A 522,437-nucleotide genomic window follows, 5' to 3' on the forward strand; every position below is an offset into this window, starting at 1 on the left:
CAAGGCCACGGCGGTAAATATAAAAAACCAGTCACATGTGAAAGTCATTCACGAAATTACCACCAGGTGGTGCAAAACGAGTGAAACTGTGACTTTTAGTCTGTAAATGGAGATCAAATAACAGATTAAAACAATAGTAATAAAAATATAACATTGTTGTCAAAACAGTGACTGATTTCATGTTATTGTTATTTTCAAAGCTTATTAGAACAACGTACTCGAACCGGAATGAAAGTATAGCTTATGTAAGTACTACACAAGTTGACATTTTTAGTTCAGTGTTGAAATAAACTCATTTTAAGAAAATGGCTGTTAAAGATATTGATTGCAAATTTTCATATTTACTGTTTAGAAATCAGATGATTACAAAAAACACTTTTTTGTAACAGTAACTCATTTGTCATTTCCCCCAAAGCTCTACTACACAGTTGACTATATATAAACTGTATGTGACTTCTTTGTGTGAATTATATTGTAGAGAGAGATGTAATGAGAGGAGGGCAGATAGAGGAGATATTCCTATCCTTATTCACCGCATATATTTTACACCTCGATGCACTAACGTTTGTTTTCTTATTCTTTCTTTCTTTACTTATTCGAGCTGTGGATAACTGCTTGTGTCTGTTTTTTTATGCTTTTGCATGGTAATGATGTCTGTTGTAAGCTAGTGGAACACATCACAATGAAATTAACCAATGAAATTCTGTCTCCTGGTTTAGATCAGCCTGTAGTTTCTCAGTATTGGTGAGCTCCAAAAAGGAAATGACCATATTTAGACCTGCTATCATGACGCTAGAGGAAATGAGCTTTCCAACAATACCAAACTTTTTTTTACCAAACCGAATTTTTCAGCCAGCTATATCTCCGTGATTGCTCTTGAAAACGTCTGGGTAACCCTGTTCCATTTCAAAGGTAACTCCACGTTTCGTTAGCTCAATGCTGTGGGGAAGCACCCTCGTGCGTGACTGGCATCTGAAGCTTGTGTAACATCATGCCTATTTATAGGTCTGCCATGGTCAGGTGACGTGGCAATTAAGCGCGTCATGTAATATATAAATGGCACCTGTGAACCGCGCCGTCAGTCTTTATTATCTTTAATTGACTTATATTAATTAATTAATTGTAATCAAAAGGACTTAGTATGTCTTTGTAGTTTGTAAATGCATGTAAATAAAGGGCATTTGAAATTCAAAAATTCTCTCTCTCTCTCTCTCACTCTGATTAAAATTGAACATGGTCGGTCTGGTGTTCTTTGTTCAGCTTCAGCTGCTGATAGTTTAATATCACACACAACAGATGAGAGAAACTAAATATAACACTCAGTATGATCATTTTTAATTACATTGTTAATTAGAATAAATGGGTGATACATCAACTTTAAAGTAAATCTTAAACCAAGATAAAAATCTGTTGATGAAGAGTGTGTCATTGTGTCTCTCTACAGGTTGGATTGTTGTGGTGTCTCAGATGAAGGCTGTGCTGCTCTGACTTCAGCTCTGGGATCAAACCCCTCACACATGAGAGAACTGTATCTGTCCTATAATAATGTAGGAGACTCAGGAGTGAAGAGTCTCTCTGCTGTAATGGAGAATCCTCGCTGTAATCTGGAGAAACTGAGGTAAGATCATCTCTCTGAGAGTCACATGACCTGCTACTCAGTAAAACACATTCTCTAATAGTGAGACTGAAGCAGAAGTTTTAGGTTCATCATCAGTGTCCTGAGGAGGAAACTTCCTTTCACTGCACACTGATGATTTGTCACAAAGTCTTCGGATCAGATGTACGTATGTGAGAAGCTGCAAGATGTGACTTGATGCGACTGCAATGTGTCCGAAATTACTGTGAAATGTACTAAAACATTACAACTAATCACACAAACTGCACCTGGGACACAAACTAAATGCACTGTGTGTGAGCTGCAGAGTTTAAAAGCAGCAGTGATGTGGAAATGATCTAAAAAAAATAATATATAAAACATATTAAAAGGTAAAGACATCTAAATTTAATAAGGAGCAAAAGAGAGTTTCATAAGTCACAGCAACAATACTTTTGTCAATTTTTTTTTTATTGTTCTTAAAACTGAAATAGTTAATTCAGTACATCTTCTTCTAGCCACTATGAAAAGGGTTGCCAGATATCAGCTCAATAAACAAGTAGTATTCAAACCATGCAGTTTTCCTCAATAGTAAAGAATAAGTAAACTCAAATACATTCATATAGTAAAACAGAGCTGATGTTGAGAACAGGATCAATAGGTGTTTGTATGAGAGAAGATCACAGTGCATGCTCACTACTGTATGTTTTAATGTACAGACACTGACAGGTGTGTGTCACACTATATTAATACATGACGTGGAGGCCGAGAACCACCCAATGCTATACATTTCACATACAGGGGTGTACACAATATAGTTCACACATTTGTGATATATATTATATATTAGAGCTGCAACAACTAATCGATGAAATCGATAATAATCGATTATGAAAATCGTTGTCAACGAATCTCGTTATCGAATTAGTTGGTCTGTGCGCGGTACATTTACTCGTTACGTTACTTCTGTTCTGAAAACACGCCTCGGAGAGGAAATACTAAAGTTGTATCCCAAATGAAGTACTATACATTTACACTATACACTGTGTACTCTACCATCTACTGCAGTATTTCTCAACCAGGGGGTCCGCAGACCCACTAGTGGTCAGTGGTGTAATTGCAGGGGGTCCGTGGGAAAGTTTTAAAAATGTTTAAATAATATATGTTGTTTTTTTTTTTGGTTAAATGCATCAAAATATATTAAAATGAGATGTTTTAAAATTAATCAATACATTTGGTTATTCGCATGCATTCACAAATATCACATCAGCTGAGCTGACAATCAATTGATGGATTTATTTTACATTTATTTACAAATGAAATGATAATTTGCAAAAATCTATGATTGGTAGACAAGGTCAAGTGTTGCATTGATGGATAAAATAAACAAAAGATAATTCAGAGAGTCAAATTAAATGTCACACCAACAATAAAATGTAAAAATATAATCTTGAAATGTTTTGATTAAATTTTAAATGTCCACTATTAATATTCTTAATGTTAAATATTAATAAAATAAGCCAACATATATAGAAATTACTCTTTTAATATATAGCCTATAATTGTTGTGGAGTGAGGGGGTCCTTGTGGATTCTTCAAAATATTCTATGGGTCCAGAGCTCACAAAAGGTTGAGAACCACTGGTCTAGTGTATGAATTTTAGAAAGGTAATATCATCTCAAATGGAACACATTAGTTTTTTTTACCACCCGGAAGTATAAGCCGCTTCCTAGTCAGTGGCGCATGACGTCATACGCACGTAATGCGATGCCACTAGCTTTAGCAGATACCCAGAGTAACACACAATGACTTTCTTCAGTTTACTTTTTATGCCAACATTACTTTTTATTTCCAACATGACCACAGTCACCATCAGTCCAAGGTGTAATCATCGAGTGACAGCAGAAAGAAAGTGTGCGACCTCCAAGTCCTCCAAGGCAGGGGACCATTTTATATTAAACACCCTGAAGAAGATCAAACTTTACAAAGCAGAATTTGTGTAGCACAGACATACGGCAATGATCCACGAGCACAAATTTATGTTTATATCCAAAATGCTCCACTGTGTTCAAGGGGCAGGGGAAACTGGTGTGAGTTGCTTAAAAGGTTTAGTTTAATTTAAGTTTATTGTCATTATATGTTCTATTTGCGTGCTTGTAGTGTAACTTCTGTCGTTTATTATAAAGGAAGTGATCTGTTAGTAATGAGGCCATGTTGCTCCTCACTCGCGGTAAGATCTGTAATGTCTAATTAAAACAGTAGAATCAAAAGTAAAACAATATGATTAAAGACAGTGAGTAAGAGAAACCATAAGGTGCAGTGAAAGGGAGTTTTTATTATTAATTCAGGACTGTAGTTTCATTCCCTACTTTATTTGCATCCATAAAAAGTAATGCATAAATACAATTTTTGTTTTATATATATATATATATATATATATATATATATATATATATATATATATATATATATACACACATACATACATACATACATACATATATACATATATACACATATATAGATGCACTGATTTATCAGCCGGTAATCGGTATCGGCCAATAAAGGCTATTATTCCCGCTATCGGCTTATAGTTTAAAAACATCCGATGATCAGGGCCGATTATATGCTGTCAATCAAAAGAGGGCGGGCAAACACATCGATTTCGTGCTGTGTGTAAAGATGATGTCTCTTGTGTGGAATGATGACAAAACTGCAGTTTGTAATCTCTGTACTGCTAAAATTTTACGGGAATCGGGAGTCCCCATCACCCCCCCCCCCACTCTGCTCGCGCTGAATTAAGGACCAGTACGCTGTTGAATTTTAAGGGCCAGTACACTGTAGATTTAAATGAGTGACAAAAAAAGGTTTATATTGCACAGAAAAAATATATTTGTAGAGTAGTATATTTCATATGCAGTTAATGTTAATATGAGTTAATATCTTCAAAAAAAGGTTTATATTAGGCCTATATATTACCAGTTTGATGTCAGTGATGAAGTTGAAATGCTTTTGTTTGTGGTGAGTGAATGTGAGACTAACAGGAGGTTTTTTTAAAAAAAAAATTCAGTCAATTAATTCTTTTAATATGAATTAATAACATTCAATAAGTTAAGAAATCTTACTTTAATCTTCAGAATTTAGCTCATGTGTTAATGTTAATTTGAGTAATGTGTTTTCTGTTTAGGAGACTAGTTACTGTGAAACAACTTGTTGAAATAGAGAGAATAAAGTTTTTATTTGCATTTCTTTCAGAATTGTGGAGTTAATTATTATTAATTTAAAGGAATGCATAAAAAGCAGAACTATCGGTATCGGCCGATATCACTCTGAATAATTGGTTATTGTATCGGCTGAGAAATGTAGTATTTTATACTTATGTAAATGTGCTTTTTTTGTTTTCTTTTATTTTTAATAAATTTGCAAATATTTCAAACAAACTTCTTTCATTCTGTCATTATGGGGTATTGTTTGTAGAATTTTGAGGATAATAATTAATTTAATCCATTTTGGAATAAGGCTGTAACATAACAAAATGTGGGAAAATTAAAGAGCTGTAAATACTTTCTGGATGCACTGTAGATAGATATATATACAGTGGCAAGAAAAAGTATGTGAACCTTTTGGAATTTCATGGTTTTCTGAATAAATTTGTCATAAAATGTGATCTGATCTTCATCTAAGTCAAGGGTATTGACAACTGTAATGTGCCTAAAATAATGATAAAAATAAATTCTGACCCCTCATGTCTTCATTGAACACACTTATTCAACATTCAAAATGGCAGTGGAAAAAGTAAGTGAACCCTTAGAATTAATAACTGGTTGACCCCACCTTGGCAGCAATAGTCTCAACCAGGTGCTTCCTGTAGCTCTGGATCAGACCTGCACATCATTCAGGAGGAATTTTAGCCCATTCTTCCTGCAGAACTGATTTAGTTCTGTCATATTCTTTGGACGTCTCATGTGTTCGGCTCTCTTCAAGTCATTCCATAGCATCTTTATTGGGATGAGGTCTGGGATCTGACTTGGACACTCCAAAAGGTGGATTTTGTTTTTCTGAAGCCATTCTGTTGTGGACTTGCTCTGGTGTTTTGGGTCATTGTCCAGTTGCATCACCCAACTTCTACACAGTTTCAGCTGACGTACAGACATTCTCACATTATCCTGAATAATTGTCTGATATATTCGGGAATTCATCTTCAGCTCAGTGATTGCAATCTGGGCAGGGCCTGATGCAGCAAAGCAGGCCCAAATCCTGATGTTTCCTCCACCGTACTTTACGGTTGGGATGATGTTTTCATGATGATATGCCGTGCCCTTTCTACGCCACATGTAGTGCTGTGGGGTTTTTCCAAATAGTTCAATCGTAGTTTCATCAGTCCACAAAACATTTTGCCAATCCCGCTGTGGAGTGTCAATGTGCTCTTTTGCAAACTTCAGGCGTGCAGCAATGTTCTTTTTAGTAAGCAGTGGCTTCCTTCGTGGTGTCCTGCCGTAGATACCCTGCTTGTTCAGTGTTTTACGTATTGTAGACTCATGAACAGAGATGTTAGCCAGTTACAATGATGCCTTCAAATCTTTGGCTGTAATTCGGGGTTGTTTCTTTACCTCATTGATGAGTCTTCGTTGTGCTCTTTGTGTCATTTTGACTGGGCGCCCACTTCTTGGTAGAGTAGCAACAGTCCCAAAGTGTCTCCATTTGTATAATGTTTGCCTAACTGTAGACTGGTGAATTTCTAACGTCTTTGAAATCACTTTGTAATCCTTGCCAGCTTTATGGAAATCAACAATTCTTGATCGTGGATCCTCTGAAAGCTCTTTTTGGTGAGGCATGGCTCACATAAGTGTGTGCTTCTTGTGCAGAGCAAACTCCAAAAGTTTGAGGGGTTTTTATCAGTCAAAGTAGCTGTAGTCCACACCTCCAAACTCATTTTCTTAACGAGAATTAGCTTTTTTGAGGTCATTAACTCAAGGGTTCACATACTTTTTCCACAAGCACTATGAGTTTTTTTTGGTTGTTCTCAATAAAGACACGAGGGATCAGAATTTTTTTTGTGTTATTATTTTAGACACATTATATTTGTCAATACCCTTGACTTAGATGGAGATCAGATCACATTTTATGGTCAGTTTATTCAGAAAACCATGAAATTCCAAAAGTTTCACATACTTTTTCTTGCCACTGTATGTATCTATCTATCTATCTATCTATCTACCTATCTATCTATCTATCTATATATATATATATATATATATATAATATATATAATGTGTGTGTGTGTGTGTGTGTGTGTGTATGCAAAAGGTTGTTGAACTTCACAAAATGGGAAGTGGCTATATATAATATATATATATATATATATATATATATATATATATATATATATATATATATATATATATATATATATATATATATATATACATACATATATATATACACATTAGGCCACACAGACAGACCACACAGACCACAGCGTGAGCACCTGCTGGCTTCAAATGTGTGAAGATGGGAAACATTTGTAAAGACCTAGTGTGTGTTACTTAGCCCACAATAAGACAAACTGTCTACAACCAGAGGAAAGCCAGTGTTGCACCTCTGGCTGAGATCCAGGCATCCTGCAAAGATCACTCCATGAACACGGCGTGTAATACTGAAGGACTGAAGAAACCAAAGGGGACAAGCAAAAGACCTGCAGAAATCTCTAGAACTCACTGAAGTCTCTGTTAATGTGTCAACTTTAAGAAAACACACTGAACAATAATGTTGTTTAAAGAAGAACTTAACAGAGGAAACTGCTGCTCTCCAACAAACACTGTGTCATTGTGTCTCTCTACAGGTTGTGTAAGTGTGGTGTATCAGATGAAGGCTGTGCTGCTCTGACTTCAGCTCTGAGATCAAACCCCTCACACCTGAGAGAACTGAATCTGTCTGAGAATAAAATTGGAGACTCAGGAAAGAAGCTGCTCTCTGCTCTAAAGGATGATGAACATTACAAACTACAGACACTGCAGTGAGTAATGACCTTTTTAGATAAATGTTGGAAAAAAAATAAGACTAATCATTAATTTGTACATTTATCTTTAGTTCCAATAAATATCAGCTTACCAGGTTAGGAAATAAAGCCAGTTTTAGAAATGTCACTATATTCTATTTAATCAGATTTTTTCTAACAATTGTCTTTAATGCTGTTTTGTGATCAGTAAAGTGTGTTGATTTAAGCTTCATGTGAAGGTAGAAGACAGGGAGTCAGACAGAGTCTACAAAATATGGTAAATGAGTGCATGAGAGTGATTGTAAATGAACATCTTGTCTCCTTGTGACAGCCTGCTATCTCTGACTTCATACTGCTGATTTTGTCTGAACAAGATGATCTCTGTTTTTCCCTGTTTCTGATCAGCAGCACACTTTCTTCTCAACTCTCATTAAAGCTAATTAAAATGATATTTTTTATGCCACAAATATTTGATTTAAGCAGCCACTTTACTCACTCTGACACTTCTTCCAGCACCCTACCTCCACACCGTGTCTTCTGTCTTTCCTGTAAAATTCACCTCGGCTTCTTCTTAAAGTCTGCACTTAAATATAAATGTAGAATAAGAGCTAACTGATACAGTAGTGTTCATTACTTAAAAAAAACTCCAAAGCGTGTGATTGGATAAGAGCAGAGATGTGATGGGTAAATATCTGCTCATTATCCTGTTAGAACTTGTGGAAGTTTTCATTTGTTCTCGCTAAATGTTATAACACAGATGGTAGTAAGAATTTAGAAATGTAGAATGATTAATTACAAACAGGAGATGATGTTTCTCTTGGAGCAGAGATGATTACACGTTGATCATGAAGTGCCACAGTCCAGTTTGTGGTTATTAATTCACATGTTTTTCTTTTATATTCAGGTTGTGATGAACATTTGTGTGTGTGATGAAAACCCCGGTGTTCCTGCATTTCCATGTTAGGGAATAGAGAACACATTTATAAACACATCATTCATTTAGTTATAACACATTAAACAGACTCAGAGACATGAGAAGTGTGTGTTCATCGTGCACAGTGAATCAGACTGCACATGATTCTACACTGAGAGTATAATGACCTCTGACCCCTGGATAAAATTCCCTGGACTTGTCACATAAAAAACCTGAGGGATTATTTAATTATTTTTAACAGCAGGTAAAAAAGTGCAGAAACTCGAGCTGAACCCAGACAGTGGAAGAGAGAGCTAAAATGGACAGGAAACAATTTCAAGACATTGGTGGAATTCTGACCGGACAGGATTGGCATCTGGGGAGTTTATCTGAGGAAGACCCTAGGAAGCTCACTACAAGTAACATTTATCACTTTGTCCTTTGATTAATTAATGTTCCATTGCAGCCACTTATTTAATCAAATTAGTGGACCAGAACTAACAAACTAGTTTTAATTGGTGATTTTTCTATGTTTGTGATTAGTCTTTGTTTAGTATTGTAATATTTTTTTTTTATTTTTTTTTTAAACACATATACACGTATGGTATAACTGTTTTGCTGGATACATAACTAAAATTATATTGTATCTAAGTGCTTGCATAATGGTATCAAATACATTTTGAAGAAATAAAATACATAAATACAATCTTGTCATTATTTTTGTTGCTGAAATTGAACTTGAGTATTTAACATGAATTTTGTAACAGAATAATTTTCAACAGTTCTTCAAAAATAAATTTGTGTAAAAACAAAATATATTGTCACACTATGTGTTTTTGTAGCACAAAGTGCTTTTTGTAGTTAAAATCACCCCAGCATGCTGAGTCAACATCATAACCCAAACTTGCTGAGTTAAAACAACCCAGCACCACACAACACTGTACCCAACGCTGGATTTCAGAATCGACCCAAACTGGGTTTATGTTTAACTCAACAATTTTTCAGTGACCATTTTAATTTATTAATTTTTTTCACCCTAAAATGATTCTTATTGTTTTTCACTTTAATTTATTGGTTAGATTTTCACAATAATGGTAGAAAAGTTTTTGACATGATTTATCTATTTATTTAAAAACCTGCCATTTTAACAGGGGTGTGTAGACTTTTTATATCCACTGTAAGTGTGTTCTCATTAGAGTACTACATTTGGTCTGAGCAATTTAAGGTCTATTAGTCCTTTAGGCATAGTAGTGATAAATGAATTGCAAAATCAGATTTTTCAAGAACAAGATATGACGTTTAGATATATATAGTAGAGATGTGCACTTTTTAATGTTTAGATTGACAATTTATTTAAGCTCTCTTGCATGAAACAAATAAAATGTTATAAATAAATCAACATTTTATTTCAAGGGAGCAAAAGTTTGTTTGACTTGTTTTATTTGTGCAATATATAACCTTTAAAGTCAAGTAAATTTTTGATAAAATGGCAGGAAGTTAATTTTAAAGCTTCAGTACGAACATTTTTTTGGTTTAAAAATTAACATAAATCAATTATTGAAAATAAAAAATACATAAAAGTGTTCAAAACTATCACCTTACCTTACACTGATTAGAACATTGAATGTTAAGCTTATAAACAATGATTTATAATTTGAGCTGTCAGGTTGGATTTCGAGGCAAATGTCAGTTTGATGTTATTCGTCTTTCCGTGGTTGCATGTGTGGGTGCTGAGGATGTTGGAGTGTTTGTAGCTTGTTCTTACAACAGTTGCTTAGAATTTAAACTTGTCATCTAGATGGCTGATTTAATCTGGATCGTTCTAAACACAGTTATCGTTGACATCTGGGGAATCAGCTGTTGTCAAAACCAAGAAAACTGTGGAGAGCCGGCAGTCAAACAGGGAAAGTGATAGAGCCCGTGCTAAATCGAGAATAAATATCAGCATGGCTTTTGAAAGGTGGTGAAAACTCAGAGATCTGAAGAGGTTGAAGACTGATGCAGAGATGGCTTTTTATCTGCTGAACAGTTAAGACATTTCAGTGGCTCAGTCGGTAGCTAGCTAACATTAGCGCATTTGTTCGCTTGATTCAGCTACGTATCGAGTTTCCTATGCTTTTTTGTTTGTTGTTTTGCTATAGTCAGTGTGGTAAATTGCACTTATATGCTAGCTCTGAGAAAGAGCAACTCACCTCTACTCCAAGAAAACACTGCGGTCAAGCCAGCCTCCACTTCCAAAAAATACAGTCAGGCCAGCCCCAACAGTAATTTGCGATGCGCATATATACTAATCACTGCGATAATAGCGTGCAAACAGATTTAAAAACAAAACCAATCATTCATTGATGTGATTTTACACTGATTCAGTCACTCAGTCTCAATCAATATAAGAACACATCAAACCAAATGAATGCATATTAAAAAAGGTCAAATAAATAAGTAAATAAAACTTGCTAACTAAAATTAACATGCACTCCGTGTTATTTTGTGACTTCAGATATTTATTTAAAAAAAAAACCCTCTGTTTTCATACACTAATTTCACTTCAGAATAAGAGTATGCCATTTCCTAGTGTCCCTCACTCAAAATCAAATCTGTTAATTTCAAAATTTAAGACCTCTGAAATGTCATGTGCACTGTGTTATTTTCTAACTTCAGATATTTACTGAAAATAAACCCTCTGTTTTCACAGACAAGTTTCACTGCAACATGATATAGAGGATGAGCAGTTAGTGGTATTGTGTCAAAGTCAAAACAACTTCGTACTGAACCCAGACACGTCAAGTCTGTAAACATGTCAGAGGACACACCAGGAAGAACTTTATTTCTGAACCGAGTCCATTGTGAAGAATGTGCAAGAGACAAGAAAATAAATTTTGGGGACAAAAATCACTGTTCTGTGATGGACACTATTCATATCTTAGTTGTGCAATACAAATGTAGCATTTTATAAATATATTTACAAATTCTATATCACTGATTAATAAAACAGAACATTCAACAGTAACAATGCTTAGGCCATTGTTTCCTCTAGGTCTTTGTGCCTGTCGCAAATTAGTATAAAGGCTGTTCAAACATTTATCTGTGAATGATCATATATGTTTGTATTTTCAGTTTTTATAGAAATGCTTTCCTCCCCTTTTCTCCCAATTTGACATTTCCCATTCCTCAAACTTTTTAGGCTCCCTGTGGTGGCACAACTACTCACCTCAATTCAGGGTGACTGTCCTCGGTTGCCTCCACTACTGAGCCAGCCAGCTCTGCTCATCTTCTCACTGGAACTGTGCTATGAATCCCACCGAGAGTGAGGGCCACTAATCATGACCATGGGGAGGGTAAGCCTATGTGACTCCTCCCTCCATAGCAACCAGGCCAATTTGGTTAGATGCCTGCAAAGTTCGATGCCTGAAATACACTGAAATATACACCGGACTGCTTCTGTTTGCCTGACTACAATTAAACATCGACCCATTTTTGAGCAGTCGTGGTCAAGCGTTACGCATGTTCTGTATTGTAAACACAAACAAATATATATATATATATATATATATATGACGTAGGGATTACCATCCCCCCCCCCCCCCCCCACACACACACACATCAAATAAATAAATAACACCACATGATCTGGGTAGCAACATGCCCTGCTGACACCTACATTAGTAAATCAAATTGTCTCTATAACTTCTAGGATATGGGCGATAATTTGCAAAAATATGTCAAGAGGATTCATTTACTTTAAAAAAAAAAATCAAGAACAATTGTATTTTTATTAAAAATATGAGTGGTGTCCTATGATGCAGAATATTTTTCTCATACATTATGTCAGTATTTTCAGTATTTTCATCATATTTTTCTCACTGCATTATGTCTACATTAGCTATGCAAAGCTATTTAAATTCTTAATGACTGCTTCTGTAAATAACTCTCACTTATTTATGCAGATATTTGGAGTGGACAAAAAAAATGGAAGGAACACAATCAAAAGAAGAGGGGGAGATGTGTAACTCCAATACACAAGGCATTCCCTTTCCAGCGATCTACCAAGAAGGTATACTGTAGATGTAATGTTGTCACACCTTCCAAAGAGTTAACGGTAATGGATAAACCAATTATACATTACAAAAATAGAATTGACATGTTGTGTTGTACCCACAGTGTTGATAGGTTGATTCCTCATTGGCTGAGAGTCCCCTTGGAACACAAAATGATATTGCTTCCCAACAGCCAAGGTAATCCCTGCTGGGGGACCTTGATATCATCAGTATATGGGTACATTTCTGAAACAGCCAAAGAGAAATAGAAGGCATCCAAAAGCCCACAGAATCAAGAAAGGAGGTATAACATACACAGGAGCCAAGAGATCCAAGTGCAAGTCATTTTGATTAAACTTGTCATATAAAACAAAACTGAGGTCAGATACTTTAGATCATCCTTTAAATCTATATGGGAAAACAAAACCAAGATGCAGGCAAACTTGTAAACAGGAAGTAGTCTGTAAACACAGGACAGTAGGAACCACTGAGATCATTGGTTTGGAACAGTTTTCAAAAGGCCAAAGTCAAGTGATATAAGCTGAACTAATGTTTCGTTATGTCATGCTGTTTGAAACCGTGTTCTGCAGTTTGGTACTAGGGGCGTTTCACCTGATCCCTGATCTCATGTCAGTTTGGCAGTTTATGCTTCTGACTGAACTTAACTTTGAGTTCCACACTGAGTGTTTTTTATGTTATTTTTTTAGTGCACAAACCATAAAAGACAAGATATAGAAATATAAAAAGAAGTTCATAACATTGCTAAAACATCCATCCATCCATCCATCTTCTATACCGCTTATCCTTTTCAGGGTCACGGGGAACCTGGAGCCTATCCCAGGGAGCATGGGGCACAAGGCGGGGTACACCCTGGACAGGGTGCCAATCCATCGCAGGGCACAATCACATACACACTCACACACCCATTCATACACTACGGACACTTTAGATATGCCAATCAACCTACCATGCATGTCTTTGGACTGGGGGAGGAAACTGGAGTACCCGGAGGAAACCCCCGCAGCACGGGGAGAACATGCAAACTTCGCACACACAGGGCCACGGTGGGAATCGTACCCCTGACCCTGGAGGTGTGAGGCAAACGTGCTAACCACTAAGATGAATGCTAAAACATTTTAAACAAAATAATAAAATAAAAATTAAAACATTCAAATGTTAATTCAACATATATTGCCTTCATGTTTTGCACTTCTATGCTTGTCCTTGTATGAAACATACCAGATAATACATTTCTAAATCATGGTGTTATCATTAAACATCTCTGGTTTCCATTGCCGATTAGGAAGTAAGACAAGCACTACGGAGCATTTTAAAAGCAGTTTAACATCACCATTTTAAAAACTTCCTTCTAACACTTCAGAAATCATTGTAAGCTCTATAAAAGTATACTATGGTCAGCAACAAGTACACTCCTCACAATTAACCTGGTCAACAATGAAGCCTCAACTGTCAAGGCAATGAAAACAGTTTGTGAGAAGATTATCTCCAAAGATGAAACCTCTACATCAACTGTTCCACCTAAGACAGCTTTTAATTAACAATTTGAACAATACAATTGAAAGAAGAATGAACATATTAATACAAAAAACATATAGAGAAAAACTAATTGCAACACACTGATTTTTATATGTTTAACTTTGTGTCGTGTTTGGTTTACATTTATGTTTCTGACCTGCAGCTCACATCCTTGCGGAAACAGAAAGACACAGAGATTGTGGTCTCTGTGCTCCCCTCACAAACCAAAAGGCAATCTGTTATAATCCATCACACTGAGCTGCATACACTTCGACCACATCAGTAGCTGACAGGCCAGGTATAGCTAAATATCTGTTAGTATAGGTATAGTTTGCATTATATTCTCGTAACATAGTTGCAATTATTTAATATTTGTTTTAATATTTGTTTCAATTTTAAAAATACAAAAATACATTTGGAAATACAAGCACAAACAGCTTACATGTCTTGTCAATTCCCTTATCTACATCATTGAAGGCCTGTTTCAACTTTCTGCAAATCTGCTAGACATGTTGAATAACATATATACTCTTAACCACTACACAGCTGGTGTGATTCTTTTTGGTGAAAGACAGCAGCTTTTCTGGCAAAGTTTGTGCAAGATAATTGGAGGGGCTAGACTATAGTGTGGAAATGCAATTTTGTTTGTGTGTTTGTGGAGGGGGTGATGCTATATGTCTGACACATACAGTCAAGTTAAGGATAGATTGGAATATTATTTTTAAAAAATTAATGTAGTGATGGTTCACAATACAAATGTAATATAAAATTTCTTTCATAGGTGAACTTTGGCAGTTACCAGGCAATACTTCCGCTTGTAAATATTGACAATGCCCACTGGAGGAAGTTTCTGGTTAGTAGATTACTTTTATTGTAATTACATTAGGAATCTCAGGTATTTTGTAAACATAAATTCATTAATGAATATTTGTTTCATTACATTGTTAATTTGAAATTTTCAGTACATTAATGTAATCAACCACACAGTATTTGTGGTAGATCCTGCAAAAAGTTATACGGTGGTTGTATCCAACCTTGCAGCAAAAAAAAATCAGATATTTATTCATGTAATCCACCAGTATTACATTCTTTATGGCTGTGACTATTTGGTGCACCAAGTGTGCATTTGCGCAGCACTGACTGATTTTCTTTCCAGTCCTCCCAATGAGGAGAGCCCCACCTATGTCCATTTCAGCACATGACAGAGGCAGGGAGTCTGGCTAGGATCTGTTGGGTGGTGTTAGGGACCATTCAGTCAGGGGTGTGTCATCTTTCAAGGGAATACAGTATCAATCCAATAGCTATTACTGCACTTAAATAAATTATAAGGATTTGTTTAATGGTTGTTTAATACAGCGTTTCCCAAACTGTTTTCAGTCACGGCACCCTTTGAATTTTTTTTTTAATTTGTGGCACCCTACACAAACACTAATGCTAGACAGTGTTAAGCCTGGTTTATACTTGACGCATCCGAAATATCGTGAGGGAGTACGCGGCAAAAATTATGTCACTGCAGAGTGGGTGGTTGAGCATGTTGAGTGCGCGAGGCCTCATTCTACGTGGTGGTTTGTACGGCATTTCTTGAAACTTGCCGTGCGGCATGAATGACTTTGAGGCAACTCTTGCAGAAAACTATGATTTTACAGGCTTCTCTATGATCCATCCATGCGGGACCACAGAGATCGCCAGATGGCACAAAATTCATGGAAAGGTTTTTAAAAATAGTGATTTTGATTTGCTTTGTACATACTGTTGAAAGAATAAAGGCAAAGCTGAAAATTTTTTTGGGGTGCACCATGTTTTCATTCATCAGTGTCTTCACAAATAAACACAGTCACTATACTTTCAGATGGTGATTAAACCTCTTTTTTTGTCTTTATAAATAGAGACAGTCACATTGATGGCCGGCCATATAGAGTGATCATTCTGAAATATCTTTCTTTTGTCTCTATACATAAAGAGACATTTGCAATGATGGGTGAACATAGTCACCTGATTTTGTAAATGTGAGAAATGACATTTGCAGGAATCTCCCATTTTTTTGCTTATGTCTACAGTAATTGCTAACATTTACAAAAATTATTTATTGAGCCTACAATAAATAATAAGTGTATTTAATGAAAGCAAAGCATGTTTAATAAAAATCGAGGTTGTTCAATTTAGTTTTATGTTCTCCTATTTATATATATATAAAAAAAACATTTATTTTGTTGAAATGTGACAAGTGATAATCTCAAGGTTTACTGGGTTTTATATGATTCTTATATGATTCTTAGCTCTTTTTTCATATTGTGGGTTTTAGTGAAGTGTACTGAAAACAAACATCGTCAACACAAAAATTCCTCCTCAGCATTCAGCAACTCAATGCGAGACACCATGTTTGTAAGCGTTGCTTTGGTTGTCCCGACAAACTACTACTTCTCTCAGCTACTTCCTGTTGGTTTATAGGATGATTACTTCGAGTCTCCCCCTTTCGTTTCAAAGAATATTACAACAGCGAGCACATCAAGTATAAACGCCTTGTCCGTTTGTGGAGGTGCGCACAGTCAGTGGAGGCTCGTGGTGCGGAGCCAGGCAGAAGTATAAACAAGGCTTTAGCTACATGAGGATGAAGTTGATGGTCTAGAAGCATCTGGGGATTTTCTTTTAAGAAATCTGTCCATATTCTTTTGCACTACACGCACATCATCACATGCTAATTATTAGGATAAAACACATGCATATTGTTGACGTGCTGCTGACAGGCTAGTGAGGGGGGTCGAGGGGGAGGGAATTATTATTTCAGACTTCAGATATTTATCATATATATATATATATGTTTAAATATGTATAAATGTCTTATACATATTTTAGCATTTTATAAATATTTGAAGGATTTTTACATGGCACCCCTGCTCTCATCAGATGGCACCCCATTGGGAAACACTGGTTTAATATTTAATACAATGTGGTGGGAAAAAACAAGGCAAACCACTTACTTTGTCATGGAATCATGAATGGAAATAAAATTGTGATAAGATTATTAGGATGTAGTTAAAACATCAAACAATTATTTGAATCATGAATTTGAATCATATGTTGCAAAAATGATCTGCTCTGTTCTGAAACTTCCATCATAAATCACACACTGTAAATACTTAAAAATGAGAACTACGTGCCATGGTAAAATGGATTGAGTGGACATAAAATGGAAAGGAGGAGTTCTGAACCATCCAATTCAGCAAGACTGTAATATCACAGCAAACCAGTGACTACATTTCCCATCCTGCACTGTGGCCTACAAACATGGCCGCCATGGACTGCAATTCCCAGAACACTCACATTCATTCTAAGCACACCTGCATCAAATTTACAGCCTTAATTACACGTCCTAAATATGTGACTTATTTAAGTCTATATATAAACACCACTTTAGCAGCTCTAGCAATACAGTTCTGAACACCTACTTGTGCATAAATAAAGGAGATACCATGTTGACATATTTGTTTATAATGTGGTATATTTGACATTTTTGAAGGGTAAAAATAACCCTGAAAATATTAACCCATTTATGAAATAAAATTAACCCAGTGTTTTTGTAACAATGAAACTATCCTTTGGGTTGAAAAACAACCCATTTGCTGGGTTATAATTAACAACCAAACTCGCTTGGTTAATTTAACCCAAAATGTGTTCTGTCCTATATTTACCCAGCTGTTGGGTTAAAAATAACCCAATTTGGGTTGTTTTTAACCCAGTGTTTTTTAGAGTGTAGAACCCGATCCCATTTTAAGTACCAGTAGTGTTTGTGACACTTGAGTTTGTTTTTGGATGAGAGTAGAGGCTTTTTTTCTTGAAACTCTTCCAAACAACTTTGGCTTCGGATTGTAGTTTTGGAGACTTTCTGACTCAAAGACAGAACTAACTTCTGCAATTCTCCAGCTGTGATCCTTGGAGATTTTTTTTGTCCACTTGAACCGTCCTCTTCACCTCTTCACAGTGCATTGAGCCAGTCTAGACACAGGTCCAATTCCAGGTTGACTCATAACATTTCCAGTTGACTGGAACTTCTTAATGATTGCCCTGATGGTGGAAATGTACATTTTCAAATGCTTGTGCTATTTTATTATAGCCACTTCCCATTTTGTGAAGCTCAACAACCTTTTGCATATATATATATATATATATATATATAGAGAGAGAGAGAGAGAGAGAGAGAGAGAGAGAGAGAGACAGAGAGAGAGAGAGAGGTATACATACTTGATTAATAATAATAATAAAGTTTCTTAAATGGTGATTTTATTCTATTTGGCTTAATGCTTTATAGCGTCTCTTTGAACTTGTTCGTTTTTTAAGATTTTTTAAATGTAAAAGCACAAATATAAAAACTAGCCCTGTTGTGTGTTGGTTTTGTTACTTATTTATTTCAAATGATAATTCTGTAGGAAGTTAAGTTGTTTTGGTTGTGTAGGAGCTCGCAGACGCTCGTTTTCCGCTTTCAGCACGATTACTGCTAAGTGTCTAAGAGCCGCGTCATTAAATTTACGTGTGGATAATAACTGTGGTTTCAGGAAGAGCGTCTGCTTAACCGCAGTGTGAAAACCACGCCATGAACTAATCACTGACTTTATTTGCTTATACTTGAGTCCAAACTCAAAATAAAACTCTTTGAACTGATCCAGTGTGACGTGTTATGTCTGAACCATTGAACCGCTACCAGCAAGAAATTATACCAGTAGTATTGTTTGGGGAGGTAAATTTTCCTTCCATCTAATTTTTTATTCACCACCATGTCCTCTTAGAGATTGCGTAGAATCCTTCTTCCCAACGTGAAAGTGTTTCTGTTTCAGCTTCCACTCCGTTTTAAGTAAGAAAAAAAAAAAGCTTTAACAGCAGGCCGAAACGGTGATATTAATGTCACAAACAAGGAATGTTGACTAAAGGTGAGTCTTTATTATAAACTGCTTTACATAAGAAGAATACGGATATATTGTATATAGTTTGCGGCTCGAATTCTCTTTGCTGCCAAATACCTGCTCATCAACTTGCGACCGCAGGTTGGTAGATCTACATCCAGTGTTTTCACAGTCAGCTGCAGTTCTCTCAGATTGGAGGTTTCTGAGATGATCACTGAGACCAGAGCTGACCAACTTCTCTCTCCAAGTAAATCACACCTGATACTGAAGGAAATAAAATAATCCATAATGAACTAACACCAGTGCAAATTATCAAAGAAGTCCTCAAAGCTTTCACTGAACCTTCTCATAAATGCACAAAAAAGTACAAAAATCAGTTAGACAATATGCTTCAGGGGACACTCCAGCCAACATCTAAAATTTAACCATTGATACATCTGTTGTAAACATCCCCAGGGCCATTTCTTCCTATAAGTGGTATAATCCGTAGCTTTGGGCACTCAGACCACCAAAGGCCCCATGAGATTTAAAATACATATAAAAGAAAAAGCACACTTTACTATTATTTAGCAAAAGATTTATGTTATTAGACAGTCACAGGGGCTTTAGTGCAGTAACAGAAACTGCAATTTATGTCATTAATTAGGAAACCAGTGTAACTAACATGTCAGAAGATCATGAAGAAGTGACGACCATGAAGCTCTCTGGAGTGTAAAAATGCTAAAAGAAAAAAGAAGAAGAGGTGAAACAGACCCAAACCACCAGTAAAAAATTATTATTAATTAGTTTTAGTGAATTTGTCCACTTTCTTACTTCCACATGTTGATGTAATTAAAATGAATAAAGTTAATAGCTAACTATTAGATTGATTGGGCATGCTGGCGTGTTTTGGCTGCCGCTCCTCACACCATCTGTTTTTATGTTAATGTGGGTTCTGTAATCCTACTGTTTTCATTTTTAAGTCATCCTCTCCACTTATAATGTGGCAGGACTATTACACATACCTTGGATTCTTGCTTTTATCTGTTTGTGTTATCTGAAGGACTCTGGAACATAATCAGTGTTACCAAGAACATACGCTGCCTTGGGACTGCTCGGTCCTGGACTCACGGAACATGGCTTGAAGGTATACTGCACACCAGCTGTTGAACTTAAAACAAAAGTATCATTTGCAAAATGACGCTTATGCACACTGCCGAAAGGCTGGCCTGTTGAGACAAAGGCGTTATATATATCGGAGTCTTGGACGCAGTTACAGCCTTTCTTCTTCTTCTTCTTCTTCTTCTTCTTCTAACATCAGTGTTCTTATGAGTTGGCGACAGACTAAAATAGTGTCTCAAACTGGTGCGGTTCTCAGTAATTTATCTTCACTTGTCCAATTGGAGTTGCCTTCTGTGGTGTCCCAGAGCCCAGTAATTGCTGCGTTATTTAATGTTCGTTCATTAAACAACAAGGCTCTGCTTTTCTCGGATATACTTACAGGTAGAAAACTGGATTTACTGTTCTTAACCGAAACATGGCACAAACAAAATGATGGACTTCTCTTTAGCCAGATTACTCCAGAGGGCTATGGGCTGTTTGATTTCCCGCGAGGTGGGTGAATCATTGTAGTTCACAAACTGCAACTTGACATCATCACTGTGTGTGTACCACAGTTTACACCATTTGAATGCCCTGTGTTGAGTCTCTCTGCCTCCAAAGCAACTGTCATCGCTACCATCTATTGACCACCAAAGCCAAATAAAGATCTTTTGTCTGAGTTTGCTGACTTGTTCTCAATGTTGTGTTTTAAATTCAAGAGAATCCTTATTTTGGGGGATTTTAATATACACATTGACCAAAATGACTGTGTGATGACAAAGGACTTTTTAGTTTTTACTGGATTGTTTTAATCTTACACAGTTTATTAGTGGCCCAACACACAACAAAGCTCATACTCTAGACCTTGTGATTGCAAAAGATTCAAAGATTCATTTGTGTTTCAGCTGTCTTCTGTTGATATTGGTCTTTCTGACCATTCGGCTTTCGTAATCTGGAACTGCTTCTTTTTGTACATCATCTTCACGCACTGTTTTTGTAAATGGAAATCAATTAATCCCACAGATTTTGCAGACTATGTTGTTTCCTCTTTTCATGGATTCTCATCAGCTCCTCTTGAAGATAAGATTTTACAGTTGAATAATGTTCTTGCCTCTAATCTGGACTGCTATCCTCCTTTGAAGTCATACAGTGTGACTGTTGCTCGATCTGTTCCTTGGTATAATGACAACCTGTGCTCTAAGAAGGTGGCTTGTCGTAAAATGGAGCCCGAGTGGTTTCAAGTCTGAGATTGGCTCTGTTCTTACTGGTGGTCAAAATGTGGATGTTTCTTTTATCTCACATTGTATTTCTGAGATAAAAACATGGACGACCCAAAACTTTTTGTCTTAATAGTGATAAGACTGAGGTTTTGCTTATTGGCTCTTCTCATCTGCTTCGTAAAGCTGGTTCATAAATGTTGAAGGTAGATGGCTCTGCTTTGGAGTTCTAAACTAAATAAAAAAAACCTAGGAGTCATATTTGATTTGAGTTTGTCTTTTGACCCACACGTACAATCTACTGTGAAGAATTCCTTTTTTCATCTCAGAAATATCGCTAGACTTCGCCCTATGCTATCTTCTCCTGTGACTGAAAGACTTATTAACATTTTTGTATTTTACATTTACATTTATTCACTTAGCAGACGCTTTTATCCAAAGCGACTTACAAATGAGAAAATACAAGCAAAGTGATATATCAAGCAGAGAACAATACAAGTAGTGCTACTGTACAAGATCCATTAATTGAGTTCCAGAAGAAGCAAAGTGCACAGAGTAGAGGTGTAAGTGTTTTTTTTCTTTTTTTTTTCTCTTTTATGGGTTGGTTAGGTATTCACGGAAGAGGTGGGTCTTTAGCTGTTTTTTGAAGATCGTGAGAGATTCTGCAGTCTGGATTGAGGTTGGAAGTTCATTCCACCACTGAGGAACAGTTAGTTTGAATGTTCTTGAAAGGGACCTTGAGCCACGCTGAATAGGTACTACTAATTTTCTCGAACTGATTACTGCAATGAACTTCTTGCTGGGGTTCCTAATTATTATTATTATTATTATTATTATTATTATTATTATTATAACTACAGCTAACAAGCTAGTATCTAGAGTAGGGCTGCCTCCAGTCCTGTATAATATGGGATTGTCTCGTATTGAAAAATAAAATGCTGTGTCCCTTATTGAGTTAATACAGGATGTGATTTGTCCCGTATTCTTGTACACATTGTTTCATACATACACTAAGTCTTCACAGTGATGAGAAAAAACATAATGGTGAATAAAATTAAACCAGTTTCACAAGAAATAGCAGGCAGAGAATTTACATGTGCTGTGTGAGCTTGCATGTCAACGTCATCGTTGCCCTGGTTACAGAAACTCAGTCACACGTTTCTTAAAAAATGTTTTCCAACACAAATTCCCAGTGAAACACAAGAGGCTGTGGAGGTACAGGTGTGAGACGGAATACAGTCCTGTCCCTGACAATGGTTAGAGTTAGCCTAACCCTAACACTTACTTTTCCAAGCTTTTGTTGCCGCCGTCCCAACTTTTTTGAGACATGTTGCAGCCTTGAAATTCAAAATTACTTAATTTTTTTCTTAAAATGGTACATTTACTCAGTTTAAGCATTTTATATGTTTTCTATGTTCTATTGTGAATAACATATGGTTTATGATATTTGAAAATCATTGCATTCCGTTTTTATTCACATTTTACACAGCATCACAATTTTTTTTTTTTTAATTTTAGCTCACTAGTATCACAGTTAGTTAAGTGTTGCTGAGTGAAGTGTGTGTGTGTGTGTGTGTGTGTGTGTGTGTGTGTGTGTGTGTGTGTGTGTGTGTGTGTGTGTGTCCTGTAGTGTTCTGGTATTTAAGGGTGATTCTAGAGCTTAACCCTTACATGAGGTCAGACCCCAATGAGGATGTATGATGCAGGAATGTATGTTAACTTTTTTTTTTTGCACTTATCACTGGTGCTACAGAGGTTGAAAGTTTTTTTTAGCACAGGCCACACAATTGTAGCACACGTATAAAATGTCTGGAAAGCAAGCTGTTGTTTAGCTTCCAAAGTTAGCTAAGAAAAGTATTTTTTTCCACTTGGTGTTTTATCTATAAATTTTCCATCTATGTTTCTCACTTAATTTCATTTGCCAATGTTGCTTCTTCCTCACGGGCTCACTTGGGGTTTTGGTTGAGCACCTGAAAATACCGCTTGACATCCTGTCATCATCTAACTCGCTCGCCTAGCTGAGGAAATGGCATAGAGGCAACTGCATAGTAATTATGGGATTGTTCCCTGGGAATTGTGGGAATTGGTGTTGGACTCATGCAGCGGAGACGTGATTTTTGATCACACAATAGACTCCAACTACCAAGTAAAATAGTGATGCGCCAACTCTCACTTCACACAAACAAGTGGCTCTGTCTCACACACATGCAAAACTGTGTCGCACGAGTGCTACTGTAGTAAATTCATTCATCGCACAGACCGATTTTTTTCGTAGCAGGTGCGACATGTATATATCGCACAGTACAACCCTGTGATGTATAATGAGGAAACAGAAATACCTCAACAGCTGTCTGCAAAAACTAGTGCTAAAACACTGAAATGAAATGAATGAATAATTTGGTGACGAGAATGTGAGGGTCAGTCCCTATGTGTAGGCCGATCACTCAATACTGTAAACACAGGATTTTTCTATTCTTTTTTTTTTTTTTTTTTTTTTTACCAAAGGAGCAACATTTTATTTATGGCTTAGATTTGAATGTTACTGTGAAAGTTTAATTGCACATTTGTTTGTGTGTTTTCTAGGAGTGTAATCCATTCCAGCAGAAGAGATCAGACTCTTCAGGACTCAGCTGTGTGTTGATATTCACAGATGGAGACTCCTGATCTGGACACAGATAATGTGTCCCCGCACTCAAAAAAAATGGTAACTTACAATGTCTTTGTATTTTAATTATTAACTGTTCGTATCTAAAATACACTGTATGGCCAAAAGTATGTGGACACCTGACCATCACACCTATATATGTGTAGATTTTGGAGCGTGGCTGTGGGGATTTGTGTTCATTCAGCCACAAGAGCCTTTGTGAGGTCAGGGCTCTGTGCAGGACACTCAACTTCTTCCACTCCATACTTAGTAAACAATGTCTTCATGGAGCTTGCTTTGTGCACAGGGGCACTGTCATGCCGGAACAGGTATGGGCCTCTTAGTTCCAGTGAAGGCAAATTGTAATATATACAGAGACATTTTATATAACTGTGAGCTTCCAACTTTATGGCAACAATCTGGGGGAAGAACCACATATGCAGTGATGGTCAGGTGTCCACATACTTTTGGCCACATAGTGTATTTAGTGAGTATGAAAGGAATAATAAAAAAAGGACTTACTATTAATCAAAATATTTGGTTATTTTCACTGTAAGTAAGTAAATAAATCTCAACTAATGAGCATATGTTGGTTGTTGTTGCTTTATTTGACAAAGTTTAAGTTGTAAGACCATCCATTCGACATTTTAAAACGGCCGAGGATAATAAACACAAGAAAGCCATAGGCTTATTTCAGTTGTGCTCCTCAAGGTTTAAAAATGGAAAACTGGTCACATATAAAGTGGTAAAACTCTTACACTGTCCAGTTTAAAACTATTTAGGTCAATTATATAAAAAAAACAAACAAACATATTTTTACTGCCTTTCTAAAAACACCTTCTACTTGTATCTGCTTTATAAAACATGGTAAATTGTTCCATGCTATAGAGCTAGTATATACTAAGGAATTTTTGCTCATTAAACTCTTAAATCTACAAAGATAAATATCAGTATTACTCCCCTAGTAGAATGACTATGCACATCATTTACAAAAACATAATACTTTGACAGGTACTTTGGGACACTATTCATAATAATTTTAAACGCCAACACCAGTTTAAGAAATGTTACTCTTTTGTCTATTAAAAAAACAAAAAAAACAAACAAACAAACAAAAAAAAACACGTTCTCTAAAATGTTCATCATTAAGATGCAAGTGTAGAGAGTTTCAATATAACTCTGCTCAATTTATTTTGAGCAGTCTGTAGTTTTCTTTTGGTACATTTAGATATTCTGATATACCAAAATGATGCAGCATAATCGTAATGTAGTTGCACTAATGTTCCCGTTTACATTTTGAGGTTAAGTTTGAAAATCTACAAAAGCCATTTGTATTGCTAGAAATTTTATCCTGCTACAAATCTTTGAGTGGATTAAAGCAGCCATATTTTCTCCTGTCAGTTTACTATCTAATACACATCCTAGGTACTTCACTTCTTGTTTAGAGATGATAACCATATCCCCAACCTTCATTTCTAATCTAGAACTTATTTTTACTTTAACACTCAAACCAAATAATATAGAGTTAGTTTTCCCCAGATGCATAGAGAGCCTATTATTAAAAAAAAACATTTAGAAACCCCTTCAGTCTCTCTGCATAGCTCGGCTTCAATCATTTCTTTCTCGTCATGAAAAACAATTATTGCTGCATAATCTGCATATAATAAAAGTTCATTGGAACAGGCCATTTTTAAGTCATTAAAAAACACGCAATGAGTTAACACGCAAAGTGGTACTCAGTTGTTAAGCAGGGAGAAGTAGAGATGTAAAACACCTGCTTATAGGTTCAGTCACTCTCTATAAACAGAGTTCAAAACAGTAAATCAACAACAAAAATTTACATTTACATTACATTTACATTACAATTACATAAATGTAATTTACATTAACTCTAAAATAAACTCTAAAATAAAATTAAGTCCTCATTAAATTAAGAAGTTAGTTAAAAACTGTAAAGAGTGTATATAAATCACTAATGGACTGTCTATCATGTTGTGCAGTAAACTCCAGGAAAAGAGATCAGAATCACCAGCACCCAGCTGTATCTCCATGAAGACTGATAGGTCTATGAATCTTCCTCTTCTGTTTAAAGATGGAGACTCTTCACTTCTACACAAGTAATGTATCCTCACTGCACTGCTAAAGTCACAGTTAAAGGGGAATTTGTGCATAAAACTAGAATTTAATTATTTATTATGGTATGTAGTCCTCTGTTGTACAGGACTGTAGTACTTACTGTCTGTGTCTTAGCAGAATTCATGATTTTACGTCATTTTACGAACACTACAATACCCAGTATGCAATATGTTAATAGGTAGGCTTAGGATCTATGCCTTTTCTGGGTACAAGTAATCAGGTAATTTTGCTCATGATTATTGTTTTTTATAGGTAATTTTCAAATATAAATACCCTCCAGCACATCCTTAAATCTACAGTTCATTCCTACATGTACACTATTAAAACCACACAGACAGTATCATATCAGGAAGACCCATTAGATGGAGGCATATTACAAGAGGAGTGATTGAGATCATTTATATTTACAGGTTATATTTCCCCCTGTGCTCTCTTAATGCTATTATGCCAGGCAATATTAAACGGTATTCTAATTATAGACTACAGAGTGGCACAGCTAGGAAACGCAAATGACCCATTTAAATGTAATTTTAAACCATCAATATCTCAAAGATACATTGTGAATATAACATGCCGATCAATAATCCATATATCAATGTTTTATGACATTACTACTAATACATTATTCAGCCATTAGGAATTCCTCCTGTGATTGAGCAATCCGGCCCTCATTTCAAGCTGACATTTCCCTCTGACCTACAGTGCGTAGTGAGAGTTTTTCAAATGTGTCTGCCTTCAAGATACATAATCAGGTGGGGGTTTCCCCAGTATTCAAAGAAGGAAATCTCTCTACAGAGACTCTGCAGCATCTATGTAAAACACAAGTAGAGATGTTTACAACAGCAGTAGTGATGGTTAAATTTTAGATTCTGGTGGGAGAATCCTTTTAAAGGCCATGCTACATTGTCATTAGTAGCAGTTTTGATAGTTATGATATTTTTATTATACTATATTTGGTGTTGATAATACAATACTTTGCCTAATGTAATAGAAATAGTGTAAATATTCAACACTGATTTTAAAATTAATAGAAAGGACAAATTAAGGGTATGTTTTTGTGTATTAAACTCCATAAATGTAATACTTTTATCAACAATAGTAATGAACATCAGCATTTTCTTCTACCTGAGACAGGGAAAACTGAAGCATGGCTGAAATTTTTGGAAGCCATACAGAAAGATATTGAAAGTATCTGCAGACTGAAAGAAATATGAATTGAATTATTGAATAAATATTATGTTGATAAAATACAAGTTGCTGCAGTGTCTAAGCTCCAGGGTCCTCAGAGACTGTCTGTGGGGAGTTTCACATGTTCTCCCCTTGTCTGAGTAGGTTTCCTCTGGGTTCTCCTGTTTCCTCCCACCTTCCAAACACATGCCAGTAGGTGGATTGGCTAACATAAAATGCCCCTGTGTGTGATGGATTGGTGTCACATCCAGGCTGTAGTATTATCCTGTCTATAGTTAGGGATTTTATACCTTTGAACCTTTCTGGCAAGATTTCTTAAAAACTGTATCTGTATTTGTATCTGTTTAGAACACATTACTTGTTCATTCAGTGACGTATATAGTCACATCCCTAATGACCACACAGGAAATAACCTAGAATTTATTAAAAAGGGACACATTTTTTCTCCAGTTCCAAAATGTTCCTTACAACTCAACAAAAAAACAGTTACCAATCATGTTATAAATCATGAAAGAACTGTCTGTTGTGCAGTAAACTCCAGGGAAAGAGATCAGAATCACCAGCATCCAGCTGTATCTCCATGAAGAGTGATCAGTCTATGGAGCCTCCTCTGAAGTTTAAAGATGGAGACTCCTCACTCCTACACAGGTAACATCTCACCGTTAATGTCACATGTAAAGGGGAATTCCTGCATAAAACTAGAATTTAATATATTATTTATTATGGTATGTAGCACTGTAATCTCTTTTATTGGACTGGATCTCTTACTGTCTGCGTTTTAGCAGAATTCATGATTTTACATCATTTTCCTCTTTTCACTTGAACACTACAATACCCAGGATCCAATACGCTCGGTCTTTGCAGCACACATTTCATCTCAGCTAAGTAAATAACTAGCAGTAAAACTGGTGCTAACTAAGAATTTAACAGGTTTATCTTGGTAGTTAACTAACACCTAATTTACAGTATCTCACAAAAGTGAGTGCACCCCTCACATATTTGTAAATATTTGATTATATCTTTTCATGTGACAACACTGAAGAAATGACACTTTGCTACAATGTAAAGTAGTGAGTGTACAGCTTGTGTAACAATGTAAATTTGCTGTCTCCTCAAAATAACTCAACACACAGCCATTAATGTCTAAACCGCTGGCAACAAAAGTGAGTACACCCCTAAGTGAAAATGTCCAAATTGGGCCCAATTAGCCATTTTCCCTCCCCGGTGTCATGTGACTTGTTAGTGTTACAAGGTCTCAGGTGTGAATGGGGAGCAGGTGTGTTAAAATTGGTGTCATCACTCTCACACTCCCTCATACTGGTCACTGGAAGTTCAACATGGCACCTCATGGCAAAGAACTCTTTGAGGATCTGAAAAAAAGTATTGTTGCTCTACATAAAGATGGCCTAGGCTATAAGAAGATTGCCAAGAGCCTGAGACTGAGCTGCAGCACGGTGGCCAAGACCATACAGCGGTTTAACAGGATAGGTTCCACTCAGAACAGGCCTCGCCATGGTCCACCAAAGAAGTTGAGTGCACGTGCTCAGCGTCATATCCAGAAGTTGTCTTTGGGAAATAGACGTATGAGCGCTGCCAGCATTGCTGCAGAGGTTGAAGGGGTGGGGGGTCAGCCTGTCAGTGCTCAGACCATACGCCACACACTGCATCAAATTGGTCTGCATGGCTGTCATCCCAGAAGGAAGCCTCTTCTAAAGATGATGCACAAGAAAGCCCGCAAATAGTTTGCTGAAGACAAGCAGACTAAGGACATGGATTACTGGAACCATGTCCTGTGGTCTGATGAGACCAAGATAAACTTATTTGGTTCAGATGGTGTCAAGCGTGTGTGGCGGCAACCAGGTGAGGAGTACAAAGACAAGTGTGTTTTGCCTACAGTCAAGCATGGTGGTGGGAGTGTCATGGTCTGGGGCTGCATGATTGCTGCCGGCACTGGGGAGCTACAGTTTATTGAGGGAACCATGAATACCAACATGTACTTTGACATAATGAAGCAGAGCATGATCCCCTCCCTTCGGAGACTGGGCCGCAGGGCAGTATTCCAGCATGATAATGACTTTTGCCTTGCTAAAGAAGCTGAGGTTGAAGGTGATGGACTGGCCAAGCATGTCTCCAGACCTAAACCCTATTGAGCACCTGTGGGACATCCTCAAACGGAAGGTGGAGGAGCACAAGTTCTCTAACATCCACCAGCTCTGTGATGTCGTCATGGAGTAGTGAAAGAGGACTCCAGTGGCAACCGGTGAAGCTCTGGTGAACTCCATGCCCAATAGGGTTAAGGCAGTGCTGGAAAATAATGGTGGCCACACAAAATATTGACACTTTGGACCCAATTTGGACATTTTCACTTAGGGGTGTACTCACTTTTGTTGCCAGTGGTTTAGACATTAATGGCTGTGTGTTGAGTTATTTTGAGGGGAGAGCAAATTTACTCTGTTACACAAGCTGTACACTCACTACTTTACCTTGTAGCAAAGTATCATTTCTTCAGTGTTGTCACATTAAAAGATATAATCAAATATTTACAAAAATGTGAGGAGTTACTCACTTTTGTGAGATACTGTATATTGCTTTAACAAACCTATGTAGCTCTACATCAGTCATGTTCTTACTGAGGAATTGCCTTTAATGGACACATTTTGCTATCTAACTTAGTTCACCTTACAGACGAATTCAGACCATATGGCTGCACAGTTCCTCAGCTTTCTGTGTAACAACATTCCTGATGTCATAATCATAAAACAAAATGTCACATACCCACAAACAAAGAAGTTGCAAGCATCAAGATACTCGCATGCCAACATTTATTTCTCTCTAGTATTAATATTAATATTATTTATATAATTAATTAATATATATATATTAGGGATGCACCGAATGTTCTGCAACCGAAATTAATAAGTGAAAAGGCCGAATAAATTTGACCGAACAATGATGTGTTTGATGACGCGACCAAATAGCCTAGCAACCAGAGTGAGACGCGCGAATGTCACGACCTCCACTTCCGGCAGCGCGCTCGGAGAGATGAGGGGGCGCGCGCATGCACGAGCTACGTGCACGAGCTACGTGCTCTTCGGATGTTGACAACTGTGACATTGTTTACCATAGACACGTGCATTTGTTTTGTTTCGGTTCCGGAGTATTCGGTCACGTCGCGAGACATAAGGGAATAGAGTATGGAAGCAAGTATTTATTTAAGGGCAGGCAAACAAATCCAAATCGTAATCCAAAAAAAGTAGTTAAGACAGGCAAAGGGTGGGGCGATCAGCAAACAGGCATAAAGGGGTAAAGCAGGAATCAAAGTCGCGGTCACAGAAAACAGGGTCGAAACACAAAACAAGAAACATGAACTAGTACTATGGACTGGGAGCGGAAAAACCAGCGTGGACTAAATGAACTAATCTATAGTTTAAACTAACTAAATCTATCAAGGAACATAACATTAACAACGTATCTAACTATACTATATCTACTATGATACTCCGCATGGTGTACAGGGACGCGAGTGGTATATATCCCCAATATAATCAGCCGTATTTAACCGAATATAACCATTTTCTGCACTCTTGTCAATGTACTTTTTAATGCACGTTTTTGTTGTAGGCTACAGAGTGTTACATTCTTTCAGCAGTCAGTTATAGGCCTAACATCGGCTATTCAAGGGGGGCTCAAAGATGACCACATAAAAATAATTTTATTTTACTAATTTATTTATTTAAAGTTATATTGTGCCTTGTTGGTAGCCTATGCCTGCTGGAATGAAAAAAAAAATACTCAATGTTAAATAAATATTTTGAAATTGGAGTTTTTGTAATTGATTTTTTTCTTTGAAAAGCAAGACAAAATAGTAAAAAACACATTTTGACTATTTAATTTATGCAATGGTGAAAAAAAAATGGCAAAATAAATGGAAAAATCGCGTTTGGTATTCGGCCTTCGGCCAAGTTTTTCATTATATTCGGCTTTGGCTTCGGCCAAGAATTTTCATTTCGGTGCATCCCTAATATGTATACATACATACATACATATATATACACATGGGTACATTGTTTATATCTGGGATTTGAACTCACAACCTTCCGATTAGTAGGCTCACATCTTAATCACTGAGTTACCATTGCCACTGAAAATTTAGTTTTATTGTGACTTATTCACATGCTTTGGGCAAGATTCGGCTGGGCTGTGGCTCAGTTTTGGCGTTACTGTTTACAGGCTCGTGTTGATATGGTTAAGACTGGAATTCTGGTATTGAAACTTGTTCTGGCCCAGTGCAGAGCCATGTATGGGCTTTTAATTGGCTGACATTTGGGCCAGTTATGGCCTATGTGTGGCCCTGGTTTGTAAACAGAATCTGGGCTGTCCATGGGCTGTCCTTCTTTGCTGTATTTGGGCCGAGGTAGAATTAGTCAATCTACGTAGCATTTAATGATCCTCACTCGCACAAAAAAACTCCCTAAACGCAACACTCTCTCCTGCAACACGCCAAGCCAAACAAAAGGAACAAGGTGGGTCTTACAGAGAGTTGCACACCATACAGCGTACGCATCTGGATTAAATACCATCTGCTACACAATTAATAGGCCGGCCTCAACTCATAGCAGACATACATCAATTATGTCATTCACCTTGGTTGTGATTGTCTGATTTACTATTCTTCTGAAAAGAGCTGTAGGTGAGGGATGTTTTGACCACCTAAGCTGTGATTATCTTAAAGTGAACAGACTGCTGAGCTAGCAACTTAACCTTCTTTAATCTAACAATTAATCTCTTAAATTAGAGCTGTCACCTTCACTCAGGAAAAATAAGGGACACCCCTTAATCCCCCTCTCACTAGAAATTTTAATACCTCTGTTACTAGGTGGTGGAGGAATTATGTTTCAGGTCAGTATGTGTCTGTGTGTTTATCTGAGATTCTCATTAGTGCGTTGTCTCTAGAACGATTGAATGTTTGTAGAATTTATATGGAATTATCATTGTAACCAGCAGATAAGATGATTATGGAATTGATCCAAACAGGGTCAAAGTCACAGCAAGGCCAAATGTCTGAAATAATTTTTCTTCAGTAGCTTCCTTCCTGTTTGAAGTAATATTTTTCAGGTATTTAAGGCATACACATTAGAAAGAAGAAGGTCTAGACTTGTTGCAGGTGGAGGCATCCTCATTCATACAGTTCACACTGAGTTCTACTTGTTAAAATGTTGCAGCTTTTAAACCGTTTTTAACAATTCTATTTATAATTGTGTTATTTTGACAACATTTATAATTATAGAAGAATGATAGTTTGATATTGTATGTATTTAAATAGAAAATAGTTTTTTTTTTAAAGTAAAACAACATAATATTTATGAATTATAAAATTTTATAGTTTCTATTGCAGTTTCTGTTACTGCACTAAAGCCCCTGTGACTGTCTAATAACATAAATCTTTTTCTAAAAGATAGTGAAGTGTGTGTTATTTTTGCATCTCTATTTTAAAACTCGCAGGGCCTGGTGATAGTCTGGGGGCCCTAATCTACTGATTATAGCACTTATAAGAAGAAATGGCCCTGGGGATGTTTACAACAGATGTATTGATGGTTAAATTTTAGATGTTGGCTGGAGTGTCCCCTTAAGCTTATTGTCTAACTGGTGTTTGTACTTTTAGCATTTGTGACAATGAGAAGGTTCAGTGAAAGATTTGAGGATTTGTTTGATAATTTGCACTAGTGTTTGTTCATTACATATTATTTTATTTCCTTCAGTATCAGGTGTGATTCACTTGGAGTGAGAAGTTGGCCAGCTCTGGTCTCAGCACTCAACTCAGAAACCTCCAATCTGAGAGAACTGCATCTGACTGTGAAAACACTGAATCTGAAAGGGAATAAACTAGGAGACTCCGGAGTGAAGAGTCTCTGTGCTGTACTGGAGAATCCTCACTGTAAAGTGGAGAAACTGAGGTAAGATCATCTCTCTGAGAGTCACAATAACTCACTAAAAGCAGCAGTTTTATACAGAGTTGTTTTTCACCTGAAATGTTCTGTAACTGTACAACATGCAGAACAAATAGTAATAATTTAAGTAATAATGATTTCTCTCAGAATCACTTATGCATTAAAGAAATAAATCATTGTATTTGTAATTAGATACATGTGCATTAAAAATAGATAAAAATGATACAAAATCTGACTCTGATTATTTTTAAAGCTAGCAATACTTTTGCAGCTCTAGTACACTTAATATCAATAATTCTAAATAACATCAGCAGTGGTGAAGCTACAGGGGGCCTGGGCCCACCCATTAGGAGGCCTGGCCCACCCAGCAAAGTTCTGCAATAATGTTATCATTATTCCCAAACCCCAGTTCTCACTCTCTAGGAGCTGCTGCTTTAAGAAGCTGTATTGTGTGACGTTGCTCAGTAAAATTTCTGTGTGGTGTGTAGCTGTGTGGTTCACCTCACACCTCCAGGGTCCGGGGTTTGATTCCCGCCGGGGCCATCTGTGTGCGGAGTTTGCATGTTCTCCCCGTGCTGCGGGGGTTTCCTCCGTGTACTCCGGTTTCCTCCCCAAGGCTGATTGGCGTGTCTAAAGTGTCCGTAGTGTATGAATGAGTGTATGGATGAGTGTGTGAGTGTGTACACCCTGTCCAGGGTGTACCCCGCCTTGTGCCCGATGCTCCCTGGGATAGGCTCCAGGTTCCCCCGTGACCCTGAAAAGGAGTAAGCGGTAGAAGATGGATGGATGGTATTTCAGTTTGTGTTAACACTGGAGCACGCTGTCAAAGTGGAGACTGAGATGTTCTTCATCTGAGAGCTGAAGAACAGAACTGCAGTTGGTTTAGGAGTGCAACGCCAAAATCTTCATTTTAACTGTAATAAAAAGTTAACAAAATGATGGCTGTGTTTGTACAAGTCATCTTGAATCACAGGAATTAGAGTAGGCCTGGTTTCCTTTTATCAGTCAAAATCTGAAGGTTTTCGCTGTAGTTTTGTGTGTGAATGAATTTGTTTAATAAAAATCTGATGGGGCAGTGGTCTATTCTGACTACTTTTGTTAAAATCATCACATGAATAAAATTATTTTAAATATCACCACAACCAAATTATATTCAGAGAGTTATAATGATTCTCCTGATAGATGTAAAAGAAATCTTAGTTAAAACAATTCATGTGATTTGTTGATTTCATCTGAAACAATATTTTGTCCTAATTTCGTTGGTTAAATGTTCCCACATGATTGAATGTCAGTCTATAAGAAACGTTATATTTAAATAAATAAATGCTAAAAAAAATTTTGTGATGATAGACCTGCAAATATTAATAGTTAAGCACAACAGACCTCTTGGTATCTGTCTGCTTATATAACTACGACACTTAAGAGGGTGAGTATGCACATTTCCTCACTTCCTGTTGTAGTCTATGTAGACTAATGTTAAAATGTTGAAAAGTGGCGCAACAATATTTTATTTGTTGTGTTATTGATTTGGAAAGCTGCCCAAAATGTATCATTTAATTTCACATTGGATCATTGTAGCTGGTGTTCCATTGAAATTAAACTCTAGTTGTCTTTAATGAGAAAATCTCCTGTAAAACACAGCAGTACAAACATCTCTCATTTTTATCAACCTATTTTCTACAACCAGTTTCATTTAGTGTTTTTCTGTTAGGTGTGTGTGCAGATTGGTGAAGAGAGGGCAGCCAGTCCAACATGACAGACAAATCAAGTTCATAACAAGTAAACCAAGATAAAATCTTGATGAAGAGTGTGCCATTGTGTCTCTCTACAGGTTGTTGGATTGTGGTGTCTCAGATGAAGACTGTGCTGCTCTGACTTCAGCTCTGAGATCAAACCCCTCACACCTGAGAGAACTGGATCTGTTCAAAAATAATGTAGGAGACTCAGGAGTGAAGAGTCTCTCTGCTGTACTGGAGAATCCTGACTGTAAACTGGAGACACTGAGGTAAGATCATCTCTCTGAGAGTCACATGACCTGATCCTCAGTAAGACACATTCTCTAGTAGTGAGACTGAAGCAGAAGTTTTAGGTTCATCATCAATGTCCTGAGGAGGAAGATTGTTTCTTTTCACTGCACACTGATGATTTGTCACAGAGTCTTCGGGTCAGATGTACGTATGTGAGAAGCTGCAGCACAAAATGTGACTTGATGCGACTGCAATTTGTCTGAAATTACTGTGAAATTTACTGAAGCATTGTAACTAATCACACAAACTGCACCTGGGACACAAACTAAATGCACTGTGTGTGAGCTGCAGGGTTTAAAAGCAGCAGTGACATGGAAATGATCGTAATAAATAAATAATAGAATTTCAAAAGTGAAAGGGTAAAGAAATCTACATTTAATAAGGAACAAAAGAGTTTACAAAAAAATGTAAGCCACAACAGCAATACTTTTGTTGATTTTTTAAAAATTGTTGTTAAAACTGAAATAGTTAATTCAGTACATCTTCTTCTAGCCACTATGAACAAGGTTGCCAGATAGCGGCTCAATGAACAAGCAGTATTTAAACCATGCCGTTTTCCTCAATAGATCTTTCACTAAGGTCCTAAAATGGTCTCGTATTATTCCACATTTTATAATAAATAAAGAATTTCTATGAGTAAACCCACTGACTCAAATACATTCATATAGTAACATAGAGCTGAAGTTGAGAACAGGATAAATAGATGTGTGTATGAGAGGAGATCACAGTGCATGCTCACTACTGTTTTAATATACAGATATGATTAAAATAATGTATGTAAAAATGTCCAAACTCCAATCTACAGCCAAATAAATCGCTGGTGAGTCAAAAGTAGCTCAATTCCTCATTAAAACCGGGGACCTGGCAACTGCTCCAACAACACACATGGTGCTAATTTACACCTGGTTTTGAGAGGAGGACAAAATAACATGTAAAACTGACGACTGCTGATCTCTCAAACTTTATTAAATTGAGGAGAATATGTAACCAGACACGTTTCCAATTTTTCTAGACTTTTTGGGAGATCCTTCCTCAAATGCACAAAAAGCTCAGCACATCTGTCCCTCTGTCTTCATGTCATTCTTCTGTAAATGTTTTATTTACTGTGAATTTTACATCCTAAAGCTGTAGACATTTGTAGACATTTTTACTCTCCATTAGAGAGTATTAATTATTTCTCTCTTTATTTATTTCTCCAATACCTTGTTCTTTTTTGCACATATGTGTTTTCTTTTTCTTAAAGTAGAACCTTTTCTTACATTTCTATTATTTTTTGGTGAGTGTTTTTTGCTAACTTTGTGGTGGGTGGCAGAGATGGAGTCTCACCCGAGTGCCTCTCTCACTCCGCCATGGAATCAGGTGTGTGCCTGATGCCTGCTCATGGCAGTATGGGGTACGAAAATATCATGTCAGCTGTGATGATGAACAAGGCCGTAAACAAAGTTTAGTCAGTCGGTTGATTGAGAGTTGAGTTTGGGTGGATGGTGCTTTTACTACCATTTCACTGTTGGTATCTCACTCAATTAGTCACCATTTCTAATGTCCCCCTCATTCATTCCCAATCACAACATAGAAAAAGAATTGTTCCAATTCAGAAAAACTGCTACCGGAATTAAAATGGTTCCATTAGGGTGCAAAAACAAGTCACTTAAGCATGTGATGTCTTTCAGACACCAGGTGTTTATGTTTTTAGATTTACCGACTCTTGATATTTAATTCTGAGTTTTATACGAGGGCAAATCTTACATGATTTACACGAGTACTGGAAACTTAAAATGCTTTGAATGAAGTGACACTGGGCATAAAAAAAAATGCATGCCCACACAAAACGAACACTGAAAATAATGAAATCGTAAAGGATCACAAAACTGTTGGTCCGAGTGTGTCAGCAGAGCTAAGCAGGAAAAACGATGCAGGAAAAACATTCGAGTGAAACTGAGAATAAAGGAATTGTTTCAGCACAGAATGAAAAGCAGAACATTATTGAAATAAGTAACTGTAAAACTGAGGTGAAAACGTGTGGCAGTGATAAAGTAGAGGTGTGTGTAGGTGAGGAAAGTGATGCATGTGTTGTTCAGTGTGAGGAGAGAACTGTAAACAGTGAGGATGAGGATACTACACAGTCTTCTCCACCACAGGTTGAACTGACTGATAAAAACTAAGGAATGGATGAAATAGCCGATGATGAGTCTTGGAAACTTTTGTGAAGACTGTTGAAGTTCAGAATGTTCCAGATGTCAATAGAAGCCAGAGCCATCGACCCTCACCTGGTTTCCCACTGAAACTAAGCAGGGTTGAGCCTGGCCAGTGCCTGTATGGGAGACCCCCGGGGGAAAACTAAGGTTGCTTCTGGAAGTGGTATTAGTGAGGCCAGCAGGGGGTGTTCACCCTGTGGTCTGTGTGGGTCCTAATGCCCCAGTATAGTGACGGGGACACTATACTGTAAAAACAGCACTGTCTTTCGGATGAGACATTAAATCAATGTCCTTACTCTCTGTGGTGATTAAAAATTACCCCATTGGCCCTTTATCATGGCTCCCTAATTCCTATTACTGAATTGGCTACATCACTCTCCTCTCCTTTCTTACAATAGATGGTGTGTGGTGGGCATTTTGGTGCACTATGGCTGCTGTCGCATCATTCATGTGAACTCTACACATTGGTGGTGGTTGAAGAGATTTCAGTGTCTAGAAAAGTGTTATATAAATCTAAGGAATTATTATTTTTATATTATTGAGATCAGCAATTAAAATACAAAAGTCTGTGGGGTTCGACGAATTCAGCAAAAGAAAAAGTAACATTTTAACAAAAAAATAAATAAAAAAAAAACAAAGAGGGAAAAAAAGGGAAAAAGTTTATCTAAATAATGGTAATATCACAGAGGGTGGGCCTTTTATCCTTCTTTATTTTGTTATTCTTTCTTTTTCTCTGTTTTCCTCTATTCTCTCTGTTCATGGAGAGCCTCAAAATAGGAACAATCAACATCAATGGAGGAAGGGATTATAGAAAGAGAGCAGTTTGGCATGAATTTATTCAAAATAAAGATATTTTCATATTTCTATAAGAATTTCATTTAGATAATGAGGTAGAATGGAGAAAGTGGTGGGAGGGTAAAATCTTTTTATGTCATGGTTCTTACCTTAGTGGAGGTGTTGCAATTCTGTTCTTAGAAGGTTAGGACATCCAGTATTGAAGCAGTACACATGGGTTAAGGCCTCCCATGACCATATCAGTGCATAAAGGCTAATATGTTTACAAATGGTTTTACTGACCATCATTTATGTATGTTTGAAGTGACCCTGAAAAATTCACAGCGCTCTAGTTACTATTGGTGACGCCTGACACATCAAATAATAGCCAGAACATTCTATTATTTTTAAATTGAAGTGCTTATTGGACCCTTTGACAAAATACAAAAAAAATTCAAATATCATTTACATGTTTTTTTTTTGTATCATATTTGATACATCAGGCATTTATTGATCACAACAATGTTTATTTTAGAAACACAAACGGATATTGTTCATTGTATTTGAAACATGTTTCACTTGGTTTGGTCATTTAAAAAACAACAACAACAAAAAAAACAAAACGGAACCTTTTTACAACCTATTTACAACCCCAATTCCAAAAAAGTTGGGATACTGTGTAAAATGTAAATAAAAACAGAATGCAATGATACAAATCTCATTAACCCATATGTTATTCAAATAGAACATAGAAAACATATCAAATGTTTAAACTGAGGAAATGTACCATTTTAAGAAAAAAACAAGGTAATTTTGAATTTGATGTCCACAACACATCTCAAAAAAGTTGGGACGGGGGCAACAAAAGGCTAGAAAAGTAAGTGTTACTGAAAATAAAGAGCTGGAGGTTAATTGGCAACAGGTCAGTAACATGATTGGTTATAAAAAAAGAGTATCTTAGAGAGGCAGAGTCTTTCAGAAGTAAAGATGGGCAGAGGTTCAGCAGCCTGCGAAAAATTCTGTCTACAATTTGTGGAACAATTTCAGAATAATGTTCTATGAATATCTCATCTACAGGACATAATATCATCAAAAGATTCTGAGAATCTGGAGAAATCTCTCTCTACTGGTCGATCAGTTTGGTCCAGACTCGTTACCCTTAGGGCCGCTGGAGGTTCCTGTACAAACCTCCTATAGAGAAATGCACCACAGATCTCCAATGGAGGATTGTTCACTGGGTGTTAGCTACAAAGAGACACGTGGCACATATTGACCCTACTGTAGGGAAAGAATGCCCTTTTTTGCAGCATGGAAGAGTCAATAGTCCATTTGTTTTTAAACTGTTTTAGGTTAAGAGGGTTGTTTCAGATTTTAGAGGGGTGGTTAGAGAATTCACGGGAGCTTTCAATGAAGAATATTTCATTTTTGGTCCTACAAACATTGACTCAGATAAGAAACAAATTTCTTTAAATAATTTCTTGGTGGGGGATGCAAAGCTTAACATGAAAAAGGAAACTGAAAGGAGAGGGTGTAGCAGACGCCGAGGCAGTATTAAAGGCTCTTATAGCTGATAGAATTAATGCTGAGTTTGTATATTTTAACTTGACAAACAATCTGATCAGGTTTACTGAAACGTGGGCTTTAAATGGTGTTTTGTGTACAGTGAATCATGACATTGAACTAGTTTTAAATTTGTGGTGCAGTTTTTTAAAGGAATATATATATATAATATTATTTCTGTAAAGCTGCTTTGAGACAATGTCTATTGTAAAAAGCGCTATACAAATAAAATAAAATTGAAATTGAAATTATATATATATATATATATATATATATATATATATATATATATATATATATATATATATATATATATATATTCTGTATTGGAGTCAAAAATGCACCACAAAATTTGGATACATTCAAATCAAGATGACTTCCTATTAGGGATACCAAAAATCTGGTAGTCGGTACCGATACCACCAAAAGTACACGATACTCGATACCAAAGTCAATACCATGGTGTGGTTTTTAAAATAAATAAATAAATAAATAAAATTTAAAACTCCTGGAGGACATTCTCCTCTGGCTAACACTGGCAAAAAGAGATAGAGGGGGATATTTTAGTTATCAAACACTGTCTGACAATGACTAATAAAACAGTGCTAAGTTCAATTTCAAGTCATTTTATTGTCATTTCAACCATATATAGTTGGTACAGTACATAGTGAAACGAAACAACGTTCCTCTAGGACCATGGTGCTACATGAAACTAGGGCTGCAGGATTATGGCCAAAATGATAATCACGATTATTTTGATCAGTATTGAGATCTCAAATATTTATCACGATTATTAATTGATTTTAGTGACAACATATTTTTATTGCACTTTCACATTTATTGTTTTCTCATGCCACAATATAACACAAGTAGGCATGAGAAAACTTGAGCTGGTCAATTATGACAGAATTTAGGAACATAGTATGAGCCATGACACATTAATTTACCTTCTGATAAACTAAATTTAATATTTTCAGTTAATTTTACAGACTGTATGCAAAAAACAACCGTTAACCTGTTCCACCTTGTAAACAAATACAATAAACTTCAATGTTCAGTCTTTGAAGTCTGCTCCTCTTAAATATATTTAAAGCTACACTATTAGACATTTTCCACTGTCATGTTTCTGGGCTGGAGACAGTTCTTGAACTGAGTTTTTGAACAATAGACAGTCCTAATTAAAAGTAGTCTAACACAAAAATTATCCATATTAGGAAAAAGGCTAGGAGCTTTCTAAGGAAATAGCTTACTAAGCTTACAAATTGATATTAAATGCAACCCATAGTAATTAAACATTATTTCATTTCTCATTTTATTTATATTTTATTAAGTTATTATAATATCTATTTTTTTATATTAAATGATTTATTTATTACTAAGCACATTTTCTGTCTTGACATTTTAGTAGTTTTATTTTTGTTTGTTTATCAGTTTTAGATGGGTTCCCCAGTACATGGTCTGCTGATAATATTGTGTTTTGGGGGGATTAAATCAAAACATGAAAACTGGAGTTGACTTTTCTAGTGATATCTGGCAACCGTGAGTTTAAATGAAGTAAATTAGAGTTAGTGAATGGAGAGTGTTACGACACGGGAGGTCAGGCAGAAGCAGGTGCAGATCAACGTCTTTATTTGTAAACAGCAGTCAAAACACAGGAAACAACTACACTGGACTAGATCAACGAGGTTAAACATAGAAATAAAGTCGAGGCATGGAACGAGAGCAGGACATGAAACTAAGACCGCTTAGCATGCGTAACGTATTCACCATTACATTCAGTGATTCAAATAATACCGTGCGAAGTACAACGTAACACGAGGGCTTTAAATAGCTAACACAATCAAACTAAAACACAGACAGCTGGGGTAAATCAAGTCACACCCTCGAACATCAACCAGTGCTTAAATAGGAGGAGAACCAAAACCAAAACAAAGGCGTTTGTCCATCTGCAACAGTTCAGTCTCATGCACGCGTGCTCTCTACAGCCGCACCGCAGTGCCATCTGCCGGCGAGGGCGTAACAGAACAACGAGCACCCCCCTCCAACGGCAGTCCGGGGCCCATGTATGAGCTGTCTCTCGATGCATCGGAAAACACGGTGGCCTTCACCGGGCGACAGACAGGCGGAGCACTACCCCCAGTGGATTGAAACTCGGGGCGCCGTCCTCGGTGGGACTGGAAAGCTGGGCAAAGTCCTCAGCGGGGCTGGAACGCTGGGCAACATCCCCAGCGGGGCTGGAACGCTGGGCGACGTCCCCAGCAGGGCAGGATAGCAGGACAGCTTCCTCGGCTGGGCAGGACAGCGGGACGGCTTCCTCGGGAGGACAGGACAGTGGGGCAAATTCCTCAGCAGAACAGGGCAGCGGGACAGCTTCCTCAGCAGGACAGGACAGCTTCCTTAGCAGGACAGGACAGCAAGACGGCTTCCTTGGCTGGGCAGGACAGTGGGTCAGCTTCCTCAGCAGGACATGGCAGCGGGACAGCTTCCTCAGCAGGACAGGACAGTGGAACAGCTTCCTCAGCAGGACAGGGCAGCGGGACAGCTTTCTCGGTGGCAGAGACCTCCCCGTGGGTCTCTGGCTGGAGCTCTGAGGTCGCCCTGTTGACCTCAGATGGAGGCTCTGGGGCTGCGACCTCCGGCTGCTTACGTGGCGCAGTGTAGTCCCCCAACAGCGGGAAGCCTCAGTAATTCGGGTAGCTCTGCTGCCTATGTCGTGAATGATTCAACCTTTTTATCCTAAGTCAAAAACTTCAGAGACAGAGAGTTTAGTAGATGTCAAAAAGTAAATAAACTTTATTGAAAATCAATAAAGTGTTACAGTCTGCTGAAAGTCCAAATTATGCATACACAAACATGTCTTTATATACCTTTCTCCGCAGCATAGTCTTTGTAGGTGGGGTTTTGCCTTTCCTCATTGAAATAGACCAATCTTTTTTGCCACAATTAAATATTCATGTCTATGCGTTATCTTAAAATTGTGGAACATGAGCAGTTAGTTGTTTTTCTTGAAAAGGTTTCATGAGGACTAGGTTTCTTTTACAAAAAAAAGGTTTCACACAGGCTTGTGTGTCTTGACCTTGGCTCCCTTCTTAGGCCTCAATGAGCATCTGTAAGTCTCTATCGGTTGTCCACACTGATATCTACCTCCTTTCCAGAGGCCCTCTCCTAACTCCCTAATTGGTATCTGCCTCAAAGTTATTTACTTACGCATGCGAATATCTACTGCCAATTTATTACTATGCAGAAAGGTGCCAGCTAATACAGAAGAACAATTATTGTACACTAAAACACAGAGTTCATTAAACTCAAATCCACTCAGAATATAACTTGATCGAACATTGTTCTATGGATTTAGATTATGCTTCTAACTGTTGATTATACATATAGATTATGTTTTTTAACCAATATTGATTATATGATTATGCTCAAGTAATAATTCTAAATGTTGGTTACATATTGAGTACACTTCATTAACATATCCAAAAGTTAGTTATATTGAATACACTTCATTAACATATTCAGATGTTAGTTACACATATTGATCGCACTTCATAGATATTTTCTATACATTTTCCCCCTCTGGGGCTTACTAGCTTGAGAGAGTAATCTCACAATCCAGTCCCTTCATTTACACTAACTAGTGATCAATGTATGACCACGTCAGCCATCTATCAATGACCAAATCCTGAAACCACTGTCTCTGGAGATCAGAAACAAACATCTCCTCTCCCATTGGCTAGAAAGGAGTAAAAGATTCTGTCTCCCTTTCCCTAACCACAAAAATCAAGACAGTGTTTGTAAGCGTGAGCATGAGTTTGGTTCAGCACTTGCCCGTGGTTGTCATCGTTATCTAGAATACACAGTTGATTAAACACATATACAAGTATAGACTAATGAACATGAATACAAAACAATTTTCTCAGTTTGTTTACTGTTTTATGATAAATCAGACAGTGATCACCCTGTCTCTTAATCTCACTTGATTATATTGTAATAGAAAATTAAGAAATTCAAACGATAGAAAAATAGAAAAATGGAGAAAGCAAAAATAAAAAATCCATCACATCCTTTCTCAGGGGATGTGTTAGCAATGTTTGTCTTCGACCCAGATACTTTGCGTATCGCAGGGGGCCACCCTTGGGGAGAGGTAAAGCTAGTACTTACACCCAGGGCATGGTTCATCAAACTTCTTCTTTGTCCTCACTTGAGGAACTGTAATCTGTTCCATCCTGTTGCAGCTGATCAGAGATCCAATCTGGCTCACTAATTGTCTCATTCAGTTCTAGTTCAGTACTGTTTTGGAGACTAGTCAAGGGCTGAAGAGTCAATTGTGGAAAGGTTGTCCTGGAAGGGACGTCTGCTTGGTCCTCTTTCTCCTTCAGCAGGTGTATCAGGCTCGTCAGAACCGCTCTCAGCAGCAGGAGCCCTTCTTTCCCCCTGCCCTGTTGGTACGACCCCTGACAGACCTTCTTCTTTGCCATCGCCTGAGACTGCCATTCTCCCTTACCTTCATTTAGGCCCACTCTCACGTCTTGTCTTGTCCTTTCTTCTGAGATGTCAGCCCCTGGATTGTCCCCTTGGATTACCTGGTCCTCCTTTCTCCTAGGTCTCAATCTAGGTGCTCACTTTGTATGTACTTCCCTTCTGGGCTGGAACACCCCTCGGTACACCTGTTCTCAAGGAGTCACTGAACAAGGAACTTCTGTCTCCTCTCTCGGTCCCCAGCTCTGTTCCTGTGAATACATAGCTTCATACATAGCAGTTAGTTATCTCATATACGCTCTTAGTTCCATCTGCAATTACTTCAGCAGCAGTTCTTCATAAGGACCTCTCAGATATGGCACAGTCATGGGTCGACCTGTAAGCATTTCATGTGGTGTTACATGCATATTTCTGTTAGTGTGCATGCGATAGGTCTTTAGTGCAAGAGGTAGAGCATCTACCAAAACGAGTTTAGTGTCAGCACAAATTGCGTTAAGCTTAGCCTTAAAGGTACCACTTACCTTTCCACTATTCCCTGTGACTAAGGGTGAAAAACACATAAAAATTTTAATTTATTCACAGACAAACAAACGCTGAGCCATTGTCAGAGCTAATCTGAGATGGTATGCCAAATCTAGGAATTGCCTCTCTGGTCAAAAATTGAATCACTGTTCCAGCAGTTTAGTCTGCTGATGGCATTGCCTCCCTCCATCTGCTAAACCTGTCTCTCACCAAGTGTTTAAACGGCCCTTCTGGCATTGATATGTGCCCTATCGTTACTGATTTTCCCTTTCTGACATTGTTTTGAGCACAAATTTCACACTCAGATAAAAAAAAAAATTATCCATCATTGCCTGTAAGTACAGACACCAGTCGTTTTGCTGTTTTATCTTTTCCCATAACTTCCCCTCACGCACTGGTTAAAACCATGGGCATCTGAAATCCATACAGTGAGAAGTGCAGTAGGTACAATGAGAATTCAATTAAACTTTTTGTTCGGTATGTTAAAGTGGCATTCCAACGCTTTTTCTAAAACCTCATTGCATTCAAAAAGCTCCAAACAGATGACACAATCCATGGGCATAAGCAGAGTCAGTATTCATATATATTAGCAATTCTACCCTTAACCAGTTTGCACTCTGCAGTGATAGCTTTTAATTCAGCCAATTGGGCAGAGCAGAGTGCTCATAATGTTTGTGAAATTCCAGACACAAAATCTTCCAGATGGAACGTCTAAAAAGTTAAAATTTAGGAATACGAATTTCGGCTAGGCAATCGTGAGTGTTCTCAGTGACTGGCTCCACAGAATTAATTAGGCAATACAACACTACAGTTGGTGTATTAGACACACTAATAGGTTTAATATTTAAATTTTGGGTGACACAGAATAACCTCATATCCTGTTCTTTGTTGAGCTGTCATGTGTTGCATGTGGATCTAATTCAAAATACAAGTGACCTGGTGTGACGAGTGTAAGATCAATGAGTGAGAGATCAATTTTCCCAGTGATCTGCACTAAGAGAGCAGCTCCAGCCATGGCACGCAAACGTGCTGGCAATCCTTGTGCCACCAAATCCAATGTTTTCGATAAATAAACTAAAGACCTGCGAGCGCCCCCATACTCCTGAGCCGGGACCCCCACAGCGGCGCCCCCTCTCTCAGTCACATATAAGAGAAAGTCTTTGTTGTAGTTTACCAGCCATAATACAGGTGCAGAGCATAAGTCCTTTCAATGTCAGGTTTTTCCTTAGAACACCCAGCTTTGAGGATTTTGTCATGAATAGAGCAATCAGTGATCCACTAAAGACCATACTTGATAAGGTCCAGGAAGCTTAACATTTGTTGTGCTTTATGGGGCGGAGGATGACCCCAATCATGTCCTGTCAGCCTTGGGAGTGTGCAAGGGAGTCTCTGACCACAGAGGAGTAGACCGCATGGGAGTCCGCAGCCCCTGAGGGAGACGCACCCAGGTGTATTACTGATTTTGGAATGTTAAGGGGAGTAACGGCCTTGAGCTCTCACATGCAGGCACACTGGAAAAAGAGCTAAACACAGGTCAACAACAGAAAAATAATAATTATCATGTGGAATGGAAGAGGTTACAGTAGGGACATCAGGCAGTAATGGAGTTACTGGGATGACTAGTTCATTGATTTTGCAAATTTTGTGTAAAATGCCATCCTCTTCCAGCCTTAAACATTGGTTACTGGGTGTGTTGTATAGCAGAACTTATCACAGTTGTTATCACAGTTTGCTGTAATAATGCTAGAATAATTGGGCATATCCCTTGCTCCTTTTCTGAGATTGGAGGATATTGTTTACAGGACACAGGATGACTATGCTTCACTTTAGCTTGATACAGTGTACATGTTACTTGTCGTGCTTCGACCTTATGTGGCCCATAATGTACCAGACAACTGGGAACACACAACTGCAAAACCCATCTTTAAATGTTCAATTTATGCATCAGATTGAGGCCTAGTAAATTAAAAGGTAAATAATTATGATTTGATTTACTGTAACATGCAGTGGGGGTACACGTGGACACTGAACTGGAATCCCATCAATTCCCACAGATTGAATATATGATGCTGTGACTGCTCTTTCATACCAACTACTGCGTGCGTAGCAACTTATCTTATAGCCCTGTGTTGTTTTCCTTTCTTTCCCTACTTACATTGTCCCTAGGTCTACGTACGGTTACTCCTCACTCAGTTCACTTACTTTTTCTAGATTCCTAAACTGTGTTATACTTAATCTTTCATTTCTCGATTAAACAATATCTTCACCGTAATAAATCCTCATATTGATTCTCTCTCCAAAAATGTGTTCTTATTCCCTTTCATTTGTTGTACAAGTCATTGTTGTACAATTGTTATCTATTTAAATTTTGGATTTCTTACTTGCTCCACACCCACATGAATCGCTACACACTCAAGACGCTTGTACCATACTCAAGAAATTACTCATACCCTGTGTAAATATGACACTTAAATTTTATTCACGTTATTTAAATATAGCTAATTAGGAGTAATGCATATGTGTATTTAACTTAGTTTAACATAAAATTTATCATCTATGAGCTTTGTTTCAATTTAACACAAATTAGTTTCCTTTGGTGAAAGGCATAAAAAAATTCCCTTTAGAAATGTATCCATTTAATTTAAACGGTATTTGATCATATTAAGTTGGTGTTAAGTCTACTCATGTCATGAACTACATTTCCCATCCTGCACTGCGGCCTACAAACATGGCTGCCATGGACTGCAATTCCCAGATCACACACACCTGCATCCAATTCACAGTACAATCACAGCTACAGTATAAAGACTATCAGTTTCTTCAGAGGTTGTACAGTATACGCTCCATTCCTCGTGTTTGTGACCAATGCGCTGTATTATTTAAATATTGCGACTTGTGTTTCGTATACATTGTATTACATATCCATAGCACACCGTATATAATGTATATTTGTATATTCACACACTACTTTATTCTGTTCTATTCAACAGTCCACTGTTCAGGAAAGCAACAAATAACTCAAACTGCACTGTTGCAAAGAGACTGTAATTGAACTAAACTAACAAACATGTCACTGCAGTGACACCCACATCAGCACAAAACATGTCACATCAACAGCAAAAGAAGCCATTATATAACATGCAACGCTGCCCGATACAGACACATGTAATCCATGCAAATCCTAATTCAACATTAACTATTCACCATCTTATTCTAATGTGAAGGACCCAGATAACACATCTGTAATAGACATAAAATATGTTACAGAAAGTTTGAAAATTGGTGCAGACCACTAGTACCATCAAATCTTACTAATTATTCATCACTGGACATAAGCAGCATTTAAAGAGAAATATACAGCAAATTATTCATCATTGTGCAACATGACTACCACACGCCAAAAGAACTCACACTGTTCGACATAAAACAGGAGTTACATTACTATTATTATTATTTATGTATGTGTTTATTTATTTATTTTCTGCTTTGAGTTCATCGCGATCGTTGTGTGAGTGACCAATTGTCCTGACAATGTCAGGGCATGTAAAGATTTATAGACACGTACACGTATAGGAATCAAAAATACACAAATTAGTTATGATTATTCAAGCTCTTTTTAGTGAGCCAGTTAATTTGGCTCAGCAATAAGCTCCCAAACAGCTCTTCATTCAGTACGACTAAAGGCTTTTATAATTCAGCCAAATTTAGCAATATTCGGATCTATGATAAGTATGTGTGCACATATATCACTTAAATTGTTCAGTTTAGGCTAATTGCACTAAATCTTTACTTGTACATAATTTTGGATTATGTTTAGCATAAAACCTTAAATAATATAAAAACATCAAACATAATTACCCATGTGTATTGAGCGTTTTATTTAGCTTGATCTATGAAAACTCAAACCATTCCAAACAAATCACACTCACTGCACTGCTGGACTACAGGTCTAATACGGCTGTGAAGGTTGTCAGTACTCTCTAAAAACAAATGTTTAGGCTCAACAAAACATTAACTCAACAGTTTGCAAAACATCAATCATTTTGAATTACGACCACTTTAAATTAATTTCAACCAACGAACTACACTGAGTTAGAGAAATTACCTTTTCCTCTACAATCAAATGTATTTTCAATTAAAACTTAATTAATAATTTGTATAATAAACACAAGTTTTTAAATTGATTACTCCTAAAAATCAAGTTGTTCCAACTAGTTTTTTCACATTATTTAAAAGGAATTTAAGTGTTATGTACTTAATTACCATAATTATGAACACAAGTTTTTAAGTTGACAATCATTTTTAAAATTACGTTGCTCCAATTAGATTTTCTCCAGTAGAATACAGCCTTTTAAACCAGGAGAAATGACTAACTTCAAGTTGTATAACAATAGTAACTAAAATCCAGTGTAATTTACACTACAAATATTATACCTAGACATAAAAGCACTGAATGAAATGAGCAATATAGACAAAAATAAACACTCTGCATCTACTACTTTTATCCGTCTCATAGAACCGTCCATAGTCCAAAGGCTGCTAATTCTGCTCAAAGAGCAAACTGACTACAATTGAGCTATAAGGCTATATGTGTGAATGACAAAATATATATATATTTAATGTGTCAGTACGTGAAATTAGATTAAACAATGTGGTTGACGTTTACACGAATAAGCAGAAATGTAATCATGCTTTTCTTTCCTATAACACAAATGAAAAGCTCTCTGTGTCACAGCTCAGTCAGATCAGAACTCAAATTCCCAAGATGCAACACTCACTTCTCATGCACACATGCGCTCACCATCCCCGGAGTTCTGATCAGACACACCTGGCACCAATCACACACACACACTCTCACTGCTAGTACTTAGGGAAGTCATTCACCCAGAATCTACGCGAAGTATACGCTCAGTCACTCGTTTCTCTGCGTTACCAAGCCGTTCTAGTTTGTTTGTTTTCTCGTGATCCTCGACCCTTGTTTCCAGTTTCAATACGCTCTCTGCCTGACCCCGTTTGTGTAGTTCGCCCGATCGCTTGACCTTTGACTGTCCTACGACTACGTTTCTTGAACTTCCCGATACGACATTCTACACCTGCCCCCCGCTCCTGCTTCCGTGCCGATTCGAGGTTTGTGACAGAATACTTCGCCTTCCAATGGAAGCAGCGGGAGATCCCCATTGGCCGCAAGCCATCGAGGGACATGGCCGGATGATTAGTGACCATGATCACTGTCTCGCCAACCTGACTGAGCAGGTAGCTCGGCTAAACCAAGCCGCGCAGCTTTCTACAGCACCGACCATGCGCTTACCTCCCACTCCAGCGCCGGAGAAATACGACGGAGATCCGGCACGCTACCGAGGTTTTTTACTCCAGTGCTCCCTGTTTTTTTCCACGTACCCAGACATGACGGAGAATCGGAAAATAATCCACTTCATGGAACTTTTCACCGGGAGAGCTCTCCTCCGGGCCACCGCGGAATGGGAACAGGAAGGGAACGTTATCAGCACATATGATCAGCTGACATCACGCTTCCGCACTGTATTCGATCATTCTCCAGACAACTGGGAGACTGGGGAGGAATTATTGTCCTTGATGCAGGGATCACGTTGTGTGGCGGATTACGCTCTTGAATTTCGTACTGTGGCCGCTAGGAGCGGATAGAATCAACCCGCTCTAAAGACAATGTTTCGCCGGGGATTAAATTCCGACATCGTAATGGAGCAGGGAACTTCATTGACCAAGAGACCATACTCCAATATAACATCCCCGTTCATCCTCTCAGCACCCCCCGCCGTGTCCAAGCCATTGATGGAGCCCCCATTGGAGATGGTTTAATCACCCACTGCACCGAACCTATTAACCTCCGCACCAGCGCTCTTCATCAGGAGAAAATTACGTTCCATGTCATTGTGACGGCCCGGCATCCAGTGGTTCTCGGTGTTCCTTGGCTCAAACATCACAACCCACAAATTTCATGGAATCAAAGGGAGATCACTCGCTGGTCAGCTCACTGCATCAATCACTGTCTCCAAGTCCCTGTGATCTCCTTAGCATCCACATCTGTTGAGAGCCCAGACAAGGCAGACAACGTTCTGATCCCCAGTGTTTACCACGACCTCATTGAAGTATTCAGTAAGAAGAAGGCTAGTGGACTACCTCCTCATCGAGATTACGACTGCGCAATCGATTTGCTCCCAGGCACTACACCACCACGAGGGAGAGTCTATCCGTTAACGGTAACTGAGCAAAAAGCCATGGAAGAGTACATTCACCAAGGTTATATACAACCATCTATGTCTCCAGCATCCGCGGGGTTTTTCTTCGTGGAGAAGAAGGGAGGAGGTTTATGACCATGCATCGACTACCGAGGACTAAACCAGTGTTGCGTCAAGTACCGTTACCCACCACCTCTAGTACCAGCCGCTCTGGAACAATTACGCACTGCCACCATCTTCATGAAACTGGACTTACGCAGTGCATACAACTTGGTCCGGATTCGAGAGGGAGATGAATGGAAGACTGGGTTCAGCACAACTTCAGGCCACTATGAGTATCAGGTCATGCCGTATGGGCTTTCTAACGCTCCCTCGGTCTTCCAATGTCTAATTAACGACGTGTTACGTGACATGCTGGGACGCCATGTGATCGCCTACATAGACGACATTCTGATATATTCTGACTCCCGGGAGGAACATGTTCACCACGTCCGCCAAGTTCTACAACGACTGCTCCGTCATCAGTTATATGTTAAAGCTGAGAAATGCGAATTTCATAGAACCACCATTGCGTTTCTGGAATACGTCATCAGCCCCGTAGGGATCTCCATGGACCAAGAAAAGGTCCAGGCAGTAGTAAACTGGCCCACACCCACGACGATCAAGGAACTACAGAGGTTTCTGGGGTTTGCGAACTTCTACAGAAGGCTTATCAGAAATTTCAGTGCCATCGTCAACCCCCTCACGTCCCTGCTAAAGGGGAAACCCAAACGTCTGTCCTGGAATTCAACCGCCCAAACCGCCTTCGACAAGCTCAAGAAAGCCTTCACTACTGCGCCCATCATCAAACATCCGGACCCATCCAGACCGTTTATAGTGGAGGTGGATGCGTCAGAGACCGCATTCTATCCCAACGATTTGGAGAGAAGCCAAAGCTCCATCCGATGGCATTCTTCTCGCGAAAGCTTTACCCCGCTGAGAGAAACTACGATGTGGGAAATCGTGAACTCTTGGCAATTAAGTTAGCGCTGGAGGAGTGGAGACACTGGTTAGAGGGGGCTACACATCCCTTTGTCATCTTCACAGACCATAAGAACCTGGAGTACCTTCGCACTGCAAAGCGACTCACACCCCGCCAGGCCCGATGGGCCCTGTTCTTCACCAGGTTTCACTTCACGTTATCCTACAGACCCGGGTCCAAGAACATAAAAGCTGATGCCCTGTCTCATCTCGACCACACAGAACGTGTCAACGAGCATGAAGAGTACATCATCCATCCTTCATGTATTATCAATGCGCTAGAGTGGGATCTGGACCAGGAGCTAGAGCAGATTCCCCAGTCACAAGTACCCGTAAAGTGTCCTCCGCACACACTATTTGTACCTGAAGAGTACCGCCAAGAACTCATCATCTGGGCACACACGGTACTCGGTACAGGGCATCCAGGGGCACAGCGCACACACCATCTCCTAAAAGAGAAGTACTGGTGGTCCAATATGGAGGGAGATATACACAAGGTGGTGACGTCCTGTTCATCTTGCGCACAGAATAAGGTACCTCGGACCCTCCCAGCTGGGAGGCTCAAGCCCTTACCCATACCCGAACGCCCATGGTCACACATATCCGTAGACTTCCTAACGGATTTGCCAAGATCCCAAGGAAATACCACAGTTCTAGTCACAGTGGACCGGTTTTCCAAGTCCGTACGTTTTATTCCATTACCTGCTCTCCCCACCGCCTTCGTGACAGCCGAACTTCTATTCCAGCATGTGTTCAGATATTTCGGCATTCCGGAGGAGATTGTCAGTGACAGGGGCCCGCAGTTTACTTCGAGAGTGTGGTCCAGCTTCATGACCAAGATGGGAGTAACAATGAATCTCACCTCCGGATTTCACCCACAAGCCAATGGACAAGTTGAACGAATCAATCAGGAACTAGGGCGATTCCTCCGTACTTTCTGTGCCAAGGAGGATTGGAGCAAGTTTATGGGCCGAGTACGCCCAGAACTCACTACGTCATTCGGCTACCAATCTCACTCCTTTCCAGTGCATACTAGGTTACCAACCTCCACTGTTCCCGTGGAACGCGACTCCCACTGCAGCTCCTGCCGTTGACCACTGGTTTGAACGTGGCAAGCATGTCTGGGCTGACACCCACAGACGCCTGAAAGAGACCACAGACACATACAAGTGCAAAGCAGATTGCTGCCGCAAAGAACACCCTAATTACCAACCAGGCGATAGGATGTGGTTGTCCACCAAGGACTTAAGACAAGCTCATAGTTGTAAAAAACTAACGCCAAGATACACTGGACCATTCAAGATCCTCAAGCGAGTCAATGAAGTCACTTACCGTCTGGAACTGCCACGACACAGCCGCATCTCCCCCTCATTCCACATATCACGTCTCAAACCTGTTATCAACGGTCCATTAGCCACCGAAGTACCATCTGAAACTCCTCCGACCCCTCTGGAAATTGATGGACAACCGGCTTACCATGTCAAGAACATCCTCAAATCTAGACACAGGAGAGGCAAGCTGGAGTATTTGGTCGAGTGGGAGGGTTATGGACCTGAGGAACAATGCTGGGTTCCCAAGCAGGATATACTGGGTTCCCAAGCAGGATATACTGGATCCACAGCTTACTAAAGACTTTCACGCAACTTATCCTGATCTCCCTGGTCCACGACCCCGGGGGAGGCCAAGAAAGAACTCGGCTCCCGGAGTGAGCCCTTTGGGGGGGGTTCTGTCACAGCTCAGTCAGATCAGAACTCAAATTCCCAAGATGCAACACTCACTTCTCATGCATGCATGCACTCACCATCCCCGGAGTTCTGATCAGACACACCTGGCACCAATCACACACACACTCTCACCGCTAGTACTTAGGGAAGTCATTCACCCAGAATCTACGCGAAGTATACGCTCAGTCCCTCGTTTCTCTGCATTACCAAGCCGTTCTAGTTTGTTTGTTTTCTCGTGATCCTCGACCCTTGTTTCCGGTTTCGACTACGCTCTCCGCCTGACCCCGTTTGTGTAGTTCGCCCGATCGCTTGACCTTTGCCTGTCCTACGACTACGTTTCTTGAACTTCCTGATACGACGCTCTACACCTGCCGCCCGCTCCTGCTTCCGTGCCGATTCAAGGTTCGTGACACTCTGTAGGTGAGCAGATTTGTCAAATGAAACTTTACCATTCTTATCCACTGCTACGGTAAACTAAAGAGTACATTTTCAAATTACACTGCTAAATATGACTAGCATTAGCTAAAAGTAGTCCATAAAATGTATTGGCCGGTGTAGCCTAACCTATACACGAGTCCACTATTGGTCATATCACAATTGAGAATGTTCAGTCTACAGGTCCTCTAACACAGTCTTAACTGTGAATTTGTGTGACTGATCCTGTGACTTGAAATTAGTGACTTGAAGTTATCAAGCCAAATTCATTAAGTTACTCTAACTTAAATTTTGTTTTAAATCAATTAATGCAGAAATTTCAGTTTACATTGCACAGAATATTTAGTTGATGTAATTAACACTATTATGTCAACACAACTCATCAAAATAATGTTTACAACTTTAAATATTTAATGAAATCAATAAATTAGAATTTTTTATCTTGCAACCACACATTTAATTAAGTCATGGTAATAGGTCCCTGAATTACTTTTTAGAGTGTAGACCCTGTTCTATATGATATGTTTTACCTTACAGATTCTACATTTCATCTTTATTTTGTCTATGTTATAAAAATGTATTAAATGTATTAAAACGGAGAATGTTATCACACGTGATTTGTCAAGTGTGGCTAAAAGATCATCCTATTATTCTGTCTTGTATTAATTCACAAGAATAACTAAAAGGGAGACGACTCATAGAGCCGACTCATTCACAAACGACACATCACTAACACAACTTGGCCATGTATTCTATAATCTGGGCTAAGACCTCCTTGTAGGCCTACAGAAAAGTATTCCTTTTTATCCCTCTGCTCACAAGTCATAAAAAGAGAAAATCTTTATTATCACTTAATTTATGGGATATAAATGAAAGGTCCAAATGGACTCTCTCCTCCACATTCTGACTTATTTTTTTCTCAACAAAGGCTTAGAGGCAGTTTACACAACAGCGGCATTTTGGGGCAGGAAATGCACACTTTTCAAAACAGTTTTCAAAATGCAAATTTCTATTATTATTGTTATTTATTTATTTTTAGTATTTTAAATGAACGGGCACACGAAAGACTAAATATGGGATTGAAAACAGAAAAATCCATCTCCACAATTAAAAATAAAAATAAGCCAAATCCATGCTTGACAAGCGTGAGTTTCCACAATTCCTCATGACAATGAGTCATTTTCCAAGTCCAACTATCGAGATTCTAAGTAACTGGAGAAACTTTTCCGCCTTCAGTAAATCGTCATGTAACGTACACCGTCTCCTTTTCTGGATTACACAATCTGGGAATATATATTTTATATATATATTACAGGTCTAGAAGTTCTAAGTGATTTACACAACGGGCAATCTGGCAGATGTCTAAAATATTTACAATGTTCTTGACTGCTCCACAATTGTTAAAAACACTCTGTACCAGATTCAAACATTCAATGAAAAAGCAGAAATATCTCACAAAGTTCTGTTTTACCCATCTCAATCTAAAGATCACACACACACAGTGTTTTTCTTTCTTTTTTTTTCTTCTTTCACACAGATGCAGGCCTGCCTGCACAGATAAGAACACACACACACACACACACACACACACACTGAGGCCTTTACTCACACTTGTCTCCAAAACTAATTTTCAGAGCTCATCAAACACACATGTCTCCTCATGTATGGAGTTCATATACACACTTTATTCTAATGATATTAGAGTGATATCTTCCTAATGTAAGGCTCCCGGAATGTTGCCCCTCACCTAAGTGGAATCTCGCTTGGCATGGACACTCCACTCATTTCCAGCACTCACTCACCGGGGAGAGCTCAACAATCGAACACCGCCACAGCGGTGTTCGATTGTTGTTCGGAACACGACACCGCAATCCTTACCACAGGAGAACGTCACTCAAAAATGAAGAAATCAGACACGCTGACTCAACAGAATTGGAGCGCTCTCCTGCTCGGATCAATGTGGAGTTTTACGATACCACGGTTCAGTGTCAATTGATAAGCACGCGCCCACAGAGAGCCGTGGATGGATCAGAGCCACGTGGCCAGCCAGCCAGAAACTCACTCAAGAAAAGAAGACAACGACCGTTTAGCCTCCAAACTAGGATCGATCACTCAACAAAATAATAATGTAAAAAATTAAAAAATAATGTAAAAAATAATAGAAATAAAACAAGAGTCGACTCCACAAAAGAAAAAGGAAAAGAAAAAAAAATGCTTAAACCAACATTCAGAACCTATAAAACTCTCAAACATCCATCAGTAATTATAACCAGCATTCAGCAGATATAACGAGCATATAACGGAAACAACAGCATATAGCAGATACAACCAGCATTCAGCACAATAAACCAGCATAGCAAATATAATCAGCATTCAGCACAAATAACATATAGACAATACAAGACTTACACCTCAGAACATGTAACATAGACAGTACAAGACTTACACCCTCATCCTGCTTCAACACGCCTCTTGCGTGACCCCACCTGGGGTTTATTGGGCCCAATGCGTTCACTCTCTTGAACATCTTAACACTGAGTTCTCCCTAGAACTTTTAAACACTTCTTAAACACTCTCGGCACAGTGTTCAGTGTCAACCGCTCCACTCCAACTAAGACACGTCTGCCAGTATAGCAGTTTAGCAAGTTCACCGTATAACACTGTTAGACCGTAAGGGTCAAATCCATACTCCTCAGTATTCAATCTGACTCCTTATTTCACTTGGACACTACAGGCTTGCAAACACACTGCTCAAGACAAAACACACTACAATATACACATATATTCTGCATGCAGTTTGAATTTTTGAGAACCAAAAAACCCTCTTTTCTCAATTTAGTTCACAATTTGAAGGAATTTTTATGAGAGGAAAAGGCAACGTTTCAGGCTGACCGGCAGGAAAACCACACAAGTGTTTTATCCAAAAAACAGAAAACTGCTTACCTTAAATTAAGTAGTCATGCATGTGCGGCTTCCCTGCCGGGTCAGCCCTCACGGCCCCCCTCTGCGCTCCTAGTGGATCACATCAGGGTCACCAATTATGTCGTGAATGATTCAACCTTTTTAGCCTAATTCAAAAACTTCAGAGACAGAGAGTTTAGTAGATGTCAAAAAGTAAATAAACTTTATTGAAAACCAATAAAGTGTGACAGTCTGCAGAAAGTCCAAATTATGCATACACAAACATGTCTTTTTATACCTTTCTTCACAGCATAGTCTTTGTAGGTGGGGTTTTGCCTTTCCTCATTGAAATAGACCAATCGTTTTTGCCACAATTAAATATTCATGTCTATGCGTTATCTTAAATTTGTGTAGTTAGATGTTTTTCTTGAAAAGGTTTCACGAGGACAAGGTTTCTTTTGCAAAAAAAGGTTTCTAACAGGCTTGTGTGTCTTGACCTTGGCTCCCTTCTTAGGCCTCAATGAGCATCTGTCTGTCTCTATCGGTTGTCCCTGCTGATATCTACCTCCTTTCCAGAGGCCCTCTCCTAACTCCCTGATTAGTATCTGCCTCAAAGTTATTTACTTACGCATGCGAATATCTACTGCCAATTTATTGCTGTGCAGAAAGGTGCCAGCTAATACAGAAGAACAACTATTGTACACTAAAACACAGTTCATTCAACTCAAATCCACTCAGAATATAACTTGATCAAACATTGTTCTATGGATTTAGATTATGCTTCTAACTGTTGATTATACATATAGATTAAGTTTTTTAACCAATATTGATTATACGATTATGCTCAAGTAATAATTCTAAATGTTGGTTACATATTGAGTACACTTCATTAACATATCCAAAAGTTAATTATATTGAATACACTTCATTAACATATTCAGATGTTAGTTACACATATTGATCGCACTTCATAGATATTTTCCATACCTGCATAGCGTGGTGTAGCCCCCTGGCAGTGGGAAGCCCCAGCAATTCGTGTAGCTCGGCTGCTCGCGTAGAGTAGGGTTGTTCCCCAGCGGCGGGAAGCCCCAGTAATCCATGTAGCTCGACTGCCCGCGTAGCGCGGCGTAGTTCTCCGGCAGCGGAGAACAATATATTTCAATATATATATATGCAAATATTTCAATGGGAATTGGGATGATGTTCAGTTCAGTGTGTGTGTGTGTGTGTGTATCAGTCCAGTCTCTGAGTTTTGAGGAGTCTGATGGCTTGAGGTAAGAAGCTGTTACACTGTCTGGTTGTGAGGGCCCAAATGCTTCGGTACCTTTTTCCAGACGGCAGGAGGGTGAAGAGTGTGTGTGAGGGGTGTGTGGGGTCGTCCACCATGCTGGTGGGTTTGCCGATGCCGGGCGTGTGGTGTAAATGTCTGTGATGGGGGGAGAGAGACCCCGATGATACATAAGTGCTAATAACAAGTGCTAAGGTGCACTCCTAAACGCGCGCGCGCACACACACACACACACACACACACACACACACACACACCTCATAGATATGGTGATATGGCCAGAAAGATTTATTAAAACCATTAACAGTTCAATAATTATTTGTGACATTAGGCTACATTTTGCTGAAAGGACACGGGCTGAATGGCGATGCATGGTGGCCCATTAGGAGGTAGTTTATGACACTGCAATGCCTTAGTTTCATTAACAAATAACTGGCTATCGCAAACATTACATGGAGCATAACGTTAGCTGGTTTCACGGCCACAATGCCAGCTTCCTTATCTCTGTGAATTCTTCTCTTACTTTTCCAATTTCTTGCATTAAGCATTTTCAGCTCTTTTAGCTTTGTTTATAATTTAAATAACTTCTCCTGTCTTAATTTCTTAGCTAATGTGGTTTCTGCAGTTACTGTTAGTAGTGAGAGTGAACCAAAGCTGGCAGTGTGTTGTTTCCTCGGAGGCGAACACATCCACTTCTGCATGGCTAAACCTTCGCCATATGGGCTCCACCGCCGCTGCATCGACAGGAGGCCTGCCCCCCATTCCGGTTGCCCAGAATGTACATTGTACTCACTGACAAAAACGTTCCCTCCGCTCAGAGAAGTATTAGCTATGCCTGCCTAGACAAGGGGTGCGAACGTAAGCCTCCCTGCTGGTTGATATGAAACCACCGCTGTATTGTCTGTCACAACTATCACATGGTGAATTTCATGGTGAAAGAATTTCAGTGCTAGGAATATGGCCCGCATTTCTAGCCGATTTATATGACACTCTAGATGAGGGCTGATCCAGAGACTGTGAGCTGGACGGCCGTTTAAGACCTGAGAGTGTGACCCAAGGCTAGAAACTGGGGACACCTCCAAATTCTCAGAGCACGTAGGCATCGCTGCATGACACTGATTACTCTCAGGAGACGAAACCCCACTTAGGAGACTTTTCAGCCACCACTGAAATGTTAGCTGCTGCTGCCATATGCCCCAACAGTCACTCGTAGAAACTGGAGGGGATGCCCCGACCCAGATTTATCTTGCTCAATTTTGATAGGATTGACCCTACACGTGTTTGAAATAGAAACGCCCTCATTGTAGGAGAATCCCATATAACCCCTAGAAAAGTTGTCTTCTGCACTGGAGAAAGCATATTTTTCTTTTGAGGTTCAGCCTGAGCCCCAAGCTCCTCATGTGGGCGACTCCCTGGATCCCCAACTACCTTGACTGTGCTAGAATTAACCAGTCATCCAGGTAGTTTAGTACACAGATGCCCTGGAGTCACAAGGGAGCCAGCGCGGCATCCATTCACTTCGTGAAGGTGCTAGGGGATAAAGCTAGACTGAAGGGAAGAACCCGATATTGGTATGCATTGCCTCCAAACGTGAACCTCATGAACGTCCTGTGACTGGGCAATATTTCGTATGCATCTTTTAAATCTATCATCACAAACCAGTCCTCGAACTGAATCTATAGAACGATGAGTTTGAGTGTCAACATCTTGAAGCTTTATGTCCAAAGAGTATGGTTCAGATGACACAGATCTAAAATTGGCCACACACTCCCATCTTTTTTGCAGAGCAGGGAATAATGGCTATAAAAACCTACCTCCCTCAGAGAAAGGGTACATGTTCTATGGCCCCCTTGTTCAAGAGGGATCTTACTTCCTGCACTAACGTCAGGCTCTGATTTGTGCTCACTACTGTGGTGATTACACCTCTGAACCAGGGGGGTCGAGCTCTGAACTGGACCCAGCAACCATTTTCTATGGTGGACAGAACCCATGGAGGCACATTTGGCTGTAATTTCCACGTTGCCAGATGGTATTTTAGTGATGTTAACTTTTCTACATTCTGTTGGAGGGAAAGCATCAGATTTTGGTTGCCCTGTGATAGCTCGCTGACCAGAGAAGACTGAAAACTTGAGAGGACATTGGCTGGGGGGGGGGGGGACTCTACAGTAACACTGGGGGCTAACTGCCCTAACAACCTCATGTCCCCTGATACTTCCCTCCATGGCCCATCAGGACCGCTCCTTCTTTGCCTGCTTGGTATTAATGATCATTCTCAGATCAGGCCTATTAGCAGGCTGCGACTGTGGCCGCCTGGTCCCTTGGCTTTCCATGGGGGGAGGCAGGCCACCACACACACCTTCTGTGCCTCCCTCACACTAGTGCTGAAAGGAAAGACACGACGGGGAAGGAACTGGCTGAATGCCGCTGTTTGCTGTTTCGCCTCGTGAAACCTATCACTGATGGCATTTACTGTGCCACCAAACAGGCGAGAAGGTTCAACAGGTTGAGCCATAGGTGCTTCTACCCTGCGATATGATGGGCCGTTTGCTTGGTCACCCAAAGAGATGAATCAGTAGTGTGGTGAAGCTCCGCCACTGCCTACGGCCCAATTCCCCCCCTGCTGTCAAGCTCATTCAGCAGGTCTGCTTGGTGGGCTTGTAACACTGCCATTGTATGCAGTGACCCACAAATGAGAATCGCTGCCACATAGGCTTTGCCAACCAATGCCAAAGTGGCCTTACATGGCTTGAATGGCAAAGCTGGCCCCTCTAAATTTCCTGCTGTCAATGAAGACAAGTAGATTGCATGCCCCTCCTCCACCTTTGGAATAGCCAAATACCTGTATTGTTCATTCCCCATGATGGCTGAATAATCCAACATCGCAGGGTTATAAACACGGCTAGTGTATGGTTTTCCCCAAAAGCATGATATTTCATCAGGGAGATTTATTTTCACTGGGGAGAAATCGCTCATCCAGCCTGCTATGAGCCATTTCCTCTTCCCTGGGCCAGTTTAAATTCAGTTTTTCTACAGCCCTATTAATCACTTCAAGCATCTCTTTATATGCTTCAGATCTGCTCTCTGTTTTTGGTGCACTGTCTGCCCCTTCTGGCTCCTCAGAGTCAGAAAGGTAGGTTGACTCTCCATACCGGAAGGAGGAGTTGAGACGCAAGCTCCAAAACCCGGAAGTTTCAGATCCGGAGGACAGAACAAGAGATAATTGCTCGTCTCCGGCTCCTCCTCCAGATCCATATGGGATCCCCAGGACCTGAGCCAGAGCTCAGTGGCTCCGAAACCCAACTCCCTTCGGCCTAGAAGAGAGCAAGCCGAGCACGGAGCATCCTGATTGTGAATCATTCACAATGTGTGCAGTCAGCCCCCTCAAGGGCTTCTGCTGCATGTTCCACTCCCAAACATTTCACACAGAAAGTGTGTCTGTCCACCTCCGTAATAAAATGGGAGCAAGGAGTAACACACTTCCTGAAATCTCTGACTCATATTTACTTTTTTTCCACAAAGGGACAGAAAAGTAAAGAGAGATAAATATTTTTTAAAAATAGAGAGGAAGAGTCCTTTGCTGAAGATAATAAAGCTGATGACGTGGTTTACAGGCACTGTTTTATAATCAGGCAACGCACGAAATGCCATGTCACCTGACCATGGCAGCCCTATAATTAGGCATGATTTCACACAGACTTCAGATACTGGTCACATGCGAGGGGGTGCCTCCCACAACATGAACCTCACGCAACGTTGAGTTCCCTTTGAAAGGGAACCCAGATTTTTGCTTTTATTTGGTGAAAAAAAGCCCCGGAAAACCACAATATATACAATTTAACTGTTAAAATGATTTGAGAAAGGTCAATAAAATGTGTTTATTTATCTAATTATTTATTTATTTATTTTTAATTTTAACAAGATTGACATGTTTTAAGGCTTGCTTTTCTTTTTAAAGATATGTAGAGTATTATGTCAGATAAATATTAAGTTTGTTAATACAGTATAAATATAAATAAAGGTGTGTGAAAGAGATTCCTCACTGTAAACTGGAGATACTGAGGTAAGATCACCTCTCTGAGAGTCACATGACCTGCTCCTCAGTAAGACATATTCTCTAATTGTGAGACTGAAACAGAAGTTTTAGGTTCATCATCAATCTCCTGAGGAGTAATAATTTCTTTTCTTTGTTGAGGATTGTTTCTTTTCATTGCACACTGATGATTTGTCAGTGGATAGGTTCAACAAAACATCTGGCTTATGCATGTAACCCTGTTCCCTGAGAAGGGAATGAGACGTTGCGTTAGCACAACACTATGGGAAGCACCCTTGTGCGTGACCGGCATCTGACGCTTGTGTAGCATCATGCCTATTTATAGGCCTGCCGTGATCAGGTGATGTGGCCAATTAAGCTCGTTGCATGATATATATATGGCACCTGTGAACTGCACCGTCAACCTCTATTATCTGAAGTGAAGACGCAATTCACAGGCCTGCCCCGTTATGACAAATCTACGCAACATCTCGTTCCCTTCTCAGGGAACAGGGTTACATGTGTAATCCAGACGTTCCCTTTCAAAGGGAACTCCACTTTGCGTTAGGACAACGCTATGGGAACGAGAATATCCATTCCGTCATACCGAGTGTACGGTCTTTTCAAAAAGACCCAAGCCCGTGGGTCACTGCAAGACACTCAAGCCCGGGGTGGAATGAATATCTAGGCTGTAATATCGAATGAATGTGTGTGGCGTAGACCACCCCGCAGCAGCTAGGGATGTCATGATACCAAAAATCTAGTAGTCGGTACCGATACCACCAAAAGTACACGATGCTCAATACCAAAGTCGATACCATGGTGTGGTATAAAAAAAAAATATATATATATTTTTTTAAATAAAATAAACTCCTGGCAGACATCCTCCTCTGGCTAATACTGGCAAAAACACAGAGAGAGAGAGAGAGAGGGATATTTTAGTTATCAAACACTGTCTGTCAATGACTAATAAAACAGTGCTAAGTGCTAATAACAAGTGCTAAGGTGCACTCCTAAACACGCGCACACACACACACACACACACACACCCACCCCCCTTATACCCTGAATGCAAGCATTTGTTTAAATTCACTGATATGGTGGCAGGCCAAAAAGATTTATTAAAAGCATGTACATTTGAATAATTATTAGTGACATTAGGCTACATTTTGCTGACAGGACACGGGCTGAATGGCGATGCATGGTGGCCCATTAGGAGGTAGTTTATAACACTGCAATGCCTCAGTGTCATTAACAAATAACTGGCTATTGCAAACATTACATGGAGCATAACATTAGCTGGTTTCACGGCCACAATGCCCACTGCCTCAAACAAACATAATATAGGACCGTCTTTTAGGTGCTTCACCAAATTCCAGGTGTTTCCTTGCTTTGTTTGAAATGAACGATAGCATCGGTTGCACACCGGCAACCAACACTACCTTTCCTCTCAATAAGCTTTCCTCTCTCTGCCTCTCAACGAGTCGGGACGGAGCTAAACTTGTCGCCATTGCTGTAGTTTTTCCCGTGTGCTTGTAGGTGTTCTTCTTCTGCTTCTTCTTCTTCTTCTTCTTCTTCTTTACCACTTGTGGACCAACTAAAATGCTTATGCATATTTGCTGACCAGCAGCTGCTCCGACTTTCGCCACTGGCCAGAGCAGTGGACATAAGTAAAGAGAGCTCTTACTGGACACAATAGGTATATTCTCTCTTGTTCTGGTGTGAGGAACGGAGGAGGGCAGAAAGCCTGCAACACTACAGGCTGGGCAGCAGATGTAGGCACTTTAGGAATATAATCTGGCCTAGGAAACAGGAAGGCCTTGGCTAATCCAGGGGTAAAGTCAAGGCAGGAAGGGGCAACAGAGAGAGCTTGTAGATCTCCTTCTCGCTTGAGAGATGTCAGGGCCAGCAGAAGAGCTACCTTTAGAATCAGAAGCTTCTCAGAAGCTGACTCTAAGGGCTCAAATGGGGCCCCTGACAGACCTTCCAGGACCACAAAAGGTCCCAGGAAGGTATGCGTGGTCTGCAGATGTGCCTCAGCCACCTGAAACCACGCATAAACCTCGAAGTTAGAGGATGTTGCCCCACAGAGGTTCCATCAATAGGGGTATGGCTGGCCAAAATGGCTGCCACTTAGACCCTGATTGTAGGAGGAGCCAACCCTGCTGAGAAACGTCCTTGTAAGAACTCCAGGACTGTAGCTATTGTGGAGTTTGCTGGGTCTAGTTGACATTCCTCACACCACAAGACAAAAAATTGTCACTTGAGCACATACAATTTTGTCGTGGATGGCGTTCTAGCATTCTACCTGGTCTCTACAACTTCAGTTGTGAGACCAGAATCTATGAGCTGGTGCCCCTCAGGGGCCAGACCCACAGTTTCCATAGTTCCGGCCGAGGGTGATAAATCAGCCCTCCGGCTTGAGACAGTAGATCCCTGCGGATAGGAATCTCCCAAGGAGTGCCTTCTAGCAGGGATATTATCACTGAGAACCATATTTGACATGGCCAATAAGGTGCTACTAGCAGCAGACGTAGATGTTCTTGGCGAACTCTCGGTAGAACTTGTGGGAGCAGAGCGGTCGGGGGAAAAGCATATAGATGCAACCTCGCCACATGTGCACCATGGCGTCTAGCCCTAATGGTGCAGGAGGAGTGAGGGCGAACCACACCGGGCAGTGTGTTGTCTCCTCGGAGGCGAACACATCCACTTCCGCTTGGCCGAACCTCCACCATATGGACTCCACCACTTGTGGATGGAGCCTCCAGCCCCCGGGACTCAGCCCCTGCCTCGACAGAATGTCTGCCCCTACATTCCGGCTGCCCGGAATGTACATTGCACTCACTGACAAGAACCTTCCCTCTGCTCAGAGAAGAATTAGTTGCACCTGCCTGAACAGGGGGCGTGAACATAACCCTCCTTGGTGGTTGATATATGAGACTACCGCTGTGTTGCCTGTCACAACTAACACATGGTGACCTCTTAATTGAGGAAGAAAGAATTTCAATGCTAAAAATACGGCTCGTATCTCTAGGCAAGTTATATGCCACTCCAGATGAAGGCCACCCCAAAGTCCGCGAGCTGGACAGCCATCTAAGACCACACCCCAGCCCGTGAGGGAGCTGTCTTACCGTCTTGGGATAAGGACACGCCCCTAGAGTGTGACCCGAGGCTAGAAACTGGACACCTCCAAATACTCAGAACATGTAGGCATCGCCGCATGACACTTATTACTCTCAGAGACTTTTCAGCAACCACTGAAACGGTCTCATGTGCAATAGGCCCAACAGTCTCTCGTAGAGACTGGAGGGGATGCCCAGACCCAGCTTTATCTTGCTCAATGTTGATAGGACTGACCCTATGCCTGTTGGGGATAGAAACGTAGAATCCCATATAACCCCTAGAAAAGTTCTCCTCTCCACTGGAGAAAACATACTTTTCTTGAGGTTCAACCTGAGCCCCAAGCTCCTCATGTGGGCGAGAACAACATCTCGATTTTGAAGCACCAGTTCCCTGGATCATGCTAGAATTAAACAGTCATCCAGGTAGTTTAATACACAGATGCCCTGCAGTCATAAGGGCACCAGAGCAGCATCCATGCACTTTATGAAGGTGCTAGGGGATAAAGCTAGCCCGAAGGGAAGAACCCGATATTGGTACGCGTTGCCTCCAAACGTGAACCTCACAAACTTCCTGTGACTGGGCAATATTTCTTATGCATCTTTTAAATCTATCATCACAAACCAGTCCTCGAACTGAATCTATAGAACAATATGTTTGAGTGTCAACATCTTGAAGCTTTATGTCCAAAGAGTATGGTTCAGATGACACAGATCTAAAATTGGCCACATACTCCCATCTTTTTCGCAGAGCAGGGAATAATGGCTATAAAAACCTACCTCCCTCAGAGAAAGGGGTACATGTTCTATGGCCCCTTTGTCCAAGAGGGATCTTACTTCCTGCACTAACGTCGGGCTCTGCTCTGTGCTGATTACTGTGGTGAGCACACCTCTGAACCGGGGGGGGTCGAGCTCTGAACTGGACCCAGTAAACCTCTTCTATGGTAGACAGAATCCATGGAGACACATTTGGCAGTAGTTTCCATGCTGCCAGATGGTCTTTTAGCGACTTTAACTTTTGCACATTCTGTTGGAGGGAAAGCATCAGCTTTTCGTTGCCCTGTAACAGCTCGCTGACCAGCGAAGACTGAAAACGGCCTTGTCTAGGGGAGGCCCTACTGTAGCACTGGGGGCTATCTGCCCTAACAGCCTCATGTCCCCTGATACGTCCCTCCGTGGCCCATCAGGACCACTCCTTCTTTGGTTGCTTGGCTTTTATGATCATTTTCAGATCAGGCCTATTAGCAGGTTGCGACTGTGGCCGCCTGGTCCCCCCGACTCTCCGTGGGGGGAGGTGGGCCGCCACACTTGCCTTTTGTGCCTCCCTCACACTAGCGTTGGCCCGGGCTCCACTAACTCCACGAACTGGCTGAACGCCGCCGTTTGCTGTTTTGCTTCGTCAAAACCTGTGGGAGTGCCGCCGAACAGGCATGCAGGTTTAACAGGGTCGTCTGGCAAGGATACCTTATATTTGTCCTCCATCCCTGGAAGGTTGAGCCTATATTTATCTTTTCAACTGCTCTAGTAATCACCTCAAGCAGCTCTTTATATGCTTGAGAGCTGCTCTCTGTTTTTGGTGCAATGGCACACCCTACTGGCTCCTCGGAGTCAGAGACGGTGTTTTGGCTTTCCATAGTAGAAGGAGGAGTTGCGACCCATGTTCCAAAGTCAGGCGGTGAGCCGGACCCGGAAGACAGAGCAAGAGCTAGAGCCGCGCTCGTCTTTGGCTCCTCGTCCAGATCCATACGAGATCATGAGTCCACTTTAAGAAAAAACACTGAACAATAATGTTGTTAAAGGAAGAACTTTAGAGAGGAAACCGCTGCTCTCCAACAAACACTGTGCCATTATGTCTCTCTGCAGTTTGTGGAAGTGTGGTGTCTCAGATGAAGGCTGTGCTGCTCTGAGTTCAGCTCTGAGCTCAAACCCCTCACACTTGAGAGAACTGAATCTGTTAGGGAATAAAATAGGAGACTCGGGAAAGGAGCTGCTCTCTACTCTTAAGGATGATAAACATTACAAACTACAGTATCTAAGGTGAGTAATGACATGTTTAGATAAATGTTGGAAAAAATAAAAGACTAATCATTTAACCTCATTATCATTAGTTTGTATATTTCTCTTTAGTTCCATTAAATATCAGATTCTGCCATTCCTGTAAAATTCACCTCAGCTTCTTCTTAAAATCTGCACTTAAATGTCACTAAATGACACAGTAGTGTTCATTATTTAAAAAAAAGCTCCAAAGCTTGTGATTGGATAAGAGCAGTGATGTGATGAGTAAATATCTGCCCATTTTCCTGTTAGAACTTGTGGAAATTCGCATTTGTTCTAGGTAAATGTTATAGCACATATGTTAATAAGAATTAAGCAATGTAGAATGATTAATTATAAACAGGAGATGATGTTTCTCTTGGAGAAGAGACAATTACATGCTCTTGATCAAGTACCACAGTCCAGTTTGTGGTTATTAATTCACATGTTTTTCTTTCATAATCAGTGTTTGGTGAACATCTGTTTGTGTGATGAAGACTCCGGTGTTCCTGCATTTCCATGTTTGGGAATAGACAACACTGTCATGTATCAATGAGGGAACGCTGGATTTCATTTCCCAGCAGCCACTGCACCATACTCATCAGTGTCACATGATCACCTGCACCTGAATTATGTTTCGGTTAATGAGCACACTAGTATATATGCCACTGTTTGCACTGCTTTCTTTGTCTCATGTTATCGCCTATCCACGCTTTTGTCTATGCTACCGTATTTAGTTTTTGTGACAGTATTTTTTGTATATTTGTTGTAGAGTCCTTTGTTTGTGTTTACTGTTTATTAAATGTTGGAAGATCTGTGCTTGCTTCCGAATTCAACTTTGTAATGTGACAAACATGCTTATAAACACATCAATCATTTAGTCGTAACACATTAAACAGACTCAAAGACGTGAGAAGTGTGTGTTCATCGTTGTAATAAATCACAGACTGCCTCTCAGCAGATTCCATCCCGAACTGTGTTAGGATAATCTTGTTCCCCAAAAAGGCAGAATTATCAAAGGGACAGTTTATCTCAGTCTCATCAATTTGTGTATAATACCACCTAAAGTGACATTCACACAGTTATAGCATGGGAGTGGCAGTGGAACATCAAGAACCATCTCTGAACAAAGGGCTATGTGACCATAATTAGCATTCAGAAAGACATCTGTCTTGATAACCCTATCACCTCACCATTTGGGGTCACACCTGTAACAACATCCGTACAGATGAGAACGGAAAGTGATAACATCAAATGGTATGCTTTACATTTAGAATGAAACTTCATTTACATTACATACAGAAAACCTGGTTTTGAAACAGTATAAAATGTCTGTGCTGATATTGAGTTCACTTTGACTCCGATGAAACCGAAGTGCTTCATGTACTTTGTCACTGTAATAAAGTTATTCTTCATTGAAATCTTTGACCTCCTCTTCAATTTTTCTTACATTGGCGAGCCACCCAGCGAGGGATTCCCGAAGAAAAAAAAAGCGGGGAAAGGTAAGAAAGATGGGTTTTTCTGTGCTGTTTTTTGTCAGGGAACACCCTCGTTTAAAAACGTATAGAAAAGAACGTGTAGAAAAGAAAATTTTAAGAGCAGAACAGAATTTAGTTTATTCAACATTAGCAGGAGGATTTCTTAAGCCTATTCTGTACAATTCTGTTTAACATTATAATGGACCTGAATCAGCCCAACGCAGTGTGGTGACAGAGCTGTAGTGGAATTGTTTCTAAAGTAACTGAAGCAAAGTGCTTAAGTTTATAAGTTTCTAAAGTAACTGAAACTTGGTGTTGGATTATTATAATTCTGTTAAGATTCTAACGTAACTGAATCAGCCCGACACAGTGTGGTGGCAGAATTGTAACAAAATAGTTTCTAAAGTAACTGAAACTCGGTGTAGTGTAGAGAGCCCAACGCACTGTGGCTCTGAGAAGTTTAAACACACTAACCAGAAGCAGTGTGGTTTTGCCCGACATACTGAGGTAGTGTTTTAAACTCGATAAATATTGTTTCAAGGCCGAAGTACTGTGTCTACGTAGACTGTTTTAAAATATAATACAAAAACCCCAGTGTAGTGTGGTTTTGTACGACATACTTTGGCAGTGGTAGATTTTAAAACTGTTTGTGTTAGTGTATTTGATATTAAAAAGCCCGATGCAGTGTGGCTGTCCGACGGAGTGAGACATTCAAGTTCAGAAGTCCGACGTAGTGTGACTGTTTTGTTTGTTTCCATCAGATGTACTAGAGCTGTGAATATATAGACTAACGGATATCTTAAAGTAACTACATAATGTGCAGTCATTAGCTAAGTTTACATGGACAGCAGTAATCTAATTATTGACCTTATTCTGAATAAGACAATATTGTGATTAAAGTGTTTACATGTGTCCCTTTTAGAATATTCCTTTCATGTTCCCGTTTTACATGTTATAGAACATAGATCGATTAACGGCACACGTCATTACGTCCTGTTGTGTCAAAAATGACGAGCGGTGCTAATTACCTTGTTCCATAAGTGATCATACTCAAAAGCACAATTGAAACTAAAAATCACAAACAATATGAGATCCAATCAGTGAGACGTCCCAAAGTGATCTGAATCTATGCATAGTCTCAATGCCCTATTTATACAGTCTAATCTTTATGTTACGCCCAATTATCTCATTCTTTTGAAATCCCAATACACTTTAATAATGTGTTTTTTTGGTTTCCCCTTAAACACTACTTTTCTCATTTTTAAATACCATTAGAATCAACTTTTCTTACTTTGGAATCCCCTTAAAACCCATTTTCAGCCATTTGAAATCTTCGTGTTTTTCTTTCTGGTATTTAAAAATTTTTCCAAGTCCCTCACTGGCATACCTACTTCCAGTAACCGAGCTGTGCGCATCTCACCATTATCCTGGACAATTTGGATATTTTACCACTTCTTCATTATGGGTGACATATATATATATATTTTTATTATTGCTTAATGTTACACATATTTTCTCTCTAATCCTAAGCTTGTTATATGTTTTTGGTGCTTATTAAACATCTTCTGAGTGTATGTGTGTGTGTGTGTTTTTCTTAAACATTTTGTGAGTGTGTGTGTTTTCAACTTTATGCTCTTTCCATGCAGTGTATTGACTTTTCCTGTCTTAAATTTATTCCCACAGTCCCCATGCCACACAATCCGACGTTCCTTCCAGAATTTCACATATCAACAGTGAAAGTTCAGTACAGTTCGTCTTCATTATGGTACCATATACAGTTTCATTTGTCATTTTACGAAAGCTTCAAGTGCATTTAATTGTTTGTCATGATATATGTGCAAATAGACGACTGCTTGAAGCCATGGGCTGCGTCCGAGTAGTATGTGGTTTTGGACGCTGAAGTACTCTCTTGTTTGCCATCAAACGGTTGAGCACTGCCGTGTGTGTACGTGTCTTGTCACAAAATGCGGTGAAAACTCCCACACGATGTTAATAGTGTGATTAAGGTGTTTACATGTCTGTAATGCACGTTGATAATGCGACTAAAATAGGAATACTCCACATGTCATAATTCGATTTGTGTTTATTTCAAGTATGACTTTAGCTGGATTAAGGTAATCAATAATCGCTGTTTACATGGTAGTTTCTTAATCAGAGTATCGTCTTAATCGGGTTAATATCGGATTATTGTTGTCTATGTAAACGTACTGAGTGAAACAATTAGTGAATTGCCATTGAATTACAGTACATAATTCAATAAGGTTTGGAGAATGGAAGCTCTGATTGTTAAATACATCACCACGCATGACTCATAGGGAATGTATGATGGGATGGAGAATGTTGCTGATAAGCCATATGAGTGGGCTATTTCCCGGTTTGAAAAATATCCCAAAATGCCTAGAATTAAAAAAGGAAATGTTGCAAATGCACTTCAAGCGGTTTTTGCCACGTGTAAAGTAACTAAGCGAAGGCTAGATGAAGTGGAGGCTGAAAATGTGCTGCTTCATTCTAGACTAGTGATGGGGTAATTTCTACTAAAATGCACCAGGCAAGTGAAACGATCTAGAGAGAGGAAAAGATCAGAATGCAGAATGAGATCGCACTTCTTTAAACCAAGAATAGCATGCTTAGATCATCCATTGAAACACTGTCCTGTGATTTGGATGAAGCACAGGTCGCTTGTCAGTTTATGATAAAAAATTGTACAGTTCAGAAAAACACCAGGTTTTCAGGAAGTTGGTGATGAGGGTTGGGAGAGAGATTCTCAATCATTTAGCAGTGGTCAACACTCACAGTAGAATTTACCATGGCAATAGTTCACTCCACTAGTGCCATGCGTAATAGCGAAGAAGGGGAAGGGCCGGTGACTTCTATGATGGCCAGAGGGTTTAATCCAAACGAACTAGCAGCTGTGATTGAGAATATTGGAAAATTTGACCCCACCAAACAGAATCCTTTAGATGTTTTGAAAAACTTAGAGCAATATTCAGACATGTACAAGTTTACAGATGGTGATGTATGTGTGGTGCTATGTGTCTGCCCAATACTCTGTCCAGATCCTTAAATGAAAAAGTGAAGGTCAGAGCTGCAAATAAATTTGAAAGGAAACAGGCATTGCTTGAAGTTTTAGGGATGATGTCAATTGAATGGGATAAAATAGCTGAGATGACCATGAGGAAAGGTAAGCACTCAGTGGCATTTTCAGAACGGTTATTGGAGGCATAAAACTTTCAGTGGCAATCCTGATATTACTCAGGATGATGTCAGCTTTAAATCTGCCCTACTTAGCAATTGTGACCTACTCACCCGTTCTGCTGTGGCAATGCATGTGATGCATCTCTCTGGGTATAATGACATTATTGCCAAAATGACACAGTTTTAAAACAGTAATGCTAATTCAAAGAAATCTCATCCTGTGTCAGCAATAGGTGTTAAAAAGCCCTACCTGATTGGAGGCAGCAAGGTTTCCTGGATGAACAAGGGCCATGCTACTGGAGATAGAAAGGAGAGACCACCTCCTTATAACCCTGATAACCCCCCCATGTGTTATTCATGTGGCAAAGAGGGACATATTTTTAGGGAATGCGATTTTTTTCTAGGAGAACAGCTCCTAAAATTGATCTTAACCAGTTACAGGCTACGGTTAACAGACTGAGCAAGGAGAATGAGGAACTGCGTGCTCACATGGAGAAGTAGAGCCTTAAAGCAAAGGGATCACATGCCTCCATTTCACATGTAGCACAATAATCATGGTAGACGAATCGTAAATGTCCCTGTTGGAGGCCGATGTGATGATTGGTTAGTTGATTCTGGTGCTTCATTAACAATTCTTCATTCCGACAATCCCCCACAGAATGGTAAAGACACAATAACACTAGAAGGTTTTGATGGAACAATTTCTCTTGCATCCCAGACAGAAAATATGTCATTCCAAATTGGCAAAGATAATTTCAAAGACAAAGTCTGGCTTAGTAGAACTGGTGATGGTCGCAGTATATTAGGTTCAGACATTATGACTAAGCATGGCTATATCATTGACTATGGCAACAGTTGCATTTGGCATAATCCTCAGAGAAAAGATAAAGTTATGGAGATTTCTGATGTACATGCTGTACATGTGATCAAAACGGCATAGGATTTTGATTTAGATACCTTGTTATTGGTGGAAGATTCTGAGTTATCAGAACTATTGGATCAGAACAGAAGTGTTTTTGTTAATTCAAAACTAGTGTGATGGAAGTGAAGGTTCACGGAGGTGACCCACCGTCCCTCAGACAGTACAATTATCCAGATGCGGCAAAGCCCTACATACAGTGTACTGTGGATTCTCTGTTAGAACAGAGTATTAATAGGCCTTGTCTTTCTCCATCATTAGCCCCAATTGGGCCTGTCCACAAATTAGACAAACATGCTTATGGTAATTTAAAAATTGATGAGCTAGCAAAGAAAGCTGCTGTGGAAGGAAAAACATTTTCAGGTGTCACAGAGCTAGAATCAATTGTAGCTATCAACATTAAAGAAACGGTAGGCCTGAAAAGCACTCAACAGAGTGACCCTTCAGTAAAAGAAGCAATCAGACTGAAGAGCAACGGCTCTGCCATGCTGGAATGAAGTTATTCTTCTTTGAGATTTTTGACATCCTCTTCATATTTTCTTACATCGTGCACAGTGAATCAGACTACACACAATTCTACACTGAGTGTATGATGACCTCTGACCCCTGGATAAATCTCCCTAGACCTCAATCCCATAAAAAACCTGAGGGATTATTTGGAACAGCAGGTGAAAACCACACAAACTCGAACTGAACCCAATCAGTGGAAGAGAGAGCTATAATGGACAGGAACAGTTTCAAGACATTGGTGGCATTCTCACCTGACAGGATTGACATCTGTGGAGTTTACCTGAGTAAGTCTCTAGAAGACTTGTTGATTAATACACACACACACAAAGAATAAAGAATTTGTACACACATGCATGCAGTACTGAAATTGCACACATACACAATACAGAATTTGTACGCACGCAAAAAGAATTTGCACACACAGACGCGATACAAAATTTGCAAGCATGCACACACAACAGAACTTGCACGCAAGCATGCACGCACTACAGAATTTGCACCCACGACAGAATTTGCACGCACACAATACAGAATTTGCACGTACGCAATACAGAATATGCACACACACGAATTCAATATAGAATATGCACACACACGAACGCAATACAGAATTTGCACACACATGAACGCAATACAGAATATGCACACACAAAGACACAATACACAATTTGGCCACACACACGCAATACGAAATTTGCACGCATGCACGCACAACAGAATCTGCACGCATTCACTACAGAATTTGCATGCACGCATGACAGAATTTGCATGCACACAATACAGAATTTGCACACACGCACACAATAGAGAAGCTGCACCCATGCAAGCAATACAAAATTTGCACACACCCACACACTATACAAAATTTGCACACACACACACACACACACACACGCAATAACGAATTTGCACACACACACAAATGCAATAGAGAATTTGCACACACACGCAATACAGAAATTGTACACACACAACACAGAATTTACACAAACATACACACGCAATACAGAATTTGCATAAACACTCAATACAGAATTTGCACAAACATGAACGCAATACAGAATTTTCACACACAAGAACGCAATACAGGATTTGCATAAACACTCAATACAGAATTTGCACACACACACGAACGCAATACAGAATTTGCACACACGAAGGCAACACAGAATTTGCACACACACATGAACGCCATCAAGAATTTGCACAAACATGAACACAATACAGAATATGCACACAGACAAATGCAATACAGAATTTGTACACATAAAGACGCAATGCACAATTTGAACAGGCACACACGCAATACAAAATTTGCACACTCACACAATAAAAAATTTCCATGCACACAATACAGAATTTGCACGCACACAATAAAGAAGTCGCACGCACGCACGCAATACAGAAGTTGCACGCATGCACAAAATACAAAATTTGCACACACATGCAATACAAAATTTGCACACAAATACACAATACATAATTTGACCACACACACTGAATACAAAATTTGCACACAAACGCAATAAAATATTTGCACGCATGGATGCGCAACAGAATGTGCACGCACGAGAGAATTTACACGCATGCACAACAGAATTTGCACGCACGCACGCAATGCAGAATTTGCACACATACATGAATGAAATACAGAATTTGCATGCACACACACACACAATACAGAATTTGGACATGTGCAATACACAATCTGCATGCGCGCAATACAAAATTTGCACACACATGAGCGCAATACAAAATTTGCACAAACACACGTGCAATACAGAATTTGCACACATGTGCGAAACAGAATTTACAGACACACACAAGCAATACAGAATTTGCACACACGTGCAATACAGAATAAGCACACACACACAAACACAAGCAGTACAGAATTTGTGCCAATGCGCAATGCAGAATTTGCACACATGCGCAATATAGAATTTGCACACAAACACAAACGCAATACAGAATTTGCACACACACACGCGCAATACAGAATAAGCACACACACACAAACACATGCAATACAGAATTTGCACACAAACACAAACGCAATACAGAATTTACACACACATGAACGCAATACAGAATCTGCACAAGAACGCAATACAGAATTTGCACATAAATGCAATACAGAATTTGCACACACGCAATACAAAATTTGCACAAACACACACGTGCAATACAGAATTTGCTCACATGTGCGAAACAGAATTTACAGACACACACAAGCAATACAGAATTTGCACACACACGTGCAATACAGAATAAGCACACACACACAAACACACGCAATACAGAATTTGCACACATGCGCAATACAGAATTTGCACACACACATGCGCAATATAGAATTTGCACACACACACACGCAATACAAAATAAGCACACACACACAAACACACGCAATACAGAATTTGCACACAAACACAAACGCAATACAGAATTTGCACACAAACACAAATGCAATACAGAATTTGCACACACATGAACGCAATACAGAATCTGCACAAGAACGCAATACAGAATTTGCACATAAATGCAATACAGAATTTGGATATGCGCAATACAGAATATGCACACACACACGCAATACAGAATCTGCACACACGCGCAATATAGAATTTGGACATGCGCAAGAGAAAATTTGCACACACACAACACAGAATTTCAGACACACACATGCAATACAGAACTTGCACACACGCAATATAGAATTTGCCCACACACGTGCAATACAGAATTTGCACACACACGTGTGCAATACAGAATTTGCACACACACGTGTGCAATACAGAATTTGCACACATGCAAAATACAGAATTTGCACACACGCGCAATACAGAATTTGCACATGCGCACAATATAGAATTTGCACACAAACGTGCAATACAAAATTTGCGCACATGGAAAATACAGAATTTGCACACACGAGCAATACAGAACTTGCACACAAACACACAATACAGAATTTGCACATACACGCAATACAGAATTTGTACACACAGGCAATACAAATTTGCACACACACAGTACGAATTTGCACCCAAACACAATACAAAATTTGCACACACACACACACATGCAATACAGAATTTGCACACAAATGCACAATACAGAATTTGCACACACGCGCAATACAGAATTTGCACGCACGCACAATACAGAATTTGCACACAGCAATACAGAATTTGCACACACACACACGCAATATGGAATTTGGACACACACACACGCAATACAGAATTTGCACACACGCAATACATAATTTACACACAAGCCATACAGAATTTTCACACACATGCAATATAGAATTTGCAAAGACACACAATACAGAATTTGCTCACACACAATACAGAATATGCACATACACAATACAGAATTTGCACACACACGAGCGCAATACAGAATTTGCACACACACGCAATACAGTATTTGCACACAAACGCACAATACAGAATTTGCACATACACGCAATACAGAATTTGCACACACAGGCAATAAAGAATTTGCATACAGACGCAATACGAATTTGCACAAACACACACAATACAAAATTTGCACATGCACATGCATTACAGAATTTGCACACAAAGCAATACAGAATTTGCACACACATGCAACAGAATTTGCACACACAGGCAATACAGAATTTGCACACACATGCAACAGAATTTGCACACACAGGCAATACAGAATTTGCACACAGGCAATACAGAATTTGCACACACACAATACAGAAATTGCACACACACACACACCCAATACAGAATTTGCACACATGCAATACAGATTTTCCACACGTGCAATACAGAATTTGCACACACGCAATACAGAATTTGCACACACGCAATACAGAATTTGCACACACGCAATACAGAATTTGCACACAGGCAATACAGAATTTGCACACACACAATACAGAAATTGCACACACACACACACCCAATACAGAATTTGCACACATGCAATACAGATTTTCCACACGTGCAATACAGAATTTGCACACACACAATACAGAAATTGCACACACACACACACCCAATACAGAATTTGCACACATGCAATACAGATTTTCCACACGTGCAATACAGAATTTGCACACACGCAATACAGAATTTGCACACATGCAATACAGAATTTGCACACAAACACGCAATACAGAATTTGTACACACACAATACAGAATTTGCACACACACGAACGCAAAACAGAATTTGCACACACACACGCAATACAAAATTTGCAAACATGCACTACAGATTTTGCACACACACAATACAGAATTCACACGCACGCACAAGAGCGCACGCACAAGAGCACACAAATGCATGCACAAGAGGGAACGCATACACGCACAAGAGCGAACACACGCACAAGATCGCAGGCACACATGCACAAGATCGCGTACACAGAATTCGCATGCACACACGCACAGAATTCACACGCACGCACGCACAATAACACAACCACAGAATTCGCATGCACAAGAACGCACGCACAGAATTCACATACTAACGCAGTACAGAATTTGCACAATCATGAATGCAATACAGAATTTGTACACACACACAAGCAATACAGCTCCTCAGTAAGACACATTCTCTAATAGTGAGACTGAAGCAGAAGTTTTAGATTCATCATCAATGTCCTGAGGAGGAAGATTGTTTCTTTTGACGGCACACTCATGCTTTTTCACAGAGTATTTTGATACATTGTACGTATGTGAGAAGCTGTAGCACAAAGCTCACCACGGAGCTGCAGGGTTTAAAACAGCAGTGAAATGGAAATAATCTAAAAAAATTTTAAAAAATGAATTTAAAAAATGAAAGGGTAAAGAAATCTAAATTTAAATAAGGTGCAGAAGAGAGTTTCCAAAAAAAAAAAATGTAAACCACAGCAAGAATATATCTGTTGATTTTCTTTTATTGTTCTTAAAACTGAAATAGTTAATTCAGTACGTTTCTTCTAGCCACTATGAACAGGGTTACCAGATAGTGGCTCAATGAACAAGCAGTATTAAAACTATACAGTTTTCCTCAATAGTCTTGAGCCAAGATGGTGGCGTGGCAGTAGTACGCAGAGGACTCTCCGGATCCGAAATGGTGCTATTTTTGTTTCTTAGCCTGAATTTTTTACAGTACATGGACATCTTAAACTGGAGAAACTGTGGTAAGATCATCTCTCTGAGAGTCACATGATCTGCTCCTCAGTAAGACACATTCTTTAATAGTGAGACTGAAGCAGAAGAACCCAATTTGTAGACAGTTTTACTCTACATCAGTTTTATATGGAATTAATTTTGTCAAAACTTTCACATGAAATAATAAAATCCACAATCCAAATATTAATGATCAAAACATAAAAATATTTTGCAAATAAAACTAACGAGAATCAAATAAAAATTTAATTTACAAAGGAAATTACCATATTTAGACCAGCTATCAGACGCTAGAGGGAATGAGCTTTCCAATATTTCCAGGGAAATTGACAGACATGTCTAAAAATAAATATTTTAATGTGATCTTTTGTCATTTTTATTGTATCAGTGTTAAATAAGACTAAAATTCAGCAAAATATACTAAAATCTATTCACAAAAATGGCTTTTTTGCCTGCCGTGTCTTGCCTTAATTTTAACACCATGTAATTCATATGTACAACTCCAATTCTGAAAAAGTTAAAGATAAAGACAAGGTATTTTATGTTTTTTGAAGATAAACATTTATTTTGAAATTGATGCATGCAACATGTTCCAAACAACTTGGGACAGGGGCAATTTAGGACTAATAGCAATGTGACAAGTAATAAGAACGTGATGTGAAACAGGTGAGGCAATCGTTTAATCATAGTATATAAGGAGTCTCCAAAAAGGCCTAGTCCTTCAAAAGCAAAGACGGGTCAAGGCTCACCAATCTGCCAACAGATGCATCAGCGAATAATCCAACACTTTGAGAACAACATTCCACAAAGACAAATCTGTAGGATTTTGTGCATCTCATTTCATTGGGTATAAAAGATTCAAGCAATCTTGTCAAATCTTGGTGCATAAAGGGCAACACCAAAAACCACTTCTGAATGTGTGTGATCTCCAATCCCTCAGATGTCTTAAAACCTGTCATGAGTCTTTAATGGATATCCTGACATGGGCTCAGGAATACTTTGGTAAACCTTTGTCAATCAACACCATTCACCACTGCATCCACAGATGCAAGTTAAGGCTTCACTATGCAAAGAAGAAGCCATACATCAACACTGTCCAGAAGGGCCACTGACTTCTCTGGGCTCGGTTTCATCCGAGATGGACAGTAGCACAGTGGAATCATATTTTTTGTTCCGACGAGTCAACATTCAAATAGTTTTTGGACAAAACAGCTGTCGTATTCTCCGGGCCAAAGAGGAAAAGGACCATCCAAGCTGTTATCAGCATCAGGTCCAAAAACCAGTATCTGTCATGGTATGGGGGTGTGTCAGTGCCCATGGCATGGGTAACTTTCATATCTGTGAGGGTTACATTAATGCAGAAAGATATGTACACATTTTGGAGCAACATATGCTGCCATCGAGAGCAGGACAACGCCAAAACACATTCTGCCCGGATTACAAGCACATGGTTGTGTAAGCAGAGACTGCAGTTGCTAGCATGGCCTGCCTGCAGTCCTGACCTGTCTCTGATTGAGAATGTGTGGTACATTATGAAGCGCAAAACAAGGCAACTAAGGCCTGGTAGAGCTGCACAACTGAAGAAATACATAATGGATGAATGGGGGGAAATTCCGCTTGCTAAACTTAACCAACTGGTGTTTTCAGTGCCCAAATGCTTAAGTGTTATTAAAAGAAAAAGTCCCAACTTTTTTGGAGTGTGTTGCAGTAATCACATTTGAAATGAGTGTTGAAATGAACTTATTTTCAAATATAAATTAAATTCACAAAGTACAACATCAAATAATGTGTTAATAATGTGTTTTAAATATAGTACAGGGTGAATTAAATTTTTCAAATGGCTCTTTTTTTTTGTTTGTTTGTTTTTTTTTTGCATTTTCCATAATGTCCCAACTTTTTCAGAACTGGGGTTGTCCATTTTGTTAAAGATCCATTCAGTAATCAAATCAGGGATGTGCATCATGTTTGTGTTGTTTGGACACATTGTTTACAAAGAGATTTGGATATGAGATCAGTTAGAAAATGAGAATTTGGGGAAGCAACAACAAATCAGAAAATTTTATTTAGCAAATGCTCTTAAACTGGATTACAAATGCTACAACGAGTGAGGCTGCAGTGGACTGTGTTTGTGTTTCCGCTGGGTTTGTGACTTTGTGAGAAACATTAGAAACAATGTGCCTACCCTTACCTCAAGTCTGTCCGACATAACACAATAGATGCTGCACCGCTATCAGCTTTGTTTTGCGAATGTATTAGAATCACTCAATCGAAGTCAACCTCCAGCCAGAAGTGAAATCTTCAACTCAACTCTGTATTGAAGAGTTTGTGTAACTCAGACAGTACAAAATAAAGATGTGTGCGTGCATGTACGTCACATTCAGTATTAGATATAAATGCATACATTTGATCTGTGTTTGTAACAATCTGTGTAAATTTATTATGAAGTAAGACATGGTAGTTGTAAATGTAAGTGCTAAAAGACAAATTATTTGTTTGCCATCATACTGTAATTACCCTGACATGATGTCACGACTTCCCCCCGCACTAGAGCTGTAGTACGCAGAAAGTAGTAGTACGCTAAAGTCTGGTGAAAAGTTCATGTGAATAACCTCAATGGAAAAATATGTACTGAAAGATTTTTTTGGCACGTTCAATACTTATTTCCCGCACTGTAAGCTCTCCCATGCAGAGAAAGCCACCTTTTCTCTCGTTTTTTTATTTTATTACAAGGACAAAATCATACAAGATTCACTGACATAAATAATAATGCAAACCTTTCTAAAGTTTAATAAAATAAAATACGGGGTAGTAGTACTACATACAGTACATGTAAAAGTAAGCACAGAACACAGTCTTGACATTTACTATTCAGCTTGAATTCATTTTAAAACATGCTTACATGGAATTTTGAGTACTACATTTGGTTCTGTTAATATGATTTGTTCTTAACTTACAGATTTTTCTTGTATTCTCCACTGACTGACACCATGGAATCTTGCCCATTGGCAAAATTCCACTGTTCCATGGTTATAGCACCACTTAGTGGTGGCAGAAAGCTTATAGTACCATCTGTACAATGCCCTACACCATTCTCTTCTCATTCTCAAAACATCCCAGAAATCTGACAACTCCATCTGAAAATAAGTGTAATATATTGTAGAAATACTCAGTATGAAGCAATTTAAGTGTATGATTTTTAATAATGGGCTGTGAACATGGCATTTGAGACAGATCAGATACAGGCAAATTGCACTTTCTGTCTAATTCCTTCACCATTTTACCATCACTATTATAATATTATAGTACATCTTAAAATGCCAAGTTCAAAGGGGCAATTTTTAAAGAATTCTACAGTAAATGTATTCATGTTGAGCATTTTGAAAGTATATTATTACGTGTCATGTGGAATTGTCAGATTTTTTAGGCATTTTTATAATGAGAAGATAATGGTATCCAAATTAGGCAGAAAGTGGAAATAGAAAATCAGAATAAGAAGCTGATGAATAAGAAAAAAAGTTACTGTTACACAAGCTGTACACTCACTACTTTACATTGTAGCAAAGTGTCATTTCTTCAGTGTTGTCACATGAAAAGATATCATCAAATATTTACAAAAATGTGACCGGTGTACTCACTTTTGTGAGATACTGTAAATGCACTACATAGGCTGTGGAGAAACGAGTTTATTCTATTCACTATAAATCTAGTAGAGAACCATCCGAGATTCAGTTTCTCTCTCTCTCTCTCTCTCTCCCCCTGATTAAAGTTTATGGTCAGTCTACTGTTCTCTGTTCAACTTCAGCTGCTGATAGTTTATTTAATATCTAACACAACAGAGGAGAGAAACTAAATATAACACTCAGTGTGATCATTTTAATTACATAGTTTATTAGAATAAACAGGTGATATTCAATCCTAATGTCATTCTGAATAATAAACTCATTTTACAAACACATCAAATTTGAAGTAATTCTTAAACCATGATAAAAAATATTTGGATGAAGAGTGTGTCATTGTTTCTCTCTACAAAAGGTTGTTGGATTGTGGTGTCTCAGATGAAAGCTGTGCTGCTCTGACTTCAGCTCTGAGATCAAACCTCTCACACCTGAGAGATCTGGATCTGTCCTATAATAAACTAGTAGACTCAGGCGTGAAGAATCTCTCTGCTGTACTGGAGAATACTGACTGTAAACTGGAGACACTGAGGTAAGATCATCACCCTGAGAGTCACATGACCTGCTCCTCAGTAAGACACAGTCTATAATAGTGAGACTGAAGCATAAGTTTTAGGTTCATCATCAATGTCCTGAGGAAGAAGATTGTTTCTTTTCACTACACACTGATGATTTGTTATAGAGTCTTTGGGTCAGATGTACGTATGTGAGAAGCTGCAGCACAAAACGTGACTTGATTCCACTGCAATGTGTTTGAAATTACTGTGAAATTTACTAAATAATTCTAATTAATCACACAAACTGCACCTGGGACATAAACTAAATGCACTGTCTGTGAGCTGCAGGGTTTAAAAGCAGCAGTGAAATAGAAATTATCAATAAATAAATTAATTAATAAATAAATAATAGAATTTTAAAAAAATGAAAAGGTATAGAAATCCAAATTTAATAAGGAGCAAAAGAGAGTTCACAAAAAAAAATTGTAAGCCACAGCAACAATAATTTTGTTGATTTTTTTTTCTTAAAACTGAAATAGTTCATTCACTAAGGTCCTAATTATTACACATTTTGTGATTAAATAAAGAATGTCTATGAGTAAACCCACTGACTCAAATACATTCATATACTAACACAGAGCTGAAGTTGAAAACAGGTCAATAGGTGTGTGTATGAGAGGAAATCACAGTGCATGCTCACTCCTGAATGTTTTAATGTACAGATATGTAAGGGATAATCCCAACTAGGTGTGCATCACACTATTTTAATTCACGACATGGAGACAAAGAACCACCCGATGCCATACATTTCACATACACTGATTTCTATATTATTTCACTACTTGTGAGTTTTCACTACATTGAGTTTGTGAACACTTTGACATTACCTGAATTTCTGCATTTATTAATAAAAAAAAAAAAAAAACAACATGTTTTAATCTTCATTCAGGTCATAATAAGAGACAATCACATTCTGCAGAAATAAAACACAGTCACAGTTGTTCTTGTCAATACTGAATAAACCAAACCATTTACAAACTCACAGTCTGGCTTTAAAGAAAATACATGAACCAAGCAACTAACAACTTCTCCAAAAAACTAGAGTCCAACCCTGTTCTCTAAAATGCACACAAAGTCTGATTACTGACAGTCTGATCTTCTCAAGAAAGATCTGTTCATGTGAACTCAGATAAAAAAAAAAAAAGACATTTTGTTTAGATGTGTGAAGGGAAAAGTTACTAAAACATTTCTAAAGACCTAGTGTGTGTTACTCAGTCCACAATAAGACAAACTGTCTACAACCAGAGGAAAGTCACTGCTGTTGCTCCTCTGCCTGAGATCCAGGTGTCATGCAAAGATCAGACAAAGAGATCACGGTATGTAATACTGAAGGAGGTGAAAGAAAAAAAAAAAGGAAACAGGGTAAGACCTGCAGAAATCTCTATAACTCACTGAAGTCTCTGTTTATTTTAAGGAAGAAAAAAAAAACCACTGAACCGTAATGTTGTTAAATGGGGAAAATCACAGAGGAAAATGCTGCTCTGCAACAAACACTGTCATTGTGTCTCTCTGCAGGTTGCGGTGGTGTGGTGGCTCAGATGAAGGCTGTGCTGCTCTGACTTCAGCTCTGAGATCAAACCCCTCACACTTGAGAGAACTGTATCTGTCCTATAATAAAATAGGAGACTCAGGAGTGAGGAGTCTCTCTGCTGTACTGGAGAATCCTCAATGTAAACTGGAGGCACTGGGGTAAGATCATCTCTCTGAGAGTCACATGACCTGCTCCTCAGTAAGAGACATTCTCTAATAGTGAGACTGAAGCAAATGTTTTAGGTTCATCATCAATGTCCTGAGGAGGAAGATTGTTTCTTTTCACTGCAGACTGATGATTTCTCATAGAGTCTTTGAGTCAGATGTACGTATGTGAGAAGCTGCAGCACAAAACGTGACTTGATGCCACTGCAATGTGTCTGAAATTGCTGTGAAATTTACTAAAACATTTTAACTAATCACACAAACTGCAGCTGGGACACAAACTAAATGCACTGTGTGAGCTGCGGTGTTAAATGGAAATGATAAAAAAATAATAATAATAATAATAAAAACAGAATTTGGAATCAAAATAGGTCAACATTTAAATAAATAAAATTAGATTTTTAAATTAAAATAAAAAAAGGAACAAAAGGAGCTTACAAAAATTGCAAGCCATGGCAACAATCATTTAATACTTTGCCATGGGTCTCGTCTTTGACCTTGCATGGTGTAATAATTCTTTATTAATTATGGCTCTGGATTTATATACATAACAACTGAAAAACAATTTGACAACACTGATTCACTTTCTAGGCATCAATTCTTGAAAAAAGAAGATTCATCAGGTACATCTTCAGGTGAGCGATTAACAAATGTTGCATCTGATTTATAAGAAGGTATGGCATGTTTATCTATGGTTTATAATGACAAAAGAATGATGAGTGCTTATTCCTTTATGGATGCATGATTGTTTCCTATTATGATCATTCTCTTTAATTACTCTGTGGTGTGTTGTTTAGAACAAGCTTCTTTGCTTTGCACCATGCTTTGTTGCTGCTAAATTGTGGAGTCTGTACTGTAACCAATGACCCTAGCTATATACACAAAACCTATTAAGGTTGGGGGATATGTGTTACAATTCTAAGGGGAAAGATTTTCCTGTGTTATGCAAATTAAGCCAACAACAACCTAATACAAATAAGGGACATTGGTGCATGCAGACATTAAATGCTTGTTTTAATCTGATTAAGTAAATATCTGATTTACAGTTTGTTTATTTATTATCAGACTCCAATGTATAAGTTTACTATAATGAATTCCAAACAAAATGTTGAAAAGGTATACTCTCCCTCTTAGTATTCCATTGCTAACACATGCCGAGCTTTATATAAATTCTGTGCATGTAACTTTTCAATAAAATGTTACTTACTTGTCTCAGAGGTTTTTAATAAACTTTCTGGTTTGCTTGTAACAATGTACCAAATGAGAAAAAGTTACTTTTTTACTAGTCAATTAAAAAAGTAGTCCTCATGACTAGTTGGGGTACAGCAGGGTATTTGAGTGGGACAAAAGGGTGCTGGTGTGGGGCGTACAACAGAGTTGTGGTGGGACAGAAGGGTTTGGTGTGTTCAGGGAGCAACCTCTCTTTCCCAACAGTCAGCAAAGTTTTTTTTTTTTTTTGCTTAATTCAGTAATTTTTACCAAATGAATAAATAAATTTGGGATGAATTCTGTTGAAAGGTTTGTGCAGTATATACTGTTAAAAATGTTACTTTAATGTTTGCTTATTATTTAGGTCCTGAATTTGTGGATAAACACAGAGAAATGCTCATACAGAGAATTTCTTCAGTTATGGAGATAGCAGATTGTCTCCTATACAAGAATATGATTACTGGTGAAATATACAGTACAGTCAGCGCAGGAGAAAATGAGGGCCTTGTACACAACTCTTGACTCAGGAGGAAGTGCTATGAAAGAAGAATTTTATAAAATCCTGAAGGAGAAGCATCGTTACTCAGTGGACAATCTGGAGTCTGGATCAAGTCAGGCTTAGAGGAACCTACAGTGTACACGGCTGACTTTTTTCATCTGGCTTACTCAGGACCTGCCCATAATATTTTTTTAATCAAATTTAGTTGGTTGTATATTTAAAAGAATTTAAACCAGTGGGACCCTGACAAGGCACTTTTTAAAGATGAATGAATGAACACTGTAAATGCATTGTGCAGCACTGCACTCTCATGTTAATGTTCATTCATTCAATAAGGCTCGAAATTGGGATCATTTTGGTCGCATATGCTCCCGAAATTTAATCTGTGTGACCTTAAAATATATTTGGGAGCATTTGTGCGAGTGCAAACAATTGTGGTGCGACCTGTTTTCATTTCTCTACAAAACATTGGCTAATTACTGCACAGTAAGTATGTCCACCGTTCACCACAGTGGCAGGCAGCCAATCAGAACTGAGTTCCAGAAAAATTAGTTCACCAATGATATTTGAGGCTACAATCAAGCCAGTTGGGTCCACCCACTGCTCACAAAAAGAAAAAGTATTCATGCGAGCAGAGCATAAAGATTTTTCCTTAAAACGAGTGCATGATTTCTCCAATTTCGACGTGTGAACATATATTTTCCTCTTGCGGTTGCAATTTACCATGTGCCTGAACGTCAATAATGCGCTCAGATTTTTGGCATGGATTTGCCGCCATACAGAGGTTGTAGGTGACACTGCATTTGCAACCGAATCCGCACATTTTAAGTGCGAGTCATGATGGTATTTTTAAATATAAATATATATAATTATATATAATATAAATTGAAGCTGTGGTGGTCCTAAATTTTTGCTGGTGCTCCTAAGTTTTTACCAAGTAAAAAAGTTAATTTCAAGCCCTGCTGCATTCATCTTAAGTAACTGCTTTATTATTATTGGGCGGAGGGTCTGCAGGCTGAAACACCTTGTTAACAATAGAGGATCAGAGGAGAATGACCAGACTGGTCTGAGCTGACAGGAAGTCTATAGTAACTCAAATAATCACTCTTTACAACCGTAGTGAGCATAAAAACATCTTATCATGCACAACACATCAAACCCTGGTGTAGATGGATTCCTGTCAGCCAAGAATCTGATGCTGTCAGGGGCACAGACTCACCCAAACTGGACAGCCCATCCACTGCAAAGATGATTTGTGAATTCTGAGATGCTTTTCTGCTCACTACAGTTATAAAGAGTGATTATGAGTTACTACATCCTTCCTGGTAGCTCGAACCAATCTGGCCATTTTCTTCTGACCTCTCTTATCAACAAGGCGTTTCCACACACTGAACTGTCGTCACGCAATTATTTTTGTTATTCACACCATTCTGTGTAAATGCTTGAGACTGTTATGTGATAATCCCAGGAGATCAGCAGTTTCTCAGTCCCTCCAGGATTTAGCAATTTTAAAAAAAATAAAAATTTCCCATGTGGAATCAATAAAATATATCTATATATTTTGCGACTGCAGAAATTAATGCAAAATCAAGGAAACACCGCAATATTCGGAGGAGCCAGCAAGTTTTCAAAATTACAGCAGATTTTCTGCAGATTTGGCTGAGAAACGTCATGTGACGTCAACACAACGCACATTCAGCCAAAGCCCTCTTCGAATACATGTGTGTCGAACATGAGTACAGTTAAAGGTCTCACTTACCAATAAACATCACTGTGAAAGACCGTGCAAAACTATTTTATGTGATTGCGGTTTCACCAATTCAAGTACTTTTCCACAAAAAAAAGCAAAACTCCTCAAATTACATGACAAATTTTGAACAAAACCAAAAAACCCTTGCAGCAATAAAGCATTTTTGGCCACAACAATCACAAAAAAAGCTCTGTGAAATCCTGTAAGGTCTGATTTCTGAAATACTCAAACCAGCCCACCTGGTACCGACATTACGGTTAGAGTCACAGAGATCACACTTTTTCTTCATTCTGATGTTTGATGTGAACATAACCTGAAGCTCTTGACCTGTATCTGCATGATTGTATGCTGCCACGTGATTGGCTAATTAGAAAACTTTGTGAATGTGCAGGTGTTCCTAATAAAGTGTACTGTGACTGTATTTTATCATAACTGTATGTACACAAATAAAAATAACCAATATTTTATATATAATTTAACCACCCAAACATATTTACAAAATATTTACTTGCTTTGTACCTTTGTGTTTTGTAGGTTTTTAAAATACATTTGAAATATTTGGGTGCACTAAATCGCTATGTATGATTAGCTGTGTATTTTTAATGCTGTGATTTATTGATGTGATCTTTCATTTTCAACATCACTGTTACAATATATATTTTTATATTGTATAAAAAGTTAATTAAAGAAAGGTAATAAGTTTTGGGACCAAAAACATTATTTGCTCTAAAAATAAAAAATAAAAATGTAGTGAGCCATTTTACTCCTTTATTGAATACAGCACTCTCTCCTCTATGCTCTATACTGGTAGCAACACAGCTAACTGCCACAAGCTAGGATTTCTGAGAGGATTTTTGAAAGCCATAAAATTTGTCCACATTCAATTTGATTACAGTAAAAAAAACAAAAAAAAACCAACAACAACAAAAAAACGGACTAGTTATATAAATGCAGCAGTAATTAAGCCAATGTACAACACCGCAAAGGCTTTGCTAAGTTTCTGCTAGCAGCTAACGTTAGCTAGTTACCTCAGGCGCTGAAGTAATTTGTAAAATGATGTTTAGCCAAACAAGATTAGTTGTTGAAATATAGCTCAATTATTTTCATTATCTAGATATTAATTATTGACATTTGTTATTTTAGAAAAGGATAAAGAGAAAACATAATAAAAACGAGCATTTTAATGGTCTTACCTATGAGGCATCTAATGGATTTCTCTGACGAGGTCAGTAGTGATTAGTGATGTGTCGTTCATGAACGATCCGTTCATTTTGAACGAATCTTTAATATGACTCGGGAACAACGAGTTGTTAGTTCATTTGTGACCACGCATGTGCTGCAACATCCCCATAGCTTCTGTACAGGAAACAGTAATGATTAATTCACCTCTCGAGTCTTCTGGTTCGAGTCATTCGTTTATCCTGTCACAGTCCCACTGCATTTAGCCTATGGGGAGGTCACTCGACAAACGAAGGACTCAAACCCGAAGACTCGAGAGGTGCACTAATTATTTCTGTTTCCCGGGGAACAGACATGACAAATGTGACTAAAGAATGACTCGGATCGGGAGGTGAGGTGAACTAACAGACTGCATAGCCTGAAGACCCAGCTAAGCTATTAATTAATCATTTCTGTTTCTCATAGTTCGGCCTTGACTGCATTAGCCTATAGTTTACGTTTTATTCCAAATTTGATCATTTGTGTAAGTACTAGATGTGTTGGGGAATTTAACATGCAACATTTTGATTGTATTCTGCTGAAATGAACGAAATGACTCAAAAAAAAGATTTGTTCATTTTGCGGAACGAGATTCAAAGATCCGTCAGTAAAATGATCTGAACTTCCCATCACTAGTAATGATGAGGTGTCCTTCACAAGTGAGTCGGTTCTTTGAATTGGATCTTTGAATCAGTTCTTCAATGAATGATGCGAATCGATTCAAATCTGAAGAGTCGTTTTGGTGAGCGAACAACGGCCAAGAAACAACTTTGAAATCCTCAGGATTTATTTTTAAAATAAGAATAAATAAAACAATATTCCCAAATAACTATTCTTACACTGCCACTGAAATCAAAATCAGCTGGTGTTTAAAAGTTTTTGTACCTGTTCCTTACAACACAAACCACGGTTCTCAAATCACCATGAAAAAAGAACAATAAGTATTAATAGCTAAATGAATCTCTAAAGCACACACTCATTGCATTTCCCCCCCTCAATTTGTCGTTGAACTTTTAGAGCAGAGGTGTCAAGGACCAGTGTTGTGCCAAATTCCCACTTATTTGTGGGGATTATTATCCAACAGATTTATATTGGGATGATTAACGGGTGCTGATATGTGTTACATTAGCTGCAAATAAAGTGTTTAATAAATATAAATATCATTTTATCCTGTAAAATATTTTGTTTCATGATGCTTCCACCTCCAAAATTCACTGTTGGTATAGTGTTTTAAGGGTAATGAGCAGTGCCATTTCTTCTCCAAACATGGAGTGTAGTGTGACCGCCAAAAAGCTCAATTTTGCTCTCGTCTGAGCAAACTACATTCTCCCAGTATTTTACAGGCTTGTCCAAATGAGTTGTAGCAAATTTTAAACAAGCTTCGACATGTCTTTTTTTTTAGTGTTGGAGTCTTGAGGGGTGAGTGTGAGCAGTGGACTGCATTGCCTATTGTTTTCTCTGCGACAATGGCACCTGCTGCCTCCAAGTGTTTCTTGGGCTACTCTTCTGACTATTCTTCTGACTCCCTGGTTAGAAATCTTGCAAGGAGCTCCTGTGCGTGGCCGGTTGATGACGGAGTGATGTTGCTTCCATTTATGGATAATGGCCCCAGTGGTGCTTACTGGAGGATTCAGAAGTTTAAAAAAACATCTGAAGCGAATTCCATCAATATGTTTCAAAACAATAAGGTTGCGAAGGTCTTGGGAGAGCTCTTTGCTTTTACCCATCATGAGATGTTTCTTGTGTGACACCCTGGTAATGAAAAGCCTTTTTATAGACCATCAATTTACTAACCCAGTTGATATTAATTTGCACAGATAGGGGGTATAATTACATACGGATTTCATTTGGTTCCTTGCCTTGCCTGGAGAACTGATATTTCTTAGCATATCCAAAACATTTTTCCTGTGTCATTCCGCTTTATTACATATAACTTTATTTATGGACTTTAATGTTGTGAATTCATTATATTTGTGGATTTCTTGAGTTAATACTGATGTCTGGTGAAAATTTCATGTGAATAGCCTCATTGGAAATATATTTAGTGAAAAAATGTTGACACGTCCAATACTTATTTCCCCCACTGTATTCAGTCATTCCCAATTAAGTCTCCTTAAAAAAGGTGCACTCTAAAATTGCTGAGTTAAATAGAACCCAGTTTGCCGACCAAGTCTGGGCTTTTTTATCTCATCAAGGTTGGGTTATGATGTTGACTCAGCATGCTGGGGTGATTTATTTTTAACTACAAAAAGCACTTTTTCCTCTTCAAAATACACCTATAACAATATATTGTTTTGTTCCACATAAATGTACTTTCGAAGAACAGTTGAAAGATTATGTTGCTGCAAAATTCCTCTAAAATAATTAAGTCAATTTTAAACAACACAAATAATTACCATTTATTTATACATTTTATTTCTTCAAAATGTATTTTATTGGTACAATTAGGAAAGACACTGTAAGTACTTAAATACAACAATTTTGCTTATAATTTTATGTATCCAATGAAACAGTTATACTATGCATGTGTAAAGATATTAAAACATGTTACAATATTAAACAAATATTAATCCAATAAACATAGAAATATCACAAACATTAATGCCATACAACAGGTAGTTCTGGTCCATTAATTTGATTGGACAAGTGGTGTTCCAGAAGTGCTGATATTTAGTATAACAGCACTGGTACATTAATCAACAAAGGGCAAAGTGATAAATGTGACTTGTAGTGAGTATCCTAGAGGCTTCCTGAGATAATCTACTCACATATACTCCTCAGATGCCAATAGTGTCAGGTGAGAATTCCACCAATGTCTTGAAAATGTTCCTGGCCATTTTAGCTCTTTCTTCGACTGATTAGGTTCAGCTAGAGTTCATGTGCATTTTCAGCTGCTGTTCCTAATAATCCCTCAGTTTTTTTTATAAGATTGAGGTCCGGGGAATTTTATCCAGGGGCCAGAGGTTGTTATACACTCAGTGTGGAATTGTGTGCCGTCTGATTCACAGTACATGATTAACACACACACCTCATGTCTCTGGGTCTGTTTAATGTGTTATAACTAAATGAGTGATGTGTTTATAGATGTGTTTATAAATGTGTTCTCTATTCCCCAACATGGAAATGCAGGAACACTGGAGTCTTCATCATGTACAGATGTAGACTCCAGTGTTCCTGCATTTCCATGTGAATTAATAACCACAAACTGGATTGTGGTACGTCATGTTCAACAACATGTAATCATCTCTACTCCAAAAGAACAATCATCTCCTGTTTACAATTAATTGTTCAACATTTCTTCATTCTTACTAACATCTGTGTTATGACATTTAGCTTGAACAAATGAGAACTTCCACAAGTTCTAACAGGAAAATGAGCAGATATTTACCCATCACATCACTGCTCTTATCCAATCACAGGCTTTTTAAAATAATGAACACTACAGTGTCATTTATCTCTTGTTCTATATTTATATTTAAGTGCAGACTTTAAGAAGAAGCTGAGGTGAATGTTACAGGAAAGACAGAAGACATGGCGAGGAGGTAGGGTGCTGGAAAAAGTGTTAGCGTGAGTAAAGTTGCTTAAATCAAATATCTGTGGAATAAAAGATTATTATTTTAATTTGCTTTTATGAGAGTTGAGAAGAAAGTGTGCTGCTTATCAGAAACGGGGAAAAGCAGAGATCATCTTCAGAAAAATGCAGTAGTATGAAGTCAGAGATAGCAGGGTGTCACAAGGTGACCAGGTGTTCATTTACATTCACTCTCGTGCACTCATTTGTGACATTTTGTAGAGTCTTCTGCCATCATATCAATTTTAAATTGGCACACAAAACAGTATTAAAGTCAACTGTTGGAAAAATTCTAATTAAATAGAATATAGTGAAATTTTCTAAAACTAGTTTTATTTCCTAACCTGGTAATCTGATATTTCTTGGATCTAATGATGAGGTTAAATTATTAGTCTATATTTTTCCAACATATATATAAAATGTCATTACTCACACCAATATCTGTAGTTTGCAATGTTTATCCATAAGAGCAGAGAGCAGCTTCTTTACTGAGTCTCCTATTTTATTCTTAGACAGATCCAGGCCTCTCAGGTGTGAGGGGTTTGATCTCAGAGTTGAAGTCAGAGCAGTACAGCCTTCATCTGAGACACCACACTTACGCAACCTGTAGAGAGACACAATGACACACTCTTCGTCTTCGTTTGTCATATTGTGGACTGAGTAACACACACTAGGTCTTCTGAAATGTTTTTAGTAACTTTTCCCCAACTCTTCACACATCAACAAAATCTCTGTTTTAAATCAGCATTCACATGAACGTCTGGGTTATGCATGTAACCCTGTTCCCTGAGAAGGGAAGGAGACATTGCATGAGCTTCACGCTTTGGAACACGCCCTCATGTATGACCGTTATCTCAAGCTTGTGTAACATCATGCCTAATTATAGGCCTGTCATGATCAGGTGACATGGCAATTAAACACATCGCATGATATAAAACAGTACCAGTGAACCAAGGTGTCAGCCTCTATTATCTGAAGTAAAGATGCAATTGACAGGCATGTGCCAGTATGACAAAGCTATGCAACATGTCATTCCTTTCTCAGGCAACAGGGTTACATGCGTAACCCAGACCTTCCCTTTCAAGGGGAACTCAACATTGCATGAGCTTCACGCTGTGGGAACGGGAATACCCACTCTGTCATACAGAGCATATGGTCTGTTCAATAAGATCCGATGCTGAGGGTCACTGCAAGACACTAGAGCCCGGGGTGGAATGTATATCCAGGCTGTAATATCGAATGAATGTGTGTGGCGTAGACCACCCCACTGCAGCACACACCTCCTGTAAGGGTACCGCTTTGGACAAAGCCTTCAAGGAGACGACTGCCTAGTTGAATGAGCCCTTATGCCCAGAGGCATAGCGAGATTGTGCACCTCAAAAGTGATAGAGATTGCTTCCACTATCCAATTAGAGATGTGTTGCTCCGACACAGCATCACCTCTACTGTCGCTGCCAAAGTAAACGAGTAACTGCTCTGACTTATGCCACTGGCCGGAGTGGTGGACACAAGTACAGAGAGTCCTTACTGGACACAATAAGTGCAATTTTGTCTTGTTCCGGTGTGAGGAATGGGGGAGGGCAGAAAGCCAACAACATTACCATCTGGGCAGCAGATGTAGGCACTTTAGGAATACAGTGAGGGAAAAAAGTATTTGATCCCCTGCTGATTTTGTACGTTTGCCCACTGACAAAGAAATGGTCAGTCTATAATTTTAATGGTAGGTTTATTTGAACAGTGAGAGACAGAATAACAGCAAAAATATCCAGAAAAACGCATGTCAAAAATGTTATAAATTGATTTGCATTTTACTGAGGGAAATAAGTATTTGACCCCTCTCAATCAGAAAGATTTCTGGCTCCCAGGTGTCTTTTATACAGGTAACGAGCTGAGATTAGGAGCACACTCTTAAAGGGAGTGCTCCTAATCTCAGCTTGTTACCTGTATAAAAGACACCTGTCCACAGAAGCAATCAATCAATCAGATTCCAAACTCTCCACCATGGCCAAGACCAACAAGCTCTCCAAGGATGTCAGGGACAAGATTGTAGACCTACACAAGTCTGGAATGGGCTACAAGACCATTGCCAAGCAGCTTGGTGAGAAGGTGACAACAGTTGGTGCGATTATTCGCAAATGGAAGAAACACAAAAGAACTGTCAATCTCCTTCGGCCTGGGGCTCCATGCAAGATCTCACCTCGTGGAGTTGCAATGATCATGAGAACAGTGAGGAATCATCCCAGAACTACACGGGAGGATCTTGTCAATGATCTCAAGGCAGCTGGGACCATAGTCACCAAGAAAACAATTGGTAACACACTACGCCGTGAAGGACTGAAATCCTGCAGCGCCCGCAAGGTCCCCCTGCTCAAGAAAGCACATATACATGCCCGTCTGAAGTTTGCCAATGAACATCTGAATGATTCAGAGGACAACTGGGTGAAAGTGTTGTGGTCAGATGAGACCAAAATGGAGCTCTTTGGCATCAACCCAACCCGCCGTGTTTGGAGGAGGAGGAATGCTGTCTATGACCCCAAGAACACCATCCCCACTGTCAAACATGGAGGTGGAAACATTATGCTTTGGGGGTGTTTTTCTGCTAAGGGGACAGGACAACTTCACCGCATCAAAAGGACGACGGACGGGGCCATGTACCGTCGAATCTTGGGTGAGAACCTTCTTCCCTCAGCCAGGGCATTGAAAATGGGTCGTGGATGGGTATTCCAGCATGACAATGACCCAAAACACACAGCCAAGGCAACAAAGGAGTGGCTCAAGAAGAAGCACATTAAGGTCCTGGAGTGGCCTAGCCAGTCTCCAGACCTTAATCCCATAGAAAATTTGTGGAGGGAGCTGAAGGTTCGAGTTGCAAAACGTCAGCCTCGAAACCTTAATGACTTGGAGAAGATCTGCAAAGAGGAGTGGGACAAAATCCCTCCTGAGATGTGTGCAAACCTGGTGGCCAACTACAAGAAACATCTGACCTCTGTGATTGCCAACAAGGGTTTTGCCACCAAGTATTAAGTCATGTTTTGCAGAGGGGTCAAATACATATTTCCCTCATTAAAATGCAAATCAATTTATAACATTTTTGACATGCGTTTTTCTGGATTTTTTTTGTTGTTATTCTGTCTCTCACTGTTCAAATAAACCTACCATTAAAATTATAGACTGATCATTTCTTTGTCAGTGGGAAAACGTACAAAATCAGCAGGGGATCAAATACTTTTTTCCCCTCACTGTATAATTCAGCCTAGGCTATAGGAAGGCATTGGCTAATCCAGGGGCAAAGTCAAGGCAGGAAGGGCCAACAGAGAGAGCTTGTAGATCTACTCACTTGAGAGATGTCAGGCCCAGCAGAAGATCTAGCTTTAGAGTCAGAAGCTTCTCTGAGGCTGACTCTAAGGGCTCAAATGTGGCACCTGACAGACCTTCCAGGACCACAGAAAGGTCCCAGGTCCCATAAACCTTGATGATAGAGGATGTTGCACCACAGAGGCTCCATCAATAGGGGAGTGGTTGGCTGGAACTCCAGGACTGTAGCTATTGCACAGTTTACTGGGTCTAGCTGACGTTGCTCACACCATGAGACAAAAAGTCACCACTTGAGTACATGCAATTTCCTCGTGGATGGTGCTGTAGTGTTCAACATGGTCTCTAGAACCTTAGTTGAGAGACCAGAATCTATGAGCTGGTGCCCCTCAGGGGCCAGACCCACAGTTTCCATAGTTCTGGCTGAGGGTGATAAATCAGCCCTCCAGCTTGAGACAGTAGAGCCCTGCAGCTGGAATCTCCCAAGAAGTGCCGTCTAGAAGGGATATAATTTCTGAGAACCATATTCGAGCTGGCCAATAAGGTGCTACTAGCAGCAGACCTAGACGGTCTTGATGAACTCTCGCTAGAACTTGTGGGAGCAGAGAGCGATCGGGAGAAAGTGTACAGATGTGACCACGGCCATATGTGCACCATGGCATCCAGTCCCAATGGTGCAAGAGGAGTGAGGGCAAACCACAATGGGGTGTGTTGTCTCCTCGGAGGTGAACACATCCACTTCCACTTGGCCAAACCTCCACCATATGGACTCCATCACTTGTGGATGGAGCCTCCAATCCCTGGGTCTCAGCACCTGCCTTGACAGTATGTCTGCCCCCACATTCTGGTTGCCCAAAATGTACATTGCACTCACTGACAAAAACTTTCCCTCTGGCCAGAGAAGAATTAGTTGCACCTGACTGAACAGGGGGCACAAATGTAACCCTCCCTGGTGTCTGATATATGAGACCACTGCTGTGTTGTCTGTCACAACTAACACATGGTGACCTATCAATTGAGGAAGAAAGAATTTCATTGGTAGGGCCGCTCGAGAGACCATGAGGTGGACAGCCGTCAAAAACTGCACCCCAGCCCATTTGGGAGTCATCTGCCATTACCATCTTGTGATAAGGAGACACCCATAGAGTGTGACCTGAGGCTAGAAACTGGGAACACCTCCAAATTCTCAGAGCATGTAGGCATCGCCATGTAATTCCTCTCAGGTCTCATGTGCAATAGGCCCAATGGTATGACGTTGGCTACTGCTGCCATAAGCCCCAAAAGTCTCTCGTAGAGACTGCTGGAGATGCCTAGACCCAGCTTTATCTTGCTCAATGTTCATTGGATTGACCCTACATGTGTTGGGGATAGAAATGAACTCGTTTTAGTAGAGAATCCCATAAAACCCCTAGAAAAGTTGTGCACTGCACTGAAGAAAGCATACTTTTCTTGAAGTTGGATCTGAGTCCTAAGCTCCTCATGTGGGTGAAAACAACATCTCGATGTTGAACCACCAGTTCCCTGGATCATGCTAGAATTAATTAATCGTCCAGGTCATTTAGTACAAGGATGCCCTGGAGTTGCAAGGGAGCCAGAATGGCATCCATGTACTTTGTGAAGGTGCGAGGGGATAAAGCTAGCCTGAAGGGAAGAACCCAAAATTGGTATGCGTTGCCTCCATACATGAACATCAGGAACTTCCTGTGACTGGGCAATATTTCTACAGTATCTCACAAAAGTGAGTACACCCCTCACATTTTTGTAAGTATTTGATTACATCTTTTCATGTGACAACACTGAAGAAATGACACTTTGCTACAATGTAAAGTAGTGAGTGTACAGCTTGTATAACAGTGTAAATTTGCTGCCCCCTCAAAATAACTCAACACACAGCCATTAATGTCTAAACCACTGGCAACAAAAGTGAGTACACTCCTAAGTGAAAATGTCCAAATTGGGCCCAATTAGTTATTTCCCTCCCCGGTGTCATGTGACTTGTTAGTGTTACAAGGTCTCAAGTGTGAATGGGGAGCAGGTGTGTTAAATTTGGTGTCATCGCTCTCACACTTCTTTATACTGGTCACTGTAAGTTCAACATGGCACCTCATGGCAAAGAACACTCTGAGGATCTGAAAAAAAAAAAGAACTGTTGCCCTACATAAAGATGGCCTAGGCTATAAGAAGATTGCCAAGACCCTGACAGTGAACTGCAGCACGGTGGCCAAGACCATACAGCGGTTTAACAGGACAGGTTCCACTCAGAACAGTCCTCGCCATGGTCCACCAAAGAAGTTGAGTGCATGTGCTCAGCGTCATATCCAGAGGTTGTCTTTGGGAAATAGACGTATGAGTGCTGCCAGCATTGCTGCAGAGGTTGAAGGGGTGGGGGTTCAGCCTGTCAGTGCTCACACCATATGCCGCACACTGCATCAAATTCGTCTGCATGGCTGTCATCCCAGAAGGAAGCCTCTTCTATAGATGATGCACAAGAAAGCCTGCAAACAGTTTGCTGAAGACAAGCAGACTAAGGACATGGATTACTGGAACCATGTCCTGTGGTCTGATGAGACCAAGATAAACTTATTTGGTTCAGATGGTGTCAAGCGTGTGTGGCGGCAACCAGGTGAGGAGTACAAAGACAAGTGTGTCTTGCCTACAATCAAGCATGGTGGTGGGAGTGTCATGATCTGGGGCTGCATGAGTGCTGCTGGCACTGGGGAGCTACAGTTCAATGAGGGAACCATGAATGCCAACATGTGCTGTGACATACTGAAGCAGAGCATGATCCCCTCCCTTTGGAAACTGGGCCACAGGGCAGTATTCCAGCATGATAACGACCCCAAACACACCTCCAAGACGACCACTGCCTTGCTAAAGGACTGGCCAAGCATGTCTCCAGACCTAAACCCTATTGAGCATCTGTGGGGCATCCTCAAACGGAAGGTGGAGGAGCACAAGGTCTCTAACATCCACCAACTCCATGATGTCATCATGGAGGAGAGGAAGAGGACTCCAGTGGCAACCCGTGAAGCTCTGGTGAACTCCATGCCCAAGAGCTTTAAGGCAGTGCTGGAAAATAATGGTGGCCACACAAAATATTGACACTTTGGGCCCAATTTTGACATTTTCACTTAGGGGTGTACTCACTTTTGTCGCCAGCAGTTTAGACATTAATGGCTGTGTGTTGAGTTATTTTGAGGGGACAGCAAATTTACACTGTTATACAAGTTGTACACTCACTACTTTACATTGTAGCAAAGTGTTTTTTCTTCAGTGTTATTACATGAAAAGATATAATCAAATATTTACAAAAATGTGAGGGTGTACTCACTTTTGTGAGATACTGTATGTGGCATCTTTTAGATGAACTGAATCTGTGGAAGAATAAGTTTGAGCATCAGCATCTTGAACCTGTATGTCCGAAGAGTACAGTTCAGATGGCGCAGATCTAAAATTGGTTGCATACTCCCATCTTTTTGGTGGACCAGGAAATAGCTGTAAAAATCTCCCTCCCTCTGGGAACGGTGTACATATTCTATGGCCCCTTTGTCCAAGAGGGCTCTTACGTCCTGTACTAATGTCGGGCTCTTCTCTGTGCTGACTACTGTGGTGAGGACACCTCTGAAGCGGGGGTCAAGCTCTGATCTGGACCTAGTAACCCTTTTCTATGGTGGACAGAACCCATGGAGACACATTTGGCAGTAGTTTCCACACTGCCAGATGGTCTTTTAGTGATATTAACTCTTCCACATTCTGCTAGAGGGAAATTATCAGATTTTCTTTGCCCTGTGACAGCTTACTGACCAGAGAAGACCTTGGCAAAACCCTGGCTAGAGGAGGCCCTACAGTAGTACTGGGGGGTAACTGCCCTAACAACCTCATATCCCCTGATATGTCCCTCCGTGGCCAATCAGGACCACTCCATCTTTGTCTGCTTGGCCTTTATGATCATTCTCATATCAGTCCTATTAACAGGCTGCGACTGTGGCCGCCCGGTCCCCCTGGCTCTCTGCGGGGGGAGGCGGGCTGGCACACTCACCTTCTGTGCTTCCCTTTCACTAGCGCTGGCCTGGACTACACTTATGGATGCTCCACTCATGGGTGAACTCAACACAATGGGGAGGGAAATGGCTGAACACCACCGTTTGCTGCTTTTGCCTTGCAAAACCAGAAAGTTCAATGGGAGCGTCCAACAGGGATAACTTATCTTTGTCCCCCATCCCTGAGAAGTTGAGCCATAGGTGCTTCTCTGCTGCAACTAAACTACCCATTGAACGGCCATTTGCTTAGTCGTGTGGAGAGACACATCCATGGTGCAGCGAATCTCTGCCACTGCCTTGGGCCCAATTCCCTCCCCATTGTCGATCTCATTCAGCAGATCTGCTTGGTAGGTGCAACACTGCCATTGTATGCAGTGACCCACAAGAGAGACCCACTGCCACATAGGCTTTGCCCACCAACGCAGAGGTGGCCTTACATGGCTTGGATGGCAAAGCCGCCCCCCCTAAATTACCTGTTGCCAATGGAGAGAGGTAGCTTGCAAGCGCTTCCTTTGGCATAGCTAAATAGACATGTCGCTCATTCCCCACGATGGTCAAATAACCTATGTCATGGAGTTATAAATATGGCTGGTGCATGGTTTTCCCCAGAAGCATGATATTTCATCATGCACATCTGGTAAAAAAGGGAGTTTTCTGGGTTCTGAAGGAGATTTATATTCAGTGAGGAGAAAGCGCTCATTCAGCCTGCTACGAGCCACTTCCTCTGACTGCCTCGGCAGTGGCTGGCCCACCCTGAAACCTGAGCGGAGCTGCCTGATTATAAACACATTCACAATGCATAGAGTCAGCCCTCACAAGGGTTGCCCTGTCATGCTCCAACCCTAGACACTTCACACAGAAACTGTGTCTGTCCCCCCATGATGAAATGAGAGCAAGGCATAACACACTTCCTGAATTCTCTCTCACTCATACTTTTTTCTCTTTTTTTTGAAAGGGACAGAAAAATGGACATTTTTCCTTTTTTTTCTAAAAGATAGAGAGAAAATGAAGAGTCTTTTGTGAACATTACACAAACGACCGACATGCAGTCTCTCTGAAGATAATATGGCTGACGGTGTGGTTCACAGTTGCTGTTTTACATCACCCGACAAGCTTAATTGCTACGTCACCTGATCACAGCTGGCCTATAAATAGGCATGATGTTACACAAGCTTCAGATGCCAGTCATGTGCAGTAATCAGTCCTAAAATAGGTTCAAACTCTAAATAGCTTTTGCAGAAATTGTTAGCTCATTGGTTCATCATTTTTCTAAACCCGGTCTATGTGTAAATGGTTCATTAATGTTTTAAATATGATCCTACCTCAGTGTCTCCAGGTTACAGTGAGGATTCTCCAATACAGCAGAAAAAGACTTCACTCCTGAGTCTCCTACATTATTAAAGGACAGATCTAGTTCTCTCAGGTGTGAGGGGTTTGATCTCAGAGCTGAAGTCAGAGCAGCACAGCCTTCATCTGAGACACCACAATCACGCAACCTCCAGAGACACAATGACACACTCTTCATTGATTGTAGACAGTTTGTCTTATTGTGTACTAAGTAGTATACAGTAGGTCTTTAGAAAGGTTTTAGTAACTTTTCCCTGCCTCACACATCTCAACAAAATCTCTCTCTCTCTCTCTCTCTCTCTCTCTCTCTCTCTCTCTCTCTCTCTCTGTTTTCATCAGTGTTTACATGAGCAGATCATTCTTGAGAAGATCAGACCTAAAACAGGGTTAGACTCTAATTCGTTTTTGGAGAAGTTATCTCACTGATACATATACTTATTTAAACCCAGACTGTGACTGTTTTATTCATACAGAATGTCTTTGTCTATTATTATGACTTAGATGAATATTAGAACATGTTTTTTTTTTTTTTAAATTAACGTTTTAAAATATTATCTTACCATAGTGTTTCCAGTTTACAGTGAGGATTCTCCAAAACAGCAGAAAAACACTTCACTCCTGAGTCTCCTACATAATTAAAGGACAGATCTAGCTCTCTCAGGTGTGAGGGTTTTGATCTCAGAGCTGAAGTCAGAGCAGCACAGCCTTCACCTGAGACACCACAACACCACAACCTGTACAGAGGCACAATGACACACTCTTCATCAACAGATTTTTATCTTGGTTTAATATTTATTATAAAGATGATGTGTTTGTAAAATGAGTTTATTATTCAGAATGACAGATTTAATGTTATTATTTAATACCATGCAGTTTCCTCTATGTAATTTCCTCAGCTAGTCAAGCGAGTTATATGATGACAGGAAAATGAAGTGGTATTTTTGAGTGCTGAACCCAAACCCCAAATGAGTCCACAAAGAAGAAACAAAAGAAGCAACATTGTGAAATGAAATAAAGGGAAAAATTATTTTTGTTGGCTAACTGTCGATGCTAAACAACAGCTCTTGTTCTGCTGGTGCATGGGGTAAAAGATTAGACAATCCTTATGTAATGGGAAACAGCATTATAAAATAAAAATAAAAAACACAGCACTTCCCAGCATCACTTTCCTGCTAGAGATGCCTCCATCGCCAACACCACCACACATGCACGCAAGCGCGCACACACACTATGCACTAAAGCAATGATGCAAATGTTGACAGTGTGAGTCCAGTAGAGGAATTTCATGGTTTGGGTGTGTTTGCTGGTTTGCAAATAAAAGAGTTATTTTATTTAATTATGTCTGCCCACAGATTTGTTCTGATAATTTGATGTGTAATATATGGATGTTCTTTGGATTCTGATTAGTGATACTGGGCTGTATTAGCAAAATTGACTTGATGTTAGCAATAGATGTTATGTTCCTGCAGTCTGCCATTTTGGGCAAATAAAGAAAATGTTTGTCTGAAAACATTTCTTGTTAAGGTTTAGATTTTGTGTGCCCTGTATGCAACATTAATGATCTTTGCCAGTCACATGCTTGTTTAAATGTGGACCTGCACTACTTGCGGTTGTTTTCAGAGATAGTACCCAATGTTATATACTTGTGCTACAATTGTGTGTCCTGAGGATTGAGATATGAATATGACATTCACTGTAGCTAACATCATTAATATTGAAACTGTGGCAGTTAGCGAGCTACATTGCTTACATAGGCTTGTTGAGGGTAGACCGACTTTCTGTAATGTTATCTTAATGCAGCTCCGTACACTTGCTGTAATGTTTCCATAAACACTGCTGTAGCTACATCAGTACACAGTGTAAGTTTACTTTTCTATTAACTTGTCTTTTGTAATTTAAGACAACATAGCAACAGAAAAGTTGACATGTTGAATGATATTCACACACACATACCATGTGGCAATGATTTGGCCACAAATACACTTATATATATTTACATAAATACTACACTTTTAATACTTTAACTACAATAAAGGAATTTTATTTCAAAAATGAAGTTTATGCATTTGCTTCTTTCCATAACTGCACTGTGTGGTGCTGTTTAAAGTTGAATGACTCAAGTAAGATGTTATAAGCTGATAAAACACTGATGGGAATATATTGCTTCTAGGGTGCACCGAAATGAAAATTCTTGGCCGAAGCCGAAACCGAATATAATGAAAAACTTGGCCGAAAGCCGAAAACTGAACGTTTTTTCGTGTTTTTTCCATTTATTTTGCCATTTTTTTCACCATTGCATAAAATAAATAGTCAAAATGTGCTTTTTACTATTTTGTCTTGCTTTCAAAGAAAAAAATCAATTACAAAAACTACAATTTCAAAATATTTATTTAACACTGATCTTTTTTTTTTTTTTTAATTCCAGCAGGCATAGGCTACCAACAAGGCACAATATAATTTTAAATAAATAAATTAGTAAAATAAAAATATTTTGATATGGTGATCTTTGAGCCCCCTTTGAATAGCCGATGTTAGGCCTATAACTGACTGCTGAAAGAATGTAACACTCTGTAGCCTACAACTAAAAAGTGCATTAAAAAGTGCATTGACAGGAGTGCAGAAAATGGTTATATTCGGTTCTATACAGCTGATTATATTGGGGATATATACCTCTCGCGTCCCTGTACACCTCGCCGAGTATTACAGTAGATATAGTATAGTTAGATACGTTGTTAATGTTATGTTCCTTGATAGATTTAGTTAGTTTAAACTATAGATCAGTTCATTTAGTCCCCGCTGGTTTTTCCGCTCCCAGTCCATAGTACTAGTTCATGTTTCTTGTTCTGTGTTTTGACCCTGTTTTCTGTGACCGCGACTCTGATTCCCTTTGCCTGTCTTTTTTTTGGATTACGATTTGGATTTGTCTGCCTGTCCTTAAATAAATACGTCTTTACCTGCTTCCGTACTCTACTCCCTTACGTCTCGCGATGTGACAGAAAACTCCAGAAAAGAAACAAAAACGCACGTGTCCACAGTAAACATCCGAAGAGCACGTAGCTCGTACATGCTCGTGCATGCGCGTGCCCCCTCATCGAGGTCGTGACATTCGCGCGTCTCACTCTGGATGCTAGGCTATTTGGTCGCGTCATCAAACACGTCATTGTTCGGTCAAATTTATTCGCCATTTATTCGAAAATACTTTTTTTTGCTATTTTCGGCCGAATAATTTCAGTTGCCGAACATTCGGTGCATCCGTAATTGCTTCTAAATAATTATATTTACACCACAATCGAAAAAAATGTCCTTTTTTCTCTCCAGGCAAATAATTTATTTACATGGAAAAGTGAATGACAAATTTACTTGTCCAAAGGACAACAAACATGACGATGCTTAATGTCAAGCCCTGGCAATGAAAAGAAACAATCATCGTCCTCAGGACACTGATGATGAATCTTCTGCTTCAGCCTTCTGCTTCAGTCTAACTATTAGGGGATGTGTCTTACTGAGGAGCAGGCCATGTGACTCTCAGACAGATGATCTTACCTCAGTATCTTCAGTTTACAGTGAGGATTCTCCAGTACAGCAGAGATACTCTTCACTCCTGAGTCTCCAATATTATTAAAAGACAGATCCAGGTTTCTCAAGTGTGAGGGGTTTGATCTCAGAGCTGAAGTCAGAGCAGCACAGTCTTCGTCTGAGACACCACACTTACGCAGCCTGTAGAGACACAATGGCACACTCTCCATCAACAGATTTTTATGATGGTTTAAGAATTACTTTAAAGATTATGTTTATAAATCGATTTTATTATTCAGAATGACATGAGGATTTAATATCACCTGTTCATTATAATTAACAATGTGATTTAAAATAATAATTCTGAGTGTTATATTTAGTTTCTCTCATCTGAACATAGAATAGCAGACCATGAATTTTAAAGAGAAAGGTGCCAGGTTGTGATGTTGCCATGCTCTGTCTGTTTTCCTGTTCCTTAGCCTTGGTTAAGAGTGCTTATGCTATGCCTAGTGGAGTGTTCATGCCTTGCCATAGTTAAGAGTGTTTCTGTCTTTGTTTAATGAGGTGTTCATGCTCTAGTTAGAGGAGTGTTTCATGCCTGAGTTAACTGAGTGTTTCATGTCAAGGTCTGGTTCTAAGTTTGGTGCTTCCTGCCTCATTTCTAGTTAAAGGAGAAATGTTTAAGTTAGTTCAATGTGGTGGAGTTCCTACACCCTGTTTAAGTTTCCTGTTCTTTGCTTGAGTTCAAGTTTTATGTTTAGACCTTGTTTCCCACCTCCTTGTGTGTTGACTTAACTGACAAATAAAGATTGTATACCTGCGCTTACTTCCTGTCTTGAGTACTGTGTCGTAACAGTTTGAGTATTTCCAGTATTTGTGATTCTATTAGTCTAATTCTGGTACAAAACAAATTTCTTCCTCCACTTGAACATATTCAAATAATTCATTCTCTTGTAAAAATCTGATTGTAAAATCAATCTGATTTTTTAAATTTAATTAGCCTGTAGAGAATTCTATGGCTGGCAAAGCTTTCTAACTCCAGTTGTGAAAGAACCAGAAGAACCACCGCCAAGCCTATGAGACTCCACTCCACTCCGCAACCAGACTGCTGACAAATCCACCATCTAGAGCAACTTCAATGCAAGTAAGCGCCTCCAGGTCTCAGTTGAAGCTGGCGTATTTAACAGAGCCCTTTTAAAATAAAGTGAAAATTAAATTAATTGTTTTCGGTTCGTTCAGGTCAACGACATACAGTGTTAAAACTAAGGAACCATTCATTCTCAGACAAAGCTATTTTCACCCCCTTTGTTTGTGTGCGTGCGCATGGGCACTTATGTGTTAGTTTCTGTGTATTAGAGTAGTTTCATAAAGTCTTGTCTGATTTTAATAGCAAGTTTCTCTTGTCTATATTTATTATTTATTGTCTTAAGTTGTCCAATCTTGTTACTGAGCTCATAATTCATGTATAACATGAGGATATTATTATCTGTGGCCATGGGATTAATATCCTAGCCAAGCTTAGTAAGATACATTACAGTCAACCAATCGTTAGACGAATAGCTGATCAGCTGTTGAAATATTAAGTTTACACAATTCCCCATTTGCGCTCAATTTAACAAAAGGAAAAGCTCATTTTTTCCCTACAGTGGTGGCTCAGTGATGCTCTGGGGCTGCTTTGCATCCTCTGGCACTGGAAATCTGCAGCATGTGGAAGACAAGATGGATTCATTGAAGTATCAGGAAATCCTAGGAGAAATCGTCATGCCATCTGTGAGGAAGCAGAAGCTTGGGTGTCATTGGACTTTCCAACAGGACAATGATCCCAAGCATACCACCAAGGCTTGGTTGCAGAAGTCCTGGAAGATTCAACTGGGCCAACACAGTCACCTGACTTGAACCTGATAGAAAATCTCCGGTGGGATTTGAAAAAGGCGGTTGCAGAACACAAACCCGAGAATATTACTGAACTGAAGGCCATTGCTCATGAGGAATGGGCTAAGATTGTTCAAGAACGCTACCAGAAGCTGGTGTCTGGCGATGCATCTCGTTTGCAATAGTTTGTGACAGTAAAAGGGTGCTCTACTAGGTACTAAAGATGCTTGCTATGAAGGGGTTGAATAATTTGGAGACTGGAGAAATCATAAATTGCATTTTTAGTTCAATTTGTGGAAACCACTTAAAGTATTTGTTGTGTTGAACTATTTTAATTGCTTTTGTTTGATTTGCTCAGTGCAAACAGCTGATTTTGACAAACCTGTTTTACAATGGGGCTTGAATAATTTTGATTGCAACTGTATCACTTAAGTCATGGGCCTCCATCATCTGTCACAGGTGCTACGAGGTTCTGCATGGTTCCTATCTAAGTTATCAGTTGTGCAGTTAAAATCCCCAACTTAAATTTTTATATCAGGAGTGCCGATTATAATGAGAAATTACATTATTTAAAAAAAAAAAACAAAACAAAACAAAAAAAACACTCTCTTGACTGAACTGGTGGGTGTATACACACAGATAAAAACAAAAATCTCATTCTCAAACAGCTTTCACTTTTAAAAGTCTCCCATTTAAAAACTCAAAAAATAATTTAATTCAACAATTAAATTAATTGACCTAAATTAAATTATTTTGGCACAAGACAGGAGAAAGCCTGTCAAACTTAAAAATAAACAAAAACAGATAAACTCTAAAAGCCACCAGTTACATACATTCAAAATAACTTTACTACTTTACATAATAATTGCAAGAGGAAATAAAAGACCCATTGCCTGTTTTTTTTCTGTCACGTAATTCACGTAATGGAGGTTAGGATGGATGCAAGTGCAGATAAGAGCTTTTATTAAACAGAGGCAGGCAGACAAACCCAAATCATGAGACAATGGCGTGGTCAAAAAACAGGCAATGGGTCAGGCAATTGGCAAATAGTCACAAACTAGGCAAAACAGGAATCAAGAACATGGGCGAGAACAAGATCAAAACAATAACACATGAACCGAGAAGCAAACTCTTGGTATATGGACACTCACGTAATACTTCATGATGTAGAAGATACACGAGGGATTTAAATAACATATGTAATCAGGGGTGAAACACAACAGCTGAGATTAATGATGACACATACAGGAAACAACCAGTGACGATACAGGGGCGGAGACTTGACATAAACCATAACAAATGCATGTCAGTAAATAAAATCAGTGTCAATAAAAACCCAAAAGCGTGCGCTCACTTTGAGCTCAGGCATCAAGCTCGTGCTTTGGGTTTCCGAGCACGCTGCATGCTACAGGTCTAGCTCGAGGGGAAATCGTGACAGTCTGGGGAACATTTCATTATCATGAAAAGTAATCCACAATCACTAGGAGATATTCATGTCATTGAGGACTGCAAGGCAAAAGACTCATGATGTCTACTCCTAGCATATTGTTTGGACGGAAGGTGGTGATTTGTTGGATCTTTCCAGCAGGTTTTTGGTTCTTATTTTTAAGTGTCTGCCATTTTATACACCTCTTGACATGTTTCACATCTGTCCACATTCCAGGCCAGAAAGTGACTTGTTATAACCTCTTGTGTGTGTTGTAAATACCTACATGACCACGTAAGGGGTGTGAATGGTAGTGGTGCAAGATCTTTCAATCTAGGCTACAGGGAAGTTACACTCTACCACTCAAATCTGTGGTACCATCCAGCCAATCCAAGAAAGACCTGCACTTCTTTAAGATTTCTGGGAACTGGGTAAGAGTGTATAGCTTCTACTTTGCTGGGGTCTGCGGAGATGCCTTTAAGATTTACCACATGTCCAGTAAATGTCAGTTCCTGAAGTCAGAATTTACTTTTTTCAGATTGATGATTAAGCCAGTGGTTTGTAAACATTAAAGGACAGTTTCTAGATTGTGGAAATGTTGGGTCATGGAGGGAGTGTATACCATATCAATATATGTAAAGCAGATCTTTCCTCATAATTCTCCTAGAACGGTCTCCATCAATGTCTGAACTGTTGCAGGAGCACAAAGGAATGTACCCTACACAAGGGGGACCGTATGCTGAAAAAGTGTGAGGACCACTGAAGTAGAGGATACGCATCTCTCTTTGTGATGACAATAAACTTATTGTAATCTACTCAGAATCTTAAGCTTTCATCATTCTTTGGGACTAGAACCAATGCAGGCCCATGCAGAATGAGATGGTTCTACTGTACCATTTTGCAAAACTTCCTTGAACTGATCTTTCACAACATCGTATTTCTCAGGTGTTAACCAATATGGACATTGTTTAATGGGTACTGGATGAGTGGTGTAAAGGCAGTGCTGAAGAACAGTTTTCGTTCCAAGCCGAAGGGTACATACTTGAGGATTGGAGTTTAGAAGGTGAAGTAATTTATGTTTCCCTTCAAGTGTTAAGTGTGCTTTGTTTACTGCAGCCTCTCGTAAAGTATGATTATCCATGACACCTAATTGTGGTGATACCAGGGGGAGTTGTGTTGGAGGAGTGGCATTAAAAGTGTCGGGCTTGGACTTTTGAGGTGTGGCCGTCTTTTCAGATGCTGATTTTTTCCAACTGGAATGTTGTCTTGGCCCCGTTGAAAAGGATACTCTTCTTTGAGGTCAGACTTAAATTAATATTTCCTGTTGACAACATTGATCTGCAGACCACTGGAAAAGATTAAATCCAAGCCTAGGAGTAGAAAATAAGCTAGGGCTTTGGAGGTGAGAAGAGCAGTACATATGGTGAAGCTTTTGTTGTGAAGTGTTAGGTGAATATTTGTCCATCCTAAAGGTACTTCGACCTTGCCACTGGCCAAATAGAATGGCTCAAGGGACCAGGGATGGACATTGTCATTTGGAGAAAGCTCCTTCCACAAACTCTGGTGGGGAAGAGTATAACTTGCTCTAGATTATAACGGTATAACAGTATCTACAGTGGGGGAAATAAGTATTGTACGCGTCAACATTTTTTTCAGTAAATATATTTCCTATGAGGCTATTCACATGAAGTTTTCACCAGACGACATTAGTATTAAATCAAGAAATATGGAAATATTAAGAATTCACAAGATTAAAGTCCATAAATAAAGTTATGTGTAATAAAGTGGAATGACACAGGAAAAAAGTATTGGACATGCTAACTGAAATGTAGTTAATACTTAGTGGAGAAGCCTTTGTTTGTAATGACAGCTTCAAGACGCTTCCTGTATGAAGAAATTAATTGGCTGCAGTATTCAAGTGTGATTTTGGCCCATTCTTCTAAACATTGTCTTTAAATCTTCTTCAATTGGATTCAAGTGAGGTGATTGACTGGGCTATTCTAATTAAATTTTCAATTTTTCTAGTTCAATTTTGCTCTTGTCTGACCAGACTACACTCTCCCAGTATTTCATAGGCTTGTCCAAATGAGTTGTAGCAAACTTTAAACAAGCTTTGTCATGCCTTTTCATTAGTAACGGAGTCTTATGGGGTGAGCATGAGTGCATTTCTCACTGTTTTCTCTGTGACAATGGCACCTGATGCCGCCAAGTGTTTCTGGAGCTCTTTCCAAGTGATACTTGGCTCTTGGGCTACTCTTTTGACTATTCTTATGACTCCCTGGTCAGAAATCTTGTAAGAAGCTCCTGTGTGTGGCCGGTTGATGACGGAGTGATGTTGCTTCCACTTGTGGATAATGGCCCCAATGGTGCTTACTGGAGGATTCAGAAGTTTAGAAATACGTCAGTATCCAATTCCATCAATATGTTTTGCAACAATAAGGTTGTGAAGGTCTTGGGAGAGCTCTTTAATTTTACCTATCATGAGATGTTTCTTTTTTTATTGACCATCAATTTACTAATCCAGCTGATATTAATTTGCACAGATCGGAGGTATAATTACTTATGAATTTCAGGTGGTTCCTTGCCTTAGAGAACTGCTTTTTCGTAGCATAATTTTTTCCTGTGTCATTCCACTTTATAACACAACTCTATTTATGGACTAATTTTGTGAATTTTTTTTTTCTTGAGTTAATACTGATGTCTGGTAAAAATTTCATTTGAATAGCCTCAATGGAAATATATTTACTGGAAAAAAAAATGACTCATTCAATACTTATTTCCCCCACTGTAGCTGATAAAATCTGTTTGCTTGCTTTAAGTCCAGCATTACAAGCATTATGAAATCGCTTTACTACCACTGTTCCTCTCTTTTCCAGCATTTTCTCAATTACGTCTTTAGCAAAGCAATACATCACAATAAACAGCAGCACAGCTTGAATGTCCTCCATGCTTGTTCTTGCAGTGTCATTATCAGATTTCAGAATATAGACCGTCCATTTTTAAAGCACTTACCATTATCCAAAGAATAAAAAAAATCATTCTGTGACCAGGAAGAGAACCAGGGCCACGACCATGAAAGTACCAAATCCTGACCACCAGACCACCAGTTAAGTTTCAGTGTATTCTTATTACGGTATAAAGGTTTGTGTTCCAATCAGAGTCTGCTACGTGTTTTTGTGAGCTGAACAAATATTTTACATTATTACATCATTAAAATCAGCTTACTTTGTGTCAATAATCAGTTTGATTTTAGCATACTTCGCGGCTTCATATCCTTTCCAAGGGCGCATCATGTGCAGTCATACGTCACCAGACTAATTTGCCTAATTTTTGCGGTACTTTAAAACACAATGGAAATGCAGACAACAAAGGTCTGGAGGAACCAAATAGTCCCTTGAATAAAGTTCCTGGGATTAATTGTTCCAGGTAATTTCAGTGCCAAAGTGGCTTTAATTGCAAAATCCTTCCAGTGCACTGGAACATTTGCTCCCTAAAAATCCCACAAAAACTGTTGAGCATCAATGCTCTCTACAGTGGTACTCCAAAGTTTGTGAACCTTTTAGAATTTTCTATATTTCTGCATAAATATTAACTAAAACATCATCAAATTTCAAAAGTCTTAAAAGTAGATAAAGAGAACCCAATTAAACAAGATATATACAATTATTATACTTGGTCATTTATTTATTGAAGAAAATGATCTAATATTACATATCTGTGAGGAGAGGCAAAAGTATGTGAACCTTTGCTTTCAGTATATGGTGTGACCCCCTTGTGCAGCAATAACTGCAACTAAATGTTTCTGGTAACTGTCGATCAGTCCAGCACATCGGCTAGGGGGAATTTTAGCCCATTCCTCAGTACAAAACAGCTTCAACTCTGGGATGTTGGTGGGTTTCCGCACATGAACTGCATGCTTCAGATCCTTCCATAACATTTCTATTGGATTAAAGTCAGGACTTTGACTTGGCCATTCCAATACATTAACTTTATTCTTCTTCAAACATTCTTTGGTAGAACTACTTGTGTGCTTAGAGTCATTGTCTTGCTGCATGACCCACTTTCTCTTGATATTCAGTTCATGGAAAGATGTCCTGACATTTTCCTTTAGAATTTGCTGGTATAATTAAGAATACTTTCCCCAAATCAAAGATGGCAAGTCGTCCTGTCCCAGATGCAGCAAAACAGACCCAAACCATGATACTACCACCACCATGTTTCACAGATGAGATAAATTTCTTATGCTGGAATACAGTGCTTTCTTTTCTCCAAATATCACCCTACTCTTTTAAACCAAAAATTACATTTTGGTCTCATCAATCCATAAATTATTGTTCCAGTAGCATTCTGACTTATCCACATGATCTTTAACAAACTGCAGATGAGAAGCAATGTTTTTTTTTTGCAGAGTAGAGGTTTTCTTCTTGCAACCCTGCCATGCACACCATTGTTATTCAGTGTTCTCCTGATGATGGACAACAACATGTTGAGTTAATGTGAGAGAGATGTTTAGTTGCTTATTAGTTACCCTGGGCTCCTTTGTGACCTTGGACTATTACTCATCTTGTTCTTGGAGTGATCTTTGTTGGTAGACCAATCCTGGGGAGGGTAACAATGGTCTTGAATTTCCTCCATTTGTACACAATCTGTCTGACTGTGGATTGGTGGAGTCCAAACTCTTTAGAGATGGCTATTACCTTTTCCAGCCTGATGAGCATCAACAACTCTTTTTCTGAGATCCTCAGAAATCTCTTTGCCATGATACATTTCCACAAACAGGTTGTGAAGATTATACTTTTATATATTATGTTTTCTGAAGCCTCTCAACTCGAAAAAAAATGGGGGATGAACTCTCAGCCAACTTCCAAATGTAAGTAGCTTGTTATTGTAGCTCTCAAATGATTACTTCTGATAGAGATTTTTAACTTTGACATTATACATATACAGTATCTCACAAAAGTGAGTACACCCCTCACATTTTTGTAAATATTTGATTATATCTTTTCATGTGACAACACTGAAGAAATGACACTTTGCTACAATGTAAAGTAGTGAGTGTACAGCTTGTGTAACAGTGTAAATTTGCTGTCCCCTCAAAATAACTCAACACACAGCCATTAATGTCTAAACCGCTGGCAACAAAAGTGAGTACAGCCCTAAGTGAAAATGTCCAAATTGGGCCCAATTAGCCATTTTCCCTCCCCGGTGTCATGTGATTTGTTAGTGTTACAAGGTCTCACGTGTGAATGGGGAGCAGGTGTGTTGATTTTGGTGTCATCACTCTCACACTCCCTTATACTGGTCACTGGAAGTTCAACATGGCACCTCATGGCAAAGAACTCTCTGAGGATCTGAAAAAAGAATTGTTGCTCTACATAAAGATGGCCTAGGCTATAAGAAGATTGCCAAGACCCTGACACTGAGCTGCAAGACCATACAGTGGTTTAACAGGACAGGTTCCACTCAGAACAGGCCTCGCCATGGTCCACCAAAGAAGTTGAGTGCACGTGCTCAGCGTCATATCCAGAGGTTGTCTTTGGGAAATAGATGTACGAGTGCTGCCAGCATTGCTGCAGAGGTTGAAGGTGTGGGGGGTCAGCCTGTCAGTGCTCAGACCATACGCCGCACACTGGATCAAATTGGTCTGCATGGCTGTCGTCCCAGAAGGAAGCCTCTTCTAAAGATGATGCACAAGTAAGCCCGCAAACAGTTTGCTGAAGACAAGCAGACTAAGGACATGGATTACTGGAACCATGTCCTGTGGTCTGATGAGACCAAGATAAACTTATTTGGTTCAGGTGGTGTCAAGCGTGTGTGGCGGCAACCAAGTGAGGAGTATAAAGACAAGTGTGTCTTGCCTACAGTCAAGCATGGTGGTGGGAGTGTCATGGGCTGGGGCTGCACGAGTGCTGCCGGCACTGGGGAGCTACAGTTCATTGAGGGAACTATGAATGCCAATATGTACTGTGACATACTGAAGCAGAGCATAATCCCCTCCATTTGGAGACTGGGCCACAGGGCAGTATTCCAGCATGATAACCCCAAACGCACCTCCAAAATGACCACTGCCTTGCTAAAGAAACTGAGAGTGAAGGTGATGGACTGGCCAAGCATGTCTCCAGACCTAAACCCTATTGAGCATCTGTGGGGAATCCTCAAATGGAAGGTGGAGGAGCACAAGGTCTCTAACATCCACCAGCTCCATGATGTCATCATGGAGGAGTGGAAGAGGACTCCAGAGGCAACCTGTGAAGCTCTGGTGAGCTCCATGCCCAAGAGGGTTAAGGCAGTGCTGGAAAATAATGGTGACCACACAAAATATTGACACTTTGGGCCCAATTTGGACATTTTCACTGAGGGGTGTACTCACTTTTGTTGCCAGCGGTTTAGACATTAATGGCTGTGTGTTGAGTTATTTTGAGGGGACAGCAAATTTACACTGTTATACAAGCTGTACACTCTCAATTTTACATTGTAGCAAAGTGTTATTTCTTCAGTGTTGTCACATGAAAAGATATGATCAAATATTTCCAAAAATGTGAGGGGTGTACTCACTTTTTGAGATACTGTAGGTTTTTTTGAGTTAAGTGTTTAATGATTTTTTTTTAGTCCACTAGCTTGTCTATAATCCTGTTTGACATATTATGACACAAATACATGTGATTAAGATAAATTTATATGACCTAAAACTTAACTATTTTACGTTTTTAACTTTTAATGACATTTTAAAATGCAAGGAAGTAGTAATATCGCTGGTAATTCAGTTATCAGTGTCCCAGTGTGTAGTGAGCCAGGCTCCTTATCAGAGCCCCAAATAGTGTATATCATGTACATCATCCACTACTACTACTGAACTAGGGTGCTGGTTGAGACACACCCCAGGTGTAAATTAGCACCATGTGTGTTGTGAGCAGTTGCTAGGTCCCCAGTTTAATGAGGAATTGAGCTACGTTTTGGATTGGAGTTTGGACATTTTTTATGTACCTTATTTTAATCATATATGTATACTAAAACATAAAGTAGTGAGCATGCACTGTGATCTTCTCTTATACACACACCTATTGATCCTGTTCTCAACTTCAGCTCTGTGATACTATATGAATTTATTTGAGTCAGTGGGTTTACTCAGACATTATTCATCACAAAATGTAGAATAATATGAGACCATTTTAGGACCTTAGTGAAAGAACTATTGAGGAAAACGGCATGGTTTCAATACTGCTTGTTCACTGAACTGCTTCTGTAGTCGAATCAAGTCATGTTTTGTGCTGCAGCTTCTCCCATATGTACATCTGACCCAAAGACTCTGAGACAAATCATCAGTGTGCAGTGAAAAGAAACAATCTTCCTCCTCAGGACAATGATAATAACCTAAAACTTCTGTTTTAGTCTCACTATTAGAGAATATGTCTTACTGTGGAGCAGGTCATGTGACTCTCAGAGAGATGATCTTACCTCAGTTTCTCCATTTTACATTGAGGATTCTCCAGTACAGCAGAGAGACTCTTCACTCCTGAATCTCCGACATTATTATAGGACAGTTCCAGTTTTCTCAGGTATGCGGGGTTTGATCTCAGAGCTGAAGTCAGAGCAGCACAGCCTTCCTCTGAGACACCACAATCACACAACCTGTAGAGAGACACAATGACACTCTCTTCATCAACACATTTTTATCTTGGTTTACTTCTTGTGAAGATAATGTGTCTGTCATGATGGACTTTCTGCCCTTTCTTCACCAGTGACAAGGTATAATTGCACTGACCAAAACATTGCCAGTGTTTAGAGGTGAAGCCAGAAATTGAACAGTGGGTGGGCACAGGTTTGAAAAGAAAACTCAAAAGAAAGCAGTCGCTAGTTGTTTATGTAGCGCATGTGCACTCACATGCATGAACACATCACACCTAACAGAAAATCACAAAATGAAAGACAACTGGTTGCAGAAAATAGGCTGATAAAATTAGACATGTTTGTACTGCTGTGTTTTACAGCAGCTTTTCTCATTAAAGACAACTCAGTGAAACAATCTCAGTGAAATTAAATCATACATTTTGGGCTTTAACAATAACACAATATAAACAAAACAATATTATAACAGCTTTAACCCAACTATTTTTGTGTGGGCCCAGGCTGCCTCAGTTTAGAATTATTGATACCAAGTGTACTAGAACTGCAAAAGTATTGCTGGCTTTAAATGTTATGAGTCAGCTTTGTATAACTTTTCTCTGTTTGTCTCTAATATCTATAGACATAATTATATATCTATATTGAGGGTTTATATGATCTTACCTCAGTACCTCCACTTTACAGTGAGGATTCTCCAGTCCAGCACAGAGACTCTTCACTCCGGAGTCTCCTAGTTTATTCCCAGACAGATCCAGTGTTTTCACAGACAGATGCAGTTCTCTCAGACTGGAGGTTTCTGAGCTGAGCGCTGAGTCCAGAGCTGACCAACTTTTCAATCCAAGTGAATCACACCTGATACTAAAGGAAATAATAATAATACATAATGAACTAACACTAGTGCAAATTATCAAACAAGTCCTCAAAGCTTTCACTGTACCTTCTCATTTTCAGAAATGCCAAAAGTAAAAACTCCACTTAGACAAAATGCTTGAAGGGAATCTCTGGGCCAAAATCTAAAATTTAACCAATGATATATCTGTGTAAACATCCTGCCACATTTTGTAGTCTGAGACAGAAGCAATTGCAGGTATGGCAGTTTAATAAAATAACAAGTCCAAAGAATCAGGCAGAAATCAATATACATAGGCAAGCAAGGGTCAAACGATCAGGCAAACAGGCTAAAAAAGGCAAGACAGAGAATCGAGGTCAGCAGAATAAACAAAGTCAGGAACCAGAAAAGCAAACACGATATAAGGCTTGGAATAATGACAGAGACTAAGCAACTGAGCGTAATACTTCGTCATTGTGTTGAATCAGTCTATATATGCTGTGGAGTGAGTGTGTGTGAGATTGGTAACAGGTGTGTGTGATTAGAACTCCGGAGATGGTGAACGTGTGTGTGGGAAGTGTAGTCCTCTTCGGCCATGTTTGTAGTTCATGGTGCATCCTGGGAAATGGTGTTGCTGGTTTGCTGTGATATGACACATCCCCAGGGCCATTTCCTCCTACAAGTGTTATAAGTGGTAGCTTAGGGCTCCCAGACCACCAGGTGGCCCCACGAGTATTAAAATAGATGTACAAACAAAGCACTCTTTATTATCATTTGGCAAATGATTAATGTTATGACAGTCACTGAGACTCACATGCAGTAATAGAGATTGCCATTTATGTAACTAAATTAGATAACTAGTATGACTAATGTAAGAAGATCAAAAGGAAGCAGTGATCATGAAGCTATCTGGACTCCTCTACCTGCATATGCATCTGTGTGCCTGTTCCTCACATGACAATAAAGACTATTCTACAGTATTTATTCTGCATGTTGTACTGTTACAGAAAATTTTAGTTGGAAAAACAACACTGTATTGTATACAACTGCTGCTGTTAGTGAGTTATTGTGATACTTAGAGAGATTATCTTACCTCAATATCTCCACTTTACAGTGAGGATTCTCCAGTCCAGCACAGAGGCTCTTCACTCCTGAGCTTCCTAGTTTATTCCCAGTCAGATCCAGTGTTTTCACAGTCAGATGCAGTTCTCTCAAATTGGAGGTTTCTGAGCTGAGCGCTGAGTCCAGAGCTGACCAACTTTTCAATCCAAGTGAATCACACCTGATACTGAAAGAAATAAAATAATACATAATGAACTAACACCAGTGCAAATTCTCAAACAAGTCCTCAAAGCTGTACCTCATCATTTTCATAAATAAAATTTAACCATTGATATATCTTTTGTAAACATCCCTAGGGCCATTTCCTCCTATAAGTGTTATAAGTGGTAGCTTAGGCCTCCAGACCACCAGGTGGCCCCATAAGTTTTATAATAGATTTACAAAAAAAGCATTCTTTACTATCATTTGGCAAAAGATTTATGTTATTAGACAGTCGCTGGGACTCCCATGCAGTAATAGAGACTGTTTATGTAACTAAACTAGGTAACTAGCGTAACTAATATCAGAACATCAAAATGAAGCAGCGATCATGGAGCTCTTTGGAGTGTAGAAACACAAAAAGAAAAAAGTAGAATAGATAAAGGGTTAGGCCAGTTGTGGCCAAGAAATTGAATAACTGAATGCCTGAAAGCTTAAAATGGAGAGTGGTTGGATCTTCTAAATAAAAGTATTTTACAACACGAGTAAATATGTCAAGTGACTGAAAAAGAAAGTGTGTAACCTCCAAGTCCTCTAAGGCAGGGGAGAATATTAAACACTGTGGAAATCAAACTGATGCATGAAGACAAAGTTATGTTTATATCCAAAATGCTCCACTGTGTGTAAGGGGAAGGGGAAACTGGTGTGAGTTGCTCAAAAGGTTTAGTTTAATTTAAGTTTATTGTCATTATATGCTGCATTTGCGCACTTGCAGTGTAAATTCTGTTGTTTATTATAACAGGAGTGATCTGGTAGTAACGAGGCTGGGTTGCTGATCACACGCAGTGTAGATGCGCTGATACAGAGTGTAGCGCAAGTGAGATCTGTAATGTCTAATTAAAACATTATGATCACAAGTAAACACAACTGTGCATGCAACACCAGTCCCATTCACAAGGCACATTCCTGTTCAATTCTAAAACCTGTATCAGATGTAAATGTTTGCCACTTTTCAGATGTATGCGAAATTTCATTAGTTTTCGAGCATTTGTAGGCCTCAGAAATGTAATTCGTTTCATATCAAAATTTGTCGGGCAGTAACGGACACGCCCTTCCACGAAAACTCAAAAGATTAGTAATTTAGCATCGCCAAGGTGGATAGATTTCTCTCACCGCATATGATGCTGATCGGATGAAAACTCTAAGAGGAGTTAGTTAAAATATGAGGCAAGGAAATGGTTGTTGCCAGTAGGAAGCACTAGGACAACAAGTGATTATTGGCATGTAGATGTCTTCAGGCCCAGACTTTTATCAAACATGTGAAGTTTGGAGCAGATTGGACATTGTGTGTTTGAGTTATAAGTTCCTTTTTCATGATGAAACATCGAAATTTGTGAGCCTGCAACGACCACGCCATGCAAAAAAAAACACAAAAGCTTCACAATTTAGCATCGTCAATGCCTTTAGATAAGACTGACCAAATATGATGTTGATCTGATGAAATCTCTAGGAGGAATTCATTAAATTACGAGGCCTGGAAAAGTAAAAAAAAAGTAGCAGAAATTTAAGAGAAAAATCAAAATGGCTGACTTCCTATTGAGTTTAGGGCATGGGATCAAGAGACATTTTTGTACGTATTGGCATGTTTACTGAATTCCGTACATGTAGGTGAAACGTAGCGTGAGGTGCACATCATTGAAATTTTGTAGGTAGTGCTATCGAGCCATTTTGCCACACTCAATTCTGGAACCCCTATCAGATGTAAATTTTCACCAGTTCTGATGCATCTGCAAGGTTTTGTAAGTTTTCGGATATGTTTAGGCCCTCTAAAATGCAATTCATTTGAGAATGGAAGAAGAAGAATAAGAAGAAAGAAGAATAAGAAGAGGAGGAAGAAGAAGAGAAGAAACGGAGCAGATCTAATAGGGCTTCACACCAGCAGTGCACGGACCCTAATAATAATAATAATAATAATAATAATAATAAATGGAGCAGATCCAATAGGGCTTTGCACCAGCAGTGCTTGGGCCCTAATTATATTGTGAATGGAATGTTTTTTTTTCTCTGCTAAAGAGTTACTGTTTTGCCACTAACAATCTTGACGTCACTATCTCTCCACTATCTCAACTGGTTCTTCTTGGTCTCTCTGTCCTCTCTCTCTCTCCATTCTCCTCTCCCACTCTTTGCACTGATAATTGATAAAGTATACTGTATTCAACAAAAAATGACATCTAATCTGATAATAAATAAATCAAACAGAGTATTTGTGATGTAAATAAATGTAAGAAGAGGTTGGGGAGAATCCACATTTTATATATTAATACATTTCTTAGTTATGTGAAATCATTGTGGGTTCAATGGCAATAAATGTGGCATATGAATGTTCAACGGCAATGAATATCGTATATCCATCTATGAAAAAACAGACATTTCCAAGGAGTGAGGGTTTGTTCCAATGCTTTAATTCACTGTCCATAAATGTGCCGTAAATATACCATGACCAGTGTGTAAGCACATTAGCTGTCAGCCGATAAGTGAACTACATCAGCTAACTTTCTTTTAAATTATTCAAACTATAGCACTAAAACTAGACACTTTCTAAGTTACAATAATAACAACCAATTTGACTTAACATTCTCTTTCAGACCATTCAGCAATTTTATTTGCAAACATTTCAACTTACTTGTGTTTTAATATGTACAGCACCATGAAAACCTTACCTTCTTCTTCTCCTTTGGTTTTACTGGCATGGTGGACTACCAACCTTCGCACCACTCCCTGAGGCATTGAACACACCTGTTTCTCATCAACTCGCCAATCAGCAGTGTATTTAAACTCAGAGCCAGCTCACACTCTGCCTGCTCCCCCTCATCCATGCAGCATCAATTGAGCATCCAATCTCCACTCTGTTGCCCCGAGTTCAAATCTTGGCCTCGACCATTCTTCTTTCCCACACAATCCTACCCACCACAACCTTTAATAAAACCCATTTCACCTCAAACCATGAGTCTGTGTTCTGCTTCTAGGTCCCCTCATTCCTGTGGTTATTACAGAATGATCTGAACAACATGGAGTGAGCAGAACCAGATCCCCTTCATTCAGCCCTGTCCAATCATGGTGTTCTCCTTGGTCAGCAGCTTTGTGAGCTCACAGAGAGAAACTGCACCATTCTGAGGCAGATCAAGCTCCTCATCTAACAACTCAACCACACCCAACTGGTCCAGAGGTCCTCTGCCTGGCCCCCAGCTCAGTCAGTCTGCCCCTGTGGCACCCTCCCCTTACTCTCCCAGTCCTCCCTGTTGTGAAGATCCAGATCCTGAGTCCTATGTGGGTGACCTAGGGAAGTGCAGGTCCTTTCTCCCTCATTGCACCCTTGTGTTTGCTCTATGCCACTGACAAGGACAAGATAGCCTACATCATAGAGCTACTAAGAGAAGATGCCTGGCTTGAGACAGGCAGCCAGCCCTGTGGTCCTCCCTCTCCTCCTTCATTGCTGAACTGCAAAGGGATTTCACTTTCCTGTCCATGAGAAGGAGGTCGCCAAATGTCTGCTCTCCCTCCACCAGGGATCCAGTATTTGGTAGTGTTCTGGGTCCTGGCTACCAAATCCGAGTGGAATGAGGAAGTGATCAAAGGAGTGTACTTGAGTGGACACAATGAACAGTTGAAGGATGAACTATCCCTTAAGGATGAGTTGGACTCCAATGACATGCTGATATCTTTCACGATTAGGCATGATGCCTATGCACTAGCAGTGCAGGGAGAGAGCCAGCTGGCCCCACTCCTCTCTAGTCATTTGTCTGACCCTCTGCTCATCCACCAATCCTCCCCCAAAGCCTCCGTACACTCCCTAAGTCCCTTCTAGTTCCCCTCCACCTGGAGAAGAACACATGCAGCTGGGCTGGGCCTGGTTTACTCCTGCCAAGCTTCACCAATGCCCCATCAGTCTTCCAAGTCCTGGTCATTGACGTACTCTGCGACTTCTTAAACCAATTTGTCTTCGTGTATCTGGACGATATCCTGATTTTCTCCCACACTCCAACTGAGCACACCCGCCACATCCATCAGGTCCTACAGTGGCTAGTGCAGAACCACCTGTTTGTTAATGTGGAGAAATGTGAATTCCATGTCCACTCAGTTACCTTCTTGGGGTACATCATTGAGAGTGCATGGGTCAAAGCCAACCCCAAGAAGATCCAAGCCATGGCTGAGTGGACCCGACCAACTATCCTGAAGCAGCTATAACAATTCCTAGGGTTTGGTCATTTCTACCATCACTTTATCAGGGACTACAGTTGGGTTGTGTTACCAGTCACTAGGCTTACCTCCACCTCTACTCAATAAACTCAAGGAGATGTTCACCTCATTAATCTAACCTGATACCTTGCAATAGTTCATCATAGAGGTAGATGCCTCAGACTTGGGTGTGGGTGCAGTGCACTCCCAGTCCCATCCCAGAAACGTCATCCATGTGCATTTTTATTCTTGCCACCTGTTCCCAGTGGAACACAACCATCATTGTTAATTGCTAGCCATGAACTTATAATTGTTAGCCCTGGAGGAGTGAAGGCACTTGTTTTTATTTTTTCCATTTTCATTTGGGCACTGGTTTTCATTTTTTCCATTTTTCATTTGGAATAACAACAAAAACCTGGCCTATATCCAGACTGCCAAGCACATAAACTCTCAGAAAGCCTGCTGGGCCCTGTTCTACTTTGCCATCACCTACCATCCCAGCTCCAAGAATGCTAAGCCTGACACCCTTTCCCACAATTTGTCCCTGAAGTAGATGCCTTGAGTCTTGAAACCATCCTTTTTCCTTTCTGCATGGTGGGGGACATCATGTGGGAGATTGAGGCAGTGGTCATGAGAACTCAACACACCCAACCCGATACAGGTAATGGGCTCCCTTTTCATTTGTTTGTCTCTGACTCTGGGTTCCCAGGTCCTCCAGTGGGGTCTCTGTTCCAGGTTCACCTGTCACCCCGGCTCCAGTCACACACTGGACCTGCTGACGTGACACTTTTGGTGGCCAACCATGGGAGCCAACACTCTGTCTTTTGTCTCGGACCGCATGGTGTGCACCAGTGGCAAGGCCTTGCACAATCCCTTGCCTGTTCCCATGCCACCCCTGGTCTCAAATAGCCTTTGATTTCATCACTGAACTTCCCTCCTCATAAGGTAATGCAACCATTCTCCCCATGGTCAATCATTTTTCCAAGGCAGTGCATTTTGTAGCCCTTCCCAAGCTCCCTACATCCCATGAGACTGTTAAGCTCAACCACATTTTCCAACTGCATGGTACCCTCCAGGACATCGTCTGACCATGGACCCCAGTTCACATCACAGGTATGGAAGTCATTCTGTAATGCTCTCTGTGTTACTGTAAGTCTGTCCTCAGGATTTCACCCTCAGACCAATGGTCAGGTGGAACGGGCAAATTCCATGGAGCTTGAAGTTGCACTTCAAAGGGTCACAGCCAGTAACCCTTCAAACTGGAGCTCTCAGTTACCCTGGATCAAGTATGCTCACAACTCCCTATGCCCACAAGTCTCTACTAGCATCGCCACTGGTATGTGTGCCTTTGAATGTTCTCTGGGTTATCAGCCTCCTTTGTTCCCTATCCAGGAGAACAACTTTGCAGTCCCCTCTGTGCAAGCCCACATTCCCTATTGCTGCACTGTATAGAAAGAGGCCTATTCCACCCTGCTCTGCTGATTGCGATCGTCACCTGGCTGTCTGATGTCAGATTCCAGCACCCACCTACCAGCCAGGGCAGAAGGTATGGCTTTCATCAAAGGACATTCCATTAAAGACTGATTCCAAGAAGCTCTCTCGCTGTTATCTAGGCGTCTTCACAATCAAGAGCATTATCAATCCTTCCATTGTCAAATTCAAGCTCCCCAGATCCTTACACATCCACCCATTCTTTCATGTCTCCCAACTGAAAACCCACTTATCAACCTTCTCATCAAGTCTCCATTCAGCAGTGTATTTAAACCCCGGTTCTTCAGCCACTCATCACCAGGTGAGTCCGGCTTCTCGTACGGTAAAACGTCAGGCCTACTTGCATTTATTTTCTATGTTTGTTGTCCTGTGTTTTCCTGTCGCTTAATGCTGTCAGTCTCTTCTGTGTTTTCCTTGTGCTCCAAGTCCACAGCTCACTCAGCCAACCTGCTCATTTCCTGCTATGCCCAGCCCTGGGTTACCTCCCTGTGGCTCACCAATTAAGCACTTGGCTCTCATGCCACAAACTTGAGTTTAAGCCCCGGCCTCGCCAAATACTAAAGCCTGCTCACACTCTGCCTCGCTCCCCCCTCTGTGGCACATCGACTCCACTCTGCTGACTGAAACTTAAATTTTGGCCTTGACCATGCTTCTTTATCACACAATCCTACCTATCCCAACTATTTAACCTCAATCCTGGAGTCTGTGTTCTGCTTCTAGGTCCCCTCATTCCTGTGGCTATAACACCTCTGGTTTGAGTCGTCCAATCTTTTGTCACTTGACAGCCACATAGGCTCTGTACATTAAACAAAAATTATTAGTTTGCCTCCCAATTCTCTTTCGTTCATTTGTCATGTAATGTGACAACCACATATATTTTGTATTACAGTGGGGGAAATAAGTATTGAACACGTCAAGATTTTTTTCAGTAAACATATTTCCAATGAGACTATTCACATGAAATTTCTCCAGACTTTGGTATTAACTCAAGAAATCCACACATATAAAGAAATCCAAACATTAACAACCATAAATGATGTTATGTATAATAAAGCAGAATGACACAGGAAAAAAAGTATTGAACACGCTAACTGAAATTTATTTATTTTCCACCCAGGTCTCATCGTCATCGTCCTGGTGGATGGCATCAGATTCTTCTCAAGAATCTTCTGGTAAAGGGCTCCATTCATCACTCCTTCAAATATATGTTTTATAATTATATGTTTCTTAAATTATATAAGTCTGTCAGTACCATGTGATGAAAAACAGCCCAACTCCATGATGCTTCCACATCCAAACTTCACTGTTGGTACAGTATTAAGGGCGATGTGCAGTGCCATTTTTTCTCCAAACAATGTGTGTAATATGACAGCCAAAAAGTTCAATTTTGATCTCGTCTGACCAGACTACACTCTCCCTGTATTTGATATGCTTGTCTAAATGAGTTGTAGGAAACTCTAAACAAGCTTCGACGTGCCTTTTCTTTAATAATGGAGTCTCGCAGGTGAGCGTGCATGGAGGCCATGTCGGTGGAGTGCATTGCTTATTGTTTTCTCTGTGCCAATGGTACCTGCTGCCTCCATGTGCTTCTGGAGCTCTTTCCGAGTGGTCCTTGGTTCTTGGGCTACTCTTCTGAGTATTCTTCTGAATCCCTGGTCAGAAATCTTGTTAGGAGCTCCTGTGCATGGCCGGTTGATGACGGAGTGATGTTGTGGATAATGGCCCCAATGGTACTTACTGGAGGATTCAGAAATTTTGAACTACATCTGTATCCAATTCCAACAATATGTTTTACAACAATAAGTTTGTGAAGGTCTTGGGAGAGCTCTTTACTTTTACCCATAATTAGATGTTTCTTATGTGAAACCATGGTAACGGAAAGCCTTTTTATAGACCATCAATTTACTAACCCAGCTGATATTAATTTGCACAGACAGGAGTTATAATTACTTATGGATTTCAGCTGGTTCCTTGCATTACCTTGCCTAGGAGAACTGCTTTTCCTTAGCGTGTTCAATACTTTTTTCCTGTGTCATTCCACTTTATTACACATAACTTTATTTATGGATTTTAATGTTGTGAATTCTTTATATTTCTGGATTTCTTGTGTTAATACTGATGTCTGGTGAAAATTTCATGTGAATAGCCTCATTGGAAATATATTTACTGAAAAAAAAATGTTGATGCGTTCAATACTTATTTCCCCCATTGTAGATACAGAAATTAGTTTATAGGTAATTAGGTTTTAATTTTACTCTTACAGTTAAACAACACAGTTCTGGTCTCAAATTTTAGCTATTTTATTTCTTATAATTTATAAATTTATGAATTTCTGTCATGATGTTTCTTTGCCATAACATCTGGTAATAAAGAGATTTCATCTGTATGATGGGGGAAGTCATGTTGATAAAGCATGATACAGTGGATTTACGTTTATCTTCTCTTCAGAAAATATCATATAATACAAAAGGTATATGAAAAGTGGCCACAAGAGTCCCACCCTATGCTTCTGTCACATGACAAACATGAAAGTCATTCAATGAATATCTCCAACAAGAAGACCCAGTTGAATGATGAATTAATCATTTCTGTTCTCATAATTTGTCCTTGGCTGCATATAATTTGTTCTTTATTCTGAATATGATAAATGTTTGTGCAAATAGACGTGTTGGAATTTGTCTATTTAAAATTTTATATTTTAATTTAGAATTAAATTGACTTAATTGAATAAAGATTTGTTCATTTTGCTGAACAAAGTCAAAGATCCAAGTCAGTAAATTGATCTGATCTTCCAATCATCAAGTCCTTAGCTCACAACCTAATTCCAGAGGCCATAAGGTTATTCATCTTGACATTTTGTTAATTGCACTGGTTACCACCATCTTGTCAGGCTAATCAGAAAGGTAGAGTGGCAGGATGTAACATTGACGCCAGAGCTTAGTGAGACAAGAAAACAGATGAGCCATATGAAAGTTGTAAAAGCTGTTGGAAAGTAATTATGCCCATTAAGATTTTTACCAATGGGTAACAGGCATATTAAAACCTGCAGAAGGAAATACCTCTGTGTGTATTTTTGTACTGCTTCATCAAGATGTAGTGTGTTAAAGGGAGATGTTAATAGTGATAAAGTTCTGCTAAGTAGAGGCACTGTCATATATTTGTTATTATACATCTTTAGATATATTTGTAACCCTTTATATGGTCAGAGATGACCTATTAACACCAACATCCAAAATGTGAACTTCCACAAACATTGTGTATACTGTTAGACAATTTAGGATAATCTTGTACTTCATTAATGCATCATGAATACCAAGCAATGAATCAACAGCAAAAAACTACTACATGTATTTTCCTCAGATTATGAATGTAAATAAGTTTTTTTTTTTTTTAGAAAATGAAAGATGTGGATGTTTTCTAGTTGTTTAATGTAATATAAATCTATCTATTTTCCCCTGTAAAAAAAATCCTGATCAGTCCAACAGATTGAATGATACTGCTCTTATTATAGCAACAAAACTATTTTGTGCATGTGTGTGTGTGTGTTTTCCACTCCTGGTCCAGACATCTTGGAAATGAAAAGTCTCCTGCCACAAGATCTTCAGAGGCAGTGAGTATTCATTTCATCCTGACATCAAAACAGTGAATGGATACTGTGCACACTAGTGGCCATATATATATATATATATATATATATATATATATATATATATATATATATATATATATATATATATATATATATACACACACACACACACATTATATATATATATATATATATATATATATATATATATATATATATATATATATATATATATGTGTATATATATATATATATATATATATATATATATATATATATATATATATACACACACATACATACACACACACACGCATATATTTAGGCCTCATCATAGCACACAGGCAGTGCTGGTTAAAGTGGTAAATGACCTATTACTGGCCTCTGATCAGGGTTATGTCTCCTTGTTTGTGTTGCTTGATCTTAATGTAGCTTTTGATACAACTGATCAAACTATTCTCCTCGATTGACTAGAAAACATTTCTGGCATTAAGGGAACGGCCCTCCCCTGGCTCAGGTCTTATTTGACTGATAGTTATCATTTTGTAGAAGTAAATGGAGACTTCCCTATGCATACTAAAATAAAGTTTGGTGGTCCACACGGGTCTTTGTTAGGCCCACTTCTCTTTTATTTATATTTGCTGCCTCTGGGTCAAATTATTTGTAAACATGGTATTAGCTTCCACTGTTATGCTGATGACAAACAGTTTGTTTCAGCAAAGCCAGACAACAGACAGCAGCTTAATAAAGTTAAGGAATGTGTAAAGGACATTAGCCACTGGCAGCCGATTAGCTTCCTTTTTTCTTAATTCTGGCAAGACAGACGTACTTGTACTAGGAGCACATGCAGCCAGAAATAAGCTTTCTTATTACATAGTATATCTGGATGGCCATTCTGTTTCATCATGTGCAGAGGTAAAAGACCTTGGTGTGGTTACTGACTCCAGTATTTTATTTGATGCTCAGATAATATTACTAGTATAGCCTTCTTTCATCTCAGAAATATTGCTAAGATAGGAAACATAATGTCACTACACGATGCAGAAAGATTTGTTAATTCTTTTGTTACCTCTAGGTTGGATTATTGTAATGCCTTACTGTCTGGATGTTCCAGTCGGTGAATAAACAAGCTCCAGTTAGTCCAGAATGCAGCTGTAAGAGTCCTTACTAGAACCAGAAGATATGACCACAACACCCTATCTTAACCACACTGAATTGGCTTCCAGTAAAATTTCACATTGATTATAAAATAATACTGTACTATTGACTGATAAAGCACTGAATGGTCTCTGACCACAGTACCTGAGCAAACTTTGGTCTTTTATGATCCGCCACCCCTACCTCAATCAAAAGGTGCAGGCTTTTCGTTAGTACTTCGACTAATAAAGGCTATAGCAGGAGCTTTCTCTTACAAAGCCCCAGAGTTATGGAACAGCCTTACAATTAGTATTAAGTCTGGGCAGAAAACATATTTCTGTAGTCAAGCTTTTTATGAATAGTTTTTTCTTAGTCAGAAGAGCAGATCTAGAGGGCTTACGGGCATAGAGTGTTGTGGTGAACTGGGATATTTGGATCATGAATCCCGCCACTCCTCCCACACACACACTTTCCTGCATTCACTCGGGCTTATCAATGGTGGAATGACTGGCTGCCTTATGTCCCAGGGCACCCTAATGTCTGTGTTACCTTCTGGCTCTCCCTTTTATTTATGCGGTCAATGTTAGTATTGCCGGAGTCACTGCTTGCACTCATGCATGCAGTTTACCTTAATCTTTTTCAGGACAATAAGCATAATAATGTCTCCTGAGATAACACTGATTCTTCTGATCGGACCTGCCCGATCCATCTTGATGTCCTACTTCCTATGGGGCATGAACTAGAGATCTTCTGTATTGCATTCTGACATGCTAACCACTGGGCTGTCTGCCAGGATATAATGTTATGGGCAGAGTGAGCTAAAGAAGCAGTGAGCCAATGCAGAGCTCTGTTATGTCTGCATGGCAACTAACAAAGCCCTGAGGTTTAAATAGCAGCATGCACAGGTCTCTGCTGATTGCCTGTATGAGATTGAGATGCTATAAAAGATGGCAGTGGGTTTACCTGTGAAGGTTACAGTATCTCAAAAGGCGATATGCCCAAGGAAAAATGCTAGAGGGTGTTATGGGTGTACTCTGCCCACATTAGGTGTTTAGCCCACATCGAGGGATTGGAGGAGACCAGACATCTTAGACACCGTTTCAGGTCCTGATTGACCCTTTCTGTCTGGCCATTTGACTCTGGGTGAATCCCCAACGGTAGGCTCACCATGGCACCTATGAGACCGCAGAAAGCTTTCGTAAACCAACTGGTGAACTGGGAGCCTCAATTGGACACCATGTTGGCTGGAAAGCTGTGTGTGCCTACCACATGGTTCAGGAAGAGTTCAGCTGTTTCTTTGGCTGAGGGAAGTTTTGGTAGCGGAATAAAGAGCTCCCGGGCCACTACATCATAGTTCCTCTCCGGTGCGGTCAGCTATTGAGAAAAGTATGTGCAGGGGTGTAACTCTATTTTGGGCCCTGACTGCTGCAAGAGGATAGTGCCCACCCTGATATTGGAGGCGAGTGTCGGGTTGGGCATCCAAAGCACAGGGGCTGAAGTTAGTCTCCCCTTCAAGGCTTTGAAGGCCTTCTGCACCTTGGCTGTCCATCTAAACCTGGCTTAGGGTTTCTTGGTGAAGGTGCACAATGGGGTAGCCACAGTGCTAAAATTAAATTAAAAAGCCCATGAACCGCTGGACTGCCTGGACAAAGATGAGTTGAGGCCATTCCTTGACTGTTTTGATCTTGGCCGGATCGATACTCAGCCCCCCATGAGATATGACAAAGCTCAAGAACGAGATGGTGGTGACATGAAACTGCAGCTTCTCATGGTAGATGAACAGGTGGTTCTGAAGGAGGAGCTGAAGGAGCCGATGGGACATAAACCACATGCTTTTCTAGCGAATTGCTAAAGATCAGAATGTCATCTAGGTAGATGAACACTGTTCAGAGTCTCACAGAGGGGCTCATTTATAAAATGCTGGAAGAAAACAGGGGTGTTCATCTGGCCAATAGACAAGATACTTGTAATGTCCCAAGGGCGTGATGAACGTGGACTTCCATTCATCTCCCCCAAGTTATACGCACTGCATAAATCTAATTTTGAAAAATTCTTTACCCACTGCAGGCGAACAAAAGCTGAATTCATCAAGGGCAGGGGTGTCAATCCTTTTATGTGACTACATTTAGGTCACGATAGTCTATTCATTGGCGCTGGCCTAAATCTTTCACAACATCGAGCCCCTTCACAACATCGAGCCAAGTCAAGAATACTCTGAAGGAGGTAGGTGTATCATTGTCAACATCTACCATCAAGAGATGTCCTCATTAATGTAAATACAGATGGTTTACCTCAAGATCCAAACCATTGGGGACACTCAATAACAGAAAGGCCACATTAGCTAAAAAAAATATTTAAAAAAAAAAAAAAGCCTGCCCAAGATTGTGGAATCTGGAACTAGATTCTTTGGACAAATGAAACCAAGATTAGTACCAGAATGTTTGAAAGAGAAGGAAAGGAAGGGCTCGTGATCAAAAACCACATCATCTGTCAAACATGGTGGAGGAAGTGTTATGGCATGGACATGTATGGCTGTCAATGGAACTGGGTCACTGGTGTTTATTGATGATGTGACTGCTGATAGAAGTAGCAGGATGAATTCATACCATGAAAGCAACCCAAGACCTTCTTAAGGCAAAGAAATGGAATGTTCGGAAATGGCTGAGTCAGTCACGTGACCTCAACCCAATTGAGCATGCTTTTCAATTATCTAAAGACAAAACTGAAGGCAGAAAAACCCATAAACAAGCGATTGAAGGTGACTAAGGCCTGGCAAAGCATCTCAAGTGAAAAAACTCAGAATCTGGTGATGTCCATGGGTTCCAGACTTCAGGTAGTCATTGACTGCAAAGGCTTTACATCCAAGTTTTAAAAATAATCCATATCTTTGTAATTATGTTAGTTTGTGCAATTAAGACAAGATAAGATAAGATAAGATAGTGGAAACACTTGAAGAACAAAATGTTCAAATTTCAAAGATAAAATAAAATATTGTAGATATATGTATGACAATGATACGGTTCATGTAAATAAAAACACTTTCACAGGATTTTCTTTCAATTCTGGTGGAATCAGAGGTGTGAAAATGTGCCAAATATTTAACATACAACCAGCATTACAGTGATGGGAATAAAGCATAATTTCAAGAAAGTTTTTAATTATTTCAAGATACTGAGTCATAACTTCAAGAATTCAATGTTATTTTTTTCCTTAAATGAAATCAGCTGGCTTCCACACATTTAATACCTGCTTTTTGGTCATATTCATTTGTTCATGCAATTTTTATTCTGTAATTTATCAGTGACTACGTTTATATGGACAGCAGTAATCTAATTATTGACCTTATTCTGAATAAGACAATATTCTGATTAAGGTGTTTACATGAGTCACTTTTAGAAAATTCCTTTCATGTTCCCATGTTACATGTTGTAGTACATTACATCCCCACGCCACGCCGTCCAATGTTCCCTCCAAAATTTCACGTATCAACATAGAGTCCATCTTTGTTACGGTACCATATACAGTTTTGGGTGTGTTTAATTTTAATTTTATGAAAGCTTCAAGTGCAGTTAGTTATTTTTCAAGCTATACGTGCAAACAGGCAACTGCTGGAAGCCACGGGTTGTGTACGAAACCGCATAATTATATGTATAGTATATATAGTAGCTGAAATACATGTATTTCTCCTACTATATACATGTATTCTCCTACTATATAGTAGGTAAGTACGTGGTTTCGGACGCAGCCTTGCTCTCTTGTTTGCCGTCAAACGGTTGAGCACAGCCATGTGTGATCGTGTCCTGTTGAAAAATGCAGTGAAAACTCCCACATGACGTTAATAGTGTGATTAAGGTGTGTACATGTCTGTAATGCACGTCGATAATGTGACTAAAATAGGAATACTCCACACATCTTAATTCGATTTGTGTTTACTTTGAGTATGGCTTTAGTCGGATTAAGGTAATCAAAAATTGCTGTTTACATGGTAGTTTCTTAATCAGAGTATTGTCTTAATCGGGTTAATATCGGATTATTGTTGTCCATGTAAACGTACTGTATGTATCAATTTGCATTAACTCCAATCTGTATCATCTTAAATTCAAAACATCCCAAAGTACATTTTTGTCAAAGTGTTTTCGGTTTCTCTCGTTCTTCACTGTAACAGTAGAACAGTTATATTCAGCTTTACTTACATTGCTTTTCTGGATGCTGCAATCACAGGCATCATCTTTAGAAAAACAGCTTCTGGTATCTTATCTGTACTGAAATATTTACTCAGGTCAAACTCTTCCAGCTCCTGTGCTGATGTCAGTAACACAAACACCAGAGCAGACCACTGTGAAGAAGAGAGTTTACTTTGTTTTCCAGATTTCAGGTAGTGTTGGATTTCCTCCACTAGAGAATTATCACCCAGTTCATTCAGACAGTGGAACAGATTGATGGATTTCTCTGTGGGAAGCTCTTCACTGATCTTCTTCTTAATGTGCTGAACTGTATCCTCTATGCTCTTGGAGTTACGTCTTGTCTGTTTTACTAAGATATGTAAGAGTTTCTGATTGGACTTTAGTGAGAGACCCAGAAGAAAGCGAAGAAAAACATCCAGATGTCCAGTCTGACTTTCTAAAGCCTGATCTATTGCACTCTTGTGTACATCTGAGACCCGTGATACAGAGAACTGATACTGATCAAGAACATTTCTCTTTTCCATCATAAAGGTCAGGTGCACATACAGAGCTGCGAGGTGCTCCTGAATGCTCAGATGAACAAAGCAGTACACTTTACTCTGGTGAAGCCCAAACTCCTCTCTGAAGATCTGCGTACACACACCTGAGTACACTGCTGCTTCTCTCACATCAATGCCACACTCTCTCAGGTCTTCCTCATAGAAGATCATGTTCCCTTTCTTCAGGTGCTGAAAAGCCAGTTGTCCCAGTTTAAGAAGCTTTCCTTCATCACTCTCCTGCTTCTTTGAATACTTTTCTCTTATGATTTTTGTCTGAATGATGAGGAAGTGTGTGTACATTTGCGTCAGAGTCTTGGGGATCTCTCCACTCTCTGCTTCACCTAACATTCTCTCTAAAACACTGGCTGAAATCCAGCAGAAGACTGGGATGTGGCACATGATGTAGAGGCTTCTTAATGACTTCAGATGTCTGATGATTTTATTGGCCAGGCTCTGATCACTGATCCTCTTCCTGAAGTACTCCTCCTTCTGTGGGTCATTGAACCCTCGTACCTCTGTGACTCGATGGACACTCTCAGAGGGGATTTGATCAGCTGCTGCTGGTCGAGAGGTGATCCAGATGAGAGCAGAGGGAAGCAGATTCCCTTTGATCAGGTTTATCAGCAGCACATGCACTGATACTGATTCAGTAACATCACACACTCTCACTGTGTTCTGGAAATCCAGAGGAAAACGATACTCGTCCAATCCGTCAAAAATAAACAGAACCTTTTTCAATCTGGACATTTCTGTTTCTTTTGTTTGATTAAAACAGACATGAAGAAGCTCCATCAGACTCAGTTTCTGGTCCTTCATCAAATTTAGCTCTCTGAAAGGAAGTGGAAATATGAGGTGGATGTCCTGATTTGCTTTCCCTTCAGCCCAGTCCAGAATGAACTTCTGCACAGAGACCGTTTTTCCGATACCAGCAACTCCCTTTGTCAGCACAGTTCTGATGGGTTCGTCTTGTTCAGATAAGGGCTTAAAGATGTCATTGCATTTGATTGGTGTGTCTTCTGTTGTTGTTCTCCTGGATGCTGCCTCGATCTGTCTCACCTCATGTTCATTATTGACTTCTCCACTGTCTCCCTCTATGATGTAGAGCTCTGTGTAGATCTCATTCAGGAGTGTTTGGTTTCCCAGGTTTATTATCACTCCATTCAAACACTCAAACCTCTTCATCAGATTTAATTTGAACTTTTTCTGGAATTCATTTATAGCAGCAGATTCTGGGTCGCACCTGTGAGATGGTGAATAGGAAGATGTGGTGATACATGGGGTCCAATATTTAGACTTTAAGATAATATATTTTTTTAACTGGATGTGACTGAATACATCACTCTAAATGAACAGGCAATGTGTTATAAACAGATACAAATACAGATATAATTTTTAGGAAATGTGTGAATGTGTATGTGCCCTGCAATGGATTGGCACCCTGTCCAGGACATGCCCCGCCTTGTGCCCTATCCTCCCTGGTATAGGCTCCAGGTTCCCCCGTGACCCTGAAGAAGGAGTAAGCGGTAGAAGATGGATGGATGGATGGAATATCAAAAATGTATACATAGATGTAGCCGGGATAGTACTACAGCCTGAAGGGCAATTTATGTTAGCCAATCCACCAACTGTCATGTGTTTGGGAGGTGGGAGGAAACTGGAGAACCTGGAGGAACATGTGAAACTCCACACAGACAGTCACTGGGGAATCTGGAACTGTGAGGTAGCAACTTGTATTTTATCAAAATAACATTAATTCAATAATTAACATGTAGGGCATTTCAGAGATGTCCTTATCCAGAGCAACTTACATTTTTACATCTGAATAGTTGAGGGTTAACAGCACTAGGGTTTCAACTCATGACTGTACAATCAGTAGTTCGGTGTCTTAACCACTGTGCTACCACTGCCCTAATTAAATAGACATTTCTGTCAGTCTGCAGGTGCCTTTCAAATTTTTCAGCCACGCTTCCTTTTATCTTTCTCAGTAAAATGTCTATTTTCATTATTTTTAATGATTAAAGTATTAAGTCTATGCTATAGTGCCAGGTACATGATTTGTGATAAACGCTCATTGTCTGTGTCCACATATTAGATCTGTTTATTATTTATTTTAGTGAAATAATCATTAACACAAACTTTAACTTAAAGCAATATAAATTAGGCATTTTAGTTAACTAGCAAGCTAATCCTGTTCAATTCTTAGTTAGCACACCAATTGTGCTGACAGTTATATTAAATGGTCGCTGCAAAGACGGCGCATATCAGACTGGAATTATTCCTCCAAACAGTCTGTAAACACAACCATCCTCTGTTTGGAAACGTGTCCAGTTCTATAGTATGTAGAGCATTTTAGAAAACAAAGTCTGTCTTGTATCTAAAAATCAGTAAAGTCTCACTTCATGTTTTTTTCCATGATATAACAACTTATAACAACAAATTACAATACTGCTGATTTCTGTTTCTGAATATGTACAGTAGCGGGAGACATCAGAGTCATGTGTCTCACTCAGAGGTTTGGATTGGTCAATCACAGTAGGGATTCCCAATGGCTGAATAACGTATTAATATCTTGCATTCTGAAAATTGTAGTGCTCAAATGAAAACAAATGACATAAAATGAGCAATTCTGCTAAAACGTAGACAGTAAGCAATACAGTCCCATACAACAGAATACCACATACTATAATAAATAATATATTAACTTTTAGTTTATGCTAAGATTTCCCTTTAACTATGACTTTAGTAGTGACATTAACAGTGAGGAGATGTTACCTGTGTAGAAGTAAGGGGTCTCCATCTTTAAAATCCAGAGGATCATACATAGACCTATCACTTTTCATGGAGATACAGCTGGGTGCTGGTGATTCTGATCTCTTTCCCTGGAGTTTACTGCACAACATTATAGACAGTCATTTAGTCATTTATATACACTCTTTACAGTTTTTAATGAACTTCTTAATTTAATGAGGACTTCATTTTACTTTTTAATGAACACAGTCTAACGTCATTTATGCTAAGTGGTGACTGTTAGCTTTTCATTAATAGTAACACCTTTGGTTAAATTTTTCCTTTCATATTAACTCAATAAATATTTTAGATATGAATATTTAATGACTAAAATAAAATCACATGTTAAGTTACCATTTTTTTGAGTGCTAAATACAACGTGACCAATAAGGAACATTGTATTTTTGTTTAATTGTTTATGTATAATTTTCCTTGTTCTAATTCTAGGTATTGCAGGTTATTTCCTGTATGGTCTTTAGGGATGTGACTGAATACATCACTGTAAATGATGTAGGTAACGTCACGATCTCCCCTTTAGACAGTGCTGCAGCTTGCAGCCGGCTCAGAGAGCTGGAGTGCGTGCGCGTGCACGAGCCAGGTGCACGAGTGCTCAGAGAGCGCACGCTCTGATGACTGTGACAGTGTTTACTGTGGACACGTGCGTTTGTTTTGTTTCTGTTCTGTCTCCTCCCTGTTATGTCATTTGTTGTTCGAGTGTGTGTCTAGATTGGTTTCAGCCGTCAGCACTTAACGCTGATTATGTTTGCAATATATACCCCTCGCCTCCCAGTACATGGTGCGGAGTATTATAATGTATAGTAGTTGTCATAGTTTAGTTTAATGTAGATTAGTTTCCACGATACTACATGGTTGTTTCCCGACTATCGTTTCTCTGTTCATGTTTCATGTTTTGTGTTATGACCTCGTTTCTAGTGACCTCAATTTTGATTCGCCTGACCCATTGCCTGTTTCTGACTATGCCTCTGTTTCACGTTTTGGATTTGTCTGCCTGCCTCCTTTTATAAAACATCTTTACCTGCACTTGCTTCCACCTCAATTACCATACAGTGACAGAATACTTCACCTAACATGGATGCAGCAGGAAGATGGTGGAGACATCACGCTACGCAAACCATCCCCACCTTGGTTTCGATCCAGTTTCCGCAAGATTCTTTCGTAGATCTCGCAGATCGTTTTGATTGGTTTTTTGGCTACCTGGACTATTTTCTTGTTGACAGCCAGACGTATTTCTTGAGCCTAAAGGACACCAAGCCCAGCGAGAGGCAATGGATAAGGTTCATGGTGTCCCGGTTTGTTGGGCCAGTGGGCGCAGTGTCTAGCAGCCATGGGGTCCAGGGGACTGGAGAAAAAACTCAGTTCATGGAACTATTTTTGAAGGAGTTTCGGGATCCGAGAGCTACGACCTGGATCAACTGTTGAGATGAGTCAATGTGACGAACAAGGCTGACATGCCATTCAAAAACCAATAATGAGGGGATTTACAGGGCAGCCTTCACATCTCCGCTTCAGGTTCCAGCCAACGTGGGGGAGGTTCCACCAAGATGCATGACTGAGGGTTGCTGGAAAGAGACTCAGCTACAATGTCCTACATGCAAGAAACTAGGTCCCCAGGAAGCATTTTTCGGCTCAAAGGAATGCTTCAAGAGCAACTGTCATAAGCACAAACTACTACACAGAAAGCCCCTGCGGAACTACAGCCAGAGGTCAATGTGGCGACCTCAGCGCTCCAGCTTGAGACCCACAAGGAGATCTCACATGCTGAGCTACAGCCAGAGGTCAACGTGACGACCTCAGAGCTCCAGCCTGAGACCCACAAGGAGATCTCACATGCTGAGCTACAGCCAGAGGTCAATGTGGCGACCTCAGAGCTCCAGCTTGAGACCCACGAGGAGGTCTCACCAGCTGAGCTCCAGCCAGAGGTCAACATGGCGACCTCAGAGCTCCAGCTTGAGCCTCATGAGGAGGTCTCAGATCCAGAGCTCCAGCATAAAGTCAAGTTCCTGCTAGAGGTCAAAGAGGTGACCTTCCAAGCTAAGTTCCTGTCCAAGGTCGAAGAGGCAACCTTTCAAGCCAAGTTCCTGTCCCAGGTCAAAGAGATGGTCAACCCAAGCTCTGCTCATGCTAAGTTCCTGTCCCAGGTCGAAGCCGACGTCATGACCAACCAGGTTCTGCTCATGCCTGAAACTGATGTCACGAACAACCAAGTTCTGATCACACCAGAGTCTGCTGATACAGACAACCAGTTTCTGCTCATGCTTGAAACCAACATCACAACCAACTGAGTTATGCTCACGCCAGAGTCTGTTGACACAACCAACCAAGTTTCCATCATACCTGAAATCAACCTGAGTCTGCTGACATGGTTGACCAAGTTTTGCTCACAACCGAATCTGCTGGCAAGGACAACCAAGTACATCATTTGGCACACAACTTTAGTATTTACTCTCCAAAGCATGTTTTCGGAACAGAAGTAACGTAATGGGTAAATGTACCAGGCGCAGACCAACTAATCGATAATGAGATTCGTTAACAACGATTTTCATAATCGATTATCATCTATTTTATTGATTAGTTGTTGCAGCTCTAGTATACAGCATATATTCTTTTACCAACCAAACGGTGCTCTTTCTTGTACTAAAGCGCACGATCTGATTGTGCTTGGTCCACGTATCTGTGAACCTCTCTCAGAACCATTTTGCAACAAGCAGCAGAGCACATTAAACATTGTCGAGCCTGAAAAAATGGAATGTGTGGTCGGTTAGATTTAAGAAAAAAATATTGCATACCGTATGGTTTACATAAAATATTACGTTTCTCATCAAAATTTATGATAACCTAATTTAAACAAAATTATAAGAGTGAGTGTAATCGAGTCATGTAGTACATGTACAATAACTGTAGTATTTAAATTAACATGGCTATAGTTGTGTGCTAGATTAGCGCTGTGCTGACATGCAGGCTTTAGTACGCCAGCAACTGGGGATTGAGCCTCAGTTCAGTTGAGTGTGTTTATTTAATGAGTGTTTTTTTTTTTCCACTGTAGAAAGTGCCTCAATGTAACGTTGAATGAATTCCATCTTCTCCTTTCTTGCCAATGGAAACTTTTGTTCTTTTCTTAGATTAAACATTTTACTATTTAAAAAAAGCTGGTTTAAAGTGAAAACAGAAGTCCACACACTGAACAAAAGCTCATTGAATTTACTTAATTCAAATTTGTACATCGGTTCCACGTGATTTGAGTGACATTAACGTAATTTTTTTTGTACATCAAACATGATTTGATCATATATTTTCAGTGCCCTGAATAAAATTTAACTTCACCTGAGTTGAGGATTGACATTCTGCAACAGCCACATTGCGTTATTATACAAATAATGCAATAATATACATATACAAAACACTGCATTATTCTACCACACACAGTTTACCCATGTTCATTTAAATACTATAGTTATAGTACCTGTACTGTGTGAATCGATCAAAATTAAACCAAATATTCAAACATTTTATGTATTAATTTAAACATGTAGCAACATTTATCAAATGTGTTGTTACAGAAAGAGCATATTCACAGGGGAATTTACACATTCTGATTATCACAGATACTAAGAGGTGGGTAGTAATGCACTACATTTACTTCAGTCACTTTTTGAAAAAAAAAATACTTTTAATAGTTATCTGGCCATACTTATTCTCTTACTCAAAGTCATTTTTAATCACAGAAGGGCAGTTTTACTTTGCTACATTTTGTGCTGTTCCTCTTAAATATTAAGAATATATGTTGTTTTAATAATTAGTTTAAATTACGTATGAGGTTGCGAGCCTTGCAATATGCTGCAACCACTCAGAACAACCTTGCACGATTTTAGCGTCTCAATCCTGGAGAGGTCACACACACATACCATTTTATATGTAGTCAGAAATTCAGGATTTTCCCTTCATTTTAATCATATATGAAGTAACTAGTAACTTGCTACTTGAGTTGTCTTCTCATTGTATACTTTATTACTCTTACTATTACTAATTATTAACATTATTACTTTTACTGTTACTTGAGTAATTATTTTTATAAGTTGTTTTTCTTGTACTTGAGTAAATGTTTTGGATACTCTGCCCACCTCTGTGTATAGTTGTGTATTCATATAATTTTGTACAGATGCAGGTTGTTATAATGTGTCTATGTTATGTATTAATCTGATTAACCTCTTATTGGATGTGTTTGTTCAAGTTCAAGTGGTTTTATTGTCATTTCAACCATACACAGCTGGTACTGTACACAGTGAAATGAAACAACGTTCCTCTAGGACCATGGTGCTACATAAAACAACACACTAACCACATGAAACGACACAGAAGTAAATAAGATCTACACATTCGCACATGCAGACGCACATGCAGACGTGTGCTAAAAACACAGGACAGTAAAATATCTACTAAAACAGGACAACAGCTACAGTAAGTGACAGTGTAGCGCAGAACAGTACACAGTTTTAGTGTGGAAGTGTCTGATATAATAGGTAGGGCAGAAGATGCAGGCTTCTTGGGTGAATTAATTAACCTGCTAGTAAAGTGCTTTAGTTTACTGGTTTTTATTCACTCAGCTCAAGCAGCTGATATCTATATTATTACTTTCCACCACGACTTTATACCCACTGAACATTTGCTCTACAAGGGTTCAGCTCTACCTGACCAGCCGACCTACATGTTGAAGGTGTGAAAAGGAAGGTGTGACTGCGTATTGGCCAAAACAACAGAAGGAATTATTAACACCCAACCCCATGCACAGGTACAAATGGCCCATAAACCTAGGCCCACACAAACCTAAAGTGTGGAGGACTTTCCACTGAACTAACCAAATTATATTTAAAATGAAACTGCACAGAAAGTTTACAAAAATAAGAGACTAATAGAAAATCCAGAGACTCTATTTGCAGACCTCCATAAGGATAGCAGTACCAGCAACCTGATTTTTTTTTTTTTTTTTTTTTTTTTTTACATGAATAAACCCAATGCATGGCACAGGGCCATAATTTCAGATTTTCCCTCTGCTGAAAGAAAAGGCATCTGTGGGGGTTTCCAGCTGAAAATAAAAAAACGAGGAAGACACAACAACTATCAGCATCACCAAATACAAAGCAACAGGGATAGTTGTAGTAAAAGCATCCACTGGCTCTTTGAACAAAACTTCCTCAAGATCAAAGAAAGAGCACAGCAAGAGCCCATTACCAATGACAAACAGAGGAGTCAGACTACTTGCTTCCACCTCCCTCTCAGATGAGCATAGACATCCCCCCAGCACTGAACAAACCAAAGAACCCCATCCATACTGTTACTGCACTGACATGAGAGAAAGATTCACAGTGCTGGAAGGGGAACTGATACGGCTCAGAGAGATGACCATCACAGACCAGCCCAGAAATATTTGGTTAAATTTTGATCGATTCACACAGTACAGGTACTATAATTATTTTCATTCAGTGTTACTTTCAGGAACTTTCTAAAGTGAAAAAAAAAATCCACGGTAATTAAAAAAAGTACTAAACTGAGCCAAGGCTCGAACCATAGTCGCTGGCGTACAAATGTTACACTGTACTATGTGACTCAATCATGCTCACTTTATATAATTAAATCTTTTAATTAGAAACTTGTTTAAATTAGATTTTATAAGTTTTGATGAGAAATGTAATGCTTTATGTGAACCATTTGACCACACATTCCTTTTTTTTTTTTTTAATGTACTGTATTCAGCTACAGTCTGTTGTTCCATGCGCCACCTGGTGGTTATTGTGTGAAGCACAACAAATTCATTTAAATTCTAAGAAGCGGGCCTTCAGGGTATCACGTGATCACACGTGATGAATCGTGTGAAACCTCGTGAAAAAAACACGCATTCTTAAAGGCCACACCTGTAGGCCTTTCACAGTTTCACTGAGCCAAATAACTGAATTTGGTATCACAAAAGCAGCTAATATAATGTTAGATAGCAATGTTACATGATTATTTACGTTTGTGTTAATGACCTTGCTAGCGATATTACTAGTAGTTACATGGGTGAAGACAAGTTTTTGCTAGTGGACATTAACTAGTTCTCCTACTGCAGCTAGGCTCCTTTTGTTCTGGACATGGCGTTTCTTTTCATCAGTTTTGTACTAAAGACAGACAGAATCACTTTTTTCTTTTGCATCTTTTTCAGTGGAAAAATCCAGAAACTCCACTTTCAAATCTCTTTAATAGTTCTATGATTTGAAGTGCTATTGCACACTCAAATATCTATAATTTTACATCACCACTGAGGAGACCACTTTACTGTTTGTAAACAAGATTTCTAACCTGGTTAGAAAGAGACATGATTCGCATATTAAATGACCTTTAAATGACCTTCTTGGTTATACACAGTAGAAATTCCCAAATCTAGTAATTCTGCTAAAATGCAGGCAGTAAGCGATACAGTCCCGTACAACAGAATACTACATTCCACGATAAATAATATATTAAATTCTAGTGTTATGCTGGAATTTCCCTTTAACTGTGACTTTAGCAGTGAGATGTTACCTGTGTAGTGAGGAGTCTCCATGTTTAAAATCCAGAGGATCATACATAGACCTATCACTCTTCATGGAGATACAGCTGGGTGCTGGTGATTCTGATCTCTTTTCCTGGAATTTACTGCACAACATTACAGACAGTCCTTTAGTGATTTATATACACTATTTACAGTTTTTAACTTATTACTTTAACGACAACTTAATTTTACTTATAATGAACAGAATCTATTATTAAGTGGTGACTGTTAGCTTTTTATTATCATTAAAAACTTTGGTTAAGTTATTCCCTTCATATATACACAATAAATAATTTAGATATGAATATTTAATGACTAAATACAAAAAAAATGGTAGTTTACCTGTTTTTTGAGGGCGGGGAAACATTATCTGTGTCCAGATCAGGAGTCTCCATCTTTGATTATTAGTAAAGTTTGCACAAACACACAGCTGAGTCCTGAAGAGTCTGATTTCTTCTGCTGGAGTGGATTACACTCCTAGAAAACACACAAACAAATGTGCAAGTAAACTTCACAATAATTTTCACATCTTTGCCCTAAAGATATATGTTGCTCTTTTAGTGAAAAAGAATAATCCTGTGCTTACAGTATTGAGTGATCGGCGTATGCACAGGGACTGACCCTCACATTCTTATCACCAAATCATTAATTCATTTATTTTCAGTAAGCGCTTTATCCTGATCTGTGGCCGTGAATTTTGCATTAGGCTGCAGAAGTATTTCTGTTTCCTCACTGCACGTCATACATTCTCACTGGGGTCTGAGCTCCTCTAAGGGTTATATTTTAAAATCACCCTTAAATGCCAGTGCACAACCGCTCACAACAACCATGCACATTTTTAGGATCTCAATCCTGGAGAGGGGGAAGACGCAATTGTGTCAACGTAGTCAAGACACCCACACCCACAAACACCCTCCCCGCACACATACACTCACACACAGATTTCACTTACCGACGCACATCCAACGATGTTTTTTGACTGATGAATTAAATCACATTTCATACATCTGAATGGTTAAAGGGGAATGGGGCTAACAGGACAAAATGCAACTTTATAGTGTTATTTATTTACTGTGCTGTGATAAAGCATTGTATTAACAGAAGTGCCAATTCTGCTATAAGACCACTGCTTCAGAGTAACAGCTATCATGATAACGCCAAAGGGGTACTGAACTACACTTGCCATCAGTCCCAGCATGTCACATTTCTCAGGATGCCATTAAGGCTCACGGCCTCACCATGGGCATCACTCTGTCTCCCTGCTCTGCCTCGGATGTTACTACGCTATCAGGCTGCACTTCGGATGTCGCTCTTCATTCTTACTCTGCTGAGGATGTCAGTCTACCTCCTTGCTCCACTGAGGACATCGTTCCTACCCTTGCTTAAGTCTTGCTTATAGTCTGGATGTTTTTGCCTTGTTTCCCTGTATGTTTAGGCCTATGGTTCTTGTTTTCCCTGTTTAGGTTGTTTGGTTATACTTCACATAAATAAAATCTGCAATTGCATCCACCTCCACTACAAATTCCTGACAATGGTATCATGTCATCACCAGGACAGTAAAAATAGTGTAATGATGTAAAATCTCTTTTTGGATGCTTTTGGGATGATAATGGTTTGTGTGTTTATACTTAATGCCTGTAAATTATACATTAAAATATAAAGTATAAAGTAAAAGGTGAATGAAAGTTAGATTGCAATTGTTAGATTACATTTTTAAAATAAACTGCTCTGGTTAATCATGTTAGTATGTGTTGAGTGACATGATATCTAGATTAGGTGGCTAAATTAGCTAACCATCTGTTAAATGCTGTTTTTGTTCTTTTGCTGGTTTTGTCTACCATGAGTAGGCTTGTAATGCTTATTCATATCATTATGCATATTCATCTATATGACAAATGTTAAGGCATAGCTATTATATTAATGAATTGGTATTGATGGCGCCCTCATCAAAACCCAGTGTGGTTAAACTAGGTTAGACTAGCCATGTGGAAAATACGCGTGTGCAGCTATTACATCGCAATAACCGTGTGTTCAAAGCAGAGAGAAGGAGCAGCTGATTTTGTACATTAGAGCAACCTGGAACACGAACGTAATGTATTCAAAACACAATACAATGGTCACTTACAAAATTTAGTAAAAAAATACAAGTTGAGAGTGTGTGTATTTACATTTACAGCATTTGGCAGACGCCCTTATCAAGAGCTTTAACTCACTCCTACAGAAGTGAATAATACCATGCGCATCCTAAAATGGAAATGCTAAAATACATTTATGCTTTTAATATAAAATATTCAAGTAATCTTCATTTGGCCATCTTAAATATATTGAATTGAATTTACTAATTTTATTATAATTTATTTGTAAAATGTAAAAAAAAAAATATTTGGAAGGGGGCGGGGTTCGCTGATGAAAAATAAGTCTTCTAGAAGTCAAGCAGTTTCTTATATCTTATAATGACAGCAAACTAAACAAGTAACACTTTAGTTTAATTAGATTTTATATCAAGAAAAAGCAATAAAAGCAACTTAAAACTGTGAAAATGCCACTGAGCTGCTCCTCTGACACCTGAATTTTTGACAGCTTGAATTTGTACTTTCTTTCTTTCTACATTTTTTTTAAATGATTTATTTTACAAATATTACAAATTCCATTTCAGGCTCTGTTGACTCTGATAAAACACCTATTTACAGCCAGTAGACACACCGACTTCTGCTTTCAGACTGCAACTGAGAGAATTGTGACAGTAATATATATATATATATATATATATATATATATATTTATATATATATATATATATAATGTTTGCTCCACACTTATAAAGCTATATTCCCCAAACATTTTGAAGAGAAGAAGTTAAAAGGTCTATATAGTACATACGCCATAAAAACCTGTTTTACAGGTAAGGCAGAACCTGTACCTCACACGCGCAGATTTCCTACAGCTGATTTTACATGAGTTTTATTTACAATATATCCGCATTCTTCTTATGTAAACTCTTTTATAATAAAGAAATCACTCACCTTTAGTCAACAGTCCTTGTTGTGTGACATTAATATATGTTTCTGCCTTAAAAATATATATTTAAACTTTTCCAACAGCTCCACAACATGGAGTGCAGGCTGAAGGAGAAACACTTTCACTTTAGGAAGGAGGATTCATTACAGGAGATGAGTCGTTCGGGGAATGATTCGACTCTTTGAATCGGATCTTTTGGTGAACGTTGGGAGCTGACTCTTGCAATCAGTGGTTGAAGTAAATATTGTATTCTGAATTTCTACAGTGAATAAAGATATAAAAAAGGAGATATTGCTGATGTTCACAATATAAATGTATTTACTCAAAGGGACAAACATTTGCCAAACTATATATTTTACATTATTGCTTAATAAAATATAGTAATGTAATAATATAATAATGAAATAACTGTATGGTGCTACTATTAGTTTTATTATTATTATATTAGGATTGTGTGTTGTGTTTTTATACTTACTGTCTCTTTTTAAGTATGTCTACAGCATTTAGATGTAAACAAGATCAGTATTTCATTGTAAAGTTAGTGCACATATAATGAATAACTTGATTTCAATTATTAGAATAATAGAAGTCATCAGGCCAGCGATGGAAAACTCTGCAAGGGGCAATGAAAACAAGGTTACTCCACATCTATCAGAGGAGGCATGTGGTAGTCTCTTACTATCAAACTGGCATCCCATGTCTGTCTCTGTTGTGCATGTCCATAGGGAACATGCACAATGTTGTAAGTATGCAGAAAAAGATGCTTAAAAATGTGAGAAGAAGACGAAGAAGAAAACTATATAAAGATTTGGATCACAATAGTTTAGCACTCACACAATTATTTGAAGTCATTCTATCTTAAGCCAAAGAGTGTTTGGATACATTTCTGATAAAGGATAAATTCTGTTGACTTGAATTCATCATAAATCCAGTGTACCCCTTCCCTTTGCAGCAGTACAATTTAGCCCAACCCTAAAAGTCAAAACTCACTCTCAGACAGGCTGCGGCAGGTTTACTTCAGCTTTTCCGGTTCCGATTAACAGGGTACCCTCCCTGGCACGTTTTGCTGCCACTCCTGTCACCATTTTGTTTGTTATTGTTGGTTTATTTAAGTCATATTGTTTTAAATAACAGTGAGTTATTTAAGTTTTATTGTTTTCAGTGCCCCTACAGCTGTGATGTGGTGGTGCCATTTTATATACTTTGGACTGTAGTTTTTATTTCTGTAATCCACCTAGAATAACCTGCAGTGTGCATCGCAGAATCAACGTCTCAGTCTGGCTGCGTTTGTGGATTGTACAACTTTGTGCTCACAGTACGCTTCGGAGTATCAACGCCTTGGCCCGGCTGTGAGTGTGCACTTAATGACCATGGCCTTAAGGTACACTACACACCAGCTTCTGAATTTAAAACAGAGCTCTTGTTGTCTAGCCAAAGACTCTTACAAACTCTGTCGAGATGCTGGATTGTGCTGGCCCAAATTTAGCCTATTACCCAAAGACACTTAAAATTCAACATAGAAGCAAATACTCACATCTGCGAACCCAGTTGGAAATAGGAAAAAAAGACACCAGCCGTGAGTGAGAAGAAGCAAGGGTCCAGATTTTTTTTCCCACCTCACGAGATACACACCAATGAGAATTCTCAGAAGTGATCTGACACCTGGAGCTCAAGCTCCAGTATTTATACTGTATTTACACAGTAGATAACCAATATATTTTAGAAAGACTATGGTTTCAATATCAATAGGGTTAAAAAGAGCTCATCTACATTACCATGATGTTTAAAAAAAGGCTTATCAAATTTACCATGATGTTTTGAAAGAGGCTTATCAAATTTACCATGATGTTTTGAAAGAGGACTTTCTGACTACCATTAGGATTGAAAGTGGGAGAGAGAGAAAATGATTTAGAGAGACCTTAGTCTCATGTTGTTATCTCCTAATGTTATGTGTGTGCGTTGGGGCCTTTGGGTGTGTTATGTCTGCACGCCCGCCCTTGACTGTACGAGAGTGTGTGTTTCTCAGCCTGCACTCCTCAGCTCTTATAGTTCTCTGTGACTAATAAACCATAGTGTGTTACTCTTGAAGATCTTAAAGTGTGAATCCAACCAGTCCTGTGAATTTTCAATAAAATTACATATTACTCATACTAGGTCTCCCTCCTGTTTATTTCATGTCATTTTTATCCACAACATTCCCCCATCTGAGGCTATAAAGCCTCATAAACTACCTTAATTAAGCAGGTATCTGTGGAGAAACTGGTTCTGCCGCACCCCATGGCTGTCCCCCGCTAGCTGTCGGAGGATTACTCTAAGGAAGCCATAATTCCTGCGCTCATCCTCGTAATCAAATGGGTCCCTTACAGTAACCATTTCTACGCTACACTGAAGTATGCCCACAGTTTTGTATTTGTCGGGACCTGCAGAGTCTTGCTTCCCCAAAAAAAAATAATAAAACCCCAAACCTTCGCAGTCAAGGGTGGGCGAAAAAACCTCCTATGAGGAAAAATTCCCACCCTGCCAGCACTATGTGCTCGACAGCACCATTATACTTTTCTCGTGCCTGAGTGCGTCACACTTTGTTGCACATCACATGTCACAGGTCATATCACAAACATTTTATAACAATACAACTTGACAGTCTCTGTTGGCAGTATCTCTCTGTATGCTGGTTGTCTTCAGCTCAAGCACTTTACATACTGTAGAGAGCCACCCTTTGGGGAGAGGTTAGGCTAGCACTTACACCCAGGGTATGGATCATCACATCTTCTCATCCTGGTCTGCCATTGACTTGAGAGTTCTACAATAATGTCTCTTGAGGGCAGACCCCCCGTTGACAGCAGCTTCGTACCGGACCTTCACGTGTTCCCCACCACCTCGTCATTGGAGGATCGACCATCCTCCGGGGATCGGGGGTCGCATGTTCTTGTAGTCAGCTGCTGCCTTGTAGTCAGCTTCAGCCATTCTCTCGCTGCTCCTGGTCTCCCTCTCCGGGTGAACACCTCCCCCCATTGAGTCGGTAACGCCTCACCCATAACAATGCACCCAGCTCTTTTCCTGTGAATAGATAGCTTCATACATAATAGTTAGTTGTCTCATATATGTTTTTGATCCATCTGCAATTACTCCAGTGGCAGTCCTTCATAAGGAACAGACACAGACATGGGTCGACCCATAAGCACTTCACGCGGTGTTAGATACATATTGCTGTTAGTCTGCATGCAATAGGTCATTAGTGCAAGAGGTAGACCATCTACCGAAATAGTATCAACACAAATTACGTTAAACTTGAGATGGTATGCCAGATCTAGGACCTATCCCTGGTCAAGGAAAAAAAATTTTGAGCACAAATATCACACTCAGATTATCCTCCACCGTTGTCTGTAAGTACAGAGATCATTCCTCTACCTTCCCCCTCGCACACTGGTTAAAACTATGGGCATCTGTAATACATACAGTGCAAAGTGCAGAAGGTACAATTAGAATTCAATTAACTATTTGCTCGGTATGTTAAAGTGGAGTTCCAACTTATTCTAAAACCTCACTGCATTCGCACAATTCCAAACCAATGACACAATCCATGGGCATAAACGTCAGTATTTATCTATATATTTATATATTAGCAATTCTACCCTTAACCAGGTTGCACTCTGTAGTGATAGCTTTTAATTCAGCCAATTGGGCAGATCAGGGTGCTCATAATGTTTGTGAAATTTCAGACTCGAAACTTCAGACTTTTAAGCTCAAGGAAATATGAATTTCGGCTAGGCAATCGTGAGTGTTCTCAGTGACTGGCTCCACAGAATTAATTAGGCAATACAACACTACAGTTGGTGTGTTAGGCACACTAATAGGTTTAAGAATTTCATTTTGGGTGGCACATAGACATATCCCCATATCCTGTTCTTTCAAAATAGAAATGACCTGGTGTGATGAGTGTAAGATCGATGTGTGAGAGAGCAATTTTCCCAGTGATCTGCACTAAGAGAGCATCTCCAGCCGTGGCACGCACCGTGCTGGCAATCCTTGTGCCACCAAATCCAATGTTTTCAATACATAAACTACAGCCCTGCAAGCGCCCCATACTCCGGAGCCGGGACCCCCCCAGTGGCGTCCCCCCTTTCAGTCACATGTAAGACAAAGTCTTTGTTGAAGTTTGCCAGCCATAGTACAGGTACCGAGCATAAGTCCATTCAATGTCAGGCTTGTCCAAAGAACACCCGGATCTCAGGATTTTGTCATGTAGAGAGCAATCAGTGATCCACTGCAGACCATACTTGATAACGTCCAGGAACATTTGTTGTGCTTTCATGGGGCAGAGGATGACCCCAATCATGTCCTGTCGGCTTTGGGAGCGTGCAAGGGAGTCTATGACCACAGAGGAGTACACCGCAGGGGAGCCCACAGCCCCCGAAGGAGACGCTCCCAGGTGTACTACTGATCTAGGAATGTTAAGCGGAGTAACGGCCTTGAGCTCTCACATGCAGTCACTTGGAAAAAGCACTGATCAATAATAATATCATGTGGAATGGAATGGGTTACACTAGGGACATTTTATATATATAATTATATATATATATATATATATATATATATATATATATATATATATATATATACAACATACTATAAATAATGGAGATACTGTGATGACTAGTTAATTGACTGTGCAACTTTTGTGTAAAATGCCATCCTCTTCCAGCCTTAAACATTGGTTACTGGGTGGGTTGTATTGCAGAACTTATCGCATTTGTTATCACAGCTTGCTGTAATAATGCTAGACTAAGTGGGCATGTTCCTTCATCCTTTTCTGAGGATTGAAGATATTGTTTACAGGACACAGGATGACTATACTTCACTTTAGCTTATTACAGTGTACATGTTCCTTGCCGTGCTTCAACCTTATGTAGCCCATAATGTGCCCAGTATGTTAGCAAGTTCAGGATGAGGGGTGCCATCATCACTGTCCAATTTGGAAACTGGAGACAGACAACTGGGAACACACAACTGCAAAACTCCTCATTAAATGTTCAATTTATGCACCAGATCTAGGCCTATTAAAAATGGTGAATACTTTTCAAGTGATTCACTGTATACTGATTTTAATAATGCAGAAAGCCATTAAACATTCAAAATGAGGAGACTTCTGATGTTTACAGAGCACACACATTGTTCCTAGCCTCCTGTCCTATGTCCCTTTTAGAAAGCCTTTTCAGTGAACCGTTTACATGTTATCAGTTTGCAAAAAAGTCTAAGGTCATAAAAACATATCATCACAACAGCTGTTTTGAAAGTCCTAAAACAATGTCACGGTACCTTCTGCACTTCCCTCTTTGTCGATTTATCAAAGGCTTTCGACACAGTGGATCATGAAATATTGCTGCAGAGATTAAATAATGTTGGTCTATCAAATCATTTAAAAATTATTGAAGTAATCTCAACTTCTCTAATCAAAGGAATAACATCTCTCATAAAGGGGTCTTCCACTCTCATGTTTAGTTAATCTGTAAAAGAGTTCTAGTCTGTTGACTTCAAAAAATACAAACCCAATTGGCAAAGATTCATTCTTCTCCCTTCCTGATTTCCTTTCTTAATATCCTTCTGGTGCATGAAAAACAAATTCCTTTAGTCTAGGACTATTTGTGATGTACACTGACCTAACATGTTAATATCCCATCTGTGCTAACGAGTGATAATCCCAATAATACAGAACTAAAAAAAATAGAGTAAATGAGGTTGAGATCTAGACATGTATTTACAGTTCTCTAGGCACTTTTATCCCACTAATTTTTATTCAAAACAAGCTATTGAATTTGTTTTTACTGTGTACAACAATAGTGTTTAGTCTAAATGGTAGACATGCATGCACCCCTTTGACCCTTATTAACTGACAACTGTACCACACTCAAAATATCACTCAGACCCTTCATACATGACATTTAAATTGTGTTCACTTTATTTAAATATATCTAATTAGGAGTAATGTGAATATGTATTTAACTTAGTCTAAAATAAAATTTATCATCTATGAGCTTTGTTTCAATTTACCACCAATTTGTTTCCTTGGTTGAGCGCCCATTTGTGAAAAGGCATAAGATTCCTTCTATAAATGTATCCATTTCATTTAAACTGTATTTGACCATATTAAGGTAGTGTTAAATCTACTCATGTCACAAACCACATTTCCCATCCTGCACTGTGGTCCACAAACATGGCTGCCATGGACTGCAATTCCCAGATCACACACACCTGCATCCAGTTCACAGCTCAGTCACAGCTACCGTCTAACGATTTATCAATTCACTTCACAGATTGTGCAGTATATGCTCCATTCCTCGAGTTTGTGACCACTGCTCTGTATTATTTAAATATTGCAACTCGTATACGTTATATGACATATCCATAGCACACCGTATAATATATATATATATATATATATATATATATATATATATATATATATATATATATATTTGTATATTTACACAACTACTTTATTCTATTCACCAATCTACAGTTCAGAAAAGAAACAAATCACTTCAAACTACACTGTTGCAAAGAGACTGTAATTAAACTAACTCACAAACTCACATCAGCACAACATGTCAGCAAAAGGAACCATTATGCAAGGCTGCCTAATCCAGATACTCGTACTATCTGCAGAACCCGAATTCCACCTTAAGTAATCACCACCTTATTCTAATGTTACAGACTCAGATATCACATCTGTAACAGACATACAACACCTTACAGAGAGTTTAAAATATGCAGACTACTACTGCCATCTGATCTTACTAATTATTCATCACTGGACATAACCAGCATTTAAAGAGAAAATATGCAGAAATCATTCATCATTATGCAACATGAATACCACACGCCAGAAGAACTCACACTTACACTGCTTAACAATGTATAGACACGTACGCGTATAGGAATCACAGATACACAAATTAGTTATGGTTATTCCAGCTCTTGTTAGTGGGTCAGTTCATTTGACTTACCTACATTTTAATACTGCTGTGAAGGTACAGTGCTCTCTAAAACCAAATGTTTAGGCTCAACATTATCTCAACAGGGGGGAATGTGACTTAGCCTGATACGGACCACATTGCACATGTCTCACTTCGGTCCTGGTGATTTGGCCTCAGAGTTAGGCAGAGACCGTAACCTCGGGTCTGTTTTACTTTTCAGGTTTTTATTAATTTGTTAAGTACCTCACTCACAAGGAACAGGTTCAAATGTCAGCTGATCAATTTTATCATTAGTCAGGCAAAGATGTTGATATGCCTGTGCAGAAGAAACAACGTGGCACAACACATAAACTGCCAGTAAAGTTCTCTCCGGACTGATAACATCAAAAAATACTGATTGATTTTAATTTTTACAGAAATATGTTTAAAGATATATATATATATATATATATATATATATATATATATATATATATATATATATATATATATCTGGCTCTCCCCAGACTGAGTTGGGGCCATCATCTGCGTAGGCCCTGCGGCAGCTTTCGCAAAAAATTATATTATTGTCATTTTGGGGCCTTTAACTAAACAACACATTCATAATTTATGGAATATAAATGAAAGGTCCAAATGGACTGACTCACTCATTTCTCAACAATGGCTTGAAAATGCACACTTTTTTTTCCCCCCACCTTCAGTCTTCCTTCTTCCCTGGATCACACAATCTGGGAATATGTTGTTATATATTACAGGTCTAGAAGTTCTTATTTACACAATAGGCAGTCTGGCAGATGTCTAAAATATTTACAATGTTCTTGAATGCTCCCCAATTTTTAAAACACTCACACAGCAGTTATTGATACCAAAGTAATTATAATACACACAGTCACACCCGACTCACAGAAAGTCTGTACCAGGTTCAAAACATTAAAAAAAAAAGCAAAAATATCTCACAATGTTCTGTGTTACCCAGCTCAATCTGAAGAGCACACACACAGTATTGTTTTTCCTTTTTTTTTCTTCTTTCTTCCACACAGACGGCAGGCCTGCCTGCGCAGATAAGAACAGACAGGAACACACACATACACTCCTTTTTTATCAACAACGCCTGCAAGCTCACATACACATATTATATTCACACACTATTACACATATTTATTTTATTACATACACACAATTGAGGTTTCAGAGTATAAAGCACCGTCACACCAGCTCCGTATGTATGAAGCTTACAGTCATATAAATTAAATGCAACTTTCCCCGAAACTAATTTTCAAAGCTTATCCAACACACATATCTCCTTATGTATGGAGCTCATGTTCAGAGCACTAATGAATACATTTTTCCCTGTCTCCAAAACTAAGTTTCAGAGCTTATCGCGCATGCATGCACGCTCTCACACCACACTCATATTATAAGCACACACATTTGTTATTACACATTCATACACCGGGCACGCTGGGTCCGTTCCCTAAGTTGCGTGACCCGGACCTGGGCCCAGGATTTATACCCCTCTCTATCCAGACCTGGACTCAATCCAGCGGTGTTAGGGGTCTCCCACCAATGCAGCCGCCACCTCTAGTGGCCGGTATCTGGGGTTTGAGGCCTCATATCCACCTGCTTCCTATCCAGCCCTGGAATCTTTAACCAGCAGTATTGCAGGACTTTCACTCACACAACACATACAATTTCATTAAACAGTCTTATGAACCTTATTCATAGCCCTTATACAATTACAATCGGTTCACACTTCTCTTACCTCTTCTCACTCACTCAAGGTTCTTTTGGAGACCAACTTTAGTCTTTCTTCCCACCCCGGGGCTTCCCACTCATAGCAACAGATCACTAAACCAGAACTTTGAAATAACAGGCGTCTGCAATACCTTTTTTTCCCCTACATGGCCTATCTGTTGCTTAGAGAGTGAAGTCCCACGGGAGAGATTACAGACATAATATAGATCTTAACCCAGTCCCATCTGGGGTGCCAAATGCTGGCCCAAATTTAGCCTATTACCCAAAGACACTTAAAATTCAACAGAGAAGCAAATACTCACATCTGTGAACCCAGGTGGAGATAGAAAAAAGACACCAGCCGTGAGTGAGAAGAAGCAAAGTTCCGGATTTTATTTCCACCTCACGAGATCCACACCAATGAGAATTCTCAGAAGTGATCTGACACCTGGAGCTCAAGCTCCAGTATTTATACTGTATTTACACAGTAGATAACCAATATATTTTAGAAAGACTATGATTTCAATACCAATAGGGTTAAAAAGAGCTCATCTACATTACCATGATGTTTAAAAAAAGGCTTATCAAATTTACCATGATGTTTTGAAAGAGGACTTTCTGACTACCATTAGGATTGAAAGTGGGAGAGAGAGAAAACAATTTAGAGAGACCTTAGTCTCATGTTGTTATCTCCTAATGTTATGTGTGTGCGTTGGGGCCTTTGGGTGTGTTATGTCTGCACGCCCGCCCTTGACTGTACGAGAGTGTGTGTGTTTCTCAGCCTGCACTCCTCAGCTCTTATATTTCTCTGTGACTAAAAACCATAGTGTGTTACTCTTAAAGATCTTAAAGTGTGAATCCAACCAGTCCTGTGAATTTTCAATAAAATTACATATTACTTATACTAGGTCTCCCTCGTGTTTATTTCATGTCATTTTTATCCACAACATTTGCTACGTCCTAAACCATATGTCCATCGGGGGTTTGCTGTCTCATCCGCTCCTAACATCTTTGTCCCTCCCTGTCGATGTAAGACCAACAAACTGTTTCATACTGGTGTTGATCACAGTAATTTAATATCGGTTCCCTGCATGGAGATTAAACCACTGTCATCTCCGCTTCAGAGCCTGGCTTATGCCGCATTAGTCAATGTGCGGTCCGTGAATAACAAGGAGCTGCTTTTATTGGATATTCTTACAGATAAAAAGCTGGACTTGTTGTTTTTAACCGAAACCTGGCATAAAGAAAATGATGGCCTCCTGTTCAACCAGATCCCTCCAGCGGGCTTTGGAGTATTTGACCTACCGAGGTTATCTGGCAGAGGCGGAGACATTATTGTGGTTTACAACCTGAAGTTCAACATAAGCTCTGTGTCCGTTCCCCACTTTCCATCATTTGAATGCCAGGTCTTGAGTATTTCCGCTCCTATATCTACTATCATTGCTACAGTCTATAAACCACCTAAGGCTAAGACATGCAGCTTTTATGTCAGAGTTTGCTGACTTCCTGTCAATGTTGAGAATGAAATTTGACAGAATTTTAACCTTGGGAGACTTTAACATTCATGTGGACCAGAGTGACTCTGTGGCAGCTAAGGAATTTCTGTCGCTAATTGATTGTTTTAACTTCGCACAGTTTGTAACTGACCTGACTCATAACAAGGGCCATACCCTGGATCTTGTGATTGCAAACGGCTCGTTTGTATCGCAGATTTCATCTATTGACATTGGACTGTCAGATCATTCAGCTGTCTTCTTTAACCTGGAACTGTATCATCCAAGTGAGCCTACCATCCGAACAGTAACCTCCCGGAAGTGGAAGTCTATTGATTAGACCGTTTTCTCCAATTCTGTTGTTTCCATCTTAAGTGATCTGCATCCATCATCGCTGGAGGAGAAAGTTCTACAGTTAAATTCTGCTCTTGCTACTTATCTTGACTATTTTGCTCCCCTAAGGTCATGTAAGGTCACATTCGCCCGCTCTGCTCCCTGGTATAATGACAATCTGAGCTCTAGAAAGGCTGTTTGTTGGAAAATGGAGCGTAAATGGTGCCTTACTGGCTTGAATGTCTACTATCAAGCGTGGAAGGATCTTCTGGGTGATTACCGAGCATTAATGGAGACTGAAAGATCATCTTATTTCTCTCCGGCTATTGTAAACAATCAAAGAAATCCCTGTCACTTGTTCTAAAGCATGAACAGATTACTTCAAGTTAGTACTGTTACCACTTTGCCTGTTTCTCAGCAGCTATGTAATTCTTTTCTTCAGTTTTTTAATTCTAAGAATGATAATCTTCGCAAAGAAATTTCTGTTACACCTGACTCTACCACTTCACTCCTTCGTCCATCTGGGTTCACTGGTGTTTCTTTCACTCATTTCTCACTGCTTGATTCTGGGGTTCTCACAAGGGAGGTATCCAGCATGAAATCAACCACTTGCTTGTTTGATCCAATTCCCAAAAACCTATTTAAATCTTGCTTTGATGTTTGGTGCCCTGCTATCCTCGGTATTATAAATGAATCATTGGAGACTGGGGTCGTTCCAGCAGTACTAAAGACTGCTGCTGTTACACCTGTACCAAAGAAAGAAAATGCTTCCATGGATGATTTTAACAATTTTTGTCCCATCTCAAATCTGCTGTTTTTGGCAAAAATACCTGACCGTTCCCAGTTTATTTCTATGGCTAGTTACAGGTCTGACACTAGCTCTGTGCTCACTGGTGTTCCTCAGGGATCAGTTTTAGGCCCTTCACTTTTCAATATTTATTTATCTCCACTTGGGCATCTGTTGCGATTGCTCGGCCTTCATTATCACTTTTATGCTGACGATACCCAAATCTACATTCACTAAAAATCTGCTGAAAACCTTGATGTTTGTTTTCTTTCTGTCTGTATTTCTGAGATAAAAACATGGATGAATAATAGTTTTCCGTGCCTGAATAGCAGTAAAACTGAAGTTATGCTTATAGGTTCCCATCAGCAAATTCTCAAAGCTGGTCCACTGTCTTTATTTGTTCATGGCTCTGTTCTAGATACTTGAAGTAAGATGAGGAACCTTGGAGTAATTTTTGATACTAACTGTACATTTGATTCTTTTGTTCAGAGCACTGTTAAAGCATCCTTTTTCACCTCAGAAATATAGCAAGACTGCACGCTATGCTAAACTTCTCTGTAGCTGAAAAGCTGATTAGCTCATTCGTTGTCACTCGGCTAGATTACTGTAACGCTCTTTTAGCTGGAGTGTCTAAATACACATCAATAAACTGCAATATGTACAAAAATCTGCCACCAGGATCCTGACGGGGACCAGGAAATACAATCATATTACTCCTGTTTTGGAGTCCTTGCACTGGCTCCTGGTCAGGTTCCGTATCGATTTTAAAATTATGATGCTGACATACAAAGCATTACATGGCTTGGCTCCTAATTACATATCTGCTTTATTAATTCCTTACACCCCAAATGGCAGACTGCGCTCCTCACAGTGTAATTTGTTATCTGCTCCACAAATGCATGTAACCCTGTTCCCTGAGAAGGGAATGCTGTGCGAAGCACCCTCGAGTGTGACCGATGTTTCTTGTGTAACATCATGCCTATTTATAGGCCTGCCATGATCAGGTGATGTGGCAATTAAGTGCATTGCGTGATATATAAACAACACCTGTGAACAGCGCCATCAGCCTCTATTATCTGAAGCGGAAATGCAATTCACAGGCATGCCCCAGTATGACAAAGCTACAGAACGTCTCGGTCCCTTCTCAGGGAACAGAGTTACATGCGTAACCCAGATGTTCCCTTTCAAAGGGAAGTCCACGTTGAATTAGCTGAACGTTGTGGGAATGAGAATAGTACTGAGTGTATGGCCTGTTCAAAAAGATCCGAGCCCAAGGGTCACTGCAAGACATTCGAGCCTGGGCCGGAATGTATATCCACGCTGTAAAATCAAATGAATGTGTGTGGCGTAGACCACCCCGCCACAGCACACACATCCTGTAAGGATACCCCTTTGGACAAAGCCTTCGAGGAGGGGACACCCCTAGTGGAATGAGCCCTTATGCCTAATGGCGTAGTGAGACCGCGCGCCTCATAAGCGATAGAGATTACTTCCACTATCCAATTAGAGATGCGTTGCTTCGACACAGCATCACCTCTACTGTCGCCACCAAAGCTGACCAGCAGCTGCTCTGACTTAGGCCAGTAGCCAGAGTGATGTAAGTACATAAAGCCCTTACTGGACACAGTAAGTGCAATTTCTCTTGTTCTGTACATCACAATCAACAGCAGCACAGCTTGAATCTCCTCCATGCTTGTTGGACGTCTGGTCACCCTGGTGTGTGTTTCTGCTATCTTTTCTTCCAGTCACAGATAAATCTCTATTTGTCACTTAATGGTGACAGGGATGTTAAGCAACATATATTTATTCTTATTTAACAGATGGCAGGATCAGGTTTTATAACCCAATTACAATACAATCAATAATTAAACAGTAAGTTACAGATACCTGAAGAAGCCTCATCTTTCTGTTCAAGTGTTAAACCTGGCTGATGCCGTTTTATTAGTTTTTTAGTTTGTTGTTGCTTTTCTGAAAAGATTTGAAATGTCCATTTCAAATATTTCGATATATACACACCCACGGATCGGATTTTAAACAGCATCAATTACTAGAAAAAATAAGATGCAGCTGATTGTTTTGGTTGTGAATAACATGAATGTACATCTTCTAACATTTTTGAGCTACTGCTCTACAGCTACTGAAGACAGAACTCTGAATATAAGCCGGCTCAAAGAGTCGACTCATCATCTTTAATGAATCCTCCTACCTAAAGTGAGTATTTCTCCTCAGCCTCCACTGCATTTTGTGGAGAGGTTGGAAAAGTTCAAACAAAACCTTTAAGGCAGAAACGGTTATATTAATGTCACACAACAAGCACTAGTGACTAAAGGTGCGTGATTTCTTTATTATAAACGACTTTATATAAGAAGAATGCGGGTAGCCTATATTGTATATAAAACTCGTGTAAAATCAGCTGTAGGAAATCTTTGATGAAGAAGAACCTGGGCTCAGCCATGGACGATTAACAGTCCAGCTAAGTTCCTGTCTCCAATTTCTCATGAATTAAACATTCAGAATGTTTGGGGAATATATAATTGGTATCAACATGGAACACACTGTGTTTTTAAAATAGATTTCGTCACACTTCTCTCAGTTGCGGTCCGGAAGCAGAATGCAGGGGCTGCGTCCGAGTATCACTACTGCGCAATAGGCTGTAGTAAGTCCGAATTCACAGTTCATAAAACAGTTCATAGAACAGCAGATAAGAAATACCTACTGCTGACCTAGAACCAAGCACAGCCGAATATATATTTAAAATTTTCTCCCGTTAAAGCCCGCGGAAGCCAACCTTTCAGAAACGCAGCTCATAGTAATGGAGTCAGTAAGGGACCGTGTAAAAAGTGCATGACCTTGGCAACTGTGTAAGATTCTACCAAGATTATAGTCGTCTACTTCACAAGATATCTGATTTATTATGTGTTAGGATACAGTTTGTATTCAGTATTTATTTATAGCATATATTTTATTAATGATATACATTTTTATTAACAAATAGATTTATTGTGCAACGTAAAACCCAGGGTTAGTCTTAGCAACTACAGCAAACTGCTGTTTTTATTGCTAAAACAATCTGTAAACAAATAGAAATTAAATTCTATTTTTATGATTCACACTATATTATACTCCATTCTTCTTATCAAAGGCAACTGTATTTTGAAAATAATCAAGGGTATTTTGTTTAAAAAAGAAAAATAATTAAAATGAAAAACCATTGCTTATAGGAGTTACACATGTAAAACCAAACATACTATAATACAGCTTATTATTGCTATCAAGTACAGCAAATAGAATTTGAAATCTCATTTTTAAATAATTTTTATTGTATTATAATTTTAAAATATACAAATTTTTAATGTTGCTTTTTTATTTTGCAAAAGAGAAAAATAAGAAAAATCTATGAGTTACACATGTAAAACCAAATGCACCATGATAGTCTATTATTGCTACTAGGGCTGCAACTAACGATAATTTTCATAATCGATTAGTTGGCCTTTTATTTTGTTGATTATTCGGACGGGGCGGGGCAAACTTTCAGTGCCTTTTTTTTCTGTTTATTTCAAATAAAATCCACAAACTGAGTGTTACAAATAAAAATTCAGACTAAAACTTTACAGAACTGTTTGTCCAAAACAGAAAAGAACCCAATGCTCTCTCTCTCTCTCTCTCTCTCACACACACACACACACACACACACCCCCACAAACACACACACACACACTAGAATATATATTATTCATTTAGGACTATAGTTTAATTCGGTGCATTTTGTGAATCCATAAAAAAATAATGCATAAGCACTTATAAATATAAACTAACTAAATAAGATTTATATATATATATATATATATATATATATATATATATATATATATCATTATTCTTTATGTATGCACAAAAAGCACTGAATTAAACTACAGTCCTAAATTAATAATAAAAACTCACTTTCACTGCACCTTGTGGTTTCTGTTACTCAATGTCTTTAGACATTATTTTACTTTTGATCATAGTGTTTTAATTAGACATTACAGATCTTACTCTCTGCATCAGCTTGTCTGCATCGCGTGTGAGGAGTAATGCGTCATCATTACTAACACATCACTTCCGTTATGATAAACTACACAATTTACACTGCAAGCGTGCAAATACAACATATAATGACAATAAACTTAACCTTTTAAGCAACTTGCGACCGCATCACTGTCATGCTTCCATGCTCCACAAACTCCGCTTTATGAAGTTTATAAGTCTTCTCGGCGGTGTTTAATATAAAATGCTCCCTGCCTTAGAGGACTTAGAGGTCGCACACTTTCTTCCTCAGTCACGTGACGATTTCGCCTCTGTCTGATGGTGACTGGGGTCATGTTGGGAATAAAAGATAACGCTGACAGAAAGTAAACTGAAGAAAGTCAGTGTCAGTGACTCTAAGGCTAAAGCTAGCGGTGTCGCATTACGTGCGTGTGATGTCAAGCACCGTCGACTAGGAAGTGGATTATACTTCTGGTTAGTAAAAAACCCGCCAGTGTTATATTTGAGATGATCTTACCTTTCTAAAATCCACACACTAGATGGTTGAGTACTCCGTGCACAGTGTAAGTGCACAGTACTTCATTTGGGACACAACTTTAGTATTTACTCTCCGAAGCGTGTTTTCGGAACAGAAGTAACGTAATGAGTAAATCTCCCCCGTGCGGCGCGCAGACCGACTAATCCATAATGAGATTCATTGACAACGATTTTCATAATCGATTATTATCGATTGGTTGTTGCAGCTCTAACTGCTACCAACTACAGCAAATATATTTTTTAAAAACTCAGTTTTTATTTATTTTTTTTAAATAAATGTATTAAAAAAAGAAAAATAATAAAATTTCAGTAAGTTTTTGATTGTATGAGGTACACATTTAAAATCAAATGCGCTGTGATACAATTCATTATTGCTGCTAACTACAGCAAATAGATTTTAAAAACTCAGTTTTAATTTTTTTTATTTTAATGTATTTTAAAAAGGAATTACACATGTAAAACCAAATGCACTATGATTGCATCCATTTGTCACGTAATTTATGTAATGGAGGTTTGGACGGATACAAGTGCAGTAAAAGACTTTCATTTACGAGTGACAGGCAGACAAATCCAAATCATGATACAGAAGCGTGGCCAAAACAGGCATAGTGTGGTCAGGCGATCTACAAACAGGTATAAACTGGGTTAGGCTAGAATCCGGAATCGAGAAATGAGAAACAAGGTCATGAACATGAAACAAAACCGACAGACAAGAAACAACCATTTGGTAAGAAGATAAACTCAATACTACGGAAGGTACAAAGAGACAAGAGGGGTTTATATGACAAATGTAATCAGGGGTGAAACACAAGACAGCTGAAAACACACCTACGGGAACAACCAATTACAAGACAGGGGTGGAGACAGGACAAAAACCATAACAAAAGCACATGTAGAAAGTAAAGAAAGTCAATGCCACTGAAGACCCAAACGCATGCACTCGCTAAGAGCTCACGCATCGGCTCGCGCTTCGGGTCTCCGAGCACGCTGCATGCTACAGCGCTAGCACACATTACTGTAATGATGAATATGAAAAATAACCTAAAAATCCACCATCCAGCTAAGTTTTCGCAATTAGCGCTGCTGGCAGACGCCCTCCCATCTCTTCTTAAACCTTGAAATGTTGGAAATACTCACGTTTTTTGAAAAATGTTACGCTATACATTGTGCAAAGGATTTTTTTGAATATTAACATTTATATTTTGGAAACAAAAACACAACTGACTGTCCACAAGCTTTAAAGCACTGTATTAAAATGCTAAAAAAGAAAAACAAAAGCACAAACTAAGTGTTAACTGGTAAGAGGTTGAATGTTCTGCAGTAACACACACATTCACTCATCTGAATACAGTAACATGTTCCTTTATTCTGTAAATGTATGACACTTCTTACATTTATATGTAACTAAATGTTATAACCCCATTACCGTTACTGGTCTCATTAAAACATAATTACATTTGTTTCTAAATATAGCATCAAACAACATATTTGATCAAAATGAATATTTTAGTCAGAGTTATTGCGCTTCCTTTCTGTTGCACGCTGTTTGATGAGAATGCGTGGACTCGCGCTCATTCAGTGAAGTATAACAGAGACTCTCGCAGTCAGGACGATCCTTTATGTAAAATGGAAATACTGGTGTGAATTTCTAACATTTACAGATAAGTATATAAAGATAAAAATGTCATTTCTGCGCTGAAGAAAACATGTCTGGAACACATTAAACAGCACACGCATCTGTCGCAGCATCTGACACGACAAGCCACGTTAAGACACTTAAGAGTTTGTTTGAAGCGCTTAATGTATAACATTCTCATGTTTTGGATGACCTGGATTGTCCACTTTTCCTGCAGCAGCTCACTCTGTGACCTCCACTGTTTTTCTAATGTTTTATTCACAGAAATGCATTTTTCACCATTGTGCACCATTTTCACCAAGTGACATCACAGACCCAATTAATCCATAATGAAATTCATTGTTGATTATTTTAATTATCGATGATTATCGATTTTATCGATTAGTTGTTGCAGCCCTATTGAATGTAAGCATTTATTTTGATGCATGATTAATTGAGGCGCACGTTAGCAACATGTTCCAAAAAAGTTGAGACAGGAGCAGTTTAGGACTAATAGCAATGTGACAAGTTGAAATAAGAAGGTGATGTGAAACAGCAATCATCTAATCAATCAGTGGAGGCTCGCCAATCTGCTAACAGATGCATCAGCGAATAATCCAACACTTTGACAACAACATTCCCCCAAGACAAATCGGTAGGATTTGGGGCATTTCTACAGTGCACAATATAATTAAAAGATTCAAAGAAGCCGGTCAAATCTTGGTGCATAAAGGGCAAGGCTGAAAACCACGTCTGAATGCGCGTGATCTCCGATCCTTCAGACATGACTCAGTACATTTACATAGACAGCAATAATCTAATTATTGACCTTATTCTGAATAAGACAATATTGTGATTAAGGTGTTTACATGAGTCGCTTTTAGAATATTCCTTTCATGTTCCCATTTTCCATGTTATAGAACATAGATCGATTAACGGCACACGTCATTACGTCCCCACGCCACGCAGTCCGACGTTCCCTCCAGAATTTCACGTATCGACATACAGTTCGTCTTTGTTATGGAACTGTATACAGTTTTGGGTGTTTCATTTTTAATTTTATGAAAGCTTCAAATGCAGATAATTATTTGTCGTGCTATACGTGCGAATAGACGACTGCTTGATCCCATGGGCTGCGTCCCAAACCGCGTACTTACCGTCTATATAGTAACTGAAATTCATGTATTTTGCCTACTATGTAGCAGGTAAGTACGTGGTTTCGGGCGCAGCCGTGCTCTCTTGTTTGCCGTCAAACCATTGATCACTGCCGCGTGTGTATGTGTCCTGTCGAAAAATGCGGTGAAAACTCCCACACGATGTTAATAGTGTGATTAAGGTGTGTACATGTCTGTAATGCACTTCGACATTAAAATAGGAATACTCCACACGTCTTAATTCGTTTTGTGTTTACTTCGGGTATGACTTTATTCGGATTGAGGTCATCCATAATCGCTGTTTTCATGGTAGTTTATTAATCAGAGTATCGTCTTAATTGGGTTAATATAGGATTATTGTTGTCCGTTTAAACGTACTGATTGTCTTAAAAACTGTTATGAGTAATGGATATCCTGACATGGTCTCGGGAGTACTTTGGTAAACCTTTGTTAGTCAACACCATTTGCTGCTGCCTCCTCAGATGCAGGTTAACGCTTTACTATGCGAAGCAGAAGCCATATGTCAACACTGTCCAGAAGTGCCACCGACTTCTCTGGCTTGGTCTCATCTGAGATGGACAGTAGCACAGTGGAATTGTGTTTTGTGGTCCAAAGAGTGAAGGATAGATCACAACATTTCAGATTTGTGAGTCAGCTCCCAATGTTCACCAGAAGAGCCAACTCAAAGATTCAACTCATTCCTAAGTGACACAGTAATGAATCCTTCTGAGAGTGAGTTTTGTGGTGTTCTGAGAAAAGTTTTTAAATAATCTTTAATACCAGGCAGAAACGTGATATTAATGTCACACCACAAGGACTGCTGACTAAAGGGGAGTGGTTTCTTTATTATAAATGACTTTATATGAGAAGTTTGTGGATATATTGTAAATAAAACTTGTATAAAATCATCTGTTGGAAATCTGTGGCGCGTGAGGTACAGGTACAACGTTACCTGTAAAACATGCTTTTAGACCTTTCAACTTCCTCTCTTAAATTTCTCATGAATTAAACATTCAGAATATTTGGGAATAAACAGGATGTACCCAAATTCTCCATAAAACACAGGGCTCTACAGTGCGACCATTTCACTCACATTTGTGACTGAAAAGTACTTTGTGCGACTGTGAAAAAATATTTATGAGCACGGGTGACCTGTTTGGAGTTGTATAATACAATCGAAATAAAAACTAAAACTCCAAACTGCATATACACTGCACAATGGTTACTTTCACACTGCTTTTCATCTCCTCAGTCAACCGAACAAGTGTGTAAATACTGCAAAGAAGCCTTTATGATGATGAGAGTAACTCTGTACATCATCTGGTTCTCTCAACTTCCCGATCTCACAAACCGCCATCTTTTATTGATCCCGCAAAATGTCCTTTGACTGTAACCTGCTCGTGTAGAGACAGCGGCGTGGGAGGAGTAAATTAATAATAATACTAACGCAACAAGGTGGGGTTTTATTCAAATGTCTTTTATTAAATAATTTCTCACCAATCATAATCAAGAGTAGCAACCGTTCAGTCTGTACACATACAGTACACTGCCGCTCTCCTTCATTCCATTCACCAACTCGTCCTGGCTCACACGCACAGTACATTCACTAATTTAAGCTCACGGTTGCCAGATATAACTAGAAAAGTCAAACCCAGTTTTCATGTTTTGATTTAATCCCCAAAAAACGCAATATTATCAGCAGACATGGTAACATTGTACTGGGGAACCCATCTAAAACTGATAAACAAACAAAAAAACCTAATAAAATGTAAACACAGAAAATGTGCTTAGTTATAAATAAATCATTTAATGTAAAAAATAGATATTATAATAACTTCATAAAATATAAATAAAATGAGAAATGAAATAATGAATTTAATTACTGTGGGTTGCACTTAATATCAATTTGACATTAAGCTTAGTTTGCCATCTCCTTCGAAAGCTATTAGCCTTTTTCATAATATGGATCATGCTTGTGTTAATCTACTTTTAATTAGGACTCTTTATTGCTTAAGCTATTTAAAAATAATTATTTTATGCTTGTTTATCAATTAACCAACAGTATTTCTCATTGCTATTATTTTAATTCAATTAACAGTGACCATGAGCAGAGAGCTTAGATTTGACTGTTTATGACAGACTTCCCGATTAAAGCTTAAACAAAAATAGATTGGTATCTGGATCGTATCGGTCGTAAAAATCCTGATCGGTGCATCCCTAATGAACACCATTAAACTAAAGCACTTTTCATCTGACGGGTAAATGAACTTACCCAATCACATCCTATATGAGATTATTCAGATATATATACAATATACACAGAGTGGTTCGAGAATTGACTTTGGAGAATTTGAAAAATGGCCAATAGTGTAGCTTTAAATATATTTTAATATAAGAGGAGCAGACTTCAAAGACTGAACGTTGAGGTTTATTGTATTTGTTTACAAGGTGGAACAGGTTGTTGTTTTTTGCATACAGCCTGTAAAATTAACTGAAAATATTACATTTAGTTTATCAGAAGGTAAATTAATTTGTCATGCCTCACACTATGTTCCTAAATTCTGTCATAATTGATGAGCTCAAGTTTTCTCATGCCTACTTGTGTGTTATATTGTGGCACATTAACGCTACCATCTCTAAAAATAATAATAATAAATAAATTTCAACCGTGCTCCTAAATTTTTGTAATTAGTAGCACAAGTGCTCCTAAAAGAAATTGTTACCATAGAGCCCTGCACCAGCAGCACTTCAGTTGTGCCAACGAAAATCTGATGCGTTCCCTCCAGTAGAATGTGGAAAAGTTAACTTCACTAAAAGACCATCTGGTAGCATGGAAACTACTGCCAAATGTGTCTCCATGGGTTCAGTCTACCATAGAAAAGGGTTAACGGGTCCAGTTTAGAGCTCGAGGCCCCCGTTTCAGAGGTGTGCTCACCACTGTAGTCAGCACAGAGCAGAGCCCGACATTAGCACAGGAAGTAAGATCTCTCTTGGACAAAGGGGCCATAGAACATGTACCCTGTTCCCTGAGGGAGGGAGGATTTTACAACCATAATTTCCTGGTCCACAAAAAAAGATGGGAGTATGCAGCCAATTTTGGATCTGCATCATTTGAACTGTACTCTTCCGACATACAGGTTGAAGATGCTGACACTCAAACTTATCATTCCACAGATTCAGTTTGTGGACTAGTTCCACAGAGAAATATTGCCCAGTCATAGGAAGTTCCTGTGGTTTGCGTTTGGAGACAACGCATACCAATATCGGGTTCTTCCCTTTGGGCTAGCGTCATCCCCTTGCACCTTCACAAAGTGCATGGATGTCATTCTGGGTCCATTGCAACTCCAGGGCAGCCGTGTACTATACTACCTGTTTCCCAGTTTTAAGTAGTTTGTGATGCTTGTTCAAGATACAAAATCAAACTGAATTACTGTGTTACTTGTTTATCTATCATTATGAGAGATTAGAAACCATTTGATGTCTAGCAGACTTATTTTTCATCCAGCCGTGTTTTAAGTACGGTCAAGCCAACTGCAGTAGAAACCCATGAGATCAGCTCTTTTCTTTTTTTTCCTTTCCTTTCTTTCTTTTTTTAAAAAAATATTTCTGTTCAATTTTGGTCCACAGGATGGTTTGACTTTAAAACACATTTAAAATTCATTCAGTTGGCTAGATTAGGGCATTTATGAGGCTGGTTGAAGCCCATGTGGTGTTGAATGAGGTACTCAAGGTGCTTTGTAAAGATGGATTGTTGTATGGACTTATGCATGGCTCCAGGCTAACTTTTTTAAGAACCAACCCGAAACTTTGTCAGCCATCCTGAGCAGAAAATTGATTATCCTAAACACTACTTATCTTTTGGTTACAATACCTTAAGATGTATTTCTCAGTTTAATCTCTTGTTCTGCTATAGCATCAGAAATCAGTTTCTCTTGTCCTGACTATAGATTTCATATAATTATGATTAAATAAGCACAAACATTGGTAAGAACATCACAGTCGCATAGACTGCAATAAGTATACTGTATTATCTGAAAAATACTTTCCAGACACTTTTTCTTTACATTTCACAAATAAATTAAAAGTCCCTGAGTCTAGGCTGATCATGAAATTCTTAGGTTTTTTAACAATTTTTTTAGGTCAAAGATGTGAAAATTAGTGTGATGCTTAACAGCACATTTGTTTGTGTGTTTTCTAGGAGTGTAATCCATTCAAGTAGAAGAGATCAGACTCTTCAGGACTCAGTTGCATGTTTGTGCAAACTTTACTAATATTCAAAGATGGAGACTCCTGATCTGGACACAGATAATGTTTCCCTGCCCTCAAAAAATAGGTAAACAACCGCGTCATTCTATTCTAGTTATTAAATATTCATATCTAAATTATTTATTGAGTACATATAAAAAGAATAACTTAACCAAAGTTTTTAATGTTAATGAAAATCTAACAGCCACCACATAGCATAAAAATGTTAGATTATGTTCATTGCACGTAAAATGAAGCCCTCATTAAATTAATACGTTAAAAACTGTAAAGAGTGTATATAACTCAATAAAGGACTGTCTATAATGCTGTGCAGTAAACTCCAGGGAAAGGGATCAGAATCACCAGCACCCAGCTGTATCTCCATGAAGAGTGATCAGTCTATGGAGCCTCCTCTGAAGTTTAAAGATGGAGACTCCTTACTTCTACACAGGTAACATCTCACTGTTAATGTCACTGCTAAAGTCACAGTTAAAGGGAAATCTTAGCATAAACTAGAAGTTAATATATTATTTATCATAGTATGTAGTATTCTTTTGTACGGGACTGTATCACTTACTGTTTGTGTTTTAGCAGAATTGCTCATTTTATGTCATTTGTTTTCATCCAAACACTACAATATCTAGGATGCAAGAGGTTAATATGTTATTCAGCCATTGGGAATCCATACTGTGATTGAGCAATCCAAACCTCTGAATGAGACACATGACTCATTCAGAAAAACAGTGGTATTGTATAATGTCATATCATGGAAAAAACATAAGGTCAGACTTTAGTGTTTTTAAATACAAGATAGAATTTGATTTCTAAAATGTTGTATGTACTATTGAACCATACACGTTTCAAAGCCAACAGAAGATTGTTGTGTTTACAGACAGTTTGGAGGAATAATTCCGGTCTGCGTTACTCCGTCTGTACAACAACCATTATATCTCAGTAATATCTAAGTAGTTAACTCCCAGTAAAATTGGTGTGCTAACTAAAAATTATACAGGATTAGCTTGCTAGTTATGTCAGCAATGGAGCGTGAAGACGGATGCAAGTGCAGATAAAGGCACATAAAGACGAAGAACGCAAAACACTGAGTGTTGTACACTCTGTACTGTCACTTAAATACCCGTGCTCATGAACCCCAAACATGAATCAGGTGTAACCTGATTCATGTGATGTCATAGTCATGTGATGTAATAGTCATGTGATGTAATAGTGGCTGCTGGGAATCGTAGTCCCGGAGTTGTTCTAGCATTTTCATGACAGAACCCCATTAACACGCGGCTTCTGAAGCGTGTAATAAGTTTGGGAGGGGGTCCTGGATACCCAGACCAGAGGTTCTTAAGCATTACAAAGTTCACTTGAGTGTCATCCTTCACGGGGCTGGAAAGAGGACGCTTGACATGTTCTCATCTACAGATGCGGGGCAGGCTCTTCCACAACGTGGGAAGAGGGCACAATATTCCTGGCCTGGCTTGGGCACGGAGCTAGGGCTACTGCGTAGTCAGTGGGGGGAACAAAGCTCAATGTGGAGTTTGAGGGGAAGCATAAGGAGGGAGCGATGTCCTCCATGGAGCAAGAAGCTGGATCCACATGCGGCACAAAGCAGAGAAATGGAGTGTAGTCTTCAGTGGAACATGGAGGCAGAACGATGTCCTCAGCTGAGCAGGAAGGTGGAGTGGCATCCTTAGTGGAGTGACGTCCTCAGCGGAGTAGGAAAGTGACACAATGTCCGAAAGAGAAGCCTGGTATAGTGACATCTGAGGCGGAGCAGGGAGGCAAAGCCGAGCGCTCGGCTGAATCAGGAGACGGAGCAACGTCCTCAGCTGAACAGGGAGACTGAGCAGCATCCTTAGCTGAGCATGGAGACTGAGTGGCATCCTCAGCTGGACATGGAGACTGAGAGGCGTCCTCAGTTGAGCAGGGAGGTTGAGCAATGTTCTCCGTTGACTCGGTCGGCTCAGCGAGATTCGCAGTAGGGGAGGGAGGGTGGGGACAGATCTTGCGCAAGTCTTTCAGCCATGCTTCTGTGGCCCTGAAACTAGATTCCCTCTCCTCTGGTTCAAACCTCAGGTGTTTCCAAATGTCTTCTGGGTGGAAAAAAAGATCTGCTGCATCCATTGTTGCATTATGTCAGCAATGGAGTATGAAGACGGATGCAAGTGCAGATAAAGGTTTAATCACAAACTATACAAAACACAAAACATGAACTCTTAAACCATGATACACCATAAGACAAATAAACATGAAAACAAGACAATGAATGCTGTACAAACCGTGACTTAAATACCTGTGCACTTAAACCCCAAACGTGAATCAGGTGTAATCAGTCATGTGACATAATAGCAGTTGCTGGGAATAGTAGTCCCGGGTTAGTTCCCGCATATTCATGACAAGTTAACTAACATGCCTAATTTGTATCGTTTTAAATTAAAGTTTGTGTTTATGATTATTTTGCTAAAATAAATAATGTATCTGGCATTATATAATAGACTTAATACTGTAATCATTAATAACAATAAAAATCAGCATTTTCCTAGATCTGAGACAGAGAAAACTGAAGCATGGTTGAAAAATTCGGAAGCTGTACAGAAAGATATTTGACAGTATCTACAGACTGACAGAAATGTGTATTGAATTACTGAATAAATGTTATTTTGATAAAGTACAAGTTGCTGCCACACAGCTGCAGGGCCATCAGCGACTGTCTGTTAGGAGTTTCACATGTTCTCCCCCTTGTCTGTGTAGGTTTCTTCCGGGTTCTCCTGTTTCCTCCCACCTCCCAAACACGTGCCAGTAGGTGGATTGGCTAACATAAATTGCCCCTCAGGCTGTAATATTGTCCTGACTATAGGGATTTTATACCTTTTTTGGCAAAATTTCCTAAAATGATATTTGTATTTGTATCTGTTTAGAACACATTACCTGTTCATTGAGAGTAAAATATTCAGTCACATCCCTAATGGCCGTACAGGAATAAAACCGAGAATTAAAATGAGCAGATATTTTCCTCCAGATCTACAATGCTCCTTATTGGTCACGTTGTATTTAGCCCTGTGTTCCAAAGCAAAATTAATGCAAAATTTTAGGCTATATTCTGGAAGTGGTCAAATTTAGTGCCTTTATCAGCGACATCTTTTGTTCACAGTGATGTACAGGAGGCAGGAGACAGGAAAGAAAAGAAGATGACAGATACAGGGTAAGAACAAAACCAACAACATGACTGTGACACTTAGACAATGGTATTATAAACCTCTCTGGTGTTATTAACTACAGAGTGATTAGATTATAGATAATAGTTGGACCCCATGTCTCACCACATGTTCCTACTTCACCATCTCACAGGCGCGACCCAGAATCTGCTGCTATAAATGAATTCCAGAAAAAGTTCAAATCAAATCTGATGAAGAAGTTTCAGTGTTTGAACGGAGCGATAATAAACCTGGGAAACCAAACACTCCTGAATGAGATCTACACAGAGCTCTACATCATAGAGGGAGACAGTGGAGAAGTCAATAATGAACATGAGGTGAGACAGCTCAAGGCAGCATCCCAGAGAACAACAGAGGACAAACCAATCAAATGCAATGACATCTTTAAGCCCTTATCTGAACAAGATGAACCCATCAGAACTGTTCTGACAAAGGGAGTCGCTGGCATCGGAAAAACAGTCTCTGTGCAGAAGTTCATTCTGGACTGGGCTGAAGGGAAAGCAAATCAGGACATCCACCTCATATTTCCACTTCCTTTCAGAGAGCTAAATTTGATGAAAGACCAGAAACTGAGTCTGATGGAGCTCCTTCATTTCTGTTTTAATGAAACAAAAGAAACAGAAATGTCCAGGTTGGAAAAAGTTCTGTTTATTTTTGACGGATTGGACGAGTATCGTTTTCCTCTGGATTTCCAGAACACAGTGAGAGTGTGTGATGTTACTGAATCAGTATCAGTGCATGTGCTGCTGATAAACCTGATCAAAGGGAATCTGCTTCCCTCTGCTCTCATCTGGATCACCTCCAGACCAGCAGCAGCTGATCAAATCCCCTCTGAGTGTGTCCATCGAGTCACAGAGGTACGAGGGTTCAATGACCCACAGAAGGAGGAGTACTTCAGGAAGAGAATCAGTGATCAGAGCCTGGCCAATAACATCGTCACACACCTGAAGTCATTAAGAAGCCTCTACATCATGTGCCACATCCCAGTCTTCTGCTGGATTTCAGCCACTGTTCTAGAGAGAATGTTAGGTGAAGCAGAGAGTGGAGAGATCCCCAAGACTCTGACTCAAATGTACACACACTTCCTTATCATTCAGACAAACATCATAAGAGAAAAGTACTCAAAGAAACAGGAGAGTGATGAAGAAATGCTTCTTAAACTGGGACAGCTAGCTTTTCAGCAGCTGATGAAAGGGAACCTGATCTTCTATGAGGAAGACCTGAGAGAGTGTGGTATTGATGTGAGAGGAGCAGCAGTGTACTCAGGTGTGTGTACGCAGATCTTCAGAGAGGAGTTTGGGTTTCACCAGAGTAAAGTGTACTGCTTTGTTCATCTGAGCATTCAGGAGCACCTCGCCGCTCTGTATGTGCACCTGACATTCCTGATGGAAAAGAGAAATGTTCTTCAACAGAATCAGGTCTCTGAATGGTGTATCTCACATTTACACTATAGTGCTGTAGATCAGGCTTTACAAAGTCAGACTGGACATCTGGATCTTTTTCTTCGCTTTCTTCTGGGTCTCTCACTGAAGTCCAATCAGAATCTCCTACATGCCTTAGTAACACAGACAGGAAGTAGCTCACAGAGCATAAAGGAAACAGTTCTGTACATTAAGAAGATGATCAGTGAAGATCTTCCTACAGAAAAATCCATCAATCTGTTCCACTGTCTGAATGAACTGGGTGATAATTCTCTAGTGGAGGAAATCCAACACTACCTGAAATCTGGAAAACAAAGTGAACCCTCTTCTTCACAGTGGTCTGCTCTGGTGTTTCTGTTACTGACATCAGCACAGGAGCTGGAAGAGTTTGACCTGAATAAATATATCAGTACAGATAAGATAACAGAATATGTTCTTGTGAAGGTGATGCCTGTGATTGCAGCCTCCAGAAAAGCAATGTAAGTAAACCTGAATACAACTGTTCTACTGTTACAGTGTTAGAAAGAAAGAAACCGAAAACACTTTTCTTTAACCTTAAGGTGATGCACTGTGGAGTTAATGCAAATAGATAAATAGATAAATTAGATAATAAAGATTGCATGAACAAAATAATAAGACTGAAGGGCAGGTATTAAATGTATGGAAGCCAGCTGATTTCATTTGAGGACATAACACTGAAGTCTTGAAGTTATGACCCAGTATCCTCAAATAATTTTTAAAAGTTTATTTATTATTACCACAGTAATGCTGGTTTTATGTCGGATATTTGGCACATGTTCACACCTCCTGATTCCTCCAGGCATAAAGAAACACATTTATCATTATTGTTTATTAATGCAAAATCGTAATCTCAAAAAATAAATTAATAAGTAAAAATTTCATCATTACCCTTATAATAATTTTCCTGTTATTATGACTTGGTAAAAGGTTTTATTTGTGAGGAAAGTTATTTATTTAATAGAAAACTGACTTTGAAAAGCCTAATACTTGTTAAAAGTAGCATTTTTATTTATATTTTTATGATATAATAATATAATTTTATTATTTGCTAATTGTTATTATTATAATTTTTTTATAACCTTCTCAGAAATTATTTTCTTCTTTTTCATGCAGTAACTCGATAATGTACTTTTCTGAGAGAGGCACACAAATATGCGCACACACCGACGCGCGCGCGCGCGCGCACACACGCACACACACACACACACACACACACACACACAGACAGACAGAGAGCAAAAACCCCAAGCTACTGATGGCCCCTTTTCAATTGATTTTGTTTTTTTCCTATTTGAGTTTATGAAGGTGTGCAGGAAACACGGTGAAAAATTAACATGAGCTCTGCTGGACTTCCTCCTGCCTCTTGAGTCTTCCTCCACACACATACACACCAGCTTCTACATCTACATACCATGACAAATTTCCCTTTAAATGCTGTAATAGTAATTCACAGTCAGACATATTTGGATCTGATGTAAGAGAGTCTGATCTAAAATGTTTATAAAATGAGAGAGGACAAAAGTTTCAAGAGTCATGCAGAGTTAGATTCATCTAAACAACTAAGACTGATTTTTTTTTTATTTTTATTTTTTTATAATTAGCTGGCTACTGAAATGAAATCAGCCCAGCAGTGAAGTTGTTTTATTTAGGTAGCTATTGTTAGCTAGTTGTGTGTGCCTCTCTCTCTCTCTCTCTCTCTCTCTCTCTCTCTCTGGTTACAGCAGTTACTGAAAGCACAGAGAAACATACAAGTAGCGCTTGCCGTTTTATTCATATTCATCTATGTATATCAGCAACCATTCTATGTGTGTTACACCATGAAAATAATTTGTTTGACAACTTATTTGACCAAAATTCCATTATCCTCAGCAAGCTAGCTAACTGAGTAATGTGTGTTATGGTGTCTAACTAAAAGAAAAAGAAAAAAAAAAGAAATGCGTATGAATGAACCTGACATCATCCATGTTTCATTTTCCGACAACAAAGCATGTGAACATTACTCATAATTATTTCCCATATGTAACCCACTCATCGAAGGCGGGTCACTTATTGGGGTATTACAGCGTGTGATGACCGTAATGAGTAGTTGAGATACCTAGATTGCGCCAGATCAAAAGACTATAGATTCACTCGCTGGAGCCACGAGTTGGATGACGGCAGTGAAGTAATACACCAGACACACAAATTAAGTTAACTTGGTATATTGTATAAAATAACCAATAGGAACAAATATAACAGTAAGGAAATAAAATAAATGAAATATAAATAAAAAAATTAGAATCCCAAACTTATACACTAAACAATTATCAGAAGAACACAGTATATGTACACTACACAATTATTAAGGTAACACAAAATCTTTCAAAGTGGTACTCGAATCAGATCACACTGAACTACTAACTTAACTAAACTTGAGTCTTGGTGAGACAGAGTTCACAGTCCCTCGGTTTACCGAGTACCGAGTCAGTGCAGTCTGAATGTCCTCCTCCAAAGGAAACAAGTGTCAATGTGTACACAGTTGTACCTGATCCCTTGGGCCAAGGGAAAAATAAATCAAAGCTCTCAGATGCAGTGTGCTGAAATTGCAACCTCCTAGCTGCAATCAGGTTCTAGATCAAGTGGGGTTGGCTCGCCATCCATTACTGGAACAGTTTCTCCGAAGTTATCCAGAATCGTTGCCAACGGGTCAGACTGCACCATATCCGCGGTCAATCAACATCTGAACTCAACATTAAAACCTGATCTACATGAGATAGGTCACATAAAATTACTTAACAGCTAACTATTAACATGGTCAGCATAACTGGAGTTAATATCAGTAGCTCAGTAACCACATTCATAATCCACTTAATAACTTAACTGCGTGAATGTAGGGCATGAAAACTAGCTATCCACTAATATTCACTAACATCAGTGTTTCAACAGTTAGTAGGCCTCAAGGCGTAGCAGTTTGTACACTCAATTTAACATTCGACATAAAATATAATTAAAACATACATCTCAACGGAGCTATTCCACTTACCAGTGGTAGCAGTCCTAAATACAGAATACCATGAAATATCCTGTTTTTATCAGTTAATATACACACAACTTATTAACAAGATAAGGCACCTTAGCTGTTAGCTTACAGCTCACAGCTAGCATACAGCAACACGAGGCGCAGCGGCTAGCGCCGTTTATGCCGAGGTCAATAATCAAAAATGCGGATGTCGCATGTAAGTTGACGGATATAAACTCACCAGTGCAAGAGAACGGCACATTACTCTAGCATGCTTTCCAACTTAGACTCTTTCGTGGCACTCTACACTGTTGGTAATTTACACCCGCAACAGCAGCATCAACATACCGCTACAATGCCTGAGTTACTACTGACATCTCTTCCTATCTCCCTCGCTAGCTATCCCATTGGCTGGAATGTAGCAATTCTCACTCCTACAGGCTGATGTCCTAACAGCACCCGGACCTCGTATTGGATGATACTAATAGTCACTCAGGACTTATTTATTTATGTTATCTATTTATATCTAAGTTTTACCCCTGGGATACACCCTCCCCCCTTGACTCCATGCACTTCCCCATGTATGGGTGCGGCTGCTTGAAAACAACTTTGGAAGAATGAAGGGGTCCCAAGTAGGGTTCAGTTACGCTAGTTTCTTGTAGCGCATCAGTGAAAGCTAAACTCAAGCCCTGGAACAGAGACCGCACAATAGCTAACAAAGGCCCTCCTGACCGAGTGTACTGTAGTCTCTCAATGGGAACTCGGTGTCTTTCTGATCGCCGGAGAACATCTACTCCGTCAGGTTCAACCTGCTCTGCTTCTCTAGCATCAGTGCAATCAATGCTCTGACACATGCCTGGCCACCTTTTCCAGTACAAGATCACTCTCAGCCACAAGTAAGTCACCTCCAGACCCTGATTTAAGGTCCAAATCTGGCAATTCATCCGCTCTGCTCACCGGAACATCAGCATTGTGACTCTCGTGATTCACTGGAGTAAGCTCTAATGAGGTATCCCCAACTGGTGAACTTTCATGCAGGCTGGTTGTATCTGCTGGTAAATCAGTATCACTCACTGGTTGGTCAACAGGCACGTCAACTTCACCCGCTAACTCATCGACATGTGGGTGATCGTTAGTGTCATGCCTATGGCTTGGAACTTCATACAGCTTAGTTACTGTGAATGTCTCTTGTATAGATGGATCTGGGGACCAACTAACGGAGTTATCATTCTCTGTATCAGAATAGGCAAAAGTACCCTCCTCAGGATCAGGATCTACAGACTGCCTGGTCCTGGGTTTACGTGGTGTTGGTTCTACCCGAGGGTCCATCTCTGCAGAGACCAGAAGAAAACCACACGGTAGCAGAAGGTCACGATGGACTGTTCTCAAAAGTCCTTCCTTAGTTTCTGGCCGTATAGTGTACACAGGGAGACTCCCAGCTTGCTTCACTACTACATGGATATCCGTCTCCCATTTATCGGCAAGTTTGTGTTTACTCCTGAGGCGAACTGCTCTAACTAACACTCGGTCCCCAACCTCAAGAATAGAAGGAGTAACACGTCTGTCAATCCTAGCTTTGTTCCTATCTGCTATCTTCCTAGCATTTTGGGACGCTATTCGATAGCTATCTTCCAGGTGTGACTTCAGTCTCTGAACATGCTGAGAGTGCGTCTTGCTGTCACTCCTCTTCAATGGTAAGCCAAACGCTAAGTCGACCGGAAGTCTCGGTTGATGGCCAAACATTAGCTCATAGGGTGAAAACCTATGTCATTTCTCGTGCAATTATACACATGCACCAAAGGTTTGACAAATTTATGCCACTGTGTCTTGTCTTCTGCTGTTAACGTCCCGAGCATGCTCAGAAGGGTTCGGTTGAAACGTTCTACCGGGTTACCACTGGGATGGTAAGGTGTGGTACAAACTTTGCGGATACCTATCATCTTACACAACTCTTTGATGACATGTGATTGGAAGTCAGGGCCTTGGTCACTGTGCAATCGCTCTGGAATACCATAATGCACTAGGAAGTTGTCCCATAGACACTTTGCAACAGTTTAGGCTTTCTGGTTTGACGTTGGCACAGCAATAGCATACTTAGTGAAATGATCGGTCAAGACAAGCACATCTTTGTTGTTACCTTTATCCGATTCAATGGACAAGAAGTCCATGCACACAAGTTCAAGCGGTCTGGTAGTCTTGATATTCACCAACAGAGCCGCTCCCTCTGGAGCTGTTTTTCTCCTAACACACCTATCACAAGTCTTTGTGTCTCTCCATATCTGCAGCCATTCTCGGCCAATAGAACCGAGTTCTGATAAGATCAAGAGTATGCTCAGTACCAAGATGACCCATGTCATCATGCAGACTTCGCAAAACGACAGGCCTAGCCATCTCGGGAAGAACGAGTTGGTAAGTCCTTTGGGCACCTTCGTAACGGGTTCTGTAGAGAATCCGAGCATGTAGTTCTAGGTGACTCAACTCTCTGAGTAGTAAATGGATGTCAGGAATCTCTGTTCGGTCAGTAGAAGGTAACCTCTCACCAGTTTCAAGCTGAGCTATTACTCCTCTTATACCAGGGTCTACGCGCTGTTGATCTCTAATTTGCTCTGCGGACATGAAGGGAACTATCGGTAAACCACCACCCTGATCTTCATTCACAAACACAGATGGTAATGCTTCTGCAGACAATGCTAATGACTGCACCAGTGTCAAAACATCCTCGCTACCTGAGTCAGTATCTGCTGGTTTACGAACGAGATGATTCTCGCAGATGGCACTCACGACATCTGGGTCAAGGCAGGGTAATGACTCACTCAAGTGAGTTTGTGCAAATTGGTGGATACGATCTTGCTCCTTCTGGGATATGGTGTCTGTGCGCAGCCCTCCATGTGGTCGCCTAGAAAGACCATCCGCAATGGAGTTTAACTTCCCTGCTCGATACTGAAGTCGGAAATTGAAAGTGGATAGGGCCGCCAGCCACCGGTAACTCACAGCATCCATTTTTGCTGTGGTCAAGATGTATGTCAGGGGGTTACTGTCAGTGACGACAGTGAACTAAGTCCCGTACAAGAAGTCACTGAATTTCTCAGTCATGGCCCACTTCAAGGCAAGGAACTCTAGTTTGTGGGCTGGGTACCATGACTCACTCCTAGATAACCCTCTACTAGCATAAGCAAGTACTCTCATTTGACCTTGCTGTTCCTGATGTAGCGCTGCCCCTAACCCTGTTGTACTGGCGTCAGTATGCAGAGTGTACGACAACTTAGGGTCAGCAAAGATCAGTACGGGAGCAGTAGTGAGCTGCTCTATGATGGCCTTAAAAACGTGCGCACATGCAGTTGTCCAGTGCTCACCGAAGGGTTTCTTGGGATCATGGTAGTTCTGAGGTTTTGTCTTAGGGTTATTATTCAATTCAATTCAATTCAATTTTATTTGTATAGCGCTTTTTACAATAGACATTGTCTCAAAGCAGCTTTACAGAAATATCAACATGGTATACAGATATTAAAGGTGTGAATTTATCCCAACTGAGCAAGCCACTGAGTGGCGACGGTGGCAAGGAAAAACTCCCTAAGATGGTTTAAGAGGAAGAAACTTTGAGAGGAACCCGACTCAGAAGGGAACCCATCCTCATCTGGGTAACAACAGATAGTGTGAAAAAGTTCATTATGGATTTATATGAAGTCTGTATGGCCTTAGGAGCAGCCGTAGTCTCAGCAGTCTGGAATTAGAGAAGATTTGAGCTCCATCCAGAGGCAGAAAGGATCTGGATCTCTAGTATCTCCATAAATTCGTGTGGGGCTCGGCAAAAGGAGAGAGGGAGAAAAAAGATTATTATGACTGCAAAGTAGTAGAACAGAATCTAGTCAGGGTAGGCTTGAGTAAACAAATACGTTTTAAGCCTAGACTTAAACACTGAGACTGTGTCTGAGTCCCGAACACTAATTGGAAGACTGTTCCATAACTGTGGGGCTCTATAAGCGAAGGCTCTTCCCCCTGCTGTAGCCTTCACCATTCGAGGTACCGTCAAATAGCCTGCATCTTTTGATCTAAGTAGGCGTGGTGGATCATATAAAACCAAAAGGTCGCTTAGATATTGTGGCGCGAGACCGTTTAGTGCTTTATAGGTTAATAAAAGTATTTTATAGTTAATGCGCGATTTTACTGGGGGCCAATGCAGTACTGATAATATTGGTGTGATATGGTTGTATCTTCTAGTTCTAGTTATGACTCTAGCAGCTGCATTCTGGACTAACTGAAGCTTATTTATATTCCTACTGGAACATCCAGACAGTAAGGCATTACAGTAATCTAGTCTAGAGGTGACGAAAGCATGAACTAGTATTTCCACATCATGTAGTGACAATATGTTTCTTATCTTAGAAATATTTCTGAGATGAAAGAAAGCTATCCTAGTAATATTATCTACATGAGCATCAAATGATGGGCTGGAGTCAATAATCACTCCAAGGTCTTTAACTGCTGTACATGATGAAACAAAGACCATCCAGAGTAACCATGTGATCACAAAGATTACTTCTAGCTACACGTGGGCCTAATAAAAGTATTTCTGTTTTATCAGAATTAAGTAAAAGGAAGTTAGTTAACATCCAACGTCTAATGTCCTTTACACAATCCTCAACTTTACTAAGCTTCTGTCTGTCCTCTGGCTTCGCTGAAACATACAACTGTGTATCATCAGCATAACAGTGGAAGCTAATTCCATGTTTACGAATAATTTGTCCTAGGGGTAGCATATATAAAGTAAAGAGCAGTGGGCCTAAAACAGAAAACTGTGGAACTCCAAAAGTAACCTCAGTACGCATGGAGAAATCACCATTCACATCTACGAACTGATAACGATCGGTCAAATAAGACCTGAGCCAGGAGAGGACTGTTCCCTTAATGCCAACAACATTTTCTAATCTATCAAGGAGAATAGTATGATCTATGGTATCAAAAGCTGCACTAAGGTCGAGTAACACAAGCAGCGAGACACAACCCTGATCATAGGTCAGTAGAAGGTCATTTACTACTTTAACTAACGCTGTCTCTGTGCTATGATGAGGTCTAAATCCTGACTGATACATTTCATGAATGTTATTCCTATCTAAGTACGAGCATAACTGCTTTGCTACAACCTTTTCTAAAATCTTAGAGATGAAGGGGAGATTTGATATAGGTCTATAATTGTCTCTAGGACAATTGAGACGGGTCAAGGTCAGGTTTTTTAACCAAGGGTTTAATAACTGCTAATTTAAGTGATTTAGGTACATAGCCAGTGCTAAGGGAAGAATTGATTATATTTAAAAGTGGTTCAATTACTCCTGGACAAATCTGTTTAAACAAACATGTAGGTATGGGATCTAGTATGCAAGTTGATGAATTGGCTAAAGAGATTAATGTAGCTAGTTCGGTCTCTCTAAGCGGAGCAAAACACTCTAAACATTGATCTGATATTGCTACATTGTCATGTAATGGGTTTGTTACAGTACTGTCCGGTTTTAATTTAATAGCCTGTATTTCACGTCTAATATTTTCAACCTTATCAATGAAAAATTTCATGAAATCTTCTGTAGTGGTTTTATTCCTAGTTAATTTTGCTACCGTGTTGAAAAGGAATCTAGAATTGTTTTTGTTATCTCCTATTAAGGTGGAGAAATAGATTTTTCTAGCATCGCCAAGAGATTTCCTATATTTCAGTAGGCTCTCCTTCCATGCTGTTTGAAATATCACCAGTTTGGTTTGATGCCATTTACGTTCTAATTGTCGGGATATCTGTTTTAAGGTTCGCATTTGATCGTTATACCAGGGTGCTAATTTTTTCTCTCTAATTATTTTTCTTTTGAGTGGAGCCACTCTATCTAGCGTGTAGCGCAGTGTTGACTCCAAGCTTTCAGTCGCCTGATCGAGTTCTATGGGATCAGACGGTGAAATATTATGATCAATATGTATTATGAACGAGATAAGATAATGGTCTGAGACAACTTCAGACTGTGGAAAAATTATAATATTTTCTATTCTTAGTCCATACATTAGTATGAGGTCAAGAGTGTGACCACCATTATGAGTAGGCCCGATTACATTCTGATTAATCCCTACTGAATCTAAGATGGACACAACCGCTAATCTTAGAGGGTCTTCCAGGTTATCAAAATGAATATTAAAATCTCCGACGATTAATGCTTTATCTACAGACACAACCAGGTTTGAGACAAAGTCTGCAAATTCACTAAGAAATTCAGTATATGGCCCTGGGGGTCTGTAAATAATAATTAGAGGAATTGACTTATTTTTTGTGGCTACATCATTTATACTGGTATAAAAGATTTCAAAAGAATTAAATTTATGCTTAGGTTTTTGTGTGACGACTAGATTTTGACTATGGATGAGACCAACACCTCCTCCTCTACCAGTTGAACGAGGCCGATGTACATAACTGTATCCAGGAGGACTGGCGTCATGTAATGCTATGTACTCGTTTGGTTTAATCCAAGTTTCCGTTAAACACATTAAATTACATTCCTGATCAGTAATGATTTCGTTAACAATAAGAGCCTTAGACGCAAGAGATCTAATGTTTAATAGTCCTAGCTTCAGATTAAAGGTGCTGGATGTGCATTCACTATGATTTAATTTTATGTTAATTAGGTTACGAAGACAGACTTTCCGAGATTTTCTATATATTTGTATAGCTCGGGGAACAGACACAGTCTCTATAGTATGTATTACCGGTGCCGGATTTTTAATTGAACATTGATTATACTGAATGTTGTTATTATCGGAAGATGTACTTACGGTAGGCAGTCACTTGGAGTGTAGCGTCTTGGAGATGTTGTCAGACAGCAGTTCCGCTCCAAGGCTGGTGGGATGCAGGCCATCGAAACAACCTAGGATGCTCCCAGAACAGATTCCAGTTATTGACAAACACCAGATTCTGCTCATTACACCAAGAGACTAACTAATCATTTAAAGCTAGAAGTCTACTGAACTTTTCTGCTCCACGTCTGTATGTGAAGAGGTCCAGAGACGGTGATCTTCGCGGTGGGTGATCTGCCTCGTACCGTCTCGATCAGGCTGGAGAAGTCAATCTTCAGAACCTCCGTCTGCCACAGCCTGGTGTCGTTCGTCCCCGCGTGCAGCACAACCGCTCCAATGCACTCGTCCTTCTTCAGGATCCCGGATACCTGCGCAGCGACATCAAGGACACGAGCACCAGAAAAACAGTGTGTGTGCACCTTACCTTTAGATGAGGCTACATGGACGTTCCGCACAATGGAGTCCCCAACGATCACAGCGTTAGGTCTGGTCTGACGGAGAGGGGCGAAGCGGTTCCTGGTTGGAATCTCGAAGACCGGAGGTGGAGAGCTCCTCCCCTGGGGTCCAGCCCGTGCCTTCCGCCACTGGTTCACCCAAGGCCCGAGGTGTATTGGCGCCGGCGTGATGGAGACCACGGCTGGGAAAGTCCTAGGTGCACGGTCCCTGCACAGAGAAACACACGGCGTAGAGGGCCTGGGAGTGGAAATACCACGCTGTGTGCTTACCTTGGATATGTGGGCAGAGGCACAAGATGTTTCCAGCGCAGTTTGTCGCTCCAGTAGCTGGGCCTGCTTGTCGAGTAGGCCGCGGATCTGCTTCTCCACATCCTCCAGTTCCAGCCGCACCATGTGAAACTCGAGCGAGTCCTCATCTGCACTCAAAACCGGAGAGACAGCAGACATATTTGTTTTTTAAACAGAACAGCGGTAAATGAGAAATGTGAAACGTAAACAAGGCTAGCGGCAGTTGATGCTAGCGGGCTACGGGCTATAAGCTAGTCGCGGATGTTTGTAAAAACAGATCAAATTTAGCGACAGTGCAACGTTACGATTGTTTTATCTAAAGTAGTGTCAGTTATATTTGTATAACGTAAGGTAAGTAATTTTAAAGTATAGAGATTAGAAGAAATTAATGTAATAGCGTTAGCTCGAAGGGCGCTGCTTCCTGCTTGACGCTGCTTCAAGTTCAGTGAATGCACTTCCGTTCAGTAAGTACGGGTCCTTTGATTACTCTTGCGCAGAGGCGGATACCCTGCGGTAAGGTCAGTAAGAGGTTTCACAATGCTAGAATAGTCTTTGATAAAACGTCTCTAGTATTCAGACGTACCAATGAAAATCCTCAGTGATTTTAGGTCACGAGGTACTGGCCAAGTTTTTAGAGCTTTCACTTTGTCAGGGTCTGTCTCTACTCCATTCTTCGACACTATATGGCCTAAGTACTTCACTGAAGTTTGGAAAAATACACATTTCTCTGGTGAAAGTTTCAGCCCGTACTCTTTCAAACGATTCAAGACCTTCAGTAGCCTAGCTTCATGCTCTTCAAGTGTCTTGGAGAACACGATAATATTGTCAAGGAACACAATGACCTCCTTAAGATTCATGTCCCCCATGCACTTTTCCATAAGCCGCTGGAAGGTGCTCGGAGCATTTGTAAAACCTCGTGGCATACGGTTAAACTCCCAAAAGCCCATGGGGCAGACGAAAGTGGTCTTGGGTTTATCTGATTCGTCAACCTCAGTCTGGTAATATCCGGACTTTAGATCAAGGACTGAAAACCATTTGGATCCATTCAAAGTGGAAAATGTGTCTTCCAGATTTGAGAGTGCATAAGCATCCTTAATAGTCTGGAGGTTAAATTTCCTGTAATCAATGCAGAGATGAACATCACCATTCCTCTTCCTCACTACCACAATAGATGAAGAAAAGGGTGAAGAAGACTCACGAATGACTCCTGCTTGTTACAGCTCTAGCAGGTGCTTACGGACAGCTTCCAGGTCATTAGCATGGATAGGTCTAGCTCTGTGTTTGAAAGGTGTCTCATCTGAAAGTTTAATCTGGTGTTTCACTTGATCAGTTCTCCCGAAGTCAAGGTCATTCTGTGCAAAGACCTCTGGCATGCTATGGAACTGTTGCACAGTTCTTTCCTTCCACTCTGCATCAATTGGAGAACCGTCAAAGTTGAAGTTCAAGGTAGACTTAAAACTAGTGCTGGGTTTCTGTGTATTCACACTCTGTTTTTGTGAAAGAACTCTCTGGAAGGTACCAACTTCCCCAATGACACATTTCTGAGGAATCGTGACGTCGTGATCGGTTTCATTGGTAAGGACTACTGGAATCTTACGGAATGCTTTAGCTGGTACGTCAATGAGACAGGTCTTCACAAGTAATCCACTTGGCAAAGATGATGTGGGTGGATGTTCAAGCACAGCAGTTTTCTCTGACAGCAGTCCAGGTGCAGAAACAGAAACATCTACCACCACCGTCTGACCAGCCGGAACAAGGCGGGAATTCTTTTCATGCATGATAACCCATCCAGTTCTACCATATCTATCTTGATGATGTCTCAGTTCAAGAACTTTCAGTACTGCTTTGTAGCCATGTGATGTTGACAGCCACACCTCAGCAGTGATTCCAGCATAAGTTTCATACAATACATTCAGAGTGTTAGTTCCAATTAACATCAGGGGCAGCACTCATATCTGGAACTACTAGAGCAAGTGTCGGCACTTCAGCTTCTACCCCCAGGAACTCCCTAGGAAAAGTGGCACTGAGCTCAATGTACCCAAGGTAAGCCACGGATTGCCCATTTGCTCCTTCGACCTCTAGCAGCTCGAAGAGTGGTTTAATCTCATGCTTCACCAAATGACTCTGGTAAAATGATTGGGGCACTGTAGTGACTTGGGAGCCTGTATCTAATAAACAATGGACTTTCTCCCCTCCTATTTTGATCTGAGCGGTACTCTTTGCACCTACCAATCCCCTTGGTAATATAAAGGAATTTACTTGAGTATGAGTCTTTAGTAAGGCTTGTCTCTTGGCCGTTAACTAAAACTTAGGTTCAGCGGGACATTTACAACTCTCTACAGTTCCTGTCAGCCCATTGACGGGAACTGATTTCAGTTTAAATGCACTATACTACTGTTTTGCCTTTCCCACCTCTGGTGTCGCAATCTAAGCTCTTTTCTTTTTGCAGCTACCAGATCGGGATTAGGATCGGACCCGCACGTGGCCGCCAGATGACCGTTCTCCCCGCATCGGAAACAATACCAAGGCTTTGGCTTTGGGGTGAGATTGTCACCTGTGGTCGGTGTGTTAATCACTGTGTTTGCCTGGTCAGGTTTTTTAAATTCAGGCTTTCTCTGTAAGTCCCTTTTGATAACAGGTTGTCTAACTCCTGCTAGCATGGCTATCTGATCCTTTAAGTCAGCTACTTGCTTTCTCAATACACTCATGTCTCTGGAATCCTGACTGGTAGGGAGTTCGCAGACTTCACATACAGATTGTGCTTGGGCGACAATTTTTTGCCTAGTGACACTCATTTGACACCTCATCCTGTTGGATTTAGTTTCTTGTCGTTCCTCTGCGGCCCGGAGCAGCATCAGGAGCTCTGCAAATGATGGAGGGTTGAGTTTCTTGCGCTCTAGCTGGAGATCAGTGAGCAGACCCTCATCCCAACAACCCCGACAGAATTGTTTAAGGAGATGTTGGTCCACCTCACCCCTTGGCACTCCCCCTCTCTGTACAGTGAGGTTCAAGGCCACCTGAAGCCGCTGCAGATAAGCAGGAGGCTTCTCCACATGATCCTGTAAAGTATTCATGAAACGGACAAACAGTTCCTCTCCATCAGCCATAGTTCCGAAAGCAGAGTCCAGCAATAACAAGTAATCTGTAGGTGGAGAGGCAGGATCAAGATGCATGACAAGAGCAGATGCTGGAGCAAGAAGACTTTCTAGTATTTTCCTTGTCTTATCGAGATCAGAGATTGAATTGTCTTGCATAAGCAAGTCCACATGAGAACGCCAAGTGTCGAAGTCAGTTTCGCTGTACAGTCTGAGTGTCTTCCCAGAAAAAGACCTTAGTCTTATAGCGGAATGAGCATGCTTGACCTTGTCTTTGCTCTTAACAATGTGTTCTACTACAACCCTCTGCACCTCTGGTGGATTGAGATCACAGGCCCGTAATGTCTGTGGCTTCTCTGGCATTGAGCTGAGAAGCGTCAACTTAGGATCGGTTTCAAGTAAAATAGCTCGGGTAGGGAAAGAACCCTTGCCTGCGAATTGCAGGGAGTCAACATCGCGTAAGGGTTTCTCTGTCGAGTTGGAAACTTCAAGCCGGAGAGGGCTTGGAGAGTGTGCTTGGCTCCATGGCATCGAGGGAGACCGCTATCTTTGACATAAATTCTCTAAGCACTTCCCCAAAGTTCTTCCCACTCAGCTTAGCTACTCCCTTTATCTCATTTAAGTAATGATCAGTGGCATTGGCCCCTACTTTCTGTGCATAGATATCAGCTAATGTCTGTACTCAACACTTAGACTCGGTATCATCAGATAGAGTATGAACATACGGGCACAGAGGTCCTAGAGTTTGTAGGGCTATCCCCGAGGTGTACTCTACTATGAGGGTCTTATGAAATTCAGAGGTGTTATCGTCTACTGTTAAAGACCTAGCAATCGAACTGTACTGTTTTAAATAGTTAACGATAGACTCATCTTTATCTAACCCAGTTAACCCACTCACTATTACCGCATTGGTCAACTTAACCTCTCCATAATGCAGCAACAGTGGAAAGTTACGTAGAAAACTATCAAAAGACACAAGGTATGGTGTTCCACAGTTGTAATCCAACATCTTATTGGCTCCTGGCTGGCTCGCCACAATTTACTATGTAACCCGCTCGGCGAGGGCGGGTCACTTATTGGGGTATTACAGCGTGTGATGACCGTAATGAGTAGTCAAGATACCTAGATGGTCGGATTGGGCCAGATCAAAAAACTATAGATTCACTCGCTGGAGCCATGAGTTGGATGACGACAGTGATGTAATACGCCAGACACACAAATTAAGTTTCTCCGAGGTTATCCAGAATCTTGGGCGACGGGTCGGACTCCACCGTATCCACGGTCAATCAACATCTGAACGCAACATTAAAACCTGACCTACATGAGATAGGTCACATAAAATTACTTAACAGCTAACTATTAACATGGTCAGCATAATTGGAGTTAATATCAATAACTCAATAACCACATTCATAATGCACTTAATAATTTAACTGCGTGAATGTAGGCATGAAAACTAGCTAGAATGGCATATTACTCTAGCATGCCTTCTAACTTAGACTCTTTCGTGGCACTCTACACTGTTGGTAATTTACACCTGTAACAGCAGCATCAAAATACCGCTACGATGCCTGAGTTACTACTGACATCTCTTGCTATCTCCCTCGCTAGCTGAGAGGCGGGCTCAGCCATCCCATTGGCTGGAATGTAGCAACTCTCACTCCGACAGGCTGATGTCCTAACAGCACCCTGACCTCGAATTGGATGATACTAATAGTCACTCAGGACTTATTTATTTATTTAATCTATTTATATCTAAGTTTTACCCTGGGTTACACATAGCATAAGCACAGAGAAACACACATAAGTAGCCTATCAGTAATCAGACATTGGGAATCCCTACTGTAATCAAGCAATCAGGACCTCCGAGGACCTCTGACAGTGGTTTTGTAACAACGTTGTGATATCACAGAAAGAAAAGAGGGACTTTTAAAGTTGTTTATAAAACTCAAGCCAGGATTTGTTTTCTAAAACGTCGTGTTGTGCAAACTATAGAACCGGACACGTTTCCAAGGCAACAGAAGATGGTTGTGTTTACAGGCAGTTTGGAGGAATACTTCTGGCCTGAGTTACTGTCTTTGCAGCACTCATTTCATCTCAGCTAAGTAGCTAACTATAGTACAATCAGTGCTAACTAAGAATTTAACAGGTTTAGCTTACTAGTTAAGTAATATGTCTAATTTATATTGCTTTAACAAACCTATGTAGGTCTACATCAGTCATGTTCTTACTGAGGAGTTTCCTTTAACGGACATTTAGCTATCTAACTTTGTTCAGCTTACAAAAGAGTTTATAGCTTCTGGTTGGGCAGCACCATGGCTTTCAGTGTAACAACATCACTGATGTTTTAATGATAAAACAAAAGGTAATCTACATCATGTAAACAGCAGCACTTCAAACCAGAGGACTATACAAGAGATTTGAAAGTGTAGTTTCTGGGTCTTTCACTGACGAAGACGCTAAAGAAAAAGTATATTCTGCCTGTATTTAGTACAAAACAAAGAGCAGAATGTCTGAACCAAAAGGAAGTGAACTGAGGGAGAACTAGTTTATGTCCACTAGATTGTCCTCTTTCATGTAACTACTAGTAATATGGCTAGCAAAGTCATAAAGGTAAATAATCATGTAACATTCCTGGCTAATATTATGGTAGGTATTTGTGTTGTTGATAACTTCAATAATTTGGCCCAGTGTAATGGCTGAGTGAAAGACCTACAGCTGCTCTCTGCCTTCTGTTGGTCTTCTATCTGGTGCAGTTCTTCTTCTGTATATTCTGAGTCGATCATGTATGGTTGGGGGTCACTGTGTAACAGTAACTCAAGAAATCCTCATCCACAGAGTCATTTCTATCTCTTGAGAAAACCATTTGCTCCATCACAATAATTTACATACAAAGGGACTGATCAGTAGCTGTAGGCAGCTAACTAATTCTCCCCCATTCCCCTCCCACCCAAATATCCACCATAACTGTTGTTGTTTCAACTTTTGCATCCACCATCCCAGCAACACAATGGACTACAAATGCCACCACATGATCAGTCACATGACCCACTTCCCAGATCACGTTCACCTGATTACTAATTCAGCACTTGTTTCTAATCACACTACCTTTGAATACTGAACTTTTTCAGACATTCAGTGTAAAGCATATCTCCTAGTGTTACACTTAGACTTGCCACGATATCATAATTTTACACCAGTACGGTATCCCTAGTTAAAACCGGTAATACCGGTATTAGCAGTGTTTGGATACTAGATGGTGCTATGGGGTCATTTTCGGTGCGCAATAGCCTACACAATAGAGCAGGGGTGGGCAATCTTATCCGGAAAGGGCCGGTGTTGGTGTAGGTTTTCATTCCAACCAAGCAGCCGCCAGAACACACCCCCTCAACCAGACTGAATGGCAAAACATCCAGCAAAATGGCTGGTTTTAATAGGGGAAGCTGCGAAAATGTTAGTATAACTAATGATTATCAGCTTGAATTAAAGGCAGTTGGATTTGGTAGTTACCCTTACAACTTGCCCAAGAACCTGTGGTCCATAGATATTGGCATGTGGCCAGAAATCGGTTTTCGAAACATTTATATGTTTCTTTTACATTTATATGATTTTGATGCCGGAGAAATACACTACATTTACATTTATTCATTTAGCAGACGCTTTTATCCAAAGTGACTTACATATGAGGAAATACAAGCAAAGCGATATGTCAAGCGGAGAACAATACAAGTAGTGCTACAATACAAGATTTTTTAATTAAGTTCTAGAAAAGCAAAGTGCACAGAGTAGAGATGTAAGAGCCAGTGTCATTTTTTTATTATTATTATTATTTTTTTATAATGTGCGGGTTGGCAGGTTAGGTGACAGATAGTGACAGATTCTGCTGTCCAGATTGAAGTTGGAAGTTCATTCCACCACTGAGGGACAGTTAGTTTGATGGTTCTGGAAAGGGAAATTTGAGCCACACTGAGTAAGCACTACTAAGTGTCCGGTCTTTAACCGATCACAAATTGCATGAGGGGATGTAAACTTTAAGGAGAGTGTTGAGGTAGAGGGGTGCTGTTCCAGACAAGGTCTTTTACGTAAGCATCAAGGCCTTGAATTTGATGCGGGCGGCTACAGGAAGCCAGTGGAGGGAGATGAAGAGTGGTGTGACATGGGTCCTTTTGGGTTGGTTGAAAACAAGGCGTGCTGCTGCATTCTGAATCATCTGAAGGGTTTGCTGGAGCTGGCTGGGATACTCGGGAGTAATGCTTTGCAGTAATCCAGTTTTGAGATAACAAGAGCCTGGACTAGCAGCTGTGTAGCTTGTTCGGTGAGATATGGTCTGATTTTCTTGATGTTTTGGGATAAAGGTCACCCCGAGGTTCCAGGCTATCCTGGTTAGCTTGAGTGTGGTTGAGCTGAACTGTACAGTGAGGCTGTGGTTTATTGAGGGGCAGGCAGGGATGATGAGAAGCTCAGTTTTTCCCAAGTTGAGATTAAGGTGGTGTTCCCGCATCCAGTTTGAGATGCCAGATAGGCAAGCAGAGATTCGTTCAGAGACAGATGCATCATCAGGCTGGAAGGACAAATAGAGCTGGGTGTCATAGCAATGATATGAGAAGCCGTGAGACTCAGTCACAGGCCTCAGAGATGTAAATAATATAATAAATAATAAATAGAAAAGAGCAGTGGACCCATAACTGACCCCTGAGGAACCCCAGTTGTGAGTTGCTGAGTTTAGAAGCTCCTCCCCTCCACAATACCTTGAAGGTATTGCCTGTGGGATATGATTCCACCCAGCACAGAGCCATTCTGGTGATGCCTAGGCTGGAGAGAGTTGACAGGAGGATCTGATGATTCACAGATCAGTCTCCGTGGAGTGACTGCTTTTGAAGCCAGACTGCTGAGTGTCTAGGAGGTTGTTCTCTGTGATAAAAATTGAAAGTTGATTAAAAACAGCTCTTTCAAGGATTTTGGAAAGAAAGTGGAGTAGGGAAACAGGTCTGTAGTTGTCAACTGCAGCAGGGTTAAGTGTCGGTTTTTTAAGCAGCAGGGTAACCCGGGCCTGCTTAAATGAGGTGGGGTATGTGCCAGTAGAGAGGGATGTGTTAAAGATGTGTGTGAGTAAAGGTTGTAGCATGGGAGAGATGGACTAAAGAAGGTGAGAAGGGATAGGGTGAAGAGGACAGGTTGTACGACTGCTAGAAAGGAGGAGTTTTGAGACATCAGTCTCTGAGAGAGGAGAAAAGGAGGACAGTTGAGAGTTACATGGAGGAGAAGTTGGTCTGTGTGTGTCTGGGGTTGAGAACTGGTTCCTGTTTGATGTAACCTTGCTGGAAAAGAAAGTGACAAAGTCATCAGCAGTGAGAGAGGTAGGGGAATGTGGAGGAGGGGGACAGAGTAGAGAAGACACGGTTTTGAAGAGCACAGCCTAAGCAAAGCCTGAAGGCATGCAAAAGCCTTGATGTCCTACTTCAAGGCGGGATTTGTTGGAGAAATTAAAGTGACAAGAACACCAATAAACATTCTTGTTGTATGTACATATATTTTTATTTGATTATATAATTTTATCTGGTAAACTATAAGCTAGATAGTCCTAGTTTGTTTGTAGGTAACAATGCTTCCACTTATAATATGACTAATGTTATATATTTGTGAATGTAAAACACAGTCAAAGAATGAATGAGCCCCAATTATTAATCAATGGAAATAGGCAGAGTTTAAAAAGAAATATGTAGCAAATTATTCATTATTGTTTATTGCAATTATTCAGCAAATTATTACATGGCACTCTGTAAAAAGATGGCTCTGAATTCTTGTTGAATCTGTTAGCACAACAGCTTTTTCCCATTTTAGATGTGTTTTTTTTTGTGTTTTCATGGAATTCACGCTCTAATCAAAAGAGGCCATAGTCCAAAATGGCAATATAGCTACTACTGATCAGAGCATCTGGACAGAGCTTAGTGAGCAGCTAGAAAACAAGATCACTGCAAAGGCTGTATATACTTTTGTTAAATTGAACAGACACAACATCTGGACTGCTTTAGGGTTTATTTATGAAAGTGATCATGAAACAAGTGGCAGTAGTGATGACACTGATTTTGAGCCGGGGTCCCTTTCCCCCAGACCAAAAGATTGTTGGACTTTTTAATTTCCTTTGTGTGAATTTCCCTCCAATCTGATGCTCTAAGGAGAGAGATTTACTTTAAGGGCAGCCATTGCTTTCAGAGGAGGCTTAACCTAGGATGCGCTTGGACATTATGTGGCCTACTTCAGGAGGTCTCCATGTGTCTGAGAGATGTATGATGACCTGAGAAGTGGAGTGACAGGAATGTGAGAAAAAAACAAAATGTGCCCACATGCTGTGTTATACACAAAAGACTGATTGCATTGTTTAAATTTACTTTCACAAATTGAAGTATTTTTGTTGTAGGCCACACACCCTCATTTTCCTACTCCTGCTTGGAGAAGTCATCTCTGCTTTTCTGGAAGTTGAGCTTGATGGTGTTTGCACTTAAGTCTTGGTTTGAAGACTGATAGTGGTTTGTCAGTATTAAGTGTTTTTAAGTTGATGTTTTCAAAGGTCCATTATTTGCATCATAGGATGTTTGATAGTACATAGTAATTCAGTTTCATAAGTAAAATAATTTTGGCTTAATTCTTAATACTCACAAGTTTCCACATACACACACACACACACACACACATATATATATATATATATATATATATATATATATATATATATATATATATATATATATATATATATATGTGTGTGTGTGTGTGTGTGTATGTGGAAACTTGTGAGTATATATATATATATATATATATATATATATATATATATATATATATATATATATATATATATATATATATATATATATACACACACACAGTATCTCACAAAAGTGAGTACACCCCTCACATTCTTGTAAATATTTGATTATATCTTTTCATGTGACAACACTGAAGAAATGACACTTTGCTACAATGTAAAGTAGTGAGTGTACAGCTTGTGTAACAGTGTAAATTTGCTGTCCCCTCAAAATAACTCAGCACAGCCATTAATGTCTAAACCGCTGGCAACAAAAGTGAGTACACCCTTAAGTGAAAATGTCCAAATTGGGCCCAAAGTGTCAATATTTTGTATGGCCACCATTATTTTCCAGCATTGCCTTAACCCTCTTGGGCATGGAGTTCACCAGAGCTTCACAGGTTGCCTCTGGAGTCCTCTTCTACTCCTCCATGACGACATCACTGAGCTGGTGGATGTTAGAGAACTTGTGCTCCTCCACCTTCCGTTTGAGGATGCCCCACATATAATAATATTATTATTCACATAACATATACAGTAACAAGTAACAGCACTTACCTTGGAGTTCGTGTTACATTTCAGACATCCACTGTGATCCACTGTGTCCCTTAAAAGTTGAAAACGCACAGTGGATAGGTAACAATTAAGTGAATGCAACTATTTAAAGTGATTTGTTTTGGCTAATTTTACCTTGTTACTTCAACTGTATTGTTAAAAAAAGACAGTTGCAAAAACGAAGCTTTTATCGACACAAACCAGCACAAACAATTGAGACTATTTGGGGTGAATTTGGAGCATGTTGGGGGCTGGTGATGTCATCGCACCGTAATTCAGTGTCTAATATTTTAACAACGGAAGCAGCACAAACGAAACTTTTAGTGGCACAAACCAGTACAAACGATTGAGACCATTTGGGGTGAATTTGTAGCATGTGGGGGGCTGGAAATGTCATCGCCTAGAACCTAATGTCTAATATTTTAAGAACGGAAGCAGCACAAACGAAGCTTTTAGTGGCACAAACCAGCACAAACGGAGGACAAACGATTGAGACTATTTGGGGTGAATTGGGAACATGTGGGGGGGGCTGAGTGACCTCAGAATGACCTATAAATATTCTTTTAATATCTCCAAAACCGAAGCAGCACAAATGAAGCATTTATCGGCATAAACCAGCACAAACGAAGCACAAAAGATTGAGCCTATTTAGGGTGAATTTGGAGCATGTGGGGGGCTGGTGACATCACCGCACCTAATTCAATGTCTAATATTAAAAAAACGAAAGCAGCACAAACAAAACTTTTAGTGGCGCAAACGGTGCACAAACGATTGAGACTATTTGGAGTGAATTTGGAGCATGCGGGGGGCTGAGTGACCTCAGAATGACCTATAAATATTCTTTTAATATCTCCAAAACCGAAGCAGCACAAACGATTGAGACTATTTTGCCGATGTTTTGCGTTGGGTGGGGGACCAACCTCACGCAGGTCTGCGAGGGGGTTTCTAATACAGCAGTGATGAGTGATGGTAAATTTGACATCTTTTTCTCTTCTGATTGCCGTAATCCATCTCTCTATATTTTTTTCCCTCTCTTGGAAAGTCATGGAAAGGAGGGGAAAAAAATGTTCTTTCACTGTTGGGGGAAATGGTAATGCAAAAAGGATATTTGTTACGGATTACCATATACCTCTATAGAAGTTTACCCTGCTGTAGTTTACTTAAACCCAGAAATGGATGTATATGCATGAACACATTCCATTATAGCTGACGTATTGTGTAGCATGATTGAAGTGATGTGCAGTGTTAATTATTTTTTGGAAATGTCTTGAATATGGTATTAAAAAGTATTAAATTTGAAGTGCTGATACCTGCAGATACCCTGTCAGACATTACTTGTTCACTTTCAAAGGGAACTAAACGTTGCATTAGCTCAACGCTGTGCCTCACACGTAACCGGCATCTGAAGCTTGTGTAACATCATGCCTATTTATGGGCCTGCCGTGATCAGGTAATGTGGCAATTAAGTGCGTCGCGTGAAATATATACGGCACCTGTGAGGCGCGCCGCCAGCCTTATTATCTTCAGCAAGACTGCATGTCAGTCGTTTGTGTAATGTTCGCAAAAAAGATGCTTCATTTCCTCTCTATTTTTTTTTTAAAAAAATGTCCCTTTTAAAAAAAGAAAAGAAAAAAGAATGAGCGAGAGAGAATTCAGGAAGTGTGTTATGCCATGCTCCCATTTCGTCACTGGGGGGTAGGGCAGACACACTTTCTGTGTGAAGAGTTTAGGGGTGGAGCATGCTACAGCAGCTCTCGAGGGGTCTGACTGTGCGCACTGTGAACACCTTTCAATTAGGCAGCTCTGCTCGTGACTTGCTCTCTTCTCGGCCAAAGGGAGATGGGTTTCAGAGCCTCGTGGATCTGAGCCGGCTGGCTGCCTCCGGTCCTGGGGATCTCATATAGATCTGGAAGAGGAACCAGAGATGAGCGTTGCTCCATCTCTTGCTCAGTCTTCTGATTATGGCTCTCCGCCAGATTTTGGAGCTCACGTCGCGGCGACTCCTTCCGCTATGGAAAGCCAAAACACCCTCTCTGACTCCGAGGAGCCAGTATGGGGTGCCATTGGACCAAAAATAGAGAGCAGCTCCCAAGAATATAAAAACCTGCTTGAAATGATTACTAGGGCAGTTGAAAAACTAAACTGGCGCAGGGAAGAGGAAGCGGCTCGTAGCAGGCTGGATGAGCACTTCTTCCTCAGTGAAAATAAATCTCCCTCATGACACAGAAAACTCCCCTTTTTTCCAGAAGTGCATGATGAGATATCACGCTTCTGGGGAAAACCGTACACTTACCGTGTTTATAACCCAGCAATGTCTGATTATTCCGCCATCATGGGGAGTGAACAGCACGGCTATTTAGCTACACTGAAGGTGAAGGAGGCGCTTGCAAACCACTCTCCATCGACAGCGGTAATTTGGGGGGGGGGGGGCAGCTTTGCCTTCCAAGCCATGTAAGGCCACCTCTGCGTTGGTGGGCAAAGCCTATGCGGCAGCGGGTCTTGCTTGTGGGTCACTGCATACAATGGCAGTGTTGCAGGCCTACCAAGCAGACCTGCTGAGTGAGCTCGACACTGGGGAGGGAATTGGGCCCGAGGCAGTGGCAGAGCTGCGCCGCACCACAGATTTGTCTCTCCGGGCAACCAAGCAAACGGCCCGTCATATCGGCCGTTCAGTGGGTAGCTTGGTTGCGGCTGAGTGGCACCTATGGCTCAACCTCTCAGGGATGGGGGACAAAGATAAGGTCTCCATGCTGGATGCCCTTGTTAAACCTTCTGGCCAGTTCATGCCACCACCTACAGGTTTCGTGAGGCAAAGCAGAAAACAGCAGCATTCAGCCAGTTCCTTCCCCATAATGGCAAGTTTGCCCAGGCAACCATAAGTGGAGCCCAGGTCAGCGCTAGTGCGAGGGAAGCACAGAAGGCAAGTGTGGCGGCCCACCTCCCCCAGCGGAGAACCAGGAGGACTGGTCGCAGTTGCAGCCTGCTAATAGGCCTGATCTGAGAATGATCATAAAGGCCAAGCAGGCAATGAAGGAGTGGTCCTGATGGGCCATGGAGGGACGTATCGGGCAACATGAGGTTGTTAGGGCAGATAGCCCTCAGTGCTACTGTAGGGCCTCCCCTAGCCAAAGACCTTCAAACCTTCAAACTAACTGTTCCTCAGTGGTGGAATGAACTTCCAACCTCAATCCGGACCACAGAAGCTCTCACCATCTTCAAAAAACAGCTAAAGACCCACCTCTTCCATGAACGCCTAACCAACTCATAAAATTTTTTTTAAAAATAAAAAAAATTGCATTTACACCTCCTACTCTGCACACTTTGCTTCTTCTGGAACTCAATTAATGGATCTTGAATGGTAGCACTACTTGTATTGTTCTCTGCTTGATACATCACTTTGCTTGTATTTTCTCATTTGTAAGTCGCTTTGGATAAAAGCGTCTGCTAAATGAATAAATGTAAATGTAAGACATCCTCAGTCTTCTTTAGCCAAAGTTTTCAGTGTTCTCTGGTCAGCAAGCTGTCACATGGTAATGAAATTCTGATGTTTTCCCTCTAACAGAATGTGGAAGTTAACGTCGTTAAAATACCATCTGACAGCATGCAAAATACTGCCAAATGTGTGTCTCTGGGTTCTGTCTACCATAGAAAATGGGTTAACGGGTCCAGTTCAGAGCTCAAACCCCCCACCCCCTGCCAGTTCAGAGGTGTGCTCACCACAGTAGTCAGCACAGAGCAGAGTCCGACCTTAATGGAGGAAGTAAGATCCCTCTTGGGTAAAGGGGCCATAGAGCATGTACCCCATTCTCTGAGGGAGGTTTTTACAGCCGTTATTTGCTGGTCCACAAAAAATGATGGGAGTATGCAGCCAATATTAGATCTGTGTCTTCAGAACCGTACTCCGGACATACAGGTTCAAGATGCTGACACTCAATCTTATCGTTCCACAGATTCAATTCGAGGACTAGTTTGGGAGGATAAATCTAAAAGATGCATATTTCCACATAGAAATATCGCCCAGTCACAGGAAGTTCCTGTGATTCGCGTTTGGAGGCAATGAATACCAATATCGGGTTCTTCCCTTCTGGCTGTCTTTATCCCCTCACACCTTCACAAAGTGTACTAAACTACCTGGACGACTGGTTAATTCTAGCACGATCCAGGGAACTGGCACTTCAACATCGAGATGTTGTTCTCGCCCACATGAGGAGCTTGGGGCTCAGGTTGAACCTGAAGAAAGTATGCTTTCTCCAGTGTAGAGGACAACGTTTCTAGGGGTTATATGGGATTCTACTACGATGAGGGCGTTTCTATCCCCAACACGCGTAGGGTCAATCCTGTCAACATTGAGCAAGATAAAGCTTGGTCTGGGCATCCCCTCCAGTCTCTACAAGAGACTGTTGGGGCTTATAGCAGCAGCAGCCAACATCATACTGTTGGGCCTATTGCACATGCGACCATTTCAGTGGTGGCTGAAAAGTCAGGGAGAGAGTAATCTCTGAGATTAATCAGTGTCACGCTGCGATGCTTATGTGTTCATTGAATTTGGAGGTGTCCCCAGTTTCTAGCCTCGGGTCACACTCTATGGGCACCTCCTTATCACAAGATGCTAATGACAGACGCCTCCCTCATGGGCTGGGGTAAGGTCTTACATGCCTGTTCAGCTCGTGGTATTTGGAACGGCCCTCATCTGGAGTAGCATATAAATTGCCTAGAGATGTGGGCCGTATTTCTAGCACTGAAGTTCTTTCTTCCTCAATTAAGAGGTCACCATGTGTTATTTGTGACTGACAATACAGCAGTGGTCTCATATCAACCACCAGGGAGGGTTATGTTTACGCCCACTGTTCAAGCAGGTGCAACTAATTTTTCTCTGGGCAGAGGGAAGGTTCTTGTCAGTGAGTGCGATGTACATTCCAGGCAGCTGGAATGTGGGGGCAGGTATCCTGTCGAGGCAAGGGCTGAGTTCTTGGGGTTGGAGACTCCGTCCTGAAGTGGTGGAGTCTATATGGCAGAAGTGCATGTGTTCACCTCCGAGGAGACAACACACTGCCCGCTGTGGTTTTCCCTCACTCCTCCCACACCATTAGGGCTGGACACCATGGTGCACATGTGGCCAAGGTCACATCTATATGTTTTTCCCCCAATCGCTCTGCTCCCACAAGTTGTAGCGAGAGTTCGCCAAGACCGTCTACATCTGCTGCTAGTAGCACCTTATTGGCCAGCTCAAATATGGTTCTCAGAGATAATATCCCTGCTGGACAGCACTCCTTGGGAGATTCCCATCCGCAAAGATCTACTCTCTTATGCTGGAGGGTTGATTTATCATCCTTGGCTGGAACTATGGAAACTGTGGGTCTGACCCCTGAGGGGCACCAGCTCATAGATTCTGGTCTCACAACTGAGGTTGTATAAACCATGTTGAACACTAAAGCACCATCCACAAGGAAATTGTATGTGCTCAAATGGTGACTTTTTGTCTCATGGTGTGAGGAACGTCAGCTAGACCCAATGAACTGTGCAATAGCTACAGTCCTGGAGTTCTCACAAGGACGTTTCTCAGCAGGGTTGGCTTCTTCTACAATCAGAGTTTTCGTGACCGCCGTTTTGGCCAGCTACACCCCTATTGATGGAGCCTCTGTGGGGCAACATCCTCTAACTTCGAGGTTTATGCTTGGTGTCAGGCGTCTGAGGTCCATCTGCAGACCAGGCATACCTTCCTGGGACCTTTCTGTGGTCCTGGAAGGTCTCTTCGGTGCCCCTGTTGTGCCTTAAGAGTCAGCCGCTGAGAAGCTTATGACTCTAAAGGTAGCTCTGCTGCTGGCTCTGACATCTCTGAAGCAAGTGGGAGATCTACAAGCTCTCTCTATTGCCCTTTCCTGCCTTGACTTTACCCCTGGATTAGCCAAGGCCTTTCTTCCTGTATCCTAGGCCAGATTATATTCCTAAAGTGCCTACATATGCTGCCCAGACTACAGTGTTGCAGGCTTTCTCACACCAGAACAAGAGAAATTGCACCGACTGTGTCCAGTAAGGGCTCTCTGTACTTACATCCACCGCTCCGGCCAGTGGCGTAATTCAGAGCAGCTACTGGTCTGCTTAGGCGGCAACAGTAGAGGTGATGCTGTGTCGAAGCAGCGCATACCTAGTTGGACAGTGGAAGCAATCTCTATTGCTTATGAGGCATGCAGTCTCGCTACGCCCCTGGGCATAAGGGCTCATTCCACTAGTGGTGTCACCTCCTCGAAGGTTTTGTCTAAAGGGGTATCTTTACAGGGTGTGTGTGCTGCTGTGGGGTGGTCTACGATGTACACATTCATTTGATATTACAGCCTGGATATACATTCTACCCCGGGATTGATTGTCTTGCAGTGACTCTCGGGCTTGGATCTTTTTGAATAGGCCGTATCCTCAGTATAAGGGAGTGGGTTCCCCAGCATTGCAGTAATGCAGTGTGAAGTTCCCTTTGAAAGGGAACGTCTGGGTTACGCATGTAACCCTGTTCCTTGGGAAGGGAACGATACATTGCATGCCTGTGAATTGCGTCTTCACTTCAGATAATAGAGGCTAACGGCGAGGTTCACAGGTGCTGTTTTTATATCACGCAACAAGCTTAATTGCCACACCACCTGATTACGGCAGGCCTATAAATAGGCATGATGTTACACAAGCTTCAGACGCCGGTCACACGCGAGGGTGCTTCCCACAGCATTGAGCTAACACAACATGGAGTTCTCAGGGAACAGGGTAACCCAGACGTTTTTTCACGTGTTGTATAAAGGTGTTTTTTTGCTGAAGAGCATGAGGAGTTTCGTGCGATTTAAGGGAGCTAAACAGGACTGCATAAACATTAACTGAGGATAAACCAGTCACTCATCCTGAAACCACGATTATTAGCCGCACGTAAATTTTAGGGGCACGGCTTTTAGATACTTTTAGACACTTTTCAGAAAGCGGAAAATGAGCGTCCAGGAGCTCTTACACAACCAAAGCAATTTAACTTTCTACATAATGGTTATTTAAAATAAATAAATAACAAAAAAACAACAATTCACAGTATCTATTAAAATACAGGATAAAAGTTTTTATATTTATAATTTGAAATGTCTGTAGTAGGTTTAACTTCTCTTGGCTCATTGCGATTCATTGATCTTTTAAACTTAAAGTTGAAATATGCTAACTTTCTACAATAAAATTAATAATTTTTTATTCGGCGCACAGAGTACCTTACTGTGATCTGATATGAGTGGGTTTGATGTTGATCAGGGATTTGAAATGTCAAGTTTATAAAAGGTTAAAAAATAGCCTCCTGGCACAATTACATTGACAGATCTTATGACTTTGAACAGCAATTTAAAATTCTACAGTAAGATTAATTGATTTTTATTGTGAGCATGACTGAACTGATATTAATGGGTTCTAGATTTTACATGTTCATTTTATTTTAGCAGTAAAATGTAAAGTAAAACATTAATATTTTGGTGTCAGAGACTTCTTTTAATGAACCATCAATACTTTTTAAAAAATGGTTAGATTGAAATAATAATAATAGTAATAATAATAATAATAATAAGTTTAAATCTGTTTTTACTAGATGCTTTTAATGTATTTTTATTATAGCATCTCTTTAAACTAAATTTTTTGACTACTTTATTTCTAGGCATTTATTTCAAAATACACAATAAAACAATGCAACGAAAAGAAAACATTATGACATCCTACAGTACTTTCCCATTTCCCCCTCGTGTGGCTTAACAACAGGAACACATTTCACAGACACCAGATACTCTCTTTAAAACAACAAACCAATGTGTAGCAGCAATGTACATATGCAAGGGAGTGTGAGAGCGATGACACCAAATTTACACACCTGCTCCCCATTCACACCTGAGACCTTGTAACACTAACAAGTCACATGACACCGGTGAGGGAAAATGGCTAATTGGGCCCCAGTTGGACATTTTCACTTAGGGGTGTACTCACTTTTGTTGCCAGCAGTTTAGACATTAATGGCTGTGTGTTGAGTTACTTTGAGGGGACAGCAAATTTACACTGTTACACAAGCTGTGCACTCACTACTTTACATTGTAGCAAAGTGTCATTTCTTCAGTGTTGTCACATGAAAAGATATAATCAAATATTTACAAAAATGTGAAGGGTGTACTCACTTTTGTGAGATACTATACATATAATTATGTAAGTGTACCAATAGTACAAATAAATAAGAAAAGAAGTAGATAAATAAGTGAAAAAAAATCAATTAATAAATGAAGAAAAGAATCAACCACCTTATACCTGCCTCAAACAGTCCAGTTTTCCAGCATTGTAACTGGCATGAAAGCCTATGAAAAAAAAATGGGGGGGGGGGTCAGAAATTCACCAAGAGAATATAAAGAAAGAAAGTAGGTCCACATCCAAATACGTTAGGAAAGGTAACCACGTTTCAACAAAAATTGCTTTTTGAACCTCGGACAGTGAATTATATTGTTCCGAGCTGGATATAATACATCACTTCTTTAATCCATCTACTATGTGTGGGGGTTCAGCTTTTTCCAATAGAGAAGAATTAAACAGCTTGCCAACAGTGTGGTAAAGGCGATTACCTTATACATTTCTTCCCAAAGCACGATATTTTAGGACTAGTGCTGAGGACCGCTAACAGGGTCAGGGTCAATTGAGACACCATACATATCACTAAAAGATTTAAAGACATTTTCCCAAAACCCCTCCAATCTTGGGCATGACCAGAACATATGGGCTGTTGTGGCTGGCGAGCGTAGGCATCTGTTGCATGCAGGACTAATAGCAGGATATATCCTAGCTAATTTTGAATTGGTGAAATGTAGCCTATAAAGTATTTTAAGTTGAATGAGGGCATGTCTGGCACAAGGTGATGATGAACATACTTTGTCTAAAATACCACCCCATTCCATATCAGTAAAGTCTCTACCCAGGTCAAGTTGCCAAGAGTTTTTAACATAATTTAGGGTCTGTGGATCTATGGTGCTTATAAGAGAATATATGCAAGAAGTTACTGCTCTGCCCTCTAGGTTTAAGTCCAGCAGTATATCAATGACTGAAGGAGCAGGTAATTCAGTAAAAAAACTTGAATATTGACTTTATGAAACTCCTCATCTGCAGATTCTTAACGTATTTCCAACTACTGGATTAGGTGATTCCTGATATCGGAAGTGACGCACAAACCAAGGACTTAGGAGAAAATTTGGTGCATGCTTCCTACCCTTGTACCCACACAGGAATTGATTGCGAAACCCAAGCTGACATCCAATGCAGAACTTTTTGAATATTGCTGGCCCAATAGTAAAATAAAAAGTTGGGCAATGCCATCACTCCTTGGCACTAAAGCTTCTGCAAAAAGGATTTTCCAATATGGGGGATTTGCCTCCCCACATAAAGGAGCCCAATAACTTATCTAGCTTGGACAAAAAATATTTTCTTATGAATATGGGCATATTTGAATATAGGTATAAAACGTGTGGCAGAACCGTCATTTTAATCAAATTAATATGGCCAACCAAAGACAGAGGCAGAGCAGACCACTTCTTGAAATCCTGCTCTCAACACTAGCCAAATTCCTGACAATGATCATTAGGCTACTTAGTAAAAGGATATAAATAAGGAAAATAATTTCTTCACTGGTTGTGATCATCTGAGTTGCTATAGTTGTAGAACTAGAACGAGTTGTTAAATGTTTGTAGGATTTATATGGAATTATCATCATAACCAGCAGATGAACTGATTTTGGAATTGATCCAAACAGGGTCAAAGTCGCAGCAAGGTCAAATGTCTGAAATAATTTTTCTTCAATAGCTTCCTTCCTGTTTGAAGTAAATTTGTAGGGTATTTGAGGCATACACATTAGTAAGGAGAAGGACTAGACTTGTTGGAGCATCCTCATTCATACAGTTCACATTGAGTTCTACTTGTTAAAATGTTGCTGCTTTTAAACCATTTTTAACAGTTCTATTTACAATTGTTATTTCAACAACATCTATAATTATAGAAGAATGATAGTTTAACATTGTATGGACTTAAATTAAAAAAAGATTGGTTTTAAAAGTAAAGCTTCTTTTAATATATAATATTTATGAATTATAATATACAGGGGAAACTGTTATTAGCTGCGTTTACATGGACAACAATAATCCACTCTTAAGCCGATTAAGACCATACTCTAATTAAGAAACTACCATGTAAACAGCAATTTTTACTTACCTTAATCTAATTAAGGTCATAATCGAAGTAAGCAATAATCTAATTAACACAGGTGGAGTACTCCTGTTTTAGTCGCATTATGGACGTGTAGTAGTGACATGTAAACACCTTAATCACATTATGAACGTCATGTGGGAGTTTTCACTGCATTTTGCGACAGGACACGATCACACACGGCAGTTTTACGTTTTACGGCGAACAAGAGAGTTCGGCTGTGTCCCAAATCGCATACTTTCCTACTATAGGCCTGTAGTGGGGAAAAATACATGTATCTCGGCTACTATATAGACGGTAACTACGCTATTTGGGACACACCCACCGCTTCAAGCAGCTGTCTATTAGCACGTATAGCATGACAAATAATTAACTGCACTTAAAGCGTTCGTAAAAAAAAATAAAATAAAAACACCCAAAACTGTATACGGTACCATAACAAAGACGAACTGTATGTTGATACGTGAAATTCTGGAGGGACGGCGTGGCGTGGCGCGGTGACGTAATGACGCGGGCTGTTAATCTAATTATGTTCTAAAACATGTAAAACGGGAACATGAAAGGAATATTCTAAAAGCGACTCATGTAAACACCTTAATCACATTATTATCTTACTCAGATTAAGGTCAATAATTAGATTACTGCTGTCCATGTAAACGTAGTCATAGTTATTTATTTAGAATTTTTTAATTGTAAAATAACATTTATAGAATATAAACTACATTAATTTATGAAATATGACATAAATCTGTCTAATAATCGTAGACTTTAGTGCATAATCTCTGAGAATGGATGGAATATTATCAGCATGACTGTGGTTGATTAGGCCTAAGTTATATTCTCTAATGAAATAATTAGCCTGATGTTAGCTAGCTTGAGAATTTCCCAGTTACTAGTTAGTCTAAGAGCCTAATTATTTTATGGTTATTTTTTTTCAGTAAATGATATTCAGGAAAATCCTCATCATTCAATCAGATATCTAAAAAGAACAGTACATAACATAAAAAAAATAATTATTAAACAACACCAGCAACATGCCATATCCTCCTCAGGGGAACTCTGAGGTAATAGGTATTGAGTGAATTCACTCTGCTCTTTAGCTGCTGATGATTATCTGTGCCATGTTTTTCTCACCACTGTGATGACGATATATGAAACGATGTGTATGAGAATACGGGACAAATCTCATCTTGTCTTAGCTCAATAAGAGACGCAGCATTTTATTTTTCAATAAGGGATAATCCCATATTATACGGTGCGGGAGGCAACCCTACTCTAGATACTAGCTAGTTAACTGTAGTTAGCCATTAACTTTATCCATATTAATTACATCAACAATTGGAACTAGGAAAGTGGACAAATTGACTAAAATTAATGAATTAATATAATTTTTTAAATGGTGTTTTTGGTCTGTTTCACCCCTTCTACCTTTTCCTTTGTGTTTTTGCACTCCAGAGAGATTCATGATCGTCGCTTCTTCATGAATTTATGACATTAGTTTCACTAGTTACCTAATTTAGTTACATAAATTGCAGTTTCTGTTACTGCACTAAAGCCCTTGTGATTGTCTATTAACATAAATCATTTGCTAAATGATAGTAAATTGTGCTTTTTTTAATATCTATTTTAAAACTCACAGGGCCTGCTGGTGGTCTGGGGGCCCTAAGCTACTGATTATAGCACTTATGGGAAGATACGGCCCTGGGGATGTTTACAACAGATGTATGGATGTTTAGATTTTAGATGTTGGCTGGAGTGTCCCCTTAAGCATATTGTCTAACTGGTGTTTGTACTTTTAGCATTTATGAAAATGAGAAGATTCAGTGGAAACTTTGAGGACTTGTTTGAGAATTTGCACTAATGTTAGTTCATTATGTATTATTTTATTTCCTTCAGTATCAGGTGTGATTCACTTGTAATGAGAAGTTGGTCAGCTCTGGTCTCAGCGCTCAGCTCAGAAACCTCCAATCTGCGAGAACTGCACCTGTCTGTGAAAACACTGGATCTGTCCCATACTAAATTAGGAGACTCAGGAGTGAAGAGTCTCTGTTCTGGACTGGAGAATCCTAACTGTAAAGTGGAGATACTGAGGTAAGAGTTATTTTCACCTGAAATTTTCTGTAACAGTACAGCATGCAGAACAAATAGATTGGTCATAAAGTGATAATGATTTCTCTCCATAATAATTGATGCATTAAATAAATAAATAAATTTATAACTAGATACATGTATTAAACATAGAGATAAACAGAGAAAAGTTCTCATAACTCTAAGCTCTAACATAACAACATAGCTCTAGTACATGTAATATCAATAATTCTAAATAACAGCAGCAGTTGTGAAGCTACAGGGGGCCTGGGCCCATCCATTAGGAGGTCTGGCCCACCCAAAATGCGTTGTAATAATGTTAACATTATTCACAAACCCCAGTTTTCATTCACTAGGAGCTGCTGCTTTAAGAAGTTGCATTGAATGACGTGGCTCAGTAACATTTCTGTGTGGTGTGTAGCCGTGTAACAGACTAGTTCAATAAAGAGTTTACCTTCTCTGAATCAGACACCACACCGTGTCTTTTCCCCCTGACAATTGTACACGGTAATCAGAGGATATAATAAGATGAAAAGTATTTCAGTTTGTGTTAACACTTGAGCATGCTGTCAGAGTGGAGATTGGACTCATCTGAGAGCTGAAGAACAGAACTGCAGTTGGTTCAGGTAGGGCTGCACGATTAAGGCCAAAATGATAATCCCGATTATTTTTGATCAATTTTGAGATCACGATTATTTATCATGATTATTAATTGATTTTAGTGACAAAATATTTTTATTGCACTTTCACATTTAAATAAACAGACAACTGCTTTCACCTCCATGTTGTGCTACATTCCTGCTAATGTACAAATCTTTGCATCAAATTAGACTGGTCCTTAATGTGCATCATCTCGTAGAAGCAAAATATAAATAAAATTGTGCCCAAAATATAGGATAAGTGAAAATAAAAATGCCATCAACCAAATGAAAATATGCAATCAAATGAAAACAATTCAGGCCTTTGCAGAAAAGGCAATAACAGTGTTAACAGGAGGAGAGATGCAGCCAAATCACCCAATAGAGCGGTAATGGAGGGATGATGTCATTTTGTACCGGAACCCGGAAATTATCATCACACCGGTTTCCCTCGTCAAAATCCCAATAGGATTTTCCCATAGGCTTCTGAATTATTTTAAAAAATAATCTCTGTGATCAACAAAAGTTTACAACACTAACACGTTTTGTCCATCAAGATAATTTTCACAAATGAACACAACTTTTAAGAAGTTTGAAGCCTAAATACAATCTCCAGAAATAAAAAGCTAACCGTGTACTATAAACGAACTACACCCAGGGCTCTACGGTAACAGTTTCTTTTAGGAGTGCTCCTAATTACAAAAATTTAGGAGCACAGTAAAAATTTAGGAGCACAGTTGAAGCTTAGTTTTTTAGAGATGGTAACATTAATGTGCCACAATATAACATACGAGTAGGCATGAGAAAACGAGCTTGTCAATTATGACAGAATTTAGGAACATAGTGTGAGCCATGACAAATTAATTTACCTTCTGATAAACTAAATTTAATATTTTCAGTTAATTTTACAGACTGTATGCAAAAAACAACCATTAACCTGTTCCACCTTGTAAACAAATACAATAAACATCAATGTTCAGTGTTTGAAGTCTGCTCCTCTTAAATATATTTAAAGCTACACTATTAGACATTTTCCACTGTCATGGTTCTGGGCTGGAGTCAGTTCTCGAACCGCTCTGTGTATATTGTGTAGATATCTGAATAATCTCATATAGGATGTGATTGGGTGAGTTCATTTACCCGTCAGTTGAAAAGCACTTTAGTTTAATGGTGCTCATTAGAGATGCACCGATCAGGATTTTTACGACCGAAACCAATCCAGATACCAAACTTTTCTTGTTTGACCTTTAATCAAGAGGTCATAAACAGTTAAATGTAAGCTCTCTGCTCATGGTCACTGTTAAGTGAATTAAAATAATAGCAATGAGAAATACTGTTGGTTAATTGATAAAGAAACAAGCATAAAATATTTATTTTTAAATATTTTAAACAATAAAGAGTTCTAATTAAAAGTAGATTAACACAAGCATGATCCATAATAGGAAAAAGGCTAATAGCTTTCTAAGGAAAAGCAAACTAAGCTTGTCAAATTGATATTAAATGCAACCTATAGTAATTATTTCATTTCCCATTTTATTTATATTTTATGAAGCTATTATAATATCTATTTTTTATATTAAATGATTTATTTATAACTAAGCACATTTTCTGTCTTTACAGTTTTAGTAGTTTTATTTTTGTTGATCAGTTTTAGATGGGTTTCTCCAGTACAGAGTCCATGTCTGCTAATAATATTGTGTGTTTGTTGGATTAAATCAAAACATGGAAACTGGTTGACTTTTCGGGTGATATCTGGTAACTGTGAGTTTAAATAAAGTGAATGCACTGTGTATTAGAGTTGGTGAAGGAGAGCGGCAGTGTACTCCATGTGTACAGACGGAACAGTTGCTACTATTGATTATGATTGGTGAGGAATTAGTTAATAAGGAAGTTTGAATTAAACCCACCTTGTCGCATTAGCATTATTATTAATTTACTCCGCCTGACACCGCTGTGTCTACATGAGCAGATCACAGTTGCAGGTTCAGGTCATTCTGTGTCATCAATAAAAGATGGCGGTTTGTGAGATCGGGAAGTTGAGAGAAGCAGATGATGTACAGAGTTACTCTCGTCATCATAATGGCTTCTTTGCAGTATTTACACACTTGTTCGGTTGACACAGGAGATAAAAAGCAGTGTGAAAGTAACTGTTGTGCGGTGTAGATACATTTTGGAGTTTTAGTTTTTATTCTGATTGTATTATACAACTCCGAACAGGTCACTTGCACCACAAATAAATATTTATTCACAGTCGCACAAAGTACTTTTCAGTCGCAAATGCGAGTGAAATGGTGGCACTGTAGAGCCTTGAGTTTATCTGCAAAGTTTTTTCCTGTCCGGCGTGATGACGTTTAATGTCCCCAACAACCTCTGTAGTGCCATTTAGCAACATGTTAATGTCACGATTTCCCCTCGCACAAGCGCTGGAGCTCGCAGCGAAACTGGCAGCTCGAGCACTAGAATGCTTTCATTTCTGGGATTTGTCATTACTAAATGACGTCATCCCTGCAGCACTCTATGGTGAATGGCTGTAAGTTTAGGAAGCGCTTGATTTGCTCTGCAGCAGAGTTTTCTATGAGCGGAGGTCGAACTTTAAACATCAATATCGCAGTCGATCATGTTCATGTAATAGTGGGCAGTCAAAATCGTAATCGCGATCGATATTCGATTAATTGTGCAGCCCTAGGTTCAGGAGTGCATGGGGCAATGCCAAAACAAAGTCATTTTAACTGTAATAAAAAAAGATGTCTGTGTCTGTACACGTCATCTTTAATCACAGGAAATAGAGTAGGCCTGGTTTCCTTTTTTCAGTCGAAGGCTTTCACTGTAGTTTTGTGTGAATTTATTTAATAAAAATTTGATGGGGCAGTGGTCCATTCTGACTATTTCTTCTGTTAAAATCATCACTTGAATAAAATAATTTTACATATTTACATTTATTCATTGAGCAGACACTTTTATCCAAAGAGACATACAAATGAGGAAATACAAACAAACCGATATATCAAGCGGAGAACTATACAAGTAATGCTACCATACAAGATCTATACTTGAATTCTAGAACAGCAAAGTGCACAGAGTAGAGGTGTAAGTGTCAGAGTAGGGTTTTTTTTGTTTTGTTTTGTTTTTTTAAGGATAATGTGGGGTTGGCATTTTAGGGGTTAGTTAGGTGTTCACAGAAGAGGTGTGTCTTTAGCTGTTTTTTGAAGATAGTGACAGATTCTGCTGTCCGGATTGAGGTTGGAAGTTCATTCCACCACTGAGGGACAGTTAGTGTGAAGGTTCTGGAAAGGGACCTTGAGCCAAGCTAAGTAGGCACTACTAAGCATCGGTCATTAATTGATCGCAGATTGCGTGAGGGCTCGCAGGTCTTTACATGAGCTCAGTCTTCACATGACAAGGGCTGAGGATTCCCCTGATGCTTCCGCCTAAGCGTTTCCTAGTTCTTATATACTGTGGTGGGCTCCTTCACAGCTGGGCATGCCTCTTTAATTAGCAAAACAAAGTATAATCGCGTGAAAGAGTGACTCCCGACCGAAACTGATTATGAATATCGGAATTAGCTCTAATCCAGCAACGTGTACACAGCTCGTAGCAACAGTGAACCGCAGTTACAGCTTCTATCTGACAGCCGATGCTAAAACCAGTTTAAACTAAAAATCAAGAAAGAAACACTTACCAGCTACTGTTCGCCTGGGTGAATAAACCACCACAACCTGGGTGAACTATCACCACAACCAAAAACATATCTTGGAAAAAAAACAAAGACAGTTATAATGGTTCTCCTAATAGATTTAAAATAAACCTTAGCTGAAATAATTCGTGATTTGTCGGTTTCTTCTGAAACAATATTTTGTCCTAATTTCATGGGTTTGATGTTCCCTCATCATTTAACATCATAGCTTATAAGAAACATTACATTTAAATTAAATAAAATGCTACGTTTGAGCTGACAGGCCTGCATGTTAACAGTTAAACACAACAAACCTCTTGGTTTCTGTCTGCACATTTTCTAACTTCCTGTTGTAGTCTTAGTGGACCTGCTGAAAAGTTGAAAAGCAGTGCAACACTATTTTGTTTAAGATGTGTCATTATTGATTGGGAAAGCTGCCCAAAATGTGACTTTATTTCACATAGTCTGGCTGTAGCATTTTCGGTCCTTGTAGCTGGTGTTTCATTGAATTAAATTCTAGTTGTCTTTAATGAGAAACGCTCCTGTAAAATGCAACTTTTGAGCGACTGCTGGCTTTTGAGTTTTATTTCCAAAGCTGCGTCCACCCTGTTTTACCCAGGCCCAACCAATTTCTGGCCTTGCAGTGGTAATGTTTTGGTCAATTTTAATCATATCTTGTGATTGGTGAAGGGAGAGCAGAAAGTCCATCATGACAAACACTTCATCATCATCATCATAACAAGTAAACCAAGATAAAAATCTGTTGAGGAAGAGTGTGTTGTTGTGTCTCTCTACAGGTTGGAGTGTTGTGGTGTCTCAGATGAAGGCTGTGCTGCTCTGACTTCAGCTCTGAGATCAAACCCCTCACACCTTAGAGACCTGGATCTATCCTATAATAATGTAGGAGACTCAGGCGTGAAGAGTCTCTCTGCTGTACTGGAGAATCCTCAATGTAAACTGGAGACACTGAGGTAAGATCATCTCTCTGAGAGTCACATGACCTGCTCCTCAGTAAGACACATTCTCTAATAGTGAGACTGAAGCAGTTTTAGATTCATCATCAATGTCCTGAGGAGGAATATTGTTTATTTTCACTGCACACTGATGATTTGTCACAGAGTCTTTGGGTCAGATGTACGTATGTGAGAAGCTGCAGAACAAAACGTGACTTGATGCGACTGCAGTGTGTCTGAAATTACTGTGAAATTTACTAAAACATTGTAATTAATCACACAAACTGCACTTGGGAAACAAATTAAATGCGTTGTATGTGAACTGCAGGGTTTAAAGCAGCAGTGAAATGGAAATTATCTAAATAATAATAATAGACTTCCAAAAATGTCAAAACTCCAATCCACAGTCAAAGAAATCAATCCACGCTAGTGAGTCAAAAATAGTTCAGTTCCTCCTTAAACCCAGGGACCTGGCAACTGCTCCCAGCAACACACATGGTGCTGATTTACACCTGGTTTTTAGAGGTGGACAAAATAACGTGTAAAACTGATGACTGTGAATCTCACAAACTTCATTAAATTGAGCAGAATATATAACCAGACTCACTTCCAATTTTTATACTTATTTTTGGGCAATTCTTCCTCAAATGCACAAAAGGTTCAGCACATTTGTCCCTTTGTCTTCATGTCATTCTTCTGTAGAAGTTTTATTTAAGGTGAAATTCACGTCCTAAACCTGTAAGACCTGATGAACCCAATTTGTAGACATTTTTAATGTCCATCAGTTTTATATGGAGTTAATTTTGTCTAAACTTTTGTGAAACAATAAAATCTTTATGAAATAATTTAACTTGATGAAATGATAAAATCCACAAGCTAAGTAATGAGAATCAAAATAATTCTTTCAAAAAGATTACTTCTGATTGACTAACATTTATACTGTTCTTTTTGGTGACTTTTGGCAAATTTTTTTCACTTTAAATCTTTATTGGTCAACTGATTTTGGAGTGGAACGTGCTCTGAAAATTAGCCATGCCCATACCATTAAAAGTGGAGCTGCCTCTCACATGGCGGAAAGAACAGAGCTGAGTGCTCAGCAGCAGGGAAACTGTATTGTAGTTGCATTAAAAAACTGACAGAAATATGAGTAGCTACTGAATGGTTTGTAGATGCATATATGTAAAGACATATTTCTTTATCATTCAAATGTCTTCATTCCATCCAGTTAAGTAGCAGTTTAAACAGGTTAACGTTAGTTACGTGACAAGACTGAAGTTGGTTTCTTATCCACAGTCGTAAAAAATGTCATTTGGACATTTTCACTTAGGGGTGTACTCACTTTTGTTGCCAGCGGTTTAGACATTAATGGCTGTGTGTTGAGTTATTTTGAGGGGACAGCAAATTTACACAGTTAAACAAGCTGTACACTCACTACTTTACATTGTAGCAAAGTGTCATTTCTTCAGTGTTGTCACATGAAAAGTTATAATCAAATATTTACAAAAATGTGAGGGGTGTACTCACTTTTGTGAGATACTGTATATAAACTATATGTGACTTCTTTGTGTGAATTATATTATAGAGAGAGACTTAATGAGAGGAGGGCAGATAGAGGAGATATTCCTATCCTTATTCACCGCATGTATTTTATATCTCGATGCACTAACGCTTATTTTCTTATTCTTGCAGACAGAGTCTTTTTTTTTAAATACACTGAAAAACTGGAATGTTTGGTCACTTAGAGTTAAGAAAAAATATTACATATGGTTTACAAAAAAATTACGTTTCTCATCGCTTATGCTAATCTTAATTTAAACAAGTTTCTATTTACAAGATTAAATTATGTAAACTATGATCATGTGTGTGCTAGAATAGCACACTGGCAGTGTGGTTTTTGCAGAATGTCAGTGACGAGTTCAAGTTCAAAGTGTGGATTCAATTAGATTTGGGAGGGGTTCAGTACAGAAAGTCATGTAGAAAGCATGGTGTAGCATAGAAAGTCAAAGATTTGTGTGTGCATGTGTAAATATGTATGTCCTTCCTCAAAGTAGCGTTGAATGAATTCCATGTTCTCCTTTTTTACCAATGAAAACGTTTGTTCTTTTCTTAGATTTAAATTTTCAGTATTGAAAAAATGTGTTTAAAGTGAACAAAGAAGTCCACACACTGAAGAGCAGTTCATTGAATTTACTTAATTCACATGTGTACATCGGTTCCACTTGACTGAATTGAGTAACATTAACATAATTTTTTTCGTACATCCAACATGATTTGATCATATATTTTAAATGCCCTGAATAAAATCGAACTCCACACTCTCGCCGAGCTGAGAAATGAGCCCCTGAGATTCTGCAACAACCACATTACCACTGCGTTATTCTACCCGTCAGCGCCAACATCCCCACAAGATTTAATAAGTCATTGGTTTATGTTAATACTAGAGTTGAGGTACTCGGTCCTGTTTTGATGAGAAACCTAAGATTGTTATATAAACCATAGATTTTCTCTTTTTTTCTTAAATCTTAAATCTGAGCACTCGTGCACGTAGCTCGTGCATGCGCGCGCCCTCTCATGTCTCTGAGCGCGTTGCCAGAAGGGGAGATCGTGACCAAATATTTACATTACATTTACATTTATTCACTTAGCAGACGCTTTTATCCAAAGCGACTTACAAATGAGAAAGATACAAGCAAAGCGATATCAAGCAGAGAACAATACAAGAAGTGCTACCATACGAGATCTATTAATTGAATTCCAGAAGAAGCAAAGTGCAGAGTAGAGGTGTAAGTGCATTTTTTTTTTTTTTTTTTAAATTATTATTATGAGTTTGTTAGGTGTTCATTGAAGAGGTGGGTCTTTAGTTGTTTTTTGAAGATGGTGAGAGATTCTGCGGTCCGGATTGATATTGGAAGTGCATTCCACCACTGAGGAACAGTTAGTGTGAAGGTTTCGGAAAGGGACCTTGCGCCACGCTGAGTTGGAACTGCTAAACGTCGTCGCTAATCGATCGCAGATTGCGAGAGGGAACGTAGGCCTTCAGGAGAGAGTTGAGGTAGGAGGGTGCTGTTCCTGACAAGGTCTTGTAGGTGAGCATCAAGGCCTTGAACTTGATGCGGGCAGCTACAGGAAGCCAGTGGAGGGAGATGAAGAGGGGTGTGACATGGGTTCTCTTGGACTGGTTGAAGACGAGGCGCGCTGCAGCATTCTGAATCATCTCAAGGGGTTTGATGGAGCTGGCTGGGAGGCCTGAAAGCAGTGAGTTGCAGTAGTCCAGTTTAGAGATAACAAGAGCCTGGACTAGAATCTGTGTAGCCTGTTTGGTGATGTAGGGTCGGATTTTCTTGATGTTGTAAAGGATGAACCTACAGGACCTTGCAGTTGCTGAGATATGGTCTGCAAAGGTCAAGCCATTATCAAGAATCACCCCAAGGTTCCTGGCCGTCCTGGTTGGCATGAGTGTGAGTGAGCCGAGCTGTACAGTGAGGTTGTGGTTGATTGAGGGACAGGCTGGGATGACGAGAAGCTCAGATTTTGCCAGGTTAAGTTTAAGATGGTTTTCCTTCATCCAGACCTAGATGTCCAAAAGGCAAGCAGAGATGCGTGCAGAGACGGATGGATCGTCAGGCTGGAAGGACAAATGGAGCTGGGTGTCATCAGCATAGCAATGATATGAGAAGCCATGAGACTCAATCACCTGCCCTAGAGATGTAGTGTAGATAGAAAAGAGGAGTGGACCCAGAACTGACCCCTGTGGAACGCCAGTTGTGAGTTGCTGAGTTTCAGAAATACCTCCCCTCCATGATACCTTGAAGGATCTGTCAGAGAGATAGGATTCCACCCAGCGCAGAACCGTTCCAGTGATGCCCAGGCTGGAGAGAGTTGACAGGAGAATCTGATGGTTCACAGTGTCGAAAGCAGCAGAGAGGTCAAGTAGGATGAGGACAGATGATCTAGAGGTTGCTCTTGCTAGTCGTAAGGCTTCAGTGACGGAAAGCAGAGCAGTCTCCGTGGAGTGGTTGCTCTTGAAGCCAGACTGCTTGGTGTCCAGAAGGTTGTTCTGTGTGAGAAAATTTGAGAGTTGATTAAAAACGTCTCTTTCAAGAGTTTTTGAAAGAAAAGGGAGTAGGGAAACAGGTCTGTAGTTGTCAACTATAGCAGGGTTGAGTGATGGTTTTTTAAGCAGTGGGGTAACCCGGGCTTGCTTAAATGAGGTAGGGTATGTGCCAGTAGAGAGCGATGTGTTAAAGATGTGTGTGAGTGCAGGTAATAGTGTGTGAGAGATGGACTGAAGAAGGTGAGAAGGGATAGGGTCAAGAGGACAGGTTGTGGGATGGCTAGAGAGGAGGAGTTTAGAGACATCAGTCTCTGAGAGGAGAGAGAAGGAAGTCAGTTGGGAGTTACCCGGAGGAGGAGTCAGTCTATGCATGTCTGGGGCTGAGAACAGGTTTCTGATTGATGTAACCTTGTTGGTAAAGAAAGTCGCAAAGTCATCTGCAGTGAGAGAAGTAGGGGAAGGGGGAGGAGGGGGACAGAGTAGAGAGGAAAAGGTAATTTCTATAAAATAAAAAATTATAAAAAAAATATAAAAAAATTTCTATAAAATATAACACAGTTTGATCATTTTTAATTACATTGTTAATTAGAATAAACAGGTGATATTAAATCCTCATGTCATTCTGAATAATAAAATTATTTTACAAACAGATCATCTTTAAAGTAAGTCTTAAACCAAGATGAAAATCCGTTGATAAAGAGTGTGTCATTGTGTCTCTCTACAGTTTGTATAATTGTGGTGTCTCAGATGAAGGCTGTGCTGCTCTGACTTCAGCTCTGAGATCAAACCCCTCACACCTGAGACAACTGTTTCTGTCCTCTAATAAACTAGGAGACTCAGGAGTGAAGAGTCTCTCTGATTTACTGGAGAATCCTCAATGTAAACTGGAGACACTGAGGTAAGATCATCTCTCTGAGAGTCACATGACCTGCTCCTCAGTAAGACACATTCTCTAATAGTGAGACTGAATCAGAAGTTTTAGGTTCATCATCGATGTCCTGAGGAGGAAGCTACCTTTCACTGCACACTGATGATTTGTCACAGAGTCTTTGGATCAGATGTACGTATGTGAGAAGCTGCAGAACAAAACGTGACTTGATGCGACTGCAATGTGTCTGAAATTACTGTGAAATTTACTAAAACATTGTAATTAATCACACAAACTGCACTTGGGAAACAAATTAAATGCATTGTATGTGAACTGCAGGGTTTAAAGCAGCAGTGAAATGGAAATTATCTAAATAATAATAATAGACTTTCAAAAATGAAAAGGTAAAGACATCTACGTTTAATAAGGAGCAAAGGAGAGATTGCAAAAAAAAAAAATTGTAAGCCACAGCAACAATACTTTGGATGGTTTTTTATTGTTCTTAAAACTGAAATAGTTAATTGAATACATCTTCTTCTAGCCTCTATGAACAGGGTTGCCAGATATCTTTCTCAATAAACAAGCAGTATTAAAACCATAGAGATTCAGATAGTTCTTTCACTAAGGTCCTAAAATCATCCCGTATTATCACACATTTTGTGATTAAATAAATAATGTCTATGAGGAAACCCACTGACTCAAATACATTCATATAGTAACACAGAGCTGAAGTTGAGAACAGGATAAATAGGTGTGTGTATGAGAGGAGATCACAGTGCATGCTCACTACTGAAGGTTTTAATGTACAGATATACATTAAGAGCACAAAATGTAATACTGAAGGAGGTGGAAGCGAAACCAAAGGGGACAAGCAAAACACCTGCAGAAATCTCTATAATTCACTGAAGTTCATGTGTCTTCTATAAGAAAAAAAACACTGAACAATAATGTTGTTAAAGGAAGAACTTTTCAGAGGAAACCACTGGTCTGCAACAAACACTGTGTCATTGTGTCTCTCTGCAGGTTGTGTAAGTGTGGTGTCTCAGATGAAGGCTGTGCTTCTCTGACTTCAGCTCTGAGATCAAACCCCTCACACCTGAGAGAACTGGATCTGTACAATAATAAAATAGGAGACTCAGGAGTGAAGCTGCTCTCTGCTCTTAGGGATGATGAACATTACAAACTACAGATACTGGAGTGAGTAATGACCTTTTTAGATAAATGTTTAGATAAAAAAATTTGAGACTAATCATTTAACCTCATTATAATTACAACCCCAATTCCAAAAAAATTGGGATGCTGTGTAAAGTGTAAAAAAAAAAAAAAAAAAAAAAAAAACAGAAGGCAATGATTTTCAAATCTCATAAACTCATGTAATTCACAATAGAACATAGAAAATATACCAAATGTTTACGCTGAAGAAATGTACCATTTTAAGGAAAAAAATAAGGTAATTTTGAATTTGGTAGCCACAACACGTCCCAAAAGATTTGGGACAGGGACAACAAAAGACTGGAAAAGTAAGTGTTACTAAAAACAAACAGCTGGAGGTTAGTTGGCAACAGGTCAGTAACATGATTGGGTATAAAAAGAGTATCTTAGAGAGGCAGAGTCTCAGAAGTAAAGATGGGATGGAATCTGGATGGAAGCAGATGTTGCTCTAAAACCTGTATAATACCTTTCAGCATTGATGGTGCCATTCCAGATGTGCAAGCTGCCCATTCCATAGACACCACTGCATTCCCATACCATCAGAGATGCAAGCTTTTGAACTGAGCGCTGATCTCATCTTTACTTTACTTTTAAAAGAGAATGAGCTTGAAGCAAATGGCAAGGTGGAGGAGCCAGCTTTAGCGTAGGAGTTAACATGTTGGGGTCCACAGATAGAAATGAAGTGCTGGTATAAAGCCTGAGAAATAAAAAAAGGATCGGTAATAGTTACGTTATCAACCCTTAGTTGATTCACAGTAGTTTTGTTGCTTTTATTGAGAACATGATTCAGGTGCTTCCAAAACTGTTTGGGATTAAAAATGTCATGAGAAAGACAGTCTCTATTGTATTTGGATTTGGCATTCCTTGTTTGAGTCGTACATTGATTCCTAAGATGTCTATAGATTTCCCAGTCCAAGTCAGCTTTAGAAGAATGATATTTGGCCCAGGCTTTATCCCTTTGTTTAAAAAGATTAATCAGATGAGAGTTGATCCAGGGTAAGTGATTACTTTTGACTGTAAGCGTTCTAAAAGGAAAATGTTTATCAATTAACGTTGATAACTTCAGAATGAAGGAAGTCCCATGCATCTTCAGTAAATGGAATTAGCTGAAACCTGTCCCAGTTAATAGAAATTTAGTGTAAAAAAAGTCGTGTATGAAATGATCAGCGTTAATATTTTTAAATTGATGCAATCTAATATATTTAGGAGGAGCACAAGGGGTTCTGATTTTCCAAACACAGAATATAATAAAATGATCACTAAAACAATCAGACAAGACACCAGATTTAACTGTCCTTTCAGATTAGTGACCAGTATCAGGTCTAACAAGGATGAGGACCGACTATCCACTCTAGTCAGTTCATTGATTAGTTGAACAAAATTTGCACTACCAAATAGATTTTTATCGCCAGAGGAAGAACGATCAAGCCAGTTGCAATTAAAGTCACCAAGAATAATCATGTCTTTATACCTGCATACAGAATTTATAGTTGACAATGCACAATGTAGACTCTGTCAGCGCAGCTGGGGGCCTATTGATATTACCAATAATCAAATGTTTATTCTCATGAAAGTTAATTTTGATAAAAAAAAGACTTTCAAAATTGGTCAACAGTAGGAGCAAGTGAAGCCAAGTCTAAGGCAAATGGTTTGAAGAATTATTTCAAGACATTTGATGCAGTCATCCCATGTGGGTAAAAGTCCTACAGTGCATTGACAAACAAAACCTGATTCCACAGCCAGGAGATATTTCTCTGGATATTGAGGCTGCAAACATCAAGACAGTACAAGAAGAAATACAGGCTATTTGTAATGAATGGGACTGCCTGCTCACAGAGGCCCCCTTAGTAGCACAAGCAATGGAGATCCTTGCTCAATTTCAGAGTGAAGAGAGACGAAAGCAGAACAGGGATCACATGCATGATGAGATGACACAAGAAGATGCAACTCAGGAGAGTCAGAAAATTCAATTCAATTTTATTTGTATAGCGCTTTTTACAATAGACATTGTCTCAAAGCAGCTTTACAGAAATATCAACACGGTATACAGATATTAAAGGTACGAATTTATCCCAACTGAGCAAGCCACTGAGTGGCAACGGTGGCAAGGAAAAACTCCCTAAGATGTTTAAAGAGGAAGAAACCTTGAGAGGAACGACTCAGAAGGGAACCCGTCCTCATCTGGGAAACAACAGATAGTGTGAAAATGTTCATTATGGATTTATATGGAGTCTGTTTGGCCTTAGAAGCAGCCATAGTCCCAGCAATCTGGAATTGGCGTAGATGAGAGCTCCATCCAGAGGTAGGACATCCGAAACGGATCAGGCAGGTCTGGATAGCAGAGTGGATCAGGATCTCTAGTATCTCCATAAAATTGTGTGGCTCGGCAAAAGGAGAGAGGGAGAGAAAAGATTATTAGGACTGTGCTTAGTGTAACAGAAAGTCTAGTCAGGGTAGGCTTGAGTAAACAAATACGTTTTAAGCCTAGACTTAAACACTGAGACTGTGTCTGAGTCCCGAACACTAATTGGAAGACTGTTCAATAACTGTGGGGCTCTATAAGAGAAAGCTCTTCCCCCTGCTGTAGCCTTCGCTGTTCGAGGTACCGTCAAATAGCCTGCATCTTTTGATCTAAGTAGGCGTGGGGGGATCATAGAAAAACAAAAGGTCGCTTAGATACTGTTGTGTGAGACCGTTTAGTGCAAGGGTCGGGAACCTTTTTGGCTAAGAGAGAGCCATGAACGCCACATATTTTAAAATGTAATTCCGTGAGAGCCATACGATATGTTTAAAACTAAATACAAGTAAATGTGTGCATTTTATGTAAGACCAACACTTTTAAAGTACAATAAGTCTCTGAATTCTTTTTAATAACGTTGTTATGCTGTTGCTAACCAATGATGAATAAAGTACTTCTTACCATTAATGCGACTTCTGGTGCTGCATGGTTTTGCTGATGGCTTTGTAGTCTGGTTGATACGTGGTGAGGTTAAGCTTCATGCACGCGTTGAGACTTCCATCCGTTAAACGTGATCGTAGGTTGGTCTTAATGTTCTTCAGATGTGAGAAAGACTGCTCACATGCATACGTAGAGCCAAACATTGTCAGTACAGCAATACTCACACGCTGCAGTGTGTGGTATGTGACGGGAAGCGCGTTCTAAGTTTTGACAATCAGCTGGTCCGCGGGTTGAAGTTTTTTCATTTCTCCCCACTTGTGTTTGCTCGCCAACTCTGCTTGCTGTCGTGCGAGTCTTTCCAAATCTTCATTCAGTGACTTGAACTTATTCACCCACATGTCTGAGGCCTTCAGGTCAGCAGCTTGTAGCTCAGAATCTCACCGGGGCTGTAACTCAGGTCGGCGCTGTCCACTGCACACTCATGTGGATGGGTGATGAACTTAAAAAGACGAGTGCGCTCACGAAATTCTCCAAAGCGCGCTTTGAATGACTGCAGGAGATTAGATGTGAAGCCCGCTAGCTGCTGAAGATCAAGATGTTGAGCAGGGTCACTTGCTGTGCATGCATCTTTAAACTCTCCCAGTTTTTCAAAGTGTAGTAAACGACCTGTTTCAATGTCGGCGATGAAGAGTTCTAGCTTGTTTTCAAATGCAAACACTGCTTGTTGAAGGGATAAGACTGTATTTCCAACGCCTTGCATTTTCACATTGAGCTGGTTCAGATGTTCAGTCATGTCCACGAGATAGTAGAACTTCAGGAGCCACTCAATGTTAGCTAACTCAGGATGCTCGACGTTTTTCATTTCAAGAAAAGTCCGGATTTCGCTCAGACAAGCCGCGAAACGGCTGAGCACCTTCCCTCTTGACAACCAACGCACATTGCTGTGCAGAAGCAGACCAGGATAATTATTCCCAACTTCATCCAGCAGTGTTTTAAACTGGCGATCATTTAAAGCTCGGGCAACAATAAAGTTGACCACCCGAATGACCAGCGACATCACCTCACCAAGCTGCTCGCCACACATCTGAGCACAAAGCGCCTCCTGATGTAGGATGCAGTGAAAACTTAGGATGGGTCTTTTTTCATGTTCACGAAGAAGCACTACGAATCCTCTGTTTTTCCCCACCATGCACGGAGCACCATAGTACACACCGAAATAAGTTTATCCATCGGTAGATTTTTTTTCTTTAGCGAGCTCAGTGAAAGACTTGAATAAATCCTCCCCTCTTGTTGTCCCTTTCATAGGCAAAACAGCAAGACTTTCCTCACGTAGTGTGTCACCGACAGCATACCTTGCAATCACGCTGAACTGATAAATGGCTTACGTCTGTTGACTCATCCAAAGCGAGAGAAAAGAATGGTACTGCATTTATGTCCTTCACTTGTGTTGCCTCAATTTGATTTGCCATCATGATGGTACGATCGTGAACAGTTCTTGCCGACAGAGGCATGTCTTTTATTCGTTTGATTATCTTGTCTTTATCCGAAAAGTCGTCAAAAAGTTCTTTGGCAACATCAAGCATGAATGTTTTGGCATACTCCCCATCTGTGAATGGCTTTCCGTTTCTCACAATTGCTAAAGCACCAGCAAAGCTAGCCGAATTCCAGTCACCTTGTTGGGTCCAAACACGGAGTTGCTGCTGACTAGCTTGCACTCTGCACAGTAGCTCTTGACATGCTTTCTTCCTGCTGTCCCCCGCAGGATATTTCAATGCAAATGTAGTATGGCGTGTGTCGAAGTGCCGCTTTATATTTGACCGTTTCATCGATGCAATTTTATCATTGCATATTAGACACACTGCAGAACCTGCTCTCTCCACAAAGGTGAATTCCTCTGTCCATTCCTGCTGAAAAGTACGATACTCCTCATCTTTTTTTCTTTTAGCCATCTTCTTCGATAAAAGGGTTTCTGCACTTAGCTAGCTGACTACTTGATTAAAAGGAGGGAAGTTTACTTCCTGATCTCACAATGACCCGTGTACGTTACGCATTATCCAATAAAAATTTGGTGTTGTCCCGGAGGACAGCTGTGATTGGCTCCAGCCACCTGCAACAATGAACATGAGCGGTAGGAAATGAATGGATTGAAATACATGAGAATGTTATATATTTTTAACGTTATTATTTTTTTTATTAAAGATTTGTCTGCGAGCCAGATGCAGCCATCAAAAGTGCCACATCTGGCTCGCGAGCCATAGGTTCCCGACCCCTGGTTTAGTGCTTTATAGGTTAATAATAGTATTTTATAATCAATGTGAGATTTCACTGGGAGCCAATGCAGTGTGGATAAGATTGGGGTGATGTGGTCGTACCTTCTGGTTCTAGTTAGGACTCTAGCAGCTGCATTCTGGACTAACTGGAGTTTGTTTATGCTCCTACTGGACCATCCAGACAGTAACAGTAAGGCATTACAATAATCTAGTCTAGAGGTGACAAAAGCATGAACTAATATTTCTGCATCATGTAGTGACAATATATTTCTTATCTTTAAAATATTTCTGAGATGAAAGAAGACTATCCTAGTAATATTATCTACATGAGCATCAAATGATAGGCTGGAGTCAATAATCACTCCAAGGTCTTTTACTGCTGCACATGATGAAACAGGTAGACCATCCAGAGTAACCATGCGATCAGAAAGCTTACTTCTAGCTACACGTGGTCCTAATAAAAAGTATTTCTGTCTTATCAGAATTAAGTAAAAGGAAGTTAGCTAGCATCCCACGTCTAATGTCCTTTACACATTCTTCAACTTTACTAAGCTGCTGTCTGTCATCTGGCTTCGCTGAAATATACAGCTGTGTATCATCAGCATAACAGTGGAAGCTAATTCCAGGTTTATGAATAATTTGAGAGGTAGCATATATAAAGTAAAAAGCAGTGGGCCTAAAACAGAACCTTGTGGAACACCAAATTTAACCTCGTTATGCGTGGAGAAGTCTCCATTTACATCTACGAACTGATAACGATCGGTCAAATAAGACCTGAGCCAGGAGAGGACTGTTCCCTTAATGCCAACAACATTTTCTAATCTATCAAGGAGAATAGTATGATCTATAGTATCAAAAGCTGCACTAAGGTCAAGTAACCCAAGCAGCGAGACACAACCCTGATCAGAGGCCAGTAGAAGGTCATTTACTACTTTAACTAACGCTGTCTCTGTGCTATGATGAGGTCTAAATCCTGACTGATACATTTCATGAATGTTATTCCTATGTAAGTACGAGCATAGCTGCTGTGCTGCAACATTTTCTAAGATCTTGGAGATGAAGGGGAGATTTGATATTGGTCTATAGCTGGACAGTTGAGAGGGGTCAAGGTGATGTATTTTAATCAGGGGTTCAATAACTGCTAATTTAAGTGATTTAGGTACATAGCCAGTGCTAAGGGAAGAACTGATTATCTTTAAAAGTGGTTCAATTACTCCAGGACAAATCTGTTTAAAGAAACATGTAGGTACAGGATCTGGTATGCAAGTTGATGAATTCGCTGAAAAGATTAATGTAGGTAGTTCGGTCTCTCTAAGGGGAGTAAAACATTGTAAACCTTGATCTGATATTGCTATATTATCATCTATAGGGTTAGTTATAATACTGTCTGGTTTTAATTTAATAGCCTGAATTTCACATTTTCAATCTTACCAATGAAAAATTTCATGAAATCTTCACTGCTATGTAATGATTGAGTGCTTCTTTCTGTAGTGGTTTTATTCCTAGTTAATTTTGCTACTGTGTTGAATAGAAATCTAGAATTGTTTTTGTTATCTCCTATTAAGGTGGAGAGAGAGACTTTTCTAGCATCGCTAAGAGATTTTCTATATTTCAGGAGGCTCTCCTTCCATGCTGTGTGAAATATTACGCATTTGGTTTGACGCCATTTACGTTCTAATTGCAGAGTGGTCTGTTTTAAGGTACGCGTTTTATCGTTATACCAGGGTATGCACTCAGAAACAACATATTTTTTGTTGCAATGGATAGCATGGAGTGCAAGGTCCCAGATCACAGCAACCATATGTAAAACATTTACACCCATTCTGAAGCTGACAGATATGACTGAAGAGCACAGTTTTCCTCCACTAGCGTTATTGCTGATGTGAATGGTAGATATATTATAGTTGGTGCTCTAATGCAAAGACAGGTATTGTTGGTAAATGTATACGCTCCAAACTTTGATGATGTAGAATTTGCTAATAGATTGTTGAGCAATCTCCCTTTCTTAAATACTCACCTGTTGATTTTCGGGGGAGATTTAAACTGTGCTTTTGACCCAAACTCGGATCAATCTAATCCCCGTTCTCTGAATCAATCTACTATGTCTAAAACATTTTCCGATTTTATGTGTCAGAACGGTCTCGTTGATTCAATTCAATTTTAATTCAATTCAATTTTATTTGTATAGCGCTTTTTACAATAGACATTGTCTCAAAGCAGCTTTACAGAAATATCAACACGGTATACAGATATTAAAGGTGTGAATTTATCCCAACTGAGCAAGCCACTGAGTGGCGACGGTGGCAAGGAAAAACTCCCTAAGATGTTTTAAGAGGAAGAAACCTTGAGAGGAACCCGACTCAGAAGGGAACCCATCCTCATCTGGGTAACAACAGATAATGTGAAAAAGTTCAATATTGACTTATATGAAGTCTGTATGGCCTTAGGAGCAGCCGTAGTCCCAGCAGTCTGGAATTAGAGAAGATTTGAGCTCCATCCAGAGGCAGAAAGGATCTGGATCTCTAGTATCTCCATAAATTCGTGTGGGGCTCGGCGAAAGGAGAGAGGGAGATTGGTCCCTGGAGATCCCGTAATCCCTCTCTTAAAAAGTTTTCTTTCTTCTCCCAGGTGCATCATTCCTATTCGAGTATTGATTATTTTTTTTATAGACAGCACTTGATCCTTGTGAAGTCTCTTCTGACTATTTGGGTATTGTAATTTCTGATCATGCGCCTCTACAATTAGATATACATCTTTCTGTTTATAAACGTAGCCCACCGCCTTGGAGATTTAATTATCTTCTTTTGGCAGACAGTGTATTCTGTGAGTTCATTTCTACTTCTATTGATGACTTTCTTTTCTTCAATCAGAATGACTCCACCTCTTATTCATTATTATGGGAGACACTTAAATCCTATATCAGAGGACAGATTATTTCTTACTCTGCTCTCTGTATTAAAAAACGCACCGCTAGGGTTAATGAACTTACATCTGCTATCATTAACCTCGATCAGAGATGTGCATTGAACCCCTCTTCTTAAACAGCGTCTTGATTTGCAGGCAGAATTTAATCTTATTTCGACTAAAGAGGCGGAACGCTTGTTGTTATGTACTCGTGGTTCATACTATGAACATGGCGACAAGCCGAGTCGTTTACTGGCACATCAGCTACGGTGACAGGCCACTTCCCGTCTCATACCTAGTGTTAAAAACACTTATAATCTTGTCACTACAGATCCCATGGAAATTAATGCTACTTTTAAATCGTTTTCTCTTTATATGTCCGAATTTCCTACAGACAATACTAAAGTGAATGCATTTCTTCAAAACCTTTGTAACCCTTCGAATACTGCCATGCAACTGGACTCCCCACTCTCTCTTGAAGAAATTTTAAATTCAGTTAAAACTATGCAATCTAACAAAGCTCCTGGCCCGGACTGGTTTCCAATTGAATTTTTTAAAAGATTTATTAGAAAATTAGCTCCATTGCTTTTGGCTTTGTTCAACGAATCCTTGGAATGTGGGTCTTTTCCTCCAACTCTGACACAAGCCATGATAGCGCTCCTTCTTAAGGAGGGTAAGGATACATCCTCTTGTGGTTTTTATAGACCTGTCTCTGCTTAATGCAGATGTAAAGGTGTTGGCGAAAGTAATGGCATCTCGTTTAGAGAATGTACTCCCTTATATTATATCTGAAGAGCAGAACGGTTTTATAAAGGGACGTCAATTGTTTTTTAATACCCGCACACTCTTTAATATAATTTATTCAAAGCATTCTGCTGAGCTTCCTGAGATTGTGATTTCATTAGATGCTGAAAAAGCATTTGACAGGGTTGAGTGTGAGAATTTGTTTACAGTCTTGAGGAAGTTCGGATATGGGGAAAAGTTTATTTCTTGGATTCGCCTCCTTTACTCATCCCCTAATGCCAGGGTTCAGACAAATGATATTTATTCAGATTATTTTGCTCTCGGACGTGGGTGTCGCCAAGGCTGTCCCTTATCACCTCTGCTTTTTGCTGTCGCTATCGAGCCTCTGTCTATCGCATTAAGATCTTCTCCCTTGTTTAAAGGAATAGTTCGATATGGTGTAGAATACAAATTATCAATATATGCTGATGATTTGTTATTGTATGTAACCGATCCTATTGCCTCTATGCCTGCTGTCTTGGGTGTTCTGGAGTCCTTCGGTGTTGTCTCTGGTTATAAATTAAATTTAGATAAAAGCGACTGTTTTCCTGTCAATACTGCAGCATTTTCTCTCCAACAGTCAAATCGACCTTTTCGATTTAGTCAGTCAGGTTTTAAATACCTAGGTATCAACGTGACACGTTCTTTATCTAATCTTTCATCAGCTAACTTCACTCCCCTTATCTCAAAGGTTAAATCCAACATTCAGAGTTGGGGTAACCTCCCCCTTTCTCTAATTGACAGGATCAATGACGTCAAAATGTATATACTACCGAAGTTTCTTTTCTTGTTCCAGCAAGTGCCTCCTTCTCTGCCAAAATCATTCTTTGATTCATTGGATACGATAATTAGTACTTTTATTGGGGTGGGAAGCCACCAAGGGTTAGTAAATCTTTATTGCAGAAATGTAGACTTAGTGGAGGACTTTCATTACCCAATTTTCAATTCTATTACTGGGCTGCGCACATCCATAAACTTTGCTACTGGGTTAAATCTCCTGGATCTTCTTGGTCTAAATTGGAACTATCTTCTTGTAGGGAGTCCTCTTCACCTGCTTTACTCAGTTCCTCTCTACCTACAAAACTCTCCCTATATACTGATAATCTAGTTGTTCTCAACACACTTAAGACTTGGTATCAATTTAGACGGCACTTTAAATTTGTAGGTGCATCCTCTTTGGGTCCTTTAGTCAACAACCATCTATTTCCTCCATCGTATTTTGACTCCACATTCTCAGTGTGGTATGACAAGGGTATTAAACAAGTTAGAAATCTGTATGCCAATGGTGTGTTTGATAACTTTGCCAATCTGGCATCCACTTATGACCTCCCTGTGACGCATTTCTTTCGGTATTTTCAAATTCGGAATTTTGTTTCTAGATGTTTTTCTGATTTCCCCTCTGCGCCTCCTGAACAGGCTTGGGAAAGCTTGTTTTCAAACAATCCACATCAGAGAGGAATGATCTCTAGGATTTATGATTTTATTCTGGCGCTAGGTAGTGAGTCGAGTACCAAAATTAGGAATGCGTGGGAAACAGAGTTAGGAGTACAGATAAGTGAGGAGTGTTGGGAACATGCTATAGGGAGGTTACAGTCTACCACCACTTGTGCTCATCTTGGACTTATCCAGTTCAAAGTTTTACACAGAGTCCATCTGTCCAAGTCGAGACTTTGTGTAATATATCCGGACGTAGAGGACAAGTGTGATAAATGCCATGGCTCTCCCTGTCATCTTGGACATATGTTTTTCTTCTGCCCTGATCTCCACAGTTTTTGGACTTTTTTTTTTTTACCATCATGTCCACTATTCTCAGAGTAGATTTAAAACCTTGTCCATTGATTGCTGTATTTGGGATTCCTGACACCTCATTTCCACTGAACTCGATACAAAAGGATGTTATTGCTTTCACATCCCTTATAGCAAGATGTTCCCTACTGTTGCACTGGAAGTCTGCTAAATATCCATCTATCTCCCAGTGGCTAAATGACGTAATTTTTTTTTCTAAAACTCGAGAAAATAAGGTATACGATGAGGGGTTGTACGGACAAGTTTTTTTTATAAATGGCATCCCTTTATTGTATACTTGAGTTACAGACAGTTCCCACTTAAATTTTTGTGCGTGTTGTTAGGTTTTAATATATCTATATAACCAGCGACAGTTATTGGGTAGCCATGATGAGCCGGGGGGGCGCGGGGGCGGGTTTGTTTTTGGTGTTCGTACTTTTAATTTCGTTTTCCTTTGTTAGTATAAAGAGAAGAAAAACTGTGAACAATTTCTGCTGAGTGTTGCTTGGTTTGTTTTTTCTTCTCAATGAAATATTTGGGAAAGGGAAGGGAGAAAAAAGTCATTTTCAGCAGAAATGATCAGTAGAAATGATCAGCAGAAATGATCAGCAGAAGTGTTCAGCAGAAGTGTTCAGCAGGAATGTTCAGCATGAATGTTCAATAGAAATGAAACTGGAGATTGTTTGAGCTGAAATAAAAATATAAGAACTAGAAATTTGTTTTGGATTGAGGATTTTCTGCACACTGCCTGTGACTGCTTTTGGGGGTGAACAGGCTTTCAGCAAGTTGAAATTGGTGAAAAACTACCTGAAATCATCAATGTCTCAGGATAGACTGAACAGCCTTGCACTCTCCAATGAAAGCCTATTAGCAAAAGAATTGGATTTTAAAGATCTGTAAAGATCAATGATTTTGCTAACAAGAAGACTCATCAGTGGGCATTGACTGGGGAATGAACTCCAACATCATGTGTGTCCGCATCAGTACCCTAAGATGCATCAAACTTTGAAGTTAGATTAACTTCACATTTTTTCAGTCACTGCAAGATCAATCATATTATACTAAACATGCCTAACTTTTTTATTATTATTATTTATTTATTTATTTATTTATTTTTTACGTTCCTACAGTTTTAATTTTTTAGCTTTGTGTCCTACATGCTTTTGAACTACTACACTGTGGGCTTAGATACGAATGCAAATTGCAATTTCTTCATGGGGTCCAAAATTCTTGATTAATCCCTGGTTAATGTTTCCTTGCAATTTAACATTATAGCCTATTTGAAACGTTAGATTTAAATAAATAAATAAACAGATAAATATCAGCTTGAGCCGACAGGCCTGTAAATGTTAACAGTTAAACACAACACAACCTCTTGAGTGATAGCCTTTCAGCTCATTTGGCCACTTTTTGCAGTCATATAAGTTCTTTTCTTTAAAAATAAAAAAAATAGAATTTGGAAACTAAAATCAGAAGTTAATGTCATAGGACCGAAAAAGATCAACAGTTAAATAAATCTAATTAGATTTTTAAATAAAAACAAAAAAGTGAACAAAAATAGCTTGCAAAAAGTGCAATCCACTGCAACAATACTTATGTTGATTTTCTCATTGTACTTAAAGGATCAAGTCTACCTCTCAATGTTTTTGTAAAATGCAGCTTAAATGGGTGTGGATGGCTGTGTGAAGAAGGGAGGGGGAGTGGGCCTGGCAGGGAAAGGCAAGGGAGGAAGAGAGGGATAAGCCTTCAGAACACTCACAATAAAGATGGATAGTGACAAAAAGTTTGCAGATGAGTCAGAGGACTTCTCTCCTCCTGACTTATCTCCTCCCAGGGCTAAATGGAAACACAATAGATAATGGTGCAGGTCCACAAAACAAAACGGGAGGTAGCACGGATGGGAGGAGTGTCAGAATGGTAGTTGGCTAGTAGGCTCAAGCTTTTCACGAATAAAAAGGCGAAGGCTCCTTCTCTTCAATCGGGACTCTCGTTGCATAGTTTTGCATGTGACTGCCTGCGGCGCTTTAAGTAGTTTAATTATCTCAAAAGGCAAGTAAAACTGTCGTTTAAAAATTAGACACATACCTCATTTGAAGGGATGTAAAAGTCCTCGGGACTGAGTACCGCATCATTGTGTGGATACAAACTGCTTTCACGAGCAAGTCCGAAGTTCACCTTTCTCCAATTCTCATAGCTGTCCCAAGAAAACACACTCGAACTCTTACACCACTGAAACAAACACCTCTGACCCATTTGAACGCCTCCCTCATCTACTACATCTGTAAGAAAGCACCACATTTTGTCATGAATAATTAAGAGACAGCATCTTCTAATAGGATAAGAACACGCAGGCTCATGAATAATTATGAGACACCGACGCATCAACAAAGTACTATAGTACGTTGCCACGTCACTGCCTGTGACATGTGACAGGACAAGATTTTAAACCCGGAAGATGAAAATAGCAGAAAAAAGCTCTAAATTAACCAGTTATCTCCTACAATTAAAATTAACAGATGCTACGATTGTCTTTTATGATGTGCGATATGAACGCCTCTGTTAAAATCTCAGAAAATGTAGTTTAATGTTTCATGATGCTTTAAAGCTGAAATAATGTTTATTCTGCCAGTGAATGTTCAGTCAGTATGTCTCCATCTAGCTGCTATGAACAGAGTTGCCAGATCTGTGTTACAGAAGTTCCTCAATGAATAAGCATTATTAAACTGGTCATATAGTAATATGATTTTACTCCTTCTGTTTGGGAGTGTAATGTATCTGTTTGTGCATTTATAAGCGCTGCAAAGCCCCAAAACTCATATTTTCCTGCAAAGGGATTTATTGTGTCTAACAGAGAACACTGCTCCAGACCTGCTAGAAACATATTGTTCGAAGTCCAGATTTACTACCGTAATTTGGCTACTTCACAATGTGCACTATCAGTCAGCATAATCCCACCCAAAGGCAGCCACGAAGAAAGAAGGCGAGGCTTCAGTGAATTCAGGTGCCATGTCGTTGAGACGCTATGTGTTTTGGTGTGAAAGCAAAACCTCTGTTTGGCCTTCTGAAAACCAACGAAATCAGGAATTAAAGGTTAGTGTTTATTTATAACTCAGTATGTTCCTGAGCAGTACAAGATGAACGTTTGCTTGTGCAAAGCGCATTATACGGAGGACAGCTTCCTGGACCTGGGAGAGTACAAGGCAGGCAATGTACAGAGGCTACAGTGCATCCGGAGCACAGCGCTTATTCACAGCGCTTCACTTTCCCACATTTTGTTATGTTACAGCCTTATTCCAAAATGGATTAATTTCATTATTTTCTTCAAATTTCTACAAACAATACCCCATAATGACAACGTGAAAGAAGTTTGTTTGAAATCTTTGCAAATTTATTAAAAATAAAAAACAAAAAAACACATGTACATAAGTATTCACAGCCTTTACCATGACACTCAAAATTGAGCTCAGATGCATCCTGTTTCACTGATCCTCCCTGAGATGTTTCTACAATTTGATTGGAGTCTACCTGTGGTACATTCAGTTGATTGGACATGATTTGAAAAGGCACACACCTGTCTATATGAGGTCCCACAGTTAACACTGCATGTCAGAGCGCAAACCAAGCCATGAAGTCCAAGGAATTGTCTGTAGACCTCCAAGACAGGATTGTATCGAGGCACAGATCTGGGGAAGGGTACGGAAACATTTCTGCAGCATTGAAGGTCCCAATGAGCACAGTGGCCTCCATCATCCGTAAATGGAAGAAGTCTGGAACCACCAGGACTCTTCCTAGAGCTGGCCGCCCGGCCAAACTGAGCGATCGGGGGAGAAGGGCCTTAGTCAGGGAGGTGACCAAAAACCCGATGGTCACTCTGACAGAGCTTCAGCGTGTCTCTGTGGAGAGAGGAGAACCTTCCAGAAGAGCAACCATCTCTGCAGCACTGCACCATTCAGGCCTGAATGGTAGAGTGGCCAGATGGAAGCCACTCCTCAGTAAAAGGCACATGACAGCCCGCCTGGAGTATGCCAAAAGGCACCTGAAGGACTCTCAGACCAAAGATTGAACTCTTTGGCCTGAATGACAAGCGTCGTGTCTGGAGGAAACCAGGCACCAGTCATCACCTGGACAATACCATCCCTACAGTGAAGCATGGTGGTGGCAGCATCATGTTGTGGGGATGTTTTTCAATGGCAGGAACTGGGAGACTAGTCAGGATCGAGGGAAAGATGAATGCAGCAATGTACAGAGACATCCTTAATGAAAACCTGCTCCAGAGCGCTCTGGACCTCAGACTGGGGTGAAGGTTCATCGTCCAACAGGACAATGACCCTAAGCACACAGCCAAGATAACAAAGGAGTGTCTACAGGACAACTCTGTGAATGTCCTTGAGTGTCCCAGCCAGAGCCCAGACTTGAACCCGATTGAACATCTCTGGAGAGATCTGAAAATGGCTGTGCACCGACGCTCCCCATCCAACCTGATGGAGCTTGAGAGGTCCTGCAAAGAAGAATGGGAAAAACTGCCCAAAAATAGGTGTGCCAAGCTTGTAGCATCAATCTTAAAAAGACTTGAGGCTGTAATTGGTGCCAAAGGTGCTTCAAGAAAGTATTGAGCAAAGGCTGTGAATATTTATGTAAATGTGCTTTTTTTGTTTTTTATTTTTAATAAATTTGCAAAGATTTCAAACAAACTTCTTTCATGTTGTCATTATGGGGTATTGTTTGTAGAATTTTGAGGAAATTAATGAATTGAATTCATTTTGGAATAAGGCTGTAACATAACAAAATGTGGGAAAAAGTAAAGCGCTGTGAATACTTTCCGGATGCACTATACTCCTGAAAAGTGGGGCAGTTCCCACTTTGCTCTGACAATCTTGTGATTCTGAATCAGAACCTGTAAGTGTGTTTGATTATCTAAGTATATGCATCGGCTGTTGACTGTTAAAATGCGGAGTTTTGTGTTGTGGCTCAGTTGTAGACCTCTGCTAACATGCTAGCTAAAGTTTGCCAAGTTGCCTAAGTTTCTTTAAGTGTTTGTTAGTTTGTTGGTAGTCTGACAGAGACGGTGATTGTAGCTGCTGTTTTGATTGTATCTTGAAACAGTTTATATTGAATGAATCACAAGAATCCTATCTTGCCAAAGATATATTGCATGAGTACCCATATACATACAGAGGCTGTGTACAGCATAATTAGCCATGCCGGTGGGGTCAGAATTTACATCGTATCTGAAAGGTGAGAGAGTTACAAATTAAAAACTTGGTAAATGGTCTGCACTTATATAGCGCTTTTATACAAAGCACTTTACACTGTGTCTCATTAACTCATTCACTCACACACCAATGGTAGCAGAGCTGCCATGCAAGGCACTAACTTGCCATCAGGAGCAACTTGGGGTTCAGTGTCTTGCCCAAGGACACTTTGGCATGTGGAGTCATGTGGACCAGGAATTGATCCGCCAACCCTACGATTAGTGGACAACCCGCACTACCACCTGAGCCACAGCCGCCCTAAAAAAAAACTTACCACTGTGAAATGTTCTGCCTGAAAGTTGTGTTTGCAAACTTGCTTCTGCTTGATCATATGCATCTTCTGAATCAAGCTCGAACTGATACAGTAAAACCGACAACATGTTGCTTAGGAGCTTTTGTCGGTTCACACCATACATGGAGCAGGAGTAGAGCAGAGGCAGTGTTGGAGTGTGGTGCTCAAAAATTTGACCGTGTTAATTCACTTTAATTCAGCGCCAGCAGCGCAACAACAAAAAAGGCTCGACACCGAATGTCCCGCTTCACTGCTGCACTCATTCGTTAACATGCATGCCGAAAAAAATACGTACTGTTGCAGGGTGTGGTGTGAAACAGGCTTTAGAATCTTTGAATCATTTTTATGTCATGTAATTAAGTAAGCTATTGGATAAATGATAGATATAACACAATTGAGAAAAGCAGTGGTTTAACTTTATTTTTTTTAGAGAAAAAAACTTAACTTAATAACAGGAATGAACATTGCATAACAGGAAAGAACGCTGAGTAACAATGTGTATCTGGACTGTGTGTGTGTGCATAGCTTGTATGTGTGTGAGAGAGAGAGATTTCTGAAGGAATGTGCTATGTGCTTGTAGTTCATCACAGTGAAGAAGATGGAAAGGGAGAGAAGGAGAAAGAGAGAACAGAGATAGAGAGTGTGGCGGGTGTATCTCCTTTCCCGTCAGCATGTCATGGTGGGTGCTTCTGGCTCCTGGGTTCTCTCTATCTTCATCTACAAAACAAAAAATATTCAGTTCAGAAATTACATACAACAGTGTTTTAGCTGGAATTGCACTCAATACATGAAAACAAACTTGCCTGACCCTTCTCTGGTTTGGCCCAGACTTCTTTCCCAATTTCCATGTGACAACCTGTGACTGGCCTCAGGGGTGGGATGATGCACACAATGTCCTCAAACAAGTACCAAAGGATATCTTCACAGGCTGGCCAGAAAAACCTGTTGACCCCAATCTTTTGCATACAGTGGACCTCAACATGTATTTCTCTTGTATCTGTGATGACACTAGGGTACAAATCACCATTATACTTCAGCACACACCATTTGCCAACAACTTCAAGACTTTGCCACTGAACTTCTGTCACTGTGGGAGCCATGGAAGCTGTCTGCTGATTGCTGAACTTGAAATGCTTTGCATTAAAGCACCCACAGTTCAGATTTGGTGTTGTCGTGCACAAGCAGCTGATGTCCCTGTATATCAGTTCTCCATGGGCTAGGGAAACTACCTGATGGATTCTCATAATGGACGGAACCTTGGCACATCATTGGGCATCTCTGAAACTGCTTTATCAACTGCTTCCTCGCTGACAAAAAAACAACTTGATTTTTGTGTCTGTCTCTTGCAACTCCGCAAACAGTTCTTCAGCATCAGGAATGTCTCTTCCTTGGCTGACTAGACTGTCAGCCCTCCTCTTCAGGGCCCCTCCCACACAATCCGGGGCACTTTTCTCGTGTCTCGCCTCAAAAAAGTTCCACATCCTGGCAGTGAATCCTCACCTGAACAGCTCAGTACAATACAAGAAAAAATACCTTGTTGTTTGTACTGAGTGCAAGGGCCATCGCTGTAAAAATGGATAGTGGAGACCTCTGGATGTGCACTCTGCACATAATCAAGCACTGGTGACAAGTACTGCCAGATTGGGCACTTTTTTCTTGAGGGTAACACTGTGCAGAAGGACAGGGGTTGCATGCACATAAAGCAAACCCATGTTCAGTGTTGCCTGCTGATGTGATGCTCCGAAGTGGACTGCCTGTATTTCTGTGCTGTACTTGCGGAGGTAATTTTCTGAAAAGTCCACATGAATTAAGCATTCATGTGCTTTTAAGCTTTGTCTCCATGCCTGGTAGTGTGTAAACTGATTGTTGATGTTAAAAGTGTGTCTCTGAAACCTGTGCAGCAGCAGGTTTAGCTGTTCCAGCAGAACTGTTCCAGCAGTTCTTCTTGAGTGGTCTGGAATTTTTTATGTATTTATTTATTTTTATTGTGATTTTAGATGTTTTGCCATTGGGGTCATTCTTGTGCTGCTTATCCACAACTACCCCCTGGATATAAAACACTTCTCGGGATTATCATTTATTCTCTGGATTGTACTCTGTAGAGACTGGGCAAAAGCGGTCCTTGCATTCAGAACGTTCTCCATACATGCACTTCATATTTTCTTTGTCACATGATATCTCTTTCAAAAGGTCCTCCAGATAGATGGTACTGATTACTTTCAAGTAGTGTAGCTTTTGCACAAGAAAACCCAGAGTCTCATGCATCTTGCACATGCATGTGTCCCGATCACTCAGAGTCGGATGAACAACCCAAAAAGGTCTGAGCTTACAGAAGAGTGAGTAGGAGATAGCAGCCAAAAACTTCCAGTACAAATTTTTCATGGTATCCAAAAGCAACCGTTTTCACTTTTTGTTTTTCTTCTGAGTGAGGATCTGCCTCTTCCCAGTTGTGATGTGTCTCACATCATCCCTTGAGTAAAAAGCCCTCACTCTGTTTATCAGCCCATTCGCAACCCTGTTGTTCTGCTTCCGTTGGTAGATGTAGATAACCTTCATATTCTTCTCATTTTTGCATCTTTTAATTGAAAAGCCCAATGAATTTAGAGCAAAGCATTGCATTCTGTACTTTTTCAGAACTTTTTCCTGTTATCACTTTTGAAATGATTTGCTTTTCCCTCTCCCCCTGTGCATTTTTGTATTTGTTTCGGATGTCCTTCACCAGAGCTTCATAAAACAAAAGGGTCTTCTGAATGGCCACACTTGGAAGCTGTCTCAACTGTTTGTTTATTTAGATGCATTTTTCTTTTTAATGCGCTGGAGTTTTTTCTTGTACTTTTTGTGCATTTTCGGTTTCTTTTTTCAACAGAACCTTTAGTTCTTGAATTTGTTTGTGAAGCTTCTTTTCTGTTTTTCGGCTTCTTCTCTGCCCTTGATTATGTTGCCTAAAAAACACATGCATCACAATAAATTACACATTGCAATAGTCAGGAAAATGAACTGTTACATTGTAAATTAACCTCTATGACCTGATGGCTAAATTCATAGTGTAATGTAATCATGTCTATTTTCATTAACCCCTCTAGCAGATTGTCTTTGGCACATGATCTATTTAACCTGGTTGACCTGGAAATGCTTGGCTGTGGATGCACAGCTTGCTCTGGTGATAAAAGGGGGCTGTGTGGAGGGGTGACAAGGTGTTGGAGGGCTTCTTTCCTGTCCCTGATCCTATGATAATTCTCCCTCCATTTTCATGTGTGCACTTTTCTCTCTGACTGAGGTCATTGATTAGTTTCTTCCTGCCTGACTCGAGGTTCTTACTGTATTTTTCACATTCGTTCTGTAAATATTTCTGCCTCCTCTCAGGATCTGCATCGTGTCGGGTATTCATATTATAAAACTGATACGTCTAAAACTTAAGTAACGGTAACTGTAAAACATAAAAATCATGTAAATCGTATTACATAAACTTAACATTCACACTAAAATCAATACACCAGAGGATGCTACTCATTCCTGTTACTGTTACTCTGTCCTGTTATGGTTTACACGCCACACCGTCCGACATTCTCTCCAGAATTTCACGTATCAACATACAGTTGGTCTTCGTTATGGTACTGTATACAGTTTGGGGTGTTATTTTATTTTTATAAAATTTATTATTTTATTTTTAATTTGATGAAAGCTTCAAGTGCAGTTAATTATTTGTCATACGTGCAAATAGACGAATGCATGAAGCCATGGGTTGCGTCCCAGCTGCATACTTACCTACTATACACTAGCCGAGATGCGTGTATTTCACCTACTATATAGTAGGTAAGTACGCGGTTTCGGATGCAGCCGTGCTCTCTTGTTTGACGTCAAACGGTTGAGCACTGCCGTGTGTGTACATGTCCTATCACAAAATGCGGTGAAAACTTCCACACGACGTTAATAGTGTGATTAAGGTGTGTACGTGTCTGTAATGCATGTCGATAATGCGACTAAAACAGGAATACTGCACATGCCTTAATTCTATTTGTGTTTACTTTGAGTATGACTTTAATCGGATTAAGGTAATCAATAATCGCTGTTTACATGCTAGTTTTTTAATCAGAGTATTGTCTGAATCGGGTTAATATTGGATTATTGTTGTCCATGTAAACGTACTGATAGTCGCAATATCATCAAATATACAGAAAAGAAAATGAGAGGACTTACTTTTGGTCTTCCCATTGCCTTCAGAAGAGCCAGATGATGCAAATTCCTGTTGAAAATGTGTGTGAGGGGAGAATGTGTTAGGGTAACAGGACTGAGTGAAAACCTGGGGACACGACTAGAATGTGTATTTTATCTAAATTTTTTTGGATTTCTCATTAAAAAAAAAAAAAACATTTAAAGCATGGCTTGGATATAAAGTCATACAATAATGCAAAAAATATATATTTCTGAAGGATTTTAATTATTATATTTCATGGTAAAGTACAGAGATAGAGAGTGGGGACATGCAACAAATGCTTTTTTTTAGTGTTCTAGGTATATTTTATTCATGTTTTTAATTAGACATTTTAAATATGCAATTTTCTTAACGTGCAATTAATAATATAATGCATTTTAGAGTTAATTTTCATGCATTTTTATACATATAATGTCCTGGGCATGGAAATGTCACCAATTCGGTGGAATGGCTCTTATGTTTAAGTAGCCTTCTTTTTGGGATAATTGAAGTGCCGCTATTGACCAGCTGCCACTGGAAGACATAAATGTTGTGAACGTTGTGTGAGCTTCACGCATGTGGAAACACCCTCGTGTGACCGGTATTTAAAGTCTGTGTAAAATCACAACTATTCATAGAAATGTCATAGTTAGGTGACGTGACATTTCGTGTTGCGTGACTGTAAAATGGCATCTGTAATCCACCTCATCAGCCTTATTATCTTCAGTGAAAGACTGCATGACGGTTGTCTGTGTGAATGCTCCTAAAAATTCTTCACTTCTCTCTATTTTTTCAGAAAAAAAAACCTTTACTTTTCTGTCTCTCACCTCTTTGAGAGCATGATTCATAGATAGGCCAGGAAGTGCATTACTCCTTGTTCCCATTTTATTATGCGAGAGGGTGGACACATTTTCTGTGTGACATATATATGAATATGTATATGAAGTTTCACGCTTCTGGGGAAAGCCCCATTTATAAACTCCATGATAAGAGTCTCTCTGCTGTACTGGAGAATCCTCACTATGAACTGGAGACACTGGGGTAAGATCATCTTTCTGAGAGTCACATGACCTGTTCCTCAGTTAAGACACATTCTCTAATAGTGAGACTGAAGCAGAAGTTTTAGGTTGATCATCAATGTCCTGTTTATTTTCACTGCACACATGATTTGTCACAGAGTCTTTGGTTCAGATGTACGTATGTGAGAAGCTGCAGCGCAGGATGTGACTAGATGCGACTGCAATGTGTCCAAAATTACTGTGAAATTTACTACAGCATTGTAAATAATCACAGAAACTTCACCTGGGATGCAAAGTAAATGCACTGTGTGTGAGCTGCAGGGTTTAAAAGCAGCAGTGAAATGGGAATGATCTCAAGAAACAGAATTTGGAAACAAAAATAATTTAATGCCAAAGGAATGGAAAAAGGTCAACTGTCACGATCTCGCCGGCAGATGGCGCTGCGGCGTCGACGTGCACGGACGGCTGCAGAGCACGCGCGTGCACGAGATTACGGAATGAGAACTATTTCCTATGTACACATGCCTTTGTTTTGGTTCTGTTCTCTTCCTGTTCAGGCATTGGTTGATGTTCGAGTGTGTCATTATTGGTCCCAGCTGTCTATGTTCAAGCATAATTATGTTTGTTATTTAAAGCCCTCGTGTTGCTGTGCACTTTGCGCAGTATTAACTGAATAAGTGAATGTAAAGGTGAAGACGTTTAAGTATGCTAAGCGGTCGTGTTTTCGTGTCCTTTTTCTGTTCCATGCCTCGCATCCAGTTTCATGTTTAAACCTCGATTATCTAGTCCAGCCTAGACCGCATTTCTTGTTTATGGACTTCAGTTGGCGAATAAAGATGTTGATCTGCGCTTGCTTCTGCTTCTAGTCTCATTCCGTAACATCAACAGTTAAATAAATCTAATTAGGTTTTTCAATAAAAAAGAAATAAGGAACAAAAGGAGCTTACAAAAATTGCAAGCCACAGCAACAATCATTTAATACCTTGCCATGGGTCTCGTTTGGATCTTGCATTGTGTGTTAATTCTTTATTAATTATGGCTCTGGATTTGTATACATAACAATTGAAAAATATTTTGACAACACTGATTCACTTTCTAGGCATGAATTCTTGAAAAGAGAAGATTCATCAGATACATCTTCAGGTGAGCGATTAACAAATTTTGCACCTGCATGATAAGTAGGGATGGCATGTTTATCTATGGTTTATAATGACAAAAGAATTATGCATGCTTATTCCTTTATGGATGCACGATTGTTTCCCATTATGATCATTCTGTTTAATTACTGTGTGTATTGTTTGTGAAAAAGCTTCTTTGCACCATGCTTTGTTGCTGCTAAATTGTGTAATATGTACTGTAACAAATGACCCTAGCTATATACATAAAACCTATTAAGATTGGTGGATATGTGTTACAATTCTAAGGGGAAAGATTTTCCAGTGTTATGCAAATTAGCCAACAACAACCTATAACAAATAAATAAAGAGCTATTCTCTCTTATTCCACTAGGGGGAGAAATTGAGCAATAAACTCAGTTTACATTACAAAATGTGGGAAAGTGCGTGAATACTAAAGCCTCTGGTATGCTTAATTTTTTTTTTTTTTACACATATGCTAGCATATGCGCACAGTCGTACGCATAGCCTTTCAAAGTATACTCCATTTGACATGTACGCGTTGTAGGGTAGTAGTCCGTGATGGGTGGAGCACAGACACACAAGAGGCCGTTGTCAGGTGGTTAGCTTTTATTTTTGTTTCTTCTTTACCTTGCTGTGTAGGGGGAGTGAGTGAGTGTGTGCGTGCGTGCGTGTGTGCGCGGGTGCGCGTGTGGTTGCGTGCGAGCTGCAGGATTCTTCCGGGGTCGCGCCTGGCTTCCCGGATGGACGAGGGCTCTTCTGTGCTGTCACGCAAGCGCGCATAGTCAGCAGGCGGAAGCTTCGTCCGAATCCGACTCTTCTGAAACAAAAGACACACACGGGGGGAAAAAAGGTGATTAGTTCGTGATAAACAAACGTTTTAGCAACAATGAGCGTGTGGGAACATAAAACCGACACGCACATGTCATGCGAGATCAAACTCCCCGAACAAGCGGAAGGACGGCCTCTTATACCCTCCCCTCATCTGCTGGATGGTAGATTTTTCCCGATCGGTGCCCCAATCACCGGCCCGGGGTGTGTCGGCGGCTCCGCCCTACCGCTATGTGCTTCCGGGTTGTTATTGTTCTTGACGCGGGGCTGTCTCTTCCCTGCCAGCACGGTAGTCGGGGAAGGAGCGATTTTATTACCTTGTGCGCCGGCTGTCGGTCCGTCGCAACAGCATATACTGGCGGTCAACGCATGTGTATTATGACAACTTGGCCTACAAGAGTCAGTTCAGAGCAGTAAAGCAGCTCTTTTGGTGTGAAGGATGATAATGAAGAAGAATCACAACAACATGAACAATGCTTGGGCAATCTCTCGCCACGATTAGCACCTGTATACAAATCCTTATACACTTTAAGGTTAGAATTATACAAATGCAGGTACTTTCTAACCTGCACTCGTTTCCATCTCTTCCATTTATTCAGTTTTTTCTTCAGCTACCTTGAGAATCAATGGCCCTGGGTCACTGCTGACACCTTGTGGAACAACTAAATAGTGTTAAAGAATTCAATGCACACGTGCAACCTTAGAAAAATCATGCATACAGTATGCGCATACTCTGCTGATGACGAAATTTTTGTCACGCTTACTGTACGCTGTTTCTAGCATACACGTAAAAGTGATGCATACTTTCTGCTTAATGCAAGGTACTGTATCTTAAAACCACTATTTGGAAAAGTAGTTTTCTTGACTTCTAGCATTAAACAATAAAAACAAATGTATGAATACTTCTTTCCCCTCAATATACAAAAATCACAATCTGGGATTCATATTTAAGAAAAGCAGTTTCTTAGTTAGTTACTGAGGAATTAATCATCCATGTTTTCTTTCTTTGGATATAGACTGTTCTTCCGAAAATAGTGAGACTACCTCTGACAATCTGGAAGACACTTGCTCAACATCTACACAGAACCCTGACACTGTACATGTAAGCATCATTAATAATGACACCCAAGATACAAAATGTCCAACATTTTAGACTCGGTACTAACAATATAATTTTTTTTTTAAATGAAACTGGCAGGGGTGGTGGTAAACGTTTGTTTTTGTCTTTGAGACGGTGCTTCACAGCTCTTGCACTGTCTCATGTCATCTTTTGAAATTCCACACAGTTACCTCTATGATCAGCCTTCTTTTTATCATCTCTTACCCTCCCGGTCCCCTAGGAACATTTAATGAAGATTTGGGTATTATCCCAAGCCTTTTCCCTATTTACTGTCCTTGGAGAATTCAAACTCCTCTCAAGCCCCATTACTCTTACCTTCTCTATCTTCTGCACTCCTTCTCCCTGACATTCAACAGCTGACTTTAAACACACAAGGCAGGAAATGGCATGGACCAGATCTTCAGCCACCCCCTCCCCAATTAAAGACATAAGTGTTATCCTGTTTCAAATCTCAGGTCATCAATTAGTATCCTCCAACATCACCCTCCCTGTCCTGCCTGACATCAATTACCCATACCTTTCCCTCATTGGCCAAAACCTCCACTCTGTTGCTTCTTTCTCTGTGGCTTTCTGCACCTTATCAACCCTTCCAGACCCCAAATCCTTTCCCTCTCAACAGTTGGAATTAGCCACCAACACTTTTTGATCTTCACTTTCCTCATCCATGGAAGTTTTCTTTCTCTGCTCTTTGGGTATTGGATGCATTGTGCAGCAATATGAGAGAATTGAGAGAAGCTAAGAGAAAATGGAAGAAATAAATTGATACAGATCTCCTCTCATACTGTTCTTTTCTGTCCAAGTTCTCATCTGATGGGACAGCAGCTAAGACCTCCTTCTACAAGGGAAAGCTGGAATCCTCTGCATAATTTCCTTACAAGCTCTACAACATATTTTCTTCACTTCTAAATCCGCTACCTCCTACATCACCATCCTCCCTGTCTGCTGATGCCTTTGCCGCCACCTTTTTGTGAAAATCTGCCAGTCCTTCACTCTTATCCTACACTCCTATACTACATGCTTAGGATTTCCCTGCTCTTCCTCTAACACGTTTTCTCCTAAATCAACAGAAGAAATCTTGCAGATTATACTGTCCTGCAATCCCACCACCTGCCCACTGGATCCCATCCCACAATGCTCCAGACAATCTCAGACAAGACAAGACCCCCTCCTCTTTATCACTTGTATCATTAATAAATCCATAAGATCTGGTCAAGTACTGACTGAATTTAAGACAGCAAGCATTCTTTCCTTCCTGCAAAACCCACTCTGGATACTTCAAGTCAAGTGGATTTTCGTTTTAACCATATTCAGCTGGTACGCAGTGAAACAAAACAATGTTCCTCCAGGACCATGGCACCACATAAAACAATACAATAACTACATGAGATGACATAGAACAAAATAAGACCTACACATTTCTACATAAAGTGCATGTGCAAACATGTGCAAACAACACAGTATAGTACAGTATCTACTAAAACAGGAACAATGGGCACAGTAAGTGACAGCGTGGCACCGACCAGTACACAGTTGTGTCCAATATAACAGGTAGTGCAAAGGATATGTGCAAAAGAGTAACAATATAATTTTAAAAAATGCTGTGACTGTAAACATAACATATGACTTTAGAAGCTTATACCAAATATGGACATAGCAGTTATTGCAGTAGCAGCCGGGTAAAGAGTGTAATAGGGACAAAAAATATATATGATATTTTGATAAATACAGTAGCAGCAAAAATGCAATACAGTCAATACAGGAATGTGTAAACGTTGCAATGGGAGTGGAATGGTGTTCTGTTCAGTGCGTGTGTGTTCCAGTCACTGAGTATTGAGGAGTCTGATGGCTTGGGGGAAGAAGCTGTTACACAGTGTGGCCGTGAGGGCCCGAATACTTCGGTACTTTTTCCAGACGGCAGGATGGTGAAGCGTTTGTCTGAGGGGTGTGTGGGGTCATCCACGATGCTGGTGGCTTTGCGGGTGCAGAGTGTGGTGTAAATGTCTATGATGGAGGGAAGAGAGACCCAAGTGATCTTCTCAGCTGTCCTCACTATCTGCTGCAGGGTCTTGCGAGCCAATACAGTGCAGTTTCCAAACCAGCTGCTCAGGATGCTCTCAATGGTTCCGCTGTAGAACATGATGAGGATGAGGGGTGGGAGATGGGCTTTTTTCAGTCTTCTTAGAAAGCAGAGGCACTGCTGGGCTTTCTTGGTTATGGACCTGGTGTTGAGGTTCTCAATCAGGTTAACACCAAGGAATTTGGTGCGCTTGACGATCTCCATGGAGGAACCATCGATGTTCAGCAGAGAGTTGTCGTTCCATGCTCTCCTAAAGTCAACAACCATCTCTTTTATTTTGTTTTTTTACATCCAGAGACAGGTTGTTGGCTCTGCATAAGTCCGTTAGCCACTGCACTGCCTATATGTACACTGACTCATTGTTCTTGCTGATGAGACCCAGCACGTGTCATCAGCAAACTTTATGATGTGACTGGAGCTGTGCCTTGCTGCACAGTCGTGAGTCAGTAGAGTGAACAGCAGTGAACTGAGAACACAGCCCTTGGGCCCCCCCATGCTCAGTGTGGTGGTGCTGAAGATGCTGTTCCTGTTCCGAACTGACTGAGGTCTCCCAGTCATGAAGTCCACTTCATGAGATCCACTTGCAGAGAGAGGTGTTCAAGCTAAGCAGGTTCAGCTTTCCAATCAGGTGCTGAGGAATGATTGTGTTAAATGCTGAACTGAAGTTTATGAACAGCATTCAAGTGTAGGTGTCCTTTTTGTCCAGGTGGGTGAGGGCCAGATGTAGGGTGGTGGCGATGGCATCATCTGTTGCGCAGTTGATGCGATATGCGAACTGCAGTGGGTCCAGTGAGTGAGGCAGCAGGGTCTTGATGTGTCTCATGACACTTCAAGCCTCTTGAAGCACTTCATGATGATGGGTGTGAGTGCAACGGGACAGTAGTCATTGAACCTGAACATTGACACTGAACTTTCTTCGGCACGGGGACAATGGTGGAGGTCTTGAAGCACGTTGGAACGACCGTGCTGCTTAGGGAGATGTTGAGGATTTCAGAGAGAACATCCGCCATCTGGTCTGCACATCCTCTGAGCACTCTGCCAGGAATGTTGTCTGATCCAGCAGCTTTCGGTGGGTTGACTCTGCGTAGAGTTTTCCCTCACATCAGCCGTGGTTAGACACAGCACCTGGTCGTTGGGAGGAGGGCTGGTCTTCCTCGCTGCCACGACATTCTGTGCCTCAAACCGAGTGTAGAAGTTGTTCAGCACATATGGAAGGAAGGCCTCACTGTCACAGGTGGATGATTCTGTGGTTGCTGATGGCCTGAATGCCCTGCCATATGCGTTGTGTCACCGTTGTCCGTGAAGTGACTGTGGATTTTCTGGGCATGTGCTTGCTTTGCCACACTGATGGTTGGGACAGTTTGGCCCTCGCTGCTCTCAGGGCTGCCTTGTCACCTGCACTGAAGGCAGAGTCTCTGGTCCTCAGCAGTGCTCGCAACTCCGCAGCCATCCTCGGCTTCTATTTGGAATGTGTGGTGATTGTCTAGGAGACTGTGATGTCATTAGTGCACTTGCTGATGTAGCTGGTCACTGATGCCGTGTAATCCTCTAAATTGGTGCAGTTGATGACGGTTGCAGCCTCCCTGAACATGTGCCAGTCAGTGTACTGAAAACAGTCTTCAAGAGCAGATATGGCTCCTGCTGGCCAGGTTTTCACCTGCTTTCACCTCACCACAACTGCACACCTCAACAGCTCCCTCCCCCTCCTCAAGTACAACGTTAACAGAGTCTTCAAGAGACAGAACGCAATGCAGCTGGACCAGACTCTGTCTCTCCATCCACTCTGAAGTACTGTGCTGATCAGCTATCTCCAGGGTTTACAAATATTTTTAACACCTCACTGGAGATATGCCATGTGCCAGCCTGCTTAAAGACCTCTACTATCATCCCCATCCCCAAAAAACCCAGGATCACAGGACTTAATGAATAGAGACCTGTCACTCTGACATCTGTGGTAATGAAGTCCTTTGAGTGCCTCATGCTGTCCCACCTCAAATCCATCACAAACCCTCTCCTAGACCTTCTGCAGTTTGCCTACAGCGCCAACAAAACTGTAGATGACACAGTTATCATGGCCCTCTACTTCATCCTTCAGCATCTGAATTCCTCAGGAACCTATGCCAGGATTCTGTTTGTGGATTTCAGCTCTGTTTTCAACATAATCATCCCTCGTCCTGCTACAGGACAAGCTCCCCCAGCTGAGTGTGCCTGATTCCACCTGCGGGTGGATCATAGACTTCCTTTCCACCCTCATTGGGCTCATCTCTGATGGGGATGAGTTTGCCTAAAGGTGGGAGATTGACCATCTGGTGACCTGGTGCAGTCAGAACAACCTGGAGCTCAATGCTGTGAAAACAGGGGAGATGTTGTTGGACTTAAGGAAGAAATCAGCCCCACCTGCCCCCATCATCCTGTGTGATTCCCCAGTCGATACTGTGTATTCCTTTTGCTTCCTGGGATCCATCATTACTCAGGACCTCGAGTGGAATCTGAAAATCAGCTCTCTGATTAAAAAACACACCAGAGGATGTACTTCCTGTGGCAGCTGTCCACCAAGACCAGAACCTCATGCCACAAAACAGTTTCTTTCCATCCACAACTGGCCTCATTAACAATACTCAGGACCCACCATGATTTCTGAACCGCCTCCATGGACATTACACTTTACATTAATGAACAACTCCACGTTTTTGTTTCATATGTGTTTGTGTTCAGGTAATTGAACTGTATGTATTTTTCTTTCAACAGCACTCAGCAGTCACAGAAGTATTCATTCCTGAATTAGGTAAACAAGACCATGAGGACAGGAACAGTGATGCATATAGGTAGCACATCTGCTTATTTTATTCTGACCTTCACACAACTAAGGCACAAAAGTTAATTGTTTTTATTCTGATGTTACATCAAAAAATTAAGCCAGATTTTCAATTCAGTTTTATTTGTACAGCATTGTCACAAAACAGCTTCACAGAAATATATAAATTCTGTAAATGCATTTTAAATGTATGAATTTATCTCTAATGAGCAAGCCAGAGGTGACAGTGGTGAGGAAAAACTCCCTGAGAGGATATGAGGAAGAAGGCTTGAGAGGAACCATCCTCATTTGGGTGACACTGAATAGTGCGATTATAATTAAATCCCTTCTATAACTGTGTACTTTAAAGTCAAAAAGTGCAGTTGTGCAACCAGGAAAATTCATTACAGTTTTAACATGAAGTCTCTTTTGTTGACATTATCCACTGGTCACTGATGGAGACTTGAGTGCAAAACTGTTTGTGGCAACTGCAGTCCTAAAGCGATCACAGCCTAACTGTTTGTATTAATTGCAGTCCAAAAAGAGTTTTTTTTTTTTAATGTTTTTTTTTTTTTTTATGTCTTGTGCTCAACAGGTTTCTGTGCTCTCGTGCTGGTCAGTTTCAGTGTAAATACACCAACCTTGTGTTTGAGATGAAAGAGAAAGGTGAAGTGATGTACAGTATAGTGTCCTGGGACAGCAGTCAGTTGGACGGTGTGGGACAAATGCAGCCTGCAGGACCCCTGTACAACATCAACTGCTTTGAGGGTTCAATTTGTAATCTCCACCTCCCACACTGTGAGACACATTCTGGTAAGATCATTTGCAATCAAACATAACCTGAATTTACAAAAGTTATTATGTCATCATATACTGATACTGGTATCGTGTTTTGGTCTGATAGCATTCTCTTTCTCAGCTCCTACAGCACTGCTTTGTTCCACTTGTTCATGTGTTGCAGATAAAAATCAGACTGAACTGGCCATTGCACATTTCAGTAGTGGTAATGTGGAGATCATTCAGCCTCTGAAAGTGACAGACACACACGTGATCATAGACATTGAAAATCTTTCTTACTTTGGCCTGTTAAAAAAAAAGCAACATCAGGAATATCCGATCAGGGCCCAAGTCCTACTCTTCTACAAAGAAATCACTGGAAAGACAAAGAGGAGTAAACTGCACATGCACTTATTGCCCAGAAATGTACCAGTTGAAGAGGTAACCTGCTTTAATTAATTACTCTATGGTTTTATTGTGCAATGCAGAATAAATACTGAATTTCAGACATGCCCATGTTTGTGAAGAACACAATTTGTGACCTTATTAATATAAGATCTATCTGGGTAAAGAGGCATTTTAAAAGGGTCATATCATGATTTTTAAATGTTTTTAAATGTTAATTATGTTGTTTATTGGGTGTAATAAAATAGGATAACATGCGGTATCCTAAAAAAAAAATGCATTATTTGTCAAATAATATACATTATAGCAGTACCTCTATTTCCAGGCTAAAATGCTGCCTAAAATTTCTCCAAAGCCCCTTCTTCTGAAAAGCCGAGAGTGTTCTGATTGGCCAGCTGACCTGCGTTGTGATTGGCCAAAAGCCTTGCGTGTATCGGAAATATAACGCTCCTTGGCTTAGCTATAGCCTCCAAAGCTTCTAAAGCAATTCTAAGCTCCTAAGCAACATCATCGGTTTTATGGTATCAGTTTGAGCCCGAGTCTGATTCAGAAAATGTGCATGATCATGCAGAATACGCAGATCATGCAAATACGATTTGAGCAGAGCGTTTCACAGTTGTAAGTTTTTATTTTGTAACTCTCTCACCTTTCAGATATGATGTAAATTCTGACCCCGCCAGCATGTCTAATTACATTGTACACAGCTGCTGTACATAGGTACTTATGCAATATATCTTTGAAACGCTAGGATTCTTGTGATTCGATTGATATAAACCGTTTCAAGATAGAATCAAAACAGCAGCTACAATCAACGTATCTGCAGGCCGCCAACATACAAACTAACACCAACTACTGTGGCAACTTGGCAAACATTTGCTGGTATGTTAGCAGAGGTCTCCAACTGAGCCACGACACAAAACTCCACATTAGGATAGCCGATACTTCATAAAATAATCAAACACACTTACAGGTTCTGATTCAGAAGTGCAAAATTGTCCGAGCAAAGTGGGAACTGCCCCACTTTTCAGGAGTAGCCATTGTGTATTGCCTACCTTGTACTCTCCCAGGTTCAGGAAGATGTCCTCCGTAAAATGCGCTGTGCACAAGTAAACATTCAGGTTGTACTGCTCAGCAACAGCATTATAAATAATCAGTAACCATTGATTCCTAATTCAATCCATTTTTGGAAAGGGCTTTTGCTTTCGCACCGAAACACACCATGATATGGTGCCTGAATACACTGAAGCCTTGCCTTCTTTCCTCGAGGGATTTCTTCTTCGCCTTTTTCACCTTCTTTCCTCGGTGGGGTTATACTGATGGTGCACACTGTGAAGTAGACAAATTACAGAAGTTTCGGGCAGGTCTGGAGCAGTGTTCTCTATTAGGTAGAATAATTCCCTTTGGGGGAAAATATGAGTTTCGGGGCTTTGCAGAGCTTCTACATGCACAAACAGATACATTACACTCCCAAACAGAAGGAAAACATTAAAAAAAAATCATCTTATGACCCTTCAATATATGGAACAACAAAGATTTGATGTTGCAGCTAGCATAATTCTTAAATACTGAAATTTGTATTTACAGCAGAACAAGACCTGGTCTTTAGCTTTACTTCAAATGTACATTATTTTCTACACTCATTTTGACCTCTGCTATGGATTACAACTATGAATATTGGATAAAAACAAAGTGCTAAAGTCCTGCCTTTACAGGATGTTACAGATCTACCTGGTTAAGTAATCTCTTAATCTAATTAAATAATACAAATGGTTATTTTACTTTGAAAATTTCATTAAAAAACTATAATAATGGATTCACTAAAGTATATAAGAACATACAATACATGTTTAAGATAGCACCTTATTAAACCAGGTTTAGCTGTACATCTGGAGACTTCAATTATTAGACCAAAAGAATCCCAAAATTAAAATAACACCACAAGGGAATAAAGTGCCCTCCAGGGATAACATTAGTGTGGTAAATTAATTTCTGATTAAAATGCCAAATAGTGCTTCATAATACTGGCGTATAATTGTTTTAAGGATTCTGAAATTCATTAAAATATTTTTATAGTTACAGATACGATATCAGCACAATGCATACATTGAGACCAGTTCCATTTGTCTTCTGACCCCTGGAAAAACATACAGACCACACTGTCAGCCTTATAAACATCAGCCAACGGTAAACTACGGTTACATTTGTGAAGAAATTAGATTGTATTTTGTTTTTTGTTTTTTTTAAAAAAAAAAACATTTTGGAATAGTGTGTTCAGCTATCTTTGGGTTTTTTAGAAGGAGACATTTGACTGTGAGTTTGGCCCCAATTATCACCCCACATTTGAGGTGCTGCTTAATGCTGAAGTTGAAGAACTCACACTGGGTCTTTTGGATGAACATGACCAGGAGGTGTGGGAGTCTCGTCAGGTCTTTCTTACAGGTAGACAAAGTTCATTTTAGACACTAATTCAGTATAAACCACTGGTCACTCCACTTCCAACTAGCATGCAGTGATATACCGTCAGCTGTTTTAGTAGACTGTTAAATTATATGTTTAAAATATAAAAATACAGGGATGCACTCATGGCTCAAATATGAAGGCATACAGGTCTATTGATGTTTACAACTTTGTGTTTGTGAGCACGTACATGACGTAATGTTTTATAAAAATAATACTGAGTATGTTGACATCAAGGACTCATTTGTAACCTGAACAATGTTAGCTAGCTGAACATCTATCATAGGCATCTCCTCAGTGAGGAGTAATCTATCTAGAGAGCTAGTTTCTTGATGTAGATTTTAGGTGAGCTAAGTAGGATTGTTAAAGCAATATAAATTAGATATATTCGGTAACTATCAAGTTAAGCCTGTTAAATTGTTAGATAACATGCCAACTTTATGGTTACTTAGCTAAGATGAAACCTGTAGCCACAGCCATCTTCTGTTGGTATGGAAAGGTGTCAGCTCAATGATTAAAATGTTGGACTACAGAGCACAAGGTCATGAGTTCAAATCCCAGCATCACCAATCTGGCACTGCTGAGCCCTTGAGCAAAACCCTTAACCCTAAACTGCTCATCTGTATAAAATGAGGTAAATTTAAGTCGCTCTGTATAAGACCAAATGGTATAAATGTAAAGGTGTCAGATTTGATACTATGCCAAACACATTTTAGAAAATAACTTCTGGCTGACTCACAAAATCACAATACTGCTTAGAAAACTAACATTGTATTTACAAAAAATATATATTTTTTAAAAGGATGATTTGGAGCGAAATATTCAGAAAAGCAACCAATAAGTGTCCAGCATAGGTGGGAACTCCTTTAATACTGTTTAAAAGGCATCTCAGGGGGATTCCTCAAGAAATTGATTGAGAAAATGTCAAGAATACCTTTCTGAAAATTCTAGGCAAAAAGGGTGTCTACTTTGAAGATGCTAAAATACAAAATTAGTTTTGATTTATTTTGGATTTTTTATCATAACATAATTCCTATAGTTCCATTTGTGTTACTCCAGAGTTGTCATGACTTTATTATTATTCTAAAATGTATAAATAAATAAATAAATATAAGGAATGAGTGTATCTAAACTTTTCACTGGTGGTGTAAATGTACCTCGTTATGTGCACTAGAGATCAGTTTTTGTTCCAAGAAGCGACTACCATCCTGAGCAAATACATAGAGGTAATAGCTAAAAAATTAGGAAAATTAAAAATGGTCAAGCAACTTGCATTGGACCACTTGAGATGGAATGACCCACAGAATACTACACACCATGAGAAATATTAATATATTATATTAAATTCTAGTTTTATGCCCTGAATTCTCCTTTAGTAGAATTTTTTGGTTACACTTTATTTGAAGGGTACCTACATATGAACGTCATAACACATTCATAACCCTTACATTAAGCTTTTATAAAACAATGTTAGAGGCTTCATGAAAGGGTTATGTCAAAACTCGTCAGGTGATATTGCAGGTTTTATGCAGTATGTCACATAGGAGTGGAGAGATAAGTTCCAGTTCATAAAACATTCATAAACATTTCATAAATCTATTATTAAGCAACATTAGACCATTTATTAAAATATATATATATATATATATATATATATATATATATATATATATATATATATATATATATATATATATATATATTTGTCAAATGTTGTCAGGTGACAGTTGTATGTAATATCTCAGATAAGGGTGGAGACAAAAGGCCTCTCGTGATTGATAGACAGTTAGATAACATGGATAACATATGAGCACAGAGATCTGTTGAAATAAGTGAACATACCTTTTTTGAACTGTTTTTAATGTCTGTAGGGATACAATGCCTCTGTGTATTTATAATAAATCATAATGTTTCTAGATCAACATTAATTATGTAATAATATAGCATAATAGCAGTAAATCCTCATTTTCTATCTCATGACTTCAGATGATAAGAGAGAAGCTGTATCTCCCAAAATGGCTAAAACAGGTAAAACATTCTAACTTAATTTTATCATATAATTTTCAACCTCTTTTATCCAACAGTCAGCAAAGTTTTGTTTTTTTGATTCATGCACCTATTTTTAGCAAATAGAAAAACATGAGGATTAATTTAAGATTAATGTGTAAATAAATTTGGGATGAATTCTGTTGAAAGGTTTGTGCAGTATATACTGTTAAAATTACTTTAATGTTTGTCTATTATTTAGGTGCGGAATTTGTGGATAAACACAGAGAAATGCTCATACAGAGAATTTCTTCAGTAATGGAGATAGCAGATTGTCTCCTATCCAGGAACATGATTACTGGTGAAATATACAGTACAGTCAGCGCAGAAGCTACATCGCAGGAGAAAATGAGGGCCTTGTACAGATCTCTCGACTCAGGAGGAAGTGCTATGAAAGAAGAATTTTATAAAATCCTGAAGGAGAAGCATCGTTACATAGTGGATGATCTGGAGTCTGGATCAAGTCAGACTTAAAGGAACCCTCAGTGTACACAGCTGACTTTTTTCATCTGGCTCACTCAGGACCTGCCCATGATATTTTTTAATCAAATTTAGTTGGTTGTATATTTAAAAGAATTTAAACCAGTGTGACCCTGACCAGGCACTTACTAAAGATGAATGAATGAACACTGTAAATGCATTGTGCAGCACTGCACTCTCATGTTAATGTTCATTCATTCAATAAGGCTCGAAATTGGGATCATTTTGGTCGCATATGCTCCCGAAAGTTAATCTGTATGACCTTATAATATATTTGGGAGCATTTGTGCAAGTGCAAATGATTTTTGTGATGCTACCTGTTTTCATTTCTCTCAAAAAACATTGGCTAATTACTGCACAGTATGTAAGTATGTCCACCGTTCGCCACAGTTGCAGGCAGCCGATCAGAACTGAGTTCCAGAAAAATTTGTTAGCCAATGAAATTTCAGGCTATAATAAAGCCAATTGGGCCCGCCCACTGCTGACAAAAAGAAAAACTATTCATGCGAGCAGAGCGTAGAATTTTACTCTCGATTTCTCCCCTTTCTGCATGTGATAGATTTCCGTCTATTTTCCTCTTGTAGTTGTAATTTACCACGTGTGTGAACGTCAATAACGCGCTTGGATTTTTGGCACGGATTTGACACCATGGCAGTTGTAGGTAACGCTGCATTCGCCACAGAAGCCACACATTTTATGTGCGAGTGGTGGTGGTGTTTTAAATATATGTGTGTATACATATATTGTGTATACACACGTGTGTGTGTGTGTGTGTGTGTGTGTATACACACACACACACACACACACACACATACATATATATATAAATTGTAGCTGTGGTGCACCTAACTTTTTACCAAAAAAAGTTAATTTCAAGCCCTGCTGCATTAATCTTAAGTAACTGCTTTATTATTATTGGGCAGAGGGTCTGCAGGCTAAAACACCTTGTTAATGAGAGCGCATCAGAGGAGAATGACCAGACTGGTCTGAGCTGACAGGAAGTCTATAGTAACTCAAATAATCACTCTTTACAACCGTAGTGAGTATAAAAGCATCTCATCATCATTAAACCCTGGTGTAGATGTACTCCTGTCAGCCAAGAACAAGAATCTGAGGCACTCAGATGGCAATCAGGGGCAAAGACTCACCCAAACTGGACAGCCCATCCACTGCAAAGATGATTTGTGAATGCTGAGATGCTTTTCTGCTCACTACAGTTACAAAGAGAGATTATATGAGTTACTACATCCTACCTGGTAGCTCGAACCAATCTGGCCATTTTCCTCTGACCTCTCTTATCAACAAGGCGTTTCCACACACACATCTGTAGTCACGCAATTTTTTTTGTTGTTTTTCACACTATTCTGTGTAAACGCTCGAGACTGTTATGTGAAAATCCCAGGAGATCAGCAGTCCCTCCAGGATTTAGCTATTTTTTTCCCTCATTTTCCAAAGTTTCCCTCATGGGATCAATAAAGTATATCTATATATTTTGCAATTGCATAAATTAACACAAAATCAAGGAAACACGGCAATATTCAGAGGAGCCTGTAAGTTTTCAAAATTACAGCAGATTTTCTGCAGATTTGGCCGAGATGCGTCATGTGACGTCAACACACCGCACATTCAGCCAAAGCCTTCTTCGAATACGTGTGTCGAACATGAGTACAGCTAAAAGGTCTCACTTACCAACAAACATCACTGTGAAAGTGTTTTTTTTTTTTTAAAAAAAAAACTATTTTGTGTGATTGCGGTTTCGCCAATTCAAGTAGTTTTCCACAAAAAACTCCTCAAATTGCATCACAAATTTTGGAGAAAAAAAAAAAACACTGCAGCAAAATCAAGCATTTTTGGCCACAACAATCACAAAAAAAGCTCTGTGAAATCCTGTAAGGTGTGATTTCTGAAATACTCAAACCAGCCCACCTGGTACCAACATTATGGTTAGAGTCACAGAGATCACACTTTTTCTTCATTCTGATGTTTGATGTGAACATAACCTGAAGCTCTTGACCTGTGTCTACATGATTGTATGCTGCCACGTGATTGGCTGATTAGAAAACTTTGTGAATGTGCAGGTGTTCCTAATAAAGTGTACTATGACTGTATTTTATCATAACTGTATGTACACAAATAAAAATAAACAATATTTTATATAAAAATTTAACCACCCAAACATATTTACAAAATATTTACTTGCTTTGTACCTTTGTGTTTTGTAGGTTTTAAAAATACATTTGAAATATTTGGGTGCACTAAATCGCCATGTATGATTAGCTGTGTATTTTTAATGATGGGGTTTATTGATGTGATCTTTCATTTTCAACATCACTGTTACAATATATATATAAGTTTTTATACCAAAAATATTATTTGCTCTAAAAATAAAAAAATAAAAATGTAGTGAGCCATTTTACTCCTTTACTGAATACAGCACTCTCTCCTCTATGCTCTTTACTGGTAGCAATACAGCCAACTGCCACAAGCTAGGATTTCTGAGAGGATTTTTGAAAGCCATAAAATTTGTCCACATTCAATTTGATTACAGTAAAAAAAAAAAAAAAAAAAAAAACAGGACTAGTTATATAAATGCAGCAGTAATTAAGCCAATGTACAACACCGCAAAGGCTTTGCTAAGTTTCTGCTAGCAGCTAACGTTAGCTAGTTACCTCAGGCGCTGAAGTAATTTGTAAAATTTAGTTTAGCCAAACACGATTAGTGGTTTAAATATATAGCTCAATTATTTTCATTATCTAGATATTAATTATTGACATTTCTGTTATTTTAGAAAAGGATAAAGAGATAAACATAATAAAAACGAGCATTTTAATGGTCTTACCTCTGAGGCATATATTTTTCAATTTAATTTTATTTGTATAGCGCTTTTTACAATAGACATTGTCTCAAAGCATCTAATGGATTTCTCTGACAAGGTCAGTAGTGATTAGTGATGTGTCGTTCATGAACGAGTCGTTCATTTTGAACGAATCTTTAATATGACTCTGGAACAATGAGTTGTCTCAGAGAGTGATTAGTTCATTTTTGACCACGCATGTGCTGCAACATCCCCATAGCTTCTGTACAGGAAAGAGTAATGATTAGTTCACCTCTCGAGTCTTTTGGTTCTAGTCGTTCATTCTTCCAGTGACCGCCGCATAGACAGTGCCCCACTGCATTAGCCTATGGGGAGGTCACGCGATGTGGTGAATTAATCATTTCTGTTTCTGGGGGAACAGATGTGACAAATGTGACAAAAGAATGACTCAGATCGGGAGGTGAGGTGAACTAACAGACTGCATAGCCTCAAGATTCAGCTAAGCTATTAATTAATCATTTCTGTTTCTCATAATTCAGCCTTGGCTGGATTAACCTATAGTTTACGTTTATTCCAAATGTGATCAACGTTTGTGTAAGTACTAGATGTATTGGGGAATTTAACATGTAATATTTTAATTATATTCTGCTGAAACGAACAAAATGACTCGAAAAAAGATTCGTTTATTTTGCTGAATGAGATTCGAATCGATTCAAATCTGAAGAGTCGTTTTGGTGAGCGAACAATGGCCAAGAAACAACGTTGAAAGACCTCAGGATTTATTTTTAAAATAAGAATAAATAAAACAATATTCCCAAATAACTATTCTTACACTGCCTCTGAAATCAAAATCAGCTGGTGTTTATAAGTTTTTGTACCTATTTCTTATAACACAAACCACGGTTCTCAAATCACTTCATGAAGAAAGAACAATAAGTATTAATGGCTGAATGAATCTCTAAAGCACACACTCATTGCATTTTCCCCTCTCAATTTGTGGTTGAACTTTTAGAGCAGAGGTGTCAAGAACCAGTGTTGTGCCAATTCCCACTTATTTGTGGGGATTATTATCCAACAGATTTATTCTGTGTGACTTTATTTCAGTGTTGATTAGCCAGGTGTGCTGGTGCTGATATGTGTTACATTAACTGCAGATAAAGTGTTTGATAAATATAAATATCATATTTTATCCATTGGCAATGGACTTATTCAAATATTTTAGGAATATTTAGGACTAAGACAATAGTTACATAAAGAATTATGGCAAAAAGATTAGATTAAAAAACAAATGCATAAAAATAATAATAATGTTGTGTTTTTTTAAGTATCAACATCACTCCCATCCCATCGAATACTGATTTGCTTTCTATTTTAAAGCCACACTAGTGTTTCAGTAACTGTGTTTTGTAATGACTGAAAGACAATATGCATGCCTATGAATTTTAAACATCTAACCAACTGGCATTTTTATTACAAGGATTGTTTTTTTTTTTCTTTAATTTTTGCATAAAGCACCGTTTTGGAAAACACCTTACACACCTCTTATTAAAACATGACCTTGAGAGTTCAGAGTGATGGCCTAATATAAATGATGTACTACAGTGATGTAATTTGCCATGTAAAATGGTAACATCTCCCAGAATTGTGGTCCTCAACAATGAGATTTTCTGACTATAATCTGACGATTTCTTGTATATTTATATATTTTTATATTTACAATTTTGCTGTGCACACTTAAATGTATATGTGCGATTCTCCAAATGTTACTGATTTTTCTACAGGTTGGGGCCATCAGAAAATTTTACCATGCTATAAATATCTGAATTTTGTTATTTCTCATTTTTCACAGTTTCAGAAATTCTTTAAAAACTATATTATATACAGTATATTGATGATTAAAAATAATCACGATTAGGTTGCAATATGAGCAAATGAATTTATTAAAGTAAGCTAAAAAAAAAAAACACTATGTAACAACTATTTACAAACAATTCTATTTACAGCTGTAAATAGCTCTATATATTCTCTTTAGGCTACTGAGAGGAATAGAGTGATGGGGGTAGGGATAAATTACTGAGAGATAGAGTATAAAGGAATGAGTATTAAGGGATGAGTTATGATATTAAAGTGGTCCTTCAGTCTTGGGTTCTGTGCAAACCTGTTAATGAAGAAAAACTTTTTTTAAATACTAAGTTAATTGAAAATAGCTAAATTCATTTATACTTACTCATGGAGAGCTTCAGCAATGTAGGGAAAAGTAGTGATGGAAAATAATAAATATGAAATGCAACAGAGGAAGTTAAGATACATTTTGGGGGGTCTAATTATAGCAAGAATGTGCTAAAGTTGCAATGAGGACATTTGTATGTACTTGCTAAATATATTTCTTTAGTAGCAACACTTTCACATGGGCTTGTAGGGTAGATGCTCCACATAATCTAAGCCAAATTATGAACAGGTTTACAAATGTGTTGTTATTTAATAAAGAAAAAACATATAATTGCTGATATGGTGACATTTTCTGTAAGTGGATTTTTAAAATCTATTTAGTCTCGGGTGTCAGAGCTTTGTAATAAGTTAAGGGTCAATAAGTTTTCTGCCACAGTAGAGGGGACTTTGTGCTTTGTTTTTGTTTTTTTTTAAGTAACATGATGTGTTTTGTTTTTTTTGTTTTTTTCCTTATTAATGTTAAAAGAGATATCAGGAACTAACAAACGACCCACAATATACACTGTAAATTAAAAGAGATAAAAGCATGAAGAGGAAAGGGGTTGGGGGTGGCAGAGGGGTGGGTAGAGGGAATGACATTGCTCGGAGCTTCTCCAAAGTGTCCATCATCAGCTGGACATGCTGCCAGAGGAGCTGTGAACCTGCACTGACTAAGGCTGTTGGGCCGCTGTAGAGCTACACGGGCTGAGAAAACACTACTTCACAAAGCACTTTACGCTTATCCTATTGACAAATTTTACACAAACACACACACACACACACACAAATCTAACATATTGTCACTGAGTAATAGATACAATGCTGAGAATTTGTGTATCGTGGCATCAGAAGATATTCAACACTTATAATAAGCACTGTGAAGTACAGCTCTACTGCAGGCTCCCCACATGTCCACGTCCCACATGCTGATGAACCCAAAGAGGCTGTCCAAGAAGTCTCCCTCACACTTTAGGAATATTATGGTTAAAAATATGGGAGAAAATAGTCCATGATCTGAAACTACATTAAAGCAACACTTAAATATCCTGATAAGACACTTACTGCCTCAGGAGCAGCACAGAGGAGAAACGTTAGAAATTTGCTTGACATATTGGAGTTCTGTTTTCTATGTAATCAAAATATCTTAGATTTAAAAAAAAATGTATCTGTCATTTTACACAGGCATCTGTAAGCTTACCTGGGCCCCGAATAGTTCTGTAACAATCGATTCCTGATTAGAAGGATTTCTCACTAATCGAATCAGGGACCCATAAGCCATCTGCACACCGACCACATCCTGTTAAAACAAACAAAAAAAAATCTCTAAAACTCACTTTGGCTTTGGTGTTCAATGTGGCTACCCGTTTTAAACCCTAACAGGAAGCAGTGTGTAAGCCTAAGTGTGTCCAGTAGTCCATAAAAGAGATGTATATCTTCAGTGGAGTACTGGATGGACGGACAGACTGATCAGTGTATATGACCAAGGTGAAGCTCATACACAAACATTAAAAACCCAACTGTTGTTTCATGACTTTAAACTGAAGAAAAAAAGGTTTCATAAATTTTACATCTCTAAATTGAATACATTAGCAAACACTGATCATGTTAACACGGCAGCTGTGGAGCGGCTGTGGCTCAGGTGGTAGAGCAGGTTGTCCACTAATCATAGGGTTGGTGGTTTGATTCCCGGCCTGCATGACTCCACATGCTGAAGTGTCCTTGGGCAAGACACTGGACCCCAAGTTGCTCCTGATGGCAAGTTAGTGCCTTTCATGGCAACTCTGCTACCATTGGTGTGTGAGTGTGTGTGAATGGGTGAATGAGACACAGTGTAAAGCGCTTTGGATAAAAACACTATATACAGTGAGGGAAGAAAGTATTTGATCCCCTGCTGATTTTGTACGTTTGCCCACTGACAAAGAAATAATCAGTCTATAATTTTAATGGTAGATTTATTTGAACAGTGAGAGACAGAATAACAACAAGAAAATCCAGAAAAACACATGTCAGAAATGTTATAAATTGATTTGCATTTTAATGAGGGAAATAAGTATTTGACCCCCTCTCAATCAGAAAGATTTCTGGCTCCCAGGTGTCTTTTATACAGGTAACGAGCTGAGATTAGGAGCACACTCTTAAAGGGAGTGCTCCTAATATCAGTTTGTTACCAGTATAAAAGACACCTGTCCACAGAAGCAATCAATCAATCAGATTTCAAACTCTCCACCATGGCCAAGACCAAAGAGCTCTCCAAGGATGTCAGGGACAAGATTGTAGACCTACACAAGTCTGGAATGGGCTACAAGACCATTGCCAAGCAGCTTGGTGAGAAGGTGACAACAGTTGGTGCGATTATTCGCAAATGGAAGAAACACAAAAGAACTGTCAATCTCCCTCGGCCTGGGGCTCCATGCAAGATCTCACCTCGTGGAGTTGCAACGATCATGAGAACAGTGAGGAATCAGCCCAGAACTACACGGGAGGATCTTGTCAGTGATCTCAAGACAGCTGGGACCATAGTCACCAAGAAAACAATTGGTAACACACTACACCGTGAAGGACTGAAATCCTGCAGCGCCCGCAAGGTCCCCCTGCTCAAGAAAGCACATATACATGCCCGTCTGAAGTTTACCATGAACATCTGAATGATTCAGAGGACAACTGGGTGAAAGTGTTGTGGTTAGATGAGACCAAAATGGAGCTCATTGACATCAACTCAACTCGCCGTGTTTGGAGGAGGAGGAATGCTGCCTATGACCCCAAGAACACCATCCCCACCGTCAAACATGGAGGTGGAAACATTATGCTTTGGGGGTGTTTTTCTGCTAAGGGGACAGGACAACTTCACCGCATCAAAGGGACGATGGACGGGGCCATGTACCGTCAAATCTTGGGTGAGAACCTCCTTCCCTCAGCCAGGGCATTGAAAATGGGTCGTGGATGGGTATTCCAGCATGACAATGACCCAAAACACACGGCCAAGGCAACAAAGGAGTGGCTCAAGAAGAAGCACATTAAGGTCCTGGAATACTTTTTTCCCTCACTGTAAGTGCGGCATTTATTCTAACACGTGACCATGGTCAACACGATCACTCATTAAAACACAGTGGGTCTTTTTCATTACGTGTTCATTTTTATTCCCCTAGTAACTTTCGATAATGACAGGTGTTAAAATCTGACAGAAATACGGATGCAGTGGCAGTCAAACTCAGCAAAAGTATTCCGATTCATTCTGAACTGACTGACGTTAGCTTACGTGCTAACAAGCGGACCAACAGGTTGGGAAAGTTTGATGGGGTAACGTTAAGGAAAAAACGTATCACGAGGTGCCGCAGAAAATACGTTGTATTGGGAAAAAGGTCGCGACAGCTCGAGAGACGTCTGTGGTCTCTCACCAGTGTATGGGAAATTAGCGGATTTCCGATTCTTGTGAGGTTTAGGGGCCATTCACATTTAGCGCCTGAAAATGCGTGGAAAACTCTTGCGCTCCCTGCCGTTGCTAAGCAACAAGGAAGTTTTAGCACAGGATGGATTTACAGCACCGCAAATCCCTTGCAGAAGCTCTGCTACTAGGTTTATTTATGGAGAAGAGACAAAAAACGTCATGTTTGGGCACACCCCACTCTTCAGTCACGTAGAAAACACAGAGAATTTCACCAACTAATCCAACCGCTCCATATATATATATCATGCGACGCGCTTAATTGCCACATCAACACTGCATATACACTTATACAACACTCACACACATAGACACACACACACACTCACACACTCCCTACGTGCATATAAACTTATACAACACTCGCACGCACAGACACACACACACACACGCGCACACACACACATTCCATACATTCATAAACACATATACAACACTCACACACAAATACACACACAAATATTCCATACATGCATATACATACGTGCATATACACTTATACAACACACACACACACACTCCGTACGTGCATGTACACTTACACAACACTCACTATATGCACGTATGGAGTGTGTGAGTGATGTATAAGTGTATATGCATGTAAGGAGTGTGTGTGTGAGTGTTGTACAAGTGTACATGCACGTATGGAGTGTGTGTGTGTGTGTGTGCGTGTGAGTGTTGTATAAGTGTACATGCACGTATGGAGTGTGTGTGTGTGTTGGATAAGTATATATACATGTATGGAGTGTGTGAGTGTTGTGTACATGTATATGCATGAACGGAATGTGTGTGTATGTGTGAGTGTTGTCTAAGTGTGTATGCACATATGGAGTATGTGAATGTTGTGTAAGTGTATATGCACGTATGGAGTGTGTGTATGTTGTATAAGTGTATATGCACGTATGGAGTGTGTGTGTGTATGTGTGTGTGTATGTGTATGTGTGTGTATGTTGTATAAGTGTATATGCATGTATGGAGTGTGTGAGTCTTGTGTAAGTGTATATGCATGAATGGAATGTGTGTGTGTGTATGTGTGAGTGTTGTCTAAGTGTGTATGCACGTATGGAGTATGTGAGTGTTATGCAAGTGTATATGCACGTATGGAGTTTGTGAGTGTTTTGTGTGTATATTCACATATACAGTGAGGGAAAAAAGTATTTGATCCCCTGCTGATTTTGTACGTTTGCCCACTGACAAAGAAATGATCAGTCTATAATTTTAATGGTAGTTGTATTTGAACAGTGAGAGACAGAATAACAACAAAAAAATCCAGAAAAACGCATGTCAAAAATTTTATAAATTAATTTGCATTTTAATGAGGGAAAAAAGTATTTGACCCCCTCTCAATCAGAAAGATTTCTGGCTCCCAGGTGTCTTTTATACAGGTAACGAGCTGAGATTAGGAGCACACACACATTGGGAGTGCTCCTAATATCAGTTTGTTACCTGTATAAAAGATACCTGTCCACAGAAGCAATCAATCAGTCATATTCCAAACTCTCCACCATGGCCAAGACCAAAGAGCTCTCCAAGGATGTCAGGGACAAGACTGTAGACCTACACAAGTCTGGAATGGGCTACAAGACCATTGCCAAGCAGCTTGGTGAGAAGGGGACAACAGTTGGTGCGATTATTCGCAAATGGAAGAAGCACAAAAGAACTGTCAATCTCCCTCGGCCTGGGGCTCCATGCAAGATCTCACCTCGTGGAGTTGCATTGATCATGAGAACAGTGAGGAATCAGCCCAGAACTACACGGGAGGATCTTGTCAATGATCTCAAGGCAGCTGGGACCATAGTCACCAAGAAAACAATTGGTAACACACTACGCCGTGAAGGACTGAAATCCTGCAGCGCGCGCAAGGTCCGCTGCTCAAGAAAACACATATACATGCCCGTCTGAAGTTTGCCAATGAACATCTGAATGATTCTGAGGACAACTGGGTGAAAGCGTTGAGGTCAGATGAGAACAAAATGGAGCTCTTTGGCATCAACTCAACTCGCCGTGTTTGGAGGAGGAGGAATGCTGCCTATGACCCCTGGAACACCATCCCCACCGTCAAACATGGAGGTGGAAACATTATGCTTTGGGGTTTTTTTTCTGCTAAGGGGACAGGACAACTTCACCGCATCAAAGGGACGATGGACGGGGCCATGTACTGTCAAATCTTGGGTGAAAACCTCCTTCCCTCAGACAGGGCATTGAAAATGGGTCGTGGATGGATATTCCGGCATGACAATGACCCAAAACACACGGCCAAGGCAACAAAGGAGTGGCTCAAGAAGAAGCACATTAAGGTCCTGGAGTGACCTAGGCAGTCTCCAGACCTTAATCCCATAGAAAATCTGTGGAGAGAGCTGAAGGTTCGAGTTGCCAAACGTCAGCCTCGAAACCTTAATGATTTGGAGAAGATCTGCAAAGAGGAGTGGGACAAAATCCCTCCTGAGATGTGTGCAAACCTGGTGGCCAACTACAAGAAACGTCTGACCTCTGTGATTGCCAACAAGGGTTTTTAAACCAAGTACTAAGTCATGTTTTGCAGAGGGGTCAAATACTTATTTCCCTCATTAAAATGCAAATCAATTTATAACATTTTTGATGTGCGTTTTTCTGGATTTTTTTGTTGTTATTCTGTCTCTTACTGTTCAAATAAATCTACCATTAAAGTTATAGACTGATCATTTCTTTGTCAGTGGGTAAACATACAAAATCAGCAGGGGATCAAATACTTTTTTCCCTCACTGTAGAGTGTGTGTATGTGTGTGTATGTTGTATAAGTGTATATGCACATATGGAGTGTGTGTGTGTATGTGTGAGCGTTGTCTAAGTGTATATGCAGGTATGGAGTATGTGAGTGTTGTGCAAGTGTATATGCACGTATGGAGTGTGTGTATGTGTGTGTATGTTGTATAAGTGTATATGCACATATGGAGTGTGTCTGTGTGTATGTGTGAGCATTGTCTAAGTGTATATGCAGGTATGGAATATATGAGTGTTGTGCAAGTGTATATGCACGTATGGAGTGTGTGAGTGTGTGCGTATATGTGTGAGTGTTGTCTAAGTGTGTATACACGTATGGAGTATGTCATTGTTGTGCAAGTGTATATGCACGTATGGAGTGTGTGAGTGTGTCTGTATATTGTATAAGTGTATATGCAGGTATGGAATATATGAGTGTTGTGCAAGTGTATATGCACGTATGGAGTGTGTGAGTGTGTGCGTATATGTGTGAGTGTTGTCTAAGTGTGTATACACGTATGGAGTATGTCATTGTTGTGCAAGTGTATATGCACGTATGGAGTGTGTGAGTGTGTCTGTATATTGTATAAGTGTATATGCACGTATGGAGTGTGTGTGTGTCTGTGTGGATATAGCCACAGCTAACCGAGAATTTTAGCAAAACATTCAATAATATATATTTTTAATTCAATAATATCAGTTTTGAAAAGGTTTAGTTTGTATGGTTACTAAAACAAAATTCAGCAAAGTTCTGAAAAAATGTAATGACAAATTCTAACATTAAGGAAGTTTTAGTTTTTGGAGCGCTATAGTAACATTTATAAACATTTCTCTAAACACACAGAATTATGCTATCTGATCTAAAATGATGATCAAGATGATTCTGTTTTTTATTAAACAGGATTACTGTAGTATGTTGGAGGCTAATTTCAGGCAGAATGTAAATTATTTAAGGTTTAACACCTGCACTTATTATTTCTAGCTGTTTCACTAGCTAACACTTACTGAATATGAACTATATACTGTACAATTGTGAAGAATTGCTGTATTGTAATAAAGTAAAACAATATTGTTAACTTTACTGTAAATAGCCCATCTATCTATCTATCTGTTTGTCTGTTTACTCAGTGATGAGATGTAGAAGTGCAGATGGATGTGGTGATTACCTGAGGAACATCGCTGTCATTCTGTGTGAGACTGACTCCATCCACATCAGACATCAAGCCTGGATCCAGCAAAGAAACATCTACTGCAGAGAGCTGGGTCTGTACTGGGTCTAAATACAAACCAGAACCAAAACATCACCCTGCAGTCAGCAGTCTCTATTACACACACACTCCTTACTTCTGCTACACTTTTCATTTCACACCATCACAAGTTTCTCGCTCTGATCCTGCTGGAGCTCTTTTTTTTTACACAGAAAATCAAACTTTGGTGAAACACACTCTGCTCATGAAGGACTGAAAAAACTCTTCTAAAGTCAAACATGGGTTATGTAAAAACAGAGAGAACTAAACTGTCAGGACTGAGAGAGAGAGAGAGAGAGAGAGAGAAATGGTTTTTGTGGTGAGAGTTGTGTCTGCACACTCCGCTGTTCTCTCCCCATCACCAAACCTCTTAAAATAATAATAAATTCCTGCGACCGTGACTGCCGCATACAGCAGGGGGCGCAGTCGTTGACCTGCCGCCCGAGAGCGAGCTAATCTCATTAACTGCTGCATTGTAGCACTGAACTCTGTTAATCAGCCTGTCAATTAGAAAGTTCAAGTCAACACTGAAACTCTGCCTTTCTGTTGTAGATTTTTCCAGCAGCTTCTCGAGGGTTTCTTTCTTGAAGAATGGTTTTCTAATGATATAGTTTTGCTGAGCCAACTTTTTAAACATGAAGGGTGTGCTCAGACATTTATCTAAATGTAATATTCCAGTCGTTCCTACAGTGCATGAGTTGAATGAACTCTTGTTTTAGTGTACAATAATTGTTCTTCTGTATTAGCTGGCACCTGTCTCCACCGCAATAAATTGGCAGTAGATATTCGCATGTGTGAGTAAATAACTTTGAGGCAGATACCAATTAGGGAGTTAGGAGAGGGCCTCTGGAAAGGAGGTAGATATCAGCGGGGATAACCGATAGAGACAGACAGATGCTCATTGAGGCCTAAGAAGGGAGCCAAGGTCAAGACACACAAGCCTGTATGAAACCTTTTTTTGTAAAAGAAACCTTGTCCTCATGAAATCTTTTCAAGAAAAACAACTAAATACGCATGCGCCACAAATTTAAGATAACGCATAGACATGAATATTTAATTGTGGCAAAAAAGATTGGTCTATTTCAATGAGGAAAAGCAAAACTCAACCTACAAAGACTATGCTGTGGAGAAAGGTATATAAAGACATGTTTGTGTATGCATAATTCAGACTTTCTGCAGACTGTCACACTTCATTGGTTTTCAATAAAGTTTATTTACTTTTTGACATCTACTAAACTCTCTGTCTCTGAAGTTTTTGACTTAGGCTAAAAAGGTTGAATTATTCACAACATAATTGGTGACCCCGACGTGATTTTCTAGGAGCAAAGGGGGAGACTCTGCTGGCGAGGCTGACCCTGGAGAAGCCGTGGAAGCGTGGCCACTCATTTTAAAGGTAAGCAGTCTTCTGCTTTTTTGGATAAATACTTGCGTGGTTTTCCTGCGGGTCAGCCTGAGACAGTGTTTTTTCCCCTCACAAAAACTCCTTCAAATTATGAACTAAACTGAGAAAAGAGGGATTTTTAGATCTCAAAAATTCAAACTGCATGCAGAATATATGAGTATATTGTAGTGTGTTTTGTCTTGAGCAGTGTGTTTGCAAGCCTGCAGTGTCCAGGTGAAATAAGGAGTCAGATTGAATACTGAGGAGTATGGATTTGACCCTTACGGTCTAACAGTGTTATACGGTGAACTTGCTAAACTGCTGTACTGGCAGACATGTCTTAGTCGGAGTGGAGTGGTTGACACTGAACACTGTGACGAGAGTGTTTAAGAAGTGTTTAAGAGTTCTAGGGAGAACTCAGTGTTAAGACGTTCAAGAGAGTGAACGCATTGGGCCCAATAAACCCCAGGTGGGGTCACGCAAAAGGCATGTTGAAGTGGGATAAGGGTGTAAGTCTTGTATTGTCTATATGTTATTTGTGCTGAATGCTGATTATATTTGCTATGCTGGTTTATTGTGCTGAATGCTGATTATATTTGCTATGCTGGTTATTCATGCTGAACGCTGGTTGTTTCCGTTATATGCTCGTTATATCTGCTGAATGCTGGTTATAATTACTGATGGATGTTTGAGAGTTTTATAGGTTCTGAATGTTGGTTTAAGCATTTTTTTCTTTTCCTTTTTCTTTTGTGGAGTCGACTCTTGTTTTATTTCTATTATTTTTTACATTATTATTTAATTTTTTACATTATTATTTTGTTGAGTGATCGATCCTAGTTTGGAGGCTAAATGGTTGTTGTCTTCTTCTCCACATTGATCTGAGCAGGAGAGTGCTCTAATTCTGTTGAATCAGTGTATCTGATTTCTTCATTTTTGAGTGTCGTTCTCCTGTGGTAAGGATTGCGGTGTCGTGGGGTTCGATGCTGTGGCGGTGTTCGATTGTTGAGCTCTCCCCGGTGAGTGAGTGCTGGAAATGAGTGGGGTGTCCATGCCAAGCAAGATTCCACTTAGGTGAGGGGCAACATTCCGGGAGCCTTACATTAGGAAGATATCACTCTGTTATCATTAGAATAAAGTGTGTATATGAACTCCATACATGAGGAGACATGTGTGTTTGATGAGCTCTGAAAATTAGTTTTGGAGACAAGTGTGAATGTTGTATAACCAATGTATGTGAAAGTACTCCATAAATAAGGAGAATATGTGTGTTTGATAAGCTCTGAAAATTAGTTTTGGAGACAAGTGTGAGTAAAGGCCTCAGTGTGTGTGTGTATGTGTGTGTGTGTGTGTGTGTGTGTGTGTGTGTTCTTATCTGCACAGGCAGGCCTGCATCTGTGTGAAAGAAAAAAAAAAGAAGAAAGAAAGAAAGAAAAACACTGTGTGTGTGATCTTCAGATTGAGATGGGTAAAACAAAACTTTGTGAGATATTTCTGCTTTTTCATTGAATGTTTGAATCTGGTACAGACTTTGGGGTGTGAGTCCAGTGGGACTGTTTGTATTATAATAATTACTTTGGTATCAATAACTGCTAAGTGTTTTTTAACAATTGTGGAGCAGTCAAGAACATTGTAAATATTTCAGACATCTGCCGTTGGGTAAATCACTTAGAACTTCTAAACCTGTAATATATAAAAATATTCCCAGATTGTGTGATCCAGAAAAGGAGACGGGGTACGCTACAGGATGATTTACCGAAGGCAGAAAAGTTTCTCCAGTTACTTAGAGTCTCGATAGTTGGACTTGGAAAATGACTCATTGTCATGAGGAATTGTGAAAACTCACGCTTGTCAAGCATGGATTTGGCTTATTTTTATTTTAATTGAGGAGATGGATCTTTCTGTTTTAAATCCCATATTTAGCCTTTCGTGTGTTCGTTCATTTAAAATACTAAAAATAAATAAATAATAGTAATAGAAATTTGCATTTTGTAAACTGTTTTGAAAAGTGTGCATTTCCTGCCCCAAAACGTCGTTGTTGTGTAAAAGGCCTCTAAGTCTTTATGTTACGAAACGTAGACTGGAGGCGGATGCAGGTGCAGGTCACCGTCTTTATTAGACACAAAACTCAATGATTAAAGTAAACGCGGTCTTCACCGGGAAACGAGAACATTCGTGGCATGGAAAACAAACGATACTAACCACGATCCACTAAAGACATGATATAATACTGAGCGAAGTGCTCAGTCACCCAGGCATTTAAATAAAGAACATGATTAACTCAAAGCATGGACACCTGGGGCAAATTAATCACTTAATACGAAGTGCTCAATCCGGAAGTGAGCGAACAAAAACAATGTCACGTGACTCGTCAGGAGCCGAGCCAGTGCCCTCTGCTGGCCGTGGCGTAACAGAACCCCCCTCCATAGGGTGCTCCTCCCGGAGCACCAAGAACCCCCCTCCAACGGGGGTCCCGGGCCCCTGTGCGAGCTGTCTCTCGCTGCCACGGAAAGCGAGGCAGCCTCCGTCGGGCAGCAAAGGGGCGGAGCAACACCCCCACCGGGGTTGAAAGTCGGCGGCACTGGAACGCTGGGCGGCGCCCCCGGCGGCACTGGAGGGCTGGGCGGCTTCCCCAGTGGGACTGGACAGCGGGACGGCCTCCTCGGCCAGGCAGGACAGCAGGACAGCTCCCTCGGCTGTGCAGGGCAGCGGGACGGCCTCCTCGGCCGGGCTGGACAGCAGGACAGCTTCCTCGGCTGTGCAGGGCAGCGGGACTGCCTCCTCGGCCGGGCTGGACAGCAGGACAGCTTCCTCGGCTGTGCAGGGCAGCGGGACTGCCTCCTCGGCCGGGCTGGACAGCAGGACAGCTTCCTCGGCTGTGCAGGGCAGCGGGACTGCCTCCTCGGCCGGGCTGGACAGCAAGGCAGCTTTTTCGGCTGTGCAGGGCAGCGGGACGACCTCCTCGGCTGGGCTGGACAGCAGGACTGCTTCCTCGGCTGTGCAGGGCAGCGGGACGGCCTCCTCGGCTGGGCTGGACAGCAGGACGGCCTCCTCAGCCGGGCAGGGAAGCGGGACGGCCCCCTCAGCCTCCTCAAGCTGTCGCTCTGAGGTCGACATGTTGACCTCAGGTGGGAGCTCCACAGCTGAGACCTGCCCGTAGGCCTCAGGCTGGAGCTCTGCTGTCCTCATTGCCCCCCCCCCCAAAAAATTTCTGGGCCAGCCTTCACCTCTGGACTGCACAGCGTGGTGCAATTCCCCTGCAGTGGGAAGCCCCAGATGCTCAGGTCACTATGCTGGCTGCGTGGCGCTGTACAATTCCCCTGCAGTGGGAAGCCCCAGATGATCAGGTCACTTTGCTGGCTGCGTTGCACGGCGTCGCTCTTCGGCGGCGGGGACGGGGTAAATGGCGCAAGGGATGACGCAGCGCGCAGCTCGGCTTTGCACTGAGCAATTTCCTCTTCGAGCTGTTTGCTCATCTCCAGGGACGGACGGTAAAACGCCCAAATCCTGGCCTCTTCGGCGGCGCTCATGGCTACCTGCTGCTTCCGCATTTTTGGCTCAGTATTCTGTTACGAAACGTAGACTGGAGGCAGATGCAGGTGCAGGTCACCGTCTTTATTAGACACAAAACTCAATGATTAAAGTAAACGCGGTCTTCACCGGGAAACGAGAACATTCGCGGCATGGAAAACAAACGATACTAACCACAATCCACTAAACACATGATATAATACTGAGCGAAGTGCTCAGTTACCCAGGCATTTAAATAAAGAACATGATTAACTCATAGCATGGACACCTGGGGCAAATTAAAGTCACTTAATACGAAGTGCTCAATCAGGAAGCGAGCGAACAAAAACAATGTCACGTGACTCGTCAGGAGCCGAGCCAGTGCCCTCTGCTGGCCGTGGCGTAACACTTTGTTGAGAAATGAGCCAGACAATCAGAATGTGGAGGAGAAAGTCCTTTTGGACCTTTCATTTATATCCCATAAATTAAGTGATAATAAAGATTTTCTCTTTTTATGACTTATGAGCAGAGAGATAAAAAGGAATATTTTTCTGTAGGCCTAAAAGGAGGTCTTAGCCCAGATTATAGAATACATGGCCAAGTTGTGTTAGTGATGTGTCGTTTGTGAATGAGTCAGCTCTATGAGTCGTCTCCCTTTTAGTTATTCTTGTGAATTAATACAAGACAGAATAATAGGATGATCTTTTAGCCACACTCCACGGACACGCGCACTTCATGCAATAACTGAATGTTGTGTTGACGTACATGTGCGTGTGACAAATCACATGCGATAACAATCTCCGTTTTAATACATTTAATACATTTTTATAACCTAGACAAAATAAAGGCGAAATGTAGAATCTGTAAGGTAAAACATATCATATAGAACAGGGTCTACACTCTAAAAAGTAATTCAGGGACCTATTGCCACAACTTGATTGAATGTGTGGTTGCAGGATAGAAATTCTAATTTATTGAGTTAATTAGGTGTTTAAAGTTGTAAACATTATTTTGATGAGTTGTGTTGACATAATAATGTTGATAATCACATCAACTAAATATTCTGTGCAATGTAAACTGAAATTTCTGCATTAATTGATTTAAAACTAAATTTAAGTGAACTTAATGAAGTGGGCTTGTTAACTTCAAGTCACTAATTTCAAGTCACAGGATCAGTCACACAAATTCACAGTTAAGACTGTGTTAGAGGACCTGTAGACTGAACAAATACTATAGAGTATTTATATACTCTATAGAGAAATAATAGAGGACATTTCAATGTGAGTATAATTTCATTTACAAATAAATTCTAATTATTTGGGCACATTCTCAATTGTGATATGACCAATAGTGGACTCGTGTATAGGTTAGGCTACACCGGCCAATACAGTTTATGGACTACTTTTAGCTAATGCTAGTCATATTTAGCAGTGTAATTTGAAAATGTACTCTTTAGTTTACCGTAGCAGTGGATAAGAATGGTAAAGTTTCATTTGACAAATTTGCTCATCTAGAGAGGGCTTTTCATTTGTGTTATAGGAAAGAAAAGCATGATTACATTTCTGCTTATTCGTGTAAACGTCAACCACATTGTTTAATCTAATTTCATGTACTGACACATTAAAAATATATATATATTGTCATTCACACATATAGCCTTCTAGCTCAATTGTAGTCAGCTTGCTCTTTGAGCAGAATTAGCAGCCTTTGGACTATGGACGGTTCTATGAGAGATAAAAGTAGTAGGCGCAGAGTGTTTCTTTTTTGTCTATATTGCTCATTTAATTCAGTGCTTTTGTGTCTATAAATGCTGCAGAGATGTTAGGTATAATATTTGTAGTGTAAATTACACCGGATTTTAGTTACTATTGTTATACAACTTGAAGTTAGTAATTTCTCCTGGTTTAAAAGGCTGTATTCTACTGGAGAAAATCTAATTGGAGCAACGTAATTAAAAAAAAAAAAAAGATTGTCAACTTAAAAAACTTGTGTTCATAATTATGGTAACTAAGTACATAACACTTAAATTCCTTTTAAATAATGTGAAAAAACTAGTTGGAACAACTTGATTTTTCTGAGTAATCAATTTAAAAACTTTGTTTGTTATACAAATTATTAAATAAGTTTTAATTGAAAATAAATTTGATTGTAGAGGAAAAGGTAATTTCTCTAACTCAGTGTAGTTCGTTGGTTGAAATCAATTTAAAGTTGTCATAATTCAAAATGATTGATGTTTTGCAAACTGTTGAGATAATGTTTTGTTGAGCCTAAACATTTGTTTTTAGAGAGTACTGACAACCTTCACAGCCGTATTAGACCTGTAGTCCAGCAGTGCAGTGAGTGTGATTTGTTTGGAATGGTTTGAGTTTTGGATAGATCAAGCTAAATAAAACGCTCAATACATGTGGGTAATTATGTTTGTTTTTATATCATTTAAGGTTTTATGCTGAACATAATCCAAAATTATGTACAATTAAAGATTTAGTATAATTAGCCTACACTGAACAATTTAAGTGATATATGTTATATATGATATAGATGCGTGTTTTCAGAACATAAGTAACGCAATGAGTAAATGTACCCCATGCCACGCACAGCCCAACTAATCAATAATGAGATTCATTGACAACGATTTTCATGATCGATTTTATTTATTTGTTGTTGCAGCTCTACTCACAACCCAAAATGAGCCAGCTGCCTCCACCTTAATTGATCTGTACTGTGAGCACACCCCTCTGAACTTATGAGTTGGTTTGATTGTCTACCAATTTGAAATATCCATTTTACTCATAGCCTTAAGATGAAGTAAAATATTAATATTTTGATGTCAGACTTACTCTGTGAAATGAACCATCTACATGTTTTTAAAAATTATTTATGGTTAGATTTATAACAACAACAACAACAACCACCATATAGTTTCTTAAAAGATATTTTAGTAAATGTATTTTTATTCAGCTTAATGTTTTACGTGTATTTAAACATGATCAACTTTGCCATTTTATAATGTAAAGAATTATAAAAACTTTTAGCCTGTAAACTCAGAAATACTGTCAATGTTTGGTTTTGTTACTTATTTATTTAAAATGATCATTGTTAATGTGCTTTTGCTGTGTAGGAGCTTGCAGACACTAGTGTTATGTGCGGCTAGATTAACCGAGCATTCAGGAAGAGCTTTAATTACCCAGGGACGTCGGGAAAGGAATCTGATCAAACACACTGCATCCACAATTATAAGGAAAATATATGGTACTTTATTAACACTTTAAAATTATTATTATTATTATTTTAGTGAGGTGGGCGAGCTAATCTAAATGACAATCAAAATGGATGTAAATTAAAACCTATTCATTAATCCAGCAGCATTTTGACAAATTTTTACTGAAAAAAAAAAAAAAAAAAAACCTCAGAAATCTGAAGGGAAGAGCTGCTTCAATCCAGAATAACAGCATCAAATTAAGGACTAAAAATGCATCATTCGAATAATTTACTACTTTAATATACATTATTATTTGTTATATTAATGATTTATTAAAACAACATTATTATTATTATTATTAGGGGCCAGGGACATGCAGAGACTTCCTCAGGGGCGGGGGCTCAAATGTAAAAAATAAAAATTATAATAATAAAAAGCCTATATTACCAAAGAGCTAATTTTACTACTTTACTAACTTTAATTTACCTACATATTCGTATCACCCTGGTAGACATTGTAAACAGACTGTGTGTGGTCACAATAATGAATGAGAATGACACTACTAATATAGCCTAATGGTATTTTATTTTTAAATTCATAGAAATAATTACAACAAAACAGCAACTTTTTTTTATAGATGAATTCAAAGAATCTTTAAAAGAAAATGTAAACATTATGAAATAAAACAATAAATACAAAAACTACAGTATTACCATCCACAAATGTAGTACATCCACTGTATGTCACTTACTGTACAGTCAGTAAAACTATTAATTTTACAATAAAATTTACATTCGGCAGCAGCACTCTGATTTCCATAAAACTGCAGCATTGCTTGCTGAACCGGCTTTTTAGTCTCAAAGCTTGTCATTCTTGCCTTTTAAATTTTAACAAGATAAATTGAGATTTTAATGATCTTATATCACAATTGTTTCATATCACTTAGGCTACAGGACTAAATTGACCATATTAGTTAACTAGGGGCAAATTACTATGTGTATATAGTATAACTATATTCACAATCTTGAAAAGTGGGTTCATTATTATTCTGCGCTGTGACTTATATAACATACATATACTTGGAGAAGATCTGCAAAGAGGAGTGGGACAAAATCCCTCCTGAGATGTGTGCAAACCTGGTGGCGAACTACAAGAAACGTCTGACCTCTGTGATTGCCAACAAGGATTTTTCCACCAAGTACTAAGTCATGTTTTGCAGAGGGGTCAAATACATATTTCCTTCATTAAAATGCAAATCAATTTATAACATTTTTGACATGCGTTTTTCTGGATTTTTTTTTGTTATTCTGTCTCTCACTGTTCAAATAAATCTACCATTAAAATTATAGACTGATCATTTCTTTGTCAGTGGGCAAACGTACAAATCAGCAGGGGATCAAATACTTTTTTCCCTCACTGTAGGCCTAATATAACAAAGGTTACTTGCAAGTCTGGAAATGTAACGAACTTGAGTAGCTAGTACGGACCAACACATTCCCTCTCAATCAATTTGAAAACTACCAGCCAATATTATGAAAAGGTTAGCAGAAGAGTGAGTAGTTTCAGCATACCTGTCTGCCTGTTGACGTGACACCATTCGCGATTGCAACGAGACTGTAGATTCGAGTCGTACAAATAAAGAGAAAAATGATCACTTTCTTGGGATTAATTTGCTACTGTTTTGTGCATGCTCATGTTAATTTGAATTCAAATGCTTTTTACATAATATACTTGCTTATTAATTAATGTTAAGAGGGCACTTTTAAATAATTTAGAAAAAGGGCAGGGGCTCAAGTCCCCAAAGGCCCCCCTTCTGCACTTCCCTGTTAGGGGCCAAGGACTGAAGGTGTGTGTCATATCCCAGTCCAGCCACGACTCAGTTCCCCAAGAAGCAACACACACCTCCCACACACGCATGCGCTCACCTTCCCCGGAGTTCTAATCACACACACCTGTCACCAATCTCACACACACTCACACCACAGCATATAGAGACTCTTTCATCACAATGACTTTGCGAAGTATACGTTCAGTAGACTTGTTCTCTGTCGTTTTCCAAGCCGTTGTTTTCTAGTGTTTGTTCGCTTAGTTTCCTTGACCTTAGCTTCTGTTTCCGACTACGAATTCTGCCTTGCCCCCTATTGTTTTGTTCGCCGATCGCCTGACCTCTGCCTGCCTTACGACCACGAACTTTGAGCACCCGTTTACCTACGTATTGATCCTTCTGCTTCCGTGCTCCCTACGGTACGTGACAGAATACTTCGCCTTCCTATGGAAGCAGCGGGTGATCCACGTTGGCAGCAAGCCATCGACGGCCACGGCCGGCTTATCAGTGACCATGACCAAAGACTAGCCAACCTGACCGAGCAGGTAGCTAGGCTAAATCAAGCTACAGCGGCAACTACGCGTTTACCTCCCACACTGGCGCCGGAGAAATACGACGGGGATCCGGCACGCTGCCAGGGTTTTCTCCTACAATGCTCCCTGTTCTTTTCTACCTACCCAGACATGACGGAGAGTCAGAAGATCATCCATTTTATGGAACTTTTGACCGGGAGAGCTCTGCTCTGGGCCACAGCGGAGTGGGAGCACGGAGATAGCACCATAACCACGTATGATCAGCTGATGGAGTGATTCCGGACCGTTTTATTAACCCTGAAACAAGGATCACGCTGCATGGTGGATTATACTCTCGAGTTTCGCACTGTAGCAGCAAGGAGCGGATGGAACCAACCGGCCCTCAAAACTATGTTTCGCCAGGGATTAAATCCTGACATTGTGACCGAACTGGCATGTCAAGATGACCAACTAACACTCGACTCGCTAATTAGCCTGGCGATACGCCTGGACCGTCTGCTACAAAGCCGCCGTCCTATACACTGCGAGGTGGAGGTGACAGTGCAAGGTCCTCCCATTGAACCCATGCAGCTGGGTCGGACACGGGTTAACGTGGAGGAGAGAACGACGACGCCGCGAACATCACTGTTTTTACTGCAGCGAAGAAAGGCACTTCGTTCAACAATGCCCTCTTAAGCAACACTATGCCCCAGGAGTGAGCGCAACCGCTAAGCAGCATCAGCCAGGGCTGAGTTTGGGCTCAGCAGCCCAGAGCTCGTTTCAATCTGCATTTGTTATGCAGGTCATATTAGAGTACTCAGGGTTGTCTTGTATTTTAGAAGAGCTGATTGACTCAGGAGCGGCGGCAAATTTCATTGACCAAACCACCATACAGCAGCACAACATCCCCGTCCGTCCACTAATCACACCACGCCGGATTCAAGCTATCGATGGAGCCCCCATTGGGAGGGGGTTCATTACACACTGCACTGAACCAGTCAACCTCCGCACCAGCGCCATCCATCAGGACAGTATGATTTTCCATGTCACTGTGTCTGCCCGACATCCAGTGGTGCTAGGCCTTCCCTGGCTAGAACACCATAACCCGAGAATTTCTTGGACTCAAAAGGAGATAATACACTGGTCCCCTCATTGCATCAAACATTGTCTCCACACACCTGTGATCATGTTAGCAACCACGTCCATAGAGAGCCCTAACAATACGACCGTCGTCATATTCCCATTGAATACCAGGACCTCAGCGAAGCGTTTAGTAAAGAAGAGGCTAGTGGATTACCACCTCATTGGCCCTACGACTGCGCCATCGATCTGCTTCCAGGCACGACACCATCCCGAGGAAGAGTTTACCCACTAACGCAGACTAAGCAGAGAGCTATGGAAGAATACATTCAAGAAGCATTACGCCAGGGTTACATACGACCCTCTACATCCCTAGCATCTGCCGGATTTTTCTTTGTGGAGAAAAAAGGAGGAGGGTTACGGCCATGCATAGACTATCGGGGCTTAAACCAATGGTGCGTCAAGTATCACTATCCACTACCGTTAGTACCCGTTGCTCTAGAACAGCTGCACACTGCTACCATTTTCACCAAGTTGGATCTACGCAGCGCTTACAACATCTGGATCAGAGAGGGGGACGAGTGGAAAACGGGGTTTAGCACTCGAATACTACGAATACTTGATCATGCCATATGGGCTTTCTAACGCTCCCTCTGTCTTCCAATGTCTCATCAACGACGTCTTAAGGGACATCTTGGGACGTCATGTAATCACGTACATTGATGACATCTTGATCTACTCCAATTCCAAGGAAGAACACATTCACCACATCCGTCAGGTTCTGCAACGATTACTCCAACACCAGTTGTATGTCAACGCTGAAAACTGTGAATTTCATAAGGACACTACTTCATTTCTGGGATACATCATTAGCCCTGAAGGGGTTACCATGGATCACGAAAAAGCCAAAGCAGTGGTGAACTGGGCTACACCCACAACGGTGAAAGAGTTACAGAGGTTTCTGGGTTTTGCAAATTTTTTACAGACTATTTATCCGGAATTTTAGTGCCATAGCCAATCCTTTGACGTCCTTGTTAAAAGTGAAGCCGAGACGCCTGCCATGGAACCCAGCTGCCCAAGCAGCACTTGATCAGCTCAAGAAGGCCTTTACAACTGCCCCCATTATCAAACACCCAGACCCATCTAGACCATTCGTAGTGGAGGTCGATGCATCAGAGACAGGTGTAGGAGCGGTTCTCTCGCAATGTTTCAGAGAAAGGCCAAAACTCCATCCTGTGGCTTTCTTTTCACGTAAGCTCTCACCCGCCGAAAGAAACTATGACGTGGGCAATCGAGAACTCTTGGCCGTTAAGTTAGCCCTGGAGGAATGGCGGCACTGGTTGGAAGGAGCTACACACCCCTTCGTCATATTCACAGATCACAAGAACTTGGAATATTTACGCACTGCAAAGAGACTGTCACCCCGTCAAGCCCGATGGTCACTGTTTTTTAACAGGTTCCAGTTCACCCTGTCATACCGACCAGGATCCAAGAACACGAAAGCCGATGCCCTGTCTCGTCTGGACCACAAAGAAGTTGTGAATAACCACGAAGAGTACATCATTCCCCCCTCATGTATCATCAGTGCCCTAGAGTGGGAACTTGATCAAGAATTAGAGAACATTCCCCAATGACAAAGCTCCCGAAACATGTCCATCAGGAAGACTATTCGTGCCCGAACATTACCGACAGGAACTCGTTATCTGGGCCCACACGGTAGTCAGTACAGGTCACCCAGGGGCACAACGCACGTACCATCTACTACGGGGAATGTACTGGTGGCCTAATATGGAAAGGGAAGTACACAGAGTGGTAGCATCCTGTTCCTCGTGTGCACAAAGTAAGGTACCACGGACACTTCCTGCTGGCAAGCTCAAGCCCTTACCCTTAGCAGAACGCCCATGGTCACATATATCTGTTGATTTTGTAACCGATCTACCCAAGTCCCAGGGAAACACAACCATTCTTGTCATGGTGGACTGATTCTCAAAGTCAGTACGCTTCATTCCACTACACGCCCTGCCCACCGCCTTTATGACAGCCGAGCTACTATTTCAACATGTTTTCAGGTATTTCGGCATTCCGGAGGAGGTAGTCTGCGATGGGGCCCTCAATTCACCTCCAGGGTATGGTCCAGCTTTATGGAAAAGATGGGAATCACCGTAAATTTCACATCAGGTTATCATCCACAAGCTAATAGCCAAGTGGAACGGATCAACCAAGAATTAGGCCGATTCCTCCGAACTTTTTGTACCTCTAACCCCAAAGATTGGAGCAAATTTCTGCCATGGGCCGAGTACGCCCAAAACTCTCTCCAACACTCTGCCACAAATCTCACCCCATTCCAATGCATACTTGGATACCTACCGCCACTATTCCCCTGGAATGCGACTCCCACAGAATCACCTGCAGTAGACCATTGGTTCCAACGTAGTGAGCAAGTCTGGGCCGACACACACGAGCGCCTGAGACGGATCACACACACATACAAGCGCAAAGCTGATTGCCACCGCAGTAAGCATCCATGTTACCAACCCGGCGATAGAGTATGGTTATCCACCAAGGACTTAAGACAACCACATAGCTGTAAGAAACTCACCCCGAGATACACTGGGCCCTTCAAGATCCTCAAACAAATCAATGAGGTTACCTATCGTCTGGAACTACCACGACCTTTAGCCACAGAAGTGCCCTTCGAAACCCTTCCAATTCCACTGTAGATCGATGGACAACCAGCTTACTTAATCAAGAATATCATCAACTCTAGGCACAGGAGGGGCAGGCTTGAATATTTAGTCGAGTGGGAGGGCTACGGACCAGAAGAACAGTGCTGGATTCCAAAACAAGACATATTGGATCCACAGCTCATTATAAGGACTTCCATGCAACTCATCCTGATCTTCCGGGTCCACGACCCCGGGGGAGACCCAGAAAGAACTTTGCTCCCGGAGTGAGCCCTTTGGGGGGGGCTTCTGTCATATCCCAGCCCAGCCACGACTCAGTTTCCCAAGAAGCAACACACACCTCCCCACATGCATGCGCTCACCTTCCCCGGAGTTCTAATCACACACACCTGTCACCAATCTCACACCACAGCATATAGAGACTCTTTCATCACAATGACTTTGCGAAGTATACGTTCAGTAGACTTGTTCTCTGTCGTTTTCCAGTGTTTGTTCGCTTAGTTTCCTTGACCTTAGCTTCTGTTTCCGACTACGAATTCTGCCTTGCCCCCTATTATTTTGTTCGCTGATTGCCTGACCTCTGCCTGCCTTACGACCACGGACTTTGATCACCCCTTTACCTACGTATTGATCCTGCCGCCCGCTTCTGCTTCCGTGCTCCCTACGGTACGTGACAGTGTGTAGGCACCTATTGTATCCGTTAGTTTTCTTATTATTATTCTGCTCCTTCCCCCACTGGGAGTCTAGGGCAGCCCTGTGAACCGTATGTAGGAAAATGATTAAATTTGGCACACTCATAGATATGACTGTAAGTAGACCAATTATGGCATCTCTAGGACCAACTGTATAGCACCACCACTAGTTAAAAAATGAACTTTTCAAGTGGTTATCATTGTTGAACACTTTGTCCTAGATAACAAATTTAGTTCATCGGATTACTCTCCACATGTTGATTACAACCCATATCTTACATTAGAACTCCACCCATTACATAGTCACCATTTTGAAATGTACAGTATTCAATTTCCTTGCTACACCTTGTTCAAATTTTGTCCACTTCCTACCAAAATTGGCGCAGATCAGTAGACGGATAAAAGTAAGTGAACAGAATGTTGATATTCATATGCAAAAGTTATGTTTCAAATTTAATGTTGTTGACCCAAAATTGGATCAGAGGCTGTATCTCAGCCAGACGTTGATAAATCATAATGAAACACGGTACACTTCATCGGAAGCATGAGCCGAGCTTCCATGCTGAATTTGAGAACAGTGCCACCTACAGGTCATGAGATTTGAAAATGAATATTTTAGATTACAACCTTTGAATACTTTGACAGAAAATTATGATCTTGGTGGCTACAGATACACTGGGTCATGACAAATCAGTGGATACCAATTTTGCCAGGATGGGACAAACCACCTGCCCTCCATTCTGAAATATATCATATTAATAATATATTTTAAAATATTTGACATATTGGCACAAAATTTCACAGGGATCATTCATAGTATGTCCTCTAGGTACCTAAAATATTTCGAACTCAGCACCCACTAATGTTCTAGAGATAAGGTTTTTTGTAGAAACATAACTTTTGAAAACATTGTCCAAAATTAGTTGTTTTGGTGGCATTACATGTGAGGCGCACAATGATAAACAATAAGCACTAATTCTAAAGGTCCTGAGTTTGATTCTAGTGTGGTGCAAGTTCTAAAAGTTTTTATGGGAAATGTGTAACATTTCACATTTTTAAAAGAAATTACACAACTATGATAAAACCATTTATTATCGAGAATATTTGTTGATTAATAAGGCAAGTATAAAATTTGTGCATTATTAAACATATGATCTACTAAGATGAAGGGGTCATCAAACCCAGAGCCTGGTAATTCAATTCAATTTTTCAATTCAATTTTATTTGTATAGCGCTTTTTACAATAGACATTGTCTCAAAGCAGCTTTACAGAAATATCAACATGGTAATGTACTCTCTCAATGCTCCATTCACTGTATATTCATGACTGTGATAGTGATCCTGTAGTAAAAATTCTAAGACTTGCTGGTCATACAAATATTTTCTTACTACTTAAAGGAGCATATATACAACAAAAACCCATTCATTGATCTTACTGTGTAAATGTGTTATCCTGGTCAGGGTTGCAGTAAATCTGAAAACTACATCAGGAACACTAGGCTCACAGGACCATGGATTAGATGCCGTTCCATCAGATGATGTTCAAAAGGCATATATGTGTGTGGTCGTCAGGCATCCCCATACTTTTGGCCATACAGTGTAGTTAGCTACAGTTGAATGGACGATGCAAAGATGGAGCAACTTGGACAAGAATTCTCTCTTCAAATTGCCTATAGACACAACCATCGTCTGTCGGCTTGAACAGAGTTTGAGTATGTATGTGAGTGTGAGTATGAGTAGTATGCATAATGCGAGATTCTGAAAAGCTAATTCCAGCTCGCACTTAAAAATCATTTAAAATGAAAGTCTTATGTTAGAGGGAGAAGCCCTCAGAGGTCTGGACTGGTCGATTAAAGTGGGCATTCCCACTGGTTAAATATGTGTATTCCATGCTTGGTATTGTAGCATTTGGGGAAAAACAGGAAAACATAAAATCATGAATTTTGCTAAAACCCAGAGAGTAAGCAATAAAGTTCCATGCAACAGAATACTACAGTCCATGACAAATAATATAATATTACAGTTTAATGCCTGAATGTCTCTTTACCTCCCCTTTAAAAAACAAAAATGTAAAACATGTATCTTAATTTGACATTCACATGGCTAAATCTGATGGCTTTATATTAGAGCACTTATGTGTCCTTAATGAACTTGAATGAGTATAACTCCGCCCACAATGTCCACAGAGGTACGGTTTCTGTCCTGTATGACTCTGCTGGTGGCTGTGGAAGGCCCTTTGGTCACGAAAAACTCTTCCCACACTGTGAGCAGTGATACGGCTTCTATCCTGTGTGAACGCGCTCATGTTGTTTGAGATGACTCTGACGAGTAAAATTCTTCCCACATTCTCCACAGTGATGCGGCTTCTGTCCTGTGTGAATGCGCTCATGTTGGTGGAGAGTACTCTGGCAAGTAAAACTCTTCCCACACTGGCCACAGTAATACAGCGTCTCTCCTGTGTGAATGAGCTCATGTCGTTGGAGATTACTCTGAAAAGTAAAACTCTTCCCACACTGTCCACAAGGATACGGCTTCTCTCCTGTGTGAATGCGCAAATGCTGTTGGAGATAACGCTGGCAAGTAAAACTCTTCCCACACTGCGAGCAGTGATACGGCTTCTCTCCTGTGTGAATGCGCTCATGTTGGTGGAGAGTACTCTGGCAAGTAAAACTCTTCCCACAATGTCCACAGAGATACGGCTTCTCCCCTGTGTGGATACGCTGGTGTCGTTGGAGATGACATAGTTGGGTAAACCTCTTTCCACACTGTCCACAATGATACGGCTTCTCTCCTGTGTGAATGCGCTCATGCTGTTGGAGATGACTCTGATGAGTAAAACTCTTCCCACACTGTCCACAGTAATATGGCTTCTCCCCTGTGTGGATACGCTGGTGTCGTTGGAGATCACATGGTTGGGTAAAACTCTTTCCACACTGTCCACAATGATACGGCTTCTCTCCTGTGTGAATACGCTCATGCTGTTGGAGATTATTCTGATAAGTAAAACTCTTCCCACACTGTCCACAGTGATACGGCTTCTCTCCTGTGTGAATACGCTCATGCAGTCGGAGATTATTCTGATAAGTAAAACTCTTCCCACACTGTCCACAGAGATATGGCTTCGCCCCTGTGTGGATATGCTGGTGTCGTTGGAGAGTACTCTGACGAGTAAAACTCTTCCCACACTGACCACAGAGATACGGCTTCTTCCCTGTGTGGATACGCTGGTGTTGTTGGAGAGTACTCTGATAAGTAAAACTCTTCCCACACTGTCCACAGAGATACGGCTTCTCCCCTGTGTGGATACACTGGTGTCGCTGGAGAGTACTCTGACGAGTAAAACTCTTCCCACACTGGGAGCAGTCATACAACTTCTCCCCTGTGTGGATCCACTCGTGATCTTTGAGATGATGACTTTTATTAAAACTCTCTCCGACATCTGAGCAGTGGTACATCTGGAAAACACAACAAATTATTCAAGATGCATATTTTAGATTTTATCCCCATGTGTTTATGGAATTGTTATTGGAAATGTGTCCTATAATACTGTAATACAGCTTGACCACCCAATCACACACCTTTAATGGCTGTAACAGCTTTGTAATTTTAGATTTGTAACATTCCGAATTGTAACCATTTGCAAATCTGGAAAGGCACAATCAATGCTGAAAGGTATATGCAGGTTTTACAGCAACATATGCTTCCATCCAGATTCCATCCCATCTTTACTTCTGAGAGACTCTGCCTCTCTAAAATACTCTGTATGTATGTATGTATGTATATATATATATATATATATATATATATATATATATATATATATATATACACAATCATGTTACTGACCTGTTGCCAGTTAACCTAATTAGCTGTAAAATGTTCCTCCAGCTGTTTCTTTTTAGTAAAACTTACTTTTCCAGACTTTTGTTGCCCCTGTCCCAACTTTTGAGACATGTTGTGGCCACTAAATTCAAAATTACCTTATTTTTTTTCTTAAAATGGTACATTTACTCAGTTTAAACAGTTTTGTTTTCTGTGTTCTGTTGAAAATAACATATGGGTTTATGAGATGAATTGGTGTTGTAATTAAACTCATTGCAGCTCAATTTTACTAATACCAAAACCACTGTGACTGGTCATTTTAAGATCTAAGATGAACAAGACAGTTGACCTTACACATAATTTCTCATCACTAATCACACAGAAATAGGTCATGTAAATATTTATACGTTTAGAAAATTCAGAGACTAGACATACAAAGATGACCTTGCTCTGGGCGTCAATGTTTTTTCAAGCTGAAGCACTGAATGTGTTTAGAAATCAACATGGAACATTGTGTTTCCAAATACAATGGTTTAAAGCATTAATATAATCAATACATGTTCTCTGTTAAAAAAAATAATCTGACTATCAATCAGGTGTGAAGTTATAGCTCATGCCACATGCATGCTTCTTAAAATTCTAGTAACACCTCATCCCTGGAGATTTGTATGGTGATCCCTAGGTTTGTGTGATATAATTAGCCCGTACAAGATTTCACAGAGTTTCTTATAACTGTTGCGGCCAAAAATACTAGATTTTTTTGTTTGTTTTTTCCCCCCAAAATTTGCAGATTTTTTTTGTGCTTCTTTTGCGGATAGCTGGATAATTGGTGAAATTGTTTGCACAGCCTTTCCCAAGGATGTTTGTTGGTAAATGAGATCTTTTAGCTGTATTCATGTTTGATGCACACGATGCACATGGATTGAAGAGGACTTTGTATGCACGTTGTGATGACATTACATGATGGATCTTTATTCAGAATATTCTGGATTATTATTCAGAAACCTAAGTCTATAACACTAGAATCATATCACACTCGTTTTATTGATGTATCTGAAACAACACACATGGAAATGCTCGAACAATAATATATTTTTGTGAATTGCTATGAAACTATAAATATGCAAGGACATTGCTGCAAACAATATTGCACCTGAAAGAACCATTTACCAGATCATCAAGAACTTCAAAGAGAGAGGTTCAACTGCAATGAAGAAGGCTTCAGGACATCCCAAAGTGTCCAGCAAGCGCCAGGACCATCTCCTCCTGAGGAATAATTACAGAATCGTGTAACCACCAGTGAAGAGTTTACTCAATACTGGTAACAGGTGGGTGTGAGTGCATCTGCACGCACAGTGAGGCGAAGACTTTTGGACAATGGCCTGGTGTCAAGAAGGGCAGCAAAGAAGCCACTTCTCTCCAAGAAAAACATCAAGGACAGACTGACATTCTGCAGGAAGTACAAAGATTGGACAGCAGAAGACTGGTGCAAAGTTATTTTCTCTGATGAAACCCACTTCCGACTGTTTGGGACATCTGGAAAATCCATTGTCCGGAGAAGAAAAGGTGAATGCTATCATGAGTCCTGTGTCAAGCCAACAGTGAATAATCCTGAGACCATCCATGTGTGGGGTTGCTTTTCATCTAAGGGAACTGGCTCTCTCACCATTCTGCCCAAAAACACTGCCAGGAATAAAGAATGGTATCAAAATGTCCTGCAAGAGCAACTTCTCCCAACGATCCAAGAGCAATTTGGTGATGAACCGTGCATTTTCCAGCATGATGGAGCATCGTGTCACAAGGCACGCGTGATAATGAAATGGCTCAGAGATCATTACATTTTGGATTAAATTTTAACATTTTAACATTAAATTTTGGATCTGAGGCCTGGCAACTCCACAGATCTTAATCCCATTGAGAACCTGTGGTCAATCCTCAAAAGGAGAGTGGGAAAGCTGAAGCCCACAAATTGTGATCACTTCTGAGCAGTAATAAGGCAAGAATGGATCATCATCAGTCAGGATATGGCCCAGAAGCTGATCTCCAACATGCCAGAGTGGATTGCAGAGATTATGAAGAACAAGGGTCTACACTACAAATATTGACTCTTTGCATGTATTGAATGTTTTTTGCCAATAAAAGACTTTAAAACTTATGAAATTCTTATCATTGTTTTCCAGTATACCACAGAATAATTTGAAAAAATGATCTACAAATACTGAAGCAGCAAACTTTGCAAAACACAAAATTTATGTCACTACCAATACGTTTGGCCATGATTGTATGCAATCTTTTTGGAATGTAATATATTTTTTTTTAAACAAAGAGAGCTGGCTATACCACGCCACCATTTAAAACAATGTAAGGAGGGAGGCCCAAGTCTTAGAATTAATGGTGGTGCACGGCCAAGTTCTGAATAAATTTTTTAAAAAGAGGAAAAAACCCCACCTGACGAGTTGATCCGCAGACCAGCTCGGCTTTGTTGTTTGAATAATAAAGTCTATCTTTTGACATCAAGACCCCAAGACTCTTAGAGTGCTTTTTTGCTGAAGAAGATTCCATGACACTCTCCAACAAGTGGAGACATCTCCATCTAATGAACGTTAGTTAGATTGTCTTTTTATTTGCTAATCTGCTAATAGTTTCAGAATTTACAACAGAAACATGCAATGAAATCAGTTCCTTTATTAATAATCTAAAGGCCACATAAAGTGTGAGCCATGACCTGAACCCAGCTAACACCAGTTACTTTGTGAAGACGTAACCGGACCGAAACATATTTGTTGCAACAACGTACCAAATAACGTTCCAGCCATGTAACCTTGTGATTCTCATATTCGTCGTGGTGACAATATACAATCCCAATTCCAAAAAAGTTGGGACACTGAGTAAAATGTAAATAAAAACAGAATGCAATGATTTTCAAATTTCATGAAACCATATGTTATTCACAACAGAACATAGAAAATATAGCAAATGTTTCAATTGAGTAAATGGTCCATTTTAAGGAAAAAAAAATAAGGTAATTTTGAATTTGATGGCTGCAACACATTTAAAAAAAAAAAAGTTGGGACGGGGCAACAAAAGGGAAACGTAAGTGGTACTAAAAAGAAACAGCTGAAGGTTGATTGGCAACAGGTCAGTAACATGATTGGGTATAAAAAGAGTATCTTAGCGAGGCAGAGTCTTTCAGAAGTAAAGATGGGCAGAGGTTCACCAATCTGCAAAAACTGCTTTTTGTGGAACAATTTTAGAATAATGTTCCACAATGTAAAATTGCAAAGACTATGAATATCTCATCATCTACAGTACATAATATCAAAAGATTCAGAGAATCTGTAGAAATCTCTGTGCACAAGGGACAAGGATAAAAATCAATATTGCAGACCTGTGGTCTTCGGGCTCTCAGGAAGCACTGCATTAAAAACAGGCATGATTCTGAGCCATCCACAAATACTGGTTAAAGCTCTATCTTACAAAGAAGAAGCCATATGTGTACATGATCCAGAAACGCTGCCATCTTCTCTAGGCCAAAGCTCATTTAAAATGGACTGAGGCAAAGTGGAAAACTGTTCTGTGTTGAGACGAATCGGAATTTGAAATTCCTTTTGGAAACCATGGACGCCACGGTCTCTAAAGGGGACTAAAGAGAAGAGGGACCACCCGGCTTTTTATCAGCGCTCAGTCCAAAAGCCTGCATCTCTGATGGTATGGGGTGCATTAGTGCCTATGAAATGGGCAGCTTGCACATCTATAAAAGGCACCATCAATGCTGAAAAGTATATACAAGTTTTAGAGAAACATATGCTCTGTTGTATATTTGAACTGGGGTTGTATATTTCTTATTCTGTAGCCCCCAAGTTCAAAGAAGTGCACTTTAAAATTATAAATGAAATATATCCCACTAAAGAATTTCTAAGAGTTAAATTTAACATGGAAATCTCGAATGTATGATTATTCTGTAATTCCAATATAGAAACAATGGAACATTTGTTGTTGTTTTTTTACTGCAACTCTGTTCAAGGGTTTTGGAGTGATGTGTACAACTGGTTGAAACAAAAGATTCCTATTATACACTCTTTTACTTGGGATGCTGTTAAATTTGGAATAATATTCAATGACAAAAAAAAAAAAAAACTCTTTTCTGGTAAATCAAGTAAATTTTTTCAACATTTTAATTCATAAATTTAGATACCTAAAAACACCACCTCAACCAAACATTTTCAAAAAAAGAACTATCTATATATGTGGACCTGCTGAAAATAATGACTATTCCCCAAGCCAGAAACGTGTTTTCATTGTTAGACAAGATAAAACTCATAACAAACCCCTACAAATGATCTCTTATTTTTATTTCTTTATTTTGTTTCTACTTTTTGCAAATACGATTGTGTCCTCAGTCTGTTATGTAAAAGAGTTCATGAATAAGTCGCCAATTTTGTTGTAAACACTGAATCAAACAATAAAAACACATCTTCACATCGTTCTTAATGAGATTAGTTAGAGTGTTTCTGGACCGTTAGCCAAGATTATATAGAAAAATAAACGTTACCAAGACGTGGTAAAGTAACAACGCTATCATAGAGTAATATCATACTGACGAACAGAGACTAACTGGTGACGTCATCAGAACGTATGTTTGCGGGTAAGTTTTCTGCTTGTTGTATATATCGTTGTAATTGTTACTTAATTATAAACAAGTTCTCAGAGTTTAAAAATGAAAAAAGAAATCAGACACATGACTAAACTTTACCTCTGAGCCAGTAGCAGCAGGAGTCTGTGGAGATTTTCCTAAAGAGCGCCGTCTGGTTTTCATTATAAGAGGTGTAAAGAATCAGGACACTGGAAGAAAAATACAGAGATTCATGACTCCAGAATCTCCACTAACCTGTTAACCGAGTAGCTCAGGTGGTCAGTTTCAGATGAACTCACCTTTAGTGAAATCACACAGAATATCAGAGCTTCTAAGCCCGTGTAGAGAAAGAAGCTCCGCGAACAAGCGGGTGTGAATTTCCTTCGTGTTCTTCTTCTATTGTTTTATGGCGGTTTGCAAACAGCTTAAGGTGCATTACCGCCACCTACTGGGATGGAGTGTAACGTTCAGCTGGAGAAAAAAAAAATCACCTACATCCTATTAATCAAACCTGTGTCCCGCAAGTATGAGAATGCTATATACTTTTACCGCTCTCAATAAAATAAGAATTTTAATTATATTGTTAATTTCCAATAAACCAGTATCACACTCCATAAACAAACCCATTAGATCAGTTATAGTGAAAAACTTGTAAAACAACTAAAAAAGAAACAATGAAATTTGGGATCAGAATAGTTTGGTATAGAAACAACTGAAAAATAAATGTAAGATTGTTTCTGATTCCTCTTTACAAAAACAGCATAATGGCGAAATCCCTTCTTTTAAACTTACTAGTAAAATCATTACATGGATAATATCTATTTATTATTTTAAAGTGAGTTTCTTTGACGTTATTAGGAATTACATATTTATTTATATCTCACCACACATTCTGAATAAAGAAAGGATAATCACGTTTCCACTTCACCATTGTTCTTTGGTTATGATTTTTCTAATATAAAGGTTATTAATTTTTTTTTTATACCTGATTGAAAGGCCCCCAAGAGTGAGATCTGGTAGAGAACCAATTACAGGATTATACATCTTTCCATCTTTAACAAGGTGAAGCATTTTGGGGAAATACAAGGAATGAGTTTTAAATATTCTTTTGAGGATACATTTATCCCCAAATTATTAACAAAATCAGTGTAATTATATAGGTCACCTGAATGATTTATTAAGACTGTAACTGAAGGAGATTCTCTTATATCATGTACTCTCTTATATTATGAACTGCTATTAAGGCACCTTAGATACGGGGAATACTGGGTTATAGTTTCTGTTTGTGTGTCTCTGTGCTGTCAAATTTCCCATGATGAATGTATTCACTTAATTACCTCTTCTGATAAGCTGATCAACTGCCATCCTTTATTATAGCTGACACATGTATTTTCAATACCTTGAAAAGACTTGTGTTTGTAGTATGACTGTGGGCTGTGTGCTTTGTCTGCATCTGTCTAGCACCTGCACAAGTAGAAACCTGCCCACGCACTGCTGCTTACCTATGTGTATAAATACTCCTGTTCTGCACGAATAAACTGGACGTCTCTGTGAACAGCATGTGTCGGTGTTTGTTCATTTAGACTCTCCAGGCCTGAACACTCTGCAGTCAATCACACTTTCTCGCTCATAGCACAGAACTAAGAGTTAAGAGAAGTAAAAATTCTGAATGGCTGACGGAGGACTGAAGGACATAATCTGAGATTCCTTATCTCTAACAGTAACAAAAATTAAACCTTTGTTAAACCAATTGCTCCAGAAAATTGTCCTGTTTTTGAATAATGTATATTGATTATTCCAAATAACACAGGAGTGGGGAGAAAAATTGTGTTTGTAGACTAATTTCCACGCATCCAAAGCTTGTTTGTGAAAGTTAGACAACGTAATTGGGAGTTTAGTGCATTTAAAATCACAGGTAAGAAAAAAATTTAGACCACCACATTTTTTTAAGATTAGACTGGGGATAAAGAACCATGGGATATTATTCTCATAAAGACAGTGCTTGGTCCAGTTAATTTTAAAGATATTATTAATAGTGTTAAAATCTAAAGCATGTAATACTCCTTCTTATGGAAATCCTAAGCGGCAATGCATTATTACTTTTTTCTGCTGTTTTCTCATGATCACGACTTAATTTAAGTTGTTTTCTCATGATCACGACTTAATTTAAGTTGTTTTCTCATGATCTCGACTTAAGTTGTTTTCTCATGATCTCGATTTAATTAAGTCATGATCATGAGATAAGAACTTAAATTTTCTTGTGATCGCAACATAACAAAAAGCTGTTTTCTAATGACGTCATTTTATCACGAGAACATCTTGTGTCTTGTGAATGGGACTGGTGTAACATGCACGTTGCCGTCTTCACCACTGCCATCATAAAGTTTATATTTGCCCGCTGCAGAGATGGACTTTATCTCTGCATTAAGAGAGAGGGGTGTCTCAGAAGAGAATCTCACAAAAATGGAGGAAGATAAGGTACGTAACTTGCTATAGGAACATGAGGTGTTCTATTCCTGTTTTGTGGTTATTGATCACACCAATGATGTATGTTTCATCGCACCACAAGAGGGGTTTCCTGTTTTAAAAATTGCAAATTAATAAATACACAACTTTAGCGATGTCCTCGTGGGCTAGAAAACACACAAAACAACCAGTAATGTCTGATTTGCGAAACGATGACTCTTGACATTTCATTTTAAATAATGGTTGAAACAACTGGTTAGTGCTGTCCGTAATATCCTGAGCTAAGTAAACCACACTGAAATCATTGACTTGTGTAAGTTCAAGTGCAAGCAGAGCACAACACATTTTCTTACAAAATAATTTGTACAGTAGATGGGGCTAATACTCAATAACACACAAACTGCAACAAAAAAATTAATAAAGCACAAACAAACTGTGTGGAGCAGTGTTTTTAAGGGTGCAATGGCAAATTTTAGATGCTTTTTGCACCTGGCACATAGTGTCATTTTTTCTATTTAAAAATGTGTGTATGTTTTATATTTATATATATTAGTAGTGTCCTCCACTAATATTGGCACCCTTGGTAAATATGAGCAAAGAAGGCTTTGACAAATTGTCCATTGTTTAACCCTTTGATCTTTTGATATGTTTGGAAATAATTGAAAATGTTATGAATCAAACTGGAAAAGGAAGTATGTCTACAGTATATTGTCTTTACGCACTGTGAAGAGGATGGTTCGAGTGGTCAAAAAATCTCCAAGGATCACAGCTGGAGAATTGCAGAAGTTAGTTGCATCTTTTGGTCAGAAAGTCTCCAAAACTACAAACCGAATCACATACATCACCACAAGTTGTTTGGAAGGGTTTCAAGAAAAAAGTTTCTACTCTCAACCAAAAACAAACTCAAGCGTCTTCAGTGTGCAGACACTACTGGAACTTCAAATGGGATCAGGTTCTATGGTCAAATGAACCAAATTAGAGCTTTTTGGTAATAAACACCAGAGGTGGTTTTGGCACACACAGAGAGGTAGCCATATGGAAAAGTACCTCATGCCCACGGTTAAATATAGTGGAGGCTCTTTAATGTTTTGGGGCTGTTTTTCTGCCAGAGGACCTGGACATTTTGTTAGGACACATGACATCTTGGACTCTATCAAATATCAACAGATATTAAATGAAAACCTGACTGCCTCTGCCAGAAAGCTTAAAATGGACCGTGGTTGGATCTTCCAGCAGGACAATGATCCAAAACATACATCAAACTCAATACAAAATGGTTTACTGACCACAAAAGCAAGGTCCTGCCATGACCATCCCAGTCCACTGAGTTGAAACCTATAGAAAACCTGTGGGGTGAACTGAAGAGGAGAGTCCTCCAGCATGGACCTCGAAATGTGAAGGATCTGGAGATATTCTGAATGGAGGAACGGTCTCAGATCCCTTGCCATGTATTCTCCTACCTCATCAGGCATTATAGGAGAAGACTTGTTGTGTTGGCAAAGGGAGGCAACACAAATTATTGATACAGGGTGGCAATAATTGTGGCACACCTATATTTAACAATTTTTTTTGATAAACCTGTGTTGTGTTTGCAATTGTTTGATATCCATTAGAGCAAAAATTTTTGTGAATTTTTCGAACAAAAGATTAAAGGTTAAACAATAAAGACGATTTTTCACAGCCTTCTTTGCTCATATTTACCAAGGGTGCCAATATTAGTGGAGGGCACTGTATGTATGTATTATTTATATATATATATATATATATATATATATATATATATATATATATATATATATATAAAAATACACACACACATAAAATATTTTGAGATACTGGATTTTTGATTTCCGTGAGCTATATACCGTAATGATCCAGATTAAGCCAAAAAAGGCTTGAAATATTTCACTTTGTGTAATGAATATATGAAAGTTGTACTCTTTGAATTAAATTACAGGGGAAAAAATGAACTTTTCCATTTTATATAGATGGATATAGATATATATATATATAGACAAAAATAAAGTATGATATAAAAATAAAGTCCTATTTTTTAAGCACACTTTCACATCTAAAACTAAACAAGTAATAAAAGAGCATTATGTTGATGTGTTTCAGCTTGATCCTCATGTTGCCAGACTACTGAATGAAGAGGAACTGTCTAAGTATATTATACGATATGCCGACAGTGTTTATGCAAAGAACTGGACGGAGTTAAATTCAGAAGAACATGGGAATGAAGACAGGTTACAGAAATTGATTCAACGATTGAGAGAAAAAATTTAATTACCAGCAATTCTGCATGAGAAATAAAAAAATGGACATGCCAGTAAGAATGCTGAAAGCAAGACAAGGAAAATTGAACTTGGCTGGACGCACTACCAAGATTGTTGCTACAAACAAGTTAGAAGACCCAAAGGAGGTGGAACACGAGAAATTGTCATTAAAAAAGATGACACTGTATGAAATGTTCTGCATCTCGGGAGAAAACTTTTCCCCACAAGGTGAATAAAAAAAAGGGAATGCGGATCATTTAAACTTTATGCTCTGTGTCTGTGGCTCAGAAGAACCACTCAAGGAAAACCAGACAATTGGCAGCTTGTACGAGGCAACACATTACAAAATCCTAAGACTGTATGTGTGCACAAGACAGAGATCAAGATTCTGATCTCTGATGAGTGATGAAACTGACAGGCATCTGACTTTAAAGAGGCCTCAGCTTACTTCCCCCCCAGATATAACTCCAAGTACTTCAGGATGTCACAATCAAAACAGAAGTCAAACTCTGCACTCCACTTCTTCTTCGTCTATGAACTCAAATGATGACATACTCCAGTCTTCTGATGATGAAGTGGTGTTCCTGGGTAATGATGTGAACACATCCTCTGACATGGTCTCAGACACACTTGTATACTCACCTGTATGTGTTAATTGTGTAGTGACTGAAACATTTGTTGATACACTACTGGAAACAGTTCCGTCCAACCCAGATTCAATCTTCATTCCAGGAAGCACATTCTGTGAAAACACAGGCATTGAAGAAACGGTGCAAGTGACAGAAAATCCACCTCAGGCAACTGAATCCCAGGAGCCAACAAACAATTAACTGTTCTTTGAAAAACCTAGAAATGTGATTGAAAGTGAAACATTTGTAGTTGGCAGAGTTTACTGTGTAAATAATATGATTCAAGCTTTCTCAGACAAAAACATATTACATGCCAATGTAACATTTAAACGTCTACTTGAAAATGGTGAGGAGGAAGCTGGCATCGGAGATGGAGTGTTCCAAGACTGTCCTACTGAATTCTGGGACATGTTTTTTTGCAAAAAGAATTTGCAGAACAACTTGCAAGATACCTAGTCTACATCACACTTACCAGGAAGGAGAGTGGGACGTTGTTGCACGTATTTTAGCTATTGGATGGCTGCGCTTTGGTTACTTGCCAATTCAGCTGGCACCTTCTTTTCTTAAAGAAGCCTTCAACAAAAACTAGTCTAATGGAGGTATTTTTCAATTACATTAGCCCAGCTATCCGAGTTATGTTAAATTATTATCCAAATATCCGAGTTATGTTAAATTATTGTTAGAAATTTAAAGTAATGTTTTCATGTTTAAATGTTATATCCTGTTCATGAAGTTATAATAGGAGTCATTTTAAAAATATATTGTTTGCAATAGTGTGGTTTTCTACAAGTTTGACACTTTTATACTGTTGTTCATCGAAATTCAGAGGCTGATTTGAATGGGACAGTTTTGTGTTTTCCCCATCAGGTGTTTTTTCATGTTCACACTTTTTTTTTTTTTTTTTACCATTTATACATCCAACAGGTAATCTAAATAATCTCTTATTGAAGCAATACAGTTGCATTTTAATTGTTTTATTTGTATCAACTGATTCATATATTTTGTACACAACTGTATGGATGTTTCAGTTTCTCTTGTATTAAAACAATGTTCATTAACTCATGTTTTGATCTAATTACTTTGCTACTGTTATCATTAGGTGTTAAAATTAAACTTTTTATTTTAATAAAACATAGCTAGTTAATAGAAATACAAACAGAACCTGCAGACTAGAAAAAAAAAACATTTTGAATACATTTACACACAAAAAAATGCACTTTTATAGTATTATTATTGCTATGGCATATGTACATCTTCTACACACCTAAAAGTTCTCTAACTAGAGGTCAAACATTTTTGTAGAGTCTCAATGCCTCTAGGGCTGTTGCACTTGACTGTAGATTATTCTCCTCCATAATAAAAACACAGAGGTCATATAAGTCATGGTGACAGGGCATGTCTGATTTCCACAGGCAGACATTTTCAGAGGTAATCACATCGAATCTTTCAGGACCTTTGGGATTGAAGTAGGCTTTTGCTTGATAAAGTTCTGGTAAGTTGTACATGAGGAAGGGTCTCCCATGTGGCAAGTCACCGCCATTGCTATGTCGGATTCGGTGGTTGTTCCACATGTTTAAAACAGTATCCAGTTCATCCTAAAAACAAAGCACGTTAGGGATTAATATATGGGTGTAATGACATGCAGTGAATTGCAAAACCTACTGGCAGGGTTTACCAAAGCACTAAGTAGAATGTTATGTGCACATTATGCTAAAAAGCATTAATTAATCTGTAAGGCACATTTCCAAAAGGCATAATTACCTAAGTAACATGTTAAAACATTCCATTAAATGATCTGCTTGTTTTCACAGTTTTTAGACACAACTCTTATATTATGAACTGTTAAGACACCTTAGATACGGGGAATACTGGGTTATAGTTTCTGTTTATGTGTCTCTGTGCTATCAAATACCTATGATGAATGTATACATTTAATTACCTCTTTAAATAAGCTGATCAACTGCCATCCTTTATTATAGCTGAAACATATAGACATATTTTGTGGTATGACCCTGTGCACTGTGTGTTTTGTCTATCTGTCTGGCCCCTGCACCAGTAGAAACTGTCCATGCACTGCTGTTATCAATGTGTATAAATACTCTTGGACGAACAAACCCGGATGTCTATTTGAGCATGCATGTGTTAGTGTGTGTTCATTTAGGCTCCCCAGATCGATCTGAAACGCTCTGAGTAGAACCACACTTTCTAAGCACAGAACTAAAAGTTAATAGAAGTAATTGTAGAACAGGCTGAAAGGCATGACAGAAGATCTGAAAGGCATAATATGAGATTCCTGAGATACATGGAAATCTAACAAATACATAATAAATTGTATTGATACAGTTTGATGATCATAGCAAAGCAATATCTGAGAATAAAAAAGTGTCTGACATGACATCCTGTGCATGAGACACGATATGCCTGAATTTACATGACAGACAACAAGGCATCATTTAGGCCTACTTTGATAAGTAAATAATTGCAGCAGACATGGTGCATTATTATGATAATCATTCCACAAGGAAACCTGTTAAATAAATAAAGATCACTCTCTCGTCCTTCTAACAATCCTATTGTTCCTCCAATGACAGGTTAAAATCTGCTGCAGCAGTCTGGTCTGCAGAATGGCAGTTACATATGGCTTGCTGCATGATGAGCTGCCCATGGCTCAGATAAAGAGAACCCAATTAAACAAATGTATTATACTAGACAAAAATATTATACTTGGTCATTTATTTATAGAGGAAAATGATCCAATATTACATCTCTGTGAGTGGCGAAAGTATGTGAACCTTAGCTTTCATTATCTGGTGTACCCTTGTGGAGCAATAACTGCACCTAAACGTTTGTGGCAACTAATGATCAGTCCTGCACATCGGCTTGAAGAAATTTTAGCCCATTCCTCAGTACAGAACAGCTTCAACTTTAGGATGTTGTTGAATTTCCTCACATGAACTGCTTGCTTCAGGTCCTTCCACAACATCTATATTGGATTAAGGTCAGGACTTTGACTTGGCCATTCCAAAACATTTACTTTATCCTTCTTTAATCATTCTTTGGTAGAACGGCATGTGCGTTTAGGGTCGTTGTATTGCTACATGACCCCCTTTCTCTTGAGATTCAGTTCACAGACAGATGTCTTAACATTTTCCTTAAGATTTCGCTGGTATAACTCAGAATTCATTGTTCCATCAGTGTTGGCAAGTCGTCCTGGCCCAGATGCAGCAAAACAGGCCCAAACCATGATACTACCACCATGTTTCACAGATAGGATAAAGTTCTTATGCTGGAATGCAGTGTTTTCCTTTCTCCAAACCATTGTTGTTCAGTGTTCTACTGATGATGGACTTATGAACATTAACATTAGCCAATGTGAGAGAGGCTTTTAGTTGTTTAGAAGTTACCCTGGGTTCCCTTGTGACCTCACAGATTATTATTCTTATCTATTGTTCTTGGAGTGATCTTTGTTGGTCTCCACTCCTAGGGAGGGTAATAATGGTCTTAAATTTCCTCCATTTTTACACAATCTGTCTGACTGTGGATTAGTGGAGTCCAAACTCTTTAGTGATGGTTTTGTAACCTTTTCCAGCCTGATGAACATTAACAAATCTTTTTTTAAGGTCCTTAGAAATCTCCTTTGTTCATGCCATGATACACTTCCACAAATGTATTGTGAAGATCAGAATCTGATAGAGCCCTGTTCTTTAAATAAAACAGGCGCTCACTCACACCTGATTGTCATCCCACTGATTGAAAACACCTGACTCTAATTTCACCTTCAAATTAAACTGCTAATCCTAGAGGTTCACACACATGGATTTGAAATGAAGCAATCAAGATGTGATTGAAGTGTAGACTTTCAACTTTAATTCAAGGTGTTTAACAAAAATATTGCATTAACCATTTAGCTGTTCAACTGTTCCATTTTCACAGGCTCAAATGAAATTGGACAAACTAGCATGATAATAAATATTACAATTACGTTTAATACTTGGATGCAAATCCTTTGAAGTTGCATCACTTTGCATTGAGATTCTTTGCCAGGTCTTTAATGCAGCTGCCTTCAGATGCTCCTTGTCTGTAGGTCTTCCGGCCTATAGTGTGGTCTTCAGTAAGTGAAAAGCACCTCAATTGGGTTGAGGTCATCGGACATTTAAGAAAATTTCATTTATTTGCCTTAGAAAGTTCTTGGGTTGCTTTAACGGTATGTTTTTGATACTATAGATCACACTATTCTCCTTGATAGATTAGAAAATGTTGTTGGTATTAAGGGAACAGTCCTCTCCTGGCTCAGGTCTTATCTGACCGATCGTTATCAGTTTGTAGATGTAAATGGTGAATTCTCCATGCGTACTGAGGTTACTTTTGGAGTTCCACAGGGTTCTGTTTTAGGCCCACTGCTCTTTACTTTATATATGCTACCCCTAGGTCAAATTATTCGTAAACATGGAATTAGCTTCCACTGTTATGCTGATGATACACAGTTGTATGTTTCAGCGAAGCCAGAGGACAGACAGAAGCTTAGTAAAGCTGAGGATTGTGTAAAGGACATTAGACATTGGATGTTAACTAACTTCCTTCTACTTAATTCTGATAAAACAGAAATACTTTTATTAGGCCCACGTGTAGCTAGAAGTAATCTTTCTGATCACATGGTTACTCTGGATGGTCTTTCTGTTTCATCATGTGCAGCAGTTAAAGACCTTGGAGTGATTATTGACTCCAGCCTATCATTTGATGCTCATGTAGATAATATTACTAGGATAGCCTTCTTTCATCTCAGAAATATTTCTAAAATAAGAAACATATTGTCACTACATGATGCGGAAATACTAGTTCATGCATTCGTCACCTCTAGATTAGATTACTGTAATGCCTTACTGTCTGGATGTTCCAGTAGGAATATAAATAAGCTCCAGTTAGTCCAGAATGCAGCTGCTAGAGTCCTAACTAGAACTAGAAGGTACGACCATATCACACCGATATTATCAATACTGCATTGGCTCCCAGTAAAATCTCGCATTAACTATAAAATACTTTTATTAACCTATAAAGCACTAAATGGTCTCGCGCCACAATATCTAAGCGACCTTTTGGTTTTATATAATCCGCCACGCCTACTTAGATCAAAAGATGCAGGCTATTTGACGATACCTCGAATAGTGAAGGCTACAGCAGGGGGAAGAGCTTTGTCTTATAGAGCCCCACAGTTATGGAACAGTCTTCCTATTAGTGTTCGGGACTCAGACACAGTCTCAGTGTTTAAGTCTAGGCTTAAAACGTATTTGTTTACTCAAGCCTACCCTGACTAGATTCTGTTCTACTACTTCGCAGTCATAATAATCTTTTTTCTCCCTCTCTCCTTTCGCCGAGCCCCACATGAATTTATGGAGATACTAGAGATCCAGATCCTTTCTGCCTCTGGATGGAGCTCAAATCTTCTCTAATTCCAGACTGCTGGGACTACGGCTGCTCCTAAGGCCATACAGACTTCATATAAATCCATAATGAACTTTTTCACACTATCTGTTGTTACCCAGATGAGGATGGGTTCCCTTCTGAGTCGGGTTCCTCTCAAGGTTTCTTCCTCTTAAAACATCTTAGGGAGTTTTTCCTTGCCACCGTCGCCACTCAGTGGCTTGCTCAGTTGGGATAAATTCGCACCTTTAATATCTGTATACCATGTTGATATTTCTGTAAAGCTGCTTTGAGACAATGTCTATTGTAAAAAGCGCTATACAAATAAAATTGAATTGAATTGAATTGAATTGAAGTTTTAGGTGATTATCTATCTGTACTGTGAAGTGCAATCCTCTCAGTTTTGCAGCATTTGACTGAATCTGGTCAGAAAGTATTGCTGTATATGCTTCAGAATTCATCCTGCTACTTCTATAAGTAGGCACATCATCAGTAAACACCAGTGACCCAGTTCCATTAGCAGCCTCTTTGGACCACATATTGAGAGTTCCCATGAACAGCTACCAAATGCAAATTTACCACATGGAATCAATTCCAGACCTTTTATCGCCTTAATTTGTCATGAAATAACGAGAAAACAGTTCACACCTGGCCATGAAACTGCTTATCAGTAAGTTGTCCAATTACTTTTGAGAAAAATGGTCTGCACTTATGCACTTTGGTCTGCACTTTGAAAAAACGTGGAGAAAAAAAAAAAAAACATAGGCTACATATAGGTCTCTCTCTCTCTCTCTCATTATATATATATATATATATATATATATATATATATATATATATATATATATATATATATTAGTCATCTTGCCTCTCCAGATAAATTTTTAAAAAATTTTGGTCAATTGCGGCACACATATTAGAGTCTACATAAAGGAATAATGCAGGATGGTCTGGAGATCCCTTCACCCTTGGAAATCAACACACGATCTTGAATAGATAAATTTCTTTGACACCAACAGTTAAAAATATTTTTTGCTTTTTGTAATCTTTGTGAAAATTCTGTAATTCTCTCTGAAGATAATTTGCTAATTACTATACTCAAGTATCTAACTACCTGTTTAACCTGTATTCCACATGTACATGAATGATCTAGTTGATGTACCTCCATAATTTCACTGTTAGACTGATTCACTGATAGATGGGAGGCATCAGAGAACAATATAAGTGCCTCCAGAATAACAGGGACCTGAACTTTATTCCTTAGAAATAAACAAGTGTCATTGGCGAGTTGACTAATAATTAAAGTGAGATCTCCTATGTCAATACCTTTAATTTGGGAGCAGTGTACAGTGTAAAGATTTAAAGCTTCAGCTACTAAAATAAAAATATATTTTGAAAATATATATATTTTTTAATGTGTCCATCATATTTAAAATCTAAAAACAAAAGAGCTTCCTCATTTACTTGTACATGGAGTGAAGGGTTGTATCTTGCTAAAAAAAAAATATTAGATCACTAGAATCAGCATTAAAAGATGATGTATATGATTTTTGATAAAAGTCTGAAACAATTTTTTAAAATTATTTTCTCATCTAATACAACAGTGTCATCAATATACAAAGAGAATTTTTTTTTAAAGTTCGCCTCGTTTTTTTTTCTCCAAATTGAAAAAGTAAGTTTTTTCCCCCCGGCTTCTAGCTATTTGGCCCTAGACCTAAGAAAAGCCCCTTTAGCTTTTTCCATATAAATTATTTTTTCTTAACAAGTATAGACTTACTTTCTCTGCATCGTTTGGATAATCTTTTAATAAAGATTCATATTGTAATTCATTTGATTTTGAAAGGTATAACTGTTATGGAGAATTTATGACACTCATGTTTAAGCAATTCCCAGTTTAAGGTATGAGAAATATTATTTATTTTAAAAGAATCAATTATTCCTTTAATACCCAAACAATAATTAGAGTTGTGTAATGGAGAGGTATTAAATTTCCAATATCCTGGCTTCCTTAAGGAGCTACAAGTAATGTCAGAAATGTCTAGCTCAATATCTGCATGGTCAGTTAATGGTGCAATGGAAATAGTACATGATTTAACAAAAGAAATCAGATTATCAGATATTAACCAAAGATCAATATGCGATTATTGTCAAGTCAGATTTAAACCAAGTAAAGGAGGAGGAAACGTCATTATATAAGAATGTGTAGATATCCACCAGTGAAAGATTGGAACATACATAGCTAATTATTTAATTAGAGGTGGTAGTGCATTATTTAGGAGGAAATCTGTCATAACATAAATCAGGAGCCTTATTAAAGTCCCCACCCAAAATTAAGGATGTAGATGGATATTTTATCTTTAAAGATATTAATTTGGAAGTTAAATCTGTGAAGAGACAAGTATTAAGATTGGATCTGTTAAAGCCATAGACATTAGCTAGAATAACATTGTTTTCCCCCAACATGGATAATAATGATTAACCATCTGCGTTCATTTGAACAATGTGATTTAAGTACAGTGTTATTAAAGTGCTAAGTAAATAAAATCATAATCTCAGCAGAATTATTGGAACCATGACAAACAATTTTCTCTCCCATTAATTGGGCCAAAAAGTTTCTTCTTTCAAAAAAAAAAAAAAAAAAAAAAGCCATCTCTGCATTTCCATTAGAAATAAAACATAAGAAATTTAACTGCCATAAAACAACAAACAAAGAATGTATAACCAAAATCTATTTTTAAAGTAAGTAAAACTAGAACTTTCTTTACGGATTAAGACAAAGAGAGAGAGGGGGAAAAAGTAAGTGCAACACTTGTCCTGACCTCCTCATTGTAATATGAACCAGCTTTACAGTTCTCTAGTCTAGGTTGGAACCCTAACAATAAACAAGACCCATGAGGATGACAAACCCCCGTATTACTACGGATTATAATCACTAAAGAGTCACCTAAATGTTGTCCACTGTGATTTTCTTCCCATCAATGATGGCAGTTGAACCCTGAAACCCTGCACGTTTTCCTTCAAGTCTAGCTTGATTCATGAGTGGCCACAGTTTATTTCAAACTTCCCTTGAACGTTGTCTTAAGTCCTCCATTATCCTGATGTTCTTTTGTTTGGGAATATCGGAATGCTTCGCATCGGCCCAGATGCGGTCACGGTGTGTGCAAGAGGTAAACTGCACAAAAACATGATGAGGCTGAGCAAGTCCTTTCTTTCCCAGCCTGTGGGCCATGTTGATGGAAGACTGGAGAACATCTGCCAGACCTGGTGAAACACAGCACAATATTTCTATCACAACTATCTTTACATTTTCACCTTCTGCTTCAGGGATACCGGCAATTCGAAGGTTCCACCGCCTTTTGTATGCCTCTAATTCGTCCAGCTTTTCCCAGAGTTGTTGTTTTCAGTCTTTAGGGAAGTAACTTGATCCTTCATCACACTAGAGTTAGTAATGGCAAGATTGGCCTTGTCAGAGATTGCGTCCATTTTAGATCTGAGATCAGCAATGCGGCTTAAGTTACATGAGATTTCAATTGCCATTAATTCTTCTAAAAAAAAATCATCTTGTTTGTCCCCTAGCCTCTCAGTTGCTTCCAAGAGAACTGCATTTGATGGCTCTGTAGTGTGATGTTGAATCTTCAGCTGCGGACTCTAGGAGTATCAGGTAGTGATGTTGAAAGAGCAACTTTAACCTCCTCCATAGGTGTCTTTGAATAATCATGCACACATTTCACTGCTAAAGCATCTTCGATTTGTTACTAAACGTGGAGGAAAGGAGTTTTATGATGAGACCGAATTGTTATAAAAGACAGAAAGAGCACAGTCACTTCTCAATTAGCAACTAGCAGGCTAATTTCCAAGAAGGTACATACAGGAGACAACCATCAACCCCCCAAAAATGCAATAATAAAAGGTTCTTGACTTCATCAAGTTATTAATGATTAACACTATTTATACTCGCATGAGGACAAGTTAGGTCAAGAATTGCACATAAACTTGTAAGAGCAACTAACACCACAGCGGCACCATCTTGGCCCTGCCCCCAAGCCTTGTTTATACTCTATGCATCCGCAATATCGCAAGGGAGCACGCAGAAAAATGACATCATCGCTGGCAGTCCAGCACATTGAGTGCTAGATCCATTCATGAACCATAGAGATATCCAGATAGTACAAAATTAATGGAAAGGTTTTATAAAAAATAGTAATTTCAATTTGCTTTGTACATACTGTGTCATATCACAGCCAATCCACGACTCAGTCTCCCAGGAGGCACCGCTGACTACAAACATGGCCGCTGAGAACTACACTTCCCACACACGCATGTGCTTGCCTTACCCGCTATTCTAACCGCACACACCTGCATCCAATCACGCACACACACTCACACCACAGCACATAAGAGACTTTGTGTGTCAAAATTTAGATGTGTGTACACTGCTTAGAGAATTTACAGGAAGGCAGAAATTATTTTTTTTGATCAAGGTTTCTTTATAAACATTTTTCAAATTAAAGATACAACACCAACCAAACAGACAGAACAACCCTCCCCCCCGTGCCAGACACTGAACATACATATTACATATTATAAAGCCAGATCACCATAGAAGAGAGCAAAAGAAACAAAATTATAGACAATGATCACATAACAATACTGTCAGCATCCATGTCTCTGACAAAGTACAGAAAAGGTTGCCAGATTCTGTAAAATTTCCCAGTCGGCCCCCTGACAGTGTACCTAATCTTTTCCAGCTTAATATGTGACATGACTTCCCTGACCCAATGACCATACACTGGTGGAGCAGGATCCTTCCATCTAAACAATATTAATCTCCTGGCCAGGAGAGTGCAGAAGGACATCATGCTGGTCTAGCACCATCTAAAAGGAGTATTCTCCGGGGTCACCCCAAACATCGCAATAAGAGGGGACGGCTGTACTACTCTTCCCAATATCTTAGTAAAGGTCTCAAATATAGATTGCCAGAATGTGTACAGCTTTGGACATGTCCAGAACATATGCAACAGAGTGGCTGGGGCCTGTCTGCATCGATCACATGTGGGATCTATGTCGGAATTAATCTTCGAGAGTCTAGCTTTGGACCAATGCAGACGGTGAACAATTTTAAATTGGACAACCGCATGTCTGAGACATATGGAGGAGGAGAAAATCCCCTGGATTACCTTGCACCAATCAGCATCAGAAATTGATTAGCCTAAGTCCGCCTCCCATTTATTCTTAAGGAGATCTAGGGACGACAAATCATGCATGCTGAGTAGGTCATAGATAACCCTTATTGTCTGCTTCCTGGCCAGTTTACAGTTAAAAATTGCATGTAATAGCGAATTGGAAGGGCACAACGGGAAGGTATCCGAATTTAAGGCCACAAAGCTTCTAAGCTGCAAATATTTATAAAAATGCGATCTGGGAATGTCATATTTCTGCATGAGCTGCTCGAATGAGACAAAAACGCCCTCAAACTACCAAAAACCTCGAGTAGGGTCATTAGTTCAGGGAGACTCTCAAGGGGCTGTGAAATGAACAATAGCATGTCGTCCACGTACAAAGAAACTTTATGCTCTATCCCCGCATGCCGGATCCCCCTAATGTCAGCATTCTGTCTTAGTGCCACAGCAAGTGGATCCATTGCAATGGCAAATAGCAGTGGTGATAGAGGACATCCCTGTCTTGTACCCCGCTGGAGCTCGAAGTAGGTGGACAAATTATTATTAGTGCGAACAGCAGTCCTCGGAGACGTATATAGAAGTTTCATCCATGGTATGAAACTGAGACCAAACCCAAACCTCTCCAGCGCGCTGAAAAGATAGCCCCATTCCACCCAGTCAAATGCCTTTTCAGCATCAAGTGAAAGCACCACTTCTGGGGTACCAGGTGGGGAGGGGCTATAGAGGATATCGAAAAGGCGTCTGATGTTGAAAAAAAGAGTATCGATTCCTAATAAAACCTGTTTGGTCCGGTGATATAATGGATGGAAGAACTCCCTCCAAGCGACGTGCCAGAGTTTTAGCAAGGATTTTAACATTGCTATTTAGTAAAGAAATTGGACGGTAAGAGCTGCACTCAAGAGGGCTTTTGTTTTTCTTAAGGAGTAAGGAGATAACTGCTTCACGCATAGTAGATGGCAGGGCGCTCAAGGAGAATGACTCCTTGAAAACCGACAATAACAAAGGGGAGAGTTGCCTTGAAAACCTTTTATAGAAATCGTTTGGATAACCATCCGGTCCTGGGGAATTGCCGCTTTGCATAGAGCCAATCTCCCCAACCGAGAGGTCCTCCTCTAACCCTGCGGCTTCCCCTGGATCTAAGGACAGATCCTGGATCTACAGATGGGCCGGAGCTGTATAGTGACATATAAAAAGCTTGAAAATTGGAGTTAATCTTATGATTATCTGTGCATTTTGAGCCCTGCTCATCATATATTTCAGAGATGGTCAGATTAGCAGTCCTCTGTCTTAGCTGGTGGGCGAGAATCTGTCCAGCCTTCTCCCCATGCTCATAAATCCTATATCGTGATTTGGAGATAAGATACTCAGCCTGTTTCGTCGATAAAAGGTCAAACTCTGTCTGCAGTGACAAACGCCTAAATCATAAAATCTGCAGAAGGTAGTTGGCTATGCGCCCTATCCAGCTCAAGAATCTCTTCCGCCAGTTCTTTAAGTTGAGCTATGTTCACTCTCTTCTGATTAGCACAGTATGAGATGACCTGACCTCGTAAATATGCCTTCAGTGGCTCCCAAATCGTCAAGTAGGACATTCCAGGTGTTTGATTAATATCCAAAAAAACCAAAATTTCAGATGCAATAAAACTAGTAAAAACATCATCCGACAGGAGCAGAGGATTGAGTCTCCAAGGGCAGTAATTGGATTGTGTATCCGGGATGTGCATTCTCATACTCAGGGGGTAGTGATCTGAAATATCTATGGGTCCATAATCACATCTGTCTATGAGGGGAAGCATTATTTTGTCCACAAAGAAATAGTCTATACGGGAATATGTATTATGAACTGAGGAGAAAAAGGAGTAACTCCTGGAAGCAGGGTTGCGAAAACGCCATACCACTCCATATGACTCAAGGAAGAACTGGATAGAACGTGCCGCCCCCAAAAGGGATGAGGATCTAGGTGAGCTATGATTCAACACGGGGGAAAGTGTACAGTTCATGTCACCGCCGAGGATAAGGTAATGTGATGACATATTCAGTAGGCGTGAAAAAAAATTTGTGAAGAACATTGAATCATCCCAGTTTGGTGCGTAAACACTGGCCAAAATGACCGGAAAAGTATAAATTTGCCCAACGATAATAACATAGCGCCCAGCGGGGTCAGCTTCCACACTTGTCATCGTAAATGGTGTATTTCTATCAATTAATATAGCTGCCCCCCTAGCCTTCGAATGGAAATTTGAATGAAATATCTGTCCTGATTACTCCCCTCCCAATCTAGAAGGATCTGATGCCCGTAGATGCGTCTCCTGAAGAAATGAAATATTTATATTAAGCCGTTTCAGATGTGTAAATACCTTCTTCCGCTTCAAAGGATGATTAAGCGCCTTAACATTCCAGCTCACGAAATTAACCATACTACCATTCGATCCTCTGGGAATACTGAAGTCAATCATAATGAGAGAAGAAAAAAAAGTTTAGATATCTGAGCCCTGCAGGGAACCTAGAATGACCGCAGATGGGCCACAACACAAATGTCTGGCAAATTAAACACAATAAATGACAAAGTCTGGCACACCCTCCTCTTAACCCCACCCCACCCCCCACAGCACCTACAGGAACAGGGTGCTCACCATACCCACCCAAAACAAATCTGCACATTCAGTGCTTGTGTGGGGGAACTCTATAGAGCCTCAGCCCAAGCTCCCACCGAACCCCTAGTACAAAAAGTAAATTGAAAAAGTGCATCCTATCACAGTGTAGAAGCATACACCATATCATAGCGTACATAACAGAAAATAAGACAGCGGAGTTGATCATCTTCCTTGTTACAGTAGAAGTCTGATCGAACAGTTATTATCCAGTCAGAGTTCAGAGACGATGAATTAGCCAGGGCAACGGTACTCACTCAGCCCTCTACAGTAGTAATGATATTCTTCTTGACATAGCTCATTGCTTGCATCTGTGAACTCCTTTTCCTCTCCGTTGAACGTAATACGGAGACGGGCTGGAAACAGGATGCCATACCGAACGCCCTGCCGGTTACGGAGCAACTTCCTGACCTCACTGAAGGCCGCCCTGGCCTTCCTTAGCGACACTCGCGGTATTATCCGGAAAGATAGCAATCGACCCACCGTTACGCTGGAGCGGGGCTCGAGAGCGCGCCCGGCTCAGTACCTCAACGCAGTCCTGATAGTAGTGGAGTCTGGCTATGATGGCGCGTGGCTTCCCATCCTTCCTCACAGGACCCAGGCTTCTATGAGAGCGGTCCACAAGCACATCTCTATCCAGCTGTAGTATTTCTCTCAGTAGCTCCGAGATCGATGTTCTGGAGCTGGATCCATTCGCTTCCGCCACCCCCAGAATTCTTATATTACATCTCCTCAGTCTGCCCTCCATGTCCTCACGTCCACTCACCTGAACTGCCAGGTCCTTCACCGTAGACTGTAAGACTACCACTTCGTCCGACCAGGTCGTTAGCCCACCTTCCACCTCTTTAATTGCAGCTTCCATCTGGTCAATTTCGGAGTGAATTGCGGCCGTGTTGTTCTGTATTTCCACTTTCACCGCTTGCAACTCGCTCTTAAGAAAGTCGAAACCTTCAGCAAGTGCACTTTTCAGCTCAGTTTTTATCACTGCAGCAATGTCAGCCCTAAGTGAAAGTAGGATATCCGTCTTCAAGGATTCAGCGTCTAACTCCTGGCTGTTCGGCGGGGGCAGGGGCTCTGAGCCCAGAGAGAGAGCAGAATTCGCGGCCGAGGCGGTGCTGGGCCTAGATTTGGTTGATTCGGTGAATTTATACTTCTGCAAATTTGCCGCCATCTTCACGCAAACATATGCGCAATCAAATTAAGAAAATGTGTTAGAAACAGGGTTTGCTAGTATTTAACTATGAAAAAACACTTATTAACTTAAAAAAACATAAGTTCGACGGGAGCTCAAACGAAACCCGACCTACTCCATTTCCTGCTCGACAGCGCCCATCCAGAAATCACATTTTGAGGATTTCTGTGATGGAAGTTTCTTCCAGAGTCATCCATTGTTCACAAAACACCCCAGTGCTTTACAAATTCAGGTATATTTTGATTAAATTGAAACTGCAAACCCTGTTGGCTCCAAATGTGGGGTACACAAGGTTGGTGCTCTTAATTTTGTGTGGAGAAATCTACCTCCAAAATTTAATCCAAAGCTGATGAATATTCATTTGATAGCACTGTTTTACTGTTTGAATATCTTTCAAATAAGTTTGTACCACAGTGTGAATTGCGCTCTAGAATATATTCATACGATTATGGAAATTTTGAGAGAAAAGGTGAATTTGGACCACAGTGGAAATTGATTAGGGCTAAACTCTATCCAGGCACTCTGTCTTATCAAAAACTATTTGGCAACTCAAATAGCTCAAAATACACAGCACATTGGCATTTTGCACTAAATGGCAAAAAAGTACCTCACCTGAAGTTTCTATGAATGTTGTTTTCTTGTAATTATATGGGGAACTTTAATTTTGAAATAATGATTTAAGTAAAACCTTGCGTGCTTTATTAGACAATTTTGAATAAATGAACAAGACATATTGTAGAACTAATCAGTTTTAATATTTCAAATTGAATTTCAAATATTGATTTAGCCACATACACTGTTGCTAAAAATAGAACAAAGACTTGACTTGGACTCCACCTCAGAGACTTGACTTGGACCTCAGGGACTTGTGAACAGATCTGCTGCTGGTTAACTATCTACAGTCGGAACACAGAAACCAATGTATATACAGTGAGGGAAAAAAGTATTTGATCCCCTGCTGATTTTGTACGTTTGCCCACTGACAAAGAAATGATCAGTCTATAATTTTAATGGTAGTTGTATTTGAACAGTGAGAGACAGAATAACAACAAAAAAATCCAGAAAAACGCATGTCAAAAATTTTATAAATTAATTTGCATTTTAATGAGGGAAAAAAGTATTTGACCCCCTCTCAATCAGAAAGATTTCTGGCTCCCAGGTGTCTTTTATACAGGTAACGAGCTGAGATTAGGAGCACACACACATTGGGAGTGCTCCTAATATCAGTTTGTTACCTGTATAAAAGATACCTGTCCACAGAAGCAATCAATCAGTCATATTCCAAACTCTCCACCATGGCCAAGACCAAAGAGCTCTCCAAGGATGTCAGGGACAAGACTGTAGACCTACACAAGTCTGGAATGGGCTACAAGACCATTGCCAAGCAGCTTGGTGAGAAGGGGACAACAGTTGGTGCGATTATTCGCAAATGGAAGAAGCACAAAAGAACTGTCAATCTCCCTCGGCCTGGGGCTCCATGCAAGATCTCACCTCGTGGAGTTGCATTGATCATGAGAACAGTGAGGAATCAGCCCAGAACTACACGGGAGGATCTTGTCAATGATCTCAAGGCAGCTGGGACCATAGTCACCAAGAAAACAATTGGTAACACACTACGCCGTGAAGGACTGAAATCCTGCAGCGCGCGCAAGGTCCGCTGCTCAAGAAAACACATATACATGCCCGTCTGAAGTTTGCCAATGAACATCTGAATGATTCTGAGGACAACTGGGTGAAAGCGTTGAGGTCAGATGAGAACAAAATGGAGCTCTTTGGCATCAACTCAACTCGCCGTGTTTGGAGGAGGAGGAATGCTGCCTATGACCCCTGGAACACCATCCCCACCGTCAAACATGGAGGTGGAAACATTATGCTTTGGGGTTTTTTTTCTGCTAAGGGGACAGGACAACTTCACCGCATCAAAGGGACGATGGACGGGGCCATGTACTGTCAAATCTTGGGTGAAAACCTCCTTCCCTCAGACAGGGCATTGAAAATGGGTCGTGGATGGATATTCCGGCATGACAATGACCCAAAACACACGGCCAAGGCAACAAAGGAGTGGCTCAAGAAGAAGCACATTAAGGTCCTGGAGTGACCTAGGCAGTCTCCAGACCTTAATCCCATAGAAAATCTGTGGAGAGAGCTGAAGGTTCGAGTTGCCAAACGTCAGCCTCGAAACCTTAATGATTTGGAGAAGATCTGCAAAGAGGAGTGGGACAAAATCCCTCCTGAGATGTGTGCAAACCTGGTGGCCAACTACAAGAAACGTCTGACCTCTGTGATTGCCAACAAGGGTTTTTAAACCAAGTACTAAGTCATGTTTTGCAGAGGGGTCAAATACTTATTTCCCTCATTAAAATGCAAATCAATTTATAACATTTTTGATGTGCGTTTTTCTGGATTTTTTTGTTGTTATTCTGTCTCTTACTGTTCAAATAAATCTACCATTAAAGTTATAGACTGATCATTTCTTTGTCAGTGGGTAAACATACAAAATCAGCAGGGGATCAAATACTTTTTTCCCTCACTGTAGGAGGAGACAAAGAAAGTTAAATCTAGATGTTTGATAAGATCTTATTGCGAACAGAATATTTGAATCATTTTCAGTGTTATAAAGGTTATAAAGGTCTATTTTTCAGCATGAGCAATAGAGGAGACAGTAAGCCTAGTGCACACTACATGAATTTACACCCAATTTCCCAGTCACTGACGAATTTTGGGACTTGATGACTACACCCTCAAACTCTGTGACTACACCCTGATCTTGGCTGTTAATCTCACAAACTTTAGGAAATCTAGCAGAATTTGTAACCTGTCACTAGAGAAAGATGTCCAGTTCGATAGTATGCACAACCCGACATTTTAAAAAGCTAATATGTGTATTCCATGGGTGGTATTGTAATATGTGTATTCCATGGGGGGGTCCCATGCAACAGAATACTACAGTCCATGACATAATATAATATTACAGTTTAATGCCTGAATGTCTCTCTACCTCCCCTTTAAAAAATGTAAACTAAAAACATAAATCTTAATTTGAGAAATTCACGTCAAAATCTGATGGATTTATGTTAGAGCACTTGTGTGTCCTTAATGAACTTGAAAGCGTATAGCTCCGCCCACATTGTCCGCAGAAGTACAGCTTCTGTCCTGTATGACTCTGCTGGTGGCTGTGGAGGGTCCTCTGGTCATGAAAACTTTTCCTACACTGCGAGCAGTGATACGGCTTCTCTCCTGTGTGGATGAGCTCATGCTGTTGGAGATGATGACTTAGTAAAACTCTCCCCACAATCTGAGCAGTGGTACATCTGGAAAACACAATAAAATTATTCAAGATGCGTATTTTAGATTTTATCCCCATGCGTTTATGGAACTGTTTTTGGAAACGCCTCCTACAATACTGTAATACGGCTTGACCACCCAATCACCCACTTTTAATGGCTATAACAGCTTTTAGATTTGTAATGTTGCGATTTATAACCACTTGTACATGTGTAATAAAATTGTCATTTTAGATTTGTAACATAATTCCACTGATTGCAGCCCAATTTTAGTAATACAAAAACCACTGTGACTGATCGTTTTTAAGAGCCAAGATGAACAAGTCAGTTGACCGTACACATCATTTCTCACCACTAATCACACAAATAGTTAATGCAAATATTTATATCTTTATAAAATTCAGAGACTAGCTCTACAAAGATGACCTTACTCTGGGTGTCAATGTTTTTTCAAGGTGAAGCACTGCATGTGTTTAGACTCTGGGAAATCAACATGGAACTTTGTGTTTCCAAATACAATAGTTTAAAGCATTAATATAATCAAAACACTTTCTCTGTTGAAAAAATAATCTGACTATCAATCAGTTGTGAAGTTATAGCTCATGCCACATGCATGCTTCTTAAAACTCCAGTAATCCCTGGGGACTTGTATACCGATCCCCAGACTTGTTCGATATAATTAATCCAGTACAGGATTCCACGGAGTTTCTTGTAACTGTTATGGCCAAAAGTATTGGCTTTTTTCATCTGCTGGCTCACACATTATTCTTTGTTTTTGTTTGTGGAAGTAGAATGGAGTGGAATAAATGGCACCCATTAAGCAGCATTCTTTTCTGGCTCATCTTTATGAAGAGAAAAGAGCTGGAAAAATTATATTATCCAAAAGTGGCAGAAAGTTTACAGCACTCTGGCTCAGACCATAAACTCACATGGATTATTATTTAGAAACCTAAGTTTATACCACTAGAATCATATTAAACTTGTTTTATTGATGTTTCTGAAACAACGACGGAAAACTTTTTAATGATAATGTATATTTTTAAGAATTGCTACGAAACTATAAACATTAGTTTTGAACTTGTGCATAAATCTTCTGTTCCACCCCAAACAAACAAAGTCTAATTCACTCATGTATAATCAAAGTATAAGCTGTGAAAGTGTATCAACATGTTATAATCAATAAATGAGTTAATCCATTAAAACATATGCTTAAAGAGTATAACCAAATAATCAGTATACTGGTACCTGTTTGTGCTGGCAATGTATGTAAACTTTTTGGAATATAGTATTTTTTTTAAAAAGAGAGCTGGATGTACTAAGTCACCATTAAAAACAATGTAAAGAGGGAGGCCCAAGTCTTAGAATTAATGGTGGTGCATGACCAAGGTCTGAATATATAAAATAAAAAAGAGGAAAAAACCCCGCCTGATGAGATCAACATTTAGAATTGTATAAAAGCATGTATCGAGGATAAGCAAGGGAGTTAATCCGCAGACCAGCTCGACTTTGTTGTTTGAATAATAAAGTCTCTCTTTAGACATCAAGACCCTGAGACTCTTAGAGCACTTTTTGCTGAAGAAGATTCCACAAGTGGAGCAAGCATAATTGTTACACATTTATGCTAATTGTTTCAGAATTTACAACAGAAATGAAATCAGTTCCTCTATTAATAATCTAAAGCCCACATGAAGTGTGAGCCCTGACCTGAACCCAGCTAAGACAGTTATGTTGTGATGACATAACCATATTTGTTGCAATGACGTACCAATTAACATTACAGCCATGTAACCTTGATTCCCATATTCGTGGCAATGTTACAGTTGTACGTTGTTGGAACGTGGCGAGCATGTTCCAATGACCAAACTGGTATATTGTAAAGAAGTAACAGCACCGGACCATATTAGTCACAGCGACGTACCAAATAACATTCCAACCACGTAACCTCATGATTCCAATATTCGTCGTGGTGATGTTACAGCTTATAGTACGTTGCTGAAACATAGGGAGTGTGTCCCAACGACCATGGTCAGGAGTCTGATCATTTAATCCTTCAATCTCAACTCACGAATATATGAGCTGCTGCTTACCTGTCTCCCATGATAATTATTCAGCCTCAACTCTACCTTTGTTTCTAACATGTCACTCCTTTGGTCAGGGGTGGATATGTGATTCTCGAGCCATTCCTTTATGGACAGCAAGCGAATTTCTTTACTTTAAACGCATATAGGACTGACTTTCATTCCCTGACTTCAAATTCAAATGTTTTAATGGAAATTGTATTGGCTTTGATGGAAGCAATTAAAACAATGCAATTATAATGGTATTTTCTGTGGAATTTCTATTCGACCCATCATCGATTCAACCCACATACCTGTGCCTCAAGTAACATCAAGCAACAATCAGCAACACATTTATAGCATTTACTCATCAGAATTTTGTCATTTCCCCCCCCAAACATACTAAGCTAATACATAACCATTGAGCTAAATAATTATTTTGAAGTCTTACCAACAAATTCATATGAAGAACAAAAAAAAATTACTCTACAAACATAAACCTGTGGATTAATCTCCAGGTGAGATGGAGATCTGGCCAATGCTTGCTTCATGGTTCTCCAAGCATAGCTCATTCTAAAAAAAAAAATAATAATTGTAGTGTTTCCAATTAAAACAGACAAAAATATTTAATTGATAAGGACAGCATGCATCTTTTCATTTTAAACATAAGAGAGACTCTTTTTGACACAATTTGGCCTTTCAAGTAGGTGAAAATGATGAAGCTTAATTTACTAAAATAATTATGGACATCTGATGAACAGTAAAAGTTAATTATATAGAGGGGGTATTTTTTATGAGCTGGAGAGTAAATCCATCTTGACAATCCAAGTACTTGGTGCCAAAGCTGAAGAGCAACACAAGGAGCTAAACTGACAAATGAAACAGCAGAGTGACATGATGCAAGTGTAGCCAAAACTGTCCAAATAATTTAAGAAATAAAAGGATGCAAAAAAAACCAACAAAGTGTTTGATAAAGAAATGGAAACTGTCATGAAAGAAAACAGTGAGTTGAAAAGTCGCATATTGGACCAAGAAAGATACAAAAGAAGATAGTGTCTTCATATAAAAGGGTGGAAAAAAGCCGAAAGAACAGATAAGGGAAGAAGTCATTCAACTTCTTACAAAAATAACCCCGCATTATGCTGCCATCATGGTGAGGCCGTGGATATCGTGCACCATGTGGGAAGATGGGTTTCTGGTCGTCACAGGGAAGTGATCGTACTCTTTGCTGGCAGAGCTGTACAGGATGAGGTGTGGACAAGAACCAAGACTCCGGGGGTGTGTAAAGAAGCCGGCATCAGATTCACGGAAGATTTGACAAGGGAAGACATGCTGATGAGACGTGAATTATGGCCAAAAATCAAGCAGGCGAGAAAGGAGGGGAAATCTGCAGGCTTCCTTACATAGATGGTAAACGTATTATATGAGCCGGTATTAAGTTCCATGTGCGATCAGGTGAGATGGAGGACTGATGTTACAGGAGACTGAAACTGCACTTTTCTTTTTATTCCCTTTTGCACTATCTGTTGAGTTGTAGGTAACAGAGAATTTTGTTGTACTAGTTATATATCTTGTTTTAATCATTCAATAGGTTTAATGTTCTCATTGAATTCTAATGTTTCCTTTTCTTCATCAAATTGAGTCAAAAAGATGCTAAAAAGAAGACAATTTTTGTGTTTTGCACAAATCAAAAGTCACAGATCATTTGTATGTTTACAAGGAACTCATTTGAGTTTTCTGATACTGTATTTTGGCAAAGACAACGGAGAGATGACGTGCTGATTAGTCATGGATCAAATCGATCCACCGTTCTTAACCGACAAAGACAAGGAAAAGGTTATTTATTTACAAACCGAGCTAGATGAAGTACATATTAGGAAAACCAAACATGCATATGTAAGATCCAGAGCTAAATGAATGGAAAAGGGAGAAAAGAAGAGTTCATATTTCATCAAGCTGGAAAAAGGAGACAAGAAGGAAAATGATTTGTAGCTTAATAGTAAATCAGGAAGAAAACTCTGATCATAGAGTAATTACTAAAGAGTCGTTTCAGTTCTAGTCTAATTTATACTCTTCTTTGCGAGCGGCTGAAGATTATTATGATTTTTGATAAGAAGTGAAGAAGGATATTCCAACAATTGACAGTATTTTTAAAGATCTATGTGAAGCGGATATTACATTATTAGTAATAACATGAACTTTGTTAAATTGTTTGATTTATAACCCCTCCATGTTCCCCTGACTGACAGTTCTGTAGGGGCGTGTGATTTACGACCTTTTGGATCTCAAGGTATGTGTGTGCTACTGGCCATTGTCTCTGTGTGTGTGACATAATGGAGTTTCATGGTTTTATTGACCAGAAAATGCGTAGGACGTGTCTGCTAATGAATGTGGTGTGAACCCTACTTTTTACAGTTTTAATCCACACACAATGTATACATTTTGTGGTACAAGTGAATATGTTTCTGAAATTACCTTTTGTGGTAAGTATTGTTTTAATTTGAAGCTTAAGCATGGTTTAGGTGAATATGGATGATGTAAGAAAAGTGTATCGAACGGTTAGCTATGATGCGTGTGTATTAATGAGGTCGATCCGTTTTGTGTAATTATGCTGTTAGAAAATATGCAGTAATATATGCATATATGTAATATATGCAATATATGCAGAAATGTTCAGCAGAAATGTTCAATAAAAATGAAACTGCTAAAAAAAAAAAAACGAGATTATGTCCTATACAGAGCCTGGATATTACAATACCTTCCCTTCTGTTCCCATACTTAGTTCTTTCAATCCATAGTAGTAGTTTTGCTTCAGATATTGTGTCACTATTTCATCTTTAGGCAAAATTCTTTCCTTATCATTTATTTTACTGTGCAACTGGAAATCAACCACTGGCATCTGAAACAGTCAAGGAGGAATCACAGGTATAACCATAGGGCTCATTCTATACAGTCAATTCCTATTGTCTTTGTGTCTTCATCAGCATTCCTTCCAAAACTCCTACAATTGACATACTCATGTTCCCAACACTCCTTTAATAATTAATACATCTCTGCAATTTCCACCTGTATAGCTGAGACGGGAGATGTTCTAAACACCCCACATCCTATTCTTAGGACTTGAGACTATATGCCACTTATTTTCTATAGCATAGATTATGGCTCTGAGCTATACACCATGCTACCATAATCTATTATTATTCTTATCATTGCACAATAAACTCTTTTCAATGACTGTCTAGTTGCACCGCAATCTACCCCTGTCAGACATCTTCGTATATATATTCCCTTTTACATGTATCTACTACTTTCTTTATTTAAGACGCAAAGGTTAGTTTTGAATCCATCCATACTCCTAGAAACAGTTCTTGAACCTGCTCCAATGTTTGACCATATTGTTTGAACATAATTATTGGTGATTTCTTTTTCTTTGAAAAACACATCAATTTTGTTTTTTCTACTGACAATCTGAAGCTCCAATTATTGGCCAGTTTTTCTACTTCTTTAACTGCTTTCTGCATTTCCACGTATGCTGCATTTCTTCCCCTTTTCCACAATGCACCATCGTCCGCATAAAGGGATTTCCCCATTCGTTGTAACGGATAGCTGCACAGTGACACAGAGGCGGAGTCCATTCCATTCTGTGGTGTTTTAATTAATGGAAGAAAAAAAGAGAGATGAAGAGAAGGGTGTGGTCTTCAGAAGCAATAAAACGAACAGGTGACTAGAGGAGGCGGAAATGAGCGATACACGGAACTGAGAGCCAGGTGGGAATGGCGGAACTGATGGTGTGCGTTTGCCTGGGACCATGCTAATGCTTTACTGTGGATTATAACCTTGTGGATATTGATTCCGGAGGCTGGCGAACACTTCGGGAATATCCTGCAAAGGTGAATCAACGAGCGAGCAGAGCTTTGAGTGCACGTGCTCAGCGTCATATCCAGAAGTTGACTTTGGGAAATAGACGTACGAGTGCTGCCAGCATTGCTGCAGAGGTTGAAGGGGTTGGGGGTCAGCCTGTCAGTGCTCAGACCATATGCCGCACACTGCATCAAACTGGTCTGCATGGCTGTCGTCCCAGAAGGAAGCCTCTTCTAAAGATGATGCACAAGAAAGTCCGCAAACAGTTTGCTGAAGACAAGCAGACTAAGGACATGGATTAGTGGAACATGTCCTGTGGTCTGATGAGACCAAGATAGACTTATTTGGTTCAGATGGTGTCAAGCGTGTGTGGCAGCAACCAGGTGAGGAGTACAAAGACAAGTGTGTCTTGCCTACAGTCAAGCATGGTGGTGGGAGTGTCATGGTCTGGGGCTGCATGAGTGCTGCCGGCACTGGGGAGCTACAGTTCATTGAGGGAACCATGAATGCCAACATGTACTGTGAAATACTGCAGCAGAGCATGATCCCCTCCCTTCGGAGACTGGGCCACAGGGCAGTATTCCAGCATGATAACGACCCCAAACACACCTCCAAGAGGACCACTGCCTTGCTAAAGAAGCTGAGGATGAAGGTGATGGACTAAACCCTATTGAGCATCTGTGGGGCATCCTCAAACGGAAGGTGGAGGAGTACAAGGTCTCGAACATCCACCACCTCCGTGATGTCGTCATGGAGGAGTGGAAGAGGACTCCAGAGGCAACCTGTGAAGCTCTGGTAAACTCCATGCCCAAGAGGGTTAAGGCAGCGCTGGAAAATAATGGTGGCCACACAAAATATTGACACTTTGGGCCCAATTTGGACATTTTCACTTAGGGGTGTACTCACTTTTGTTGCTAGCGGTTTAGACATTAATGGCTGTGTGTTGAGTTATTTTGAGGGGACAGCAAATTTAGACTGTTACACAAGCTGTACAATCACTACTTTACATTGTAGCAAAGTGTCATTTCTTCAGTGTTGTCACATTAAAAGATATAATCAAATATTTACAAAAATGTGAGGGGTGTACTCACTTTTGTGAGATACTCTGTGTGTGTGTGTGTGTGTGTGTGTGTGTATATATATGTATATATGTGTATCTCATGTGACACACTTAATTGCCACCTCACCTGATCATGGCAGGCCTAGAAATAGGCATGATGTTACACAAGCTTCACATGCTGGTTTTCCATAGCGTTGTGCTAACGTGACGTCTCATTCCCTTTGCTGGGGGGAGGTCTGGGAGAAAGTTCATTTTAGAACGTTTAGGTTTTTTCACTTTGTTTCACTTTCCTTGCAGCCCCTCTGCACTTCTGTTTGCAGAATTCACTTGGAGTTCTTCACAACCTGCATCTCTTAGTTTGGATCTGTAGTTTCCCATTGTCCATGTCAAACTTAATTTCCACTCATACCACCCAGCTAATAATCCTCTTCCTTTCAGACATGGGTGTTTATCAACAAGTTCAGTGGCCACATTTTTGGTTTCCTCTATGTCTGGGTAGGCTTTGTAAGCAAACATTGCTTCAGCAACTTTGTCCAGTATTTCGGTCTGCACGTCTCAGGACATTGTCAAAAGAGTTCCATTGCTGCTGTAAGCCTTGTTACCATGCTTTAGTCTCAGCTCAACATCTCAACATATAAGAAGGTGGGAATGATAGTGAGCAGGCCATGGATGTGAACGACTCTGAGGTCACTGAGACACAACTTGAGATGAGGTTGATGGAGAGGATGATGTAGACAATATTGCAGTGTCCAAACTTCAGTCTGAAAATATATCAGAGGGACTGAATAGGATCTTCAGCGTCGCCTTCTCTTTGGGCAGATCAGTTACTGAAGTAAGGTTGCAAAAGTCTTTAAAGTCATTGTCTTCATATTGAAGATCAAAACAGTCTCAAAGCTGCAGTTTGCTTTTCAGCACCTCTTTGAGACCATGGATTGTGTCAGGAACAGTGTGATGGAAATAAAATAGACATGAAATAAACACGAGGGAGACCTAGTATGAGTAGTATGTAATTTTATTGAGAATTCGCTGGGCTGGCGGGACTGATAATGTAGAGATTGTGTGTTTGAAACTGTGAAGAATCCTTTCTCAACGAAAATCCAGTCAGGAGTGACACAGACAAGGTCAAGTTATTTTTTAAAGAGGGAAACAAGACAAAATATAAGGAGCCGGGCTGCACCTGCGAGATAAGGGCTCTGGAAATGGCCTTGTCTCGCAGGTGCATGGGGCCATGAAATAAAGGATCTGGAGACGGCCTTGTCTCGCAGGTGCAGGGGGCCGTGAGATAAGGGCTCTGGAAACGGCCTTGTCTCGCAGGTGTAATGCTGTTTTGGGCACAGCTAACTCTAAACATATTGGTGTCTGGGTCATCCTGACCCTAAGAAAACCGTTTAAATAGGAAAGCTTCAGCTCTGGTTTTTTAGATCACTTTTTGGGACGTCTCAAACTGTGTGGAGCTCGTGTGGTGGAACAATAAACTTGGACCTTTGCTTTTCCTCACTCTCTGGTTCTGTGTGCTACTTTACCCTTCATCCGGGCAATTGGTTGTAAGTACTCTTAATTTTGTAACAAATTATAGTTGTAACTGTGTAGTGGACAGAAAATTGATCCACATTTTGGCACCCCAGATGGGACTGGGCTAAGACCCAAAGGTCTGAGATCCTGCTTGTGGGACCGCTCACTCCAGGGGTAATAGATAGGCCGTTTAGGGAAAGAGGCATAGCAGACGCCTGTTTTTCAAAGCTCTGCGTTAGTTGTTCTGTTGCCACGAGTGAGAAGCCCCAGAGCGGGAAGGAAGGCTGAGTTGGTCTCCAAAAGGACCCAGTATAGAAATTGGAAAACTGGTAAAGGTGAAAATAATATCCTGTGAACTAAAAAGAGAGTGAGAAAAGGTAAAAGAGTAAGACAATCGTGGACAAAGTTGACAAAGTGTTGAAATTGAATTTATGGAACTTACTAAATTGTGTGCATGTGTGAAGAGTGAGTGAAAGTCCTGCAATAACACTGATGAAAGATTCAGGTCTGCAATAGAAGGCAGGTGAAGTGAGGCCTCCAAACCCCAGATACCGGCTACGCGAGGTGGCGACTGCTTGGTGGGGACCCCTAATACCACTGAAGTGAGTTCAGGTCTGCTTAGAGAGGGGTGAAAATCCTGGGCCCAGGTCTGGGTAACGCAACTCGATGGTAGGACCCACTAAGGGAAGCGTACCCGGTGAATGTGGGATACCATATTTGGCTAGTTCCATTTGTTTGAAAATAAGTGCTGTAGATATAAATACTGTAGACATAAAAGTGTGAAGAAATATAAACTGTATATATATGTGTATGCTGTGAGTTCATAGAAGAGCTGGACCGAGGAGGAACGGAGGGGGAAACAGAAAGTAGTTGTGTGAATATACAAATATATATTATATACAGTGTGCTATGGATATGTAATACAATGTATACGAGTTGCAATATTTTAAAAATACAGTGCAGTGGTCACAAACACGAGGACTGGAGCGTATACTGCACAATCTGAGAGTGAATTGAAGTCTTTATACTGTAGCTGTGATTGTGCTGTGAATTTAATGCAGGTGTGTGATCTGGGAATTGCAGTCCATGGCAGCCATGTTTGTGGGCCACAGTGCAGGATGGGAAATGTAGTTTGTGTCATGAGTAGACTTAACACCAAGTTAATATGATCAAGTACAGTTTAAATGAAACTGATACATTTATAAAGGGAATTTTTTTATGACTTTCACAAATGGTGCTCAGGAAAGGAAGCAAATGTGGGTTAATTTGAAACAAAGCTCATAGGTGATAAATTTTGTTGGACTAAGCTGAATACATATTAGCATTACTCCTAATTAGATATATTTAAATAAAGTGAACAAAATTTAAATGTCATGTATGAAGAGTCTGAGTGATATTTTGAGTGTGGTACAGTTATAAGTTGTAAAGGGACAGATGGTGCATGCAGGTCTACTCTTTAAACTAAACACTGTTGTTGTACACAGTAAAATCAAATTCAATAGGTTGTTTTGAATAAAAATGAGTGGGGTAAAAGAGACTAGAGAACTGTAAATACATGTTTAGATCTCAACCTCATTTACACTATTTTTTTTAATTTCTGCATTATTGGGATTATCACTCGTTAGCACAGATGGGATATTAATATGTTAGGTTAGTGTACATCACAAATAGTCCTAGACTAAAGGATTTTTGTTTTTTTTTCATTTACCAGAAGGATATTAGGAAAGGAATTCAGGAAAGGAGAAGAATGAACATTGCCACTTGTGGTTGTATTTTTTTAAGACAACCGACTAGAACTCTTTGACAGATTAACTAAACATAAGAGTAGAAGACCCCTTTATGAGAGGTGATATTCCTTTGATTAGAGAATTAGAGATTACTTCAATAATTTTTAAATGATTTAATAGACCAACATTATTTAATCTCTGCAGCAATATTTCATGATCCACTGTGTCAAGCCTTTGATAAATCGATAAAAAGGGAAGTGCAGTAATCACCTTTATCTAGAGATTACACAATATTGTTTAAGACTTTCAAAACGGCTGTTGTGGTGCTATGTTTTTTTTTGTTTGTTTGTTTGTTTGTTTTTTATTACTAGAGAAGACTTTTTTGCAAACTGATAACATGTCAACGGTTCACTGATAAGGCTTTCTAAAAATTTTTGATGGGACACAAAGCTTTGGGATTGGACTATAATGATCTAATATAGTGGGATTTCCCTCGTTTAATAAAGGAACAACAAAAGCTGATTTCCAAATTTCTGGGATAACACCAGTGTCTATTGAAAGATTAAAAATATAAGTTAAAGGAGATGAAATAATATCAGCTGCTAATTTCAAAAATACAGATTCCACACAATCAGGGCCTTGTGATTTGTTTATATCGAGCAATTTGAGTGCTCTGTAAGCATCAGAACTCTTAATATGTTAAAAACTGAACTCCTCATTTTGAATGGCTTTCTGCACTATTAAAATCAGCGTACAGTAAATCACCTGATATTCACCTTTTAATTTACTAGGCCTTAATCTGATGCATAAATTGAACATTTAATGATGGGTTTTGCAGTTGTGTGTTCCCAGTTGTCTGTCTCCAGTTACCAAATCGGACAGTGATGGTGGCATCCCTCATCCTGAACTCACTAACACACCTGGGACATTTTTGGCTACATAAGATCGAAGCACGACAAGTAACATGTACACTGTGCTAAGCTAAAGTGATTTATAGTCATCCTGTGTTCTGTAAACAATATCCTCCATCCTCAGAGAAAGAGGAAGGGATATGCCCACTTAGTCTAGCATTATTACAGCAAACTGTGACAACAACTGTGATAAGTTCTGCAATACATCACACCCAGTAACCGATGTTTAAGGCTGGAAGAGGATGGCATTTTACACAAAAAAATATGCAAAACAATTAAGTAGTAATCCCATAAACTCCATTACTGCCTGATGTCCCTACTGTAACCTCTTCCATTCCACATGTTAATTATAATTTTTCTGTTGTTTACCTGTGTTCAGCTCTTTTTCCAGTGTGCTTGCATGTGAGAGCTCAAGGCCGTTACTCCCCTTAACATTCCAAGATCAGTAATACACCTGGGAGCGTCTCCCTCAGGGGCTGTGGACTCCCCTGTGGTTTACTCCTGTGGTCAGAGACTCCCTTGCACGCTCCCAAGGCCGACAGGACATGATTGGGGTCATCCTCCGCCCCATAAAGCACAACAAATGTTAAGCTTCCTGGACGTTATCAAGTATGGCCTACATGGATCACTGATTGCTCTCTTCATGACAAGATCCTGAGAGCTGGATGTGCTAAGGAAAAACCTGACATTGAATGGACTTATGCTCTGTATCTGTACTATGGCTGGCAAACTACAACAAAAACTTTTTGTTATATGTGACTGAGAGAGGGGGCGCCGCTGTGGGGGTCCCGGCTCAGGAGTATGGGAGCGCTTGCAGGTCTTTAGTTTATTTATCGAAAACATTACATTTGGTGGCACAAGGATTGCCAGCACGTTTGCGTACCATGGCTGGAGCTGCTCTCTTAGTGCAGATCACTGGGAAAATTGCTCTCACACACTTTGATCTTACTCATCACACCAGGTCACTTCCATTTTTAATTATATCCACATGCAACACATGACAGCTCGACAAAGAATAGGATATGAGGTTATTCTATGTGCCGCCCAAAATGTAACTCTTAAACCGATTAGTGTGCCTAATACACCAACTGTAGTTTTGTATTGCCTAATTCTGTGGAGCCAGTCACTGAGAACACTCACGATTGCCTAGCTGAAATTCATAATTCCTTGAGCCTAAATTTGAACTTTTTAGACGTTCCATCTGAGAGATTTTGTGTCTGAAATTTCACAAACATTATGAGCACCTTGCTCTGCCCAATTGGCTGAATTAAAAGCTATCACTACCGAGTGCAAACTGGTTAAGGGTAGAATTGCTTTAATATAATATAATATAATGTAATGTAATGTAATGTAATGTAATATAGACTCTGCTTATGCCCATGAATTGTGTCATCTGTTCGAAGCTGTTTGAATGCAATGAGGATTTAGAAAAAGCGTTGGAATGCCACTTTAACATACCGAGCAAATTGATTTCTGATTGTACCTACGGCACTTCTCACTGTATGCATTTCAGATGCGCGGGGGAGGGGAAGTTATGGGAACGATAACAGCGTTAAATAGGATGGATGTTCCAGTAGGAATATAAATAAGCTTCAGTTAGTCCAGAATGCAGCTGCTAGAGTCCTAACTAGAACTAGAAGGTACGACCATATCACACCGATATTATCAATACTGCATTGGCTCCCAGTAAAATCTCGCATTAACTATAAAATACTTTTATTAACCTATAAAGCACTAAATGGTCTTGCGCCACAATATCTAAGCAACCTTTTGGTTTTATATGATCCGCCACGCCTACTTAGATCAAAAGATGCAGGCTATTTGACGGTACCTCGAATAGTGAAGGCTACAGCAGGGGGAAGAGCTTTCTCTTATAGAGCCCCACAGTTATGGAACAGTCTTCCAATTAGTGTTCGGGACTCAGACACAGTCTCAGTGTTTAAGTCTAGGCTTAAAACGTATTTGTTTATTCAAGTCTACCCTGACTAGATTCTGTTCTACTACTTCGCAGTCATAATCTTTTTTCTCCCTCTCTCCTTTCGCCGAGCCCCACACGAATTTATGGAGATACTAGAGATCCAGATCCTTTCTGCCTCTGGATGGAGCTCAAATCTTCTCTAATTCCAGACTGCTGGGACTACGGCTGCTCCTAAGGCCATACAGACTTCATATAAATCCATAATGAACTTTTTCACATTATCTGTTGTTACCCAGATGAGGATGGGTTCCCTTCTGAGTCGGGTTCCTCTCAAGGTTTCTTCCTCTTAAAACATCTTAGGGAGTTTTTCCTTGCCACCGTCGCCACTCAGTGGCTTGCTCAGTTGGGACAAATTCACACCTTTAATATCTGTATACCATGTTGATATTTCTGTAAAGCTGCTTTGAGACAATGTCTATTGTAAAAAGTGCTATACAAATAAAATTGAATTGAATTGATAGGCCCAGTTGAGAAAGATAGGGACGCGTAGATCCAATCAAGTATTTACTCGTATTAGCCACTCATACTAACGACAGTAGTAGTAGTAGTAATCACTATTTAGGGGTAAAAAGCTAGTCAACGTGTAATCAAAGTAGTTAGGGTTCAAAGCTATATATACGCATAGTAATTGAGAAGCATAAAAAAAGGAGAAGGAGTTAAGGGCCAGGTTCATCTACATGGGTCCGGCGCAGAGCGGACGTAGAGGGGCCCTAAGGCCCGTTCTCCGGCTGCCAGTCTACTTTGAGGCGTAAACTGTAAACTGTGTGGAGCTCGTGTGGTGGAACAATAAACTTGAACCTTTGCTTTTCCTCACTCACTGGTTCCGTGTGGTACTTTACCCTTCATCTGGGCAATTGGTTGTAAGTACACTTAATTTTGTAACAAATTATAATTGTAACTGTGTAGTGGACAGAAAATTGATCCACAAGTGTCAAGTTTAATTTTTTAATGTCCTGTTCAGAGATGATCACTCTGAGAAGCATTTTGAAGTTGGAGTTGAACCTTTAGACCTGCAAGGAAAATGACTCAGAGAAAAGCAATTAGACTCTTCACACAGGCAAAAATTACATAAGAATTTGTCATTAATAGAAGTGCTAATACTTATAAACAGATCCAACCCATGTAGGTGTACAGCACTGAAGTATATTTCCTCCATTCAAAGTTCCTACATCTAAACTCAAATCAAACCAAATTATTCAATAAAACAGGCATGAAGAGCCAAACTATACCTTAATGAAGGAGAAATGTTTTTGGCATCACTGTTAATTTGCCTGCTCAGATGTATGGATAGAAGGGGTGACATCCATTTAGTTCATGTGGTTCCACAATGTTTAGTTCAGAGTTATGGCTTTTTTCTAGTTCATAACACCTCAAGTGCACAATGAACCATGCAATGTAAGGTTCAATTATGAATGACACTCTGTTGGACAATATCATAACCTTAACCATCTTGCCAAAGTCAGACAGTCTGTTTGTGTGTCCCACAGACAGGAACATTCCTACTACATACTTAGTTCCACAGAGACAAGCATGAGTTGCAAGAGATACTATGGTGATAGTTGCATATTTGAGCTCCATAGCCTGTTTCATGGAGTGCTAGAGTGTGTCCAGTAAAACTAAAGCAATATGCCCAACTTACAAATCAGGTCTGAAAAGACTGGATAGGTCTAGATAACAAGCTAATGTAAGCTGATGCTTTGTAGCAAGAGTGAACAAGATATTTTTAAAAATGAACCACTCTTTTAAAACAGCTGTGCTTGGCTTCAAAGCGAATAGTCCAGAAATCTATCAGTGGTCCAAATTTACGAATAAGTTCATGGTAGTGTTCTATAAAATGATGCTTGGGTAACAGACTGAATTCAGGAAAGACCTCTTTTAACAAGCACCTATGAGATGAGATTTTGAACTACAAGTAGTGCAATATCTTTTCTGAAAAATGTCCACAAGACAAATTTCAACAATTGTCTCTTATATCATGTACTCTCTCATATTATGAACTGCTATCAAATACCTATGATGAATGTATTAATTTAATTACCTCTTTAAATGAGCTGATCAACTGCTATCCTTGATTATAGCTATATACTTGAAATACACATGTATTTCCATGTCAGCTTGACACAGGACTTATTTTGTATTATGACTATGTGCTGTGTGTTTTGTTTAAATCTGTCGGACACCTGGACCAGTAGAAACTGTCCAGGCACTGCTGTTATCCATGTGTATAAATACTCTTGGTTTGTATGAATAAAGTGGGATGTCTGTATGAGCATGCATTAAGTCAGTGTGTGTTCATTTTAGACCCCCTAGGCCTGAACGCTCCACAGTAAACCACACTTTCTAAAAGTTAATAGAAGTAAATAATTGTAGAACAGGCTGAAAGGGCTGACGGAGTTCTGAAGACATAATTATATTCCTGAGGTGTTGTTTTCCAAGTTATGGGAGGGTCTCCGTCCAGCCCGGCTCTTCCATCTCCTGGCATGACACCAAGAGTCTGGATTGAGACCTTGTTAGGCGGATTCTATACTGTTCCATATTTAGATTGTTTGCAGGGCTGGTCAGTTGCACGCGCGCCGCAGCTTCAAATTATTTCACTCCGTGGTTCCTTTGAGCCGCGTGTATTTGCTCAGATCAAATGAATGATTTATGACTGGGAAGGTGATCCGTCTTGGGATTATGAATATATGGCAAAATGTTATGTGGGATGGCTTCGCCTACTCCCCTTCTGGAATAAATAATATAATTTGAAAAACAAACTCCCTAAAACGTTTCATGTGAATGATAAGACACCTCGCGCACCACCATGTTGAACTACAGTTCCGCTTTCATATAATTCCAGCACTGCCGCTGCTCCAATTTCGAAGCAAAAACCCACTCATGCTAAACCGCCCACATACACAGTGCGAGCGCAGTCCTGTTGTGCTCATCTCCCATTGACCGGTCTTGATTGTATAGGCACATCATGTCATTATTGTAAGAAACCTGGCCATTGGGCTCGTGACTGTCGTGCTAAAAAATGAGATCAGCTGCAAAAGAGAGGTCAAGGTGGTCGTGGTTTTATGGTAAGGGGTGGCCTGTGGTATTTTCCTGCACAATCTGTCCTATATCATCAGCCTGGTCAATATCAGCCCGCTCCCGCTCCAATGTATGGCCCATCTCCCGTCCCCGCTGCTGCAGGAAGGACGAGGTCCCAATCAAACCATCAATCAGATACGTTTCCTCCACCACCTGTACATAATCCTGTACAGTAGGATTATTATTATCACAATCAATAGAGAGCCACGGAGCTCTTGTGACCAGTGTGCCGATCAAACTTAAGTGTAGCTCTTTTAATTTGAATTTGAATTCCATGTGTTTACCTGTTTGGAAACTGAATGAAAGTGTTTTGAATTCCATGATGACGTTAATCTAAACACAGAGCGCGCGCGAGAGAGGGCCCTGCTGCTGCTCTCTCGGATAGAACAGCGCATTGATATGTCATTTTAATTCTGATATGTCATTTTAACACAAACGAAAGACTTTCTTATTATTGCCATTGTATATAATATTCAGGGACTGTTATGAATGAGTACAAATTATTATAACGTTTGGGCCAAAAATTAATTTTCACGCATGAATTCGTAAACATGCCGGAGTGTCCTTTTTCCTTTTGCATTCTCGGGCTCTAAATTTCTAAACCTCTGATTGTGGAAACGCAGTAAATCTCCTATATCAACTGTTTAATATGTCAGAATGTTTCTCATTCAGAATCAGATCCCAGGTTACAGACTCTGCCTAACTCTCTGGTCAGACTACAAGGACATGCAACCTCAAAAACATTCTCATCCTGTGTATGTAAAACAATATCCCTGGTCTGAATCGAAAGCCCTTGGCATTTATTATTGTTAATTCTCTTTTACAGCAAGGTGTTCTGAAGCCCTGTGTAGGCCCGTATAAGACACCTGTTAAATCCTGTTCAACACAAGACCTCAGGAGGAAGTTGTGTTTCAATGTTGTGTTTCTCCTATTGTTCTAATGTGCCTTCTATTATTACATTAATAGCTTTACACCATGCGTAGTTTAGCGTGGTAGATTGTGCTCTGTTGTTTCAGTGTTCAGCCACTGTTTGCATTCATGCTCTGGGATGCCAGCTGACCTGGACATGCCTGCCACAGGGCTACATTGGCCCCGTGTTTTCTCGTGTGGTGAGACTCTTTGCAAGAGTTCCATGTCACAGACGACGCCAGTCAGAAGCTTCCTGCTGGACTGCAACCTTGAGACTGCTGGAACATCTAGCCCACAGAGGATTCAAGGTTTCACGTACAACATTGCACCTATGTAAAACAGAAGTCAAATGTTTGGGTTTTCTCTTATCAAAAGGACAGAGGAGGCTGTCGGTCGGCCGGATGTCGGTTGTTTATGACTTCTCAGCTGCCTACTACACAACAGATCAGGGCCATCATAGAACAATCGACCCACTTTTGACTCATGGGACACATACTCCTGTGACACACACAACTGAGACTGTTTCTGCATTTAAACATTTAAAAACTGCTTTTCCTCTCCAGCCCTGGGTCTGCCCGACTACTACCTTTACCATCTGCCCACTCATGAACACTAGGGGTGGCACAGGAACATGCTGGACCGGTTTCACCCTTTGGTGTTTCACATGGCCCTTCAGGTATTATCCAACATTGAAACACAACACATGACGGCTCAGCGCAGAAGTGGTTATGAAACTATTCTCTGTGCTACCGCAAATTTCACCATTAAATTTGTCTGCTAAATTCAGAACAGGCTGAAAGGGCTGACAGAAATCTGAAGACAGTAATTATATTCCTGAGATAAATGGAAATCTAACAGTCTTTTAGTTCCAAAACAATCTGCCAAGTTATGTCATTCTGATTTACTTTGTTACTTGCAAAGTATTTATATTTGTCACTATAATCAATGGCAAGAATCGCAACAAAATCCAATTTTCATGGCAATTACCCATATAGAGCGTTTTGATGCAAAAGATTTTATTTGTTGAGGTCTGTTAATTTTATCACAATGTTTAAAAGGAAAGGACGGAATAATTCAGTTGAGATCATCCAGTGTAAAATAATGGTTGGAAATTAAATCTTTAAGGCATAAACACATTTCCTTTGGTACTACCCCATCCAATACATCATGTATGAATTATGGGGGGAAACCTTGTATTGTGTGAAAATAAGAGTCTATTAAGTACACAGTCACTTTTTACACCATCCACAGAAACCAAATCTGTCCCCTTCCAATCCCACAAGTATGTTTTCATGAGCTTCAACTGTTCGGAGTGGGAAAACTTCCCCTCTCACCTCATGGATGTCAATTTATGAGTAGCTGGCCAAACAAAATCTACTAAATTTATCCACATTGAAGTTTTGCTGAAAGCCACCAAGTGAATATGCACCCAAATTGTCTGCAGACACATACAGTACAGTACCTCGGTTTTTTAACATATATTCCATTTTTTTCTAGTAATTCTATGTCTTTAAGCAATGGCTCAAGAATGGCGCAGTGTTCTCACCACTACTATAAGAAAGCCAAGCCAGATATATTGATTGCACAGATGACACATGAAACAAGAAACGCGTCTAAACATGTAACAAAAACACGACCGCTTAGCATCAAGGTAAACTTACATAACTTAAATCAAGAACACGATCGCTAAGCATGAAGGTGACTTATACATATATAATACTGCGCGAAGTGCACAGAAACATGAGGGGTTTAAATCATTAACATAATCAAGGTTGAACACAGACAGCTGGAAACAATTGTACACACACCCTCGAACACCAAACAATATCTAAACAGGGAGGAGACAGAACAGAAACCGAAACAAATGCACGTCCATAGTACACACAGTCACAGTCCTCCATATACAATTGGAGAGTGTGCGCTCGCTGAGCACTCTGGCCTTCAGTGCATGCAACATATCCTTTGCTGAACCATGGAACTGAGCGGTCTCCGCTGTGGAACAGACAGGCTGAACGATGTCCTCCGTGGCGCTGGAACACATAGTGACATACTCAGCTGGACAGGAACACAGAGCGATGTCCTCAGCAGGACAGGGAGGCAGAGCGCTGTCCTCAGTGGAACTGGTCACTGGCATGACATTCTCAGCAGGGCTGGAAATCAGGGTGATATCTTCACCAGAAACAGAAAGCAGAGCAAGATCCTCAGTAGAACCGGAAAGCAGAGCAAGATCCTCAGTAGAACCGGAAATCAGAGCGGGATCCTCAGTAGAAGCGGAAAGCAGAGCGAGATCCTCAGTTGAACCGGAAAGCAGAGCGGGATCCTCCGTAGAACTTGAAAGTGTAGCGAGATCCTCAGTAGAACCGGAAAGCAGAGCGCCGTCCTCAGCGGGACTTGAAGGTAGAGCAACGTCCTTGGCTGAGCAGGGAAGCAGAGTGAAGTTCTCAGCTGAGCCGGAAGGCGGAGCGAAGTTCTTAGCCGAGCAGGAGGGCCGAGCAGCTTCCTCCGTGGAGTGGAGAAACTGAACGACATCCTCAGCGGAGCCGGAAAGCAGCAGCTCAAAGCCCTCAGGGGAGCTGAAAAGCCGAACGCAGGCCTCTTCGTTTAAGGAACCCAGAGTGGCGGTTTTAGCATGGCAGGAAAACATAGGGTGGCCCGGGAACGTGCCGGGATGTGGTGTAAAGTATTCCTCAAACTCTGATATGCACTGGAACGTGCCGGGACGAGACGTAAGGTATTCCTCAAACTCTGGTGTGCACTGGAACGTGCTAGTATGCGATGTAACGCATTCCTCAAATTCTGGTGAGCACTGGAGCATGCTGGGATGCGAATCAAGGTATTCAGTTCACAAACCATGTTCACAAACAAAGGTGATGGAGCGGCGTCCATGTTTTGGTCTGCTGCTTCCGAATTCTGTTACAAAACGGGACTTGAGGCCGAAGTAATTGCAAATCAAAGTCTATATTCACTCAAAAACAAGGTCAATAAACATGAAAAGAGAAACGTGGTCTAAACATGGAACAAGACTCGAGGCATGAAACATAAAACAAGAACACGATCGCTAAGCATGAAGGTAACTTATACATATATAATACTGCGTGAAGTGCACAGAAACACGAAGGGTTTAAATGACTAACATAATCAAGGTTGAACACAGACAGCTGGAAACAATTGTAGACACACCCTCGAACACCAACCAGTGACTAAACAGGGAGGAGACAGAACAGAATTGCAACAAACGCACGTTTCCAATGTAAACAAAGTTACAATCATCCACAATCGAAAAGCGTGCGCTCGCTGAGCTCTCACGCACTCTGGCTCGTGCACGTGCGCCCCCTCAGGCCTTCCATGCACGTCGCAGCGCCATCTAAAGGGGGAATCGTAACACCATGTGTCAACTTAGCATAATAAGGAAACATGTCTTTGGGGGGACACGAGAGGCCCTGTGGGTATTCCTAGACGGCGTTCTTCACAGAGCAAACAGATTTTTGCCAAGTTGCTTTTTCCTCTGCCGTTACATGCTTCTGTAGGTCAGTGAGCACCAAACTGGGTGTTTTCATCGCATGTTTAGCTGCCTTATCTGATTGGGAGTTTCCTAGAGAAATATCATCAATTTAGATAGTATGTGCATCACATTTACATACAGCAATAGCTTTAGGGAGTAAGATGGTGTCCAGCAATTCAGAGACTAGCTGGTGGTATGCAATGTGAGTACCAGAGCTAGTTAGGAAATGGCTGTGCTTCCAGATTGTTCCAAAATCATATACTATGCCGAAGGCATACATGCTCTCAGTGTAGATTGTTACTGATCTGCCTGTTATAAATTTGCAAGCTTCAATTAAGGCATAAAGCTCCACTGCTTGAGGTTAGATGGCAAGCTGCCATCCTTTGCAGTTTCATGAGTAGTCACTACTGCATACCCCAGTTTATTCTTGCCTGTCTCTGGATCACGTGACACTGACCCATCCACAAACAATATCAGCTCAGGATTGTCCAGTGGTTCATTTTTCAGGTCCAACTTGGGGGAACACAATTCATTAGTCAACATTACACTATCGTGGAGTTCACGACAGTACATCTAATAGTGATATTGGCACTCCATAGGCATGTCCAATAGAACTGTGTTATACCTTTACCAACGCTGGGTAGAAAGGTGTGACGTTCTCTGCTGCTGAAGGAGCATGGAAACAGCATGTGGGACCAAAAGGGCCAATTACCCATATCCTACTAAATCCTGTGAGGCCACGGCAACCTTTTCTGCTGCTGCCACTGTGTGCAAACAAATGGGCAGACCCACTGCAACAGGGTCTAACTTACCAGAAAAATAAGCCACTGGTCTCAGCTTGTCTCCATGTTTCTGTAATAAAACAGAGGTCATACACCCATTCTTTTCATCTACTGTTTGCACAATGGGTTTCAAAGGATTTGGAAGCCCCAGTGTAGGAGTTTGCAAGGCCTGTTTTAAAGCAACATCCAAGTAACCTTGGAATGAGCGGTGAGCCCTGGAGTGTGTGCCATTTCTCTAGAATAGAATAATTTGGAATAAAAGTTCTGCAGTAAGAACACATACACAGAAATGAAAGAATTTGTTTTTAGTGATTGGTTTTGGAATTTTCTGAATAGCAGAAACTCTGTCTGTGGACAGCTTCTTCCCCTCCACTGAAATGTCATGCCCTAGAAAATGCACCTGTTGTTGAACAAACTGCAATTTAGATAAGCTGGCCTTGTGACCTTCTTTGGTGAGATGTTTCAATAGCGCCACAGTATCTGTTTCACACTGTTCTTTTGTAGGGGCGCAAATCACGTTCCCGTGAGTAATCTCAGGCTGTCATTCAACATTTGGTTATAGATAGTGGGAGACTCACCATAATCTTGACAGAGCCATGTGAAAGCACGGTTCCCCGTCAAACATGAATGCAAGCCAAAACTTTGTCAAGGGGAATGCTGAAAAATGCATTAGCTAGGTCTACTACAGAGAACCACTGGCTGTCCGCTGGGAATTGGCCCAAAATGGTGTATGGATGGGGCAAACCAGGGGCTCTTTGTTTCACTGCTGCATTTACTGTTTGCAGATCTTGAACAAACCTCCACCCAAAACCTAAGAGAGTGTTTGCCTGTCTTATACTAGGGAACGTTCCAGTGCTGTGTTTACTGATCATTGCACTGCGCACAACAAGAGAGTTTTCTGAGAAAGACTGTTTGTAAATTCCCAACTTGCACTATATGAGACACCAGGGTCAGAGGTGAATTCCCAATCTGTAATTGCTCTGTCCTCACACCCCTTTACCAATGGTCCCACATCACTCCATTCTCTATCCTTTGGTTTTGACACAGAGACATGGGACACTGAATGTGGGACCTCATATAATTTAGTTTGTTCTTGGTATAGGGTTACTGAGCATGCACAGAACGTGTCTGACCAATATACTGTATTTAGAAATAGCTGCTCATTATCTCATTATCTCATTATCGCATCTCTTTCCCCCTTTGCATGCGCTTTGCAGTGGAGAGCAGACGGTAACATGAACTCGATTGTTCCCTGTTTCTTTTCACGTGCCAGACTAACAAGACATATACAAATGTTAGAACTAAATGTTCAGCCTCCATTCACACACATTCACAATGCAGCATTCACATTATGTTGTAGACATGATAATGGGCTATCAGTCACTGTCTCTCCCTGGGGTGAGGAAATCAGAGCTTGGTGCAAAATGCACATTAAATCTCTCCTTAACAAACTGACTGGTCAAGATCATGAAATTAAGAAACGGTGCTTAATGGTCCTTCTGTTTTCACATTTACACATTAAGGGCTCTGAGAACCTCTCTAAAAGGAATGTCCCATTACCCCCACAGAATGCAGTGAATGAGTGCTCATTTTCAGGGGTTCGTTAAATTCCCCCTGCATAATTGCAGAATAGGTGGATCCTGATTCAACTAAAAATGAAACCTTTTGTTCCTTCACTATTAAAGATATTCAAGGTAGTTTAGCGAATGTAAAAGCCCCATACTTGAGTAGGTTTAATGTTACTTCAGAATTGGATAATGTTGTGTCTAGTTTGTGGATGGTTGTGCATGTTGCTGCATAACATGATCTAACTGAGATCGTTTGTGTTGTGTGTTACCTCCCCCGTCCCCAGGTGCTGTGCCGTCTTTGTTCTCCACCTGTCAGTTCACCCCCTCCTCAGTCTTGGGGCATTCTTCATTTCTGGGACAGTCTCTAGCAAAATGCCCAGTTTTCACAGCTACACAGCTATTAGTCCAGGCTCTTATAATATCAAATCTGAGCTACTGCAATGCACTACTTTCGGGACCCCCAGCCAGCTCCATCAAACCCCTTCAGATGAATCAGAATGCAGCAGCACGCCTCATCTTGGAACAAAACCCCCCTACCTCAACATTCTCCTGAAGGCTTGTGTTCCCTCATGCAATCTGTGATGGATTAATGACCGACGCTTAGTAGTGTCTACTCAGCTTCTCTCAATGTCCCTTTCCAGAAACTTCACACTATCTGTCCCTCAGTGGTGGAATGAACTTCCAACCTCAGTCCGGACAGCAGAATCTGTCACTATCTTCAAAAAACAGCTAAAGACCTTTTCTGTGAACATGTAACTAATCCCGAAAAGAAAAAAAAACAAAAAACAAACACCTTACTCTGGCTCTTACACCTCTACCCTGTGCACTTTGCTTCTTCTAGGACTCAATTAAAGATTTAGGGCTGCAATCTCTGGTTTTAAGCCGTTCACAAAGCTATCACTGAGATGTGCCACCCCCACTGTGATTTGACCGCCACCATCTGGCAGTGCCACAGGTCTCTCCAGTCTGGAATTGGCGTCGTGGACCTCGGTCAAACGTGATAGATACTGAGTCACAGTACTGGAAAGGCTTCATTTAACCATTGCTGGAGAGCTGCTATCGCCCCTGTGGTCATTGTGAGTCCAGTCTGGAAAACTGAGCCTGAGGTCATTCTCCAGAAAGTCTCATGATACTTTTGACCAGTCAGTGCCTAACTTCTCTATCAGTAGGCAAGGCAGTTCGTGGGTGGTAAAGACCCACTTCTTCCGTGAACACCTAACTGACTCATAAAAAAACAAACAAACAAACAAAAATACACACCATTATATATATTTGCACTTTCCACCTCTACTCTGCGCACTTTGCTTCTTCTGGAACTCAATTAATGGATCTTGTATGGTAGCACTACTTGTATTGTTCTCTGCTTGATATATCGCTTTGCTTGTATTTTTCTCATTTGTTAGTCGCTTTGGATAAAAGCGTCTGCTAAGTGAATAAATGTAAATGTAAATGGTGGGTCTAAACTCTCTGCAAAAGATCAGAAGTTCATCTCGGAACCTCCCGCCTCTGAACATTAGGGAGGTGTGCCATGCCTGGTACGGGATGGGGAGAGAAGCTACTCTAGCTGTGCACTGTATTCTGGTGGTCGAAGAACCTCAAGGTTTGGATAGATGCGCTCTGCTCTGGGGATCACCTGCGTCTCCACCGTGCCTTGGTTAGGAGCAGAGCCGCAGCTTAGGCAGGCTGGTGGACACATCGAGACGGGGAGTTTCATCTGTTCAAGAGTCAATGGTGCATGCCACTTCCTTGTAATAACACGTCGCAAAATGCTGCATCCTACTATAAACAATACTTACTCAATATAATGTTTCTAGCACAATAAAATTGTCATTACTACTTAATATATGTTCATCGACATATAGCTTATTTTTTACTAAGGTTCCCGGAATCTCTTAATAGAGAAAACCCACTTTCCTATATCATTGACTCCTTGCCACAGAAGAACTCAATATAATATTGTTCATCTCAATAACTTGTTTGCAATTACCTTTAAGAGAAATCGATGGTTCCTACTCGCGATCGGTGGACTACAGCGGTTTACGGCTGTATGCGACAAAAGGCAGACCGCCCTAATGCTAACACAAGCTTGAGGATGGATGATAGAGTCCATTTGCAGCCCACACAAGAATGCCAATATTGGTCATGGAAATTTGACAAACACAGGTAGACTCATCCTTAAGAAAGCAAACAGTGTCTTTTATTGAAGAACATTAACAACATGAGAAGAGAGGAAAAGAAAAAAGCGCTGAAGCATATCAACAGCATGAGAAGAAAGAAAAATAAAAGAGCACTCTGTGTCTTTCTCACAGCTCCATATATACAATGGATATCTGGATATCTGTGTGTGCGAACACAAGCATGCAGATGTGTGTCTTGATAAAAGGAAGCTAAACCCAGTTTTGAGAAAAAAACAAGTTATACTCTTTGTTCAGAACATTATGTACAATGTACAATGGCGGCTGTGGTTCAGTTGGTAGAGTGGGTTGTCCACTAATCACTTCGGCAAGACACTGAACCCCAAGTTGCTCCCCATGGCAAGTTAACGATTTGCATGGCAGCTCTGCTACCAATGGTGTGTGAATCTGTGTGTAAATGGGTGAATGAGACACAGTGTAAAGCGCTTTGGATAAAAGTGCGCCATTTACCATGTACAAGTCCTGGCCTATAGGGTTACGAGTCTAACAAAGACATTTACTTCAGACATGTTCATACAGAAGAACGAATATGAGTACAATAATGAATTTGTCTCACAGCTCATATATGCTCATTCCCAGTTTGTTGCTAGAAAATTATTGTAAAATATTCAAGTTAATTTCATTGAACAAAAATAATGCCATTGTTTTTTTGCGTACAATATTTATTCAAAATGTACTTAGATGTAAAATGTGATACAGTTAGGGAAGACATTGTAAGTAGGTAAACACAAAATGTTGTAATAATAAAATCATATAAACCATCGAAACTATATTATACAACAGTTAGTTCTGGTCCACTAATTTGATTAGACAAGCAGTCTTCCGATAGTGCTGATATTTAGTATAACACTGGTACACTTCACAACTGACAAATGTCAGTTAACTCAGATGCCAATCCTGTCAGGTGAGAATTCCACCAATGTCTTGAAATGATTCCTGTCCATTTTAGCTGTCTCTTCCACTGACTGGGTTCAACTAGAGTTCGGGTGCTTTTTCACCTGCTGTTCCTAATAATCCCTCAGGTTTTTTTCTGGGATTGAGGTCCGGGGAATTTTATCCAGGGTTCAGAGATCAGTGTAGAATTGTGTGCAGTCTGATTCACTGTACACGATGAACACCCACTTCTCACATCTCTGAATCTGTTTAATGTGTTATAACTAAATGAGTGATCCGTTTATTAATGTGTTCTCTATTCTTCACCAGGGAAATACAGGAACACCGGAGTCTTCATCACACATATGGCATCCACATACTGAATATAAAAGAAAAACATGTGAATTAATAACCACAAACTGGACTGTGGTACTTCATGATCAACCTGTAATCATCTCTGCTCCAAGAGGACAATCATTGTCTACTGTTTATAATTAATCATTCTACATTTCTTCATTCTTACTAACATCTGTGTTATAACATTTAGCGAGAACAAATGAGAACTTCCACAAGTTCTAACAGGAAAATGAGCAGATATTTACCCATCACATCACTGCTTTTATCCAATCACAGGCTTTGGAGTTTTTTAAATAATGAACACTACTGTGTCATTTAGCTCTTGTTCTACATTTATATTTAAGTGCAGACTTTAAGAAGAAGCCGAGGTGAATTTTACAGGAATGACAGGAGACACGGTGTGAAGGTAGGGTGCTGGAAGAATCACCAGAGTGAGTAAAGTGGCTGCTTAAATCAAATATTTGTAGCATAAAGATGCTGATTTTAATTAGTTTTTATGAGAATTGATAAGAAAGTGCGTTCCCCAGAAACAGGGAAAAGCAGAGATCATCTTGTTCAGACAAAAGCAGCAGTATAAAGTCAGAGATAGCAGGCTGTCACAAGGAGACCAGGTGTTCATTTACAATCACTCTCATGCACTCATTTAGGACATTTTGTAGACTCTGTCTGATTACCTGTCTTCTACCTTAAGATAAATTTTAAATCAACATACTTGACTGAACACAAAACAGCATTAAAGCCAATTTATTAGAAAAATTCTGATTAAATAGAATATAATGAAATTTTCTAAAACCTGGAGATTTTTCTTTCCTAAGCTGGAAAGCTGATATTAATTGGAACTAAAGAGAGATGTACAAACTAATGATAATGAGGTTAAATGATTAGTCTTTTATTTTTTTCCAACATTCATCCAAAAACACTCACCGCAGTGTCTGTAGATTGTAATGTTCATCATTCTTAAGAGCAATAAGACTATTTAATCCTGAGTCTCCTATTTTATTATAGGACAGATCCAGGTATCTCAGGTGTGAGGGGTTTGATCTCAGAGCTGAAGTCAGAGCAGCACAGCCTTCATCTGAGATATCACAATTATTCAACCTGTAGAGAGACATAAAGACACAGTGGTTGTTGGAGAGCAGAAGTTTCCTCTGTTAAGTTTTTCCTTTAACAACATTATTGTTCAGTGATTTTTCGTAAAGCGGACACACGAACAGAGACTTCAGTGAGTTCTAGAGATTTCTGCAGGTCTTTTGCTTTTCCTCTTTGGGTTATCTTTCACTTCCTTGATGAACCTAAAACTTCTGCTTCAGTCTCACTATTAGAGTACGTGTCTTACTCAGGAGCAGGTCATGTGACTCTCAGAGAGATGATCTTACCTCAGTTTCTCCAGTTTACAGTGAGGATTCTCAAGTACAGCAGAGAGACTCTTCACTCCTGAGTCTCCTATTTCATTCTCAGACAGATTCAGTACTTTCAGATGTGAGGGGTTTGATTTCAGAGCTGAACTCAGATCAGCACAGCCTTCATCTGAGACTCCACACTTATGCAACCTGTAGAGGGAAACAATGACACACTCTTCATCAAAATAATTGTATCTTATATCTAACAGCATAAAGACTGATTTTCTATTTCCACTTTCTACCTAATTCTGACACCATTATCTTCTCATTATGAAAATGTCTCACATATCTTTCAATTCTGCATGAAACTAAATATAAAACACTTTCAAAATACTCAACATGAATAAATTTACTGAAGAATTCTTTAAAAATTGACCCTGTGAACTGGTCATTTGAGACGATTCCATATGAAAATAAGTGCAAAGTATAATTACAATAATGATGATAAAATGGTAGGAATTAACAGAAAGTGCAATTCGCCATCATACTGAGAATTTCTACAATATATTACATTCATTTTCAGATGGAGTTGTCGGATTTCTGGGATTGTCAGGTTTCCGTCAGATTTTGTTTTGAGAATGATGAGATAATGGGGTAGGACATTGTACAGATGGTGCTCAACCAGAATAAGCTTTCTGCCACCGCAGGTACTGCCACAACATGTATGTGCTGTTCTTGACCGGTAAGTGGGGCTATAACCACAGATTTTCATAAGAGGGGGTAGACGTGTTTCGACAGTAACAGTCAACCTCGCTTTGCCAATGGGCTAGATTTGACCGTTGCACTCAGTGGAGTGGAGAAAAGGTAGATTTCTCTGCATGGGAGAGCTTATGTAATTACAGGGTAATTACAGTATAATGGCAAACAAATAATTTGTCTTTTAGCACTAACTTTTACAACTAACATGTCTTAATAATAATAAATCTGGAACAGCACCCTCCTAACTCAACTCTCTCCTGAAGACTTACGTTCCCTCACACAATCTGCGATCAATCAACGACTGACGCTAAGTAGGCACTACTAAGCCATAACAATGACAAAAGTTCACATTAAAACATTTACTTTTAGGCACTTGGTGTTTATATGTCTGTCAATTGCCCCGAACTTTGTCATAAGTTAGCATTTTTCAGCCAGATATATCTCAACGATTGCTCTTGAAACTTGAAAACAGTGTGTGTTTGGTATCGTTGCAAAGCTCATTCCCTCTAGCGTCATGACAGCTGGACACAAGCAGCTATTCATAGCTTGAATAAGTAAGGAAAGTACTCTGAAAAAAATGGAATTTTTAGTCGGTTAGATTTAAAAAAATATATTATGTATGGTTTACATAACAATATTAGGTTTCTCATTAAAACATGATTTCATTGCTTATGTATTAACAGTATTAACATAAACCAATGACATTATGAAATATTGTGGGGATGTTGGCAAAATAGCTGTTAGATACTGAGACAGGTAGAATAGTGCAGTGGTAATGTGGTTGTTGCAGAATCCCAGGGGTTCGATCCTCAGCGTGGGTCAGACTGTGGAGTAGACTATAAAAAAAACCTAACTGACACCACACTCTCACCTGAGCGGAGGATCGAACCCCAGTCATTCTGTAACAACCACATTACCGCTGTGCTATCCTTGCACACACAATTTAGCTGTGTTAATTTAAATACTATAGTTATAGTAGGCTAACTGTCAGTGCCAACATCCCCACAAGATTTTATAATGTTTTTGGTTTATGTAAATACTATGTGAATTGATCATGCTCACTTAATTCAATCTTGTATTAGAAAGCATAAGTAATGAAATCATGTCTTTGATGAGAAACGTAATGTTTTTATGTAAACCATAAATAATATTTTTTCTTAAATCTAACTGACCACACATACATTTTTTCAGTGTATATGAAAAAAGACTCTGTGAGAAAAAGAAAACAAACGTTGTGCATCGAGGCATAAAATACATGCAATGAATAAGGAAAGGATATCTCCTCTATTTATCCTCCTCTCATTACGTCTCTCTCTCTATAATATAATTCACACAAAGAAGTCACATACAGTTTATATATAGTTAACTATGTAGTAAAGTTTGGGGTAAATAATAAATGAGTTACTGTCACAAAAAATTGTTAGTTCTAATCACTAAATGTGAAAATCTGCAATCAATATCTTTAACAGACGTTTTTTTCAAAATTAGTTTTTTCAACACTGAATCAAAAATATCAACTTGTATAGCACTTACATAAGTCGTACTTTCATTCCAGTTCGAGTACATTATTCTAAGAAGCTTTGAAAATAACAATAATATGAAATCAGTCACTGCTGATTTTTTATTTGACCAAATAACAAAAATAATTTAAAATATTATATTTTATTAATATTAATTTGTTCTGTCATTTCATCTCCACTTACAAACCAAAAGTCACAATTCCACTTGTTTTGCAAACCACCCCTTTGTGCCACCTGGTGGTAATTTCATGAAGGCACATGTGACTGGTTTGTATTTACCGCCATGGCCTTGTACACACGGCGGTAATAGACATTCTGGTTGATTACTTACTCTATGTGATATTAGTGCACTTTATGGAACAATCTACTGTTGCGAGATCATAAGACCTGGACCTTTTCATGTGGGAAAGGAAAATCTGGATAAGAAACCAACTTCAGTCTGGTCACATAGCTAATGGTACGCTGTTTAAATTGCTACTAAACTGGATGGAATGAAGACCCTTGTATGATAAAGAAATATATCTTTACATATATGGATCTACAAACAATTCAATAGCTTACCATATCTCCGTCAGATTTTTGATCCAATTGCAATACAGTTTCCCTGCTGCTGAGTACTTGGCTCTGTTCATTCTGCCATGTGAGAGGCAGCTCTACCTTTAATGGAGTGGGCGTGACTAATTTTCAGAGCACATACCACTACAAAATCAGTTGACCAATAGAGATTTAAAGTGAAAACCGTTCTTCTGGGACCCACTCCCTGTAAAAATTTGCTAACAGTCAGAAGCAATAATAAAAAATAAAAAAACTATCAGAAAAAATAGCAATTTGAAAACAAGCAAAATGAGAGTGAATCAGAAGTAATCTTTTTGAAAAATTAAAAAAATTATAAAATTGATTCTCGTTACTTTTATTCACAAAATATTTTTAGATTTTGATAATTATTTAGCTTGTGGATTTTATTATTTCATTTGGAAGTTTTGACACTAAATTAAATCCATATAAAACTGATGGAGAGTAAAAATGTCTACAAATTGGGTTCATAAAGTTGTACAGCTTCAGGATGTGAAATACACAGTAATTAATATGTCTATAGAAGAATGACACGAAGACAGAGAGACAGATGTATTGAGCTTTTTGTGCATTTGAGGAAGGATCTCCAAAAAAGTGTAGAAAAAATAGAAAGTGTGTCATTTTAGGATCTTAATGAAAGAACTATTGAGGAAAATTGCATGTCTCTGGAGATGCTTCTGTAACGTGGATCTGGCAACCCTGTTCATAACCACTAGATGGCGACATATTGAACAAAACTTCACTGACAGAATAAATACTATTTCAGCTTTATTTAAAAAAAAAAAGAAAAATTGGGGATTTATTTAATTGTTGACCGTATCAGTCATGTGGCATCAACATCTAATTTTAGCTTTCAAATTCTATTTATTTAATTTATTAGATCATTTCCATGTCACTGCTGCTTTTAAACCCTGCAGCTCACACACAGTGCATTTAGTTTATGTCCCAGGTGCAGTTTGTGTAATTAGTTACAATGTTTTAGTAAATTTCACAGTAATTTCAGACACATTGCAGTCGCATCAAGTTACGTTTGTGCTGCAGCTTCTCACATATGTACATCTGACCCAAAGACTCTGTGACAAATCATCAGTGTGCAGTGAAAAGAAGCAATCTTCCTCAGGACATTGATGATGAACCTAAAACTTCTGCTTCAGTCTCACTATTAGAGAATGTGTCTTACTGAGGAGCAGGTCATGTGACTCTCAGAGAGATGATCTTACCTCAGTTTCTCCAGTTTACAGCAAGGATTCTCCAGTACAGCAGAGAGACTCTTCACTCCTGAGTTACCTATTTTATTCTCAGACAGATTCAGTTCTCTCAGGTATGAGGGGTTTGATCTCAGAGCTGAACTCAGATCAGCACAGCCTTCATCTGAGACACCACAATCCAAAAACCTGTAGAGTGAAACAATGACACACTCTTCATCAAAATAATTGTATCTTATATCTAACAGCATAATGACTGATTTTTTATTTCCACTTTCTGCCTAATTCTGACACCATTATCTTCTCATTATGAAAATGTCTCACATATCTTTCAAATCTGCAGGAAACTAAATATAAAACACTTTCAAAATACTCAACATGAATAAATTTACTGTAGAATTCTTTAAAAATTGACCCTGTGAACTGGTCATTTGAGACGATTCCATATGAAAATAAGTGCAAAATATTATTATAATAATGATGATAAAATGGTAGGAATTAGACAGAAAGTGCAATTCGCCATCATACTGAGAATTCCTATAATATATTACATTCATTTTCAGATGGAGTTGTCAGATTTCTGGGATTGTCGGGTTTCTGTCAGATTTTGTTTTGAGAATGATGAGATAATGGGGTAGGACATTGTACAGATGGTGCTCAACCAGAATAAGCTTTCTGCCACCACAGGTACTGCCACAACATGTATGTGCTGCTCTTGACCAGTAAGTAGCGCTATAACCACAGATTTTCACAACAGGGGGTGGACGTGTTTCGACAGTAACAGTCAACCTCGCTTTGCCAATGGGCTAGATTTGACCGTTGCACTCAGTGGAGAATACAAGAAAAAACGTTGCACTCAGTGGAGAATACAAGAAAAACACTATCTGTAAGTGAAGAACAAATCATATTAACAGAAACAAATATAGTACTCAAAAGCCCATGTAAGAATTTGTTGTTTAGAATGAATTCAAGCCAAATAGTAAATGTGAAGACTGTATTCTGTGCTTACTTTTGCATGTACTGTATAATATAGTACTTCTACCCCACATTTTATTTTATTAAACTTTAGAAAGATTTGCATTATTATTTATATCATTGTATCTTGCATGATTTTTTCCTTGCAATAAAATAAAAATGATAGAAAAGGTGGATTTCTCTGCATGGTAGAGCTTATGTCATGTCAGGGTAATTACAGTAACCCTGTAAACAAATAATTTGTCTTTTATTACTAACTTTTACAACTAACATATCTTATTAATAATAAATCTACACAGATTGTTACTGACACAGGTCAAATGTATGCATTTTTATCAAATATTGAATGTGATATATATGCACAAACATGTACATGCACGCACAGAGTACAAAGAGATGGAAATCTCTTTGAAAACAACGTGTCCACACAAAACAAACATGATGCACACCCCCTAATTTGATTACTGAATGGATCTTTAACAAAACGTACATAAGAATTAGATGGTGTTTGAATTAAGACAAGACACGACAGGCAAAAAAAAAAAAAAAAGATTTTTGTGCGTACTGGTCAATTTTCAGATTTTGGTATATTTTACATCTATAACATTTCTTATTTAACACTGATACCATAAAAATGACAAAAGTTCTAAAATATATGTGACAATCTAAAATATATATAATTGATTCTCGTTACTTTTATTCACAAAATATTTTTAGATTTTGATAATTATTTAGCTTGTGGATTTTATTATTTCATTTGAAAGTTTTGGCACAAAATTAAATCCATATAAAACTGATGGAGAGTAAAAATTTCTACAAATTGGGTTCATAAAGTTGTACAGCTTCAGGATGTGAAATACACAGTAATTAATATGTCTGTAGAAGAATGACATGAAGACAGAGAGACAGATGTATTGAGCTTTTTGTGCATTTGAGGAAGGATCTCCAAAAAAGTGTAGAGAAATAGGAAGTGTGTCATTTTAGGATCTTAATGAAAGAACTATTGAGGAAAATTGCATGTCTCTTGAGATGCTTCTGTAACGTGGATCTGGCAACCCTGTTCATAACCACTAGATGGCGACATATTGAACAAACCTTCACTGACAGAATAAATACTATTTCAGCTTTATTTTAAAAAAAATATTTGGGGATTTATTTAATTGTTGACCTTATCAGTCCTGTGGCATCAACCTCTAATTTTAGCTTTCAAATTCTATTTATTTAATTTATTAGATCATTTCCATGTCACTGCTGCTTTTAAACCCTGCAGCTCACACACCGTGCATTTAGTTTATGTCCCAGGTGCAGTTTGTGTAATTAGTTACAATGTTTTAGTAAATTTCACAGTAATTTCAGACACATTGCAGTCGCATCAAGTTACGTTTGTGCTGCAGATTCTCACATATGTACATCTGACCCAAAGACTCTGTGACAAATCATCAGTGTGCAGTGAAAAGAAACAATCTTCCTCCTCAGGACATTGATGATGAACCTAAAACTTCTGCTTCAGTCTCACTATTAGAGAATGTGTCTTACTGAGGAGCAGGTCATGTGACTCTCAGAGAGATGATCTTACCTCAGTTTCTCCAGTTTACAGCGAGGATTCTCCAGTACAGCAGAGAGACTCTTCACTCCTGAGTTACCTATTTTATTCTCAGACAGATTCAGTTCTCTCAGGTATGAGAGGTTTGATCTCAGAGCTGAACTCAGATCAGCACAGCCTTCATCTGAGACTCCACATTTATGCAACCTGTAGAGAGACACAATGACAGAAGATTTTTTATATTGGTTATATAATATATATTATATACTTTAAAGATGATGTGTTTGTTAAATGATTTTATTATTCAGAATGATGTGAGGATTTAATCACCTGTTTATTCTAATTAACAATGTAATTACAAATGATCATACTGAGTGTTATATTTAGTTTCTCTCATCTGTTGTGTGTCATATTAAACTATTAGCAGAAACAGAAAGCAGCAGACTAACCATGAACTTTAATCAGAGAGAGAAAGAGAGAGAAAGTGAATCTCAGATGGTTCTCTACTAGACTTAAACTTGTTTCTCCACAACCTACATAATGCATTTATATAACAAAACCTTCTTTCATTTAGCCTTCTTTCATCTCAGAAATATTTCTAAGATAAGAAATATATTGTCACTACATGATGCAGAAATATTAGTTCATGCTTTCGTCACCTCTAGATTAGATTACTGTAATGCCTTACTGTCTGGATGTTCCAGTAGGAGCATAAACAAACTCCAGTTAGTCCAGAATGCAGCTGTTAGAGTCCTCACTAGAATCAGAAGATATGACCACATCACCCCGATTTTATCAACACTGCATTGGCTCCCAGTGAAATCTCGCAGTGATTATAAAATACTATCATTAACCTATAAAGCACTAAACGGTCTCGCGCCACAGTATCTGTTGGAAACTCTCTACTCCCTCAGATAGGTATAAGTATGTTTAGGTTATAGTTTAATTTCTGTCTCATGAACTTTTCTAGACCTGTCTGTTGTGTACGTGCCAGTAAACATGTCACCATAGGAGCTTCCTATTTTCTGTTAAGCGTACAGGTACCATATATGTTCAGAAACCTGTACATTCTTGTATTGCCTAAGATGTTTTTCACGTAAATGGTCAGACAGTTCAACTGCCATATTATTTCCACACCTATGCCTATGCACGGCTATTTGTATATAAACCTCTGTGAAATCTGCAATAAACTAGGGTAGTCTCTTTGAGCTACTCTTTGTGTCAGTGTGGTTCAATCAGACTCTCTTGGAGCTCGTATATGCTCTGAGGCAAACCACATCCATGCGGTAGCATAGAGAAGAAAAACACTCTACTCTTAAACACAGAAAGTCTGAAGACTGACTGAGGAAAGAGGGATATTAGAAGCCTTTATTTGCTTTATCCCTACAAAATGGTGTCAGAAGTGGGACATCTCCAAATCAGGGTAAGTGATCATTTATTTTGTTCGTTTCCCTGGTGTCGTGAATTTCCGAACCTTTAAATGGGAGTGATAATCTAGGTTTAGGATAATCTGTACTCTGTGAGCTCCTCTGCAACGTCACGACTGCCTTAATATAGAAATAGTATTTTTTTTTTCGTTTGCGCTTTTGTGGTTTGCCAGGGAGTGTATTTTGTTTGTTTGTTTGTTTGTAAGTTCAGTGTTAAGTGTTTTGATTCCAGGCATGGGAGGGTCTTTCTCAACCCCTGCTCCCCCGTCACCGGGAATGATTCCTTGTGATTGGGTGGAAGCCATTTCTGGGGGTTTATATACTGTTCCGCATCTTGATTGTTTGAATGGATGGTCAATGGCGTGTTCTCCCCAGATACAAATTATATCTCTTCGCGGCTCTTTTGAACCTCGCGTTCTAGCACAGATTAAACGGATGATTTATGACGGCGAATGAGATCTAGATTGGCACACACATTATAATGTTAAAACTAAATTATCCAAGGCGTTTATTGTTTATGAAAACACACACACACACACACACACACACACACACACTGAGGCTCGCACTTCAAAAGCCACACCCACAACCAGGAAGAAAAAAAATCTCTCTCCTTCTCCTCCTCCTGATCTCGCTTCTGCAGCTATGTGCTCTCGCCAGAACACGGACTCTGAATCCGTTTCATCTACTGATAGTGAGTATGATGATGTAAGCATCAGACCTGACCACCCTTCGGGTCCTTCTTCAATATCTGCTCTTCCTCCACCGCTGTCTGAGCTGTTAAAGTCAACTAATGTTGCCATGGCATGACAAGCGAAAGGTAAAGAAGGAAAATGTAATGACTCTCTTTTGGGCTGGTAAAGAAAATGTAAAAAAAAAATATTAAGAATGATTTGCTGTGGTATTTAGCTAAACTGAGCTCAGCTGCACAGGACTTAACTCAAGTAACTTCTTTAACTATGGGAAAGGGTGAAACTGTCCCTAAATTCTTAGAACGCTTCACTACACAATGGAGACATGTTGCACTCATGAATTATAATCCTTTAAATACTAACATTCCATTTGTAAACATGTTCTTATCCTGCTGCCCACCATGCGTGTAGCAGGCACTTAAGATGCATTGTACTGATAAAGCTCGAATCACTGTTACTGAATTTGCATCAAATACGTGCCCATGGCAGAAATAGAGGAAGCGGAAGAGGGCATGTGCTTTGTGCAGAGTGGACCTATGCAATTTAATATAGCCTTTAATTCGCCACAAATTAAGAAATTGCCTATGATTGAATTAAACGTGTCAAATGTTGTTTATGCCTTTTTGTTGGATACTGGTGTCACTATGTCATCAATTGGAAAAGACTACACTGGGTCTTTAACCCCGTCTTCTGTGAGCTCTGTGGGTATTGAGGGATTGTGACTGAGCAGTACGTAACACCGCTGTTGTTTGTACATCCATGTTTGGATCCTGAATTACTTTTTCAACATCAATTTGTTAACATGCCAGAGTGTCCTTTCAATCTCTTAGGCAGAGACCATATGAGTAAATTGCATCTCACTCTTGCTTTCTCTGGCTCTAAATTAGTGGTTTCTACACCTCTGCTATCTGAAACCTCAGTTAACCACCCAAAATCAGCTGTACAATGTATTTAATTCTCTCTGTTTTCTCATTTTGATTCACCAGGTTGAGTTGCCTGCCAAATTCCCTTTGGGATGACCACAAGGACCAGGTCTGTGTCATGTTTCGTGACGTAACGGAGATTAGGACGGATGCAAGCGCAGGATAACAGTTTTATTTAAGACAGAGACAGGCAGGAAAATCCAAAACGTGATCCATAAACGTAATCCAGTAACATGCAAAGTTCAAACAGGCAAACAGGCATACACAGGGCTAGGTAGGAATCAAGGTTGTGGTCACGGAAAACAGGGTCGAGATACAAAACATCAAACATAAACTACAGCGAGGGACTGGTAGCGGAGAAACCAGCATGAACTAAACTAACGAACCTAAACATGACATGAACTATGAACAATGACTAAGACTATGAATCGAAACATGAAACTATGAACTGTGACTGTGGTTATCTATCATAAGGACTCTAAACTAATCTACTATCTAACTCAATATTCCGCGTTGTGTGCTGGGAGGCGCGCGGTATAAATACAAACCTAATCAGCCTCATAATGGGTGACGGCTGAGGGCAATTCAGACACACATGAAACAACAACCAATAACAGAACGGGGAGGAGACATAACAGAAACATAAACAAATGAACGTGTCGAAATGTCATGATTGTCAACAAGGGAAAAGCAGGTGCACGTGCACCTGCTCGTGCACGTGCGCTCACATGCTCCACAGCGCGCTGCTTAAAGGGGAACTCGTGACAGTCTGTCTGTGCTCTGTATTCAATATCAGGCCAAGTTGAAACATTCTAATCCTGTTTATGTAAAACAATATCCTCTCTCTGAATCTAAAGCCTGTGGTATTGATGTTATTGTAAATTCGCTACTATATCAAGGCGTATTAATACCCTGTGTCAGTCTTTACAATACACCTGTTAATCCTGTTCCAAAACCTGATGGCACATGGAGATTCACACAAGATCTCCGAAGAATTAATGAGGTTGTAATTCCAGTCTTACCTATTGTACCTGATGTACCTACTATTACTCAATTTGTGTTGGAGAAGCAAAATATCCTGCATCATGGTGTTTCCATGAACACAGTGTCTTAGAGATGCTGTGCATACGTGATTCTACAAATTCTGTTATTATTTAAAAAAAAAAAAATACATAGGTTGAAATATCACATTTTGGCTTATGGTGTTTCCGTGAACACAGTATCTTAGAGATGCTGTTCACACGTGATTCAACAAAACGTCTGATACACTTTATTGATTGAACATTATGACCAGCATGGTCTGATATCCGCTCGTGATAATTAAATTATAAATTGTGATTATTAAATTATAAGCTGTAAGCCATCAGTGGAAATAGTCAGTCTAAAATCTCATAAAATCAGGGTATGTAGGGGGAAAAAGATAGAAGAAATCTACCACAGTTATTGTGCAAACTGATAACTGATAGTGGTTAAACCGAGCTCTGGCTCAGAGCCAGAAGGAGCCATAGTGCGTTCTAGCACCGATTTCAACATATTGCGCCTTTCATAAAGGTACACAAAAGTTTTACATTGAAACCTCCTAGTATTATTGAAATAAAAGCGATATGTGATGCTTTGCCTTTATCAGAAAAACCTGGCCATTTTGTTGATTCGCTTAAACAGCAGACTACATATGCTCAGTTAACAGGTCCAGATTTCCACTGTATTTTGTTAAAGGTCCTTGGTCATGATGTCACCAAGGAACTTTTACTCACAGGCTCATGAATCCTCTAGCTTGTATGTAATTTGTTTCCAGAGTGAATGGGAAAACAATTCACGTTTGCATTTAAACCAGGAAACATTCCATTTCATTTACTGTATCATGATGATGGTGCTTATAGTTTTTTGGGACATTAGAGATTCCATATTTGTAGGTGAATTCTTTGTCATCATTCTGTCTTTTCATTCAACCTACTAGGTAGAGACTTAAACGGAAGTGTTCTCTTACAATGCATGATGGTAGATTCACTCTGTTAACACCATCTAATCTGTGATTTTCTTCTTTCTACCATGTGGGTAATGATGAGCACGAGCCTGACTGCACGGCGCATCTGCTACCTGATGCACTTGCCTCTGTGCCTAAAAATTTATGGGCAAAGCATACTAATGAAGTAGGCCTCATTCAGGTAACCCCTTGTGCTGCAAACTTCAAAACCAAACGTCCTGTATATTGCAAGCAGTATCCGTTATCAGCAGAAAAGGAGTTAGGCACACAGCCAGTGATTGATTCTTTACTCATGCAGGGCGTGGTCATTCATACACTATCTCCCTACAACACACTTGTTAACACTGTACGCAAGACAAATGGGAAGGGATGACTTTTTATTCAGGACCTTAGGCGAATTAATGATACTGTAATTCCATTAAGTCCTCTTGTAACTGACATGGTTTCTATTCCTCACACGCACACACACATTTCATGGTAATTGATTTATGTAGTGCATTTTTCAGCTTCCCTCTCTCTGAGCAGATGCAGCCCATTTTTTTACGTTTACTTTTAAAAAACGAAATGTATTTGACATGTTCCAATACTAGTTCAGCAGAAATGTCCGGCAGAAATGTTCAGCAGAAATGTTTAGTTCAGCAGAAATGTTCAACAGAAATGTTCAGCAGAAATGTTTAGTTCAGCAGAAATGTCCAGCAGAAATGTTCAGCAGAAATGTCCAGCAGAAATGTTCAGCAGAAATGTTTAGTTCAGCAGAAATGTTTAGTTCAGCAGAAATGTTCACCAGAAATGTTCACCAGAAATGTTCACCAGAAATGTTCAATAAAAATGAAACTGGAAAAAATCAACAATAGACATAGACACCAATGGGTTATATCGACTCTCCTGCTGTGTTTTCATCTATGGTACATCAGGCCTTATCTACTCTCATTTTACCCAAGGGAAGCTGCCTTGTTCAGTACAGCAGACAACATTTTTTTTATCAGCTGACGGACTTGAGCTCTGCACAGAGGGCTCTCTAAAACTCTTGATCCACCTGTCTCAGTGGGTTTGAAGGCCTCACTAACTAAACTTCAGCTCTATCAGACACTGGTCCAAAATCTGGGCTTTCATAGCTCTCCGGGACAGCACTGCCTAACCAGAAACCAAGTATGCACTATTGTTGACATCACACCTCCAGCCACACAAAGGGGTATGCTGAGTTTTCTGGGATTTATAAGCTATTGTCATCAGTTCATTCCTAACTGCTCACATAACGACAAAATTCTCAGAGATTGCTGTCTCAAGGACTCTTTTCAGAACATTGAATGGTCTAAGATGATGAACCCTTTCTGTTTTCTAAAACAGACATTAATCTCAGCCCCGGCCCTGGGAATCCCAGACAAATCATCCCTGTTTCATCTGTATGTTTCTGAGGACGGAAGAACTGTGGCAGGGTTCCTGGCCGAGGAACACAATGGTAGCTATTGCCCAGTAGCATATATTTCCAAATTTCAAGAACCTGTAGTTCAAGGTATTCCTGCCTGTATAAGGGCTGTTGCTGCTTCTGCTCTCATGGTCACTGATGCTGAAAAGGTGGTTCTTTCACACCCACTCACACTGCACACATCTCATCAGGTCTTGTCTATCCTGAATAACATTCACACACAACACATGACTGCCCAGCGTAGATCAGGATATGAAGTCATCCTTTGTGCAATACACAACCTCACCAAAAAAATCTGTAACCACTGCTAACAGCCGTGCAGTTTTGCTTCACAGACTTCTGCGTGCCTGCTCAGAGGAGCCTGCAAATGAGCCTGGTTGGAACATAACTGTTTGACCTGCATACATGACTCTTCATCACTCTGCTCTGATCTGTTGAGGGATCATGTTCTAAATCTAATGACTCAACAATTTTTCGTGGCTAGTCTGTGTGTTCATTAACAAATATAGTTCACAAGGCTCACTCTATTCCCTTTAATTCTGCTCATTGCTCTCAGATGTTCTTGTCATCTCTTTAAGCGAAAGACTATTACACTGATTTGTGTTATGCTTTTGGCGTTGCACATGATTTTGGTAAGATATGGCATGCTCATGGTTTTTGTGCCACTGAAGGTAAACCCATATCACATGCCATGCTTGTTTCTGATCTTTTAGAAGCTTTGCTTTTACCTGACAGGCTTGCTATTGTTAAGGTTAAAGGTCATGATTCCTCTAACACAGGGCAGGCCCATGGTAATCCACTTTCTAGCGAAGTAGCTAGGTGGACCTGGAAAAAGGGCTTGCCCAGCCTCTTTGTCCAGAATAATGTCTCCATTTTTCACGTTTTTGCATTCTCTGAGACCTTGTGACATTGATGTTGCTTTTTTACAGACACAGGCCTCATTTTTTGGTCCTCAGAAGGTTGTTCCCCATTGCCCTCTGATGGTTTAATATGCTGCTCTGATGGCTGTCTCACTCTTTCGCCTTCTCTCCTTCTGTTCCTCGTGTACCATTTTGAGTGTTTCTCATGTTGCATGAAGAGGGGTGAATTTCAGCGATAACATCAAGTCTTTGTATTTGAAACACTCACAAAACTGTTAAATTGCTCAACAATGCATGCTTAACTTGAACAAGAGTAAATGTGCAAGGGAAAACCACCAAACATGATGCAATACCACCACTTAGTGGTCCTTTTCAGGCACTACAAACTGACTTCACACACTTGCCATCTATCAGAGGTCTCAAATATCTTCTAGTTATTGTTGATAAATTCTCTAAATGGGTAGAAGCCTTTCCATGCTCAAAGGAAAATGTCAATACAGTAATTAAAATTCTTTCAAAAGAAATAATCCCACGATATAATGACAATGGGACACCTTTTGTTTTCAAAATAACACAGAAACTGTGCAAGTATCTAAACATTAATTGGCACTTTCATATTCCATATCATCCCCAGAGCACAGGGATTATGGGAAGAAAAAATCGCACTATTAAGGAATGCCTTACTAAGGGGCTCTTGGAGAACCCTTCAAGTAACTGGGTCGATTTCTACCTGCTGTCCTATGTGAACTTCGCATGACTCCTAATCAGAAAATTAAATTGTCTCCATTTGAGATCATTCTGGGCAGACCGTTTCCCACTCCGTGGACTAAGGGTAACCCAGGTGTTTGCTTTACACGTGATCTGGACGTGATTGTCAGTGACTACATTCAAGCTATCATTGAAAAACTGAACAGTATACAGGGAGATGTTTCTGTCTCCCTCTGTCCACAGAATAGCCTACTGACCCTTTCCGCCTATGCAACATAGTTCTCATCAAGAGCCTGAAACCACAAAAGGTTGCGGAAGAAGCCTTCGGTCATCCTACACATGTGGTGGCCGTTACCTGTACTGCTGTCCCTCCTTAGCCTTTAGGAGGCCTCATCACATCTCACCTTAACATATGTCCAACAGATGAGAAAGGGGAACAATCATAATCAAGCTGTCCTTTGGGGGCCTCTTTTCATCTCATTTAACACATACACAAATATATATCTTTTTTGTGCTTTTAGAGTGTCCACAGAGACCACTTGTAGTTCCCCTTAGGAACCCAAGAGCACAATGATAAGCTTCATGGCATGGCCTCTGTCTCTCAATTTTGAAGATCTCTAGTTTGTGTCATGATGTACTAGAACAGAATTGTTTTGTGTTCTTGGAATGTGTTGTTTTGCGCATTACTAATCACCCCGCCTTTCGCCCTCACACTATCTCGGCTCTTCTTATTAGTATTATCTGGAAAAATAGATGTCTTTAGTTCTTATATCACTTGAACCTACGTAATAGATGTTTGATTTTATTTGTGACATGTTCCAATTGACTTTTATCATTATTTTATTAATATTTCTGTGTGTATATATATACTATGATTTCTGATTATTAAAACTAAGAAGCTTTCACTGAACTCAGATGAGAGGAATCTGCCATTGCAGGGTGCAAATTCTGGTTCTGTGACTGGTGTCGCAACGGTCTGAAAGCCGGCACGCAAGGTATTAAAATCGCTCCTTCCCCGACTACCACGCAGGCACAGAAGGGATGGCGACCAGAAAGCATGTGACGTTGGGGCGGAGCCGCCGACACACCTCCGGCCGGTGATTGGTGCACCGATTGGAAAAAATCCACCATCCAGCAGACGAGGGAAGAGTATAAGAGGCCACTCTTCTGCTCACCTAGAGAGAAGGATCTCTTATGACATGTGCGCGTCACTTCTCCCCAATACCCGTCATTTGTACCCATCACACTCTCTCTCTCTGTGTGCGTGTGTGTGTTTGTTCTCTGTTCCAGATGATTCGGATCCAGGCGAGGCCGCTGCTCGCTGAACACACACGCGGCATTGCCTGACAGCACGAGAAAGCCCTCACGCTTCCGGGAAGCTAAGACACGCCCCCAGAAGAACTCTGCAATGCCAGCCGCACACAAACCCACACACACTCACACACACACCTCCTCACCCCTAAAAGGAAAAAACTAAGAAAATAAAAGCAAACTTTCCTGACCACCTGACAAATGGCCTCCTGAGTGTCTGTGCTCCACCCCTTATGGGCTATTTCCCTACACTGGTATTGTCAAAAACTTAACAAGGACAGATCAGGATTCTAAAGTGTGTTACCTTTTAGTTCCTAAATTCTGTTTTGTTGAGATCATTTGCATTTCACTGCTGTTTTTAAACACTGCAGTTCACACAATGTGTATTTAGTTTGTGTCCCAGGTGCAATCTGTGTGATTAGTTACAATGTTTTAGTAAATTTCACAGTAATTTCAGACACACTGCAGTCGCATCAAGTCACGTTTCATTCTGCAGCTTCTCACATATGTACATCTGACCCAAAGACTCTGTAACAAATCATGTGAGCATTGAAAAGAAACAATCTTCCTCCTCAGGACATTGATGATGAACCTAAAACTTCTGCTTCAGTCTCACTATTAGAGAATGTGTCTTACTGAGGAGCAGGTCATGTGACTCTCAGAGAGATGATCTTACCTCAGTTTCTCCAGTTTACATCGAGGATTCTCCAGTACAGCAGAGAGACTCTTCACTCCTGAGTTACTGATTTTATTAGAGGACAGATCCAGTTCTCTCAGGTTTGAGGGATTTGATCTCAGAGCTGAAGTCAGATCAGCACAGCCTTTACTTGAGACACCACACTTATGCAACCTGTAGAAAGACACAATGACACTCTTTATCAACCGATTTTTATCCTGGTTTAAGACTTACTTTAAAGATAATGTCAGAGACCACCAATGTGTTTGTAAAAGGATTTTATTCTTCAAAATGATGACATGAGGATTTAATATCGCCTGTTTATTCTAATTAACAATGTAATTACAAATGATCATATTGAGTGTTAAATTTAGTTTCTCTCATCTGTTATGTGTGTTATTAAACTATCAGCAGCTGAAGCTGAACAGAGAACAACAGACTGACAATGAACTTTAATCAGAGAGAGAGAGAGAGAGAGCGCGATAAATGTTTGATTTTCACACACTTTTATTTATATTTACACTGTTGAAACAGTGTGTTTAATTTGTGTCCCAGGTGCAGTTTTTGTGATTTGTTACAATGGTTTAGTAAATTTCACAATAATTTCAGATACATTGCAGTCACATCGAGTCAAGTTTTGTGCTGCAACTTCTCACATACATCAGCCCTAATTCTAGCTACTATAAGAGGCTTTAATACTGCCTCAGGTTCTGCTACACCTTCTCCTTTCAATTTAATTTTTCGTTTTACCCAAATGACCAGCTTTGCTTCTCTCACCAAGAAATGATTTAAAGAAATTTGTTTCCCATCTGAGGCAATGTATTTAGGATCAAAAAGAGCCAAGACATTTTTCATTGAAAACTCTGCTGAACTCTCTAACCCACCTCTCTAAAATCTGAAACAACCCTCCTAACCTAAAAGTATAAAAACAAATGGTCTATTGACTCAAAAAAGGGCATTCTTTCTCTACAGTAGGGTCAATATGTGTCTGTTTGTAGCCCGGTGAACAATCCTCCATTGGAGATCTGCAGTGTGTTTCTCTATAGGAGGTTTGTACAGGGACCTCCAGCAACCCTAACCCTAACGAGTCTGGCTAGAATAGATCTGAGCACTTCGTCTCCTTACAGACTTTGGGTCTGGTGTAGTGTGATACCTTCACATAAATGGTGTATAATGCCTTTTTGGAAATTTTTCAAAGCCTTTCAATTCAGGAGTTCTGAAGCTCTGGAGAAAAGGAGAGAAGCTCAGGAGCGAACTTCACTCTGGCTCCTCATTTACTGCTGCTGAAACCTGAAAATTGTCATGATGTTCTATGTGCCGTTCAGCAAATTAATTTTCCTCTATGTTTCATCTGAAGACTCCCTCCATTATTCTCTTCATAATCCTTGTTGACTTGAGTCCTGACAGGTTGTACATTTCCTCTGAACTTTTTTAATCAGCACCAGCCCAGAAGAAATCGATTAACTTTTGTAGTTCCTGAACAACACTTTCTCGGGGACCCAGTACATTCATTTTGTGCCATAATGCAGAAGCAGCCAGATTGTTCATGACCAATACTGCACCTCTATATGATAGCTGAGACCACCGAGACAACAGGTCACACATTTCTCTCCACCATACCCTCCCATTTTTTTTTTTTTTTTGCATGTATTGCTCTATTCCTAGATACACCTCTAACATCTTTAGTCTAATCTTCCCGAATTTATTCCTCCCTGTAAGCATGGCAGGGGCCCTTTCATGCCAATCTCCTGTTTAATATACTTTACTCTTCTCACAGTTTACTTTAGCTGATGAGTCCTTTTCATAATTGTTTAAAACTTTTGTTAGGTTCAATACGTCTTTATCACTTCTTATAAAAACTGGAACATTGAAAAAATGATTGCCCTATTTTTTTTTAAATCTTCTACAAGAAATCTCTCAATTTCTTCCTCAGTTGGCATAGCAAAGGCTCAATAGCCAAAGAGTACAACTTCCCTGATAATGGATAGCCGTGCCTTATAGCCCTACCTTTAACAATGCAGAAGCATCATTACATAAAAGTTTAATCCATGTAATAAAATTCTTACAGAGACCAAATTCTTTTAACAATGCACTGCAAAAACCATGGAGCACTGATGCTTTTTATTATTATTATTATTATTATTATTATTATTATTATTGCATATTACCAAACATAACATCAAGAGAAACTATTATGCAATCAGCATTGCATAACTTCCATCTCAGGGTTAAAATAAGAAGATACAGAAAAAGTAAACAAATACAAATAAATTAAATTGCCAGAGTATTAAATAACAAAACAAAACAAATAAAGAAGGATAAGGTGCCGTTTATCTAGCAACTTTGAATTTGTAGATAATATTACAAGCCCTGGAAGCCTTTTTGTTTTTACATTTATACAAAGTATTGCAGTACTGTTTAACCCTTATCCTACCGACTGGGGTACCCGCAGAACCTGAGGTGTACTTTTTTCATATCTCACAGGTGCTTTGTTCTATAATTCCAGTTTTTCATGGCTTTGTCAATCAATTTGTTCCTAATGATTTCATATAATTGTTTTCAGTTTTTGTTTTAATTAGTGCTTTTTAAAAATACCAAAACACTCATTGCCTATGCACTTTTAATAAATGGAACTATTTATTGAGTTCATGTTTCCCATAAGTCTTAATTTAAAGTACCACAAACTATCAGAGGGGATAGGGGCATTCTGTCAGTCATTTTGAAGGAGACAGACACAGATGCAGCAGACACAGATGCGTATATCATCAGGATGGGGAGCTTCGCAGGTTGGATGTTTTCAGAATATGGCCAACAGCTCCGGATCTACCCAAGACAGCTGGGGCATGCCCTGGTCATGCCACACATGAAGAGGAGAGCTGATAATGCCATGCTCCATGCCCCAATTCGAGCAGCAATGACCATCAATTGGAGTGAGGAAAACTCCACCTGCTGCTGTGGATGTCCAACAATAGGCTGGAAAATCTACTTGAAAAAGGTTTAGTCATTGCTCCCGAACCACAGCCAGGAAGATAGCAAATGTTTGCTCCTCTTGTCACATGCCAGTATGCCCTAAGCATAGCACGAGCCAAATCGTGTGCTATAACTGCCTGTAGTGTGTGGTGTTGATAGTTCAATGTAAACACCATTCATTTTAAGTACAAATTGAAAAACCTCAGTTTGAGTTACATTTATTCAACATTTATTTTGATAGGGGGTCATACTGAGACCAAGGTCTCTATCTACTTTTGTACTGAAAAACAAATAAGATTTTTTAAAAATTTTGAAGTTTGAATGACTGAGTTTACTTCAATTATTTTATATTGGGGTCAAAATGACTCACTTGGTTTCACCATATAAATATAACACAAATAATGTTTATTTGAAATTACTGAAAATTAAATGCTACCAGAATCAAAGGATGTTAAATAAGCTTTTAAATATTAATGTGGACTGTACTTGGTATAAAAGGTGCAATTTGTATTAAAGGAAAGTGTCTATTTTTGATTTTACACAACATGCAAATTAACTGTAACTTAAGTACAGTTAAGTACAGTACATTATCCTAAAATAATAATAATCTGTTTGGGGTTTTTTTCCAGATAACATTAATTACATAACTAATAATATTTCAAGAAAAATAAGTTAACATTTTGCTATGATGGTTGTTTATTACAGCAGTAGTTTATTCTTGGGGACCCCAGTCAATAGTCCTTGTATGTTAAATATGTTTGTAGTATGAGGGTTAAATTCATTAATAAAATGGGGAAAAAAATGGCTTAGCACAAGACCATTTAATTTTGTGTGTGTGTGTGTGTGTGTGTGTATATATATATATATATATATATATATATATATATATATATATATATATATATATATATATATATATATATATATATATACATACACATACACACACACACACACACACACACAGTATCTCACAAAAGTGAGTACACCCCTCACATTTTTATAAATATTTGAATATTATATTAAATATTTGCCAGCGGTTTAGACATTAATGGCTGTGTGTTGAGTTATTTTGAGGGGACAGCAAATTTACACTGTTACACAAGCTGTACACTCACTACTTTACATTGGAGCAAAGTGTCATTTCTTCAGTGTTGACACATGAAAAGATATTATCAAATATTTACAAAAATGTGAGGGGTGTACTCACTTTTTGTGAGATACTGTATATATATATATATATATATATATATATATATATATATATATATATATATATATATATATATATATATATATAACTTCCCCACTAAAACTAGCTATTGAATAATATATGTTTTATCATTTTCTATCCCACACTCATTAACATATATAATTATTTCAAATTTTTAATTTATAATTTAATAACTATATTAAATTTCCTTTTAATAAAATTTTCAAGATCAGCCCAAAACATCTGACTAACTAATGCAAACCATATATATTAAAAAAAAAAAAAAGATTTGTGTTTGTATAAAATATCTTTGCTATTCCAAAGTATCTTCTAGGGAGAAAATTATGCTTCTAAGCCAGTATCAATGCCATGAGAGCTTGTTTGATGAAATCTTTCAAGTTTCTATGGAATTTTGTCAATAGAATAATTACATTTCAACAAGAATTCAAGGCCACCAACTAATTTAAACAGAAAGTTGGGAAATGTGTTCCACATATTATCATTATTTTTTTAATATTGTGTAATTCAATTAATTTTGAATACATTATTTAATGTATCATAACTTACCTCTAGGCCTCCATTATCTTTCAAATTACATGGTACCTCTTTTCTCAAATAATGTGGTTTCCTTTTCTAAATAAAGTCAAAAAGTAATTTGTCTAAATTTTTTAACAACTTTAGAAGTTATATCAAGTGATAAGGAAACATAAACTGATCTGGAGATTCCTTCAGCCTTGGACAAAAGGATCTTCCCCTAACAAATCCCTTTGTAACCACATATTTAATCTTTTGTTGGTTTTTTAAATGATTGAGTCAAAATTTAAATCACTGCACATATTCTCATCTTTACATATATTTTCTGCAAGATAAGTCACATTGTTTTTGATTGCAATACCACATATATCTGATAAATTACAGTTTCAGATTTTCAAGGGAAAAAGGATCGATTTAGTCATTCATTTGTAATCCTGATATAGCTGAAACATCTTTAATACAGTTAACAGCTTTATGAACTTAATTTTCATCTTTCAAAAACAGTGTTGTGTCATCTGCAAACTGAAACAACTTAAACTGTTTTCCCAAAGCTGTAATACCTTTAAAATATTCTTTCCTTAAATGAAGAGCCATTATTTGGGTTGCTAACAAAAATAAAAGGGGAGAAATTGGACAACCTTGTCTTATCCCTCTGCCAAGTTGTTTAAATACCCAATACAGTGCTTAACTTCCTCTAGTTTTATTTCTTCATCACAGAATAATTTGAAGTCGTTACTAATGGTTTTAGTAATGACCTCAAAACACTATCCAAAATGCATTCAAATCAGAGTTAACTAAATTAGAGGTGTCGAGACATTTATAAAATTGAGTACCATGTTGGAATATCTCCATATGACCCTCAGACACTGTATTGTTTATTAGTAGTTTGTTTACTGTTGACATTCTCTCAATTTCTTTTTTCTAAATTAAAAAAAAAAAGCATTCTTTTTCCCCTTGATCTTTTAAATGCTCCCTTTGTTTCCCTTCATGAATAGACTCTAAATTTGTAGACTTGGGGAGTTAAATTCCCTTTACTAGAAAGCTCCATATTTTTTTTTTTTTTTTTTTTGTAATTCTACATTCTTTTTGTCTTTTATCAAAAGCAATTACTTTCCGACCTGAAATGGCTAAATTCCTAATTTCATATTTAGTAAGCTCCCAATATTTTCCAGAGATATTCATTACTTTAGCCTGAGTCCAATACGCATCAATAATTATTCATTTTCTAATAGCATCTTATACGAGTTTAAATTTGGTTGTATAATTTCTATTTATCTTAATTGCTATGCCATTATGATCTATTAAGACAGACAGTTCTATAGAAACAGACTGAACACAATCTTCTAGTGTGTCTGAAATTAAGAAATAATCAATACGTGACTGTTTAGATCGATCTTTATTACTCCATGTATACATAATTTGGTTTGGATTTTTGTAATGCCAAATATCTATTAACCCAATGCGTGAACATTCATTTTTTATTTCACAAGTAGCACTGTTTTTTGGTGGCCATCTATTTAATATTTCATTATTTACATAATTAAAATCCCCTCACCATATAATTTTAGCAGACAGGAATTTGTTCTTTATCTGTATAAATTTTGATTCAATGTTTACCAAAAGTATAACATTTTGTTGTTCGTTATTGGTGGCATATGAGTTCACACAAAAAATGTGACTGATCAATGCTTACTTGCAATGTTATCAATCTTCCAGAATTATCTCTCTCATGGTTAAGAACATGGCTTTTAAATTTTCCTTTGAGTATTATTGTAACCCCTGCTGACAGTATAGCTACCATGGGCAAACCAAATGTCATCTCCCCATTGACATCTCCAAAACTTTTCATCTTCATATATATATATATATATATATATATATATATATATATATATATATATATATATATATATATATATAAAATCCTTTTCAAAAGATTACGTAAACCTCCAGCATTAATTGAAAAAATCAAAACAATTGAATAAATTCAAAACAATTAATTTTGTTTTGTTAGTGTTCAATATGTAAACTAGTAGGGTCAACTCATTTCTACTGTTAATTTCCTTTGCAAAAATACATTCTGCATTTATATTTTAACAATATGTATAGCTACAGCAACAGCAACAGAATCAATTAACTTTAAACTATTAATAAAATTTTGCTTTAACAAGTTTGCGATAGCAATATAAGGGGATACTACATGGGTGCGATCTTTTAATCCAGATAAATATAGATTATAGCTTTACATTAGGTTGCACGAACTTCTTTGTTTTTGTAATCGAGTCTTATTACCAACAAAATGTGTTCATTTTCCTTCTTGCTGCGCCTTCTCCACAAGTGGCCCTAATTTTATGTGTGCCTCTTTGTCTGCTGTGGCCAGATCTTCTTTAAAGCAGAGATTGTTGGTAAAAAAAAAAAGAAAGAAAAAAAAACCAAACACTTATTTGAGTCTTTGAGGATTCTACACCATGTCCCTTGCAGACCTGGAAAGGAACCTGAACACTGGTCTCAGGGTACTGCTCTTCAAATCCTGAAGCCTGCCATCCTGTGTACTACATCTATGGCATCAATTACAATACTGTGCTGCACCTCTGGGAGAACTTCTGTGCATAGGCTTTTCACGATTACTTTGAAATTTTCCTCAGGTTTCTCAAAAATACCATACAGACGTAAATTCCATGGTTTTTTTTTTTTTTTACCATTCTTTTTTTTTTTTTTTTTTTAATTCAGTGCACTGGATTTTCAGGCTTGCATTTTCTTTTTCAAGTCTTTTACATCTTGATAGCAACTGTCAAGTGACTTCTTAATACCTTCAATTTGTACAGTATTTTGCTTAACTGTCATGTTAGTTTGAACAACTCTCTCATCAATTTTTGCAATCAATATAGAGAATGATGTTTTCTTGCAAATCACTTAAAAACAGTTAACTTCCTCCATAGTTCTTGGCTTTTTTCCCCTCAAAGCCTTGCTGAGATATAGCCTCAAGTTAAATTTTGTGCATTTTTCAAATTCATTTGAGGGGCATTCAAAAATGGTATGGTTTACCAAAATTCTGTGAATCACTTTTTTCATGAGTGCAGCTAGATGATGCAGACCAATTTTCATGCAAAACAGACAAACAGTCTAGGAGGAGTTGGAAAAAGTAGGTTTTCAAAACATTTAAAAATAGCAGACAGGAAGTTTGCTTGATCATTGTTCTCAGCATGAACCACGGAATCTAACAAGACCAGTCTCATGACAGTAGGTAAAAGGAGTCGATAGCTAATAATATTTTTATAAATAGCATTATAATTTTTGGCCAACAGTAAATCTTCATATCGTTGGACTCGATATACTGTACTGAATCTAATGAGACCAATTTGCAAAACTGTGCTTTTTCGTATATCATGACCACTAGGTGGAGCTGTTCTGAAACAGCAGGTAACCATAGGCCTAATGCTGATGACACATACCAAGTTTTGTCACAATCCCTTTACGGAGAAATACCCTCACGTCCATTTTTGCATAATCGCTGTCGAATCATTGAAGCCCCATTCGAAAATGGTATGGATTATCAAAATTCTGTGAATACTTTTTTGGTGGGAGTGCCTCTAAATGATGCATGCCAATTTTCATGCAAACCAGACAAACGGCCTAGGACAAGTATGAAAAAGTAGGTTTTTCAGAAAATTCTAAATTGTCGAAAAATATTTCATGATGGAAAATGACGTCATAGGGTTCAAAAGTTACTAACATAAACGTGAGTGCAATTTTGATCAGTTGGTGGAACTAGAGGGATTGGGTTAGAGACTCATTTGCTGTATTAACAGATCAGACTGTCCTCTATCCGTGTGCCAAATTTCATAACTTTCCCACAAGTGGTTCTATAGGCTGCCCTAGACTCAAGAGTGGAAGAAGAAGAAGAAGAAGAAGAAGAAGAAGAAGTATAGCTGCAAGCAGCAATACCGGGGTCAAGCTAATTATCGACACCATGAGCAGCAAAGGAACCTTTGTGACATGTTTTTTTTTGTTAGAGTCTGATAAACAGTGTATTAGGAGTTAGAAAAAGTAAGCTTCAAATAAAATAATAATAAAAAAACATTTATTTTAAAAATAACTAAAAACAGCTACTTCTTAGAATTTTTGGCCAGAATGTAGCACTGTTCTGAAACTGCTCCGGTAGCATCTGGGCATGTTGATTATCATGCAGGAAAGGGTTCAAGAGTTATAAGCCAAAAAGCCATTTTTAAAAAAATCTCCTGACCAGTAGGGGGCAGTGTGCCAAAACATGGCAGGTAACCTCAGGGCCTAATTATGATGTCAGGTACCAAGTTTCATCACAATCCCTTTGTAACGGTTGTGGAAGCGTTGCAGAGATACAGCGTCATGTTCAATTTCGCATATTCTTCACTGAATTTCTAATTACTGAATCTATTTAGACCAATTTGATGATTTTATGACAAACTGTTCAGCAAAAATATGCTTTTTTCATATATTGTGACCACTAGGTGGCACTGTTCCAAAACTCAGCAGGCACTCTCAAGTTATGATGATTATAAGAAATAATAACTTTGGAATGAATAGGCAAATGCATTATGGAGCTATATCCTCATGTCCATTTCGGTGTGCTGGCCATGAAATTCATTGAAGCGGCATTTGAAAACAGTATGGCTTATCAAAATTCTGTAGATAAATTTTTGTCACCCATGTCTCTAGATTACGTATGCCCATTTTGGTGCAAACTGGACAACGGCCTAGGAGGAGTTAGAAAAAGTAGGGTTTACAGATCATTCAAAATGATGGAAACATTTTCATGACAGAAAACAATCTCATAGGCAAATGAATCGTCTTGAGCCAAGGAATCAGAGGAAAAAAGAATTTAGTTTCTAGAACTCATGGTTCCAAAGTTATTATTTGGTGTTTTGACCAAATTTATAGGGTGTGGGGTCAGTGTGGAGTCACAATGACACAAGGTTTGGTGTCAAAATGCCAAAGCCTTGCACAGATACAGCCTCAGAATCATTTTGGCATCATGCAATAAAATTTGTTGATGCATTAAACGTAACCATTTGGTCTATCAACCCAAAATGTCTGGAGGCATCGTCTGGAGATGATCTGAATTGAATTTGGTGAAAAACGTTCTAGGAGGAGTTTGAAAAAGGAGGTTTTCAACAAAATCAGACAGCAAGTTCAATCGACTATGGCAACGTTGGTATCACTGTTCTGGGCATGACTCACGATATCTAAGAAGACCAGTCTCATGACAATGGGCAAAACTAATCAAAAGCAATTGGCACTTTTTGAAATTGCATTATAATTTTTGACCACAAAGTGGCACTGTTCCAGAACAATGCAGGTACCCTCAAATCATGATCACAATAACAGCTACTAAGATTGGTCTGAATACGCTAATGCAGTATGCAGTCTCTTATGAATTACGTCAAAATTGGACAGATGATCCGGAACAAGTTTGAAAAAGTACGTTTTTTTAGAAAATTCTAAATTTTAGCCTTACCATGGCAAAGTTGGTATCATTGTTCTTGGCATGACCCAGGGAATCTGTCAAGACCAATCTCATGAAAATGGACAAAAGTAGTCAAAAGCTATTAGTATTTTTAAATTGCGATATAATTGTTGACTACAAAGTGGCACTGTCCTGAAACTTTTTGAACGCTTTCGGGGCATGGCCCTGGTGACACCTACCAAATTTTGTGACAAAATGGCCAACCACCAAAATGGCTGGCATTTGAAAATGGAACATCAAACAATTTGTAATGCCCCACTGAATCTGTAGAGACCAGGGTCATGATTTTAGGACAAACCATTCATAAGTTATTAGCAAAAATATGCTTTTTTTCATATATCATGACCACTATGTGGCACTATTCTGAAACTATAAAGGTCATAATGGCTATGACATATACTAAGTTTGGTATGAAAATGCTAAAGCGTTTCAGAGATATAGCCCGACATCTATTTCGGCGTGCTCACCATCAGATTCGTTTGCATCCTGTTTGAGAACGGTTTGGTCAATCAAAAAGCTTTTGATAAGCTTTTATCAAGATAATTTGAAGGTGATTGCTTTCAAATTTTCGGAAAATTGGGTGAATGATCTAGGAGGAGTTTGAAAAAGTAAGTTTTAAAGAAAATCAAAATGGCAGACAGGAAGTTTGGCTGACTATGGCAAAGTTGGTATCTGTGTTCTCAGCATGACCCAAGGAATGTAATATGTTTCATTACAATAGGCAAAATTAATCAAAAGTAATTAGTATTTTTATTTTTTTCATTATAATTTTTGACCAGAAGGAGGTGTTACCCCAAAACTTGTTGTGTACCTTCAGGGCATTGTGCCAAAAACACCTACCAAATTTCGTAATGATGTGCCAAGCCGTTCATAATATATAGCATTTTATGAGAAATTCAAAATGGCCGACGTGCAAAATGACCAATATGGCAAACTTGAGTATTGTTCGACTCGACATGCTGCACCAAATCAAAAGAGAGCAGTGATTTGATGTTTTGCTAAATCATTCAGAAGTTATAAGCAAAAATGTCCATTTTTCATATCTCCTGACCACTAGGTGGCACTATGCCAAAATATAGCATGTAGCTTCAGATCATGCTTGTCATGACATGTCCCAAGAATGGTCTCAATACACTAAAGCATTGCAGAGATATAGCCTCACAACTAATGTGGCATGCTCTTCATTGAATTCGTTCGCCCATTTTTTGAGAATGGTTGGGTGTATCAAAAAGTTTTTAATAACTTTTGCCAGTATTGTCTGAAGATGATCAGAGCCAATTTTGGTGAAAATAAGAACCTTTAGGACGAGTTTGAAAAAGTAGGTTTTTAAAAAAATTCTAAATGGTGGAAAAAATTTTAATGACAGAAAATGATGTCATATGGTGCACTTGAATCGCCTTGAGCCAAGGAATGAGAAGAAAAAATAATTAAATTTCTTAGACTCACGATTCAAAAGTTATTAACATAAACGTGAGTGCAAATTTGGACAGTTGGTGGCATTAGAATGATTGCGTTTGAGACTCCAAATTTGCGGTATTAACAGGTAAAACTGTCCTCTATCTGTGTGCCAAGTTTCACAACTTTCCTGCAAGCAGTTCTATGGGCTGCCATAGACTTCCAGAGCGGAAGGAGAAGAAGAATAGGAATTTTGCTCAACCATGACATAATTAATATAATTGTAATATCATGAACGACAGAATCTTTCAAGACAGTAGGTAAGAGGAGTCAATAGCAATTAGCATTTTTAGAAATAGCATTATAATTTTTGACATCAAGGTGACACTGTCCCAGAACTTTTTGAGTCCTTTCAGAGCATCGTGCCAAAGACACATACTGTTTCATAATGATAGGCCAAGGCCTTCATAAAATACAGCATTATATGACTAAATTCAACATGGCCAACATCCAAAATGGCTGACATAGGATTTTTTCCATATCGATAGACTCGGTATGGGTAGGTATGGGTAGACATAGGTATGCCTCTATATGAATCTATTGAGACCAATTGGATAGTTTTATGACAAACAGTTCAGAAGTTATATGCAAAAATGTGCTTTTTCATATCTCGTGACCACGAGACATTCTGTTCCGAAATGCTGCAGCTAACCTCAGGGCTTGATGCTGATGATACATTCCAAGTTTCATCACAATCCCTCAAATGTTACAGAGATACACCGTCACGTCCTTTTTGGTGTGCTTGCTGTCAAATTCGTTGAAGCCCCATTCGAAAACAGTATGGTTTAAGAAGTAGCATAATAACAATAATAATAATAATAATAATATGAAAAATAACAACAACAATATATATATATACAGTATCTCACAAAAGTGAGTACACCCCTCACATTTTTGTAAATATTTGATTATATCTTTTCATGTGACAACACTGAAGAAATGACACTTTGCTACAATGTAAAGTAGTGAGTGTACAGCTTGTGTAACAGTGTAAATTTGCTGTCCCCTCAAAATAACTCAACACACAGCCATTAATGTCTAAACCGATGGCAACAAATGTGAGTACACCCCAAAGTGAAAATGTCCAAATTGGGCCCAACGTGTCAATATTTTTTGTGGACACCATTATTTTCCAACATTGCCTTAACCCTCTTGGCCATGGAGTTCACCAGAGCTTCACAGGTTGCTACTGGAGTCCTCTTCCACTCCTCCATGATGATCCATGAGCTGGTGGATGTTAGAGACCTTGTGCTCCTCCACCTTCCGTTTGAGGATGCCCCACAGATGCTCAATAGGATTTAGTCCATCACCTTCACCCCCAGCTTCTTTAGCAAGGCAGTGGTTGTCTTGGAGGTGTGTTTGGGGTCATTATCATGCTGGAATCCTTAGTCTGCTTATCTTCAGCAAACTGTTTGCAGGCTTTCTTGTGCATCATCTTTAGAAGAGGCTTCCTTCTGGGACGACAGCCATGCAGAACAATTTGATGAAGTGTGTGGCATATGGTCTGAGCACTGACAGGCTGACTGCCCACCTCTTCAACCTCTGCAGCAATGCTGGCAGCACTCATACATTTATTTCTCAAAGACAACCTCTGGATATGATGCTGAGCATGTGCACTCAACTTCTTTGGTGGACCATGGCGAGGCCTGTTCTGAGTGGAACCTATCCTGTTAAACCACTGTATGGTCTTGGCCACCGTGCTGCAGCTCAGTGTCAGGGTCTTGGCAATCTTCTTATAGCCTAGGCCATGCTTATGTAGAGCAACAATTCTTTTTTTCAGATCCTCAGAGAGTTCTTTGCCATGAGGTACCATGTTGAACTTCCAGTGACCAGTATGAGGGAGTGTGAGAGCGATGACACCAAATTTAACACACCTGCTCCCCATTCACACCTGAGACCTTGTAACACTAACAAGTCACATGACACCGGGGAGGGAAAATGGGAAATTGGGCCCCATTTGGACATTTCCACGTAGGGATGTACTCACTTTTGTTATATATATATATATGCATGCACCATGAGCAGCAAAATAAATTTTGTGACATGTTTTTGGTTAGAGTCAGTATTAGGAGTGCATTAACAGTGTATTAGGAGTTAGAAAAAGTAAACATTCAATCATAAATTAAAAAAAAAAAAAGTAAAAATAGTTAATTCTTAGAATTTTTGTCCTGTATTTGGCACTGTTCTGAAACTGCTCAGGTAGCATCTAGGCATGATGGTAAGCGTTCAAGAGTTATAAGAAAAAAAGCAGTTTTTGAAATCTCCTAACCAGTAGGGAGCAGTGTGCCCAAATGTTGCAATTAATCTCAGAGCACAATCCCTCAAAGAGTTGTGATGATACAGCCTCTTGTACTAGAGCTGGAAAAATATTGCTGTCTTTAAAAGTAATAAGTCAGGTTTTGTAGAACTTTTCTCTATTTATCTCTATTTATTATGCACATGCATCTAATTATAAATAGATTTATTTATTTCTTAAACGCATAAGTGATTCTGGAGAGAAATCATTATCACTTAATGACTAATCTATTTGTTCTGTTACAGAAAATTTCAGGTGAAAAACAACTCTGTTTAAAACTACTGCTTTTAGGGAGTTATTGTGACTCTCAGAGAGATGATCTTACCTCAATATCTCCACTTTACAGTGAGGATTCTTCAGTCCAGCACAGAGACTCTTCACTTCTGCATCTCTTAGCTTAGTATAGGACAGATTCAGTGTTTTCACATTCAGATGCAGTTCTCTCAGATTGGGGGTTTCTGAGCTGAACACTGAGACCAGAGCTGACCAACTTTTCACTCCAAGTGAGTCACAGCTGATAGTGAAGGAAATAAAATAATAGATAATGAATTAACATTAGTGCAGATTATCAAACAAGTCTTCAAAGCTCTCACTGAACCTTCATGAATGCTAAAAGTACAAACCACTTAGACAATATGCTTAAAGGGACACTCCAGCCAACAGCTACAATTTAACCATCCATTCATACATCCCCATTCCTATAAGTGCTATAAGCCGTCACTTTGGGCCCTCAGACCACGAGGGGGCCCCATGAGTTTTAATCCATCCATCCATCCATCCATCCATCCATCTTCTATACCGCTTATCCTTTTCAGGGTCACGGGGAACCTGGAGCCTATCCCAGGGAGCATTGTGCACAAGGCGGGGTACACCCTGGACAGGGTGCCAATATGAGTTTTAATAATTTTTTTTTTTTTTTAAAAAACACACTTTACTCTCATAAGTCTATCATTACTAGCAAAAGATTTATGTTATTAGACAGCCACAGAGGCTTTAGTGCAGTAATAGAAACTGCAATTTATGTAAATAAATTAGGTAACTAGTGTAGCTAATGTCAGAAGATCATGAAGAAGCTGCAATCATGAAGCTCTCTGGAGTGTAAAAACATAAAAAGAAAAAAGTAGAAGAGGTGAAACAGTAACCAGTAAAAAAAAAATAATAATAATTAGTTTTAGTTAATTTGTCCATAATGCCATAATTTGTCATTTCTTCTGGCTTCCACTTGTTGATGTAATTAAAATGGATGAAGTTAATAGGTAACTACAACTAACTACCTAGTATCTATAGTAGGCTTGCCACTCGTATAATATGGGATTGTCTGGTACTGAAAAATTAAAGGCTGCTTCCCTTACTAAGTTAACATGGTACACGATCTGTCCCCTATTTTTGTACAGATAGTTTCATACATACACTAAGTCTTCACAGTGGAGAGAAAAACATAATGGTGAATGAAATGAAACCAGTTTCACAAGGATTAGCAGGCAGAGAATGTACATGTGCTGTGTGAGCTTGCATGCCAACATTATCGTTGCCCTGCTTACGGAAACTCAGTCACGCGATTAAAAAAAAATAGGTGTGTTTGACTTCATGCGACTTGTGTGCAATTTACGTGATCAAGACAAACAACGGACTCATGAACAACTATCAGATCACAAAAAAAAAAAATGGATCATCTAGGTAATGACATAGTATTAAGAATAAAGGGTATGTAAATTTCTGAACGGGATAATTTTTTATGAATTCAGTTATTATCTTGTCTTGTGGACTATGTGTAAACCTCTGTTATGTGAAATAGCTTATTCAGGAGAGTACTAAATAAAAAAAGGGACTTTTATTATCCCTGTTATTTTCTTAAAAGTATTAAGATTTTGCACATTCTACAAGGGTTATGTAAACTTTTGGGCACAACTGTATATAAATATACACACGTGTATATATATAATATTTTGTTCGCTTAAGAAAAGCAGAAAAAATAGAGAGAAAGTGAATTTTTCATGGTGACCCTTTGTATGAAGCCAATGCTCATAATGAATTATAGCCCTATTTATAATTATTTATAAGCAAGTATTACAGTTCTGTAAACACATTTATAATGACACATACAGACCTATACTTCGTTATAATAACAGTTATAGCTACATTTATATTATTGTTATAATTACTTATAAGTGATACACTTGTTTTTCAGTGCCCATGTTCATAATGCATTATACACCAATTTATAAGTATTAAATTGTCTTATAATGTTATTATATTATAGTTATAATGACTTATTGGTAAAGCAGATTTATTTCTAGGTCCAATATGTGAATTATTTTATATTGTTGTTGATAGTTATGTTGTGCTGCCTTATAAATGCTTATTGTGAGTTATAATTCAATTAATAACCTTTATAAATGCATAATTGGTGGCTTTAAGTTAAGTGAAAGCATAGGATGCAGTGTCCATAATGTAAATGTTAAGAAATCATTCAGATGTGCTTATTATGCATTGTAAATGCCTTTAAAATGTGTATTTGTAAATGTAACTACTGAACAATAATGTTTTTAATAAAGTAATGAAAAAACAGAAAACATTAATGCAAACAGTTGCAAAGTTTTTTTTTTTTTTTTAATGTTACATACCATCAAAAATTGCATCATATTTTTTTTTTTAAGTATAATCAGAATATGCATTTCAAAAATTATGGCTGAGGAGCTAGAGCTTTTAACAAGTGAAACTTTCTAGTCAAACAAATACTTCACAAAGAAATTCCTGACATCAAGAAATGCCTGAGATAAACAAGTGCATTAAAAACAAGTGGCTGACACACTGTGTCTCAGAAGGTTCTGCTACTGGCAAAAAATCTCCATCAGTTTTCATCTGGGAGATTGTCTCTTTGATGGCACTGCTGATTGCAGCAGGACATCTATCAGTTAATGAGGAGAGCTTCTCCACACACTCATTCCATGGAGTGATCATGTCAAAGATCTCAGGAGCAGCTCATTTCAGTTCATTAGTAGGATTTGTTCCATTAATATGGTTTTTTTTTTTCCATTTTTACATAAAAACCATTATTGTTCAGTAGTATAATTTACAAATAAACAATTTTAACCCTTTTTTACCAGTACACTGGCGTTCTGTTCTGCTGGTAGAATGGAAACCGACTTATCTGACATTTCAATCAGTATAAACAGAGAATTATTTTATCGCCGCATGTCTGTTATAAGATTGGCTTTCTGTGTGTGCAGTGACATGACAGCTGCTCACACTAGGCTAAGCATGTGTATTTTTGTCGGTTCCTGCTGCGAATATAGGCGGGAACAGGATATGACATCACCCGTCAAATCCAGGCAGAATCTCTTTTTAAGTTGTTTTTATAATCTTTCAAAGCTGTGTTGTAAAGTTCAGAATAGCAAGATACAAATTTCTTTTTTTTTAACTGAAAAGGTCATGCAGAAATGTCACAATCATCAGTCTATCTATCTATCTATCTATCTATCTATCCACATGTATTCACGTCATATATTTATGCAGGTCAGAGTTCACCAAATTTGAATTTTTATCATGCAGTAACTTTGTGTTTTTGGTCTGCTGTTTTCGGATGCATTTGCATGCGAAAGCCTAGTGTGACCGCCCCATGACACTGGTGAGGAATTTTTTTGGAGGAAGACAGCGTGGATTGAGTCGAGGAGCATTCCAGCATGGAGTGAACATAGTCCTTTAAAAGTATGTAAATTAAGTTGCTTTCTATTTTTAATTTTTGCTTTTACTGTGGAAAGGTCTTTTTTTGCAGGTAGTGTGGAACTATATTTTTCTATATGTAGCATGGCAGTAATTTTTTCACATTTAGCATGGCACTGCATGTTTTATGATAATAAACAACAGCAAATGCACCAGCATGGGTTCTTTGATAGCTAAGTAGAAATATAGAATTATTATTGTTATTATATAAATATAAAAGCCAATTTAGCATTTACTATGGGTGATTTTGGGCACTTAGTGTACTTTGTATTCATGATTATTTATTGTTACAGAGAAGAAGAAATGCTCCTCATCTTCTTCACACTTCCTCTAAGGCCATCTCCCCAAACACCCACATGAAGGTTTCCACTGCAAAACTGACAGCTCCATCTACCCCCCAGAGAAGTCTTGGAAGAGGGGTCACTCATGTGTCACTCATTTGAGAGATTAGGAGAGCCAGTGCTCCTGCACCTGCAACACAACCTGAACCGGACAGGTGGCACAATATTAATGAGGCCTCACCAGAACCTGGTCATCGATGAAAGAATTGTACCCACAAGGTCTAGAATTGTGGACTTTGGCAGTTATGAAGCCACAAGTTCAGCGTATCTAAGCCAGTGGAAGCTGCAGCTGTCAGTGACGTGTCACAGGTGGCAAAGAAGAGGCCATGCTATTCAGTGACAGTTGTAAACACCTCAACCTGTGGCAAGAGAGACAAAGCCTCAGCTGGGAGAAAACACAGCATACTGCCTTTGAAGGAAGAAGTACAGTGAGACTTTAATTTATAAATGCAGGTCTTGTGATGTGTTTCTACTATAGTGGACATCTTTGTTTCACTGAGTTGGGGGGATGTCAAGGACAGCCAAGCTCAATGATACGTACCAGACTCTGACTCTTTTTTTTTAATCAGGTGTTTTGCACTTTTGTTCATGTTTTGCATTTATTAGTTTATTTTTGCCTCCTAAAATCCAATCACATGTCCATGTCATAGGAGGTGGAAACAGCGCCTTCTGCATGCCTGTATTACATGTATATGTGATCGTGCTAACAGGGCTCTGGTGCTAATTTCAGTAAAGGCTAAATGAGATGAGTAAGTTTCAAACTTTATATTTGTGAAATTGCACATTTTTTAGCTAAGAGTTTCATGCTTTTTAAATTTGTTATTTCATTTTGTGCCTTCGGATATATTTTCTGTATATTTCGTTGGTGGTTTGTGCCATCTGTGTATAGATGTGTGTATTACACACATCTATTTGTGTAATAAGCACATTTCTTAACATTTGCATTATGGAAACTACATCCTATGCTTTCACTTTACTTAAAGCCATCAATGATGCATTTATAAAAGTTAGTAATTGTATTATTACTTACAGTAAGTATTTATAAGGCAACATCAATGCAACAATCAATGTCAATTTAAAATAATTTACTTATTGGACATAGAAATAGATCTACATTACTAATAAGTCATTATAAATAATATAATGACATTATAAAAATGCAGGCTGCATTTTTATGAATAAATTAATAGAACCATAAGACTGACTAATTAAAGAATTTATAATGCATAATAAGCTCATCTTCATGATTTCTTAACATTTGCATTATGGAAACTGCATCCTATGCTTTCACTTTACTTAAACCAATCAATGATGCACTTATAAAGGTTAGTAATTCTATTGTAACGCACAATAAGTATTAATGGAATACATTACTGTAACCATAAGACTGACTAATTATTACTTATAAATTGGTGTATAATGCATTATGAGCATAGGCACTGAAAAAGCAAGTGAATCACATAAGTAATTATAACAATAATATAAATGTAGCTATAACTGTTATTATAACAAAGTATAGGTATTTATATGTCATTATAAATGTGTTTATAGAACTGTAATACTTGCTTATAAATAATTCTAAATGGGGCTATAATTCATTATAAGCATTGGCTTCATAGAAAGTGTTACTGTTTTCATCCTGTTTGTTCACACAGACAACAGACATGAAGACAAAGAAGCTGATGACTTCGTTTACAGGCACCATTTTATGGTCACGCAAGATGTTAAATGCCTGTTAAATCACCTGACCACCGCAAGCCAATACATTGGCGTGATGTTACACAGACTTCAGATACCGGTCACATGTGGAGGTGTTCCCACAGCGTGAAGCTCAGGCAACGTTTCATTCCATTTGAAAGTGAACATATAGCTAGGTGGATTGGCTTTGCTAAATTCAGTCAATCTATTACTTTCACATGCTATATTGTTTCTGACCACCTTAACACCACCCATATTGATAGGACATATTGGGGGATTTGTCACAGGTTTTTACTATAAAATTATACAGTAAAATGAATTTATGGAGATTGTGAGAGAACCTCATGTGAACTGATTTGATCAAGTTGTCTGAGTTGTCTGAATTGATCTGACTGAATATCCATTAATAATGGATTAAAGACTGCCTTTAGGCTCAAATATATTGACAGATCCAGCAATTTTGAAGCGCAATTACTTAAAATTTCTTCAGTAAAATTATTTAATCTTTATTGTGAGCCCAGAGTTGGTCACTGTGAACTGCTTAACCTCTTAAAAGATGTTTTTAGTAAATGTATTTTTATTTGGCTTAATGCTTTATTGCATCTCTTTAAACTTGATTGATGTAAAAATATAAATTATAAAAATACTTATCCTGTATACATTAAATACTGTGAATTGTTGTGTGCTGGTATTGTTACTTATTTATTTTAAATAATCTTTCTATACAAGGTTAATTTGCTTTGGTTGTGTAGGAGCTCGCAGACGCTCGTTTTCTGCTTTTGGCGCTATTACTACTGAAACGTCACACCAGTAAAATTTAAGTGTGGGTACTAACTGCAGTTTCAGGAAGAGCAGCTGGTTTAACTACAATAAGGAGGCTGTCGATGTAAGAGGTATGAGATGGGATACAGTCCTTTCCCTGACAATGAATATAACTCAAATTGTACAGTCTGGGATGTCCCTTATTTTCCCCCTCATTGTAGGTGGTAAAAACATCAATCACATTCAGCTCTTTTAAGAACTATACTCACCATCCACTTTATTGGGTACACCTGTATATTCTTGCAGTTGCACTCATGTGGCAGCAGCACAATGCATATAATCATTTAGATACAGGTCAAGGGATTCAGTTAAGGTTCACATCAATCATCAGAATGAAGAAAAGGTGTGATTACACACTTTGATTGTGTAATGTTTGTTGGTACCAGAAGGTCTGATGTGAGTATTTCAGAAACTGCTGACATGCGGACTTCTCACACACACAACAATTTCTAGAGTTTATGTGATAAATAGAGGTCCCTTCTTCTTACAAAATGAGGCATGATAAGTAGTCCACCTTGAGGATATACAGGAGTATACAAATAAAGACGTTCATCAACCTATATAAAATTAAAATGTAACAAAGAATGCAATATGTCAATTTCAGAGAAAAATTGGAATCATTGGTGTGGTTGGTTGCTTAAATGGTAAATGGCGCACTTATATAGCAAAGCGCTTTACACTGTGTCTCGTTCACCCGTTCAGACACACTCACACACACCAGTGGTAGCAGAGCCGCCATGCAATTCACTAACTTGCCATCGGGAGCAACTTGGGGTTCAGTGTTTTGTCCAAGGACACTTCGGTATGTGGAGTCATGCAGGCTGGGAATCGAACTGCCAACCCTATGATTAGTGGACAACCCGCTCTACCAATTGAGCCACAGCCGTACAGTTTACAACTAAATAAATAAATATTACTAAATAAAAGGCCACATCAGGGGCTATGCAGGCAACAGTGTGGAGCCCAGATAGCTGACCACGTCCATATTTTTGAGCGATGGCCAATAATTGAATTGTACTGGAGGGAGATTAGAAAAGTTACAGAGGATATATTTGGGATTTAATTTGTACTTTCATGGTTGTACCTTTACCTCAGTAAAGTGCTTCAACTACAATCCCTGGCAAAAATTATGGAATCACCACACCCAAATTTTACTTCATAGCAAACAAACATAAGACAGATATGACACAAAACAATTTTTCTTTAAAAGCTGATTATTCTGGCTTCATGAAACATACCTCAACATACTACATTAAATTCTTTTAATTCCAAATCAAGTAAAGGAAAAAAATTATGGAATCACTCAATGTTGAGGGAATAATAAAGACTAAAAAAATAATAAAGACCTACTTAAAATCCTGCTAGTAGCCAGTAAAAAGGCCATAATGAGGAAATGGATACAACAGGAACCCCCAACAAAAACGCAATGGAGTGAAATTATAACGGAAATTAACTAAATGAAAGACTTACCTTTATGTTATATTTGAGACTACTGATCATGAGTTCAAATTCAGTTAAATTCAATTCAATTTTATTTGTATAGCACTTTTTACAATAGACATTGTCTCAAAGCAGCTTTACAGAAATATCAACATGGTATACAGATATTAAAGGTGCGAATTTATCCCAACTGAGCTAGCCACTGAGTGGCGACGGTGGCAGGGAAAACTCCCTATGATGTTTTAAGAGGAAGAAACCTTAAAGGAACCAGACTCAGAAGGGAACCCATCCTCATCTGGGTAACAACAGATATTGTGAAAAAGTTCATTATTGACTTATATGAAGTCTGTATGACCTTAGGAGCAGCCATTTTTTGCCAAGCTACCACTTCAGTTCAGTTCCAAGCTACCACTGCTGGGCCCTTGAGCAAGGCCCACAACCCTGAACTGCTCAGTTGTATGAATGACATAAATGTAAGCTTTTTAATGTAGTGTCTGTAAAAAACAGAAGATTAAGGTATAGACAGCCAGTGTCCCCACAGCAATCATTTTCAGGTGCTATTAGGAAATAATTTAGGGAACTGTCAGTGTTAGAACGAATTTAAAGTGATGCAGTAACATTTTAAAGCTAAATTCAGCTTGACCATATTTCTGCAAGTCATGTCTAAATTATGACAGCTAAGGTTTGCTTAAAAAAAATCAAAGTAGTATAAATGTTTAGTGTTCAAGTGCATTGAAATTTATTACTGTATTTCATTCATGTTATTTATATGTACAATTTAGTTGCTAAACAAATTCTTGAAGTTATTGAAAATAGTTATTTTTATTTACGTCAATTTTTATATATTGTTTCATATTTATTTATTCATTCTAATTTACTTATTTAGAGATTTCATTTCTTGCGTATGGAAGAAGGGGAATAGGGGGAGAAAGGGGGGAATGGTGGAGAAGTGGGGATTAGAAATAGAAGTGGGAGAACAACAGGATTAGAAGAACAACAAGAGGCAGAGAGCAACTGTAGGTCTTTCACAATTAAACTGAGCCAATTAACTGACGTTAGCAACTTCACAAACAGCTACCATAGCAGTGTTACATGATTATTTGCATTTGTGTTAGCAACCCTCTCCGGGAACCGTCATCTTATCGTAGTGGAGAGGTTTGTGTATCCCTATGAACCTGAGGGCTATGTTGTTTGGAGCCTTGTGCTCCTGGTAGGGACTCTCAAGGCAAAGTGGTCTCAGGGGAGGGGACAGACTAAGAATGGTTCAAAGACACCCTCATGAAGAAAACAAAGAGAGGAGGAGTTACCCTGCCCGGAGGAAGCCCGGGGCCCCTGTCTGGAGCCAGGCCCAGAGGGAGGGCCCGACTGCGAGCGCCTGGTGGCTGGGTTTGCCACTCAGCCCAGCCGGGCAAAGCCCGAAAAAGCAACGTGGCACCCCCCTCTCCATCCTATGGGCCCACCACTCGTGGGGTGAACCGTGGGGGTTGGGTGCGCTGCTACAAAGGTGGCAGTGACAGTCAGGGGCTTCGACGGACCAGACTCGGGTGGCCCAGAGGCTGGCTCTGGGGACGTGGATCATCACCTCTCTGTGGGGGAAGAAACTGGAACTTGTGAGGGAGGTGGAGCGCTACCAGTTAGATCTGGTGGGGCTTACCTCAACACAAAGTCTCCTTTCTGGAACCGTACTCCTGGATAGGGGATGGACTCTATTCTACTCTGGAGTTCACCAGGGTGTGAGGCACCGGAAAGGGGGTGGGGATACTCACAAGTCCCCGGTTGAGTGCCGTTACATTAGAGTTTACACCGGTGGATGAGAGGGTTGCCTCCTTATGTCTATGGGTTGTGGGGGGGGGGGGGACTCTGACTGTTGTCTGTACATATGCACCGAACACCAGTTCAGAGTACTGAGCCTTCTTGGAGACCCTGCACGGAGTCCTGCATGGGGCACCAGTAGGGGACTCCATAGATCTGCTGGGAGACTTCAACGTGCACGTGGGCAATGATGGAGATACCTGGAGAGGCCTCCTGATCTAAACCCGAGCGGGCGTTTGTTGTTGGACTTCTGTGCTAGTCATGGACTGTCTATAACGAATACTATGTTTGAACATAAGGAGGCTCATAAGTGTATTTGGTACCAGAGCACCCTAGGCCGAAGGTCAATGATTGATTTTGTAATCATATCATCTGATCTGAGGCCGCAAGTTCTGGACACTTGGGCGAAGAGAGGGGCAGAGCTGTCAACTGTTCACCATCTGGTGGTGAGTTGGGTCAAGGGGTGGGGGAAGACTCTGGACAGACCTGGAAAGCCCAAACGGGTAGTGCGGGTGAACTGGGAACGTCTGGAGGATGCCCCTGTCTGCGAGATCTTTAACTCACATCTCCGGCGGAGTTTTTCTGGCACCCCGTGGAGGTTAGGGGCATTGCACTGGAGTGGGCAATGTTCAAAGCCTCCATTGCGGAATCTGCAGCGGAGAGCTATGGTCTCAAGGTCTTAGGTGCCTCAAGGGGCGGTAATCCTCGAACATCGTGGTGGACACCGGTGGTCAGGGAAGCCGTCCGACTGAAGAAGGATGCCTTCTGGGATGTGTTATCCCGGAGGACTCCAGAGGCAGTTGCAAAGTACAGACAGGCCCGAAGGGCTTCAGCCTCTGCCATGAAAGAGGCAAAGTAGCGGGTGTGGGAGAAGTTCGGAGAGGACATGGAGGAGGACTTTCGGTCGGCAGCAAGGTGTTTCTGGTAAACCATCCGCCACCTCAGGAGGGGGAAATGGGGAACCATCCGAGCTGTGTACAGTAAGGATGGGACGCTGTTGACCTCAACTGAGGATGTAATTGCACGGTGGAAGGAACACTTTGAGGAACTCCTGAATCCGACTAACATGCCCTCTATGGTAGAGGCAGAGGTGGAAGCTGATGGGGGATCATCGTCAGTTTCCCTGGTAGAGGTCACTGAGGTAGTCGAACAACTACACAGTGGCAAAGCCCCGGGATTGATGAGATCCGTCCAGAAATGCTGAAAGCCCTGGGTATGGAGGGGATGTCTTGGAGACACGCCTCTAACACTGCGTGAAAGTCAGGGACAGTGCCCAAGGAGTGGCAGACCGGGGTGCTGGTTCCCCTGTTCAAAAAGGGGGACCAGAGAGTGTGCGCCAACTATACAGTGGAACAACAGACCAGCTCTTTACTCTCACAAGGATCTTGGAGGGGGCCTGGGAGTATGCCCATCCGGTCTACATGTGTTTTGTGGATTTGGAGAAGGCGTATGACCGGGTCCCCAGGGGTATACTGTGGGAGGTGCTGAGGGAGTACGGGGTGAGGGGTTCCCTTCTTAGGGCTATCCAATCGCTGTACGCCCAAACCGAGAGCTCTGTCCGGGTGCTCGGCAAAAAGTCAGACTCGTTCCAGGTGGGGGTTGGTCTCTACCAGGGCTGCGCTTTGTCTCCAATCCTTTTTGTGATATAATGGACAGGATATCGAGGCTTAGTCATGGTGGGGAGGGGTTGCGGTTTGGTGACCTGATGATCTCATCGCTGCTTTTTGCAGATGATGTGGTCCTGATGGCATCATCGGTCTGTGACCTCCAGCACTCACTGGATCGGTTCGCAGATGAGTGCGAAGCGGCTGGGATGAGGATTAGCACTACTAAATCTGAGGCCATGGTTCTCAGCAGGAAACCGATGGAGTGCCTATTCCAGGTAGGGAATGAGTACTTAACTTAAGTGAAGGAGTTCAAGTACCTCAGGGTCTTGTTCACGAGTGAGGGGACATTGGAGCGGGAGATTGGCCGGAGAATCGGAGCAGCTGGAGCGGTACTGCAATCGCTTTACCGCACCGTTGTGACGAAAAGAGAGCTGAGCTGGAAGGCAAAGCTCTCAAACTACCGGGCAATCGTTGTTCCTACCCTCACCTATGGTCATGAAGGCTGGGTAGTGAATGAAAGAACTAGAACGCAGAATGGCAGGTGTACATTAGCACCATGTGTCTTGTTGGGAGCAGTTGCCAGGTCCCTGGTTTTAATGAGGATTTGAGCTACTTTTGACTCACCATTGTTGATTGATTTCTTTGGTTGTGGATTGGAGTTTGGACATTTTTATGTACATTATTTTAATCATAAATTAAAACATACAGTATATTAACATATACAGAAGTGTCCATGCACTGTGATCTCCTCTCATACGCATGCCTATAGATCCTGTTCTCAACTTCAGCTCTATTTTACTAAATGAATGTATTTGAGTCAGTTTTACTGGGTTTACTCATAGATATTCTTTATTAATGATAAAATGGGGAATCATACGAGAGAATTTTAGGATATTAGTGAAAGAACTATTGAGGAAGACTAAATGGTTTTAATATTGCTTGTTCATTAAGCTGCTTCTGTAACAAAGATCTTGCAACACTGTTCATAGCAGTTAGACTGAGACATACTGAATGAACATTCACTGACAGAATAAACACTATTTCAGCTTTAAATACAATTTTTAAAAATTAACAAAAGGATTGTTGCTGTTGCTAGCGATTTTTGTATGCTCCTTTCAGTCCCTTTTTTTTTTTATTAAAAAAAAAACCTGATTTGATTTATTCAGTTGTTGACTTCATTCTTTTGGCATTAACTTATTATTTTAATTTCCAAATTCTGTTTTTTTTTTTTGTAAAATCAATTTTATTTCACTGTCGCACAGTGGTTTAGTGGATAGCATGTTTGCCTCACACCTCCGGGGTTCGAGTCCTGCCGGGGCCATGTGTGTGTGGAATTTGCATGTTCTCCCCGTGCTGCGGGGGTTTCCTAGCCCAGTCCAAAGACATGCATGGTAGGCTGATTGGTGTGTCTGTAGTATATGAATGGGTGTGTGAGTGTGTATGTGATTGTGCCCTGCAATAGATTGGCACCCTCTCCAGGGTGTACCCCGCCTTGTGCCTGAAAAGGAGTGACCCTGAAAAGGAGTAAGCTGGATATATATATATATATTTAGCTTGTAGATTTTATTATTTCTTTAGAACGTTTTGACACAAGATTAACTCCATATAAAGCTGATGGAGAGTAAATATGTCTACAAATTCGATGTGAAATAAATAATAATTAAAACATCTGCAGAAGAATGACATGAAGACAGAGGGACAGATGTGCTGAGCTTTTTGTGAATTTGAGGAAGGATCTCAAAAAAAGTGGAAAAATTTAAATTCTGCCATTTTAGGATGTTAGTGAAAAAACTATTGAGGAAAACTGCATGGTTTTAATACTGCTATCTCTTCTGTAACCTAGAGTTGGAAATCTTGTTCATAACAGCTAGACAGAGACTTTTTAAAATGTAAAATTTATTTAATTGTTGACCTTATCGTTCTTGTGGCAACAACATCTAATTCTAGTTTTCAAATTATTTTTTTTTAGATCATTTAATTTCTGTGATTAGTTACAATGTTTTAGTAAATTTCACACTAATTCCAGACACATTGCAGTCGCATCAAGTCACATTTTGTGCTGCAGCTTCTCACATACATAGAACTGACTCAAAGACACTGTGACAAATCACTAGTGTGCAGTGAAAATAAACAATCTTTCTCCTCAGGACCTGATGAACCTAAAACTTCTGCTTCAGTCTCACTATTAAAGAATGTGTCTTACTCAGGAGCAGGTCATGTGACTCTCAGAGAGTTGATCTTACCTCAGTATCTCCAGTTTACAGTGAGGATTCTCCAGTACAGCAGAGAAACACTTCACTCCTGAGTCTCCTACTTTATTAGAGGACAGATGCAGTTCTTTCAGGTATGAGGGGTTTGATCTCAGAGCTGAAGTCAGAGCAGAACAGCCTTCATCTGAGACACCACACTTACACAACCTGTAGAGAGACACAATGACACACTCTTCATCAACAGATTTTCATTTTGGTTAAGGATTTACTTTAAAGATGATGTGTTTGTAAAATGATTTTATTATTAAGAATAACATGAAGACTTAATATCACCTGTTTATTCTAATTAACAATGTAATTCAAAATGATCATACTGAGTGTTATATGTAGTTTCCTTCATCTGTTGTGTTTGATATTAAACTATCAGCAGTGGAAACTGAACAGAGAACAGCAGACTGACCATGAACTTTAATCATAGGGAGAGAGAGAATCTCATCTGGTTCTCTACTGCAACCCCTGGCAAAAATTATATAATCACACTTAGAGGATGCTCACCCAGGCTTCTTATTTTGTAGCAAATAAGCAAATCACAGATATGACACAACACAATTTTTGTTTGATAGCTGAACATTTTGGCTTTATTGGAAATATACCTCAAACAAATTAAATTATTTTCATTAATGCCATATATTTTAAAAGATCAAGCAGAGGAAATATTATGGAATCATCAACAAAATCACAATTAGAATAGTATGCCTCCTCTTTGGGGTTTTATGATGGCCTGAATTCTGAGGCATGGACTTCAGCAATGAAAAACGATATTCTCCATAAAGCTGGTTCCAACTTTCTCAAATAGTAGTTGACAGATCAGCTTTGCAGGATGGAACCTTTCATGGACAAATGTTTTTTAAATTTCTATAATATATTTTCAGTCAGAATGAGATCCGGACTCTTTGCTGGCCATAGTATTCAGTTGATATGCCTTTCCTGAAGAAAAGACTCTTTGCTCTGTGGCAAGATGCATTACCATCCTGAAAAATGACTTCATTACCAAAGCTTTTTTTATCAATAGAATGAGAAAAGTGTCTAAAATTTCATTGTACACCTGTACATTGAGTTCCCTTTCAAAGGGAATTCCACGTTCCTTTAGCTGAATGCTGTGGAAAGCGCCCTCGCGCGTGACTCATTTCTGAAGCTTGTGTAACATCATGCCTATTTATAGGTCTGCTGTGATCAGGTGATGTGGCAATTAAGTGCATCTCGTGATATATAAACGACACTTGTGAACTGCACCATCAGCCTTATTATCTTCAGAGAGACTGCATGTTGGTCACTTGTGTAACGCTCGCAAAAAGAGTTTTTTCCTCTCTATCTTTTCCAAAAAGAAAAAAAAGAGAAAAATCGCTTTTCTTTTATGTTCCTTTAAAAAAAAAAAGGAGAAAAGTATTAGTGAGAGAATTCAGGAATTGTGTTACGCCTTGCTCCCATTTCATCATGCAGAGGATGGACACACTTTCTGTGTGAAGTGTCTAGGGTTGGAGCACTCCAGGACAGTCCTCGAGAGGTCGGACTATGCGCATTGTAAATGCCTTACAATCAGGCAGCTTTGCTCACGACTCGCTCTCTTCTTGTCCAAAGTCAGTTGGGTTTCAGAGCCTTGCGGTCGGGGCCAGCCGCTGCCAAGGCAGCCAGCCTGCTCAGGTAATGGGGATCTTGTATGGATCTGGAAGAGGAGCCGGAGATGAGTGCTGCTCTCTCTTTTGCTCTGTCTTCCTGGTCTGGCTCTCCATTGTATTTTGGAGCTCATGTCACAATTCCTCCTTCCGCTATGGAAAGCCAAAAAACAATAATAATAATTCCTCTCTGACTTTGAGGAGCCAGAAATGTGTGCTAAAACTGAGAGCAGCATATAAAGAGCTGCTTAAAGTGATTACTAAGGCTAGATGAGCTTTTTTTTTTACCCCAGTGAAAATAAATCCGACACACTGCAGAAAATTCGCCTTTTTTTCCCCAGAAGTGCACAACAAAATATCACACTTCTGGGGGAAAACCATGCATAAGCCGCATTTGTAACCCTGCAGTGTCGGATTATTCGGCAATCGTAGGGCATGAACGGCATGGCTATTTAGTTATGCTGAAGGTGGAGGAGGCTCTTGTGAGCTACCTCTCTCCATTGATGGCAGGTAATTTAGGGGGCCGGCTTTGCCAACCAAGCCATGTAAGGCCACCGTGGTGTTGGTGGGAAAGACATATGCAGTAGTGAGTCTTGCTTGTGGTTCACTTTAGACAATGGCAGTGTTACAGGCCTACCAATCAGACCTGCTGAGTAAGCTCGACATACTGCGGCATTCAGCCAGTTCCTTCCCTGTTGTGTCTAGTTCACCCGGGCATCCAAGAGTGGAGCCCTGGCCAGCACTAGTGCGAGGAAGGCACAGGTGAGTATGGCAGCCCACCTGCCCCACATACAGCCAGAGGAACCGGGAAGCCACAATCACGGCCTGTTTCTAGGCTTGATCTGAGAATGGTCGTAAAGGCCAAGCAGAAAAAGGAGGAGCAGTCCTGAGGGGCCATGGAGAGGCACATCAGGGGACATGAGGTTGTTAGGGAAGTTATCCACCATTACTATTGTAGGGCCTCCCCTAGCAAAGGCTGACCCACGTTTTCAGTGTTCTCTGGTCAGCGAGCTGTCACAGGGCAACACAAATCTGATGCTTTCCCTCCAATAGAATGTGGAAAGGTTAATGTCACTAAAAGGCTATCTGGCAGCATGGAAACTACTGCCAAATGTGTCTCCATGGGTTCTGTCTACCATAGAAAAGGGCTACCAGGTCCATTTCAGAGCTTGATCCCCCTGGTTCAGAGGTGTGCTCACCACAGTAGTCAGCACAGAGCAGAGCCCGATGTTAGCACAGGAAGTAAGATCCCTCTCGGACAAAGGGACCATAGAACATGTACCGCGTTACCTGAGGGAGGGAGGTTTTTACAGCTGAAATTTCCTGGTCTGCAAAAAAGAGGGGAGTATGTGGCCAATTTTAGATCTCCATCATCTGAACTGTACTCTTCTGACATACAGGTTCAAGATGCTGACACCCAAACTTATCATTCCACAGATTCAGTTTGAGGACTGGTTTGTGACAATAGATCTAAAAGGTGCATATTTCCACATACAAATATTGCCCAGTCACAGGAAGTTCCTGAGGTTTGCCTTTGGAGGCAATGCATACCAATATCGGGTTCTTCGCTTTGGGATAGCTTTATCCCCTCACACCTTCCCTAAGTGCATGGATGTCATTCTGGCTCTATTGTGACTCCACAGCATCCGTTTACTAAACTACCTGGATGACTGGTTAATTCTAGCATGATCCAGGGAACTGTCTCACCCACATGAAGAGCTTGGGGCTCAGGGTGAATCTCAGAAAAGTATGCTTTCTCCAGTATAGTGGACAACTTTTTATAGAGGTTATAATGATTCTACTACGATGAGGGAGTTTCTATCCCCAACATGCATAGGGTCAATCTTATCAACACTGAGCAAGATAAAGCTGGATCTTGGCATCCCCTCCAGTCTATGAGACTGATGGAGCTTATGGCAGCAGCAGCGAACATCATACCGTTGGGTGTATTGCACAAGAGACTGTTTCACTGGTGGCTGGAAAGTTGGGGGTTTGGTCTGAGGACGAAAGCTCTGAGAGTTATCAGCATCACGCGGAAAGGCCTACATGCTCTCGGGTCACACTCTAGGAGTGTCTTCTTATCACAAGACAGTAATGACGGGCACCTCCCTCACAGGCTGGGGCGTGGTCTTAGACAGCTGTCCAGCTCACGATGTCTGGAGCGGCCCTCATCTGGAGTGGCATATAAATTGCCTAGAAACGCGGGCCATATTTCTATCACTGAAGCTCTCGGATCTTTTCGAACATGCTATACCCTCAGTATGATGGAGTGGGTATTCTCGTTCCCACAGCGTGAAGCTCATGCAAGGTTTAGTTTGATTTGAAAGGAAACGTCTAGGTTACGCATGTAACCCTGTTGCCTGAGAAGCGAATGAGACATTGCATAGCTGTGTCATACTGGGGCATACCTGTGAATTGTGTGTTCACTTCAGAGAATAGAGGCTGATGACGTGGTTTACAGGCACCATTTTATAATCACATGACACGCCTAATTGCCACATCACCTGACCATGGCAGGCCTATAAATAGGTGTGATTTCACACAAGCTTCAGATACCAGGGCGCTTCCCGCAGCATGAAGCTCACTGTGATGGAGAGCCTGCAACCCACACACTTCAAACAGAACGTGCTTCTCACACAAATTCAGTGTCATGTGTTTTGGATAGCGCGGAAGAACATGGCTACGAGGTAGTGTGACAGAAACACACACAGCTGGTGGCTAATAAGTGAAATGGCCACACTTTCCCCTTAACTGGAACTCACCCTTAAGTTCCAGTAGTGTCTGGCAAACTGAAGGCTCTTGAGATTGTTTTTGGTTGAAAGTAGAGGCTTTTTTCTTGAAACCCTTCCAAACAACTTGTGGTAACAACCTTTTGCCGCACATCACAGCTATATTTCTTGGCCTTACCCATTGCTATGAATGATTAATTGAATTTGTCCTTCCTCAAATTTGTGTTACCTCATATTTACACCCATGTGAAGCAGGAAATCATGATTGTTCCTATTCACCCAGTTGTACAAAAAAAAAATTAAAATATCAAAGAATATATCTTTCTTACATGAATTCATAGGGGTGCCAGTAATTTTGGCACACAGGTATTTAACAAATTATATATATATATATATATATATATATATATATATATATATATATATATATATATATATATATAGAGAGAGAGAGAGAGAGAGAGAGAGAGAGAGAGAGAGAGTCTCACAAAAGTGAGTACACCCCTCACATTTTTGTAAATATTTGATTATATCTTTTCATGTGACAACACTGAATTAATGCCATTAATGTCTAAACTGCTGGCAACAAAAGTGAGTACATCCCTACGTGGAAATGTCCAAATTGGGCCCAATTAGCCATTTTCCCTCCCCGGTGTCATGTGACTTGTTAGTGTTACCAGGTCTCAGGTGTGAATGGGGAGCAGGTGTGTTAAATTTGGTGTCATCGCTCTCACACTCCCTCATACTGGTCACTGGAAGTTCAACATGGCACCTCATGGCAAAGAACTCTCTAAGGATCTGAAAAAAAGAATTGTTGCTCTACATAAAGATGGCCTAGGCTATAAGAAGACTGCCAAGACCCTGACACTGAGCTGCAGCATGGTGGCCAGGACCATACAGCGGTTTAACAGGATAGGTTCCACTCAGAACAGGCCTCGGCATGGTTGACCAAAGAAGTTGAGTGCATGTGCTCAGCATCATATCCAGAGGTTGTGTTTGGGAAATAGACGTATGAGTGCTGCCAGCATTGCTGCAGAGGTTGAAGGAGTAGGGGGGTCAGCCTGTTAGTGCTCAGACCATACGCCGCACACTGCATCAAATTGGTCTGCATAGCTGTCGTCCCAGAAGGAAGCCTCTTCTAAAGATCATGCACAAGAAAGCCCGCAAACAGTTTGCTGAAGACAAGCAGACTAAGGGCATGGATTACTGGAACCATGTCCTGTGGTCTGATGAGACTAAGATAAACTTATTTGGTTCAGATGGTGTCAAGTGTGTGTTGTGGCAACCAGTACTGGGGAGATTCAGTTCATTGAGGGAACCATGAATGCCAACATGTACTGTGACATACTGAAGCAGGGCATGATCAGTATGCAGTATTCCAGCACGACCCCAAACACACCTCCAAGACGACCACTGCCTTGCTAAAGAAGCTGAGGGTAAAGGTGATGGACTGGCCAAGCATGTCTCCAAACCTAAACCCTATTGGGCATCTGTGGGGCATCCTCAAACGGAAGGTGGATGAGCTCAAGGTCTCTAACATCCACCAGCTCCATGATGTCATCATGGAGGAGTGGAAGAGGACTCCAGTGGCAACCTGTGAAGCTTTGGTGAACTCCATGCCCAAGAGGGTTAAGGAAATCCTGGAAAATAATAGTGACCACAAAAAATATTGACACTTTGGGCCCAATTTGGACATTTTCACTTAGGGGTGTACTCACTTTTGTTGCCAGCGGTTTAGACATTAATGGCTGTGTGTTGAGTTATTTTGAGGGGACAGCAAATTTACACTGTTACACAAGCTGTACACTCACTACTTTACATTGTAGCAAAGTGTCATTTCTTCAGTGTTGTCACATGAAAAGATATAATAAAATATTTACAAAAATGTGAGGGGTGTACTCACTTTTGTGAGATACTGTATAATATTTCATAAACCTGTGTTTTGTTTGCAATTGCTTGATATCCATGAGAGCAGAGTACATTTGTGATTTTTTACGCAAAAGATAAACAATAAAGACATTTTTTCACAGCCGTCTTTGCTCATATTTACCAAAGGTGTCAATATTAGTGGAAGGCACTGTCCGTCTGTACATCTGACACAAAGACTCTGTAACAAATCATCAGTGTGCAGTCAAAAGGAATAATCTTCCTCCCTAGGACACTGACGATGAACCTAAAACTTCTGTTTCAGTCTCACTATTAGAGAATGTGTCTTACTGAGAAGCAGGTCATGTAACTCTCAGAGAGATGATCTTACCACAGTATCTCCAGTTTACAGTGAGGAATCTCCAGTACAGAAGAAAGACACTTCACTCCTGAGTCTCCTACATTATTATAAGACAGATGCAGTTCTCTCAGGTGTGAGGGGTTTGATCTTAGAGCTGAAGTCAGAGCAGCACAGCCTTCATCTGAGACACCACATTTCCACAACCTGTAGAGAGACACAATGACACACTCTTCATAAACATATTTTTTTTTATTTTTGTTTACAACTTACTTTAAAGATTGTGTTTGTGAAATGATATTATTATGCAGAATGACACGAGAATTTAATATCACCTGTTGATTCTAATTAACAATGTAATTAATGATGATCACACTAATTGTTATATTTTGTTTCTCTTATCTGTTGTGTGTGATATTAAACTATCTGCAGATGAAGCTAAACAGAGAACAGCAGACTGAGCATGAACTTTAATCAGATAGCGAGGGAGAGAGAGAGACAGAATCTCAGATGGTTCTCTACTACACTTATAGTGCACTACACAGGGGGGATAAACTTCTTTCTCTATAGCTTATTTGGTGCATTTATATAATAATATAGTTCTACAATAATTATATTATTGCAGAATCAAGGAAGTACAAATGAGCTTCAAGCTGTGGAAAGCACCCTCGCTTGGGTGCTGTGAAATCACACCTGTTTATAGGCCAGCCATAGTCAGGTGAGGTGGAATATCATGAGTTGCATGATTATAAAATGGCACCTAGAAACCATGTCATCAGCGTCTATTATCTGAAGTGAAGACGTGATTCACAGGCATACCCCAGTATGACAAAGCTACGCAACATAATGTCCCCTCTCAGGGAACAGGGTTACATGCATAACCCAGACATTCCATTTCAAAGGAAACTCAATGTTGTGAGTACACCCACTCCGTCATACTGAGGGTATGGCCGCCTGTTTAAAGGGTCCAAGACTGAGGGTCACTGCAAGAGACTTGAGCCTGGCTGGAATCCATGTCCAAACTGTAATATCGAATGAATGTGTGCGGTGTAGACCATCCCACCACATCACGCACGTCCTGTAAGGGTACCCCTTTGGATAAAGCCTACAAGAAGGCGACCCTCCTAGTGGAATGAGCTCCTATGCCCAGAGGCGTAGCGAGACTGTGCACCTCCTAAGCGATAGAGATTGCTTCCACTATCCAATTAGAGATGCGCTGCTTCGACACAGCATCATCTCTACTGTCGCCACCAAAGCAGACCAGCAGCTGCTCCGACTTATGCCACTGGCCGGAATGGTGGATGTAAGTACAGAGAGCCCTTACTGGACACAGCAGGTGCATTCTCTCTCGTACCGGTGTGAAGAACAGAGGAAGACAGTAAGCCTGCAACAATACAGGCTGGTGCTGGCTCAAATTTAGCCTATTACCCAAAAACACTTAAAATTCAATCATAGAAGCAAATACTCACATCTACCTCTGAGCCCAGTTGGAGATAGAAAAAAAGACACCAGCCGTGAGTGAGAAGAAGCAAGGGTCCAGATTTATGGTTCCGTTCCACCACACGAGATCCACAGCGATGAGAATTCTCAGAAGTGATCTGACACCCTGAGCTTGAGCTCCAGTATTTATACTGTATTTACACAGTAGATAACCAAAAAGATTCAAAAAGATTATGATATCAATACCAATAGGGAGCTCAAAAAGAGCTCATCTACATTACTGTTATGTTCTAAAAAGGGGTTTTTCAACTTACCATTAGGTTCTAAAAAGGGGCTATTCAACTTACTATTATGTTCTAAAAACGGGCTATTCAATTTACCATTAGCTTCAAAAGTGGAGAGACAAAACAACGAGTGACCTTGGTCTCACTATTATCTCACGGGGGGGCAGCTTGACTCAGCTACCCTTATAAATGCCTCCTCATGGTTTTCTCTTAAAATTAAGGCCTTCCTTGCGAGCCTGTATTTCTAGTTTATAATTTATTTTCATATTTGCTCTATATCTCTATTTTATATGTAGTTATACTGCTTGAAAAACGGTTTACTGTACTTCCTACTTCATAATATCATTATATTACCCTTCTACTGTCCTACATATCCTATTATTCTGTTTTTTTATAGAGTATATATATTATTATTATTATAAGATATTACCCTTATAATATCTTAATATTCCTTTTTATTATTCTTATAAAGTTATAGTAGTATGTGTGTGAGAGAGAGAGAGAGTGTGTGTGTGTGTGTTATGTCTACATGCCCGCCCTTGACTGTTTGAGAGTGTGTGTGTGTGTGTTAGCACTCCTCAGCTCGTATACTTCTTTTTGACTTTTTGACTAATAAACCATAGTGTATTACTCTTAAAGATCTAAGATCTTTAAAGTGTGAATCCAATTCATCAATATCCGCCTCACACCGCTTCTGTGTGTCTTGGTGCCCGTCTTTTCTTCTTCTCCCTTTTACTGGATACTAGGTCTCGCTCGTTTATTTTATGACATTTTTATCCACAACACTGGGCAGCAGACGTAGGCACTTTAGGAATATAATCTGGCCTAGGATATAGGAAGGCCTTGGCTAATCCCAGAGCAAAGTCAAGGCAGTAAGGGGCAGCAGAGAGAGCTTTTAGATCTCCTACTCGCTTGAGAGATTTCAGGGCCAGCCGAATAGCTACCTTTAGAGTCAGAGGCTCTATCAATATGGGCGTGACTGGCGGTGACATTGACCCTAATTGTAGAAGGACCCAACCATGCTGAGAAACATCCCTGTAAGAACTCCAGTACTGTAAATTTTGTACAGTCTACTGGGTCTAACTGATATTCCTCACACTACGAGACAAAAAGTCGCCACTTAGGCACATACAATTTTGGTGCTCTAGCATTCAACATGTTCTCTACAACCTCGGTTGAGAGACCAGAATCTATGAGATGGTGCCCCTCAGTGGTCAGACCCACAGTTTCCATAGTTCTGACTAAGGGTGATAAATCAACCCTCTGTCCTGAGACAGAAGATTCCAGCGAAAGGGAATCTCCCACTGAGTGTCCAAGAACCATATTCAGGCTGGCTAATAAGGTGCTACTAGCAGCAGATGTAGAAGGTCTTGGCAAACTCTCACTAGAACTTTTGGGAGCAGAGCGATCAAGGAAAGTCGCAGATGTGACCTCAGCCACATGTGTATCATGGTGTCCAGCCACAAATTGTGCTGGAAGAATGAGGGCAAACCACAGTGGGCAGTTGTTTCCTCCGGAAGCGAACTCATCCACTTCTGCCTGGACGAACCGCCACCATACAGACTGCACTACTTGTGAACGGAGCCTCCAATCCCCAGGCCTCAGACCCTGCCTCGAAAGGCCCCCACATTCAGATTACCAGGAATGTACATTGCACTCACTGACAAAAACTTTCCCTCCACCCAGAGAATAAGTAGTTGCACCTGCCTGAACAGGGGCCTGGTGGTTGATATATGAGACCATACATGTATTATAAATATATGTCTTGTCTGTCACAGCTAACGCATGGTGACCTCTCAACTGAGGAAGAAAGAATTTCAGTGCTAGGAATATGGCCCACATTTCTAGGCAATTTATATGCAACTTCAGAGCCTGTGAGCTGGACATCCGTCTAAGACAGTGCCCCAGCCCATGAGGGAGTTATCCGTCATTACCATTTTGTGATAAGGAGACGCCACTAGAGTGTGACCCGATGCTAGAAACCAGGGACACCTCCAAATTCTCAAAACACATAGGCATCGCCACGTGACACTGACTATTCTTAGGGGTTTCATCCTCAGAGGAAATGTGAAATTGGTCCAATGGTATGATGTTAGCGGCTGCAGCCATAAGTCACAACAGTCTCTCATAGAGACTGGAGGGGATGCCAGGTCTCTCATAGAGACTGGCGAGACCCAGTTTCATCTTGCTCAATGCTGCTAGGATTGACCTACATGTGTTGGCGATAGAAATGCCCTCATCATACTGGAATCCCATATAATCCCTAGAAAAGTCATCCTCTGCCTGAAGAAAGCATGCTTTTTCGGGTTTCAACCTGAGCCTCAAGCTCGCAATATGGGTGAGAACAACATCTCGATGTTGAATAGCCAATTTCCTGAATCATGCTAGAATGAACCCGTCATCCAGATAGTTTAGTGCATGGATGCTCTGAAGTCACAAGGGAGCCAGAGTGCCATCCATGCATTTCGTGAAGGTGAAAACTTCAAAGCTTGACCTAAGGGAAGAACCCATTATCTGTACGTGTTGCCTCCAAACTTGAACCTTAGTAACCTCCTGTGACTGGGCAATATTTCTTTGTGTAAATATGTGTCTTTTAGATCTAATCAGACATCGCAGGGTCATAAATACATCTGGTGTTAGGTTTTCCCCAGAAGCGTGATATTTCATCATGCACTTTTAGAAAAAAGGGGCGTTTTCTGTGATTCTGAGAAGACAGCAAAAGAAATAGTTGAGCCCATCTCCGGTTCCTCCTCCAGATCCATAGGAGATCCCCAGGGCCTGAGCCAGCTGGCTGCTGTGATGTTTTTTTGTGTGACACCTTGGTAACAAAAAGCCTTTTTATAGACCATCAATTTGTTAACCCAGTTGATCTTAATTTGCACAGATTATGGGGTATAATTACTTACAGATTTCATCTGGTTCCTTGCCTTACCTTGCCTTGGAGAACTGCTTTTTCTTAGTGCGTTCAATCCTTTTTTCCTGTCATTCCACTTTATAAAACATAACTTTATTTATGGACTTTAATGTTGTGAATTCTTTATATTTCCAGATTTCTTGAGTTAATACTGATGTCTGATTTCTTGTGAATAGCCTCATTGGAAAAAAAAAAATACTGAAAAAAATGTTGATGCATTAAATACTTATATCCCCCACTGTATATGTACAGTATCTCACAAACGTGAGTACACCTTTCACATTTTTGTAAATATTTGATTATATCTTTTCATTTGACAACACTGAAGAAATGACACTTTGCTACAATTTAAGGTAGTGAGTGTACATCTTGTGTAACAGTGTAAATTTGCTGTCCCATCAAAATAACTCAAGACACACCCATTAATGTCGAAACCGCTGGCAACAAAAGTGAGTATACCCCTAAGTGAAAATGTCCAAATTAGGCCCAATTAGCCATTTTCCCTCCCCGGTGTCATGTGACTTGTTAGTGTTACAAGGTCGCAGGTGTGAATGGGGGCAGGTGTGTTAAATTTGGTGTCATCGCTCTCACACTTCTTTATACTGGTCACTGTAAGTTCAACATGGCACCTCATGGCAAAGAACTCTCTGAGGATCTGAAAAAAAGAACTGTTGCTCTACATAAAGATGGCCTAGGCTATAAGATGATTGCCAAGACCCTGACACTGAGCTGCAGCACGGTGGCCAAGACAATACAGTGGTTTAACAGGACAGCTTCCACTCAGAACAGGCCTCGCCATGGTCGACCAAAGAAGTTGAGTGCATGTGCTCAGCGTCATATCCAGAGGTTGTCTTTGGGAAATAGATGTATGAGTTCTGCCAGCATTGCTGCAGAGGTTGTAGGGGTGGGGGGTCAGCCTGTCAGTGCTCAGATCATACACCACACACTGCATCAAATTGGTCTGCATGGCTGTCGTCCCAGAAGGAAGCCTCTTCTAAAGATGATGCACAAGAAAGCCCGCAAACAGTTTGCCGAAGTCAAGCAGACTAAGGGCATGGATTACTGGAACCATATCCTTTGGTTGATGAGAGCAAGATAAACTTATTTGGTTCAGATGGTGTCAAGCGTGTGTGGCAGCAACCAGGTGAGAAGTACAAAGACAAGTGTGTCTTGCCTACGGCCAAGCATGGTGGTGGGAGTGTCATGGCCTGGGGTTGCATGAGTGTTAACGGCACTGGGGAGCTACAGTTCATTGAGGGAACCATGAATGCCAACATGTACTGTGACATACTGAAGCACGGCATGATCAGTATGCAGTATTCCAGCATGATAACAACCCCAAACACACCTCCAAGACGACCACTGCCTTGCTAAAGAAGCTGAGGGTGAAGGTGATGGACTGGCCAAGCATGTCTCCAGACCTAAACCCTATTGAGCATCTGTGGGGCATCCTCAAACGGTAGGTGGAGGGTAAGGTGGTAAGGTCTCTAACATCCGCCAGCTCCATGATGTCAACATGGAGGAGTGTAAGAGGACTCCAGGGGCAACCTGTGAAGCTCTGGTGAACTCCATGCCCAAGAGGATTAAGGCAATACTGGAAAATAATGGTGGCCACACAAAATATTGACACTTTGGGCCCAATTTGGACATTTTCACTTAGGGGTGTACTCACTTTTGTTGCCAGCGGTTTAGACATTAATGGCTGTGTGTTGATTTATTTTGAGGGGACAGCAAGTTTACACTGTTATACAAGCTGTACACTCACTACTTTACATTGTAGCAAAGTGTCATTTCTTCAGTGTTGTCACATGAAAAGATATAATCAAATATTTACAAAAATGTGAGGGGTATACTCACTTTTGTGAGATACTGTATATATATTATATAAACAGATTTATTTTGTTTAATAGACTACTGTAGATTCAGGGGCGAACACAGTGTTACCTGCAACCCCTATCCCCACAGGCTTTACAGAAGCGCAGTGAAAGGGAGTGATTGATGGCTAATAGTAACAATCTAAAATCAGCATTAAAGTTAAGAATGTAAAGATGAAATTTAATTGGTTATGTAATGTTGAATAGAACGGTGGACTGATCACTGTATCAGTTCACAGCTGGCACATACTGCACAGTAATTAGTGAATGTTTTGAAAAGAAATGAAAACATGTCACACCGCAACAATTATTTGCACTCACACAAATGCTCCCAAATATAATTTGAGGTTGCACAGATTAAATTTTGGGAGCATATGTGACCAAATTGCTCACAATATCAAACCGTGCTTACTGAAGAGCAGGTCATATCACTCTGAGAGAGATGATCTTACCATAGTGTCTCCACTTTACAGTGAGGATTCTCCAGCACAGCAGAGAGATTCTTCACTCCTGGATCTCCTATATTATTATAGGACAGATCCAGTTCTCTTAGGTGTGAGGGGTTTGATCTCAGAGCTGAAGTCAGAGTAGCACAGCCTTCATCTGACACACCACATTTCCACAACCTGTACAGAGACACAATGACACTCGTTATCAACAGTGTCATGAAATGGAGGCAAAGACTGATGCCAGTGCAGATGTGAATTTAATGAAAACAAACAACAATACAAACACAAGAAACTAATCACACATATCATGAACTATGAATACTGGGCACAGAGAAAATACAAGGGCTATTCAACTAGACAACATAAGACAAATGCAAGACAATGTGTGCAGTGCAAAATGTGACTTATATCCAAGTGCGCAATATCCCCAAATCTGAATCAGTTGCAGATAGTCATGTGACATGACCATGTGAGGTGCAGTGGCTGATGAGAATTATGGCTCCATGCCTATTTCAGCATGTCCATGACAGAACCCAACCCCCCCCCCTAATATGCAGGTCCTGATGTGTGAAAAAAAGTTCAGGGGGGAGTCCTGGGAACCCAGACAAGATGTCACTTAGCCAATCTAAGTCCTTATGAGCACTACCCCTCGGAGGGCCAGAAGGAGCCGTGACATCCTCCCTCTGGTGCAGATGTGGGGTGATCTCCTCTGCACATCTGAGGGATGACACAAGGTCCCAGGCTGACTGTGAGCATTGAGTAATGACTACTGCACAGCCAGAAGCATGAGCGAAGTCCATAGCAGAGCCCTATGGGATAGCGACATCCTCCGCGAGGCCAGAGGGGGGAGCAATGTCCTCAAATGAGCAAGAGGGGGAAACGACAACCTCAGCCGAGCAAGAGGGCTGAGCAACATCCTCAGCCGAGCACCAAAGGGAAGCGATGCCTGCAGCTGAGCAAGAGGGGGGTGCAATGTCCTCAGCTGAGGAAGAGGAGGGAGCAACGGCCTCAGCCAAACAAGAGAGGGGAGCGACGTCCTCATCCGAGCAAGAGGGGAGAGCTACATCCTCAGCTAAGCAGGGAGGCTTGAAGACAGATGATCAGATGTGCTGAGCTTTTTGTGCATTTGAGGAAGAATTGGCCAAAAAAAAGTGCAGACAAATTGGAAGTGTGTCTGATTAAGTTTTCTGCTCACCATAATAAAGTTTGTTAGATTAACATTCATCAGTTTTACATATTATTTTGTCCTCCTTTCAAAACTAGGTGTAAATTAGCACCATGTGAGTTGTTGGGTTTACTCATTATTTATGACAAAATGTGTAATAATACAAGACCATTTTAGAACATTAGTGAAAGAACTATTGAGGAAAACTGCATAGTTTTAATACTGCTTGTTCATTGAGCAGCTTCTGTAGTGCAGATCTGGCAACCCTGTTCATGGCAGCTAGACAGAGACATACTGAAGAAACACTCACTGACAGAATAAACAGTATTTAAGTACACTAAAAAATCTAAAGAATTGTTGGTGTTACTTGCAATTTTTTAATAACATTCATTTCATTTATTTAATTGTTGACGTTTTTCTTTTCTATGGCATTAACTTCTTATTATTGTTTCCAAATTCTGCTTTAGATCATGTACATTTCACCACTGCTTTTAAACCCTACACCTCACACACAGTGCATTTAGTTTATGTCACAGGTGCAGCTTGTGTGATTAGTCACAATGTTTTAGTAAATTTCAGACACATTGCATTCGCATCACGTCACGTTTGCTGCAGCTTCTCACATACATACATCTGATCTTCCTCCTCAGGACAATGATGATGAGCCTAAAACTTCTGCTTCAGTCTCACTATTAAAGAGTGTGTCTTACTGAGGAGCAGGTCATGTGAGTCTCAGATACATTATTTACCTCAGTATCTCCAGTTTACAGAGAGGATTCTCCAGTACAGCAGAGAGAATCTTCACTCCTGAGACTCCTACATTATTTTCAGACAGACTCAGTTCTCTCAGGTGTGAGGGGTTTGATCTCAGATCTGAAGTCAGAGCAGCACAGCCTTCATCTGAGAGACAACAATCACACAGCCTATAGAGAGACACAATAACACTCTTCATCAACAGATATTTATCTTGGTTTAAAACTTATTTTAAAGATGATGTGTTTGTAAAATGATTATATTATTCAGAATGACATTAGGATTTAATATCACCTATTCTAATTAACAATGCAATTAAAAATTATTATATTGACTGTTATATTTAGTTTCTCTCATCTGTTGTGTGTGTAATAAACTATCAGCAGCTGAAGAGATAGATAGAGAGAGAGAGAGAGAGAGAGAGAGAGAGAGAGAGACTGAATCTTGGATGATTCTCTACTAGACTTATAGTTCACTACAGAGGAAATAAACTTGTTTCTCCATAGCCTTTGTAGGGAATTCATACAGTATAACAATATAGATTTATATTATTACAGAATAAAGGAAGTAAAAGTCTGAATCATGGTGAAAAACCAACATTATTGTTACAACCTGAAAGATATCTTGTTTAGTGTGTGATTTCTCCACTTTCACTTTCCCTCTGATATCAAAACTCTTGCTATTGGTTGTATACCACATCAATCATCAGTCATCTTTTCTTCATCACTCGAAGACCCAATCAAAGTAAGATGACATTGTATATAAACGGAAGTGATAAGGGAAAGGGAAAAGAGAGAAGGAGGAAGACTGCAATAATTATAGCTTGTTTGTTTATCCAACTGATGCTCATTATGTTAATTGCTTTGTCAGATTAGTAACTCATGAATTATTCCAGTATGTAAAATGTAAATAAAAGCAGAATACAAGGATTTGCAAATTGCATAAACCCATATGTTATTCACAATAGAACATAGAAAACATATCAAATGTTTAAACTGAGTAAGTGTACCATTTTAAGAAAAAAAAATAAGGCAATTTGAATTTGATGGCCGCAACACATCTCAAAAAAAGATAGGCTGGGGCAATAAAAGGCTGTAAAAGTAAGTGTTACTAAAAATAAACAGCTGGAGGAACATTTTGCAGCTAGGTTAACTGGCAACAGGTCAGTAACATGATTGGCTATAAAAAGAGTATCTTAGAGAGGCAGAGTCTTACAGAAGTACAGATGGGCAGAGGTTCAAAAAATCTGAGAAAAACTGTGTCTACAATTTGTGGAACAATTTCAGAATAATGTTGCTCAACATAAAATTGCAAAGACTATGAATATCTCATCATCTACAGTACATATCATCATCAAAAGATTCCATGAATCTGGATAAATCTATGTGTAAGGGCTTAGGACAAAAATCAATATTACATGCCCGTGATCTTCAGGCCCTCAAGCAGCAATGCATTAAAAATAGGCAGGATTCTGTAATGGAAATTACAGAAACACATCCAGAACTCAATGCCAGTGAATACAGTTCGCCATGCCATTCACAAATGCGGGTTAAGGCTCTATCATGCAAAGAAGAAGCCATATGTGAACATGATCTGGAAACACCACTGTCTTCTCTGGGCCAAAGCTCATTTAAAATGGATTGAGGCAAAGAGGAAAACTGTCCTGTGGTCAGACGAATGGAAATTTTAAATTCTTCTTGGAAACCATGGACGCCACATCCTCTAAAATAAACATGACTAAAGAGGGGAGGACCATCCGGCTTTTTATCAGCGCTCAGTTAAAAAGCCTGCATCTCTGATGACGTGGGGCTGCATTAGTGCCTATGGAATGGGCAGCTTGCACATCTGGAAAGGCACCATCAATTCTGAAAGGTCTATAGAAGGTTTAAGAGCAATATATGCTACCATCCAGATTCCATCCAATCTTTTCTTCTGAGAGACTCTGACTCAAAGATACTCTTTTTATACCCTATCATGTTACTGACATGTTGCCAATTAACCTAATTAGTTGCAAAATGTTCCTCCAGCTGTTTCTTTTTAGTAACACTTACCTTTCAAGCCTTTTGTTGGCCTGAAATGGTACATTTCCTCAGTTTAACATTTTATATGTTTTTTGTGTTCTATTTCAAATAACAAATGGGTTTATGAGATTTTCACATCATTACATAATGTTTTTATTTACATTTGACACAGCATTCAAACATTTTGGTTCATTCTTGACACATCTCTTAAACACATCATACCTTAATAGTGGTGATTTCCTAATTCCCTGCTTAAAGTTATTTACTTTATACAGAAAAAAAATGTTATGTAACACTGATTTTTAGGAGAATTAATATTCATGTCTTCTCTAAACCAGAAAAGGCATGAAATGCCCAACTGTAAACAGGCCCTAAATCAGATTAATTGGTGATAATTTCTTGTTAAATAAAATATTCCTGAAGTATAAAACTGAAAAATGTCTACAAATTTGGTTCATCAGGTTCTACAGGTTTAGGATGTGAAAAACATAGTAGTTTAAAATTCTACATAAGAATAAGTTGAAGACAGCGGGTTAGATGTGCTGAGCTTTTTGGCCAAGGAAGAATTAGAATTGTGTCTGGTTAAATATTCTGCTCAATTTAATAAGGATTGTGAGATTAGCAGTCATCAGTTTTACATGTTATTTTGTCCTCCTCTCAAAACCAGGTGTAAATAAGCACCATGTGAGTTGTTGGGTTTACTCAGACATTCTTTATTCATGACAAAATGTGGAACAAAACAAGACCATTTAAGCTTCTTAGTGAAAGAACTATTGAGGAAAACTGCATAGTTGTAATACTGCTTGTTCACTGCACATCTTCTGTAATGCAGATCTGGCAGACCTTTTCATAGCAGCTAGACAGAGACATATTGAATAAACATTCACTGACAGAATAAACACTTTCACCTTTAAGTACAACAAAAAAATAATTAAAGTATAGTTGCTGTCGCTTGATTTTATACATACATACATATATATATATATATATATATATATATATATATATATATACACACAAGTCTAATTTGATTCATTTAATTGATATATGTATTAATTCCCCTGGCATTAACTTCTTATTTTTGTTTCTAAATGATGTTTATTTTTTTGTTGAATTTTTTTTTTTTTTTTTTAGATAATTTCCATTTCACTGCTGCTTTTAAACCCTGCATCTCAAACACAGTGCATCTAGTTTCTGTCTCAGGTGCAGTTTGTGTGATTAGTTACAGTGTTTTAGTAAATTTCACAGTAATTTCAGACTAATTGCAGTCGCATCAAGTCACGTTTTGTGCTGCAGCTTCTCACATACGTACATCTGACCCAAAGACTCTGACATAAATCGTCAGTGTGCAGTGAAAAATAAATAATCTTCCTCCTCAGGGGACTTAAGATGAACCTAAAACTTCTGCTTCAGTCTCACTATTAGAGAATGTGACTTACTGAGGAGCAGGTCATGTGACTCTCATAGAGTTGATCTTACCTCAGTATCTCCAGTTTACATTGAGGATTCTCCAGTACAGCAGAGAGACTTTTCCCTCCTGACTCTCCTACATTGTTATAGGACAGATCCAGGTCTCTCAGGTGTGAGGGGTTTGATCTCAGTGTTGAAGTCAGAGCAGCACAGCCTTCATCTGAGACACCACATTTCCACAACCTGTAGAGAGACATAATGACGCACTCTTCGTCAACATATTTTTTATCTTGGTTTAAGACTTACTTTAAAGATGATCTGTTTGTAAAAATGATTTTATTATTCAGAATGACATGAGGATTTAATATCACCTGAATATTCCAATTAACAATGTAATTAAAAAATAATCATACTGAGTGTTATATTTATTTTCTCTCATCTGTTGTGTGTCATATTAACCTATTAGGAGCTGAAGATGAACAGAGAACAGCAGACAGACAATGAACTTTAATCAGAGAGAGAGACTTATAGCGTACAACACATTGGGAATAAACTTGTGCCCTTTCAAAGGGAACTCAACGTTATGTGACCTTCATGCTGTGGGAAGTGTGCTTGTGCATGGCCAGTATCTGAAATCTGGTAAGACCACCTCGGCGAAGCCTATGCAGCAGCGGGCCTTGCTTCAATGTTTTCCCCAGTTTTCAGTTGTCTCTGGTCAGCGAGCTGTCACAGGGCAACGAGCAGCTGATGCTTTCCCTTCAACAAAATGTGGAATGTTAACATCACTAAACATCGACAGTGTGGAAACTACTGGCAGGGGTGTCTCCATCCATAGATTCTGACCACCATGGAAAGGGGTTCTGGGTCCAGTTCATCATCTAAACGATACTCTTTGGATATACAGGTTCAGGATGTTGACACTCAAACTTATCATTCCACAGACTCAGTTTCAAGATTGGTTTGTGATGATAGATTTTTTTAAAAAAATGCATATTCCATTTCCCAGTCACAGGAAATTAATGAGTTTCGCATTTGGAGGCAATGCATATCAATATTGGTTCTTCCTTTAACAAGCGTTATCCCCTCGCATCTTCACAAAATGCATGGATGCCATGCTGGCTCCTTTTGCGACTCCAGGACATCCATGTGCTAAGCCCCCTGGATGATTAGTTAATTCTAGTGTGGTCCAGGAAGTTGGATTCAACATCGATATGTTGTTCTCACCCATGGGAGGAACTTGGGGCTCAGGTTGAACCTCAGGGAAAGTTGCTTCTCCAATCAAGAGTGACACCTCCCTCATCGTCTCTGGAGCGGTCCTCATCTAGTGTTGAATATAAATCACCTAGCAGTGTGGGCTGTACCCCTAGCACTGAAATTCTTCTTCTCAGTTGAGAGGTCACCATGTGTTAGACAATACAGCAGTGGTCTCATATATCAACCACCAGGGAGGATTAGGTTCATGCCACCTGTTGATGCAGGGGCAAGTAATTCTTCTCTGTATGGAGGGAAACGTTTTGTCAGTGAGTGCAATGTACATTCCAGGCAACCAGAATGTCAGGTCAGACATTCTTTCGAGGCAGAGGCTGAGTCCCGGGGATTGATGGCTCCATCCACAAGTGGGTGAGTCCATGTGGTGGAGGTTCTGCCAAGCAGAAGTGGAAGTGTTCATTAATGAGGAGACAACACGCCGCCCACTGTCTTCACTCTCATTCATCCCGCACCAAAAAATAGAGTCAGAGCTGGACGCCATGGTACAAATGTGGCCGAAGGCATGACTGTATGCCTTTTCCCCAATCACTCTGCTCCCACAGGCTCTAGCAAGAGTATACCCAGATTGTGCTACATCTGCTGCTAGTTCACGTGAATTAGTGAATTTAGTTCATGGAGACTATATCTCTGCTGGACAGCACTTCTTGGGAGATTCCCATTCACAGGTATCCACTGTCTCTAGCCAGATGGTTGATTTATCACCCTCGGCCTGAACTATGGAAATGGTGAGTCTGGCACCTGAGGGGCACCAACTCATAGATTCCGGTCTCCCAACCGAGGTTGTAGAGACCATGTTAAACGCTAGAGACCATCCATGAGGAATTGTATGCATTCAAGTGGCAACGTTTATATTGTGGTGTGAAGAACACCAGTGAGACCCAGTAACTGTGCAATAGCTACAGTCCTGGGGTTCTTACAGGAAAGTTTCTCATTTTCTCAAATTTCTCATCGCATCATTGGATCCTTCTACAAACAGGGTCTATGTGGCCACACCCCTATTGATGGAGCCTCTGTGGGGCAACATCCTCTAACTTCAAGGTTTATGTGTAGTGTCAGATGGCTGAGGCCCTTCTTCAGACCATGCATACCTTCCTGGGACCTTCTGTGGTCAGGGAAGGTCTGTCAGTCAACACATTTGAGCCCTTATTGTCAGCTTCAGAGAAGCACTGATCCTAATGGCAGCTCTTTTGGTGGCCTTGACAACTCTGTTGCCCTCGCTGCCTTGACTTTGCCTCTAGATTAGCCAAGGCCTTCCTATATCTTAGGTCATATAATTCCTAAGTGCCTACATCTGCTGTCCAATGGTGTTGTAGACTTTCTCTCTTCCTCTGTTCTTACACCCAAACGAGGAAGATTGCACCTACAGTGTCCTACAGTGAGGGCTCCTTGTATTTACATCCACCGTTCCAGCCAGTGGCATAAGTCAGAGCAGTTGCTGGTCTGCTTGGCAGTGGCAGCAGAGGTGATGTTTCCTTAAAGCAGTGCATCTCTACTGGATATTGGAAGCAATCTCTATTGCTTATGAGGCGCAGAGTCTCATTATGACTCTGGGTGTAGGGGTTCATTCCACTTGGAGGGGTCACCTCCTCAAAGACTTTATCTAAGGGGTACCCTTACAGGTTGTGTGTGCTGCGGCGGGGTGGTCTATACTGCACACATTGCAGTTTGGCCTTATTGGCCAGCTCATATATGGTTCTCCAAGATTATATCTCTGCTAGATGGCACCTTCTGGGAGATTGCCATTTGCAGGGGTCTATTGTCTCAAGCCAAAAGGTTGATTTATCACCCTCAGCCAGAACTATGGAAACTGTGGGTCTGGCCCCTGAGAGGCACCAGCTCATAGATTCCGGTCCCTAACCCAAGGTTGTAGAGACCATCCTTAATGCTAGGAATGTCAGTGAGACTCAGTAAACTGTGCAATGTCTACCATCCTGGAGTTCTTACAGGAACAGTTCTCTGCAAGGTTGGCTCTTTCTACATTTAGGATCCACATGGCCGCCATTTCGGTCAGCCACACTTGATGGAGCCTCTGTGACAGGCCATACCCTCAGTATGATGGAGTATACTCTTTCCCACAGCATGACGCTCATGCAACGTTGAGTTCCCTTTGAAAAGGAACATCTGGGTTATGCATGTAACCCTGTTCCCTGAGAAGAGAAAGAGATGTTGCGTAGCTTTGTCATACTAGGGTATGCCTGTAAATTGCATTTGCGCTTCAGACAAAGAGAAGCTGAGGATATGGTTTACAGACACCATTTTATAGTCACATGACACACACTATGCCACGTCACCTGACCATGGCTGGCCTATAAATAGACATGATTTTTCCAGACTTCAGATACCAAAGCTCATGCAATGTCTCATTTCATTCTCAGGGAAAAGGGTTACATGTGTAACCCAAAGAAAGCAAAAATCTGAATCATGTTGAAAAACAAACATTATTATGAATTACAACAAAGATGATAATGTAAAGTGTAAAACACATTTTTTGGAGAATTAACATTTATGTCTTTTCTAAACCAGATTACTTGCTGATAATTTTTTGTTAAATTAAATTTTCCTGAACTATAAAACTGATGGAGAGTAAAAATGTCTACAAATTGGTTTCATCAGGTTCTACAGGTTTAGGATGTGAAGTTCGTAGAAATAAAACCTACAGAAGAATTATATGAAGACAGAGGGTCATATGTGCTGAGCTTTTTGTGCTATTGAGGAAGGATCTCCAAAATGTGTGGACAAATTGGAAGTGTGTCTAGTTACATATTCTGTTCAATTTAATAAAGTTTGAGAGATTAGCAGTCATCAATTTTACAGGTTATTTTGTCCTCCTCTCAAAACCAGTTGTAAATTAGCACCATGTGTGCTGTTGGGAGCAGTTGTCAGGTCCCCGGTTTTAATGAGGAATTGAGCTACTTTTGACTCACCAGCGTGGATTGATTCTTTGGCTGTGGATTGGAGTTTAGACATTTTAGTTACATTATTTTAACCATATCTGTATATAAAACTTTCAGTAGTGAGCAGGCAGTGTGATCTCTCATACACACACCTATTGATCTTGTTCTCAACTTCAGCTCTGTGTTACTATATGAATGTATTCGAGGCATTGGGTTTACTCATAGGTGTACTTTAATTATGATAAAACATGGAATAAAATGAGACTATTTTAGGACCTCAATGAAAGAAGTATTGAGGAAAACTGCAAGGTTTTAATACTGCTCACTCACTGATCTTCTCTTCAAAACATATCTGGCAACCCTGTTCATACCAGTTAGACAGAGACGCACTGAATGAACATTCACGACAGAATAAACAATATTTCAGCTTTAAGTACAATAAAAAAAATCCCCAACAGGATTGTTGCTGTTGCTTGCAATTGTTGTAAGCTCCTTTCACCCTGTTTGTTTTTATTTAACTTAATTTTTAACTTTTTTATTCATATGGCATTAACTTCATATGGCATTAACTTCATATTTTAGTTTCTAATTTATTTATTTATCATTTCCATTTGACTTCTGTTTTCAAACCCTGCAGCTACACACTGCACATTTAGTTTGTGTCCCAGGTGCAGTTTGTGTGATTAGTTACAATGTTTTAGTAAATTTCACAGTAATTTCAGACATTTTCTAGTCGCATGAAGTCACGTTTTTTGTTGCAGCTTCTCACATATGTACATCTAACCCAGAGACTCTGTGACAAATCATCAGTGTGCAGAAAAAAATAAACAATATTACTCTTCAGAATGATGAACCTAAATCTTCTGCTTCATTCTCACTATTACAGAGTGTGTCTTACTGAGGAGCAGGTCATGTAACTCTCAGAGAGACGATCTTACCTTAGTGTCTCCAGTTTACAATAAGGATTCTCCAGTACAGCAGAGAGACTCTTCACTCCTGAGTCTCTGACATTGTTACACGACAGATTCAGTTCTCTCAGGTGTGAGGGGTTTGATCTCAGAGCTGAAGTCAAAGCAGCCCAGCCTTCATCTGAGACACCACAATTAGACAACCTATAGAGAGAGACAATGATACACTCTTCATTAACAGGTTTTTATCTTGGTTTACATGTTATGATGATGATGTGTCTGTCATGTTCAACTGTCTGCCCTCTCTTGACCAATCACAAGGTATAATTAACACTGAACAAAACATCACCACTGTTCAGTGGTGAGGCCAGAAATTGAACAGTGGGCAGGCCTGGGTAAAACTAGGTAAAACTGCTGCTGTATATAAAATATACATGAAATAAACACGAGGGAGACCTAGTATGAGTAATATGTAATCTTATTGAGAATTCACTGGGCTGGTGGACTGTATGAACAGATGTTTACTCTGATGAGGTTACCCAGATGAGGATGGGTTCCCTTCTGAGTCGGGTTCCTCTCAAGGTTTCTTCCTCTTAAAACATCTTAGGGAGTTTTTCCTTGCCACCGTCGCCACTCAGTGGCTTGCTCAGTTGGGATAAATTCACACCTTTAATATCTGTATACCATGTTGATATTTCTGTAAAGCTGCTTTGAGACAATGTCTATTGTAAAAAGTGCTATACAAATAAAATTGATTTGAATTGAAGTTTACCTAAGACACAACACACAGATAAGCAAGGCGCAAACCATACATGTATTTGATTAGTGCGGCAGGCCTCAGAGCGTAGGTGGACGGTCAACTAAGACACACACACACACACACACAGGCCTATGCCACCACGCACACACATACAGAAGGAAAACGGAACATGGATATAAGAATAATAAAAGGAGTATTAAGATATTATAAGGATAATATAATGATATTATGAAGTAGGGAGTACAGTAAACCACTTGCAAGCAGTATAACCATAAATATATAACAGAAATGTAGAGCAAATATGAAAGGAAATTATAAACCAGAAATACAGAAAAATGTGAAAGAAACTTACTCATAATATACTTGGAGGTGGGGAAGAGTCTTGTCTCACGAGAAAAAGTCAGGAGTAATACAGACGAAGGCCTTAATTTTTAAGAGAGAACCAAGAGGGGTCATTTATAAGGGTAGTTGAGTCACGTTGCACCCGCGAGATAACTGTGAGACCAAGATCTCTCCGAAATGTTGTGTCTCGTACCTCTTTCAAACCTAATGGTGTTCGGAAAAGGCTCTTTTCAAAACATACTGGTAATTCTGATAAGCCCTTTCTAAAACACGTTGGTGTCTGGGTCATCCTGACCCTAAGAAAACTATATAAATAGAAGAGCTTCAGCTCTGGTTTTTTAGATTGCATTTTGGGGCATCTCAAACTGTGTGGATCTCGTGTGGTGGAACGGAACGAATAAACCTGGACCCTTGCTTCTTCTCACTCACAGCTGGTGTCTTATTTTTCTTTCTCCAATTGAATATGTGAGTATCTGTTTCTATGTTAGGTGTCTTCAGGTAATAGGCAAAATTTGAGCCAGCACTGCCCACTGCACAGGTTTGTTAAGAAAACGCAAAAGACGTCAGTCGCTTAAAAGAACTTACATGGCTGCAAAAAATGCTTAATGAGCTGAAAGGCTATAACTCAAGAGATTTGTTCATTTTCCAGTTGTTTATGTAGCACACACACACACACAATCACACCTAACAGAAAATCACAAAATTATAAACACAACTGAAAATTGGCTGATACATTTCTGAGCAGCCATAATAACACGCAGTTGCTCATGGACCAGACCAAAAGTGTCGAGAGAATAGTTAATGAACTGCTGATTATTGTACCAGATTTAGTTAATCCATGCTGTGTTATGGATTACTTTGACGCTGAGCAGTAGCACGGCAGCAAATCTACCACCTACAGATTCAGTGGCCTTTTATTTATTCATGATACCAACAGATACACTTGGCCAAGAGATACACTTGGATCCGGAGCCCAGTCGGAGTACTTTATATCATCAACATCTTGCACATAATCTGTCCATGAGGATATGTGTGCAATGTCCCTTTTGGTCTTGAAAGCACAGTAATGTTGTTATATGTGTCATTAGCCAACTGGAGCACATGAGTCTTACCTTTCATGTGTACTGGGCTGCAGCCCCCCAGCCAATCCATAGGGAGGGTCTGGCGTACCCTGTCAATACCAAAAAATGTCCGCCAAGGGCAAAGTGCCATCTACTAAAAGAGGCAACTCTATATGAACTATCGATGAGTCTGTACATGTATAATCTGTATTGTTGTCATACTGGGCACGGGTGGACTCCATAGGCACGAGGGCTGGCTTAATGTGAGTACAGTCGCTAGATATGTTGCCTACAAAAGCAAGGCCTTCCTCAGAGCAAACACAGAGAGGAAAGGTGGAGGTGAATCCAACATGTACTGTAAGAGAAGCATTGAGATGAGTACTCACTGGGCTGAAATCACAGCTCTGGCTAACATTACGCATCCAAGCTGGGCCATAGTTGAAGGAAGTTGCCCCCAACAGGCAGACAGTAGGACACTAGCAATGTTCATAGTAAGGTTCTACTAAACATTCATCCAAATTTCCCAAAGGTCGCATGAATGGGGGTCGACCACTATGCTCATGACATATGATACAGGTGTGATTGGTAACTGTGCGAGCTGTGTGGAACTTCCAATCTAAATACAAATTACTGCAGGGGTGGGTAGCCTCCTTATAAAAGCTATATCGATGCAGTTTGACCATTTGGGCGGCGGCGGTCGTCCCGACTATGATGGTTTGAGGGTGATCACTGCATGCCGTTTGGTTACAATGAAAGGAAAAGTGGAGGTGTGATATTGTTGTCCGGCACCTAATGTAAGTTATCCCATTTGCCTTGGTAATATTACTGACTCTGAAGGTGCCAGCCGAGCAAAGAAACAACATTGAGAAACCAGAAATCTTTAATGGGCCTACTTGTGCAACAAATTGGATGGATTGTAGCACGCCTGCCCCCTAATGCAGGAAATCAGCTCCAGGTGACTGCCAGATTGTACTTCTTAACGAGGAGTGCCGCATGCCCCATGTTCTGTAATGGACAGTATAGTTGGTGTCTGCTCTAAGCAACTGTGCACCCGGGGCCAATTTAAGCAAAGAAAAGGCACATCTACTGTCTATATTAGCAGAAGATGTTGGGCTTGTTGGTATGGGCAAGCCATTAGTGTGTCTGCATGGTCTGTGAGGGAGTACAGCAGCAGCCTGCCCAGTGTTAGGCAGCCACAAATGAAAGATTGTGCTACTGTTTCCAACGGTAGTGTGGTGCAACAACGTTTCAGTCGGGGTACTATTTTCTGGACCTTAATGCCACCAAGAATGATAATAACAAGTGTGGTCATTCTGATAGCACTTATTACAATGATGGCTGCAAGAAGCACCCATATTTTAATGTGATGGCTGCTGCGGTTCAGTCGCATTCAGGGGTATGACCTCGGGGCCAGCTTGGGGTACGGGATCTGGTCCAACTGCATGGGCTACTTGTGGCAACGGAACTACGAATTCAGGTGAGAGGAGCTGTAGAATTAGTTGGTTTATATCTACGACAGGGCCAGCACTCAGGTGCTGTTGGGGTTGCTGGGGATCAGCAAGGCTGTCGAGACCTCTCAGATCCTGTAGATATAGAGTCCCAAATGGCTGCTCATATGGGTGACGGTCTTCCTCTAACAACTGCACCACTCCCTCCCCAATCTTGTCATCAAGTCTGAAAGGGGCCTCAGCAATCTGGCCTGGGTGTAGGATAGGGGCTGGAGGTGCAATGACTTCCTCAGGCGGTATGTCAGCCACATCTGGTACTACCCGTGGGGAGTCTTTGCCTGGAATCATCAATGGTCCGTGCCCGGAGTGCTACCACCTGGTTTGCTCGTAGGGGTGTCGCTATTCAATTTTTCAATTCAATTTTATTTGTATAGCGCTTTTTACAATAGACATTGTCTCAAAGCAGCTTTACAGAAATATCAACATGGTATACAGATATTAAAGGTGCGAATTTATCCCAACTGAGCAAGCCACTGAGTGGCGACGGTGGCAAGGAAAAACTCCCTAAGATGTTTTAAGAGGAAGAAACCTTGAGAGGAACCAGAGGAACTCAGAAGGGAACCCATCCTCATCTGGGTAACAACAGATAGTGTGAAAAAGTTCATTATGGATTAATATGAAGTCTGTATGGCCTTAGGAGCAGCCGTAGTCCCAGCAGTCTGGAATTAGAGAAGATTTGAGCTCCATCCAGAGGCAGAAAGGATCTGGATCTCTAGTATCTCCATAAATTCATGTGGGGCTCGGCGAAAGGAGAGAGGGAGAAAAAAGATAATTATGACTGCGAAGTAGTAGAACAGAATCTAGTCAGGGTAGGCTTGAGTAAACAAATACGTTTTAAGCCTAGACTTAAACACTGAGACTGTGTCTGAGTCCCGAACACTAATAGGAAGACTGTTCCATAACTGTGGGGCTCTGTAAGCGAAGGCTCTTCCCCCTGCTGTAGCCTTCACTATTCGAGGTACCGTCAAATAGCCTGCATCTTTTGATCTAAGTAGGCGTGGCGGATTATATAAAACCAAAAGGTGGCTTAGATATTGTGGCGCGAGACCATTTAGTGCTTTATAGGTTAATAAAAGTATTTTATAGTTAATGCGAGATTTTACTGGGAGCCAATGCAGTATTGATAATATCGGTGTGATATGGTCGTACCTTCTAGTTCTAGTTAGGACTCTAGCAGCTGCATTCTGGACTAACTGGAGCTTATTTATATTCCTACTGGAACATCCAGACAGTAAGGCATTACAGTAATCTAATCTAGAGGTGACGAATGCATGAACTAGTATTTCCGCATCATGTAGTGACAATATGTTTCTTATTTTAGAAATATTTCTGAGATGAAAGAAGGCTATCCTAGTAATATTATCTACATGAGCATCAAATGATAGGCTGGAGTCAATAATCACTCCAAGGTCTTTAACTGCTGCACATGATGAAACAGAAAGACCATCCAGAGTAACCATGTGATCAGAAAGATTACTTCTAGCTACACGTGGGCCTAATAAAAGTATTTCTGTTTTATCAGAATTAAGTAGAAGGAAGTTAGTTAACATCCAATGTCTAATGTCCTTTACACAATCCTCAACTTTACTAAGCTTCTGTCTGTCCTCTGGCTTCGCTGAAACATACAACTGTGTATCATCAGCATAACAGTGGAAGCTAATTCCATGTTTACGAATAATTTGACCTAGGGGTAGCATATATAAAGTAAAGAGCAGTGGGCCTAAAACAGAACCCTGTGGAACTCCAAAAGTAACCTCAGTACGCATGGAGAATTCACCATTTACATCTACGAACTGATAACGATCGGTCAGATAAGACCTGAGCCAGGAGAGGACTGTTCCCTTAATACCAACAACATTTTCTAATCTATCAAGGAGAATAGTGTGATCTATAGTATCAAAAGCTGCACTAAGGTCGAGTAACACAAGCAGAGAGACACAACCCTGATCGTAGGTCAGTAGAAGGTCATTTACTACTTTAACTAATGCTGTCTCTGTGCTATGATGAGGTCTAAACCCTGACTGATACATTTCATGAATGTTATTCCTATCTAAGTACGAGCATAACTGCTTTGCTACAACCTTTTCTAAAATCTTAGAGATGAAGGGGAGATTTGATATTGGAAGATGTCACTCTTGGAAGATGGCTATCACTTGTTGCCTGTCGGTGTGCGCTGCGCTTTCCTCTCCTCTGAAATTGTCCATGTGTTCTATGGGACAAACATGCCTGGGGATCATCTGGATTGCTGTCACTTGCGAAGTCTAGTCTCATCTTCTCTGGCAGGACGCAGGAGTCTACCTTTCCCTCCTCTCCTTGAGTAGGATGCTGGAGCCTATCTTCCCCATCCTCAGTAGGGTGCAAAAGTCTGCCTTTCCTGCCCCACGTCTGCAGTGGTTTAGGTGGTACCAGTGCTCTTTGTCTGCAACAACCTTGAATGATCCCTCTCTTTGAAGTGCTTGAAGTGGGTCGTTGAAGTGCTTCCTTTTGAACATGTGTATGTACACATAGTCACCCTGGTTCCACCAGTCTCTCTGGTGTGGTGACGTCTTCACCATGGATTGCCTCGTGCACCTACAAAAACATGTGCCTGTCGATTGGGGTTAGGTGGTGCACATTTTACTGCATTTCACCCTCTAGTTGTCCAAGAGCTGGGCCCTTGTAGGGACCCCGAGTAAACGGCATAGGCATAGTGTGGCCTGTCAACAGCTTGTGTGGGGTTAGATGAGTAGTACGGTTAGTCTGAGACCACATTTTAATTAGGGCTAGTGGAGATGCTTGAACCCAGTTAAGCCATGAGTTTTGACAGATTTTTGTAACCTTGTTTTGTATTATTCCGTTAGCCCTTTCCACCATTCCCTTGTGTCTGTGGATGGTACACACACCCCAGCTTATTCTCCATACACAAAGCCTTAGCCACAGCCTTTATAACCTAATTAACAAAATGCGGAACATTGTCTGAGCTGATGAAATCTGGGACTCCAAACTGTGGAATAACTTCCCTACACAGAAGCTTGGCCACTGTTAATGCCTCCTGATTTGCCATTGCAACAGTCTCTACCCAACAACTGAAGCGGTCTTCTACCACCAATATGTATCTCTTACCCTCCTTCCGATTGTCACTGCCCATATCCACAAAGTCCTTTATTATTTGTCTGAATGGGCCCCTTGGTTCTGGAATGTGCACTATAGGGCTTGTGAAGCTCTTGCGGACATTGTGTCATATGCATGTCTTGCACTGATTTAGTGCTTTATTAATCATGCTAGCTAAGTAGGCAGACCACTAAGCCTCCCTGATTTTCCTCAAGGTTTCTCCTCTATTAGCATGGTCTACAACATGTGCATCTTTTATGAGCAGCGGTAAGATACTCAGGAGGGCCACACACAAGCCATCTACTTTCCACCACAATCCTGTGCCTCGTTCTTTCTTTGCCCCTCTAGCTATCCATTTAGCTATTTCTGCCTCACTGGCCTCTTTTTGTATTTCCACAATTTCCACAAGTTCCACATTATCCTCTTGTGGGTGTTGGACATCTTCCTCTCCCAGGTTTATCAAGGCCATCATTGGTGCTGTTCCTAAAGCAGCTTTCTTTGCTGCATCGTCTGCTGCCATGTTACCCCTAGTACCAAAAGTACCATCAGTCTTATAAGCCTGACATTTCATAATCACTAGTTCGACTGGCAAATATAGCTGCTCCATGAGTAATTTTGGACCCATCTGCCCTCTGAAATCCTCCGTGTGCCCATTTAGGCCCAAATACATGACACACTCCATATGCGTATGCTGAATCAGTATAAATTGTACAGCTTTTACCACTCTCTATTTCATACACAGGAGTCGGAGCCCTGATTTCTGCCAATTGTGCTGAGCAGGGTTGGGGTAAAGAGACCGCTATTACTATATTTAACAAAAGCAGATCCAACTAGCCTCTATGACAGCAAATCCAGCTTTATTCCCTATATCAGCTCGAAAACATGACCCATCTACTAAGAACACATGTGCGTTTGACAAAGGCTGATTCTGTAAGTTGGCACGTGCTTTAAGGAACTTCTCTGATTCAGACACGCATTCATGGGGCAACCGGCTTTGGGAGTAACCATTTTGTAAGTGGGGTTGACTGTGTTATACCTTTCTATGGTTAATTCGGGGGCTGACAGAATGACATTGTACCCTGTGCGTCACGAGTTGGTAATAACAAAAGACTGACTGGACAATAATGCATGCAGTGCATGGGTTGTGGAGAGTGTGACTGGATGCCCCATAGTAATTGAGGATGCCTTTTGGTATGCAAATGCGGCAGCTGCTAAATCACGATAACACGGTGGCATTCCCTTCTCAACATTGTCCAATGCAGTATTGTAGCACGCTATAGGCTGTTTACCAACACCTTGTTGCTGTTGTGTTAATACAGCAGACACAAAGCCAAATTTTTCTGAAATATAACAGTGAAAGACCCATGGTCTGCTAAAACCTGCCATTCCTAAGAATGCCAAAATTTGTCGTATGTTTTGCGGTTGTGGTGCTTTCCTAATGGCTTAAGTGAAATTTTGCAGCTTGCCCCTTCTAGAAAATGTCCCAAGTACTTTAGGTTTACAAAACTAAAGTTTTTCTCTACTCACTTTGTGGACGTTTTCGGCTAGCATAGTTAACACCTTTACAGAGTCTTCCTGATACTGTTCATTAGTCAGGCTACAAAGCAGAAGGTCATCCACGTATTGCAACAGGGTGCTATGACAATTCAGATTATCAAGGTCACAAGTTAGAACCTGGTTAAATATAGAGGGGCTTTCACAATATCCCTGAGGAAGTCTCATGTATGTGTATTGTTGTCCAGCATAAGTGAACGCAAATAGATGCTGAGAATCTGGGTGGAGAGGTACACTAAAATATGCAGAGCAGAGATCAATTACCGTATAATATTTTGTTCCCTCAGGTATGTTTGATGACAACGTGTGCGCGTCTGGAAGAATTGGTGTTTAGAGTACCACTATTTCATTTTATAGCTCTCAAATCATATACCAACATCCATTTATCTGAATCGGGCTTCTTGACAGGAAAGACTGGAGTGTTGCAAGGGCTCCGGGTGGGGATCAATACACCTGCTTCGATTAGCTCTTGTATGGTTGGTCTAATACCTTCCCTGGCTTGTGAGGACACTAGGTATTTTCTTTGTAATGGCAGGTGAATGTTCTCCTTGACTTTAATATTTGCTAGCCCTGTTGATTCAACTAACCCTACATCTGTTGGGTGCTTTATCCATAACTTATCTGCCATTTTTTTAGCATTTCTTTCTGATCTGGATCTTTTCCTGCATCTACCATTACCATGCCCTTCCCCTGCAGCTACCTCTGTCCTATCATGAATCACGATGCATGTTGCTACCATTGGGTCTACTGCTGTTTCAGAGATACCTATGAACTGTCCATCAGGTGACCTGTGTAAGTATGGGATCTCAGTTGGTTTCCATTCCCTCACTTCCCTAGCCTGCTTAACCATTGCTCCTAAATCTTTAAGTTCAAACTTATTTGTGACCATAAGAGAGACATGGGGGACCGCATCCTCTACCTGGTACCAATTTGTCAGTCTTTCTGGCAGTTGTACCATGGCTGCTAACCCCTGGGGGGATGCTTATTAGATTCTTTGAGTTCTTCCCACAACTGGGCAAACACCTTGTCCCATCCTCCTTTGTCATACTTGATTATACAGTGTAACGGAGTTTGTGTTTCATGGCAGTCCGGGTGCATATACCTCAAACAGAGTTTCCATTCTTCAAACTTCTCCCATAATTCCGATTTCTCCACGTCCTCCACTTCCAACCAGTAGACTTTGTCGGTTACTGGAGGAGTCGTGTCTTGTTCTTGGAGGAGCAAGTACTGTGTGGCTTTAGGTTTTGGTAATGTAACCCACAGCCAGTTGGGTCACATTGTATATTTGCCCCTAGTTTACACAGGGCATTTTGGCGGTTCCTTTTTTCTTTATCCTGTACTGATCTACAGGATGTGTTACTTGTGCCATGAATGAGGTCCATTCCATTGTATTCAGCTCCACTATGCCTTCTAATTTTTTTTGCACTTCCTCGGGTACGGCCTTCTTTAGCATCATCCTGAAGAGTCCTGCACTGGCAGAGGACTCATCCCATTTGCCTCCTGTCTCAATTCTCCATTTGTCATGAAACTCTTGCACAAATTTCGTTAAATTTTCTTCCTCTTTCAGTGTGATAGTTTCTAGCAGCCATGGATCTAACTTTGTGGGGTACATTTTTTGTATTGCTCCCCATACAACATTCTGCTCCAGGCCAAACAGCATTGGATCACACCTGGGGTCATCCATCTCTTTCTCCAAGTTGGCCATCTCCATTATTTCTTTGGTTTAACCTTTGCCCACAGTCTGACACAGTATGGCTTTTATGTCCCCAATGGCCAACAATTGTCCTGTTGTTTTCTCCTCAAACTTGGTTATCCACCTTTGACCTCCATAGCAGAAATACTTCCAGATTTCTTGAGTTAATACTGATATTAACTGTCTGGTAAAAATTTCATGTGAATAACCTTATTGGAAATATATTTACTGAAAAAAATGTTGATGCATCAAATACTTATTTAACCCCACTGTAAGTGATTCTGGAGAGAAATCATTATGAATAATGAATAATCTGTTCCCTTTTAAATGGAACTCAACTTTGCATGCGCTTCACGCTGTGGGAAGTGCCCTCACGCATGACTGGTATCTAAAGTCTGAGTAAAATCATGAATGTTTATAGGCCTGCCATGGTCAGGTGAGGTGGTATTGCATAACTATAAAAACGGCACCTGTAAATCACATCATCAGCCTTATTATCTTCAGCAAAAGACTGCATGTTGGACTGTTTGTGTCACCGCCAGTAAAAGAAGGTTTTTTAAAAAAAATCTCATTAATTTTCTGTCGCTATTTGAATCATGCTATGGTGCAGTCCTGCTCTGGCTCTCTTGCTTATAAGCCAAAGCAAGATGTGTTTCAGATCCTGGAGGTCCCATATGGATTTGGATGAGGAATTGGAGATGAACACTTGTAAATCGCAGACATATATCCCATCAGTTCTGTACTGCACAGGGGCAGTGCTGCTGAAAGCTAGCAAAACCATGTATATGTGTGATAAGGGTGATTTTATAATATTTATGATGTTTTAATTATCTAAGTATCAATAATTAATGATGTTGGAAGAGGTAGTTCAATAATATAGATATTGGGATAACGTTACATACAGCATCTCACAAAAGTGAGCACACCCCTCACAATTTTGTAAATATTTGATTATATCTTTTCATGTGACAACACTGAAGAAATGACACTTTGCTACAAGGTAAAATAGTGAGTGTACAGCTTGTGTAACAGTGTAAATTTTCTGTCCCCTCAAAATAACAACACACATCCATTAATGTCTAAACTGCTGGCAACAAAAGTGAGTACACCCCTAAGTGAAAATGTCCAAATTAGGCCCAATTAGCCATTTTCCCTCCCCGGTGTCATGTGACTTGTTAGTGTAAAAAGGTCTCAGGTGTGAATGGGGAGCAGGTGTGATAAATTTGGTGTCATCGGTCTCACACTCCCTCATACTGGTCACTGGAAGTTCAACATGGCACCTCATGGCAAAGAACTCTCTGAGGATCTGAAAAAAAAGAATTGTTGCTCTACATAAAGATGGCCTAGGCTATAAGAAGATCACCAAGACCCTGACATTGAGCTGCAGCATGGTGGCCAAGACCATACAGCGGTTTAACAGGACAGGGTCACTCAGAACAGGCCTCGCCATGGTCGACCAAAGAAGTTGAGTGCATGTGCCCAGCGCCATATCCAGAGGTTGTCTTTGGTAAATAGACGTATGAGTGCTGCCAGCTTTGTGCAGAGGTTGAAGGGGTGGGGTGTCAGCCTGTCAGTGCTCAGACCATATGCCGTACACTGCATCAAATTTGTCTGCATCGCTGTCGTCCCAGAAGGAAGCCTCTTCTAAAGATGATGCACAAGAAAGCCCACAACTAGTTTCCTGAAGACAAGCAGACTAAGGAGATGGATTACAGGAACCATGTCCTGTGGTCTGATGAGACCAAGATAAACTTATTTGGTTCAGATGGTGTCAAGCGTGTGTGGCAGCAACCAGGTGAGGAGTACAAAGACAAGTGTGTCTTGCCTACAGTCAAGCATGGTGGTGGGAGTGTCATGGTCTGGGGCTGCATGAGTACTGCCAGCACTAGGGGGCGACAGTTAATTGAGGGAACCATGAATGCCAACATGTACTATGACATACTGAAGCGGAGCATGATCCCCTCCCTTCAGAGACTGGGCCACAGGGCAGTATTCCAGCATGATAATGACCCCAAACACACTTCCAAGATGACCACTGCCTTGGTAAAGAAGCTGAGGGTGAAGGTCATGGACTGGCCAAGCATGTCTCCAGACCTAAACGCTATTGAGCATCTGTGGGGCATTCTCAAACAGAAGGTGGAGTCGACATCCATGATGTCATCATGGAGGAGTGGAAGAGGACTCCAATGGCAACCTGTGAAGCTCTCGTGAACTCCATGCCCAAGAGGGTTAAGGCAGTGCTGGAAAATAATAGTGGCCACACAAAATATTGACACTTTTGGCCCAATTTGGACATTTTCACATAGGGGTGTACTCTCTTTTGTTGCCAGCGGGTTAGACATTAATGGCTGTGTGTTGAGTTATTTTGAGGGAACGGCAAATTTACACTGTTATACAAGCTGTACACTCACAACTTTACATTGTAGCAAAGTGTCATTTCTTCAGTGTTTTCACATGAAAATATATAATCAAATATTTACAAAAATCTGAGGGGTGTACTCACTTTTGTGAGATTCTGTGTGTGTATATACACACACACACACACACACACACATACATACACACACACACATACACACAGTGCATCCGGAAAGTATTCACAGCGCTTCACATTTTGTTATGTTACAGCCTTATTCCAAAATGGATTAAATTCATTATTTTCCTCAAAATTCTACAAACAATACACCATAATGACAACATGAAAGAAGTTTGTTTGAAATCTTTGCAAATTTATTAAAAACAAAAAAGCACATGTACATAAGTATTCACAGCCTTTGCTCAATACTTTGTTGAAGCACCTTTGGCACCAATTACAGCCTCAAGTCTTTTGGAGTATGATGCTACAAACTTGGCACACCTATTTTTGGGCTGTTTCTCCCATTCTTCTTTGCAGAACCTCTCAAGCCCCATCAGGTTGGATGGGGAGCATCGGTGCACAGCCATTTTCAGATTTCTCCAGAGATGTTCAATCAGGTTCAAGTCTTGGCTCTGGCTAGGCCACTCAAGGACATTCACAGAGTTGTCATGTAGCTACACCTTTGTTATCTTGGCTGTGTGCTTAGGGTCGTTGTCTTGTAGAAGATTAACCTTCGCTCCAGTCTGAGGTCCAGAGTGCTCTGGAGCAGGTTTTCATCAAGGATGTCTCTGTACATTGCTGCATTCATCTTTCCCTCGATCCTGACTAGTCTCCCAGTTCCTGCCGCTGAAAAACATCCCCACAGCATGATGCTGCCACCACCATGCTTCACTGAAGGGATGGTATTGGCCAGGTGATGACTGGTGCCTGGTTTCCTCCAGACATGTCGCTTTCCATTCAGGCCAAAAAGTTCAATCTTTGTTCAATCTTTGGAATGAGAGTCCTTCGGGTGCCTTTTGCCAAACTCCATTCAGGCTGTCATGTGCCTTTTACTGAAGAGTGGCTTCCGTCTGGCCACTATACCATACAGGCCTGATTGGTGGAGTGCTGTAAAGATGGTTGTTCTTTTGAAAGGTTCTCCTTTTTCCACAGAGACACGATGGAGCTCTGTCAGAGTGACCATTGGGTTTTTGGTCACCTCCCGGCCTAAGGCCCATCTCCCCGATGGCCGGGTGGCCAGCTCTAGGAAGAGTCCTGGTGGCTCCAAACTTCTTCCATGATGGAGGCCACTGTGTTCATTGGGGCCTTCAATGCTGTAGAAATGTTTCTGTACCCTTCCCCAGATCTGTGCCTTGATACAATCCTGTGTCTGAGGTCTACAGACAATTCCTTGGACTTCATGCCTTTGGTTTGTGCTCTGACATGCATTGTTAACTGTGGGACCTTATATAGACAGGTGTGTTCCTTTCCAAATCATGTCCAATCAACTGAATTTACCACAGGTGAAAGCCAATCAAGTTGTAGAAACAAGGATGATCAGTGGAAACAGGATGCACCTGATCTCAATTTTGAGTGTCATGACAAAGGCCATAAATACTTATGTACATGTGCTTTTTTGTTTTTTTATTTTTAATAAATTTGCAAAGATTTCAAGCAAACTTCTTTCACATTGTCATTATGGGGTATTGTTTGTAGAATTTTGAGGAAAATAATTAATTTAATCCATAGTGGAATAAGACTGTAACATAATAAAATGTGGAAAAAGTGAAGCGCTGTGAATACTTGCCGGATGCACTGTACATTTTTTTAAAAGGGCACAATGAAGTAGCTCCGCTCTTAGCTCTCACTTCTCAGCTGAAGGGCGATGGGTTCTCCCTCCGGTATGGAGAGTCAACCCACCCTCTATGACTCCGAGCAGCCACAGAGAAGGAGAGCCCTTCCTCACATTGCAGAAAATGTCTTGGTTACAACCCATTTCCCTGAGAAGGGAACGAGACATTGCATGAACTTGACACTGTGGGAAGCACCCTCGTGTGTAACCGGTATTTGAAGCTTGTGTAACATCATGCCTATTTACTGTATAGCCTTGCTGTGATCATGTGATGTGGCAATTAAGTATGTAAAACAGCCATCAGACGCTATTCACAGGCATTACCCAGTATGACAAATCTATGCAATGTCTCAGTCCCTTCTTAGGGAACAGGGTTACATGCATAACCCAGACGTTCCCTTTTAAAGGAAACTCAACATTGTATGAGCTTCATGCTGTGGGAAAAAGAACACCTACTTCATCAGAGTGAGGATATGGTCTGTTCAAAAGATCTGAGCCCGAGGGTCACTGCAAGACACTCGAGCCCATGGTGGAATGTATATCCAGGCTGTAATATCGAATGAATGTGTACGGCGTAGACCACCCCATCACAGCACACACTTCCTTTAAGGGTACCTCTCTAGACGAAGCCTTCAAGGACGTAATTCTAAAGCCCTTATGCCCAGAGGCGTAGCAAGACCATGCTCCTCATAAGCGATAGAGATTGCTTCTAGTATCCAATTAGACATGTGCTGCTTCGACACAGCATCACCACTACTGCTGTTGCCAAAGCAGACCAGCAACTGGTCCGACTTACGCCACTGGCCGGAGTGGTGGACGTAAGTGCAAAGAGCCCTTACTGGACACAGTAGGTACAATTTCTCTTGTTCTGGTGTGAGGAACGGAGGAGGGAAGGGAAAAAAACCTGCAACACTACTGGCTGAGCAGCAGATGTATGCACTTTAGGAATATTGTCATATCACAGCAAACCAGTGACTACATTTCCCATCCTGCACTGCGGCCTACAAACATGGCCGCCATGGACTGCAAGTCCCAGAACACTCACATTCATTCATGCACACCTGCATCAAATTCAGAGCATTCACATACATAGTATGAAGAGACTGTTTGAACACAATGACTTTGGGAAATATTGAGTGTTGTCACCATACCAAATGTTTGTACCCTGTTCCTCGTTTTGTTTCATCTTTATTGATCTTGTTTCTTGTTTCATGCCCTGCCTACTTTACACCTGCTTGCAGATCGCCTGACCCATTGCCTGTTTTTGGACCACGCTATTGTCTCATGTTTTGGATTTGTCTACCTGCCTCTCTTTATTAAAAGCTCTTTATCTGCACTTGCATCCATCCTAATGTTCATTACGTGGATTATGTGACAAATATAATCCAGCCTAGAATATAGGAAGGCCTTGGCTAATACAAGGGTAAAGTCAAGGCAGGAAGGGGCAACAGAGAGTGCTTGTAGATGTCCTACCTGCTTCTAAGGGTTCAAATGGGGCACCTGACAGGCCTTGTAGGACTACATGAGGTCCCAGGAAGGTATGCATGGTCTGCAGATGGGTCTCAGCCGCCTGACACCACGTATAAACCTCAATGTTGAAGGATGTAACGGCTCCTTAACATTTTCTTCTGAGTTAGAGAAACGATGCTTCAACTGATGACTTAACGCTTAATGTCTTCTTCAGACACAGTCAACAACATAGACATCACACAGACACCATAAAGACACTGAAAATGAAAAACTGAAAATAAATAAAAATTATATTTAGATACATAGTGTATGAATTAGTTTTCTGTTCACGTGGTAGCTTAGCATAGCCGATTAAGCAAACATCAATTCACACACTATATTAACTTATAAATTAACAAACAAACCAAGAACTTAAACATACCATGTGAGCCTCCTAATTAGAAAATCAGGTGACATTAGGAGACATTTCTCAAATAGATACAGTATTCTGTTTCTTAAACAAACACTTCTTAATTCATGCACATCTCTTCTTTATTGAGCTTCTGTCTTTTAATTTATTTATTCATTTTCATGTGATTCATCTACATGTAATTCATTTACATGTGATTCATTTACTGATTCGCTTCTCTTTAAATCCAGTTTTAGACTGTGATATTACAAAGGTCTTTCCAGATTATTACTTGCCATACTGTATGAGATAACTCCAATAAAATTGCCTTAATTCTATAATAGAATTTGTTCACCATGTTAGGTTTAAATACTCTAAAAACAGATTCGCAATTGACTAACATTATTCTGTTCCAGTTCACATCCTTCAAAGCACTGGCATGTTTTGTTTATTCTCACAATCTCCCAAACATACACACACCCAAAGTCTCCATAAAACAAATGAGACAGCAGGTGTTTCCCACAATAACCAAAAGTTGTCCACAATGTGAAAACAACTCGGAGAGTAAGCTGAACTAACCAAAAAAATTACCAAGACAAAAATTTCCAGTAAGAGAAAAAGCCCTTACTGACTTCAAGTCTGATAAACAGTCTGCGCACAATAACAAATATAATGTCCTTAACTTTTAAAGACTTGTAACAAATAATATAACAGTGTAGGACGTAAAGCCAAGGAGATAACACTAATAAAATTAAATAAACAGAAACTCTAACCCAGTCAGAGCATCAAAACAGAGAAGCACATTAATACCGAAGTAGATTTAAGAGGAGTGAGTCCACAAAATCTAGGCGAAGTAATGCAACGACGATATCTTCAATAAAAATCCGAATACTGTAGAGTTGGAAGGCCGAGTGCAAAAAATAAAAATAAAAGGAGCGAAAAAGACCCAGCTGTGTAGGTGATGCAGTTCACCCCGATATCAAGAGTTTAACATAGTCTCCTGCTTCCACAGCTGAAATAAAGTCCTTCTGGACAATGTTATATGTAATGCGAAGCTGAGCTGGGTGAAGTATTCCATAGCGAGCGCCCTTAATGCCATGAAGTTGACGCCGAACCTCGTTAAACGCGGCCCGGGCCCAGGCTGTCTTGGCTGTGTAGTCAGGGAAAACGGAGATGGTCAAATCCCTCACTTTAATCCGCTGGATCTCTCTCACACGGCATAAAATATCAACACAGTCACTGTGATAGTGGAATCTGCACACAATAGCTCGTGGTCGTTCACCAGGCTTGGGCTTGGGCTGAAGGGTCCAGTGGGACCGGTCCAAAACCGGCTCCTTCTCCAGACCAAACGCCTCTTTTAACAAGGCCGCTACAGCAGCAGTTGTACATGTGTCAGCGCCCTCTGGAACGCAGACTATCCTAACGTTATTGCACCATGACCTCGACTCCAAATCCTCACATTTATTCTCTAATTGAGTCACGGTCGCAGTGAGAGACTTGATAGAAGTCTTCATGTGAGCTGTGTCATCGGTGTAACTGGAGAGAGCGTGCTCCATTTCCACAACAGTACCTTTCAGTGTTGAAAAGACATTTCACTAGACATTTAGAGGTTTCGTTCTCATCACTCATAGAGACTGGAGGGGATGCCCAGACCCAGATTTACCTTGCTCAATGTTAATAGGATTGACCCAATATGTGTTGGGGATAGAAACACCCTCATCATAATAGAATCCCATATAACCTCTAGAAAAGATGTCATCTGCATTGGAGAAACCATACTTTTCTTGAGGTTCAACCTAAGCCCCAAGCTCCTCATGTGAGCAACATCTCGATGTTGAATCACCAGTTACCTGGATAATGCTAGACTTAACCAGTCATCCATGTAGTTTAATACACGGATGCCAATTCCAATGTTGCACTCACTCAGCACTGCTGTTGTATACAGTGACCCACAAACGAGACCCGCTGCTGCATAGGCTTTGCCCTAAATTACCTGCCATCATTGGTGAGAGGTAGCTCGCAAGTGCCTCCTCCAACTTTGGCATAGCTATATAGCCTTGCTGTTCATTCCCCATGATGGCTGAATAATCTGATGTTGTAGGGTTGTAAATATGGCTAGTGAGTGGTATTCCCCAGAATCATGAAATTTCATCATGCACTTCTGGAAAAAGGAGGAGTTTTCTGCTATGTGAGGGAGATTTATATTAACTGGGGAGAAAGCACTCATGCAGCCTGCTATGAGCCACTTCCTCTTCCTGGCCAGTCTAGATTAAGTTTTTCAAGTGCCCTAGTAATCACTTCAAGTAGCTCTTTATATGCTTGAGAGCTGCCACCTCCTTCTGGCTCCTCGCTGTCAGAGAGAGTGTTTTGGCTTGCCATAATGGAAGGAGGAGTTATGACACAGGCTCCAAATCTGGCAGAGAGCTGGACCTGATATACAGAGCAAGAGATAGAGCAGCGCTTGTCACTGGTTCCTCTTTCAGATCCATACGACAATCACAGGACCTGATGCCCAGATCTGCGAGGCTCTGAAACGCAACTCCCTTCAGCCAAGAAGAGAGTGAGCTGTGAGTGGAGCTGCCAGATTGTAAGGCATTCACAATGTGCACAGTCAGACCTCTCGAGGGCTGCCGTTGCGTGTTCCACCCTTAGACATTTCACACAGAAAGTGTGTCTGTCCATCTCCGTGATGAAATGGGAACAAGGCATGACATACAGTACTCCTCTCTCACTCATACTTTTCTGGGTTTTTCTTAAGGAACAGATAAGTGAAGAGATTCTTGTTTCTTTTTTATGAAAAGATAGAGGGGAAAAGATGCTTTTGTGAACATTCACACAAACATGCAGTCTCACTGAAAATAATAAGGCTGATGACGTGGTTCACAGGCCTATAATTAGGCATGATGTTACACATGCTTCAGATGCATGCACAAGGTCACTTCCCACAGCGTGAAACTCATGCAATGTTGAGTTCCCTTTGAAAAGGAACCTTCCTTTTTTCCCCAGAAATGCAGCATGAAGTCCCACACTTCTGGGGAATGCCATGTTTATAACCCCATGACATGGCATTATTCAGCCACTGGGGGAATAAACAGAACAGCCTTCTGCTATGCCAAAGGTGTACGTGGCTTGCAAGCCAACTTGATCTAGCAACAGTAGCAAAATCAGGGATTGCCATCCAGACCATGTAAGACCACCTCACGATTGGTTGGTGCAGCCAGTGCGGCAATGGGTCTTGCTTATGGGTCTCAGCATACAGTGGCAGTGTGGCAGACCTTCCAGGCAGACCTACTGAACTGTGAGGGAGGCACAGAAGAAAAGTGTGGTGGCCTACCTCCTGGAAAACTACTGCCAAATGTGTCTCCATGCATTCTGTCCTCCATAGAAAAGGGTTATGGATCCAGTTCATAGCTTGATCCTTCCTGTTTCAGAGGTGTGGTCACCCAACACACATAGGGCAAGCCTATCAACCCTGATCAGGATAAGGTTAGGTCTGAGCATCACCTTCAGTCTCTATGGAGACTGTTGGGGCTTATGGCAGCAGCAGCCAGTGTCATACCATTGGGCCCATTGCACATGAGACCATTCAATGGTGGCTGAAAGATGGGGGTTTCATCCAAGGACAAAATCCCTGAGAGTAATCAATGTCATGCTGCAATGCCTATGTGCTCTGAGAACTTGGAGGTGTCCCCAGTTTATAGCCTTGGGTCACACTCTCGAGGCATCTTTTATAGCAAGATGGTCATTTCAGACACCTCCCTCACGGTCTCTGGAGTGGCCCTCATCTAGTGTGGCATATAAATTTCCTAGAAGTGTGGCCATTCTACTAGTACTGAATTCCTTCTCCTCAGTTGAGAGGTCACCATGTTTTAGAAAATACAATGGTGGTCTCATATATCAACCACCAGGCAGGATTTAGTTTGCACAACCTAATCAGACAGGCTTAACTAATTCTTCTCTGGCTGATGGGAACATTTGTCTGTGAGTGCAATGTACATTCCAGGCAACCGGAATGTAAATTCATCCACATGCGTAAGTCCCTATGGCATAGGTTCTGCAGAGCAAAAGTGGATGTGTTCACCTCTGAGGAGACAACACGCTGCCTTCTGTGGTTTGCCCTCACTCCGCCTGCACCAAAAATTTTTTTAAACAAAGGTCAGGGCTGGATGCCAGGGTACACACATGGGCAAGGTCACATCTGTACACCTTTCCTCAAATTGCTCTACTCCCACAGGTTCTAGCAAGAGTTTGTAAAGCTCATGCTGTGTCTGCTGCTAGTAGCCCCGGATTGGCCAGCTTAAATTTGGTTCTCTGAGATAACATCTCTGCTGGATGGCACTCCTTGGGAGATTACCGTTCACAGGGATATATTGTCTAAAGCCATAGAGTTTATTTATCACCCTTGGATGGGACCATGGAAACTGTAAGTCTGGCCCCTGAGTACAGACCATGTTAAACACTAGGAACGTCATTGAGACTCAATAAACTGCACAATGGATACAGTCTTGGAGTTTTTACAGGAACCTTTCTCAGAAAGGTTGACTTCTTCTAAAATTTGGGTCTACATGGCTGCCACTTCGGCCAGCCATGCCCATGTTAATGGAGCCTCTGTGACAGAGTGGGTATACTCGATCCCACCACGTGAAGCTCACAAAACATTGAGTTCCCTTTGAAAGGGAATGTCTGTGTTACCCACGCATTTAATCCTGAGAAGGGAACGAGATGTTGCATAGCTTTACCATACTGGGGCATGCCTGTAAATCGTGTATTCACTTCAGATAATAGAGGCTGATGACCTGGTTCACAGGTTCCATTTTCACATGATGTGTGAAATGCCACCTCACCTACCCAGGGCAGGCCTATAAATAGGCATAATTTTACACAGAGCAAATACTGCTCACGTGAGAGGGAACTTCCCATAGTGTGAAGCTCATGCAACGTCTCATTCCCTTCTTATGGAACAGGGTCACATCCGTAACCCAGATGTTTGTTCTGCATGTTGTATTGTTACAGAAATGTTCAAGTGAAAAACAACACTGTATACAAATGCTGCTTTTACTGAGTTATTGTGTCTCTCAGAGAGATGATCTTACCTCAGTGTCTCCACTTTAAAGTGAGGATTCTTCAGTACAGCACAGAGACTCTTCACTCCTGAATCTCCTATTTTATTATTGGACAGATCCAGTGTTTTCACAATCATATGCAGTTCTCTCAGATTGAAGGTTTCTGAGTTGAGAGCTGAGACCAGAGCTGACCAACTTTTCACTCCAAGTGAATCACACCTGATACTGAAGGAAATAAAATAATATATAATGAACAAACACTAGTGCAAATTATCAATCAAGTACTCAAAACTCTCCCAGTACCTTCTCATTTTCATAAATGCTAAAAGTGCAAACTCCAGTTAGACAATATGCTTAAAGGAAGACTCCGGCCAACATCTAGGAGAACCATTATAACATTCAGGTTATTCTTTGGATTTAGTGAAATGTAAAATAATTTGATTGAATTGATGATTTAAATAAAAGAAATATCCATAATGGTCCACTGCCCAATCAGATTTTTATTAAATAAACTCATTCCATTAAAAAAAACAAACTACAAAATCATTTTGTTAAGGGTTTATATTACAGTTAAAAAATGACTTTGTTATGGCATTACACCATGACATCAATGCATCTGTTGTAAACATCCTCAGTGCCGTTTCTTCCTATAAGTGTTGTAAGCAGTAGCTTAGCAATGAGATTTAAAATATATATAAAACAAAAAGCACACTTTACTATTATTTAGCAAAAGATTTATGTTATTAGACACAAACATTAGACATTAGGGGCCTTAGTGCAGTAACAGGAACTGCAGTTTATGTAATTAATTAGGAAATTAGTGTAACTAATGTAAGAAGATCATTAATAAGCAATGATCATGAAGCTCTCTGGAGTGTAAAATTACATATACATATATATCTATCTCATAAAAGTGAGTACACCCCTCACATTTTTGTAAATATTTGATTATATATTTTCATGCGACAACACAGAAGAAATAACACGTTGCTAATGACATTTTAACTTAGGGGTGTACTCACTTTTGTTGCCAGCAGTTTAGACATTAATGACTGTGTGTTGAGTTATTTTGAGGGGACAGCAAATTTACACTGTTACACAAGCTGTACACTCACTTTTTTACCTTGTAGCAAAGTATCATTTCTTCAGTGTTGTCACATGAAAAGATCTAATCAAATATTTACAAAATTGTGAGGGGTGTACTCACTTTTGTGAGATGCTGTGTATATATATATATATATATATATATATATATATATATATATATACATATATATATATATATGTCTATATATATGTATATATATGTATATAAAGAATAGACATAAAAGAAAAATCACACTTTACTATCATTTGGAAAAAGATTTATTTTATTAGACAGCCACAGAAGGCTTTAGTGCAATATATATATATATATATATATATATATATATATATATATATATATATATATATATATATATATATAAAATCTCAGCACACAATGTCAGTGTAGCAGGCCTACCAGGCAGACCTGCTGAAGTGTGAGGGAGGCACAGAAGACAAGCAGAAAGCCAAGTGGACCGGGCAGCCACAGTGACAGCCTGGAAGTAATCCTGATTTAAAATTATAATCAGGGTCGATTATACGTGTATCAGTATCAGTTCTTCCGTTCCGTCTAGTTTAATCCCACTGCACATTCACAAAGTGCATGGATGCTGTTCTGGTGCCGTTGTGACTCCAGTGGATCTGTGTGCTAAACTATGTGGACGACTGGTTAATTCTATAGCAGTCCAAGATGTTGTTCTTGGATCTCTCTGACAGATCTTTCAAGGTATCATGGAGGTGAGGTATTTCTGAAACTCAGCAACTCACAACTGGCGTTCCACAGGGGTCAGTTCTGGGTCCACTCCTCTTTTCTATCTACACTACATCTCTAGGGCAGGTGACTGAGTCTCATGGCTTCTCATATCATTGCTATGCTGATGACAACCAGCTCCATTTGTCCTTCCAGCCTGACGATCCATCCATCTCTGCACGCATCTCTGCTTGCCTTTCGGACATCTCGGTCTGGATGAAGGAAAACCATCTTAAACTTAACCTGGCAAAATCTGAGCTTCTCGTCATCCCAGCCTGTCCCTCAATCAACCACAACCTCACTGTACAGCTCGGCTCACTCACACTCATGCCAACCAGGATGGCCAGGAACCTTGGGGTGATTCTTGATGATGGCTTGACCTTTGCAGACCATATCTCAGCAACTGCAAGGTCCTGTAGGTTCATCCTTTACAACATCATGAAAATCCGACCCTACATCACCAAACAGGCTACACAGATTCTAGTCCAGGCTCTTGTTATCTCTAAACTGGACTACTGCAACTCACTGCTTTCAGGCTTCCCAACCAGCTCCATCAAACCCCTTGAGATGATTCAGAATGCTGCAGCACGCCTCGTCTTCAACCAGTCCAAGAGAACCCATGTCACACCCCTCTTCATCTCCCTCCACTGGCTTCCTGTAGCTGCCCACATCAAGTTCAAGGCCTTGATGCTCACCTACAAGACCTTGTCAGGAACAGCACCCTCCTACCTCAACTTCCTCCTGAAGGCCTACGTTCCCTCTCGCAATCTGCGATCGATTAGCGACCGACGTTTAGCAGTTCCAACTCAGTGTGGCGCAAGGTCCCTTTCCAGAACCTTCACACTAACTGTTCCTCAGTGGTGGAATGCACTTCCAATCTCAATCCGGACCGCAGAATCTCTCACCATCTTCAAAAAACAGCTAAAGACCCACCTCTTCTATGAACACCTAACCAACTCATAAAAAAAAAAAAAAAAAAAAAATGCACTTACACCTCTACTCTGCACTTTGCTTCTTCTGGAATTCAATTAATACATCTTGTATGGTAGCACTTCTTGTATTGTATCGCTTTGCTTGTATCTTTCTCATTTGTAAGTCGCTTTGGATAAAAGCGTCTGCTAAGTGAATAAATGTAAATGTAAATGTTCTTGCCCACATGAGGAGTTGGGGGTTCAGGTTGAACTTCAGGGAAAGTTGCTTCTCCAGTCAAGAGCGACTTTTCTAGGGGTCATATGGGATTCGAATACAATGAGGGCATGTCTATCCTCAACACACATAGGGCAATCCTATTAACATTGAGCAAGGAAGTTAGGTCTGGGCATCCTCTTCCAGTCTCTGTGGAGACTGTTGGGGCTTATGTCAGCAACAACTAACATCAGACCGTGGGGCCCATTGCACAGGTGTGGTGGCTGAAAGTTGGGGTTTCATCTGAGGACAAAACCCCTGAGAGTAATCTGTCTCAAGTGGCGATGCCTATGTGCTCTGAGAACTTGGAGGTGTGCCCAGTTTCTAGCCTCTAGTCACACTCTAGGGGCATCTCTTATCACAATATGGTAATGTCAGACACCTCTCGCGTGGTCTCTGGAGTGGACCTCATCTAGTGTGGCATATAAATCACCTAAAAGTGTGGGCCGTACTCTTAGCAATTAATTCCTTCATATCACTTGAGAGGGCACCATGTGTTAGACAATACAGCGGTGGTCTCATATGTCAGTGAGTGCAATGTACATTCCAGGCAACCGGAATGTAGGGGAAGACATCCTTTCAAGGCAGGGGCTGAGGATTGGACAGCTCAAATATGTTTTTTGGACATAATATCGCTGCTGGACAGCACTCCCTGGGAGATTCTCATTTGCAGGGATCTATTGTCTCAAGACAGAGGGTTGATTTATCACCACTGGCCGGAACCATGGAAACTTTGAATCTGGCCCCTGAGGGACACCAGCTCATAGATTCTGTAACTGAAGCTGTAGAGACCATGTTAAATTCTTGGAACATCAGTGAAACCCAGTAAATGGTGCATGGCTACAGTTCTGGAGTTCTTACAGGAATGTTTCTCAGGATGGTTGTCTCCTTCTACAATAAGTGTCTATGTGGCCATTTCAGCCCCTATTGATGGAGCCTCTGTGACAGGCCATACCCTCAGAATGATGGAGAGGGTTTACTCGTTCCCACAGCATGAAGCTCATACAACAATGAGTTCCCGTGGAAAGGGATTTTGGGTTTTGCATGTAACCCTGTTCCCTGAAAAGGGAATGAGACATTGGGTAGCATTGTCATACTAGGACATGTCTTTGAATTGCATCTTTGATTTAGATAATAAAGGCTGATGACGGGGCCATCTTATAATTACGTGTCGCACAATATGCCACATCAGCTGACCACGGCAGGCCAATAAATAGGCATGATTTTACACAGACTTCAGATACCGGTCACGCGCAAGGGCGCTTCCCACAGTGTCAAGCTTAGTGACATCTCATTCCCTTCTCAGGGAACAGGGTAGTAACCCAGACATTTTTTTCCTCAAATTAAATTAGCTGGCTGGCACAGTTATTACTTTGTTCATGCAATTTTTATTTCCTAAATTATCTATTTGCATTAACTCAATGAAAATATCCCAAAGTACATGTTTGTCAGAGTCTTTTAAGTTTCTCTCTTTCTAACATTGTAACAGTAGAACAGTTATATTCAGTTGTACTTACATTGCTTTTCTGGAGGCTGCAATCACAGGCATCATCTTCAGAAGTACATCTTCTGTTATCTTATCTGTACTGAAATATTTACTCAGGTCAAATTCTTCCAGCTCCTGTGCTGATGTCAGTAACACAAACACCAGAGCAGACCATTGTGTAGAAGAGAGTTCACTTTGTTTTCCAGATTTAAGGTAGCGTTGGATTTCCTCCACTAGAGAATTATCACCCAGTTCATTCAGACAATGGAACAGATTAATGGATTTCTCTATAGGAAGATCTGCACTGATCTTCTCCTTAATGTATTGAACTGTACAATTTATGCTCTGGGAGGTACTTCTTGTCTGTGCTACTAAGGCATGCAAGAGTTTCTTATTGGACTCCAGTGAGAGACCCAGAAGAAAGCGGAGGAAAAGGTCCAGATGTCCAGTCTGACTATTTAAAGCCAGATCTACAGCACTCTTGTGTACATCTGATATGATCTTTTCTTTCATGAACCATATTGAGAACTGACTCTTTTTAAAAACATTTCTCTTTTCCATCCTAAATGTCAGGTGCACATACAGAGCTGCAAGGTGCTCCTGAATGCTCAGATGAACAAAAGAGTATACTTTACTTGAGTGAAGCCCAAACTCCTCTCTGAAGATTTGCGTACACAAACCTGAGTACACTGCTGCTTCTCTCACATCAATTCCACACTCTCTCAGGTCTTCCTCATAGAAGATCAGGTTGCCTTTTTTCAGCTGCTCAAAAGCCAGTTGTCCCAGTTTAAGAAGCATTTCTTCATCACTCTCCTGCTTCTTTGAGTACTTTTCTCTTATGATGTTTGTCTGAATGATGAGGAAGTGTGTGTACATTTCAGTCAGAGTCTTGGGGATCTCTCCACTCTCTGCTTCACCCAACATTTTCTCTAGAACAGCAACTGAAATCCAGCAGAAGACTGGGATGTGGCACATGATGTAGAGGCTTCTTAATGACTTCAGGTGTGTGATGATGTTATTGGCCAGGCTCTGATCACTGATTCTCTTCCTAAAGTACTCCTCCTTCTGTGGGTCATTGAACCCTCGTACCTCTGTGACTCGATGGACACACTCAGAGGGGATTTGATCAGCTGCTGCTGGTCGGGAGGTGATCCAGATGAGAGCAGAGGGAAGCAGATTCCCTTTGATCAGGTTTATCAGCAGCACATGCACTGAAGCGGATTCAGTTACATCACACACTCTCACTGTGTTCTGGAAATCTAGAGAAAAACGACACTCATCCAATCCATCAAAAATGAATAGAACCTTTTCCAAACTGGACATTTCTGTTTCTTTTGTTTCCTTAAAACAGACATGAAGGAGCTCCATCAGACTCAGGTTCTGGTCCTTCATCAAATTTAGCTCTCTGAAAGGAAGTGGAAATATGAGGTGGACGTCCTGATTTTCTTTCCCTTCAGCCCAGTCCAGAATGAACTTCTGCACAGAGACTGTTTTTCCGATGCCAGCAACTCCCCTTGTCAGCACAGTTCTGATGGGTTTGTTTTGTTCAGATAAGGGCTTAAAGATGTCATTGCATTTTATTGGTGTGTCCTCTGTTGTTGTTCTCCTGGATGCTGCCTCGATCTGTCTCACCTCATGTTCATTACAGACTTCTCCACTGTCTCCCTCTGTGATGTAGAGCTCTGTGTAGATCTCATTCAGGAGTGTTTGGTTTCCGAGGTTTATTACCACTCCATTCAAACACTGAAACTTCTTCATCAGATTTAATTTGAACTCTTTCTGGAATTCATTTACAGCAGCAGATTCTGGATCATGCCTGTGAAATGGTGAAGTAGGAGGATGTGGTGAGACATGGGGTCTAATTATTAAACTTTAAGATCACAGTTATCACAGATAGCTCTTTTTTATGATCTCACTATGTTTATTTTATTCTACTGTATGTTCTCTATATTCTAATCACTCTGTAGTTAATAATAGCAAACAAGTTTATAATACCAGTGTGTCACTGTTACAGTCATGTTGTTGATTTTGATCTTACCCTGTATCTGTGATGATGATCTTTTCTATGCTGCCTATGGCTCTCTGTAGAACACTGTGAACAAAAATTGCAGTTGATCATTTTTAGCAGTTAAACACTATAATCTAAATTTTAGCCTTAATTTTACACAGTTCTAAATACAGCATGACAATTTTTTGGAGCTGGAGAAAATAACCTTGTCTTGTTTTAATTCTAGCTTTTCTAGGTTTTATTCCTGTTGTGACGGCTGGAGGGCGGCCTGCGCACAAAAAAAGCACTCCTCCCACAATTGCCACTGTGGTGCCAAAAGAACTGCTCCCCTTGTTTTGGACAGCCTGACAGAACATGGCTGCAAGGCAGTGCTAAAGAAACACACCCAGCTGACAGCTAATGATCAGCATGGCAGCTCTCTATCATCCAGCACTCGATGGGAGAGTATAAAAAGGCTCTCCCCTTACAGCCAGGTGAGCTATCGCTTCCAAACCAACTGTAATGCTTTTCTCTGTGTCCCACAGAAGAAAGCACCTTGAGGAAGATTAAACTCCCTGGCTGCCTCACCAGAGCTCTATAACATCTACAAAAAGAGCTGCAACCTCCTGAATCCCAGCACCAAAGCACCTCACTCCACTACCCAACAAATCCTCGCCTGTGAGTCTGTGCTCAGACCGTTGTAACCTAGATTTGCTGTATGGCTGTTAGGGATGTGACTGAATACAGTACATCAATCTGAATGAACAAGTAATGTGTTCTAAACAGACAAAAATACAGATACAGTTTTTAAGAAATCTTGTCATAAAGGTTCACAGGTATAAAATCCCTAACCATAGCCATTATAATACTACAGCCTGGATGTTATACCAGGCAATCACATTTTTTACACATTTCACAAATTTTTAATATAATGCTTGTATCTGTCTCGGTATTAAGTCTTGTATTAAAGTATTAAGTCTGCACTATAATGCCAGGTACAAGATGCATGATAAAAAGTCATTGCCTGTACAGTGAGGGAAAAAAGTATTTGATCCCCTGCTGATTTTGTACGTTTGCCCACTGACAAAGAAATGATCAGTCTATAATTTTAATGGTAGATTTATTTGAACAGTGAGAGACAGAATAACAACAAGAAAATCCAGAAAAACGCATGTCAAAAATGTTATAAATTGATTTGCATTTTAATGAGGGAAATAAGTATTTGACCCCCTCTCAATCAGAAAGATTTCTGGCTCCCAGGTGTCTTTTATACAGGTAACGAGCTGAGATTAGGAGCACACTCTTAAAGGGAGTGCTCCTAATCTCAGTTTGTTACCTGTATAAAAGACACCTGTCCACAGAAGCAATCAATCAGTCAAATTCCAAACTCTCCACCATGGCCAAGACCAAAGAGCTCTCCAAGGATGTCAGGGACAAGATTGTAGACCTACACAAGTCTGGAATGGGCTTGGACCATTGCCAAGCAGCTTGGTGAGAAGGTGACAACAGTTGGTGCGATTATTCGCAAATGGAAGAAAGACAAAAGAACTGTCAATCTCCCTCGGCCTGGGACTCCATGCAAGATCTCACCTCGTTGAGTTGCAACGATCATGAGAACAGTGAGAAATCAGCCCAGAACTACACAGGAGGATCTTGTCAATGATCTCAAGACAGCTGGGACCATAGTCACCAAGAAAACAATTGGTAACACACTACGCCATGAAGGACTGAAATCCTGCAGCACCCGCAAGGTCCGCTGCTCAAGAAAGCACATATACATGCCCGTCTGAAGTTTGCCAATGAACATCTGAATGATTCAGAGGACAACTGGGTGAAAGTGTTGTGGTCAGATGAGACCAAAATGGAGCTCTTTGACATCAACTCAACTCGCCGTGTTTGGAGGAGGAGGAATGCTGCCTATGACCCCAAGAACACCATCCCCACTGTCAAACATGGAGGTGGAAACATTATGCTTTGGGGGTGTTTTTCTGCTAAGGGGACAGGACAACTTCACCGCATCAAAGGGACGATGGACGGGGCCATGTACCGTCAAATCTTGGGTGAGAACCTCCTTCCCTCAGCCAGGGCATTGAAAATGGGTCGTGGATGGGTATTCCAGCATGACGATGACCCAAAACACACAGCCAAGGCAACAAAGGAGTGGCTCAAGAAGAAGCACATTAAGGTCCTGGAGTGGCCTAGCCAGTCTCCAGACCTTAATCCCATAGAAAATCTGTGGAGGGAGCTGAAGGTTCGAGTTGCCAAACGTCAGCCTCGAAACCTTAATGACTTGGAGAAGATCTGCAAAGAGGAGTGGGACAAAATCCCTCCTGAGATGTGTGCAAACCTGGTGGCCAACTACAAGAAACGTCTGACCTCTGTGATTGCCAACAAGGGTTTTGCCACCAAGTACTAAGTCATGTTTTGCAGAGGGGTCAAATACTTATTTCCCTCATTAAAATGCAAATCAATTTATAACATTTTTGACATGCGTTTTTCTGGATTTTCTTGTTGTTATTCTGTCTCTCACTGTTCAAATAAATCTACCATTAAAATTATAGAATGATCATTTCTTTGTCAGTGGGCAAACGTACAAAATCAGCAGGGGATCAAATACTTTTTTCCCTCACTGTATCTATATATTAGATCTGGTCTTTATTTCATTTGATCAAAAATCATCATAAAGGTGTCACTCTTCATGTATATTCCACCAACAAAAGGTGATCACTTTGTGTGGCATTTAATATACAACAACAAATCATTGTTGAATACTTTCATGATTTTTATATTCAATGAAAGCATTGTATTATCACGAAAACCAATATAGTATAATAAAAATATTATAATTATCAATACTGCTGCTAATGACTGTGTAGGACGACTCATGTCTTACAGTGATGACAGAACAGGCTCTGTGGCGAGATTTCCTGATTTAATACTGGTGTAATACTAGAAGGTTCTTATAGCCTGGTATCCTGTCAGTAGCTAAATGATGCTAAGCAATGGTCTGGCCTGTAATGACTGGATATACAACAGCAAGAAAAACAAATAAACAAAAAAAACAAACAGCAAACAACAAAACAAACAAAGCAAACAGCATCAACAAAACCCCAATTCCAAAATAGTTGGGCCACTGTGTAAAATGTAAATAGAAACATAATGCATGATTTGCAAACCTCATAAACCTACATTTTATTCACAGTAGAACATTTTAAGGGAAAATATGGTAAAGTTGAAGTTGATGGCAGCAACATGTCTCAAAAAAGTTGGGACAGAGCCATTTTTACCACTGTGTAGCATCCCCTCTTCTTTTAACAACAGTCCATATACTTTGCATGATAGAATTTTACCTGCATTTATGGGTGGCACAGCAAACTGTGTTCACAGACAATGAGTTCTGGAGATGTTTCTTAGCCGATGCAATGATTTCCATTACAGAATCATACCTATTCTTAATGCAGTGCTGCCTGACGGCCCAAAACATGATCTATAGGCATATTGGCAATATTGATTTTCACCCTTATCAAATCAAATCAATTTGTCACATACATGACCATACATGACATGCAGTGAAATGCTTTTATTAACGACTGTATGTAAAAGAGAATGAAAATAAAATATAATATAGTTAAAAATCTAATAAGAAAAAAAAAGAATAAAACTATAATATATGAATATGTGAAAAATTTTACAATTTAGAATATAATGCATATATATATATATATATATATATATATATATATATATATATATATATATATATATATATATATATATACATACATACATACACACACACACACACACACACACACAGAGTATCTCACAAAAGTGAGTACACCCCTCACACTTTTGTAAATATTTGATTATATCTTTTCATGTGACAACACTGAAGAAATGACACTTTGCTACAATGTAAAGTAGTGAGTGTACAGCTTGTGTAACAGTGTAAATTTGCTGTCACCTCAAAATAACTTAACACAGCCATCAATGTCTAAACCGTTGGCAACAAAAGTGAGTACACCCCTAAGTGAAAATGTCCAAATTGGGCCCAATTAGCCATTTTCCCTCCACGGCGTCATGTGACTTGTTAGAGTTACCAGGTCTCAGGTGTGAATGGGGAGCAGGTGTGTTATATTTGGTGTCATCGCTCTCACACTCCCTCATACTGGTCACTGGAAGCTCAACATGGCACCTCATGGCAAAGAACTCTCTGAGGATCTGAAAAAAAGAATTGTTGCTCTACATAAAGATGGCCTAGGCTATAAGAAGATTGCCAAGACCCTGACACTGAGCTGCAGCATGGTGGCCAAGACCATACAGTGGTTTAACAGGACAGGTTCCACTCAGAATAGGCCTCGCCATGGTCGACCAAAGAAGTTGAGTGCACATGCTCAGCATCATATCGAGAGGTTGTCTTTGGGAAATAGACGTATGAGTGCTGCCAGCATTGCTGCAGAGGTTGAAGGGGTGGGGGGGTCAGCCTGTCTTTGCTCAGACCATACGCCACACACTGCATCAAATTGTTCTGCATGGCTGTCGTCACAGAAGGAAGCCTCTTCTAAAGATACTGCACAAGAAAGACCACAAACAGTTTGCTGAAGATAAGCAGACTAAGGACATGGATTACTGGAACCATGTCCTGTGGTCTGATCAGACCAAGATAAACTTATTTGGTTCAGATGGTGTCAAGCGTGTGTGGCAGCAGCCAGGTGAGGAGTACAAAGACAAGTGTGTCTTCCCTACATTCAAGCATGGTGGCAGGAGTGTCATGGTCTGGGGCTGCATGAGTGCTGCCGGCACTGGGGAGCTACAGTTCATTGAGGGAACCATGAATGCCAACATGTACTGTGGCATACTGAAGCAGAGAATGATCCCAGCATGTATTCCAGCATGATAAAGACCCCCAACACACCTCCAAGACGACCACTGCCTTGCTAAAGAAGCTGAGGGTGAAGGTCATGGACTGGCCAAGCATGTCTCCAGACCTAAACCCTATTGAGCATCTGTGGGGCATCCTCAAACAGAAGGTGATCCAGTTTCATTTTTATTGAAAATTTCTGCTGTACATTTCTGTTGAACGTTTCTGCTGAACTTTTCTGCTGGACATTTCTGCTGAACGTTTCTGCTGAACTTTTCTGCTGGACATTTCTGCTGGACTAAACATTTCTGCTGAACTAAACATTTCTGCTGAACATTTCTGTTGAACACGACTACCAAACATGTCTGCTGAACATCACCTTTTCTCTTCTCTCCTCCCCTCCCTTTCCCAAATATTCCATTGAGAAGAAAAAAAAAACAAATTGAGCAACACACAGCAGTAAACATTCACAGGTTTTTTTCTTTTTATACTAACAAAGGAAAAGGGTAATAGAATTGAAAATTGGGTAATGCAAGTCCTCCACTAAGTCTACATTTCTGCAATAAAGATTTACTAACCCTTGGTGGCTTCCCTCCCCAAATAAATGTACTAATTATCTTATCCAATGAATCGAAGAATGATTTTGGCAGAGAAAGAGGCACTTGCTGGAACAAGAAAAGAAACTTTGGTAATATATTCATTTTGATGACATTGATCCTGCCAATTAGAGAAAGGGGTAAGTTACCCCAACTCTGAACGTTAGATGTAACCTTTGAGATAAGGGGAGTGAAATTAGCTGATAAAAGATTAGATAAAGAACGTGTCACGTTGATACCTAGGTATTTAAAACCTGACTGACTAAATCGAAACGGTAAATCTGACTGTTGAAGAGAAAATGCTGCAGTATTGACAGGAAAACAGTCGCTTTTATCTAAATTTAATTTATAACCAGAGACAACACAGAAGGACTCCAGAACACCCAAGACAGCTGGCATAGAGGCAATAGGATCGGTTACATACAATAACAAATCATCAGCATATAGTGACAACTTGTATTGTACACCGTATCGAACTATTCCTTTAAACAAGGGAGAAGATTTTAGTGCAATAGACAGCGGCTCGATAGCGACAGCAAAAAGCAGAGGGGATAAAGGACAACCTTGACGACACCCTTGTCCGAGAGCAAAATAATCCGAATAAATATTGTTTGTCTGAACTCTGGCATTAGGGGATGAGTAAAGGAGGCTAATCCAAGAAATAAACTTCCAAATCCGAACTTCCTCAAGACTGCAAACAAATACTCCCACTCAACCCTATCAAATGCTTTTTCAGCATCTAATGAAATCACAATCTCAGGGAGCACAGGCAAATGCTTTGAATAAATGATATTAAAGAGTGTACGGGTATTAAAAAACAATTAACGTCCCTTTATAAAACCGTTCTGCTCTTCAGATATAATATAAGGGAGTACATTCTCTAAACGAGATGCCATTACTTTCGCCAACACCTTTACATATGCATTAAGCAGAGACAGCGGTCTATAAGAACCGCAGGAGGATGGATCCTTACCCTCCTTAAGAAGCAGAGCTATCGTGGCTTGTGTCAATGTTGGAGGCAAAGACCCACATTCCAAAGATTCATTGAACATAGCCAAAAGCAATGGAGCTAATTTTCCATTAAACATTTTTTAAAAATTCAATTGGAAACCCATCCGGGCCAGGAGCATTGTTAGATTGCATAGTTTTAACTGAAATAAAAATTTCTTCAAGAGAGAGTGGGGAGTCCAGTTGCATAGCAGTATTCGAATCAATAACAGGGTTACAAAGATTTTGAAGAAATTCATTCACTTTAGTATTGTCTGTTGGAAATTCTGAATTATAAAACGAAGAGTAAAACGATTTAAAAGTAGCATTAATTTCCATGGGATCTGTAGTGACAATATTATAAGTGTTTTTTATACTAGGTATGAGACGGGAAGTGGCCTGTTGCCGTAGCTGATGTGCCAGTAAATGACTCAGCTTGTCACCATGTTCATAATATGAACCATGAGTACGTAACAATAAGCGTTCCGCCTCTTTAGTCGAAATAAGATTAAATTCTGCCTGCAAATCAAGACGCTGTTTAAGAAGTTCTGGAGAGGGGTGCAATGCACATCTTTGATCGAGGTTACTGAACCCTAGCAGTGCGTTTTTTATTACAGCAAGCAGAATAAGAAATAATCTGCCCTCTGATATAGGATTTAAGTGTCTCCCATAACAATGAATAAGAGGTGGAGTCATTCTGATTGAAGGAAAGAAAGTCATCTATAGAAGTGGAAATGAACTCACAGAATTCACTGTCTGCTAAAAGAAGACAATTAAATCTCCAAGGCGTTGGGCTACGTTTATAAATTGAAAGATGAATATCTAATTGTAGAGGCGCATGGTCAGAAATTACAATACCCAAATAGACAGAAGAAACTACACAAGAATCAAGAGTGCTGTCTATAAAAAAAATAATCAATCCTCGAATAGGAATGATGCACCTGGGAGAAGAAAGAAAACTTTTTAAGAAAGGGGTTATGGGATCTCCAGGGATCAATGAGACCATTCTGACACATAAATTCGGAAAATGTTTTAGACATTGCAGACTGATTCAGAGTACGGGGATTAGACCGATCTAAGTTTGGGTCAATTACACAGTTTAAATCTCCACCGAAAATCAACGGGTGAGTATTTAAGAAAGGGAGATTGCTCAACAATCTATTAGCAAATTCCACATCATCAAAGTTTGGAGCGTATACATTTACCAACAATACCTGTCTTTGCATTAGAGTACCAGCAACTATAATATATCTACCATTCGCATCAACGATAACGTTAGTGGACGAAAACTGTAACCTTTTGTCAATTAAAACAGCGACCCCTCTTGCTTTTGAATTAAAGTTCGAGTGGAAGGCTTGACTCACCCAAGGGCAGTGTAACCTTTGATGATCTTTAATACGTAGGTGCGTCTCCTGTAAAAAATACTATGTTGGAGTTTAAACGTTTAAAATGTGTAAAAACCTTAGATCTCTTGACAGGATTAGCCATACCTCTGACGTTCCAACTAATAAATCTTAAAGGCGTGCCTGTCCAAGCTATGCTGGGATCCATATTACTACTATCCATTTAAATAAAGTAAACCATAGGAATATAAATAGCCAATTAGAGATGAAGTGGGACCTCCCCCCCAAACACACATCCAAAGTCTCCATAAAACAAGGGAGACAGCAGTGTTTCCCACCAAGAGTTGTCCACAATGTGAAAACAACTCAAAGAGTAAGCTGAACTAACAAACAAAATTACCTAAACAAAAAAAATTCCAGTAAGAGAAAGGTCCCCTTCTGACTTCAAATCTGATAAATAGTCTGTGCACATTAACAAATGTCCTTATGTCCTAATCTTTTAAAGACTTGTAACTAATAATATAACAGTTTAGCACGTAAAGTTGAGGAGATAACACTAATAAAATTAAATAAATAGAAACTCTAACCCAGTCAGAGCAACACAACAGAGAAGCACATTAATACAGAAATAGATTTAAGAGGAGTGAGTCCACAAAATCTAGACGAAGTAATGCATCGACAATATCTTCAATAAGAATCCGAATTCTGTTGTATTATTTAAAAAAATAATAAAAGAAAACTAAAAAAAAATACTCCACTATATAGGTGATGCAGTTCACCCCGATATCAAGAGTTTAACATAGTCTCCTGCTTCCTCCGCTGAAATAAAGTCCTTCTGGACACTGTTATATGTAATGCAAAGCCGAGCTGGGTGAAGTATTGCATAGCAAGCACCCTCAATATCACGAAGTTGACGCCGAACCTCGTTAAACGCGGCCCGGGCCCAGGCTGTCTTGGCTGTGTAGTCAGGGAAAACGGAGATAGTCAAATCCCTCACTTTAATCCGCTGGGTCTCTCTCACACGGCATAAAATATCAACACAGTCACTGTGATAGTGGAATCTGCACACAATAGCTCGTGGTCATTCACCAGGCTTGGGCTTCGGCTGAAGGGTCCAGTGGGACCGGTCCAAAACCGGCTCCTTCTCCAGACCAAACGCCTCTTTTAACAAGGTCGCTACAGCAGCAGTTGTACATGTGTCAGTGCCCTCTGGAGTTCCGACTATCCTAACGTTATTGCGCCGTGACCTCGACTCCAAATCCTCACATTTATTCTCTAATTGAGTCACGGTCGCAGTGAGAGACTCGATAGTAGTCTTCATATGAACTATGTCATCGGTGCAACCGGAGAGAGCGTGCTGCATTTCCCCAACAGTACCTTTCAGTGTTGATATGGTAGCCTCAGTAGCAACTTTATCACTAGCCAGCTGTGTTTTCACCGCCTGCAGGTCAAGCTGGATAGTAGACAGTGCATCCCTGAGAATCTCCTGGGACTCCTTTTTAAAAATATTGGCAATGTCCTTCCTCAGTGAAGCCAGCAACTCAAGCTTGAGTGCGGCGAAGACAGGGTCACCACTCGGCAATGCAGAAGAGGTTTCAGGGGAAGAAGGGGGCTCGCTCACGGCGCGCACCCTAGGCCTCAGTTGTGTCTGAATGCTACCACGGGTTTTCGTGTTCTTTCCAGACATTTTAACGAGCCACAAAGTTAAAAGTGCAAACAAGGAAAAGAAGTAGAATAAGTCAAAATATATTATATGACCAAAAAGCGCTAATTAATTACAATTTTAATCAAAATCAGCAGGAGCCTCCAACTTCGCGTCTTACTCCATCGAACTCCGAATTCGAACCAAACAGAAGGTGGAGGAGCACAAGGTCTCTAACATCTACCAGCACAGTGATGTTGTCATGGAGGAGTGGAAGAGCACTCCATTGGCAACCTGTGAAGCTCTGGTGAACTCCATGCCCAAGAGGGTTAAGGCAGTGCTGGAAAATAATGGTGGCCACACAAAATATCGACACTTCGGGCCCAATTTGGACATTTTCCCTTAGGGGTGTACTCACTTTTGTTGCCAGCAGTTTAGACATTAATAGCTGTGTGTTGAGTTATTTTGAGGGGACAGTAAATTTACACTCTTATGGAAGCTGTACACTCACTACTTTACATTGTAGAAAAGTGTTATTTCTTCAATGTTGTCACATGAAAAGATATAATCAAATATTTACAAAAATGTGAGGGGTGTACTCACTTATGTGAGATACTGTAAGTGGATAATGCATAATACATGACCAGTTTTGCATTCAAAGGGTTCAGCAAGTATGATAGATAAAACTTGTTGCACATAAGTGTGAAGTATACAAGGTATTTACATCGAACAAAGAAACCCATTTTTTAGTAAAATCTCACACATTGGTTATAAACATTTCTAGTCAATAAACGACTTCTATATCAACAGGAAGATGATTAGTAAAAATACTTAGATAGTTGACTCAGTTCAACAACTTTTTGAGGAACAGATATAAACTTACTCTTCAGGCTTTACTTGCAGTCAGAATAGACATGGCGTGCTTTGAAGTTTCCTATGTATGTGGCTGGTCAGGGGGTTTCAGAGATGAGTGAAAGGTCCAGTAGTCCACAACATCTTCATACACCTGGTCACTGCAAATTTCTTTTGTTTTTTTCTTTAACCTCATTCAGAACAGATTTGATGTGAGGCTCGTCTTGCCAATTCCAGATGACGGCTTCAGCGATACCTTGAATTTTTTCCAGGGATGGAGTGTGTTTGATACTGCACAATTTCAGACCTCTAGCCACCATGTATTTCAACCATGGTTTAAACAGCTTTTTCATCTGTAGGTGCATGACAGTATGTGGTAGTTGTCTGTCCGATCTATATCAAAAATCCTGTCCAAAAGTTCTTCTGTCATTGCACGGATGATGGCTAGCACAGTGTTGGATATGTGACCATCAGTTTTATCATTCATTGTTAGATAGGCCAGATTCCTTTTTTCTAGGGTTTCACTGATGTTTTTGCCATCTTCAAAACCAGAAATGGTCACATCATTATCCATGGTAGCAACTGAGTTGTAAAAATAGGGTCTGAATTCATGAGCCATACTGCAGGCTGATGCTCAGGAGGCTTTAACTCAAATATGTAGGCAAACGTCGGGGTTACGCATGTAACCCTGTTCCCTGAAAAGGGAACGAGACGTTGCATTTAGCATAACAGTATGGGAAGCGCCTTGCGCGTGTGACCGGTATCTGAAGCTTGTGTAAAATCATGCTTCTACTTATAGGCCTGCCATGATCAGGTGACGTGGCAATTAAGCACGTCGCATGATATATATATGGCACCTGTGAACCACAACGCCAGCCTTTATTATCTGAAGCGAAGATGCAATTCACAGGCCTGCCCTGGTATGACAGAGCTATGCAATGTCTCGTTCCCTTCTCAGGGAACAGGTTTACCCTGACGTTCCCTTTCAATGGGAACTTCGACTTTGCATTTAGCATAACAGTATGGGAACGGGAATACCCACTCAGTCATACCGAGGGTACGGCCTGTTCAAAAAGACCCAAGCCCAAGGATCACTGCAAGATACTTGAGCCGGGGTGTAATGAATATCCAGGCTGTAATAACGAATGAATGTGTGTGGCATAGACCATCCTGCAGCAGCACACACGTCCTGCAAGGGGACCCCTTTGGACAAAGCCCTCGAGGAGGCGTGCCCAGAGGCGTGGTGAGACCGCACACCTTGTAAGCCATAGAGATTGCTTCCACTATCCAATTAGAGATGCGCTGCTTTGACACAGCATTACCTTTACTGTCGCCGCCAATGCAGACCAGCGACTGCTCCGACTTATGCCACTGGCCGGAGTGGTGGACGTAAGTACAGAGAGCCCTTACTGGACACAGCAGGGGCATCCTGTCTTGTTCTGGTGTGAGGAATGGAGGAGGGCAGGAAGCCTGCAACACCACAGGGTGGGCAACCGATGTAGGCACTTTAGGAATATAATCCGGCCTAGGATACAGAGAGGCCTTGGCTAATCCAGGGGTAAAGTCAAGGCAGGAATGGGCAACAGAGAAAGCTTGTAGACCTCCCACTCGCTTGAGAGATGTCAGGGCCAGAAGAGCTACCTTTAGAGTCAGAAGCTTCTCAGAAGCTGACTCTAAGGGCTCAAATGTGGCCCCTGACAGACCTTCCAAGACCACAGAAAGGTCCCAGGAAGGTATGCGTGGCCTGCAGATGGGCCTCAGCCATCTGACACCACGCATGAACCTCGAAGTTAGAGGTTGTTGCCCCACAGAGGCTCCATCAACCGGGGCGTGGCTGGCCGAAACAGCAGCCACGTAACCCTGATTGTAGAAGGAGCCAACCCTGCTGAGAAAGGTTCTTGTAAGAACTCCAGGACTGTAGCTGTTGCGCAGTTCACTGGGTCTAGCTGATGTTCCTCACACCACAAGACAAAAAGCCGCCACTTGAGCGCATCCAATTTCCTTGTGGATGGTGCTCTAGCATTTAACATGGTATCTACAACCTCAGTTGGGAAACCAGAATCTATGAGCTGTTGCCCCTCAGGGGCCAGACCCACAGTTTCCATAGTTCTGGCCGAGGGAGATAAATCAGCCCTCCGGCTTGAGTCAGTAGATCCCTGCGGATGGGAATCTCCCAGGGAGTACCGTCGAGCAGGGAAGTTATCTCCGAGAACCATATTTGAACTGGCTAATAAGGTGCTACTAGCAGCAGACGTAGACGGTCTTGGCGAACTCTCACTAGAACTTGTGGGAGCAGAGCGATCAGGGGAAAAGCATATAGACGTGACCTCGGCCACGTGTCCACCATGGAGTCCAGCCCCAGTGGTGAGGGAGGAGGGAGGGCGAACCACAGCGGGCAGTGTGTTGTCTCCTCAGAGGCGAACACATCCACTTCAGCTTGTCCAAACCTCTGCCATATGGACTCCACCACTTGTGGATGGAGCCTCCAATCCCTGGGCCTCAGCCCCTGCCTTGACAGGATGTCTGCCCCTACATTCCAGCTGCCCGGAATGTACATTGCACTCAATGACAAGATCTTTCCCTCTTCCCAGAAAAGGATTAGTTGCGCCTGCCTGAACAGGGGGCGTGAACATAACCCTCCCTGGTGGTTGATATATGAGACCACCACTGTGTTGTCTGACACAACTAGCACATGGTGACCTCTCACCTCTGAGGAAGAAAGAATTTCAGTGCTGGGAATACGGCCCACATCTCTAGGCGATTTATATGCCACTCCAGATGAGGGACGCTCCAAAGACCGTGAGGGTGAGACTGCACCCCAGCCCGTGAGGGACGCGTCTGTCATTACTGTCTTGCAGTAAGGAGATACCCCTAGAGTGTGACCCGAGGCTAGAAACTGTGGGCACCTCCAAATACTCAGAGCACGTAGGCATCGCCGGGTGACACTGATTGCTCTCAGAGGTTTCATCCTCGGATGAAGCCCCCACTTTTCAGCCACCACTGAAATGGTCTCATGTGCAATAGGCCCAATGGTATGACGTTGGCTGCTGCTGTCATAAGGCCCAACAGTCTCTCGTAGAGACTGGAGGGGATGCCCAGACCTAGTTTTATCTTGCTCAAAGTTGATAGGATCGATCCTACGCGTGTTAGGGACAGAAACGCCCTCATTGTAGTAGAATCCCATATAACCCCTAGAAAAGTTGTCCTCTGCACTGGAGAAAGCATACTTTTCTTGAGGTTCAACCTGAGCCCCAAGCTCCTCATGTGGGCAAGAACAACATCTCGATGTTGAACCGCCTGTTCCCTGGATCATGCTAGAATTAACTAGTCGTCCAGGTAGTTTAGTACACGGATGCCCTGGAGTCGCAAGGGAGCCAGAGCAGCATCCATGCACTTTGTGAAGGTGTGAGGGGATAAAGTTAGCCCGAAGGGAAGAACCCGAAATTGGTACATATTGTCTCCAAATGCAAACCTCAGGAACTTCCTGTGGCTGGGCGATATTCCTATGTGGAAATATGCATCTTTCAGATCTATCATCACAAACCAGTCCTCGAACTGAATCTGTGGTCCAATAAGTTTGAGCGTCAGCATCTTGAACCTGTATGTCTGAAGAGTACGGTTCAGATGATGCAGATCTAAAATTGGCCACACACTCCCACCTTTTTTGTGGACCAGGAAATAATGGCTGTAAAAACCTCCCTCCCTTAGGGAACGGGGTACATGTTCTATGGACCCTTTGTCCAAAAGGGAACTTACTTCCTGCACTATCGTCGGGCTCTGGTCTGTGCTGACTACTTTGGTGAGCACACCTCTGAACTGGGGGGGGGGGGGTGTCGAGCTATAAACTGGACCCGGTAACCCTTTTCTCCGGTAGACAGAACCTATGGAGACACATTTGGCAGTAGTTTCTGCTGTCCGATGGCCTTTTAGTGACGTTAACTATTCCACATTCTATTGGAGCGAAAGCATCAGATTTTCGTTGCCCTGTGACAGCTTTCTGAACAGAGAACACTGAAAACATGGGGATCGCCTTGGCTAGTGGAGGCCCTACAGTAGCACTGGGGGCTACCTGCCCTAACAACCTCATCTCCCCAGATACGTCCCTCCACGGCCCCTCAGGACCGCTCTTCTTTGCCTGCTTGGCCTTTATGACAATTCTCAGATCAGGCCTAGAACTGGCTTTTTTGAATGCCACCATATGTTGAGCTCACTCAGCAGGTCTACTTGGTAGGCCTGCAACACTGTCATTGTCTGCAGTGACCCACAAGCAAGACTAACACTGCATAGGCTTGCCCACCCATGCCACGGTGGCCTTACACGGTGGTTTGGACGGCAAAGCCGGCCCCCCTAATTACCTGCCGTCGATGGAGAGAGGTAGCTCACAATCGCCTCCTCCACCTTCAGTATAGTTAAATAGCCATGCCGTTCATTCCCCACAATGGCCGAATAATCCAACATCGTGGGGTTATAAATACGGCTTATGCATGGTTTTCCACCAGAAGCCTGATATTTTGTCATGCACTTCTGGAAGAAAGGGGAGTTTCTGCAGTGTGAGGGATTCACTTTCACTGGGGAGAAAAAGGCTCATCCAGCCTTAGTAATCACTTCAAGCAGCTCTTTATGTGCTGCTCTCAGTTTTTTGCACATCCTTCTGGCTCCTCGGAGTCAGAGAGGAATTATTACTATTATTTTTGTGTGTGTGTTTTTTCTACTTTTTTTTCTTTCCCCTTTTGGCTTTCCATAGTGGAAGGAGGCGTCGCGACCCGAGCTTCAAAATCCAGCGGAGAGCTGAATCCGGAAGACAGAGCAAGAGATAGAGAAGCGCTCGTCTCCGGCTCCTCTTCCAGATCCATAAGAGATCCCACGTACCTGAGACGGCTAGCTGCCTCAGCAGCGGCCTGCCCAGATCCACGAGGCTCTGAAACACAACTCGCTTCGGCTTCTGACAAGAGCGCGAGTCGCGAGCTGAGCTGCTTAATGTAGGCATTACCATGCGCAGCCTTTCGAGGCTGCCATCGCATGCTACACTCCTAAACACTTCACCCAGAAAGTGTGCACTTTTCCCCGTGATGAAACGGGAGCAGGTGTAACACACTTCCTGAATTCTTTCTTGTTCATTACTTCCCTCTCTTTTCTTTTCTTTTTTTCTAAAAAAGGGATAGAAAAGTTTAGAGATTTTGAGAAAATATAGAGTAGAAATGAAGCGTTTTGGTCACACAAACAACAGACATGCAGTCTCGCTGAAGATAATAAGGCTGGCGGCATGGTTCACAGGTGCCATATATATCATGCAACGCACTTAATTGCCACGTCACCTGATCATGGCAGGCCTATAAGTAGAGGCATGATTTTACACAAGCTTCAGATACCGGTCATGCGCGCAAGGCACTTCCCATACTCTTATGCTAAATGCACCATCGAAGTTCCTATTGAAAGGGAACTCATTTACACATTAGTATGGTGGAATCTTGGGAAAAGATGGGGTTTCTGCTCAGTCTTGAAAGATTAGTAAAGTCATAACATCAGAAGAGATCATCTAATTTTACTTTTATTTCTCCCATTTCTTTGTTTTTACTCAATTTGTGGAATAATTTGTCGATTTGTTTACAGGAGTAATATCATGATTTTTAAACATTTTTAAATGTTAATTATTTTGTTTATTGGGTGTAATAAAATAGGTTAAATGCTTTAGTGTTAGAAAACACATTATTTGTTACATACTCTGACACATTATTGCCATACCTCTATTCCCATGCTGCCTGAAACGCTCCAATTTCTCCAAAGCCCCTCCTTCCAAAAAGCCCAGAGTGCTCTGATTGGCGAGCTGACCCACTGTATTGTGATTGGCCACAAGCCTCAGGCATGTATCAGAAATGTAACACCCCTTGGATTAGCTTTAGACTCCAAAGCTTCTAAAGCAATTCTAAGTTCATATGTAAAATGTCATTGGTTTTACTGTATCAGTTTGAGCCTGAGTCAGATTCATAAACTGTGGAAAATCAAGCGGAATCAACTTTGCAAGCACGACTTGAACAGAACATTTTACAGTGGTAGGTTTTTATTTTGTTACTAACTTACCTTTCAGATATGATTCTAACCCCACTGGTTTGGCTAACTATGCTGTACACAGCTTCTGTGTGTACACAGGTATTTATCCAATATATCTTTGGAAAGTTAAGATTCTTGTGATTCGAGTGATATAAAATGTTTCAAGATATACATAAAAACAACAGCTACAATCAATGTTTCTGTCAGACCACCAACATACAAACAAACATATAAACTGAGAAAACAGCAAACTGGCATGTTAGCAGGTCTACAACTGAGCCCTGAGCTCAGAAAACTCAAAACTCCAGAAAACCCTGAACTCAAAACTTCGGATTTGAACAGTCAATAACAGATACTTCATAAAATAATCAAACATACCTACAGGTTCTGATTCAGAAGAACAAGATTGTCCAAGCAAAGTGGGAATCGCTCCACTTTTCAGAAATAGCCTTTGTGTGTAGCCTGCCTTGCACTCACACAGGTTCAGGAAGTTGTCCTCTGTAAGATGTACTGTGCACAAGCAAATGTTTGGGTTGTACTGCTCAGGAACAACATTATAAATAAATCATTGATTCCTAATTTATGTTTTCGGAAGGCTAAACAAAGGGGTTTTGCTTCTGCACCTGAATTCACTGAAGGCTTTCTTCGTGGCTGCCTTTGAGCAGGATTATGTTAATAGTTCATGCTGTGATCTAGACTTTTAAGGAAGTACAGTCCCAATTCCAAAAAAATTGGGATGCTGGGTCAAATGTTAATGAAAACAGAATGCAATGATCTGTAAATCTCATAAACCCATATGTTTTTCACAATAGAACATAGAAAAGATATCAACTGTATAAACTTAGGAAATGTACCTATTTAAAGGGAAAAAAATAAGATAATTTTGAATTTTATGGCCACAACATCTCAAAAAAGTTGGTATAGGGGCAGCAAAAGGCTGGAAAAGTAAGGTTTACTAAAAAGAAACAGCTGGAGGACCATTTTACAACTAATTAGGTTAATTGGCAACAGGTCAGTAACATGATTGGGTATAAAAATGGTATCTTAGAGAGGCAGAGTCTCTCAGAAGTAAAGATGGGAGGGAATCTGGATAGAAGCATATATTGCTCTAAAACCTGCATATACTTTTCAGCATTGATGGTGCCTTTCCAGAAATGCAAGCTGCCCATTCCATAGGTACTAATGCACCCCCATACGCTCAGATATGCAGGCTTTTGAACTGAGCTCTGATAAAAAGCCAGATGATCCCTCTCCTATTTAGTCCTCTTTAGTTTAGAGGATGGGCAGGTCTAGCACAGTGTTCGCTCTTAGAGAGAGAAATAGTTTGTATATATTGTAACCTTATTTTTGACAGGTCTAGGTCAAAGGTAAAAAATATACATATTCTTACTCTCTATATCTAGTTCAAAGGTCATGATCATAAAATATATATATATAGTTATTTTAAATCCGGATCACATACATTCCAGACACATATATTACCATACATGGTATGGCCATGTGTATTCCAGACACCCACACACATTGCACACATGTTCTTTCTAACACTCTGAGGTAGATCATAAAATATATATGTAGTTATGTTAAATCGGGTTCCCATCTATTCCTGAAACAAATGTTACCATACATGGTATGGCCATGTGTATTACACATCCAAACAAAAATATGACACATACACACACATGCACGCACGCACAAACACACAGGTGCACGCACAGACAAATGCATGCATACGAACCTGTTTATAAAAGTCGAGCATCCCTCTAGGTTTTATAATACTCTGTACTTAGAACAACGTGTGTGAGCTTACAACATGGCTGATGTTTGTCCTAACATGCCGAAAAAAGCTCACCCTTTTTTGGGAAGAATAGAAAAAATGTTATAACATGAAAAGATTCAATATTGCGTAATGTCAAATGGATGTACAGCCGGGGGTTTTTTCGATGCAGAAAAAGGAACCGTTTTGCTTTTCTAGTTCTCGGTCCCGGGACACACGTTCTTTCCTTTCACATAGAATATGAAGCACTCCGAGTCAGGCCTAGGTCAAAGGTCAACACCGTAAAACCCCGTTCTGATGCATTCCCACACACACACACACACACACACACACACACACACACACACTAGCATGCATACGAACTTCGAAAGTTTTAACATTGGCAAAGGTTCGACAGAATTTCCAGAGTCTATCCTTCAATACTTCCATAGTCAAGCAGTTTGAAAGTTTGAACATCAGCAAAGGTTCAACAGAATTTCCAGAGTCTATCCTTCATTACTTCCAGACACCATGGATTTCTCAGCAGGTAAGAATATGTATTTTAATCAATTAAATAGTTAAATATAAATTGAAATACAATGTTTATGTAATTATCCAATTGGCAATGATATTGATATAAACCTAGAACTAATCTTTCTGAGTACAAAAATCATCATCCTTATCTGGTCATTATGTAATCTGGTACGATACTTTATCTAAAATTTAAATATTCATTATATTTATATTACAGTGCAAGACTGAGTTAAGCTCATCTGATTCTAGTGTATAGGTAATTAAAATTTGTCTCTTAGATCTGTGTAGTGATCTAAAATGGAAATGTTAAGTTATTAAAAGTATGTTTTATTTGTTTTACTGTTTTATAGACAGCTTGGTGATTATTTCTGATGATGAGATTCCTGAAACAACTGCTCATGACCTTTAGAATCTGAGCTCCACACGTAAGTCATAACATAAAATGATGAATGTTTCATGCTGTAAAGTCTTTCATACGTAAATATAACATTGTTTGTATCATATTCAGAAGTTGAGGGAAACTTGACTAACAGTGCTTACGACGGAGATATTTCAGGAGAGTTGATGCATATTTTACCTTCTATTTACCCAGCAAAAATAAATAAATAAATAAACAAAAGCTCTTTCACATGTTCTGTGACTTATAGATACGAGTGATGCAATAGAATACCAAGAGGAAATCATCTCAGAACCCGACATTCAACAAGACATCGAACTACAGCAGATCTGTGCAGTGTGGCGTGAATTCTTCGAAGCAAAGACTGATTTATTGGAAAACTTTGGACAGATTGATTATACACTTGAATCTGGTCGAGGTACAGATTTTGTCCCTTTACTGTACAGCACACCTGAAAATGTGAATAGATGCCTCTCAGTGAACATAAAGTTGATTAGAAAATTGTATGATAGATATGGCGCAGAAACGACTGAAATGCAGTTCGGATATAGAGACTAAAAAAAAAAGAGAACTGAAAATTCTTAATTATCGCATGATTTCTTTTATGATGGAAACCAGAGTTTTTCAAATGGTCCGTTATATCATGATTTGTACACAACCCGGAACCCATGTTTAACTGAAGCGATCAACCAAGCCGTTAGTGAGAGACCTAATCAGAGTCCAAATTACGTCATATCAAACACATTGGTGACGCCAAACGATATATTTTCTGAATTAAATCAATGTCTGTTAGACCTACAAAATAATCTAATTGAACAAAGAGAATCTATGCAGATAAATCCATGTTTAATAGACGTGGTGAATCAAATCAATGAAAATATGTCATTATCATCCGTTCAGAATATCGTCTCAACTCCAGAAAACGCTCAGGAACCTAGACCGTTATCTTCTCATGATATGATACAAGAACTTAATCAAAGTCTTATGAGGATAAATGACAGTCTGGTTAACTTAATCGAAAACCCCGCCTATATTGCACAAAATTCGGAAAACGATAATGAGTACAGCCGTCCAATAGAAAACACACACTCGCCCGATACCCAAGATTCCCCAAATGGAAAACACACACTCGCCCGATACCCAAGATTCCCAAATGGAAAACACTCACTCACCCGATACCCAAGATTCCCAAATGGAAAACACGCACTCACCTGATACCCAAGATTCTCAAATGGAAAACATGCACTCGCCCGATATCCAAGTAGAGCAAGAGGGTGATGGATTAGATCTTAATATCCAAGTTGAGCAAGATAGATAGATAGAGATAGACAGATACTTTATTGATCCCCAAGGGGAAATTCAAGGTCCCAGTAGCTCAAGACATCACACACAATACAACATACAATAAAGTATAAGCAGGATGCTAAAAGAATAACTAATAAAAAACAGTAAAATATACCAAATCAAGGATCCACAGACTGGGAAATAGAGGTAGGGGTTTCACATGTGGGCTAATATAGTCCATAAACAATGTAAACAGTGTAAACAGTAAAACAGTCACACAGTGAGCCAGTACACAACATTGTTGTAAGAGGTAATGGAAGTGTATGAGAATATATGAAAAGGTGAAAAGGCAGATAGACTATGCAGAGAAGTCTATCTCTCCTCTTCCTTTAAGTGAAGCATTGAAGAGTTGTATAGCCCTAGAGACAAAAGATTTCCTCAGCCTGTCAGTTGTGCATGGCAGTGAGCGTAGCCTCCAACTGATCAAGCTCTTTTGCTTTATTATAGTGTTATGGAGTGGATGACAGTCATTGTCCAAAATATTAATCAATTTACTCAAGGTCCTTTTGTCTGACACTGAAGTGATACACTCCAGGTCCGCTCCCACAACAGAGCCAGCTTTCATACCAGCCTGTCCAGTCATCCAGCATCCTTTTTCTTAATGCTTCCTCCCCAGCATACCACAGCATAGAAGAGGACGCTGGCAACAACAGACTGGTAGAACATCTAGAGGAGCTTGCTGCAGACATTAAAGGACCGCAGATGGTGATGGATTAGATCCTAATATTAGTATAATTAATCGGGAAAGATTCAACAACACTGAGATTAGGAGAAGAGTGAATTTTTCTTCTATCGTGAATGTTGACAGCTTTGCAGATTTTAATAATTATGTTTTAGATATTTTAAACAGTGTGATTGAAATCGCCAACAATTTAATTTCTGCTAAAGATCACCGTTGAAATCAGAGGTGATACGATCAATGTTTCATCACGCGTTCAATTAGACAATGGTGTCATCGATTTATGTTCTTTTCTGACCATGCTCGAAAATGCCCTTCAATACCCTTGAAATAGTCGTCCAAATCGTCCGACCACCTCGGGGTGGTGCAAGTAGAAGGAAAATAGGCCATATATTGAAATCAGAAACCATACAGAAGAAATTAAGCTTCTATACATTTTTCACAACAGAGACAACATGTGCTTCGCCTTGTGTGTTAGCCAACTTTTGAATCGTGAAAAAAATGATTTTGAAACCGAACAAATCGCTAGAAAATTACAACACGATGTGGGATTATCCGTAAACACCGCGGTCAGCTTTGCTGACGTATCGAGATTTGAGAGACATTTGAATTGTAAAATCGTAATCGTACGCTGTTCTGCTAGCAATACGGGATAAACCTTCTTATCGTGAGAATCACGTATGTGCGCATTCGAAATGCATACTCTGTGGTAAACAGAACTCGATGAGGATATCGAGCATAGATGTTTTATACAAAGGGCTAGGAAAGAAAGCGATAATACGGATTATGTGTTTTACGATTTCGAGACTAGGCAGGAAACAGGAACTCATGTAGCTAATTTCATATGCTGTATTGATTTTAAGGGTGAGGAGTGGGTGGCTGAAGGGGATGATTGCGTCAGTGCCTTCTTTAAGAAGTTTTGGTGTAATACATACCAAGGTTACAAGTTTATCGCTCATAACGCTAGAGGGTTCGATTCATACCTTTTGTTAAACCATTTAGTGAAAGAAGGAATCACACCCGAAATCATAGCACAAGGCGGTAAAATTTTGTGCTTCATCGATACCGCGTATTGGTTTTGCAATGCCAATACATAAAGATAATCACTCCAAAAAAATAGAAAAGTGAAAAAGGGTCAAGCAACCTGCATTGGACCACTTGAGATGGAGAGACCCACATTCAGGTCTTAACAACCATTGGTTTTGCAGACTTAGTCACACATATTTAAACCTATACTTCATTCCACAACTAACTGCAGGCTACATTTTTATATAATCAAGTCCTGTTTTTGAGCACTTTGTGAAGAAAAAGAGATTTCCAACCTTAGAAAGAGACACGATTCGCATAGCAAATAATCTACATGGGAAGAATCTCACAGTATCTATCAAGAAGCTTATTTAGGAATTGGACTGACATTAACTAAAATGTTATCCAGGGATAATTATGGATTATCACTAAAGCATAGATTGCTATTTGACTAATCTAACACTTTCAAATCATGTAATCATTTACTGTAACAAATTAACAGTGAGGAGATGTTACCTGTGTAGAGGTGAGGATGCTCCCCCTTCAAACTTTAGAGGACTATCCATAGATGCATCACTCTTCGTGGAGATAAAGCTAGGTGCTGGTGAGTCTGATTTCTTTCCCTGGAGTTTACTGCACAACATTATAGACAGTGCTTTAGTGATTTATACACTCTTTAAAGTTTTAACTAAGTTGTTCATTTAATGAAGACTTAATTTTACTTACAATGAACAGAATCTACAATTTTTTATACTAAGTGGTGACTGTTAGCTTTTCATTAATAGAAAATCCTTTGGTTAAATTATTCCTTTCATATGCACTCAATAAATAATTTAGATATAAATATTTAATGACAAATACAAAGACATTGTAGGTTACCTGTTTTTAGAGGGAGGGGACACATAAACAATGTCCAGTTCAAGGGTCTCCAATTTTTGAAAGAGACATTTGAATTGTAAAATCGTAATCGTACACTGTTCTGCTAGCAAAGCCGGATACTCTTTCTTTCAAACTAGCAAGACCCCCCACGAAAAAACAATTTATTTGTTTTTTGCATGACAACCACTATTATGGGGTTAAAAGTATCACCAGACTTTTAGGAACGAGTCATGTTTGTCATTTCTGCCACTCAGGGTTTGACATTTTATGGAAACATAAATGCGCTTATAGCTGCAACGTTTGTCACGACCCCGATTGTTACAAACAACCTAAGAATGTTACTAAATGTCCAGAGTGTCAGAGACTGTGTAGCTCACATTACTGTTTCGAGAGGCATAAAGCAAAGATTCAATCGCGCAAAGGAGAATATTCTATGTGTGAAACGGGATTCTACTGCGGTAAATGTAAACGTGTGCTACGGGATAAAGCTTCTAATCGTGAGAATCACGTATGTGCACATTCGAAATGCAGACTCTGTGGCCAAAAACTCGACGAAGATATCGAGCATAGATGTTTTATACAGAGGGCTAGGAAAGAAAGCGATAATACGGATTAAGTGTTTTACGATTTCGAGACTAGGCAGGAAACAGGAACTCATGTAGCTAATTTCATATGCTGTATTGATTTTAAGGGTGAGGAGTGGGTGGCTGAAGGGGATGATTGCGTCAGTGCCTTCTTTAAGAAGTTTTGGTGTAATACATACCAAGGTTACAAGTTTATCGCTCATAACGCTAGAGGGTTCGATTCATACCTTTTGTTAAACCATTTAGTGAAAGAAGGAATCACACCCGAAATCATAGCGCAAGGCGGTAAAATTTTGTGCTTCATCGATACTGCGTATTGGTTTTGCAATGCCAATACATAAAGATAATCACTCCAAAAAAATAGGAAAGTGAAAAAGGGTCAAGCAACCTGCATTGGACCACTTGAGATGGAGAGACCCACATTCAGGTCTTAACAGCCATTGGTTTTGCAGACTTAGTCACACATATTTAAACCAATACTTCATTCCACAACTAACTGCAGGCTACATTTTTATATAATCAAGTCCTGTTTTTGAGCACTTTGTGAAGAAAAAGAGATTTCCAACCTTAGAAAGAGACACGATTCGCATAGCAAATAATCTACATGGGAAGAATCTCACAGTATCTATCAAGAAACTTATTTAGGAATTGGACTGACATTAACTAAAATGTTATCCAGGGATAATTATGGATTATCACTAAAGCATAGATTGCTATTTGACTAATCTAACACTTTCAAATCATGTAATCATTTAGTGTAACAAATTAACAGTGAGGAGATGTTACCTGTGTAGAAGTGAGGATGCTCCCCCTTCAAACTTTAGAGGACTATCCATAGATGCATCACTCTTCATGGAGATAAAGCTAGGTGCTGGTGAGTCTGATTTCTTTCCCTGGAGTTTACTGCACAACATTATAGACAGTGCTTTAGTGATTTATACACTCTTTAAAGTTTTAACTAAGTTGTTCATTTAATGAAGACTTAATTTTACTTACAATGAACAGAATCTACAATTTTTTATACTAAGTGGTGACTGTTAGCTTTTCATTAATAGAAAATCCTTTGGTTAAATTATTCCTTTCATATGCACTCAATAAATAATTTAGATATAAATATTTAATGACAAATACAAAGACATTGTAGCTTACCTGTTTTTAGAGGGAGGGGACACATAAACAGTGTCCAATTCAAGGGTCTCCATCTTTGAAAATTAGTAAAGTTTGCACAAACACACAGCTGAGTCCTGAAGAGTCTGATCTCTTCTGCTGGAATGGATTATACGCCTTGAAAACACAAAAACAAATGTGCTGTTAAACATCACAATCATTTTCACTTTTTGTTACTTTTAGGTCAAAATAAAATCCTGTGTTTACAGTATTGTAATCAGTGATCGGAGTGCACACAGGGACTGACCCTCACATTCTCATCGCCACATCATTCATTCATTCATTTTCAGAAAGCCTTTTATCCTAATCAGGGTCACAGTGAATCTAGAGTTTAAGGGTTAAACTCTAGAATCACCTTTAAATGCCAGAACTCTATAGGACTGAGACACACACACAAACACTTATGCAGATTCACGCATCAACACAATATCACAAAACAGTGATAATGGTGAGCTGAATTATTCTATATTGTTGTTGATAGTTATTGATAATGAGTCTTTATTAATCACATATACATTACAGCACAGTGAAATTCTTTTCTTCGCATATCCCAGCATGTCAGAAAGTTAGGGTCAGAGCGCAGGGTCAGCCATGATACAGTGCCCCTGGAGCAGAGAGGGTTAAGGGCCTTGCACAAGGGCCCAACAGTGGCAGCTTGGCAGTGCTGTGGCTTGAATCCCCGACCTTCCAATCAGTAACCCAAGCCTTAACCACCAAGTCACCACTACCACAACTGATAGTCGTGTTGTACTGCTAAATAAATGCTTATTGTGAGCTATATTGTACACCAAAAATATATCGGCACAAATGAAATAAATTGGAAAAGCATGAAACTCTCTATAAAATGTGCAATTTCACAAATAAAGTTTGAAACTTACTCATCTCATTTAACCTTTACAGAAATCAGTACCAGAGTCCTCTTAGCACTGTCACATATATAATATAGGCATGCAGAAGGTGCTGTTTCCACCTCCTATGACCTGGATGTGGGATTGGATTTTAGGAAACAAAAATAACTATTTGCAATAAATATGAAAGTGCAAAATATAAACCAGTACATGCAAAACATGAACAAAAGTGCGAAATGAATAAAAAAAGAATTAAGAGTCAGAGTCTAGTGCGTGTGAATGAGTTTGTCTATCCTTGACATCCTCCCAACTCAGTGAAACAAAGATGGTCCACTATAGTACACAGTAACACATCACAAGACCTGCATTTATAAATAGTCTTACTGTACTTCTTCCTTTGAAGGCAGTACACAGTGTTTTCTGCCATGTTCCTGTCCGAGGTCGAAGAGACAGCCTCTCAAGCCATGTTCCTGTCTGAGGTCGAAAAGACGGCCTCCCAAACCACGTTCCTGTCCGAGGTCGAAGAGACGGCCCCCCAAGCCATGTTCCTGTCCGAGGTCGAAGAGACGGCCTCCCAAGCCATGTTCCTGTCCGAGGTCGAAGAGACGGCCTCCCAAGCCATGTTCCCCTCCGAGGTCGATGAGATGGCCTCCCAAGCCGAGCTCCTGTTCTACAAATTCTACAGCTCCTTTCACCTGTATTCGCAGTTCTGTTGCCGCAGGTAGCCCATGCAGTCGGACCAGATGTCATTCCCCAAGCTGTCCCCGAGGTCGTACCCCCGAATGTGGCTGAATCGCACCAGCCAACACATTAAGATCCGGGTGCTTCTTGCACCTGATGCTTCACACATACCCTCGTGGACAGATTATGTACGGGATGTTGATGATATACAGTATTCCAACTGGGCTCTGGACCCAGGTGTATCTTTTGACTTTGGTGGAACACCTGTGGGTGTCCCAAAGCAATATAAGGCCATTGAATCCGTAGGTGGTGGATTTGCTGCCGTGCTACTGCCCAGCGTCCAAGTAATCCATAACACTGCATAGATTAAATACATTTGGTACAATCAACAGCAGTCCATTAACTATTTGCTCGACGCTTTGGGTCTGGTGCAGTGAACAACTGCATGCTACTTTTATTATGGCTGCTCAGAAACACTTTGCTATTGATCAAATGTTTGCCCAAGACAAAGGAGTGTGCGCCATGGTTGTAGCTGAATGTTGTGCTGTTATACCCTTGCATACAGGAACATTTGGTGCCCTCACCAGGGTCTTGACCCAGCTTAAACACCTGCGGGAGGAACATAGGTTTTATCCCCCATTGGCCTCCATGGTTGTCTTAGATTTTCTCTGCTCACTTCACTGGACGTCACACCACAAGTCATCACTAGCAAGAAAAAGACAGGATGGAGTGCAGGAAAAGGTCCTGGAAATCTGTCTAATAAAAGATTATCAATGAGCCCTGCCCTGGGTGTAAGTGCTAGCTTAACCTCTCGGCCCCCTGTGATACGCAAAGTATCTGGGTCGAAGATATCACTTCTGTAGAGGTGGATCAGGACATAACACAACGTGTTCCCGGTGTGGACCACCTTATGGACATAAGGCATGATGAACTGTAGGTGGCATGAGCCCCATGAACAATGACGTATGGATCAGAATGGACTGTTCAAGGTTCCTACTTATATCATGATGTGTATTGTGGATACAGTGATGCATATTGTCATTAAGCTGAGCCAGGTGTAGCCTCTGTATAGCATGCAAAGCTGGCAGGGCAGGATTTTTCCTCGCAACTTGGTTAAGAGGTTTTTTCGGCCACCCCTGGGTCAGACTACTTTTGGGAAAAGCAAATGAACCCTTGAGTCCTGAAAATACATGGTAATGGTCAATAAGGCCTATCCGAGAAAATAGGGACGCTATAGGGATATTATTATCAGATGTAGTCAAAAATAGGAGCATTAGTAATGCTTGAAGTAGTCAACAGAATATCGTCAATTGTATCACTTATATTCAGTACTCAACAACATACTATCGATTCACATCAACCAATTACCTGAGCACCTTGAATTAGTTATCTGCACAAGTAGAAGCCATGGCAGTGTATTGGCATGTGTGTCCTGCTCAGACTGGTGATAGGTCATTACGTCCAGTTTTACAGCTTCCATGTTATTTTCAACGGAACAGCAGTTCAAGAGTGGACTTTTTACCACAGATAGCTCGAAATTTGCTCGAGAGACACCCAGGTCAGGCAGTTGTAGAGGTCTCATCTGCAGTGGACGATATAGGGCTGGAGATATTGGATAGTTGGCACGCAGGGTATATAACAGTATCAATAAGACAGTTGACTCATGGTGGCCAAAGGGTGAAAAAGGCAGTATTTATACACAAGTATCCCTTAAATTGAGAGTGAGGCTTAGAGATCCTCAAAGGGAGAAATGTGGTAATACATTTAAGACACAGGAAAACACAAGGGTAACAGAGTATGTAGTTTATTGTGAATCATTATCATATATGTTCCAGCAGAGCTGTCCACTGCCAATTGTGCTATCTGATCACGTATATATTCACCCAGGCTTGTGATTTTGTGCAGCCAAGAGAGAGAAAGTCCAGCTGCAGGAGGGCATTTATCAGCTGGACAGAGATCAGAGAGAAAAGACAACAAATTAGATAAAACAGTAGTGGTAACACTTAAAATATATCCACATAAATACATGTACAAGCACATGCAAAGAATGTAGGAAACAGGTATCAATACATGACATAGAAAAAGCATAAAGTTGAGAACACACACTCATAAGATGTTTTAAGAAACACACACACACACACACACACACACACACACACACACACACTCACAAAATGTTTAAGAAAAACACACACACACATACTCACAGAATGTCTAAAAAGCACCAAAAACATGTAAACAAACAGAAGAAATATTTGTAACATTATGCAATAATAAAAATATATCTCACCCATAATGAAGAAGTGATCAAATATCCAAATTGTCCAGGACAACGGGGCAATGACATGCGCACAGCTCGGTTACCAAAAGTAGGAATGCCAGTAAGGGCCTTGGAAAACTTTTTTAAATACCCGAAAGAAAAACAGATGGGACTGGGCTAAGATCTATATGTCTGGAATCTCTCCCGTGGGACTTCGCTCTCTAAGCAACAGATAGGCCGTGTAGGAAGAAGGCATTGCAGACGCCTGTTATTTCAAAGCTCTGTTTTAGTGGTCTGTTGTTACGATTGGGAAGCCCCCGGGGTGGGAAGAAAGACTAAGTTGGTCTCCAAAAGAACCTTGAGTGAGTGAGAAGAGGTAAGAGAAGTGTAGATTGTAGAAGATTGTAATTTTGTAATTGTATAAGGTTCATAAGACTGTGTAAGGAAATGGTATATGTGTTGTGTGAGTGAAAGTCCTGCAATACCGCTGGAGGAAAAAAAATAATAAGACTCCAGGGCTGAGATAGAAGGCAGGTGGAAAATGAGGCCTCGAACCCCAGATACCAGCTACTAAAAGTGTGGCGATTGCTTAGTGGGGACCCCTAATACCGCTGGTGAAAGATTCCAGGTCTGAGATAGAGAGGGGAATAAATCCTGGGCCCAGGTCCGGGTCGCGCAATACAGTGTGCCCGGTGTATGAATGGAATGTGTACTAACAAATGTGTGTGCTTATAATATATGTGCTTATAATATGAGTGCGGTGTGAGAGCGTGTAAGTTTTGGAGACAGGGAAAAATGTATTTATTAGTGCTCTGAACAAGAGCTCCATACCTAAAGAGATATGTGTGTTGGATAAGCTTTAAAAAAAAAATTAGTGTCAGGGAAAGTTGGATTTAATTTGTATGACTGTAAGCTTCATGCATACGGAGCTGGTGTGGAGGTGCTTTATACTCTGAAACCTCATGTAGTAACATAAATAGGTGTAATAGTGTGGAATACAATGTGTGTATGTGAGCTTGCCGGCGTTGTTGATAGAAAGGGGTGTATGTGTGTGTTCCTATCTGTTCTTATCTGCGCAAGCAGGCCTGCCGTCTGTGTGGAAAGGAAAAAAAAAAAAGGAAAAGAAGAAAAATGTGTGTGTGCGCACTTCAGATTGAGCTGAGTAACACAGAACAGTGTGAGATTTTATTTATTTTTTTTATGTTTTGAATCTGGTACAGACTTTCGGTGAGTGGGGTGTGACTGTGTGTATAATTAATTTGGTATCAATAACTGCTGTATGAGTGTTTTAAAAATGGGGGAGCAGTCAAGAACATTGTAAATATTTTAGACATCTGCGTGATTGCCCGTTGTGTAAATCAGAACTTCTAGACCTGTAATATATAAAAACATATTCCCAGATTGTGTGATCCAGGGAAAAAGGAAGACTGAAGGCGGAAAAAAAAGTGTGCATTTTCAGGCCCCAGAAGCCATTGTTGAGAAATGAATGAGTCAGACGCTCGAAATGTGGATGACAAAGTCCATTTGGACCTTTCATTTATATTCCATAAATTAAGTTATAATAAAGGGTTTCTCTTTTATGATGTGTGAGCAGAGAGATAAAAATAATAATAATAATAATAATTTGTCTATATTGCTCGTTTCATTCAGCGCCTTGTCTATAAATCCCTGCAAAGATGTTAGGTATAATATTTGTAGCATTTTAGTAACTATTGTTATACAACTTGAAGTTAGTAAGTTATAAAAAATTGTGTTCACAATTATGGTAATTAAGTACATAACACTTAAATTCCTTTTAAATAATGTGGAAAAACTAGTTGGAACAACATGATTTTTATGAGTAATCAAGTTAAAAACTTGTGTTTATTATACAGATTATTAAATGAGTTTTAATTGAATACAGTTGACTGTAGGGGTAAAGGTGATTTCTCCAACTCAGTGTAGTTCGTTGTTTGAAATTAATTTAAAGTTGTCAGAACTCAAAAATGATTGGTGTTTTGCAAAACTGTCTGTGTGGTTCACCTGAAAGAGTTTTAGGTGTGTTTATTGTTTGTTTCGTATTATGGTGTTACTGTGCGTGTTCCAAGTTATGGGGTAACTCCTCAGTCTCCTGGCATGAAACCAGACTGGATTAAGACCGTGTTGAGCGGATTGTATACAGTTCCATATTTATTTCCATATATAGATTGTGGCTGGTCAGAAGCATGCGCGCCGGAGCTCCAAAGCATTCTTTTAATTTTAATTTGAATTCCGTGTGTTCCCCTGTTTGGAAACTGAATGAAAGTGTTTTGAGTTCCATGATGACGGTTATCTAAAACACAGAGCGTGCAAGAGAGGGAGAGAGCGCGTGCGAGAGATTTCTTTTTCTTCCCCTTTTTCCAATCCTTTAGTTATCTCACACTCTACATTAAAGTCAAGGTGACTCAATATATATATAATATATATATATGAGCGTAAACATATTCCTGTAAAAATTTAAATCAATCAGTATTTTTTGATGTTATCAGTCCGGAGAGAACTTTAATAATAGTTTATGTGTTATGCATTGTGCCACATAGTTTCTTCTGCACAGGCATATCGACATCTTTGCCTGACTAATGATAAAATTGATCAGCTGACATGTGAACCTGTTCGTTTTGAGTGATGTACTTAACATATTAATAAAAAAAAAACCCTGAAAAGTAAAACAGACCCGAGGTTACAGTCTCTCCCCGTATCAGGCTAGGTCACATCCTCCCTGTTGAGATAATGTTGAGCCTAAACATTTGGTTTTAGAGAGCAGTATACCTTCATGAACTGACTCGCTAACAAGAGCTGGAATAACCATAACTAACTTGTGTATCTGTGATTCCTATACGGGTACGTGTCTATACATTGTTAAGCAGTGTAAGTGTGAATTCTTCTGGCGTGTGGTATTTATGTTGCACAATGAGGAATAATTTCTGCATATTTTCTCTTTAAATGCTGGATATGTCCAGTGATGAGTAATTAGTAAAGATCAGATGGCCGTAGTAGTCTGCACATTTTAAACTCTCTGTAAGGTGTTGTACGCCTGTTACAGATGTGATATCTGAGTCCGTAACATTAGAATAAGGTGGTGATTACTTAATGTGGAATTCGGGTTTTGCAGGGAGTACGAGTATCTGGATTAGGCAGCCTTGCATAATCCTTGCCGACAGCCTTGCCGACATGTTGTGCTGATATGAGTTTGGGAGTTAGTTTAATTACAGTCCCTTTACAACAGTGTAGTTTGAAGTGATTTGTTTCTCTTCTGAACCGTAGATTGGTGAATAGAATAAAGTAGTTATGCAAATATATATGTGTGTGTGTGTGTGTGTGTGTGTATATATATATATATATATATATATATATATATATATATATACATATGTGCTATACGGTGTGCTATGGATATGTCATACAAAGTATACGAGTTACAATATTTAAATGATACAAAGCAGTGGTCACAAACTCGAGGAAGGGAGGATATACTGCACAATCTGTGAAGTGAATTGATAAGTCGTTATACGGCAGCTGAGAACTGAGAAAAACTGAGAGCTGAGAACTGGATGCAGGTGTGTGTGATCTGGGAGTTGCAGTCCATGGCGGCCAGCCATGTTTGTGGACCGCAGTGCAGGATGGGAAATGTGGTTTGTGACATGAGTAGATTTAACACTACCTTAATATGGTCAAATACAGTTTAAATGAAATGGATACATTTATAGGACAAATCTTATGCCTTTCACAATTGGGCGCTCAGTCAAGGTAACAACTTGGTGGTAAATTGAAACAAAGCTCATAGATGATAAATTTTATTTTAAGTTAAATACATATTCACATTCCTCCAAAGTGAGCAACATTTAAATGTCATGTATGAAGGATCTGAGTGATATTTTGAGTGTGGTACAGTTATAAGTTAATAAGACACAAAGGGGTACATGCATGTCCACCATTTAGACTAAACACTAGTGTTGTACACATAAAACCAAATTCACTAGGTTGTTTTGAATGAAAATTAGGGGGATAAAAGTGACTAGAGGACTGTAAATACATAACTAGATCTCAACCTCATCTACTCTATTATTGGGATTAGTATAGTAGTGGGATTTCCCTGGTTTAATAAAAAAATAATATAAACAAATAAATAAATAAATAAATAAGCTGATTTCCAAATTTCTGGTATAACCCCGTTGTCTAATGAAAGATTAAAATGATAAGTTAAAAGAGATGAAATAATATTAACTGCTAAGTTTAGAAATACAGACTCCACACAATCAGGGCCTTGTGATTTGTTTATATTGAACAATTTGAGTGCTCTGTAAACATCAGAAGTCTTAATACGTTAAAAACTGAACTCCTCATTTTGAATTGTTTTTGAAAGGCTTTCTGCATTATTGAAATCAGTGTACAGTAAATTACTTGTTGAATATTCACCGTTTTAATAGGCCTAGATCTGGGGCATAAATTAAACATTTAATGATGGGTTTTGCAGTTGTGTGTTCCCAGTTGTCTGTCTCCAATTTCCAAAGTGGGCGGTGATGATGGCACCCCTCATCCTGAACTTGCTAACATACCTGGCACATTGTGGGCTACATAAGGTTGAAGCACGGCAAGTAACATGTGCACTGTAATAAGCTAAAGTGAAGTATAGTCATCCTGTGTCCTGTAAACAATATCTTCAATCCTCAGAAAAGGATGAAGGGACATGCCCACTTAGTCTAGCATTACTACAGCAAGCTGTGATAACACCTTTCACACAAAATGCGATAAGTTCTGCAATACAACCAACCCACCCAGTAACAATTATTTATAGTATGGTGTATATAGAATATATATATATATATATATATATATATATATATATATATATATATATATATATATATAGATATGTAGACATATATATATATAAGATGTCCCGACTGTAACCCATTCCAGTCCACATGATATTATTATTGATCAGCGCTTTTTCCAAGTGACTGCATGTGAGAGCTCAAGGCCGTTACTCCCCTTAACATTCCTAGATCAGTGGTACACCTGGGAGCGTCTCCTTCGGGGGCTGTGGGCTCCCCTGCGGTTTACTCCTCTGTGGTCATAGACTCCCTTGCATGCTCCCAAGGCCGACAGGACATAATTGGGGTCATCCTCCGCCCCATAAAAGCACAACAAATGTTCCTGGACGTTATCAAGTATGGTCTGCAGTGGATCACTGATTGCTCTCTACAGGACAACATCCTGAGTTCTTGGGAAAAGCCTGACATTGAATGGACTTATGCTCTGCACCTGTACTAGGGCTTTCAAACATCAACAAAGACTGTGTCTTACATGTGACTGAAAGGGGGGGCGCTGCTGGGGGGGTCCCGGCTCAGGAGTGTGAGACGCTTACAAGGCTGTAGTTTATGTATTGAAAACATTGGATTTGGTGGCACAAGGATTACCAGCACGGGGCGTGCCGCAGCTGGAGATGCTCTCTTAGTGCAGATCACTGGGAAAATTGCTCTTTCACACATCGATCTTATGTTCATAACACCAGGACATATCTATTTTGAAAGAACAGGATATGGGGATTATGGGGTTAATCTATGTGCCACCCAAAATGAAATTCTTAAACCTATTAGTGTGCCTAATACACCAACTGTAGTGTTGCAGTGCCTAATTAATTCTGTGGAGCCAGTCACTGAGAACACTCACGATTGCCTAGCCGAAATTCACATTTCCTCGAGCTTAAAAGTTTCGGGTCTGAAATTTCACAAACATTATGAACACCCTGATCTGCCCAATGGGCTGAATTGAAATCTATCACTACAGAGTGCAACCTGGTTAAGGGTAGAATTGTTAATATATATAAATATACAGATAAATACTGACGTTTAGGCTTGTGTCGTCTGGTTGGAGTTGTTTGAATGCAATGTGGTTCTAGAAAAAAACGTTGGAACGCCACTTATCGAGCAAATAGTTTAATTGAATTCTGATTCTGACTGCACTTCTCGCTGTATGTATTACAGATGCCCATGATCTTAGCCAGTGTGCGAGGGGGAAGGTAGAGGAATGATCTCTGTACTTGCAGGCAACGGTGGAGGATAATCTACGTGTGATATTTGTGCTCGAAAATTTCTTCCTTGACCAGGGATAGGTCCTAGATCTGGCATACCATCTCAAGTTAACGTAATTTGTGCTGATACTAAACGTATTTGCACTAATGACCTATCACATGCAGACTAACAGCAATATGTATCTAACACCGCATGAAATGCTTACGGGTCGACCCATGTCTGTGTCTGTTCCTCATGATGGACTGCTGCTGGAGTAATTGCAGATGAATCAAAAACATATATGAGACCACTAAACTATTATGTATGAAGCTATCTGTTCACAGGAAAAGAGCTGGGTGCATTGTTATGGGTGAGGCGTCACCGCCTCAACGGGGGGAGGTGTTCACCCGGAGGTAGGAGACCCGGAGCAGCGAGAGAATGCTGACTACAAGGCAGCAGCGGACTACAAGAACATGCGACCCCCGGAGGATGCTCCTCCAATGACGAGATGGTGGGGAACACGTGAAGGTCCGGTACGAAGCTGCTGTGTACGAAGCTGCCGTCAACGGGGGGTCTGCTATCATAGAACTTTCAAGTCAGTGGCAGACAGGATGGGAAGATGTGAAGATCCATACCCTGGGTGTATTTGCTAGCCTAACCTCTCCCCAAAGGGTGGCTCTCTACAGTACGTAAAGTGCTTGAGCTGAAGACAACCAGCATACAGAGAGATACTGCCAACAGAGACTGACAAGTTGTATTATTATAAAATGTTATAAAATGTTTGTGATATGACGCACTCAGGCACGAGAAAAGTATAATGGTGCTGTCGAGCACATAGTGCTGGCAGGGTGGGAATTTTTCCTCATAGGAGGTTTTCGCCCACCCCTGACTGCGAAGGATTGGGGTTTGTTTTTTGGGGGGAAGCAAGACTCTGCAGGTCCCGACAAATACAAAACTGTGGGCTGACAGGCCTACTTGAGAAAGAGAGGGACGTGTAGATCCACGTACTGTGCTGTAGTGGCCACTCATACTTCGACTAGCGATGGCAGTAGTAATAATGAATGATTAGGGGAACTCAGTTAATCACACGTATAATCGATGTAGGCAAACAAACGTATAATCAAGGTAGTTAGATTCGAGATAACATACATATATAGTTGAAAGTAGGAGTTAAGGGTTATGGTTAGGTACATCTACATGGGTCCGGCGCAAAGTGGACGTAGGGGGGTCCTAAGGCCCGTTCTCCAGCTGGCAATCTACTATGAAGCCTCGGGGCGCACAACGCTAGCACGTCTCCCACCAGGTCTACAAAACCTCCTCAGCTCCTATTCTGATCAGTGTTGTGTAGAAGTGGTTAATGTAAGGGACCCATTTGATTACGGGGACGGGCGCAGGGATTATGGCTTCGTTAGAGTAATCCTCCGACAGCTAGCGGGGGACGGCCAAGGGGTGCGGCAGAACCAGTTTTTCCACAGATACCCGCTTAATTAGGGTATTGTATGAGGCTTTATAGCCTCAGAGGGGGGAAATGTTGTGGATAAAAATGACATGAAATAAACATGAGGGAGACCTAGTATCCAGTAAAGGGGAGAAGAAGAAAAGACGGGCACCAAGACACACAGAAGCGGTGTGAGGCGGATATTGACTGATATTGAATATTGAATTGGATTCCCACTTTAAAGATCTTAGATCTTTAAGAGTAATACACTATGGTTTATTAGTCAAAAAAGTCAAAAAGAAGTATATGAGCTGAGGAGTGCTAAAACACACACACACACACACACACACACACACACACACTCTCGTACAGTCAAGGGCGGCCATGTAGACATAACACACGCACACACTCTCTCTCTCTCGCTGTCTTTCTCTCTCTCTCTCTCTCTCTCTCTCTCACATACTACTATAACTTTATAAGAATAATAAAAAGGAATATTAAGATATTATAAGGGTAATATCTTATAATAATAATAATATATATACTCTATAAAAAACAGAATAATAGGATATGTAGGACAGTAGAAGGGTAATATAATGATATTATGAAGTAGGAAGTACAGTAAACCAGTTTTCAAGCAGTATAACTATATATAAAATCGAGATATAGAGCAAATATGAAAATAAATTATAAACTAGAAATGCAGGCTCGCAAGGAAGGCCTTAATTTTAAGAGAGAACCATGAGGAGCCATTTATAAGGGTGGCTGAGTCAAGCTGATCCCCCCCCCCACCACCCGCGGCGAGAGAATATTAGGACCAAGGTCACTCTAGATTGTTTTGTCTCTCCACTTTCTGATTTTACGGGTTATTCAAATCCCTTGGTTTTGATTCTCTGGGTTAGTCGAAATCCCTTGGTTCTGATTCTCTGTGTAATTTGAAAACCCCTGGTTTTGATTCTATGTGTAATTTGAAAACCCCTGGTTTTGATTCTATGTGTAAGTGGAATAGCCCTTTTCTTGAACATAAGAGTAAGGTAGATGAGCTCTTTTTTAACCATATTGGTAGTGATATCATAGTCTTCTTGAAACCTATGGGTTAGTTACTGTGTAAATACAGTATAAATACTGGAGCTTAAGCTCAGGGTATCAGATCACTTCTGAGAATTCTCATCGGTGTGGATCTCGTGTGGTGGAACGGAACCAATAAAGCTGGACCCTTGCTTCTTCTCACTCACGGCTGGTGTTTTTTTCTATCTCCAACTGGGCTCAGAGGTAGATGTGAGTATAGGCTTCTAAGTTGAATTTTAAGTGTTTTTGGGTAATAGGCTAAATTTGAGCCAACAGTATGTTTTAGCCAGTTTTTCTTGTTTCTATTTTCCATTGAGAGGCTTTTTGTGAGTAATAAAAAATACAGTTTGAAACAATTTTGGATATTTTCTCCTGCTTGAACTAAGCGAGTTCAGTGGACATTTTTTCGTCTGTTCATTTTAACTATGAAAAATATTGTTTGAAACCATTTTGGATGTTTTCTCCTGCTTGAATCCCTGCCAGGTGAGTTTGGCAGACTTTTTTTTTTTTCCTGTTAATTTTTATTGTTTTTTTTTTTCCCAAATCGAGGTGCTGTTTGTGAGTAGTAAAAAAAAAAACAAAAAACAAAAAAAAAAAACATTGTTTTCAGCTTTTAACTAGCTAGTATTTCCACTCGCACACGGTGGATACGAGCCAACTTGAACTCGCCGACATTTTTTCATCTGTTCATTTTTGAACAGTGAAAAACATTGTTTTAAACAATTTTGGACATTTTCTCCCACTTGTTTCTCCCAGCGAGTTCAGCAGACATTTTTTCGTCAATCTGTTTCTTTCTCTGTTAGGATGTAACTTACAAGGACTCAACAGTCAAACTCCAGTGGGGATCCTGTTTCGAATCAGAAAGTCCTCAGCTAAACTCAAGCCTACCCTGACTAGATTCTGTTCTACTACTTCGCAGTCATAATAATCTTTTTTCTCCCTCTCTCCTTTCGCCGAGCCCCACACGAATTTATGGAGATACTAGAGATCCAGATCCTTTCTGCCTCTGGATGGAGCTCAAATCTTCTCTAATTCCAGACTGCTGGGACTACGGCTGCTCCTAAGGCCATACAGACTTCATATAAATCCATAATGAACTTTTTCACACTATCTGTTGTTACCCAGATGAGGATGGGTTCCCTTCTGAGTCGGGTTCCTCTCGAGGTTTCTTCCTCTTAAAACATCTTAGGGAGTTTTTCCTTGCCACCGTCGCCACTCAGTGGCTTGCTCAGTTGGGATAAATTCACACCTTTAATATCTGTATACCATGTTGATATTTCTGTAAAGCTGCTTTGAGACAATGTCTATTGTAAAAAGCGCTATACAAATAAAATTGAATTGAATTTAATTGAATTAAACCCATTCAAAGTGAGCATTGTCTTGGAAGGGAGTTTGGTGATGGATGAACTGGCCGACCTGCCTCACGCCTTCTGTGTTCTTTTCAGACTGATTTATGCCCTGTACTTGAACTATCCTAAGTGTATGAAAAACAGTTTCCACTTTAGTCAGCAGGTAATTCTCAACCTGGGAAGTAAGCTGGCACCCAAAATTCAATGTTTGAAAAATCAGCTAACAGTGTAAAACGGGCCTCCCAATTGTTATACTACTGTTCCACTAGCAAGTGGTTAATTTGTAATGTTGAAGTGCATCTTTTATGATCTTGGCACTGATTTTGTGGTTTGATTCAATTCTTATTTGCAATGTTCCTATTTTATAGAAATTTGAAATTTATTTTATTTATATATACAGTGGTACAATACTGATGTCTAGTGAATATTTCATGTGAATAGCCTCATTGGAAATATATTTACTGAATATATTTATAAATATATAAATATATTTACGTCCTCAGCTGTATAGGGATGCTGAGCGGCGTCCTCAGTCATACAGAGAGGCTGAGCGTCATTCTCCATCGACTCTGCAGGCTGAACTCTGTTGATTGTATCACCAGACTCAGGTGTAAGCAGAGCATGATTGGCTGTGTCAGCAGACTCGGGCATGAGCAGAACATGGTTGTCCGTGTCAGTGATCTCGGGCAGGAAATTGGCTTGAGAAGCCGTCACTTCGACCATGGTATATCTATGACCGGGACAGAGTTCAGGTGCTGTTGAGGATGCTGGAAATAAGCAAGGATGTCAAGATCTCTCAGATTTAGAGTCCCATATGGCTGCTTGTACAGGTGACGGTCATCCTCTAACAACTGCACCACTCCCTCCCCAGTCTCGTCATCAAGTATGAAAGAGGCCACAGGAATCTGGTCTGGGTCTGGAATAGGTGCTGGAGGTGCAGGGACTTCCTCAGGTGGTATGTCAGCCACGTTTGGTACTACCCATGAGTCTTCGCATGGAATCATCAATGGTCCGTGTTCTGGAGTGCTACCACCTGGCGTGCTTGTAGGGTTGTCACTGTCACTTGCTGCCTGTCGGCGTGCTCTGTGCTCTCCCCTTCTCTGAACTTGTCCACATGTTCTGTGGGATGGACCTGAATGGGGGTCGTCCGGAACGCTGTCACTTGCAAAGTCTAGGTTTTCTGATTATCTACAGAGTGTGTACCATCTGCTTCTCTGGCGGGATGCAGGAGTCTACCTCTCCCTCCTTGATTGGGATGCTGGAGCCTATCTTCCCTGTCCTCAGTAGGTCGCAAAAGTCTGCCTTTTCCCGCCCCACGGCTGCAGTGGTTTAGGTGGTACCAATGCTCTTTGCCTTAAACTTTTACTGCAGTTGGAGTTGCTGCAACCACCATGAATGGCCCTTCTTTTTGAGGGTCATTGAAGTGCTTCCTTTTGAACATGTGCATGTACTTGTAGTCCCCTGGTTCCACCAGTCTTTCTGGTGTGGTGACATCTTCACCATGGATTGCCTCGTGCACCTACGAATACAAATACCTGTGGATTGGGGTTAGGTGGCGCACATATTCCTGCATTTTGCCCTCTAGTTGTTCAAGAGGTGGACCCTTGTAGGAACCCAGAGTAAACACCATAGGCATAGGGCGGCCTGTCATCATCTCGTGTGGGGTTAGAAGAGCAGTATGGTTAGTCTGAGACCGCATTTTCATTAGGGCTAGTGGCAATGCTTGAACCCAGTTAAGCTGTTAGCTTTCACAGATCTTTGTAACCTTGTTTTTTTTTATTATTCCATTAGACCTTTCCACCACTCCCTGTGACTGTGGATGGTACACACACCCCACACGTTCCATACACAAAGCCTTAGCTACAGTCTTGATAACATGATTAACAAAATGTGGAGCATTGTCTGAGCTGATAAAATCCGGGACTCCAAATCGTGGAATAACTTCCCTACATAGAAACTTAGCCACTGTTAACACCTCCTGATTGGCCGTTGCAATAGCTTCCACCCAACGACTGAGGCGGTCTTCTACCACCAATATGTATCTCTTACCCTCCTTCCGATTGTTACCGCCCCTATCCACAAACTCCATAATTATGTCCCTGAATGGACCCCTTGATTCTGGAATGTGCCCTATAGGTGCTGTAAAGCTTTTGCGGACGTTGTGTCGTAGGCATGTCTTGCATTGATTTAGTGCCTTATTAATCATGCTACTATGTAGGGGGACCACCAAACCTCCCTGATTTTCCTCAAGAATAACATTGTACCCTGTACGTCGCGATTTGGTAATGATGAATGACTGACTTGTCAATAATGAATGCAATGCATGTGTTGTGTAAATGCATATGTGCGTGACTGGATGCCCCATCATAATTGAGGATACCTTTTGGTATGCAAATGCGGCAGCCGCCAAGGCATGATAACACGGTGGCATTCCCTTCTCAGTGTTATCCAATGCAGTATTGTAGTACACTATAGGTTGTTTACCTACACCTTGTTGTTTTTGTGTCAATACAGCAGATGCAAAGCTCCGTTTTTCTGAAATATACAAGTGAAAGGGTTTACCATAATCAGGGTTTGCTAATGCAGGCGCTGATGTCAATGTGGATTTGAGTGATTCAAATGCAGCTAATGCCCCAGGGGCCCAGGTAAGAGGAGCATTCGGCTGCGTTTGGTTTGCGCTTTTGATTAAATCACAGAGAGGTTAAACTATTTGCGCAAAGTCACAGACCCATTGTCGGCTAAAACCTGCCATTCCTAAGAATGCTAGCATTTGTCATATGGTTTGCAGTCGGGGCACTTTCTTAATGGCTTCCACATGCTTAGTGAAATTTTGAGGCTTGCCCCTTCTAGGACATGTCCCAAATACTCTACTTTAGGTTTACGAAACTGGAGTGTTTTTCTATTCACTTTGTGGCCGTTTTCGGCTAGTATAACGAAAGGTTAACACCTTTACCGAGACTTCCTGACACTGTTCTTTGGTTGGGCTTCAGAGCAGAAGGTCTTCCATGTACTGCAACAGGGTACTACAACATTTCAGAGTAAAGACTTTTACAAACTCTATCGAAATGTTGGATTGCTACGTCCTAAACCCTATATCCATCGGGGTTTGAGGTGCAGTATTGCTGACTCATCCTCTCCTAACGTCTTTGTCCCTATCTATCGACGTAAGACCAAAAATCTGCTTCTTACTGGTGTTGATCACAGTAATTTAATATCGGTTCCCCGTGTGGAGATTAAACCACCGTCATCTCCGCTTCAGAGCCTGGGTTACGCTGCATTATTCAATGCGCAGTCCGTGAATAACAAGGTGCTGCTTTTATCGGATTTTATTACAGATAAAAAGCTGGACTTCTTATTTTTACCAGAAACCTGCCATAAAGAAAATTATGGACTCCTGTTAAACCAGATCACTCCAGTGGGCTTTGGAGTATTTGACCTCCCGAAGCTATCTGGCAGAGGCGGAGGCATTATTGTGGTTTATAACCTGATATTCAACATAAGGTCTGTGTCCGTTCCCCAGTTTTCATCATTTGAATGCCTGGTCTTGAGTATTTCTGCTCCTATAGCTACCATCATTGCTACAGTCTATAAACCACCTAAGGCTAAGACACATGCAGCTTTTATGTCAGAGTTTGCGGACTTCCTGTCAGTGTTGAGAATGAAGCTTGACGGAATTGTAATTGTGAGAGACTTTAACATTCAAGTGGATCAGAGCGACTCTGTAGCGGCTAAGGCATTTCTGTCACTAATTTCACACAGTTTGTAACTGACCTGACACATAACAAGGGCCACACCCTGGATATCGTGATTGCAAATGGCTCATTTGTATCGCAGTTTTCATCTGTTGACATTGGACCGTCAGACCATTCAGCTGTCTTTTTTTAATCTGGAACTGTATCATCCAAGTGAGCCTACCAGCCGAACAGTAACCTTCCAGAAGTGGAAGTCTATTGATCAGACAGTTTTCTCCAATTCTGTTGTTTCCACCTTAAGCGATCTACATCCCTTATCGCTGGAGGAGAAAGTTCTGCAGTTAAATTTTGCTCTTGCTACTAACCTAGACTCTTTTGATCTCCTAATGTCACGTAATATCACATTCGCCCGCTCTGCTCCCTGGTATAATGACAATCTGTGCTCTAGAAAGGCAAATGGCGCCTTACCAGACTGAATGTCTACTAACAAGCATGGAAGGATCTTCTGGGTGATTACCGAGCACTAATGGAGCCGGAAATTCATCTTACTTCTCTCAGGCTATTGGAAACAATCAAAATAATCCCAGACACTTGTTCCAAACCATAAACAGATTGCTTCAAGTTAATGCTGTTACCACCTTGCCTGTTTCTCAGCAGCTATGTAATTCTTTTCTACAGTTTTTTAATTCTAAGATTGGTAATGTTCGCAAAGAAATTTCTGTTACACCTGACTCTGCCTCTTCACTCCTTCGTCCATCTGGGTTTACTGGTGTTTCTTTCACTCATTTCTCACTGCTTGATTCTGAGGCTCTCACAAGGGAGTTATCCAGCATGATATCAACCACTTGCTTGCTGGATCCAATCCCCACAAACCTATTTAAATCATGCTTCGATGTTTGGTGCCCTATCATCCTCAGCATTATAAATGAATCATTGCAGACTGGGGTCATTCCAGCAGTACTAAAGACTGCTGCTGTTACACCTGTACGAAAGAAAGAAAATGTTGCCGTGGATGTTTTTAACAATTTTTGTCCCATCTCAAATCTTCCATTTTGGGCAAGAATGCTTGAGCATTTTGTTGCCTCTCAACTATGTAATCATCCATAAATCCATCTTCTATACCGCTTTATCCTTTTCAGGGTCACGGGGAAACCTGGAGCCTATCCCAGGGAGTATCAGGCACAAGGAGGGGTACACCCTGGACAGGGTGCCAATCCATCACTGGGCACAATCACATACACATTCACACACCCATTCATTCACTACAGACACTTTGGGCATGCCAATAAGCCTACAATGCATGTCTTTGGACTGGGGGAGGAAACCAGAGTACCCAGAGGAAACCCCCGCAGCACGGGGAGAACATGCAAACTCCACACACACAGGGCCACGGTGGGAATCGAACCCCCAACCCTGGAGGTGTGAGGCAAATGTCTATGTAATCATTTTATGATTAATAACCTCTTTGAACCCCTTCAGTCAGGTTTTCGTAAATTTCACAGTACTGAAACGGCATTGGTCAAAGTTACCAATGACTTGTTGATGGCCTCTGATTCTGGCTCTACTTCCATTCTTATTCTTCTTGATCTTAGAGCTGCTTTCAATACTGTGGATCATGCTCTTTTACTTACCTGCCTTCAAAGTGTTTTTGGTGTGTCTGGGACAGTTTTAAACTGGTTTAAATCCTATTTTACTGACCGTTCCCAGTCTATTTCTGTGGGTGGTTACAGGTCTGACATTAGCTCTGTGCTCACTGGTGTTCCTCAGGATTTAGTATTAGGCCCTTTACTTTTCAATATTTATCTATTTCCACTTGAACATCTGCTGCGATCGCTCGGCCTCCATTATCACTTTTATGATGATATCCAAATCTACATTCACTCAAAATCTGGTGAAAAGACAAAAAAAAGTTTGTTTTTTTTTGTCTTTCTGACTGTATTTCTGAGATATAAACATGGATGAACAATAATTTTCTGTGCCTGAATAGCGGGAAAACCGAAGTTATGCTTATGGGTTCCCGTCATCAAATTCTCAAAGCTGGTCCACTGTCTCTGTTTGTTGATGGCTCTGTTCTAGAGACTCGAAGTAAAATGAAGAACCTTGGAGTAATTTTCTATCCCAGCCTTACATTTGATTCTTTTGTTCAGAGCACTGTTAAAGCATCCTTTTTTTTACCTCAGAAATATTGCTAGACTGCACCCAATGCTGAAATTCTCTGTGGCTGAAAAGCTGATACTCATTTGTTGTCACTCGGCTGAATTCCTGTAAAAACTAATTAGCCAGAGTTTCTAAATCCACAATCAATGAATTGCAATATGTACAAAACTCTGCCGCCAGGATCCTGACAGGAACCAGGAAATGTGAACATTACTCATGTTTTGGAGTCCTTACACTGGCATCCCCATCAGGTTCAGTGTCGATTTTAAGATCATGATGTTGACATACAGAGCATTACATGGCTTGGCTCCGCAATACTTATCTAGTTTATTAATCCCTTACACCCCAAATCACAGACTACACTCCTCACAGTGTAATCTGTTAACTATTCCACAAACACGCTTAAAATCTATGGGTGACTTGGCTTTTTCTGTCTACGCTCCTTCACTTTGGAACTCTCTTCTTCCTGAAATCAGGGAAGCTCAGACCTTTGGCATTTCTAAAGCTCAACTAAAGACACACTTTTTTAAAACTTGCATTTGACTGCTGATGTCTACTTTATTATTATTATTATTATTATTATTATTATTATTATTATTATTATTAATAATAATAATAATAATAATAATAATGTTTTTCTTATTAACTTTTATGTTTTATTTTTCTGTGTACTGCTTATTTTGTGTACAGCACTTTGAGAAGCTGCTTTATAAAATAAAGTTTATTATTATTATTATGGTGGTGCTGTCCCTTTCTCCCTATCCTTTTCTGACTTTTCACTCTCCCCCTCACATTTTTTCAGTTTCTCTTTCTGTTCCTTAACTTCCATCTCTTTAGCATGCTCCTGTTTCTTCTCCTGCTCTTTCCTTGCTTGTTCTTTCCTTTTCCTATCCATATTTCCTTCTAGCTCAAACCACCCTACTATTTCCTCCTTTTTCTCTAGCTTGGCCTTGGCTTTTTCTCCCTTTTTCTTCTCATTACAGCAAGATAACCTCTGCTTCATCTTTTTGCACATGCATTCATCAAATGTTCCCTCTGTTGGCCGTTGCAACTCTCCAGCTGTCTTGTCATGGCATTTTTTGCAACAATGCCTTATATACTTTTCATCTTTTTTATGTTTCCTTATTAATATCTCTGTCTTTAATTTATTTATTCATTTTCATATGGTTCATTTACATGTGATTCATTTACATGTGATTCATTTACGTATGATTCATTTACGTATGATTCATTTTCAAGTGATTCATTTTCAAGTGATTCATTTTCAAGTGATTCATTTACTAATTTGCTTCTCTTTAAATCCAGATTTAGACTGTGATATTACAAAGGTCTTTCCAGATTATTACTTGCTACACTGTATGAGATAACCCCAGTAAGACTGCCTGAATTCTATAATATAATTTGTTCACCATGTTAGGTTTAAATCCTCTAAAAACAGATTTGCAATTAAATAACATTACATCCTTCAAAGCATTGGCATGTTCTGCTTACTCTCACAATCCTCCAAATTCCCACATCCAAAGTCTCCATAAACAAATGAGACAGCAGTATCCTACAGAAACCGAACGTTGTCCACAATGTGAAAACAACTCGGAGAGTAAGCTGAACTAACCAACAAAATTACCAAGACTGATAAACAGTCTGCACACAATAAATATAATGTCCTTACCTTTTAAAGACTTGTAACAAATAATATAACAGTGTAGGACGTAAAGCCGAGGAGATAACACTGATAAAATTAAATAAACAGAAACTCTAACCCGGTCAGAGCATCAAAACAGAGAAGCACATTAATACAGAAGTAAATTTTAAGAGGAGTGAGTCCACAAAATCTAGGTGGAGTAATGCAACGACAATATCTTCAATAAGAATCCGAATTCTGTAGAGCTGGAAGGCCGAGTGCAAAAAATAAAAATAAAAGAAGAGCAAAAAGTCTCCGCTATGTAGGTGATGCAGTTCACCCCGATATCAAGAGTTTAACATAGTCTCCTGATTCCTACGGTGAAATAAAGTCCTTCTGAAAACCGTTTTATGTAATGCGAAGCCGAGCTGGGTGAAGTATTCCATAGCGAGTGCCCTCAATACCACGAAGTTGACGCCGAACTTCGTTAAACGCGGCCCGGGCCCGGGCTGTCTTGGCTGTGTATTCAGGGAAAACTGAGATGGTCAAATCCTTCACTTTAATCCACTGGAGCTCTCTCGCATGGCGTAAAATGTCAACACAGTCACTGTGAAAGTGGAATCTGCACACAATAGCTCGTGGTCATTCACCAGGCTTGGGCTTCGGCTGAAGGGTTCGGTGGGACCGGTCCAAAACCGGCTCCTTCTCCAGACCAAACGCTTCTTTTAACAAGGCCGCTACAAAAGCAGTTATACAGGTGTCAGGGCCCTCTGGAACTCCCACTATCCTAACGTTGTTGCGCCGTGACCTCGACTCCAAATCCTCACATTTATTCTCTAATTGAGTCACGGTCGCAGTGAGAGACTCGACAGTAGTCTTCATATGAACTATGTCATCGGTGCAACCGGAGACAGCATGCTGCATTTCCCAACAGTACCTTTCAGTGTTGATATGGTAGCCTCGGTAGAAACTTTATCACTAGCCAGCTGTGTCTTCACGGCCTGCAGGTCAAGCTGGATAGTAGACAGCGCACCCCCGAGAGTCTCCTGGAGCTTCTAGAGCTAGAACTTCTATGTCCTTCCTCAGTAAAGCCAGCAGCTCAAGCCTGAGTGTGGCAAAGTCAGGGTCACCGCTCGGCGATGTGGATTCAGGGGGACAAGGGGACTCGCTTGTGGCGCTCACACTTGGCCTCAGTCATGTCTGAATGCTACCACGGGTTTTTGTGTTCTTTCCAGACATTTTAACGTACCACAAAGTTAAAATTGCAAACAAGGAAACAGAGTAGAATAAGTCAAAATATATTATATGACCGAAAAGCACTAATTAATTACAATTTTAATCGAAATCAGCAGGAGCCTCCAACTTCGCATCCTACTCCATCGAATTCCGAATCTCCTTATTATTATCTCTATCGGAGACTCCATACTCTGTGAATCACGTCTACTCCCTGGTTACTCCTAGGTTACTTATTATGTGGCTTATCACCAAAATATATCAATTTGGTATTTTCCTGAGGCTGTACCTCGTGACCCACACCCTGTTTACCGATCAACTCAATAATAATTACGCCTCAGAGTTGTCTGGAATGACTATACTGTGAATTTCCACTAAGACTTCTTCAATGCTCATATGATTGGTGTTCGTGATTATAAATACTTACTCCCCTTACCTTTTCCCCTTTTTGTCTGTTTTTTTTTTTATGATTATTGCATTCTATATTTTCTCTTTTTTCCGGTGCATAGAGGTATGGTAGGTCTCTCCTCCCTTCTGCCTCTCAGCTCCACCTTGTTTCCTAGGGGCTCAACAATACTCGCTAATTATCCACATGACCTTCCAAAAGAAGTACCACACCTTTTTACACATTGATTCTACTATGGATCTTTTTAGACCCACTTATGGAAGAGTGTAGGGTGCCATTTGCCATTTTGGGCTTTGTCCAGGCATGTACATATTAAGAAATCCTCAGACCTCAGCATCAAGTCTCAGCCATATGACAAAATAACAATGTTTCAGAATAAAAGGCTTCAGTACTCAGGAAAAACTATATCAGGAGTCAGGTCTCATACAGTTGGTATGAGGCATCAGGTGAAATGGATTCAAACATAAAGGCATCAGGCAAAACAGCCTCCAAGAAAAACCATCAGTTGAAAAGGCTTCAGACTGAATGGCTTCAGGTGGAAGATTTGCATTGCCCCTCCCACACGTGATGTCATGTCTGCACGACATGTTCAGAAGCAGTACAGAATAGTGGATGCAGACAAACAGGTAAAGATGGAAGGTAAGCTGTATCCAAATTTTCAAAATCATTTATTCCTTACAAAATTAATATTCACTTCATGCATTTAATTAATCATGTGGCAGTAGCACAATGTATAAAATCATGCAGATGATCATGCAGTAAAGAACTTCAGTTAATGTTCACAACAAACATCAGAATGGGGAAAAAATAATGATCCGTCACTTTTTTACTGTGGTACTGTTGATGGTGCCAGATGGGCTGGTTTAAGTATTTTAGAAACTGCTGATCCTGAGAATTTCACACACAACTGTCTCTAGAATTTACACAGAATGGTGCCAAAAACAAAAAAACACTAGGTGATAGTTTTGTGGGTGGAAACACCTTGTTGATAAGAGAGATCAGAGGAAAATTGACATTGTTTCAAGCTGTAACTCATAGTAACTCGTATTCATTCTTTACAACTGTGGTGAGCAGAAAAGCATTTCAGCATGCATAGAACATCGAACCTTGAGGTGGATGGGCTACAACAGCAGAAGACCACATTTGGTTCTACGCCCGTCAGCCAAAAACAAGAATCTGAGACTATCGTGGGCACAGACTCACCCAAACTGTACAGTTGAAGATTTGAAAAAAAAGTCACCTGGTCTTTTTCCACTTTTTCACTGCATTTTACAAAAAAATGGTAGGTGGGGCTCATGGCAGGAAAAAGTCTTAATGCCTCTGTTTTAAAACATGGCTGGATTTGCTGATGAAAAACAAGTCTACAAGAAATCAAGCCATTTTTTCATCTCTTATAATGACAGCAAATTAAACAGCAACATTCTTATTTAATTTGATTTTCTATCAAGAAAATGCAGCACAAGCAACTTAAAACTGTGAAAATGCCACTGAGCTGCTCCTCTGACTGACCCCATGCTGCTCCATAAATATGACTTATAAATGAAGCTCTGCCTCTATGAGCTCATAGGTGTGTTATGATTGGCCAGGATTGAGTTCTATTAGAGTCTTTCTGAGTACCCTAGATGTTTTGTTCGAATTGTTCTGTGTTAGTTTTTTTTTTCCACTCATTGAATTCTAAACTGATAACATTATATTAACCTCAATTTTCACTGCTTGAATGTGCCCTTTTCTTTCTCCAAATATTACAAATTCCGGTTCAGGTTCTACTGACTCTGATTTCACTCCATACAACACCTGTTTACAGCCTATAAACACACCATGACTTGTGCTTCCAGACTGCAACTGAGAGGAACATGATGAAATATATTTTAAAACACATTGTTTGTTCCACACTGATAAAACTACATTCCCCAAACATTCTGAAAGTTTAATTCATGATAAATTGAAGAGAGGAAGTTGAAAGGTCTATACAGTACATATGCCATAAAAACCTGTTTTACAGGTAATGTTGTACCTGCCGCAGATTTCCTTTTTTACAATATATCTGCATGCTTCTTATATAAAGTTGTTTAGAATAAAGAAATTACTCACCTTTAGTCAACAGTCCTTGTTGAGTGGCATTAATAACGTTGTTTCTGCCTTTTTTCTTTACTTTTCCAACCGTTTCACAAAATGGAGTCCAGGCTGAGGTAGAAACACTTTCACTTTAGGAAGGTGGATTCATTACAGGCAATGAATTGTTCGGGAATGAGTCAACTCTTTGAATTGAATCTTTTAGTGAACATTGGGAGCTGACTCACAAACCTAAACTCCGGTAATCTATCCCTTTGTTGAAAATTCATCAGTATGGTGTTTTCCTGATATTCTAGTTCACTTAAATTACATACAGTGCAACATACTCTCAGTAGTGCACTTGCATAGGAAAGAGACTGCAGTAAAGTTAGTTTCACATTCAGATTTCTGTCTTCAGTAGCTCAAAAAGTTACATGTAAATTATTGTTATTCACAACCAAAACAATCAGCTACAATTTATAATCCAGAGAATACATTCTTTACTAAAATAAACTGTTCCTCCAACTTTTAATTCAATAAATATGTGGCCCGGCATGTGCATAAATGACAAAACAGGGCACAGGACAAAATTTAAATTAGGGGTTTTTATTACAGACTGCACATGGAACAGTGCAGCATTAACTATGCAGATTTTGTGGCGATTAGAACTTAGAAATGGAAATCCTCTATATATTGATTGACGGAGTTAAAGTGTGGTTTTGTACAACCAACAAAATGAGTGTCTCCTTTTTCCCTTCCCTTATAGACAGTAAGAAATAATGAAACACATTAACACAACCTAGATAAAAACTACATAGACAACGGTAGCAGCCTCCTCTCCTTCAGAACAACATACACATAGAAATATATTTGTATACATGCAAGACCATATAAGGCTGCTTCAGTTCAAAAAAGTGTAAATTAAAATTAAATATGCAATCACCCATTACATTCTTGGATATATCTAATACATTTTAAACACTACAAACATTTTGGCTATTTATCACTCCCATTAGTAAATAAACACTCTAGTGCCACTTTGGAAATTAGTTAAATGATTTAAACTTATTGTTCATCCTGTCGAGGAAAATGAATCAGAGACAGAGGGTTTGTAGATGTCAAAAAGTAAATGAACTTTATTGAAATAATAAAGTGAGACAATAAAGTGGCTACTTTACTTTTTAAAAAGTTCTCACTTTTGTTGCCAGCGGTTTAGACATTAATGACTGTGTGTTGAGTTATTTATTTATTTATTTATTTGCTTTTAATTCATTTATTCATTTTCATATGATTCATTTTCATGTGATTCATTTACATGTGATTCATTTACTGATTTGCTTCTCTTTAAATCCAGGTTTAGACTGTGATATTACAAAGGTCTTTCCAGATTGTTACTTGCTACACTGTGTGAGATAACCCCAATAAAATTGCCTAAATTCTATAATATAATTTGTTCACCATGTTAGGTTTAAATCCTCTAAAAACAGATTCGCAATTGAATAACATTACTCTGTTCCAGTTCACATCCTTCAAAGCATTGGCATGTTTTGTTTACTCTCACAATCCCCCAAACACACACATCCAAAGTCTCCATAAAACAAATCAGAGAGCAGTGTTTCCCACAATAACCAAAAGTTGTCCACAATGTGAAAAAACTCAGAGAGTAAGCTGAACTAACCAACAAAATTAGAAAAACAAAAAGTTCCAGTAAGAGAAAAAGCCACTACTGACTTCAAGTCTGACAAATAGTCTGCACACAATAGCAAATATCCTTAACTTTTGAAGACTTGTAACAAATAATATAACAGTATAGCATGTAAAGCCGAGAAAAAAACACTAATGAAATTAAATAAACAGAAACTCTAACCCAGTCAGAGCCTCAAAACAGAGAAGCACATTAATACCGAAGTAGATTTAAGAGGAGTGAGTCCACAAAATCTAGGCGAAGTAATGCAATGGCAATATCTTCAATAAAAATCCAAATACTGAAGAGTTGGAAAGCCGAGTGCAAAAAATAAAAATAAAAGAAGAGCGAAAAAGACACCGCTGTATAGGTGATGCAGTTCACCCCGATATCAAGAGTTTAGCATAGTCTCCTGCTTCCTCTGCTGAAATAAAGTCCTTCTGAACACCGTTATATGTAATGCGAAGCCGAGCTGGGTGAAGTATTTCATAGCAATCGCCCTCAATACCACGAAGTTGACGCCGAACCTTGTTAAATGCAGCTCGGGCCCAGGCCATCTTGGCTGTGTAGTCAGGGAAAACAGAGATGGTCAAATCCCTCGTTTTAATCCGCTGGATCTCTCTCGCATGGCGTAAAATGTCAACACAGTCACTGTGATAATGGAATCTGCACACAATAGCTCGTGGTCGTTCACCAGGCTTAGGCTTCGGCTGAAGGGTCTGGTGGGACCGGTCCAAAACCGGCTCCTTCCCCAGACCAAACGCCTCTTTTAGCAAGGCCACTACAGCAGCAGTTGTACATGTGTGAGCGCCCTCTGGAACTCCCACTGTCCTAACGTTATTGCGCCGTGACCTCGACTCCAAATCCTCACATTTATTCTCTAATTGAGTCACGGTCGCAGTGAGGGACTCGATAGTAGTCTTCATATGAGCAGTGTCATCGGTGCAACCGGAGAGAGCGTGCTCCATTTCCACAACAGTACCTTTCAGTGTTGACATGGTAGCCTCGGTAGCAACTTTATCATTAGCCAGCGGTGTTTTCACGGCCTGCAGTTCAAGCTGGATAATAGACAGTGCATCCCTGAGAATCTCCTGGAGCTCCTTTTCAAAAATATTGACAATGTTCTTCCTCAATGAACCAGCAACTCAAGCCTGAGTGTGGCGAAGTCAAAGTCACCGCTTGGCGGCGCGGATTCAGGGGAAGAATGGGATTCGCTCGCGGCGCACACACTATGCCTCAGTCGTGTCTGAATGCTACCACAGGTTTTCGTGTTCTTTCCAGACATTTTATCATACCACAAAGTTTAAAAGTGCAAACAACGAAGCGGAGTACAATAAGTCAAAATCTATTGTATGACTGAAAAGCGCTAATTAATTACAATTTCAATCAAACTCAGCAGGAGCCTCCAACTTCATGTCCTACTCCACCGAACTCCGAATTCGAATCCCCGTGTGTTGAGTTATTTTGAGGGGACAGCAAATTTACACTGTTAAACTAGCTGTACACTCACTATTTTACATTGTAGCAAAGTGTCATTTCTTCAGTGTTGTCACATGAAAAGATATAATCAGATATTTACAAAAATGCGAGGGGTGTACTCACTTTTGTGAGAACTGTACTGTATGTATGATCTAAAATGCACTTCCACACACCTCCAAAGACCATATATACATTGTCAAATTTCCTAATGTACTATGTAGTTTTGAAAAAAAAAAAATAATAATAAATAATAATAAAAAAAAACAACAATTTTGCCCTTTCTGTTCCATTGCTTGGTGCATGAACATTAATGAAAAGAAAAGGAAACCTCATTAGGTTGCTCTACTTGAACAACCAAAATTCTGCCCTTTTCTATCTCATATGAAGATAAATAGTTCATAATGAGCTTCTTTGAAAACAGAATTGCAACACCTCCACTAAGGTAAGAACCATGACTTAAAAAGATTTTACCCTCCCACCACTTTCTCCATTGTACCTCATTATCAGCATCACTTTAAATTTCTAGTAGAAATATGAAAATATTTTTATTTTGAATAAATTCATGCAAAACTGATCTCTTTCTATAATCCCTTCCTCCAATGATGTTAAGTGTTCCTATTTTGAGGCTCTCCATGAACAGAGATAATAGAGGACGACAGAGAAAAAGAAAGAATAACAAAACAGCGCAGGGTAAAAGGCACACCCTTTATGACATCACATAGATAAACTTTTGCCTTTTCTTTGTTTTTTTTAATTGTGTTAAAGTGTTACTTTTTCTTTTGCTGAATTCGTTAAACCCCACAGACCTTTGAATTTTAATTGCTAATCTCAATAATTTAATAATAATATTAATAAGTAGACCCGTACATTTCCTGAAGAAAATGTGAGTGGTGCTTGCCGTGGCAAATTTCTGCATGGACGCCAATACTTTCGAGAGCTGCCCGTGTAGAGTGCCAATACTTTCGAGAGCTGGACTGATAGGTTGCTAGCATGATGATAGCATGTTTTAGCATGTTGCTAGCATGCTTTAGCATGATGCTAGCATGTGTTAGCATCACGCTAGCATGTGTTAGCATCACGCAAACATGATTTAGCAGCACGCTAGCATGTGTTAGCAGCACGCTAGCATGTTTTAGCATCACGCTAGCATGTTTTAACATCACGCTAGCATGTTTTAACATCATGTGTTAGCACCATGCTAGCATGTTTTAGCATGTGTTAGCATCATGCTAGCATGTGTTAGCATCTAACGTGTTAGCACTATGCTGGCCGTGTAGGGTGCCAATACTTTTAAAGCTGGACAAATAGGGCGCCAATACTTTTGAGAGCCGTACGCGTAGGGCGCCAATACTTTTTGAGAGCCGACAGCGTAGGGCGCCAATACTTTCGAGAGCCGGACAGATAGGGCGCCAGCACTGTTTGAGCCGGCCGTGTAGTGCGCCAATACTTTTTAGAGCCCACCGTCAAGGGCGCCAGTACTTTTGAGAGCCGGCCGTGTGGGGTGCCAATACTTTTGAGTGCCGGCCAGATAGGGTGCCAATACTTCTGAGAGCCGAACAGATCCTGTGCCAATACATTTTAGAGCCGACTGTGTACAGAGGCAAAACTTTTAGAGCTTTCTCTTTAGAGGGCCAATACTTTCGCAACTCAATGCAAGTCTATGGGAAATTTTCTGACTTTGAGCTTCCGGCATTCCGATCGCTTATAAAAGTCATAGCACACCTCTCCTCAATAGGCCGATCGATTTGTGACCTCACCCCGTCGATCTCCGACAAACGGTGCGGGACTAGTTACACGCCGAAAAAAAACTGGAAGAAGAAGAAGAATTATAATTCTAATTATAATGAGTATGCCGAATAACAATAGTAGTGCTTTTCAATTACCACTAACTAGACCAGTACACCTGCGTGAAGTTGGCCCCCCCACCAACGCAAAACGTCAGCAAAATATTCTCAATCGTTTGTGCTTCATTTGTGCCGTAAAAATTTTCATTTGTGCTGCTTCGGTTCTGGAGATATTAAAAGAATATTTAAAGGTCATTCTGGGGTCACCCTGTCCCCCACATGCTCCAAATTAACCTGAAATAGACTCAATCGTTTGTGCTTCATTTGTGCTGGTTTGTGCCGTAAAATTTTTTGTTTGTGCTGCTTCCGTTTTTAAAATATGAGCATTTAATTATGTTGCGGTGACGTCACCAGCCCCACACATGCTCCAAGTTCACTCCAAATAGGCTTGTTTGTTTGTGCTTCGTTTGTGCCGATGTATGTATGTATGTGTGTGTGTGTGTGTATATATATATATATATATATATATATATATATATATTTATGCACAATTAATCGAATATCGATCGCGATTACGATTTTGACTGCCCACGATTAAATGAACATGATCAATGTTCAATTGATCAATGTTCAACAATTAAATGAACAAGTCCTCCGCTCATAGAAAACTCCGCTGTTTTCTCCACTCAGATCAAGCGCTTCCTAACTACAGCCGATCACATAGCGCGGTGCAGGGATGACGTCATTTTGTAGTAGCAAAAGCCCGAAACGGAGTTAGGATTTTGGCCCTCTAGCAGCCAGCTTCGCTTCGAGCTCCAGCGTTCTGCGCGAGGGGAAATCATGCCACTAGCATGATGCTAAATGGCACTACAGAGGTTGTCGAGGACATTAAATGTCATCACGCAGAACTGGGAAAAAGGTCGCAGATAAACTCAGGGCTCTACAGTGCGACCATTTCACTCGCATTTGTGACTGAAGTACTTTATGCATAAATATTTATTCGCACCGGTGCGAGTGACCTGTTCAGAGTTGTAGAATACAATCGGAATAAAAACTACAGGAAGTCCAAAATGCATCTACACCGAGTTACTTTCACACTGCTTTTCATCTCCTCAGTCAACCGAACAAGTGTGTAAATACTGCAGAGAAGCCTTTATGATGAAGAGAGTAACTCTACATCATCGGTTTCTCTCAACTCTCCGAGCTCACAACCGCCATCTTTTATTGATCCCGCAAAATGACCTGAACTTTCACCTGCTCGTGTAGACACAGCGGCTTCACGCGGAGTAAATTAATAATAATGCTAACGCTACAAGGTGGGTTTAATTCAAACTTCTTTATAAATAATCAAGAGTAGGAACTGTTCGGTCTGTACACATACAGTACACTGCCGCTCTCCTTCACTAACTCTAATTCCGTCATTTAATCTCACGGTTACCAGATATCACTAGAAAAGTCAACATCAGTTTCCATGTTTTGATTTATCCCCCCAAAACACAATATTATCAGCATACATGGACACTGTACTGGGGAACCGATCTAAAACTGATAAACAAACAAAAATAAAACTACTAAAATGTAAAGACAGAAAATGTGCTTAGTTATAAATAAATCATTTAATATAAAAAATAGATATTATAATAACTTCATAAAATATAAATAAAATGAGAAATGAAATAGTTTAATTACTATGGGTTGCATTTAATATCAATCTGACATTAAGCTTAGTTCGCTATTTCCTTAGAAAGCTATTAGCCTTTTTCCTAATATGGATAATTTTTGTGTTAGCCTACTTTTAATTAGGACTCTCTATTGTTTTTAAGATATTTAAAAATAAATATTTTATGCTTGTTTATTTATCAATTAACCAACAGTATTTCTCATTGCTATTATTTTAACTCCATTAACAGTGACCATGAGCAGAGAGCTTACATTTAACTGTTTATGATAGACCTCCTGATTAAAGTTTAAATAAAAAAAGATTGGTATCTGGATCGTATCAGCTGTAATAATCCTGATTGGTGCATCCCTAATGAACACCATTAAACTAAAGCGCTTTGCATCTGATGGGTAAATGAACTCACCCAATCACATCCTATACGAGATTATTCAGATATTTACACAATATACACAGAGCGGTTCGAGAACTGAATCCAGCCCAGAACCATGACAGTGGAAAATGTCTAATAGTGTAGTTTTAAATATATTTAAGAGGAGCAGACACTGAACAGACACTGAAGCAGTGCGTGGACGGTTTCTACTGGTCCAGGTGTCAGACAGATTTAAACAAAACACACGGCACATAATCATAATACAAAATAAGTGCTGTATCATGTTGACACGGAAATACATAATAATATAATCAAGGATAGCAGTTGATCAGCTTATTTAAAGAGGTAATCAAATGAAAACATTCATCATAGGTATTTGATAGCAGTTCATAATATAAGAGAGTACATGATATAAGAGAATTTCCTTTCAGTCACTAAAATCAATTAATAATTGTGATAAATAATCAAGATCACAACATTGATCAAAATAATAATATGTATATACACAGACACACACATATATATACATACATACATACATCATATATTATATATATATATATATATATATATATATATATATATATATATACACACACACACACACACACACGGCCTATGTATGTATAAACAGAGGTACAGCAAACAGATTATGGTGCGTGTATTTATTTATGACAATGTTAATATTACGATTTTTATTCTCATAACAACATATACAGTAACAAGTAAAAACACTTACCTTGGAGTTCGTGTTACATTTCACACATCCTGTGATTCACTATGTCCCTTAAAATTTGAAAATGCATAGTGGATAGTTAACAATTACGTGAATGCGACTATTTAATGTGATTTGTCATTTGGATTTTACCGTGTTACTTCAGAAACCAGCACAAACGAAGCACAAACGATTGAGACTATTTGGAGTGAATTTGGAGCATGTGGGGGGGACTGAGTGACCCCAGAATGACCTTTGAATATTCTTTTAATATCTCCAGAACCGAAGCAGCACAAACGAACACTTATCGGCACAAACGAGCACAAACGAAGCACAAACAAACGAGCCTATTTTGAATGAACTTGGAGCATGTGTGGGGCTGGTGACGTCACCGCACCACAATTCAATGCGTAATATTTTAAAAACAAAAGCAGCACAAACGAAACTTTTATCAGCACAAACGAAGCACAAACGATTGAGACTATTTCGGGTTAATTTGGAGCATGTGGGGGGCTGAGTGACCCCAGAATGACTTTTGAATATTCTTTTAATATCTCTAAGAACCAAAGCAGCACAAACGAAAATTTTTACGGCACAAACGAGCACAAACAAAGCACAAACGATTGAGAATATTTTGCTGACGTTTTGCGTTGGGGGGGGGGCAACTTCACGCAGGTTCTGTACCATGATGGAGTATAAAAAGAGTATCTTAGAGAGGCAGAGTCTTTCAGAAGTAAAGATGGGCAGAGGTTAACCAATCTGCAAAAATACTTCAAAAAAAATTTCTACAACGTAAAATTGCAAAGACTATGAAGGTCTCATCACCTACAGCAGTGGTTCCCAAACTGGGAGTACACAAGGCGACGGAGGGGGTACAGGAGCAAAATGCTGAGAATTACTGTTCATTTAATTCCGCCTCACTAAATAACATTGGCCAAAAAATAAACTTGTGCCCCCTCCAGTGTACAAACAGCAAAATTGTAATGTTCTAAAGGTCAAATAAATGACATCCAGTCAAATTATCCTGTCTTTCGCGGTCAAAACTGCATTTACTCACAGTCATGCGTCAGTGCGCATCTTACCACATGTCATTTATCGCCAGCACATGGCTATATGAAGAAGTTAAGTAATAGCTTGTAACATTAAAATGGAGAACTGGCTACAAAGATATCGGCCTGCAACCACAGTAAACACCTCTATTCCAGCGCCGCTGATCCACAGTCCTCTGACAACAGTAGCCCAGGTCCCTCTAACACCGCATCCGTAGCAATCATAAGTGTACCCACTGCTACTAGCCCAGTTCACACTGATACAGACAGCAGTGTATCCGAAATTAAAACGCCACCTCTTCTTCACCAGCAAGAAAAACCATCAAAGAGGCGCAAATATGATGAGAAATATATTTCTTTGGGCTTTACATACACTGGTAGTGAAGAAAATCCCCAGCCACAGTGTGTTATATGTGCAAACATACTCTTTCATAACTGCATGAAACCAGCATTTCTGTGCAGACATTTAGAAACAAAGCATGCTACTTACTTTTTGATAAATAAACCTCGAGTTTTTTGAAAGATATTTAAGACAACTCAGGAATAGTAAGACCCTTATAACAGCATAGGAAAACCTAAATAGGAAGGGTCTGGAAGCATCCTACATGGTGAGTTACAGAGTGGCTTAGACGGGCAAACCCCATACTATTGTGGAGGACTTAATTCTTCCTGCTATGCCTGATATAGCTGGTATAATGCTTGGGGAAAAGGCCAAAAAAAAAAAACAATACAGAGGATGCCATCATCAGACAACACAGTTTGAGAGAAGGGGTATGCAAAAGTATATTAAATGCCTGGGGTGGTACGCCACTGTAAAAAGTTTGGGAACCACTGATCTACAGTACATATCATCAAAAGACTCAGAGAATCTGTAGATATCTCTGTGCACAAGGGACAAGGATGAAAATCAATATTGCAGACCCGTGGTCTTCGGGCTCTCAGGCAGCACTGCATTAAAAACAGGCATGATTCTGAGCCATCCACAAATGCTAGTTAAAGCTCTATCTTACAAAGAAGAAGCCATATGTGTACATGATCCAGAAACGTTGCCATCTTCTCTGGGCCAAAGCTCGTTTAAAATGGACTGAGGCAAAATGGAAAACTGTTCTGTGTTGAGATGAATCGGAATTTGAAATTCCTTTTGGAAACCATGGACGCCACGGTCTCTAAAGAGGACTAAAGAGAAGAGGGACCACCCGGATTTTTATCAGCGCTCAGTCCAAAAGCCTGCATCTCGGATGGTATGGGGTGCATTAGTGCCTATGAAATGGGCAGCTTGCACATCTATAAAAGGCACCAACAATGCCGAAAGTATATACAAGTTTTAGAGAAACATATGCTCTGTTGTATATTTGAACTGGGGTTGTATATTTCTTATTCTGTAGCCCCCAAATTCAAAGAAGTGCACTTTAAAATTATAAATGAAATATATCCCACTAAAGAATTTCTAAGAGTTAAATTTAACATGGAAATCTCGAATGTATGTTTATTCTGTAATTCCGATATAGAAACAATGGAACATTTGTTTTTTTTTTACTGCAACTCTGTTCAAGGGTTTGGAGTGATGTATACAACTGGTTGAAACAAAAGATTCCTGTTATACACTCTTTTACTTGGGATGCTGTTAAATTTGGAATAATATTCAATGACAAAAAAATTTCTTTTCTGATAAATAATGTAAATTTGTTCAACATTTTAATTCATAAATGTAGATACCTAAAAACACCACCTCAACCAAACATTTTTCAAAAAAGAACTCTCTATATATGTGGACTCGCTGAAAATAATGACTATTCCCCAAGCCAGAAACCAGTTTTCACTGTTAGTCAAGATTAAACTCATAACAAACCCCTACAATTGTTCTCTTATTTTTCTTTCTTTCTTTAATTTCTACTGTTTGCAAATGTGATTGTGTCCTCAGTCTGTTATGTAAAAGAGTTAATGAATAAGTTGCCAATTTTGTTGTAAACACTGAATCAAGCAATAGAAACACTTCTTCAGATCGTTCTTAATGGGACTAGTTAGAGAGTTTTTTGAGGGCGTGGCCACGATGTTTCTGGACCGTTAGCCAAGATTATATATACTGTGAGGGAAATTATTCATTTTTACTTTGTAATAGTTTTGTTCATGGTCATCTGAGGATAAAGTCAAAGAAGGTCATGTCACGTCATTTAGATCAGTGTTTATCTGCTTACAGAGACAAAAACATGTTCTTCTTTTAAAGGTTTGACCCTGAAACAAAGCCTTGTTTGAACTGTCTCAAACTGCTCCTCATCGGTACTTAGAAGTGTATCATGTCCTCTGCTCTCTCTCTCTCTCTCTCTCTCTCTCTCTCTATATATATATATATATAGATAGATAGATAGATAGATAGATAGATAGATACACACACACACACAAACACACAACATCTCACAAAAGTGAGTACATCCCTCACATTTTTGTAATGTGACAACACTGAAGAAATGACACTTTGCTATAATGTAAGGTAGTGAGTGTACAGCTTGTGTAACAGTGTAAATTTGCTGTGCCCTCAAAATAACTCAACACACAGCCATTAATGTCTAAACCGCTGGCAACAAGTGAGTACACCCCTAAGTGAAAAAAAAATATATACATTATATATATATATATATATATATATATATATATATATATATAATATACACACATACATACATACATACATATATACACACACACACACACATATATATATACACACACACACAGAAAGGAAATTCTCTTATATCATGTACTCTCATATTATGAACTGTATTAAGACACCTTACATACGGGGAATACTGGGTTATAGTTTCTGTTTGTGTGTCTCTGTGCTATCAAATACCTATGAGGAATGTATTCATTTAATTACCTCTTTGAATAAGCTGATCAACTGCCATCTTTATTATAATACTTATTTTATAGTATGACCCTGTGTGCTGTGTGTTTTGTCTAAATCTGTCTGCACCTGCATAAGTAGAAACCCGCCTACTACGCAATGCTGTTATCAATGTGTATAAAAACTCCTGCTCTAGTCAAATAAACGGGAAGTCTCTGTGAATAGCATGTGTCAGTGTGTGTGTTCATTTAGACTCCTCCAGGCGTGCCTGAACTCTCTGTGGTAAATCACACTTTCTAGCTCATAGCAGCACAGAACTAAAAGTTAATAGAAGTAAAAGGCTGAAAGGGCTGACGGAGGACTGAAAGACATAATCTGAGATTCCTGAGATACATGGAAATCTAACAATTTGGTATCAGAAGTGTGAGTACTCCGGACCAGGGTAAGTGTTTTTTCTTTCTTCCCTGGTGTGGTGTATTCCCAAACCCTTGTAACTGAAAGTTGAATTGAGTGATTATCTCTGTCTGTCGATAATCTGTACTCTGGTCTACGTTCCTCTGTAACGTCAAGCCTGCCTAATAATTGTATTTTATATTACATAGAATAATTTGCAACTGTCTGTGTGGTTTGCCTAAGAGTGTTGTATTAGTATTTTTTAGTATTATTGTGTTATTGTGCGTGTGTCACATTTCGTGACATTTTTTATTTATTTATTTATTTATTTTATTTGTATAGCGCTTTTTACAATAGACATTGTCTCAAAGCAGCTTTACAGAAATATCAACATGGTATACAGATATTAAAGGTGCAAATTTATCCCAACTGAGCAAGCCACTGAGTGGCGACGGTGGCAAGGAAAAACTCCCTAAGATGTTTTAAGAGGAAGAAACCTTGAGAGGAACCCGACTCAGAAGGGAACCCATCCTCATCTGGGTAACAACAGATAGTGTGAAAAAGTTCATTATGGATTTATATGAAGTCTGTATGGCCTTAGGAGCAGCCGTAGTCCCAGTAGACATAACGGAGATCCAAAATCCAAAACATGCAAGAGGTCAAGCAATCGGCAAACAGGCATAAACGGGGCAAGGCAGGAAACTATGTCGTGATCACAGAAAACAGGGTCAAGATACAAAACATGAAACATAAGCTATGACTATGAACTGGGAGCGGAGAAACCAGCGTGAACTAAACAAACTAATCGAAACATGAAACTATGACTATAACAAATACACAAATAAAAACATAACAAATGCACGTGTCCAAATGTCACGAATGTCAACAACGAAAAAGCAGGTGCTCGTGCACCTTGCACGGCAGCGTGCATTCACATGCTCTTCAGCACGCTGCTTAAAGGGGAAGTCGTGACAGAACCCCCCCCACCCCCCCCCCCCCCAAGGGCACTCCTCCCGGAGTGCCATGAAACATCCATCTCCATTGGTGGCCCCGGCCCCCTGGGCAGAATGTCCCAAGCAGAGCCAGGAGACCATACGGCATTCTTGGCGAAACAAAAAAGCAGAGCGACGTACACGGCAGAGCAGGAAAGCGGAGCGTCGTCCTCGGCGTTGCAGGAAAGCGGAGCGTCGTCCTCAGCGTTGCAGGAAAGAGGAGCGACGTCCTCAGCTGAACAGGAAAGTGGAGCAGGGAAACAGAGCGACGTACGCAGCGGAGCAGGGAAACAGAGGGACGTCTGCAGTGGAACAGGAAAGCGGAGTGACATCCTCGGCTGAGCAGGAAAGCGGAGTGACATCCTCGGCTGAGCAGGAAAGCGGAGTGACGTCCTCGGCTGAGCAGGAAAGCGGAGTGACGTCCTCGGCTGAGCAGGAAAGCAGAGTGATGTCCTTGGCGGAGCCTGCAGGCTGAACTTGGCTGGTCATGTCAGCAGACTGGGACGTGAGCAGAGCTTGGTTGTCCGTGTAATCAGACACTTGGTTGTGCATGTCAGCAGACGTGGACGTGAGCAGGGCTTGGTTGTCTGTTTCAGCAGACACTTTGTTGGTCAGGTCAGCAGACTTGGACGTGAGCAGAACTTGGTCGGCCACGTCGGCAGACTTGGGCGTAAGCAGAACTTGGTCGGCCGCATCGGTAGACTTGGGCTTGAGCAGAACTTGGTCGGCCGCATCGGCAGATTTGGGCTTGAGCAGAACTTGGTTGTCCATGTTAACAGACACTTGGGACAGTAACTGGGATTTACAGTGGATCTGTGGAGCTGAGACCCCCTCCTGAACCTCAGGCTGGAGCTCTGGTGCTAGAGCCTCCCTGTTGACCTCTAGCTGGAGCTTGGCAGGTGAGCCCACCTTGTGGGTCTCAGGTTTGAGCTCTGAGGTCGCCAGGTTAACCACCGGCTGGGGCTCTGAGGTCGCCAGGTTAACCTCCGGCTGGGGCTCTACATGAGTTTGCCTGTAGTAGTGGGTAAACGGCAGGGCAGGTTTGCCTGCCAGACTTACCCCCCCCCCCCGAAAAAAAAGTTGTTCTAGCTCGACCCTCGCCTCCGGACTCCCAAACCGCATCATGAACTCCCCCACAAACTGTTCTACACTGTCCAGGTTCCTACAGTGCTTATCCAGTAGGAGCTGCACCCACTGACGGGCCGGTCCAAAGAACCGGGACCACATGAATCGGAGCCATTGCTTCTCCTCTGGCTTCGGGTCAAAGAGGCTGGAGAAACAGAACTGACAGTCTACCAGAAAATATTCCGGGAAACCGAAAAATCCGTCAAATGGATCAGGAAGCTCCATAAATGTCCCTTGTGGGAATTGGACTGAGTCCATAGTGGGGACGGTTGGCGTCGACTTCCGGGCTCTGTGTTTTCTCCGTTCTCCTGCTGCATCCATGTTTTTGGCGGAATATTCTGTCACGTTTCGTGACGTAACGGAGATAGGATGGATGCAAACACAGTATGAACAATTTTATTTAAGAGAGGCACAGACAGGTAAATCCAAAACGTGATCCAAAACATGCAAGAGGTCAGGCGATCAGCAAATAGGCATAAACGGGGCAAGGCAGGAAACTATGTCGTGGTCACGGAAAACAGGGTCGAGATACAAAACATGAAACATAAGCTATGACTATGAACTGGGAGCGGAGAAACCAGCGTAAACTAAACAAACGAATCGAAACATGAAACTATGACTATGACTAACCATCGTAAGGAATCTAAATGAAGTATCTATTCTATCTAAACTACTCTACTACATCTATTCTATTCTAAACTACTCTAATATTCCGCGCTGTGTGCTGGGAGACGCGCGATATATACACATACATAATCAGCCTCGTAATGGCTGACTGCTATTCAGACACACATGACACCATAGCCAATGACTGAACAGGGAGGAGACATAACAAAACATAACAGATCAAACGAATGATTTATGACGGGTAAAGTGATCCGGATTGGGATTATGAATATATGTCAAAATGTTATATGGAATGGCTTCTCCTACTCCCCTAATGGAATAAACATTATAGGACAGATTACCTAAAGCGTTCCATGTGAATGATGACACCTCGCGCACCACCACGTAGAACTAAAGTTCCGCCTTCGTATTCCACGACTACGAGGAAAAAAATACATTTTTGTCCGCTCCACAAATACCTCATAAATCACATGCTAAACCGCCCACACACCCAGTGTGAGCGCTGTCCTGTCGTGCTCATCTCCAATTGACTGGTCCTGATTATCGTTTAGGCACATCATGTCATTATTGTAAGAAACCTGGCCACTGGGCTCGTGACTGTTGCGCAAAAAAACGAGATCAGCAGCAAGGGAGAGGGAGAGGTCAAGGTGGCCGTGGTTTTATTGTAAGAGGTGGCCTGCAGTATTTTCCTGCACAGTCTGTCCCATATTATCAGCCTGGTCAATATCAGCCCGCTCCTCATATGTATGACCCACCTCCCGTCCCCGCTGCTGCAGGGATGGCGAGGTCCCAACCAAACCATCAATCAGATACGTTTCCTCCACCACCTCCTCCTGTACAATCACAGCAGGATTATTATCGTCACAATCAATAGGGATGAGCACAGAGCTCTTGTGACACAGTGTGATTATACTTAAACGTAGCTTTTAATTCTTTTAATTTTAATTCCGTGTGTTTCCCTGTTTGGAAACTGAATGAAAGTGTTTTGAATTCCATGATGACGTTCATCTAAACACAGAGCAAGAGAGAGAGAGAGAGAGAGAGAGAGCGCGCGAGAGAGAGAGGGAGAGACGTGTGTGCTCTGTTGCTGCTCTCGCGGACAGAACGGCGTACTGAAGGATGACGGACAACTCCTTAGCGGGCCGTACCAACTGCGGAGGGGAACAGGAGAGCACATTAACTGTAGTAGTTATGTCATTTTAACTCAAACGGAAGACTTTCTTATTGTTGCCATTGTATATAATATTCAGGGACTGTTATGAATATGAGTACAAATTATTATAACGTTTGGATCATGAATTAATTTTCATGCCTGAATTCGTGAACATGCCGGAGTGTCCTTTTAATCTCTTAGCGACTTAATGAGCAAACTGCATCTCACACTTGCATTCTCGGGGTCTAAATTTCTACATCTCTGATTGTGGAAACGCAGTAAATCTCCTAAATCAGCTGTTCAATGTGTCTCACTTTCTCTGTTTCTCTCACACTGCATCATCATCAGACGCATGGTTACAGACTCTGCCTAACTCTCTGTGGGCAGACCACAAGGACATGTGCAGTGTCCTATCAGGACAAGTCAAAACATTCTCATCCTATGTATGTAAAACAATACCCCTCATCTGAATCGAAAGCCCTTGGCATTGATGTTATTGTTAATTCTCTGTTACAGCGGGACTCACGTGACGCCATGCGAAGGGCGGACTTGTGAAAGACAGCTCTGCGCACTTTGCTAATTTTTCTAATTATTTTCATGATATAATCTGGTGAAATTCGGTATACCCAGTTACACTTTTGCTGTTTGAGGTAAACATGGCAAAGAAGTTAAACTCCTCGAGCTCTGGAGACATTAAAAGACACTTACGTGTTCAAGATGGAAGCCCGGACGAGCCTGTGGACCGCGGACTCGTTTTGGGTGGTGCGGCGGGAGAAGAAATCCAGCGCCAACTGTCCAACATGTCGAGGATGTTGACGAAGGTTGTTGCTGACTTGGAAGATCTCGCTGTAATACGACGTTCGATTACCGTGATAGAAATAAAATTCTCTGAGTTAGTTAGAAGAGTGGCGGATGCTGAGAAACGAATCGAGTATCTTGAGTCTTCGGAAAGGGCATTATCCGCTAATCCCCAAATCCCAAATTATAGCTAATTTGTAGCTAGAAGTAATCTTTCTGATCACATGGTTACTCTGGATGGTCTTTCTGTTTCATCATGTGCAGCAGTTAAAGACCTTGGAGTGATTATTGACTCCAGCCTATCATTTGATGCTCATGTAGATAATATTACTAGGATAGCCTTCTTTCATCTCAGAAATATTTCTAAAATAAGAAACATATTGTCACTACATGATGCGGAAATACTAGTTCATGCATTCGTCACCTCTAGATTAGATTACTGTAATGCCTTACTGTCTGGATGTTCCAGTAGGAATATAAATAAGCTCCAGTTAGTCCAGAATGCAGCTGCTAGAGTCCTAACTAGAACTAGAAGGTACGACCATATCACACCGATATTATCAATACTGCATTGGCTCCCAGTAAAATCTCGCATTAACTATAAAATACTTTTATTAACCTATAAAGCACTAAATGGTCTCGTGCCACAATATCTAAGCGACCTTTTGGTTTTATATAATCCGCCACGCCTACTTAGATCAAAAGATGCAGGCTATTTGACGGTACCTCGAATAGTGAAGGCTACAGCAGGGGGAAGAGCTTTCTCTTATAGAGCCCCACAGTTATGGAACAGTCTTCCTATTAGTGTTCGGGACTCAGACACAGTCTCAGTGTTTAAGTCTAGGCTTAAAACGTATTTGTTTACTCAAGCCTACCCTGACTAGATTCTGTTCTACTACTTCGCAGTCATAATAATCTTTTTTCTCCCTCTCTCCTTTCGCCGAGCCCCACATGAATTTATGGAGATACTAGAGATCCAGATCCTTTCTGCCTCTGGATGGAGCTCAAATCTTCTTTAATTCCAGACTGCTGGGACTACGGCTGCTCCTAAGGCCATACAGACTTCATATAAATCCATAATGAACTTTTTCACACTATCTGTTGTTACCCAGATGAGGATGGGTTCCCTTCTGAGTCGGGTTCCTCTCAAGGTTTCTTCCTCTTAAAACATCTTAGGGAGTTTTTCCTTGCCACCGTCGCCACTCAGTGGCTTGCTCAGTTGGGATAAATTCGCACCTTTAATATCTGTATACCATGTTGATATTTCTGTAAAGCTGCTTTGAGACAATGTCTATTGTAAAAAGCGCTATACAAATAAAATTGAATTGAATTGAATTAATCCGCCCGCGACCAAGAGAGACTTGGAAAAAATATCTGAAAGATTGGAAGATTTGGAAAATCGAAGCCGAAGGAATAATTTGCGTATTATTGGAGTTCCTGAGCATGAAGAAGGTAGAGATATGGTGAAATTTCTGGACGAGCTTTTCTCGAGTCTGCTCGACATAACAGGCCACAAATTAGAACTCGAGCGGGTCCACAGAGTCCCGGCTCGGAGATCTGGCGAGGGAGACAGGACGCGACCAATCCTGGCCGAATTTCTGAGATCATCCGATAAAGATCTCGTGTTGCGCCAGGCGAGGAGCAAAGGAAAGCTCTCTTGGAAGAATCACAATATCTTCTTGTTCCCGGACTTTGCGAACTCGACAAGAGAGAAATGCGATTGGTTCAAGTAATGCAAGAAAGTCTTGCACCAACGTAAGATCACTTTTGCACTGATGTTTCCGGCCAGACTGAGAATAAACACCAAAGACGGCAGTAAAGTATTTACGTGTCCCAATCAGGCAATGTCTTTTATTGAATCAATGGATGAATAATCCATTGGATGTTTCTCTTGTGAGTGGGTCGACTTGCTGTGCGTACTCTGGATTTCGGAGGAAAATGGGCGGCATTTTTTATTTCTTTTTGCGTTGGCACCGCCGAACGGCTAGAGGTTGTTTTGTTTTGTGAAATATCACTTCCTTAAAGAAACTTTGGCATGGACGGAAGATCACTTTTACAATGAAGTTCCAGCCCAGATTAATAATAGATACTACAGACGACCGCAAAATTATGCGGCCTCCGACTGAATTGGCTCTTGACCATCAGAGGAACCGGGTGGGGTTCTGTTTCCTTTTGTGCTGGCTCTGCCTAGCGGCGGGGCTTCTTTTGTTGAATAACACTGCTTCAGGACAGTGGCAGATGTCTCTGCTCGCTCCTTGCGCTTGTGCCTCCTGTTGCCTGAAGTCCGAGACTTTGGAATAATGACGTCATTCTTTCATAACAGCCGGCTCGCTGATTATTCGTTTGTCTGTCCGAGGAAACTAACCGGCTCTATATCGGCTGGAATTTGTTTTGTTTTGTGAAGGAACACCTTTGAGGCAGTTCTGTGAATTAATCTATACATTATTTGTGTTTACTCTGCTTGGTTGGGGTGTATTTTATTTTAGAAAATATTTTATGGTATGTAATTTTGCTTCACAAATTTGTGAGGCAGAATCGTGCAATCCGATGGCAGAGTTGTCGCGGGGGCCCTCGTAGGCGTACATGGACTCTGAGTTTAGGGGGATTGGCGCCGGTTGGCGCCGTCATGCGCGGGTGCGTTGATGCGCATGTTTTTCTTTTTTCTGATTGTTTTGTTCGGGGGGAAGCTCGGGGTTTTATTGTTGCATCAATGTTGAATTGTGGTCTTCATAATTTTGTTTTTGGCACACAATTAATTTTTTCTGTTATATCAAAATGTCAGATGTTAATATGAGTGTACTATCTCTCTCCACGTGGAATGTGAATGGGTTAGGACACCCCATAAAAAGAAGGGAGGTCATTACTTTTCTTAAGCGTAAGAAATATGATATTGTGTTTCTTCAAGAAACGCATCTTTCCCCGCAGGAAGCTGAAAAATTTGGGAAGATATGGGGTGGTCATGTTTTCTTTAGTGCTGGCTCAAGTAAGAGCAGGGAAGTCATTATATTGGTAAATAAGCATCTACAATTTAAATGTCTCAAACAGTTTAAAGATATATTAGGGAGAGTAATTATTGTTTTAGCAGAAATTCAGGGGCAAAGTCTTATTTTGGCTAATATTTATGCACCCAATGCTGATGATCAGGGCTTTTTTTTATAGATCTTGAAGGGATGTTGCAATCTGCTGGCACCCCACATAATATAATATTGGGAGGAGACTTTAATCTTTTGATGGACTCGGTCCTTGAACATAGTGTTGCAAAAGTGTGTAAGCCCCCTAGAGCATCAGTGACGCTTCACAGGATGTGTAAAAATCTTGGTCTTGCAGATATTTGGAGACTTTTGAACCCATCTGGTAGGGACTATACATTTTTTTCTTCAGTCCATAAGATTTATTCTAGAATAGATTTTTTTTTTGATATCCAAATCACTCATTTCATCTGTTGCTGATTGTTCAATCGGAAACATTCTAGTCTCAGATCACGCCCTGGTGAGTTTAGAGATGTGGCCACAAACGGAGAAGAAGAAATCATTTAGTTGGCGCTTTAATGTATCTCTTTTACAAAATCCTGATTTCCGGCAAATGTTAAAGACTGAACTTGATGTTTATATGGAGAACAACTGGTCCTCAGTATCCTCTGTGGGTGTGGCGTGGGAGGCATTTAAGGCGGTTCTTAGGGGTCGGATCATACAGTATGCCTCATTCATTAAAAAATCCAAAGCACGAGAACTCGTGGAGTTGGAAGGACATATTAAAAGTGCAGAGGCAGAGCTGAAGCGCCGAATGTCGTTTGATGGTCTCAGAGAGTTGACCAGATTGAAATATAGATATAATATTTTATAACTATTTTGTCGAGGAAAGTAGAGTTTTGGTTATTCAGGGCAAGACAGTCTTACTTTGAGTCGGGGGACAAAGCAGGAAAACTTTTGGCTAGATATATAAAACAGAGGGAGGCCATTTCTACCATTCCCGCAGTGAAGTCTGTTAGTGGTGAAATTTTTACCTCGGCTATTGATATTAATAATGCTTTTAAAGAATTTTACTTTGATCTCTATAGTTCAATGTCTTCGTCTACTGATGAAGATATTAGAAACTTTGTGGAACCATTAGAACTCCCGAAATTGACGACGGAGCAAAAAAAATGCTCTTGATTCTGAGATAACCCTGGAGGAGCTTGGCGAGGTAATTAAGGCCCTGCCTACAGGCAAGTCTCCAGGGCCAGATGGCTTTGCTGCTGAGTTTTTCAAATCTTATGCTACAGAACTGGCTCCACTTCTGTGAGAAGTTTATACAGAATCATTAAAGAATGGAAAGCTTCCTCCAACCATGACACAAGCCCGGATCAGTCTGATTCTTAAAAAAGACAAAGATCCAAGTGAGTGTAAAAGTTATCGTCCAATTTCCCCGATCCAGTTAGATGTAAAAATCTTGTCGAAAATTCTGGCTAACCGATTAAGTAAAGTTATGACATCTCTTATGCATATAGATCAGGTGGGGTTTATTCGGGGCCGTAGTTCTTCTGATAACATTAGATGTCTCATTGATATCATGTGGTCAGTAGCGAATGATCAGTCTCCGGTTGCTGCCATCTCACTTGACGCCAAAAAGGCGTTTGATATGGTAGAATGGGATTATCTTTTTAAGATTTTGGAAGTGTATGGGTTCGGAAATACTTTCATTGATTGGATTAAGCTACTTTATAGACACCCGGTAGCGGCAGTACAAACAAATGGACTAATTTCAGATTATTTTACTCTAGATAGGGGCACCCGGCAGGGTTGCCCTCTTTCCCCAATATTGTTCTGTCTTGCACTGGAACCATTAGCAGCTGCGATAAGAAAGGAGAATGATTTTCCAGGGGTGGTGGTGGGAGGTGTGGCGCATAAGCTTATGCTTTATGCAGATGATATTCTATTATTCGTCTCTGACCCTACTAGATCTATGCCTTGCCTCGACAGAATTATTAATTCCTTTTCCAAATTCTCAGGATACAAAGTCTAAATCTGAAATCTGGTCTAAATCCGAAGCTTTGGCTCTGACAGCGTACTGTCCTGTAGCGGCCTTTCAGCCTGGTGCCTTCCAGTGGCCCAAACAGGGCATTAAGTATTTGGGTATTTTATTTCCAAAAAATTTGTCAGATTTAGTTAGTGTTAATGTTGACCTGTTAATAAAAAGTTTTTTGAGTGATGTAGACAGGTGGTCTTTACATTTATCTATGATCGGGAAGGTTAATGTTATTAAAATGAGTTGTATTTCAAAATTCAATTACCTGCTACAATCTCTCCCTATAGATGTCCCTCTTTCTTATTTCAAGCAATTTGAGAGTATAGCGGAGTCTTTTATTTGGAATGGTAAGCGTCCCAGGTTAAATTTCAATAAGTTACATAGGCCGGTTGACACGGGTGGGCTAGGCCTACCCAAGATTCTGTTTTATTATTATGCGTTTGGTCTCAGACATTTGGCTCATTGGTGACTTGCACCTGAGAGAGCCCCTCCCTGGTTCTGCATTGAACAAGAAGTTCTTGCCCCTATTTTGCCACTGCAAAGCATTTCCATTAATCTAACCAGAGAAGTTAAAGCACACCCTGTTATTTCACATCTGTACTCAGTGTGGACAAGAGGGTCCAGAGTGTTTGATTCTGATATTTATCTCAATGTTGCCTCGAGCCTATGGCTAAACCCCAAACTACGTATTAATAAGTCCCCTTTTTGTTGGTCAGAGTGGACCACAAGGGGGGTTAATACACTCGGTGATCTTTATGAGAGTGGTGTGATGATATCTTTTGAAAAATTGGTTCAACATTTTGGGATCCCCAGATCTCAGTTTTTTTTAGGTATTTTCAACTACGCCACTTGCTCTGTACTATTTTTGGGAGTAGCATGCACCCCCCTAAAGCAGCAGATACTCTGGGAGAGGTGATTTCTGCTTTTGGACGAGGGCATGAAGCATCAGTGTATTACTCCTTACTGATTCAGAGTCTAGGGGACGGAGTCTCGACCACTCTCAAGAGATTATGGGAGAAAGATTTAAATTTGGAATTGGGGGAGGGAGAGTGGGCTAGGATTTAAAAAAAATAAAAATTACATAAAATAAACATGAGGGAGACCTAGTATGAGTAATATGTAATTTTATTGATAATTCACAGGACTGGTGGGTGCGTAATCTTGAGGAGAGCGGTAGGGGGAAGAAAATGGGGTGCGTCCTGGGGACATGGGATAGTCAGCAAAGGTGAAGTGAGAAGACCACTGAGAGTGGGGCGGACCGACAGGTGAGAAGAGGGAAGAATGGTCAGAGCCCAAATCAGAGAAGGTGACATCTTCCTCAGACTGAAAGCTGGAGGGGGGTTCTGGCTGTGTAGAGGTGTCAATACTCACATTCATCGGGTAGATTCTGTATCGGAGGGGGGGGAGAAACCCCAATGGATTTCCATTTATGGTTTATTAGTCAAAAAGAAGTATAAGAGCTGAGGAGTGCAAACACACACACACACACACTCTCGTACAGTCAAGGGCAGGCATGTAGACATAACACACACACACACACACACTCTCTCTCTGTCTCTCTCTCTCACACACACATAACATTATAACTTTATAAGAATAATAAAAAGGAGTATTAAGATATTATAAGGGTAATATCTTATAATAATAGAAAACTCTTTATAAAATAAAGAGTAGTAGGATATGTAGGACAGTAGAAGGGTAATATAATGATATTATGAAGTAGGAAGTACAGTAAACCATTTTGCAAGCAGTATAACTATATACAAAATAGAGATATAGACCAAATATGAAAATAAATTATAAACCAGAAATACAGAAAAATGTAACTTACTCATAATTCAGATGGTGAAGATTCTTGTCTCGCAAGGAAGGCCTTTTTAACCCTATTGGTATTGATATCATAGTCTTTCTGAAATATATTGGTTATCTACTGTGTAAATACAGTATAAATACTGGAGCTTGAGCTCCGGGTGTCAGATCACTTCTGAGAATTCTCATCGGTGTGGATCTCGTGTGGTGGAACGGAACCAATAAATCTGGACCCTTGCTTCTTCTCACTCACGGCTGGTGTCTTTTTTTCTATCTCCAACTGGGTTCAGAGGTAGATGTGAGTATTTGCTACTATGTTGAATTTTAAGTGTTTTTGGGTAATAGGCTAAATTTGAGCCAGCATTTGGTGACCACGAAGGGACTGGGCTAAGATCTATATGTCTGTAATCTCTCCCATGGGACTTCACTCTCTAAGGCAACAGATAGGCCGTGTAGGAAGAAGGCATTGCAGACGCCTGTTATTTCAAAGCTCTGTCTTAGTGATCTGTTGTCACGAGTGGGAAGCCCTGGGGTGGGAAGACAGACTAAGTTGGTCTCCAAAAGAACCTTGAGTGAGTGAGAAAAAAGGTAAGAGAAGTGTGAACCGATATGTGATTGTATAAGGGTTATGTATAAGGTGTATAAGGTTGTTTAATGAAATTGTATACGTGTTGTGTGAGTGAAAGTCCTGCAATACCGCTGGTTAAAAATTCCAGGGCTGTATAGGAAGCAGGTGGATATGAGGCCTCAAACCCCATATACCGGCTACTAGAGGTGGCGGCTGCATTGGTGGGGTATACTAATACTGCTGGATTGAGTCCAGGTCTGGATAGAGAGGGGTATAAATCCTGGGCCCAGGTCCTGGTCACGCAACTCAGGGAAAGGACCCGTCAAGAGAAGCGTGCCCGGTGTATGAATGTGTATTAACAAATGTGTGGGTGAATATAACAGTGTATTAGTGTAACAGTGTGTGAATATAATATTGGTGTGAGAGCTTGCATGCGTGTGTGATAAACTCCAAAAATTAGTTTTGGAGATAAGTGTGAGAGAGTGTGTGTTCTTTTCTGTGCAGGCCTGCTTCTGTGTGAAAGGAAAGAAAAAAAAAACTATGTGTGTGCTCTTCAGATTGAGATGGGTAACACAGAACGTTGTGCGATATTTCTGCTTTTTCATTGAATGTTTTGAATTTGGTACAGACTTTGTGTGAGTCGGGTGAGACTGTTTGTATTATAATTACTTTGGTATCAATAACTACTGTATGAATGTTTTAAAAATTGGGGAGCAGTCAAGAACATTGTAAATATTTTAGACATCTTCCAGACTGCCCATTGTGTAGATAAGAACTTCTAGACCTGTAATATATAACAACATATTCCCAGATTGTGTGATCCAGGGGAAAAGGAAGACTGAAGGTGGGAAAAAAGTGTGCATTTTCAGGCCCCGGAAGCCATTGTTGAGAAATGAGTGAGTCAGACGCTCGAAATGTGGAGGAGAAAGTCCATTTGGACCTTTCATTTATATTCCATAAATTAAGTTATAATAAAGGGTTTCTCTTTTATGACGTGTGAGCAGAGAGATAAAAAAAAAGGAATAGTTTTCTGTAGGCCTAAAAGGAGGTCTTAGCCCAGCTTATAGAATACATTGTTTGGTTTGTCATTCACACATACAGCAGTATAATCTCAATAGCTCAACTGTAGTCAGCTTGCTCTTTCAGCAGCCTTTGGGCTGTGGATCGTTCTATGAGAGATAAAAAGTAGTCGACACAGAGTGTTTCTTTTTTGTCTATATTGCTCATTTCATTCAGTACCTTGTCTATAAATCCTGCAGAGATGTTAGGTATAATATTTGTAGTATTTTAGTAACTATTGTTATATAACTTGAAGGTAGTAAGTTATAAAAAAAATTGTGGTAATTAAGTACATAACACTTAAGTTCCTTTTAAATAATGTGGAAAAACTAGTTGGAACAACATGATTTTTCTGAGTAATCAAGTTAAAAACTTGTGTTTATTATACAGATTATTAAATGAGTTTTAATTGAATACATTTGACTGTAGAGGTAAAGCTGATTTCTCCAACTCACTGTGGTTCGTTGGTTGAAATTAATTTAAAGTTGTCGTAACTCAAAAATGATTGGTGTTTTGCAAAACTGTCTGTGTGGTTCGCCTGAAAGAGTTGTATGTGTGTTTATTGTTTGTTTAGTATTATGGTGTTACTGTGCGTGTTCCAAGTTATGAGGGAGGGTCTCCGTCCGGCCGGGCTCCTCAGTCTCCTGGCATGACACCAGACTGGATTGAGACCATGTTGCGCGGATTGTATACAGTTCCATATTTAGATTGGGTACAAGGCTGGTCAGAAGCATGCGCGCCGGAGCTCCAAATCATTCTTTTAATTTTAATTTTAATTCCGTGTGTTTCACTCTTTGGAAACTGAATGAAAGTGTTTTGAGTTCCATGATGACGTTCATCTAAAACACAGAGCGTGCAAGAGAGGGAGAGAGCGCGTGCGAGAGATTTCTTTTTCTTCCCCTTTTTACTTCCCCTTTTTACAGTCTTTTAGTTATCAAATTTCACACTACACATTAAAGTCAAGGTGACTCAATATATTTTATATATATATATATATATATATATATATATATATATATATAAGTGCTTAAACATAATTCTGTTAAAATTAAAATCAATCAGTATTATTGATTTTATCAGTCCGGAGGGAACTTTTATGGCAGTCTATGTGTTGCGCCACGTTGTTTCATCTGCACAGTGTTGTGGATAAAAATGACATGAAATAAACATGAGGGAGACCTAATATCCAGTAAAGGGGAGAAGAAGAAAAGACGGGCACCAAGGCACACAGAAGCGGTGTTAGGCGGATATTGACGAATTGGATTCACACTTTAAAGATATTAGATCTTTAAGAGTAATACACTATGGTTTATTAGTCAAAAAGTCAAAAAGAAGTATAAGAGCTGAGGAGTGCTAACACACACACACACACAGAAGAAGAAAAGACGGGCACCAAGGCACACAGAAGCGGTGTTAGGCGGATATTGACGAATTGGATTCACACTTTAAAGATATTAGATCTTTAAGAGTAATACACTATGGTTTATTAGTCAAAAAGTCAAAAAGAAGTATAAGAGCTGAGGAGTGCTAACACACACACACACACACTGTCGTACAGTCAAGGGTGGGCATGTAGACATACACACACACACTCTCTCTCTCTCTCTCTCTCTCTCACACACACACATACTATTATAACTTTATAAGAATAATAAAAAGGAATATTAAGATATTATAAGGGTAATATCTTATAATAATAAAATATATACTCTTCATAAAATACAGAATAGTAGGATATGTAGGACAGTAGAAGGGTAATATAATGATATTATGAAGTAGGAAGTACAGTCAACCGTTTTGCAAGCAGTATAACTATATATAAAATAGAGATATAGAGCAAATATGAAAATAAATTATAAACCAGAAATACAGAGAAATGTAACTTACTCATAATTCAGATGGTGAAGATTCTTGTCTCGGAAGGAAGGCCTTAATTTTAAGAGAAAACCATGAAGAGCCATTTATAAGGGTAGCTGAGTCAAGCTGCCCCCCCCCACCCCCCCCCAAGGAGATAATAGTGAGATCAGGGTCACTCTAAATTGTTTTGTCTCTCCACTTTTGAACCTAATAGTAAATTGAAAAGCCCCTTTTTTAGAACATAATAGTAAATTGAAAAGCCCCTTTTTTAGAGCCTAATAGTAAATTGAAAAGCCCTTTTTTAGAACATAATAGTAAATTGAAAAGCCCTTTTTTAGAGCCTAATAGTAAATTGAAAAGCCCTTTTTTAGAACATAATAGTAAATTGAAAAGCCCTTTTTTAGAACATAATAGTAATGTACATGAGCTCTTTTTTAACCCTATTGGTATTGATATAGTCTTTTTGAAACATATTGGTTATCTACTGTGTAAATACAGTATAAATACTGGAGCTTAAGCTCAGGGTGTCAGATCACTTCTGAGAATTCTCATCGGTGTGGATCTCGTGTTTTTGGGTAATAGGCTAAATTTGAGCCGGCAACAGGCATATCGACATCTTTGCCTGACTACTGATAAAATTGATCAGCTGACATTTGAACCTGTTCCTTGTGAGTGATGTACTTAACAAATTAAAAAAAAAAAAAAAAAAAAAAAAAAAAAAACCCTGAAAAGTAAAACAGACCCGAGGTTACAGTCCCTGCCTGATCACAAGGACCAATGTGGTCCGTATCAGGCTAGGTCACATCCTCCCTGTTGAGATAATGTTGAGCCTAAACATTTGATTTTAGAGAGCACTGTACCTTCATGAACTGACTTGCTAACAAGAGCTGGAATAATCATAACTAACTTGTGTATCGGTGATTCCTATACGGGTACGTGTCTATACATTGTTAAGCAGTGTAAGTGTGAATTCTTCTGGCGTGTGGTATTCATGTTGCATAATGATGAATAATTTCTGCATATTTTCTCTTTAAATGCTTGTTATGTCCAGTGATTAATAATTAGTAAGATCAGATGGCAGTAGTAGTCTGCACATTTTAAACTCTCTGTAAGGTGTTGTACGCCTGTTACAGATGTGATATCTGAGTCCATAACATTACAATAAGGTGGTGATTACTTAATGTGGAATTCGGGTTTTGCAGGGAGTACGAGTATCTGGATTAGGCAGCCTTGCATAGTGGTTCCTTTTGCTGACATGTTGTGCTGATGTGATGACCCCACTGTAAACCGTTCCATTCCACATGGTATTATTATTGATCAGCGCTTTTTCCAAGTGATTGCATGTGAGAGCTCAAGACCGTTACTCCCCTTAACATTCCTGGATCAGTAGTACACCTGGAAGCGTCTCCTTCGGGGGCTGTGAGCTCCCCTGCAGTGTACTCCTCTGTGGTCATAGACTCCCTTGCACGCTCCCAAGGCCGACAGGACACGATTGGGGTCATCCTCTGCCCCATGAAAGCACAACAAATGTTCCTGGATGTTATCAAGTATGGTCTGCAGTGGATCACTGATTGCTTGCTACATGACAAAAATCCTGAGATCTGGGTATTCTTTGGACAAGCCTGACATTGAATGGACTTATGCTTTGCACCTGTACTATGGCTGGCAAACGTCAACAAGGACTTTGTCTTACATGTGGCTGAGGGGGGGCGCCGCTGGGGGGGTCCCGGCTCAGGAGTGTGGGGCGCTTACAGGGCTGTAGTTTATGTATTGAAAACATTGGATTTGGTGGCACAAGGATTGCCAGCACTGTGCGTGCCACGGCTGGAGATGCTCTCTTAGTGCGGTTCACTGGGAAAATTGCTCTCTCACACATCGATCTTACATTCATCACACCAGGTCATTTCTATTTTGAAAGAACAGGATATGGGGATATGGGGTTAATCTATGTGCCACCCAAAATGAAATTCTTAAACCTATTAGTGTGCCTAACACACCAACTGTAGTGTTGTAGTGCCTAATTAATTCTGTGGAGCCAGTCACTGAGAACACTCAAGATTGCCCAGCCGATATTCATATTTCCTCGAGCTTAAAAGTTTCGGGTCTGAAATTTCACAAACATTATGAACACCCTGATCTTCCCAATTGGTTGAATTAAAAGCTAGCACTACAGAGTGCAACCTGGTTAAGGGTAGAATTGCTAATATATAAATATATACTGATAAATAGATAAATACTGACGTTTAGGCCCATGGATTGTGTCGTCTGTTTGGAGTTGTTTGAATGCAATGCGGTTTTAGAAAAAGCGTTGGAACGCCACTTATCGAGCAAATAGTTTAATTGAATTCTGATGGTACCTTCTGCACTTTGCACTCAACAGTGGAGGATAACCTGAATGTGATATTTGTGCTCAAAATTTTTTTTCCTTGACCAGGGATAGGTCTGGCATACTGTGATTTGTGTTAACGTAATTTGTGCTGATACTAAACATATTTCGGTAGATGCTCTACCTCTTGCACTAATGACCTATCACATGCAGACTAACAGCAATATGTATCTAACACCGCATGAAATGCTTACGGGTCGGCCCATGTCTGTGTCTGTTCCTTATGAAGGACTGCCACTGGAGTAATTGCAGATGAATCAAAAACATATATGAGACCACTAACTATTATGTATGAAGCTATCTATTCACAGGAAAAGAGCTGGGTGCATTGTTATGGGTGAGGCGTTACCGCCTCAACGGGGGGAGGTGTTCACCCGGAGGTGGGAGACCCGGAGCAGCGAGAGAATGCTGACTACAAGGCAGCAGCGGACTACAAGAACATGCGACCCCCGGAGGATGCTCGATCCTCCAATGACGAGATGGTGGGGAACACGTGAAGGTCCGGTATGAAGCTGCTGTGTACGAAACTGCTGTCAACGGGGGTCTGCTATCGTAGACCTCTCAAGTCAATGGCAGACAGGATGAGAAGATCCAGACCTATACCCTGGGTGTACGTGCTAGCTTAACCTCTCCCCAAAGGGTGGCTCTCTACAGTACGTAAAGTGCTTGAGCTGAAGCATACAGAGAGATACTGCCAACAGAGACTGCCAAGTTGTACTGTTATAAAATGTTTGTGATATGACCCGTGACATGTGATGTGCAACAAAGTGTGACGCACTCAGGCACGAGAAAAGTATAATGGTGCTGTCGAGCACATAGTGCTGGCAGGGTGGGAATTTTTCCTCATAGGAGGTTTTTTCACCCACCCCTGACTGCGAAGGATTGGGGTTTGTTTTTTGGGGGAAGCAAGACTCTGCAGGTCCTGACAAATATAAAACTGTGGGCTGACAGGCCTACTTGAGAAAGATAGGGACGTGTAGATCCAATCGAGTAGTTACTGTAGTGGCCACTCATACTTAAACTAGCGACGGCAGTAGTAATAATGAATGATTAGGGGCACTCAGTTAATCACACTTATAATCGATGTAGGCAAACAAACGTATAATCAAGGTAGTTAGATTCGAGATAACATATATATATATATATATATATATATATATATATATATATATATATATATATATATATATATATATATATTAGTTGAAAGGAGAAGCTAAGGGTTAAGAATTATGGTTAGGTACATCTACATGGGTCCAGCGCAAAGTAGACGTGACGTAGGGGCCCTAAGGCCCATTCTCCAGCTGCCAATCTACTATGAAGCCACGGGGCGCACACCGCTAGCATGTCTCCCACCAGGTTTACAAACCCTCCTCAGCTCCTATCCTGATCAGTGTAGCATAGAAGTGGTTACTGTAAGGGACCCATTTGATTACGAGGACGAGCGCAGGAATTATGGCTTCGTTAGAGTAATCCTCCGACAGCAAGCGGGGGACGGCCATGGGGTGCGGCAGAACCAGTTTCTCCACAGATACCCGCTTAATTAAGGTAGTGTATGAGGCTTTATAGCCTCAGAGGGGGGAAATGTTGTGGATAAAAATGACATAAAATAAACATGAGGGAGACCTAGTATGAGTAATATGTCATTTTATTGATAATTCACAGGACTGGTGGGTGTGTAATCTTGAGGAGAGCGGTAGGGGGAAGAAAATGGGGTGCGTCCTGGGGACATGGGATAGTCAGCAAAGGTGAAGTGAGAAGACCACTGAGAGTGGGGCGGACCGACAGGTGAGAAGAGGGAAGAATGGTCAGAGCCCAGATCAGAGAAGGTGACATCTTCCTCAGACTGAAAGCTGGAGGGGGGTTCTGGCTGTGTAGAGGCGTCAATACACACGTTCACGGGGTAGATTCTGTATCGGAGAGGGGGGGGGAACCCCAATGGATTTCCATTTATGGTTTATTAGTCAAAAAGAAGTATAAGAGCTGAGGAGTGCAAACACACACACACACACACACACACACACACTCTCGTACAGTCAAGGGCAGGCATGTAGACATAACATTACATATTTATTTATATCTCACCACAGATTCTGAATAAAGAAAGGATAATCATGTTTCCACTTCACACTTGTTCTTTGGTTATGATTTTTCTAATATAATGGTTATTAATTTTTTTTATACCTGATTGAAAGGCCCCCAAGAGTGAGATCTGGTAGAGAACCAATTACAGGATTATACATCTTTCCATCTTTAACAAGGTGAAGCACTTTTGGGGAAATACAAGGAATGAGTTTTAAATATTGTTTTGAGGATACATTTATCCCCAAATTATTAACAAAATCAGTGTAATTTTATAGGTCACCTGAATGATTTATTAAGACTGTAACTGAAGGAGATTCTCTTATATCATGTACTCTCTTATATTATGAACTGCTATTAAGGCACCTTAGATATGGGGAATACTGTTTTAAAGTTTCTGTTTGTGTGTCTCTGTGCTGTCAAATACCTATGATGAATGTATTCACTTAATTACCTCTTCTGATAAGCTGATCAACTCCCATCCTTTATTATAGCTGACACATGTATTTTCAATACCTTGAAAAGACTTGTGTTTGTAGTATGACTGTGGGCTGTGTGCTTTGTCTGCATCTGTCTAGCACCTGCACAAGTAGAAACCCGCCCACGCACTGCTGCTTACCTATGTGTATAAATACTCCTGTTCTGCACAAATAAACTGGACGTCTCTGTGAACAGCATGTGTCAGTGTTTGTTCATTTAGACTCTCCAGGTCTGAACACTCTGCGGTCAATCACACTTTCTCGCTCATAGCACAGAACTAAGAGTTAAGAGAAGTAAAAATTCTGAAAGGCTGACGGAGGACTGAAGCACATAATCTGAGATTCCTTATCTCTAACAGTAACAAAAATTAAACCTTTGTTAAACCAATTGCTGCAGAAAATTGTCCTGTTTTTGAATAATGTATATTGATTATTCCAAATAACACAGGAGTGGGGAGAAAAATTGTGTTTGTAGACTAATTTCCACGCATCCAAAGCTTGTTTGTGAAAGTTAGACAACATAATTGGGAGTTTAGTGCATTTAAAATCACAGGTAAGAAAAAAATTTAGACCACCACATTTTTTTAAGATTAGATTTGGGATAAAGAACCATGGGATATTATTCTCATAAAGACAGTGCTTGGTCCAGTTAATTTTAGAGATATTATTAATAGTGTTAAAATCTAAAGTATGTAATACTCCTTCTTATGGAAGTCCTAAGCGGCAATGCATTATTACTTTTTTCTGCTGTTTTCTCATGATCACGACTTAATTTAAGTTGTTTTCTCATGATCACGACTTAATTTATGTTGTTTTCTCATGATCACGACTTAAGTTAAGTTGTTTTCTCGTGATCTCGACTTAATTAAGTCATGATCATGAGAAAACAACTTAAATTAAGTCGTGATCATGAGATAAGAACTTAAATTTTCTTGTGAACGCAACATAACAAAAAGCTGTTTTCTAACGACATTATTTTATCACGAGAACATCTTGTGTCTTGTGAATGGGACTGGTGTAACATGCACGTTGCCGTCTTCACCACTGCCATCATAAAGTTTATATTTGCCCGCTGCAGAGATGGACTTTATCTCTGCGTTAAGAGAGAGGGGTGTCTCAGAAGAGAATCTCACAAAAATGGAGGAAGATAAGGTACGTAACTTGCTATAGGAACATGAGGTTTTCTATTCCTGTTTTGTGGTTATTGATCACACCAATGATGTGTTTCATCGCACCACAAGAGGGGTTTCCTGTTTTAAAAATTGCAGATTAATAAATACACAACTTTAGCGATGTCCTCGTGGGCTAGAAAACACACAAAACAACCAGTAATGTCTGATTTACGAAACAATGACTCTTGACTCATTTCATTTTAAATAATGGTTGAAACAACTGGTTAGTGCTGTCCGTAATATCCTGAGCTAAGTAAACCACACTGAAATCATTGACTTGTGTAAGTTCAAGTGCAAGCAGAGCACAACACATTTTCTTACAAAATAATGTGTACAGTAGATGGGGCTAATACTCAATAACACACAAACTGCAACAAAAAAATGAATAAAGCACAAATTGTGTGGAGCAGTGTTTTTAAGGGTGCAATGGCAAATTTTAGATGCTTTTTGCACCTGGCACATAGTGTCATTTTTTCTATTTAAAAATGTGTGTATGTTTTATATTTATATATATTAGTAGTGTCCTCCACTAATATTGGCACCCTTGGTAAATATGAGCAAAGAAGGCTTTGACAAATTGTCCATTGTTTAACCCTTTGTTCTTTTGATATGTTTGGAAATAATTGAAAATGTTATGAATCAAACTGGAAAAGGAAGTATGTCTACAGTATATTGTCTTTACGCACTATGAAGAGGATGGTCCGAGTGGTCAAAAAATCTCCAAGGATCACAGCTGGAGAATTGCAGAAGTTAGTTGCATCTTTTGGTCAGAAAGTCTCCAAAACTAATCACGTACATCACCACAAGTTGTTTGGAAGGGTTTCAAGAAAAAAGTTTCTACTCTCAACCAAAAACAAACTCAAGGATCTTCAGTTTGCCAGACACTACTGGAACTTCAAATGGGATCGGGTTCTATGGTCAGATGAAACCAAATTAGAGCTTTTTGGTAATAAACACCAGAGGTAATAAACACAGAGAGTTAGCCATATGGAAAAAGTACCTCATGCCCACGGTTAAATATAGTGGAGGCTCTTTAATGTTTTGGGGCTGTTTTTCTGCCGGAGGACCTGGACATTTTGTTAGGACACATGACATCTTGGACTCTATCAAATATCAACAGATATTAAATGAAAACCTGACTGCCTCTGCCAGAAAGCTTAAAATGGGCCGTGGTTGGATCTTCCAGCAGGACAATGATCCAAAACATACATCAAACTCAATACAAAATGGTTTACTGACCACAAAAGCAAGGTCCTGCCATGACCATCCCAGTCCACTGAGTTGAAACCTATAGAAAACCTGTGGGGTGAACTGAAGAGGAGAGTCCTCCAGCATGGACCTCGAAATGTGAAGGATCTGGTGATATTCTGAATGGAGGAACGGTCTCAGATCCCTTGCCACGTATTCTCCAACCTCATCAGGCATAATAGGAGAAGACTCAGAGTTGTTGTGTTGGCAAAGGGAGGCAACACAAATTATTGATACAGGGTGGCAATAATGGTTGCACACCTATATTTAAAAATTTTTTTTTTGATAAACCTGTGTTGTGTTTGCAATTGTTTGATATCCATTAGAGCAAAAATTTTGTGAATTTTTCAAACAAAAGATTAAAGTTTAAACAATAAAGACGATTTTTTCACAGCCATCTTTGCTCATATTTACCAAGGGTGCCAATATTAGTGGAGGGCACTGTATGTATGTATTATATATATATATATATATATATATATATATATATATATATATATATATATATATATATATATATATATATATATATGTATATATATATATATATATATATATATATATATATATATATAATCTCTTATTGAAGCAATACTGTTTCACTTTAATTGTTTTATTTGCATCAACTGATTCATATATTTTGTACACAACTGTATGGATCTTTCAGTTTCCCTTGTATTAAAACAATGTTCATTAACTCATGTTTTGATCTAATTACTTTGCTACTGTTTTCATTAGGTGTCGAAATGAAACTTTTTATTTTAATAAAACATAGCTAGTTATAGAAATACAAATAGAACCTGCAGTCTAGAAAGAAAGAAAAAACATTTTGAATACATTTACACAAAAAATGCACTTTTATAATATTGTTGTTATGGCATATGTATATCTTCTACACACCTAAAAGTTCTCTAACTAGAGGTCAAACATTTTTGTAGAGTCTCAATGCCTCTAGGGCTGTTGCACTTGACTGTATATTATTCTCCCCCATAATAAGAACACAGAGGTCATATAAGTCATGGTGACAGGGCATGTCTGATTTCCACAGGCAGACATTTTCAGAGGTAATCACATCCAATCTTTCAGGATCTATGGGATTCAAGCAGGCTTTTGATTGATAAAGTTCTGGTAAGTTGTACATGAGGAAGGGTCTCCCATGCGGCAAGTCACTGCCATTGCTATGTCAGATTCGGTGGTTGTTCCACATGTTTAAAACAGTATCCAGTTCATCCTAAAAACAAAGCACGTTAGGGATTAATATATGGGTGTAATGACATGCAGTGAATTGCAAAACCTACTGGCAGGGTTTACCAAAGCACTAAGTAGAACGTTAGGTGCACATTATGCTAAAAAGCATTACTTAGTCTGTATGGCACATTTCCAAAAGGCATAATTATCTAAGTAACATGTTAAAACATTCCATTAAATGATCTGCTCGTTTTCACAGTTTTTAGACACAAAGGAATACATAATAAATTGTATTGATACAGTTTGATGATCATTGCAAAGCAATATCTGAGAATACAAGTGTCTGACATGATGCTCAGCATTCTGTGCATGAGACACAATATGCCTGAATTTACATGACAGACAACAAGGCATCATTTAGGCCTACTTTGATAAGTAAATAATTGCAGCAGATATGATGCATTATTATGATAACCCTTCACAAGGAAACATTAAATAAATAAACTAAAGATCACTCTCTTGTCCTTTTAACAATCCTATTGTTCCTCCAATGACAGGTTTAAATCTGCTGCAGAAGTCAAGAATGGCAGTTACATATGGCTTGCTGCATGATGAGCTGCCCGTGGCTCAGATAAAGAGAACCCAATTAAACAAATGTATTATACTAGACAAAAATATTATACTCGGTCATTTATTTATTGACGAAAATGATCCAATATTACATTTCTGTGAATGGCGAAAGTATGTGAACCTTAGCTTTCAGTATCTGGTGTACCCTTGTGGAGCAATAACTGCACCTAAACTTTGAGTTTCCTCACATGAACTGCTTGCTTCAGGTCCTTCCACAACATCTATATTGGATTATGGTCAGGACTTTGACTTGGCCATTCCAAAACATTTACTTTATTCTTCTTTAACCGTTCTTTTGTAGAACGGTCTCATGCATTTAGGGTCATTGTATTGCTGCATGACCCCATTTCTCTTGCTTTATTAGACAATTTTGAATAAATGAACAAGACATATTGTAGAAGTAATCAGTTTTAATATTTAAAAATTGATTTAGCCTCATACACTGTTGCTAAAAATAGAACAAAGACTTGACTTGGACCTCAGGGACTTGTGAACAGGTCTGCTGCTAGTTAACTAGCTACAGTCACAACACAGAAACAAATATATCCAGGAGGAGACAAAGAAAGTTAAATCTAGATATGTTTGATAAGATCTTATTGCGAACAGAACATTCGAATCGTTTTCAGTGTTATAAAGGTTATAAAGGTCTACTACTCAGCATAAGCAATAGAGGTGACAGTAAGCCTAGTGCACACTACAAGATTTTACGAGCCTCTAAACGTAATGGCTCTAAGCGGGTATTATACGGCAAAACGAAGCCTCTAAACGTAATG

General features: G+C 39.9%; 4 protein-coding genes across 7 annotated transcripts in view; 2 read left to right on the forward strand and 2 right to left on the reverse strand.

Annotated features, from left to right (window-relative positions):
• Positions 1-9,494, forward strand: part of LOC128623058 (NLR family CARD domain-containing protein 3-like) — a 37,987-nt gene extending 28,493 nt beyond the window's left edge. The window contains exons 4-6 of the mRNA XM_053649922.1: positions 1,445-1,618; positions 7,437-7,610; positions 8,768-9,494. Coding sequence (XP_053505897.1) covers positions 1,445-1,618; positions 7,437-7,610; positions 8,768-8,774 — 355 coding nt within the window. The 3' untranslated portion in view covers positions 8,775-9,494. The remainder of the gene's footprint in view (positions 1-1,444; positions 1,619-7,436; positions 7,611-8,767) is intronic.
• Positions 9,495-91,799: 82,305 nt separating this feature from the next.
• LOC128623034 (NACHT, LRR and PYD domains-containing protein 12-like) lies at positions 91,800-485,708 on the reverse strand. 3 transcript variants are annotated; one of them, XM_053649879.1, is made up of 21 exons: positions 485,530-485,695; positions 460,636-460,770; positions 460,273-460,389; positions 458,540-458,656; positions 436,010-436,063; positions 434,003-435,787; positions 429,494-429,688; positions 408,378-408,551; positions 403,346-403,519; positions 399,842-400,015; positions 397,931-398,104; positions 391,000-391,173; positions 384,374-384,547; positions 371,013-371,201; positions 118,007-118,201; positions 116,748-116,942; positions 115,917-116,090; positions 105,191-105,364; positions 102,208-102,381; positions 101,623-101,796; positions 91,800-93,552 (listed from the first exon to the last, which is right to left on the reverse strand). In XM_053649879.1, exons 2-21 carry the CDS (start codon positions 460,686-460,688, stop codon positions 93,378-93,380), a joined length of 4,815 nt encoding a protein of 1,604 aa, XP_053505854.1. In that variant the 5' UTR covers positions 460,689-460,770; positions 485,530-485,695; the 3' UTR covers positions 91,800-93,377. The 3 variants fall into 3 exon arrangements, with proteins under 3 accessions (XP_053505854.1, XP_053505856.1, XP_053505855.1); XM_053649880.1 differs by lacking the exons at positions 91,800-93,552; positions 101,623-101,796; positions 102,208-102,381; ... (2 more) ...; positions 116,748-116,942; positions 118,007-118,201 and adding exons at positions 337,570-338,816; positions 339,719-339,892; positions 340,171-340,344; ... (1 more) ...; positions 346,743-346,916; positions 356,717-356,890 and having other exon boundaries at positions 485,530-485,708; XM_053649881.1 differs by lacking the exons at positions 371,013-371,201; positions 384,374-384,547; positions 391,000-391,173; ... (9 more) ...; positions 460,636-460,770; positions 485,530-485,695 and adding exons at positions 132,820-134,589; positions 136,122-136,238; positions 142,710-142,823; positions 143,062-143,196; positions 145,743-145,844.
• Positions 159,241-255,988, forward strand: LOC128623035 (NLR family CARD domain-containing protein 3-like). Of its 2 annotated transcripts, none has more exons than XM_053649883.1 (18): positions 159,241-159,387; positions 168,589-168,723; positions 168,970-169,086; positions 171,793-171,843; positions 171,990-173,756; positions 206,440-206,634; positions 211,740-211,913; positions 216,674-216,847; positions 217,841-218,014; positions 240,525-240,568; positions 242,409-242,494; positions 247,338-247,414; positions 247,979-248,196; positions 248,303-248,601; positions 250,639-250,749; positions 250,860-251,004; positions 253,009-253,050; positions 253,271-255,988. In XM_053649883.1, exons 2-18 carry the CDS (start codon positions 168,671-168,673, stop codon positions 253,540-253,542), a joined length of 3,999 nt encoding a protein of 1,332 aa, XP_053505858.1. In that variant the 5' UTR covers positions 159,241-159,387; positions 168,589-168,670; the 3' UTR covers positions 253,543-255,988. The 2 variants fall into 2 exon arrangements, with proteins under 2 accessions (XP_053505858.1, XP_053505859.1); XM_053649884.1 differs by having other exon boundaries at positions 248,345-248,601.
• On the reverse strand, positions 281,963-289,979 carry LOC128623044 (zinc finger protein 135-like). The gene is made up of 4 exons (XM_053649903.1): positions 289,634-289,979; positions 289,455-289,543; positions 282,162-284,334; positions 281,963-282,067 (listed from the first exon to the last, which is right to left on the reverse strand). Exons 2-3 carry the CDS (start codon positions 289,515-289,517, stop codon positions 283,162-283,164), a joined length of 1,236 nt encoding a protein of 411 aa, XP_053505878.1. The 5' UTR covers positions 289,518-289,543; positions 289,634-289,979; the 3' UTR covers positions 281,963-282,067; positions 282,162-283,161.
• Positions 485,709-522,437: the final 36,729 nt, after the last annotated feature.

The sequence above is a fragment of the Ictalurus furcatus genome, chromosome 19, assembly GCF_023375685.1.
Source record: "Ictalurus furcatus strain D&B chromosome 19, Billie_1.0, whole genome shotgun sequence".
Taxonomy (NCBI): Eukaryota; Metazoa; Chordata; class Actinopteri; order Siluriformes; family Ictaluridae; genus Ictalurus; species Ictalurus furcatus.

Excerpts from the sequence above, each read along its gene's own strand:
- LOC128623035 (XM_053649883.1), top strand. The coding sequence starts at position 168,671 with ATGGAGACTCCTGATCTGGACACAGATAATGTTTCCCTGCCCTCAAAA. Across the intron at positions 218,015-240,524 it reads TACAAACTACAGATACTGGA|GCATGAATTCTTGAAAAGAG; the intron begins GTGAGTAATGAC and ends TTCACTTTCTAG. Across the intron at positions 247,415-247,978 it reads AGGAACAGTGATGCATATAG|GTTTCTGTGCTCTCGTGCTG; the intron begins GTAGCACATCTG and ends TGTGCTCAACAG.
- LOC128623044 (XM_053649903.1), bottom strand. The coding sequence starts at position 289,517 with ATGAAAACCAGACGGCGCTCTTTAGGAAAATCTCCACAGACTCCTGCT. Across the intron at positions 284,335-289,454 it reads CTGCTGCTACTGGCTCAGAG|ATGTACCACTGCTCAGATGT; the intron begins GTAAAGTTTAGT and ends TGTGTTTTCCAG.
- LOC128623034 (XM_053649879.1), bottom strand. The coding sequence starts at position 460,688 with ATGGAGACCCTTGAATTGGACACTGTTTATGTGTCCCCTCCCTCTAAA. Across the intron at positions 460,390-460,635 it reads TCCCCTCCCTCTAAAAACAG|TAAACTCCAGGGAAAGAAAT; the intron begins GTAAGCTACAAT and ends AATGTTGTGCAG. Across the intron at positions 400,016-403,345 it reads TGTAAACTGGAGATACTGAG|GCTGTGTGATTGTTGTCTCT; the intron begins GTAAGATCAACT and ends GTCTCTCTATAG.